The 576716-nt window shown below is 43.0% G+C and overlaps 2 protein-coding genes and 2 non-coding genes across 4 annotated transcripts; 2 read left to right on the top strand and 2 right to left on the bottom strand.

Annotated features, from left to right (window-relative positions):
* Positions 1–68896: 68896 nt before the first annotated feature.
* On the bottom strand, positions 68897–68973 carry Trnas-cga (transfer RNA serine (anticodon CGA)). Its single transcript has one exon. It is a non-coding gene; the product is annotated as a tRNA-Ser (tRNA).
* Positions 68974–69301: 328 nt separating this feature from the next.
* Positions 69302–69378, top strand: Trnas-cga (transfer RNA serine (anticodon CGA)). Its single transcript has one exon. It is a non-coding gene; the product is annotated as a tRNA-Ser (tRNA).
* A 98265-nt stretch (positions 69379–167643) lies between these two features.
* LOC126354818 (chitooligosaccharidolytic beta-N-acetylglucosaminidase-like) lies at positions 167644–450822 on the top strand. Its single transcript, XM_050004757.1, has 9 exons — positions 167644–167828; positions 288071–288182; positions 344260–344516; positions 364839–365072; positions 391870–392185; positions 400050–400377; positions 416652–416875; positions 439867–440101; positions 450544–450822. Exons 2-9 carry the CDS (start codon positions 288088–288090, stop codon positions 450730–450732), a joined length of 1878 nt encoding a protein of 625 aa, XP_049860714.1. The 5' UTR covers positions 167644–167828; positions 288071–288087; the 3' UTR covers positions 450733–450822.
* Positions 450823–471852: 21030 nt separating this feature from the next.
* LOC126356050 (purine nucleoside phosphorylase-like) lies at positions 471853–575927 on the bottom strand. Its single transcript, XM_050006732.1, has 6 exons — positions 575627–575927; positions 526638–526732; positions 514203–514381; positions 498305–498480; positions 482062–482252; positions 471853–472198 (listed from the first exon to the last, which is right to left on the bottom strand). The coding sequence occupies exons 1-6, from the start codon at positions 575650–575652 to the stop codon at positions 471993–471995; spliced, it is 873 nt and encodes a 290-aa protein (XP_049862689.1). The 5' UTR covers positions 575653–575927; the 3' UTR covers positions 471853–471992.
* Between the last annotated feature and the right edge of the window lie 789 nt (positions 575928–576716).

Raw genomic sequence — 576716 nt, 5'->3', positions numbered from 1 at the left:
TTCTCCTGAAATCTCAGAGCTAGGAAAGAGAAGTGTACCTCGGTTTAGTTTTCAGACTTTAGCGTCTAGCTGGGTCTGTAACACAGTTTTAAAATTTTTCATATTCCGTTTTTCTACGAATGAATTCACATTTATTTGCTGCACTCTTGTTCTGAAATTACAAAAATTACTCCGGAAAATTAAGGTTTATCCAAATGTAAACACATGTTTGAAGGTATGACATGGCCTTGTACCTAGGTGCAACAATTCCATTGAAACTTAAAAGCGCTGCAATCAAAAAAATATTGTGAATGCTATGTGTTACATTATTACTCTACTACACGCCAATAATCAGTAAGCGAAACCAAACTGCTAAGAAGTATTATCGAAAAACGGTAATAAGTTGAACACCTTTTGAAATTAAACCTATTGGAAAGTAACACAACAATTTCCATTTTCAGGACTGGTAACATTGTTAATACATTAACGAAAGTGAGTTACAAATATTCCATGTTCCATATTAAAAGACCTTTTTCCGTTTAAAGGTACAAGATGCTGCACGACCAACGATGTATCGTTTTCCCGTCCACATGTTACATAACTATTCTAATAATATTTAGTTTTACTTGCCATAAAACTCTGCAACTGACGAGTTAACAATACAGGGTGTTACAAAATGAACATCCAGTTTTACGGCTTTGTAGTATTTATTACAGTCAACTTACAATTGTAAGTAATACATCAATTGAAAGATCAACTAAAACACTTTTTCTTACGAGAGTTCATTGTGAACACTATGTGCCATACGGCAAAAATCGAGTACCAACTTTACGAACGAAATGTTGCTACATGACAATGAATACTTTCAGGATTGAATCCTCTTCATGATTAATGGGCACTTTACCTAAGTGAAAATGCGAGAACACATAATGTGCTCTTGTTGGGGGGTCAGCAAATTCCCACGATATGGTACACCTGCAACTGACTTCCCAATCGATTATTTTTGTGCCATATGCCGGCATAAGGTTCAGGGGACTTTCATTTTCAGTGAAGTAAGTGAAACTGTTATTTGTCATCTGGATGTACTACAACTATGACTCTTTCCTCAACTGGAATCAGATGATCCACTGATTTTTATTTTGCATCGAGATGGTGTGCGACCGCACTAACAAAACTCAGTACATGAGTGGTTAAATAATGCTTTACCCGACCTCTGGATTGTCCGCAAGGAGCTGGACGACAGAGCTTGTTTTGCACGCCCTCCACGTTCACACGATCTGAAGCCTTGAGAGTTTTCCTCTGGGGCTTCATAAAGGATGGTGTTCATGTACCTCCACTACCAGCAGATCTATCTGACGTTATAAATAGGATCAAGACAGTTGATGCAACAATTAATCCAGACTCACTGATCAGAATTTGTAAAGAATTCGCCTATCGACTCGGTGTTTGCTTTATGGAAAATAGTGTTCACACTGAACACTCGTAAGAGAAACTGTTTTACTTGATCTTTCATTTCATGTATTATTTACAATTGTAAGTTCAGTGTAATGAATGCTACGAAGCCTTAAAACCCGATTGTTCATTTTCAAACACTTTGTATTGTTAATTCTTCAGTTACAGTGAGTAGAACTCTACATATATGGTATATTACGAGTGGACGGTAAAACCATAATTCTTCGGTCTTGCAGCATCTTCTGCCATTAAACGGAAGGAGGTCTTTTACCATGGAACATGGAATATTTGCAACTGACTTTCTTTAATGTCTGAACAATGTTACCTGTCTTGAAAATGGAAATTTGTGTTAGTTTCTAACACCCTATATATTCTAAGTAGCTTTAATATATCATAAAGCACTTAAATGTGTAGAACTCGAAATATTTACAAATGATGGACAGAATGTCTACCAACAACAAAAACTGTCTCCTGTGTGCAACCCTTCACATGATCCTCAAATTAGTCAGCAGACTGAAGTACCGACCAAAGAACATAAAGTGTTCCTAGGTACACTATACTCTGCTTACGAATAACTCTGCAAATTTAAGGCACTTAAGAGTAGCGGTGAAGTTTGTAGGACCGTCACTGGAGTGCTGAGGATGTCTTCTTGTGTTGGTCGCCGTAGCGCTGCTGTCCCCCAACCAAGCTTACCGGGTTCGAGTAGCAGCCACTGACTTTAGGGTCCAAACGGCGAGAAGAGATGGACACCAGCAGTTTCGCCAAACTTTTCATTCTCAACGAAACATAACAACCGTCACCACTTGGCGCTCACAGGTCGTCCGCAGCTTCTTTTGTTTGTATGCCTTGTTTGGCCTCCAGAGTTTGTAGCACATTTAGCCATAGAAAACATATGGTTACATGGAATACGTAATTGTAGAGATAAAATATGAAAATTAATATTCACAGAATTGAAAGCTAAGAGCTATCAATTTAGCCCAAATGCGTCCTCGTAAACCACGACCTTATGGCTATAATGCTACATAGTACCTACCTTCCGTTTGTTGGGACACATTACACATCTCTCGTAATGGCTGTTACCTGTTGCTTTTGATGTCACCTAAGTAGTTTGCATACGGTAATATCACACCCATAACAATTTCTAATAATCTGCCGCCTCTTTCCTTCTTCCATCTATTATCCACATTAAAAAATGCACGGTCGAAGTAATTAATAAGCAAAGTATTTTATGAAGATTTCAGAGTAGCGATGATTATAATAAACTTTCAAGTTTACTTAGCTTGTCATGTTGAGATGGATCCAGTTCTGTTAGTCTGTGGGTCTGATTCTTGAAGCTGAAAATCTAACATCAGGTCGTCACGGTTGCTTTGAAATAAATAAATTTGAAGATTGAATTTTCTACGTGTATATATATTCCACTGAGTTTCTCACATTTTAGTATATCACACAGCATTTTGATTTTTCACATTAACAAAGCCGAAGATACATTGTTCGCATCTACTACACAAAAATACGTCCGATCCCATCAGAGGCAGGATTACAACTCTCTAACACTGCAGAAATAACAATATTTCAAAGTTTTTATAATTTATCTAAACAAATTAATTCCTGCTAGTTTCCTTACATTATTAGCTTCAGTTCTTATGTCATAAATGAATCCAGAAATAAACATATTAACGGGTACAGTATTCCGTAATTAACAATATAAATTTTAAGTGTGCAAATAATTTGTAATTTCAAATGTTTCTTACAACAATAATTTTAACTGTACATTCAGAACTAGTACTTACCGATTATAACATGAAACTAAAATATTTTACAAAGTAATTCCTTTTCATAAAGTTTAGCTTGAAATATAACATACTGTGTATAAAATTATATGATAGTTTTCAAAAAAAGTAACTGAGATAATACTGACCTGTCCAAAATTCGAGAAACAATATTGGTATCGACAACTACTGTTGAGGAAAAGTAATGCTAGAGGAGGATGTCCCGGTACATCCTGTAAGATGCAGTTGTTTCGCTAAGACGTCAGCTTCCTCATTACGTGGGACTGCACCCCGAAGAAAATGATAGTTTGCCCTCTCTGTTTACAGCAAATATATTCGAATATCACATTAAAGAAAAATCGCTGTGGGACTCGGACACGATTAATATCTTTAAGAAGAAAGTTAAAGATACAAACTTAATTGCTTCCAAAATTGCTACAATCTCCGCGGTAAAAACTGAAGCGCTTTTGGGCAGTTTGTAGGCTTTATTTCTCTGGATCCGATGGCATAGGGAACTTCCGCCGCTGTCAGGGTCGCCACTGCAAGGCAGTAGCGGCTGCCGCGCAGCGCTGCGAGCGTTGCTGGGTCACTGTGGCACCGAGCAGCGCCGAACCCCAGACTCCGAAGTCCGACCTCGGAGCAGTATCCTCCAAATGAACTGTAGCAACCCATCCGATCACACGGTGTGCGCCTGGGCGCGTACTAATAGCCCCTAGGTGACGCGTTGTTTAAGAACAGTCGGCGGTGGCGTCACAGCTGTATAGAGGAAAATAACAGACGTCTCGTGGGAATCAACAAGCGGATAGAACTGACCAAGAGAAGAGCCTTCTGCTGAACAAGCACTTCAGCTGCCACACCGAGAAAACGTTTATAAACGCCTTTGCATGTAGTGTTCTGACATACAGTGTGAAACCTGGACGTTTACAATGCAGGAAAAAACTCGTCTCGAGGTCTCCGGAAATGCGGTTATGCTATTAGGAAAAACTACACGAAATAGGAGGGAGGAAAGAACTACTGAAAGCCAAAGGCCAACACAAAGATAAACTCATTGCACACATAACCTGGTGGGGAAAAAATCTTGGGATAGCGATATGCGCATATACAGATGACGCTAATACGAAGTACGCAAGGTATAAAATGGCAGTGCCTTGGCGGAGCAGTTATTTGTATTCAGGTGATTCATGTGAAAGGGTTTCCGACGTGATTACCGCTGCACGACGGGAATTAACAGACAATGAACTCGGAATGGTAGTTGGAGCTAGACGAATGTGACATTCCATTTCGGAAAACGTTGGGGAATTCAATATTCCGAGATCCACAGTCAAATGTGTGCCACGGATACCAGATTTCAGGCGTTACCTCTCGCAGTAGTAGTAGTAATACTTGTTTTTGTTGTTATTGTTGTGTGTTAAGATTTGTTTGATGCTGCTCTGCACTCTGCAGTATCTTCTGCAAGTCGTTTCGTCTCTACGTAACTACTTCAGCCCACATCCACGTTTGAACGAGCTTACTGCAGTAAAGCCTTCGTCCCTCTCTTCAGTTTTTACTCCACATACTTCCCTCCATTATCAAATCGACTACTCCTTGATGCCTCAGAATGTGTCCTATCAGTGGATCCAATTTAATTAATTTGTGCTGCAAATGTCTCTTATTCTCATTCTGATTCAGTACGCTCCATTATTTGCCCCATCTGGCCATATGATAGGCAGACAGGCAGCGTTCTTCTGTAGCACCACGTGTCCAAAGTTTCTGCACTCTTCCGTCCAGTACTGCCTGCTAACCGCGTTTCACTTCCGCACGAGTCTCAGATGCATACTTCCACAAAAGACTTCCTGACACTTTAATTTATATTCCATATTAGCGCATTACCATTGCCAGTCTGCATTATATATTCTCTCTGCTTCTGATATAGTCAGCTACTTTGTCGTCCAAATTGCAAAACCAGTCTTCTGTTTTTAGTGCCTCATTTCATAATCCAAATCCACCAGCATCACATGACTTAACTGGATTACACTCCATTAGTTAGGTATTATATTTGTAGATGTTCATTTTATAACTTATTTTCAAGAGACTTTTCGTTAATTTGAACTGTTGTTTCAAATCATTTTGCTTCTTCTGACAGAATTCCGATGTTTTTCGGTAGCCTGATTTCCTCATTTTCTATATATTAACTTCAATTTCTTTTCCGTATTCCTCCTCCTTGGCCTCGTTTGCCGCTTGTTCCAAATAAAAAATGCATCACATGGGAGCTAGGTTACAATCCTGCCACATTCCTTTTTCGTTTACTGCCTTCCTTCTGTTCGCATAACTGCACTCTAGCTCCTGTGGAAGTTGTAGATAAGTTTTTGCTCCCTGATGACATCATTACAGTGATTTTTACAAGAATTTAACACAGACGTATTACTGTTGATACACAGTACGGAAAGCAGCGGGCCAAGGACTGAAGCCTGGTGAGCTCCAGAGAGCAGACTTCTCTGATCCACAGTTAATAATGATAATAATAATAGTAAACGAGAGCTTTGTATGACTCAGAGAAGTCATTGTAGAAGTATGAACTCGGCTTCAGCCGTATTAGGCTTTCGAATATCTCTATATAGGGCAAGCGATGGTTTCAACACTGCATTTGGTTATTTGCCACGAATTTTTCTTATCTGTAATGCTGTAGCTTTTTCGCTATTTGTGTTGGTAAATTCTTTTGGCTTCCTGTGTAGGTACTGGATTTTTTTCTGTAGCACTATCGGGCTTTTCAGTTGAGCAATACATACAAGTGTACTTTTCGATACCAGTTATAGGTGATTCGCGATAATCTTGAGTTTGATGCCAACTGTTCTATCAAGTTTATCTGGCTGTGTGGTATATATATATATATATATATATATATATATATATATATATATATATATATATATATATTCTATTACTTTCGTGATTCTGTAGGTGTTATTTTAGATATTAGTTTGTCTGCATGGAAAACCCCTAATTTCCAACGGTGCTCATTTGGTTCAGTATTTGTTACGAACTCGTACGATTCCGTAATGCATCTTAATATTTTCTCACCATGGCAAAGGGTGATTGTGATGTCATGGTTACCATTTTAAAAAAGAATCTGGTTTATTTTGACTTTCGGGCTCGTGATGACGTCATTAATCTAAGTCGACTAGTGGTATCGAAGGCTCAGGTTTAACCGAAACCAGATTCTTTTTTAAAATGGTAGCCATGACATGACAATCACCCTTTGCCATGGCGAGAAAATATAAAGATGCGTTACGGAATCGTACGTCACTTTGCCCTCCGCCACACACCGTTGGGTGGCTTGTGAAGTATATAAAAAATAAAAATAGATAAAAAAACATGCGCTCTGAGGAATCCCTCATGGTTCATCACTTGGTCCGCTGCTTTCCTTTCTCATTAATTGTCGAAGTTGTAATCCTAGTGGCGAAAGAGTCTGAAGATAACCTAGTTTCTGACGTCGCCCAGCATATTTCCGATCGTCTGTGATGTCTTGTCATGAGCGGAACGAACATCGGCGAAGCACCTTCCACGTACCCCAACTACTGTTGGTACCTGTTTTTGAGGTAGCTGCAGAGTGACAGTAGGTGGGAGTTGGTGTTATTTTGGCCTGCCCCGCATATGGGCTCAGCGTGTAGAGCTGCTCGGCCCCCTCGCCGCTGACGCCGGTGTGTCTCTTTCCCTCGGCAGACTGCCCCTGTGCGAGAAGGCGGGCGGCGCCTGCTCCAAGCTGCTGTGCGCCTGCTCAGCGCGGCCGCCCTCGCCACCCCCGCAGCGGCCCTCGCCCTGCGCCAGCCCCGCCGCCTCCGCAGCCGCCCCCACCGCCCACGACCTGTCTCTGAGCGCCGCCGACGCCGCCTCTCGCGCCGCCGCCGCCGCCGCCGCCGCCGCCCACGACGCCACCGACCTGAGTCTCTCCGCCGGCGACGCCTCCGCCCCCGCCTCCTGCTCGCCGCCAGACGCCAGCTAAGCGGCCACTCCCGCAGGGAGGCGCGCCCGCGACGACAAGTAGATGGCCCGCGTCAAGCACTGCCAAAGACACGAGTTCCCCTTTCCCTTCAGAGGTACCACGAGTCTAGAGGAAGTCGTATCTCGAGTACCCACAGTAACCTCCTTTCGCTGTACCACAATGAACCGCCAACTCGGTCCTTCGTAAATCTACGAGAGGACGGCCTATTATGCTTTACCTTACATTAATCCACGTTTAAAAAGAGCTGATATTCATTAATCTAAGTGTAAATATTGGCCAGCTCTACCTGTATACCTTACTCCTTTATCACATTCCGTTCGCACCTCTCCTCTCTTCAGTATTTTCTCATCACTCTTTTCGACACACCCTCTTCGCCACATCTATTTTCCCTGTTTCTAATCTCCACCTCTGATACACGATGGTGAGTTAGTTTTTGCTTCTTTCCTACCACATTTCTTTTTAGTTTTCCTTTCTCCTCCTCCAGTACTTCCTTTTATGTACTGCACATACATAATGGTCGCTTTCTCTTCATTCTTTGGCAAAACGTTGCATGTTTCACCATATCCAAACTTTCTTTAAGTCTTCCTTTCTTAGTCCTAATTCTTTTCCTAAAATACGGCTTTGATCTCACAAACACTTCTCTCGATACCACTATGTTTCTCCTGCATGTGCTCTTCTCCTTCTTCATACCTTTCCACTCCTCCTTTTATTCTAAATCTGACAGTTATTCACGCCACACTTCATTCAATCACTGTTAAAGTCTGCCTCATTTTCATATTTTCACATTTCTTATTATTTTCTGTATCGCATCACTTTTTTTTCCGTACATCGTAACAATTCACTTCATTCGCTCTTCACATTGTTCCTGTGACCCATCTGTTATTATTGTAATTTTTCTCTTCTTCTCATCTCCGATTCTTCTCTCTTTCTCCTCACATTATTTGAATTCACTTTTTGTCCTCTTGTCCTGTTCACCATCTGCTCCTGCTATACTTCTTTCTACCGTAGTAAGTCCCATTATTCCTTTCTCGTTTTCTTTACTCTTCTGCACTCCCTCTTCAGTCTCACTTAGAGCTTTCAGGAATTTCGCAACTCAAAAAGTTTCGCATATCCCCCTACTCTTCGTGAATATTCGTATGTAAGAAGTAGTAATTATTCTGTTGGACAAATTAACATTCAATTATTTTAAAGAAAAAATTGAATGGCAGCTGGCATCATTCTTCTTTCATCTTTAGAACTCCGTTAAACTTTCGACTTAACGCATAAATCTGAAGTTCAAGTCCTCAAATTGATGAGATCAATTTCTCATATTCCACCATGTAGATGTGAGCAACTTTTGCTCAACCAATCAGGTAGCACATCCTTCCCTTTTCCTCAGTCGGTGGCAGTTACTAAACACTATGTTGTTGACGTACTTTTGAACAGAGCCTACAGTACCGACTGCTTACTTTATAGCTGCTGAGATGTATCGCACAAAACCAGTCTCCCTACGCCGTCATGCACATGTTGTGGACGACGTGTAACACATGTAAAAGTTGCTCGTGTCTTTGGCAGATAACAACTGCTTTAGTTTACCGATATTGGTCACCGTCTTGTTTAGTTACATAACATAGGAAATACCCCTCTAGCCAATAAAAGTTCTCCTGGGGCGCTCTATATGTCACGTGGCCAAAGCTACTACAGGAGCACCAGCAGACAAAGATATTGATTCTCCTAGCTGATTTTGCTTCCTACTCTATACCCGAGCACGATTATGGGTTTTCCATTAACTGGCGAAGTTATTTCGTGTAAAATGGTTTTTCGTACATAGTGAGGTGGAACTGGCTCCGTAAGCAGTGAGTATTACACGGATAATGAAGTATAAATATATATATGAAGACTCGATAGTAACTCTACCAAGTTCGTGGCCTTAGCCGGCGAGTGTGGCTAGAGTAAATTCACACACCTAGTGTAAAAAGTAAGATGTTGACGTTTTGATAAGCCTAGCTGATTTTTCTCGGACTGTGGAACTCTTGATCTATACCATACCGTAGCGACATAAAAAATCATCATAAAAACTGTTTGTTGTTTCTGACAAAGGACAAAGAAATCACTGCTTGAAAGCAGATATCTGTTCTTTACATGTTACTTGCTTAGTGGTCTAAGAATTGAGTCTTGTAAGTGACGTTCGTTAGCAATTTGTGTCTGATGTAATTACTCCTCCCGCTTTTCCTATATATTCAAGCAATAGAAACTGGAAATATTATGACATTATACAGCGACGTATTTTCCACCATTCTGAACGTGAATGTTATTCTAGCTAATATGTAAATACTGTAGCGCGTAGAGCAATCTGTTGTCGACTACGTCAGATATTTTACGTTTCAGTATGGAAAAGAAAGCATTTTTTATGTGTCTGAAGCGTATGTTAACTTCTCACGTGTTGATTTATTCATAGACTTGTACAGTATCGTTATAAATGTGCATTGTAAATTAAATTATACTACTAATTGTAAGACGTGCTACTACGAGCAATAAAAGATATTACATAAAACTTGTGTGGCTACATATATATTACTATGCAGAGACTCTCTTCAAAGACTATCTTAAGATACACCTCTTCCTTGTCCTTTGCTGCGCATATTCCCTGTATCTATACCAGTCTTTGGAACTAAAGTGTGGGTAGGAAAATGTCTCATTAAAGCAGCCCACAACACAGCTACCCAATAAAGAAACTCCCCACTAGCGCGTAAAGAACGTAATTCCATCTAATGGTTCCTCTTATGGGACATCCGCAACTGTGTAAATCCATTTTGTAGAATAAAGAAACCGAAAACAGTTGCTTTATTGCTTACGTGATCGGTTTTGGAATACTTAAAGTTCCGTCAGACGATGGAACTTCCAGTGTTCTGAAACTGGACATGTACATAATAATACGTTGTAGATAAAGCCACTGTTGTGCTGTTCTTTCACTTCAGAAAATGTAATTGCATCTAATTTTGAGCTTTTAGTATACGTGTGCTTGAAATAAACTGAGATCACCAAAACTTTTTTGCACCACAACAGTAAATTTGATTTTTTTTGTATGTGTGATACGAAATTATGTCATGTGAATTTGACGAAGATCTCGACATTGACAAGATATTTTTAAAGGTTTTAACAATGACTCTGAAATCTTAGCTACTAATGAACTTTCCTATAAATGCAGCAATGTAATTTAAACATAGGCATTTAGTTGTAAGACAAAGAACTTTTCTCTCTTTTACATTCAATAGCTACAACTTGCACAGAATATTCAACAGATTTTGGAAATGTTTAATGAGTCACGAACTGAACAACTGGAAGTATACATAAACACTAAGAATTTTTCGTAAGATTTACTAACTTTAGAGGATTACAGCAAATGGGTTAGCGAGATAGAAGATAACGGAATTTCGGAAGCGAGCAGATACTACATCAGTAGAAAACTTGCGCCATTATATGGTGAAGCATGGTGCATGTAGCTCAGAAGAGAAGATAATATATGCGCCAAATGCAGAGAATGATATTGCCATTAATTTTTTTTATGTATCTTCAACAAAAGGACATTGTCAAGATCATCAAAAATACAGATTCATATGGGACTGGTAACATTTTCAGTAAGTAAGAAATATAGAAATATTCGTATGACATGCACTTAGTTTCACATATACTGCATTATCAATTAAATGTACTATCATGTACAGATTATGTCAAGAATGAAATACCGAACTGATGTGCTGAATAAATAAAGACATATTCAATGTTATGGATGAACATGTTACCTATCGCACCAAACAAGCACAGCAGCAACTCACCTAAGAACTTATACAGCACACTGAAATCATAGCCTATATAATAAAAGATGAAATTTTAATGTATGCATTACTTTATACTAACTCAATTTACAAATTTTATTATTGAATGGAAGATTTCAATCAGTCATTTCAATCAAAATTTTCATTTTTTATAACATCTTCATTGGTAGACCCTTACTAAAAAAAGTGTGCATCTTGATCTTTTGTCGATTTATATTCGACAATGATCTTCTTCTCACTGACTAACTGCCATACATACTGATAATGTGTTTCAATATATTGGGAGATTTGTAGAATTCTATACTATTTATGTGATTATCACTAGGTGATGTGGAAATTGAACTTCCTTCAATAAATGATTCAGCTGCACTAATGATTTACTTCTCTCACTTCAGGCAACAAATCTGGCTCTCATTGATGGCTGTGCAAGACATTTTTGAAGTTTACTTTTTCACTTTACTGGTCCACTTGAGAAGGTCTAGTCAATTTTTCACCTGCATAATCGGGTTTACTATTATTTTCTATAACAGAATTTTACAATTTTCTAAACTGAATTCCATCTTCAGTTGTACCTTTTAGAGAGCGACGAATCCATTTAACCAATTTAAGATAGGATTGAATAGATGAATCTTGTGCTCCTGAAGCAGTATTGACAGCATTTGTTAGATCTGGGCGTGTGACCATAACTAATTACATTACACTACCAATAATCTCTCTAGTATTAGTGTCATTAACTGTGTTGAATCATCAGGTACTCACGCAGATTCAATCGGTAATGATACTGGGTTTTCATCACTTATACCATACCTTGCCAATACACTTTTTCCAGTATACAGTCTGATTAATCTTCACACAATATTAAAGTCTTAGGATTTGGAGGCCAATATAACAATCCACTTAGTTTACCACAATATCAAACTCTTATTGTAATTATTTTGTGCAGCTATAAATGAGTTCATCCGAGCTCATTAGTAATCAATCATCCACATGAAATAAAAGAATTAACTTCGCATTAATAAACTCCTGGAAATGGAAAAAAGAACACATTGACACCGGTGTGTCAGACCCACCATACTTGCTCCGGACACTGCGAGAGGGCTGTACAAGCAATGATCACACGCACGGCATAGCGGACACACCAGGAACCGCGGTGTTGGCTGTCGAATGGCGCTAGCTGCGCAGCATTTGTGCACCGCCGCCGTCAGTGTCAGCCAGTTTGCCGTGGCATACGGAGCTCCATCGCAGTCTTTAACACTGTTAGCATGCCGCGACAGCGTGGACGTGAACCGTATGTGCAGTTGACGGACTTTGAGCGAGGGCGTATAGTGGGCATGCGGGAGGCCGGGTGGACGTACCGCCGAATTGCTCAACACGTGGGGCGTGAGGTCTCCACAGTACATCGATGTTGTCGCCAGTGGTCGGCGGAAGGTGCACGTGGCCGTCGACCTGGGACCGGACCGCAGCGACGCACGGATCCACGCCAAGACCGTAGGATCCTACGCAGTGCCGTAGGGGACCGCACCGCCACTTCCCAACAAATTAGGGACACTGTTGCTCCTGGGGTATCGGCGAGGACCATTCGCAACCGTCTCCATGAAGCTGGGCTACGGTCCCGCACACCGTTAGGCCGTCATCCGCCCACGCCCCAACACTGTACTAGTGCCGACATTGTGCATGCTCTGTTGCCTGTGTCTATGTGCCTGTGGTTCTGTCAGTGTGATCATGTGATGTATCTGACCCCAGGAATGTGTCAATAAAGTTTCCCCTTCCTGGGAAAATGAATTCACGGTGTTCTTATTTCAATTTCCAGGAGTGTATATATAGATGGATCAGCACTGCTCTCCAGTAAATTTGACTTCTCAAAGTACTCTTTTCGAAAACTCATACCAACATCTTGCTGCTTGCTTCAGTCCATACATACTGAAACTTCCCCTTAGAAAATTTTATGATTTACTGTACTGGTTAACCCCTTACGTTATTTGATTTCCAAACAGCTGAGCAGAACTGAACATCCTCAGACATTTCTCTCTTTACTTATTCTGCTCAACACTAAACTGACACACAATACTTTTTGCGCAACGCAATCTGACTTTCAATAATCCCTACAAAAGAATGGCCCTGACTAACAATAACCTATACCTTTCATGAATCTCTTACCTCACAAAAACCTTCGTTACTCGAACTACTACAATACAGTGAGCGCCAATACTGTCAGCTAAATAAAAGATTCTAACTACTGAAGTGACTACCTACTGATAGGCATAGTTAGCAAATGAAAGATTTTGATAGAGAACAAACAATGTAGGTACCTTAATACTCATCAAAAGTCATCATCTACATATATCTATCAATTCATGACATCTGTCTTTACAGACTTCCTTTTTCTGATGGACACACGTCCAGTTTGCCCACTCTCAAAATTCTGCCATCTCTCTCCCCACATCCACCACTGCTGGCAGCTCACCTCCAACTGAGCAACGCTACATGCTGTTCGTGTCCAACTGCCCAACACTATAATAGCAAATATTCCAACAATGCAAACCAGCCACAGACTTCAAACAGTCAGTGATTTTCATATAGAGTGTTACGTGGCATTACCAACATAAAACCTAAACAACCTACTTACATAGCGCCCATGCTCCCTACAAAAAATTTTACAGCTTGTTTTGGGCAGTGGATACTAATTATTTGATAAAATTTTTCATAATTACAATAACAAAGATGTCAAACGTACTCATTTATTGATGCAATGTTTGCCAAAAGCAAAAATTGTTCTCATGAAGAGTCCTGATCATTCATCACAATAGTAATTACGGTTTTCTTTTTTTCCTCATAGTCTGAACAGTAAAAGAAAATGCACACAGAAGAAGTGGATTTCCATGCAGTCTTGAAGAAGTAGTGTTGTCCTTCCAACGTAAAGACAGTGCTGTCTTTGACATGCAGACAGGTAATGGGCCACAACAGAGCAAACCCACAGCAGAGTCAGTCGATATTTTGAAGAATATTGGTAGGTACGTCATCACAGAGCAGACCCACTGTAGACCTGGTAGAGAGTATGGTATTGGTGGGGCATCAAAGGTGCAGACCCACTGCAGTCCTTGTAGAAATAATGATATTGTTGGGCCATCAAAGGTGCAGAACCACTGCAGTCCTTGTAGAGATTATGATATTGGTGGGCCATCAAAGGTGCAGACCTACTGTAGTCCTTGTAGAGATGGCTAGCAGCCATCTGTTGCAACTGCACAGGTGCACAATCACCATCGAAGAGTCTTGCAGACAATATAGCAAGTCCGTAAACCACCACTTGTGCACTCACAAAGTTCTTGGAATTGTCCTTAGAACCAGCAATGCTGTTAACCAGACCCTTGCTGAATTATCTACACCTGTGGAAACACTAACAGTCCCAACTTCTCACATATTGTGCATCTACTATGATCAACAGAAATGTGTGCACGAAAATGAATGCTTACAAGTTACTTAATTTGATGAACTGGTGTCAATTACAATTTTATAACATGAGAATACAATTATAAAGGTACAGAAAACATCATTAAAACATAATAGTACAGATAACATTTGTAGTAATACAGGCTTTACAAAAGAATAGAAATAAACGTATCCATCAGTGTTACACGAATTATGACATAAGTAAATACATAAAAGATCAGAGTAGCTTTCGAAAATAATGTCTAAACATCTTTACAAATAAAATAACATATTATTAATGCAAATTATTTTTGAGGATAACAGTATTCCTCATCATAGTGAATATACCTTAGTATTAGAAAAATTTTACAATATAAATTTTATTAGCTTAACACATAAGGACAGAAAAAACACAAATACACAAGGGTACACAAACACATAGCGGAATAACACAAAAGGAAAGGACAGAGTTCGTTTTCAGTGTAACATTTGGTGTTGCAGTCCAACCCGAATCTTCATTCCAAAGATCTTTCTTCTGATTTCAACATTTATTCCCGCAAAAAAAAAAAAAAAAAAAAAAAAAAAAAAATTCCTATCCAAATCTGTTGTCCCTAAAGCCTACTGTTTTGTTCATATCCTCTTTCAAAATAATTATTTCTCATTGCACAATACTCAATATAACTTCTCAATGCATTCTTTTCCTAGTCCTTATAGTTAGTTTCTTATATAGTCAACCCCCTCTGAAGTTAACTTAAATCTACTGAGCTCAGATATATATACTAAGCGACGACGCAATGCAGCAACAAAAAAATTAACAAAAACAGCAATGACAAAAAAATGCAAATTGGTAAAGCAAGCAGCAGTATATCTAAATTAGCAATGCAAATGCAATATTACAACTAATATAAGGCAATGTGCAGCAAACAAGAAAAATAATTCAGTAGTAAAATGAAATTCAGTAGTCCTATGCCTGGCAAACAGCAGCAGAAAATGCAGTAACTTACACCTAAACATGACAAACTCACAAGCACAAAAATAGTACGCTAAAGACAACAATGCATATAAGGGAAACTGTTCACATCTTAGTGTCTATGTCATTAAAGTAGTGCACCACAACAACTTATTCTACAAAAAAATTATCAAGACCTTGAAAAGAAAATTATGTATGTAGTTACAGCTATTAGTCCCTTCTTATTGTTGTTTTCTTTCCAAATGCTCCTTTTTTTTTGAAGAATATGTATCATAAAATTATTATTTAATAGACCTGTTGACAGGAATGCTGCAACACAGCTGGAAACCAGATATCAAATTAAATAAGCAACTATGCACAAAGCAAAGAATAAAAACATCATTCAATAGCCATGTGGCATTTCATAAGTCAGTAGAAATTCTCTCAACTCTCGTAGAAAGACACTTGTCATAATCAGGTGTGCAGATGTAAGAATATTTCCCATCAATTCATAAGCATTTCAGTAAGTAGCACAAAGTACATGCTCCGCAGTATAATAATATGTTTCCAAGTAACGAGCGTGTCGTATTTGCGATGCTTTCTACAAAGGAATGTCAATAGCGAGGTTAATGGCCTATTTTTTCTCCACTTAGTGGCTTTTTGTCCAGGCGACTGGGGCAGCTGGGCGCCCACAATGCATTACGTCGAGGTCACTTAGCTTTCTTACCGAAATATTTACGACAGCAGCTTCCACTACAGTGACAGGCTCATATAAAAAAATTTCACAGGTCGAAAATTTGCGTTACAAATGTGTAGAAACACGTCTTGTTGTAAGATAATCTCTGTCAGTACTTAAGGGTAAAAATGTGCCAAGTGTCGTAATTATCATCGTCCGTAAGCAAAGTTCTGTAGAAGTCAATGTACTTACCTTATAATAAACAAAAATGAAATGCTATGCTTATAGATATAGTAGTTAGTACGTACATTACCATGATCAAGAAAGTACTCTACTGTAAGGTATTGTTGTGCTACGAAAAGGCTGTCTCATAGCAGCTATACCACAAAAGTTACTACTAAAGCATGTTTTAATATCCAGAAGAATTCATAAAAACAGTGCAGATATAAAACAGATACAGCGCAAAAGCAATAATATAAATTGTGTCACTCATCAGTAGCGTCATGACATAATCGTGTATCTGTCAAATAAACTAACCACTGTATAATCTGGTATCTCTCAGAAAGTACTTTAAAATCCAGAATGTATTTTCAAGTAAACCAAAATGTTGCACTAAAATCTCATTAGCAGTACCGGTATATGTTCTATGTATGTGAGCCATATATTTGTTATGTAATCGTGCAACTAACAAGTAAGAATGTACACACACAATAACACTGTGTCATCTGTTCACTATAACGATGTATTCGTAATTACTGTCTAAATATGTTCCCTAGGTTCTAGATTGGATAGTTAACTTCAAAACATTGTTGCATGTTAACAGTTTCTAAGTGTGACAAAGTGTACTAGTGATGCGAAGTGAAAAATTTTATAGCAAGACTAAGTTAAAAAGCAGATTATCTCTCAATAAATGGTTTTCCATGTGAAATGTGGCGCAGTCCTTTACTCTTCCTAGTACGCAGAGTTTCATCTTATACGCAATTACCATGTGCTATACGTTGGTAAGGAATGGTAAAATGTTTCTCAAGGTTAGCGTCTATGTTATTTTTCTCTGAGGCAGTCGGCGCACGTGGCTGCCTGCGGTGCGAGCCATTGTCCGTCTCTGTTGGCGTGCGTCATTATTAGGATTAGGAGACCTAACTTCTATAAAGTTTCTTTCTAGTCGGCCATGTGGTGGAGAATTTCTCCCTGAATCGTAACTGCGTGCTGAACTGTTGCGTCTGAAGTTATTCTGTTTCTCTTGATAATAATTGTTTTAGTTCCCATATTGTTTGTTTCTATGGTTATCTCTATAATTATTCATTACTACGGAAATGCGATCTTTCTCTGCAACTATTACTCTGCCAGTGGTTGTCATATGGGTGGTGTCTGTTTTGGTCACGACTTGCGATGTGAGAATAGTCTTGTCGTGTCCAGTTATTATTTCTGTCATCGCGTAATTGTGATGGATGTGACCTGTAACTCTTGTGTTCCTGTTTTCGCGTCCCGCGATTGTCAGTGTCAATTTCCAATTCTTGTAACAGTCCCTGAAAAGCTTCAATGTCATCTTTGCAACGACCTGCCAAAATAATATGTCGTAAATGTTCAGGTAATTTGATTAAGCAAATGCGGATGAGTTCTGAGGGGCTGTATGGGTTTGGCAGGTACTGACTCTTGTGCAACATGTCTTCAAAATATTTCACAAGACTGGAAAATTCATATTGTTCGAAATGTTTCATCATTATGATGCAATGTTTTACTCGGTCTTGTGTAGCTTGAGACCAATATGCTGAGTGGAAGGCATGATAAAATTCTCCTTCACTGTGGCAATCGTGAATGACTGATCGCATTCTTACAGCTGGTTCATTCTCTAAATAGCCACACATAAATTCTAATCTGTGCTCTGATGACCAGTTGGGAGGAAAACAATGAGAAAATTGATGAAGGCACGCTTGTGGATGAATGTCGTTGCCGGAATTCTTAAATGTTTTGAATTTACATGTAGTAATAAACAGCTTATAGTCAAAATCATCATGTCGGCGAGTCGCATATCGGTCATTGTTACTTCGTTTCGGCGGTTCCACCTCAAAATTCGGTGTCCCTTGCCAATTTCTTGCATAATTTCCGAAGTACCCCGTGTTTTTATTTTGTGGCTGTTCCGAATTTCTATGTCCCTCTTCCCGTATTGGAGCGCGAGTGTCCTCTGAAATATATAATTCTTGTATTACTTGTGCCAACTGATCTTGTACTTCCCGGATTTCTCTTTTGTACTGTGTATTGATTTGATTTTGATTTTGTTTGAATTTCCTAATTTGTTCATACTCTTCTGTGTCAGTGGAGGTTACGGGCCTTGTGTCATTCACATTATCATCTACCTATGTAGATAAGTTAGTGAACTGATCCGAAAGTTGGGCTACTTTCTCCGATAGTGAACTTATTTCCTCAGTGTGTTTTTATGAACCAAGTTTCAGAGTGTCCATTTGTGTTGAAATCGAATCTACTGTGTCCTTTAAGTTTTCCTGAGTTTTTGCAAGTTGCGTAACCGAATCGGTAGATGCAACTGAGTCAATTTTAGCTTGCAAGGTGTTGTGATTTTCATGAACAATAGTTTGCAGTTCCTTTATGGCTGCTTCGTGATTCTGTAATGCATTTTCATGACGAGAAACAATAGATTGGAAATGCTCACAAATGTGTGTTTTTACGTCATTAGAGACTTTTTGACATTTCGATTCGAGTTTGAGTAACTCAGCAGTTAAACCTTCACGTGTTTGCTCACGCGTTTGTTCCATTGAGTTTAACTTTTGAAGCTGTTGCTGTGTTTGTCTCTGATTTTGTTCCATCGTGTCTAACTTTTGAAGCTGTTGTCACATTTGTTTCATTAATTGTAATAACAATGCACTGGTATCTGAAACATGTTCCTCTGTACTTTTCGGCAGTGAATTTGCACCGGCAACATTCGCATTTTGAAAAGCGGAAAATGTGTCTTGACTTGATTGAGAAACGGGTAATGACGTAAAACTTGAATCTACGGTATTTGCAAAATTGTGTCCTGTCATTTCGGATCCCTGTGGCGAGCTGCTGCCGATCGACCGGTTGACAATACTACCCTCTTCACTAGCTGTTTTACTGTTTACACGATTATTTATTGCCTGATCCATTCCCCTATGCACAATTACCAAATTACTATGTTGAACATTAGTTAACTCATTAGACGGTGGCGCTATCACACTACTCTCGCCTTCACTGTCATTTCTCAGTTTAATTTGGAGCCTAGTATAACGTTTCTCACACGCCATTATTGTCACAATATGTCACACAATAACACAGAAAAGCACAATTTGGAGAGCAAAATGAGAGAACACATTAACATAGCACTGAAAATAATATCTAATTAATTGCAGTCGCAGCTGCGAAATACTTGGTGGAAATCTACATGCATTCCACAACTGTTTTACTGTACAACAATGAAAAACTAATAAGGAAACTCTCTCTACAATTACGCTCTAAAAATAAACAATAGCTACACTAATTATACAAACTACAAAAAAAAAAATCGGAAGTTTCCAGTGAGGTATCCTCGGCTAAGGGTCGACATATGAAACCTCCCTTTAGAAAATTTTATGAATTACTGTAATGGTTAACCCCTTACGTTATTTGATTTTCAAACAGCTGAGCAGAACTAAACGTACTCAGACATTTCTCTCTTTACTTATTCTGATCAACACTAAACAGACACACAACACTTTTAGCGCAACGCAGTCTGACTTTCAATAATCTCTACAAAAGAATGGCCCTGACTAACAATACCCTATACCTTTCATGAGTCACTTACCTCACAAAAATCTTCGTTACTCGAATTACTGCAATACAGCGAGCGCCAATACTGCCAGCTAAATAAAGGATACTAACTACTGAAGGCACTAACTACTGACTGGCATAGTTAGCAAATGAAAGATTTTGCAACGCTAAACTGACACACAATACTTTTAGCGCAACGCAAAAACTTTCAATAATGCCTACAAAAGAATTGCCCTGACCGACAATAACCTACACTGCTGGAAATTGAAATAAGAACACCATGAATTCATTGTCCCAGGAAGGGGAAACTTTATTGACACATTCCTGGGGTCAGATACATCACATGATCACACTGACACAACCACAGGCACATAGACACAGGCAACAGAGCATGCACAATGTCGGCACTAGTACAGTGTATATCCACCTTTCGCAGCAATGCAGGCTGCTATTCTCCCATGGAGACGACCGTAGAGATGCTGGATGTAGTCCTGTGGAACGGCTTGCCATGCCATTTCCTCCTGGCGCCTCAGCTGGACCAGCGTTCGTGCTGGACGTGCAGACCGCGTGAGACGACGCTTCATCCAGTCCCAAACATGCTCAATGGGGGACAGATCCGGAGATCTTGCTGGCCAGGGTAGTTGACTTACACCTTCTAGAGCACGTTGGGTGGCACGGGATACATGCGGACGTGCATTGTCCTGTTGAAACAGCAAGTTCCCTTGCCGGTCTAGGAATGGTAGAACGATGGGTTCGATGACGGTTTGGATGCACCGTGCACTATTCAGTGTCCCCTCGACGATCACCAGAGGTGTACAGCCAGTGTAGGAGATCGCTCCCCACACCATGATGCCGGGTGTTGGCCCTGTGTGCCTCGGTCGTATGCAGTCCTGATTGTGGCGCTAACCTGCACGGCGCCAAACACGCATACGAACATCATTGGCACCAAGGCAGAAGCGACTCTCATCGCTGAAGACGACACGTCTCCATTCGTCCCTCCATTCACGCCTGTCGCGACACTACTGGAGGCGGGCTGCACGATGTTGGGGCGTGAGCGGAAGACGGCCTAACGGTGTGCGGGACCGTAGCCCAGCTTAATGGAGACGGTTGCGAATGGTCCTCGCCGATACCCCAGGAGCAATTGCGTCCCTAATTTGTTGGGAAGTGGCGTTGCGGTCCCCTACGGCACTGCGTAGGATCCTACGGTCTTGGCGTGCATCCGTGCGTCGCTGCGGTCCGGTCCGGTCCCAGGTCGACAGGCACGTGCACCTTCCGCCGACCACTGGCGACAACATCGATGTACTGTGGAGACCTCACGCCCCACGTGTTGAGCAATTCGGCGGTACGTCCACCCGGCCTCCCGCATGCCCACTATACGCTCTCGCTCAAAGTCCGTCAACTGCACATACGGTTCACGTCCACGCTGTCGCGGCATGCTACCAGTGTTAATGACTGCGATGGAGCTCCGTATGCCACGGCAAACTGGCTGACACTGACGGCGGCGGTGCACAAATGCTGCGCAGCTAGCGCCATTCGACGGCCAACACCGCGGTTCCTGGTGTGTCCGCTGTGCCGTGCGTGTGATCATTGCTTGTACAGCCCTCTCACAGTGTCCGGAGCAAGTATGGTGGGTCTGACACACCGGTGTCAATGTGTTCTTTTTTCCATTTCCAGGAGTGTATATCTATCATTAATCACTTACCTTACAAAAATCTTCGTTACTCTAACTACTGCAATCTAGCAAATATAAGATTCTGATAGAGAACAAACTATGTATTTACCTTAATAATCTTCAAAAGTCATCATATACGTATATCTATCAATTCATGACATCTATCTTTACAGACTTCCTTTTTCTGATGGAAACACGTCCAGATCGTCCGCCCTCAAATTCTGCCATCTCTCTCCCCACATCCACCTCTGCTGGCGGCTCAACTCCAACTGAGCAACGCTACGCGCTGTTCACATCCAACTGCCCAACACTACAATAGCAAATATTCCAACAATGCAAACCAGCCACAGACTTCACACAGCACAGTCAGTGATTTTCATATAGAGAGCTACGTGGCTTTACCAACACAAAAACCTTAACAGCCTCCTATACACACAACCTGTGTCATCATCATAAGCTTGTGGCTGTTGTATATAAATTTCTTCCTCCAACATAGCGCTCAGGAACGTTGTTTTCATATCCAATTTCATTGAACAGCAACACAAAACAGGACACTCATTGTTTCATATCCAACGACAGGGATAAATGTTTCAGGAAAATGAACGCCTGGCCTCTGACTAAATCCTTTTGCAAATAATCTTTCCTTGTAGCAAACGATGTCACTGATATTCAATTTTGTTGTGGTCATCCTGTAGTTACCAATATCCTTCCTGGTGGCTGGTAAATCAACTAATTTCGAGGTGCGAAACTTTTGATGTGAGTGCATTTCTTAATCCATTGCAGCTTTCCAATTTTCTGCCTCTGAGAACTTCACAACTTCATCATAGTCCTTTGGAACGTCCTTTAGCATCATCACCTTGGGTTGCTCAGGTTCGTCTTGGTAACGTATTGGCCTTCTAATCATTTCTCTATTCCTCAATAATCGATGTCTGTCTGTATTTTCGGCTCCATTTAAAGAGATGTCATTTGCATCTTCATTCAGACCAACACGATCTTGATGATTCAGTACCGTATTATTATATTGTAATGTGTCCCCATCATTCAAATTGGTTGGTGTTTCATTTTTAAAAACATTCGCAGTCGAGGCGTCAAACAGCTTGTTACTATCATTCATCAATAGTAGTCATAATGTTTCATCCTTGAATTTTACATCATGGCTGACAATAACTCAGTGTCCGTCTGGAAAGTACACACGCATAGCCACAATCGTCACAGCCTACTATGTAACACTTACAAGTGTTGGCCCTGAACTTCTTCAGTTTTTGTGCTGGAATCGAGACAAAACGTTCTGTCGCAAACACTCTCAGATGACCAAACTGACTCTCTTTCCTCAAAAACAATTCAGTTGGTGGTTTACTTCTACTTTTGTTGACACATTTCCGTTCAGAGTGTGAGCTGCAGCAGTACAGCTTTACCTACATTGTCTTTGGAATAATCATCTCACAGAAAATCCTGTTCTCGCATTCAGCAAATCCATTTTGCTGCGGTGTATCTGACACAGTCATAGAATGTTTCAGCCCAATTGAAACGGTATATCTTTCTGCATCACAGTTATCAAATTCCTTGCCACCATGAGTTCTCATGTCTTTAATCTTCAGTAGAGTTTGTGTTTTCATCTCATTTTTTTGCCATAAAAGATATGTCAATCTGAAGCCAGGAAAATCATCCTTAAAAACGAGAAAATACCGATAGCCAGCTAAATTCTTTTCTTCCATTAGACCAAAGACGTCAGAAAAGGATAATTTTCCTGAGCCAGCTGCTTTACTGACTTGGTTGCCGAAAACTAGACGATACTGTTTATCTAGCATATAATCTTCACAAAATTCGCCATCAGCGGTTGTATCGATACCACGTGGCTGTGAAGATTGTACATGTAGTTTACTCTAGTCTTCAGATGTTTCATGCCACCTTTGTAGAGATGTTGTTGTTGAGGTCTTCAGTCCTGAGAGTGGTTTGATGCAGCTCTCCATGCTACTCTATCCTGTACAAGCTTCGTCATCTCCCAGTACCTACTGCAACCTACATCCTTCTGAATCTGCTGGGTGTATTCATCTCTTGGTCTCGCTCTACGATTTTTACCCTCCACGCTGGCGTCCAATGCTAAATTTGTGATCCGTTGATGCCTCAGGACATGTCCTACCAGCCGATCCCTTCTTCTAGTCAAGCTGCGCCACCAACTTCTCTTCACCCCAATTCTATTCAATACCTCCTCATTAGTCACGTTATCTACCCACCTAATCTTCAACATTCTTCTATAGCACCACATTTCGAAAGCTTCTATTCTCTTCTTGTCCAAACTATTTATTGTCCATGTTTCACTTCCATACAAGGCTACACTCCATACAAATACTTTCAGAAACGACTTCCTGACACTTAAATCTATACTTGATGTTAACAAATTTCTCTTCTGCAGAAACGCTTTACTTGCCATTGCCAGTCTACATTTTATATCGTCACTACTTCGACCATCATAAGCTATTTTGCTCCCCAAATAGAAAAACTCATTTGCTACTTTAAGTGCCTCATTTCCTAATCTAACACCCTCAGCATCACCCGACTTAATTCGACTACATTACATTATCCTTGTTTTGCTTTTGTTGATGTTCATCTTATACCCTCCTTTCAAGACACTGTCCACTCCGTTCAACTACTCTTCCAAGTCCTTTGCTGTCTCTGACAGAATTACAATGTCATCGGCGAACCTCAGAGTTTTTACCTCTTCTCCATGGATTTTAATACCTACTCCGAATTTTTCTTTCGTTTCCTTCACTGCTTGCTCAATATACAGATTGAATAACGTCGATGAGAGGCCACAACCCTGTCTCACTCCCTTCCCAACCACTGCTTCCCCTTCATGCCCCTCAACTCTTATAACTGCCATTTGGTTTCTGTCAAATTGTAAATAGCTTTTCGTTCCCTGTATTTTACCCCTGCCACCTTCAGAATCTGAAAGAGAGTATTCCAGTCAACATTGTCAAAAGCTTTCTCTAAGTCTACAAATGCTAGAAACGTACTTTTGTCTTTCCTTAGTCTAGCTTCCAAGATAAGTCGTAGGGTCAGTATCGCCTCACGTGTTCCAATATTTCTACGGAATCCAAACTGATCTTCCCCGAGGTCGGCTTCTACTAGTTTTTCCATTCGTCTCTAGAGAATTCGCGTTAGTATTTTGCAGCCGTGACTTATTAAACTGATAGTTCGGTAATTTTCACATCTGTCAACACCTGCTTTCTTTGGGATTGGAATTATTATATTCTTCTTGAAGTCTGAGGGTATTTCGCCTGTATCATACATCTTGCTCACCAGATGGTAGAGTTTTGTCAGAACTGGCTCTCCCAAGGCCATTAGTAGTTCTGATGGAATGTTGTCTACTCCCGGGGCCTTGTTTCGACTCAGGTCTTTCAGTGCTCTGTCAAACTCTTCACGTAGTATCGTATCTCCCATTTCATCTTCATCTACATCCTCTCCCATTTCCATAATATTGTCCTCAAGTACATCGCCCTTGTATAGACCCTCTATATACTCCTTCCACCTTTCTGCTTTCCCTTCTTTGCTTAGAACTGGGTTTCCATCTGAGTTCTTCATATTCATACAAGTGGTTCTCTTTTCTCCGAAGGTCTCTTTAATTTTCCTGTAGGCAGTATCTGTCTTACCCCTCGTGAGATAAGCCTCCACATCCTTTCATTTGTCCTCTAGCCATCCTTGCTTAGACATTGTGCACTTCCTGTCGATCTCATTTTTGATACGTTTGTATTCCTTTTTGCCTGCTTCATTTTTATATTTTCTCCTTTCATCAATTAAATTCAATATTTCTTCTGTTACCCAAGGATTTCTACTAGCCCTCGTCTTTTTACCTACTTGATCCTCTGCTGCCTTCACTACTACATCCCTCAGAGCTACTCATTCTTCTTCTACTGTATTTCTTTCCCCCATTCCTGTCAATTGTTCCCTTATGCTCTCCCTGAAACTCTGTACAACCTCTGGTTTAGTCAGTTTATCCAGGTCCCATCTCCTTAAATTCGCACCTTTTTGCAATTTCTTCAGTTTTAATTTACATTTCATAACCAATAGATTGTGGTCAGAGTCCACATCTGCCCCTGGAAATGTCTTACAATTTAGAACCTGGTTCCCAAATCTCTGTCTTACCATTATATAATCTATCTGAAATCTGTCAGTATCTCCCGGCTTATTCCATTTATACAACCTTCTTTGTAGAGTATCAATAACTTAATCTACACGACCAAACGATAAAGTTCATTCTTGCTTTCGAATAAAGCAACGGCAGTTGGTATGTTGTTTCTGTAAAACAAACATATTGTAGCACGTCATCTCGTAGAGTCGGGTGTACTGGCCGTGGTCCGCGTCTTCCCAGCACGACATTTCGATGTCATAACTCGGCATGTTTATCAGGTGTTCCCTGAGCGAGTCTCAGACAACAGCCTTGCCGCAGTGGATACACCGGTTCACGTGAGACCACCGAAGTTAAGCGCTGTGGGGCGTGGTCGGCACTTTTTGAGGCGCTGTAGCGCCTTAGATATTTGGAGTAGAAAAAATGGCAATAATCAAATTTGTAGAGAATTTTGTGCTCTTTAAAAAAGAAACTAGACGTTAAAGCGATAGGAGCAAATGAAACTGAGATATTTTGAAAAAACTGAAAAAAGTCCGACATTTTCGAAGTTTTTGACTGCAGAAAGTTTTACCAAGCGAAATTTTGTTGGAAAAACTCGGTTTTCTAGTCTTTCCAACCATATGAACGAGTTGAAAAAATAAACTCTTCTACCCCACCTTTTGCAAGGTATATCTACGATTTGACTGGACTATAAGGGACCAAACTGCTGAGGTCATCGGTCCCTAGACTTACACACTACTTAAACTAAATTATGCTAAGAACAACACACACACCCATGCCCGAGGGTGGGCTCGAACCTCCGGCGGGAGGGGCCGCGCAATCCGTGACATGGCGCCTCAAACTACGTGGCCACTCCACGTGGCAAGGTAAGCAAGTGAGTAGATAAAGGCAACGATAACTTACATCATAAAGGACTTGTGAAAAAGACTGGAAAGGTATTAAAAAATAAAACATCTGTGCTATCTCAAGAATCGTGACTACTCGATTGTAGCGCAGCCTAGAAAAATGACGTTACAAACCAAGTAAGAAATATGTGAACAGAAATATTCCTGTATATGTGGAAGACCAGTAAAACAATATCATGTGTAGTTACACATCTACTGTACGTAACTGCTATAGAGAAGTATAAAAATCACAATCTACGATTATGAATCCCTCGTGGAGGGATACATGAAAGCGTGGCAGTCAGTACTCAGCCATAACCAGGAAACTAGTTAACGTATTCCAATATACAGGCAAACACAAATGTAAAGTAGAATCCCACTACAATAATCAATTAACTAAATGATCATAAATTTAAAACTCCCAATATGTTGTACGTTAGTCACAACAATACATGGGAAACAAGCTCATGTACTCAAACAGATCAGTCTTAAAGAAAGAATCCTATTGCACAAGCCATCAACGATGGTCATGGTATAGAATCATCTTATGTGAATGATACTTAACACACGGGAATGAGCTAAAGACAGGGGGGAGAAACAGAAAAAACAGAAGTGCATCCACATCAGATTGAGAACAACACGTATAAACGGGATTGCCTTGTTATAATCCACTAGTAAAAAATGAACAGTTGCAGTGTGAAACCGATTAACCAAGGTCAGCAACACCTAAAGTGCTAAAGACATGGTAATGTTGTCTAAACGAGAAATGCTAACTCAGCAAAATCTGTGGGTACACAAATGATGACTAAACTTTGTAAAATAAAAAATAAAAATAAAAAAAGATGAGGAGGAACACACGACATGAAGCCTGGCGTTGTATTTGATGTTACTGTACAAATTCAAATGGCTCTGAGCACTGCGGGACTTAACAACTGTGGTCATCAGTCCCCTAGAACTTAGATCTACCTAAACCTAACTAACCTAAGGACGTCACACACATCCATGCCCGAGGCAGGATTCGAACCTGCGACCGTAGCGGTCACGCGGTTCCAGACTGAAGCGCCTAGAACCGCACCGCTACACCGGCCGGCTGTTACTGTACAGAACTGAGGGAGAGAAACATCGTAATCAACCAGTCGAGATTATAGAGACAGTACGAGTAGTTCGATTAGCCCATGTCAGACAACATACTGAAACTGATGTAATATGTTGAAAATCCTCAAAGAGTAGCATGCCTAACGATCTGAGTGTAGTGTGGGAACGTAGTAGATCCGCCTATTACATGTGCCGTACAGTAACTATATAAGTACCATAAACGGTTAAGTCATACAAATCTAAAATCTACAAGACCGCTAAAACCAAAACCACATCAAAGTAAATAACATATTCTTCATATCGAAGATGGGCATCCCGTAAGCGTGAGAAGTCAAAGCAAAGAACAGACGAGCAATGGCGTGCTTACACTCATAAACTAAAACTGCTAGGGACTCAACACAAACAGTTGTGAAAAAAGATTAGGAAACAAGCATATCAGTAAAACGTAATTGGTTTCAGAGCGCCTATCCAAATAAGTACACAAAAATCTGTCACAATCAGTACGTCAGCTGTGGCCTAAAGCGTGCACCTCTTCCAGGATTTTCAACAGATTATATCAGTTTTAGTATGTTGTTTGATTTGGTTTAAAGGAATCACTCTTACTGACTATAATATTCACTAGTTGATTACGTTGTTTCGCTCCCTCGATTTTATACCGTAATTCCAATGTCATGTTCCTTGTCGTGTGTTCCCTCGTTTCTTACTGAGGTTATCCATCACCTGGTTTTCGACAGGTTTTGTTGAGTTAGCATTTGTCGTTCAGACAACACTGCGAAGTCTTTAGCAATCTACATGTTGATGACATGTGTTTCACAACTTTGGTTTAACGGTTTCTCACTGGAAAGGCTTATTTATTATTAATGGTTTATAACACGGGAGAAAGATTAAGGAAAGGCAAACCTACGTTTCTAGCATTTGTAGACTTAGAGAAATCTTTTGACAATGTTGACTGGAATACTCTCTTTCAAATTCTGAAGGTGGCAGTGGTAAAATACAGGGAGCGAAAGGCTATTTACAATTTGTACAGAAACCAGATGGCAGTTATAAGAGTTGAGGGGCATGAAAGGGAAGCAGTGGTTGGGAAGGGAGTGACACAGGGTTGTGGCCTCTCCCCGATGTTATTCAATCTGTATTTTGAGCAAGCAGTAAAGGAAACAAAAGAAAAATTAGGAGTAGGTATTAAAATCCATGGAGAAGAAATAAAAACTTTGAGGTTCACCGATGACATTGTAATTCTGTCAGAGACAGCAAAGGACTTGGAAGGGCAGTTGAATGGAATGGATAGTGTCTTGAAAGGAGGGTATAAGATGAACATCAACAAAAGCAAAATGAGGATAATGAAATGTAGTCGAAGTAAATCGGGTGATGCTGAGGGAGTTAGATTAGGAAATGATACACTTAAAGTAGTAAAGGAATTTTGCTATTTGGGGAACAAAATAACTGATGATGGTCGAAGTAGAGACGATATAAAATGTAGACTGGCAGTGGCAAGGAGTGTAGCCATGTATTTAAGCGAAACATGGATGATAAATAGTTTGGAGAAGAAGAGAATAGAAGTTTTTGAAATGTGGTGCTACAGAAGAATGCTGAAGATAAGTTGGGTAGATCACATAACTAATGAGGAGGTATTGAATAGAATTGGGGAGGAATTTGTGGCACAACTTGACAAGAAGAAGGGACCGGTTGGTATGACATGTTCTGAGGCACCAAGCAATCACAAATTTAGCTTTGGAGGGCACCGTGGAGGGTAAAAATCGTAGAGGGAGACCAAGAGATAAATACACTAAACAGATACAGAAGGATGTAGGTTGCAGTAGGTATTGGGAGATGAAGAAGCTTGCAGAGCAAAGAATTGCATGGAGAGCTATATCAAGTCAGTCTCTGGACTGAAGACCACAATAACAACAACACGGGAATCCGAGTTATACGTAATGTTCTCGATATGATGTGGATGCACTTCTCTTTTTTCTGTTTCTCCCCCCCCCCCCCCTCCCTTCTTTAGCTCATGCCTGCGTGTTAATTATTATTCACGTAAGATGGCTTCTACACCATGACCATCGTTGATGGCTTGTGCAATACGTTTCTTTCTTTTAAGACTGATCTGTTTGAGTACACGGGCTTGTATTCCATGTATGGTTGTGACTAACGTACTGCAGATTGGAATTTTTAATGTTATGATCATTTAGTTAATTGATTATTGCAGTGGGGTTCTACTTCACATTTATGTTTGGCTGTATATTAGAACATATTAACTAGTTTCCTGCTTATGATTGGTTCAAATGGCTCTGAGCACTATGGGACTTAACTGCTGAGCTCATCAGTCCCCTAGTACTTAGAACCACTTAAACCTAACTAACCTAAGGACATCGCACACATCCACGCCCGAGGCAGGAGTCGAACCTGCGACCGTGGCAGTCGCGCGGCTCCAGACTGTAGCGCCTAGAACCGCTCGGACACTCCGGCCGGCTCCTGGTTATGACTGAGTACCGATTGCCACGCTTTCATGTATACTATGTATATGAGAGACCACTCTGTGAGGGATATATAAGGGGGTTAGTCTGTGTTGTTTCCCCGCATCATGATTACACGAGTAGTTTGTCAGGATTTCTGTGCGGTGGGTTCTTGACGTACGCCAATACGCGATCACGAGAAGTCAGTTTAAACAGTTTTGTTAACAAAGGCGGATTGTAAAACACGCACGCTACGCGCATCCATCATCACTGTGTCCGACATCCTAACACCGGCTAATTTCGGTCGTATCAAAAGGCTCCATGGTTAGCTAAGAAAAGAGACATATTCGCGCCCGAGGACAGTCTAGACAATACTGCCCGCTGCGGACGGCGGCCAGTCGCTTACTCTCCGTCGCAGTGCGCCTGGACGCGCGTCCATTGACCAAGGTTGGGTTGTTTTGGGCAAGGAGACCAGACAGCGAGGTCATCGGTCTCATCGGATTAGGGAAGGATGACGGCCGTGCCCTGTCAGAGGAACCATCCCGGCATTTGCCTGGAGTGTTTTAGGGAAATCACAGAAAACCTAAATCAGGATGGCCGGACGCGGGATTGAACCGTCGTCCTCCCGAATGCGAGTCCAGTGTCTAACCACTGTGCCACCCCGCTCGGTCCATTGACCAAGTGAATCGTCAGCATTACAGAAAGGCCGGCTGGCGAGCGCGTGTTAAGGCACTGTACAGCTGCGGCAATCCGTACACCCTTACATCACTCAGCCCAGAGAAAAAGAGCAACCACAGGTGGCTCAAAACGACCTCCTGGGCGATAAGAATCTATTTCGCCTTTTGTCGCATCACAAGGCATTACAGCATGTACACTACTGGCCATTACAATTGCTACACCACGAAAATGACGTGCAACAGACGCGAATTTTAACGGACAGAAAGAAGATAATGTGATATGCAAATGATTATGTTATCAGAGCATTAGCACAAGGTTAGCGCCGGTGGCGACACCTACAACATGCTGACATGAGGAAAGTTTCCAACCTATTTCTCGTACACAAACAGCAGTTGACCGGCGTGATCACGTTTCCGACTTTGATGAAGATCGGATTGTAGCCTATTGCGATTGCTGTTTATCGTATCGCGACATTGCTGCTCGCGTTGGTCGAGATCCAATAACTGCAGAATATGGAATCGGTGGGTACAGGAGGCTAATACGGAATGCCGTGCTGGATCCCAACGGCCTCGTATCACCAGCACTGGAGATGACAGGCCTCTTATCCGCGTGGCTGTATCGGATCGTGCAACCTCGTCTCGATTCTTGAGTCAACAGGTAGGAACGTTTGCAAGACAACAACCATCTGCACGAACAGTTCGACGATGTTTGCAGCAGCATGGACTATCAGCTCGGAGGCCATGGCTGCGGTTACCCTTGACGCTGCACCACAGACAGGAGCGCCTGCGATGGTGTACTCTACGACGACCCTGGGTGCACGAAGGGCAAAACGTCATTTTTTCGGATGAATCCAGGTTCTGTTTACAGCATCATGATGGTCGCATCCGTGTTTGGCGACATCGCGGTGAACACACATTGGAAGCGTGTATTCGTCATCGCCATACTGGCATATCACCCGCCATGATGGTATGGTGCCACTGGTTACACGTCTCGGTCACCTCTTGTTCGCATTGACGGCACTTTGAACAGTGGACGTTACATTCCAGATGTGTTACGACCCTGACTCTACTCTTCATTCGATCGTTGCGAAACCCTACATTTCAGCAGAATAATGCATGTTGCAGGTCCTGTACGGGCCTTTCTGGATACAGAAAATGTTCGACTGCTGCCCTGGCCAGCACATTCTCCAGATCTCTCACCGATTGGAAACGTCTGGTAAATGGTGGCCGAGCAACTGGGTCGTCACAATATGCCAGTCACTACTCTTGATGAACTGTCGTATCGTGTTGAAGCTGCATGGGCATCTGTGCCTGTTCAAGCCATTCAAGCTCTGTTTGACTCAATGAAATGAAATGAAATGTCGTGTGACGAGTACCTCCCGTCGGGTAGACCGCTCGCCTTGTTCAAGTCTTTTGATTTGACGCCACTTCTACGACTTGCACGTCGATGGGGATGAAATGATGATGATTAGGACAACAGAACACCCAGTCCCTGAGCGGAGAAAATCTCCAACCCAGCCGGCAATCGAACCCGGACCCTTAGGACTGACAATCTGTCGCGCTGACCACTCAGCTACCGGGGGCGGACGTTTGACTCAATGACCAGGCGTATCAAGGTCGTTATTACGGCCAGAGGTGGTTGTTCTGGGTACTGATTTTTCAGGATCTATGCACTCAAATTGCGTGAAAATGTAACCACATGTCAGTTCTAATATAATATATTTGTCCAATCAATACCCATTTATCATCTGCATTTCTTCTTGGTGTAGGAATTTTAATGGCCAGTAGTGTATTTCATTTGCAGACATAGTAATGTTCTGTACAGAGAAGCGTACCTTAAAGATGACAATTTCATACATGACAAATGCTGTTGACAAAAGACAAAAATAATAATAGCAATAAAAACACATTACTGACAATCAAGTAAGCATTAACATTACTGGAGGAATCGAAGGACTTAATTCTATCTGCTGCTTCAATTAAATTTAACTCATTATTTGAAGAGATTACATTTTTCTGGATGTCCTTAATCAAATTATTGTCTTCAGAAAAACTTGATAAGGAATGCCTTCCATATGTTAATATGTATGAATCATTGTAATAAATAGATATTTTAGTTAATGGCAAATGTCCAGTTGAATGAAATGTAGTTGACAAAAGCTTTAAAATACAGTAAATCTCTTGTTCATAATTAGCAAATGTAGACTCTATCTGCATTTTGGTTGTCATCCAGTTATTATACCAAGATGTAATCATTTCCAAATTTCTGTCATTATCCTTAACAGAACGAATTAGGTCAATTTGTTTCTTTACAGAATTGAACTGTTGCTGGATTTCATTCAGGTTGTTCTTGAGGACAAGTTTTGTGTTACTTGTTGAAACTACCATGTCTGATCGTGACTCAAACAAAACACCTGTACTCTGTGGTATTATTACTACAGCATTAGTAGCATAGCAGCCATTAGAATAAAAATGAACATGGTTCATTAGCTATAAATACTAGAGTTAACAATGAACATAAAATAAATTAATTTTTTTGGGGTAACCTTTGGAATAAAAGGTTTAGTTTCACTTGTGCACTCGTGCAATAGTTTCAGTACTAAATTTTCACAACACATTCACATAAGCACATGGATCCGCCAGGATAGCCGAGAGCGCTAACACGCTGCTTCCTGGACTCGGGTAGGCGCGTCGGCCCCGGATCGAATCCGCCCGGCGGGTTAACGATGACGGCCAGTGTGGCGGCCAGCATGGATGTAGTTTTTAGGCGGTTTCCCACATCCTACTAGGTGAATACCGGGCTGGTCCCCACGTCCCGCCTCAGTTACACGACTCACAGACATCTGAAACACGTTCACACTATTTCACGATTTACACTAGACGCAGACAGCTGGGGTACACTACTTCCGTCCTGGGTGGTATGGGATGGCGGCAGGAAGGGCATCCGGCCACCTCTTAACTTAACCATGCCAAGTCCGTACTTAACCCTGCCGACCCTGCGCACGATGCGGGACGAAGGCAATAGCGAAAGAAAGAAAGAAGAATTCACATAAGCACAGGCTGAAATAAACACACGCATTGCACTCTCACCCACTACACACGTTTACGCAGATTGTAGGGGTGTCTGGAACAGGATCGCTCGGAACGTGACGATGTCTCGGCCTAGAAGTGTGGACTGCGATCTCGCGATTCTCGCTTCCTAAGTTTGAGAACAGCTGGTCTGCCTCTCGGTCGGTCCTCGTCGTCTTGCGATACTACAGGAAACCAGCCCAGAAATGGCTTCACACGATTGACATGAACGACAATCGAACAAAAGGGCAGTTGGAGCTTAAGAGTGACTGGCGGCAACGCCTCCAAGATTGGATATGGTCCTTTCCAAAACTTCTTAAACTTTTTGACTTGACTCTTCTTTAACACCACGTCCCTCAGATACACAAGATCTCCTTACTCGATACTGTGGCACTGCTGCTTGGCGGTCGTGTTATCTTGCTTGCTGAAGAAAGGATTGATGATTCTGCCATTTCACTCCCCTCCATGCTTCCTTTAGCTTGCTGATTCCGGCAGTCGATCGTGCAAAGTCCAACGGTGAATCCATTCTTCTTCCTTAGACGATCTCTTACGGACTTAGGCCAGTTGAGCTGTGCATTTTGGGCCGGCCGCGGTGGCCGAGCGGTTCTAGGCGCTCAGTCCGGAACCGCGCGACTGCTACGGTCGCAGGTTCGAATCCTGCCTCGGGCATGGATGTGTGTGATGTCCTTAGGTTAGTTAGGTTTAAGTAGTTCTAATTTCTGGGGGACTGATGACCACAGAAGTTAAGTCCCATAGTGCTCAGAGCCATTTGAACCATTTTTTTGTGCATTTTGGCATTGTCACAACTTACCAAGTACGGTAAACAGACATCCCAATTGTCGTGTTTGCCGCTCACATAATGGCTAACCATTATAATAATAGTTCTGTGGACTTACTCGACTCTTCCGTTTCCTTCAGGGTGTGCTGATGTAGTCCTTAACTGAGTTGTTTTCATGAGCTTTTAAGTCTGTTTAAGTAATTCACTCATAAAATTCGTTCCTTGATCACTAATGGTGATCCAAACTTAAGAATCCATTCTTTTACAAAAACTGTAGTTATAATCTCAGCGCTCTGATCAGGTACCGATATCATGAGAAGGTCCGAGTCAATGTTCAAATTGATCAGCCTCAGCAGATTCCTAAGTGAGCAGGAAAGACAATCTGCGCTGAAGTTAAGTCTCCCCGATACAAGGAAGGCGCTTTGTTATTAATTGAGCGACCCGAGAAAAGTGAGTTATTGGATACAATGCTTTGTTATGTTGCTAGAAGTGTAGGTATCGCTACAATGGTGAGACAGAATGTTGAAAAAGTCTCGGTTACAATAACGAATATGAGCAAAAAGGATGTTGTTCTGCCACGAGGAATGAAAGTTGCTGAAGTGTCGAGCGTAAGTAAAAATGACGTAATACAGATTCCAGATGAGGTAACAAATACTGCAGTTATAAACACAGATTTTTGTAATAGTACCGCAAAATTGCAACGAGGAGGCGTAGTTAATAATGAATTGAAGCGCAAGATTTAGAAAAAGAAAGAACATTTGACAGTCGGCGAACAGAAGATTTTAGCGCTTGTTTTGTTGGAGTATGCAGATTTATTCCGAGGACGTGCAAATTTACCTGTGACTCATTTAGTTCGCCATCGTATTCATACAGGGACTCAGCCTCAATTACACAGAAACCTTACCGAATACCATTTAGTCAAAGAGAGTTAGTAGTAGACATGGGTAAAATTATAAAACCAAGAAGAAATACTTCAGACCCCCCGTAGTGTTCGCCTGTTGTAATTGTAAAGAAGAAATCAATTTATGGAGAACCACAGTTCCGCTTTTGTGTTGATTACCGAGCTTTGAATGCTGTAACCACACCTGAGATTTACCCCGTACCAAATTTAGTGGAAACTTTGGATTACTTGGGCAGCTGTCGAATTTTTTCAGTGTGTGATTTAACAAGTGGTTATCACCAGTTAACAGTGCATCCATATGATCAATGAAAAACCTCATTTGTAACAGATACAGGAGTATACAATTATCTTCGTATGCCGTTTGGACTTCGTAATGCTCCAGCTACATTTCAACGCCTGATGGATTCAGTTTTACGAGGGCACACCCCAGCACAAGCACTTGTTTACCTTGATGATCTAATAATTTTTGGTGAAAACATGAAGCAGCATACTGAGAGACTACGAGCTGTTTTTGAGCGTATAAGAAGTGCAAACCTGTCTTTATCAATAGATAAATGTCGTTTTGCACAAAGTAATGTTAACTACCTTGGTCATGTTATAACCATTGAAGGCGTTTGACCTCATACAAACATAATTGAAGATATAAAGAATTTTCCTGAACCACAGAACTTGAAAGAACTACAATCATTCTTGGGATTGTCAAATTTCTACAGACGATTTATAGCCGGCTATGCGAATAAAGCACGTCCAATGACACAGCTACTGAAGAAAGGAGCCACATTTAATTGGTCAACAGAATGCAAAAAGGCAATAGAAGAACTAAAAACTGCTCTAACCACAGACCCAGTGTTAGCCTATCCGGATTTCAGTAAACCTTTTATCCTTGCAAGCGATGCATCCAATTTTGCCATAGGTGCAATCTTGTCTCAAGAAGTTGATGGTCATGAACATCCAATCTAATTTGCTTCCAGACAATTAAACAAAGCAGAATGTAATTATAATACTACTCAGAAGGAGCTTTATGCTTTGGTTTTTGGTATAACACATAACAGATGTTTCTTAACAGGAAGAGAATTTACAGTTATTACAGATCATGCCGCACTTAAATGGCTATTGAGCTTAAAGGATCCAAGTTCCAGATTAACAAGATGGGCATTAAGATTGAGTGAGTACAAATTTAAGGTTATTCACCGAACTGGAGAAGAGGCTCTGCTATCGGTATACTACGCCTTCCACATCGCAGGCAACGGGTTCTATACAACACTGGTGACTACTTTGAAGGACAGTAAAAGGTGCAAACATGTAACTCTTTTGTCCCGGTTGTGAATAAATATTTGCCACTATTTACGTTCCAACCCTCGTATTTAGCAATGGTTGAGGGGGGGGGGGAGGGGGGGCAGGTTTAACCGTTAATCATAAACTCCGACTATCGAATAGCTGGAGGTTGAATGTAGACGGTTGTTGGGCTCTCGCTGTAATGACTGGAGTGTGTGGAATGATTCATAAATTTGCAGTTCCATTGAGAACTGCTTGCAGTAGACTGGAGAAAAATGTGAAAGTACTTTGAGGATGTATCAAGAAACGCAGATCCGCAAACAGAAATACTGCCCGTTTTAAACACAATCTTATGAAACAAGAGCAGCCATTCGAACCATCGGCGAAACACAAAAAGGTCAGGTAAGAAGATTTAATTAGAAGTGCTAAGTCGTGTACCGCGCTTTCAGTATTTTAATATTAGAGCTGAAAAATAGGGTTTAAATAACACTTCATTGCCACTATTGCTGATTCAACATTTATGTACTTACTCGAAAATTTGTTGATAGCATTCAACAACCCATTTCGTTGCTGCTGTAGCTTCTTGTATAATTAACTAGCTTTGTTATCGCAGTTGGGTACTACAAACAATGTTTATTTTCGGAATGAAATAAATAACCGAGGTATAATGAGTAGGAGCTCACCATGTTGGCTTTGCACATTTACTTAAACACCGGCAGCTGACCCACGTGATATTATCACAGTACTTTTAGAAGCTATCGATGTATCGATTAACTATCGGATGTAGTGGGCTGGTATTACAAATGAAAAATAGCTTTCTAACAATTTGTATTCCTTAAACTACAGCACTACAAGATATGCAAATTTTGTTTTATAAAAAGTGCGGTACTTAAATTCTTGTCATTTAGTCTGTTGTTTAAAATACTACATTAAAAGGTACACTTAAGGTGTTTAAGTTCTTCTCCTTTAGTCTGTTGCGTCTTTAAGTAATTATTTATCTTGCCTTGGTGAAAACCCTCTCTGCACGAAGTGAAGTTGCTAGACGCCATAAAAATTTATTGACCATTCCACACAACATACTATTAGATTTTGCACAATACTCTTATACACAAGCATGCTTGTCTATTACAGGTTTTTCAAAATACTGATGTAGGTCAATTATGGAGTTGCTGACTGGTGTAACGGAATCGACGTTACGCTGTTGCTAACTGCGTAGAAAAAGCAGATCATCTGATTTCAAACTGTTAGACTATCAGCAGACGTATTAGCACTGCTCTTGAGTCTTTCTGTTTCAGGTATTATTCTTGTAGTTGATACCATGATAGCAGCGTACTCTTTGTGAAGTATATCATCCTTTGGGTTTGCAGCTCCTTGTGTTTACCGTATTTACAGTTTCAATTGTTGGATGTAAGGTCCGTCAGTTACGCAAAACATCGTTTTTTCCAAGTTTACAAACATGTTTCAGCACCTCTGTGCCATCACCAGTGAGTTTCTGTTTTATTTAATCTGTAATGTTAACATTTCTACTAAATGATGACAAAACTACTAGAATATTTAGTTCAAACAACAATTGGTTTCTTTTAGTTAATACCTTTACACTCGGTTTGCATCGTTTCTCAGGACCACTTGTGTATTGTTTATTGTAGGTAGCTTGTCATCTGAACGAGAACCACGATTAGAGTGTGTTTTTGGTGATGTGCTTTTACGGCCATATTTGTGAAAATATGCGTTATATTTACGTGTACGTTACAACACCTCATCAGGATGCTGAGAAAAAAGGGCTTTTCACACACACACGTAAGTAAAAACGAACATAGGCGCGAAATATCGCGACAAACTAAATTAAGTTTGAAGCATTAAATGATAGGTTAACCCTCAACGAAATTTCTCATCAACATCATTTGGCTGCAGAGGAAAAGCTACCTGTAATAAATAATACACAAGTGAACCTGAAAAATCACGCGAACCGAGTGTAAAGGTATTAACTAAGAGAAACAAATTGTTGTTCCCGTAATTTTCTAATCATTTAGTAAAATTGTTCGCATTAAAGATTAAATAAAACAGAAAACCACTGATGATGGCACGGAGGGGCTGAAACATGTTTGGGAACTTGGAAAAAAAGGTGTTTTGCATAACTGGCGGACCTTACATCTAACAATCTTAATTAAGTACTTGTGCACTGTTCTACATCTACATGGATACTCTGCAAATCACGTTCAAGTGCCTGGCAGAGTGTTCATCAAACCACCTTCACAATTCTCTGTTATTCCAAATTCGCATAGCGCGCAGAAAGAACACCTATATCTTTCCGTACGACCTCTGATTTCCCTTATTTTATCGTGGTGAACGTTTCTCCCTATGTAGGTCGATGTTAACAAATTATTTTCGCATTCAGAGGAGAAAGTTGGTGATTGGAATTTAGTGAAAGATTCCGTCGCAACGAAAAACGCCTTTCTTTTAATGATGTCCAGCCCAAAACCTGTATCATTTCTGTAACACTCTCTCCCATATTTCGCGATAAAACAAAATGTGCTGCCCTTCTTTGGTCTTTCTCGATGTACTCCGTCAATCCTATCTGGTAAGGATCCTACACCAAGTAGCAGTATTCTAAAAGAGGACGGACAAGCCTACTGTAGGCAGTCTCCTTAGTAGATCTGCTACATTTTCCAAGTGTCATGCCAATAAAACACAGTATTTGGTTAGCCTTCCCCACAACATTTTCTGTGTGTTCCTTCCAATTTACGTTGTTCGTCATTGTAATTCCTAGGTATTTAGTTGAATTTACGGTCTTTAGATTTGACTGGTTTATCGTGTAACCGAAGTTTAACGAATTCCTTTTAGCACTCATGTGGATGACCTCACACTTTTCGTTATTCAGGGTCAACTGCCAACTTTCGCACAATGCAGATATCTTTCCTAAATCGATTTGCAATTTTGTTTTCTGCTGATGATTTTATTAGTCGATAAACGACAGCGTCATCTGCAAACAACGTAAGACGGCTGCTCAGATTGTCTCCCAAATCGTTTATATAGATAATGAAGAGCAAAGGGCCTTTAACACTACCGTGGGGAACGCCATCAATAACTTCTATTCTACTCTGTAACTTCCCGTCGATTAGCATGAACTGTGACCTCCCTGACAGGAAGTCACGAATACTGTCACATAAGTGACGCGATATTCCATAAGCACGCAATTTCACTACAAACCGCGTGTGTCGTACAGTGTCAAAAGCTTTTCGGAAATCCAGAAATACGGAACCTATCCGACATCCCTTTTTTGAACATTGTATTGGCTGGTGTAGGGTAATGAAAGAAAGTCACAATAGCTTTGGTTTTCAATAAAATTTTGTAAAATATTTCTGCTTTGAAACAATAATCTATTGTTAAGTTGATGCGTTTGGCAAAACAGACTGAATGTCGAATTCCTAAGATTTATGCAGCTTTTTCGTAACTGCAGCGTTGTCTGTAACCACTACCACTGTCTTATCACGGATATTACATTCTAGTAAGATTTGATTGACGACATGAAAAAAATGTAACGTTAAAGTACCCTGCCAGTATGTACGAAATTTTGCATAATACTGTCAAAAAATTGCTTTTTTTTAACGTTTTGCTACTGAAAAATTACTTTCCTGTATAAAAAATAATTCTGATAAAATCTGGGCCAATGTATTACTTGTCGATGTTACGTTGAGTTTCAGCGTCTTAGAAACACGGGGAAAGCAGGAAGAGGAAGAGGAAGACGAAGAGGAAGAGGAAGAGGAAGAAGGAGAGGAAGGTCACAATAAGAATAGGGACGAGAGAGGGAAGTGTTTACTGGCCTGCCATGCAAAAAAAAAAAAAAGGTTCTAATGGCTCTAAGCACTATGGGACTTAACATCTGAGGTCATCAGTCCCCTACTACTTAAACCTAACTAACCTAAGGACATTAAACACCTCCATGCCCGAGGCAGGATTCGAACCTGCGACCGTGGCAGCCGCGTGGTTCCGGACTGAAGCGCCTGGAACCGCTCGGCCACAGCAGCCGGCCAGCCATGCAATGCTGCTACCTTAGATGTGCATGCTTGCTGATGAACTGCAGTAGGTACGATATAAACTACCCATGGGAATATCATGATTGAGACTGCGTTGGAGAGATCAAGGGTGGCTTGTTCACTCATGTTTTTTTTTTTCTCAGTTGAGTTGACACTCAGTACAAAACAACACTCTACTGCAGTGCTACAGCTGCTGCATTGCTGGAAATCGGCAGCACGTGTGATCTTAGTGCAGTCGACATAAAGTGTGTAGCTTGTAGAAATTTTATTGGGTGTTTCGCCTTTCGTCGGGGGAAGCACACGGAGCGGTATAAAGAGCACAATACGGTATCACTGAAAGATAAGGAAAGGTGCGGCGAGACACAGCATTGCTGGCACCTTTACCCATTATACCGATTCCTATAACACCCACGCTGCTCAGAGTTTGCACTTGACAGAACCTGATAGATAGCATTTCGTCGGCTTCACCGTAGCGGCGATTCAATAGCTTCAATTACATAATAGCTGAGAGTTTTTCATTACTAGTGGAAAGTTCCGATTCGGCTATACAGTAGAGTCCCGTTAATACGAACTAATTGGGACCGGACCTTGATCGGACTACCAATTTTCTCGGATTAGCCGAAGTTACGGTGACGAGTTTCTAGAATGAAGTATACCAAGCAGTAGGCACACCGTGGTAACAAATGGGAACAAGTGTGGGAACAATGGCTCACTCTCGCTCCCTGCCCTTGTTGTTGTCCATTGTTGAGACGTTTGTACTGTCTGAGTTGGCTCGCAAAGCGCTTGGTTATGTTAGTTATCAAATGGTACAAATGGCTCTGAGCACTATGGGACTTAACATCTGAGGTCATCACTCCCCTAGAACTTAGAAGTACTTAAACCTAACTAACCTAAGGACATCACACACATCCATGCCCAAGGCAGGATTCGAATCTGCGACCGTAGCGGTCGCCCGGTTCCAGACTGAAGCGCCTAGAACCGCTCGGCCACACCAGCCGGCTGTTACTTATCGATCGCTTACAAGCGTAACAGTTGTATTCGTTCAGGTGTAATGGTGTACCTATTTTTGTCGTGAGTAAACGGAAACGTACAACGTTAACTCTCAAAGAAAAACTGATTGCTTTGAAGCGTATAGACAATTGTGAGAATGTATCTAAACTGGCAACGGAACTGGGTGTCGGTAAAGCAACCATTTGCGATTCGAAGAAGAAGCGAATGAAGCTTGAACAGTGCTGTACCACGTCTTCGGGAAAACACTCGAAATTCGGCAGACTTTGAAACAGCCCCAATACGATAACGTGGATGAAGCTCGTTTCCTTTGGTTTACGCAGGCTAGAGAAAGGGGAACTCCTTTGAGTGGAGCCCTGGTTCAGGAGAAGGCTGTTTACCTGAACAAGTTAATGAATGGTGGTGAGTATTTTAATGCGAGTACGGGCTGGTTGGACAGATTCAAAGAAGTCATGGAATCCGTCAGCTAACCTTACCATGATGCATACTTGGGTGAGTTTCAGAAAAATGATAAGAGAGGGGTTAGTATTCTCCCCAACAAATGTATAACGCTGACGAAACTGGTTTTGATTTTAAGTCATTGCCAACAAAAAGCCTGGCATAAAAAGCAAAGACCATCCTCCTGGTTTTAAAATTTGCAAATATCGTGTGACTTTTTTAGCGTGCAGCTGGTAATCACAAGCTGCCTTTCATGCTGATCGGCAAATCGGCTAGGCCCAGCGCTTTTAAAAACTGCAACATGAAGTCCCTGCCCGTATAATATCGCAACCAGAAAAAGGCTATTCTAAGAATGGTTTCACGGCCAGTTTGTTCCCCCTGTTCCACGGTTTTCTAAGGGAAACCATCTGTCTCCCCATGCAATCCTTTTGATTGATAACGCGCCATCTCACCCCAGTACTTAGGAATTATGTGATGGAGAAATTGAGAAATTGTGACAAAGTTTTTGCCGCCGAATGTTACACCACTTCAACAGCCGATGGACCTGGGCTTACTGCACACATTAAAACTGATTTACAGAAAACAGTTTTTAAGAATGCTGATCCAATATGATAGTATTCCTTTAGTGGACAAAATAAAAAAAGACCAATGTAAAGGATGTTGTTCATTGGGCCGCTGAGGTATGGCAGAATATTTGAGAAAATACTCTGAGAAAATCGTGGAGAAACTATGGACATCTCTTGAATTTTAGGACAGTCTAGTTGAAAATGAAGAGGAAAATCTACTGCAGATGATACAGGCAATCCCTGGATGTGAAAAAGCTAGTGAAGGAGACGTACATGAGTGGATGACAGCGGATGGATAATGAGTGGAGAACCTTACTGACGCTGATTTAGCTGCTGCTGTGACTCAAGACCAGGAAGAAGTGGACTGCTGTGGCGGAAGTGACAATGAGCCTGAAAGCGACACAGGAGAACTGGTGCCACACAGTGACGCACCAGAAACCCTTGACCTCACGCGCTACGTTATTTGGAGCAATAGCGCACTGCTATACCTGCTGATTTGATGTTTATGAGACGCTGACGCAACTATGCGTCATGTAACAGTCTGTCTTCATTACGCCAAAAAACAATGACTTTGTTTTTGTCATCTAAAAAGTAGGGATAAATTGTCTGCTGTATTTTACTAAGTTTGACAGCTTTTCTTTCATTGTTATGCATTGTTTAAACCTAATGTTTTCATACCAATTTTTCTAATACATGTTCACTGTATTGTGTAAATTAAAATACTGTGTGTATGTTCAGCAGTTTACCGCACAGTTTTCCACTCTTAGACTAACACTTTTCACGTTCGGATTAACCGAACGTTCAGATTACCGGGCTTCGGATTAGCTGGACTCTGCTGTATTTCCAGCTTGCTGTGGTTAGTCTGTTTTGGCAAATATATACATTAATCGACACAAAAGCAAGTTGTTTGTATACTCGCAAACCGCTAGACAGTAATTGTAACTCCACTGCCAGCTGATTTTGCTATGCTCTATTAATTTTAGTTCAAAGGTGTTGGGGTTCGCGTTCGCTTCTCACTTGTTACTCTGCTATCGCACAAACTCTCAAGTGAAAACAATGGGCGCTGAAGAGATAAAATTTTGAGATAGCGCAGTGAATAGAGACATCTATGTTCAAATGTGTTGCTTATTTGTAGTAATGAATAAGAAAATATATCAATGCTGTGGTAACGCAATTATTCAGTGATTTGTTACGGTTGGCAGTGTCCGTAAACAGAACACAAATGACACGACGGCTTCAGAGGTAGGGGAGGAGGAGCGGGGTCGGTGAGAGGAGGGGTGGAAGTTCCAAGAAATATCTTACAAGTTACGCCGACTTGACTTACACCGACATATTCCGGTCACAAGAATGAAACGAAGCTCCGCATGGCATTGAGGAGTTAAAGAAAGAAACATTTTTTTAAATGTTAGTTACATTTGCATAGATTCTCCCTAGTGATGACCTGCGCCTTTTGTCACAGGTGAAACTAATTTTTCGTCTATAATAAAGCAGCAAGTATGCCTCCATTTGCGTTGCTTTTCCACCTGTCCGTTGTAACACTAAAAAATTACATTTTGCAGGGTTTCCTCTAATTTATTTTTTGTCTCTTCGCATAGTTTTGAGATCAGAAAAAATTTAAGCGTGGTTTTATCTAGCAACACATATCTGCTGTCTGAGGCAAAAACATTTTTTCAAACCTTGAAGTTCTGTACGGTAGCATACCGATAGCAGTCATTTTTGCGTAAAGGGAATCAAGTTCTTTTTTTTTACTTTCGAACTGGCATCGTACAACTGACGTCTGTTAAAACAATTTTCTACAGAGCTTCTCGGTTCTTTTGGTTGCGCCTCTTGCATTCGATATAGCTCACAAATTGATGCCTCACCTTTCAATTCTATTACTAATTCGTAGTTCCTAGTTTTTCACCATCCTTTCTTTTTAGTGGTCTCTTAAATTAGACCCATTCCCAGCTCATGTTTATAATCTTTAATGCAGATGGCACACTTTACAAACTGACTATTACCCTCCCACTTTCTTGAAAAAATTCCACACAGATGATTGAATTTCATGGTTCATTTTCAAAACAATAACAAAAAAGTTTATTTAAGCACATCTTACATAAAGAAAATAATCTTGGAAGCGCGGAATTTCCTCAGCCCATAGAGACTACCGGTGGCGCGAGAGAAGTACTCATCGTTTCATGTCGGCGCCGTTCAGAACACTTCTTCGCTCCTGTGCTGTTTGTCTTACTGCTACTAAAGACAACGATTCAAGAGTTGTGGCACTCTAGTTGCGTGATGAAGAATAATCCTGTTGTGTGGTGTTTAAATAACGAAATGCGTGACGAAGAAGCCATTGTTGGCACATTGAGGTGACCTCCTACGATACCCCGTAGAAAAAAAATGGCTCTGAGCACTATGGGACTTAACATCTGTTGTCATCTGTCCCCTACAACTTAGAACTACTTAAACCTACATCCCACATGCATGCCCGAGGCAGGATTCGAACCTGCGACCGTAGCGGTCGCTCGGCTCCAGACTGTAGCGCCTAGAACCGCACGGCCACTCCGGCCGGCAATACCCCGTAGAGCTAGAAGCTTTAGAGGCGGGATTCCTCCTCGTGATGATATAAAAATTATTAATCAGGTTGCAAAATGATACAAACTCGAAAAAATGGAAAAAAATAAAAATATGAGCTTATTCATCGGCTGCACAAGTTTCAAACATGAGGCTTCAGCATTAACAGGCAAGTGCTTAAGAATTAGCTACAATAATTGTATTTATTTTCAGATGCGTTATACAGTAGAATCTTTAACGTGTCATTTTTTCCTCTACTAACTGCGTTGTATTACAACACCCTTATTTACGTTTGTATTCCTTGCTACAAGTAAGTAAGCTCAAACATCTGAAGATGAAAATCAGTATAATGCACATTCACGAGTCCATGTTATTTAGGTGTGTACTTTTGGCCTTAAGCATCTGATCAGTACGAGATGCGCACGGCCGTGAGTTGTCATCACTGAAAGAGAAGCAAGAAAATTTGCTCTTTCAAGACCCCCTACCCCACAGCGACCAATCTATTAAGAACTTAGTTTATAAACAATTTAGACTCAGGTGCTACCATATTTGTTGTTGATTAAATACCTCCACACAATCTACTTTCAGTCTGCGCTCCAAACTTCATGGAGGTAATAGGAACCGACAATTCTTCAGGCACCAATTCAAAAAGAATTACATTGTAAACCATAGACTATCGATAATTAAACCAGACTACCGATAGTGTCGATAGTGCGTAATTATCGATTAATCGACAGTTTATCGATGTTTAAGTAACCCTACTTAGGAACTCAAAAAATGTTCAAACGTGTGTGAAATCTTATGGGACTTAACTGCTAAGGTCATCAGTCCCTAAGCTTACACACTACTTAACCTAAATTATACTAAGGACAAATACGTACACCCATGCCCGAGGGAGGACTCGAACCTCCGCCGGGACCAGCCGTTAATGTAACAATTAATTCTTGACATAACGGCGAAGCAAATGCCATACGAAGAAATTCTCGCAGTTAAAATTGAATTAAAGACTTTTAAAACTAAGTGAGCAATGTTCGCAATGATTTAACGTATGCAATTACGAATATATCTCATACTGAATTGTGTAAAATGATAGGTAGTGTAGTTACATGCAGCAGCGTAAGCGTTCTGTTGGAATATTGTTGATGTCATTGTTGGCAAGCGGCTGGGACTGCATAATAATTCTTAATAATTATGGCTGGCAGATATTTACAGGAACAGTAACAACACTTTCAGATGCTATTAAAATTCATAGGCAAACATTTGATGTTTTTGTTTCTGATATGGAATCAACTCATCGTCCTGAGATGCTAGACAAATAAATGTAAGATTTTTATTATCATGAAGAATCATCCTTGGCGATCACTATCTGTTTCACGTTATACAAAATAAGAACATTTTATAAGCTTACACATGCTTCAATTAACATTCCATCGAGCAGTACCAAAGTTTGATTCTGAATCCATTTAAAACTTGCGATGCTTTCTTATTGAGCGAGGTGTTTAAAACCCTAAGTTAGCACCTTCTGTAGGACTGGTGTTCGGCTTTTTTAAAGGATTTTTTAAATAGTCAGTGGTTATAATTAAAGTGCAGCTACCCACAGAGGTCCAGTATGGGCTGTATCGTACGCATCGAAACTTAGTACATATTCTAAACTGTCACAACATCGTGTATCTGATTTCATTATAATCTTCATTTCGTTCATCGGTATAAAAAACGAGTCTGATAATCAAAGTATCTTAAATGGGTTTCTTGTTTATTTATTGGACATGTGCAGGAAAAAAACATTCAGTTGGTCACATTACGCGTATAAGCTGTACCACGCAACGTGGAAGTCGTTAAGAGATACGGGGGCAAGGTTTTTTCTTCGCAAATAGGTGCAGAAGAGAGAGTGAGCATTTTTCTCTATGGCTAATAATAGCAACATTAATTTATCAAGACACAGAAGCAACTACAATTTCTTGAACTGAACGATATACATCATTTAATGAAACAGAGTAACCCGCGGGAAGAGCAGTAATTTTTGCAGAATAACCTTTCCCAAACACAGCCAGGAAATATGCAGTACATGAGACGAGGTACATCAACCTGCTCTGTTCTCGCTCCTCATCAGTTTTTACAAAATTCTACCTCGAACTCTAACACGTAGTGGCTGGAATGGATGATAAAAACCGTGGGGTAAAATGGTACATAATAGTTGAGGGAATCGGGTCACTAAAAGGCAGACTTCATCCAAGACGCGCATGCAACCTATGCTCCGAATGGAAATCAGTGGGATATATTAATCATTAAAGCTGATTTGGAAAAAGATATACAATCTTAAGGAATAGCCGAGTGTGTTTGTGGAATGATCATATAAAGTTGATCGTCGGTAAAGCAGATGCCAGACTGAGATTCATTGGAAGAATCCTAAGGAAATGCAATCCGACTACAAAGGAAGTAGGTTGCAGTACGCTTGTTCTCCCACTGCTTGAATACTGCTCAGCAGTGTGGGATCCGCAACAGATAGGGTTGATAGAAAAGATAGAGAAGATACAACGGAGAGCAGCGCACTTCGTTACAGGATCATTTAGTAATCGCGAAAGCGTTACGGAGATGGTAGATAAACTCCAGTGGAAGACTCTGCAGGAGAGACGCTCAGTAGCTCGGTACGGGCTTTTGTTAAAGTTTCGAGAACATACCTTCACCGAAGAGTCAAGCAGTATATTGCTCCCTCCTACGTATATCTCGCGAAGAGACCATGAGGATAAAATCAGAGAGATTAGAGCCCACACAGAAGCATACCGACAATCCTTCTTTCCACGTACAATACGAGACTGGAATACAAGGGAGAACCGATAGAGGTACTCAGGGTACCCTCCGCCACACACCGTCAGGTGGCTTGCGGAGTATGGATGTGGATGTAGATGTAGAATTTATAAGATACGGGAAACAATAAGTTACAACGTAAAGGCATCCTTATTCTCTTACTAAGGTAAAGACGAGATATCAAGGGGAGGTTAATAGGGGTGTCTTTGCGATCGTAATACACTCGTATTGATTGAACGTACCGGTATCAAATCTAGCATGCACACATTTGAATTGCTTCGTTATCTTCCTTTAATCCGACCTTCTGGGGTTTCCAAACTCTCGAGGAGTACTAAAGAACGAGTAGCGCTAGTGTTCTGTATGAACTCTGCATTAGAGATCAGGTACATTTTCGTGTCTTGAGCTGATAATTTAAGGAATGAGGAGGTTCTGCGCAGAATCGGAGAGGAAAGGAACATACGGGAAACACTGACAAGAAGAAGGGACAGGGTGTAGCATATCTGTTAAGACATCGGGCAATTACTTGCATGGTATTAGAGGGAGCCGTAGAGGGTAAAACCCGTAGAGGAAGACAGACATTAAAATATAATCATTAGAAAATTGAGGACGTAAAGTGCTACTTTCAGATGAAGAGGTTGAGAGGAAATCGTAGCGAGCCGCATCAAACTAGTCAGATGACTGTTGACTATTCACATTTTCTACTACCGACCTTGCGTGCTCTTAGCAACCTTGGGTTAGATTTCCTCGTTTGTTTGCATATTTTAAATGAGGTAGAATAACTACCCTAGGAAAAAAATACGCATGCAATTCCTACTTCAGTAATAATTATAATAATATAATAATTTTACAACGCTACATAATAAATTTTGGCCATTTGGCGCACAGATATATGTTCATCTGGAATCCAGAAAGCACGTGCTACTGGTCCACTATATTATGCTACATCGCTACATCACAGATTTTGTGATTTACAATCGTAGACCGTACTGTACTGTATAACACTACAAGCGCTACACTGCTCCACTTGGTACCAGAACGGAGCTAGACTTCCTCTTTTGCCTGGATAGCTAGACTCTGGCGCGCTGGGGCACAACTCGGGATTCGCTCAGGATTCCAAAGTGAACAGATCGGGAGTTTGCTGCCAGGACTCAGGAAATCCTTCCAGGTCACCTGAGAGACCCGTCTCCTACCTGTCTGCAGGAGGTTGTTATAGGTGGATGTGCTGACGTGGCGGTTGTCGTTGTCAGATGTATGGCGTCTTCTCGGTTGTCCGCCTGTGAAGAAATTCAGCTCGTGCGATCGCTCCTTATTCCCTTGTATACTGTAGATAATTTTAATATTAAAGACGCTTCTCTCCTGGCAAACTCCTCGACGATGGGGTCCGCGATACCGACTGCTCCACATCCACAGTTGTCTGTGGGACGATGGCTACTCTGTAGTAAGAAAGGCGTGTATGACGGAAGGCACGCTCGAGAATGCACTACTAGAGTGACATGTAAAAATCTGAAGTAAATCGGTTAATTACTTTTCGAGACAACTTTTCCCCTTTATATAGGCCGTATCCAAAAGAATCATTCGATTTGGCACGTCTGTATTTCTGAAACTAATAAACATATACAATGAATTTCGTTTTTTGATGAACGGAAAACACAAAAAGCTTTTTCATACCTTTTCATAGGTTTCAATACGCTCCCCTTGACATGCACGGCATACGTCAACGAGATATTCAAATTGTTCCTACACTGCAGCGAGAATTTCTTGAGTTAGAGCTTCCACAGTTGATGTTATGTGGTGTCTCAGGTCATTCATTGTTGTTCGTAATGGAGGCATATAAACAGGGTCTTTTATAAACCTCCACAAGAAATAATCACATACAGTCAGGTCCGGTGACCTTGCAGGCCAGTAATGTAAGGCTGAATCATTTGGTCCAGTGCGACCATCCATTGATTTAAAAATTCCCGCACTTCCAGATGCCAGTGTGGCGGTGCTCCATACTGTTTGTAAATGAAGTCGTTCGAATGAGTCTCCAACTGTGGGAAAATAAAGTTCTCCAGCTTATCGAGATGTGTGTTTCCTCTTACTACAGTGTTCCCGGCAATCAACGACCCACTTTTTCCCATGAAACTATACAGAACACATTGAATTTTGGAGAGTCCCTCTCATGTTGCACAACTTCATGTGGTTGTTCTGTACCCCATATTCTCACATTATGACGGTTCACCTTTCCTTTTAAATGGAATGTTACCTCATCACTAAACACTAAGCGTGGAAGAAAACTGCCATCCTCCAACTTGCCAAGAACGAAATTGCAGAACTCCACACTTTGTTGAATGTCACCATTAGGAAGAGATTGCAGTAGCTGAATTTTGTATTATTTCACGTGTAAACGTCGACCACCACAGACCAGACGGACATCGGGGGGCACATTGAGCTGTCGAGCTGCACGGCGAACGGATTTCTGCGGACTCCATGTGAAAGTATGGCGGATGCGTTCGACGTGTGTGTCAGACAGTCCGGGACGCCCAGCGATTTGCCTTAGCACAAAAAACCTGTTTCTCGGAATTGATCATGCCACCGTCTAATGCTCTGTGCATTAGGTGGATCCACACCGTACCTAGTACGAAAGTTCACGCTGAACAGTTATTGCTGACCTGCACTGCGCAAAACGTAGAATACAAAACGCTTTCTGTTGTCCGGACACAATTTTTACTAGAACTGAAGTGAGCGCTCACTGCTGCTACTTAGCGGGAACCATGCAAAACTCAAGAGTTTGCTCTTTCCAACAGTACGTTCACGCACATATCTCAGATAACACAATAGTTATGATTTTTATAAACCGGATGATTCTTTTTGATACACCCTTGTAAGATGTGTATATTTCTATTGTCTATTGTCAAACCACAGTTTATGAAAGATGTTTATATTTTATTAGTAGGATTAAGTAGGAATAATTAATATTTGTCATGTTGGAAATAAATGTGGTAGCAGGGAATGTCTGCACCAAAGTCTTGATATAATTTTAAAAAGGGCGAGAGGGACCACATATGGATACATTTTAAGAAAAGAGCGGGAAAGAGCGCGCATTGATCCCTTTTGTAATGGTAGCAGGGATTGTCTGCACCAGGAAGCAGTTTTCGGGAGAGACGGCACTTTAGCGTTCGTAGGAAGTTAGTAGTAAGCGAGAAGTGAAGCGAGTCGGTACCAGGTCTGAAGTGAGAGGTTGAGAGGAGCGGTGTGCCTGCCAGCCACCAGTTATGATTTACAAGAGATTATAAACGGATGTACAGAGACATCAGCTAACTATTATCATAAGAGGAACTAATATTATTGAATTATTTTTTTGAGAAACTCAAGACTACTGAAGGTATGTTTGCGCAATGCTAGTACTAAGATTATTGTAAAAAGTAAGTCCCATTCGAACGTTTGTGAAATCATTTCATTGAGAATATAATTAATTTTTGTCAGAAATATTGCATTCCTGATTATAATCCATCCCAAAAACCATCAAAAAGTCTGCAAAATTTTATTGTTCTCAAGAAAAAGTTTAACAATGGTTAAAATGGCTCTGAGTACTATGGGACTTAACTTCTAAGCTCATCAGTCCGCTAGAACTTAGAATTACTTAAACCTTACTAACCTAAGGACATCACTCACATCCATGCCCGAGGCAGGATTCGAACCTGCAACCGTAGCGGTCGCGCGGTCTGAAGCGCCTAGAACCGATCGGCCAGTTTAACTATGAATTACCTAACTTCAGTCAAATTAATTAAAGAATAACATCAGCTTTGCTATTAAAGAATAGCGTCAGCTTTGGTAATAAATACAGCCACTTATTATGACAGCCCACCAGCATCTAATAAAGTATAGTAAAACAGAGTAAGTATATTCATGTCGCAGTTCGATGTAGCAGTCAGATGGCGATCTAGTAACAGTAAAAAAAGGTATGGAACAGTTTTGGGTTATTGCAGGTAACGCCTGAGGGCCACGACGACGACACATTTTATGTTTCGTCGAAATAATCAGAAAATAACTTTTAATAAGTAGCAATTAAATTTGTATGCGAAGATTGAGAAAGAGAATAAATTTCAAAGGGAAGATTTCATTTGTTATTATTAAACAAAAGATAGAAATCCTAAGGGAAGATTTCACCCTGTATATTACATACACATTTATGTGTTATGTACATTAAAATATGTAACCTCTACGTAGCCTCTCATTAGGCGAACAGTGCAGTGCAGGGGACATACACGACAGCTCTACGGGGGTGGGGGGCGCTATTCTGAGCCTGACGGCCGGGGTTCGACGACCGGCGCCGGCCGTGGGTCGGTGACTCCGTCGGCCGGCTAGACGCGGGACCGGCGGCGGCGTCTGGCGGCGGCCTATGCTAACGCGCCGCCATTCTGCTGCCTGCCGGCCAGATTTACGGCCCACAGCTGAGCCAGCGGCGGCCGCGACCTGCCCAACATGGGCGCGCGCCTAGCAGCCGCCGCCGCCGCCAGCGCCGCACTCTGCCCGTCCTCTTCATAGACCTATTACTCACATGTGGAACAACAACGCGCACTCGCATCACCTTTCTACACACGGTTATTCAGGAACAATAAGTGTGTGTCTACCGATATACGTACTGGCTGAAGTAGAGCTGTGAGGACGGGGCGTGAGGCGTGTTTCGGTAGCTCAGATGGATGCTAGCACGGTAGCACAGCGCGTGTTCGGTCACAGGGTTAGCTGCCCTCTGTAATAAAAAAAACTGAGTGAATGGATCAACGTTGAACTTGAATAAGCGTCATGAGACGTCCGCCCCGAACAAATACAACGACCGATAGTGAACAAAATGAGATCAACTAAAAAAAAAAAGTTGGTAGAGCACTTGTTCGCAATCGGCAAAGGTCCCGAGTTGGAGTCTCGGTCCCGCACACAATTTTAATCTGCCAGGAAGTTTCATATCAGCGCACACTCCGCTTCAGAGTGAAAATCTCTTTCACACTCCGCAAGCCACTACACTCCATGGCAGAGGGTGCCTACTAGCGTGTTCCAGTGCCACTCCATTCGCGTACTGAGCGACGGCCTTTGTGCCCTCGTATGCTCTCTAATTTTTGTTTCATTTGTTCATTCATCCAGTGATAATCGCACAATGATATAGGGTCTGTCATCATATTTCAATGTAAATAAGTAGCTTTAACATACACACACACATTTTTTCTTTATTGTTATTTCATCCCCCCCTCACTCCGTATGTGCGCGTGGTGTGCTATCGGCTGTACAATATTTCGTTCTTCAGCCGAGAACATTGTTAAAAATATAACAAAAATGAAAAAAAATTGAAACTGATTTACTTTCTGAAATTGAAAATCGATGACAGCCAGGCAAAAAAAAAAACGAAAATATTTAATTTTAAAAACCTATCACAGAATGGCGAAATTATTTTAAGATAAAGCACTGGACCACTGCACTTTCACTTGAAATCTGAAGGATATCCACTGGGAGGGTAGAATTTCTGGAGGGGAGAATATGTTCCATGTGGTTAAGGGATGTGGGTAGAAGAAGTTCAGGTCTATTGTGTAGGTAAGCAATGGAGATGAAGGTTCAAATGGTTCAAATGGCTCTGAGCACTATGGGACTTAACATCTGAGGTCATCAGACCCCTATAATTAGAACTACTCAAACCTAACTGACGTAAGGACATCACACACATCCGTGACCGAGGCAGGATTCGAACCTTCGACGTAGCAGCACCGCGGTTCGGGACTGAAGCGCATAGAACCGCTCGAACACAGCGGCCGACGGACATGAAGGAAGGTGTTGGGGTCGATAGAGGGAAGACGGATGCAGGAGGAGTCTGGTGTGTGGCTAGGGTAGTGGTAACAACACGAAAGAAATGGGGATGGATGGGGAGGGAAAGTGGAGGGGACCCTGATGTAGAGTGGGATAGCTGGGGAAGGGTAAGACCTAGTAGAGGGGGTAGATATCAGGGAGCGCCTCATTGTCTTGTGGAAGGAGTTGGTTGGGATAGGATATGGATCGTATGTAGGTGAAGGGACACGGGACGTCTTTGTGAAGCCCCAGCACCACACTAGTGTTTCTTTTTTTTTTGGGGGGGGGGGGGGGTAATAGGATTATTGGAATCTAGTTTGCAGTTGGTATAGAAGTGCAGAGGAGTTAGATGTGGGTGAGGAAGGGTGCCAGTTTGATAAGATGGTAGAACACCCACGTGGGGGAGGTAAACGGATGCAGAAAGGGAGGTGGCGGAGTACATGGCTTTCGAGGATTTGGAGGAATATAAGGAACTTTGGTGAGGCAGGGGTCGATGGTGGTGGTGGTAAGCTCCTATGAGACCAAACTGCTCAGGTCATCGGTCCCTTGGCTTACACACTACTTAATCTAACGCTAAGGACAACACACACATCCATGTTCGAGGGAGGACTCAAACCTCCGATGAGGGAAGCATCGCCGGCCGCTGTGGCCGAGCGGTTCTAGGCGCTTCAGTCTGGAACCGCGCGACCGCTACGGTCGCAGGTTCGAATCCTGCCTCGGGCATGGATGTGTGTGATGTCCTTAGGTTAATTAGATTTAAGTAGTTCTAAGTTCTAGGGGACTGATGGCCTCAGATGTTAAGTCCCATAGTGCTCAGAACAATTTGAACCATTTTTGGGGGAAGCTGCGCGAACCGTGGCAAGGCGACTCAGACCATGGAACATTTGTATTGCAGAGGATGGTTCGGATTAGGGTTTTGTGGGTGTGGAGAATAGTGGACGGGTGTAATCCACAAGTTCAGCCTGTTAGTACTTTTAGCAGTGTTCGTCTATCGGGGGCTTTTTGTTGGATGGTTAGTAGGTGAGGTTTCCACATTAGTTGCCGGTCGATGGTTAGTCAAGATATTTTAGTGTATGAGTTAACTGGACAGGACGGTTGTAATTGGTAAGGTAAACATCGTGGGGACGGACTGTGTCACTGATTTGTCCTATATTTATTGTCCGGGTTTTGGAGAGGTTGATCTTGAGGAGCCATTGCTTACAACAGACAACAGAAGATAAACTATCTGAAGTGTATTTGAGGGGATCGTGTGGAGTAGAGGGTGAGGAAAGCGGTGTCATTAGCATACTGAATGAGGTGGTCTAGTGGAGGTGGTTAGGGCGTATCAAGAGTGTAGAAGCGATGAGAGAGAAAGCCGCCTTGGGGACTCCTGCAGTGGCATGGAAGGGATGGGAAATGGTATTGTGGATGGGTGATAAGGTAAGAAGCATACAATGAGGCGGACAAAGCTCATTGGAAGTACATATGTCTGGAGTCTAAAAAGGAGAGAAAAAGGCCGTACATGATCATAGGATACCTCTAGGTCGAGGAAGACACAAATGCCGGATTTACGGGAAATGAGCTGATGAAATATGAGATGGGGCATCAGTGGAGAAATTAAGATGGTAGCCACATTGCTTAATGGGAAGGAGACGGCGTTGGTGAAAGTGTTGTTCGATACGTCAGGAAAGGATGGACCGAGGTGAGGCAGAAGGGACAGTAGGATGAGGTATCAGTAGCAGGTTTCTGTGGCTTCAAAGTAAGTAGGATTTTGGAGGTTTTTCATAGCTGAGGATAGTAATCTCCTGAGAGGTTGAAAGGAGTCTGCTGAGGTACACTTGTATGTGGCACCCGAATATTAAAAGAGTATTAATGTACACCAGACTGAACCTATGACATTATAAGCGATATATGTCTCTGATAGTCTTTATAAAGCCAATCCCTGACTGCACGACCGCAGAGCCAGAGATACTGTTTGTGGTCTGAGATTGTAGTGTTGGAGTAAGAGAGCACTGGGCGCACAGTTGTAGGTCGCTGTCTGTGAGCGAAATACGATGGAGAAGGCAGTTTTTGTGGTGTGCTCTCTGAAGCGACCAAGTGTTAGATTAATTTAGGTATGTCAATACTGTTGAATATGGAAGCAGAAGTCTTCATACAACCAGGGTAAAAATATTAAATAATTATGATTTTGTTTTCCCAGCGCGTTAGTGCAGATGAGTCGGCTGATAATTAGTAATTGTTGAGTAACCCCAGAATGTACGTAAACTGATTTTATAAAAAGGCTAGTTAGATATTTCACTTTTGTAATGCTTATAAGATTTGTTAACAAAGTAAATGTAATTTGACGATTTGCGTTTATGCTGGACTAGTGAGGCTAGATAATAGTTGCTGTAAAAAAATAAAATTGGTTGTGGGTCAACTAATAAATATTACATATTCCTTTTTTTAACAATGTAACTTCAGTTGTCAAATGCTTTTTGAAAAGACAAACTTATGTTGCAATACAATTTTGCCAAAAAAAATAACATGTCACTAATGCACCATAATCAATACCGCCCCCTGTCCAGATCATATATTTTTCAAAGAAGTTGTTTCTCAGCCATAAGAATTTAACGTGCATTTCAAGTGTTATGGCCAGCATTGCACAGTGTTGAGCGTGTAGTTAGCATACTCATATTTTTTATGAGAGAGACCAGAATGTACACTATGTGATCAAAAGCATCCGGACACCTCAAAAAATACGTTTCTCATATTAGGCGCATTGTGCTACCATCTAATGCCTCGTACTCCATATCAGCGACATCAGTAGTCATTAGACATCTTGAGAGAGCAGAATGGGGCGCTCCTCTGAACTCATGGACTTCGAACGTGGTTAGGTGATTGGGTGTCGCCGCGGTGGCCGAGCGCTTCTAAGCGCTTCAGTCCGGAACCGTGCGACTGCTACTGTCGCAGGTTCGAATCGTGCCTCGAGCATGGATGTGTGTGATTTCCTTACGTTAGTTAACTTCAAGTAGTTCTAAGTTCTAGGGGACGGATGACCTCTGATGTTAAGTCCTATAGGGCTCAGAGCCATTTGAACCTCTGATTGGGTGTCACTTGTGTCATACGTCTGTACGTGAGATCTCCACATTCCTAAACATCCCTAGGTCCTCTCTTTCCGGTGTGATAGTGAAGTGGAAACATGAAGGGACACGTACAGCACAACAGTGTACGGGCCGACCTCATCTGTTGACTGACACAGACCGCCGACAATTGAAGAGGGTCGTAATATGTAATAGGCAGACAGCCATCGAGAACATTACACAGGAATTCCAAACTGCATTAGGATTTACAGTAAGTACTATAACAGTTATGGGGGAGGTGAGAAAATTTGGATTTCGTGGCCGAGTGGCTGCAAATAAACCACAAATGACGCCAGTAAAAGCCAGACGACGCCTCGCTTGGTGTAAGGAGCGTAAACTTTGGACGATTGAACAGCGGAGAAACGTTGTGTGTAGTGACAAATCACGGTACACAATGTGGCTACCCGATGGCGGGGTTTGAGTATGGCAAATGCCAGGTGAACGTCATCTGCCAGCGTGTGTAGTTGTTCAAATGTGTGTGAAATCTTATGGGACTTAACTGCTAAGGTCATCAGTCCCTAAGCTTACACACTACTTAACCTAAATTGTCCTAAGGACAAACACACACACCCATGCCCGAGGGAGGACTCGAACCTCCGCCGGGACCAGCCAGCGTGTGTAGTGGCAAAACTAAAATCAGAAGTGGTGGTGTTACAATGTGGTCGTGTTTTCCATGGAAGGGGCTTGGACCCCTTGTTGTTTTGCGTGGCACTATCACAGCACAGGCCGGCCTACTTTGACGTTTTGCGCACTTTCTTGCTTATCACTGTTGAAGAGCAATTCGGGGATGGCGATTGCATCTTTCAACACGATCGAGCACTTGTTCATAATGCACGGCCTGTGGCGGAATTGTAAGACGACAATAATATCCCTGTAATGGACTGGGCTGCACAGACGCCTGAGTCCTAAAGAACACCTTTGGGACGTTTTGCAACGCCGACTTCGTGCCAGGTCTCACCAACCGATATTGATACGTCTCCTCAGCGCAGTACTTCTTCAAGAATGTACTGTCATTCCCCAAGAAACCTTCTAGCACCTGAATGAAAGTATGCCTGCGAGAGTTGAAGCTATCATCAAGGCTAAAGCTGGGCCAACACCAAATGGAATTACAGCATTACCGGAGGAGGGCGCCAGGAAGTTGCAAGTCATTTTCAGCCAGGTGTCCCGATACATAGTGTATCGCATTCCACCGTTACTACTTTAGAGGTAAGACAATTTAATTTATTTGTTATGTGCACAGGGACCAAAGTTATCACTTATAAGTGTTGAATAGGCGCAGAGGATTCAGTGCTTAAGGGGCTGAATATGTTTTCTCACTGACTGTATTTCATTATTGGTATTGGGAATTGCATTGCCCTATCAATGCGTACAAAGACAAAGTTTTGCTAACAATGACACAGAGTAAGCACACCACTTGCAGTTACAACACGCTACAATATAACTCGAGTTTAGTATCCATTCTACACTTCAGACAGTCATTCGACATAACCTAAAGAAATAATTTTTAAAGGACGTTACAAGGTTAGTGGTGTAAAGGGTTTCAAAGGTGAGTGGAAAGGAGAGGGTGCATTCTTTGCGGTGTTAGTAGGTAATGCAGACGTTACGTTACCAGGGGAAGTGTTGCATTTTCTGCGGGGATTTTTTATCTTGAGACAACGCAGTATCTCAAAAACTACAAACCGGATTAGAAAACGGGAAAATATGCGTTCAATATTTAAAAAAATGCTATCTGGTGATACCACTGTTGAGCCCCTTCGTAACTTTAAAATATGAACGTCCATTTTCATCGTAGAATCGGATTCTATAGAGAAAAAGGGTAACTTTTCTACATAACACCTATGTCATTCCGCGATAGATGGCGCTCTAGTCGAAAAATAACAAAGCTGAGTTCCAAAACGTTGTTAAATCTAGAAAAATGTGTTGGCTCAAAAATATAAACAAAGACGTGTGTGACAAACCGCTATGGCGTAAAGTCAGCGCCGGTTTGCGCTTGTTTTATAGACTGGCAGAAGGCCTTCGACAGAGTCAATTGGAATATATTGATGAACATCCTTAAGGAAATAGGAATCAACTGGAGAGATCGGAGACTTATAAGGAACTTGTACCTGTGACAAAGGGCAAAGGTACGACTGAACTATGGAGAAACGACCAGTGTGGAAATAGGAAGGTGAGTGAGACAAGGATGTTGTCTGTCGCCAAGTCTCTTCAGCCTGTATGGAGAAATGCTGGCGAGAGGAGCGCTGAAAGGATGCGGGAACTTCAAAGTAGGAGGACGTCTGATCAACACCATCAAGTATGCAGACGACCTGTTAGTGCAGAGACAGCTGCAACACATGATGAACAATTTGGTGGAAACGGGAAGAAAATACGGCATAGAAATCAACATCGAAAAATCAAAAGTGATGCTCATATCAAAACGCGAGAAACACTTGAAGATAACTGTTGACAATCGGGAACTGAAAAATGTGAATCAGTTCGAGTACCTGGGAAGTTTTATCACAAAGGATGGCCGCTGCACCAACGAAATACAAGCAAGTATCGCCATGGCCAAAGCTGCTTTCAACAAGAAGACGACTCTGCTGACCAGCAGGTTGAGTTTGACACTGAGGAAAACACTGATAAAGTGCTACATTTGGAGCATTGCACTGTATGGAGCAGAGAAATGGACCATGAGAAAGAAGGAGAAAAAATACTTAGAGAGCTTTGAAATGTGGTGCTGGAGGAGAATGGAAAACATCAAGTGGACAGATCGCATAAAAAATGACGATGTACTGCGAAGAGTAGGAGAGTACAGAAGTACAGTTCTCCAGAGAAAGGCCAACTGCATTGGACACGTACTTAGACACGAGGGACTGATACATGATGTTATCGAAGGGAAACTCAGAGGAAACGCAGGACGAGAAAGAAGAAGAATTCAACATCTGGACGACATGAAAGATGGAAGGAGATACAACAGACTGAAGGAAGAAGCTGAAGACAGGGAACAGAACAAAGAGGACGTTCTTGCGACGCAAGCGAAGCAATTGAGCTGCGATTTGTGCAGCATTCTGTATGAACCGAATATAATAGTTCATTTGCCCTAAGACTTACTGCATTTCTGTGACATTGCGAGGAACTACCACGTCACCTATGGCTAACAAATGTGACTGAAGAGGATGTACACCTTGACTCTTTTTCACATGACCAAGATACTGCAACTCAGGTTTTAAAAAAATCACACTTATCCAGTCTACACTTTAGTCCCGCATCAGATAACACACGAAAGGAAGCACGCAAATTTGCTATGTGTTCTTCAGGTTTACGATCTGTTATGTCAATATTGTCCAAATAGTCTGAACAGTTTGGAACTTGAACAGTCAGCTGTTCGAAATAACGTTGGAAAATGCCGGGTGCGGAAACATTGCCGAAAGGCAAACATAAATATTTGAACAAGCCCAAAGGGGTGTTCACAACACAAACGGTTTGAGCTTCTTCATGTAGTGGTATATGCGTACTCCAGGGGAGTACGCATATGCTACTACATGAAGAATCGTGGCTGGCAACCACGGGACCCCGAGCTGAGTCCTGGCATTGCTTCCACTTACTTATGCCAGGCTCCTCACTTTTATCTTTCCTGTTTGGCCATCCTCGGTCAACTCTTGTTTTTTCCGACCCTGACGCTATTACGTTTCGAGGGCTAGGCGTCTTTCTTTACCCGATCCTATACTTCCTCTGGTACCGGGTAACAGCGGGCACCAGTATCGAATTGATGCAAAGAGCAAATGATGCTTCAGATGGCTCAAGATCGAAGACTCATGGGCGAAACCGAGCATAGTCTGCGATGTGGAAAGGAAGTGGAAAGACTACCACATTATTATATTTCCTGAATGTTGGAAGACGGAGGATAATGATGGCGTATCCTGGAGTAATATATTCCGGAAATAAACTACTCCCCCGTTCGGATCTCCGTGTGGGGAGTATGTCAGGTGGTGTCATCAAAAGAGATGAACATTATAACATGGAACGTGAGAACACTTCAAAGGGCAGGAAAACTGGAAAACCTGAAGAGAGAAATAGACACATGTGAAGTGAACATAATGGGATTAAGTGAAGTAGGGTGGACAGATAGTGGTGCAACAGTATCAGATAATTACGCAATGTTTTATTCCGGTGGTAAAAGTCTTAAAGGTGGCGTAGCAATAGTGATGGGAAATGAATTAGTGCAAAGTGTGAATAAAGTCGTGCTTCATAGTGACCATTTAATTTTTTTGAAAATAAGTGCAAAACCAGTAGACATTCTGATAGTGCAAGTGTACATGCCAATATCAGATCACCATGACGAAGAAGCGGACAAAATCTATGATGAAATCATTCAGTCTGAAGGAAAAGGAAAAGTAAATACCATAACCATGGGTGACTGGAATAGTGTGGTTGGACAAGCCAATGAAGCAAACATTGTTGGACAATATGGATTAGGAAAAACAAACAACAGAGGAGGAATGCTTGTGGAATTCTGTCACCGAAATAATTTGGTGGTGATGAACACTTGGTTCAAGAAAACGAAGAGTGAACTGTACACATGGAAGAGCCCAAGAGACATAAACAGGTATCAGATAGACTATATACTCGTCAAACAGAGGTTTAGGGGCAGTGTGAAGGACGCCAAGACTATGCCGGCTGCCGACATCGACTCAGATCACAACCTTTTGGTTGCAGATATCAGCATAAGGCTGACGAAGATCCGACAGCATGGGAGGAGAAAACAGATATGGGATTGGAAAAGCTAAGAGAGGATAAGGTGACAGTAAGAGAATCGCTAGAGAAAAAATTTAATGAAGTCAGACACAAAAATACAACTGCAAGTGCGGAAGATCAGTGGCAAAATGTTTAAATGGTTTTGTTAAATACTCTGAAGAGTAAAGTTGGGAGGGAAACTAAGAACGAGAAAACCCTGGATCACCAATGAGATGCTGGACAATATGGAGGAAAGGGGGTAGTGTGAAAATGTTAATGAAGAGGAATACAGAAGACTTAACAACACTCAGGTGGGAAACAGACAAAGCGAAGGAAAAGTACTTAGAAGAAATGTGTGACGAAATAGAAAAACTACAAAGAAGAGGAAGGCACGACCTCATGTACCAGTAAAAGAAGGAACTGGGAGAAGGAGAGAACAAAAGTGTAAGGACGTTGGGAATAGAAGATTCTAGAGGACAAGTGGTTACTGAACAAGTGGAAGTGCTGAAAACATGGGAAGAATATATAAGGAAACTGTATGATACAGAACATCGCCCAGAGGACATCGACATAGAGCCAGAGGAAGCTATCGACGAAGATGAAAATGGGCCCAGTATATTGACAAGGATAGTAGAGAAGGCGATAAAGGACATGAAGAGTAGGAAACCTACAGGGGATGACGAAATACCAGAGGATTTCCTTAAAGAAATCGGAAATGAAAGTTTGAAAGTTCTGACACAACTCATAAACAACATCTATGAAACTGGAGAATGGCCTGAAGACTTTTTGGACTTCACAATGGTTACTCTTGAGAAGAAAAAGCAAGCCAAGAAGTGTAGTGATTATAGAACAACTAGTCTGATATCGCATGTGGCAAAGATCATTGCAAGAACACTAAATAGACGGTTGGCAAACAAAATTGAATAAGTGATGTGAGGAGACCAGTTTAGCTTCAGGAAAGGAAAAGGGACGTTTTGTCAGGACCTTCAACCAGGAGCTTTCCAAACTTCTCACGGCACACACCAGGGATCAAGCATTGCAACTGTTTCTCGCCTCATATCGTTCGCACCCACGAGATGGACCATCGCCGGCGGAATTGCTACACGGCAGACGACATCGGACACTGCTCCACCTGCTCCACCGTCCTCAGCACCTGGCGCCACAAGAAGGCCGCAAGTATCGCTTCGCGCAGCGTGATATTGTCTTTTACAGGGTTTTAGCGGCAGCAGGCGGTGGGCGAGAGACGCGTGCATGTATCTCATTTCAGGTCCAGACGGACTGCAGTGCCGACATCACAATCAAATTAGCGACTGTCATCTGCGCGGTAATGCTGCTGTATCTCTTACCCCAAATTCACGGATCCCGAGGACAGCACCAGCCGCCAGAGGGTTTCATCACAACACCGCGGGACGACCACATGGAGACAGAGCCTTCGCCTCTTCCGTTTCCTCTCGTTCTACTGATACAGCTGGACCCGCCCACACCGCAACAGCCGACGTCTTGGGCCCCCAGAGGTGGACACATACCCTCCTGGGCGTTTTCCAGGGGACATTTCAACCAGAGCAAAGGCCGTATTTCGGAGTAGGAGCGTAAGTCTGACGTCCCATGCAGCCAGTTTCCAGTCCATCAGAGCGTCCAAGCTCCAGCTTTCCCCCCCCCCCCTCCCCCTCCCAATATCGTGCTCCATATACGACGATGTTACTGCGTAAAGTCAGCGCCTGCACGGCAGTAGGAAATGACAGAGTAGGTAACTGACCTTCCTCGTGGACGACAACGCGACAGCAGTGGCCGCTATGTGAAGAGTACATATGCGCCGGGTCCGACTTGTGGCAAGTCACTTCGGTAGCACCGTCAACGTTAGCGACTTCATTAGCACTCTCCACTTAGCACACACTTGTGTTTGTCTATTCTGAAGAAGACTATTTTGAATTTAGCCTTTCGCTTGCGACACATATCAAAGTTAAGTAACTGTAATTGTCTTTTGTAATAAAACTCATCAATACGAACAGAGTATGCAGGATTCCTAGACACAACACAAACCACTGAGCGTTTTGTAGTTTTTTTCGATGTAGCAGTTTTGAAAGACTGATTGACTCACTCGTCCACTCACACTGCGTGTGCACGTCGTCTTTCACTTCTCAAATACGTTCCTTCACACTCTCACTGAGTTGTTGGTTGGGATGCGCACTGTTGCAGTAGGAGAGAGTATGCGGATGACAACCGAAGGGACCCTGCTGCAAAGAGAAATGCCACCTCGGACCATCACTTCTCGTAAGTCGAGCATAAGGGCAGGCGTCGGTCAGGGTGGTACCCAGAGCTGTCCGGAGCGCCTCCAGACACGTCTTCGCTGGTCATCGGGACTCCCCAGTAATCCTACTTTCTTTGGCATACCACTTCGTCTCCAAACCCACCTGCATCCAAATCCCTCGCAGAGGAAATGTTACAAGAATCTCACAACACTATGATCCTCTCACAAATCAAAACTGCACATCTTACCACCACCTTACCAAACTTGAAATCATTATTTTTATTCATGTTCACTTAACTTTATTCACTGAAGACCCAAAGAAATTGGTACACCTGCTTGTAGCGCCCTCGCGAGCACGCGAAAGTTCCGCAACACGTTGTGGCATGAACTCAGACTAATGTCTGAAGTAGTGCTGGAGATAACTGACACAATCAGTCCTGCAGGGCTGTTCATAAATTCGTAGGAGTACGAGGGAGTGGAGATTTCTTCTGAACAGCGCGGTGCAAGGCATACCAGATATGCTCAGTAATGTACACTCTCGTTAGTATTGTGGCGAGTGAAAAAGTTTAAACTTAGAAGAGTGTTTTGGAGCCATTCTGGACGTGTGAGCTGTCACTTTGTCCAGCTGGAATTGCCCAAGTCCGTCGGAATGCAGAATGGACATGAATGGATACAGGTGGTCAGACAGGATGCTTACGTACGTGCCACATGTCACAGTCGTATCTAGACGTGCCATTCACTCCAACTGCACACGCCCCACACCATTACAGAGCCTCGACCTACTTGAACAGCCCCTGTTGACATGCAGGTTCCATGGATTCATGAAATTGTCTCCATACCCGTACACGTCCATCCGCTCGATACAATTTGAAACGAGACTCGTCCGACCAGGCAACATGTTTCCAGTCATCAGCAATCCAATGTCGGTGTTGACGTGCCCAGGCGAAGCGTAAAGCTTTGTGTCGCGCAGTCATGAAGCATACACGAGTGGGCCTTCGGTTCCGAAAGCCCACATCGAAGATGTTTCGTTGATTGGTTCGCACGCTCTTCTGTCAGGTTGAACGATTCTCTTCAATCGTCGTTGATCCCGTTCTTGCAGGACTTTTTTGTGGGCGGAGCGATGTCAGAGATTTGATGTTTTACCGAATCCATGATATTCATGATACACTCGTGAAATGATCGTACGGGAAAATCCGATCGCTTCCTCGGAGATGATGTGTCTCATCTGTCGTGCGCCGACTATAACACCACGTTCAAGCCTACTTAAATCTTGATAACCTGCCATTGTAGCAGCAGTAACCGATCTAATAACTGCGCCAGACACTTGTTGTCTTGTATAGGCGTTGCCGACCGCAGCGCCGTATTCTTCCTGTTTATATATCTCTGTATTTGTATACGCATGCCTATAGCGGTTTCTTTGGCGCTTCAGTGTACGTAGGTGGTTTGTTCAATGTCTGAAGAGAGGTGGTATACGCATTTCGACCTCATTCCCTTCTTGGGTAGAGGCGGCCCCATTCTGTAAACTCTTCTTATCTCTCGATCACGTGACGGGCTTGGTTGACAGCTCCGATTTTTGCTCGTTCCCTGAGAGTTTCAAGTGCTGTGAGTGCCTTCTCGTGTTTATCTCCGTTATTCAAGTATATTATACCATATTTTGTGAGTGAAAGAATGTGTGTAGTTGAAACTTATACCCCTACCGGTTCAGTTAAGAAGATTCATGAAGTTGCTCATGAACAATTCCCGATCTCCAGTATTCTTTAAAAAATATCTGTTCGGAAGTTGGTGACAAAATGGTGGTCCAGTGGCGATGTCTCCAAATCCAAGCGATACTGTAAGTCTTCAGTTAGACTTGCGGAAGCTGTTACAAACATTTTGCTTGGAATTACTGCTAGTCCAAGAATATCTATTAGGTGGCTTGCGCAACAGACGAGTTTCTACCGTACAGTCCATGTACTAGGAACGTATCATGTGTTCAAGTATTATCTCCAGCTAATGCAGTAAAGAGGTATTGCGAGTGGTTGCTTACAAAGACTGTTGATGGTGAACTTGAACCGATGCCGTGTTTTAAGAACGACTAAGCTCAGTTTTTGACCGTTTGAATAGCCAGACTAATCGATAAGGACCCAAGGGGAACCTCCACATCGTGAATCAAATACCACTTCACAATTAAGAGAAACTGGACTTTGCTGCACAATTTCTGGTGTTTGAACTATCGGGCATGTGATCTTCGAATTCAATATGAGTTCTGGAGTTTAACATCAAATTTTCGAGGACGTCTATTCCCAATTACAGGAACACGGAACAGGGTACTACTGTTTTTTCGAACAACGCCTCGTCGGTCGCTGTTTCGTATAGGTGAAGCGCAACGAGGAAAGGTTTGAGCCCGTCTCGTTTCCCGGACCTGTCTGCTGTGGTATTTATCTAAGGAGATATTTAAAAGGAAACGTGTACGAAGATAATCCTGAAGCGATACACAAATTGAAGGAAAACATACGCTGGAGTACTGCAGCAACTGACGTTACAGTCTTTGTAAAGTCTTACTGAACGTAATTTCAGGAACACAAAAAATGCATAGAGATGCAGAGGAACATTTCCAATATGCGAGTGATACGTTTGCAACTGCGTTTGAACTGTGGAGTGGAAAGACTTCGAGCTGTGGGGGCATAATTTTACTAGCATTTATCCTTCGACGTAAATTTATTTGAAAATAAAAATTTCAAATAGACCCTTAAACAGTTTTACACGCACGATGTTGGTGAATTGATTTAATATTCTGATAATGAAAGAGAAATTAGAATAAGAACAATTGGAAATGTGCAAAATTTGCAGTAACACACGTTTTGCCTGTGACTACCATCACATAAACACTGCAGAATAAAAACACAAACGTTTAAAATCACTACACCACAGAGGTATCAGTTTAAGCAGCGTTACTGAGAATAGGTGAGAAGCTTAACATCAAAATTGGTGACCACGAAGCAGAGGAAGTGAGGGAATTCTGCTGCAGGTTGACTATATGAAATAGAATCGTCATCACTTCTGAACGGTTTGCGTTAGTACGCTCAAACTGCACGGTTGGCCTGAGGGCCTTATGGGAATTAGTATGCATAGGCATGGTTTGCTTTAGCGACGAAGCCCAGATGCATCTGGATGTGTTTGTCAGTAAGCAACATTGCCGCATTTGGGGGACTGAGAATCCGCATTTCGCGATAGAGAAGTCTCTTCACCCTCAGCGGGTGACTGTGTGCTGGGCAATGTTCAGTCACGGAATAATCGGTGTGATGTTCCTTGATGTCATGGTGACAACCGAACGGTACGTGAAGGTTTTGGAAGATGATTTCATCGCCATTGTCCAAAGTGACGCTCATTTGGACAAGATGTGGTTCATTCATGATGGAGCTCGACCCCACCGAAGCAGGAGAGTGTTTGATGTCCTGGAGGAGCACTTAAGGGACCATATTCTGGCTGAAGGGTACCAAGAGGTCACTGGCATGGGCCTCGACTGACCGCCATTTTCTCCGGATCTGAACACACCCGACGCCTTTCTTTGCGGGCTATGTTATAGACAAGGTGTACAGCAATAACCCCAAAACCATAGCTCAGCTGAAAACAGGCATTCAGGAGGTCAACGACAGCATCGACACTTCAGCGAGTCATGCATAATTTCGCTACTCGTCTGATCCACATCATCGTCAATGATGTCAGGCATGTCGAACATATCATATCCTAAATCCTAATATCTGTAGTGAGGTTTAAATGTTGTATAAAGTGTGGGCATGGCGTAAATTGAAATAATTTACGTTTTTTTCACAAAGTTAAATAATTGTCACTCTGTACCTCGAAGCAAAGTGACCCATGACAGACGGACAAGGAGGACATAAGAACCTGACAAGCACAAGTGAAGAGGGCACTGCTGACCAAAAGAAGTCTAATAGTATCAAAGATAGCCCATAATTTGAGGTAGAAATTTCTGAGAATGTGCGTTTGGAGTACAGCATCGTGTGGCAGTGAATCATGGTCTACTGTGAAAACCGGAACAGAGAATCTAAGCATTTGGGATGTGGTACTACAGAACAGTGTTGGAAATAAGATGGACTGTTAAGGCAAGGAATGAGGAGCTTCTCCGCAGAATCGGCCATTCTCTTTCAGTGACATTAGGCATTATCTCTCCCCCCCCCCCCCCCCCACTCCATCTGTGACGCCACCACCCTCACCCAAATTAAACCAACTTTAGCATCTAACTAAACGGTAGAGTGAAAGACTTTTCATAGAACACTTACTATTAAAATGATGAAGATGAATGATATTTAGTGAGTGTGTGTGTGTGTGTGTGTGTGTGTGTGTGTGTGTTTGTGTGTGTGTGTTGTGAGGGAGGGAGGGAGTTAGAATGGATGACGAAGAAATCCGAGTTGCATCGCAACCCACAACTCCTCATCAGAAAATGAAACTAACTATCAACAGTGAGGGTAGACACTTGTCACAAAACATACTTACGCTGTGGCACCGATGGCCCTAGCAGTCTGGTCCCTTCAATCCTTCAAACCAACCAACCAACCATACTTCCCCTGCATTACTCCTCTCTACTGCGGCACTTGCTTCACCTGCACACTGCAGCACAATTTAAAATCAAAGAAGTTCAGATACGTGCACTATACTTCTAACATTCTGCGTGGTGTCTGTCGCTCTATGTCGTGTCTCACTACCACTATCGCGCAACGAAGCTCTGAGCGTGTTTTTTAGGGAATTGACTAGTATGAACGTGGGACCTGTTGCTGGTAAGGAGACGCCAGACAACACATGACATCCAGAATGAGATTTTCACTCTGCAGCGGAGTGTGCGCTGATATGAAACTTCCTGACAGATTAAAACTGCGTGCCCGACCGAGACTCGAACTCGGGACCTTTGCCTTTCGCGGGCAAGTGCTCTACCAACTGAGCTACCGAAGCACGACTCACGCCCGGCACTCACAGCTTTACTTCTGCCAGTACCTCGTCTCCTAACTTTCCCGCGAAAGGCAAAGGTCCCGAGTTCGAGTCTCGGTCGGGCACGCAGTTTTAATCTGTCAGGAAGTTTCATATCAGCGCACACTCCGCTGCAGAGTGAAAATCTCATTCTGGAAACATCCCCCAGGCTGTGGCTAAGCCATGTCTCCGCAATATCCTTTCTTTCAGGAGTGCTAGTTCTGCAAGTTTCGCAGAAGAGCTTCTGTAAAGTTTGGAAGGTAGGAGACGGATACTGGCAGAAGTAAAGCTGTGAGTACCGGACGTGAGTCGTGCTTCGGTAGCTCAGTTGGTAGAGCACTTGCCCGCGAAAGGCAAAGGTCCCGAGTTCGAGTCTCGGTCGGGCACGCAGTTTTAATCTGTCAGGAAGTTTCAACACATGACATGTAGAGTTCAAAAGAGTTCAGTGAGACTAGCGATGATATAACCAAATACTTAATGATTTCAGCCTAAGCTCCACTGCACTCCCTGTAAAAGAATCTTAATACTAACTAAATTAATGGAAGGGGTTCAAGGCTTTCCTATTTTTAGTTAGCTGTTAAAATAACGTCGAAAAAGCAGTTATGTTTACCACTGGAAATTTTATTCTACTCACAAAACATTGTTTATAAATTGCACTACTGATAAAAGGAATTTTTTTAATACAGGATGATAAAACCAACTGCGTTCAACAAAAATGTAAACGAATATTCCCTGAATGGGTTTCCAAGTTATACAATGGATCGAAGGATGACCTATGCCATATCACATTTATAATCTAGGTTTAAATTAAGTTTCACAAAAGAGAAAACTATCAAAATGGTCTACAGTTACCCTCAATTATCTTTAATTACTTATCTAACTTGTTGTAAATTACAGTGGCTGATGTGGTTTCTCAATAATTATATAACAGAAAAATCATCGCGTTTGAGATTTTAACTTACGTAGCAAATGTGAATACCATGAGTTTTAATTGACGATCGACACTAGTATTGCGTAAAAAGGGGATGTAACAGATGAGACTTCTGCAGTTCTGAGTGAAGCCTTATGCGCTCAAAAAGCGGCATCGCGTTCGTTCATTACCTTGTCGGTGTTCGTGAGAGGGCGGCGACCGGCGCAGCTCCATACAGCTCGCCGTCTCTGAAGCAACTCCTCTCTAACCTCTCCTTACTACAACTTACCGAAGTTGGTTAAAAAAAAACTATCTGGCTGTATTTTCATCTGACCAATCAGGGTCTCAAGCTCCGACTACGAAAATTCTGTCTATCCAATGAGAAACGTTATTCTTTTTGTGGTGGGGCAATGTTTTTAAAGTTTGCAACGTAACAGAGACGCGAAAAAATCTCACACTAAAACGTGCAGCTGATGTGGCCCTTTTAGTGTTATCGTAAGATCTATGCTGTTCTTCTGGTGGGCTCTAGCTTTTAGCATGGGCTGGGGGATGGTCCTGGTAGTTACTTGGTGACATGAGTGTCCGTCCCTTATCGTAGGGCCTTCTAGCTTAACACGGTTCTGCTCTCGGCTTCTGTTCTCGTTTCTCCCCTCGAAACTGCGTCTGTCTCACGGTGGGAAGGTATGACATGCATTTAGGCATTCTTGTGTTAGTCTGTGGTATTCCATTTGCTCACTAATTACTCGTATTACTTTGGCTAATTCAATGTCACGATTTATTCGGAGCTATGTGACATACTACTGGATTTGCTTATCATGTCAGGGTTTTCATGGAAGGTGTTGGATTTGCCTGACACCTTACATACTTACTATTCGTAAATCACTTCAATGCCGGACTCCTTACTTCTGAAATGGTAAAAATTGAACGATTTCAGGCTGTTAATGTTTTGTGGCTAATCCCTCTAATAATAATAATACCGTGTACAGTACTGTAGTAGATCTTATGTAGTTAACTGCCGTGTCGTGCTGCCAGTTAATTCATTTACTGTTTCGAAGCGAGTAATGAAGAAATTTCTGGACTACTGCAGGTACTATCTACAACTTAGAGAAGAAATTTTCTTTAGATATTAAGAATTTGTTTCGTACATGTCTCACTTTTATCATCAGTGATGAACGAGACAAAGCACATCAGGGTGACAATTATTGAACTGTATGAAACACAACGTAAACTAGTTACAAACTATGGCGTGGACACACTTTTTTCAACACGTAAACATCACCTCAGATGTTCGGATATAGTTTATGACATGCAAGATATGCCTGCCATCATAGAAATTGTGACGGATAGCGAAATTCTGCAATGTCGGAGCACTGATGCTGTTGACGACCTCCTGAGTGGCTGTTTTCAGCTCAGCAGTGGTTTCAGGATTATTGCTGTACATCTTGTCTTTAAATATAGCCCACAAAAGGAGTCACACGAGTTCAGATGCGGAGAATATGGTGGCCAATCGAGGCCCATGCCACTGATCTCAGGATACCCGACAGCCAGAACGGGGCTCCAGAGTGCTCCTCCAGGACATCAAACACTGTCCTGCTTCGATGGGGTCGAGCTCCGACTTGAGTGAACCACATCTTGTCAAAATCGGGTCACTTTGGATAGTAGGGATGAAATCATCTTCCAAAACTACTTTCACGTACTGTTCGGTAGTCACCGTGCCATCAAGGAATATCGCATCCATTATTCCGTGACTGGACACTGCCACAAGACAGTCACCCGTTGAGGGTGAAGAGATTTCTGGATCGCGAAATGCGGATTCTCAGTCCACCTATTGCGTCAGTTTTGGTTATTAACGAACCCATCAAAATGAAAGTGGGCTTCGTCGCTAAACCAAACCATACAGCGCATACTAATTCCAATCATGCTGCGCGGCCAACCGTGTAGTTTGGACGTCCTAACGCAAATCATTCAGAAGTGATGACGATTTTATTTCGTAGATTTCAATAATTGTCGCCCCGTTTGTGTGTTGGTCTTGCGATTCTAGGCGCTCAGTCCGGAACCGCGCGACTGCTGCGGTCGCAGGTTCGAATCCTGCCTCGGGCATTGATGTGTGTGATGTCCTTAGGTTAGTTCGGTTTAAGTAGTTCTAAGTTCTAGGGGACTGATGACCACAGATGTTAAGTCCCATAGCGCTCAGAGCCATTTGAACCATTTTTTTCGTATGTGTGTAATAGGTGGATTATGCGATGAGCCTGTAACCTCCACCGGATTAATGTTACTAATTGATAAAAAGTACTTATTGATAACTTATATAATTATTATTACAGTCTTATAAAATTATGATAATAGCAATGGCTTTTGAAAATAATTTAGTTTAGTGACTGAAACAGTATCGAATCGTTTAGTTTTTGCCCCTCAGAAAATATCATTTTCGTCTTCAAGGAGTAATTACCCCTAGGTGTGAAACCACTGGACTAGGGGGAGACGTAGAAGGCAAAAACTGTACAGGAAGAGCCGGCAGGAGTGGCCGAGCGGTTCGAGGCGCTACAGTCTGGAACCGTGCTACCGCTACGGTCGCAGGTTCGAATCCTGCCTCGCGCATTGATGTGTGTGATGTCCTTAGGTTAGTTGGGTTGAAGCAGTTGTAAGCTCTAGGGGACCGATGACCTCAGCAGTTAAGTCCCGTACTGCTCAGAGCCACTTTTTTATTTTTTTTTATTTTTTTACTGGATGACAAATGAAATACGTGCAACGTCCGAAGATGTAACGTGCAAGTTCCACTGCGGCATAAGGTTGCCACAGGGGACGAATGCACGGCGGGTCGCATCAAACCAGGCAGCTTTTGCAGCCACCAGGTAACTAAACCGACCGGTGGGTAGACTTCCTCTGCGCTGCCTCCGTGTGGCTTCCGAGGGCCGCTGCAGCCGCTCCATCTCGACTTCCACGGTGGCAGCCGCAGTCTCCACTCTTGAAGCTCTGTGTGGGGAAAGCATGACAGCCTTTCCGACCGCGACCATACTCGACCTTTCTCGCTCCTGCTTATACGAGGGTCGATCAATAAGTAATGCCCCTCATTTATTTAAAAATCCATTAATATAAGTCCTTGTTTGTGCTTCACATTTGATGTTTGTTCTGTGCGTCGGTGAAGTTTCGAACCGCACTGGCAGATGGCAGAGCAGTAGTACAGCGTCGAAATGGCGTCTACATACTACCCACGTTACAAGCAGCTTGCTGTTATTCAATTCTTGTGTGCAGAAAAAGAAACCGTGGTGAACATCCATAAACGTATTTGTGCAATGTATGTCGATGCTGCAGTTGATAGGAGTACAGTTGGGAGATGGGTAAAGGAAGTTACAGCCTCAGGAAATTCGGAAACAGAACTCCATGATCAGCCATGCTCGGACTTTATGTAACAGCCACTGCTCCAAGGCATGGGCATCAGAGCTCAACAAATGGCTCTACACTTGTCGGTCAGTATTGGAAGTGCGTCAGCAATAATCGAGACTCTCGGATATTCAAAGAGGTGCTCACGATGGGTTCCACGAATGCTCACAGCGGACCACAAGATTCAAAGAAAGACCATTTAATCTGAATTGTTGGAGCGATTTGAGACCGACAGAGAGGCCTTTCTGTCACGGAGCATTACGGCGGACGAAAGCAAGGTGCACCACTATGAGCTAGAAACAAAAAGGTAGTCCGCGGAGTGGCATCATACTCATTCATCTACATCTACATCTACATCTACATCTACATGACTACTCTGCAATTCACATTTAAGTGCTTGGCAGAGGTTCATCGAACCACAATCATACTATCTCTCTACCATTCCACTCCCTAACAGCGCGCGGGAAAAACGAACACCTAAACCTTTCTGTTCGAACTCTGATTTCTCGTATTTTATTTTGATGATCATTCCTACCTATGTAGGTTGGGCTCAACAAAATATTTTCGCATTCGGAAGAGAAAGTTGGTGACTGAAATTTCGTAAAAAGATCTCGCCGCGACGAAAAACGTCTTTGCCTTATTGACTTCCATCCCAATTCGCGTATCATATCTGCCACACTCTCTCCTCTATTACGTGATAATACAAAACGAGCTGCCATTTTTTGCACCCTCTCGATGTCCTCCGTCAATCCCACCTGGTAAGGATCCCACACCGCGCAGCAATATTCTAACAGAGGACTTGTTGCATCTTCTAAGTGTCCTGCCAATGAAACGCAACCTTTGGCTCGCCTTCCCCTTAATATTATCCATGTGGTCTTTCCAACTGAAGTTGTTCGTAATTTTAACACCCAGGTACTTAGTTGAATTGACAGCCTTGAGAATTGTACTATTTATCGAGTAATCGAATTCCAACGGATTTCTTTTGGAACTCATGTGGATCACCTCCCCCTTTCGTTATTTAGCGTCAACTGCCACCTGCCACACCATACAGAGATCTTTTCTAAATCGCTTTGCAACTGATACTGGTCTTCGGATGACCTTACTAGACGGTAAATTACAGCATCATCTGCGAACAACCTAAGAGAACTGCTCATATTGTCACCCAGGTCATTTATATAGATCAGGAACAGTAGAGGTCCCAGGACGCTTCCCTGGGGAACACCTGATATCACTTCAGTTTTACTCGATGATTTGCCGTCTATTACTATGAACTGCGACCTTCCCTACAGGAAATCACGAATCCAGTCGCACAACTGAGACGATACCCCATAGGCCCGCAGCTTGATTAGAAGTCGCTTGTGAGGAACGGTGTCGAAAGATTTCCGGAACTCTAGCAATACGGAATCAACTTGAGATCCCCTGTCGATAGCGGCCATTACTTCGTGCGAATAAAGAGGTAGCAGCGTTGCACAAGAGCGATGTTTTCTGAAACCATGCTCATTACGTATCAATAGATCGTTTCCTTCGAAGTGTTCATAATGTTTGAATACAGTATATGTTCCAAAACCCTACTGCAAACCGACATCAATGATATAGGTCTGTAGTTAGATGGATTACTCCTACTATCCTTCTTAAACATAGGTGCGACTTGCGCATGTTTCCAACCTGTAGGTACAGATCTATCGGTGAGCGAGCGGTTGTATATGAGTGCTAAGTAGGGAGCTATTGTATCAGCGTAATCTGAAAGGAACCTAATCGGTATACAATCTGGACCTAAAGACTTGCCCGTATCAAGCGATTTGAATTGCTTCGCAACCCCTAAGGTATCTACTTCTAAGAAACTCATGCTAGCAGCTGTTCGTGTTTCAAATTCTGGAATATTCCATTCGTCTTCCCTGGTGAAGGAATTTCGGAAAACTGCGTTCAATAACTCCGCTTTAGCGGCACAGTCGTCGGTAACAGTACCATCGGCACTGCGCAGCGAAGGTATTGACTGCGTCCTGCCGCTTGTGTACTTTACATACGACCAGAATTTCTTCGGATTTTGTACCAAATTTCGAGACAATGCTTCGTTGTGGAACCTATTAAAGGCATCTCGCACTGAATTCCGTGCCAAATTTCGAGAAACTGTAAAATTTAGCCAATCTTCGGTATTTCGCGTTCTTCTGAACTTCGCATGCTTTTTCTGTTGCCTCTGCAACAGCGTTCGGACCTGTTTTGTGTACCACTGGGGATCCGTTCCATCTCTTACCAATTTATGAGGCATGAATCTCTCAATTGCTGTTGCTACTATATCTTTGAATTTGAGCCACATCTCGTCTACATTTGCATAGTCAGTTCGGAAGGAATGGAGATTGTCTCTTAGGAAGGCTTCTAGTGACACTTTATCCGCTTTTTTAAATAAAATTATTTTGCGTTTGTTTCTGGTGGATTTGGAAGAAACGGTACTGAGCCTAGCTACAACGAGCTTGTGATCACTAATCCCTATATCAGTCATGTTGCTCTCTATCAGCTCTGGATTGTTTGTGGCTAAGAGGTCAAGTATGTTTTCGCAACCATTTACAATTCGCGTGGGTTCGTGGACTAACTGCTCGAAATAATTTTCGGAGAAAGCATTTAGGACGATCTCGGAAGATGTTTTCTGCCTACCACCGGTTATGAACAAGTATTTTTGCCAACATACCGAGGGTAGGTTGAAGTCCCCACGAACTATAACTGTGTGAGTGGGGTATTTATTTGTTACGAGACTCAAATTTTCTCTGAACTGTTCCGCAACTATATCATCGGAGTCTGGGGGTCGGTAGAAGGAGCCAATTATTAACTTAGTTCGGCTGTTAAGTATAACCTCCACCCATACCAATTCGCACGGAGTATCTACTTCTACTTCACTACAAGATAAGCCACTACTGACAGAGACAAACACTCCACCACCAATTCTGCCTAATCTATCTTTCCTGAACACCATCTGAGACTTAGTAAAAATTTCTGCAGAACTTATTTCAGGCTTTAGCCAGCTTTCTGTACCTATAACGATTTCAGCTTCTGTGCTTTCTATTAGCGCTTGAAGCTCAGGGACTTTCCCAGCACAAATACAACAATTTACAACTACAATTCCGACTGTTCCTTGATCCAAGCATGTCCTGTATTTACCATGCACCCTTTGAGATTGCAGCCCACCCCGTACTTTCCCGAGGTCTTCTAACCTAAAAAACCGCCCAGTCCACGCCACACAGCCTCCGCTACCCGTGTAGCCGCCAGTTGAGTGTAGTGAACTCCTGATCTATTCAGCGGAACCCGAAACCCCACCACCCTATGGCGCAAGTCAAGGAATCTGCAGCCAACACAGTAGCAAAACCGTCTGAGCCTCTGATTCAGACCTGGCACCCTCGGACTTCCATCTCTTTGGGCCACTTAAAGATTCTCTACGGGGAACACGCTTTGAAGATGACGAGAGTGTCACTCATGCAGTGAAAACATACGCCTACAGCAAAAGAACTTTCACCAACATGCTCTTTCACAACGTTGGCGAACTACGTAGAAAAATGGGACATGGACAAGACATGTTGATGTATATTGTCACCAAATTCTGACTCTTAACAATAAATACGTTCTGAGAAAAAATGTAGATCATTATTTATTGAACGACCCTCGTACGTTGTCGCTACACCGTATTTAGCAATTTTTATGGATACGAAACTTAGCAAGTAAAAACGGAACTGTTACAGAATCACTTTGTTCCCCATCCGCCTGTCTGTCTGTGAAGATGCCTTCTTATTAGGAACGAGCAGAGGCATTTACATCAAGTACTAACGTCTACTGTATTTTGGGAGTGTGAATAATTCAAGCTTCTACGTAAACACAATCAAAAAATACGTCATTTTACATCACATGTCTTGATAATCACAAATTCACCCATCAACTAGCTACATAGACTACTGGTCATTAAAATTGCTACACCAAGAAGAAATGCAGATGATAAACGGGTACCCATTGGACAAATATATTATACTAGAACTGACATGTGATTACATTTTCACGCAATTTGGGTGCATAGATCCTGAGAAATCAGTACACAGAAAAACCACCTCTGGCCGTAATAGCGGACTTGATACGCCTGGGCATTGAGTCAAACAGAGCTTGGATGCCGTGTACAGGTACAGTTGCCCATGCAGCTTCAACACGATACCACAGTTCATCAAGAGTAGTGACTGGCGTATTGTGACGACCCAGTCGCTCGGCCACCATTGACCAGACGTTTTCAATTGGGGAGAGATCTGGAGAATGTGCTGGCCAGGGCAGTATTCGAACATTTTCTGAATCCAGATAGGTCCGTACAGGACCTGCAACATGCGGTCGTGCATTATCCTGCTGGAATGTACTGTTTCGCAGGGATCGAATGAAGGGCAAAGCCACGGGTCGTAACACATCTGAAATGTAACAACGTCCACTGCTCAAAGTGCCGTCAATGCGAACAAAAGGTGAACGAGACGTGTAACCAATGACACCCCATACCATCACGTCGGGTGATACGCCAGTATGGCGATGACGAATACACGCATCCAGTGCGTTCAGTGCGATGTCCTCAAACATGATGCTGTAAACGGAACATGGGTCATCCGGAAAAAATAACGTCTTTGCCATTCGTGCACCCAGTTTCATTGTTGAGTACACCATTGCATGCGCTCCTGTATGTGATCCAGCGTCAAGCGTAACCGTTGCCATGGTCTCCGAGCCGATAGACTATGCTGCTGCAAACGTCGTCGAACTGTTCGTGCAGATGGTTGTTTTCTTGCAAACATCCCCATCTGTTGATTCAGGGATCGAGACGTGGCTGCACGATCCGTTACAGCCATGCGGATAAGATGCCTGTCATCTCGACTGCTAGTAATACGAGGTCGTTGGGATCAAGGACGGCTTTCCGTATTATCCTCCTGAACCCATCGATTCCATATTCTGCTAACAGTCATTGGATCTCGACCAACGCGAGTAGCAATGTCGCGATACGATAAACTGAAATCGCGATAGGGTACAATCCGACCCTTATCAAAGTCGGAAACGTGATGGTACGCGTTTCTCCTCCTTACACGAGGCATCACAACAACGTTTCACCAGGCAACGCCAGTCAACTGCTGTGTGTATGAGAAATCGGTTGGAAACTTTCCTGATGTCCGTACGTTGTAGGTGTCGGCAGCGGCGCCAACCTTATGTAAATGCTCTGAAAAGCTAATCATTTTCAAATCACAGCATCTTCTTCCTGTCGGTCAAATTTCACGTATGTAGTACATTTTCGTGGTGTAGCAATTTTAATGGCCAGTAGTGTACATCTTGGGCCTAGTGGTCTAGATGTAGCCGGCACGGTAGCTCAGTGCGTTCGGTCAGAGGGATGGCTGCTCTCTGTAACAATAAAAAAGTAGTAATTAAAAATGAGTGAGAGGATCAACAAGGGACTTGAACGGGTGTCATGTGACGTCCGGCACGACCAAATGCAACGGAAAAAACGGGAGGGGGGGGGGGGGGGTGGAGGAGGCGAGGTGGAACGGGGCTGCAAACCGCGTGCTGAAATCCGAGAGGTGTCAGCATCAGATTTCGCTCGGACCACGGGTGTTTCAGTCTCCGTTTTAACCTGGCATACACATCTCAACGATGTGAGGGTTCGGCAGAAATAATAGGTGGTTCGGATTTCACGTTAAACTGTAGGGCCCCTTTACCCTTTTGGACAGCCGGGCTAGAGCAGAAAGGCGAAGTCGCCAAAGTTGCGTGCAATAGAAAGACTCGCACCAGGAAATTTGGCCACACGGAATTATTGTTATTAATGTTAGATTGGTGCGCAAGTCCGTAGAGTTTTCCAAAAGTTTGGTAAACACAACAGATACACATATCAACGACCTTACTTATCAACAACATATGCTCTTTCACTATCTACCAACGCTGGAGTAACTTTGTGATTTGGGGACTGGAGAAATGACGTGGTTTTGAGATGCAGAACTCGTCGAGCCATATTCGGAGCGTAGTTTCATCCGAGGAGGAGGTTCCTTGAAGAACAGAAAAGGTGAAAATCTATAGGGCGAAAGATCAGATGAATAAGGTGGGTGCGGAATGACTTCCCAACCCAACTCCTATGTAGTGTTTTTTGTCAGTCTAGCAGAATGCGGGCGGGTGTTATCGTGGAGTAGCATCACTTCACGTAGCCTTCCTGGTCCTCGTTCCTCGATCGCGTCTGCAACACGTCTCAGTTGTTGACAAATTAAATGCCGTCAGTGATGGTTACACCTCGGCGAAACAATTCGTAGTACACCACACCGTTGATGTTTCACAAGATGCATAACATCTTTTGTGGATGCACGCAGGTATTTTTTGCGGGGAGTTGCTGCTTTGTTTGGGCTCAACCATTTCTTTATTTTCCTTACTTAAACAAAAAGACACCATTTCTCGTCACAAGTAACGATACAGGATTGAGATATAGGATAGGGAAGGTCGGTGTTATTCAAGAGCCAATTGATAGCGAGCAAGCAGAGATGCACGTATGGGCACCTGCTGATTTTTGTGATTTTGGCTTTGAGCATACATCCGAATTTTGAACCTTAACCACTACATGTCACACAAAGATGGAATGGTCACAGTTCATCACATTTGGAGGTTCTCGAGTATAGTGACATGGATGATTGTGGATTAATGCGTTTAAACGATCTTCTCGAACGTGGAGTGTCACTGATGTCGAAAAGATCCTCCTCAGAACGAGAAAACCGTTTTCTTGTTGCGGTCTGTCCAATGGTATTATCTCCAAACTCGGCGCAAATATTTCGAGCCGCCTCCGCTGCTGTCACTCCTCTACTGAACTCAAACAGAAGAATATGTAGGAAATGTTGTCCAGCCGGCGCTCCACTTTCTAGCGTCCACAGGCCCACTCACTATCTCCAAGTGACAAAACGACAATGCGTAAACTCAAATAGCAGCAGTGAACTATCAATAAAAAATGATAATGAACAAATAAGTCCATAGCAACCGGAATACCAATAGGCAAAACAAAAACGCTACGAATTTACGGGTCAACCTAACATACTGGGTTGGTCGTATACTTCGTACGGAACCCTCAGAGTGCTACTCGTATTTGCACTTGTCCGATTTTTACTAAAGAAGCGGATTCAGACGCCCCACACAGTGCTAACGTACACCACAAGCCCCAGACTGGATGCCTAGAGTTTTCAGAAACAAAAAATGGAAGTGTAATAGGTCAAAAAAATTTATTTTGACTAGGTCAGACTTCAGTTTCCGTCATGCTGACGTTCATTAACAGTGACAGCGATAATTTTTTAAGTTCCTCTTGTAACTGAAAGCTAAAATACTTAGCGCTTCCCTGTTTATAGTTTTCAATTGATCATCCCAAATTCTCAAAGCTGAAGAAAGTAACCAACATTAGTTCGCGAAACGTCGCTTGTTCGAGGAAAACTGAAAGTAGGAGGAGAAGCACCGTAATTCTGAAGCAGGCCGACCAGAGTGGCCGAGCGGTTCTAGGCACTACCGTCTGGAACCGCGCGACCGCTACAGTCGCAGGTTCGAATCCTACCTCGGGCATGGATGTGTGTGATGTTCTTAGGTTAGTTAGGTTTAAGTAGTTCTAAGTTCTAGGGGACTGTTGACCTCAGAAGTTAAGTCCCATAGTGCTCAGAGCCATTTTTCTGAAGCAGTTGCTCCGACAGTTTAAAGGAATTTAAAGAAAACAAACTACATAACAGTACAGCAGCGTTATTTGACCGGCAAAAAGGTTTCAATAAGACACCAGATTGCATATTTTACACTGCAAGGATATGCAGAAATTTTCAACACAAATTTGTTCGAGTTAAAATATTGCACGTCATTGCTACCTGATAAATTTCCAGTGAATCTTAAATCTCATAATTTACGTTTTTGCGTGAAAATTGTACTTATTACATTTAATCAGGCTTCTCTTCCAATGTGCCAATTATCTCTACTGCCGGCCGCGGTGGTCTCGCGGTTCTAGGCGCGCAGTCCGGAACCGTGCGACTGCTACGGTCGCAGGTTCGAGTCCTGCCTCGGGCATGGATGTGTGTGATATCCTTAGGTTAGTTAGGATTAAGTAGTTTTAAGTTCTAGGGGACTAATGACCACAGCAGTTGAGTCCCATAGTGCTCAGAGCCATTTGAACCTATCTCTACTGATTTTCGCTAATCACATTCTTCCTCTTGCTCCATCTGCTGATCAGAAGGAAGGCTGTAAATATCCCCTCCTCCACGCCCGCCTCCCTCCCCAGCAAGGTGGCTGTATTCAACACCAAAATTACGAAAATATTACACATGCAATGTAAAGGCCCAATACAACGGAAAATATCGGGTTCAAAACGGAGAGGGTGGGGGGGCAGAGGCGGACGAGGGAAGGGGATGTAAGGCTGCACAGCGGTTTATCACACTCAATGCCAGAGGTGCCCTCTCGGGACCAGTGACGGAACTGCACGCGAGTTTCGCTCCACCTGACCAGTGGGCTGTAACCTCCAGTTTTGCAGCGAATTATCACGCCACACGCTGTACTTATTAGACTGCTGTAATTTTTAAAAATCTTTTCTTTTTTACAATGAAATTGCGCTTTTTATGACCGAAGGTCTCTTATTTTTGTCGTACTGAAGAAAAACCTATGAGACGCACTAAACAGATAGGGCCTGAGAGCACTCCAAAACGTATACCGACGAGAGGGGAGCTCGCCTAATAGCCCAGTGGGACCTGCAGTAGCCGCAGCCACAAGTAGGCCGGGCGGGGTAGAGGTGCGCCGCGTGCGAAGTACTGGCCCGAGACAACTGACAGCCTGGACACGTGCGTGTGTGTGCGTGCGGACACGCCCCTAGCGGGTCGCCACGCCCTCATGCACTGTGCGTGGGCGTGCGCGGTGTGTCTTGGCTGCGTACTACCAGCTGCCTCTGCAGAACGGGCGGGCGCCGGTACCGAAACCCCGTACTAGCGCTTGGGCCGTTGTTCCTTGTCCGGTACATATTATGACATGACGGCAATCTGCCGCACTGGCCGCCTTAGATTGGCTGTTATTTGTCCGCTGTTATGACACGACACTAATGTGCAACACTTGGCGTCTTTACTTGGATTAAAATATCCCCCCCCCCCTTTCAAATTATCCTCTGTTGCATACTTTCGAATTTGTAGCTGTTTGCAAGTCAGTACAGTGCAGGGATTAGTAGAAAGTCTTTCCCCGATGTAAAAAGTTTATTTCTAAGGAACAAAGGTAGATTTAGTTTAACATTTTGTTCGAAATGGTACCTTAACTCGTGAAGATTTTTATGGATAGACTTGAATATGTGCCCCGTTTATTGCCCGTGGAACGTCTAGACGATACTTAATTCCTTTATGCACTGAAGAGCTAAAGAAACTAGTACACCAGCCTAATATCGCGAACACGCAGAAGTGCCGCAACACGACTTGGCATGGACTCGACTAATGACTGTAGTACTGCTGGAGGGAATTGACACCACGAATCCTGAAGGGCTGTCCATAAATCCGTAAGAGTACGAAGGGGTGGAGATCTCTTCTGAACAGCACGTCGCAAGGCGACCTAGATACGCTCGATAATGTTCGTGTCTGGGGAGTTTGGTGACCAGCGGAAGGGTTTAAACTCAGCTGGAGCCAATCTGTAGCAATTCTAGACGTATGGGGTGTTGCATTGTCCTGCTCGTACTATTCAAGTCCATCGGAATGCACAACGGACACGAATGGAGACGGGCCATCAGGCAGGAGGCTTATTGCGTGTCACCTGTCAGAGTCGTATTGGACGTATCAAGGGTCCCATATCACTCAAACTGCACACACCCCACGCCATTACAGAGCCTCCACCAGCTTGAACAGTCTCCTGTTGACATGCAGGCTCCATGGATTCATAAGGTTGTCTCCATACCAGCACACGTCCATCCGCTCGATACAATTTGTAACGAAACTCGTCCGACCAGGCAACATCTTTCCTGTCATCAACAGACCAATGTCGGTGTTGACGGGCCCAGGCGAGACGTAAAGCTTTGGGTCGTGCAGTCATCAAGGGTAGACGAGTGGGCCTTCGGCCCCAAAGGCCAATATCGATGATGTTTCGTTGAGTGGTTGGCACGCTGATACTTGTGGATGGCCCGGCATTTAAGTCTGCAGCAATTTCCGGAAGGGCTGTACTTCTGTCAGGTTGAACGATTCTCTTCAGTCGTCGTTCTTGCAGTACCTTTTTCCGCCCTCAGCGATGTCGGAGGTTTGATATTTTACCGGCTTCCTGATATTCACGTTACACTCGTGAAATGGTCGTACGGAAAAATCCTCACTTCATCGCTGCCTCGGAGACGCTGTGTCCCATCGCTCGTGCGCCGACTGTAACACCCTGCTGAAACTCACTTAAATTTTGATAACCTGCCATTGTAGCAGTGTTAACCGATGTAACAAGTGGCGTAGACTTCTTATACAGGCAATGCCTGTTTCTCTATTTGAATATGCATGTCTATGCCAATTTCTTTGACATGTCAGTGTATTTACGAATGTCATTTCCGTCATCGCCTCTACATTCTCTCGTATCCGTGATGTAGTAAAGAGTGCAGCAAAATATCCTTTATAATTTGAAGTCGATAACAAATGGATCGAAATGAAAGACATGTATTACCATGAATGGTATATATGGAGTGTGAAACCTAGTAGCTAGCACGTTTCCACCCACTTTAAATAAAAAGTATATTTCGAGTCTCGTTATTATAATTCCAAATTGAGAAGTATAATCCATAGTTCATGTGAAATATTGTATCTGTGAAATATTGTACATGTATATTTCGTGAATTCACTGTTAATAAGTCTATTCCAAGTATAAATTGACCTGCTACCTGGCGACACAATATTTTCTGATTGACGTTGTCAAAACCGAATTATTTCGTTAATTTGCTGTGTTAAAAAGAAAAATGAATGACGTTATTGCAAAAAATGTGTATATAAGCCCTGCAAGGTGTTTTGAGTTACGCCAGTTTTTCGAGAGATTTCAAAGTAATCATCGTGGCAGTGGGTTTAGTAAAAGTAAGAGGAAGTTCTCTTTTAGAGGGAGATATTTGGAAGTTCTTCGTTTGGTGTGGGGGCATAACGGACGCACAGTGGTGTGATGGCTTTTCTTTGTACATTTGTAACAGTCTCAAGATATGAATAAAACATCTTGGAAACTAGAAAAACAATATGCTTAGCACAAATTAGTGGCATATAATTGACTGTCTGGCCAGTGGTCGTATCACCAGGAATTCTCAATGATATTTTACATACCAGCGGAAGCAGATCAAATCACAGCGCCGCTCCACTGTGGTTCGAGTTCTTTGTGTTAGTTTGCATCACATCTCAAGGGAATCTGGCAGAGTAGCGTTGTTCGTGTTCTGCATCGCCATAAATATCATCCTTACCGTATCAGTCTTCAGCAAGAATTAACTGGTACGGATTGTATGCGCTGCACTGAATTCCACCGATGGGCTTAACTTCAGATTCAGAGGGATGACGCATTTATTAATTTGATTTTATTTACTGACGAGGCTACATTAACGAACCACGGAAATGTTAATTTGCATAACATGCATTACTGGGCAACTGAAAATCCATGCTGGTTGCGGCAAGTTGCACGCCAAAAACGGTGGTCGGTGAATGTATGCTGTGGGATTCTGTAGAACAGAATTATAGGCCCGTATTTTATCGAAGGACATATTAATGGTAGGACGTACACCACGTTCCTACAAGAAACATTAGGGCTGTTATTGGAAGAAAAACCTTTAGGAACAGGGAACAGAATGTGGTATCAACACGATGGCTGTCCCGCACATTTTTCGCTGATTGCTAAAAATGAGTTGTAGAGACAATTCCCAAATCGATGGATTGGATGCGGAGATGTGTCGTAGCCGGCTCGTTCGCCAGACGTGACGCCTCTGGATTTTTTTTTTTTCTGGGGATTCGTAAAAGACATTGTTGATTAAGACGTTCCAACTACACCTGAAGATATGCGAGAGAGAATTGTCAGTACATGTGCTTCGATAAGTGCCGATGTGATAAGGAATACCACTCAATCTATGATTAGAACATTGTAGCATTGCATTGATACCAACGGTCATCACTTCGGACACCTTCTGTAAAAGGACGTTCATGCCACCCTTTTGACCTTCATTGACCTTCTAAGACCTTACTGTCTAAGACCTTACTGTCTAAGACCTTACTGTTACACATCACTGAATTCGTCTTGAATACCCGCTATCAGAAAATAAGTACCTAGCTACAGCATCGAAGTTAAAAAAAAGTTGACCTTGATACATCTGAAGCGACCCCAAGTAGCAACAAAAAACGTCATATTATGGCCCCCATTGTTCCATGTAATTTTTGTCCCACAAACTTTTCAGCTTTCGGAGTTATTCTTGGTGGCAATATTTCGTGACTCACCCTGTATAATGGTAAGACAAAAATTTCGGAACCATATTTTAAACTGCAAGACACTTCCAGGGGAATGCGGAGTCAGATTACAATTTGTTCGTTGTCAACTGTAGATTAAAACTGAAGAAATTGCGAAAGGTAGGAATTAACTTAAAAAAGTCAGGAGTTTTTGAGAATTTCAGAGTGAGCACTAGGCAACGACTAACGAGAAAGGGGGAAAGGAACACAGGTGCATACGAATGGGTAGCTTTCAGAGATGAAATAGTGAAGCCAGCAGAGGATCAGATAGGTAAAAAGACAATATCTAGTAGAAATCCTTGGATAATACAAGAGATATTTAATTTAATTGATGAAAGGCGAGAATATAAAAACGCAGTAAATGAAGCAGGCGAAAGGGAATAGAAACGTGTAAAAATGAGGGTGACAGACAGTGCAAGAGGTCTAAGCAGGAATGGCTAAATGACAAATGTAAGGATTTAGAAGCATATATCGCTAAAGGAAAGATGGACGCCGAGTACACGAAAAGACTGCTTTGGGCGACAGAGAATAACGTGTAAGATCTATACAATAGAGAGCAACACTATTGAAATGGAAGAGGAGATAGATGAAGATGCCATGGGAGATATGGAGATAGATGAAGATGCCATGGGAGATATGTATTCCATGAAGAATCTGACAAAGCACTGAAGGACCTAAGCCGAAACAAAGCCCAAGGAGTCGATAACATTCCCTTAGAACTACTGATACGAAGTCTCGTAACCGGTTGGGCCTGAGTAGTATTAGTACGCAATCTGACTGCATAAAATAACAATAAAGAATTAAAGAAAATTTCCGTTAACACGATTGATTAATTAAGTCCCCTGCAACTATAAAAGCTACGAAACAACAGAGAACAAGTGTAACTGTTCTGTGTGTGGTAGTGTGGTTCATCGTACATGTATCTGGCACGGTTCTACCTCAATACGACAAGAACTTTTAAACACCATTTACAATGAAGTAATTAAAAAAGCAAGAAATACTATAATTGCACATAGAAACCAGAATCACAGTCTAATACATGAACACGTGCCAGATGCTTTGTTGACTGAACCTGTGACCAAGAGGCAATATTATTAAGGAAATTTGAAATAAAAAAATTATGTTACCTCCATATACATTGACGAAAAATACACTGTGATCATTGCGACGTCTTCCATATATACATTACACCAACCGAACAACATCTACTCTCTCGCCCAACAGAACAATAACTGCACACGACATGCTCTCAACTAGTACTGCTCTCGATATCCTCTCAACAAGCACTTCCCACAGCAACCACTAAACTACATCTGTCCTCAACATTCACTGAACAACTACTGCGCCAGTGGAGGCGGCGGAATAATACCCTTTGGCGCAATCTCTGGCGCTGTGACTCAGTGAAGCCACCTTTCACACGTCCCTCCTCCACGGGCTAGAATTTGGTGGTATTTTTGCCAGCGTTGGTGGTGAAGATACTACCAAATTGGTCCAAAAAAATACAGACAAAAATAAAAGATAATATTAATAAGTAAATATCACATAATTAAATAAATTATGGCTTTGCACTGACCCTTCAATAAACTAATATATAAAATACAGCAAGGAATACAAATGCTTGCATACATGTGATTTTACATAATAGTTTACACAAGTATCATGTGGTTAAACAATTTGGTTAAATAAATCAATCAATAGCGTCAGCAATGACGAATAGGTGCAGGCAAGAGTCTCATAACATTTCATAAACAGTAAATAAACAAAAAACAGTTTGTACAAATATTCACATAAAATCTTTTCAATGGTTCAATAAACAAGTAGCACTCCTCAGAGTAGTTTACAGTTTCAACAGTAGCACCCAGCAATCGTCAACAGGTGCAAATAGCAGTCTCATAACATTTCATCAGCAGTATTTAAACAGCTTCAACAGTGGCACAAAGCAATCGCGAGCAGGCGCAGACACCAACGAGTGACAATACCTCAGTAGCAGCAGTTCCATCAGTGGCACCCAGCAATGTTGAACAAGTGCAAACACCAACAAGTGACATCATTTCAGTAGAAGCAGTTCCATCAATGGCACCCAGCAATGTTGAAAAGGTGCAGACAGCAACAAGTGACATTATTTCAGTAGAAGGAGTTCCAACAGTGGCACCCAGCAATGTTGAACAGGTGCAGGTAACAGTCCATAATATTCACTATCACTAATTAAACAGTTCATCAGGGTTCATCAGCAGAAATTAAGCATTTCCAAGTGGCACCCGTCAATGTTGAAACAAGTGCAGATAACAGTCCTTAATATTCACTATCAGTAATTAGACAGTTCATCAGGGTTCATCAGCAGAAATTAAATATTTCCAAGTGGCACCCATCAATGGTGAACAGGTGCAGGTAACAATCCATAATATTCATTATCACTAATTAAACAGTTCATCAGGGTTCATCAGCAGAAATTAAATATTTCCAAGTGGCACCCATCAATGTTGAACAGGTGCAGGTAACAGTCCATAATATTCACTATCACTAATTAAACAGTTCATCAGCATAAATTAAACATTTCCAAGTGGCACCCAGTAATGTTGAACAAGTGCAAGCGCGAACAACAGTTTGCTTTTACAAAATTATTATCAATGATCCTACACTAAACATAAAAATTATAATAAACACACAATTGGTCTCAGATAATTGCCATATTAACTATTAAAATACACAAATATCAGTAAACCTATAATATTTATGGGTGTCAGTGCAAGCCACAACAAACAAGTAAAATAATATTTAGGAGATAGGTCGGTACCAATTATTTGGGATTAGGAAAGGAAAACACACAAAACACACTCACTCATCTTTCATCCACATATTAAGTACTACTGTGTAATTGAATAGTGTTAACTGTGTAAATGCAATTCTGTCAAAATTTGATGTTCAACATGTGTATCAAGTAGTAGTGGTACAGTGTATAACAGTCAATAATAGTTAGTCAACGTCATAGTCAACATGTGAAGACCAATGTTTGCCAAGCCAAATCAAAATGTATGGTTGCTGAACAACTGTCAGTGTGCCAAGACATGCAATTACTTCCTCTCTCCAAAACAAAAAGTATATACTGCTTATTGATTTAACAAAGTGTGTGTGTAGACAATCATCCTTCCTCATGAGTGTTCTAGTCTGCCATCTTCATCCTCCTTGTTTTATATAAACCAGCAAAAAAAAAAAAAGCTCCTCACTTACTTTACCTCTTATCCGCCAAAACTCCAATAGTCATCAGTATTACATAATCTTAATACTTCAATAATACCGCTTACATCGATACATATAAACCTTATCATCAATATCATTTCCCTTACTTCTTGTCCGCCAAAACTCCAACAATCATCATCTTCATACAATCTCAATATCTCAATAATACCTCTTCAATACGTCGATACATATAAACCTGATCACCAATATCATTTCACCTCCATAACAACTCTTTCCTCTAGTCAGTCTCCTCGAACAAGTACAGATAAAATCTTAGTGCAAACTTCAATTCATCACCCCATACAATACGAAGACACAATTTCCACACACAACCTCTGTGTAATCTACCTGACCCAAATCTTCTACTCAATATGAATTATAAAGTACATTTTGGTTACGTTGTCCATAATTAAATAAAAGAAATGCATACATGACCTCTAACAGCCTTTAATTTGAATAATTTTCAGTAAGTAAGTACGAGTACGGAGTGTGAATGATCGTAATATTTCACAGTGTGTACACCACTTCACGAATCACGGCAAAACAGAAGCAAACATGTGGAGTATTTCTTGTGTCAAGTGTCACTTGCTATTTCAATTGCTCACAAAGAATGTAGTGTAATAACTGTCAATGGTTTAAACCTAGTATTGGTATTTCGTGTCGTTAGCTTTCTTTCTATTAGCATAAATTTATACAGCTTCCATAAAACCTCCAACTCATGTGACTTCAATGAAGTTTCTTGTACCAATGTCGTTCGTAGAATTGTAGCAGTCCATTTTCTTATCTTAAAATATAAAGCACTGAGCGTAAGCAAAACATGCAATAGCGAGTAAATATAACAGTAGAGAACAGAATGTTAACAAGTGGATGTGGCACAAACCCTACAACAATCTATAAATAATACCATAGTGTGACCTAAACTCCATGTTCGTACACTGTATATCAGCATTTCTATATACCAAATTAAAGAGTAGTTATGACAACAAAACAAAAATGTGTAAATATACAAACCATACGAAAGTATCAAATATATATATGTTACATAATAAACATGTCATTAGCATCATATCAGCATAAGCAAATAAACGTTCATATGTAATCTTAATAAGCAAACATGAAGGAGCAAGCAGATAAATCACGAAGTATGACTTACATACATAACCATATCAGCACGACTAATCAGGTGAAATTATAATTTAAATAAATAAGCACAGCAGGCACATAATAAAAAAATATGACATCAATGAAAAAGCAGAGCAGCCAAGCAATGCATAATATACATAAGTAACAACCCCGTTCATTAATCAATCATTGTCAAAATCAGTTAACACAAAGTATAAATCACGTAGTCGCGAGCAGCAAATTACGTATAAAGTACATACCTAAGTAGAAAAATAAACTCAATTAATAGTTACCTTTTTAGTTTATTACTTTCTTCTTCGTAAATACATTCTACCTGAAATTTTCTCGATAGCAAGTCCTCTTAACGTCGGACACACACAGAATTTACCTGAAGATCTTAAATATTTTATACAACTGTATCCTGAAAAGAACTGAACGTTAATAACATAATTTATCAAATCACTATAGCTTTATACTGAATTTTATCGGAAAAATGAGACTGTGTATTTGTTTACGGCAGTCAGTGCTTTCGCACTGAGCGCTCGATCAGCTGTAGGTACCCGTGACGTAGGAAGTAATTGTTTGCTGTCAACGACTGCCTTGTGCGGCGCGCAGACTTGACTGTTGCTTTGAGTATGTGCCGCCGCTGGAACACGGCGCGGTATCTTTGTACTCTCCGTGTGTTTACGTATAACTGTTAGTTTCTCAAAAGTATGTCATTCCACAAAAATTTTAACGTTCGATATATGATTTATTCCCTCAGAGCGTCGTGATTTAAGAGTTTCTACTTCGACAGTGTTTATCATGAATAATTTTGCGAACTCATTATGGACCGTTATAAAGCAAAAAAAAATTTGCGACGCAAGCCTTTTTCTCTGTGAGACAAACGATGAGACTTAATTTTTAAGCGACCAGACGTTTAGCTGATTTCTCCCTTCTAGCAGCCGCAGATGCAATATTTTGTAGAGCCAGGTTGACAACTTCACAATGCCGCAATTTCCGTGTAGGCGGAAAAGGAACGATTTCAGAAATGCGATTTGTCGGTGCTTTATTTTTTACTATCAATATAGGTGGTAAAGAAGTTGAATCATTAGGGAGTTCATTCAGAATGTTTTGAAAAATATGAAGATACTGATCCACGTTCTGTGATTCTGATGACAATAAAGACGACACAATTTATTGATTTCCTTCATCCATCTCTCTGAAACGTTAGATTGAGGGTGAAAAAGTGAAATGAAATTGGTTTAATCTTACGACGCCGTAGAGTACGAAGCCAAATTTTAGAGCGAAACTGTGATCCATTATCTGAAATAACTTTATCAACATGACCCACTTCTTTAATAAAATGTTTGATGAAAGCATTAGATACTGAACGAGCTGTTGCTTTGCGTAAAGTTGTAAAACACAAATATTTTGATGTCAGTTGCACTGCTGCCAAAATGTACGCAAAACCATTAGTAGAACGAACCACTGGACCGAACAAATCGACTACAGCCATCTCCTTTAATTTCGCTGGAATGATAGAAAACAACGGTGCTCTGTGAGAAATAGTTGGCGGCTTAGCCTTTTGACATAATTTGCATTTGGCAAGAACAGATTGACTACGTTTTTCCATATTACTGAAGTAGCAATTTTCTCGTAATTTATGAAATCATTTTCTGGGACCAAAGTGTGCATAACTGAAATGTGTATACCAAATCAATTTATTAACCCACTAATCAGGAATGCAAACTAACCAAACAGAGTTGTCAACCGATTTTCGTTTAAAAAGAATATCATTGCGAGCTAAATAATACTGTCTAATCGCTACGCTTTCCTTTGTCATAAGGCTGGTATCTATTGTCCTGTCTGTTTCGTCTGTCATTTTCAAAATTAACTCTGTAACGTCCGTTCCGATCATTATCCCTTTTCTCTGAAAATCTATTGTGATTACCGTTACTGAAAAAATTACAATAAGTCACGTCGTCGTTGTCATACTCAAGTTTTTGTAGCAAAGTCTTAAAAGTTTCAATGTCGTCTTTACATCTTCCGGCTAAAGCAATGTGTCTTATCGATTGTGGCAGCTTAGTTAAACAAATGCGAATTAGTTCAGTCGGGCTATAAGGGTTAGAAAGGAATTGATTCTTTCGAATCATGTCTTCAAAGTATTCTGCTGGCGTGCGGAACTCAGACTGTTTAAATTACGCTGCATAATAAGACTATGTTTGACTCTGTCTTCCGTGTTTTCGGACCAATATAGCGATAGAAATGCATGATAAAAATCATTTAAATTATTACGATCTCTAATAAGTGCGCGCATGCGCGTCGCCGGTTCGTTTTCTAAATATCCATACATAAATTCCAGTTTGTTGACTTAGTGGGCAATTTGGTGGAAGTGCGTACATTAATTGATCTAACCATGAACATGGATGTACGTCATTCTTAGAATTGCGAAAGATCTTAACTTTCCGAACAGTTAAAAAGTGTTTATAGTCAAAGTTCTCGCCTCGTGGCGACAAAGACCTACCGCGTCTGTCCCGGTCCCAATGTCGATTATTGTCAAGTTCGCGCGCCTGGCGCTCTCTTGTTGCTTCTCGTAAATGAAATAAATTATTTTCTTCAAAACCCGCTGCTATCTGTGATTCTAAATTTCTTCCACTGTCTTCTCCTACGATTTCACTTTCAATTTGTTTGACTTGCTTTCGTAACGACTCAAATTCCCTTTTAACACGTTCATTAAATTTTCCCTGATTTTCAACATGTTTATTTACGTTCTGGTACTCTTCGGTTTCTGAAAATGGCATTGGAGCTGTGACATCTGAATCTCTGTCCCCATTTAAACTTAAGACTTGTCAATTTATCTGAAATCTCCTCAACTCTTTCCGATAAGTCACCTATTTGTTCAAAAAATGGTTCAAATGGCCCTGAGCACTATGGGACTTAACAGCTGTGGTCATCAGTCCCCTAGAACTTAGAACTACTTAAACCTAACTAACCCAAGGACATCACACACATCCATGCCCGAGGCAGGATTCGAACCTGCGACCGTAGCAGTCGCACGGTTCCGGACTGCGCGCCTAGAACCGCGAGACCACCGCGGCCGGCTCACCTATTTGTTCTTTCTGTTTACTTACGTCTTCCGTAAATGTCGCGACTCTGGTTTCAGTATTGAGAAATTTAGTAGTTAACTGTTCATATAGTTGTGTTAGGTTATTTATCCTTTCATTTGGTACGGATTCCTCGATTATTTCAAATATTTCTTCCTTATCGTGTGCAAGTTGTAAATTTAGCTCTGAAAATTTTTGTACTATCACGCGATCTCTTTCTTCCTGTTCTCTATCCTGTTCCTTTTGTCTAATTTCTATTGAAATTAATCTGTTATTGTGAGAATTCAAAATCGTTTGTACTTCATCTCTAATTTCTTTCTTTAATTCATCTTTCATGTTTTTGAAACATGTCCCTATTCGTGAGTCTAACAGTGTTTCCATAGTTCCCATATCAGTTTTAATTGCTCCTATTTGTGGGTCTAACCGAGTTGCCAATGTTCCCATCTGTGATCCCAAATTTAATATAGCACCCATCAACTGCTCCATATTTACTGGTTCAAAATTCTTTTCGCCCCTAACATTTCCCGTAAAACTAACTTCCTTCGTCATAGCTGTAAAGCTGTCTGTGTTCGATACTATTCCAGAATCTTCTATCGTTAATCTCATATTCTGAAAATTTTCGAATTGTGAAAAATTTTGAACTGGTTCCGGACTATTTTCCCGACTTATTAAATTGTTTTCTACTTCATTAGTCATCATACTGTTCTCCTGTGTTGGCGAGTTCGCCATGTTAACAATTTCGTCGTTCTGACTATCCATCATTTTTGCATTTTTCATCGATCGCGTAATCATTCACAAAACATACAAAAGTCGTCACTATACGAAAATTACATACAATTTAACACTTTATCACCAACAATACCATTCACACGAAATGCTTCCCGACAAACACGATTAACGAACAATTGAAATCTTCATAATTGCATAAAATTGCCTAACCCGTGTATGAGACATCAAACATTAAATTCTGCAAAAATACCATTAGAAGAATGACAAGGCAACAACAAATGTTCAATTACCAAATCTACACATGCAATGTAGACTACAATTACTAACTACAAATTACTACAACAGTACTACTGTCTGATATTTTTACTGTCAAAAGTATTCCAAGGTACAATCCGAAGTAACGGTCGCCATGCGCATGGGGGCTCAATTACAAAATGAATGCAATAATTTTAGTAGCTGTGTGTCCGGTTACAAAGTCTCGTAACCGGTTGGCCCTGAGTGGTATTAGTACGCAATCTGACTGCACAAAATAACAATAAAGAATGAAAGGAAATTTCCGTTAACACAATTGATTATAAGTCCTCTGCAACTATAAAAGCTGCGAAACAACAAAGAACAAGTGTAACTGTTTTGTGTGTGGTAGTGTGGTTCATCGTACATGTATCTGGCAGGGTTCTTCCTCAATGCGACAAGAACTTTTAAACACCATTTACAATGAAGTAATTAAAAAGGCCAGAAATACTATAATTGCACATAGAAACCAGAATTACAGTCTAATACATGGACGCGAGCCAGATGCTTTGTTGACTGAACCTGTGACCAAGAGGCATTATTATTAAGGAAATTTGAAATAAAAAAAAATATGTTACCTCCATATACATTGACGAAAAATACACTGTGATCATTGCGACGTCTTCCATATATATATTACACCAACCGAACAGCCCAACAGAACAATAACTGCACACGACATGCTCTCAACTAGTACTGCTCTCGACATCCTCCCAACAAGCACTTCCCACGGCAACCACTGAACTACAACTGTCCTCCACATTCACTGAACAACTACTGCGCCAGTGGATGAGGCGGAATAATACCCTATGGCTCAATCTCCTTCGCTATGACTCAGTGTAGCCACCTTTCAAAGTGACAGGCGAAATACCCTTGGACTTTAAGAAGAATGTAATAATTCCAATTCCAAAGAAAGCAAGTGCTGACAGGTGTGACAATTACCCAGCGATCAGTTTAATAAGTCACGGTTGCAAAACACTAATACGAATTCTCTACAGAAGAATGGAAAACCTGGTATATGCTAACCTCCGGGAATATCAGTTTGGATTCCGGAGAAATGTGGGATCACTCGAGACAATAATGACCCTACGACTTATCTTAGAAGATAAGGAAAGGGCAAACTACATTTATAGCATTGTACACTTAGAGAAAGCTCTTGACAATGTTGAGTGGAATACTCTCCCTGAAATTCTGAAGGTAGCAGGGGTAACACACAAGAAGCAAAGGGGTATTTAAAGTTTTGTAGACAGTATGTTGGATGAGGATGGAAACTGTCAGGATGCGGCATATTAAAACTCGTACAAGTTTCCCAAGTGATTCATTATTTCCTGCTACAGTGCCCCCCTTCCTCAGTCTGTGTCACCGGGTCCCACAATGTTGATGACACCACTTCGCTATCTGCGAAACAGCTTGGCATGGAATCGCTACCTCAGTGACCCGCTCAACACCCTGCTGTGTGTTACCTTGTCTGGCCGTGGAGTTGTGACGACTCTAGGCTGCGCACACAGTCAACTCAGTGATCTCCATCCCTGTTGCCTCAGTGCCGCTCGCAGGGCAGCCCACTGCGTGCTTCTTCACTGGTGTGGCTAATATCGCGGCGACAACAAGCACCCACAATCCGGCATCCAAATCTGTGGCTCTCGTCCCAGGATACCTCCGGAAAGTGTTTGGACGCAACAAGACTGCCCGTAGTAGCGAGCCATGGCGTGGCCTACCGCTGTCTGGTGCGGAACATGTGTTGGCCTCAGAGGATCGAACCAGCGACCTGCCGCTGACGGCCCATCTACTGCTGTATGTAGCCGGTGGTGTGACGAGAGCAGCCACACTTGAGTGCCTTGATAGTGAACCAGTCCCTATCTACACTCCTGGAAATGGAAAAAAGAACACATTGACACCGGTGTGTCAGACCCATCATACTTGCTCCGGACACTGCGAGAGGGCTGTACAAGCAATGATCACACGCACGGCACAGCGGACACACCAGGACCCGCGGTGTTGGCCGTCGAATGGCGCTAACTGCGCAGCATTTGTGCACCGCCGCCGTCAGTGTCAGCCAGTTTGCCGTGGCATTAGGAGCTCCATCGCAGTCTTTAATACTGGTAGCATGCCGCGACAGCGTGGACGTGAACCGTATGTGCAGCTGACGGACTTTGAGCTAGGGCGTATAGTGGGCATGCGGGAGGCCGGGTGGACGTATCGCCGAATTGCTCAACACGTGGGGCGTGAGGTATCCACAGTACATCGATGTTGTCGTCAGTGGTCGGCGGAAGGTGCACGTGCCTGTCGACCTGGGACCGGACCGCAGCGACGCACGGATGCACGCCAAGACCGTAGGATCCTATGCAGTGCCGTAGGGGACCGCACCGCCACCTCCCAGCAAATTAGGGACACAGTTGCTCTGGGGTATCGGCGAGGACCATTCGCAACCGTCTCCATGAAGCTGGGCTACGGTCCCGCACACCGTTAGGCCGTCTTCCGCTCACGCCCCAACATCGTGCAGCCCGCCTCCAGTGGTGTCGCGACAGGCGTGAATGGAGGGACGAATGGAGACGTGTCGTCTTCAGCGATGAGAGTCGCTTCTGCCTTGGTGCCAATGATGGTCGTATGCGTGTTTGGCGCCGTGCAGGTGAGCGCCACAATCAGGACTGCATACGACCGAGGCACACAGGGCCAACACCCGGCGTCATGGTGTGGGGAGCGATCTCCTACACTGGCCGTACACCTCTGGTGATCGTCGAGGGGACACTGAATAGTGCACGGTACATCCAAACCGTCATCGAACCCATCGTTCTACCATTCCTAGACCGGCAAGGGAACTTGCTGTTCCAACAGGACAATGCACGTCCGCATGTATCCCGTGCCACCCAACGTGCTCTAGAAGGTGTAAGTCAACTCCCCTGGCCAGCAAGGTCTCCGGATCTGTCCCCCATTGAGCATGTTTGGGACTGGATGAAGCGTCGTCTCACGCGGTCTGCACGTCCAGCACGAAGGCTGCTCCAACTGAGGCGCCGATGGAAATGGCATGGCAAGCCGTTCCACAGGACTACATCCAGCATCTCTACGATCGTCTCCATGGGAGAATAGCAGCCTGCATTGCAGCGAAAGGTGGATATACACTGTACTAGTGCCGACATTGTGCATGCTCTATTGCCTGTGTCTATGTGCCTGTGGTTCTGTCAGTGTGATCATGTGATGTATCTGACCCCAGGAATGTATCAATAAAGTTTCCCCTTCCAAGTACAATGAATTCACGGTGATCTTATTTCAATTTCCAGGAGTGTATTTTGTTAGCGCCCAGCTATGCAGGGAGAAATGATCATCATCATAAAATAGGAAAAATCAGAACTCGAGCGAAAATATTTAAGTTTTCGTTCCCCGATCGGTGTTAGAGAGTGGAACGGTAAAGAAATAGCTTGAAGTTGGTTCGACAAAACCTCCGGCAGGAACATAACTGTGAGTTGCAGAATAATCATGTAGATGTGGGTGAACAAACTATTTAAAAAATGTTCAAACGTTTGTGAAATCTTATGGGACTTAACTGCTAAGGTCATCAGTCCCTAAGCTTACACACTACTTAACCTAACTTATCCTAAGGAAAAACACACACGCCCATGCCCGAGGGAGGACTCTAACCTCCGATGGGACCAGCCGCACAGTCCATGACTACAGCGTCTCAGACCGCTTCGCTAATCCCGCGCGGCAAACTATTAAGAGAATTAAGTGGAAGTTACATCATAGTTTAGAATGAGAACAAGAAAAAGTACGTGACTATGACCTGTAACGTAAAAAATTTTGACAAAATCGATGTACACTGCTGTAAACGGAATGTGAAAATAGGTTTTCGTCTAAATAACACGCTAAAATTCACGCTAGACCACAAAATCTGTAATACTAGTGAGAGGCACCCACATGTCTTGCTCATACTGTGGCATCAAGCAGTCAGGCCTGCAAGATGAGTGGTCTGCCAAGCGAGTGGATTTGTTGATATTTCTCGTGTAACATCAATGACTGATTATGAGCTCTAGTACCCACAATTAAGCTATAAATTATTCTCCTGTTTGAATATTACGCAACGGAAACGGATAACGCACACCTGACTATTAGTGATTTACACAACTCTGATTGTTCACTACGCTCTGGCAATACCACATTTTCTTTCTTACCTAACGGCTTTGACCAACACGTGGCCATCGCATTGAATATGAATGGCGCACACATTATAAATTCTAGGTATCATGACTACACACTATTTGAAGAACAAGGCCACCAATCTTTTTCTTTTCACTATCTTTTTTATTCCAGTAAATTCTATTATGGTTCAAAGACAACCTAAACACACCATTACATTTTATACAACAATTACACATGAGAAACTCCTCCCAGTGGGCATGGCTTTACATTATGATTCTCTATCTTATGGTCTCGTAATTATCTAACGCTACAGTGCACTTTCTGGATAGGATGGTTAATCTTTTGCTATCTCTCACACTTCGACTCTCACACCCATCATCACGAAAATTTACTCCAGACCAATCGGTACAAAAAGGAACATGCATAACCCACTGCCTCTAAACCTATCTTGCTACTCTCCCATGTAAACCACACATACTTAAATTACATGAAATACATCACACTGGCAATATAGAATGCATTACAAAGAATAGTCACAACGTTAGAATCACTTCACTTTCAGCTTTCCCACTTCAATTAGTATTCATCCCAGTTTCACACGACACTGCCTCACTTCGTAACTTTTCTTTCCTACTACGAACTCAGGAGGATATATGCACGTCTTCCTGTGCAATGCAAGCCAAGTATCGTTGATGGATAAACGGAAGACTCACCTTGCTTCTCTCTCAGAGTATTAGAGTTTGAATCTAGCGTCACAAGGAAACATAACACGCAAAGTAATATTAAGATCATATTCGTCACAAACGCGAGTCCTCAACTGATACCTTGGACCAGTACTTCCCTTTATCCTTTGTCTCATACACAGATTGAGACTCACACAGTACTTACCACGTCAAATTGCTCGTCTCCAATTTCAAGTCCTGCACACGTCATTTCTTAAATATTTCCAACTTATAGTACACACGTCAGTAATTCAGCTTAACTTTGGCACTCGGAAGTATTTCAACTTAGTACTAGCACTCCCAAGTATTTCAACTTAGTACTAGCACTCGCAAGTATTTTAACGTATTGCTAAATGTGGTTTGATTGTGACCGTTGGTCACTTCCGAAGATTACTATGATCCTCTTAATATTACCTGCCTGACATTTAATTCTCCCCCCAAAAGTTCCTGAAATAGAGAAATAACTATTCCAAACTACTCTTAAGTATTTCACATGCATGCCATTCTCTCCACTCTTTTGTCTTTACAGAGCACACCTAAGACAGGTCTTACCAACACAAGATCCAGCGCCAGAGGGCTGAAACATAGCCATTCTTCAGGTCATCTCGCACCTCCACCGAGGTGGGGGAGCACCATGCTACCGTATTGGTCAGCCACGAGCGTCTCAAAGGTGATCATATATTGCGCATTCACTATTTGCGGTTAACAGACGACCATACATTCATTCATTTCCCAGATCTCACCAAATTGGATGTAGGGATTTGTTTTGTGGTAGTGCACATGTGATCAATTACATAAATAAATTGTACTTCTTTCCTACACTGGTAACTGGCTTCGGTGCAGTTAGTGAATTTGAGTTATTATTACAAAAAATATGTTGTTCTGACAAGAATAACGAAGAATGTTGTACCTATTTTCAATGTCGGGAGGTACTGTACCCTTTCACCAGGAATACGTTCGGGATTCAGGTGAGTACAGGATCAATCGCAGTGACAGCAGTATGTAGTACAAACGGCAAACGCTGAGGAAGTGAGAAACTAGATTGAGGGAGCTTAGGTACTCTAAAAACAAAACAGCGTTTGCGGCGCATGTTGTAACTTTATAGCACTCTGTCACAAAGACTGATAAAAACTTGGACATTCTACACAGAGCTCGAAAGGGCTGAGTCCTTAAAAACTTGGTGGAACTCGAAATTTGCAGTCACAAAAAACTGCACTACTGGACTGCAGATGATAAAAGGGTATTCATTGGACAAATATATTAACTACAACTGACCTGTGATTACATTTTCAGGCAATTTGTATGCATAGATCGTGAGAAATCAGTACCCAGAACAACCACCTCTGGCCGTAATAACGGCCTTGATACGCCTGGGCATTGAGTCAAACAGAGCTTGGACGGCGTGTACAGGTACAGCTGCCCATTCAGCTTCAACACAATACCACAGTTCATCAAGAGTAGTGACTGGCGTATTGTGAGGAGCCAGTTGCTCGGCCACTATTGACCAGACGTTTTCAATTGGTGAGAGATCTGGAGAATGTGCTGATCAGGGCAGCAGTCGAACATTTTCTGTATCCAGAAAGGCCTGTACAGAACGTGCAACATGCGGTCGTGCATTATTCTGCTGAAATGTAGGGTTTCGCAGGAATCGAATGAAGGGTAGATCCAAGGGTCGTAACACATCTTAAATGTAACGCCCACTGTTCAAAGTGTCGTCAGTGCGAACAAGAGGTGACCGAGACGTGTAACCAATGGCACCCCATACCATCACGCTGGGTGATACGCCAGTATGGCGGTGCCGAATACACCCTTCCAATGTGCGTTCACCGCGATGTCGCCAAACACGGATGCGACGATCATGATGCTGTAAACAGAACCTGGATTCATCCGAAAAAATGACGTTTTGCCATTCGTGCACCCAGGTTCGTCGTCGAGTACACCATCGCAGGCGCTCCTGTCTGTGATGCAGCGTCAAAGGTAACCGCAGCCATGGTCTCCGAGCTGATAGTCCATGCTGCTGCAAACGTCGTCGTACTGTTCCTACAGGTGGTTGTCTTGAAAACGTCCCTATCTGTTGACTCAGGGATCGAGACGTGGCTGCACAATCCGTTACAGCCATGCGGATAAGATGCCTGTAATTTCGACTGCTAGTGATACGAATCAAGAGAGGCGCTCTGCATCGCGGTGTAGCTTGCTGTCCAGGTTTCGAGAGGGTGCGTTTTTGGATGAGGTATCGAATATATTGCTTCTTCCTCCTTATACCGCCCGAAGAGATCACGAATGTAAAATTAGAGAGATTCGAGCGCGCACGGAGGCTTTCCGGCAGTCGTTCTTCCCGTGAACCATACGCGACTGGAACAGGAAAGGAAGGTAATGACAGTGGCACGTAAAGTGCCCTCCGCCACACACCGTTGGGTGGCTTGCGGAGTATAAATGTCGATGTAGATTTTCCTTTGTACTGTTTCATTGGTAGCTTTTCTCCAAAGCCCATTTACTTGATATAGTTTATTTATGTATGTCCTAATTATTCTTATTTCTATCTTCAGAATTTTGTGTCAGTTATGCTGTGTAAATCATTTTGAAGATCGTTTCAGCTGCCTAAGTTATTTACGGTTGCGTAATTGTTTTACAATGTTTCAGCTTTGCATCTGTGGATAAGCTTTTTTTGTTGCATATATTTTTGGTAATGTAATTTGTTCACTTTTTTATTCTATTTTACCGGGAGGGTTTCTCATTTAGATTGTATGTTACGATTTCATATAAATACTTAACTTTATAAACTATTTCGGTTTCTTACTCTACTATTGGAATTGCTATTGTAATTTTGTTTTGAAAGTAGTGGGTGGGTCAGTTACCACAATCTTTGTTTCTTCGAATGATGTTCTGAGGCCAGTTTTCTATGCTATTTCTTGTAGTGATTTATCTTGTTGCTGGTTTCATGGACATTGTTGGCTAGGAGAGTAACGTCAGCTACAGATCCCCCAGCAATTCTCTCACTACCAATTCTTATGTTCTTTGGGCTATCATTGTACCATTCTCTTATTATGTATTCCAGTGCACAGTTCAATAGTAATGGTGGTAGACAGTCACCTTGTCTTAAGCCTGTTTTTGTAAAGAATGGTTCAGATATTTCTCCTCTAAACTTCACTTTCGATTTGGTGTTTCTTAGAGTAAGTCCCACTAATTTAATGAGTTTTGGATGGAACCCCATATTCCTCAACATTTTTAATACTCAGTATCTATGGAGACACTCACATGCCGTCTTAAAATCTACAACACTTATTTCCAGAGGTTTTTTCCGTTCCCTGTAGTATGCCATAATCAATTTTAAACTAATGATCTGATCTGCATAGTTTTCTGTGGTCTGAAACTTGCTGCTATTTCCCTAACTCCCGTTCTAGTTGCTCCTTGCTTCTTCCATATAGTATCTTGGATAAAATCTTGTATGTGCAGTCTAGGAGAGAGATTTCCTTCTTGTGCAGTGGGTGTATAATGGCTGTGGTAAAATATTCAGGGAATTGTTCTGTTATTAAAATTTTTGTTACAGCCACATGCAAAGAGGTCTCTGCTGTTGTCAGTTGAATATCTACACATTTCGACAAAAACCTCTTCTCCACAATGCCTTACAATTTTTTTGTCCTTTGAGGGTTCTCTTTCTATTCCTTGGAAAGTTGAGGGTGGGGGGGGGGGGGGGGGGGGGAGGATTATTGTTACGTCGATTTATAACAGTTCTTTGGTTCTTCAAAATGTTTTGCCATGACTTCAACAGTTTCTTTGTTGCCTTGTGCCATTCTTTCGTCTTCATCTTTCTGTATTACCTTAGGGGGCTCATACCGTTGTATTGTGTAACTATCTTCTATAGCCTTTATTACGCCTCTATTGAACCCTCTCCCTTTCATTTCATTTTTGACGTTGATGGCATTTTCTTCTGTTTTGTGAGTTCGAAACTTTAACCATGCTTGGTGTGTTTCCTCATGGAATTTGTCACATTCTGGTGTGCATCATGCATGTTTTCTTCGTGGGTTCAAGGGAGCTAAATTCTCGGCTTGTTTCTCGAGACTTGGTACCAGTTCTTTTGTCTTTTTAATTAGCTATTGCTTTTTTAGTTTTTCAACACTTTTTGTTTAATGGAGTGAATTTGATTTTAATTTTAACCAAACAGCGATCTGAGCCTGTGTGTACTATGAATATTTTAGTATCGTATATTTCCTAATGAAAATTTTTGTCTGTACAGACATGGTCCTCCAGTATGGGTGTTTACGTGTTTCCGTGTTTTAAGTTTACTTGGATACCTCTTGAAGTATATTGATTTAGATATAAGGTTGTGTTCTCTGCAGAGTCCTAGAAGTATTTGACCATTCTTGTTCCGTTTTCCAAGTTGGGGACATTGCTTCACAGCCCTCTGTAGTGGTTTACATTACTTCGTAGCCCCCTGTCCACGTTTAACATTGTAAATTTTGTTTCATTGTGATTAGAACGGGCCCTGTATAGTTATTCTCATTTCTTGGAGCCCCGCTATTAAAATTTTTCGTTTATTTAGTTCATCTGTGAAATTGTTGAGATTTCCGGTCTTAAGTAGTGAGTTTATGTTGTGTGTTGCTATATAATTTATTAAGTTATGTCGAAACTTCATTTTGTGCGTTTACCCAAATGCACACCTATGACTATTAATAAACACTACATCCACAACAGTCTCAGAGAGACTGACAACACAGGACTTGAACACAAGGGTGCAGGAAATATAGCGACTGAGTGAGAAGAAGTGTGATAGGAAGACACGACGACTCGTGGAAACTGGACAAAATTTTGCTGACGTTAAGCTCTCACTGGAGAGCTTTTTTTGATACTCCATTCGTTAGGGAATAAGCACTGAGGGTGTACTGGGAGTAAATCATCAGCAAGAACCCACAGAACTTCCCCTTCGCTAGCACAGTGGAAATCCGGCTATGCTCAACATAATTCGATAACAGGTATGCTTAATGGTCGTCTGATATTGGGGTGAGACTCGAAAAACTTAGCAGCAAGTAAATAATATGAAGTTGCTGCGTGCTCCAGAATATACGGGACGCAGCCTACACTAAAGAGCACCTGGCTGCCTACGACTCAGGCGCAACACAGTTAGGAGAGGTTCAGCGAGGAAGCTCGCGTCAAGAACCATGTTACGATTCCGCTTGACGTCACGCAAATAGTTGCCAAGCGCACATCCAGCAGCCAAACGCGGGTGGAAGCAGACGCACTGTTTCAGGCAGACAGTATAGAGGTAGTCTCAGCGCAGTGCCTCAAGAAAGCATCAGACCACAGTCGCTATGAAGAAGAGCGAAACTGGACATCCTACACAAGTGATGTTGATTATCATTCACTGGGTTTAATACTACTACTGTGTTTAAAGACAAATCAGTCGAAGTGAACATTGATGCCTATATTGATATTGATATTGAGTTTATGGCGGGTCATGGCCCATCGAACATAGGCCGGTGTGAGGTGGAGCGTACACCATTAAGTTGTAGTTTTGACTTTGTACATATGTACTGTTTGTGTTTTCCTTTTCTTTATCGTTTATAAATGTATAGCTATGGTGTTCTTTTAATCATTGACTAAGGTCTTCTTAGGCACTTGTGGGTTTTATTGTTGTTCTGAAGAAGGTGTAAGTATCTACGCCGAAACCTGGGTTAACACTTAACACTAGATGCTTTTTTTGCAATCGAGGAGGGTTTTTAGTTTTTTAATATAGAACATTTATGCAATTATATCTTCATACTGCAGTTAAGAAATGTAAAGTTTCTATTATCAAATTATTGTAAATTCTTCCTAATCTGTGTTGTGGTAATTTTTTGTCACAGCTGTTGACCAACCCTATTTGGCCGTGTGAAGAGGCTGTGTATGTACTGCGTACAAGCAGGGCACCTCATCACAGTAGAGGGCTCTCTTCCTCCAACAATCATTTTTTTGCCGCTAAGAACATATTTTGTAGACAACTAAAGTGGTTAAGTTCTTAATATCGGTGCACGACTAAATAACATCCTGGCGGGCGACGCAACAGAGGGCGCTGATCATTAATCTGTCCTTTTTCAGCTGTCAAATAGACATTTTATCTTTCATAGGCAATTTATAGGTTGCTACAGGCAATGTATTACGTATATTAATTGTTGACCGTAAATTCACCATAAAAAGGATCGGTGCTATTCTATTCATATATTTCCTTCTAGTAATTTTATATGGGTAACTGTATTCGTCTTTTAATGTATCACAATTGGTTTCTATGACAGTTACCAATTTTAGAAGTCCGCTACATGTATTTTACATAATGTGTTTTTATCAGATTATGTTTTTTGCGTAAATGATGACTACATCTAAGCTCACAGTAGCGACATCTAGGGGGGATGTAGGCAAACAGATTTCTGGTAGCTACTGTACTCCAGAAGCCAGTTGCAAAAATGACTGTGTGGACGATGCGGCCTATTCTACTCCTTATTTTAGATCTATGTGACGATGCTGTGCTGATTATATGTTTTGATGATGCCATTATGGCCTTATCACTTTAGGACAAGTGTAAAAACGTGCATTTTACCGTATTTTATCTATACATTTCCCTGGTTGTATGATAGTATATTGTGATACGTATTGCTGTATTATGTTGCAAGACACACTGCTCACTGGGTGTATATAATTGTATATGATAGATCTGAGGATGGTTATTACGAACTGAAACCGGTCATCGTCTAAAGAATTGTTATTGTGATCAAAGACTGGAATAAAAAACATTTGACAACGAAAGTGATGGAATTTTCTGGCAGACCGAAACTGTGTGACTAACTGGAACCTTGTCAGATTCGCGTTCCGGTCAGTTGCACAGTTTTAATCTGGCAGCAGTTTCAAAACAGCCCAGGCGCCACAGATTCATTGTCAAAACAATCACCTACACTGCAGGCTACTAGGTGTAGAAGTATGAAACCAGAATTGGATTGCAATAATTCAGCGTCAGTTATTTGAAACTGATAAACAATATCTTGTTTAAAATAATCTCCATTGCTATTTGTACATTTCTCCCATCTCTGCGGCAGGCTATGAATGCCACGCCTAAAAAACAGTTCTTCTTTTGAAGCGAACCAGTCAGCGAGCCATTATTCGTACATTGTCATACGAATTGAAGCGTTCTTCAGCAAGAGCGTGTCCCAATGATGCATATAAATGGCAGCCGGACGGAGCCATGTCTGAAGAATACGTCGCATGCCCTCGATCGTTTCACTGACCCGTTTTGCTGTGTGTGATGGTGCATTATCATGGAACAATATGACTTTGTGTTGTCTTTTTACATATTCCGGTCGTTTTACACGTAATGCTCGACTTAAATCGATCATTTACTGTTGGCAGCGATCAGTGTTAACTGATTCATCAGGTTTTAGCAGCTGATAATGGATGACACCGTTCTGATCCCACCAAACATAACTGTCTTCTTTCCGAAGCGATTTGGTCTTGCAGGGGATGTCGGTGTTTTGTGTGAGTTTACCCATGATGTACGACGCTTAGGATTCTCAATATATACCCATTTTTCATCAACTGTCACTGTTCTATGGAGAAACCAGTTTCTTTTTTATCTAGCGAGCAGCATTTCACAAGCGGTCTCTCGATTTGCTTGCTGTCTTTCATTCACTTCATGTGGAACCCATTTTTGCGCTTTCTGTATCTTTCCCGTAGCTTTCGACCGAAGAGAAACGGCTTTCTGCGTCACATTCACTTGTTGCGCGAGTTTGAGTATCATCTTCATTCAATAAGGCTTGCAATTGGTTGTCTTCGGACTTCTTCTGTGGTTTCCCGCACTCGTCGTTTCTCACATCAAAATTACCACTTTTGAACTTTTTTTTTTACCACTCGAAACACTTCAATAGCACTGAACAGGGGATCATGGAGGAATGGATCATACGTTGAAAACAATAGACTGGCGGGGTGAGATCAAGATATGTGAACACAAAATAAGCAGTCTCGCATATGCGGATGACTTAGTTGTGATGGCAGATCCGATTGAAAGTTTGCAAAGTAATATTTCAGAGCTAGATCAGAAATGTAAAGACTATGGTATGAAGCATCTCCAAAACGAAAGATATGTCAGTGGGAAAGAGATATAAACGGATGAGTGCCAAATAGGTGGAACAATGTTAGAACATGTGGACGGTTTCAAGTACTTAGGATGCATATTCTCACAGGATGGCGACATAGTGAAAGAACTGGAAGCGAGGTGTAACAAAGCTAATGTAGTGAGCGGTCAGCTACAATCTACTCTCTTCCACAAGAAGGAAGTCAGTACCAAGACTAAGTTATCTGTGCATCGTTTAGTCTTTCGACAACTTTGTTGTATGGGAGCAAAAGCTCGATGAGTTCAGGTTACCTTATCAAAAAGGTTGACGTTACCAATATGAAAGTAGCTGGGATTATTGCAGATAATAGTAGATGGGAACAATGGCAGGAGGGTATCCACAATGAGGGAATCAAAGAAAAACTGGGAATGAACTCAATAGATGTAGCAGCCAGGGCGAACAGGCTTAGATGATGGGGTCATGTCACACGCATGGGAGAAGCAAGGTTACCCAAGAGACTCATGGGTTCAGCAGTAGAGGGTAGGAGGAGTCTGGGCAGACCAAGGAGAAGGTACCTGGATTCGGTTAAGAATGATTTTGAAGTAATTAGCTTAACATCAGAAGAGGCACCAATGTTAGCATTAAATAGGGGACCATGGAGGAATTTTATAAGGGAGACCATGCTCCAGACTGAACGCTGAAAGGCATAATCAGTCTTAGATGATGATGAAGATGATGATGCCTCGAAACACTGTGTTTCCGAAGAGCATGTTCGCCAAAAGCTTCGACAAGCATTCGATGCGATTCTGCAGCAGTTTTCTTCAAATAATGACAGAAAACCAATGCTGTCCGCAAATCGTAGATCGTAGGCACAAAACTCGACATGTTTACGGGTTTGAAACAGATAGCGACGTATGGGACTCGGGTTATTGTGTGTTGGCATTCGTCGTCAGCCGTGACAGGAAGCAGATGGCACCGCAGACGCGGTCTCACGTTCCTTTCACTGACGGCTAGCACTATCTGTAGGGAAGTTCCGGTTTCATACTCCTACACCTGGTAAGCTATCTCTCCGCAATATCCTTTCTTCCAGGAACGCTATGGTAGCAGGAAGAAATGGTATCAAGTTCGGATGGTAGGAGGAGAGACCCTGGCAGGAGCGAGGCTGTGAGGGTGTGAGGCAGGACTGCGAGTCGTGGCTGGGGGTGGTTCAGACGATTCCCACACTCTGCCGGGCCCCGCGCAGGGTCCACAGCTCTGGCCGCACCGCACGTCGGGGCCGTGGCGTACACAACCGCCCGGCCGCGGGGTCGATGCACGCGAGCGATTTGTCGCGGGTCGCAGCGTCGCTTCCTCGCGCGGCTTAGCAACAAGTAGGAACAATGGAGCCGCGCACACTGCGGCAGTGGAGCTGTGACAGACCCGCTCTCCGACCACCGCTGGTCGGTAGCGACCTCGCCGCTCACTGCGGAAATTGTAAGAGAATCAGGCAGCACACGCGTGTCCACAGCGCTGCCAACAGCTGCCGTCAGGCTGCCCAATACCCACTCAAAGGGAGGCCTCGGCGCTTGTTCGTGACGTCACGTCAGCTAGGCACGGTCTGTTGCAGGCATACTCATGATGGTGGTGTCTCCCTCCCTGACACAGGAAAATGTGAAACTATTGGCGGCAGTTGACCAACACACACAAAAACAACTTCGTGGTCCAGCAGCAACAGAATTCGTGCTTCTTTACCTTCTTTGTAAATCTGAGGAAGTTACGTTTGTGCTGGGGTGCTCTTCTTTAGGTATCTTGGTTGACTATGGAGTGAGGAGCACTGAATTTTAATGAAATATCTTGCGATTGCACACGTTGGGGGAGGGTGTAGGGGGACAGAAGAAGAGGCAAAAGAAATATGCTTGTTTTATCAAATAAATTTTTTTATGTTATAAAGTTTCTCCTTTCAGTTGCAAGAGGGGAATATTTATCTTTTCTAATGTGCATGTTTAAAAAAGTTTAAGCTCAGCAGTATTTTCGATGTATGAAGCTATTTTGTTTCTTGTTTAGAATTCCTTTCGTTGAAAACGACTGTAATCTAATGATTGGCAACAGTTGGACATTTACACGTCTAAATTAGTTCACATTTCTAGTGACGATGTCAAACGAAAATAAATAAATCAATCAAAGAAACGAGTTCATTGTAAGGGGGTTGTGGTAAGTTTCGATAACAAAATGGGTCAAGTAAATATAGTTACTTGAATGTAAAATTTCCGAAGCTTGCAATAGGACAAAGCATCTTCTCATATTGATCTACGTTTGTTTCGACAGGATTCAGTAATACAGGACTATGATCTTCATTTGTATCTTTACGACAGTAAGAAAATCTTTCATCTAAATAAAACTGCAGAATCCAAAACAATACCAAACATTTTGTCCAAAAATAAGAAATTTATAGTGATAAGCACGCCCAGGCGTTTCTGCATGCAAAAGACCTGGCGTTCACCGTGCCTAGCTGACGTGACGTCACGAACAAAAGCCGAGGCCTTCCTTTGAGTGGGTGTTGGCCTGCCACGGATGAAGCCGGTCCGCACTTGGAACTTTTTTGTAAAAGGGTGGAGAAATACTCTGGAATATGGGACTCACGTCCGAAAGAATACAGGGTGTATAAAAAGAATCATCCGATTTGTCGTCCGCCCCTGGTAGGTGAATGGTCTGCGTGACGGAATGTCATACTTAACGGCCCGGGTTCGATTCCCGGCTGGGTCGGAGATTTTCTCCGCTCCCCATCGACACGCAGGTCGCCGAAGTCGCGTCAACTCGAAAGACTTGCACCAGGCGAATAGTCTACCCGACGGGAGGCCCTATCCACACGGCGGCATCCGATTTGGCCCATCTATATTTCTGAAACTAATAAACACACACAATTAAAGAGAATGAGATTTTCACTCCGCAGTGAAATGTGCACTTGACCGCGAAAGGCAAAGGCCCCGAGTTCGAGTTTCGGTCCGGCACACAGTTTTTATCTACAAGGAAGTTTCATACACAACTAAAATTCTGTTCTTTTGAAAATCCACCTTATGGAAACACAGTTAGTTGATTTTTTTTCATATTGACCCAGACATGTTTCGACACCTGTGTGTCATCTTCTGTGGGTCAAATTTTTATTTCTGTAAGGTACAATATCGAAATTATAGTAATTTAACTGTTGTAGGCCTAAGAATTACAATATATTCAATTTGCTTTGTTTCCTTTACACGCTCGTTGCTAAGTGAACTGCATTATTAAACACCGTCTTTTTGTGCTCTTTTCGACTTTTTTTGTGTGCATGTCATCTTCAGACTAGCCATGAAGAAAGTTATTGCATATTTATGAAGAACTGTTTCGTGGGTAGAGGTTGTGTGCGTTTCTGCACTTACATCTCCCGTTCTGTTTCGTGTTTCTGATTGGTGTTTCCATCGACTGCTGTTCGGTGCACTGTTTCCACACAGTTTTCCACAAAACGCCAGTTCACCTCCCATGCACTTTCACAAAATGTGGCGAAATGTGATCTGCGCAGACACTTCTGACTCCATACCCAGTGAAAGGTGTTATGTAATTGTCCCTGTTGACTTGCTCATAGTTGCTCTCGTGTTTGTTGTGGCGGTAATTTTGGATGTTTCGTCAGAACTGGTGTGGTGTGACTGCTGGGAGAGGGCAGACTGTACGTAATGTGTACATGTGTATGTGTGAGTGTGTGTTAATTCGCGAACACGGAAGAACATGAAACTGAGCTTCAAATCTTAGTAAAATATACAATAAATTTTGGTTTTTGATAAATGGGAAACTTGAAAAGTTTTTTCCAAAGCTTTTCATAGGTGTTCAATGTGACTCCTCCTCCCCCCACCCTTTAGATATTCAGTTTATTTCCACACTGCAGCTAACATGTCTTGACTTACAGCTTCCACACAGCTGCTGTTATGCAATGTCTCAGGTCATTCATTGTTGTTGGTAACGGAGGCTCATAAACAGATTCTTTTATAAACCCCCACAAGAAATAGTCACCTATAGCCAGATCCGTTGAACTTCGAGGCCAGTAATGTAAGGCTGAATTACTTGGCCCAGCTCAGTAACCCTTTCATTTAAAAATTATCGCACTTCCAGATGCCAGTCTCGTGGTGCCTCATCCTCTTGGTAAATGAAATCATTTGAAATAGTCTCCAACTGTGGGAAAAGAAAGTTCTCAAGCATATCGAGAGTCCCTCTCATGTTGTACAACTTCATGTGGTTGGTCCGTACCGCATATTCTCACATTCTGACGGTTCACTTTTCCATTTAAATGGAATGTTGCCTCGTCGGTAAACACTTAACGTGGAAGAAGATTGTCATTCTTCATCTTGCCAAGAACGAAGTTACAGAGCTCTACACGTTGTTGTTTGTCACCTTCACGAAGAGCTTGCAGTAGTTGAATTTTGTACAATCTCATGTTAGACGTCGACGCAACCGACGCCAGACGGACATCGGGGGCATGTTGAGCTGTCGAGCTACACGGCGTACGGACATCTGAGGATTCCTTGCGAAGCTACGTGTTCGACGTCTGTGTCAGACACTCGGGAGCCATGGGTGTGTGTGTGTTGTTCTTAGCGTAAGTTAGTTTAAGTTACTTTAAGTAGTGTGTAAATCTAGAGACTGATGACCTAAGCGCAGCCGGCCAGTGTGACCGTGCGGTTCTAGGCGCTTCAGTCTGGAACCGCGTGACCATTACGGTCGCAGGTTCGAATCCTGCCTCGGGCATGTATGTGTGTGATGTCCTTAGGTTAGTTAGGTTTAAGTAGTTCTAAGTTCTAGGGTACTGATGATCTCAGAAGTTAAGTCCCATAGTGCTGAGAGCCATTTTTTTTTTTCGATACGTAAGCAGTTTGGTCCCTTAGGCATTGACACACATTTTGAACAATGGGGGGCGCCCCAGCGATTTGCCTTTATACAAACAACCCGTTTCTCGGAATTGTTTACGTCATCGTCTAATGCTCTGTGCTGTAGGAAGATACACACCATACCAAGTACGAAAGTCACGCTTAACTGTTATTACTGACCCGCACTGCGCGAAGCGCAGAACACAAAACGCTTTCTGCTGTCTCGACAACGCATTTATCAGAACTGAAGTGTGTGCACACTGCTGCTACGTACCGGGACCCATGTAAAACTCGAGAGTTTGCTCTTTCCAACAGTACGTTGTTCACGCACATATCTCATATAACATAATAGTTATGATTTTTTAAATCGGATTATTCTTTTTGATACACCCTGTATTATGGCGTGATTAAGAAGACTCCAACATTGTTCTAATTGGGTGAAATTTTCGCGAATGTTTGGCTGTGAAACTCTGCTTTCATCCTCTCTTAAACCTACGAACAATGTGACGAACCCAACTTTTACCAGCAGCGAATTAACGAGCGGAGGGGGCGCGAAACCTCCTGTTACGTTCCACAAAACACAATCTGTATTCTCCTGACTATGTCCACACTGTTTTCTTCCAGGGTAGTCGTGCTGCAGCATTGCCGCTGGGATGTTGCCGCGTGCCAGGTTGGCGCGGCTGATGTTCGCTCTCGTGTGCAACGAGTACAAGGAGCCGAATACGTTCATCACGAGTAAGCGGAACGAAGATTGTCAGCCGACTACCCTTTTGTCTCTTATGAAAGTACGTGTTCACAAAAATCCTCTAAATAAATGGGCTTTTAAAATATAAGTTTATACACTAGAAATGAATTTATAACGCCATATGACTATACAGATGGAAGAATGGAAAAACTCGTAGAAGCCGATCTCGGGGAAAATCAGTTTGGATTCCGGAGAAATGTAGGAGCACTCGAGGCAATTGTAGAGTTAGAGACATCTTTTGACAACGTTGACTGGAACACTCTCTTTTCACTTCTAAAAGTGGCAGCGGTAAAATACATGGAGCGGAAGGCTATTTAGGATTTGTACAGAAACCAGATGGTTGTTGTAAGAGCCGAGGGGCAGGAAACGGAAGCAGTGCTCGAGAAGGGAGTGAGATAGGGTTGTAGCCTATCGCCGATGTTACTCAATTCGTGTACTGAGCAAGCAGTAAAGAACACAAAAGAAAAATTTGGAGTAGGAATTAGGGGAAAAGAAATAGAAACTCTGAGGTTTGCCGATGACATTGCAATTTTGTCAAAGACAGAAAAGGACTCGGAAGAGCAGTTGAACGGAATAGAGAGTAAAAGAAGGATATAAGATGAACATCGACAAAACCAAAACGAGGGTAATGGAATGTTGTCGAAGTAGATCAGGTGATGCTGAGGGAATTAGATGGGGAGACGAGACACTTAAAGCAGTAGATGAGTTTTGTTATTTGGGGACAAAATAATTGACGATGGTCCACGTAGGATGGATATAAAATGTAGACTGACAATGGCAAGAAGAGCGTTTCTGAAGAAGATAAAGTTGTTAACATCGAGTAGAGATTTCTTTCCTGAAAATATTTGTATTGAATGTAGCTATGTATGGAGGTGGAACATGGACAATAAACAGTTTAGACAAGAAGAGAATAGTAGCTTTTTAAATGTGGTGCTACAGAAGAATGCTGAAGATTAGATGGGTAGATCACGTAACTAATGAGGTAGTACTGAACAGATTTGGCGAGAAGAGAAATTTGTGTTACAACCTTAGCAAAAGAAGGGATCGGTTGGTGGGCATCAAGGTATCACCAGTTTAGTACTGGAGGGAAGCGTGTGGGGTAAACATCGTAGAGGAAGACCAAGAGATGAATACAGTAAGCAGATTCAGATGGGTGTGGGTTGCAGTAGATACTGGGAGATGAAAAGGCTGACACAGGATAGAGTAGCATGGAGAGCTGCACCAAACCAGTCTCACGACTGAAAATCACAACAACAACAACGACTACATTAACAGAAAGGAGCGTATTTAAGAGTGTCATTGCTTACTTTCTGTAACGGAAGAAATATCCGGCAGAAATGAATATTTAAGTGAATTTTATGATCACAGTTACCACTTGAAAGTTCATAAGCTGGATTTGAGAACGTGTAGAAACTTATCTTCCATCTAAGTTATATGCAATGACCATTGTGGTATTACCTCCAGTCTGTCAATGGCATATTCAGTCAGGGGTTTTCTCAAAGGGGCGACATTAGTTATTGGTTAAAAAGATACGTGATTTTACATAACAGTCGCGACATAGAGGCAGCCAACATTCACGATGGACAGTCTCTCTAGATGGTGCCATGTAGCACAGCTCATTGAAATTCGTCTTGCTTTGACCGAAACATTACTATATTGCCATCCTTCACCAGAATATCTTTTTGAAATTTGGATTACATGAGGACAGGGAGCAGGCAAAGGGGCATCATTACATAGAAGCGGTAACAGATGAGATCCACACAATCTTCACAATAAAATGTTACATACTGTAAGAGAATGATCGGATAAAATATCCCAAGGGGTGGAGGGGTGTTCTGGCTTAATGTTATAAAGCAGTTAACGAGAGAACACTGATATTGCTCTGTCGTCCGTCTCCGAACAATCCGCAGCTAGCCCCTGTTCTTTTCCATTGAAACACATTTAAAAATACAATAGAAATTAAGTAAATGACATGGAGACGGGATGGATGCCCTTGTCAAATAATGAGCTCCGCCAGTTAAGGTGAAACAGATAATTATTCATCGGGCAAAATGACGTATCTGTTTTGTACAAGCTACCAGTGCGAGAATTACCGCACGATCAGTATAACAGCTCACGCATGCAAGTTGCTGACAAGAGCAATATAGAGAAGAGTAGAAACGAAAACTGAGGATTTTTTAGACGACGATTAGTTTGGTTTCGGGAAAGGTAAAGGCAGCAGAGAGGTAATTCTGACGTTGCGGTTGATAATGGAAGCAAGACTGAAGGAAAATCAAGACACGTTTATTAGATTTGTCGATCTGGGAAAAGTGTTCGACAATGTCAATGGTGCAAATGTCCGAAATTCTGAGTAAAATAGGGGTAAGGTATAGGGTAACACTGGTAATATTCAATATCTACAAGTACCAGGAGGGTACAATAAGAGTGGACGGCCAAGTACGAAGCGCTCTGATTACAAAGGGTGGAAGACGGGGATGTAGTCTCTCGCACACACTACTCAGTCTATACAGCAAAGAAGCAAAGGCATAAATAAAAGAAAGGTTCAAGAATGGGATTAAAATTCAAGGTGACAGGATATCAATGATAATAATCGCAGATGACATTGTTATCCTGAGTGAAAGTGAAGATGAATTACAGGATATGCTGAACGGAATGAACAGTCTAATGAGTACAGGAGAAAGACGAAAGTAATGAGAAGTAGCAGAAATGAGAACAGCGAGAAATTTAACATCAGGGTGGATGGTCACGTGGGAGATGAAGGAATTCTGCCAGCAATGCAGACCAACGACGATTGCCGAGAATCGTTCAAAGTGACAGAAATGCAACCCTTCCGCAAACTGCTGCAGATTTCAATGTTAGACCATCAACAAGTGTCAGCGTGCGAACCATTCAGCGAAACATCATAGATATGGGCTTTCGCAGCCGAAGGCCCACTCGTGTACCCTTGATGACTGCACGACACAAAGCTTGGCGCCTAACCTGGCCACATCAACACCGACATTGGACTATTGATGACTGGAAACATGTTGTTACCTGGTCTGACGAATCACGTGTCAAATTGTATCGAGCGGATGGACGTGTACGGACATGGAAACAACCTCATCAGTCCATGGACCCTGCATGTCAGCAGGGGAATGTTCAAGCTGGTGGAGGCTCTGTAATGTTGTGTGGCGTGTGCAGCTGGAGTGATTTGTGACCCCTGATATGTCTAGATACGGTCTGACGGGTGACACGTACATAAGCATCCTGTCTGATCACCTACTCTCATTCATGTCCATTGTGCATTACGGCGGACTTGGGCAGTTTCAACAGGACAATGTGACGCCCCACGCGTCCATAATTACTAGAGACTGGCTCCAGAAACACTCTTGTGAGTTTAAACACTCCCGCTGGCCACCAAACTCCTCCCCAGACATGAAAATTATTGAGCATATCTGGAATGTCTTGTAACGTGCTGTTCAGAAGAGGTGCCCACCCCCTCGTACTCTTACGGATTTATGGACAGCCCTGCAGGATTCATGATGTCAGTTCCCTCCAGCACTACTTCAGACAATAGTCGAGTCCATGCCACGTCGTGTAGCGGCACTTCTGCGTGTTTGCGGCGTCCCTACTCGGTATTAGACAGGTGTATCAATTTCTTTAGTTCTTCAATATAGGTGGATCGATAAGGTAAGGAATGAGAGGGTTCTGTACAGAATCGGCGAGGGAAAGATCAAATGGAAAACACTGACAGGATGAAGGGACAGGATGACAGGATATTTGTCAAGACAACTTCCTTGTGGCAAATGGGAGCTGTAGAGGGCAAAAACTATAGAGGGAGATGGAGACTGAAATACATCCAACATATGTTGCATAGGTTGCAAGTGCTACTGTGAGATGAAAATGTTGGAATAGGAGAGGAATTCGTGTGGCGGGTCGAATCAAACCAGCCAGAAGATGGACAACTAAGGAAAAAAAAAACGCTTTCTGCAGAAAGGTACCATGTCAACATTTCCTGCTACTTTTACAGTAGCGACAAAAACTGAACAAACGAGGTTTAATGAAATTTGTCTCTTGACATGCATTTGTGATTTCTTGATGCGGTAATACTTGCTTATTATATACGAATGAAAGTCAAGCACGACATAATGGGAACGAGGAGAACTACTTAGTTAGTGTTGAACATGGTTCCCTTTCAGCAGTTTACTGCATTTTTATATTAATTTCAGGGTTAAGTTACTTGTTTAAAATAAAACTGTATACATAAACGTCTTCTGCTGTAACAGCCTTTGTTTGTTATATACGTCTGAATGATATTTGACGTTTTACATGGTTGCAATACTCAGTTATCGCCATCACGAGGTGTCGTTACTGTCGGCGATGGTGTGATTGAATCCCAAAACTACGTCTTGTCTGAAGGATATTGACCAAATATTTCTTAATATCATCCAGTTTGTTGTTATTTATAGGCAGTCCAGATATGTAGGCTTTCTTAGAAGGGATTTACAAAGGTTGCAGAGGGTTTTTTTTAGCCTAAAAGTCAAGTCAGCAGTATTCATGAACCACCTAACAGCTGGAAAGACCATCTCGTGGTATTTCGAAGTAGTAAGGAGCCTTTTGAGGACTCGAGGAACATTTTTCCCATACGAATCATCGCTCAGGCAGCTTCTTTTATAGAATGTAGGCCAACGGGAACTGCAGATGAGAAAAGAATCCATATTTGATCAATCTAAAACTAATCCTTTTTTGAGAAATGTTATATGAGCTCAAAAACGGCATCCACTGTACAGTATCTTTCCTCCTTCCACCAACGTGTACCGCACTAGTTCCCTGTCTGCAGTAAATGACAAACTGACCGCGTTGCCAGATCCGCACTATCATACAAACAGGTTTCCTTTTTGCTGCAAACCATACAATGATTCACTCAGAACCTTAATCTTAAAAAAACGTAAATTTCTAAATTTCGGACTAGTTGCCTTCCTGCAGTAAGCGATTCACATGTATCTCAGCCTGATAACACCTTCTTACCTATAAACTTGAAATATATAGGACCAAAAGAAACACGTCGAACTTCATATGGTAAGAAGCCAACAGTGTCAAAACTTCTAACCTGTAACGCATGCGAAGAATAGCAAAACCGTTTTGCTGATTCTAGCTCTTGAAATGTGTATACTAAAGGCATCAGCTTTCACTAAATCTATAAATGCTATAAAGGTAGTTTTGCCTCTCCATAATCTATCTTCTACAATACGTCATAAAGGTACTATTGCCTCGTGTCTTGCTACATTGCCCCAGAACCCAAATTGATCTGCCCCGAAGTCGGCCTCTGCCAGTTATTCCACTTTTATTCCGTAAAGAATTCGTGTTAGCTTTTTGCAACCACGTCTTATGAAGGTGATAGTTCGGTAATATTCACATCAGTAAAAGGACAAAGAGAGCACCACCACACTCTCAACTGTTGCCAAATTTATTCAAAACGGCGGGTCCAAGATGGCGACAATAGATATGGCAATGTCACAATGATGTCATGGCGCGTAATTCAAATTTTGGCGGGAAGATAGGTCAAATAGGCTACCTCCACTGACCAAACCACCTTCCCTGCAACCCTCCCCCTTCCAACATTCCCCCCCTCCTCAGAAAATGGTGGGAAGTTCAAATTCCAGAAGGGCAATCCAATAAAGCACAGCTACCTCCACTAACCTATGAAAATGGCGCGAAAATAGGTCACTTGCGCCACCTCCATCCGACGTCATCCGACGTCCACCTCTTCATAGGAATTGGTGGGAAAAGGACTCAGCCTGTACTGGGCTGCTGATTAGGATGGATGTAAGTATTTATTTTGCACGCAGTGTTTATTTAAACAATTTTAGACAGTAGCTTCATCCAGTGTGTCCACCATGAGGTCAAGAGCCAAAAAAAAAAAAAAAAAAAAAAAAAAATTAAAAAATTAAAAAAATGGCTCTGAGCACTATGGGACTTAAAATCTGAGGTCATCAGTCCCGTAGAATTTAGAACTACTTAAACCTAACTAACCTAAGGACTTCTACATTTAAACTCATCTGCCACAGTGATGGTATAGCTCATTGCTCTGCGTCCCATTTCAACAGATTGCTCATATGGCAATCATGTATGCGAACACTGTTTCGACGCTAGCCATCCTCTGAAGGTGTTGCTCCTCTACTAAAAATCTTGCTCCATCCCAAACTAACGACGTCATTCAGTCATTAAGTGGTGAGCAACAGCATACCAGTGGATGGATGGGATGGAAAAGACACCGTCGATGTACTGTAATATTAAGCAACACAGTGACAGTGCGAACAATTTCAACAATTTTACAGTAATTTCAACACTGACCAACGATACTACAGCATGTTTCCCAATTTCAGTATCATCGCTAAACCGCCCATTCTCTACTTAGCAAGTATCATTGCGAATGTAGATAGATGACTGTGCAGTACGTCCATTCACCGTTAATTGTCGAACATATACATCATCAAAGTATTCCATACAGTGCTCTACATATTTCTAGTACCTCAAGCATAATGCATTATTTACAATCTATCTCCATGCGCATGGGAGTCACAGAGCATACCCGCAGTCTTAGAATAAAATTAGAGACTGAGAGACGCCCTCGCACTGTCTTTGACCAGCCTGCCCTGCAGCACCGTTACCGATTTAGTCTTCAGCTGACCAGAAATAGACCACTAGTTTCTGTGTTCCGTGAATGAATGGAGCTAGCCAAGTCCTCACCCATCCAAGTACACAAGATTTCTCCAAATGAACCCATGTGGAGGAGGTTAGCACCCCTTATCTGTGTGTAGCATTAGATTTGAAAGTGTTGTAATAGCTGACGACTAAAAAGAACAAGAAACGTGTGGTTTCTATGCACGATGGAGCACCCGACGGATGGAGTTCGAAGCATTTTAGATAATTCAACGATGCTATCAATTTTAAAGTATTGTTGTAGTGTCTGCGATCAGTACCAGGATGCTATTGGTAAGAGAGAACATACGCACACACTCCTAAGGCTACACGGTTTAGCACTTAAAACTATCTATAATGTTAGATCGCTTCAGTTTCCGACCTATCAGTCATGTGGAATGCAGCGGTGTTAATATCTGACCGTAAAAAATATACTTACAGCGCATGACATACATCCTTCTTGCAGGTGTCTCTACAATAAACTATGGTAACAAAGAGTAAAATGAAAAAACTACTTCCTTAAAACAGAGTCTCTGTGTGATACGCGTGAATAGAGCTTTCCAGAGATGTATGGCGTCCACTGCTCAAATCCGATCACGGTTCAGAAATTATACTGCACCCGAATCAGTCCTATATGAAATGATCGTTAGTAATGGAGAATACCAACATGTGAAATTACTCCTATACTGCCCTAACTTTGTTAACAGCACATCGGTCAAGCAGATGTATACACAGGGATTGCAGTGTCTCACAAATACCTGTCGCTCACTTAGAATCATCTTAGCTATGAAACCGAAGTCTCGATTTTATACCCAAGATGCGACAGGGGAATGGAGCACATCGCATAAATCTTCGTCCGAAACAGGAGGGTCACGTTTCATCACACATGAGATGGAAGCCCTTTTATGACTGAGAGGTTTGCTGTTATCGATCGCGAGTAGACAGTGCTCTAAGTAACATACAGAACACGCAACTGTATACGAGTCGAACACAGGCTATGTTACGTGATCATTGCATTCTGACAGAACATCTCCCTCTCTAGAATGCATCATCAGTTTGCCATTAACTCCTGCCTCGTTACAGCTCCATCACAATCGATCGCTCCGTCTTCTATTTCTCTGTTATCCTTAAACACAGATACATATAAGTTTGGAGGCAGATGGTTCTCCGTTTTCCTGAAAAGCGTTAAATACAGTAGTCTATTCGCATGTATCACTGTTACCTCAATAGTCATACAGTAGAACGCTGCCTCAACAGAAAAAAGTGACTGTTTCCCTGGTTCCCTTCGCTTAATGTCGACGTTTCCTCGCATTCCTCTTGTGGTCGCATACCTTTCCCCATGTACAAGAATTTTTCTGGGCCAACGAGAGGCCACTCAGGTGCTTCCTCAATTTCCCCACATTTCAGTGTATTTTCCTCAGTTAATGCGTATATGCTTCGAACTCAAAACGCCTGTAGCTCCATCATGCATAAAAACCACATGTTTCTTGTTCTTCTTAATTGTCAGCTATTAGAACACTTTCAAATCCGGTACTGTACACTGATAAGGGGTGCTAACGTCCTCCACATGGGTGCATCTGGAGAAATCTTGTGTACTTAGATGACTGAGGACTGGGCTAGCTCCTTTCATTCACAAAACACGGAATCTAGTGGTCTACATATGGTCAGCTACAGATTAAATCGGTAACGGGGCTGCAGGGCAGGCTGGTCAAAGACAGTGCAAGGAGGTCTTTCGGTCTCTAATTTTATTCTAAGAATGCTCTGTGACTCCCATCCGCATAGAGGTACATCATAAATTATGCACTATGCTCGAGGCACTAGAAATATGTATATATGGTATACTTTGATGATGTATATATTCGAGAATTAATGGACAATGGACGTATTGCACAGTCATCTATCTACATTCACAATTATACTAGCCAAGTAGAGAATGATCAGTTTAGCAATGCCGCTGAAATTGGGAAACATGCTGTCGCATCATTGGTCAGTGTTGAAATTACTGTAAAATTGCTGAAATTGTTCGCATTATCAACTGTGTTGCTTAATATTACAGTACATCGACGGTGTCTTTTCCATCCCACCCATCCACTAGTATGCTGTTGCTCACCACATAATGACTGAATGACGTCGTTAGTTTGAGATGGAGAGAGTTTTGATGGAGGAGGAATACCTTTGGGGGGATGGCTAGGACCGAAACAATGATTGCGTACATGACAGCAATATGAGAAATAAGTCTAAACGGAACGCAGAGCCATCAGCTATTAAGTCACTGTGACGCATTAGTTTAAATTTAGAGGTCGTCAATCACGTTCGGACTGCAGTTTTGAAACAACAATACCAAACTCTTCCAGTTTTCTTATTTGTAACAGTATTTTATTTAAAATCATGAAGTGTATTTGGTGTGCTATGGTAGCAGCGGTAACAAAATGATTTACGCCATGTGACGTCTAGTTTTCTGCGAGAGGCAATGGATCAGAACGTGTTAATGTCAGTTTAGGATCTAGCACTAACCTCGAATTTGTGTCAGAAAAACAAAATGTATGGCAGTTACAAAGCATGTTACAGTAGGAAAGAAATTAGTGTTTCAAACAACGACACAGGATCACAGGGAGTGTCTTTTGCGACATATAGTACAGTCTGTGGGATATAGTCATCCTCCTATAGTACAGGTGATTAAACTTCAAATGGTCTAAGGAGTGGATCAATACCTGTATATTTAATAGGATCATCACATGTGCTCAGTGTCACCACGCATGCAGTATTTGCTTTCTGTACGTGGGAGGAGAGAGATGAGGTAAATATCTTACCCAGTTCTCTATCGGATGAAGTTAGTGGTCTTATACTACTTTGTGTTGCAGGAGGGGGATTCGTTTGGTGCAGACATTACACATCGTGCGTAGTTGGCGGAGCTACAACAACTTGTTACTGTTTCCATCGAAAGGTCAAAACACAGCCCTATCACACTATCTCAGGTCACTCTGTTTCTACTCTGGTAGCAGAAGGTGGTTGATATAGCTTTCTACGACTTCTACTCAGTTACAACTTAAATTGGAATGAACACGTGCGCTAAGCTGCTGGGATAGTAGCGCGGAGTTTGAGAGGCAGTTGCAAGATGCATAGAGACTACGTAAAACGACATTGGAATTTTACTGTCGCAGATAGGTTCGAGAAAGGTGACTCGTTTCGAGATATGAGAGTGTCTGAAATATGATTCGCTAGTGGCTGTAATCATTAAAGAGCTTCTCCATAGGATTGAAGGCAGGTATGTGGTTGAATGGAAATACCTAATTCCAAATCCCAGACAGCATTTGTAGCACATAGTGTAACACTAGATATCTGAAAATTTCTTGCGACCTCAATCAGCACACCATCTACTGTTTGTGATCCTTCTCAATCAACCTAGCAAGAACAGCCACCCATCACTCTTCGATAGCTTTTGATCGCGGGGAAATCTGAGAAGATTTAATATGGTCATGTGTACACTGGACCATTATTCCCACCCATGGAAAGTGTCTGATTGACTGCTTCTACACATTTCGCGACTTTATTTGGTTTAGAAATTATTGACTGTGGTTTATGCATCTACCACGTGAAATACGGATGGAAGACACGTTTGCTCGTTCTCTAGGCATGAGAAACAACTTAGTTGACTTTCGAAATTGTAACAATGATTTGGTATCTTTTACATCAACGACAGCGGTATTCGGGAGTCGAAATATCAGTTTCCTCTATTTTTTTCGATTTCTCACATAAAGAACCTCACTGACAGGTTACGTTTCTAGTAACTCAGTGGTTTACAGCGCGCCCCACTTCGCAAAAGTTTCGGGTTTCTAAAGAAATAATTTGCAGTCTATATCTTCAGAGTTATAGCGAGCAAGTGATACTAATATGTGCTTGATATCGAAAAGTACATCTCCAGTAAATTGTTCTGTGTCAGACTGTGGCAGCAATCCTAATTTTAATTGCAGTTATTCTGATAAATGTGTCTGCTTCCCAACATTCTTGGGAGCCTGGTGATGGCTGTAGAAAGCACAGCAGCAAGCAAGTAGGTCAGGGCCAGAAATAATAACGCCATTGTGCCGAGGGGAACCGACACAGCCTTTGTACAATAGTCTACACGATATGAGTACGAGTGTCTGCTATATGCAGGATGCAGAAGTGGTGATTTAGTATGGCGCAGGATATGAATTGTGCGTTTCTTACATCTTGCCTTTTACTTGCAGATCAGATTCACGCTGAAAAATTCAAGCTTCCATCCTCAGTAGCAGAGCAGTGTAATTGAGTAAGAGTCTTTCCATATTTGACGATCTGTAAGTCACATATGTAGGGTTTAACTGTCAGTGCAATACGGCGATCTGTGCAAAATAGTTTTGCCGCTGAAAGTTTCGTCTGCAGAAAGAAAAGAAACGGCAGACAGTGCTTCCACAGTGGCGGCATCAGTAATTTGGCGGGTAAATTTAGTAAAAGGCAATCATAATGTTCCATTCATTCACAAGAGCTCCTTTGTGCCAAGAAGTAGGAGCCTCTAAATAGCGTTGAGAACCTTCCCATTTCAGAGTTGTTTGTTGGAAGCAGGACTTAATGAATTCCAGGAAGGGTAACACGTAAATGACGGGTTGCCATGTTAGGACCATCAAGAGGAATGCATTAGCCGTTATTCTGGGCTATTTTGTAAACAGATTCTGTTAGGACAAGAATTTCCATATGGACAAGCTGAGACATCACGAAAACTACTACGAAAGCGACTGTTAACTATTTCTGTGACACTTTACAATTTCCGAGAGGTCGAATTGGTTCTTATTTACATAGTCACGTGACATGAGTATAACACTGAGAACCTTTTAGATGGTGAGTCGCCACGTAACATTTTGTGACGATGTGTCATCCACACAGGGTAGGTTAACGCATGCACAGCTGGACACAGCTCTCATGTCCCGTTAGGATCACTGGGAACAATGTACCCTGTGCTGTTCTGGGAAGCATTAGAACAGATTTCTATAGCGCGACCTGTGGCATCAGTATCCACAGGTAGAGAGGTATCGCACCAGCAATGGTAAAAACGCGAGTGTGTCCCATAGGCGTCTCGCATATGTATGGGCATTAGCATGCTGGCTGGCGTGTGCGCCTTGGAGTTCTGTAGGAGGGGGGGGGGGGGGGGCAGTTTGCTGACACGTCGGAGTTGATGATAGCTCAAAAGCGTTTTTTACGTGCTATAAGTGTCTGTGAACTACATTACTTTCGGTTGGGTAAGCACTGTGTGCATGATTGTATAGTATTACACATGTATTATCTTTTGGCAATATTCGAGTTGTTTTCGTGTTTGTTGCATTACTTTTTGAACAAGTGTACAGGTTGTGCAATACATGAATTCGACAGTTGACGATTAGAAAGCGTATTTGTAGAGCCTTTTACATGCAATATTTTGACAATTTACAAGTTGCTTGCGTGTCTGCACGTCAGTGTATTGCATTATTTCGGTGATTTATGATTAGTTTGCAGGTCTGTAGGCTATTTACTGCGACCTCAAGTGTGCCAGGGTGAGTGTTATGTATCAGTGTAATAAATAAACTACGTGAAATCCGTCCCTAAATAAAGTGTATGCATTGTATAATTAGTGAGTATGTTTGCACGTCAGTGAACTGCATTATTTCGACAGTTTACAATTACTGAGAGTGTCTGCAGAGCATTTTACATACATTATTTTGACAATTTACGAGTTGTTTTCGTGTCTGCACATAAGTGTACTGCATTATTTCGGTAACTTACGGGTAGTTTGCTGGTCTGTATGCTGTGTAGCGTGACCCCAAGCATGCCAGGGCGAGTCTTTTGCATCATTGGAATATAAGAACTATGTGAAATCCGTCCATTAGTTAATTGTTCCAAAATAAATAAAGTACACTCCTTCCTCTGTCCAGCAGCCCAGCCAGACTGAGTCCTTTTGCCACCCCCCCCCCCCTCCCCCCCGACCGCCATATTTGATTACGTCATGGAAGGGACGACAGCGACCTCTGGTGGCAGCACTGTATACTAGGTCAGTTGGATTCCAGACCTCAAGATGGACACAATGGTTGGAGCTACTGCCTCAAATTGCTTAAATAAACACTGTATGCAAAATAAAAACTTATGTCCATCCTATGTAGCAGCCCAGCACAGGCTGAGTCCTTTTTCCACCAAGTCCTTGGTAGAGGCGGCAGTCAGATGACTTAGGTTAGTGGAGGTGGCCGAAGTAACCTCTTTCCCCACCATTTTCTTAGGTTAGAGGTGGTAGCTGTGGTGTGTTGGGTGGCGGAGGGGGGCAGGAGAGGGGGTCAGGTTAGTGGAGATAGCACAATTGACCTGTCTTCCGTCAAAATTTGAACTTCCTGCCATGACGTCACTGTGACATTGCCATGTCTATAGCCGCCATCTTGTATCCGCCATCATGTATCTACTATCTTGAATAAATTTAGCAAATGGAGAGTGGGGTGGTGCTCTCCTTGTCCTAATACTTACACTTGTTAGAACCTGGTTTCTTTAGAATTAGAGTTATTACATTCTTCTTGACCTCTGAGCGCATTCCACCTGTCTGATACACCTTACATTCCAGATGGAATAGTTTTGCCGTGGGTGGCTCTTCCAAGGCTATAGTAGTTCTGGCAGAATGTCGTCTACTCTAGAACCGTTGTTTCGACTTAGATCTTTCAATATTCTGTCAACATCCTCTTGCACTATGATATCTCCCATCTCATATTTATCTACATCCTCTTCCTTTTCTATAATATTGCCTTCAAGTTCATTTCTCTTGCACAGGCCCTCAATATACTCCTTCCACTTTTAAGATTTCCCTTCTTTGCTTTGGACTGGTTTCCCAACTGAGCTCTTGATATTCATACTGCTGCTACTCTCCTCTCCGAAGGCCTCTTTAACTTTCCGGTAGGCAATATCTATCTTCCTCCTAATGAAATATGCTTCTAAATTTCTACTTTTGCATCTACACTCCTGGAAATGGAAAAAAGAACACATTGACACCGGTGTGTCAGACCCACCATACTTGCTCCGGACACTGCGAGAGGGCTGTACAAGCAATGATCACACGCACGGCACAGCGGACACACCAGGAAACGCGGTGTTGGCCGTCGAATCGCGCTAGCTGCGCAGCATTTGTGCACCGCCGCCGTCAGTGTCAGCCAGTTTGCCGTGGCATACGGAGCTCCATCGCAGTCTTTAACACTGGTAGCATGCCGCGACAGCGTGGACGTGAACCGTATGTGCAGTTGACGGACTTTGAGCGAGGGCGTATAGTGGGCATGCGGGAGGCCGGGTGGACGTACCGCCGAATTGCTCAACACGTGGGGCGTGAGGTCTCCACAGTACATCGATGTTGTCACCAGTGGTCGGTGGAAGGTGCACGTGCCCGTCGACCTGGGACCGAACCGCAGCGACGCCAAGACCGTAGGATCCTACGCAGTGCCGTAGGGGACCGCACCGCCACTTCCCAGCATATTAGGGACACTGTTGCTCCTGGGGTATCGGCGAGGACCATTCGCAACCGTCTCCATGAAGCTGGGCTACGGTCCCGCACACCGTTAGGCCGTCTTCCGCTCACGCCCCAACATCGTGCAGCCCGCCTCCAGTGGTGTCGCGACAGGCGTGAATGGAGGGACGAATGGAGACGTGTCGTCTTCAGCGATGAGAGTCGCTTCTGCCTTGGTGCCAATAATGGTCGTATGCGTGTTTGGCGCCGTGCAGGTGAGCGCCACAATCAGGACTGCATACGACCGAGGCACACAGGGCCAACACCCGGCATCATGGTGTGGGGAGCGATCTCCTACACTGGCCGTACACCTCTGGTGATCGTCGAGGGGACATTGAACAGTGCACGGTACATCCAAACCGTCATCGAACCCATCGTTCAACCATTCCTAGACCGGCAAGGGAACTTGCTGTTCCAACAGGACAATGCACGTCCGCATGTATCCCATGCCACCCAACGTGCTCTAGAAGGTGTAAGTCAACTACCCTGGCCAGCAAGATCTCCGGATCTGTCCCCCATCGAGCATGTTTGGGACTGGATGAAGCGTCGTTTCACACGGTCTGCACGTCCAGCACGAACGCTGGTCCAACTGAGGCGCCAGGTGGAAATGGCATGGCAAGCCGTTCCACAGGACTACATCCAGCATCTCTACGATCGTCTCCATGGGAGAATAGCAGCCTGCATTGCTGCGAAAGGTGGATATACACTGTACTAGTGCCGACATTGTGTATGCTCTGTTGCCTGTGTCTATGTGCCTGTGGTTCTGTCAGTGTGATCATGTGATGTATCTGACCCCAGGAATGTGTCAATAAAGTTTCCCCTTCCTGGGACAATGAATTCACGGTGTTCGTATTTCAATTTCCAGGAGTGTATCTGTTCATGCTTAGCCACTTTGCACATCCTGTCAATCTCATCTTTTAGACATATACATTACCTTTCGCCTGATTCATTTGCTCCATTTTTGTTTTCTCATTTTATCAGTTAAATTCAATGTCTCCTGTGAAATCCAAGGATTCCTTATAGGCCTTGTCTTTTTACCTATTTGATCTTCTGCTGCTTTGGACCTAGGAACTGTAAACTTTGTGGTGTGTGCTTCTTTAAACTATCTTCAAATGTTTTAGAGAAGTCCCTTCTGTTTCTCTGCTTAAAATATGACTCACTTGACGTTGTTTGATCTTTTATTTGTTTTACTGTAAGCTTTTGGAAACCTTTCGCGCATGTTTCCTCGCTTCTATAAAATATCATGTGTAGAATATATCTCTTAACTTCAAACAAACCGAGCGAGGTGCCCCCCCCCCCCCCCAATTCCCGATGAACCATGGTCCTTGACGTTGGTGGGGAGGCTTGCGTGCCTCAGCGATACAGACAGCCGAATCGCAGATTCAGCCACAACGGAAGGGTATTTGTCGAGAGGCCAGACAAACGCGTGGTTCCTGAAGAGGGGCAGCAACCTCTTCAGCAGTTGCGAGGGCTACTGTCTGGATGACTGTATGATCTGGCCTTGTAACATCGACCAAAACGATCTTTCTGTGCTGGTACTTCGAACGGCTGAAAGCAAGGGGAAATTATGGTTAAATGATGATGGAATGCTCTTCGGTGAAACAATCCAGAGATAAAATAATACCACATTCGGATCTCCAGACGGGGTAGCTCAGGAGGACGTCCTAAACAGGAGAAGGAAGACTGGCGTTCTAAGGCTCGAAGCAAGGAACGTTACATGCCTTACTCGGGCAGGTATTTTACAAAAATTTAAAAAGAGTAATGAATTAGTTGAAGTTATAAAAGTAGTGGGATGTAGTGAAGTTCGATAGTAGGGGGAACACGACTTCTCGTCAAGTGAATACAGAGTTATAAATACAAACTCACATAGGGGTAATGTAGGAATGGGTTTAATACTGAATGAAAAAATAGGAATGCAGGTAAGCTACTATGAACAGCATAGCGAACACATTATCGTAGCCAAGAAGACACCATGCCACCATCTGCAACAGTAGCATGAATTTATACGCCAACTAGTCCCTCAGATGATGAAGAGATTTAAGAAACATATGAAGAGATAAAAGGAAATTATTCAGATAGTCAAGGGAGTCGAAAATTTAGTTATGATGAGGAACTAGAATTCTATAGTAGGAAAATAAAGAGAAGGAAAAAATAGTAGATGAATATGGAGTGGGGGAAAAGAATGAAAGAGAAAGACACCTGGTATTATTTTGCATAGAGCATAATGAAATCGTGATTATCACTTGGCTTAAGAACCATGAAAGAAGGTTCTTTGTGCGGGAAAGACATGGAGACCTTTGCAAGGTTTCAGACTGCATGTAAAATGGCAAGTCAACGATTTCGAAACCACATATGAAACTGTAAGACATTTCCAGGGGCAGATATAGACTGTGATCACAATTTATTGGTCATCGGGTGTAGATTAAAACCGAGGAAGTTGCAAAGAGGTAGGAAATTAAGGAGATGGTACTTTTATAAGTTAAAAGAATAGGACGTTACTAAGAATTTCAGGGGGACCGTTAGGTAACGATTGACTAAAACAGGGAAAAGGGACAGAGTAGAACACGAAAGGGTAGCCTGGAGAGATGAAAAAAATGAAACCAGTGGACGATGAAATAGATAAAAGACACGGACTTGTACGGATCCTCGCATGCCATCGCAGAAGATATTGAATTTAACTGATAAAAGGAGAAAACATAAAAATGCAGCAAATGAATCGTCCAAAAGGCGATGTAAACGTATAAAAATTAGACTGACAGGAAACGCGAAATAAGTAAGAAGGAATGGCTAGAGCGCGAACCATATTTCACTAGGTGAAAGACAGATACTCCCTAAAGAGAAATGAAAGAGGCCTCTGCAGAAGAGAGAATCAGATATATAGATATCAAGCGCTGAGATGCAAAAGGAGTGAGATGGGAGGTCTAACACTGTAGGAAGAATTCGGCAGAGCACTTGAAGACATGACTCAGAACAAGGCCTCTGGAGTCAACAGAATTCCGTGACAACTTCTGATAGTCTAGTGAGAACTAGCCATAGCAAAACTATTCTATCTGGTGTGCAAGATGTTTGAGATAAGAGAAATACCCTCACATTTCAAGAATAATGTAATATTCCAATTCCAAAGAAAGCATGTGCTGGCAAGTGTGAATTTTACCGAACTATCAGTTTAATAAGTCATTATTGCAGATTACTAACACGAATTCTATACAGGAGAATGGAAAAACTGGTAGAAGAAGAAAACTGGTAGAAGAAGACTTGGGGAAACATCAGTCTGGATTCCGGAGGAATGTAGGAACGGGTGAGGCAATACTGACGCCACGACTTGTCTCACAAAACTGGTTAAGGGAAGGCTACCCTACGTTTATAGCATTTTTAGACTTACAGAAAGCTTTTGACAAAGTTGACTGAAATACTCTCTCTGAAATTCTGAAGGTAGCAGGGATGAAATATTTGGAGCGAAAGATCATTTAAAAACTTGTAGAAACACGAGACGGTAGTTATAAGAGTCGAGGGGATATAATAGGGAAGCAATAGCTGCGAAGGGAGTGAGATAGGATTGTAGCCTATGCTTGATGTTATTCAATCTGTACACTAAGCAAGCAGTAAAGGAAACCAAAGAAACATTTGGTGGTTCAGAGAGAAGAAACAAAAGTGTGAGGTTTGCCGATGATATTGTAATTCTGTCAGAGAGAGCAAAGGACTTGGAAGAGCAGATGAACTGAATGGACAGTGTCATGGAAGAAGGATATAAGACGAACTTCAAAAACAGCAAAACGAGGGTAATAGAATGTAGTCGAATCAAATGAGGTGATGGGGAAGAAATTTGAGTTGAAAACGAATAACTAATATCAATAGATGAGTTTTGCCATTTGGGCAATAAAATAAGTGATAGTGGCCGAAGTAGAAAGGATATAAACTGTAGACGAGCAATGGCAGAAAGACGTTTCTGAAGAAGAGAAATTTGTTGACATCGAATACAGACTTAGCTGTCAGGAAGTCTTTTCTGAACGCAATTGTCTGGAGCGTAGCCGCGTATGGAAGTGGAACGAGGACGATGAACAGTTTAGACGAAAATAGAATAGAGGATCTAAAATGTGGCCGGCCGCTGTGGCCGAGCGGTGCTAGACGCTTCAGTCCAGAACCGCGCTGCTGCTACGGTCGCAGGTTCGAATCCTGCCTTGGGCATGGGGGTGTGTGATGTCCATAGGTTAGTTAGGTTTAAGTAGTTCTAAGTCTGCTGACCTCAGATGTTTAGTCCCATAGTGCTTACAGCCATTTGAACCATTTTTTGAAATGTGGTGCTAGAGAAGATTGCTGTAGATTAGGTGGATAGATGACGTTTCGAATGAGGAAGTACTGAATAGAGTTGGGGAAACAAGACGTTTGTGGCGCAACTTGACTAAAAGCAGGGATCGGTTGATAGGACCTATTCTGTGACATCAAAGCATGACCAATTTAGTGTTACGGGGAGTCTGTGGGCAGAAATCGCAGAGGGGGACCAAGAGATGAATACAGTAAGCAGATTCAGAAGGGTGTAGGTTGGAGTAGTCATTGGGAGATGAAGAGGGTTGCACATGATAGATTAGTGTGGAGAGCTGCATCAAACCAGTCTTCGGACTGAAGACCACAACGACGACAACAGCTGAAATGAATTCCTTTAATTTGGATCAGTGTTACACGCGGCTGCTTCGTGTTAAAGGGCGTGGTGGTGACTCCTGCAGTGGCCAGTTAGTGATGCTGGCCACGCGTCGCGGCTGCTTCGGGCGGTGTATCGGGCGCCCACAGGCCTCGCACCACAGCCCACGTCAGGCTGGAGGGCAGCGACCGCCGCCCCAGCTGGGCCGCGCAGCGGCAAGCCAGTTAACACTCAAACCTCCAGATGCCACACTCTCAGATCGGTACCAAACGTTGTGTGTCGATAGAGCATCAACCAAAACACCGATTTATTTCGTGCTGTGTGTCGTCGTCCAGTAGAAGATGTGAAAACCTTAAACGTAACACCATAGGTATGGAACGTCTGTGAGCTCTGACTGTGAAGATCTCTAGAAGTTTAGTTGGTGGAGTATCAGGTTGTTGTGCTAAAGATCAAGAGTTCGTAACCAAGGGATAGAGGACTTTTTTAACAGATTACACATAAAATTGTTATCCGAGATAACGTTTTTCTGCCATGTAAAAGAGCGTTTCGGCTGTAGGAATGTTCTATTGCCAATCTGCTTTCACTTCGTTAGCTGAAAGTAGCAAACCTATAGCTTACATTTGCACAGATAGGTGTGGTGTTATCTATGCAAATGTACGCTATCGATAACACCACACCTATCTGTGCAAATGTACGCTATATGTTTGCTACTTTCAGCTAATTAAGCAAAAGCAAATTGGCAAAAGAACATTCCTACAAACACCGAAACGTCCTTTTACATGGCAGAAAAACGTTCTCCCGTATAACAATGTCACGCGTAATCTGTTAAAATAAAAATAATAATAATTCGCGATCCTTGGGTTACGAACTCGTGACATTTAGCACAACTACCTGAGGCTCTACCAAGTCAACTTCCAGAGTTCTTCACAGTCAGAGCTCACAGACATAGTTTGCCTATACTCCACACTTACGGTGTTACTTTTAATCCACTTTTTCACATGTTCTGCTGGAGGACAGCGCACAGCACGAACTAAATCGCTGTTTTGTTTGATACTCTATCGATACAGAATGATACCAATCTGAGTGTCTTTGACATCTGGAGGTTTGGGTGACAGAGCACACCATCGTCGCCCATGCCCGCCTGTGCACATAGAGACAGCGGAGGCTTTCTAAAAGTGCAACTTGCAACACCCGCTCTGTTATACTACTTTTGGAAAATGTAGTTAAACCGCGAGTGTTTTCATAGTCCTTTCACAGACCGACAGTTCAGCAAACTAATGTCATAATTCCCCCGCCAAATGTATAAAGAACGATTTCTTTTCCTACGTGAAGAGTGAATTTTAAGTGAATGTTCCCAACTGGTTTCCTATTTCAAAGAATCAATACGTTGTACTCCGTGAGGGCAAACAAGGGACTGCCTACTGGAAACCACCTCAAAACTTTCACATTTGCATTCACACGTGGCAGTATACTCCGGAAATCTTTGAAAATTTGTGGTAAGTGCCTATGGGACCAAACTGGTGAGGTCATCGATCCGTAGGCTTACACACTACTTAATGTAACTTAAACTAACTTACGCTAAGGACACAATTCACACCCATGCCCGAGGGAGGACTCGAACCTCCGACAGGAAGAGCCGCTCGAACCGTGGCTAGACGCCCTAGACCGTGCGGCTAGACTGTGGAATAACATTGGAAAACAGTTTTAAGAAATTTATCCTCTTGCCGAAAAAACTTCAACTTCCCGAAATTTGTAGTGATGATCACTTATATTGTTGTTAATTTAATAAAAAGAAGGGACCCTTTCTATATTTTTTGTTTCACTTTCGTATTAATAACCAATTACAGAGCTTGATAATTGTTGAATATAAGTAGTTAATGCTTGTTATTATATTGGACAAATGATTTCTATAGCGAGCTAGTTAAAACACCTTGTCACAACTGTAATCTCGTTGATAAAACTGAAGAAAGTAAGATACTCTCACAAGTCTTGCTGGCTGATTAGGTATTAATTAGAACAAGGTTACCTTTTGTTCCAGAGAAGTTTGCCGATATTTATTTCATTTTAGTTTCATACATACACAGATAGTGAATTTCAAATTGTAGCTGTTGCTTTACAATGTCCAGTTAATATGAATCACGAAAATCTGAAACAATGCTAGTAAATTTTGTCAAGGCAATGCTGAAATGATCACTGAAACGGTATCAGTCGTCAATATTACTTTTCAGGGACGTCGCATATAATTAAAAGAAATTACTCAGTGGAGAGGCCGCACTTTTAAGATAATTATACTTCATACCCGTTTCATTTGTTGTAATCGTAACAAATTACGAGGTTTGCCCAGACAGTAGAGCACCGCATTTTTTTTCTTAGCCGAAAACAATGCTATGAATGCGAAACGTTACAAATGAATTATTTGAGGTCTCCTGAGTGAGCGCGCCAAGTTTCTGTCACTTCCGACAGATAGCGTAGCTGCAGCACAGTTTCAAAATGGCGTCTGTAGGTGGTGTACGTTAGAAACAACGTGCCGTCGTTGAATTTCTCACTGCAGAGAACGAAACTGTGGGGAATATTCACAAACGCTTGTGCAAAGTCTACGGACCATCTGCTGTCGACAGAAGTACAGTTAGTCGCTGGCCCCAGAGGATGAGGTCATCAGAAGACAGTTCGACGGAGCTCCACGATTTTCACCGGTCGGGGAGACCATCCACGGCTGTCACACTTGACTCACCTGACTTAGCCCCATCGGACCTCCACTTGTTTGGGCCATTAAAGGATGTAATTGGTGTAAGACATTTTGAGGACGATGAGGAGGTGATTCACACAGTGAAGCACTGGCTCCGCCACCAGAACGCGGGTTGGTGCTGACAGGGCAAACAGGCCCTGGTTTCGCACTGGAGGAGGAACATAGAACAGGATTGACATTACTTGGAAAAACAGGGTGTGTAGATAAAACACCATTCTTTCATGTGTCTAGTAATTATTATGTTCAATGAAGAAAAAGATGCAGTGCATTACTTTCTGGGCAACCCTCCTATATAATTTTCTCTGTGGCACTGGAAACGTACTTCGAATATTGCTTCAGTCAGATAATATACACACCCTCCCAGTCAAAAAAAGTAAAGCACACGGAAGACATGGCTGGATGTCAGTGCAAGCTGGTACACATACACACTATGGGCGAGCCAGAAGGCAACTGGAGTTCCAATTTTCTCTACCATGTAGAACGACCACAGTGTCCATTTAGTGTTGTTCATGTTTAGTGTTGTAAGGAGGTCTGGTGGGATATGTACGAGGTGTGGAGAACACTAGGTGTTGAGCGATCATTCTGAAGGACACGGACATGCCGTGCACTCGTGTGAGACAATGATATCAGTGCCTGACAGAGTTTGAAAGGGTCCTCGTTTTGGGTCTCCAGTTGGATGGCTGGTCGAATCGTGCAACATTCAGATTTGTGGGGCGTTCGGATGTGACAGTGGCCACATGTTGGACTGCATGGAAACGTGAGGGCAGCAGTATTCGTTGTCATGCTTCCAGCTGACTAGCTCTGACCACCTGACCACCACACGGGAGGATCACTGTGTTATGTACCAAGCACATCAAACGTAAGCCCTTCACACCTGCGCCTGCCATCTGACAATAATTGAAGGGCGCCCTGCATCATACTGAGTCATCCCACGCCATTGGCCAGAGACTAGCAGCAACCTGGCTAGGCAGTTATCATCACATATGTAGAGTGACGCCGGCCGGAGTGGCCGAGCGGTTCTAGGCGCTTCAGTCTGGAACCACACGACCGCTATGGTTGCAGGTTCGAATCCTGCCTCAGGCATGGATGTGTGTATTGTCCTTAAGTTAGTTAGGTTTAAGTAGTTCTAAGTTCTAGTGGACTGATGACCTCAAACTTTAAGTCCCATAGTTCTCAGAGCCATTTGAACTATTTTTTGTAGACTGACGTTAACACCACAACACAAATGGCTGCATTTGGATTGGTACTGTGACTTGGACGCATGAACTACTGATGAATGGGGTTGCCTTCTGTTCAGCGATAATCGCGGTTGTGCATTGCCTGGAACCCAGTTGACCATTGTCGGCCAGCATGATGGTGACCACAGAAGACACTCCACTATTTTTATCCCAAATCCTATCCTCTTATTTATTTATTTATTGAGAGGCACATTGGTTTTATTTCTGGGGTCATCATGTGATAGTCATCACACGTGATAGTCATCAGTATGTCTTCAGGCCATGGCTACTAATGATTGAGCGAGTACTGATGGCATAACGGTACATCATGGACTTCATGTGTTGTCCCTCATGCGACAGTACTGTGGTGTTATTTTTCAATAGACAATGCTCATCTACAAGTGGTACCTGTGTCTATGAGCTGTCTACATAATGCTGAGAGTGTTTGATGGCCAGCAATATCCCTAAATATGCAAATCTCGCCCCCCCCCCCCCACAATATAACACGTGTGTAATCATCTTGGACGTCATATCCGTGGCAGCTCTAGCCCCCAGGACATGAACGACCAGTTGCAACATTTGTGGCCCAGCTTAACTCAAGAGAGAATACAACGGCTTTTTGACACACTCCCCAACCGCGTCAATGTATGCATCAATTCCAGAGGAAGTGCAACATCACTCTGATAAGTGGGCACATAGTACCAAGTTCTTTATAAAATTGCCTCAGTATTGTGATCGATAAAAAACTTAACATTACCTCTCAGCCAGTGAAATGCAATTCTGTTTCTGCATCCCCTGCTGGGCACTTCACTTTTTGTCAGGCAGTGTGGATGTGGAACGTGATCTGATAGTAACAGCATCATGTACCACTGTGTGCACATCAGGCGAAGGTGTCCCGCAATTGTCTTGGCTGCTGTGTCAAATTTAAGAAACATGTCATCTGGTGCTGTTCATGGGTTCAGCTGTGCGCTTGAAGCCCACCAGTGTGTGCTCTGCTGTTGTAGCTATCAGACAACTTGCTCTTCAAGCTAATCAACTTTTACAGTGTATACGACAATCAACAAAGGGAGTACTCTTTCCTTTATAATCAAAGTGGCCCAACTCTTAGAACTGCGGAGCGAATATGTCCTGAAAGGTATGCTGTTCACGCCAATTCTTCACGACCTGTCTTTACAAACATTAAAGTTTTTTCGAGAAAATGGAAGAGTAATGACATTAAAATACACCAACTAAAAAGAAGAACAACTGGTGTGTTACCAGTGGTAACACATAACCCGCACATCACTACATGGCATCTTGAATCTTCAAGTCCAACCTGCCAAAGGAGTGTTTGGCAAGTATCACATTTGAATGCATTTCATCCTTTACGTATTTTGCTTCAGCAACTGTTGCATGGTAATGACTTTCAGAATTAAATACAGTTTTCCAAATGGAGTTTACAAAAACTGTAAAGTGGTGCGGCGTTTCTAAGCAAGATTTTCTTTAGCTTATTTGAATCTGTTTCATTGATCTGACTAAACACCCACAAACTACGACAACTCCTAAAAGACACTGTGGTGCAGTTGTTACAGGGTCTCCCATTGGATGTCAATGAAATGAAATGACACCTCAGACCATCCCATCTCGTCGTCTGGCCGTATGGTGGGTGACCGTTAGGTTGATATCCCACTGCTGTCTGACGGTCTCCAAACACACCTTCTCGCGGTTATAAAGGTTCATTTCGAATCGAGACTCATCACTGAAGACAGTTCTACTCTAGTCAATGAGATTACAGGACGAAGACGTGTATGGAGAGGTTTTGGACAATGGTGCCATACAAACCTCACTGTCAACAGCCATACGGCCCGACAACCATATAGGTTGATCTTCTTGCCATTTCATTTCATAGCAGGATTGAAAAAAAATGTGTGGTAAGGTCTTCTGCCGCAGTGGCTATACTGGTTCCCGTGAGATCACCGAAGTTAAGCGTGGTCGGGTGTGGTTGGCACTTGGATGGGTGACCATCCAGTCCACCATGCGCTGTTGCCATTTTTCGGGGTGCACTCAGCCTCATGATACCAATTGAGGAGCTACTCGACAGACTAGTAGCGGCTTCAGTGAAGAATACCATCATTACGAGAGGGAGAGCGGTGTGCTGACCCCCGCCCCTCCTATCCGCATCCTCCTCTGAGGATGACACGACGATCGGATGGTCCCAGTAGGTCACTCGTGGTCTGAAGACGGAGTGGTGAGGTCTTATGGGACCAAACTGCTGACGTCATCGGTCCATAAGCTTACTAACTACTTAATCTAACTCAAACTGACTTATGCTAAGGACGACACACACACCCATGCGTGAGATAGGACTCGAACCCACGACGGGGGGAGGCGCGTGGACCGTGACAAGACGCCATCAGACCGCGTGGCATAGCAGGACTCCTTTGGTTGTCATCCGCTGCACCCTTAAAGCTCAGTCGTGTATCGATGCTATTCTACGTCTCGTTTTGTTCCCCTTACGGCAGGCCATCCTGGGCTCAACATTTCAGCAATATATTGCCTTCCCACATACATGGCGACAGTTTCTACTGCTTGTCTTCATGCTTGCCCCTTGGCCAGTAAGATAGCGGGATTGCTCCCCAATTGAGAATGTTTGGAGCATTATGGGCACGATCCTCCAACCAACTCGCTGTTTTCACGATCTACCGCGCCAATTTGACAAAATTTGCCAGGATATCCCTCAGAACATTCAACAACTTTCCCTGAAAGAAATGGCTTACAAAATGCTTGTTCGACCAATTTTTAAGCGCTGTTCTTCACTTCTGGACCATGACCAGGCACGACTAATAGAACACGCACAGAAGATCCAACGAAGAGCGGCACGTTTCGTCACGGGATCGTTTAGTCGGCGCGAGAGCGGTACAGACATGCTCAACAAACTCCAGAGGCAGACGCTACAAGAGAGGCATTATGCAGAGGTTTACTACTGAAGTTCAGAGAGAGTGCGTTCGTGTAAGAGACGGACGACTTACTACTTTCTCCTACACGTTGTTGCGATCTTCAGTCCGAAGAATGGTTTCATGAATCGCTCTGTGCTACTCTGCACTGTGCAACCCTCTGCATTCCGAATAATTTTGGTCTCCCTCAACCATTTTTACTCCCCACATTTCCCTCCAGTACGAAATTTTGGACATCTTTGCTAACAGGTTCTGGAAGATTAAATAGGCTGCGAGTGGAAAATCGACAGTTTCCAAATTGCAGCAGAATCCTCCGGAGTAGAAATCAGTGTGAGGAACTCCTGCTTTATTTTCATGTGAAATTCTGGCAGGAACGATGCTGACCACTTCTAGAGATGCAGTGATTGTGGATACAACTACACAGTCTTGGAAGGGGCGCAGCTAATCCTGAAAATCGAGCCGATTTTCCAGTAGCGCAAGCACACTGAACGGTTTCTCAATCAGAAGTTTGTGGTATTAATGTCAGGGCTGGACCAGAAGAGTACATAACAGTCATGAGTTCCAAATCAATGAAAGGCACAGGAGACTTTCAGTTCTGGCAGCTGCATACTAGCTGTCTTCAGTAGCTTTAATCCTTTGGAGACTGTGGGTAAAAACAAACAGATAATCCAATAAATTCAGAAGAAGTCTCGCAGCAAAGGGAATAAGATGCAAACCAAGTTTGGGAAGAATAGTTCCGAGAAGACCAGGAAGGTCTTATCGTGGATAGCAGTCCTGGGAGACGGATGTCAGAGGTCGTAGACAACTGTTTGAGTAGTGGTTTCCAGATAACTAGTATTTTTAAGCCAGGTGCAGAGTTCAAAGATGTTGCTTGCGATTTTGTTTCAATTTCTTTATAAGATTTTAGCGTTCTGCCCGTGCAGCCGTCTACACACAATTTATAATACTGCAGAGATACTCGCTAATATTTCTTAGTTGGTTTATTAATTAACTGAAGTACATCGGAGGCAGTGTGATTTGCTTAACTACATGAAGAAAGATAACGACCTAGAACGAATATTCAGAGTTAAACGGGCATGGGTGTGTGTGTTGTCCTTGGCGTAAGTTAGGTTAAGTTATAATAATTAGTTTGTAAGCCTAGGAACCGATGACCTCAGCTGTTTGCCCCGTAGTCCTTACAACAAATTTCCAGAATTAAACATCTGATTTCACGTTATGTCAGTCAGCCAAATGAGAGAGCAAAACACTAATGTAAGTTGCACACTACGTAACAGGATAATTAACAGATTTACACAAGAGGTAGAAGTACTGACGATATACGTCCTGCATAGATTCTGCATGAGTTAGTTTTGGTTCACGTATTAAATCGCGTAAACTCACAGGCAAATTAAAATTTACTTGTTATTCTTCTCTCATTTTAACAGCTGCACATCTGTGATTCTCTCTTCAACGGCCTCTCACGTGGAACCAATATAAATATTAACTCTAATATTTCTTGATGGTACACAGTCGATAAAGGGACAAAATACTGCAAACTTGGAAAACTCACAGTTTGGTAACTCATAAGAACACATTGTCAGAGCCTTGGCTAGGGGTATTACTAAGCTCAAAAAATGTTCAAATGTGTGTGAATGCCTAAGGGACCAAACTGCTGAGGTCATCCGTCCCTAGACTTACACACTACTTAAACTAACTTAGACTAACTTACGCTAAGAACAACACGCCCAAGAGAGGACCGAACCTCCGACGGGAGGGGCCGCGCAATCCGTAAAATGGCGCCTCAAACCTCGTGGCTACTCCGCGCGGCCACTAAGCTCGAAACTTACCACATGTAATACGAGTAGCAGGGGCACCACGCCATCAGAAAACGTTCGCGTGATACTAGGCCCACAGAAGATATTTGGGACTCGACCTGTACTTCGTACGTAGCTAGTGAACAGCCATGACTCCTTGGTTCGCATCCAGTTTGGCGCGAACTCTGGGGAATGTGCACGCCTCAGCACTCTGGTACAGAGTTTCTACAGGTTACGAGCTTACGGATGACTACAAAGAGTTCAACAGAAAATGAAGTGAGGTAATGCAGGCGTAGGTCTAATAAAGATAAAGAAAACACACATGCGGATGACGTTCTCCGAACAACAGAGTGACCGTAATTTCGTAGCCAAGACAGATACTAAACAACCATTCACCATTTTAGTACTCCTTTATGTGCCATCTAGTTCTATAGATGATAAATATTTAAAGAACATATCAAGAGAAACTAGAAACTACACTCCTGGAAATTGAAATGAGAACACCGTGAATTCATTGTCCCAGGAAGGGGAAACTTTATTGACACATTCCTGGGGTCAGATACATCACATGATCACACTGACAGAACCACAGGCACATAGACACAGGCAACAGAGCATGCACACTGTCGGCACTAGTACAGTGTATATCCACCTTTCGCAGCAATGCAGGCTGCTTTTCTCCCATGGAGACGATCGTATAGATGCTGGATGTAGTCCTGTGGAACGGCTTGCCATGCCATTTCCACCTGGCGCCTCAGTTGGACCAGTGTTCGTGCTGGACGTGCAGACCGCGTGAGACGACGCTTCATCCAGTCCCAAACATGCTCAATAGGGGAAAGATCCGGAGATCTTGCTGGCCAGGGTAGTTGACTTACACCTTCTAGAGCACGTTGGGTGGCACGGGATACATGCGCACGTGCATTGTCCTGTTGGAACAGCAAGTTCCCTTGCCGGTCTAGGAATGGTAGAACGATGGGTTCGATGACGGTTTGGATGTACCGTGCACTATTCAGTGTCCCCTCGACGATCACCAGAGGTGTACGGCCAGTGTAGGAGATCGCTCCCAACACCATGATGCCGGGTGTTGGCCCTGTGTGCCTCGGTCGTATGCAGTCCTGATTGTGGTGCTCACCTGCACGGCGCCAAACACGCATACGACCATCATTGGCACCATGGCAGAAGCGACTCTCATCGATGAAGACGACACGTCTCCATTCGTCCCTCCATTCACGCCTGTCGCGACACCACTGGAGGCGGGCTGCACGATGTTGGGGCGTGAGCGGAAGACGGCCTAACGGTGTGCGGGACCGTAGCCCAGCTTCATGGAGACGGTTGCGAATGGTCCTCGCCGATACCCCACGAGCAACAGTGTTGCCAATTTGCTGGGAAGTGGCGGTGCGGTGCCCTACGGCACTGTGTAGGATCCTACGGTCTTGGCGTGCATCCGAGCGTCGCTGCTGTCCGGTCCCAGGTCGACGGGCACGTGCACCTTCCGCCGACCACTGGCGACAACATCGATGTACTGTGGAGACCTCACGCCCCACGTGTTGAGCAATTCGGCGGTACATCCACCCGGCCTCCCGCATGCCCACTATACGCCCTCGCTCAAAGTCCGTCAACTGCACATACGGTTCACGTCCACGCTGTCGCGGCATGCTACCAGTGTTGAAGACTGCGATGGAGCTCCGTATGCCACGGCAAACTGGCTGACACTGACGGCGGCGGGGCACAAGTGGTGCGCAGCTAGCGCCATTCGACGGCCAACACCGCGGTTCCTGGTGTGTCCGCTGTGCCATGCGTGTGATCATTGCTTGTACAGCCCTATCGCAGTGTCCGGAGCAAGAATGGTGGGTCTGACACATTGGTGTCAATGTGTTCTTTTTTCCATTTCCAGGAGTGTATTCAGATAGTTCAGGAAGACGAAAGATAAATTGTGATTGCGGACTATAATTCGATAGCAGCAGAAGGAAGAGAAGGATAGATGGTAAAACACGGGCTCGGGGAGGGAATGGAGGGCGAACCCGCCTGGTAAACTTCTGCAACGAGCACAATTTAATTATTGCCAACACTTCGTTTTTTGTTGGCGTCTTCAGTCCGAAGACTGGATTGATGCAGCAGTCCATGCTACTCTGTCACGTGTAAGCCTCTTCATCTCAGAAAAACTACTGCCACTAATGCCCTTTTGAACCTCCGTACTGTGTTCATCTCTCAGTCTACCATTTTTACCTCCTCTCTCTCCCCCCCCCCCCCCCCCACCGAACAAACACACATACACACATACACTTTCCTGCAACATTACGTGTAAACTGATCCTGTCATTCGATCTCTTCTTTTATTCAAATTATGCCACATTTTTTTTCTCCCCAATTCTATTCAGTACCTCCTCTCAGTTACGCGATCTACACATGTAATCTTTAACATTCTTCGCTTAAGACTCACGAAAGAAGGTTGAACACCTGCATATACCACAAAGTTTCACATAAACTACTTAACGATAATACAGAGATTTCGAAGCAATTTCTAAAGCGTAAAATATTTCCAGAGTGAAATGTTGACACTATTGAAATGCATTGCTATGATCTACAGATTGAAAATAGATAAATTACAAGAACATAGAAAATTAAGGAGACAGAACCTGGATAAATTAAAAGCAACATAGGTTATGAGAGTTTTAAAGAGAGCATTAGAAAACTATTGACTGAAATACATGAAAGGATGCAGTAGAGGACGAATTGGTAAGTTTGAGCGAGACAGTACCCAACAGAGAGGATCAAAGGGCAGAAATACAAGGCACGACAGGTATTTCTGGGTAATATATGAGTAATTTAGCTTAACTAACAAAAGGAGAAAGAATAAAATACAGCAAACGAACCAAGAAAAAATAGAAGGGTTATCTAGAAATAATATTGACAGATACTGCAAAATTGGGCAGCAGTAACGACTAGAGGAGGAACTGAAAGATACAGAACCATACCTGATTATGCCAAAAATAAGTGCCACATACAAGAAACTTAAAAAATTTGAAGAAACAGCTGAATGAATATGAATAACTCTGATGGCAAGCCAGTGATAAGCAAAGAAGAAAATGCTGAAAGGTGGAAGGAATATAAGAAGGAGGTCTGTATAAGAGGAAGAAACCTGTCATCACTATAAGAAGGCAAGGGGAAGTTGATGAAGGTGAGATGGGAGATATGTTACTGCCAGAAGAATTTGACAGAGCAATGAAAGTCTTATAAACAGCGTACCTGCAGCAGGAGACATTCCCTCAGAATTATTGAGGCCTTTGGGGAGAACGAGCCATTATAAAACGGTTCCATCTGGTATGCAAACGTACGAGAGAATCAGAATATCCTCAGAATTCAAGGAGAAAGAAATAATTCCGATTACAAAGAACAAAGCTGCTGACAAGTGTGAACATTACAGAGCCATGAGTTCAACAAGTTATGGTTGCAAAACACTGACAGAAGAATGAAAAAAGTGCTGCGAGTAGACCCGGGGAATGACCACTTTGGATTCCAGACAAATGTAACAATAAAAGACGTAATCACCATGAGCTTATCTTGCAAGATTGCTTAGAGAAAGACAAACTTACTTTTATAGCACTTGTATACTTAGAGAAAGCTTTTTACAAAGTTTAGTGGATTACACCTGTTGAAACCGTGAAGGTTGGAGGGACAATACAGTCGAAAGAACCGAAAGGGAAGCAACGTTTGAGATGGGAGGGGGACAGGTTTGGCCGTGAGTTAATCTGCTCTCGATAGGTTGTGGAAAATACATGTTTAAAGTCGGTGGTAAGCATAAACCATCACCCGAATAGTATAAATGGTTTCTCTGAAGGTTATTTTGAACAGTTAGTTCAGGAGCCCACTCTAAATGTAAGTAGTTGCCAAAACATATTTGATATCTTAGGAACAAATAGTCCTGAGTAAATAGCGAGCGTCATGATAGATACAGGGATTAGAGACCCCAAGATCCTTGTGAATACCGTAGCAGCCAAATGGAACCAAAATAAACGCAAATTATATCTGTTTAAAAAGGCAGTAAACATTCACTAGACGTCTTCCTAACACAGTCTCCAGTCCTTCAAAACTATGTAAGCATAGACCAGATGTGCCTTAAAGTCAAGAAACATTATCGACGGCAGTTGAGAGATTTATAACAGATAAATCAATAAGAGTTGCAGCTTATACCTCGTGGCACAAGAGCAGGTTGTTACCTCACTCTTCCTGATCGGTGTATTGGATTGCGATATAAATGACCGTGATAGCGCGTGCCTAACGAATTTTTACAGTGAGTAAAGCTATCGTTACGAAAGGAAAATAATGACGGTTAGTAGGAGGAAAGCACACAACAGACCCTTTTGAAGGAAGAATCTTTTCTAAACCTAATCTATACACTGATAATAACTTTAAAATGGGTGGAATTTAGTACCGCTCACGAACCACACAGGGGGAAAAAGGGAACCACTTAATATTTAATACAAAAAATATTGATTAGCAAAAAAGTGATAATGAAAAGGTCGCCAGCCCTCTAGGGTAACGAATATCAAAAACCCTAAGAAAGCTAACGGCAAAGAAAACTAATCAAATAATCATTGGCGTGGCAACAGAAGGTTGTCACGCCTTGCCACAACACACCGGTCACAAGAAAGTAAATGAATCAGAAAGCACTGAGTTTGCAGTACTTATACTGAAATATTAAATTCTGAAAGCAAAATTAAATAGAGTTTCTGGTTAAATAAATGACTAACTGTAACTGAAACTTTTTTACGTGAAAAATTACTTTCAGTAACCTCATCCCAACGTAATGTAAGATTTGGAAAAAAGCGTGCAATTTACTTTTAAGGCTGAAACTTTAAGCAAATGAGCAACTGGTTTACTTTTAACATAAGAGCAATGAAACAGGTGCAGCACCAGCAGAAGTGATTCGCTAAGCTGAATACAGGATAAATAAAATTGCGCACACCTAATTTGTGCTGTACCTATGGTTAGTAGTTTCACCAGTGAAATTTTACATTACTTTAAGCGGATGAAGTTAATACTCAATGTGGCAAATCAGTTAAGCCTCTGTAAGGCAATTCAAGGATGAACAGTTACTGAGGCAGTAAAATTTGGACTGAAACTGGTCATTAGCAAACAAACAAAAGTGGGACGAAATAGTCAATTTTCATGCTTTTACGGCACTCGGTAGTTACATGAAAAGGAAAGGGACCCTGCTGGGTAATAATGCTTAGAACAATGACAATACAGGTGCCCTACAGGGTTTAACTATTGCAGGTTGTTGGTCATCAAAGTCTGTGAAAGAAATGCCACTGTGTAATGCCTGTACAATATTAGTTTTACGCCGCCAGTTAACAGTCTTACGACGTAGTAGCTGTGCGCAGGACGGCAAATGTAGCCGACGACAGTGCTGGGCTTTTGCTGCTGTTGGTTGAAAACCCCGAGTCGTGTCCAGAGCCGTGGATAATTATGGGACAGGCAACAGTTGGAATGAAATTGCAATGAAATGAACACCCTTAGCTGCTTACAGGCGTTGACATACGTCAACGGGGACAGATGGAAATGTGTGCCCCGACCGGGACTCGAACCCGGGACCTCCTGCTTACATGGCAGACGCACTATCCATCTGAGCCACCGAGGACAAAGAGAATAACGCGACTGCAAGGATTTATCCCTGGCACGCCTCCCGCGAAACCCACATTCTCAACGTATTGTCCCGCACTACATTCGTAGTGCCCCCGCCCTTTATTACTCATTACTCGCGGCGCGTTGCCGATTCCCGTAAGAGTTCGCGCTCTGTTTGTGCATTCGCACAGAAGAAGAAGATGGTCAAGAGGCCGGTGAGCCTTAACTATATATATACTAAGATGGTATCTGTTCTTTCGGACATGTCCGAAAGAACAGATACCATCTTAGTATACAGGGTGTTACAAAAAGGTACGGCCAAACTTTCAGGAAACATTCCACACACACAAATAAAGAAAAGATGTTATGTGGACATGTGTCCGGAAACGCTTAATTTCCATGTTAAAGCACATTTTAGTTTCGTCAGTATGTTCTTCCACCTACGCCCAATGGAGCACGTTATCATGATTTCATACGGGATACTCTACCTGTGCTGCTAGAACATGTGCCTTTACAAGTACCACAAAACATGTGGTTCATGCACGATGGAGCTCCTGCACATTTCAGTCGAAGTGTTCGTACGCTTCTCAACAACAGTTTCGGTGACCGATGGATTGGTAGAAGCGGACAAATTCCATGGCCTCCACGCTCTCCTGACCTCAACCCTCTTGACTTTCATTTATGGGGGCATTTGAAAGCTCTTGTCTACGCAACCCCTGTACCAAATGTAGAGACTCTTCGTGCTCGTATTGTGAACGGCTGCGATACAATACGCCATTCTCCAGGGCTGCATCAGCGCATTAGGGATTCCATGCCACGGATGGTGGATGCGTGTATCCTCGCTAACGGAGGACATGTTGAACATTTCCTGTAACAAAGTGTTTGAAGTCACGCTGGTACGTTCTGTTGCTGTGTGTTTCCATTCCATGATTAATGTGATTTGAAGAGAAATAATAAAATGAGCTCTAACATGGAAAGTAAGCGTTTCTGGACAGGTGTCCACATAACATACTTTCTTTCTTTGTGTGTGAGGAATGTTTCCTGAAAGTTTGGCCGTACCTTTTTGTAACACCCTGCATATGCAGTGGGAATTGCAGCTTCTTCCGCCTGTCCAGTCCTGCCGTGGTCTCAATACTCCCTGGGTGCATCTACATAGGCGAGATTATAACTGCATACTGCGTCGGCGGGAGCGACCAACACACACTTCCGCACTCTATTTTTCATCACTCAAGCTGCTCTGCCTCCTCTCTACTCGCAACGCGACAGAGACTCTCCACACGCAAAAATAAACAACGGTACAACTAGTGCCAATTCGTCGTTACTATCGATACATTCAAACAAACTTTCCTTGTCGATTACCCAGCAGTTTAAAATATTTACATAATAATTACAATCAATTGTACACGTTCACAAAAAATATAGTATTACATCCACTATGTATTGAATACAGTTTCTGTAATGAAGCTTACAGATTCAGAAATAGCGCTATATTACAAGCTATCAACAGGTATTAAACGGCGTAAAATTTGGGATGTTGAAAGCTTTTTATCTGCATTTTCGGTGTTATTTGGTCAGGACAATGTTGCAGAAACAATGAAAAATTAAGGCGGACCGCTGTGCGGCAGCAGCGTTAATCTTTGGCAAGGATGGGTTCAAATCCTGGCCTTGGCACGGATTTAAATTCATTGCTTCAGCTTCTGTCCTTATCAGATATAAAGTTGAGACTCAATATGTCTCCAGGAAAATGTAATTACATGAGAGCAACATTATTGTCAACAAATAGAGTGCCACTAAAGCTGATTTAGTAAATACAGCCTTCCGAATTCCTCCACCAAAGGAGACGAAATAAATATTTCAAAATTTCAATCAAGAACAGTTGCCAACCTTGCCAACCTTTCAGAGTATGCTGATCCAATAGCTCCATACTTAATCATATACAACCGCTCGCTCGACGAAAGATCCATACTAAAAGACTAGAAAGTTGCACAGGTCACACCAATATTCATGAAAGATAGTAGGAATAATCCATTAAATTACAGGCCCATAGCATTAACGTCGATATGCAGCAGGATTTTGGAACATACACTCCTGGAAATTGAAATAAGAACACCGTGAATTCATTGTCCCAGGAAGGAGAAACTTTATTGACACATTCCTGGGGTCAGATACATCACATGATCACACTGACAGAACCACAGGCACATAGACACAGGCAACAGAGCATGCACAATGTCGGCACTAGTACAGTGTATATCCACCTTTCGCAGCAATGCAGGCTGCTATTCTCCCATGGAGACGATCGTAGAGATGCTGGATGTAGTCCTGTGGAACGGCTTGCCATGCCATTTCCACCTGGCGCTTCAGTTGGACCAGCGTTCGTGCTGGACGTGCAGACCGCGTGAGACGACGCTTCATCCAGTCCCAAACATGCTCAATGGGGGACAGATCCGGAGATCTTGCTGGCCAGGGTAGTTGACTTACACCTTCTAGAGCACGTTAGGTGGCACGGGATACATGCGGACGTGCATTGTCCTGTTGGAACAGGAAGTTCCGTTGCCGGTCTAAGAATGGTAGAACGATGCGTTCGATGACGGTTTGGATGTACCGTGCACTATTCAGTGTCCCCTCGACGATCACCAGAGGTGTACGGCCAGTGTAGGAGATCGCTCCCCACACCATGATGCCGGGTGTTGGCCCTGTGTGCCTCGGTCGTATGCAGTCCTGATTGTGGCGCTCACCTGCACGGCGCCAAACACGCATACGACCATCATTGGCACCAAGGCAGAAGCGACTCTCATCGCTGAAGACGACACGTCTCCATTCGTCCCTCCATTCACGCCTGTCGCGACACCACTGGAGGCGGGCTGCACGATGTTGGGGCGTGAGCGGAAGACGGCCTAACGGTGTGCGGGACCGTAGCCCAGCTTCATGGAGACGGTTGCGAATGGTCCTCGCCGATACCCCAGGAGCAACAGTATCCCTAATTTGCTGGGAAGTGGCGTTGCGGTCCCCTACGGCACTGCGTAGGATCCTACGGTCTTGGCGTGCATCCGTGCGTCTCTGCGGTCCGGTCCCAGGTCGACGGGCACGTGCACCTTCCGCCGTCCACTGGCGACAACATCGATGTACTGTGGAGACCTCACGCCCCACGTTTTGAGCAATTCGGCGGTACGTCCACCCGGCCTCCCGCATGCGCACTATACGCCCTCGCTCAAAGTCCGTCAACTGCACATACGTTTCACGTCCACGCTGTCGCGGCATGCTACCAGTGTTAAAGACTGCGATGGAGCTCCGTATGCCACGGCAAACTGGCTGACACTGACGGCGGCGGTGCACAAATGCTGCGCAGCTAGCGCCATTCGACGGCCAACACCGCGGTTCCTGGTGTGTCCGCTGTGCCGTGCGTGTGATCATTGCTTGTACAGCCCTCTCGCAGTGTCCGGAGCAAGTGTGGTGGGTCTGACACACCGGTGTCAATGTGTTCTTTTTTCCATTTCCAGGAGTGTATATTGTCATCGGACATTATGAATTGAGGGTAACAGGCTATTGACAGAGTCAGCACGGATTCAGAAAATCTTCTTGTGAAACACAACTAAATCTCTATTCTCACGAAGTAATGAGTGCTAACGGCAACGTATCTAAGACTGATTCCACTTTTCTAGTTTTCCACAAAGCTTTTGAATCGTTCCTCACAATCGACTTCTGAACAAATTGCTTGCCTATGCAGTATCGTCTCAGTTATGCGATTAGATGAGTGATTTCGTGTCAGAAAGGTCATAGTTAATAGTAATTGCAGTAATTGACAGGAAGTCACTGAGTAATATAGAAGTGACGTCTGGTGTTCCCGGAGGAAATGTTATAGGTTCTCTGCCCTTCCTAATGAATACACTCCTGGAAATGAAAAAAAGAACACATTGACACCGGTGTGTCAGACCCACCATACTTGCTCCGGACACTGCGAGAGGGCTGTACAAGCAATGATCACACGCACGGCACAGCGGACACACCAGGTACCGCGGTGTTGGCCGTCGAATGGCGCTAGCTGCGCAGCATTTGTGCACCGCCGCCGTCAGTGTCAGCCAGTTTGCCGTGGCATACGGAGCTCCATCGCAGTCTTTAACACTGGTAGCATGCCGCGACAGCGTGGACGTGAATCGTATGTGCAGTTGACGGACTTTGAGCGAGGGCGTATAGTGGACATGCGGGAGGCCGGGTGGACGTACCGCCGAATTGCTCAACACGTGGGGCGTGAGGTCTCCACAGTACATCGATGATGTCGCCAGTGGTCGGCGGAAGGTGCACGTGCCCGTCGACCTGGGACCGGACCGCAGCGACGCACGGATGCACGCCAAGACCGTAGGATCCTACGCAGTGCCGTAGGGGACCGCACCGCCACTTCCCAGCAAATTAGGGACACTGTTGCTCCTAGGGTATCGGCGAGGACCATTCGCAACCGTCTCCATGAAGCTGGGCTACGGTCCCGCACACCGTTAGGCCGTCTTCCGCTCACGCCCCAACATCGTGCAGCCCGCCTCCAGTGTTGTCGCGACAGGCGTGAATGGAGGAACGAATGGAGACGTGTCGTCTTCAGCGATGAGAGTCGCTTCTGCCTTGGTGCCAATGATGGTAGTATGCGTGTTTGGCGCCTTGCAGGTGAGCGCCACAATTAGGACTGCATACGACCGAGGCACACAGGGCCTACACCCGGCATCATGGTGTGGGGAGCGATCTCCTACACTGGCCGTACACCTCTGGTGATCGTCCAGGGGGCACTGAATAGTGCACGGTACATCCAAACCGTCATCGAACCCATCGTTCTACCATTCCTAGACCGGCAACGGAACTTGCTGTTCCAACAGGACAATGCACGTCCGCTTGTATTCCGTGCCACCCAACGTGCTCTAGAAGGTGTAAGTCAACTACCCTGGCCAGCAAGATCTCCGGATCTGTCCCCCATTGAGCATGTTTGGGACTGGATGAAGCGTCGTCTCACGCGGTCTGCACGTCCAGCACAAACTCTGGTCCAACTGAAGCGCCAGGTGGAAATGGCATGGCAAGCCGTTCCACAGGACTACATCCAGCATCTCTAAGATCGTCTCCATGGGAGAATAGCAGCCTGCATTGCTGCGAAAGGAGGATGTACACTGTACTAGTGCCGACGTTGTGCATGCTCTGTTGCCTGTGTCTATGTGCCTGTGGTTCTGTCAGTGTGATCATGTGATGTATCTGACCCCAGGAATGTGTCAATAAAGTTTCCCCTTCCTGGGACAATGAATTCACGGTGTTCTTATTTCAATTTCCAGGAGTGTATAAGAGATTTAGGACAAACCTCAATTGCCCCCTTAGATTGTTTGCAGATGATACCGTCGAGTAAAGCCATCGGAAGGTAACAAATTGCTAAACGATTTAGCCAAGATATCTGTATGGTGCGAAAAGTGGCAATTGTCTCTAAACAGTGAAAAATGTGATATCATTCACATGAGTTCTAAAAGAATTCAATTAAATTTTTGTTTGATATAAATCACACAAAAATGAAGTCGTCAGTTCAGCTAATTACTTAGCAATTACACTTTCGAAGATCTTAAACTGGAATTGTAGCGAAGAAAATGTTGCGAAGGCTAATCAAACACTCTTTAGATGATGCAACAGATGTATTAAAGAGATTATCTACGCTACTCTTGTCCGTCCCACACTAGAGTACTGTAGCGCAGTGTGGGTTCCTTACCAGATAGGAGTGACGAAGGGTATCGAAAAAGTTCAAAGAAGGCAGTTTGTTTAATATTACCGCGAAACAGGGGAGAGAGTGTTACGGATATGATACACGAGTTTGGACGGCAGTCATTAAAACAAAGACTTTTTCCATGTGGCGAGATCTGTTCACGAAATTTTAGTGTCCAACTTTCCCGTCCAAATGCGAAAATATTTTGTTGATGACAATCTACACAGTGAGAATTGATCATTGTAACAGAATAATGAAAATTAGAGCTCGCTCGGGAATAGTCAATGTTCGCTCTATTAAAAAGTGGAACGGTAGAAAAACAGTCAAAGTGCTTCGAGGTACCTTTTGCCAGGCTCTTAAGTATAAATTTCAGAGTAGATAAGGAGAAAAGCATTTCTGAAAAAGAGAAATTTGTTAAAACCAAATATGAATTTAAGTTTTAGGAAGCACTTTCTGAAGGTATTTGCTTGAGATGGAACCTTGCACGAAAGTGAATTGCGGACAACAAATAAGATGAGAAGCTTTACAGATGTGGTGCCACAGAAGAATGCCGAAGGCACCTTGAGAAGAGGTGCTGACTGAATGAGACAGACAAGAGATTGGGCACAGCTTAACTAAAAGAAGTTATCGGTTGATTGGACACATTGTGAGACATCAAGTTTAGCAATGGTGCTTGCCCAGGATAGAATTGCATTTAGAGCTGCATTGAACCAGTCTTCGTCTTCCGACAGAAGGCGACACCACCACAAATTCCATCGTTCTATATTGTGAGAATTTCATGTATTTCAAATTAGCACTTAATTTCTTCAGTGCCTGCACATTTTTCGTAATTTGTATACCAGAATATGGATCAATTTCTTTGAAACAATAACACTAGAAATGGGCCTTGCTGCCGAATTTCAAGACGTGTAAAATACACTAAAAATTGTGAACGCTCCTCTGTTTAGAAAAGACCCAACCTGTTCAGGTCAGTATAACAGAGTAATATGGAACATATGAACTATAATTAGTAAACCAGGTATAATTTGCCCAATTTTTGAGTTTTTACATTTGTCGATGATGTGAAATAGAAGAAGTAACACATTATTGGGCTCTTCCTAGGACTGCGTACAATTTTCGGGTAATTCACAGTTAGAAATTAACAGCTTAACACACTTTGCTCATTTCACCCCAGTTGTCCCGAATGTCAAAATGAACTAGGTATATCATAAAAGCAGCCTACAGTCGTCTTGTACTTGCCTCTTAAGGAGCTAGGAATTTTAACCGCTCCTTCACAATTTATATATTCGTTAGTGAAATTCGTCAAAAATAATGAATAACATTTTGGCAGAGCACCTCTGTCCACAGCTACAACACAAGGAGAGTAAACGAACTTTATTACTCATTAGTAAATTTGAAACTTCGTGGCAGATTAAAACTGTGTGCCGGACCGAGACTCGAAATCGGTGGCAAGTGCTCTACCGGATTCGAGTCTCGATCCGGCACACAGTTTTAATCTGCCAGGAAGTTTCATATCAGCGCACACTCCGCTGCAGAGTGAAAATCTTATTCTGGTTACTAAATTTGTCATTAACTCAGAAATGATTTCAGTATGGAGTTACAAAAATGTTTCTACAAATACTGTAAAATACGACGTAATTGTCTCATAGGAGAAGGCCTTGAGTGAAAAGCTGTTATTTTAGTTCTTTCAATACCTGGCTCGCGTGCCTGAACATTACAAATAGCAGTAAGGTGTGGTTCCTGAAAAGGGGCAGCAGTATTTTCAGTAGTTGCAACGACAAGAATCTGTGTGACTGACTGACCTGGCCTTGTAACAACAAGTCTTTCTTTGGTGGTACGGCGAACGGTTCGAAGCACGGAGAAACCACACCCGTTATTTATCCCGTGGGCTTGCAGCTGTACTGTATGGCTTAATAATGATGGTATCCTCTTGGGTGAAAAGTGTCAGAGGTAAAATAATCCCTTTTCGGATCTCGAGGCGGAGACTACTTAGGAGAATGTCGTCATCAGGAGAAATAGGACTGTCGTCCTACGGATCGAAGCGTGAAGCTCCCTTAATCAAGCAGACAGGTTAGAAAATTTTAAAAAAAGAAATGGGTACTTCGGAGTTAGCTGTAGTAGGAATAAGTAAAGTTCGGAGGCAGGATGAACATGACTTCTGATAAGGTGAATGCAGGGTTATAAACACAAAATCAAACGGTAGTAAAGCAGGATTAGATGTAATAATGAATTAGAAACTAAGAATGACGGTAAGCTACTATGAGCACCATACTGGACGCATTATTGTAGCCAAGATGGACACGAACCCAAGAACGGCACAGTAGTACAGTTTTATAGCCCAGCTAGCTCTGTAGATGACGACGAAATTCAAAAAATATATGATGAGATAAAAGAAATTATTCAGACAGTTAAGGGGAAGGAAACTTTAATTGTGATGGAGGACTACAAATCGGTTGTAGGAAATGGAGGGAGAATATTGGTGTTTAACATCCCGTCGACAACGAGGTCATTAGAGATGGAGCGCAAGCTCGGATTAGGGAAGGATGGGGAAGGAAGGCGGCGTGCCCTTTCAAAGGAACCATCTCAGCATTTACCTGGAGTGATCTAGAGAAATCACGGAAAACCTAAATCAGGATGGCATGACGCAGGATTGAACCGTCGTCCTCCCGAATGCTGTAGGAAATGGAAAAGAAGGATAAGTAGTAGATGAATGCCGCCTGAAGGAAAGGGGTGAAAGACGGAGGGAGCCACATGCTATAATTTTGCACAGAGTATAATTTAATTACCACTAAGACGTGGTTTAAGATTCATGAAAGAAGGTTGTATATGTGGAAAGAACCTCCAAACACTGGAATGTTTCACACTGATTATGTAATTGTAAGACAGAGATTTCAGAATAAGATTTTAAATTGTGAGAAATTTCCAGGAGCAGATGTGGACTCTGATCACAATTTATTGATTGTGAATTGTAGATTGAAACTGAAGATATTGCCGAAAGGTACGATACTTTGGAGATGAGACCTTAATAAGTTGAAAGAACGATTGGTTATCGAGAGTTTCAGAAGGACAATTAGGCAACGATTGAGTGAAACAGGGGAAAGGAATGCAGTAAAGACCAATTGGTTTTGAACCATGAATTTACTTTCAAAACCTTTTCTTAAGAGTTTACTTTATTTACTAGCGATCCATCAAGAACATTAACACATTTAATCATACTATATGAGCGTGGAAGTAGTTGCCAATGGTAACTGAAGAAACGAACTAATTTTTTTTTCAATAAATGGAAATTTTATTCCTAAAAGCCTTTTTTTAACAGATTTAAAATTATAATCATAAAGCACCCTTTAAATATCAAGTTACAATTTATTCAGAGGCAGAAATAACCTTTTTTTAATAGTATGAGCTTTCGGGCTGAGAACCTTCCCGCTCCCTTTTAACACCGCCGTAGTCACGACCTCTACAACAACGTCTAAAAGACTACACTGGTGCAAATCTGCAACACACCAGATTACTTTAAACTAAAAATTTAAGCAACTCACACAAACACATAAACTATGCATCCCGTAAGAGGGATGGAAATGGTACAAAACACTCACATTAAAAATTATTTGCCACCGAAAGTGCAACTTGTTTTTAAAAGAATTCTGTTGAATTCTAATGTATTGTGAATACATAGAAAGAAGGATCCTTTATTGTATGATTATATGATAGAGGAACAAACACTGGTAGCAGTTACTTCTGTAAAATATCTGGGAGTATGCGTGCGGAACGATTTGAAGTGGAATGATCATATAAAATTAACTGTTGGTAAGGCGGGTACCAGGTTGAGATTCACTGGGTCCTAAGAAAATGTAGTCCATCAACAAAGGAGGTAGCTTACAAAACACTCGTTCGACCTATACTTGAGTATTGCTCATCAGTCGGGGATCCGTACCAGGTCGGGTTGACGGAGGAGAGAAGATCCAAAGAAGAGCGGCGCGTTTCGTCACAGGGTTATTTGGTAAGCGTGATAGCGTTATGGAGATGTTCGGCAAACTCAAGTGGCAGACTCTGCAAGAGAGGCGCTCTGCATCGCGGAGCTGCCGAGGTTTCGAGAGGGTGCGTTTCTGGACGAGGTATCGAATATATTGCTTCCCCCTACTTATACCTCCCGAGGAGATCACGAATGTAAAATTATAGAGATTCTAGCGCTCACGGAGGCTTTCCGGCAGTCGTTCTTCCCGCGAACCATATGTGACTGGATCAGGAAAGGGAGGTAATGACAATGGCACGTAAAGTGCCCTCCGCCACACACCGTTGGGTAGCTTGCGGTATATGGATGTAGATGTAGACGTGCAAGGGTGGCAACTTTATGTACTAAAATGACCATTTAAATAAAATCCATGAAATGCAATTTTACGTAAAATGTACCAAAATGCTCTACATTACACATATACCACCTCGCAAGATGATAGGCAAGATAAATACATATTTCAGGAATTCGGCCTTCACACCTTAAGCAATAAATTCGTTAGCAGCGAATCCGACAAACATGAGAGAGGCAACTATTAACGTATGGCAGATTGACAGGGGATTACTGAACAACCCGAACCGCAGATTGCTCTAACCCGCCCCAACTCCACAAGAGAAACGTACCATCCAATTCATAATAACCACCTACCCGCGGGTGGGCAAACGGAGAAGAATTATGGGACGACCCCAAAACAAAGCGGGTGGTGACGTCACCAAGAAAACAAGTAGAATTTAACAGGTAAATAAAACAACATATCTCCAATCATTTAACTTCTAATAAACTGCGATTTCTGACGAAGAGCTGGCGCAGCACCCCCAACGCTCTCCCAAACCGTCCGCTGCCAGCCGCTTCAACGGACGAAGGAAGGCGAGCCGATCTCCCGTCTTACGGCGTCGCAGCTCGCCCCGGCCAGCCCGATATCGTGGTTTGACTCTTGTTGCTCTCGTGTCGACCGCAAAGCTGGTATCCCTTTCTATACGGCGCGGCCCACTGGACTTGCGTGGGGACCTCACAAGCGCCGACGCTCAAGGCGGACCAGTCATCTTGTGTCTCAGTGTGCGACCGACCAACCGACCGATCCAACCGCCAGTAACCGTGGCCCAGGCAACTCGAGCAGACTGGCGGCCTAACGCGCCGAGTCAGATGCAGGAACTCAACCCTGACCGGGCGACCACTAGCTGAGTTCTGTTACTGGCGGAGTGGCAAGACTCTCATTTTGCCGGCTTTGAAGTTTGATCCAAACGACAGCCATACTAGCTGTCCGACGACAGACAGACACTAACTGCCGCACAAATGCGAACGAGAGACAGACCAGCAACTGGTGACGCGAGATTGACCTAGCCTCACTCGGACTGACCCCTGCCGAGCTCATACCGCCCCTTAAATGCACGTGAACAGGCAACCTTTCCCCTTTCTCACCAGAGGGAGACACCAAAGCTGCGATTTCCACAGCGGCGCCACCGCCAGAAACGGAGGGCGACTGCTTCACACAACGCGTTGCAGCGCGCTCTTCAAAACAGCAATTTTTACCACGGCTCAGGTTGCAGTGAGAGATGAAATAGTGAAGGCAGCAGAGGATCAAATAGGAAAAACACAAGGCCTAGTAGATATCGTTGGATATCGCAGGAGATACTGAATTTAATTGTTCAAAGAAGAAAAAAAATGCAGTGAATGAAGCAGGCGAAAGGGAATGTCTAAAAACTGAGACTCATAGGAAGTGGGAACAGGCTAACCAGGAAAACTTAGAGGACAAATATAAGGAGTGAGTCGGTAGACCAGGCTAAGTGAGACAAGACATTTAGAAAGAGACACGGCCGTGCACGCGCCTCCTGTTGTGACCTTAGGAGCAGCCGTGTTCGTACGGGTCTTTTGACAGCTGAGGAGGGGTGGAGGTCCAGCCAGCCGGACTCAGCAGCTGCACGCGACTCGCATTGCCATCAATAGATGGCGGAACAGTTTGACTCGCAGTGGTTGGCGGATGCTATGAGTATTAAACATGCCAAGGCCGCAAGTCACGGAGACTCATGCTCTGTCCGCTTGGTCGGGGAACCTGCCGTTGGCTTGTAACGCGCAGGGGAAACCACCATGGCTGACCAGAGCTTGCATACCACAACAGCATCCGAGTCTTGAAAATGTTACCCACGTGCTCCATCTTTCAGAGATGAAAATCTGAAGGCGCTAAATCGGGACTGTACGACGGTTGCGGTAAGACAGTCCAGTAGAATCTTGCAGTGCTTTGCGTCGCCGCAAGACTCGTGTGTGGCCTAGCGTTATCATATCGCAGGTGAAAGTCGGTCTTCTTCCCTGGCCTTAGCGTGGAAATTAGGGCTTTCAGCTTAGTCAGTGTTGCCTTGCAGCGTCCTGAATTGACAGTTACTCCAGACTCTAGGACATCCAAAAGAACCACACCCTGGCTATCCCAGACTGTGCACATGGACTGTCTTTTGGATTCTGGCTCGTAATGGTGACACCACGTCTCACCTCTGGTGACGATGCTATTCAGAAGATTGTCACCTTCAGATACGAGGGTGAGTCAAATGAAAACCTTAAACATTGTTTTAAATATTATTTATTATGCAGAAGTGGTACAAAGCTGTATTACTTTTCAGCATAATCTCCCTCACGCTCAATGCAAGTCCTCCAGCGCTTACAAAGTGCATAAATTGCTTTAGAAAAAAATTATTTTGGTAGTCCGCGCAACCACCCATGCACCGCGTGGCGTACCTCTTCATCAGAACGGAACTTCTCCCCCCCCCCCCCCCCCAATTGCGTCTTTGAGTGTTCCAAACATATGGAAATCGCTTGGTGATAAGGAATGGCGCCATTCCTGGCTCGCTCTCTTCGTTTCCGGTTGGTGGAAGTGAACTCAGGTTTCGTCCCCAGTAACGATTCTTGCAAGTAAGCCATCACCTTCTCGTTCAAAGCGCCGAGGACGTTCTTCACAAGCATCAACACGTCGTTCTCTCATTCCAGAAGTCAGCTGCCGTGGCACCCATCTTGTAGACGCTTTGTGAAACTGGAGCACATCATGCACAATGTGGTGAGCTGACCCATGACTAATCTGTAAACGTGCTGCAATGTCATTCAGTGTCAGTTGGCGGTTTTGCTTCATTATGGCTTCAATTGCTACACAACTCGTTGTGTCTGACCTGGACGAGGAGCACCTTCCACTGAAGTCACACCGTTTTCGAACTTCCTACGCCATTCGTAGACTTGCTGCTGTGACAAACATGCATCACCGTACTGAAACTTCATTCGTCGATGAATTTCAATAGGTTTCACACCTTCACTACGCAAAAATCGAATAACAGAACGCAGTTCTTCCCTGGTGCAAGTCGCAAGTGGGGCTGGCATCTTTATACTGATACTGCGACGGTATGTGTGCATCTGCACTATGCTGCCACCTACAGGCTATTCCGCACGCTGTTTGTAGCACTCTTACCAACTTACAGGATAAAGGCACGAAATTTCGATTTGTTATTATATAATTAAAGTTTTCATTTGACTCACCTCGTACATATTGGTCCAGCACGATCCGACAGATTTCCATTCGCACAGCCAATATGTTATTTCCAAGGCATTACAGTCGACATTCAGGTCTGCACACAATTCTCTGGTCGTCATCCGCAGATCAGCACGGACGAGTTGATCAAGGCGCTCTTCGTCGCGAGGGATGACAGCTGTGCAGGGTCGATCGGGTATCTGACTTGACCTTGAAAATCAATTACCAAGCACCTCACATTGCTGACGCCTGTTGTCTCGTCTCCGCACATTTTTAGCAAGCGTCGATGGATTTCATTCGGCGCAATTCCTTCGGCAGAGAGGAATTTAATCACACATCGCTGTTTGATGCGCGCGTCCGTATCAGACCCCATTTTGTAATACTCCTCTGCTGGCACTACCTACCGCAGGACAACGGAACAACTTGCAAATGAAAGAAGAAGGCTCAATCATTAGCACAACACTTTGACATATGGCACGGACATCCAAAGTCACCACAAAAAAATAGGAGGCATTACTTTCAGAACGACCCTCGTACTTACAGGTAAGCCAATAACACGGTTACAAAGACAAATTTAAGGTGAATGTGTGGGTGAAAACGAGCCCTCGGTACGAAGTGTAGTTTTTCAAAGTATTTCATGTTAAATGCCTTATGTACAAAATGACCTTTAAAAATTAATATCTCAACAACACTTTAAGCGATTTTCACAACCAAAGTATCCACAGGTAGGTCTCATTGAGAACTATCGTACTATCTAGCAGATTTTTCATAAATAATACCTATTTTGAATTAATTGCTGGAATATGCATTACGCGCCTCAAATTATGAAATTTGAAACATTAAAAGTAGTGGCAGTATTACGCCATCGATAGAGCTAGTTGTGTATAAATGTATTCCGTTTTAATTGTTTATATTTATCAGTAACGAAACAAGGCAAAGTAACGTTCGCCTGGACAAAATCATTATTTATGAACAAATTCAATATTATTCGTGTCAGGAGCCTCAATGCATGAGCTGACTGCGTGTGCGTGTGATAGTTCTCACAATTAAATGGTCTTCCTGTCTTGAAAACTGTGTAAATGAATTTCTTCGGGAAGTCGGGTGGAATGTTTCAAGTGCCATGTAAAAAGAGAAAACCTAAGAAGGGCACTAGCAAGCTGAGGAAATCTACGTGCAAATTCATGCATGATGTATGCAACATTAAATTTACAGTTTTTGAGTATGTTTCGGAAATCGGAAACGTGTGCATTTGACTCATGTCAATGTGAGGGCTTAACAGCGGCAGCCGTCTTGGCGCGGAGCACTCTCGTAAGCATTCGTTCAGCAGTGGCATTTCAGACCTTGAACAGACTCTAAATATCTGTGGCAGCAGGTCGCGTTTCGAGTGAGTCGAAATTTTCCTAAGTGTTGAGTCGTGGACTTGCGATATTTTCATGTGTCACTACTCCGAAATATTTTCAACTCTGAATATTTCGCGCCAGCAAACACGTACTGAATCCTACAAACTTTACTGCGGTTATTTTTGTGAGTGAGCTGCACTAGGGACTTTGTTGGTTTGCAATTGTGGAACTTCAGCTTCAAACTTACAGTAAAAGAACTTTAATTGTTTTTGGTGATTTTTCGAAAGTTTACACGGACTGCAGATACTGTACCTTTTCATTTAAGCCCAAGCACATCTAATAATTAATTCGATGCTGAACCATTATTAACTTGTGGTTAATGTTACGATGATCGAATGAACTCCGTTTGTTATAATTTAGAACACTGTGAGTAGTGAAAATTATGTTTTTCAACCCATATTCCTGCCTGCATTTATCTGAACTTTGTGACTGCGTTTTTTAGGGTTAATGCGGCATTTGCCTTGATTGGTCCCTAGACTGTAGTGTAGCCAACACTTAAAAATCCAACCACGCATTCGGAGTCCCTGTAAACAATCACTTTCTAATTTACAATTTATCACTTGTGTAGATGCATACGGGAACTCATTATCCAGAATATTACTTAACAGGCCTTCTATCGAAGCAACAAGTGTTAGCTTCTCTTTTGCCATTTATTACCCATAGAGTGGCACGATATACAAGCATTTATAACGAGGGGAAGGAGAGATACCGCCTGTAGGAAGACTGAAGTGATTTTTTTTTTTAGAAAAGAGAAGCAGCAGTATGAATATTAGGCCATTACTAAGCAAAGTAGGGAAAGCTCAAAGGTGAAGGAGTATATTGAGGGGCTGTACATGCGAAGTGAACTTGAAGCCAATATTGTAGGAAGAGAAGAGGATGTAGATGAGATGAGATCGGAGATGTGATAGTACGAGAAAAATCTCTGACAATGCGCTGACATACTGAAGTCGAAAAAAGTCCCTGAAGTAGACGAGATTCCGTAAGAATTACTGATAGCCTTGGGTGAGAGCCAGCCATCACAAAAGTATTCCACCTGATGTGCAAGATGTATGACACAGGCGAAATAACGTCAGGCCTCGAAAAGGAATTAATAATTACAATCGCAAAGAAAGCAGTTTCTGATAGGTGTAAATATTATCGAACTATCACTTTAAAAAGTCATGGTGTCAAAATACTTATAGGAATTCTTTACAGAGAAATGGAGAAACGCGGGTAAGATCAGTTTGGGATCCGTAGAAATGAGCGATACACAAGGCCATACTGACCCTAGGACTTTTCTTAGCAGACAGGTTAATGAAAGGTAAAGTTACGTTTGTAGACTTGAGGAAACTTTTGACGATGCTGACTTTGAAATTCTGAAGGTAGCAGCCTAATATGCAGGGAGTGAAAGGTTGTTTACTATTTACAACTTGTACAGAAGCAAGACTGCATTTATAAGCGTCGATGGGCAGGAAAGGGAAGCAGTGGTTGAGAAGGGCGTGAGACAGGATTGTAGCCTATCCCCAATGTTATTCAATCTGTACATTGAGCAAGCAGCAGAGAAAACCAAACAAAAATTTAGGGGAGGAGTTGGAGTTCAGATAGAAGAACTACAAACTTTGAGGTTTGCCAGTGACATTGTAATTCTGTCAAAATCAACAAAAAACGCGGAAGAGCAGTTGAAGGACATGGACATTGTCTTGAAAAGAGGGTATATGGTGAAAGTCAAGAAAAGTAAAACAAGGGTAATGCAATGAAATCTAATTAAATCAGGTGATGCTGGGAGAATTGAATATGAAACTCTACACTACAAGTAGTAGAATAATTTTGCTAAGATAGTTCACACAATAGTCTTTTGAAGTGTGGTGCTTCAGAAGAATGTTGGAGATCAGTTGGGTAGATCATGAAACAAATGGGGAGGGACTGAATAGAACTGGAGAGGAAAGAAATTTGTGCCACAACTTGACTAAAGGAAGGGATCGGTTGGCAGGACTAGGTCTGAGACATGACTAAAGGAAAGGATCGGTTGGCAGGACACGTTCTGAACATCAAGGGATCACCGATTTGGTGCTTTAGGGAACCGTGGCCAGTAAAAACCGTAGATGGAGACCAAGAGGTGAATACAGCAAGCAGATTCAAAAGGATGTAGGTTGCAGCAGTTATCCGAAGGTGAAGAGGCTTGCACAGGGTAGAGCAGCGTGCAGAGTTGTATTAAACGAGTCTTTGGACAGCAACGTTATATTTCACGAAAATAACTGATCTGAAGCTAGCTGTAGATCACAGCTAAACCCGATCGTCCGCATCTCGTGGTCGTGCGGCAGCGTTCTCGCTTCCCGCGCCCGGGTTCCCGGGTTCGATTCCCGGCGGGGTCAGGGATTTTCTCTGCCTCGTGATGGCTGGATGTTGTGTGTTGTCCTTAGGTTAGTTAGGTTTAAGTAGTTCTAAGTTCTAGGGGACTGATGACCACAGAGGTTAAGTCCCAAAGCGCTCAGAGCCATTTGAGCCATTTAGCCATAAAACCGATCACTGTAGAGATAAGACGTGTAATTGTCATGATGAACTATGAAACAAGGAAAATGAATTTTTGGTCATTTGTCCAATTGGAAAATATTCTCAGATCGTCACAACTCCTATTCTGCTGACGAATTTCTAATCAGTAGCTAATAGATTGTGAAAGAAAAGCAAACATAAATGTTGAGTTACGCATTAAATTTAAATTTGTTTCATTATAAACTCGTGTATTGTGAAAGACTTTTTTCAATTTTTTTTCCGTTATCTTCTGACTAGTTTTGTTCGGACCATGACGATTTTTCGTCCTGTGCCAATCTGTTCATCATATGTTAACGACCCGTGTAATGCTCTCGATAATTTGCTCTGCGTGTTCTTCGCGTATCAGTCGTCCTCTACAGTTTTTGCACTCGACGGCTCCGTCTAGAAACTAATACCTGCTGTCTTTAGATACGTTTTCTACATTTCCTTTTCTCGAGATTCTGCGGAGAAACTCCACGTTTCTGATTTTGTCAGTCGACATAATTGTAGCGAAACTTCGGTACGGTTCTTTTCTGGTTTTGCAACAGCTCATGAATCACAGCCCAGCCTTACGTTTGTCTCTAATTTCACTTCTCCTGTGCCCAATATTCTCAATGCATATTGTGCGCTCTATATTATTTTCATGCCAGTCAGCAGGTCCTGTAGTTCTACGTTACTTCCACAGAGGATACCAATGTCATTAATGAATCCTGACATTAATATCGTTTCGCCCTGGATTTTAATCCCACTTCTGAATCTTGAACTTCCTTCAACGGTTGTTCAGTGTAGCGGTGAAGGTCTGCAGCTCTGCTTTTCGTCCTCTTCTATCACAGAGCTTCTCTCCGATCTTCCATTCTTACTCTTGGATCTTGTACGTATTGTACATTACCCGTCTTTTCCTATAGTATATATCTATTTTTATAAGGATTTCAACGATCTTGCTCCACTTTACAACGCGTAACACTTTAACTAGGTGGACAAATTTCATTAAAGTGTCTTGTGTTTTCCAGACTCTTGCTTTCGTTATTAAGACTGAGGCCAGGTGGCCTCTTTTCTTCTCAATTCACAATATTATTCGTGTCAGGAGCCTCAATGCATGAGCTGTCTGCGTGTTCGTGTGATAGTTCTCACAGTTAAATGGTATTCCTGTCTTCGAAACTGTGTGAATGATTTTCTTCTAGAAGTCGTGTGGAATGTTTCAAGTGCCATGTAATATGAGACTAACATGTATAATCGTTTGATTGCCATTTCCCCCAATGGTTTTACCGGCCGAGCGGTTCTAGGCGCTTCAGTCTGGAACTGCGTTACCGCTACGGTCACAGGTTCGAATTCTGCCCCGGGCATGGATGTGTGTGTTGTCCTTAAGTTAGTTAGGTTTAAGTAGTTCTAAGTTCTAGGGGACTGATGACCTTAGATGTTAAGTCCCATAGTGCTCAGAGCCATTTGAACCCAACGGTTTTAGGAATTGCACAGAAATTCCTCCTGTTTTCTTTTATCACAAGTCTCCCAGATCTCTCATATTTGATTTCTACATCTTCCAAATCGACGTCTATTTCTTCCTCCATCATGCTATCAAACAATTTCTCTCCCAGCTACAGACTATCAGTGAACTCTTACCACCTATCTACTCCCTCCTCTGTATTTAAGAGTGTAAATACTTTTGAAACATTAATGTTGACCCCTTTCCTTTTAAAGTCTTTTGCTAATCATAAAACTCTGCATCTGAAGAATTAACAACAGCCCCAAAATAGCGTTACAGTATTATATAGTACTTAAATATACAGAACTCGTAACACACGCATACGCTGCACCAAACAGATCCTAATGTCCCATATCAACAAAAACAGCAGAAAATACCGAAAACTGCTTATGGTGACCTCTTGTGCGCGTTCCTTAATGTGATTCTAAAATCGGTCACTACACTGAAACATCGGCCAGGAAACTGTATGTTTTCTAGGTATCCTGAAAATATTTTGTCTGGGACAAAGAAGCTAATGCGGCCATTGATAGTAATTCCACACATTTCGAGGACAAAATGTTGCACAAACTACACTGAACTTACAGCTTTGTCTGTCGAGAAACAAAGGCTTTTTTTACTTATAATTGCTGTATTTCAGTGTCACAACAAACAAATTTCACTTTTCAGTCATGTAATCTCACGTGTTTGACGCTCGCCTAGTGACACTGAAATTGCATTGGCAGTACGAGACTAATCAGAAGTAGTATAGTACTGCACCGCAAATGCCTAGGCTGCTACTCACACTTCGTATTTTTTATATAAACTGTGTTTTCTATAAACTGTGTCTGTTCTTTCGACAACCATTTCTTTACTAATTTTAGCTTTCTTGTACGTCCTTGTATTTCCTAGATACACAGTCATTCCGTGCGCTTCTTGTGATCACTGTACTAATTAAGAGGGTACAGATGCGAGACCTCAATCTATCACCATTACACAAAACGACAAGGAGCAGAAACGCACTGGCTGCTCAGGGCTCGTCAGTGTATTACTAGTCTTCTCCCCACAGCTCCACTAGCGAACGCGTTCAACACAGACACTGAACACACCTCGTCCTCCCCCTATCTGTGCCCACCTCTTCCTCTCACCTTCTGTCCACCTCCTACCACCCCCACCTCTATTTGTCTACATTACTGGCCATTAAAATTGCTACACCACGAAGATGTCGTGCTATAGACGCGAAATGTAACCGACAGGGAGAAGATGCTGTGATATGCAAGTGATTAGCTTTTCAGAGCATTCACACAAGGTTGGCGCCGGTGGCGACACCTGCAACGTAATGACATGAGGAAAGTTGCCAACCGATTTAACATACACAAACAGCAGTTGAACTGCGTTGCCCGGTGAAACGTTGTTGTGATGCCTCGTGTAAGGAGGAGAAATGCGTGCCATCACATTTCCGACTTTGATAAAGGTCGGATTGTAACCTACCGCGATTGCGATTTATCGTATCGCGACATTTCTGCTCGCGTTCGTCGAGATCCAATGACTGTTAGCAGAATATGGAATCGGTGGGTTCAGGAGGGTAATACGGAACGCCGTGCTGGATCCCAACTGCCACGTATCACTAGCAGTCGAGATGACAGGCATCTAATCCGCATGGCTGTAACGGATCGTGCAGCCACGTCTCGATCCCTGAGTCAACAGATGGGCACGTTTGCAAGACAACAACCATCTGCACGAACACTTCGACGACGTTTGCAGCAGCATGGACTATCAGCTCGGAGACCATGGCTGCGGTTACCTTTGACGCTGCATCACAGACAGGAGCGCCAGCGATGGTGTACTCGACGACGAACCTGGGTGCACCAATGGCAAAACGTCATTTTTTCGGATGAATCCAGGTTCTGTTTACAGCATCATGATAGACGCATCCGTGTTTGACGACATCGCGGTGAACTCACGTTGGAAGCGTGTATTCGTCATCGCCATACTTGCGTATCATCGGGCGTGATGGTATGGAGCTGCACGTCTCGGTCACCTCTTGATCGCATTGATGGCACTTCGAACAGTGGACGTTACATTTCAGATGTGTTACGCCCCCTCGCTCTACCCTTCATTCGATCCCTACGAAACCCTACATTTCAGCAGGATAACGCACGACCGCATGTTGCAGGTCCTGTACTAGCCTTTCTGTATACAGAAAATGTTCGACTCCTGCCCTGGCCAACACATTCTCCAGATCTCTCACCAACTGAAAACGTCTGGTCAATGGTGGCCGAGCAACTGGCTCGTTACTGTGGTATCGTGTTGAAGCTGGATGGGCAGCTGTACCTGTACATACCATTCAAGCTCTGTTTGACTCAATGCCCACGCGTATCAAGGCTGTTATTACGGTCAGAGGTGGTTGTTTTCGATACTGATTTCTCAGTATCTATGCACCCAAATTGCGTAAAAATGTAATCAGATATCAGTCCTAGTATAATATATCCAGTGAATACCCGTTTATCATCTGCATTTTTTCTTGGTGTAGCAATTTTAATGGCCAGTAGTGTATCTTCTCCTACTTGCTTCCTCTAATCTCTTCGTCTCCTCCTCCACCTATCTGTATCCATTTCCTCCATGCCCTCTGACCATACCTCTATCCTCCTCTTTCTGACCATATCGACCTCCCCCTCTCTCTTTCAACGTCTGCCTCTCTCTCTTCCTTTTCATCTGCCCAGTACCCCTCTACAGCTTACACCTGCCTCATGTATCCCACCCTCTCTCACAGTGGCCCAAGTAAAGCTAAAAGTTTGTACACTCCTGCTCTAGAGAATAGCGGCGACAGCCAGCAGACTGATAGTGCTGTTTATAGATCATTTTGCTCACTGAGAACAGTTTCGTTTCGACTCGCCGTCCGGTACGATGCACCTTGTTCTATTAGTCAGAACTCGATCGAGCCGATCGCCTCGTCTCGAGCGCGGCCGGTGAGTCAGCGAGCCGCCTCCAACTAGGAATGCAAATCGCGCAGCCCGTTACCGGACCGTGCCGTCGGCTCGTGATTAATGCAGGCGCGCTCTGGACGGTCGCTCCGTCGCTCGTTTCCCCAGCCCAGCCCTACCGCCGCGGCAGGCGAGCAGAGGCGGCGAGTGCGCATGCGCGCCGCCGCTACTCTGCATATGAGGCCGCGACGGGCGCGCGACGCAGCTACTGGCGACTAGGCGCTCGCCGCTGCTAGAAGCGACGCTACCGGCACCCACAGCCAGGCACCGGCCGCGACAGGGCGCTCGCCGCTGCTAGCACCACTCACTGCCGGAAGCACCCACCGCCAGGCACCGTTCCTCTGCAAGCACTCCCTGCCAGGCACCACAGCGCTCGGTAAGTTGCCAGACGCCGTGGCTACGTCACTCGGTAAAGCGGCTTCTGTAACGTCGACCGTAACAATACTAATACTGGAATGAGATTTTCACTCTGCAGCGGAGTGTGAGCTGATATGAAATTTCCTGGCATATTAAAACTGTGTGCTCGACCGAGACTCGAACTCGCGACCTTTGCCTTTCTCGGGCAAGTGTTCTACCATCTTTTTTTTTTTCAGTCTCATTTTGTTCGCTTTTGTTCGTTGTGTCTGCTCGGTGGACGTCGTAAGACATCCGTTTAAGTTCGTTGATGATCGATTATATCAGTTTTTTTTTTTATTACAGAGGGCTCGTAACCCTCTGACCGAACACGCTGAGCTACCGTGCCGGCAGCTATCTGAGCTACCGAAGCACGACTCACGCCCGGTCCTCACAGCTTTACTTCTGGCAGTATCTCGGCTCCTACCTTCCAAACTTTACAGAAGCTGTCCTGCGAAGATAGGAGACGAGACACTGGCAGAAGTACAGCTGTGAGGACCGGGCGTGAGTCGTGCTTCGGTAGCTCAGATGGTGCAGCACTTGCCTGCGAAAGGCAAAGGTCCCGAGTTCGAGTCTCGGTCGGGCACACACTTTTAATCTTCCATGAAGTTTCAATGCTAATACTCAATGTTGTGCGTGTTTCTGTCACTGTCTATAAGCAACCATACACACTGTAACAACCCAGTGGCTTTAGTTTCGATAACTCTGTAGCAAAAAGCACGGAAGTGAGGTTACAATTGTTGCTTCTCGAAGGGAACGTGATACGCTTGCTACCACAAAGTCAGAAAAATCGGAACTTTTAGTTGCTTGGAGAAACGAACTAAGAGGATCATAAAAGTGAACTGGAAACCGTATTTCTCTCCAACTACCTTATTGTCTGTCACAGAGTGACAGTAGAAATTTCACACAAATCATCATCGTCATCACCATCATCATAGGCAATTACTCGTTGACGAGTATGAAATGTCTTTTGGTCTGTGGATTCTTTGGTGGCTAAGTGGCCCTGTTCTGCAAAATTGGTTCAAATGGCTCTGAGCACTATGGGACTTAACTTCTAAGGTCATCAGTCCCCTAGAACGTAGAACTACTTAAACCTAACTAACCTAAGGACATCACACACATCCATGCCCAAGGCAGGATTCGAACCTGCGATCGTAGCGGTCGCGTGGTTCCAGATTGTAGCGCCTAGAACCACTCGGCTACACCCAGTTGGTGTTGTTCTTCTCAAGACCTCTTGTTCTCTTCTGCCATCTCTCTTCCTATCCTCCTGCAACTGTCTCTGCTTTTTAAAATTAAGTGTTCCTTGCTGAACAATTTGTCGCTATTTGGGTCTATCTAGGGCTGCAGTTTCTCAATCATTTGTGTTTATCCGACATTTAATCACATTTCACTTCAGGACATCTTTATATCTTTTTTTTGAACTCCCTCATTGGCCATTATTCAATTGGGAGAACGTGATTTGCCTAGGGAGACGTGAGTATGGCATGCGGAGTTGGTGTATGAGAGTTTTTGCCCCAAAATTCTGTTGTTTGTTGGCCGATCCTGCCATTTACTTTCTATATTTCCCTTAGGCAGCGTTAGTGGTAATTTTCTAAGGACTTTTTGTCGCCTATGGGTGGTCCCGGTTCCACATCCATAAAGAACTGTAGGCATGATAATGACTTTGTAGACTGTAAGCTTAGTTTCAGCACCCAAATAGTAGTTTCCCAACGCTCTTTCCAAAAGACGACCATATGCAATACTTGCACACTTTATTCGGTGTCGAATTTCTGCATCCATGTTTGAATTTGGAGAAAGATGGCTTCCCAGGTATGTGTGATACCTTAGGTTAGTTAGGTTTAAGTAGTTCTAAGTCTACGGGACTCATGACCTCAGATGTTAAGTCCCATAGTGTTCAGAGCCACTTGAACCATCTGAGGTTATCGGACTATTATTCGTGGGTTACAATTGTTGCTTCCCATAGGGAACGAGATGCGCTTGCTACCACAAAGTCAGAAAAATCTTAACTTTTAGTTGCTTGGAGAAACAAACTAAAAAGATCAGAAAAGTGAACTCGAAGCCGTATTTCTCTGCAACCAGCTTATTGTCTGTCACAGTGTGACAGTAGGAATTTCACACAAATCATCATCGTCATCACCATCATCATAGGCATTTACTCGTTGACGAGTGTGAAATGTCTTTGGCGGCTTAGTAGTCCTGTTCTGGACTGCAGTAATGGCATACCCAGTTGGTGTCGACTGAATGATGTCTCAGGTTTCTTTCTCTCAAGATCTTTGTTCTCTTCTGCCATCTCTCTTCCTATTCTCCTGCAATTGTCTCTACTTTTCAAAATTAAGTGCTCCTTGGTGAACAATTTGTCGCTATTTGGGTCTATCTAGCGCTGCAGTTTTCCAATCATTTGTGTTTATTCGACATTTAGTCACATTTTACTTGAAGACATCTTTATATAGTTTTGTTTGCCCTCCTTGATTGGGTTGGCCACTATTCAATTGTAAGAACGTGATTTGCTTGGGTAGACGGGAGTTTGGCATGCGGCTAATGTGACCAGTCCACAGAAGTTGGTGTATGACAATTTTTGCTCCAAAATGCTGCTGTTTGTTCGTCAATCCTGCAACTTTACTTCCAGTATTCTCGTTGAGCAGCGTTGGTGGTATTTTTCTAAGGATTTTATGTGGCGCCTGTAGGTGGTCCGAGTTCCACATCGATAAAGAAGTGTAGGCACGATAATGACATTGTAGACTGTAAGCTTAGTTTCAGCACTCAGCGGTTATCAAACGCTCTTTTCAAAAGACGGCCATATGCAGTACTTGCACATTTTATTCGGTGGGGAATTTCGGCGTCTATGTTTGAATTTGGAGAAAGATGGATTCCCAGGTATGTAAAACACTCTACAGCCTCTAGAGGTGTTCCATCAACTGTGATAACTGGAGCTGCTGCAGTGCAGTTTGGGGCTGCCTGATAAGAGGACTTTCGTTTTGTCTGGGTTAAGCTAAAGACAAACAGATTTGTATGCCAGACTGAATGCATATAGGGTAGTTTGTAACATTATCATACGCGGACTGAAATTCGATGACAGCTTCTGTGTTACTTTGCTTTTAGCTCGGAGTCTTCTACGGTTGAATAGCTTACCAAAGACAGCTTACTCAAAGACAGACAAGAAATAAACCCACGATACGAAAATGAAGAATAGCATTAAAATTATCCTCATTCTCATAAAATAGCGTATCTCCTTTTTCCTAGCGTTTATGCCGTATCGTCAGGAGACAGCATGTTAATTATTTCATTTGGCAACTCTAGTGCTAGATGGTGGTCGGATGCCTTTCCTGTTGCCTGACTGTCACCTGCAGAACAGAATTTGTTTACCCAAACTGTCTGCGTCTATTGTTATCACTAGCGAAATCGTGCGAACGTTTTCTGAATATTTCCTAATCCGGTTCCCTGTATTCACCGAGTGGGGTGTGAGAAGCCACCTAAAAACCGCATCCACGTTGGCCGGCACACCACCGGCCACCGTCGTTAACCCGACTGAGGCTGGCCCTCCTCCCCCACTCCCGAAAGCGGCGTGCTAACGTCTCACGAAATCGTACAAAATTCGTCCACAGTTAAATTCCCGGACCTTCATAACTCGTATGAAACCGAAACTACCGAGTGTCTGGTGTGACGCCGAACCAACCGCCTTTGCAGCAACGATCACCATACTTACGCAGCAATAACGAGACATATTTCAGTATTATTGTGAAAGTTACTAATTGGGAGTCACTAACTGAAATCACTCCAAAGGCGGTGCAAAAGTTCAATGGTCGAAATTTGAAGAGCCAGTCGTTAAACAGTGGATATTACCTTGTGAATTTCGAGTCGTTGCCAACTTAAAAGATACTCACTGGTGGCAAATTCTTCTTTTTTCAAAATAGTGCACAGTTTGCTTAACATCTTGACACAATGTTCCAGTTACGTGTCGTTAATTTAAATATATTTTGAACTCCTGATATTGTAGCGTGCACGCTACGCAGGTAACGATTGCGTGCTTCGACTTCTGTAATAATAAATCAGACGCCAGGCGCGTACCGCTACAGCTGTCCGAAACATTAATTGCTATTCGGGCTGCAGGTTCTGTTTATCGATAGCTCTTTGAGAGTTTACTAATTATTATTTCATTACCAGCCAAGAAACCTGCATTTCACGTCGTTTATAGGTAGTTGTTAATCCGTAGCTACGGCAATGCAGAGATAACACTGAAGCGCTACGTCACGACAAGCGATTATCTCTGATAAACTAAATCGTTATTTTCAGTTTAATTAATATTTCCACGTATAATTGTACTTCTCCAGAGACTGAAGACTCATATAAAAAAAACGTATGTGTCGTAAAGCCAGTCTCACCTTTACCTCAAAACACATCAGTTAATCACTCTCAAACTCCGTTCAACAAAAATTCACCAAAACCAGAGACGCAATTTACACTATCTATATTCCATTGCTTTTTTGTTTCAACCTTAATTTGAATTAGTTAATGTTTGAACAATTATTCTCTCATTAGATAAATACCAATTGTTCAGAGAGACAGATCTTCAAATAAAAATATCCATCGAATAACATCAAACACATCACAAATATCTATTGCGTGTTATCATTATAGAAATTACTGACACGTATAAAGACGTTGAGTTAATTGACCTGGTTGTGCAACCAAACAAGACTAGATGTGAACTGCATACAGGACATAATTCCGACATTGATTTTCATTTTTCGACAATATTCTGCATTTCGGCGCTGAGAGTGTTACGCCAACAGTTCTCATCTTTGTGATATTTTTACCACAACATTTTTCGGCACCACGTTATCCTATTATCAAGAGCTATAAAATAAGGAAACTACTCTATGAATAACAGTACAGGTAGTTCACTCACTGACAACCATATACATGTTCTACCAGTATTGCGATTTATTGACTGGTTTCTTTGTTTTATAAGATTTGATAATGCGACAATGATGTCCCGAAACAAGTGATAAAAATATCACACATTTGACAACTGATTCTGTAACATCTTCAGTACTGATTCATAAGACACTTGTACGATGGCTTCACAACAGATAATTTGTTCACATGTCCAATCACCTCTATTGTTGTTGTTGTTGTTGTCTTCAGTCCTGAGACTGGTTTGATGCAGCTCTCCATGCTACTCTATCCTGTGCAAGCTTCTTGATCTCCCAGTACCTACTGCAACCTACATACTTCTGAATCTGCTTAGTGTATTCATCTCTTGGTCTCCCTCTACGATTTTTACCCTCCATGCTGCCCTTCAGTGCTAAATTTGTGATCCCTTGATGCCTCAAAACATGTCCTACCAACCGATTCCTTCTTCTAGTCAAGTTGTGCCACAAACTTCTCTTCTCCCCAATCCTGTTCAATACATTCTTATTAGTTACGTGATCTATCCACCTTATCTTCAGCATTCTTCTGTAGCATCATATTTCGAAAGCTTCTATTCTCTTCTTATCCAAACTAGTTATCGTCCATGTTTCACTTCCATACATGGCTACATTCCAAACAAATACTTTCAGAAACGACTTCCTGATACATAAATCTATATTCGATGTTAACAACTTTATCTTCTTCAGAAACGCTTTCCTTGCCATTGCCAGTCTACATTTTATATCCTCTCTACCTCGACCATCATCAGTTATTTTGCTCCCCAAATAGCAAAACTCCTTTACTACTTTAAGTGTCTCACTTCCTAATCTAATTCCCTCAGCATCACCCGATTTAATTTGACTGCATTCCATTATCCTCGTTTTGCTTTTGTTGATGTTCATCTTATATCCTCCTTTCAAGACACTGTCCATTCCGTTCAACTGCTCTTCCAAGTCCTTTGCCGTCTCTGACAGAATTACAATGTCATCGGCGAACCTCAAAGTTTTTACTTCTCCATGAATTTTAATACCTACTCCAAATTTTTCTATTGTTTAATTTACTGCTTGCTCAATATACAGCTTTAATAACATCGGGAGAGGCTACAACCCTGTCACACTCCCTTTCCCACCACTGCTTCCCTTTCATGCCCCTCGACTCTTATGACTGCCATCTGGTTTCTGTACAAATTGTAAATAGCCTTTCGCTCCCTGTATTTTATCCCAGCCACCTTTAGAATTTGAAAGAGAGTATTCCAGTCAACATTGTCAAAAGCTTTCTCTAAGTCTATAAATGCTAGAAACGTAGGTTTGCCTTTTCTTAATCTTTCTTCTAAGATAAGTCGTAAGGTCAGTATCGCCTCACGTGTTCCAACATTTCCACGGAATGCAAACTGATCCTCCCCAAGGTCCGCATCTACCAGTTTTTCCATTCGTCTGTAAAGAATTCGCTTTAGTATTTTGCAGCTGTGACTTATTAAACTGATAGTTCGGTAATTTTCACATCTGTCAACACCTGCTTTCTTTGGGATTGGAATTATTATATTCTTCTTGAAGTCTGAGGGTATTTCGCTTGTCTCATGCATCTTGCTCACCAGCTGCTAGAGTTTTGTCATGACTGGCTCTCCCAAGGCCGTCAGTAGTTCTAATGGAATGTTGTCTACTCCGGGGGCCTTGTTTCGACTCAGGTCTTTCAGTGCTCTGTCAAACTCTTCACGCAGTATCTTATCTCCCATTTCGTCTTCATCTACATCCTCTTCCATTTCCATAATATTGTCCTCAAGTACATCGCCCTTGTATAAACCTTCTATATACTCTTTCCACCTTTCTGCCTTCCCTTCTTTGCTTAGAACTGGATTGCCATCTGAGCTCTTGATATTCATACACGTGGTTCTCTTCTCTCCAAAGGTCTCTTTAATTTTCCTGTAGGCAGCACCTATCTTACCCCTCTTGAGATAAACCTCTACATCCTTACATTTGTCCTCTAGCCATGCCTGCTTAGCCATTTTGCACTTCCTGTCGATCTCATTTTTGAGACGTTTGTATTCCTTTTTGCCTGCTTCATTTTTATATTTTCTCCTTTCATCAATTAAATTCAATATTTCTTCTGTTACCCAAGGATTTCTAGCAGCCCTCGTCTTTTTACCTACTTGATCCTATGCTGCCTTCACGACTTTATCCCCTCTATGAACATGAAACAGACAAACCAAACCAAAAGATACATTTTTAGTATTACTTATCAACAGGAAGACAGATGAATAAATGTAATAATGCTTTTAATACTTATTATTACTTACTGTACAATGTACGCTGTGGCGGAAAAAATTACAGGTGATAAAGCAAACATGAATACTCTATCATTACTATATATAGAAAATATTTTTATATCTTTTAAACAACAGCGACGTGTATTCCGACCACTCATAGGTGGCTGTGGATGTTTGTTAGAAGAGCACTTAGCTTTAAATAACCGATACAAAATAAATGAGAGCAATTTTACACAGACTAGGCTTACTACCCTATGGACATAGTGACTAAGGAATACATTTTTTATTCTACATTTTAGGTTCAGTTCACGCATAACGTTTTCATGTCACGTAACGCAGACATAAATAAACGGGGAAAAAATTCAGTTGTGTGCCACCACACTGTATCCTCGTAAGATACACAACAGATGACCTCCCACTGTTGAGGTCACCACTGCTACATATCCATCGATACTGGAACAAGTACAATCCCCGTGGGCTGCGACGATGCGTGTTAAGCGTCTCTGAGTTTTACGGTTGGCTTGTTTTTTGAGCGTACGCCAGCGACGCAGTCGTTGAAGTGGAACATAGAGACGCGGTCGGCCAGAGGACGTATCCACAAGAGAGCCAAGTAGGGTACTGAACTTTACGGTCGCCTGTCGGAAGAATATTGAACAGTAGTTCGCAAGTCGGAAATGTCGTCCAAGATCGTAGCACCCATAAAAGACGAAGTTTTCTTTGAATCTTGTGGTATGATTTTGTTAGTGTAAGTTAATAATACCTTTCGACTTAGGATTCAATAAACTAATGGAGATATCTCAATCGATTAAGCTCAATTAGCTTCCCCCAACCGATTATAAAATAACATAATGATGAAACAGTCCGTCATCGGCAGGAAGAGCGAGTTTTTATGAGCGAACAGGAGCCTCACATACTTCATCTAGTACCCAAAATTTCATTAACTCTCCACAATTAATTTGAGATTCGCGAAAATCACGGGGTACACTTCTAACAGAATTTCTACTTAAGAAGATTTTAATCTATACAAGGTGTTCTAAAGTTCTCCTTAAAAACTTCGAGGACTTGCAGAGGGGAGTGAGTAGATAATATTTTGAATAGGAACCTTGTCCGGGAATGTACCGTTTCCGTGCTATAACCATTTTAAAACATGATAAAGCGACTATTTTTACTAGAAACGTATTAGGCGTGACCCAGTGCATCACTCGTTTTACAATTTCACTCATTAATAACCACAGAAATTGCTCGTGTACTCGTTGACGGGTTCTCTTTGACGTGATGCAGTTCAGGTCAGTTCAATTCAATTTCATTTATTATTACAAATTTTTGACCTGTTATCTGGAAGTTCTAAACATGTCGAACACATTTGTTAGTCACGGTGACATACAGTGTTTGATCTTATGAATGAGTAGTAAATCATGTTAACAGCAACCATTAGTAACATTAATGGAGAAATACACTGAAGAGCCAAAGAAACTGGTACACCTGCTTAATATCGTGTAGGGCTCCCGCGAGCACGCAGAAGTGCCGCAGCACGACGTGGCATGGACTAGACTAATGTCTGAAGTAGTGCTGGAGGGAACTGACACCATGAATCCTGTTGTCCATAAATCTGTAAGAGTACGAACGGTTGGAGATACTTCTGAACAGCACATAGCAAGGCATCCCGGATATGCTCAATAACGTCATGTCTGGGGAGTTTTGTGACCAGCGGAAGTGTTTAAACTTGGAAGAGTGTTCCTGGAGCCACTCTGTAGCAGTTCTGGACGTGTGGAATGTCACATTGCTGGAATTGCCCAAGTCCGTTCTAGCGCACGATGGACATGAATGGCTGCAGGTGATCAGACAGGATGCTTACGTACGAGTCACCTGTCAGAGTCGTACCTAGACGTATCAGGGGTCCCATATCACTCCACACCATTAGAGAGCCTCTGCTAGCTTGAACAGTCCCCTGCTGACGTTCAGGGTCCATTGATTCATGAGGTTGTCTACATACCCGTATACTTCCATTCGCTCGATAGAATTTGAAAAGAGACTCGTCCGACCAGGCAACATGTTTCCAGTCATCAACAGTCCAATGTCGGTGTTGAGGGACCCAGACAAGGCGTGAATCTTTGTGTCATGCAGTCATGAAGGGTACGCATGAGTGCCTTCGGCTCCGAAAGCCCAATCGATGATATTTCGTTGAACGAAAAAATGTTCAAATGTGTGTGAAATCTTGTGGAGCTTAACAGCTAAGGTCATCAGTCCCTGAGCTTACACACTACGTAACCTAAATTATCCTAAGGACAAACACACACATTCATGCCAGAGGGAGGACTCGAACCTCCGCCGGGACCAGCCGCACAGTCCATGACTGCAGCGCCCAAGACTGCTCGGCTAATCCTGCGCGGCTTCGTTGAACGGTTCACACACTGACACATGTTGATGGCCCAGCATTGAAATCTGCAGGAATTTGCGGAAGAAAAAAAATGGTCCAATGGCTCTGAGCACTATGGGACTTAACTTCTGAGGTCATCAGTCACCTAGAACTTAGAACTACCTAAACCTAACTATCGTAAGGACATCACACATATCCATGCCCGAAGCAGGATTCGAACCTGCGACCGTAGCCGTCTCGCGCTTCCAGATTTTAGCGCCTAGAACTGCTCGGCCACAAAGAGTTGCACTTGTGTCACAATGAATGATTCTCTTCAAGCGTCGTTGGTCCCGTTGTTGCAGGATCTTTTTCCGACCGCCACGATGTCGGAGATTTGATGTTTTACCGGACACCTGCTATTCACGTGACACTCATGAAATGGTCGTACGGGAAAATCCACATTGCTGTCTAGGAGATGCTGTGTCCCATCGCTAATGGGCCGACTATAACACCACCTTCAAACACCCTTAAATCTTGATAACCTGCCTTTGTAGCAGCAGTAATCTATCTAACAATTGCGCCCGACACTTGTTGTCTTATATAGGCGTTGCCGACCGCAGCGCCATATTCTCCCCTTTTACATATCTCTCTGTCCGAATAAGCATGCCTGCACCGGTTTCTTTAGCGCTTCACTGTAAAACAGAACATCTGAAAGATAAGACTGAATAAGAAAAAGATAAAACATAAAAGTTCCAAGTGGATAACTTCCATCTTTCATTAGCAGATACGTTACCGGCAGCTTCGGAAGAACTTTAGGTTTGCCGACTAAATACAACTGTTTGTGCTTCTAAACTTGTTGTTAAACTATTCTAAGTCACCCACACTGGTGTGTGAGTGCCTCGGCAATTCTCGAATCTACGCATATCCGTGTGGGTGGTCATAGCACTCTTTCACCTGATCTTATAGACTGAAAGTTAAGCAGTTGCCTTTTAGATATCCGATGTGCTACCATACTGAGTTTAGTCCGAAAGTTTTGGTCAATTACAACGGTTTGCAGATCGCGGTCTAATTGTCTGCAGTCTCTTTCTACCTAAAAAAGAGGGCATATGAGAACAACATGATCAACAGAACCTTCCTCTCCATATTCACAGAATGGTGAGCAACTACTCTACTGACCATTAGAATTGCTACACCAAGAAGAAATGCAGATGATAAACGGGTATACATTGCACAAATATATCATACTAGAACTGACATGTGATTACAATTTCAAGCAATTTGGGTGCATAGATCCTGAGAAATCAGTACCCAGAACAACCACCTCTGTCCGTAAAATCGTTCTTGATACACCTGGGCATTGAGTCAAATAGAGTTTGGATGGCGTGTACAGGTACAGCTGCCCATGAAGCTTCCACACGGTACCACAATTCATCAAGAGTGGTGACTGGCTTATTGTGACCAGCCAGTTGCTCGTCCACCATTGACCAGACGTTTTCAGTTGGTCACAGATTTGGAGAATGTATTGGCCACGGCAGAAGTCGGACATTTTCTGTATCCAGAAAGTCCCGTACAGGACCTGCAACATGCGGTCGTGCATTATCTTGCTGAAATGTAGGGTTTCGCAGGGATCGAATGAAGGGTAGCGCCACGGGTCGTAACTCATGTGAAATGTAACGTCCACTGTTCAAAATGCCGTCAATGCGAACAAGAGGTGATCAAGACGTGTAACCAATGGCACCCTATACCATCACGCCGGGTGATACGCCAGTATGGCGATGACGAGTACACGCTTAAAGTGTGCGTTCACCGCGATGTCGCCCAACACGGATGCGACCATCATGATGCTGTAAACAGAACCTGGATTCCTCTGAAAAAATAACGTTTTACCATTCGGGCACCCAGGTTCCTCGTTGAGTACGCCATCGCAGGCGCTCCTGTGTGTGATGCAGCGTCAAGGGTAACCGCAGCCACTGTCACCGAGCTGATAGTCCATGCTGCTGTAAACGTCGTCGAACTGTTCGTGCAGATGTTTGTTATCTTGCAAACGTACCCATCTGTTGACTCAGGGATCGAGACGTGGCTGCACGGTCCGTTACAGCCACGCGGATAAGATGCCTGTCATCTCGACTGCTAGTGATACAAGGCCGTTGGGATCCAGCACGGCGTTCCGTATTCTCCTCCTGAACCCACCGATTCCATATTCTGCTAACAATCATTGGATCTCGACCAACGGGAGCAGCAATGTCGCGATACGATAAACCGCAATCGCGATAGCCTACAATCCGACCATTATCAAATTCGGAAACGTGATGGTACGCATTTCTCCTCCTCACAGGAGGCATCACAACAGCGTTTCACCAGGCAACGCCGGTCACTTGCCGTTCGTGTATGAGAAATCGGTTGGAAACTTTCCTCACGTCAGTACGTTGTAGGTGTCGCCACCGGCGCTAACCTTTTGTAAATGCTCTGTAAAGCTAATCATTTGCATACCACAGCATCTTCTTCCTGTCGGTTAAATTTCGCGTCTGTAGCACGTCATCTTCGTGGTGTGGCAATTTTTATGGCCAGTAGTGTAGATCCCACTCGATGCAGATGTTTTGGGTGTGGACCGTGACCTGTTAATAGGTGCACCATACCTCGATCAGGGGCAACATCGCGCACTGTAAACCTGTTCCTGATGCTCGGGAATATGTTGTGAACACGCCTTGCAGAGCTCGTAGTGTCGCAGTCAGACTGCCATCCATCTAACTTCCAGACTCGTAAATGTCTTTTGTCAGTAACGTAAGGTCCTGTGATTTCGTACACACGATCGTACTGTCCACGCCCCAACCAATGCAGCACTGCCGTGTAGCGTACAACACGACATATCCCGAGGATTACCAGTAAGGCCTCTACAGGTTTAGTGAAAGGCACCAGTGAGCCTCGGAAGTAGGCAGCATTGTTTTGTAGCTGCCTAGTCCAATGCAATGCGCCGAGACGCTGGCAGCGAAGCCAGCTATGGCGTGGAAGATAGTTTCGTGATATGACCACACCACTTGCAACGGAATTTATAGTCATCAGTGCCGGTTCTGGCGGTAGTATGCATAATTTCCGCCGCATTTTGAGTAACAGAGTTTACGTGTTCTAGAAAGTTTATTTTCTCATCTAGAAGAAAGCCCAAATGTCTACAAACAGTTCTGCTTTTACAGGTATTCCGTCAAGCCTCAGGGAAGGATTTCTGGGAAGCGAGAGTCATCCCTTCAGAAGTATATATGTCGGATTGTGAACAGCTATAGTCAGTTTGTTGCTCTTACACCAGTACTGCATCTGAGCCAGCACATCATTCGTCATTTACTCAAGTCTCATCCTTCAGTTTACAGATACAACTACTAGGATGTCAACACCTCGAATAGCATCCTCCCGCCCCCCTCCCCCTCATCTAACACATATAATAGGGGCTCAATACTAAGATCTCAGAACAGTGGACAACTTATAGAGCTTTGAGGACAGCCCTTGGTAGCCTCTCCGATTACCTTGCTCTGCCCCGCAAGTCACTGGACGCTACATCCACTACAATAATCTACGAGGTGCATTCAAGTTCTAAGGCCTCAAGTTTTTTTTTCTCCGGACTGGAAAGAGATAGAAACATGCGCATTGTTTTAAAATGAGGCTGCGTTCATTGTCAATACGTCCCAGAGATGGCAGCACCGTACGACAGATGGAATTTTACCGCCAGCGGCGAGAATGAGAACTGTTTTAAATACTTAAAATGGCGACGTTTTCCTTACTTGAACAGCGTGCAATCACTCGTTTTCTGAATTTGCGTGGTGCGAAACCAATTGAAATTCATCGACAGATGAAGGAGACATGTGGTGATGAAGTTATGGATGTGTCGAAACTGCGCTCGTGGGTGCGACAGTTTAATGAAGGCAGAACATCGTGTGACAACAAACCGAAACAACCTCGGGCTCGCACAAGTCGGTCTGACGACATGATCGAGAAAGTGGAGAGAATTGTTTTGGGGGATCGCCGAATTACTGTTGAACAGATCGCCTCAAGAGTTGGCATTTCTGTGGGTTCTGTGCACACAATCCTGCATGACGACCTGAAAATGCGAAAAGTGTCATCCAGGTGGGTGCCACGAATGCTGATGGACGACCACATGGCTGCAGAAAAATGGTTCAAATGGCTGTGAGCACTATGGGACTTAACAGCTGTGGTCATCAGTCCCCTACAACTTACAACTACTTAAACCTAACTAACCTAAGGACATCACACACATCCATGCCCTCGGCAGGACTCGAACCTGTGACCGCAGCAGTCGCACGGCTCCGGACTGAGCGCCAAGAGCCGCTCGGCCACCGGGGCGTGTTGCCACGCAATGTTGACGTGCAACGACAGCATGAATAGGACTTTCTTTTCGTCGGTTGTGACAATGGATGAGACATGGATACCATTTTTCAATCCAGAAACAAAGCGCCAGTCAGCTCAACGGAAGCACACAGATTCACAGCCACCAAAAAAATTTTGGGTAACCGCCAGTGCTGAAAAAATGATGGTGTCCATGTTCAGGGACAGCCAGGGCGCAATCCTTACTCATTGCATTTCAAAGGGCACTACGGTAACAGGTGCATCCAACGAAAATGTTTTGAAGAACAAATTCCTTCCTGCACTGCAACAAAAACGTCCGGGAAGGACTGCGCGTGTGCTGTTTCACCAAGACAACTCACCCGCACATCGAGCTAACGTTACGCAACAGTTTCTTCGCGATAACAACTTTGAAGTGATTCCTCATGGTCCCTACTCACCTGACCTGGCTCCTAGTGACTTTTGGCTTTTTCCAACAATGAAAGACAGGCTCCGTGGCCGCACATTCACCAGCTGTGCTGCTATTGCCTCAGCGATTTTCCAGTGGTCAAAACAGACTCCCAAAGAAGCCTTCGCCGCTGCCATGGAATCATGGCGTCAGCTTTGTGAAAAATGTGTACGTCTGCAGGGTGATTACGTCGAGAAGTAACGCCAGTTTCATCGATTTCGGGTGAGTAGTTAATTAGAAAAAAGTCGGAGGCCTTAGAACTTGAATGCACCTCGTACAAAGATGCCATACAGACATTTGGTGACCCTGAGATCTCTAACCCTTGCGAACATTCATCTACATCTACATCTACATTACTACTCTGCAATTCACATTTAAGTGCTTGGCAGACGGTTCATCAAACCACAATCTTACTATCTCTCTACTATTCCACTCCCGAACAGCGAGCGGGAAAAACGAACACCTAAACCTTTCTGTTCGAGCTCTGATTTCTCTTATTTTATTTTGATGATCATTCCTACCTATGTAGTTTGGGCTCAACAAAATATTTTCGCATTCGGAAGAGAAAGTTGGTGACTGAAATTTCGTAAAAAGGTCTCGCCGCGACGAAAAACGTCTATGCTGTAATGACTTCCATCCCAACTCGTGTATAATATCTGCCACACTCTCTCCCCTATAACGCGATAATACAAAACGAGCTGCCCTTCTTTGCACCCTCCAGGCCACCAAAGATTGTTTAATGTGCCCTCGATGTGAACCATTAGCGCGACTGCATATCTCGTTGTCGAAGTTTCTGGTAAGTGTATCATAGATAGAATTCACTTTTTTGAATCAAAATTGACACTGGTTTAGACCCTAGTGTTTCGTGTGCGCCTGCAACCGATCACAGAACATACGTTCTGAACCTTGTCCAAAGCGTTTAGTAAGCAAATTGGTCTATAGCTTTCCCGCGATGCCGTGTCTTCATTCTTTCCCTTTTTAATCACTACTGCTCTACCTGTTTCCCATATCGCTAGGATTATACCTCTTCGCAACGCCTCGTTTAGTAATGCAGTCAAATATGGCACTATTAATCGACCTACCGTCCACACGACCTCTGGGTAGGCGCCATCTACATCACGTGCGTTTTCCACTTTTGAGCTTTGAAATTGCGACAGCAACTTCTTCTTGAGTGAAATGTATCACCAGCGTCTGATTATCGTATTCGTTATCCAGTTCACTTCTAAGTTGTGCATGTACTTTAGTATCTGTGGCTGTGTTATCATCAAGAAGGAGGGTGGTTATCAGAGAATCTGTTGACTCCATCCATCCTGCCGCCACTGAGCCATCCTCCTTACGATTTGTCAGCATGATAGTAGGCCCCTTAATATCAGTCAATAATTTATATGGTCTTCCCCATATGTCAAATAGCAGCTGCCTTTGTAGAAATTTCTTCCAGTGTCTTCTTTTCGTTTGCTGAAGCAACGTGTTGTAGCACATCTTAATCTCCCTGTATTCATGGAGTAATGCCCTCTGATTGCCGTAGAGCACTTTAGTAGTAGGGCAAGGGGGATATCAGCACAGTTTGTTGGGGTGGGTTGAATACATCAGGCACACATATATATACAGGAGCAAACCTATTATGCTCTTTTGATTGACAGGTCCTTAATCTACACTCCTGGAAATGGAAAAAAGAACACATTGACACCGGTGTGTCAGACCCACCATACTTGCTCCGGACACTGCGAGAGGGCTGTACAAGCAATGATCACACGCACTGCACAGCGGACACACCAGGAACCGCGGTGTTGGCCGTCGAATGGCGCTAGCTGCGCAGCATTTGTGCACCGCCGCCGTCAGTGTCAGCCAGTTTGCCGTGGCATACGGAGCACCATCGCATTCTTTAACACTGGTAGCACGCCGCGACAGCGTGGACGTGAACCGTATGTGCAGTTGACGGACTTTCAGCGAGGGCGTATAGTGGGCATGCGGGAGGCCGGGTGGACGTACCACCGAATTGCTCAACACGTGGGGCGTGAGGTCTCCACAGTACATAGATGTTGTCGCCAGTGGTCGGCGGAAGGTGGACGTGCCCGTCGACCTGGGACCGGACTGCAGCGGCGCACGGATGCACGCCAAGACCGTAGGATCCTACGCAGTGCCGTAGAGGACCGCACCGCCACTTCCCAGCAAATTAGGGACACTGTTGCTCCTGGGGTATCGGCGAGGACCATTCGCAACCGTCTCCATGAAGCTGGGCTACGGTCCCGCACACCGTTAGGCCGTCTTCCGCTCACGCCCCGACATCGTGCAGCCCGCCTCCAGTGGTGTCGCGACAGGCGTGAATGGGGGGACGAATGGAGACGTGTCGTCTTCAGCGATGAGAGTCGCTTCTGCCTTGGTGCCAATGATGGTCGTATGCGTGTTTGGCGCCGTGCAGGTGAGCGCCACAATCAGGACTGCATACGACCGAGGCACACAGGGCCAACACCCGGCATCATGATGTGGGGAGCGATCTCCTACACTGGCCGTACACCTCTGGTGATCGTCGAGGGGACACTGAATAGTGCACGGTACATCCAAACCGTCATCGAACCCATCGTTCTACCATTCCTAGACCGGCAAGGGAACTTGCTGTTCCAACAGGACAATGCACGTCCGCATGTATCCTGTGCCACCCAACGTGCTCTAGAAGGTGTAAGTCAACTACCCTGGCCAGCAGGATCACCGGATCTGTCCCCCATTGAGCATGTTTGGGACTGGATGAAGCGTCGTCTCACGCGGTCTGCACGTCCAGCACGAACGCTGGTCCAACTGAGGCGGCAGGTGGGAATGGCATGGCAAGCCGTTCCACAGGACTACATCCAGCATCTCTACGATCGTCTCCATGGGAGAATAGCAGCCTGCATTGCTGCGAAGGGTGGATATACACTGTAGTAGTGCCGACATTGTGCATGCTCTGTTGCCTGTGTCTATGTTCCTGTGGTTCTGTCAGTGTGATCATGTGATGTATCTGACCCCAGGAATGTGTCAATAAAGTTTCCCCTTCCTGGGACAATGAATTCACGGTGTTCTTATTTCAATTTCCAGGAGTGTATTCTGCTATGAAGAGGATTATGACACCCTGTGGATAATCCATTCTGTTGACTGTCAGGTCCTTTACCCATTGTTTGGTCAAGTGGTTTTCCAAGAAACCACACTGCTCCCACTCCCCTTTTCGCTTCTCCTCCCCCACCTCCCTGGGAACTCCTCTCGCCAATAAAATCACAGGTTTTATATCAATTTGATTGACTAATTAATTAAATCGATCAATTAATTAACATCTCCCCCTCTGGGAAACCTCCCAGCCCTCCCCCTCCCCTACCCCACCTGGGATTTGCGGGAAAAATACTGAGTTGATTTACCAATTGGCGTGAGATCGATTGCAGTGTATGGAATATTTTTTACACAATTTAGATTAGGCATGAATATTGTTTATTTATTTATGGGATGCAAGGTGGTGTATGGAATACAGTTCATTTATTTAGTTAAAGAACTTGGTGGGAAATTGATTGCAGTGTAAGTTAACCAAATGCCTCTCCTCATACGAAGGCTCTTAAGGTAACAGCACCTAGAAGTCATAAATATCAAATTTGTACTATGTATCACTTTATAAACTCGGTAAGACATCTGATTTTATTACGAGGATTGTCTCTCCCTGTGTAGGTGGGAGATTTAAATATCGTTAAAATATATCGCCACAATGAAAAAAAAGTCAAGTCAAGGATCATATCTGTGGTATCCTAGCCATTGCTTCCACCCACCACGCGACATGTCACTGATACCAAGTTGATAGGCTAATTAATTAAACTAATCTTGATAGTCACTTTGCATGGCAGTAATTTTTCTTTTTCAGTCGTTGGATTACAGTCACCAGGTTTTTCAAATTGGAGTCCCAGGAGGCAAGACGATGCTATTTTCGAGGAACACTATACAGAACCGAGATTTGAAGCTGACCACTGAAGAATTCTACCGCCAGGAACATACATTTCATGTAAGGACTGCGCTATTAAAAACATGGTCACAACAACTATGTTACTGTCACCCTGCATAAAAAGTGGTCTTGGTTCTAAAGGCACACACAAGAGTCACTGACAGTGTGACACTTTCTGGTAGAAATGCTGTCTGCGATCAGGAATCAAGTCTATCCATTCGATTACTTACTGGTATTGCATCTTATGGAGACGTCTTTTAATGATTAAAGCCACTGGTGAATTATATTCATGCCACTCTCATATCTCAAAACGTGTCACCTTTTTCGAGCTTATCTGCTACAGTAAAACTCCAATGGGGTTTTAGGCAGTCCCTCTGCATATTGTAACTACTCCTCAGGCTCTGCGTCCATCCCTGCAGCTTCGTCTATGTGATCGACCAAATATAAGTCATACGTCAGAACTGAAAAAAGTTAGAGAACGCTGTATATAATAAATTGGAAATTTGGAAATTGGTGGTAAGGTCTTATGGGACCAAACTGCTGAGGTCATCTGTCCCTAAGCTTGCACACTATGTAATCTAACTTAAACTAACGTATGCTAAGGACAAAACACACCCATGCCTGAGGGAGGACTCGAACCTCAAATGGGGGGAGCCGGGCGAACCATGACAAGGCCTCAGACCGCTTGGCTACCCCGCATGGCCTATTTCTAAGACCTTCTGCGTCTTGGGTGAGTTGGGTTAATGTGACAGGACTGTGCTTTGACCTCTACGTGGAAATGGGAAAAATGTTGTTGTAGCTTCGCCAACCATGTACAGTGTGCAAGGCCAATGCCAAACGAAGCTTAGTCCTACAGTATGAGGTAGTAGAAAAGATAGCACAGGCAGTTAGGGAACTGGAGGAAGGATGAGAATTTTGCTACTGCACTGTGATATGTCTCCAAACTACATATAGGTATTGCAGTCCGAAGGAGATCTGTTTCTCTCAGGTTGCATTCATGTGTACCGCCCAAATAGTCTCTACGAGGTGCATTCAAGGTCTAAGGCCTCCGATTTTTTTCTCCGGACTGGAAAGAGATAGAAACATGCGCATTGTTTTAAAATGAGGATGCGTTCATTGTCAATACGTCCCAGAGATGGCAGCACCGTACGACAGATGGAATTTTACCGCCAGCGGCGAGAATGAGAACTGTTTTAAATACTTAAAATGGCGACGTTCTCCTTACTTGAACAGCGTGCAAACACTCGTTTTCTGAATTTGCGTGGTGTGAAACCAATTGAAATTCATCGACAGTTGAAGGAGACATGTGGTGATGGAGTTATGGATGTGTCGAAAGTGCGTTCGTGGGTGCGACAGTTTAATGAAGGCAGAACATCGTGTGACAACAAACCGAAACAACCTTGGGCTCGCACAAGTCGGTCTGACGACATGATCGAGAAAGTGGAGAGAATTGTTTTGGGGGATCGCCGAATTACTGTTGAACAGATCGCCTCAAGAGTTGGCATTTCTGTGGGTTCTGTGCACACAATCCTGCATGACGACCTGAAAATGCGAAAAGTGTCATCCAGGTGGGTGCCACGAATGCTGACGGACGACCACATGGCTGCAGAAAAATGGTTCAAATGGCTCTGAGCACTATGGGACTTAACAGCTGTGGTCATCAGTCCCTACAACTTAGAACTACTTAAACCTAACTAATCTAAGGACATCACACACATCCATGCCCGAGGCAGGACTCGAACCTGTGACCGCAGCAGTCGCACGGCTCCGCACTGAGCGCCCAGAGCCGCTCGGCCACCGGGGCCGGGCACATGGCTGCCCGTGTAGCGTGTTGCCAAGCAATGTTGACGTGCAACGACAGCATGAATGGGACTTTCTTTTCGTCGGTTGTGACAATGGATGAGACGTGGATGTCATTTTTCAATCCAGAAACAAAGCGCCAGTCAGCTCAACGGAAGCACACAGATTCACAGCAACCAAAAAAATTTTGGGTAACCGCCAGTGCTGAAAAAATGATGGTGTCCCTGTTCTGGGACAGCGAGGGCGTAATCCTTACCCATTGCGTTCCAAAGGCCACTACGGTAACAGGTGCATCCTACGAAAATGTTTTGAAGAACAAATTCCTTCCTGCACTGCAACAAAAACGTCCGGGAAGGACTGCGCGTGTGCTGTTTCACCAAGGCAACTCACCCGCACATCGAGCTAACGTTACGCAACAGTTTCTTCGTGATAACAACTTTGAAGTAATTCCTCATGCTCCCTACTCACCTGACCTAGCTCCTAGTGACTTTTGGCTTTTTCCAACAATGAAAGACAGTCTCCGTGGCCGCCCATTCACCAGCCGTTCTGCTATTGCCTCTGCGATTTTCCAGTGGTCAAAACAGACTCCCAAAGAAGCCTTCGCCGCTGCCATGGAATCATGGCGTCAGCATTGTGAAAAATGTGTACGTCTGCAGGGCGATTACGTCGAGAAGTAACGCCAGTTTCATCGATTTCGGGTGAGTAGTTAATTAGAAAAAGAAATCGGAGGCCTTAGAACTTGAATGCACCTGGTATTCTCGTTATTCTGCACCATCAAACAGAGAGAAACAACGAACTATAAAATCTCAGCTAACATCATCCAGTAGGGAACTGGATAAGATATTACCTTGTCCCTCTCTTAAGATATATTGAAAACAAATACCGCCGCATGCTGACACTGAGCATATGTCACACTCCTGCTAAATATACAGGTATTGGTTCCCTGGAGCAGGTGACTCTTGATCGAAATTGCTTCCACAGACCAGTGCAAAGCTTCATCACCTGTACTGTAGGAGGACCATATCTCACAGACTATCACTCGCAAGAGAGGAATCCTGTGTTGTTATTTGATACGTTGTTTTTTTTCTGCTGTAACACGTCCAAGAAGTGTATGACTACAGCTACATACATCGCTATCATTTTGTTTTCTCCATCACGACTTTCTTTTTCGAGCTCTGTGTCAGTTGTTAAACTGACATTAACATGTCTCACTCCATTGGTTCTCACCAAAAACTGGACATTGCAAGTTGTAAATTATGATGCTGCTGCTTCCATAATATTTACAGGATGACTGAAATAAAAGACGAAGCAGTGTTTCTTATTGACAAAAAGAAATGTGGAAAACAATGCGAAATATGGGAACTGGAAGAGTTTTGTGTCAGTATGGGGCATTTCCGAACAGCTGTGATTCATGACACCCACATTTAAACTCATGTCTAGGTGTTCCACTTCGGTTGACCTCTAATATTGCAGTCATGTATGCGATCAATGTTTCAGTGCTGGCAACCCCCAAGAGTGTTGGTGCCACCAAGGCTCTCTCCCCATCTTACACAAGTGATGTCACTCAACTATTATGTGGTAATCAACAGTGTGCCAGTGGATGGACGGGACATAAAGGACACCATACATGTACTGTAACAAGCACCATAGTTTATAGTGTGATCAATTTTAGCAATTTTGCAGGTTTCTTTCTGTGATTTCAATGCCAACAAATGACACGCCAGCATGTTCCCCAGTTTCTGTATCATCGCTAAACCACCCATCCATTGCTTTGTCGCTACCATTGCGAATATAGATAGATGACTTTGCAGTATTGCCATACATTGTTACTTCTCATATATATATATATATATATATATATATATATATATATATATATATATATATATATATACTCCTGGAAATTGAAATAAGAACATCGTGAATTCATTGTCCCAGGAGGCGGAAACTTTATTGACACATTCCTGGGGTCAGATACATCACATGATCACACCGACAGAACCACAGGCACATAGACACAGGCAACAGAGCATGCACAATGTCGGCACTAGTACAGTGTATATCCACCTTTCGCAGCAATGCAGGCTGCTATTCTCCCATGGAGACGATCGTAGAGATGCTGGATGTAGTCCTGTGGAACGGCTTGCCATGCCATTCCCACCTGGCGCCTCAGTTGGACCAGCGTTCGTGCTGGACGTGCAGACCGCGTGAGACGACGCTTCATCCAGTCCCAAACATGCTCAATGGGGGACAGATCCGCTGATCCTGCTGGCCAGGGTAGTTGACTTACACCTTCTAGAGCACGTTGGGTGGCACGGGATACATGCGGACGTGCATTGTCCTGTTGGAACAGCAAGTTCCCTTGCCGGTCTAGGAATGGTAGAACGATGGGTTCGATGACGGTTTGGATGTACCGTGCACTATTCAGTGTCCCCTCGACGATCACCAGAGGTGTACGGCCAGTGTAGGAGATCGCTTCCCACACCATGATGCCGGGTGTTGGTCCTGTGTGCCTCGGTCGTATGCAGTTCTGATTGTGGCGCTCACCTGCACGGCGCCAAACACGCATACGACCATCATTGGCACCAAGGCAGAAGCGACTCTCATCGCTGAAGACGACACGTCTCCATTCGTCCCCCCATTCACGCCTGTCGCGACACCACTGGAGGCGGGCTGCACGATGTTGGGGCGTGAGCGGAAGACGGCCTAATGGTGTGTGGGACCGTAGCCCAGCTTCATGGAGACGGTTGCGAATGGTCCTCGCCGATACCCCAGGAGCAACAGTGTCCCTAATTTGCTGGGATGTGGCGGTGCGGTCCCCTACGGCACTGCGTAGGATCCTACGGTCTTGGCGTGCATCCGTGCGTCGCTGCGGTCCGGTCCCATGTCGACGGGCACGTGCACCTTCCGCCGACCACTGGCGACAACATCGATGTACTGTGGAGACCTCACGCCCCACGTGTTGAGCAATTCGGCGGTACGTCCACCCGGCCTCCCGCATGCCCACTATACGCCCTCGCTCAAAGTCCGTCAACTGCACATACGGTTCACGTTCACACTGTCGCGGCATGCTACCAGTGTTAAAGACTGCGATGGAGCTCCGTATGCCACGGCAAATTGGCTGACACTAACGGCGGCGGTGCACAAATGCTGCGCAGCTAGCGCCATTCGACGGCCAACACCGCAAATCCTGGTGTGTCCGCTGTGCCGTGCGTGTGATCATTGCTTGTACAGCCCTCTCGCAGTGTCCGGAGCAAGTATAGTGGGTCTGACACACCGGTGTCAATGTGTTCTTTTTTCCATTTCCAGGAGTGTATATATATATGACTTTGCATTATTGCCATTTCGATCATAATATGTAGTTTATGATTACGATTGTCCATCTTCCCCTATAAGGATGGGACACACAGAGCATACTTTCATTCTTAGGATAAAGTTGGACATTGAAAGATCTCCCTGCATTGTCGCTGACGAACCCTTCCTGCAACACTGTCACCAATTTCCTTTGCAGCTGACCAGAAGTAGGAGGCTACATTTCACATCTTGTGAAGGAAAAGAGCGAGCCGAGTCCGTAACTGCCTTCCAGCGAAGACTGTTCCACACTAATCGTACAGCGCCCATCCAGAGCAGAAGATCCCTTCAGTTGCCGGCATGTCGAGGAGGTTACCATCCCTTACCGGTGTATAGTAGATGTGAGAGTGTTGTGATGATATAACACGCGGTTATGAAGAAAAAACAATTGGTTTATGCATGATTGCGCTCCAGACAGAGGTAGTTTGGACCATTTTACGTAACTCAACTGCGTCATCAATTCAGAGGTATTGTTCTAGAGTCTGGAGTTAGTATGGCTTGGTTCAAATGGCTCTGAGCACTATGGGACTTAACATCTGTCGTCATCAGTCCCCTAGAACTTAGAAGTACTTAAACCTAACTAACCTAAGGACATCACACACATCCATGCCCGCGGCAGGATTCGAGCCTGCGACCGTAGCGGTCAAGCGGTTCCAAACTGAAGCGCCTAGAACCGCACGGCCACACCGGCCGGCTGGAGTTAGTACCAAGAAAGTATTGGTAAGATTGTAGAACATAAACACATGCATTCCTAAGGCTACACGGTTTTGCACTTCAAACATGCTATAATGCTAAAGTGGTATGGCTTCTGATCTATTAGACATGTGGAATGCAACGCAGTTAATATTCAAACGGAAGAAATATATTCATAGCACATGACATACATTCTCCATGCAGGTTTCTCTCCGATAAACTATGGTGACAAACTGGAGTAAAGTGATAAAATTACTACCTTGCACACCAAAGAAAATATCGGTTCTTTGTAACACAACCACTGCATATGTTTCCAGAGGTGTATGACACCTTCTGTTTACGAAATTCGCGCCCCATTACTGTTCGAAAATTATGATATGTTCAAAATAGCCCTATATAATGATCGTCGACAGCCGAAAGTGCATTCGCAGAAATAAACACCATTATCAGTAGCCAGAGGAGAATCAACAGCCTTACCTCAGTTTACCACAGCCTCTGGTAACCTTCCTCTTGCACGCAGAGGTTATGGCCGGATATTCGGTTGTATTGCTCACCTGCAGGATAATATTACCGTTTCGCCTTGACGCCACGTGTCTAGAATACCTCCTCTCTCCACTATTAAGGTGTGTATATGTACCATCAATCTTCTCTTCTCTTCCAGAACACGCAATTTTATTGATTTTGCTCATTTCTCTTCATGGTATTTGTCTCTAATGTTATGTATTGTCAGTCAGTTTCGTAATTTTGCTAGGTTTTCACGGTTTCACATATTTCGTGGTATTTCCCTCAATTTTACGTATCTCAAATCAATTTTTTGCGACTATACCAGATTTTCCTCGAATTTTACCGATTTTATGTCATCTTCTATTTTCCCCACGGTGCCCCACCTATATATAGTCATATTGCTCATATATCCATGTTCTGCTTGACTTTCTACGAGAACATTTGTGCATCTTATACGCCAACTTCTAAAACATCCCAAGACTTGCCCGCTCCCCGATGATCCACTTGCATACATTTAGGATGGCCCCTTTTTTCAGGTAGAGAGACACTGCAGACAATTAGACTGCGATGTGCAAACCATTGCAAGTGACCAAAACTTTCGGACTAAAGTCAGTATTGTAGCACATCGGATATCTAAAAGGTAACTGCTTAAATTTCAGTCTATAAGATCAGGTGGACGGTCTGAGTATCAAAATAATGTCAACAGGTCATGACAAGCGTTTCCTCTATTATTAGGATAGGACGAATATGAAAAGTATAGTAACAGTCGCTACATAGCTATATGAAACTGATTTACGTCCAAGACGTGGCAGAGAAATGGACTACTTCGCATACATCTTTGTTTGTCTAGAGGAGGGTACCGAAACAGCTTTTCCGTCGATGGACATGTTTCATCACATATGAGTTGGTTCAAATGGCTCTGACCACTATGGGACTCAACATCTGGGGTCATCAGTCCCCTAGAACTTAGAACTACTTAAACCTAACTAACCTAAGGACATCACACACGTCCATGCCCGAGGCAGGATTCGAACCTGCGACCGTAGCAGTCACGCTGTTCCAGATTGAAGTGCCTAGAACCCCTCGGCCACCGCGGTCGGCCACATGAGTTGGAAGTCCTCTGATGCCTGTGGTTTGGAGAGGTTTGCTGTTAGCGTTCGCAGGTAGATAATGCTCTAAGCCACACAGAATGCGCAGTTGATTCGATCGCAGATTACCACACAACTGATACACTCTGAAAGAACAACTGAAAAAAAAAATGGTTAAATGACCTGCAGCAACATCTACCTCTCAACCGATCACTCCATCTACTGTCTATAGTCCTTTATCCCAGATCCATGTGAGTTTAGAGGCAAATGTCTCTCTTTTCCAGGAAAGCATCAAAGACAGCAGTCAACCTTCTTTGCTCACTATTATCACAGTAGAGAGTAGAATGCTGTTAAAAAACCATGCAGCAATTGTTTGCTAGCTGACACCGCAGGGTTGTGATTGGCGGACAGTACAGAGAAGCACATTGTAAATACTGTTTGTTAGGGTCTGGAACACCTAAGCAGTCCTGCACACGGTCAAACACGTGATCCATTCTGTAATTGTACACTGCAGTCACCCAAGCTGGTAATACAACCGGGGTGAGGGATTTTCTCTGCCTCATGATGGCTGGGTGTTGTGTGATGTCCTTAGGTGAGTTAGGTTTAAGTAGGGGACTGATGACCATAGATGTTAAGTCCCATAGGGCGATTTGTGGTAACTTTGGGGTCACACCTGGGCGTGTGATCCGACATATATAAATTTGTTACTCTACATTTGGTGGTCATCCACGTTAAATATTCTGTTCCAACCGTCTTATCGATATCGACGAAATATGACTGTTTCGCTGGTTTCCAGTGCTTCTATGTCAACTTTTTCTTGTATTCCTCTTGCTGTACTCCAATTTATCCTCACTTCAGCGTATTGTCACTCCGTTTATACGCATCTTCCGACATTTTAAGTATTTGTATCGATTTTATGTTACTTGTACCCGAATGATCATGACATCATTTCACGCTCCGAATTCTAAAATTGGTTTTAAATATAGTACAGTTACCAACACCAAGGGAAAATGCACCATTTTTCTGGCCGGACGCCATAGCATAGCACATTACTGGAACGCATTCAGTCACCACCAACCACATATTCTATAGTTGCAGCGGGTTTGCTCTGTTTTCTGTATGTCTGTGTTTGTGCATGTGTCGTGGATGGCTCTCATGACCAAGTCCTCCTGCTGCTGAGTCCAACTTCAAACATACAACACATCACCGGACGTAATGAGTTGTTGGTCCACATTCGAGCCGTATCCCAGACGTGACATACTGTGGATCCACTTCTGAACATCGTTCTTGATATAACGCTCGGAGATCCACCTTCAGTACCTATCCAGGATGCGCCATACTGTGAATCATCCCAACATCGCTCTCAATATAGCGTTCAAACCCTATCCCGGATGAGGCATATTGTGGGTCCGCCACGCCTTATATGCTCTTTTTAGAAGATTTCAGTCTACATGTACAGGTAACGGTTCCACTAGAAATGCTGCAAGGTAGGCAACTAAGCCATCCTATTCCGCTTTACTGATGCCTAACTCAACCCTGCTTTCCTCTGCTTGTCTCCCTGTGTTATTGTCATTTCCCCTTCGATGACGATTACATCATGGTCACTGGATATTAGGCACTAGAGCACTCGCCAGCTACAAATCTTAGCTGCAGCCATGCGGTTCGCTAAAGTGACGGCTACGTTAGTGACTATAACTGATCGACCCTCGAATGTACTCGTCTGGCCTTCTAGATTTAAAACAATGAGGTACAGTTCCTGCGTTGCGCCCTCTAGTATCTCACCTCGTTCGTCAGTTTGTCTACCGTGCCACAGAGAGGATTTTGCTTCTTCTTTGTTGCCATAAGGAGACACGCCCCTCGCCTATATACAGCAACCGCCCTGAGTTTACCTAAGTCAGATGGTATGAGAATACTGCATGTACATGCTTACTACAGTCCATTTTATCTGCGCGACCTTCACTTCCACTGTGACCATGTGCTTGTCACAGTGCTGCGCCACATATGTCACAGTGAATATGCTGCTTCCTGTGACGTCAATGGCAGACATTGCCGCTTCGTCGCCAGTAACTGTTACCAATCCGCAGGAAAATGTGGGAACTCATTGTTTCTACAGTATAGTTCTTGCAAACAGACTGTATCAACACTCAGCACGTCAATTAGTTTTTGAATTTCAGTCATTGCCACTTTACTTCTAGCAGCATTTATCTATAGTATCTTTATTCTTTTACATGTTTCGAGTGAAAACAAAACACTTGAGAGGGGGGAGGGCTGGGTCAAAGAAAACGCGCCCGTACGCTTTTATAAAATCCGTAGATAAATGCTCAATGTCCAATGATTCTTTTCTTCTCTTGAACGCCTGCCGAAGGAGGTCACACAACGGTTTCAACTATGTTGGCAAATTATTGACTCTGAAACAATCCTGCCTAATGCCCTATGTATAAGATACGTAATATACTTCCCTTTGGGATCACCAATTCTGGTGATCTGTCTAAGAGCAGCCTGCATTACACTGGGATCCTCCAAACGTCTTCACTGGACATTCTGGACTTCTGAATTATTTGAAATTTTGTCTGTATGTCATTGAAAATCATTTTAGTAGGGCTCATAAAGCTACAATTTTCTTTTTGTATTTGATACAAGGGCCTGATTTTCACTGAACTTCACTGTTTTGCGATTCTCGTGTTCATCAGTATTACCACAGTCACCTCACTCGACTCCACGCGGAAATAGGGGAGGACATGCAGACGACGTCGAAGCTACGTGGGTGTCTGCTCTTACTGCAGATGCGGCGTCAATGTCATAATTATCGTCACCACCTTCATCATCCCCTTTGGAAGGAGCCCCATGTAGATGCGGTATCGGATTGTCCAACTGACAAGTCGGGAAGCCTTCTTTTGCACTCGTTGCTGGACCAGGAACACCTCTTCTGTCAGCAGTACCCACGACTTGGTTTGATTCAGGTATGGCCCTACATGGTCTCTCCTTGAACAAAGTTTACAAACTTCATCTGGTGTGATTTCGCACGTGATAAAGAAGTGGCTTCTTGTCTGGAGGACAGGCCGTTATGAGTTATACAGTCTGTCTTATAGCTTCCTGAACGTGCAGCCTTACTTGCACGAAATAACTGTAGCTCAGTGAATTTGTCATGCAACACACCTTTGCCTGTAGGAAGCTCTCTTCTAAATTCCTTTGCAACTGCTGTCTCTAATACCTTCTGCAGTATCATGTCATCTATGAAGGTTATGAAGTCAAGATACTGCTTTTCATAAAAGTTTTTGGTACCGGAATTTCGTCAAAATATGACACTCCTCTCCCTGCCAGTAAAATCTCAAGTTGCTGACGTCAGGCTGTAACACGAGGCCAGTTCCCTGTCTGTTAAGTAAAAATGTTTCTGTGCAGCGTCATGCTCACCATAATGATACTTCAGTGTCTCGCATCTACTGAACTGACGCAGTACGGCCTCTTCCAGGTCGAGTGAACGGCGTCTCCTTGGAGCACCACAAACACCCCTGCTGATGGTGAAGGTACCGATTCTCGAAGCCGTTGCGTAATTGTGGCGGGAATGATACGCGATGGAGTCGGACGTTGCAGACAACGATCTCGATGAATAGTTCTTCCATTATTGTGAAATTCATCCTACAGAAGGATCATATGGGTGAATTCTGCAAACGTGTACCCAACCACATTGCTCTGACACTCACAGACACGTGAACGACAGGTCAGAGACGTGGGACAGGCGTTAAACGACGCCAGCCGATAACCACGACTACCCTGTTGCATACCTATGTAGGAAACATATTTTCAAAAGCCTGTGGCTACCATTTCCGGACATGGGTTCCTATTCAAAATACGAGGGTTGCCCAGAAAGTAATGCACCGCACTTTCTTTCTTCAACATTTCTTTATTGAACATAATGAGAATTACACACACGAAACAATGGTGTTTTATTTACACGCCCTTTTTTCACTTTATTTCCAACCTGTTCTATGGCCAACCACATTGCTCTGACACTCACAGACACGTGAACGACAGGTCAGAGATGTGGGACAGGCGTTAAACGACGCCAGCCGATAGCCACGACTACCCTGTTGCATACCTATGTAGGAAACATATTTTCAAAAGCCTGTAGCTACCATTTCCGGACATGGGTTCCTATTCAAAATACGAGGGTTGCCCAGAAAGTAATGCACCGCACTTTCTTTTTTCAACATTTCTTTATTGAACATAATGAGAATTACACACACGAAACAATGGTGTTTTATTTACACGCCCTTTTTTTCACTTTATTTCCAACCCGTTCTATGGCCTTTCTCCAGCGCGAAACAAGGGCGTGTATGATCTGTTTCACTGTTTAATCACCCTCTCATCGTCAGCAAAATGTCTTACACGAATGGCATCCTCAAATGGCGAATGAAAACATCAGCTCGCTGCAACGTGTCAGGTGTGACAGCCGTGGATGGTCTCCCCGATCGCTGCAAATCGTGGAGCTCGGCCGAACCGCCTTCTCATGACCTCACCCTCCCTGCCCAGCGACTAACTGACTTAAGTCGACAGCAGATGCTCCGTAGACTTTGCACAACCGTTTGTGAATATTCCCCACAGTTTCTTTCTCTGCGGTGAGAAATTCAATGACGGCATATTACTTTTAATGTACATCACCTACAGACGCCGTTTTGAAACTGTCCTGCAACTACGCTCCCTGTCGGAAGTGACAGAAACTTGGCGCGCTCGCTCAGTAGACTTCAGATAATACATACGTAACGTTTCTCATTCTTAGCGTTGTTTTCGGCTGAGAAAAAAAAAGCGGTGCATTACTTTCTGGACAGCCGTCATATTATGCACTCACTCCGCTCGACAAGTTGTAGAAGTCTGTAACGGGAATTGCCGAACACGTTGTATGTTAAGTAAAAATATATCTGAGCAGTGCCGTGCTCACAGAAATGATACCTTAGTGCCTCGCGTCCACTGAAGCACAAGCAAGACCATTCCGGTCTAGTATCTATCTCGTGAAATTTTTGATGGTTTTTCAACTAAAACTGCCGTTAAAACAGTAAGAACTGCAGCTGAGTGTTGAGATAAGATGAACTTAGCAGACGTTTCTTTGTTAATTTTTAATTTCTCGTGCGTTGGTAAAAACGTGACTTCTTACAAAAAAACTGTCAGTACAAATTAAAGTAATTTTTAATCACCATTTCGGAACCTCCATCGTCAGTTTCTGTATTCCATTGGAACAGTCTGAATGACGATTCAAGCCGAATTCGATACTGGTGACACACTCGTCCTTTTTTTCCTCCCCTTTATTCTTTTTCTTTTTGTAGTTTGATGTGTTGGAGAACCTGCGAGTACGTTTTACATTGTCACTCACAGATGCACTCTGAAAGAAGAAAAAAACGACGCACCACTAAGAAATTATCCGAATGAGACGGGAAACAGTAGGTGTGACGTACATACACAGACGAACAAATGATTAAATTTCAGTAAAATTGGATTATTTATTTAAGAGAAAAAGCTTCACAAATTGAAGAAGTCAGTAGCTCGTTGCCGGCCGCTGTGGCTGAGCGGTTCTAGGCGCTTCAGTCCGGAACCACGCGCCTGCTGCGGTCGCAGTTTCGAATCCTGCCTCGGGCATGGATGTGTGTGATCTCCTTAGGTTAATTAGGTTCAAGTAGATTTAAGTCCAGGGGACTGATTACCTCAGATGTTAAGTCCCATAGTGCTTAGAGCCATTTTTTGAGTAGCTCGTTGGTCCACCTTTGGCCTTATGCAAGCAGTCATTCGGTTTGGCGTTGATTGATAGAGTTGTGAGGTGTCCTCCTGAGGCATAACGTACCAAATTAAGTCCAACTGGCGCGTTTGATAGTCGAAATCCCGAGCTGGTTAGAGGTCCCTGCCCATAATGCTCCAAACTTTCTGAACTGGGGAGAGATCCAGCGACTTTTCTGGCCAAGGTGTTGTCTGACAAGCACGAAGACAAGACGTAGAAATCCTCGTCATGTGCGGGCTGGCATTATCTTGCTGAAATATAAGCCCAGATTGGCTTGCAATGAAGGGTAACAAAACTGGGCGTAGAATATCGTCGACGTACCGCTGTGCTGAAAGGGCGCCGAGGATGACAACCAAAGGAGTCCTGCTATGAAAAGAAAAGCCACTCCAGACCATCATTCCTGGTTGTCGGTCCCTATGGCGGGCTACACTCAGGTTGTTATCCCACCGGTGTCCAGGACGACTCCAGAAAGGTATTCGATGGACATCGGCGCTCAGTTCGATGCGGGACTCATCACTGGAGACAATTTTACTCTAGTCACTGTTATTCAAGGCCGGATGTGCCCAACATCACTGCAGATGGGCTTGTTGGTGTACAGAGGTCAATGGTGGTAGGCTCAGGAGCCCCTGTGAGCTCAGACCTCTTTCTGTGGTCCTTGTGGTCGCAGAAGCAGCAGGTGACTACTTCCTTCCTGACACTGTTCGGCCATGGTACACCCATTTATGCCAACATCGTCGAATAGCGGCATCGCTCTTATTTAAACGTCAAGAGATTCGCCTATTGCTCCAACCGGCTTGTTACAGCCCAACTACAAGTCCTCTCTCAAATGCTGACTTCTACGTATATTTTTCACGAACCTGTCGGCGAAATATACTTACTGTCCAACTGAAAACACAGAATGAAATTTTCAAAGAATTTATGCCCTTGATCTGATATGTCAGCTATTCATTATCTTTGCCAGATGCTCGTTGAATCTGCGCTGTACCGTTACACATTGTTGTATACATAGTTTCGCGTAGTCAGCGCGTACACAACTTTCCCACTAGAGCGCGCCCTGCTAAGCACAACAGCACAGGCGCAGCGTTCGTCCATCTCCGCACTACGAGATGGCGCTGCCTTAGAGACGGACCAAATTCTGCTTCCGCCGACCGCATATTAATATGTAACGCAGCCACTGAGATTCCTGCTAACGTAGAACCTTTTCTGCTCGCGGATCACACTCTCGCAGTGATACCTGAACGCGCGAGATATTATAACGAGTGTACAGACCTCCGATTAGTCAGTCTACATTTGTCTGTACGAGTCTGCATTTGTCTGTACCAGTCTGTACCAGTCTGCATTAGTCTGTACCAGTCTATAGTCAAGTATCAGTCTGCGCCTAATAAGATTACCATATTCCTGTACATAGCCATGAAGATAAATCTATAGACACTTTGTCAAGTATCAGAGATATGTGAGAATAAGATTAACGTACCAAGACCAAAGGAACTTCAGATTGTCAATTGTAAACAGCATCCAGAATCAAGTTAAGTAATGTCTATGCTTTTTATTATTTTAATAAATGTGTGTGATAATTAATCAAGTTCTGTTTAACGTTGGTCATCGTCAATCTGTTACTTTTAGTGTGCAAATGAGATTTCTATCGTCTGACCTAACGGCAGAAGATAAACACGCCACGATAAGACCACGAGACATATTGTTGGACACTCGCCTACTTCGTTAGAGCGACAAGTCAAATAATCTGATGGTGTGTGTACCGAAAGTCTTACAGTACACATACCACACACATTCACCAATCACCCGCCAAAGTTAACAGTTTTACATTCTCGATCGATACCTGTTTGAATATCGATTTGAGATCAGTTTGCATAACTCCTCCTCCTTTTTTAGCTTAAAATTTGTATGCCAGTTGTTTAGATCTTCTCAATAGCCAGAGTTTACAGTATTCTGGTTTTCCTAAAACCCACCTTGGTGTTTCCTCGGACTTCACAGATTTCTTGATATCTGTCACTCTTCTTCTACGTGGTCGACTTCGTTCTCGTTTTTGCTGTGGTATTCACCTCAGTTCCTTTTATGGCCACCTATTATCATTCATTTCTTCCAAATGGCCACAGCACAATAAGCCGTTTCTTTCAATAGCTTCTATTATGGTCCTTTTTAGGCCACTTTTTCGATTTGTTCATTGCTAGTGTAGTCTAAACTCTAGACTCTGAAACTTCGTCTCCAATAATCTATTTCCATGGATAACTGTTGAACTTTTAAGTGTCTTTCTTATTTCCCTAACTTCTGACCCATGTGAGCATACGTTTTGTTTTATTGTTTTTTTTATATGAACATTTTTTAGTTTTATCGCGAAGATCGAGTTTAACTATTGAATAACACTTTTTCTTGTCGCTTCTTACATCTTCATCACTTTACCCATTCACAGGTGTAGATACAAACTACATATCTAGCAAAAAAATACTGAAATTGTTTTTCTGGTTTTTTTAAACCCGTCTTGTTAGGCAGTTATTACTTGATCATTGTCGATTAATAGTATAGCTTATGATCTACCGCTGGTACTCCTATATGGCTACATTAGCTTATTCACGTCTTTAATACTTCTTCCACGTGAACTGCAAACAACAGTGACTTCGCTGACGAAGGCCTTTGGTAATTTGGAGTTCCTCAGATAGCTCGTAAGCCACTTTTACGGAGCTGGTGCGTCATTCCAGTTACAGCACACACTGATAGTCTACAACATAACGACTACTGCCCAGCGCGCAATTATATCCCGCCTGCTGTCAAAGCAAGCACGTGACGCGATACACGTAGTCCGTACGGACATCGCAAAGTAAGTTAGACACGGCGTCCCACGCTTAGACCACTGTGCAACAACAGTGGCTCGTTGTCGGAAGAGAGTACATGTTCCGGGTGTTCTGCAGACACAGCTCTGCTGCGATAAGGAAAACACGTGCACCACAGTGTGCAACTGAAAAAAACTGCCAACTGGATCGCCAAAGAAAATCGTATATGCATGCGTATTCAAATACAGAGGTATGTAAACATGTAGAATACGGTGCTGCGGTCGGCAACAAGTACCTGTCGCTTTTTTTGGATCGGTTACTGCTGCTCCAATGGCAGGTTATCAAGATTTAAGAGAGTTTGAACGTGGTGTTATAATTGGCACACGAGCGATGGGACACAGCACCTCCGAGGTAGCGATGAAATGATTTTCCCGTACGACAACTTCACTAGTGCACCGTGAATATCAGGAATCCGGTAAAACGTCAAATCTCCGACGTCGCTGCGATCGGAGAAAGAACGGGACCAACGACGACTGAAGTGAATCGTTCAGCGTGACAGAAGTGCAACCCTTCCACAAATTGCTGCAGATTTCAATGCTGGGCCATCAGCTAATGTCAGCGTGCGAACCATTCAACGAAACAACATCGATATGGGCTTTCGCAGACAAAGACCCATTCGTGTTCCCTTTCTGACTGCGTGACACAAAGCTTTACACCTCGTCTGGGCCCATCAACACCGACATTGGACTGCCGATGACTGGAAACGTGATACGACTCTGACAGTGACACGTACGTAAGCATCCTGTCTGATGACCTGCATCCATTCATATCTATTGTGCATTCCGACGGACTGGGGCGATTCCAGCAGGAAAATGCGACACCCCACAAGTCCAGAATTGCTGCAGAGTGGCTCCAGGAACACTCTTCTCTGTTTAAACACTTCCGCTGGCCACCAAACTCCCCAGACATGAACATTATTGAGCATATCTGGAATGCCTTGCAGCGTGCTGTTCGAAAAGATCTCCACCCTCTCGTAGTCTTACTGATTCATGTACAGTCCTGCAGAATTCATGGTGTTAATTCCGTCCAGCACTACTTCAGACATCATTCGAATCCTAGCCACGTCGTGTTGCTGCACCTTTGCGTGTTCGCGGGGGCTCTACAGGGTGTTATGGACGTCTACCAGTTTCTTCAGCTCTTCAGTGTGTATTAAATAAATTTAAAGTACTGTCGTAACTGTGACGTATATCATGAATAAACAATGTAGCGCTATGTTTCTGCGTTATGAAATAATGTGCGTATCGTTTGTGTAGGGCGAGTAGTGATTGGCATTGAGAGGTAAGTGAACAGTGTAGCACTACATTTTTACATAACGTCTTTGCAAGGACGTATACAAAAAATAGTATTGTACTGTAAGGATAAACCGAATGATGTTTTGCGTTTTAAGTGTACTGGCCTTTTATGCGAGAGGATGGATGCTGTAATCCACATCTGACCGACTTGGTTACATTTAGCATGGTTTCCGTAAATTACCTCACGCAAATGGCATGATGGTTCGTACCAAGAGGTCACTGCCGACTACCTGCCCAGTCTTTGTCAAACTAGACCATGAAGTATGTAGAAGTCTGTACACGCCCTAATGAGCTAAAACGTTATGAGCACCTGATTAATAGCGAGCTGGACCCCCCCCCCCCCCTTTAGAACTCAGTACTGCAGCGATTCTGCCCGGCAAGGACACGATAAGTGCTTGGTACGTTTCTAGGCGTATGCAGCACCAGATGTCTTTGCATAGCTCCATAAATGCCCGTAAATTGCGCGCTTGCGGTTTGCGGGCGCAAAGTTGGTGCCTGATAGCATCCATCACGCGTTCCATGTGGTTCAGATCAGGGAATTCGGTGCCGAATTGGCAAACGAGCGTTCATCACGAAGCTCCTCAAAAAACTGTAGCGTAGTTCTGTCTTTGTGACAGGTACAGCTGGAAGACACCGGCGCCGTGGGGAAAGGAATCAGGCTTAAAGGGATGCAGGAGCTCCGTAATCATCTTCAGATAGTCTGCAGCTGTCACAGTGCCTTCAGTTACTACCACAGGACGGACGGAAGCTGAGGTGAATGTCCCCTATAGCGTAATAATGTCTCTCACCAGGCTCTGTCCGTGGTACGGTGTACAGATCTTCCAGAAGCCTTTAACCGACTCGACCATCGACGTGGGGTAACAAGAAACGTGGTTCATCCGAACGGGCGGTACGTTTCTATCGATACACTCTCCAGTCTCGATGATTCCGTGTCGACTGCAATCGTAACTGATGATGTCGTTGGGTCAACATGGAAAGACATAGAAGCCGTCCGCTGTAGAGCTCCATGTTCAAGGATGGTGTGCTCAGAGGCAGTTGCACCTGCACCAGCATTGCACTCACTCCGGAGATCTGCCACAGATCGCCGGCTGTGCTACTTTACCAAATGAGCGAGCCTCCGACATCCACGTCCAACACCTTGTCGACCACTCGTGGTTTCACTGCCCTTCAGCCAATTGCCACAGATGCTCACCACAGCAGCATGCGAACAGCCGACCAGTTTTGCCCTTTCCGAGACGATCGTTCCGATGCTCTGGCCTCGACAGTGAGCCCTTGGTGGGTTATGTCAGTACGTAGAGGGACATTCTCCTCTAGAATTACTTTTCCTCAACAATAGTTATCGATATCAGTAATATTTTTTGAATTTTAGACAGGTCAGTATTATCTCAGTTCCTCTTCTGAAACACAGTATGTTGCATTTCAAGTTAAAATTTATGAAAAGGAATTACTTTATAAAACATTTTAGTTTCGATGTTATAATCTGTAAGTACTAGTTAAAATTATTTCTTTTAGAAACATTTGAAATTACGAATTATTTCTACTCTTAAAATTTCTATTATTAATTACGCAATTCTCTCCTGATTACTATGTTTATTTCTGGATTCATTTACGAAATAATAATCAAAATTAATAATTTAACGAGAGCTAGTATAAATTCATTTGTTAGGAAAAATTGTAAACCCTTTGGAACATTGTTATTTCCGCAGAGTGTGAGAGTCGTAAGCTTTCCTCTGATGTGGTCGGACATATTTATGTATACTCCTGGAAATGGAAAAAAGAACACATTGACACCGGTGTGTCAGACCCACCATACTTGCTCCGGACACTGCGAGAGGGCTGTACCAGCAATGATCACACGCACGGCACAGCGGACACACCAGGAACAGCGGCGTTGACCGTCGAATGGCGCTAGCTGCGTAGCATTTGTGCACCGCCGCCGTCAGTGTCAGCCAGTTTGCCGTGGCATACGGAGCTCCATTGCAGTCTTTAACACTGGTAGCATGCCGCGAGAGCGTGGACGTGAACCGTATGTGCAGTTGACGGACTTTGAGCGAGGGCGTATAGTGGGCATGCGGGAGGCCGGGTGGACGTACCGCCGAATTGCTCAACACGTGAGGCGTGAGGTCTCCACAGTACATCGATGATGTAGCCAGTGGTCGGCGGAAGGTGCACGTGCCCGTCGACCTGGGACCGGACCGCAGCGACGCACGGATGCACGCCAAGACCGTAGGATCCTACACAGTGCCGTAGGGGACCGCACCGCCACTTCCCAGCAAATTAGGGACACTGTTGCTCCTGCGGTATCGGCGAGGACCATTCGCAACCGTCTCCATGAAGCTGGGCTACGGTCCCGCACACCGTTAGGCCGTCTTCCGCTCACGCCCCAACATCGTGCAGCCCGCCTCCAGTGGTGTCGCGACAGGCGTGAATGGAGGGACGAATGGAGACGTGTCGTCTTCAGCGATGAAAGTCGCTTCTGCCTTGGTGCCAATGATGGTCGTATGCATGTTTGGCGCCGTGCAGGTGAGCGCCACAATCAGGACTGCATACGACCGAGGCACACAGGGCCAACACCCGGCATCATGGTGTGGGGAGCGATCTCCTACACTGGCCGTACACCTCTGGTGATCGTCGAGGGAACACTGAATAGTGCACGGTACATCCAAACCGTCATCGAACCCATCGTTCTACCATTCCTAGACCGGCAAGGGAACTTGCTGTTCCAACAGGACAATGCACGTCCGCATGTATCCCGTGCCACCCAACGTGCTCTAGAAGGTGTAAGTCAACTACCCTGGCCAGCAAGATCTCCGGATCTGTCCCCCATTGAGCATGTTTGGGACTGGATGAAGCGTCGTCTCACGCGGTCTGCACGTCCAGCACGAATGCTGGTCCAACTGAGGTGCCAGGTGGAAATGGCAAGCCGTTCCACAGGACTACATCCAGCATCTCTACGATCGTCTCCATGGGAGAATAGCAGCCTGCATTGCTGCGAAAGGTGGATATACACTGTACTAGTGCCGACATTGTGCATGCTCTGTTGCCTGTGTCTATGTGCCTGTGGTTCTGTCAGTGTGATCATGTGATGTATCTGACCCCAGGAATGTGTCAATAAAGTTTCTCCTTCCTGGGACAATGAATTCACGGTGTTCTTATTTCAATATCCAGGAGTGTATAATAGCTGCGAACAATGTAATTTCGTCTTTGTTAATGTGAAAAATCAAAATAGCGTTTGATATACTAAAATGTGAGAAAATCTGTGGAAAATATATTTACGTAAAATATATGCTGCAGCAACAGTTTTCCAGTTCATTTAGTTCAAACCAACTCTGAGGACATGATACAGATTTTCAACTTAAAGAACGAGACCCCTAGACGAGAAGAACTGGAGCCATCTCAACATGACAGGCTAAGTAAACTTGAAAATTTATAGTAATCTTCACTCATCTCAAACCTTCATAAAAAAATTTTGTTTAGTAATTGCTTGGGCTGGGACAATAGATGGAAGAACGAAGGAGGGGGAGATAACAAGGGAATTCCTTCGTTTAGTAACCATCTTTATGCTAGAATGCTTCCACATTCCTCTCTGCGTCGCTTGTATACGAGCCCATTTCAAAAAGAAAACTACCGAGTATTACGGCAGGAGAACTAACTTTGATTGAATTCTGCACTACACTTCAAAGCGAAAGTTAAATGGGACTATTTTTCAACACTGCACCAAATCTCTGAACTAACTGTCGAAACATTCTACTGTCTTCCGATTCGTCGACGATAGAAATTCGGTCCTTCGTTACGGAGCCGTTCGAGAAGCTCTGTGTGAACTTCCTCATGGTTGGAAAGTGTCTCCACTCCCCAGATGTTCTTTCGGCTTGTCGAAGAGACGGAAACTCCGTGTTGCTAGATCTAGACTTCTCTGTCAGCATCACGCACCTCTATGCGGCCTTGGTCGCACTGTTGGCTACATTTCACTACGCCTGGGTGCGACGCTGCATTTGGTCCGTACACTGTCAGAATTTCTCGGTGAATCTCTGTGAAATTTATTCCTTTTGACTACAAGAACCGTACTGTAATCTACTTGAGTACTCTGCAATTCACAATTAAGTGCCCGGCAAGATATTCTCTACCGTTCCTCTCTCGAACGGCTCGCGGGAAAACGAGAGCTTACCAGGTGTAGACGTATGAAACCGGACATTGGCTGTCTGAAACTGATAAACTATACTTTATTCAAAATAATCTCCATTGCTATTTATACATTTCTCTCACCTCTCCGGTAGGGTATGAATGCCACATCGAAAAAACAGTTCTTCTTTTGAAGCGAAGCAGTCAGCGAGCCATTTTCGTACGTTTTCATACGAATTGAAGCGTTGTTCAGTGAGTGCGTGTCCGAGAGATGCAAATAGATGATAATCTGACGGAACCAAGTGTGGAGAATGAGCCGCTTGTCCTAGTATTTCCCAATTGAACGATTCTATCGCTTCCCATTTTGCTGTCTGTGATGGGGCGTTATAGTGGAGCAATACGACTTTGTGTTGCCTTTTTCCATATTCTGATCGTTTTTCACGTAATTCCCAATTTCAATCGATCATTTGCTGTGTCACCAGGTTTTAGCATTTCTCCCTGTGTAGCTGGGTGCGAACAGAATATTTTCGTAAACGGAGGAGAATGTTGGTGACTGAAATTTCATGAGAAAATACTAGAGCAACGAAAAACGCCTTTGTTTCAGTGATTACTGCCTCAGTTCATGTATTGCGTCTGTGGCACTCTCTCCACTATTTAGCGATAATACAAAACGAACTGCCCTCCTTTGAACCTTGTCTATGTCCTCTGTCAGTCCCATCTGATGTCTATCCCACAGCGCGTAGCAGTAATCTAGGGGAGGGTGGAGCGGGGCGGTGTAAGCTGTCTCTTTATTAGACTATTGCACTTTCTAAGTGTTCTGCCAATAAATCGCAGTCTGTGGTTTGCGCCGCCACGTTGTCTTTATTATCGAATCAATTTAAGTACTTCGTAATTGTAATCCACGTCCCGCATTTTCAGCTTTCTGGTAACCACACTGAAGAACCAAAGAAACAGGTACACCTGCCTAATATCATCTAGGGCCCCCGCGAGGCCACAGAAGCTCTGCAACACAACGTCACATGGACTCCAATAATGTCCGAAGTTATACGCGAGGGAACTGACGCCATGCATTCTGCAGGGCTGCCCATAAATCCGTAAGAGTACGAGAAAGTTGCGGAAGGGTTGCACTTCTGTCATGCTAAACGATTCTCTTCTGTCGTCGTTGGTCACGTTCTTACAGGATCTTTTTCCGTCCGCAGTGATTTCGGAGATTTGATGTTTTGCTGGATTCTTGATATTCACGATATAATTTTGATTTAACCAGTTCAACAATACAGTTGCACAAAATTATTGTCAAATCGATTGTGGTTTCGTCAGTACTAAGGCAGTCTTCATCGGAATAACAATTACATAGGATTACATAGAAAATATAATGACATGGCTTGAAATACAATATACATAATAATATTGCTTCCATAAAACGTACAAAAAGTGTACTTACATGTAATCACAACATGGGTGAAAAACATCTGAGCAAAAGTGCTCTCGTCAAACAGAAATCGTCACAAGAATAGAAACTAAAATGTAAAAATGTAACATGTTTGTCAACTGGATAAAATATTCCATGGAAATACAATGGCAGCCGAGAGGTCGCTTGGGGCCAAGAACTGCATCAACACAGCCGCTACCGCCACACTAGACCGCTAACAGGCCAAGGCAGCCACGAGTTGGACACGAAGACAGATTCGCGCAATCTGGTGAGAGGTAATCGAATTACAGGCAAGAGCAAATGACGCATTGCAAAGATAATTTTAAATATTACTGGTAACAACAGGGCCCAGTGCATGAAAGTTACATCGTACCGTAACAATCTTATTTTACATAAGAAAATACAGTTCAAGAAATGTACAGAGAAAACGTGAAAATGGAAGGGAAAACGATGTTTAAGAGACTACATTGAGGAGAGTATCACAATTCAGACCGTATTTAGTAAGCAGTCTATACCTCGAAAAAAGTTTTTGTTGAATAATTGCAACAGTTCGCTAAGAATGAGACCGTCCTTCAGAGACACGTGTTTAAAAATCTCTAGCTCTTGTAAGATGTTAAGCCTAAAGCCTTTTTTCTCTGAGTGCAAGAGCTGGACGTCTTTTACATCTTTAGGATTATGTCCTGTGATTAACAAATGCCGGCCGTGATGGACGAGCGGTTCTAGGCGCGAGACCGCTATGGTCGCAGGTTCGAATCTTGCCTCGGGCTTGGGTGTGGGTGACGTCCTTAGGTTAGTTAGGTTTAAGTACTTCTAAGTTCTAGGGGGCCGATGACCTCAGATGTTAAGCCCCATAGTGCTGAGAGCCATTTGAACCAATTAACAAATAGTCAGCGAATGTTTATGTGTGAACATTGGTGCTTTTCTTGCCTGGAAAGTGTTCCTTGAATATTATCGAAATAGCTCGGCCTATTTGGTCTATGTAATAGCAGGAACGATTGCCGCAAATATTTTACAAACACCAGAATTCTGCAAAGGGGAAAGCGTAGGTTTCAAGTTACGTATGATCTTACTTTTTAAAGAATTATCAATGAAGAAGGCTACTCTACAGTTATATTTATTTTGAAGCAGACGCTGTATCCTGTCAGAAATTGGACCCAGAAATGGTATAGAGAAAAATTTCTTTTTCATTAGGTTTATTATTAGAAAGGCCTAGGTTAGTGATTCTCTTATTGATTTTCCTACTAAAAGTACTATCTACTATAGAAGGATCATAGCCATTCTTGACAGCAACAGTTTTAATTAGATTTGTTTCAGAATTGAGATTTTCACTAACAAGGGGGGTGGATGTGGGTCTATGAATAGCTAAATGAAAAAAGGCTATCTTATGAGAATGCGGGTGTACTGAAGTGAATGGTTTAATTTGATCAGAATTGGTTTCTTTACGGAAGATATTGAATCTAATTTTGTCTTCTACTATCGTAAGAGAGAGATCTAGAAAGTTTAACTGCCGGAACTCATTTTCGCGTTCACATTTACAAAGGGCCCAATGGCGGTATTTATCGACTTTTTAATATGTTCAACGAGTTTCATGAAAATATAGCTTTCACCTCTGAAACCGAAAATGAGTGCACTGCAGTGAAGTCAGATGCACCACAATCAGATTATTGTGCACTAAACGTCAGAGTCTTCTAAAAGCCATACACTGTGTAAACAGAAGTAATTCTGCACGTATCATTTGGCATTAATATGCAGTGCTCGCACCGTTGGCGTTTGTGACGACTCTAAGTCTACTGGAGACACTTGTAGTGAGGTGTGTGAATGCCTGTGGAGGACTGGCAGTACATTCTTCCTGAAGAGCCCAATCCAAAGAAGGTGGCAGTGTTGGACTGGAGCAAAGTCGACACCCTAACTAATCCCAAATGTCTCTGTATTTCCATCTTGTCAGAGATGGTTGCGACATTCGGCTGTTCGATACAGGATGTCAAATCAAACACCTTTCAGCCGTCTAGCTTCCAAACATGTTTTATTTGATTACCAGTTTCGGCGATTTACTACACCATCTTCAGGTCCCTGACCAATGTATAGAAAGATTCCACCTCGGCTCTGGTCAAAACAGGGGACACCAATACAGGTATTACCAAATTTCTGCTTGCTATAGCGATCACTTCAACCACATGCAGAACTCTACTAATACCAATATCGCTGGTCAATGTTATGACCTGAGCCGAGGTGGAATCTTCCTATACATCGGTCAGCGACCTGAAGATGGCGTAGTAAATCTCGGAAACTGATGTTGTTGTGGTCTTCAGTACAGAGACTGGTTTGATGCAGCTCTCCATGCTACTCTAGCCTGTGCAACCGTCTTTATTTGCCAGTACCTACTGCAATCTACATCCTACTGAATCTGCTTAGTGTATTCATCTCTTGGTCTCCCTCTACGATTTTTACCCTCCACGCTGCATTCCAAAACTAAATTGGTGATCCCTTGATGCCTCAGAACATGTCTTACCAAACGATCCCTTTCTAATCAAGTTGTGCCACAAATTTCTCTTATCTCCTATTCTATTCAATACCTCTTCATTAGTTAAGTGATCTATCCATCTAATCTTCAGTATACTTCTGTAGCACCACATTTCGAAAACTTATATTCTCTTTTTGTCTAAACTATTTATTGTCCATCTTTCGCTTCCATACATGGCTACACTCCATACAAATACTTTCAGAAACGACTTCCTGACATTTAAATCTATACTCGATGTCAACAAATTTCTCTTCTTCAGAAACGCTTTCCTTACCATTGCCAATCTACATTTTATATCCTCTCTATTTCAACCATCATCAGTTATTTTGCTCCCCAAATAGCAAAACTCATTTACCACTTTAAGCGTCTCATTTCCTAATCTAATTCCCTCAGCATCACCCGACTTAATTCTCCTACATTGCATTATCCTCGTTTGGCTTTTGTCGATGGTCATCTTATATCCTCATTTCAAGACACTGTCCATTCCGTTCAACTTCTCTTCCAGGTCCTTTGCTGTCTCTGACAGATTTACAATGTCATCGGCGTACCTCAAAGTTTTTATTTCTTCTTTGTGGATTTGAATACCTAATCCGAATTTTTCTTTCGTTTCCTTTGCTGCTTGCTCAGTATACAGATTGAATAACATCGGAGAGAACCTACAACCCTGTCTCACTCCCTTCCCAACCACTGCTTCCCTTTCATGTTCCTCGATTCTTATAACTGCCATCTGGTTTCTGTACAAATTGTAAATAGCCTTTCGCTCCCTCTTTTTTACCACTGCCAACTTCAGAATTTGAAAGATATTATTCCAGTCAACATTGTCAAAAGCTTTCTGTAAGTCTACAAATGCTGGAAATGTAGGTTTGCCTTTCCTTAATCTATCTTCTAAGATGAGTCGTAGGGTCAGTATTGCCTCACGTGTTCCAAAATTTCTATGGAATCCAAACTGATCTTCCCCGACGTCGGCTTCTGCCAGTTTTTCCATTCGTCTGTAAAGAATTAGAGTTAGTTGCAGCCGTGACTTATTAAAGTGATAGTTCGATAGTTTTCATATCTGTCAGCAGCTGCTTTCTTTGGTATTGGAAACTGATAGCCAAATGAAATTTGTTTGGAAATAGACGATTTGACATTCTCCATCCCAAAGGTGTTCGACTGGCATCAGGTCGGGTCGCTGGGCAGAACAGTCCATTTAAAGAATGTTATTGTCGACAAAGCGTTGCATCACGGATGCTGCTGTATGGTAGGGTGCATTGTCATGCTAAAACAAACAATCATCATCCACAAACTGTTTCTCTATCGTACGCGCTCTGCTGTAAAATTTGTTCATATCCTCTGGCCTCTTGAGTTTTCTTAAGCGCAATAAGGGGAGCGGATACAAACCACGAAAAAGATTCCCATACCTTGCCACTTGCTGCCCTCTGCCCTTCACTATTGGCGCTACGCATTATGGCAGGTAACACTGTGCAGGCATTCGGGATTCGCCAAACACGAGTTATAATGTAATTCATTACTCCAAATCACTTGTTGCCAGTCAAACACTGTCCAGTGATATCGCTGTCTACACCATCTCCAACACTGGTTAGCATTGGCTAATGGCGAATGAAGTGCTGCCAGACCTCTGTACCCCGTTCTGTGTGTAAGTAGAATGTTTAGGTTTCTATGTTGGTAACGTCACGTAGCGCTCTGTATGAAAATCACTGTCTGTGCTGTGTGCAGTCTGTGGCTGGTTGGCATTGTTGGAATATTTGCTATTGTAGTGTTTGACAGTTGGATGTGAATAACGCGTTGCGCAATTGGAGGTGAGCCGCCAGCAGTGGTGGATGTGGGGAGAGAAATGGCGGAGTTGTGAGAGCGGACGATCTGGACGAGTGTCCATCAGAGACAGTAAATTTGTAAGACTGGATGTCATGAACTGATATATATATATATATATATATATATATATATATATATATATATATATATATATATATATATATATATATAATGATTTTTGGACACTATTAAGGTAACTACATTGTTTGTTCTCTATCAAAATCTTTCATTTGCTAACTATGCCTATCAGTAGTTAGTGCCTTCAGTAGTTAGAACCTTTTATTTAGCTGGCAGTATTGGCCCTCGCTGTATTGCAGTAGTTCGAATAACGAAGATTTTTGTGAGGTAAGTGATTCATGAAAGGTATAGGTTATTGTTAGTAAGGGCCATTCTTTTGTAGGGATTATTGAAAGTCATATTGCGTTGCGCTAAAAAATATTGTGTGTCAGTTTGGTGATAATCAGAATAAGTAAAGAGAGAAATGTCTGAGTACGTTCAGTTTTGCTCAGCTGTTTGAAAATCAAATAACGTAAGAGGTATATCAGCACATTACTTTATAAATTTTTCTAAGGAGACGTTTTATGTGTAACTCCCTACGCTCAGTCATTGTGCCAGCCGATCTTCTGGTAGCTGTTTGGAACCCAGGAGTGATTCCTCCCGCCGATTTCACCCGATTCTTTACGACCATTCTACGCAGTGTTAGACGTCCGTGCCCGTCAGTGCGTGATGTCTGCCTGCTCGTGGTTCATTTACGGTTATCCTTCATCACAGACAGGTGAATTGGCCAGCTTTCGAAGTGTTGAAATGTGTCTCTCATGGGTCTGCATCCAGTGACGGACCTATTCCGATATTACCGCTTCTCCAGTGACGACACAACATTGCTGGGTAGAGAGCCTGTATAGGGAGAGAGTGGCCATAGGTGAAGTTGCCCGTGATTGGTTGATTAGCTTTGGCAGAAAAATGGCGCCAAACATCTCTCGCGCTTCCTATGTTCGCCGTGCTTTTGAGTTGAATTGAAGTTCAGAGGCCTTTTGGAAACGATTAAAAGGTATTTGAGTTATTGAGAGACTTGTTATGAATTGTGCTTGCATGTTCGATTTAGTTGTATATCGTTTTTAGTACGTAATTAGCGTTTGCGATCTTAAATACGAGTTGATATAATGAAGCGTTTTGTGGTGAAGTCAGTAGGCCTACATGTTTGAAGTAAACACGTTAGTAATTGTACAGTATTGTTTTCGACATCTGTAATTCGTTCTGCAGACGTTCGTAAACGATGCCAGATTGTGCTGCATTCGTTTGTTCCAATAGAGGCGAAGGTGGATTTCGCATGCTAGCATTTCCACGCAATGAAGAAAGACGAAAGCAGTGATCAGTCGCAGTCAACAGGACTGACATAAATCAAACAGGAGCCTTGTGGAAACCAACCAAGTACTCTTATCTATGCGAAGTAAGTCGTTTTTGCTTTTTACTGCATATAAAACAACTTGCAATATACATAGTTAAATTTGAAAACAGACCTGTAAATTGGCTGTGTGAAAATTATTATAACACATTATTCTTATAAACAAAGGCATTTAACGAATGATTTCATCATATTGTCTTCTGATTTTGAGTCGGTGAGTGTGTACTCCACTACTCCACTACTGGCCATTCAAAAGTCCCGCCGGCAGTTTGGGAGAAAAATGGCGGCCGTATCGTCCGGTTGGCCACTCTCTCCCTATACAGGCTCTCTATTGCTGGAACTCGTCTCATGACATCTAGTGGTCAGTGCCACATATACAAAAATCAACATCCTACTGCCAGAACAGGAATACAGACAGTAACAGAACCTCAACACATTACTTGGCAAGATACAAGCTCTGACAGTGACACAGACAATAGAACAGACAGTGATTAATTTTAACGGAAGGTGTAGAAGGGCTGCGAAATAGATATTGATCAATACTATATTGATGTAGATGGGCCTAACTCACAATGATTGTGTAACACAACTGATGATGTACTTCATTCAACATATACTGTAGGCTCCCAGTTTTGTCTCACAGAGTATCAGAGGTTTCAGCGGACATTCATGCAAATTCCCCTTCCTGGTTCACAACCTTGTCACTTGTCTTGCCACATACATTGGATTTACTTGTAATCAATTTAAGTAATTTTACACTTAAATTATCACAGTTTAGACTTCTATGCAACTCATTTTTGATTCGTGTGATATAGTCTTCTAGCTTTTATGATATATTAACATTGTTTTTTCTGTTTTTGTAATCTACTGCCCAAATAAAACCCTGTACAGAGGAGTTGATCATGTATAATCTTCAGCTATCTGCATATTTCTGTAATTTCATTTGTGTTGGGGATAATTTTGGTATCATTTATGATTAACAGTTTGCAAGATAAAATTGTATTGCTATTAGTTAATATTCATATTGTTTTATTATTCACATGTAATTTCAAACCTCATTTTCCATGTCACATAGAGGAATCTGGTTACGTTCAGTCTACAGGCACATACATAACCTCCACATTCAAGAATTGCATGTGAGAGACTCAGACACTTATTTCCTTTTATTCTAAGTATAATCATATTCTTTTTATTAATTGTATTAACTTTGGTAACCACTTATTTCTAATAATTGATGATTTGTATGTTATCTTATACTTTAATTTAATTTTTAAATTTTGAATAGAGGACTCCTATTATGTTTAAACATAGCTACTGAATACTTCCTGTATCTAAAATTGTCTATGTAAGGTATTTCAATATTTATTATGCTACTATGTTTCATGTGAAATGCTAATATCACTTACAATCTGACATAGAGAAATCTAGCTCAGTTCAAATTTTAGGGCACATGTTTTAATTGTACTCTAAAATTGCTTCAGCGAGAACTCGGTTTTCTGCAGATACCATATAGTTTAGAATTCTTTTTCTCTGTTTTCTTTCGTGTACACTTCTTTTTTATATTTTTTATGTTTCATTTTATATTTAAATAATTATATTAGTTTTTATCAATTATTTTGCATATAAACGTCACTGACTGTATTAACAGCCAGGGCAGAAACTTTAGAAAAGGTACGCCTCCAGGTGGCAGGGACGGTAACGGAATGGGGACTTGTCAAGCTAACACAACTTGCAAGCAGCCATTACGGCTAAGAGACCAAACACTGCCTGGCTTGTTGCTTGTTTTAAGTAGCACACGGCCCACCTTAGTAACCCAGGTGGTAGGCTACTCTGTAGTGTTTAAATGAAAAAAAAAAAATACACAGGGGAGTCTGGATACTTTTGAGAACTTAGCATGTTGTGTAGGAACAGCGCGTGGGACGTAGAGTCGTCAAAGGAAGTGTTGCAAGGAACACAGGATGCTTGGACTGCTCAGTGATATTAGAAATGGATAAAGTTGGCAGGAGACTGAGGAAGAGGCGCAGGACAGAGGGCAGAAGAAGAGTGTTGACAAGGTGTCGGTGCCCGCAGCAGACTGGTGGCAGACCTCGCCGTTCGCCGCTTACCAGCCGTGTCGGCTCCCCCGCGGCGTGACTCCGTCAGCGCCACAGCCGAGTCGATTTTCTCGTTACGCAAGCCGGCCGCCTCTCGGCCTTGATTCGGGCAGGCAGGCAGGCGCAGCGGGCAGACACCAACACCTCTCGCCGCCGCCAGAATCTGCTCCCACTGCGGACGACATCCTGCGAGGAGTGGTCCAAAAAATTCTACGGTGACGAGTAAGCGCAACAGCTGACCCATCAGACTTGCTGAGAAGACTAGCGATCAGTGTTGGCTTTAGGAAAGGCAAGAATGATGATGATGAATCCCATACTTCTTTACAGAGCGTAGGGGAACGACGCGGGGGACCCGCGCCGCCTTACTAATCAAGGTCCTAGTGGAGGTGGTTTGCCATTGCCTTCCTCCGACCGTAATGGGGATGAATGATGATGATGAAGACGACACAACAACACCCAGTCATCTCGAGGCAGGAAAAATCCCTCACCCCGCCGGGAATCGAACCCGAGACCGCGTGCTCGGGAATCGAGAACGCTACCGCGAGACCAGAGAGGAAAATCTGACTTTCTATTTGGTGATGGAAGCAACGCTGAGAACCAGTACACTGTGTACAGTGTAAAATGGAACAACCTTTGGGATGGAGAATGTCAAATCGTCTAGTTTCCAAACAAATTTTAATTGGCTATCAGTTTCTAATACCATAGAATGCAGGTGCTGATAGACGTGAAAACTACCGAACTATCAGTTTAGTAAGCCAAGGCTGTAAGATACTAACTCTAATACTTTACAGATGAATGGAAAAACTGGTAGAATCCGACGTCGGGGAAGATCAGTTTGGATTCTGTAGAAATGTTCGAACACGTGAGGCAATACTGACCTTACGACTTATCTTAGAAACTAGATTAAGGAAAGGCAAACCTACGTTTCTAGCATTTCTGGACTTAGAGAAGGCTTTTGACAGTGTTGACTGGAATAATCACTTTCAAATTCTTAAGGTAGCAGGGGTAAAGTACAGGGAGTGAAAGGCTATTTACAAAAAATGCTTCGAATGGCTCTGAGAACTGTGGGACTTAACATCTGAGGTCATCAGTCCCCTAGAACTTAAAACTACTTAAACCTAACTAACCTAAGGACGTCACACACATCCATGCCCGAAGCAGGATTCGAACCTGATCGAATCCTGCCTCGGGCATGGATGTGTGTGATGTCCTTAAGTTAGGTTTAAGTAGTTCTAAGTTCTAGGGGACTGATGACCACAGTAGTTAAGTCCCATAGTGCTCAGAGCCAATTGAACCATTCGAACCTGAGACCGTAGCGGTCACGCTGTTCCAGACTGTAGCGTCTAGAACCGCTCGGCCATCCCGGCCGGCGGCTATTTACAATTTGTACAGAAATCAGATGGCAATTATAAGAGTCGAGGGACATAAAAGGGAAGCACTGGTTGGGAAGGGAGTGAGACAGGGTTTTAGCCTATCTCCGATGTTATTCAATCTGTATATTGATCAAGCAGTAAAGGAAACGAAAGAAAAATTCGGAGTAGGAATTAAAATCCATGGAGAAGAAATAAAAACTTTGAGGTTCGCCGATGATATTGTAATTCTGTTAGAGACAGCAAGGGACTATGAAGAGCAGTTGAACGATATGGACGGTGTCTTGAAGGCAGGATATAAAATGAACATCAAGAAAAGCAAAACGAGGATAATGGAATATATTATGTTGTGGGGAAAGTAAACCAAAGACTACGATTTATTGGCTGAACACTTAGAAAATACACATAAATAGAGTATTTGCACCACGCTTGTCCGCCCTCTTCTCGAGTATTGCTGTGCGGTGTGCGATCCGCATCTGATGGGCCTGACGGAGCACATCGAAAATGTTCAAAGAAGGGCAGTTCCTTTGCTATTGCAGCCAAATAGAGGAGTGAACGACACGTACACGAATTGGTATGACAATCGTTAAAGCAAAGGCTTTTTCCGTTGCGACAGGATATTGTCCTGAAATTTCCACTACCAGCTTTTTCCTCTGTTCAGAGCTCGCACAGAAAGATTTAAGTGCCCTTTTCTCCCGCTCGCCATTCCAGACTGGAACGGTAGAGAAACAGCTCGAACGTGGTTCAATTAACCCTGTGTCATGCACTTATTTGTAGATTGCAGAATAATGATACATCTACATCTACATCGTTACTCTGCAATTCACAATTAAGTGCCTGGCAGAGGGTTCATAGAACCATTTTCATACTACTACTCTACCATTCCTCTTTCGAATGGCGCGTAGGAAAAAGGAACACCTAAATCTTTCCGCTGGAGCTCTGATTTGTCTTATTTTATTATGATGATCATTTATCCCTTTATAGGTGGGTGTCAACAAAGTATTTTCGCATTCAGAAGAGAAAGTTGGTGATTGAAATTTCGTAAATAAATACTGCCGCAAAGAAAGCCGCCTTTGTTTCAGTGTTTGAGTAATACAGATGTTGATGTGGATGTAGATGTAGCTTTGACCAGTACTGTCTCCCGTAGGAATGTCTGACACTTTTTTGTAAAGAGCCTGTATGTTGAATCGATAGGGATGAAACCACTGAAGACCCAACAACACGATATGATATCAGTGAAATCTACTCGGAAATGCTGATCCTGCAATGTAACGAATATGTCGTGACTAATTACAATTTCTACTAGGTAATTTCGTTTCATAATTCATAAGATTTATATTTCTTGTAACAGGTTAAGCCATGAGTCTCCAGTAAATCTGATAAAAGTCCAACGCATACCGTCTGGTTGTACCGTTCGGAAGTCAGCTAAATTTCGTTTGCGCGATAAGGCACACAAATCTGAAGGCAGTAAATTCAATTAAATACTTAACAAAGACTTTTCGTTGCGACGGGGCCTTCTCATGAAATTTGAATCACTAGTATTCTCCTCTGATTGTGAAAACATTCTGTTGGCACCCACCTACATAGAGAGAAATGATCATCACGATAAAATAAGAGAAATCAGGGCTCACACAGAAAAAATTAAGTGCTCCCTTTTCCCACGTGCCGTTCGAGAGTGGAACGGTAGAGAAACAGTACCTCTGTAACCATCTCAGCTGGCCAAGTAATTTGTTTACAGTTAGCGTTTAAAGGAACAGTTTGCGAAGAAACTAGAAATTTCGCGTTGAGGTTTACATTCGATGATGCGTTTACGTTTCTCGTCTAAGAAACCATGGTGAACCAGTCGGCTACGCCACGGAGAATGAAACAAGAGTTCACTGACCACGTATTAATGTTGTAAGGGGGAAGGAGGGATTTTACAGCGGGACGGCTCTACTAATCGGTTTCATGTGCTCGCTCCAATTTATGTTACTCTGGACGGCTAATCCCAGATATTTTGCAGTTGCTACTGTTTCTGGCTTTTGCAATAGTGGGGCTAGACAGCAGTGGGTCTATCCACCTGTCAGTGCGCAGTGCGCCACATTTTTTTCACCTTCACCGTCGACTGCTAGGCCCTGCACCAATGCTGGTGAACTGATTATTCTTCGTGTTTTACTATCCCTGTTAATAAATATCTATGAAACGAATAACGCACTAAACTAATTTTGGACCTGTCTAAGAACTGGACAAGTAAAATTCCGCTTTTAAAAACAATGGGAAACATACCGATGGTTTTCATCGACGCTGAGGTTGCAACAACGGAAGTGCAAAAATCTGTCGAAACACCATGGAATATGTGCCCGGCGATTTATAGGGGAGACACCCGTTATACACACTGAACAGCCAGGACATAATGACCACTGACCTACTATCGAAATGGGCCCGTCCAAGAGATAGCAGCTTTACCTAGCAAAGAATGACTGCTAGTCAGACACTCGCACGGTCCATGTAGTATCAGTGAGCTTGGCAAGTCCGTGTGCAGAATGGGGAAGAAGGGCGATACATCTGAGTTTGACAGAGCGCGGATTGTGGTGGCCTGGAGACTCGGCACGGGCATTTCGGAAACTGCACGATTTGTCGGGTTTTTGAGGATTGTCTTCAACACGAGACGAAACGAAGACGAAACCACGTCCAGACGTTGTGGGGTTGGGCGATCACCCCTCATTACAGGTGACGGACGTCGCAGCCTGGGCACACTGGTAAAACAGGACCGGTGGCGAGCTGTGGCGCAACTAACATAAGACTTTCATGCCGGGGAGAGTGCATGTGTCTCTGAACAAACAGTGCACGGAACACTCCTAACGAGCAGCCGACGATCCGTACAGGTGGACAATGTTAACACCACGACATCTGCAACTACGGCTGAAATGAGCAGGTGACCATCAGACTGAAATTGGTGCAGTGGCAGAGCGTTGTATGGTGTAATAAATCCCGATACCTTCTTCATCATGCCGATTGGAGGGCGCGAATCCGTCGTCTTTCAGGTAAGCAGCTCTTTGACAATTGTACAGCGGGACAGAGACAAGCTGGCAGCGGCTCCATTATGCTCTGGGGAACATTCACGTGAGCATCCGTGGGTCCAATGGAGCTCGTGCAAGGCAATCTTGACGGCCAGTGACCACACCATGTACACCCCTTCATGACGATCTTGTTTTCCGACGGTAGTGGCATTTTTCACCGAGATAATGCGCCAAGTCAGAGGCCTATTAGGTGGTTGTCATTATATATATATACTCATGAGCATAAATTAAGGATAATGTTGATACCTGGTGAAACAACACTGGGTGCATTTGACCTGCGGTCGTCGCACGGTGGCGCTGGCAGCAGTCCACATACGCAGTGGTGTGTTGGTGGATGTCAGAGTACGGTGCAGCGAATAAGTGTGCAGACGTTTTCAGACGTGCTAATGATGACTGTGTGATGAAAATGGCTCAAAGAACACATATTGATGACGTTATGAGGGGTAGAATACTAGGAAGACTGGAGGCTGGTCAAACACAGCAGGTCGTAGCACGGGCCCTCCGTGTGCCACAAAGTGTGATCTCAAAATTATGGCAACGATTCCAGCAGACAGAAAACGTGTCCAGGTGCTACAGTACGGGAATTCCACAGTGTACAACACCACAAGAAGGCCGATACCTCACCATCAGTGCCCGCAGACGGCCGTGGAGTACTGCAGGTAGCTTTGCTCGGGACCTTACCGCAGCCACTGGAGCAGTTGTGTCCAGACACACAGTCTACAGACGTTGAACAGACATGGTTTATTCGTCCGGGGACCTGCAAGGTGCATTCCACTGATCCCTGGTCACAGGAGAGCCCGTAAAGCCTGGTGTCAAGAACATAGTACATGGTCATTGGCACAGTGGTCCCAGGTTATGTTCACTGACGATTCCAGATATAGTCTCAACAGTGATCCTCGCCGGGCTTTCAACTGCGTGAACCAGGAACCAGATAGCAACCCCTTAATGTCCTTGACAGGGACTTGTATGGAGGTTGTGGTTTGATGGTGTGGGGATGGATTATGATTCGTGCGCGTACACCCCTGCATGTCTCTGACGGAGGAAATGTAGCAGGTCAGGTGTATTGGGACGTCATTTTGCACCAGTATGTCCGCCTTTTCAGGGGTGCAGTGGGTCCCACCTTCTTCCTGATGGATGATAACGCACGGCCCCACCGAGCTGCCACCGTGGAGGTGTACCTTGAAACAGAAGATATCAGGCAAATGGAGTGGCCTGCCTGTTCTCCAGACCTAAACGCCATCGAGCACGTCTGGTATGCTCTCGGTCGACGTATCGCAGCAAGTCTTCAAACCCCTAAGACACTTCACGAGCTCGGACAGGCACTGGTGCAAAAATGGGAGGCTAAACCCCAGCAGCTGCTCGACCATCTGATCCAGAATACGCCAACCCGTTCTGCGGCCTGTGTACGCGTGCATGGTTATCATATCCCATATTGATGTCGGGTACATGCGCAGGAAACAGTGGCGTTTTGTAGCACATGTGTTTTGGGACGGTTTTCTCAAGTTATCACCATAACGTCGACTTACAGATCTGTGTTGCGTGTGTTCCCTATGTGTCTATGCTACTAGTGCCAGTTTTGTGTAGTGCCACGTTGTGTGGCACCACGTTCTCCAATTATCCTTAATTTATGAGCATGAGAGTATATGTGTAAGGGGCGATCAAAAAGTTTCCGTTAGAGTGCGTTGCTGCGATGTACGAGGGTCGGTCAAAAAGTAATGCCTCCCATTTTTTTCTACTTAAAAAAATTAAGTTAAGTGAAAAATTTGAATTTGGCGCCATTCCTCAAACCTTCTTCTGCAATCCACTGCAGTAGTAACTTTCTGTGTCAACAGGTGGCAGCACAGCAGAAGTTTGTAAGATGGCCGACATCGATGTTCGTTTGAGACAGCGTTGTGTGATTGAATTCTTGAATGCAGAAGGTGAAACGCCCATACGGATTCATGAAAGACTGAAGAAGGTGTATGGTGTTGTGACAGTGGATGTCAGCACTGTTAGACGATGGGTTCGTCGTTGTAAGGAAGCTGAAGGGCAAACACCGTTCACTGACGAAAAGCGGAGCGGCAGGCCGGTGAGTGCAGTGACTCCACACAACATTCAGCAAGTTGATGACATCATTCGTGGTGACCGTCGGGTGACTGCAGATGAAGTGTGTCGCATTATTTCTCTTAGTAAAGGCAGTGTGATCACGATTACTAAACAATTGGGGTACTCAAAAGTTTGTGCACGGTGGGTTCCAAGAATGTTAACCGAACAGAATAAAGAGGCAAGGAAAACAATAGCCTCCCAACACTTGCAGCGCTTCCGTTTGGAGGGAGATGAGTTTCTGAAAAAAATTGTGACCGGGGACGAAACATGGGTGCATTTTTTTGAACCAGAATCAAAGAGGCAGTCGATGGAGTGGCGTCACACAAGCTCGCCGAGGAAGAAAAAATTCAAAACTGTGCGATCAGCAAGGAAAGTTATGGCAACAGTTTTCTGGGATACAGAGGGTGTGATTCTGGTTGATTTTTTGGAGCAGGGATGCACAATAAATTCTGTTCAATACGTCACAACCCTCAAAAAACTTAAAGCACGTCTTCAGCGAGTTCGCCCAACAAAATCAATGGCAGATGTTCTTCTTTTGCATGGCAATGCAAGACCACACACCAGTCGTCACACCTCTGACGAGATTGTCAAAATTGGATGGGAAGTTTTGCCTCATCCCCCATACAGCCCTGACCTGGCACCATCAGACTTCCATCTGTTCGGGCCACTAAAAGAAGCTCATCGTGGGATTCATTTTGAAGATGAGGAGGCCGTCAAAACATCCGTGCGTCAATGGCTTAGGAAGCAGAGCTGTGATTTTTACCGTGCTGGGATACATGCCCTTGTTCAAAGATGGACCAAAACTGTAGAGATGGGCGGAGATTACATTGAAAAATGACAAAATGATCCTCAATGTTGTGGTTTTCAACCTATGTAATTGCATTTAAATTTCCTGACAATTAAACGTAGAAAAAAATAGGAGGCATTACTTTTTGACTGACCCTCGTATATGCAACGAAGAGCATCGTTGTGAAACGGCGCACCAAGCCTTCTTGCTGTTTCATGATAACGCGCGTCTCCACGCCGTAACGCAGAAGCAAGGCCAACTCCACTCGAGCACCTGCCCTATAGTCCTCATCTCTGCCCATTTGATTATAACGTCTTCGGTCCCTTAATGTAGGCCGTGAAGGGTCGAAGATTCCTGTCGGGCGAGGATGTGTAGCAGCCAGTTACGCACTTCGTCACGCAGCGATGTTTTACCAAACGGTTATCGTCAACCTGGTGTGTCTGTGGTATGGCTGCCTCAACGCTCACGGCGATTTCGCCTGATTGGCATACACTGTTTCACTGGTCATCACTTCGACATTAACGGACGGAAAAGACTCATTTTCAGTGAATGTGTTACTAACACTCGTACATACAGGGTGGAGAGAAATTTGCGTCTTCGGACAACGCAGCGCGATTCTTCACATAACAGCAATACAAAAATGTCTCACACAAAATTTTGTCTGCGCGTATTTCCGGCAATAAATGTACCTTAATGACTGGCAATCTGGCAATACAGTAATCACATGTACGTTAACTATCTCAGTGAGCAAACTGGAGCAGTGATGTGCAGCTCGTACTGTGGATAGGCGTAGGAGGTTGAAGGTTCTATTCTGGGTCGAGACATATTTGTTTTTATTTTCCAGTTTAATTTTGCCGTATAACACTTAGTATGCACCGTTTCTTAATCCACATGTATCCGACCTTTACGCAGTACATGTTTGGAAATTATTTACAAATCATGTTTCTAGCTCTGCTGGTGACGTAATGCCGTAACGAAATGTAATGGACCTAAAAGTGGCAAGAGTAACAGCTGATACTAATTGATGGGGCTATTTGGGTAAGGCACACAGAAAACAGGTTTACAATCTAGTATATGCAGCGGTGCGAAATAATTCGCACCCACGACGTGCAAAATGCTCACTAGCGCTAACGATTGTACTTCCATTTCTGTCTTCGTAGTATGTAAGTGCAAATGTTTTGTAGAAGACCCGCTGTATGACGATTAAGACAGCGGATGACGTACCACATGTCTACATTTAGCAAATAAAAATTAATACGCCTCGACCAACAATCGAACCCTTGACATCCTGCAAGCTACCCCAAAACGCTATCCATGCACCAACTACACAGCACTACTCCGATATGCTGAGAAAGATGATTACCGTAATTACTGTATTACAGTGTTGCCAGACTGTCAGTCTTTAACGTTCATTTACTGCCGGAAATATGCCCAGGACGAAATTATGTGAGAGTCATTTTTGTATTGATAGTACGTGACGAGTCGCACTGCTAAGTCCAAGTGCTCGGATTCTTCAGTTTCTCACAACAAATTTACTGGTCGAACAGTCCACCGGTGTACTGCTGGTTCAGAGTTGCCGACCTTCGATCTACGTTGTCAAGGCGGAAGCGACTAGCCGTGCGGCCAGATGCCACTTTCGTCTTCCGCCCAGAGACACGCGAACACGTCACTGTCCGCTGCCAGCTCTGGAATGAGGACAAAAGGTGGCACGCACCGGAAGGCGCGGTGATGTCGGCGTTGCCAGGGGATTCTATCGGCACCAGAGATGACGTGGCTTCAGCCACTGACTTGGGCCCTGCACAGTTTACCCGTTCAACCCATCTACTCTACAAAACTCTTCTGTATACCAGGTTTCGAAAGGTTCTGCTCTCTTCTTGCGTGTACTACTTATGCTTCATATTTCACTCCACGTTACATTGAAACAGCATGAAACACGTCAATCGCGGTCAACTTGCTGTCTTTCTGTTTTCGTACAAAAGCTGACTCTCCCTGCATGTCCATATAACACGTACAGTCCCCTCCACTTCTTGTCATGCGGAAGCTATTTGAAATCACGATCATATTTACATGCCGTAAAGTCAGGTACTTACTGTGATTGACAAAGAGGAAATGGTTCAAATGGAATGGCTCTGAGCACTATGGGGCTTAATACTGTTGTTGTTTTTTTTGGGGGAAGGAGACCAGACAGCGAGGTCATCGGTCTCATCGGATTTGGGAAGGACGGGGAAGGAAGTCGGCCGTGCCCTTTTAAAGGAACCATCCCGGCATTTGCCTGGAGCGATTTAGGGAAATCGCGGAAAACCTAAATCAGGATGGCCGGACGCGGGATTGAATCGTCGTCCTCCCGAATGCGAGTCCAGTGTCTAACCACAGCGCCACCTCGCTCGGTGGGGCTTAATATCTGAGGTCATCAGTCCCCTAGAACTTAGAAGTACTTAAAACTAACTAATCTAAGGACATCACACACATCCATGCCCCAGGCAGGATTCGAACCTGCGACCGTAGCGGTCGCGCGGTTCCAGACTGAAGCCCTAGAACCACTCCGCCACAACGGCTTGCGACAAAGAGGACCGCAAAGGTGGCAGAAATCAAGTAAATATAACAATAATAGTGCTTTTCAGAGCTGTAAAATGACCTCTTTTAATGGAAGTTTGCCTGTTTTTCATTTTTAGCCTATGACTATGACCCATTATTGTGCTGCGTCATTATGTGTCTTCATTAATGTAAAAGTTACCTGTCTTTCATGATGTAAAATTCGTCTCAGGTCTTATGTAAGCCTTGATTAGTAGTAGACTTTTAGTGAGCAGGTTTTAAATTGACCCAACTTTTAATGTGTCCTATTATTGCTAGCTATTAATTAGCATAAGTTGCTTGCAGTGTGGACTGTTAGATTAATTACTTTCCCTTCCGATCAGTGGCGAGATGCTTGTAAATAGGAGTGGAACATGTGTATTTTCATTTTTCTGATGACTGTGACGTGTTGTTCCACGTCGCCACGTATACATCCCCACTAAATTAAAACCTTCCATGCCACTCGTGTAAAGAAAAAAGTTTCCTTGCGTTTTATCGTTTGTACATAAATTTTATGTCGCCAGCTTCTACTCAGTTTTACCGCAATTCTGTGCTGCCCTGTTCTGTATATTCCTTTACCACGCATCATGCACTTTTAACGTTTTTCATGTAACTTTCTATATAATGTTTCCGTTTTTCATTTCTCATTTTAACTGTAAATCACTAATTCAAATTGTGAACGGGAGGGCTAGTGGCTCCGCGTTCTTCATCCCATCAACAGATGGCAGTACTTTTGCCACTTTTGTTTACCAGTTTGCTTCCTCCTTCGTGTACGCTACTCCATGCTCTGCGCTCCTTGGTAGCACAACGCGCCTTGTACTCGTCCATCGCGGCGCTGCGTCACAGTGTCCTGGTATTTTTGGCATATTTCTTCACCGAGGCAGTTGTTTGTAGTTTTGTCTGGTGTCACTTTGGCATTGAATTAGGTTTTACAGCACCTAGCCCGACCGGTGGTTTATTTTTAAATTATGGAATCTTCTTTTTTTTCATGTGTATTGCTACGTATAAAAATTATCTCCCGTCTCTTGCTGTTTTCAGTACGACGCCTGAAGATGGGCTTATAACAGCCCGAAACCCGTCGCGTCCGAAATAAAAGAACCTTGCAACTGTATTTTCATCCTCTGGTACAATGCTCAGTTGCAGATGTTCCTCCGACAGGATTGTTTGGCTTACGTCAGTTTATTTCCCTGTAAGGGCGATAGACTGATTCCCCCTTCGTCTCTCCCCTGCTTCATAAGGTGCCTGCCGCCTCACGTGTCTGCAAAGCCAGCAGGTGCCATTACAGTATGTGGCACCGTGTTAGCAGGATGTAGCGCGTTGACGGGAGTGCCGACCCCGGAACGTCCGCGCTGGGTCCCGTTGGGAGGTTAGCGGCCGGCTGCATTCCAAGGTGTCGCGCATTTGGCACCGTCTATGCTGCCAACTAACACGAGACGGTCAACTATCGGCTGTGTCCGCTAGCCGACGCGTGCTATTGTGTGTCGACACTCAATGTCGGCCGACGCTGAAAGAATGCCACAGTCCTGCGCGGTTGGGCCCTCCCCAGCAATCAGTGACGCGTAACACAACCTGGCCCATCAATAAGCCTTCTCTCAAGGAATTAAAATACACTCCTGGAAATTAAGAACACCGTGAATTCATTGTTCCAGGAAGGGGAAACTTTATTGACACATTCCTGGGGTCAGATACATCACATGATCACACTGACAGAACCACAGCCACATAGACACAGGCAACAGAGCATGCACAATGTCGGCACTAGTACAGTGTATATCCACCTTTCGCAGCAATGCAGGCTGCTATTCTCCCATGGAGACGATCGTAGAGATGCTGGATGTAGTCCTGTGGAACGGCTTGCCATGCCATTTCCACCTAGCGCCTCAGTTGGACCAGCGTTCGTGCTGGACGTGCAGACCGCGTGAGACGACGCTTCATCCAGTCCCAAACATGTCAATGGGGGACAGATCCGGAGATCTTGCTGGCCAGGGTAGTTGACTTACACCTTCTAGAGCACGTTGGGTGGCACGGGATACATGCGGACGTGCATTGTCCTGTTGGAACAGCAAGTTCCCTTGCCGGTCTAGGAATGGTAGAACGATGGGTTCGATGACGGTTTGGATGTACCGTGCACTATTCAGTGTCCCCTCGACGATCACCGGAGGTGTACGGCCAGTGTAGGAGATCGGTCCCCACACCATGATGCCGGGTGTTGGCCCTGTGTGCCTCGGTCGTATGTAGTCCTGATTGTGGCGCTCACCTGCACGGCGCCAAACACGCATACGACCATCATTGGCACCGAGGCAGAAGCGGCTCTCATCGCTGAAGACGACACGTCTCCATTCGTCCCTCCATTCACGCCTGTCACGACGCCACTGGAGGCTGGCTGCACGATGTTGGGGCGTGAGCGGAAGACGGCCTAACGGTGTGCGGGACCGTAGCCCAGCTTCATGGAGACGGTTACGAATGGTCCTCGCCGATACCCCAGGAGCAACAGTGTCCCTAATTTGCTGGGAAGTGGCGGTGCGGTCCCCTACGGCACTGCGTAGGATCCTACGGTCTTGGCGTGCATCCGTGCGTCGCTGCGGTCCGGTCCCAGGTCGACGGGCACGTGCACCTTCCGCCGACCACTGGCGACAACATCGATGTACTGTGGAGACCTCACGCCCCACGTGTTGAGCAATTCGGCGGTACGTCCACCCGGCCTCCCGCATGCCCACTATACGCCCTCGCTCAAAGTCCGTCAACTGCAGATACGGTTCACGTCCACGCTGTCGCGGCATGCTACCAGTGTTAAAGACTGCGATGGAGCTCCGTATGCCACGGCAAACTGGCTGACACTGACGGCGGCGGTGCACAAATGCTGCGCAGCTAGCGCGATACGACGGCCAACACCGCGTTTCCTGGTGTGTCCGCTGTGCCGTGCGTGTGATCATTGCTTGTACAGCCCTCTCGCAGTGTCCGGAGCAAGTATGGTGGGTCTGACACACCGGTGTCAGTGTGTTCTTTTTTCTATTTCCAGGAGTGTAATTATATAATAATCCGTATCGTAGGGCTACCACCACTCTTAAACAACTAAACACATTCTGTAAGCAGCCTGATATACAGTGAGACAACTAGCTTTAAACACTGGACAGAATAGAAAAAAATTGATGCACGTTCTGGCTTTAGTCCCGCGAAATGTTGTGTAGATCGCACTGGTGCGTACTTGCCCAGTGCTGCGGTGTCACTCCGGTCTCGAGTCGATAAGATAGTGCTGTGACGCTTTACGCTGATCAGTGAATCGGACAACCACACATTTTTCAGGTATTCTTTGTGTGACCTGTTTAACAAATGACACCCATTCCACCTACACTGAAGCGCCAAAGAAACTGGTACAGACATGCGTATTCAATTACAGAGATATGTAAACAGGCAGAATACGGCGCTGCTGTCGGCATAGCCTATATAAGACAACAGGTGTCTGGGGCAGCTGTTAGATCGGTTATTGCTGCTGCAATGGCAGGTTATCAATATTTAAGTGAGTTTGAACGTGGTGTTATAGTCGGCGCGCCAACGATGGGACACAGCACCTCCGAGGTAGCGATGAAGTGGGGAATTTCCCGTACGACCGTTTCACGACTGTACCGTATCAGGAATCCGGTAAAATATCATATCTCCTTCATCGCTGCGTCCGGAATAATATCCTACAAGAACGGGACCAACCGCGACTGAACAGAATCGTTCAACGTGACAGAAGTGCAAGCCTTCCACAAATTGCTGCAGATTTCAATTATGGGCGTGCGAAGCATTCGAAAAAACACCATCGATATGGGCTTTCGGAGCCGAAGGCCCACTCATTTACCCTTGATGACTATACGACACAAAGCTTTACGCCTTTCCTGGGCCCCCTCAACACCGACATTGAACTGTTGATGACTGGAAACATTTAGCTTGGTCGGACGAGTCTCGTTTCAAATTGTATCGAGAGGATGGATGTGTACAGCTATGGAGACAACCTCATGAGTCCACGGACCCTGCTTGTCAGCAGGGGACGTTTCAAGCTGGTGGAGGCTCTGTAATGGTATCGGGTATGTGCAGTTGGAGTGATGTGGGGCTCCTGATACGTCATGCTGCCTGATCACCTGCATCCAATCGTGTCCTTTATGCATTCCGACGGACATGCGTAATTCCAGCAGGACAATGCGCCACCCCAAAAGTCCAGAATTGCTACAGAGTGGTTCCAGGAACACTCTTCTGAGTTTAAGCACTTCCGCTGGACGGCAAACTCCCGAGACATGAACAATACTATGAATATTGCTGAGCATATCTGGGATGCGTAGCAACGTGCTGTTCAGAAGACATATCCACCCCGTCGTACTCTCACGGATTTATGGGCAGCCCTGCAAGATTCACAGTATAATTTCTCTTCAGCATTGCTTCTGACATTAGTCGAGTCCACGCGACGTCCTGTTGCGGCTCTTCTGGGAGCTCGCAGGGGCTGGTGTGCGGTACCAGTTCCTTTGGCTCTTCAGTGTAGTTGTCAGGATAAAACCTGACGGGTGGCACTTCGTAAGTTGTATTTACGACAACTTTAACCGGTGTAATGACGTATATCTACTAAATATTAAACAGCTACCGATATCATGAGAAATTGTTGTCTACAAAATTTCTTCCGCGTGGCTCCACTTCTGTAATGGCTTTCTGACTATCTTAATAGTACAGTTAACGAGTTTAAATGTATTTGTATTCATATATTTGCCTGTTTTTAGTAGACGGTCATTTTACTACCGAGCGGCAGTACTACGACGTAAAACTGCTGCCCTCATTATTGAAGTTCTCTCATTAACTACGATCTATACAAAGAAAAAATCATTAGAGTATTCTGTAGAATTCTTGGGAGATTATTCGGAATTGTGATCGTAATTCTTGTTCACAAATTGGCAAATAGTTTTTCTATAAGATTAAGATTTTCCCGAGAATATTTTCTTTCTTTTGTCGCAAAATCATGCAGAACTTTTCAAATATTATTGGGATGACTCTAACAAAAATTGTTCAAATGGCTCTGAGCACTATGGGACTTAACTTCTGAGCTCATCAGTCCCCTAGAACTTAGAACTACTTAAACCTAACTAACCTAAGGACATCACACATATCCATTCCCGAGGCAGGATTCGAACCTGCGAGCGTAGCGGTCGCTCGGTTCCAGACTACAGTCTGAACTACTCGGCCACTCCGGCCGGCTGACTCTAATACTAAAACAATCTATCAACACCCTGGAAAAAAGTATACTTTTTGGAAGTCAGCATTACTGGACTCACAATATTCTGCAATAATGCCCGATGCCGGCACCAGTCCACACACTTTTTGTGCAAGGATATGTCATACTCGCAAGCTGCTCCGTTGTCGATTGGTCGGCTGTCTGATGAGACGCAGGAACATGGGAATAACGATGCGCGGCGATACCGAGAAAACTTTACACGCATATATTCCCGCGAGGATGCGACGAATGCTGCATTCCACTGCTCTCGAGAGTGCAGAAAATTGCAATTGAAGAAGATTAGCAAATGCCACCCGAGGTAAAAGGTCTGCTTTTCGAATCATCTCCCAGTGGACAACCCGATAGCGACCCCTCTGAAAGCAATAATGCCACAGACGAAGAATGTGACTGTGATTTCGACTAAAAAATGTAAAACATCGAGTAAAACATTTTAGTACTGCAATTTCGACTTCTAATTCGTTATCGGTGACCTCGCAATGATTTATATCCGAAATTTTATTGTAATCTTCTGAATTTATCATTTCTGATCCGCCAGACTCAATCCGCTATTTTTAATTTTGTAATTCAGAAAAAAGATTCCTAATCAGAGACCCCAATAATTTATAAACAAAGCAGTTTTGTAGGATTTTATAGCCATTTTTTACTGTGTGCAGGTTCTAAAGCAAGTTGATCCACTGTGTGCCAGTATGAAATGCTAACAATTTCCAGACACGTTACGTTCAAGCTGTAAAACAAACACGTACACTCGTTTTTGCATACACGTACCTTATACCCATTTAGCTTTCGCGTTTAACAAAATCTAAAATAAAACACAATTAATATGTGCCATTTTTACAGAAGATTTAATATAAGGTATTGCATTGTACTGTATGATAACCGGAGCCTAGAAACGACGAAGAGGCTCCGTCCCCACCACATCCGCTGTAGTCCACAATCCCACGAGGACTACCGCAGTCCACTTCACCCCTCCGCCATCCCACACCGAACCACTCTTTCAGTGTTATTATGCAGTTGGGCAACCAGTGGACCCACCCAGGGAACATCTCATATCAGAAGAGTCTAACCCCGTATTTGCGTGTTAGAGTAATGGTGGTGTACGCGTACGTGGAGAACTCGCTTACAAAGCAATCACCGACATAGTGTAGCTGAGGTAGAATATGGGGAACCAGCCCGCATTCACCGAGGCATATGGAAAACCGCCTAAAAACCATCCACAGACTGGCCGGCCCAATGGATCTCGACACAAGTTCGCCGGGCGGATTCGTGCCGGGGACCAGGCGCTCCTTCCCTCCATTTTTACCATATTTTCTTTTTTTTGTTGTTGTTGTTCTTGCTATTCTGACACTATCCGAATTCCCACCATTTTCTTCGTGAAGATGGAAAAGATTCGTTGCTTTCTGAAACGCCAAATTGACGCAGTGTTTTTACGTTTTTTGTTTATTGATTTTAATTTTTGTAATCACACAGTCATCTAAAAATCTATGGAAAATGCTCTTACACTCTCAGTATCGCTTATGTAAACTGTCCATGCCTACTAAATCCATCACTCCATTCATAAATCCTCATGGATGGTTCGTCCTGACGTCAGAGGGGCTTCGAAAAGTAAGTTACACTTTATGATCGCAGGCCAAGAAAGTTTTATTGAATGCTGCGCCATAGTACAAAGTAACAAAGACGCATGTCATTATTTTTGAAATCAATCACTAACTCTCTGCAAACAACAGTCGCAACGTTCTAAGAATGGTTCAAATGGCTCTGAGCACTATGGGACTTAACGTCTGAGTTCATCAGTCCCATAAACTCAGAACTACTTAAACCTAACTAACCTAAGGACACCACGTATATCCATGCCCGAGGCAGGATTCGAACCTGCGACCGTAACGGTCACGCGGTTCCAGACTGAAGCGCCTAGAACCGCTCGGCCACTTCGGCCGGGTGGATCGTTCTACCAACCATTCAACTCCTCGAAATCATCGTCACCTCGGTCGACGCAGCCCTCCGAGAAACGCCGTGCGAGCGTACTCATAGTCCGAAAAGCTGCAGCTGCTGCGGATCTGTTGGTCGGTCATCTGGCACGGTCAGTGTCGTCTCTGAAAAATGCCGATGTCCTTCCTTCCCGATCTGCATCACCCATGTATGTGGGGCCTTTGTGCAGTTGTTGGCATCATTTCAGCACCGCCGCATAAGAAATCGCGTTTGGTCGATATACTTCCCGAATTTTACGTTGAATTTGTATGAATATAAGTGGTTTTGGTCACAAGAATAGTACTGCCACACCTACCTTAACTTTGGAGGGCGTTTCTTGTTTTTCTTTTTCTTTATTGCATTTCGATTTCCCCGCCCCAGAGGGAGGGAGGGCTGGCTGCAAAGTAGTATGCCGCTCTGCAGCCCACGGATAAATTTAAAAACATAATGAGCAGATATAACAATAAAAAGAGGTGATAAAACAGTGACTGTTTAAAACTGGTAGCTGAACAAGCGTTTTGCCGGCCGGTGTGGCCGTGCGGTTCTAGGCGCGTCAGTCTGGAACCACGTGACCGCTGCGGTCGCAGGTTCGAATAGCCTCGGGCATGGACGTGTGTGATGTCCTTAGGTTAGTTAAGTTTAAGTAGTTCTAGGAAAATAAGAGTGTAGACAGTAAGAATCCCTGGAGATTTGGCGCTAAAGAAGGATGATGGTCGACTGGAGGGGCAGTGTTACCAGTGAAGCGGCACTGAGAAGAGGACAGGAACCAGGTCTCCGTGGAGGCACGTTCAGACTAGAAGATACCAACTCGGTGACAGATTTTGTGACACATCACTGGAACAATAGCAGAAGGAGTTACTGAGCGAGAGAATTGCCAGAGCCATCAAAGGATGTCATGCACGCAACAGATTATGAAAAATGTGGGACTCACTACGTACGCAGTAGTGAAAAGGGAGGCACACAGAAAAGAGGTATGGGGCACTGTTGCAAACTAACCTCAGGATGGAGACCACGAGCCGGCCGTTGTGGCCGAGCGCTTCAGTCCGGCACCGCGCGACCTCTACGGTCGCAGGTTCGAATCCTGCCTCGGACATGGATGTGTGTGATGTCATTAGGTTAGTTAAGTTTAAGTAGTTCTAAGTTCTAGGGGACTGATGAGCTCAGATGTTAAGTCCCATAGTTCTCAGAGCCATTTGAACCATTTTTTTTTTTTTTTTTTTGGAGACCACGGCCATAGCGTTTAGCTGCACGTAACCCACTCCTAACGTTCCTATAATACGTCTGATGAGAATCCTGCAGTGCCCTGTTACTACAGCAGCTCTCATGGAAAACAGACACCTCAGTGTCATCGCAACATCTTACGGTTTTGCCAGGTGGTGATAATTGCAAATGTTAGAAAAAAATTTCGGAAAAAAATATTACACATATCTATTTTTAGTCTAGAATATGGTGGAATACTTTCCAAAAGAAAATTATAGCCTGCTGCTACAGAAAAAAATAAATAAAAATAGAAACGGATGTTACAAGAAATTTTGAAGAGAAATTATTTTTTACTTCACCCTGTGCAAAAATCGGAACCATAGACATATATGAACGTTCTCCAACTTCATAGCTGCATGTGATACACGTTTTATGGCAAAACTGTATAGATATTTTGAGATAAAAAATAGAATACCCTAAGAGATGTGAAACTGTTCCAACCTTGTCAGGCAAAATGTCGTCTGTAGGACGTTGCACAAACGTCCAGCGGTAAAGTTGTTAAGAAAACTATGGGATTAATCCTGATCACAATGAGATATCGTTACTGTACCGTGTTACCTTTGAACGCATTTTATTTACGTGAGACTCCACGCGCGACAGCTAGCGACTATAGTTGGAGTCACGAACGATGGCGGTCCACTTCAGGCTCGTTCTGCGCACTTACGTCACGTATGCTCCGACAGTCAATCTGTATTGTTCTGAGCGCTCTGCTGTGAATTCCGCGGCTAATGCGAGCATCAGACGTGGTCGTGGCGAATTGTTTTGTGAATTTCCATTCCATTCGTTGCGAGTTGTCAGTGCTGATTGTGATGGTAAATGATAAATTCTGCATAAGCAAGCGAGAACCGTAATTTGCAGGATGTAGGCTTTCTTCATGCGGAAAGCATGCACATGAACTTCCGCAACTGTCGCTTGGAAGCGTCAACAATGTAATCCTCGTCCGTCCCTCGACATGCGCGTTTGTGGATTGTATGAAGCAGAGAGGATTTTAGTTCCGAGGGCTCATCTTATCGTGACCGAAGATATTACCCACCTCCCGAAAATTTTCATTTTGCGGCTCTTACTGACCATTTGTCACTGCACCCATCACCCAAACTGCCAATGTACGCTATACAAAAATAGCTGTAGTGCTTTCAGCCCAACATCTCCGCTGAAGTCGAGCAAAATATATTTGTTTGTATGGTTCTGTGAATCTCAAGTTTTATAAGAGTATACTACAAGGTTATTGCCTCACCACGCGATTAAGGCGTTGTTCTTGGTGCTGCAATATCTCTGCACTTCATTAAAAATTTTCTCCCATCATTACATTTTCTGAATGAAAAACCAAGTGTGCAGAGAAGACAAAGTATTGAAGGACAGTTCTAAGCACTTATGTTTCGTAAAAATGGTCAAATTCCGTAGATTTCTGTTTTCATTTATATCCATTTCTTGGATAATCAAAACAAGTTCTCACATCTAGACATTCTGCAAATGTTACTACACGGGGAATACAGTCGATTTGGTAGTACCAAAGGTTTTGTTGTCGTTTTATGAACTTTAGCAAAATTTATATTATCCATGGCTAGATCACTAAAGGACTTCAATACTTTCGCTATGACAATTTCAGATTATTTTCGAATGTCTTTTCGCCCTTCAGGCACTCTGGCTGGAGTACCACTAGACATAGCCCCTTGCTCCTGTGTTTCAGTCACTTCCGTTCCACGGAAGGCTGGAACCACACATGAACACACGATATTGCACGTAAACACTGAACATTTAGCTAGCACTGACCTGCATTGTTAACAGTGCATAGTGGCGAGAAAACCACAAGGAGGGTAATCACGGAGCTTAGCACATGCCCACTGCATGCAGTGTGTGTGACCTCGAGGCGTCTGCTTACGTGACAGCCAGTGTGCTCCATAAAATAAATCGTATCAAAATTTTAAAAAAGCGACTGGTTGTGTATTATACCCACTTAAATCACCAATTAATGATAAATATTCTTGTTTTCATTGCGGTTCCCCTGCTTCAGTAATCGTCTGCATTTATCTCCTATTTGGCATCAAATCCCTTTCCACGCGACCAGCTCAAAATTCTGGTTCTCTCCGTTTGGCTCCAAAAAAACGTTGGCGCCGTCAAAACGCACTGTCACCGCGCCAGTGCCAAACTGCTGTCGTTTCTTCCTCACTCTGTTTGCGAGTAGAATAGGAAAGGAAATGACTATAGAAGTGGTACAAGGTACCCTCCGCCACGCACCATAATGTGGCTTGTGGGGTACGTGTGTGGATATATAGATGAAGATGCAGATCTACAGGCGACTCCTGCCCTTGTCCATCATCCGGAAGGCCTTGTATCCAAGTAAATGAAATTCCGAAATCGATATGCTGTATCGTATCGACTTGCTGCACAACTGGCACAGTAATACACATACGAGGGGGTGCCCTAAAAAAACCGGAACGACATTATGAAATGATAATTAAATAGACACCCTAGCAGCAAATAGGCGTTGATATAAATCATTTGGGACGTGTTGAAAATGTGCGCCCCGACCGGGACTCGAACCCAGGACCTCCTACTTGCATATCAGATGCTCTATCCATCTTCTTTCTCTTTTTTTCTTTGTTTTTAATTTTGTTCGGCGTTGCGTTTGGTCTTGCCGGACATCACAAGACATTTTTTTTTTTTTTTTTAATGACGGAGGGCGAGCAGCCCTCTGACCGAACACGCTGAGCTACCATGCCGGCTATCCATCTGAGCCACCGAGGGCACAGAGGAGAGTGCGTCTGCAGGGACTTATCCCTTGCTCTCTACCCGTGACACCCACATTCCTAACATGTGCTCACCGCTACATTCGTAGTGTGCCTAACAGATGTTTGGCCATCACACTCATTACACGTGGCAGATTAATGTACCAAGTCCCGTACGAGTTATGGCATAATGTGTGCGTTCGCACAAGGAGGTCAATGGCCGGTTAGTGATGTTTCAACTATATATGAAGGTAGTATCTGTTCCCGAAAGAACAAATACCACTGATAACGTGCAGCTTCTCTACAATGAGTGTAATGGGCAAACATCTATTAGGTGCACTACGAATGTAGTGGTGTGGACATGTTGGGAATGTGGGTCTCATGGGGGCGTGTAAGGGATAAGTCCCTGCAGGCTCACTATCCTCTGTGCCCTCGGTGGCTCAGATGGATAGAGCGTGTGCCATGTAAGTAGGAAGTTCCCGGTTCGAGTCCCGGCATGGGAACACATTTTCAACATGTCCCCAATGATCTATATCAACGCCTGTTTGCAGCTAGGGTATCGATTTAACCATCATTTCATTCTAGAGAAGCTGCACGGTCATCAATGATATCTGTCCTTTCGGAAACAGACACTACTTTCACGTATAGCGGAACAACATTGCCGTGGCGGAGCTTGTGTAGTACGCATTTCTGCCGCTAGGCGTGTACAGTGCAACTCATTGCCAGTTCAGTGCCGCTTGTTTTGTCGACCTGGCTTGTTCTGTTTCATCTGCATTGATTGTTTTTACTAGTGCTCTATTGTTCTTGTTTCGTTTTTTACTATGACATCTTTAAGTGAACTGCGTGCAACTGTGAAAGTTTGTTTTCTTCTCGGTAAAAGTGATGCTGAAACTGTTTTAATGTTGAAAACAGCTTACCAAGATGATGCTCGATTTAAAAATGGCGACATGTCAACTGATGACGAACATTGTTCTGGACGTCTATCAGCTGCCCGAATCGTCGGTAATACTGAAAAAGTTCGACAGCTTGTGCTCATAAACCGTCAACAGAAAAATGATAAACTGTCAGAGACCAGTGGGTTACCTTGGAGCTCGGTTCAGCAAATTTTAACGGAACATTTGCGAATGAAAAGTGTTGCTACCAAGTTTGTTCCTCAGTTTCTGACTGACAGCCAAAAGGAAGGTCGAGTTCAAATATTTCGTGCTTTGAAACGACAGCTTGAAACTGATCCAGATTTTGTTTCAAAAGACATTACTAAAAATGGTTCAACTGGCTGTGAGCACTATGGGACTTAACATGTGAGGTCATCAGTCCCTTGAACTTAGAAGTACTTAAACGTAACTAACCTAAGAGCATCACACACATTCATGCCCGAGACAGGATTCGAACCTGAGATCGTAGCAGTCGCGCGGTTCCGGACTGCAGCGCCTAGAACCCCGTGAAAAGTCATTACTCGTGATGAGTTATAGTACCATGGATACGGCTCAGAAACAAACCAACAGTCAAGCCAGTGGAAGACGTCATCATCACCCCAGCCAAAAAAATGTGAAGTCAAATCAAACATCAAAACAATGCTGATTTTCTTTTTTGATGCCGAGGGCATAGTTCATTCACAGTTTTTCCCCCATGTTAGACCGTCAATCAAACATTTCTTTGGAAGTTTTAAGAATACTGCGCAACAGTGTTCGTCGAAAAAGAACCGATTTGTGGCAGACAGGAGACCAATTCTTCCACCACGACAACGCGCCTGCACACGCAGCCATCTCTGGTTGACAGTTTTTGGCTAAAAATGGCACGGTTCCACTGCCCCACACACCTTACTCACCTGACCTGTCTCCGTGTGACTTTTTCTTATTTGCACGCAAGAAAAGGGGCATCGAAGAACATCGATTTGACAACGCTGAAGAAGTCCGAAAAAAATGGGGAAGGAGGTGTCAGCCATTTCTAAAGATAACCACAAAAAAATGTTTCGAACAGTGTAAGCACCGGTGGGACAAATGTAATAGTTATAGAGGGGAGTATTTTGAAAGAGATAAGTTTGTTTTGTACACAATTTGAAAATATATAGCTTTCAAAAGATAATTCCGGTTTGCTTTGGAGAGCCCGTCGTACGTTCTTTTCAAGATACGCGGGAGGTTGCAGTTACACATATAGCTAGGTTAGGTGGCTGTCGGTGTTGCGTTGCGACCGCGGGCTGTGGCAGTCCAAGGGCGGGAGAAGCATTTACCTCGGGAGTCACGTGACAGACACGGTTACGGAACCGCACGGCGTTATTCAGTTTAATGAAAGCGGCGTAACGGCTGGAGAGAGTGGATACTTCGGCATTCTGCGACCTCGCTGGCAAAATTATTTCTCCCGGCGCGCGCGCGGGTCTCAGCGCGAGCACGTAATTCAGGGACCGAGATTAAAAACGACAATGTGCGGCGAGCGGCGGTGGTTGTTTTGTGCTCATTGTCACGTCGCGCTGCATTCACAATCCTGACTTCCCTCAGTTAAATTTCTCAATTCTCCGCGGCGCAGAATCCACTCAGGTGCGCCGTGGCGGCCGCTTCTCCGGGTAAATGTGGCCGGGTTTGCTCTGCCGCAACAATGCGACGCGTTAGCCAGACCAGCCACCGTACGGGGGCGGCCCTCGCCGGAAGCGGGAGTCTCCCCCCCCCCCTCCCCCTCATCGTCCGGAAAATTAATGCTTTCAAGGCCGGAAAGAATCTCCGTTTGCAAACGTAACGTACATATACAATAATGTGGCTCTAGACTCGAAATTCTACTACCTTTCCATCCCTGAAGACAGAGATTTCAGATATTTGTTACACTCTATGTGACTAGTGGATCCGTTTTGATGTACTCCATTCATCATAAGGATAAACCTGATGTAAACATTACGCCATGTATTCTTCCGCGTTTGCTTGAATCTCATATATTTCGCTTCACGTTGAGCGGAAGCCAAGCTGTGACCAGTACTGTCAAGTACGATCATAAGGATACGTTTTATGCTGTGTCACGAGCACGTGGACTGAGCTATAATGTGCGAAACAACAGCTTTACCGGCGCATTAAACTTGGACAGCACTGGCACACTAGCGGTCCAACTAGCCTTCAATGACGAGAGTAGTAGCAGTTCAGACGTAAAAACAGACGGGCAGAGAAACAATGTAGCTTCGAATATCATTTAACATTTAAAGAGACTCAAATAATATTCCGCAAACTCCAGCACTACTGCGCGCTTCTTAGCTGATAAGACGGAAGGCATAAAATTTTCTGGTTCTCTCCTGACATAGCATTCTAATTGCAAACAAGACTGATGGAATGATGCAAAGGCATACAGCAAGGGATTTCACCATACTGTTAAATACTGAAGCCACTGAAGTTATTAATTATAGTCAGTCGTCTTGTAATCTCTTAGGTATTTTCTTATCCGAATCCGAGAAATATTTCTTATCTGAATCCCAGAAATACATTTCAGTTCTGGAACTGTCACTGCTACGAGTCGATCAACAACAAAATCAACGAAGCCCCCTTTTTTCTCCTCTTCTTTTATGACGAGCCGTTCTATATCCTGCCACGTTCTGCAGTGACACGTGAAGAGGCTGAGTGCGTTAGTTCCAGTACGTCTGGCAGCTTAAAAGTCTTATTATTTCTCGGGCTAAATCCCTTAGCTCGCCTCCAGATCAGTTTTGTTGAGTTCATATTGTAATGGTACAGTGGCAAATGTAAATATGCAGCATTTGTATGGTCTGCTCGATGCTGCGAAAATGATTGTTTTTCATATTTCTGGTACACATATCTACATCTGCGATCTAAAACATTGGATTTAGTCCAAATAAAGAGCATTTAGTTTTTCATTTTTGCCTTAAAAATGAAATTGTTACGTTTTCTTAATTTAAGCAACATTTGTAACACAGTATTTCATACAATATCGATAATTGAGAATTTATATTTGAAATGAAAACAGGAATTTCGCGTGGAATATGTAATTAAAAACAAGAAGACCTGCATTATTCCTAAAAAAAACGAAGATGAATTTTACTATTACGAGATGTAGGTAATTCAAATTGAACGTGAAAATAAATTGACTTGGGCGAAACTTGAACCAGCGAACCACTTACTATATTGAGTTACATTAGCTACTACGTTACCGATTCCACTACACACTAACTTGTATTTTCGTTGCAGCTGCTTTTAATACAAGCCTCGGAAAAATTCGAAGCGTATTATCTCTCTAAATTTATGAAGAACACTAAGAATAAACTATTCCTCTTCACTATTTTAACCGTGTTCCACACGCGTTTCACTACGGAATAGAAAGCAGCCTCAGCCATTTTGATACTGCGTATTAACAGCGCAACTATCAGGGCACAACAGTGCAGAGGCTGTGACTGTACACTATTTTTTGACAGAAAAGCTACATATCTAAAGCGTGATTAAGAAAAACATTGATGGCTGCTAATACATTTGAAAAGCTTAAAGTTTCATGTAACGTAACTTAGTATAATATGTCTAATACGTAAGTAGGACCTACTTCCAAGAGTGCAACAACACCAGTGTGCGTTTGCTGCGGCTTCTGACCAATCATCGCGTTTGTGTTTGTTTATGTAAGGCTTATTCTTATAATGAGCGGAGCACAGTAACTCTTGTTTGTTACGCTCTAAGTCGTTTTTGTGATAATATCGCCATCGCCAGTGGACATTTGTTCTAAAAGCACATGCAGGATGCAAGCGAAATGCTGAAAGATGTGCAGACGATCGACTGTTGCTGCAAGTACTGAGCGTTGACGTCAGTGTGAATAAAAGTAACGAACTGCGCCCAGTGTTCCATTACACTGCTTGTGATAAATCAGCGGAAACAGGAACCACAGTGGCAATAGGAGAATAATCGCCCAGAGCGACATTAATTGGAATAAGCACATAAAACTAATCGCAAAAAGAGCAGAGGCCAGACTGACATTCCGTGCAAGAGTTCTGAGAAAGTGTAGGTGATCCGTTGAAAAACTGGAGAAGAAAGTTTTTAGTAAGATTTTCGGGAAGCAGCGATCCTGTCATCTACATAAAATCGGTGAAAAAAACAGCCTAGATGGCGATGGTACTTTATTAAAATGACTGGTTTCGGCCTGTACTTAGGCCATCTTCAGACACCACCATCAGTTGAAGTTGACGATGCGTACAACAGCCAGTTGATCTCAGTCGCTGAAACTGCTCAACTACTGACGAGTTTTAGGTCAACTGACTGTGCTATGCATCATCAACTTCAGCTGATGGTGCTGTCTGAAGATGGCCTAAGTATAGGCCGAAACTGATTATTTTAATAAAGTATCACCGCGATCTAGATTGTTTTTTCACTGATTTTATATACAGTAGAAAGGACTGTAAGCATTTTAAATATGGCGTTACCCAAAACTGTTTGACATTAGACCAAGTACGGGATGAAGAGGGACTGAAAAGAAAATGTCAGGTAAGAAGCGTGTTCCGAAAGTTAGGCATCTTTTTTTTTATTCAACTAAGGCGTTTGATTGTGTTGATCACAAAATATTGCTCCAGATGTTGGACAATTATGGAATACAGATAATATCTCACAAGTAGTTTGCCTCTTACTTTGGGCAAAGACAGCAAAAGGTCGCTCTCCATGGTACAGAAGATGACTAAGATGAGGGGTCCATGTGGGGTACGATTAAATGGGGGGGGGGGGGGGGGGTAACCGGGGATCAGTGCTGAGGCCTCTCCTTTTCATTATTTATACAGGGCGAACATTAATGAAACCTACAAACTGCAGGAGCGGATTCCTGAATGGAAATGGAGGAAAAAAGGTTCTATGAGCATGTGTCCAGAAATTGGTGGTGTGCCTCAAACGACAACAAATTTTGCCGGAAACACAATACAGAGCTACATCGCATCCACGTCACAACAGATTTTAAAACGGCCTCTGTGGAATGCAATACACGCTTTCACACTTCACATCATGGATTGCCGCACTCTTTCGCACATTCCAGCCTCTCTCCAAATAGCGTCACAGATGTCGTGAACACGTTGCTGAACGGTCTGGACTTCAGGAAGTGGTTCAGCATGCATAACCCTTTCCAATGCTCCCAGAGGTAAAAATCCAGGGGGGTTAAAGTCGTTGCTCTATTAGGCCTTGCTACAGGTGCTCCAGCATCCGGGGAAGATGATGTTGAGGTGTCGGCGGACTGTAAAGCGGAACTGAAGTGGTGCTCCGTAATGCAGAAACTACATAACCTATCGCATTGCCAAAGGCACGCTCTAAAGCAGCCCAGGCAGAGTATTCCGTATAAAGTCCAGGTATGTGCCTCCACCAAGGCGTTGTGGAAAAATAACCAATCTAAGTATGTGCTCGGCAAGAATCCCTGCCCTCACATTGATGCTGAAACGATGCTGATGAGATACCTCAATCAATTCCCGTGGATTGTCTGTAACCCCCAGATGACGATTGTGCAGATTTATGATGTCAGTTCCGGTAAAGGTTACTTAGTCAGTAAAGAGGACTGATGACAGAAATCCCGCAATTGGTCTGGTAAAAAAAAACCGTCGACAAAATCCTTCCTGTAGAGGGAAATCCGCTGTCCTTGCACTCATTGCAGGTGATATGGTTAGTATAGGCTGTCATGCAGGATACACATAATTGTACTTTGGCTTGCACCACGTTGGCGAGCCACTTGGCTGGACTTTTCACTTGGGTTCGTTTCAATATCCTGAGAACCCGACCCTCCAAATGTAATGTACACACAATCCGCCGCCCCCACTGCACTTTCGTCTGTCTGAAAGGACCCATGGTCAAAACAAACGCCCAAATGATCTTGAAATGTTGTGTGATGTGGTTCGTGTCTGTGACGGGACTTGCTTTGGTATAGCCGTGCTACCCCTCAGCCGTTTTCATTTGCTTGGCTTTACACAGACACCATCTCGGCTTGACCTCGAAGTGAATACCGGACGGTTTTACTGGCTACAGTGTGCTGCGTCCATCACTCAACCTGCAACACACAGGAACACACGGCACGTATCTGGAGGAACTTCCATTCATCAGCGCCATCTGCCATGACAACGATGCATTCCAGGACACATGTTCATAGCACCATCTTTCCTCCGCTTCCAGTCAGGAATCCGTGCCTGCAATTTGCCGGTTTTATTAATTTTCACCCTGTATAAATGATAAGTTATAGTATTACAGATGATTATGAAGTATTTCTGTTTGCTGATGGCAATAGCTTGGTGGTAAATGTTGTGTGCAACGTTGGCACTGTTTCAAACAGTGCAGTTCAAGACCTAAGTTCATGGTTTGTAGAAACTAAACAAACGTTTAATCACATTAAGACTCAGTTTTTACTGTTTCTAACACACAATTCGACAAAACCTGACGTTAGAGTTACACAGAAAGGGCATACGATTAGTGACATTGAACGGTTCATATTTCTAAATTTTCGTATACATAGTAAACTGTCGTGAAAAACCCATATTCATGATCTTGTTCGAAGACTTAATGCTGCCATTTTTTTCTATCAGAACAGCATCTGAAGAAAGTCATAGATCGACACGAAAAATAGTCTACTTTGCTTATTTTCATTCGCTTATGATGTATGGTATTATAAGAGGGTAGTCAAATGAAAACCTTAAATACTTTTTTAAATATTATTTATTCTGCAGAAGTGGTACAAAGCTGTATCACTTTTCAATGTAATCTCCCCCACGCTCAATACAAGTCGTCCAGCGCCTACAAAGTGCATAAATTCATTTAGAAAAAAATTCTTTTGGTAGTCCGCGCAACCACTCTTCATCAGAACGGAACTTCTTTCCTCCCATTGCGTCTTTGAGTGGTCCAAACATATGGAAATCACTTGGAGCAAGATCTGATGTGTATGGTGGATGAGGCAGACTCTCAAAATGCAGGTCTGTGATTGTTGCAACTGCTGTACGGGCAGTGTGGGGCCTTGCATTGCCATGTTGCAAAAGGACACCTGCTGACAGCTATCCACGTCTCTTTGATTTGATTGCAGGCCGCAGATGAGTTTTTATGAGATCTGTGTATGATGTACTGGTGACAGTGGTCCCTCTAGGCATGTAATGCTCCAAAATGACGCCTTTTTCGTCCCAAAAGAGAGTCAGCATAACCTCTCCTGCTGATGGTTCTGCTCGAAACTTCTTTGGTTTTGGTGAAGAGGAATGACGCCATTTCTTGCTCGCTCTCTTCGTTTCCGGTTGGTGGAAGTGAACCCAGGTTTCGTCCCCAGTAACGATTCTTGCAAGGAAGCCATCACCTTGTCCTTCAAAGCGCCGAAGAAGTTCTTCACAAGCACCAAGCACCAGCACGTCGTTCTCGCTTTTCAGGAGACAGCTGCCGTGGCAGCCATCTTGTAGACACTTTGTGAAACTGGAGCACATTATGCACAATGTGATGTGCTGACCCATGACTAAACTGTAAACATGCTGCAATGTCATTCAGTGTCACTCGGTGGTTTTCCTTCACTATGGCCTCAACTACTGCAGTGTTCTCTGGAGTCACAACTCGTTGTGCCTGACCTGAAGTCACACCATTTGCGAACTTACTACTCCATTCGTAGACTTGCTGCTGTGACAAACATGCATCACCGTACTGAACCTTCATTCGTCGATGAATTTCAACAGGTTTCACACCTTCACTAGGCAAAAACCGAATAACAGAACGCTGTTCTTCCCTGGTGCAAGTGGGGCGGCCATCTTTCTACTGATACTGCGACGGTGTGTGTGCATCTGTATTATGCTGCCACCTACAGGCCATTCTGCACGTTGTTTGTATCACGCTTACCAAGTTACAGGATAACGGCGCGAAATTTCGATTTGTTATTACAAATTTAAGGTTTTCATTTGACTCACCCTCGTATTTTGGGGCAACTCTTCCCATTCTCGAAGGGTATTTTTGACTCAGAAATGGGCGGTAATGGCAATAATTGGTGTGTAGGTTCGCGAACCTCTTGTCGAGTCCTGTTCATTAGTCTGGATATCTTTACACTGAGCTCTCAATATAGACCTATATATTTTTAATGACGTTTCTTGTCAACAATATCAGCTTTCACTCAGTTAATTCTAGGCAGAAAACCAGTCCGCATTTGGATCACGCCTTCTTCATTCTTATGCAGGGCATGCAGTATTCTGCTGCATGTATTTTCAGTAAGGTGCCACAGGAACTGAACAAACTTAGCAGTAATCCAAGCGCTTTCAAATCTATGCTGAACAGATTCCTCATGGGTCACTCCCATTCTCTCGGGTAATTTCTTGAAAAATTAAGCTACGTCCTGTTTTAGAGCGTTGAATGCATTTATATAAACATTTTATTTGCTCTATTATTACTTTTCTGTTGTGATTTCAGCTACTTTTACGTTTCATGACCATGAAGACTTGCTCCTTAACTTCGTCCTGAGGAACATGACGTGTAAAATAAATTAATAAACACCAGATGAAGAGGGCGGTTAATGTGACATCCACTATAGTATCCGAAAGTAGTTCAACAGGCGCTGGTATGAGCAGTAGAGGGGGAAAATAGCAGAAGCAGATCAAGAGAAGAATATGCAAAACAACTTAACGTTAGGTGCAGCAGATACGCTAAGATGAAGAGATTAGCACGACATAACGAAAGATGGAACTCATTATTTAACCAGTCTGAAAAAAACCATAATGTAACAAAAATGTATCACCTACAATTACAGAGAGTACTAACGAAGTCACAACAAATTAGCAAGCAAGAAAAGTAACAAATTTCTTACGTATTCCAGGGCAGTGGAATCAGTAGAAGCTTAGCGAAGCGAGCAATGAACTTCACCGAAATCCTTAATGATAGACTTCGTAACCATGATACGCTGAACTTGTCCAGCCAAAATGCGAGAAACGACTGGCAGACGCAATGCGATTCGACGAGGATTTCAATAGGAATTCATTATGGCTGGCTGCAACCTAAAATAGCGTTAGCCCTTGGCTCACAGATTGACATAGAAGTAGACGATTCGGAAGAATAATTACACGCATGCCCATAAATAGCGGCAAATTTTCAACCTACCTGTACAAATCGGACGGAAGTAATCTCCTTTGTGTGATGAATGCTCTGAAGAAGGAGACGTGAACCACCTACTATTCTCGTGTGTCAAATACAAGACATAACAAAACTGTGTCATCCGAGCACTCGTTAACGCGAGGGTTCTTCCCGCACAGGTTGCAGTATTCCTGTCAACCCAGAAGAGTGAACTGTTATTAAATGTTAAGTTCAATCCCATAAATATGTATGTATTAATTCTCTGTATATTTATTGGGTATATGATGTGTGGATATTTTTTATGATGCAAATTTTTATTACTATGTTATAATTGCTCTATGAGTAGGATGCATTTATTCATACATTAAATCTTTTTGTAGACGTGCTTAGGAGAATAACCATTATGAATGGTACTATGTAAATGTGGTTGACGCCTGTTCTGAGATAGCCAAATGCCAGTGATGAAAGGAAAAAAAATAACTCGAAACACTGGTGATCTAAACAAAAAGAAAGATGAGTATCAATTTTTTTAAAAGTTTTGTAGTAGAATGAGAACAGTTTTCGCTATTCATGTGACTTATGAAGATGATCAAGTGCAGTACACATACATTTATACCCTGCAAACCATCCTACGTTGCGTGGGGTCGCGTACTTTGTGTGCTATCATCACGTTCCCCTTTTCTGTTCCAATAGCGAATAGTTCACGGGATGAACGGTTGTTTGTAAGCCTGCGTGTGGATTCAAATCTCTCTCATTTTACATTCATATTCTTTCCTCTAGATTTATACAGGGTGGTCCATTGATAGTGACCGGGCCAAATAACTCACGAAATAAGCGTCAAACAAAAAACTACAAAAAGCGAACCTTGTCTAGCTTGAAGGGGGAAACCAGATGGCGCTATGGCTGGCCCGCTAGATAGCGCTGTCATAGGTAAAACGGATATCAACTGCGACTTTTTTAAACAGGAACCCCCATTTTGATTACATATTCGTGTAGTACGTAAAGAAATATGAATGTTTTAGTTGCGCCACTTTTTTTGCTTTATGATAGATGGCGCTGTAATAGTCACAAAAGTATAAGTACGTGGTATCACATAACATTCCGCCAGTGCGGACGGTATTTGCTTCGTGATACATGACCCGTGTTAAAGTGGACCATTTACCAACTGCGGTAAAGGTCGATATCTTGCTGATGTATGGCTATTGTGATCAAAATGTCCAACGGGTGTGTGCTATGTATGCTGCTCGGTATCCTGGACGACATCATCCAACTGTCCGGACCGTTCACCGGATAGTTACGTTATTTAAGGAAACAGGAAGTGTTCAGCCACATGTGAAACTTCCACCACGACCTGCAACAAATGATGATGCCCAAGTAGGTGTTTTAGTTGCTGTCGCGGCTAATCCGCACATCAATAGCAGACATGTGCGAGAATAGGGAATCTCAAAAACGTCGATGTTGAGAATACTAAATCAACATCGATTGCACCCGTACCATATTTCCATGCACCAGGAATTGCATGGCGACGACTTTGAACGTCGTGTACAGTTCTGTCACTGGTCACAAGAGAAATTACGGGACGATGACAGATTTTTGCACGCGTTCTATTTAGCGACGAAGCGTCATTCGCCAAAAGCGGTAACGTAAACCGGCATAATATGCATCATTGGAAAACGGAAAATCCACGATAGCTGCAACAACTAGAACATCAGCGACCTTGGCGGGTTAATGTATGGTGCGGCATTATGGGAGGAAGGATAATTGGCTCCCATTTTATCGATGGCAATCTAAGCGGTGCAATGTATGCTTATTTGCTACGTAATGTTCTACCGATGTTACTACAAGATGTTTCACTGCATGACTGCACGGCGATGTACTTCCAACATGATGGATGTCCAGCAAATAGCTCGCGTGTGGTTAAAGAGGTATTGATAGCATATTTCATGACAGGTGGATTGGTCGTAGAAGCACCATACCATGGCCCGCGCGTTCACCAGATGTGACGTCCCCGGATTTCTTTCTGTGGGGAAAGTTGAAGGATATTTGCTATTGTGATCAACCGACAACGCCTGACAACATGCGTCAGCGCATTGTCAATGCATGTGCGAACATTACGGAAGGCGTACTACTCATTGTTGAGAGGAATGTCGTTACACGTATTGCCAATTGCATTGAGGTTGACGGACATCATTTTAAGCATTTATGGCATTAATGTTGTATTTACAGGTAATCACGCTGTAACAGCATGCGTTCTCAGAAATGATAAGTTCACAAAGGTACACGTATCACATTGGAACAACCGAAATAAAATGTTCAAACGTACGTACGTTCTGCATTTTAACTTAAAAAACCTACCTGTTACCAACTGTGCGTCTAAAATTTTGAGCCATATTTTTGTGACTATTATAGCGCCATCTATCACAATACGAAAACAGTGGTCCAACTAATTCATAACCTACCTGTTGCCAACTGTGCGTCTAAAATTTTGAGCCATATGTTTGTGACTATTACAGCGCCATCTATCACAATACGAAAACAGTGGTCCAACTAATTCATATTTCTTTACGTTCTATACGAATATGTAATAAAATATGGGGGTTCCTATTTTAAAAAACACAGTTGATATCCGTTTGACCTATGGCAGCGCCATCTAGAGGGCCAACCATAGCGCTATCTGGTTTCCCCCTTCAAGCTAGACAAGTTTAGTTCTTTGTAGTTTTTTTTCGTTTGACGCTTATTTAGTGAGATATTTGGCCCGGTCTCGATCAATGGACCACCCTGTATAGGAGGAAGCAACATATCGGTTGACTCTTCTAGAAACACATGCTTTAGGAATTTTAACAGCAAACCACACCGTGATGCAGTACACAGGCGAGCGAAGCGATCCTTGGACAGCAACAGGTCGCTATAATGTGTGAGAATGTGTAGCACAGGTGAGCGGGGGACTTCAATGTGATTCTTTTGATGTTTGGCGAATTTGTATTCAGGATATGCCATTGGGTACATTAAAGGAACCCCTACACAAGAAAAACGTTGTAACTTCCCGGTTGATTCCAAATTGTTTGGCGAATCGGGGATCGGACAAGGGACCTTTGTCTTTCTCCGGTACGACAGACGACCTAGTTCCATAACATATGCAGGAGAACACCTGTGAAGTGTCGAAGTTAGGGGATAGGGTACTAATTGAAGTAAAGCTGAGAAGTCGCGTCATTGGTCGTGCTTAGATAGCTCAGCTGCTGGAGCATTTGCTTTCTGTATCATATGTGTGTCTCTTAGGCTCAATGGGAAGAAGATAAAAGAGACCAGAATGCCTAGATTAGGATACAGATTGCCATTTTCCCTCGCACTATGAGCGAAGAGAGTGGGATAGATAATCGCTAACATAGACAAGAATTACATTCTACCAAACATGTACAGTGCCTTCCTTGTCCAATATTTATGTAAATGTAGATACTAAAGTATCCCACTCTGAATAAATAAGTGCAAGGGAGCGACCTCGTGCTGCTACTTGAGTCTTGGTCTTCACGTAAAAATCCCACCTTGTTGCTCCACACCATTATTCCCTGTCGCATAGCCGTCACTGAAATGTGTCTATTGGATCGACAGCGCACGTCCAGCCTCTCAAAGCCTGTCTCCTCGGCGCTTGAGAAACGTATCATTACAGCATCTCATGATCTGTAGCCAATCACTAAGCGACTGCCACCTTCAAGGTAAACGGCATGGCAGCGCTGGTTGGCAGTCACAAGTGTGTTACCACATTCCATGTCTTTACATCATTGTCTTAGCGGATCTGACCTATACTCGTTCTTCAACAGTCGATACGTTGCAATTAATTATTTGTATCTTTACTCTGCCTCTCACATTCATTTATTTTATGTTTAATCTAACATGTTGCAAAGCGTTTCAATCACGTTTTTCTCAACATCATGCTTTGATACATGCCGAAAATGTCTTTTAAAGATACGTTGCATTAATCTCTGTTAACATGGAATTGTTTTGTTCCTGTTCTGCTGGTGGAGTGGCTATTGGGGTATATGGGGGAAGGAGGGGTGGTCACCGGTTGGCCAAAAATCGACATACAGTGGCATCTTTGCTGGAGTGTAGCTGCGATTTTGGCGTTCTGGAGCTTTATTCTCAGCGTTGGTACACTGGCGGAGCTGTTTTACGAGTATGAAATTACATTACTACACTGCTTAATCTGACACTGATTTGGACATAAACTGAGGTGACAAAAGTCTTGGGATACTCCCTCATATGGTGTAGGAGCTCCTTCTGCCCGGCGTAGTGCAATAACTCCACGTGTCGTGTGATTGGAAGTCCCTTGCAGAAACAATGAGACGCGCTGTCTCTATAAACCTCCATAGCTGGGAGAGTGTTGCCGGTGCACCATGATGTGCACGAACTGACCGGTAGATGTTCGATGGGATTCACATCAGGCGATTTGCATACCCAAGTTCAAATGGTTCAAATGGCTCTAGACACCATGGGACTTAACATCTGAGGTCATTAGTCCCCAAGACTTAGAACTACTTAAATTTAATTCACCTACGGACATCACACACATCCATGCCCAACGGAAGACTCGAACCTGCGACCGTAGCTGCAGCGCGGTTCCAGACTGAAGCGCCTAGAACCGCTCGGCCACAGCAGCCGGCTCATGCCAAAGCAGATTTACTCAACACAGCCTTCCGAAATGCCTTCACAAAATAAGATGAAGTAAATATGCCAGGATTTGAAACGAGAACAGTTGCGAACATGAGCAACGCAGATGTAATTATCCTCGGAGTTGTGAAGCAACTCAAATCACTTAATAAAAGAAAGTCTTCTGGTCCGTATACCAATTACGTTCCTTTCGGAGTATGCTGATGCATTAGCTCCATACTTAACAATCATATACAACCGTTCGCTCGAAAAAAGATCCGTATCCAAAGACTGGAAAGTTGCACACGTCACACCAATATTCAAGAAACGTAGTAGGAGTAATCCACTAAATTACAGGCCCACATCGTTAACGTCGATATGCAGCAGGATTTTAGAACATATATTGTGTTCGAACATTATGAATTACCTCGAAGGAAACGGTCTATTGACATACAGTCAGCATGGGTTTAGAAAACATCGTCCCTGTGAAACACAACTAGCTCTTTATTCACATGAAGTGCTCAGTGCTATTGACAAGGGATTTCAGATCGATTCCGTATTCATGGATTTCCGGAAGGCTTTTGATACTCTACCACACAAGCGGCTCGTAGTAAAATTGCGTGCTTATTGAATATCGTCTCAGTTATGTGACTGCATTTGCGATTTCCTGTCAGAGAGGTCACAGTTCGCAGTAATTGACGGAAAGTCATCGAGTAAAACAAAAGTGGTTTTAGGCGTTCCCCAAGGTAGTGTTATAGGACCTTTGCTGTTTCTTATCTGTATAAAGCAGCCGTCTTCGGTTGTTTGCAGATGACGCTGTCGTTTATCGAGTAATACGATAAATCAGTCTAATCTAAAAGCCGTAAATTCAACTAAATACCTAGGTATTACAATTACGAACAACTGAAATTGGAAAGAACACATAGAAAATGTGGGGGAGGCTAACCAAAGACTGCGTTTTATTGGCAGGACAGTTAGTAAATGTAACAGGCCTACTAAGGAGACTGCGTACACTACGCTTGTCCGTCCTCTTTTAGAATAAAGCTGCGCGGTGTGGGATCCTTACCAGGTAGGACTGACGGAGTACATCGAGAAAGTTCAAAGAAAGGCAGCACGTTTTGTATGATCGCGAAGTATGGGACAGAGTGTCATAGAAATGATACAGGATTTGGGCTGGAAATCATTGAAAGAAAGGCGTTTTTCGTTACGACGGAACCTTCTCACGAAATTCCAGTCACCAACTTTCTCCTCCGAATGCGAAAATATTTTGTTGACACCGACCTACATAGGAAGGAACGATCACTACGATAAAATAAGGGAAATCAGAGCTCGTGCGGAAAGATATAGGTGATCGTTCTTTCCGCTCGCTATACGAGATTGGAATAACAGAGAATTGTGAAGGTGGTTCGATGAACCCTCTGCCAGGCACTCAAATGTGGTTTACAGAGTATCCATGTACATGTAGATGTAGATGTAGAAGTCATTCACACAAATTGTCCAGAATGTTCTTCAAACCAATAGCGAACGATAGTGGTGCGGTGACATGGTGCATTGTACTCCATAAAAATTCCATCGTTGTTTGGTAACATGAAGTTAGTGAATGGCTGCAAATGGTCTCCAAGTAGCCATACGTAACCACTTCCAGTCAACGATCGGTTCAGTCGAAGCAGAGGACCCAGTCTGTTCCACGTAAACACAGTCCACACCATTGTCGACCCATCAGCAGATTGCACAGTGCCTTGCTAACAACTTAGGTCCATGGCTTCGTGGATTCTGCGGAACTTTCCAACCCTACCATCAGCTCTTACCAACTCAAATCGGGTGCATCTGAACAGGACACTGCGTGGAGTCTGCGGAACTTTCCAACCCTGCCATCAGCTCTTACCAACTGAAATCGGGTGCATCTGAACAGGACACTGCGTGGAGCCTGCGGAACTTTCCAACCCTACCATCAGCTTGAAACCTTCCCGCCTAATATTGGATGAACGTTTGCTTGCTGACTGAACGCTGCGTCTCTTAAAATCTTTTAACTGCTGCTCTGTCAAGACTACCTGCTGATTATTACGACGAAACATAAAATGTGTTGTCGCCGTGGCCCTCAGTCGTTACCTGAAATTATTAAGACTGATTCTTACCTTTAATTATTTATACTGGATCGCCATCTGACTGCTACAGCAAACTGTGGAATGAATATACTTACTTCTCTTTAACATAATTATAAGCTGCTGGTGGAGTTTCATAATACTTTGTGACTGGAATTCTTTAAGTTGAAGTTAATTTAGATTTGATAAAAGCTGAAGCTCAGTTTAGACTTTTCTTTTAAGATAACAGTAAATTCCGTAAAGCATTTACGTGAATGATTTTGGGATAGAAAATTCTTAATGCATTTAATCTGGTACAAGTTAACTATATTCTGAGAACGATCTTGACAAACAATTACAAGGGGTATAGTTCTTTACAAAAATTCTTAAAAAGTAGCGTTGCGCTACATACCTAATTTTCCATCAAAATTACATAACTATATTCTGAGAACGATCTTGACAAACAATTACAAGGGGCATAGTTCTTTACAAAAATTCTTAAAAACTAGCATTGCGCTACATATAGCGAGTGGCTGGCGAGCACACCGCTTCTTTCAAAGTGTTAATGCATACCTCGCTTACAGCGACCTCCTCTCATGTCTCGCTAGCTACGACTGCCTCGTCTCACATCTTACTCGCAACTGCTCGCTTCCAACGCTCAATGCTACAAAAGTGCGGTCTCGCCGCCAACAATGGTTTTTGGTGCAGACAATCCCTGCTACCATTACAGATGTATTACTGCGCGCTGTTTCCCGCTCTTTCTCAAAATGTATCTATGCGCGGTTTCCCGCTCTTTCTCAATAATACACAATGCAATTTAATTAACAAAACAATTTAAATAAGAAACAGTTCAGATAATTACATGCTAAAACAGTTTAAATACGCCTATTACATAATTACAAGCTCTTACCAACTGAAATCGGGTGCATCTGAACAGGACACCGCGTGGAGTCTGCGGAACTTTCCAACCCTACCATCAGCTCTTACCAACTGAAATCGGGTGCATCTGAACAGGACACCGCGTGGAGTCTGCAGAACTTTCCAACCCTGCCATCAGCTCTTACCAACTGAAATCGGGTGCATCTGAACAGGACACCGCGTGGAGTCTGCGGAACTTTCCAACCCTACCATCAGCTCTTACCAACTGAAATCGGGTGCATCTGAACAGGACACCGCGTGGAGTCTGCGGAATTTTCCAACCCTGCCATCAGCTCTTACCAACTGAAATCGGGTGCATCTGAACAGGACGCTGCGTGGAGTCTGCGGAACTTTCCAACCCTACCATCAGCTCTTACCAACTGAAATCGGGTGCATCTGAACAGGACACTGTTTTCCAGTCGCCTAGGGTCCAACCGATAGGTCACGAGCCCGGTAGAGGCGCTGCAAGGGATGTTCTGCTGTTAGCAAAGGCATTCGCGTCAGTCGTCTGCTGCCGTAGCCCATTAACGCCAATTTCACCACACTGTCCTAATCAACACGTTCGCTGTACGTCCCACGTCGACTTCTGCTGTTATTCCACAAAGTGTGGCTTGTCTGCTAGCACTGGTAACTCTAGGCAAACGCCGCTGTTGTGCGTTGTCTGTGAGGAGAGGTTATGACTGAATTCGGTATTCTCGGCACACTCTTGAAACTGTGGATCTCGGAATGGTTCAAATGGCTGAGCACTATAGGACTTAACATCGGAGGTCATCGGTCCCCTAGAACTTAGAACTATTTAAACCTAACTAACCTAAGGACATCACACACAACCATACCCTAGGCTGGATTCGAACCTGCGACCGTAGCGGTCGCGCGGTTCTAAACTGAAGCGCCTAGAACCGCTTGGCCACTCGGGCCGGCGCTGAATTCCCTAACGATTTCCGAAATGGAATTTCCCTTGCGTCTAGCTCCAACTCCCATTCCTCGTTCAAATTCGTTAATTCCCATCTTACGGCCATAATAACTTCGAAAGCCTTTTCACATAATTACCCGAGTACAAATGACAGCTCCGCCAATGTGCTGCCATTTTATACTTTGTGTACGCGATACTACCGCCATCTGTATGTGTGCGTATCGCTATCCGCCTATCCACGGCTTTTGTTCAAATGTTCAAATGGGTGTGTTTTCCCAAGGGACCAAACTGTTTAGGTCATGGGTCCCAACACTACATCTACATCTACATCCATACTCCGCAAGCCACCCGACGGTGTGTGGCGGAGGGTACCTTGAGTACCTCTATCGTTTCTCCCTTCTATTCTAGTCCCGTATTGTTTGTGGAAAGAAAGATTGACGGTATGCCTCTGTGTGGGCTCTAATCTCTCTGATTTTATCCTCATTGTCTGTTCGCGAGATATGCGTAGGAGGGAGCAATGTACTGCTTGACTCCTCGGTGAAGGTATGTTCTCGAAACATCAACAAAAGCCCGTACCGAGCTACTGAGCGTCTCTCCTGCAGAGTCTTCCACTGGAGTTTATCTATCATCTCCGTAACCCTTTCGTGATTACTAAATGATCCTGTAACGAAGCGCGCTGCTCTCCTTTGGATCTTCTCTATCTCTTCTACCAACCCTGTCTGGTACGGATCCCACACTGGTGAGCAGTATTCAAGCAGTGGGCGAACAAGCGTACTGTAACCTACTTCCTTTTTTTTCGGATTGCATTTCCTTGGGATTCTTCCAATGAATATCATTCTGGCATCTGCTTTGCCGACGATCAACTTTATATAATCATTCCATTTTAAATCACACCCGATGCCTACTCACATAATTTATGGAATTAACTGCTTCCAGTTGCTGACCTGCTATTTTGTAGCTAAATGATAAGGGATCTTTCTTTCTATGTATTCGCAGCACATTACACTTGTCTACATTGAGATTCAATTGCCATTCCCTGCACCATGCGCCAATTCGCTGCAGATCCTCCTGCATTTCAGTACAATTTTCCACTGCTACAACCTCTCGATATACAACAGCATCATCCTCAAAAAGCCTCAGTGAACTTCCGATGTTATCCACAAGGCCATTTATGTATATTGTGAGTAGCAACGGTCCTACGACACTCTCCAGCGGGACACCTGAAATCGCTCTTACTTCGGAAGATTTCTCTCCATTGAGAATGACATGCTGCGTTCTGTTAACTAGGAACTCTTCAGTCACACAATTGGTCTGATAGTCCATATGCTCTTACTTTGTTCATTAAACGACTGTGGGGGACTGTGTTGAACGCCTTGCGGAAGTCAAGAAACACGGCATCTACCTGTGAACCCGTGTCTATTACCCTCTGAGTCTCGTGGACAAATAGCGTGAGCTGGGTTTCACACGACCGTCTTTTTCGAAACCCATGCTGATTCCTACTGAGTAGATTTGTAGTGTCCAGAAAAGTCATTATACTCGAACATAATACGTGTTCCAAAATTCTACAACTGATATACTTTAGAGATATAGATCTATAGTTCTGTACATCTGTTCGACGTCCCTTCTTGAAAACAGGGATGACCTGTGCCCTTTTCCAATCTTTTGGAACTCTACGCTCTTCTAGAGACCTACGGTACACCGCTGCAAGAAGGGGGGCAAGTTCCTTCGCGTACTCTGTGTAAAATCGAACTGGTATCCCATCAGGTCCAACGGCCTTTCCTCTTTTGAGCGATTTTAGTTTTTTTTCTATCCCTCTGTCATCTATTTCGATATCTACCATTTTGTCATATGTGCAACAATGTAGACAAGGAACTACAGTGCAGTCTTCCTCTGTGAAACAACTTTGGAAAAAGACGTTTATTATTTCGGCCTTTAGTCTGCCATCCTCTGTTTCAGTACCATTTTGGTACAGAGTGTCTGGACATTTTGTTTTGATCCACCTACCGCTTTGACATAAGACCAAAATTTCATAGGATTTTCTGAAGAGTCAGTACATAGAACTTTACTTTCGAATTCATTGAACGCCTCTCGCATAGCCCTCCTCACACTTCATTTCTCTTCGCGTAATTTTTGTTTGTCTGCAAGGCTTTGGATATATTTATGTTTGCTGTGAAGTTTTCTTTGCTTCCGCAGCAGTTTTCTAACTCGGTTGTTGTACCACGGTGGCACGTTTCCATCTCTTACGATCTTACTTGGCACATACTCATCTAATGCATATTGTACGATGGTTTTGAACTTTGTCCACTGATCCTCAACACTATCTGTACTTGAGATAAAACTTTTGTGTTGAGCAGTCAAGTACTCTGAAATCTGCTTTTTGTCACTTTTGCTAAACAGAAAAATCTTCCTACCTTTTTAATATTTCTATTTACTGCTGAAATCATCGATGCAGTAACCGCTTTATGATCACTGATTCCCTGTTCTGCGTTAACTGTTTCAAATAGTTCGGGTCAGTTTGTCACCAGAAGGACTAATATGTTATCGCCACGAGTCGGTTCTCTGTTTAACGGCTCAAGGTAGTTCTCAGATAAAGCACTTAAAAAAAATTCGCTGGATTCTTTGTTCCTGCCACCAGTTATAAACGTTTGAGTCTCCCAGTCTATATCCGGCAAATTAAAATATCCACCCAGAACTATAACATGGTCGGTAAATCTACTCGAAATATTTTCCAAATTTGCCTTCAGGTGCTCTGTCACAGCAGCTGTTGAGCTAGGGGGCCTATAGAGACATCCAATTACCATGTCTGAGCCTGCTTTAACGGTGACCTTCACCCAAATTATTTCACATTTCGGATCTCCGTCAATTTCCTTCGAAACTATTGCACTTTTTATCGCTATAAACACGCCTCCCCCTTCACTGCCCAGCCTGTCTATGTGGTATACATTCCAATCTGAGTTTAGAATTTCATTACTGTTTTCATCTGATTTCAGCCAACTTTCTGTCCCTAGTACTATGTCGGCACTGTGACACGGATCTGTACACCAATTTCACCGCTTACTCTACGAATTTTTCGCTGCAGTGGCATTTTCGCACAACTCAGTGTTTATGACGTCGTATCTCCTGAAATATGTGTCGTAAAATGATACAATTTGGCAGGTTTACTCAGCAGAATATGTGGATACTGTCTGCGTAATGTGTTACGAATGAAGTTAGCAGCAAAAATGCAATAAATTTGAACGTCATGCAAGATGCGGCAGTTTTTCACGTATGTCAGTGTTTATGACGTCATATCTCCTGAACTGTTCTTCGTACAATGATGCTATTTTGATGGTACATTGAGTGATATACGTGAATGCGATATGCGAAGTGTGTCGCAAATACAGTCAGCAGTAAAGAAGTAATAAATTAGAACGTATTGCTTGACGCAGCAGTTTTACTGCATGAACAGCGACAATGTAGTCAGTGATAAACTTTTTTCCTTTCATCATTCTGTAGGAGTTTGTCAGTGAGAGAAAGTTCCGTGAAGGGCATTGTTTACATAGAGTGGACTGCGTCCTCTGGTCCAATTCCACTGATCATTGGCTGGAAATGTTTATGTACGGCTACTTGGAGTCTATTTACAACCATTCATAGACTCCTTTTTATGGATCATAATGGGCCATGCCATCAGCGCACAGTTGTTCGCTATTGGTTTGAAAAACATACTGGAGAATTCGAGCAAATGATATGGCCACCCAGATCGGGCAGCATGAATCCCAAAGAACATTTATGGAACATAATCGAGAGGTCAGTTAATGCACAAAATCCTGCGCCGGTAACACTTTCTCATTTATGGTCGGCTATAGAGGCAGCAGCTTGTGGTCTTGCTTACCACGCGCGGGGTCCCGGGTTCGATTCCCGGCGGGGTCAGGGTTTTTTCCTGCCTCGAGATGACTGGGTGTTATGTCGTCTTCATCATCATCATCATTCATCCCCATCATCATAGAGGCAGCATGCCACAATATTTCTACAGGGTAGATACATCGAGTTGCTGCATTACACCTGGAAAAAGGAGGTCCTACACGATGTTAGAAAGTATCCAATGACTTCTGTCGCCTCTGTGTATTTTTCTCTGGTTTCAATGTGTGTTGCAGTACACTGATCACTTTTTTTCGAAGTTCTGTCCGTCCTATGTCTTACTGTTCACTGTGGCGGACCTTGTATATGTGTCACAGTACACTACTGGCCATTAAAATTGCTACACCAAGAAGAAATGCAGATGATAAACGGGTATTCATTGGACAAATATATTGTACTAGATCTGACATGTGATTACATTTTCACGTAATTTGGGTGGATACATTCTGAGAAATCAGTACCCAGAACAACCACTTCTGGCCGTAATAACGGCCTTGATACACCTGGTCATTGAATCAAACAGGGCTTGGATGGCGTGTACAGGTACAGCTGCCCATGCAGCTTCAACACGATACCACAGTTCATCAAGAGTAGTGACTGGCGTATTGTGACGAGCCAATTGCTCGGCCTTCTTGACCAGACGTTTTCAGTTGGTGAGAGATCTGGAGAATGTGCTTGCCAGGGCAGCAATCGAACATTTTCTGTATCCAGAAAGGCCCGTACAGGACCTGCAACATGCGGTCTTGCACTATCCTGCTGAAATATAGGGTTTCGCAGGGATCGAATGAAAGGTAGAGCCACGCGTCGTAACACATCTGAAATGTAACGTCCACTGTTCAAAGTGCCGTCAGTGCGAACAAGAAGTGACCGAGACGTGTATCCAATGGCACCTCATACCATCAAGCCGGGTTATACACCAGTATGGCGATGACGAATACACGCTTCCAATGTGCGTTCACCACGATGTCGCCAAACACTGATGCGACGATCATGATGATGTAAACAGAATCTGCATTCATCCGAAAAAATGATGGTTTCCCATTCGTGCACCCACGTTCGTCGTTGAGTACACCATCGCTGGCTCTCCTGTCTGTGAAGCAGCGTCAATGGTAACAGCAGCCACGGTCTCCTAGCCGATAGTCCATGCTGCTGCAAACGTCGTCAAACTGTTCGTGCAGATGGTTGTTATTATGCATATTTATACAAATACCTGTCCAAAAAAGAACATAATATTCTAAATAACATAAACCATCAACTGCTATTAAATGATGCTATAGCATTAAAAGCAGATAAAGGAAATAGATTGGTTATTCTTAACAAAAACGACTATATTCATACAGTCATGTTATTCTTTGAGTCTAATAATATCACGGAACTGCCTCACAACCCTACCAATAGATTAGCAGCTAAAACAACGAAAGCCATTAAAAACTCTAATACCATTCTCACTGAACGTGACAAAAGAACATATATAGTAATGAATCCAAATACACCAAAATTACGAGCCCAACCAAAGACAGATAAACCGACTGTTCCGAAAGCGCTCTTAATTAATTGCATTAATATCCCATCATATTTGATAATCAAAAAACTAAACACACTAATTACAGAACTTTATACTTTCAACAAAAATTACACGATCAAAAATTCGCGCAATCTAGCAAGCGATATGAAAGACACACAGATACCACCTAATGGTAAATTTATTTCATTTGATACCACTAATCTATATACCAAAGTACCAGTACAGAAAAGCGCTCAAATAATAAATTATAGCATGTTACAATGAAGCAAAATATTCATGACTGGAACACTTGAAATCTTTTAGAAATAGCACTTTCACAAAACTACTTTGAAATTAACAATAAAACTTATACGCAAACAAATGGACTAGCCATGGGTAACAGTGTAACATGAGCCGATATTTTTCTAAATTCTCTGGAAGATCAATTCTTTGAATCAGATTGGCCTTCTCTCAACCTAATTGTTTACTATTTCAGTTATGTAGATGGCAGCCACGCAGCTACCGAAAATAACCAACAAAAACTCAACCAACTACACTCTAAAATTAATTTCACAATGGAAATTGAGAAAGTCAATGCCATTAACTATCTAGGCCTCACAATTGCCAAAAATTATAATCACCACAAGTTAGATATCTATAGAAAGAATACTACTTCTGACAACCTTATACATATCAATTCCTGTCATCCAGTGGCTCATAAGCTAGAATTTTTCCATTCAATGATTAATAGAATAAATAACCTAGCATTACAAAAATCAGAAATTCAGAAAGAACTTAACAACTTCTTTATATAGTCTACACAAATTACACTAACCCTAGCATAATCACGAAAATATAGAACAAGTGTAAAACACCAAAGCAGAACGCAGTACATAACGAGGTATGCATAACTCGAGAAACATCACCCACACAGAGAATAAGATACTCTCGTAGAATCTCGAACAAAATTAAAGCACATTTTAAAGTTACAAATAGTCAACTAACCTCTGGAATAAATAACAACCTTTCAATAAAGTTAGTTTCCGTTAGTTTCCGCCACCACTAGAACGTCGAAATATGATAACTCAGGGATATACACACATCAAAAAAGTTTTGCGTTACCTCGGTTCCGAGAGTTCCGGAACCTGTACAGAAAATTGGAATAGAGATCAACATAAACATCATTTCCGCCCTTTTTATTGCTCATGAAAAAACACACAATGCATGTTGTACCACGATACAGCGAGACTTCCAGAGCTGGTGGTCCAGACTGCTGTACACATCGGTACCTCTAATACCCAGTAGCATGTCCTCTTGTATTGCTGCATGCCTGTACTCGTCACAGCATACTATCCACAAGTTCGTAAAAGCACAGTTGGTCCAAATTGCCGCACTCCTCAACGACGATTCGGCGTAGATCCCTCACAGTGATTGGTGGGTTACGTCGCACACAAACAGCCCTTTTCAATCCATACCAGTCACGTTCTATAGGGTTCATGTTTGCAGAACATGATGGCCACTCTAGTCGAGCGATTTTCATTCACAAGATGTGCACGATGGGGGCGCGAATTGTCGTCCATGTAGACGAATGCGTCCCCAATATACTGCCGATATGGTTGCACTATCGGTCGGAGGATGGCAATCACGTATCGTACAGCCATTAAGGCGCTTCCATGGCCAACAGCGGCGTACGTCGGCCGCACATAATGACACCCCAAAACAGCAGGGAACCTCCACCTTACTGCACTCGCTGGACAGTGTGTCTCAGGCATTCAGCCTGAACGGGTTGCCTCCAAACACGTCTCCGACGATTGTCTGGTTGAAGACATATGCGACACTCATCGATGAAGAGAACATGATGCCAATCCTGAGCGGTACATTCGGCATGTTTTTGGGCCCAACTGTACCGCGCTGCATGGTGTCGTGGTTGCAAAGATGGACCTGTGGCTGCACGAAAAGCATTATTCAACATGGTGGCGTTGGTGTCAGGGTTCCTCCGAGCCATAACCCATAGGTAGCGGTCATCCACTGCAGAAGTAGCCCTTCGCGGGCACTCCTTCATGTCCGAACAACTTCGCTTTGGTTCACTCCAAGACGCCTGGACACTTCCTTTGTTGAGAGCCCTTCCTGGCACAAAATTACAATGCAGACGCGACCGAACCGTGTTATTGACCGTCTAGGCATGGTTGAACTACAGACAACACGAACCGTAGACCTCCTTCCTGGTGGAATGACTGGAACTGATCGGCTGTTGGACCCCCTCCGTCTAATAGGCGCTGCTCATGCATGGTTGTTTGCGTCTTCGGGCGGGTTTAGTAACATCTCTGAACAGTCAAAGGGACTGTGTCTGTGACATGATATCCACAGTCAACGTCTATCTTCAAGAGTTCTGGGAACCGGGGCGCACAAAACTTTTTTTTAATGTGTATTTAAAATCACGAAGGCAGCTGTTTTAGCTTTTACATTGGCCAAACAGGAATAAATTTTAGCGTCACATGTAAGAAGTAAGGTAGAGAGAGCGAAAGTAATCAATCAGTCGAGCTTATTTCTACATTTGAAAAATTAAAATCACACTTCACAAAACACCAAAAGGTTTTGTTATGAACATTCTTGAAGAATCGGAAATCTATATACACACAAGAAAATACCGACAAGAAATGTTAAACAGGGGTACAGAATTTACACGTAAGTAGTACCTCAAAAGCTTTACTGAAACTCTAAAATACGAAAATCGATAAATTAGAAGTAACATAGGCAACAACCAAAGACAAACATAACAAATTTTAGTCAATAAAATAATATCGCTGTCCATCTGCATATTCTTTGCAAGCATACTGCGTCGTAAGAATGGAGCTGTCAAACTACTGTCACACGAGAAATTAACGTTTTACTTGCAGTATATTTACGTCATTTACCATTTTATTCAAATAGTGACAGACATAAGACATTTTACTAAGGTCGTAATATGGACGTCACATCTGTCTAGACGTGAGTACAATCTAGTTACTTTAATATAAATAACATTCATATAGATTCACTTTCTCACGAAAATTATCTTCTCAGGTACTTGATAATGGAGATAAACCCCGTAAACAGTCTGCCGTGAACAAAGATTAGTTAATTATACGTTGCTATTTGGTGCAGCTCTCTAATAATCGTGACATTATTAGACTATATTATTCTGCTGGCCCGAAAGAAGAAAACTTGTCGACGGTATCTCCTTAGAGGATTTGTTGCATCTTCTAAGTGTTCTGCCAATGATCCACAGTCTTCGGGTCATCTTCAGCACAACATTCTTGACTATTTGCGTGACCGGTGAACTTTTCCAGTCTTTAGATGCGGATGTTCCATCGAGCGAGTGTTTGTGTGTGATTTAGTTAGTTAGTTAATTACATGTTCCATAGATCATTTGAATGATTCTTTTATCGAAATGATTTGGAAGGAATCCGTTTACGTGTTATGTATACGTGGTGAGCGTTAACAGTAATGAACACATCATTAGTTTTAGTCCAGCTCATGCAACTACACTTTTTTTAAAAGGTACCATTTCTCAAGTGGGAACTCGTCAGTGGATTTGAAGTTGTCTAGAAGAAATGATTTTAAATTAGATTTAAAACTTGATATCTGTAAGACATTTTTGTTGCTGCCTATTGAACTTCTTTCTGAGTTACTGATGGCTTCAACAGCGTGTAATAAAGATCATTTTTTCTCCAGTGTTGTAGGTATGAGCATCATTATTGTTTTCAAATTGTGGTCGATTATTTATGACAGATTTCGTTAGTGGATAAGTGTCTTGTGACGGGGCAGTTAAAATGCGTAGTTCCTTGAAGAGGTACCTACATAACGTCCGTGGATTAACACCAAACTTTATTCTTACTGTTCCCTTTTTACAATGGTACATTCTTTCTAAGTGATGAGTTTCACCAGAAAATTATTCCATGCGACATCATTGAGTGGATATATGCTAAATATGTCAGGAGACTGATTCGTTTGTTTCCAAGATTAGCAACTATACGAAGAGCAAGAGTAGCTGAACTTTATCGTTTGAGAAGCTCAGTAGCATGCTTCTTTCAATTGAAGTTTTCATCAATACGTACATCGAAAAATTTGGAACATTGTACCGTACCTAATGACTCCTGCTCATATGTTACATCAGTTGTTGGTATTAGTGTTTATTTGACATTACAATAGTGAAGGCATAGTCACAGTACATAAATTTTTTCTTTAAAAAAAAAGGAAAAAAAGGTGTACGGTGACTATGGTTTCGCTACTGTAGTGTCAAATTTCATTTAACTTACATTATAGTCACACTCCTTTACGACAATTATGTCGAAATATAGTATTACTGTTTGTTGTACAGGACTGAATGTAGTGTGTTTTTTCATAATTTCGCGCGAACCACGTTATAATTCTTTGGAAAATATTATTAACACTCTCTTCTGTTGCTTTGCCTCTGATGTGATTTATTATAGCACTAGTTTCATCTGCGAAAACTACCAATTTTTCTTGTTGAATGATAAGTGGAATGTCGTTCACACATATAAGCAATTGGAATGGACCCAAAATTGAACTGTAGGACATCCTTTGTGATTTTTCCCCCCAGTCACTAAAGTTCTCTGTCTTTCCAATATTGTCTGAATTTCTTAAAAGACATCATAGTCGCCGTTGACTGTATAAAATATTTATTGTTACTATTGCAATTTCGGCCTTATGGTCATTTTCAAGTAACACTGCAAAGTTACATTCTGTCAGAATACAAAACTATCTGACATGAGTACATGTCGTCGTCAAAATGCATGTACATGTACTCATGTCAGATAGTTTTATATTCTGACAGAATGTAACTTCGCAGTGTTACTTGAAAATGACCATAAGGCCGAAATTGCAATAGTAACAATAAGTATTTTATACAGTCAACGGCGACTATGATGTCCTTTAAGAAATATTATATGACTGTGAATCCCAACCATGAGAAATTAATCAATTGTCTGAATTATTCAACAAAACTTTTTTCGTTCTATTTGTTAAGTACGAGCCAAACCAAATTTGCGTACTGCCATTAGTACCATAAAACTTGAGTTTTTCTGAGGGAGTGATTGCTAAGTATGGATCTATTATATCAGCATTCTCTGAAAGGAATAGAACTAATATTCAGTCTTGACCTGAAGACTTGTCTTTATTAAGTGCTTTGTTACATCGAAGACATCTACTTCAAAATTGCTCAAGTTGGCAGTTACTCCCTATTCGAATTGCCGGCCGCGGTGGTCTAGCGGTTCTAGGCGCTCAGTCCGGAACCGCGCAACTGCTACGGTCGCAGGTTCGAATCCTGCCTCGGGCATGGATGTGTGTGATGTCCTTAGGTTAGTTAGGTTTAAGTAGTTCTAAGTTCTAGGGGACTGAGGACCATAGATGTTAAGTCCCATAGTGCTCAGAGCCATTTGAACCATTTGAACCCTATTCGAATTCTGGAATTTCTTTGGTGAAGGAATTTCGGAAAATCGTGATAAGTAACTCTGCTTCAGTGGCACTGTCATCGGCAATGTTATATGGCAGTCACGTTGTAAGCTACGAGGAAACTTGCATAATTTAGTGTACCGCAGAGTTATACAGACTAGATCACTGTGCAGCTGTCGTTTCGTGGCACAAGTGACAGTCACATGGCTACAAGTGTATAAGTTCTTCATATGTACGTAGTCAGCCAGTTGGAAAAGCGCTAACCACGTTATGCGCAATGGCGATAAAGTGATATTCGAGGAAAAATTGTTATTATGTACGTAATGATGTTAAAATTTATATTCTTTTCGTGTTTCTAATATCTCTGTAACGGATTATTTTAGGTAGTCTGATGTCCTGCGAGCCTCACGCGTAGAAAGAGTACTGACATCATCCACGATGAGAGCGTGTTTACGGAAGTGTGGCCTTAGCTCGCGTTACGATACTCCGGGGGTCGGGTTTATCGCAGACAGAACCTCCCACAAGCTCAGCTGTTGTCTGTCAGCATCATCCACACGTTTACTCCCTCCCAACAGTTACACGTTGGTAATGTCCTGCCAGTCTCACAAGATGTACCGCCTACTGGCTGCCGAAATACCCAAACTTCGTGGCACACCGATTTTCACAGCATAGTCGCCTACAAAGCAAAAACAGAATGGACAATGTAAGCGGGTTGGTAGCATGAAAGACACATGATACTGGGCGAAAGAGCGACTTATACCAGGCCATCCTTGGTGTTTCAAACCGGAGCTGGCACAAAAAGAATACGTTACTATTAACAGGTTAACAGCACGCCACATGAGTACTAACAAAATTAGACATTTCTTAAAATTAATGCTCTCTCCAAACTGCGACTCCTATCTCACTGAAGATACATACGTGGTATATTAACAGAACGTGAAAATCACAGTATTCCTAGAACAATTACGTTACACATTGTTTTAAAAATTATGACTCATTCTTCTCTTACAGTGTCACTCATCTCCACCAAAAGGACTGATGCGAAATATATGTGCAGTTTCATTCGTCTCTGTAAAAAGGAAATTTAAAATTACGCAAGTGTTCTTACGAACAATTATTATACTTCTCTATACACATAATTAAAATTCATTTAAAACTGTCTTTTATTATTATTACTCACGTATGTGCCCAATAGGACAACGCAAGGTACATTTAATCAATGTCGTCTTTGATTGTTAGCCTTCCATTCTGTCTAGATTTGTTTCATCGTTTCAGAATGAAGTCTCTTTCTTTCATCAGACCGCGGTGTTCCAGTCCGTTTTCCAATTTCCGTCTGACCAACTTTTCAATCAAATATCTTTTGTCCGAATGTTTTTCTATCTGTAACGTCTGCCTGAGTTGTACCGGCTACTTTAAGATCCTCCTTAATCGCAGCGATCCAGTTTAATTGGCTCAATTTTGGCCTTACTTCAGTTTTCGTAGAATTCTACTACTCGTTTTCTCAACCTAGTGCCCATAAAATTTAAGTCTTCATTTTCTCATGTCAATATGTATGTCTGTGTATTATTCTATTTCCTTATTACTTTTCAGCCTATTAGTTTTTCCATCAGTAATTTTGCGCCATAACATTGTAATTCTTTCTTTCTTTTGAATTTCTCCAATATCCCTCTTTCTATTTAAAATTAAAGTTTCTGCTCAATAAAGACATTCAGGTTTCATTAAAGTGCTGTAATGCCTAAGATTACTGAATTTGGAAAATGATTTTTTATTATAAATGTTTTGTGTTAATCTGAATGCCGTTCCCATTTTTTGGCACAGAACTTCGTTTGCAGCTTTTTCCAGACCGATTTCTTGCACAATTTCCCCCAAGTATTTAAACTGAGAAACCCTTTTTATTGTTCCACATTTCGTATTCAAAAACTTTGGTACTTGTTTGTTGCATGTCATTTATTCCATTTTTAATTATATTTGTAGTCCTACTTTTTCCGCAACTTCTTTAGGAATTTCAGTTTTTCTTGAGTTGTTTTAATATCCGTAGTTAAAATTGCTAGATCATCTGCAAAGATGGGGCAGTCTACTCTAATATTACTTTTACCTAATTTGCTTGATTTATCTATATTTTGACTCGACTTTTGCTCCCACCATTGTGTAATTACCTTTTCCAAAAGACAGTTACACAGTAATGGGGAGAGTCCATCTCCCTGTCTAACACCAGTCTTTATATCAAATGGTTCAGAAATTTTTCCCGCGAATTTAGAGCTAGTGTCGGTTAACGTTTCCTTAATCAGCGTGAGAACTTTATTATCTAGCCCTTGTTTCTTTAAAATTCGGAAAACAGATTCACGATCAACTAAATCTTAGGCCTTTTTAAACTCCACAAATGTATATATAGTATTGTTACTAGAAATCCTTTGGTGCCTAAAGATTAGCTTTAAATTAAGAATTTGTTCCAGACATGATCTGTTTGGTTTAAAGCCTGCTTGGTATTCACCATTTTAAGTTCTAATTGTTCTTGGACTCGATCAAGTAAACAATGCGAGACAATTTTGTATGTGACCGGGAAGAGAGAGATTCGCTGGTAATTGTTAACATCGGTTCTATCCCCTTTTTTATGTAACTGATGAATTAGGGCAGTTTTCCAGTCCTCAGGTACCTTATCAGTTTGCCAGATATGTCCTTTTAGTTGAGTGATCTCTTTTATAGTGTGAGAGCCAGCTAATTTTAGTAGTTCTGCAATTATACTGTCTTCTCGGGATGCTTTATTGTTCTTACGTCTCTTAATTTGCTCAATTATTTCGATTTCGCCAGGTTCTTTAGAGTTAGGATTGGTGTTATTAGTTTGCTGTGGTTGGAATTTATTCGCTGGTTCTGGACAGTTTAATAGTTTTTTTTAAATAATTAGCAAGTACCAAAATCTTCCTGCCTGTTAAGACCCAAACTGCCATTTTCCTTTTTGAAGCAAAGACTTACAGGTTGGTAAGGTTGGTTCTGTTTTGAAGGTTTTATAAAAGTTTCTTGTATTGTTCTTTTGGAAGTCTTTTTCGAGATCTAAAAGTTGGGCATTTTCGTTGATTCTTTTGGTCTGTCGTATTAATTTAGATGTTTATTTTCTTACAGCTAGAAAGGTGTTGTACGTATTTTCAGTTTTGTTACTATTCCAGTTTTTGAATGCCTCATACCAAGACTTAACTCATGTTTCACAATCCGTGTTCCACCAAGAATGTTTTTGTGCCTTTCGAAGCGCAATTAAAAATTTTGTGCTGTTTTGATAAACTTTTTTTAGGCTTTCCCAATTGTTGGATTGGTTTTTGTCAAGTTCGCTTGTTATAGTTAGGTTTATTTTAGCAGTGTCAAATTTTAGGATAATATCCTGTAGCAATTTCATACCCTAACTGCAAAGAAATTTTAAATGTCCAAGTTAGGAAAGCGACTACTATTGATTCTGATCATTATTTAACCCAGATAAAAGTAAAACTTCAAACTCAAAAACTGTCTTTTATAATAATGTTGTAGTCAAATTAATGTAATCATCATCTCATCTTCTTGTTCGCTTATCTTGGTGTTTATGTAATATTTAGTGTTTTATATTTTGCAGTGACGTCACAGAAATATCCTAATCTCTTCATTATGCCACATAATTGTGTCCTGTCAAGTCGGTTCTACCTAAATAAAATAAGACAAGAGATAACTGCCACACTGCAGCATTTAATTTGCCAAATGCCGAAATGGAGGGCCCAGTTGTTAAGACAGTGTAATCGAACTGCGCGGCGCAGAGCGTTTACAATTATATCCCTTGAGAAATTAAATAAATGAAACTTTTAAGCACACAAGAAACATAAAAATATTGAATAAGACGCGCAAAATTTTCACGCCAGATGTCGGGAGGTTATAATCAAAGTGAGGCTATACGCAGATGTCCTGTGTTGGCGTTAATTAACGTTTGGCAGCGCCGCTTGGTAGATATTTTAATGCGGGATCTAATTTACGCTGGAAGAAAATTGGTCCCAATTTTGCCCACCAGGTGCGAATCTTACACTTACAGCATTTCGTCGACTTGTCCGGTGCTCATACTGAACAATTTGTGTAAGCCTCCTTTAATAATGACATAAACATTATGCCTTTCTGTCTTCTTTGACCTCTCCTTCCCACATTCCGTTCTTAAACCATTATATTTGAAAACATTTTCTGTGCGTCTTTCTTGCATTCACAGCGCCAGATTTGCACCTGGTGGTCAAAATTGGAACTAACCTCGCTCCGGCGTAAATCGGTTATGCATTAACGCATTAGCTTACGTACGTTTCACTGTCATACCAGTATTACAGCCCACACTGGCCCTCTATAAGTAGCTGTACTTTAATTAAAACCAGCCGGTAGAACGCCTCATAAAAAAGTGAAACGCCCGGAAGTAACTTCGTACTCATGTACCTATCGGCGGGTACGGGGGTAAGTCAGTTATTATCCGCAATTGTTCGTTTTAGTAGTACTGTCGTTTTACGTTGATGACGCACACTTTGTTTATTTGTTGTTATGTCTTTGCATTTTTCAAGCTGCTAGATTAGTTCCGTTATTGCTTTCGTGCTGTTAATCATGGCTGCTCCGCTGTCTAATAGCACCAATCAAGAACAACGTACAGTGATCCGTCTTTTGTGGTCGGAAGGCGTATCAGGGGCCGAAATTCATCGAAGAATTTCGATACAGTATGGGAACACTGTTTTGCTACAACGGAATGTTTACGAATGGATTGAAAAATTCCGAAATGGTCCCACAAGTGTTACGCACGATGAAGGAGCCGGACGACCGTTTACCGCCACAAATCAAGAAACCATTGAGCGTTCACATGAAATGATTCTCTTAGACGATTAACTACTGATGAAGTGGTACATCGTCTGCAAATTAGTCACGGGTACGCCTACGAAATCATCCACATCAGACTTGGGTTTCATAAATTTTGTGTAATATAGGTCCAAAACAACTCACACAGTTGCATGAACAAACACGCTTAGACATCTGCAAAAAAATTTGGATCGTTATGGTAACAAAGGGTACGACTTCTTAGACAGGATCATTACTGGTGGCGAAACGTGGATCCATCATTACGAGCCGAAGAGTAAACGGTAGAGTATGGAATGAAAACATCCAAATTCTCCGTTCAAGAAAAGTTCAAGACCCAACTGTCCGCAGGAAAACTGGTGCTTACGGTTTTTTGGGACGCGTAAGGTCCAGTACTGGAACATTATGGGGAAAGGGGCACAACAATAAACAGTGTACGTTACAGTGAGATGCTTACTGCCAGGCTATAGCCTGGAAGCAAACGCCTAGGATTGCTGTCAAAAGGTGTTGTGTCATTGCATGCCAATGCCCGTCCACATACTGCTGGCCACACTGCTGAAACGGTCCAGAAAGTTAGATTTGAAGTACTGGATCAGCCTCCATGTAACCTCAATATTGCCCCTTCTGACTATCACTTTTTTAGTCCACTCAAACAGGCACTAAGGGGCCCTCGCTTTGCCTCAGACGAAGCAGTGAAAGAAGCGGTGCATCCCTGGGTCGCAGCTCTACCGAGAACCTTCTTTTATCAGGGCATTAGGAAGCATGTCCAACGATGGACCAGTGCGTTGAAACGCAGGAGATTATGTCAAAAAATTATGTTCTTGTAAGTTTCCTATTTGATTACAATAAAATTTTATAACTACTTTGTTGTTGTTGTTGTTGTTGTTATGGTCTTCAGTCCTGAGACTGGTTTGATGCATCTCTCCATGCTACTCTATCCTGTGCAAGCTTCTTCATCTCCCAGTACTTACTGCAACCTATATCCCTTCTGAATCTGCTTAGTGTATTCATCTCTTGGTCTCCCTCTATGATTTTTACCCTCCACGCTGCCCTCCAATGCTAAATTGGTGATCCCTTGATGCCTCAGGTTCGAATCCTGCCTCGGGCATGGATGTGTGTGATGTCCTTCGGTTAGTTAGGTTTAAGTAGTTCTAAGTTCTAGGGGACTGATGACCACAGATGTTAAGTTCCATAGTGCTCAGAGCCATTTGAACCATTTTTTTGATGCCTCAGAACATGTCCTACCAACCGATCCCTTCTTCTAGTCAAGTTGTGCCACAAACTTCTCTTCTCCCCGAATCTATTCAATACTTCCTCATTAGTTATGTGATCTACCCATCTAATCTTCAGCATTCTTCTGTAGCACCACATTTCGAAAGCTTCTATTCTCTTCTTGTCCAAACTAGTTATCGTCCATGTTTCACTTCCATACAAGGCTACACTCCATACAAATACTTTCAGAAATGACTTCCTGACACTTAAATCTATACTCGATGTTAATAAATTTTTCTTCTTCAGAAACGCTTTCCTTGCCATTGCCAGTCTACATTTTATATCCTCTCTACTTCGACCATCATCAGTTATTTTGCTCCACAAATAGCAAAACTCCTTTACTACTTTAAGTGTCTCATTTCCTAATCTAATTCCTTCAGCATCACCCGACTTAATTCGACTGAATTCCATTATCCTCGTTTTGCTTTTGTTGATGCTCATCTTATATCCTCCTTTCAAGACATTGTCCATTCCATTCAACTGCTCTTCCAAGTCCTTTGCTGTCCCTGACAGAATTACAATGTCATCGGCGAACCTCAAACTACTTTACGAATAATAATTGACTTACCCTCGTATATAAATGATCGGTACCGCTGTTCTCTGTAACAGAAAGGTCATGAGACTGCTTTAGAGATGAAACTTCCTGGCAGATTAAAATTGTGCGCCGGACCGAGACTGGAACTCAGTAGAGACTCGAGTCTCGTTCCGCCACAACGTTTTAATCTGCCAGGAAGTTTCATGACAGCGCACACTCCGCTGGTGAGAAAAAATTTCATTATGCATTAGAGACGTTCTTGTTTATTACCGTTAGCAGGCATGGTATCGTACATAAGCGTTATTAACAGCGCCAGACTTTGAGTTACAACCGTGAAGGCCGCGGAAATGCTGCGTACCCCTGTGAGACGGCGTTATAAGTACTTGACAGAGTTTGGAAGCGGGCTGCGTCCTCACGTGTCTCACGCCACAGTACTGTGGCGCTATTTTTCAGTGGGATAATACTCGTCTGTATACGGCACGCGTCGCTATGACCTGCCTGCCTGGTGTCGAGCTGCTTCTGCGGTCAGCACGATCCCCAGAACTGCTCCCTGTAGAACATATCGGGCGTCACCTGCACCCCATAACCAGTATCCAGGATACGAAGCACCATTTACTACACATACGGGACAACGTGGCTTAGGAGCACCCTTCCCAGCCGAATCAAGGCACGCAATCAGATCAAAGAGGGTGCAACGTCACCCTGACAACTGTGCTCATACTGATAAGGTCTTTCTAAACCTAACTCGATTTTGTAATCACCGAATTAACATCCCATACCTTCTCAACCACTGAAGTTTCATTTTGTTTCTTCCTTTTTTTCCCTGGGTGCTTCACTTTTTTGTGTCAGTTAGAGTATACGAACTATGTTAAAGGATTATTCCGCCGTTTTCTTGGTAGAAAAATCATATGTTTAACAAGCAGGGGAAAACAAATAAATTGTGTGTTGTTCCCCTAAAATTTGTTTACTATACCCCAAAAATGGTGCAAATGACTCTGAGCGCTATGGGATTCAACATCTGAGGTCATCAGTCCCCTAGAACCTAGAACCAATTAAAACTAACCTGAGGACATCACACACATCCATGCCCGAGGCAGGATTCGAACCTGCGACCGTAACGGTCGCGCGGCTCCAGACTGAAGCGCCTAGAACCGGTCGGTCACAAGGGGCCGGCTACTACACCCCAACTTTTGGTTTATTAGGCCATCATCTGGTAACAACTGACTGGTCTCCATAAAGACACCAATGTGAAAAAGCAAACCTTGAAAACTTATATTGACTGCTACACAGGATCTTTTGTGATGACATTAGGAAGGATATGTTAAACAGAATGCTCATGTTTCCTGTTATACTACACCCCAACTTTCGGTTTATTAGGCCATCATCTGGTAACAACTGACTGGTCTCCATAAAGACACCAATGTGAAAAAGCAAACCTTGAAAACTTATATTGACTGCTACACAGCATCTTTTGTGATGACATTAGGAAGGAAATGTTAAACAGAATGCTCATGTCTCCTGTTATACTACACCCCAACTTTTGGTTTATTAGGCCATCATCTGGTAACAACTGACTGGTCTCCATAAAGACACCAATGTGAAAAAGCAAACCTTGAAAACTTATATTGACTCCTACACAGGATCTTTTGTGATGACATTAGGAAGGAAATGTTAAACAGAATGCTCATGTTTCCTGTTATACTACACCCCAACTTTCGGTTTATTAGGCCATCATCTGGTAACAACTGACTGGTCTCCATAAAGACACCAATGTGAAAAAGCAAACCTTGAAAACTTATATTGACTGCTACACAGCATCTTTTGTGATGACATTAGGAAGGAAATGTTAAACAGAATGCTCATGTCTCCTGTTATACTACACCCCAACTTTTGGTTTATTAGGCCATCATCTGGTAACAACTGACTGGTCTCCATAAAGACACCAATGTGAAAAAGCAAACCTTGAAAACTTATATTGACTCCTACACAGGATCTTTTGTGATGACATTAGGAAGGAAATGTTAAACAGAATGCTCATGTCTCCTGTTATACTGCACCCCAACTTTCGGTTTATTAGGCCATCATCTGGTAACAAATGACTGGTCTCCATAAAGACACCAATGTGAAAAAGCAAACCTTGAAAACTTATATTGACTGCTACACAGCATCTTTTGTGATGACATTAGGAAGGAAATGTTAAACAGAATGCTCATGTCTCCTGTTATACTACACCTCAACTTTCGGTTTATTAGGCCATCATCTGGTAACAACTGACTGGTCTCCATAAAGACACCAATGTGAAAAAGCAAACCTTGAAAACTTATATTAACTGCTACACAGCATCTTTTGTGATGACATTAGGAAGGAAATGTTAAACAGAATGCTATTGTCTCCCGTTATGTGAGAAATTTCTTACAGTAGCTGGTGTCTTTTAGTTAACACAGTTTGGTACTATATAGGAAAGGAAGTTGAGTGTGGGTACATCACATTGTACACCTGCATCTGCGCAGCTATTCGGCTATTCATCGTACTGTTCCTGCTGGAGGCTACCCGGCATCACTACTTGTCATTTCCTTTCATGTTCCACACGTAAACAGAACAAGGGAAAAACGATTTTTTTTATTCCTCCGTATGAGCACTAATTTTTGGCATCTTATCTTCAAGTCCTTACGCGCAATGTATGTTGGCGGCAGCAGAATTCTTCTGCATTCAGCTGCAAGTGCCATCTCTCGAAATTCTCTTAACAGTGTACCTCGAAAAGAACGTTGCCTTCCCACAAGCGTTTCCCATTTCAGTTCCACAAGCATCTCCGTAAACCTGCCTGTTGTTCCAGCGTATCAGTAACAAATCTAGCAGCCAGCCTCTGAATTGCTTCGAAGTCTTCCCTCTATCCGACCTGTCAGGGAATCCAAACACTCCAGCAGCACTCAAGAATAGGTGGCACTAGCATCCTGTATGCGTCTCCTTTACAAATGAACCACACATTCCTAAAATTCTTCCAACAAACCGAAGTCGAAGATCCGCCTTCCCTATCAAAGTTCTCAGATGCTCATTCCATTTCATATCGCTTTGCAACGCTACGCCCAGATACTTAAACGACTTGACTGTGTAAAGCTGGACACTGGTAATACTCTATCTCAACATCACAGTTTTTTTCTATCGACCCATCCGCATTAACTTACATTTTTCCACATTTAGAGCAACCTGACATTCATAACATCAATCAGAATTTTTGTCTAAGTCGTCTTGTATCTTCCTACAGTGACTTACCTTCGACACCTTACTGTACACCACAGCATCGTCAGCAACCAACAGCAGATTGCTACCCACTCTGTCAGCCAAATCATTTATGTATATACAAAACAACAACTGTCCTTTTACAGTTCCCTGGGACTCTCCTGACGATACCTTCGTCTCTGATGAACGCTCGCCGTCGTGGACATCATACTGGGTTCTATTACTTAAGAAGTCATGGACCCACTCATATATCTGTAACTTATTCCACACGCTCGAACCTTTGTTAACAGCCTGCAGAGGGGGACCTTGTCAAATGCTTTCCGGAAATCTAGAAATATGGAATCTGCCTGTTAGCCTTCATCCACAGTTCTCAGTACATCATGTGAGAAAAAGGCAAACTGAGTTTTGCACGAGCGTTGGTTTCTAAGATAATGCTGATTCGTGGACATAAGTTTCTTAGCCTCAAGAAAGTGTATCATATTCTAATTGAGAATATCGTTCGAAATGGTTCAAATGGATCTGAGTACTACGGGAATTAACTGCTAGGGTCATCAGTCCCCTAGAACTTAGAATTACTTAAACCTAACTAACCTACGGACATCACACACATCCATGCCCGAGGCAGGATTCGAACCTGCGACCATAGCGGTCGAGCGGTTCCAGACTGTTGGGCCTAGAACCACTTGGCCACTTCGGCCGGCAACTGAGAATATGTTCAAGGATTGTACAGCAAAGCGAATTTAGGAATATTGGTCTGTAGGTTTGTGGGACCGTTATTGTACGCTTCTTATATACCTGAGTCACCTGCGCTTTTTTCCAGTCGCCTGGCATTTTGTGCTGGGAGAGAGATTCACCATAAACGCAAACTACGTAAGTAGCCAATGCCGTAGAGTACTCTTAGTAAAATCGACTTGGGTTTCCATCCGGACCTGGGGATCTATTCACTTTCAAATCTTTCGGTTGTTGTTCTGCGCCAGGATGCTTATTACTATGTTGTCCATAATGGAGTCTGTCCAATGGTCAAATGACGGTATGTATGTACGATTCTCCTGTAAGAACGGTTTATTGAACGTGAAATTTAAAACTTCAGCTGTTGTTTTGCTATCATCAACTGCGTTCCCAGATTGGTCAACAAGGGAGCCTTAGGCCCGCTTAGCAGGTTTGCATAAGATCAGAAATTCCTCCGATTCTCTGCCAGATCTTTTGCTAAGGTATGACGGTGGTAGTAGTTGTATGCTTCGCGCATAGATCGTTTCACAGACGCACAAATCCCTACTAATCTTTGCCTGTCGTCATTCGCGTGTTCTCTTTCGAACACAAGCCATGAAAATTTCTTCTGGTGGCACCATCTGAACCCGCTACTAACGAGCGCCGCCTTTTTAGCGATCTCGATTAGCCCATCGCAGTGCTCCGTGACTAAATGAAGGCAAAGTGAGCGTAAGGAGACCACTGCAAGAAGCAATTAACGAAATCTGAAGTGAAATTTTGCCGATCAGTCGAAAAATCCAGACAGGTTCTAATCCAACTTTAAGTCTGTTAATATCAAAAGGAGACCAGTGCATTCGTCACTTGTTTGTTTAGCTGGTGCGAGAAAGTCATGAGTATACTCGTCGGACGTCTTTGTCAGATGCTACAAGACACCTTTTTTTTCCATTACGGATGCTCTCAGTATTAAAATTTAGAGAGCGATAGTCCGAAAAGCGTCAGGAAGCATGTTACTGCGTCCCACCGCCACCTCGGAAAATCAGAAACGTTATGACTTGTACTGAAGTTTACCGTCAGTAGCTCTTCACCTCATACTACAAGGGTTGGACAAAAACGTGGCAACACCGTGATAAATACACGTCTGAATGTCAGTGCAGGTGACTGCTAATTTTGCAGGTTTTTCTTTGTATTTGACCATAAATGGCACCCGAGCAATGCCCTCAGTACGTTCAGAATGTCAATCGTGGTGAGAACACTGTTCTCTGTAATTGTGTGTGCATCATGTTGGATGTCAGTGAATTTGAACGTGGGTAAATTGTTCATGCTCGTATGATGGCTACTATCGTAAGCAAGGCAGCCGAAGTGTTTGGTGTATCGAAGATTTTAGCCACATACAAGGAAAGCAGGGAAACACCGTCCACCGAGCCACGACGCGGACGAAATTGTGTGTTGAGTGACCGTGACAGACGGTCATAAAGAGGATTGTGACGAAAAATAAGGAGACGACAGATGGAAATTTGAAAATTTGTGTTAAGTTCCTATGGGACTAAGCTGCTGACGCCATCGGTCCCTAGACTTATACATTACTTAGCATAACTTCAAGTCAGTTACGCTACGGACTACACACACACACCTATGCCCGAGGGCGGACTCGAACATCCACCGGAGGGAGCCGCATGAACCGTGGCAAAGCGTCCAAAACTACGCGGCTAGACCGCGCGGCGGCAGATGGAAAAATCACTCCCGAGCTCAATGTCGCACCCGTGAACGCTGTCGCCGCCAAAACAACAGAAAGTGAGCTCTGTAAGCTGTGAATTGCAGACCGAAGTGCCGGCCGTTGTGGCCGAGCGGTTCTGTGCGCTTCAGTCCGGAACCGCGCTGCTGCTACGGTCGCTGGTTCGAATCCTGTCTCGGGCATGGATTTGTGTGATGTCCTTAGGTTAGTTATGTTTAAGTAGTTCTAAGTCTAAGGGACTGATGACCTCAGATGTTAAGTCCCATAGTGCTCAGAGCCATTCTTGAGCAGACCGAAGTGAAATTCATAAACCAATCACGGTTGTTGCCCATAAGAGGAAAACATTCTGCTGAACCTATAAAACCTGACAGTGGAGCAATGGAGGAAAGTCATTTGGCCAATGAGTCTTGTCTCACAGTGTTTACGACTTCTGCCCGTGTTTACGTCCCAAAACTGAAACATGGCTGGAGGTTTGGCAACGAATTCGGCAGCCAGTTCATAATACCATTAATAATTAGTGCACCAGATATGGCATTCCCATGAATAAACAATATAAGTTTTTGATTACTACCGCCCTCGTTAACCCTTCTTCTTATATCTTCTGTAGTAGATAACGGTGCTGGTACAGGATAAACAATTTACCCCCTCTAGCAGGAGCTATTGCACACGGGGATGCATCTCTTGATCTAGCCATTTTTTCACTACACTTAGGTCCACATGGGTACTCTCCAAGATTGCTTTACGGTCAAGCATTATGTCACCATTTCGGCTGATCAGATCCGTTCCATGGAATAATGTCTGTTTCCCAATGGTGATACTGTGTTCCAAGACGATAGGGAGCCTGTTTACAAAGCTCGACCGTAAAAGACTGGTTATGTGAACACGAGGATGAAATGTCGCATAACCGTCGCATAGCCGCCGGTCATCACAGTAACCAGACCTCAGTATTATTGAGTTAATATTATTGGTGCGTTCGGACAGAAGGTTGCGTAATCGCAATCCACCTCCATCATTGTTACCTGAACTTGGCACTGTTTTGCATTAAGAATCATAAAAGATTCCCATGAAAGCCGTACAGGTGCTGATTTATGATTCTTTGAAACCCATACAGGATTTATATTCATCCATTCCGAGACGACTGGATCCTGTTTTGAATGCCGACGGGTTTCCGACATCGTATTGCGGATTTTAATGTATAGCACTGGCCATTACAATTGCTACACACAAAGATGAGGTGCTACAAACGCGATATTTAACGGACGGGAAGAAGATGCTGTGATATGCAAATGATTAGCTTTGCAGAGCATTCACACAAGGTTGGCGCCGGTGGCGACACCTACAACGTGCTGATACGAGGGAAGTTTCCAACCGATTTCTCATACACAAACAGTAGTTTACCGGCGTTGCCTGGTGAAAGTTGTTGTGATGCCTCGTGTAAGGAGGAGAAATGCGTACCATCTCGTTTCTGACTTTGATAAAAGTCGGATTGTACCCTATCGCCATTGCAGTTTATCGTATCGCGACATGGCAGCTCGCGTTAGTCGAGATCCAATGACTGTTAGCAGAATATGGAATCGGTGGGTTCAGGAGGGTAATACGGAACGCAGTGCTGGGTTCCAACGGCCTCGTATCACTAGCAGTCGAGATGACAGATATCTCATCCGCATGGCTGTAACGGATCGTGCAGCCACGTGTCGATCCCTGAGTCAACAGATGGGGACTTTTGCAAGACAACAACCATCTGCACGAACAGTTCGACGACTTTTGCAGCAGCATGGACTACCAGCTCGGAGACCACGGCTGCGGTTACCCTTGACGCTGCATCACGGACTGGAGTGCCTGCGATGGTGTACTCCACGACGAACATGGGTGTACGAATGGCAAAGCATCATTTTTTTCGGATGAATCCAGGTTCTGTTTACAGCATCATGATGGTCGCATCAATGTTTGGCGACATCGCGGTGAACGCACGTTGCAAGCGTGTGTCCGTCATCGCCATACTGGCGTATCACCTGGCGTGATGGTATGGGGTGCCATTGGGTACACGTCTCGGTCACCTCTTGTTCGCATTGACGGCACTTTGAAGAGTGGAAATTACATTTCAGATGTCTTACGACCCGTGGCTCTAACCTTCATTCGATCCCTGCGAAACCCTACATTTCAGCAGGATAATGCACGACCGCATGATGCAGGTCCTGTACGGTCCTTTCTCGATACAGAAAATGTTCGTCCGCAGCTCTGGCCAGCACATTCTCCATATCTCTCACCAACTGAAAACGTCTGGTCAATGGTGGCCGAGCAACTGGATCGTCACAATACGCCAGTCATTACTCTTGATGAACTGTGGCATCGTATTGAAGCTGCATAGGCAGCTGTACCTGTTCACGCCATCCAAGCGCTGTTTGACTCAATGCCGAGGCGTATCAACGCCGTTATTACGGCCAGAGGTGGTTGTTCTGGGTACTGATTTCTCAGGATCTATGCACCCAAATTGCGTGAAAATGTAATGACATGTCAGTTCTAGTATAATATATTTGTCCAATGAATACTCGTTTATCATCTGCATTTCTACTTGGTGTAGCAACTTTAATGGCCAGTAGTGTATTATGTTTATGTTCTTTCCACATTTTTGTCCATTACCGATTGGGGCAGGAAAGGGGGAAAATGATTCATGTAGAGAACTACCCTCGGCCAAGCACTGGAAGGTGGTTTGCAAACTCTGGAGGTAGGTCTAAAAGAAGATCCCCCAGGGTAGCAGAGATCCTCCCTGGTAGTTGACTTCACCGTCGACAGTCAGCTGTTTTCGAGTCTCCGCATTCCCTGGGGAACTGTGCAGCACAGCTGGTCGCGCAATGGATTACGAAACGACGTAACGAACTGAGTGAGTCTGGGGCTCGTAATTAGTCCGCGGTGTACGCGTGTCCAGTCTCCAGGCTGTGGAGGCCGTATCCGGCTCGAAAGAGGGCAGGGGGGAAACACGAGTGACGTCACTGAGCGGACTTTGCTCCGCAGCTCGCATCCCGCATCGCATAATTATCTCTGGAGAACGCTGCTCGCCGGCTCGCAGGAGACGGACTATTTATCACATCCGCTCCGACGTTACTGCCTTGTACGGCCATAAGGCAATTAAGATGGGATGTCGCTAATTTCTGAACGTACTCACCGATGAATGCTTAAACTATGAGAAACATTCTGCTGACCTAGTCGCACAACCGAGATCACCAGGAACTGATTTTCATATACACTGAACAGCCAAAGAAACTGGTACACCTGCCTAATATCGTGTAGCGCCCCATCGAGCATGCGGAAGTGGAGCAAAACGACGTGGCATGGACTCGAGAAACGTCTGAAGGCAGCTGACGCCATGACTCCTGCAGGGCTCTCCATAAACTCGTAAGAGTACGACGGGTTGCAGATATCACGTTGCATCCTAGATATGCTCAATAATGTTCCTAAATGGGAAGCTTCATGGTCAACGGAAGTATTTAAAATTAGAAGAGTGTTCGTGGAGCCACTCTGTAGCAACTACGGACGTGTGGGGTGTGGCATTGTCCTGCTGGAATTGCCCAAGTCCGTCTGAATGCACAATGGAGATGAATAGGTGCAGGTGATCAGACAGGATGCTTACGTATGTGTCACCTGTCAGAGTCGTATCTAGACGTACCATGGGTCCCATAGTAATCCAACTGCACACGCCCCACACCATTGCAAAGTTTCCATCAGCTTGAACATTGCCCTACTGACATGCAGGTCCATGGATTCATGAAGTTGTCTCCATACCTGTACACGTGCATCCGCTCTATACAATTGGAAACGACACTCCTCCGACCAGGCAACATGTTTCCAATCATCAACAGTCCAATGTAGGTATTGACGAGCCCAGGCGAGGCGTAAAGCTTTTTGTGGTGCTCCGAAAGCCCATATCGATGATGTTCCGTTGAACTGTTCGCACGCTGACACTTGTTGATGGCCCATCATTGAAATCTGCAGCAGTTTTTGGAAGGGTTGCACTTCTGTCACGTTGAACGATTCTCTTCAGTCGTCATTAGTCCCTTTCATGCAGGATCTTTTCCCGGATGCAGCGATGTCGGAGATTCCATGTTTTACTAGATTTCTGATATTAACGGTACACACGTGAAATGATGGTAGGGGAAAATCCCCACTTCATCGCTACCTCGAAGATGCTGTGTCCCGTCGCTCGTGCGCCGACTACAACACCACGTTCAAACTCACTTAAATCTTGATAATCTTCTATTGTAGTAGCAGTAACAGACCTAACAACTACGCCAGTCGCTTGTTGTCTTATATAGGCGTTGCCAACAGCAGCGTCGTCTTCAGCCTCCTTACATATCTCTCTTTTTGACCACGCATGCCTATACCAGTGTCTATGTCGCTTCAGGGTATAAATGACTAGTAGAAAGCGTGGGAAGCTCTATAAGGCTGTTCGCAAATGATGCGGTTGTCTGTAAGTAGTCTACAACGCCACAAGAGAGTATCGATTTCCAGAATGGCGTGCAGAGGATTGATGAATGGCACAGGCTCTAATAGTGGGTCCTAAACGTATATAAATGTAACATATTTCGTATTCACATGCACTGTAGGTGCCACTGTCGTTACCTCCCTTTCCTGTTCCAGTCTCGTATGGTTCGCGGGAAGAACGACTGTCTGAAAGCCTCCGTGCGCGCTCGAATCTCTCTAATTTTACATTCGTGATCTCCTCGGGAGGTATAAGTAGGGGGAAGCAATACATTCCATACCTCATCTAGAAACGCACCCTCTCGAAACCTGGACAGCAAGCTACACCGCGATGCAGAACGCCTCTCTTGCAGAGTCTGCCACTTGAGTTTGCTAAACATCTCCGTAACGCTATCACGCTTACCATATAACCCTGTAACGAAACGCGCCGCTCTTCTTTGGATCTTCTCTATCTCCTCTGTCAACCCGACCTGGTACGGATCCCAGACTGATGAGCAATACTCAAGTATAGGTCGAACGAGTGTTTTGTAAGCCACCTCCATTCTTGAGGGACTACATTTTCTAAGGACTCTCCCAATGAATCTCAACCTGGCACCCGCCTTACCAACAATTAATTTTACATGATCATTCCACTTCAAATCGTTCCGTACGCATACTCCCAGATAATTTACAGAAGTGACTGCTACCAGTGTTTGTCCCGATCATATGAACAAGTATAAAATTAAATTTTAGAAAAAAAGATGAACATCTTAACACTCTTTCAATATTTCCTCTCATTACTGTCTTACAGGATAGTTTTCCGGGGTAACACATCTCTCGAAGAAGAGTATATCGGATGTGCAAAAGCAAACAATGAGAATAATGAGTGGTCTTTTGTCTTGGACGCCTCTTAAAGGAGATGGGCAACTTAACTCCTCGATCACATAATGTGTGCCACCCAATGAAATTCTTCATAAATAATCCATCACAATTTCAGGACAATACTAAGGTACACAGCTACAACACTAAAAAAGGAAACTACTATTGATCATTACTGAAGCTTTCAGTGGTTCAGAAAGGCTTCGCGGTGCGTCTTCACCCGAGGCAGATTCTTTTTAATTTTGGACAACAGTACCGCAGTCATCCTACACTGCTGGCCATTAAAATTATTACACCACGAAGATGACGTGCTACAGACGCGAAATTTAACCAACAGGAGGAAGATGCTGTGATATGCAAATGATTAGCTTTTCAGAGCATTCACACAAGGTTGGTGCCGGTGGCGACACCTACAACGTGCTGACATGAGCAAAGTTTCCAACCGCTTTCTCGTACACAAACAGCAATTGACCGGCGTTGCCTGGTGAAACGTTGTTGTGATACCTCGTGTACGGAGGAGACATGCGTACCATCACGTTTCCGACTTTGATAAAGGTCGGATTGTAGCCTATCGCGATTGCTGTTTATCGTATCGCGACATTGCTGGTCGCGTTGGTCGAGATCCAATGACTGTTAGCAGAATATGGAATCGGTGGGTTTAGGAGGGTAATACGGAACGCCGTGCTGGATCCCAACGGCCTCGTAGCACTAGCAGTCGAGGTGACCGGCATCTTATCCGCATGGCTGTAACGGATCGTGTAGCCACGTCTCGATCCCTGAGTCAACAGATGGGGACGTTTGTAAGACAACAATCACTTGCACGAACAGTGCGACGACGTTTGTAGCAGCATGGACTATCAGTTCGGAGACCATGGCTGCAGTTACCCTAGACGCTGCATCACAGACAGGAGTGCCTGCGATGGTGTACTCAACGACGAACCTGAGAAGCACGAATGGCAAAACGTCGTTTTTTCGGATGAATCCAGGTTCTGTTTGCAGCACCATGACGGTTGCATCTGTGTTTGGCGACATCGCGGTGAAGGCACATTGGAAGCGTGTACTCGTCATCGCCATACTGGAGAATCACCCGGCGTGATGATATGGGGTGCCATTGATTACACGTCTCGGTCACCTCTTGCTCGCATTGAAAGCACTTTGAACAGTGGACGTTACATTTCATATGTGTTACGAACCGTGGCTCTACCCTTCATTCAATCCCTGCAATACCCTCCATTTCAGCAGGATAATGCACGACCGCATATTGGAGGTCCTGTACGGGGCTTTCGGGATACAGAAAATTCGACTGCAGCCCTGGCCAGCACATTCTCCAGATCTCTCAACGACTGAAAAATTCTGGTCAGTGGTGGCCAAGCAACTGGCGCGTCACAACACGCCAGTCACTACTCTTGATGGACTGTGGTATCGTGTAGAAGCTACATGGGCAGCAGTACATGTACACGCCATCCAAGCTCTGTTTGACTCAATGCCCAGGAGTATCAAGGCCGTTATTACGGCCAGAGGTGGTTGTTCTGGGTGCTGATTTCTCAGTATCTATGCAGCCAAATTGCGTGAAAATGTAACCACATGTCTGTTGTAGTATATTTGTCCAATAAAGATCCGTTTATCATCTGCTACTTGCTGTAGCAATTTTAATGACCAGTAGCGTATACGTCCTACTTATACCATGTGTCTTTTCATTCAACTTATATTATAAAGAATTTCATAATAGACTATAAGCGAATTTTATGGAAAATTTAAAGCATTAAAATTATAAACGAATCTCTCGCTGATTGCCATTTCTGTTCGGATAAAAACGATGTTTATACTATATTTATCCAACAGAGATGGTATGAGGACAGAAGGGTGCAACACATACAAGAACAAAAATTACTTCAAAAATCAAATCGGACTATGTGTAGGCAAACTATTCTTAAAATTATCTATGCATTATGGTAGATATTTGACTTAATTTATATAAATCAAAATATCGTATAATAGATTAAACCAATTACCGGAATCGACTTGTCTGCACTCGGTGTTTGAATAAGACCTGCATTGCTTTACAATGCTTTATTTAAAACGTGTCAACAAATAAGCTGAGCACTGCTCTCGGGCTTGGAAGCTGTACCTTAACAAAACCTTTTACGTCACTGTGAATAAGAAATTGTGCTGACTTCCAGCAAATGGTAGTAATATTTGGCATAATTTGTTTAAAGGAAGCCAAAAGCGAAAACATGAATGACACGACGAGTGTTAATAAAGAAAAACAAATTATTTCATAATTTATATGAAAAAATAATTTCAGGCAATATAATCTTGTAGGCAAAAGTGTGTGTTATGTTACTTTGCAATCAAGTTTTGTTACTTGGATATTTGGGTTATGATTAACAAAATGACATTTCTCTCTAAGCAGCGGATTGTGTGTATATCGGGTGCATGCAGTTAGTTTTAGATTGACAGAAATAGCGGAGAATTCGAAAGAATTATATCGAAACGTTATGAAATGGATCTTTAGCTTTGTAAAGCAACTGTCACTGTCAATTAAACTCCTCTGCAAGAACCGTGTGATTTGAGATGTTATTTTATTGGTTTTTTTTTTTTTTTTGTCAGCTGTAGTGGCCGAGCGGTTCTAGGCGCTACAGCCTGGAACCGTGCGACCGCTACGGTCGCAGGTTCCAATCCTGCCTCGGGCATGGATGTGTGTGATGTCCTTAGGTTAGTTAGGTTTAAGTAGTTCTAAGTTCTAGGGGACTGATGACCTCAGATGTTAAGTCCCATACTGCTCAGAGCCATTTGAACCATTTTTGATTTGGAACGGTTGTTCGCAGAAATATCGTGGACATTCAACGATTGCATCCGGCAGTACGCCCGGGAATGTTGGAAGCGTAGGTAGTGTTAGTTCGATCTACCCTCCGGCATGCACTGTTGAGTAGCTTGAGTTTTATGTATGTAGACATAGAAGAAATATGGATGCAGATCAAGTCCCCATCGCCGAGTAGCAGCAATGTGGACGTGTTTGCTCTCTCACCATTTCGCAGCGGCGGTGCACTGTCGCCTGAGCAGTGGGTGCTGACTCGCTGACTTGTTGCAGGTTGCTGACAGTTCGCGATGGCGCCGGCCCCGCCAGCGCTGGAGCTACTGACGTTGACTCTGCTGCTGACCTTGCTGCCGTCGCCGCCGGTCGTGTGGGCCAATTCACCGCGGTGAGTACACACAAGAGTGAACTCTGCAGGCACATGGCAATCCGAGACGCGTAGCGTAGCTACCAGGTTGTGAAAATGTAGTACACTCAACATCACGAAACTGCTGTCATGTCAACTCACTAACTGCAATAAAAGCACAAAGTCTTCCACGACCGATTTGCCCCATTAAACGCTGTCGGTGCAGCTGTCGCGTAAACTCTCAGTAAAAAGCTGAGCTTTCGGCAATGTCCACCACTTGTCTTCGTTAGAAAAACAGCTGACCGCCGAAGAAGTACCGGAGTCGGACACCCTTAATTCTTCGACAGTGTCTTGCTTGCCCGACGGAGGTTGTTGTTGTTGTGGTCTTCCGTCCAGAGACTGGTTTGATGCAGCTCTCCATGCTACTCTGTCCTGTGAAAGGTTCTTCATCTCCCGGTACCTACTGCAACTTACATCATTCTGAATCTGTTTTGTGTATTCATCTCTTGGTCTCCCTCTACGATTTTTACCCTCCACGCTGCCTCCAAGGCTAAATTTGTGATCCCTTGATGACTCACAATATGCCCTACCAACCGATCCCTTCTTCAAGTCAAGTTGTGCCCCGAATTTCTCTTCTCTCCAATTCTGTTCAATACCTCCTCATTAATTATGTGACCTACCCATCTAATCTTCAGCATTCTTCTGTAGTACCACATTTCGAAAGCTTCTATTCTCTTCTTGTCTAAACTATTTATCATCCATGTTTCACTTCCATACATGGCTACACTCCACACAAATACTTTCAGAAACGACTTCCTGACACTTAAATCTATACTCGATGTTAAAAAATTTCTCTTCTTCAGAAATGCTTTCCTTGCAATTTACAGTCTACATTTTATATACTCTCTATTTCGACCATCATCAGTTATTCTGCTCCCCAAATAGCAATACTTATTTACTACTTTAAGAGTCTCATTTCCTAATCTAATTCTCGCAGCATCACCCGATTTAATGCCACTACATTCCATTATCATCGTTTTCCTTTTGTTGATGTTCATCTTATATCCTCCTTTTAAGACCATGTCCATTCCGTTCAGCTGCTCTTCCAGGTCCTTTGCTGTATCGGACAGAATTACAATGTCATCGGCGAACCTCAAAGTTTTTATTCCTTCTCCATGGATTTCAATTCCTACTCCAAATTTTTCTTTTGTGTCCTTTATTGCTTGCTCAACATACAAATTGAATAACATCGGAGATAGGCTACAGCCCTGTCTCACTCCCTTCCCAACCACTGCTTCCCTTTCATGCCCTTCGACTCTTATAGCTGCCATCTGGTTTCTGTACAAATTGTAAATAGCCTTTCGCTCCCTGTATTTTACCCCTGCCACCTTCAGAATTTGAAAGAGAGTATTCCAGTCAACATTGTCAAAAGCTTTGTCTAAGTGAAAAAATGCTAGAAACGTAGGTTTGGCTTTCCTTAATGTATTTTCTAACATAAGTCATAGGGTCAGTAAGTAAGTAAGTGGTGGATGTTGCCGAAAGCTCAGACTTTTATTTTGAGTTAAACAGGTAGCACATCAAAAGAATTTAGTACAAACAAGCTTACGTAGAAACTAAATGGAAATTTCAACCTTCTGCCTATACACATGTAAGAAGATACAGTGACAGGAACCGACACAGTTCTGTTGAAGTATGACGCTATTTATAGCCGAAATCTGGATTTGCAAGAGCAATAAAAACTAATGGAATTGCCTGTCCTTCCTTATGGCACACGGTCGCTGTGCACAACGGGTCCTGGTCGACTCAAAGTCGATTAAGGATATCGAAATGTTTACTCAACAACATAACGCCTCATTACAAAACAATTGTCATACAACAGAGTGCAGAACGTGGAAGTATGTAACTTGTGAAAGCAATAATACAAGTTTCGAGTAAAAGTAACCAAACTGGAAATTTCGTTCAACAAGGAAAAAACTGATAATTTCTACACATCTACAGCAATACTCCACAGGCCATCTTGCGGTAGATGGCTATGGGTACATCTGACAACTTTACCCCTATTCCTGTTCGATTCGTGAATTGGTACGCGAGAAGAACAATAGGCTATTTTCCAGTGTTAAAAATATGGTTCGGACTGTTATTCTGAGTGATTATAAGATTCAAATAACATTTAGGGCCAATATGCTCACGAAATACATGTTATTTATATTATATTAAAGCTTAAAAATCATTAAATATCACTTCCAATAATGTTTGCGTTTGCAGCCGGATCCCATCAACATTCTGCCGCGGTATTTCTGCCCAGAGACGTCCGGCCATCCTCAGGTCAGTAGACGAATTACTGAAGAGACTTGAGGCAGGTCTGATGTACGGACGTCTCTGGGCCGAAATATCGTAGCACAATGTTGATGGTATCCGGCTCAGAACCCGAAAATTGCTGCAAGAAGAAATACGCCGGGAAAATTTCAGAAATCACATCAAATATCACGATTTGATCACGTGGTCGAAAACGCTCACTTATTGGCTGAAGCTCTCGTGACGTCTCAGACTAGGAGTAAGACGACGCTGACGCGTGTTATATGAATGTTAGTCGAAGTTACTAGGTTTTTGCGTAAACAGCTTAGCTATTTAATGAAGGAAAACGTAATTACAAGTTTTAAGTGACAATAGTAACAAAATTTCTAAACGCTGGTAGTGCAAACCTTCCGAAACTGAATGAGTTTATGCTCCAACCATTTACAGCGACGATATGTGCATTATTAAAATCGCTCAAAATAAGGAATTGTACTACTGTCGCAAATGGATCTGTATATTATAACTTGACTGTCGACTATTAGTCATGAACTACGACTCAAACCTCTTTAGATATCACAGGTTCGAATCTGGAAAGATAACCATACGCCCACGGTACAATGACACTTGGACGATGATGTTTTGTGTACGGAGAGATACACTGAAAGGCCAAAGAAGCTGGTACATCTCCCTAATATCGTGTAGCCCCCACCTCCCGAGCTCGCAGAAGTGGCGCAACACGACGACGTGGCATGGACTCGAATAATGTCTGAAGTAATGCTGGAGGGAACAGGCACCAAGAATCCTGCGGGATGTCCATAAACCCGCAAGAGTACGAGGAGTTGGAGACCTCTTTTCAGAACAGCACGCTACAAGACATCCCAGATATTCTCAGTAATGTTCTTGTCTGGGCACTTTGGTGGGCGGCGGAAGTGTTTAAAGTGTTTAATCTCATAAGAGTGTTCCTGGAACCACTCTGGACTTGTAGGGTGTCGCATTGTCGTGCTGAAACTGCCCAAGTCCGTCGGAATGCACAATGGGCGTGAATGGATGCATGTGATCACACAGGACGCTTAGGTACATGTCACCTGTCGGAGTCGTATCTACACCTGTCAGGGGTCCCATATCACTCTAACTGCGCACGCCCCACACCGTTACAGAGCCTCCAACAGCTTGAACAGTCCTCTGCTGACATGCAGGATCCATGGATTCAAGAGATTGTCTCCATACTGGTACACGTCCATCCACTCGATACAATCTGAAACCAGACTCGTCCAATCAGTCAACAGTTTCCAGTCATCAACAGTCCAATGTCGATGTTGAAGGGCCCAAGCGAAGCGTAAAGCTTTGTGTTGTGCATTCATAAAGGGTACACGAAAGCACATATCCATGATGTTTCGTCGAATGGTTCGTAGGCTGACACTTGCTGGCGGCCCAGCATTGAAATCTGCAGCATTTTGCGAAAGGGTTGCACTTCTGTCACGTTGAACGATTCTTTTCAGTCGCCGTTGGTGCCGTTCTTCAAACACCTTTCTCCGGCCGCAGCGATGTCGGAGATTTGACGTTTTACAGGGTTCCTGATATTCATGGTACACTCGGGAAATTGTCGTACGGGAAAATTCCCACTTCATCGATACCTCGGAAACGCTGTGTCCCATCGCTCATGCGCCGACTATAACACCACGTTCATACTCATTCAGATCTCGATAACCTACCATTGTAGCAGCAGTAACCGATCTAAGAACTGCGCCAGACACTTGTTGTCTTATATAGGAGTTGCTCACCGCAGCGCCGTATTCTGCCCTTATTTTATCTTGGTGGTCATTCCTCCCTGTGTAAGTCGCCGTCAACAAAATATTTGCTCATTCGGAGGAGAAAGTTGGTGATTGGAATTTCGTGAGAAGATTCCATCGCAAAGCAAAACGGCTTTCTTTTAATGATGTCCAGCCCAAATCTTGTATCATTTCCGTGACACTCTCTCCCATATTTCGCGATAATACAAAACGTGCTGCCTTTCTTTGAACCTTTTCGATGTACTCCGCCAAACCTATCTGGTAAGGATCTCACACCGCGCAGCAGTATTCTAAAAGAGGACGGACAGGAGTAGTGTAGGCAGTCTCCTTAGTATGTCTGTTACATTTTCTAAGTGTCCTGCCAATAAAAGGCAATCTTTGGTTAGCCTTCTCCACAACATTTTCTATGTGTTCCTTCCAATTCAAGTTGTTCGTAATTGTAATACATAGGTATTTAGTTGAATTTACGGCTTTTAGATTAGACTGATTTATCGTGTAACCGCCGTTTAACGAGTTCCTTTTAGCACTCATGTGGAGGACCTCACACTTTTCTTTATTTAGGCTCAACTGCCACTTTTCGCACCATTCCGATATTTCTTCTAAATCGTTTTGCAGTTTGTTTTGGTCTTCTGATGACTTTATTAGTCGATAAACGAGCTTTCATTTACTGGAATATTAAGGCATTAATGTCAGATAAAACCCTAAAATTTGGGCAATTTTTTCACGGATTTTCGGAGAGCCGTAAAAATCCAGCGAAAGGAGATATCAAAAGTCTGTTGCACGCCTATTTGTAATAATGGTACGTGAAGCTTTGTATAAAATGGCACTAATTTCGTTCTGATAGATTTTTCGAAAAAAGTAATGTTTGTATTCACTTTGAAGGACAATTTCATTTGTTTATCATTAAAACGGTATCACGCCAATTAGCATTAAAATTTATATGTATATCCACATAACATTTCTTGACAACTATCTCCAGTTTAGTTATATTGTCCTGAAAAGCTTGGATTCTTCAAGGTTTTCTTCAGAGTATTGCAATTTCGCATACATCCCCCTAAAAAGCTGCTTCCCCTAAAAAAAGGTATTTGATATTTTTCTGGGGTTGGTATGGGTGGGGGGGTGACAAGTTAAAACTCCGCACCGGGTACCAGACTTCACAGTCGGGTACTTTTCCTTTGCTGTTAGCGTTACACTGTTTTTATCTACATCAAATGTGGGCTGGTATTTTCATATCAATTAGGCATTTTCTTCAAGTATGTCCGCATCTCCTCACGATCGTGTAACGAAGACATTCTCCTGTAGACAGCAGTATTGCTAGCGAACTGTCTGCAGGTCCGGCTGACTCTGCCCCGCCAAATCGGTTGTGTAATGAATAGTCTCTCTCTCTCTCTCTCTCTCTCTCTCTCTCTCTCTCTCTCTCTCTCTCTGCCATCCACAATTCAGCACATTCGCATCGGTAATTGGTACAACAACTTCCTTAGAATTCACTCGCTCTGGAATGTTAAAGTGCTGGAAAAGACCGTGTATCTTAGAAATCTCCTTCCCGGTTGTTTCTCTATTCCGAGTACAGAGAATGAAGCGTCACTTTCGAACTGAGGCTCCCTCCAGCTGTCAGAATGTGCGGCACGTATTCCGATACACTATCTCGACAGCAACGTGTCTGTAACATCACTTACCGTCACTCCACTGCACAACACAACACACCGTTATCAGGTGTCCCGTGCACTGCAACACTGAGCTCTACTCAACGCTTATATGGCATATATAACATCAGCCACGGAAAAAAAACACGTGGAGCCGCAAAACTTTGCAAAGGTATACTTTCCCTTTTTATCTACGATATCGTTGGTTTGTCTATAAGTGCCGGTTCACAACTTCCTTTCACATATTAAGCATTTTCGGTGTTATTTTACCAATTAACAACGCAAAAGAAATGTTGTGTGTACTTTTAAATGCGAAAATTTGAGATTAGGCTTTGCCGATACCGTTATGGATATCAATTGAAACTAAATTAACAGTAACTATTCACTCTGCAGAATTATACACCCATCATTTGGTGGATCTATGTGAATCAATCAGATACAGACTTATTTCAAGTACGACTTTTGCGTAAGGTGTTCCACAGTCTGGCAGCAGAGGACAAAAACTATTCTTGCACATAGCTCGATGTTATGTGGACGCTTTGATCACACAGATGAATAGTAACACAAATGTTAGCGCCATAACACATCCGATACGTGTTTTCCTCTGCTGTCACACGTCCAACGCAGGCTGTTTCATTACGTCATACGTCAAGCAAGCCCTGCATCATAATAATGAAATATTTCTCAATTCAGCTTACGTGTTACACACTCTTAAATGAAGGTGAACGCCAATTTCCTGAATGCTTCAGCGCATCACAACAGAAACCAGAATCCCTCATAGAGGGTCAGCTGCTGTATCCACGGACGTCACTTTTATAAGTTGTTTGCTGAACAAACTTAACAGGACAGTAGAGGGACTAAAACGTTAAAAAATTCTGTAAGCTTACCAAAATAAAAACGGAATGAAAAAAATAGTATGTACATCAAACAGTACCATTCGATTTCGGATTAGAAATCTGGACCCAGCTTTTGTCAAGGCAATGCATTTGCAAAGTAATCGATGTATTCTTATTTTAGTTTTAATTTAATGGTATTGATATAAATATCACTCTTGGTGCTATTGGTTCGTGGAAGCTATGCACGAAATATCCTGTCATCCTTTTAGTGCAAGTAAAAGGTGGATTGGAATTTCAGTAACTGCCAGCAACATTAGGCATCATATCTACAGGTTGGGGCAAATAAAAGTGGCCCGGACAACATCGTTTCAGAGTACAAAGAAACAAATAGAGCAAATGAAATACAGTACTACCGTGACTGTAGCAGATGTTGAAAGTGACCACAATTCATCTCTTGGCGCTTTTGTACCCTGGTCAGCAAGTTGCTGAAGGCGAATCGAAGATGGACTGTTGGAACTGCTGCAGTCTCGTCCGAAATGTTCTCCTGCAGCTCTTGAAGACTATGAAGACTGCTGCGATGCACCTTAGACCTGAGGCCCCCCCACACGCAGAAAGCGCACACTGACAGGTCAGGTGACCTGAGTGACCAGCTAGGGCCGCGACCACACTGACCTCTGCTAGCAATTCTGTCAGGCGTGAAGACTGTATAATGCGCTCCACGGTTCGGTCGGCTGTGTGCACAGTTGCTCCACACTATTAAAAGTTTAAGTAATTGTAGGTCTTTTCCTCCTCCGTTAATGCTGGCACAAATTCACCTCCAATCGTACCTTCTCGTCCGGGCCACTTTTATCCACCCCCCCTCCCCCATGTATAAACGAGAACAGCGAAAACTTCAATCACTTTATCATAAATATTCGCAATTATCTATTCAGTCGCTCAGTGACCATGTTGTTGTTGTTGTCTTCAGTCCTGAGACTGGTTGGATGCAGCTCTCCATGCTACTCTATCCCGTGCAAGCCTCTTCATCTCCCAGTACCTGCTGCAACCCACATCCCTCTGAATCTGCTTAGTGTATTCATCTCTTGGTCTCCCTCTACGATTTTTACCCTCCACGCTGCCCTCCAATGCTAAATTTGTGATCCCTTGCTGCCTCAAAATATGTCCTACCAACCGATCCCTTCTTCTAGTCAAGTTGTGCCACAAACTTCTCTTCTCCCCAATCCTATTCAATACCTCCTCATTAGTTACGTGATCTATCCACCTTATCTTCAGCATTCTTCTGTACCATACTGACCCCGAAACGGAAGATGACAGAGAGATGGCTGAAATACTGAATTCGGTCTTCCGAAACTGTCTCACCCTGGAAGATCGTAGTACGGTCCCTCCTTTATATCAACGTACGAATGTCGAATTGCCACATACTGAGATAACCGATCGCGGAATATAAAAGCAACAGTAATAGCTTGGTAGTGGAAAGCCATCGGGGCCAAATGAGCTACCTGTCTCCTTCTAACAGCAGTTTACCGTAGTTTATTGGAGTACCGAAGGGTACTTAGCTACGGAAAACAAGCGCACGTCATTCCCGTTTTCAAGAAGTGTCGAAAGACAGACGCTCATAATTATATATCTATAACGTTGACGTCACATTTTGGTATAATTATTCAACATGTTCTAGGGGTAAAGAATTGTTTTTAGAAACGAAAATCGCCTCTACAAAAAACATTAAGAACTCTGCAAAGAGAGATCCTGCGAAATTCAGCTCGGTCTGTTCCTCCATGAGATCCACAGCACCGTATGCAACGGCTTCATGAAAACACTTGACACCGTCTCGCACTGCCGTTTGGTTGAAAAACAGGAAACCTTACTGAGTATCGGACCCGCTATAAGACCAGATTCAAGACTATCTTAGGACAAAATTGACAGATCGACCGGTAAATTCCCGTGGTACCCCAAGGAAGTATGACAGGACCATTACTATATATACAGGGTCTTACAAAAAGGTACGGCCAAACTTTCAGGAAACATTCCTCAAACACAAATGAAGAAAAGATGTTATGTGGACATGTGTACGGAAACGCTTAATTTCCATGTTAGAGCTCATTTTAGTTTCGTCCACCTACGCTCAATGGAGCACGTTATCATGATTTCATACGGTATACTGTACCTGTGCTGCTAGAACATGTGCCTTTACAAGTACGACACAACATGTGGTTCATGCACGATGGAGCCCTACACATTTCAGTCGAAGTGTTCGTACTCTTCTCAACAACAGATTCGGTGACCGATGGATTGGTAGAGGCGGACCAATTCCATGGCCTCCACGCTCTCCTGACCTCAACCCTCTTGACTTTCATTTATGGGAGCATTTAAAAACTCTTGTCTACGCAACCCCGGTACCAAATGTAGAGACTCAAAAATGGTTCAAATGGCTCTGAGCACTATGGGACTCAACTGCTGTGGTCATAAGTCCCCTAGAACTTAGAACTAATTAAACCTAACTAACCTAAGGATATCACACACATCCATGCCCGAGACAGGATTCGAACCTGCGACCGCAGCAGTCGCACGGTTCCGGACTGCGCGCCTAGAACCGCGAGACCACCGGCGGTAGAGACTCTTCGTGCTCGTATTGTGGACGGCTGTGATACAATACGCCATTCTCCAGGGCTGCGTCAGCGCATCAGGGATTCCATGCGACGGAGGGTGGATGCATGTGTCCTTGCTAACGGAGGACATTTTCAACATTTCCTGTAACAAAGTGTTTGAAGTCACGATGGTACGTTCTGTTGCTGTGCGTTTCCATTCCATGATTAATGTGATTTGAAGAGAAGTAATAAAATGAGCTCTAACATGGAAAGTAAGCGTCTCCGGACACATGTCCACATAACATATTTTCTTTCTTTGTGTGTGAGGAATGTTTCCTGAAAGTTTGGTCATACCTTTTTGTAACACCCTGTATATATAAGAGTCAAAGAAATTGGTACACCTGCCTAATATCGTGTACGGTATCCGCGAGCACGCAGAAGTACCGCCAACACGACGCGGCATGGACTCGACTAATGTCTGAGGTAGTGCTAGTCCGTAACCTTGGGGTAGAGATCTCTTCTGAGCAGCACGTTGCAATGCATCCCAGACATGCTCAATAATGTTCATGTCAGGGGAGTTTAGTGACCATCGGAGGTGTTTAAACTCAGAAGAGTGTTCCTGGAGCCTCTCTGTAACAATCTTCGACGTGTGGGATAATGCATTATCCTGATGGAATTGCCCAAGTCCGTCGGAATGCACAATGGACATGAATGGATGCAGGTGATCAGACAGGATTCTTACGTAGTTGTCACCTGACAGAGACGTTTATAGTCATATCAGGGGTTAAATATCTTTGTAACTACACACGCCCCACACCATTACGGAGCCTCCACAAGCTTGAACAGTCTCCTGCTGACATGTAGGTTCCATGTATTCATGAGGTTGTCTCCAAACCTGTACACGTCCATCCTCACGATGCAATTTGAAACGAGACTCGTCCGACCGGGTAGCACGTTTCCAGTCACCAACAGGCCAATGTCAGAGTTAACGGGCCCAGGCGAGGCGCAATGCTTTGTGTCATGCAGTCATCAAGGGTACACGAGTGGGCCATCGGCTCCGAAAGCCCATATCGACGATGTTTCGTTGAATGGATCGCACGCTGACACTTGTTGACGGTCCGGCATTGAAATCTGCAGACATTTGCTGAAGGGTTGCAATTCTGCCACGTTGAACGATTCTCTTCAGTCATTGTTGGTCCCGTTCTTACGAGATCTTTTACCGGCCGCAACGATGTCGGAGCTTTGATGTTTTACCGAATTCCTGATATTCACGATACACTCGCGAAATGGTCGTAGAGGAAAATCCCCACTTCATCGCTACTTCGGAGATGCCGTGTTCCACCTCTCGTGCGCCGACTATAACTCCACGTTCAAACTCACTTAAATCTTGAGAACCTTCCACTGTAGCAGCAGTAACCGATCTACCATCTGCGCCAGACCCTTGTTGTCTTATATAGGCGTTGCCGACCGCAGCGCTGAATTTTGTCTGTTTACGTATCTCTGTATTTGAATACAGATGTCTGTACCAGTTTCTTTGGTGCTTCAGTATATAAATTACTAGTAGAAAGAGTGGAGCTGTCTAAGACTGTTCGCAAATGATGCGGTTGTCTATAACAAAGTAGCAACGCCGGAAGACAGTACCGATTTCCAGAATTACCTGCAGAGGATTGATGAATGGCGCAGGCTGTGATAGTTGGTCCTAAACGTAAATAAATGTAAAATATTTCGTGTACAAAGAAAAAGAAACTCACTGCTGTACAGCTACACCACTGATGCCAAATTGCTGGAAGCAGAAGCTACCGTAAAAAATGTGGGAGTAACCATTCGGATTGTCCTTAAGTGGAGTGACAACACGAAACGAACAGTAGGAAAAACGTCAGGTCGACTCATAGGAAAAATCTGAAGGAAATATAACTCTTCCAGCAAGGAAGTGGCTTTTGTGCGACCAGTTATTCAGTATTGTTCATCAGTCTGCGATACTTACCGGGTATAACTGATAGAAGAAAGAGAAAAGATCCAACGAAGAGCGGCGCGTTTCGTTACGGGATCGTTTGGTCGGCGTGAGAGCGTTACACAGATGAAGAACGAACTCCAGTGGGAGACGTTACAAGAGAGGCGCTTTGTATCACAAAGGGGTTTGCTATTGACATTTCGAGAGCGTACTTAACTTCCACATATATCTCTCGGAATGACCACGACGGAAAACGTCGAGAAATTAGAGCTAATACAGGGTCTTACCAACAACCATTTTTCATGAGTCGAACAGGGAAAGGGTATCAGAAGTACCCTTCGCCACACACTGGAAGGTGCCTTGAGGAGTGTGGATGTAGATGTAGATGTAGAGGAGGACGGCTGTCTCAGATACTGAGATAACGTCAGGAGTGACCCAAGAAAGGGCGACAGGCCGGCTCCTGTTCTCTACGTACATAAATGATGACTGCACACAATACAGTCAGTGATTTTTTTACAGAGCGCTACGTGGCGTTGCGAACATAAAAACCTAAACAGCCATCTTACATAGCCCCCATGCTCTCCACAAAAAAATTTACAATTTGTTTTGGGCAGTGGTCAATACACATTTGCCCATAGTACGAACTGAGGTCGCTTGCTGACGGCGTTGAGTGAGCGTAGGGGGGGATTCAGGATGACATGGACAGAATCTCTCGATGGTGGAATGACTAGTAGCTTCTTTCAAACGTGCATCAATTCAAGTTAATGCGGATGGGTAGGAGGAACATTCCTCTAATGTTGGAAAACTTTATTAACTACACTCCTGGAAATGGAAAAAAGAACACATTGACACCGGTGTGTCAGACCCACCATACTTGCTCCGGACACTGCGAGAGGGCTGTACAAGCAATGATCACACGCACGGCACAGCGGACACACCAGGAACCGCGGTGTTGGCCGTCGAATGGCGCTAGCTGCGCAGCATTTGTGCACCGCCGCCGTCAGTGTCAGCCAGTTTGCCGTGGCATACGGAGCTCCATCGCAGTCTTTAACACTGGTAGCATGCCGCGACAGCGTGGACGTGAACCGTATGTGCAGTTGACGGACTTTGAGCGAGGGCGTATAGTGGGCATGCGGGAGGCCAGGTGGACGTACCGCCGAATTGCTCAACACGTGGGGCGTGAGGTCTCCACAGTACATCGATGTTGTTGCCAGTGGTCGGTGGAAGGTGCACGTGCCCGTCGACCTGGGACCGGACCGCAGCGACGCACGGATGCACGCCAAGACCGTAGGATCCTACGCAGTTCCGTAGGGGACCGCACCACCACTTCCCAGCAAATTAGGGACACTGTTGCTCCTGGGGTATCGGCGAGGACCATTCGCAACCGTCTCCATGAAGCTGGGCTACGGTCCCGCACACCGTTAGGCCGTCTGCCGCTCACGCCCCAACATCGTGCAGCCCGCCTCCAGTGGTGTCGCGACAGGCGTGAATGGAGGGACGAATGGAGACGTGTCGTCTTCAGCGATGAGAGTCGCTTCTGCCTTGATGCCAATGATGGTCGTATGCGTGTTTGGCGCCGTGCAGGTGAGCGCCACAATCAGGGTTGCATATGACCGAGGCACACAGTGCCAACACCCGGCATCATGGTGTGGGGAGCGATCTCCTACACTGGCCGTACACCTCTGGTGATTGTCGAGGGGACACTGAATAGTGCACGGTACATCCAAACCGTTATCGAACCCATCGTTCTACCATTCCTAGACCGGCAAGGGAACTTGCTGTTCCAACAGGACAATGCACGTCCGCATGTATCCCGTGCCACCCAACGTGCTCTAGAAGGTGTAAGTCAACTACCCTGGCCAGCAAGAGCTCCGGATCTGTCCCCCATTGAGCATGTTTGGGACTGGATGAAGCGTCTGCACTTCCAGCACGAACGCTGGTCCAACTGAGGCGCCAGGTGGAAATGGCATGGCAAGCCGTTCCACAGGTCTACATCCAGCATCTCTACGATCGTCTCCATGGGAGAATAGCAGCCTGCATTGCTGCGAAAGATGGATATACACTGTACTAGTGCCGACGTTGTGCATGCTCTGTTGCCTGTGTCTATGTGCCTGTGGTTCTGTCAGTGTGATCATGTGATGTATCTGACCCCAGGAATGTGTCAATAAAGTTTCCCCTTCCAGGGACAATGAATTCACGGTGTTCTTATTTCAATTTACAGGAGTGTATTAGGTCTACAACTTTGCTTCCGCCGTTTTGCAACAGACGGCAGTAGCGGCAAGTGGGGTTCGGGTGGTTGATGATAGGTGTAACACAATAAGCTTAGGAATCTTTAAACATAATACCATAAAAATATTAGTCGATTTGTGATTGCATCGTAAGGTTATTCTCGACTAAGTAAGTCAACTTATGTATCCATTTTTTCGCCATTTGCGGGAAGTTTTAATTTTCTGCTTTAACATGAAGATATCTTAAACCAATGGTGGGAGAACTGTTGGTGGAGGAACGTGCAGAGAATGTTTTCAACGCCTTAAGAACGGTGATTTTGATCTCGAAAACGGGCATGGCGGTGGAAGACAGAACGTTTTCGTAGCTACTGAAACAGACGAAGATAGTCACAGGACATCATTACCGAAAGCAACTGACGCGTTCGAGACCAGCACTGAAACACAGACGGCCACAGTACAGCGAAAGACACGTAAAGGTAATTTTGCGGCAGGTCAGTGCTCGACCCCATGTCCAAAACCCGTCAAAATACACATGGGAACGTTGAAGTGAGAAGTGCTATCCCTCCCGTCGTATTCTCCATACGTTGTTCCCTCTGACTACCACGTTTTTCGATCAGTGGCATACAGTCTGGCTGACCAGCACTTCCGATCATATGAACAAGTTCAAAATTAAATCGATTCATGCATCTCCAAAAAAGACGCCCAGTTCTTCAACCACGGCATTCGCATGCTGCCCGAAAGATGGGAAAATGTAGTGGCCAGCGATGGACAATACCATGAATCATAATTTTTTGTAAATTTTTCACACTAAAGCCCCGAACTTCGAAAAAAACGGTGGAAACAAAGTTTTAGACTTAGTATATGTAGCTTCACATTCTGACGTCGATCAGAAAGCTAGGCGTAACGCTCGGAAGAAACATGAAACGGAAAGACGTCACGAGTTCATTTGCGGGGAAGGCTATGGTTTGTTGGAGGAGTTTTGGGAAACAGTAGCTCACCCAGTGTGCCAGGGCGACTAGCTCTTAACTACTTTTCGAGTGTTTGGGATCCGCACCAGGACGGATTAATGGGAAACCTCAAAGCGCCCGAAAAGTGTGCTGTTTGATGTCTTAACGGCCGGTTCGCTTAGTGCAACGGAAACACTTCGCGACCTTATATGGTAACGTTGGATCTCGGAAGGTGCTTTTACGAAGCTGTATTAAGAAGCTACACTAAATAATCAACATTTTCGACAGAGTACCGAACGATACTAATGCCTCCAAGTACCCACCTCGACTAAGGCAGAAAAGGGAAATTTGGGCTCGCACGAACGAACAGAGAGAATCATTTTTCCCTCGCTCCATTTGCGAGTGACAGATGAGAGAACGAAACAAGCACTGATAAAAAGCACCCTCCACCAACATGGTGGACAATGATTTCTGGAGTGCGTGTGTAGAGGTGGATGAAGAACATACGATATCTACAGTCTCTGCAGCGAGGCGTCCCATGGTACTGGCTATTATACATCTCCATCTACGTCCATACTTCTCAAGCCGCCTTATCGTGGGTGGCGGAGGGTACTTCGTGTACCAGTGTCATTTCACTACATCCCTGTTCCAGTCGCGAATGATCGCGAGAAGAACAATTACCGGTAGTCTTCCGTGCGACTTCGAATGTCACAAATTTTGTTGTTGTTGTGGTCTCCATTCCAGAGACCTGCTTGATACAGCTCTCCATGTTACTCTATCCTGTGCAAGCCTCTTCATCTCCGAACAACTAGTGCAACCTGTATCCTTCTGAATCTGCTTAATGTATTCGTTTGGCCTCCCTCTACAATTTTTACCCTCCACGCTTCCCTCCAGTACTAAATTAGTGATCCGTTGATGCCTCTGAGAGGTGGTAGTAACCATCGAAACAAAAACAAAGAAACCACCAAGAAGAAATGCAGTTGATACACGGATATTCATTGGACAAATATTTAATACTAGAACTGACATGTGATTACATTTTCAGGCAATTTGGGTGCATAGGTCCTGAGAAATCAGTACCCAGAGCAACCAACTCCGGCCATAATAACGGCCTTGATACGCCTGGGCATTGAGTCAAACAGAGCTTGGATGGCGTGTACAGGAATAGCTGCCCATGCAGCTTCAACACGATACCACAGTTCATCAAGAGTAGCGACTGGCGTATTGTGACGAGCCAGTTGCTTGGCCACCATTGACCAGACGTTTTCAGTTGGTGAGAGATCTGGAGAATGTGCTGGCCAGGGCAGCAGTCGAACATTTTCTGTACCCAGAAAGGCCCGTACAGGACCTGCAGCATGCGGTCGTGCATTATCCTGCTGAAATGTAGGGTTTCGCAGGGATCGAATGAAGGGTAGAGCCACGGGTCGTAACACATCTGAAATGTAACATCCACTGTTCAAAGTGCCGTCAATGCGAACAAGAGGTGACCGAGACATGTAACCAATGGCACCCCATACCATTACGCCAGGTGATACGCCAGTATGGCGATGACGAATACACGCATCCAATGTGCGTTCACCGCGATGTCGCCAAACACGGATGCGACGATCATGATGCTGTAAACAGAACCTGGATTCATCCGAAAAAATGACGTTCTACCATTCGTGCACCCAGGTTCGTCGTTGAGTACACAATCGCAGGCGCTCCTGTCTGTGATGCAGCGTAAGGGTAACCGCAGCCATCGTCGTCGAACTGTTTTGCAGATGGTTGTTGTCTTGCAAAACGTCCTCATCTGTTGATTCAGGGATCGAGACGTGGCTGCATGATTCGTTACAGCCATACGGATAAGATTCTTGTCATCTCGACTGCTAGTGATACGAAGCCGTTGGGATCCAGCACGGCGTTTCGTATTACCCTCCTGAACCCACCGATTCCATATTCTGCTAACAGTCATTGGATCTCGACCAACGCGAGCAGCAATGTCGCGATACTATAAACAGCAATGGCGATAGGCTACAATCCGACCTTTATCAAAGTCGGAAACGTGATGGTAACCATTTCTCCTCCTTACACGAGGCATCACAACAACGTTTCACCAGGCAACGCCGGTCACCACCTGTTTGTGTGTTAGAAATAGGTTGGAAACTTTCCTCATGTCAACACTTTGTAGGTGTCGCCAACCTTGTGTGAATGGTCTGAAAAGCTAATCATTTGCATATCACAGCATCGTCTTCCTGTCGGTTAAATGTCTAGTCTGTAGCACGTCATCTTCGTGGTGTAGCAATTTTAATGGCCAGTAGTGTATTTACCGATGAAGCAGGGCTGAAAGAGAAGGTGTAAATTTCTATAACCAGTACGTATGGGCAGACGTAAACTGCCAAGCAATTCTGGAAAGTGGGCATCGACACCGCGTCTCAATGAACATATGGGTAGGCGTAGTTGGCGGTGGATTAATATGGCAATACGTGCTGCCACAAACGTTAACTGGGGCGCATTATCTGGACTTTCTGATCAATGTATTGCCTACCTTGCTGGAGGCTGCGACATTCGGGCAACGAATACAAACGTGGTTCACGCATGATTGCGCACCAGCACACTTTCGTAACAATGTACGTAACATCTGACGCAGGCATTTCAGGATCGCCGGATGGTGGGGGGGCGAGGGGGGGGGCGGGGGGGGGGGGAGAGAGGACACCTCGGCTTCCTCGTTCTCTAGATCACAATCCCCTAGACCTTTAGTTATGGGGACACTTGAAGAAACTGATCTACGACACACCAATCAACGATATGCGGGTACAACCGGGTCGCGTCTTCAGTGTGTGTGCCAGCAGGAAGAACAACAACCTGGTATACTTCAAAGGGTGCCTCATTCCTTAAGCCGGAGCGCAAGGGGTGCATTGTCGTAAACGAACGTCACGTTGAACATTTCCTGTAAACACGTGTTTATCGCAGCAACTACGCATTTCCGGACTCATGTTTGTTGGACTTACCTAAGAGAGTGTGCATTTCCGGACCCATGTTTATTGGTCTTATTTTTCTTGTTTCGATGAGTACTACCACCTCTCAAAGTATTCGACACTTTTTTGAACAATCTGTGTATACTGTTGTAATATTTCTGGCTTAGTCAGCCATCATATTCGGCTCCAAGAAGCTGTTCCCAGAGCAGTGGAGATGCAAGAAGTATACAGATGACGAAATGTGGTGTGAGGTACGTATGACAGATGTTAGATTCGGTACCGTTCCCGTGAGAAAGACCGCCTGCATAATGCTGCTGCTCTGTGATTGGCTGCTGTGTTCTGAGCGAGGGCGCCAAAACGTTAAAGTATAGTTATTATTATTAGTTAAACTACTCATTGGAATGACTTCACTTTTTAGTATAAATATCTCTCAACAGCCGACTATTAATCAGTCATTTTAGAATTATTAAAAACAATTTAAATCAAAAACAAAAGACTGATGAAATTGCAGACGAAGCACGCCTTTTCTGGTATGGCGCGCGAAGTGTTTCGGGGTGTTCGTCACTCTGGATTAGGCAGTCGAGAAGAACAGACATGTTGTCTGTCGAAGGATGTGCTTCCAATTTTTATTTAAGTTCCTGTTCGTCACTCCGGATTGGGCAGTCGAGATGTACAGTCATGTTGTCTGTGGCAGGATGTGTTTGCCAGTATTCACTATTAAAAGATTCACTCCGGTAGTCATGAGACACAGACACGTGCCAGAAATAGTGTAAAGATACATTTTGGGAAACATTGTGTTTGATCATGTACTTTGCTGTATCAGAAGGTTTTGTATTAAGATCATGTAGTCTTCTTGTGCGGCTATATTAAAATACGCGAGTGGCATCCCAAAGAAGTGGTACATTATTTCAGAACAGAACCTCGCTAAAAGTCAGTTTCAGCCTCAAGATACAGAACCTACGACCTGCGTGCTGTTTTCTGCGCTGAAGACATCAGCTTGCAGACAGGATGTTAGTGAACTATAACAGAACCTGCGTATTCCACAAAGTGCAGTGGAAACAACTAGGCGCCTCACGTGTACTGCATGCACAGAACAAATGTGCTCAGTGACACGTCATCTGCAGTAATGCAGAGGAGGTAAACGAGGATGATCGTTATTAACACCAACAATCAATTCATTCTTCCTTTCTTGCCGTACTGTGAAAAGCAATGGTCCGAAACACTCCTTTGCAGCACCGCAGAAGCTATTTGTACATCTGAAGTTTCTCTCCGTTGTGAATGACGCGCTGTATTCTACTTGCCACAAACACTTCGATCCACTCACACAGCCTGCCTCATATTCCGTCTGCTCGTACATTGTTCATTGGGAGGCAGTACGGAACAGACGACTGCCTTCTGGTAGTCAATGAACCCGGAATCAAAGTGTGCGCCGGTGCCTACCGCCTTCTGGTCCTGGTGGACGAACGAAGTGACGTGGGTTTCACACGTACGCCGCTTTCGGTGTAGTATTGACTCCTACAGAGGAGATATTCTGTCTCCAGAAATGTTTCAAAATGCAACAGGAGACCGATTTAGCCGGCTGGAGTGACCGAGCGGTTCTAGGCGCTACAGTCTGGAAACGCGCCAGCGCTACGGTCGCAGGTTCGAATCCTGCCTCGGGCATGGATGTGTGTGATGTCCTTAGGTTAGTTAGGTTTAAGTAGTTCTAAGTTCTAGGGGACTGATGACCTGAGAAATCCCATAGTGCTCAGAGCCATTTGAACCATTTTTTGAGACCGATTTCAGAGATATAGGGGTATAGTTTTGTGCGTCTCTTCCACGACCCCTCTTGAACACGCGACTGGTGTGAGTTTTTTTCCTGCTCCAGCAAAGCTCCTCCAGCCACCTACGACACAATGTTGCTAAAAGGGGAGCAACTTATTTCGCATACAATGTCTAAAATCATATTTGTATCGCATGAGTTCCAGTGGTCTTTCCTGTGTTGGGCGATGACAGTGGTTTTTCTATCTCGTGAACACTTATTTCGGTGTCGACCATTTTGACATTAGCATGGACAGTTAAAGGGGGAAACAAAACACAATATTTCTCACTGAAATAGTTTTGGGAGTGGCGTTTAGTATTTCGGGCTTCTCTCTGTCACCTCCCCATTCGATACCATTATGGTCTTTTCTGTGAAATCAGTAGACAGAATTTTGCTATCAAATTCGGTGCACGAGTAACTGTCTTACGCTAATTTTGGCTTCGTTCGGTTTCTGTCTTGAGGCTTTCGCAAAGTCTATATTTGCAGCGAAGCTCTCTTTGCTTTCATGGCAGCTTTCTAACACGTCTGTGGAATTACGGACTATCTTTTCCGTTCCAACTTTGCTCAGCATATACTCGTCAAAGACATATTATACAATTCTCAAGAACTTTATCCATTTATGGTCAACATCTTCTGTCCTGGAGACGAATTTTTCTTGTTTACTTCTCTTGCTAACTAAAAATATCTTCCTTTCTTTCTTTATATTCCTTTTTACAACCGAATTCAGGGATGCTGTAAGGGCCGTATGACCACTAGTTCCCTGTTGTACTCTGAATAAGTCGTAGAGGAGGATAGAGGAGGAGGAGGAGATTAGTGTTTAACGTCCCGTCGACAACGAGGTCATTAGAGACGGAGCGCAAGCTCGGGTGAGGAAAGGATGGGGAAGGAAATCGGCCGTGCCTTTTCAAAGGAACCATCCCGGCAATTGCCTGTAGCGATTTAGGGAAATCACGGAAAACCTAAATCAGGATTGCCGGAGACGGAATTGAACCGTCGTCCTCCCGAATGCGAGTCCAGTGTGCTAACCACTGCCCCACCTCGCCTGGTATGTCGTAGAGATCAAGCCTGTTGGTGACCAGGATATTTAGCATGTTACCTTCAAGAGTCTCTGTATGTCTGATCGCAGTAATTTTCGGATAAGGCACTTAAAAAAATATTTCACACGAGACTCTGTCCCTAGTACCCATCTTAATTACTTTACTCTTCCAGTCTATAGCTGATAAGCTGCAATATCCACTTGGACATTCTGACGGAACCTTCTTGATGGTTCAAATGGCTCTGAGCACTATGGGACTCAACTGCTGTGGTCATCAGTCCCCTAGAACTTAGAACTACTTAAACCTAACCAACCTAAGGACATCACACACATCCATGCCCGAGGCAGGATTCAAACTTGCGACCGTAGCAGTCGCACGGTTCCGGACTGCGCGCCTAGAACCGCGAGAGCACCGCGGCCGGCGAACCTTCTTGAGTTTTTTCCTGAAATGTTCTTCCACTACTGTTTCTGAGGCAGGGGTCTGTGAAATCATCCGATAACCACGTTTGAGCGACCTTTAACATTAACTTCACAGAAATTGTTTGGCATTCAGGTCTATTGTAATCTAACCACTTTTTTTAATCTGCTGCACGAACGCCCCCACTATCAGCCCTCAGCCTCTGGACTGAATCTGAATATCAGCTGAGTTAGTGATGAGCCACCAGCAGCGCCCACGTAAAGAATGCGTTTAGCTGCCGTCCAGCACAGGTGCTCACCTTTTCAACACTTTGACGCCAGTTTCGGCACGCTACGGTACCTACGCCAGGAAGAAACACAGACAGCAGGCAGGGAAACACTTTGGACACTTCCAGCACTTGGCTGCCTGGGTTGCACTGGCGCAGAAGATAGCGACAAGTGAAAGCACGCGGTCAACATAACACTACGTGTACGGCGAATGGCCCCAAGACAAAGGATGGCGGCAGTTGTTATCAGGGCCTGTGGAAACAACTCAGGCCGGGGAGTTTTAAAGCTGTTAGCCTCGTCTCGACTGTGCGAGCTAACATCCCAAAGATGTTCGGGCTCACATGCGGTTCCTCTTCGTCGAAATGTCTTGGCTCAAACTCGTCTAGGGGTTGATCCGCACGTGTTGTTTTAGCCTTTACCTAAATTGACTGGTTGATGGCAAGTGTGCGAAATACAAAGTTGATATAACATATAATGACAGTAATAATAATATCGGGAACTACACGCCTGGAAATTGAAATAAGAACACCGTGAATTCATTGTCCCTGGAAGGGGAAACTTTATTGACACATTCCTGGGGTCAGATACATCACATGATCACACTGACAGAACCACAGGCACATAGACACAGGCAACAGAGCATGCACAATGTCGGCACTAGTACAGTGTATATCCACCTTTCGCAGCAATGCAGGCTGCTATTCTCCCATGGAGACGATCGTAGAGATGCTGGATGTAGTCCTGTGGAACGGCTTGCCATGCCATTTCCACCTGGCGCCTCAGTTGGACCAGCGTTCGTGCTGGACGTGCAGACAGCGTGAGACGACGCTTCATCTAGTCCCAAACATGCTCAATGGGGGACAGATCCGGAGATCTTGCTGGCCAGGGTAGTTGACTTACACCTTCTAGAGCACGTTGGGTGGCACGGGATACATGCGGACGTGCATTGTCCTGTTGGAACAGCAAGTTCTCTTGCCGGTCTAGGAATGGTAGAACGATGGGTTCGATGACGGTTTGGATGTACCGTGCACTATTCAGTGTCCCCTCGACGATCACCAGAGGTGTACGGCAAGTGTAGGAGATCGCTCCCCACACCATGATGCCGGGTGTTGGCACTGTGTGCCTCGGTCGTATGCAGTCCTGATTGTGGCGCTCACCTGCACGGCGCCAAACACGCATACAACCATCATTGGCACCAAGGCAGAAGCGACTCTCATCGCTGAAGAAGACACGTCTCCATTCGTCCCTCCATTCACGCCTGTCGCGACACCACTGGAGGCGGGCTGCACGATGTTGGGGCGTGAGCGGAAGACGGCCTAACGGTGTGCGGGACCGTAGCCCAGTTTCATGGAGACGGTTGCGAATGGTCCTCGCCGATACCCCAGGAGCAACAGTGTCCCTAATTTGCTGGGAAGTGGCGGTGCGGTCCCCTACGGCACTGCGTAGGATCCTACGGTCTTGGCGTGCATCCGTGCGTCGCTGCGGTCCGGTCCCAGGTCGACGGGCACGTGCACCTTCCGCCGAGCACTGGCGACAACATCGATGTACTGTGGAGACCTCACGCCCCACGTGTTGAGCAATTCGGCGGTACGTCCACCCGGCCTCCCGCATGCCCACTATACGCCCTCGCTCAAAGTCCGTCAACTGCACATACGGTTCACGTCCACGCTGTCGCGGCATGCTACCAGTGTTAAAGACTGCGATGGAGCTCCGTATGCCACGGCAAACTGGCTGACACTGACGGCGGCGGTGCACAAATGCTGCGCAGCTAGCGCCATTCGACGGCCAACACCGCGGTTCCTGGTGTGTCCGCTGTGCCGTGCGTGTGATCATTGCTTCTACAGCTCTCTCGCAGTGTCCGGAGCAAGTATGGTGGGTCTGACACACCGGTGTCAATGTGTTCTTTTTTCCATTTGCAGGAGTGTATATTAACAACCCATAAATGATGCCAGCCACATACTTGCGATTTGGTTAGAATAATGTTTATTCCGAAAGCAGACTAATAGCGAAATTGGTCGTATCTCCTGTTACACTCGAACTCATATCCATTTGGCACAGTTCGATCATTCACAGTCTCATTGCGAATTACAAGTCCAGTTCTCCACCTCGTTAATTACGCGAAAAGTTCGAGTTCACTCCAGGCGCGCGGCTGCTCACCGCTCAGAGACGAAGTCCCACGATACCACACAACGCGACATTTTCTAAGTCGTTTCACTTTCTAGCTACCTAACCCCAATCCGCACTGTACCCTTCGGTATTGAGTGCCGAACATCGTCGCTCAACTGACTAATTCAGTTGCTTTCCCTGAAGCCGTCCATCTGATTGGCTACAGCTTATTCTACGTTATTTTACATTTTAACATATTTAAATAATCAAAGCTTGACCACGTTCTAAATAAAGTAACAATAATATTCATTACATAATAAATGTTAAATTGTTTTACATAATACCAACACAATTTCCTTCTTAGCTTTGAATGCCACGGCCAGTAGTCTTGCACCAATGTGCTTTCTGATAAATAAAGAACGGAAGTAACTATTATGCACTAAACTCTACAGAAAATGTTCTATTACCTAATGATTTAATAAAGCATCATACTGTCATCGTTCAATGTGTTTTGTGTGGAGGAAATGATGATCTCATGCTTCACTGAAAATACTGATACTTTAAATTTACTATATACCTTTTAAACAAATAAAGATACAGAGTTGATATTTACAACATTTGTCATTTAAATGATGCTCAACTATATGAAATGTCGATCGTTAAGATCGACCAAAGCGGTCAGATTTTAGCATTCAGGTCTTTGTTACAAAGCTTGTTAATTTCACTCTAACAGTAAGTCCTAAACTATTATAGAGTTTTATTGGGGTTACAATGAAAATTTAAGAAAGGTGGTAGATTAAAATTACTGTGGCCTCATTCCCTGAATTACTACAGAGTTAAATATTTTTCATAAATCTTTCTCTTTATGGTCAATCTTAGATCCGCCATATTTAACACTGCTACGTCTCCCTAGCCGCAAAAGGATCCTATGGGGTTTCCCCTACGAAGTAGGTTCTCGTCTGTCTCACTCACACACTACAGCGCTTAGGCCTCATTCAGCACAGTAGACCGGTATTCCATCTCGTGACGAATCTGCGCTCTTTTTAGTACACGGTCCTGGACGACAGGGTTCGTTTCACAATTTCTGAAGGCTGATTCTTTCGGCCATATATTTAAATGAGAGTAAAGTGCTCGTTAACTCACAACTGGCACGTCATAACACGGCTAAACGCTTAGAGACTGAATAGTGGAGTGAATACTTCCAGCACTGACCTGCACCGACAAAAGATATTGCGGCTAAAATTATTATTTTATATTAACTCCAGATCTATATAAAATAATAATTTTAGCCGCAATATCTTTTGTTGGTGCAGGTCAGTGCTGGAAGTATTCACTCCACTATTCAGTCACTAAGCGTTTAGCCGTGTTATGACGTGCCAGTTGTGAGTTAACGAGCATTTTACTCTCATTTAAATATATGGCCGGAAGAATCAGCCTTCAGAAATTGTCAAACGAACACTGTCGTTATATTAACTCCAGATCTGTGGTTCATGGTGTGGGTTCCTGTAGTCATGTCCTAGTTCATGAACCACGGGTAACGTATGAGTGGCCAAGTAAGTGGTCCCGACAGTCGGGATACCAGTTACTTTGGAATAAGGCTGGGCATCTCCGACATATTCTGAGTCGTGGTCACCTTTGTGCTCATACGACAAAGACTACCAAATCCACCGGTTAGTCCCTCAACCGTTAGGGGTAATACGCAATGGGACTCGGGGAAAGTAAGGCTAGCAAACTGCTCCCTTGGTACTTTAAATATGATGCTGGCAACAATCAGAGCAAAATGCCTCGGACCTTTGGAGGTGACAGAGTCCCACCTCTAACTGACGAACCAGGGACTCCTAAGATACGACTTGACAAACAAATGGTAATGAGATGGGGAGCTATTAATATCAATGAGGGCTACTCTGGGAAGAAGGTAGAGCTGGCAGAGGCTGCAAGTAAGATGGGGCTGGACGTTTTAGCTGTTAGTGACATTCGGGTAAGGGGTGAAAAAGAAGAGGAACTGGGAGAATACAAGGTCTACCTGTCAGGAGTCAAAGCAGGAATAGCACAATGGGGTGTAGGGCTTTACATCAGGAAAGAAATGGAACCCAGCGTAACTACAATAAGGTATGTAAACGAACGACTGATGTGGATAGATTTGACAGTGTCTATCAAGAAGATTACTATTGTGTCAGTTTATTCGCATTGTGAAGGGACAGATCAAGATAAGATGGATAGTTTTTATGAGGCACTCAGTGATGTAGTTGTTAGAGTAAAGGACAAGGACAGTGTTCTGCTCATGGGTGATTTTAACGCCAGGATTGGAAATCGAACAGAAGGGTATGAAAAGGTTATGGGTAAATTTCTAGAGGATATGGAGGCCAACAGGAAGGGGAAACAACTCTTGGATTTCTGTGCCAGTATGGGCTTAGTAATCACAAACTCCTTTTTTAAACATAAGAACATTCACCGGTATACTTGGGAAGGCAGAGGAACCAGGTCTGTCATTGACTCTATAATAACAGATCAGGAATTGAGAAAGGCTGTGAGGGACACACGTGTATTCAGTGGATTCTTTGATGACACTCATCATTATTTAATCTGCAGTGAAATTGGGATTGTGAGGCCGAAAGTGCAGGAGGTCAGGTCCATATGTAGGAGGATTAGAGTGGAGAAACTTCAGGATAAGGAAATCAGGCACAAGTACTTAACAGCGATCTCAGAAAGGTACCAGTTAGTTGAATGTAGTCAGTTACAGTCACTGGAAAAGGAATGGACAAGGTATAGGGACACAGCACTAGAAGTGGCTAAATAATGTCTTGGAACAGTAGTGTGTAAAAGTAGGATGAAGCAAACAGCTTGGTGGAATTATACAGTCAAGGCAGCCTGTAAAAATAAAAAGAAGGCGTATCAAGAATGGCTACATACTGGAACTCAGGTAGACAGAGAAAGTTATGTTGAAGAAAGAAACAAAGCCAAACAGATAACTGCAGCATGCAAGAAGAAATCTTGCGAAGACTTCGGAAACAGGTTGGAGACATTGGGTCAAGCTGCTGGAAAACCATTCAGGAGTGTAATTAGCAGTCTTCGAAAGGGAGGTAAGAAGGAAATGAAAGTATTTTGGACAGGTCAGGAAAACTGCTGGTGAATCCTGTGGATGCCTTGGGCAGATGGAGGGAATATTTTGAAGAGTTTCTCAATATATCTACATCTACATCTACATCCATGCTCCGCAAGCCACCTGACGGTGTGTGGCGGAGGGTACCCTGAGTACCTCTATCGGTTCTCCCTTCTATTCCAGTCTCGTATTGTACGTGGAAAAAAGGATTGTCGGTATGCTTCTGTGTGGGCTCTAATCTCTCTTCGCGAGATATACGTAGGAGGGAGCAATATACTGCTTGACTCTTCGATGAGGGTATGTTCTTGGAGCTTTAACAAAAGCCCGTACCGAGCTACTGAGCGTCTCTCCTGCAGAGTCTTCCACTGGAGTTTATCTATCATCTCCGTAACGCTTTCGCGATTACTAAATGATCCTGTAACGAAGCGCGCTGCTCTCCCTTGGATCTTCTCTATCTCTTCTATCAACCCTATCTGGTGCGGATCCCACACTGCTGAGCAGTATTCAAGCAGCGGGCGAACAAACGTACTGTAACCTACTTCCTTTGTTGTCGGATTGCATTTCCTTAGGATTCTTCCAATGAATCTCAGTCTGGCATCTGCTTTACCGACATTCATCTTTATATGATCATTCCATTTTAAATCACTCCTAATGAGTACTCCCAGATAATTTATGGAATTAACTGCTTCCAGTTGCTGACCTGCTATTTTGTAGCTAAATGATAAGGGACCTATCTTTGTATGTATTCGCATCACATTACACTTGTCTACATTAAGATTCAATTGCCATTCCGTGCACCATGCGTCAATTCGCTGCAGATCCTCCTGCATTTCAGTACAATTTTCCATTGTTGCAACCTCTCGATGCACCACAGCATCATCTGCAAAAAGCCTCAGTGAACTTCCGATGTCATCCACCAGGTCATTTATGTATACTGTGAATAGCAACGGTCCTACGACACTCCCCTGCGGCACACCTGAAATCACTCTTACTTCGGAAGACTTCTCTCCATTGAGAATAACATGCTGTGTTCTGTTATCTAGGAACTCCTCAATCCAATCACACAATTGATCTGATAGTCCGTATGCTCTTACTTTGTTCATTAAACGACTGTGGGGAACTGTGTCAAACGCCTTGCGGAAGTCAAGAAACACGGCATCTACCTGTGAACCCGTGTCTAAGGCCCTCTGAGTCTCGTGGACGAATAGCGCGAGCTGGGCTTCACACGACCGTCTTTTTCGAAACCCATGCTGATTCCTACAGAGTAGATTTCTAGTCTCCAGAAAAGACATTATACTCGAACATAATACGTGTTCCAAAATTCTACAACTGATCGACGTTAGAGATATAGGTCTATAGTTCTGCACATCTGTTCGGCGTCCCTTCTTGAAAACGGGGATGACCTGTGCCCTTTGCCAATCCTTTGGAACGCTATTCTCTTCTGGAGACGTACGGTGCACCGCTGCAAGAAGGGGGGCAAATTCCTTCGCGTACTCTGTGTAAAATCGAACTGGTATCCCATCAGGACCAGTGGCCTTTCCTCTTTTGAGCGATTTTAATTGTTTCTCTATCCCTCTGTCGTCTATTTCGATTTCTACCAGTTTGTCAACCGTGCGACAATCTAGGGAAGGAAGCACAGTGCAGTCTTCCTCTGTGAAACAGCTTTGGAAGAAGACATTTAGTATTTCGGCCTTTAGTCTGTCATCCTCTGTTTCAGTACCATTTTGGTCACAGAGTGTCTGGACATTTTGTTTTGATCCACCTACCACTTTGACGTACGACCAAAATTTCTTAGGATTTCCTGCCAAGTCCGTACATAGAACTTTACTTTCGAATTCATTGAAAGCCTCTCGCATAGCCGTCCTCACACTACATTTCGCTTCGCGTAATTTTTGTTTGTTTTCAAGGCTTTGGCTATGTTTATGTTTGCTGTGAAGTTCCCTTTGCTTCCGCAGCAGTTTTCTAACTCGGTTGTTGTACCACGGTGGCTCTTTTCCATCTCTTACGATCTTGCTTGGCACATACTGAACTAACGCATATTGTACGATGGTTTTGAACTTTGTCCACTGATTCTCAACACTATCTGTACTTCAGTCAAAACTTTTGTGTTGAGCCATCAAGTACTCTGAAATCTGCTTTTTGTCACTTTTGCTAAACAGAAAAATCTTCCTACCTTTTTTAATATTTCTATTTACGGCTGAAGTCATCGATGCAGTAACTGCTTTATGATCGCTGATTCCCTGTTCTGCATTAACTGATTCAAATAGTTCGGGTCTGTTTGTCACCAGAAGGTCTAATATGTTATCGCCAAGATTCAGTTCTCTGTTTAACTGCTCAAGGTAGTTTTCAGATAAAGCACTTAAAAATATTTCACTGGATTCTTTGTCCGTGCCACCCGTTATAAACGTTTGAGTCTCCCAGTCTATCACCGGCAAATTAAAATCTCCACCCAGAACTATAACATGGTGGGGAAATCTACTCGAAATATTTTCCAAATTATTCTTCAGGTGCTGAGCCACAACAGCTGCTGAGCCCGGGGGCCTATAGAGACATCCAATTACCATGTCTGAGCCTACTTTAACCGTGACCTTCACCCAAATCATTTCACAATTCGAATCTCCGTCAATTTCCTTCGATACTATTGCACTTCTTATAGGTGAAAATGCGATCAGTAATGTTTCAGATTTCGAGGTAGAATGGGATAGGAATGGTGATGGAAATTGCATCACATTTGAGGAAGTGGAGAAAATGGTCAATAGATTGCAGTGCAATAAAGCAGCTTGGGTGGATGAAATTAAATCGGAACTCATCAAATACAGTGGAATGTCAGGTCTTAAATGGCTACACAGAATAATTGAAATGGCCTGGGAGTCGGGACAGGTTCTATCAGACTGGACAAAAGCAGTAATCACCCCAATCCTTAAACATGGAAACAGAAAAGATTGTAACAACTACAGAGGTATCTCTTTAATCAGCATTGTGGGTAAAATCTTCTCAGGTATTGTTGGAAGGAAAGTGCGAGTATTAGTTGAGGATCAATTGGATGAAAATCAGTGTGGGTTTAGGCCCCTTAGAGGTTGTCAGGACCAGATCTTTAGCTTACGGCAAATAATGGAGAAGTGTTACGAGTGGAACAGGGAATTGTATCTGTGCTTTATACATCTAGAAAAGGCATATGACCGGGTTCCTAGAAGGAAGTTACTGTCTGTTGTACGAGATTATGGAATAGAAGGCAAACTTTTGCAAGTAATTATAGGTCTTTACATGGATAGTGAGGCAGCAGTTAGAGTTGACGGTAAACTGAGTTCATGGTTCAGAGTAGTTTCAGGGGTAAGACAAGGTTGCAACCTGTCTCCACTGTTGTTCATATTATTTATGGATCATATGTTGATAACAATAGACTGTCTGGGTGAGATTAAGATATGTGAACACAAAATAAGCAGTCTTGCACATGCGGATGACTTAGTTGTGATGGCAGATTCGATTGAAAGTTTGTAAAGTAATATTTCAGAGCTAGATCAGAAATGTATGGTATGAAGATTAGCATCTCCAAAACGAAAGTAATGCCAGTGGGAAAGAAATATAAACGGATTGAGTGCCAACAGGAGGAACAAAGTTAGAACAGGTGGACGGTTTGAAGTACTTAGGATGCATATTCTCACAGGATGGCAACATAATGAAAGAACTGGAAGCGAGGCGTAGCAAAGCTAATGCAGTGAGCGCTCAGCTACGATCTACTCTCTCCTGCAAGAAGGAAGTAAGTACCAAGACTAAGTTATCTGTGCACCATTCAATCTTTCGACCAACTTTGTTGTATGGGAGCGAAAGCTGGGTGGATTCAGGTTACCTTATCAACAAGGTTGAGGTTACGGATATGAAAGTAGCTAGGATGATTGCAGGTACTAGTACATGGGAACAATGGCAGGAGCGTGTCCACAATGAGGAAATCAAAGAAAAACTGGGAATGAACTCTATAGATGTAGCAGTCAGGGCGAACAGGCTTAGATGGTGGGGTCATGTTACATGCATGGGAGAAGCAAGGTTACCTAAGAGACTCATGGGTTCAGCAGTAGAGGGTAGGAGGAGTCGCGGCAGACCAAGGAGAAGGTACCTGGATTCGGTTAAGAATGATTTTGAAGTAATAGGCTTAACATCAGAAGAGGCACCAATGTTAGCACTGAATTCGGGATCATGGAGGAATTTTATAAGGGGGCTATGCCCCAGACTGAACGCTGAAAGGCATAATCAGTCTTAAATGATGATGATGATGAACTCCAGATCTTTTCTTTTCTTCATCACTTGGTTCAAATGTCTCTGAGCACCACGGGGCTTAACATCTGAGGTCATCACTCCCCCAGACTTAGTACTACTAAAATCTAACTAACCTAAGGATATCACACACATCCATGCCCGAGGCAGGATTCGAACCTGCGACCGTAGCAGCAGCGCGGTTCCGGACTTTAGCGCCTAGAACCGCTCAGTCACAACTGCCGGCTTTTCATCCGTCTTCTGACTCTTAATTTCTTCACGTGTCTTCTTTGTAGCTTCTAAATGATGAAACCATTTTTAAAAACCACTGTAGGCTATGTAGAGTTCCTTTATTGCACCACTGCATCACACGCACACACACACACACACACACACACACACACACACACACACACACACACGCACGCACGCACACACACACGGCCGGGAGTTGAACACAGGTCTCGTAAACAGTAGATAGATATGTTAGCTATTACACCACTGTAGCGTTAACCAGCATGGATGACCTAAATCGCCGGCCGGAGTAGTCGAGCGGTTCTAGGCGCTACAGTCTGGAACTGCGCGACCGCTATATTTTGTTAAGTTTAAGTATTTCTCAGTTCTAGGGGACTGATGACCTCAGAAGTTAAGTCCCATAGTGCTCAGAGCCATTGGAACCTTTTTTGTTTACCTAAATCAAATGCTTTCGCTAATACAAACTTCAAAAGTTCAGCTCATTTTCCCCTCTAGAAAAATGTAATTTCACCAAAAGAAGTGTAAACAGTTAAGAAACATTAGTGAATATCATTGTGCTTGCATATTACAATTGTTTTTAAATTACATACGCAGTGTTCGTGGTGAGGGTCTCAGATTTTCGAATTTTGTGGACATACAGAGATAGGCAAAATAATGTGAACACCTGTACTTACTTGGGAATGGTTTACTAACAAGGGGTTGGACTCCCATTTGCCCGTAATACAGCTGCGATTCTTCTTGGAATACTGGCATATAATGATTGCATAATCTCCAGTGGAATGTTATACCACTCTTGGATCAGAACCTCTTCTAACTTCAGTAGTGACGAGGGCGGCGAAAATCTGCTACGGAGTCTACGCTCCAATACCTGTCACAAGGGTTCCGTAATGTTCGAGTCCAGGGACTGTGCTGGCCAGGGAAGACGCTGCAGTTCAGTTGCATGTTCCTCATACCACTATTGACCTGTCCTGGCTGTATGAATAGGTGTATTATCGTCCTGAAATATGGCATCATTGTTGGGGAACAACATTTCAATCACGGGGTGCACCTGATCACCTAATAATGTTCTCATAATCGTTGGCTGTAACACGGCCTTTGAGAGTAATGAAGGAACCAGCAGAATACCATGATATGGCTGTCCACACCATCACACTTCCACTTCCACGCTTCGCTGTTGGAATCAAGCAATGAGGATTGTAGGCTTCTTTTGGTGTTCTCCAGACGTAAATCCGGTCCGATGTTGGAAGTAACGAAAAAGTTGTCTCGTCAGACCATATGAAGTGCTTCCACTGATTAGCCGTCCAGGATTTACGCTCCTGACACCATGTTTTACGCTTCTTTGCGTTGACTGTCGTCACTAATGGTTTCGATATAGCAGCTCCGTAAATATTCGCATTATGGAGTTCTCGGCGGACAGTGTCGATAGATACGGCGTCTCGAAGATGGCTTTTGAGCTCTGCAGTCACTTAAGCTGTCGTAGTTTTGTGCTGTTTTGGCACAATTCGTGTTAGCGTACGACGACCTCAGTCATTTAGTTTTGATTTACGCCCACTACTACGTTTGCACGATGATGTCTTTCCATCTGTTGCAGCAGTTGCTCTTGAGACATTCAATAAGTTGGCTGTCTTGGTTTCTTCCCTCTTTGGGACTCTGATAGATCCTTCATTGCACGCCGACATCGGCCTCTGGATGCAAATACGAAGTGTGCACTACTCGTAAACTACCTGCAGTGATGCCTCGTCCTCACTGAACACGTACGGTCCAGCGCGTTGTTGACGCCAAATACAACAATCCCATTAATACCACTTTTCAAATTATATGCCTATCCCCTGTACACTTGTTCCCACACACACTCGTCGAACTTGTACAACACAACCTGCTTCCAAGCACACATTATACAACACGCCATGCAAGTGAAAACAATAGTAACAGTAGGCTTTCTGGACCGTGAAATTCATTTGACGGCACGTCGTGTACTTTTGCTCCCTACCCATAGAACGAAACAGATTTTAAATGGAAGACACCATCTCTTTGTAAGTAATTTAACAACAGTTGTAATATGCATGCACGATCATATTCACTAATGTATCTCACCTGTTTATTGTTCTTATGGTATTGTGTTCGCAGATATTTGAAAGTTGCCAAAGGACGAAACTGGCCAGTAATGTGATATACGTACAGACACGGTGCAATAAAGGCACTCTGCGTAATAAAGTTGATTACCGACGGTAGCCTTGTCTTCTGACTCATTTGATGTGACCCGCTATGATTTTCTGTCCTGTGTCCATCTCTTCAACTCAGAATAGCACTTAACACGCAAAGTTCTAAGTTGTTTGTTGTATGTATTCTAAAGCAGTTTATTTACAGAATTATGGAAAGACTGGAAGAAACCGACCTCGGACAGTATCAGTTTGGGTCCCGAAGAAATGTAGGAATCTTAAAAGACAGACACTAAGAAAGACAAAATTACATTTACATTATTTACAGATTTGGAGAAATGTTTTGGGACTGTTTATTGTGATACTTTCTTTGAGACTCTGGAGGTAGCAGGAATAAAGTGCAGGAAGCAAAAGGTTACTCACAAAGTCTACAAAGGCAGACTGGTCGAAGGGCATGAAAGAAAAGTAGTAAATCACAGCGGATGCAGTCGGGGCTATTCCCTACACGCCATTTTATCCAATTTGTACCCTAAGCAAGCAGTAAAGAAAACCAAACTACAGTGGTACTCACCTGAAGATTGCCAGAAGACTCTGCGCCCAAATATCGTGGCAGGACGTTACTGATATCCGGCTGTTCTCCTGTGTTTTTATGGAACAATCAGTACGCCGGGAAAGCTTTAAACATCAAAAAAAAAGGAGAACTTTGGAAAAGAGAACTGCAATTCAGGGAATAAAAAAATTACGTCCTTTGCCGACGACTATTGTAATTCTGTCAGATATGTCAAACTATACTTAGATCAGTTGAACGGAATTGATATAATTAAAAGAGTTTATAGGGTGAACATCAACAAAATTAAAATAAGGATACTAAATGTAGTCGAATTAAACGAGCTGACGCTTACTGAATAAGACTAGGAAATGAGACGCTAGAAGTAGTAAACCAGTTTTCCTATTTGGGGAGCAAAATCTGCAATGATGGCGGGAGTACAGAAGCACTGGAATCGCAAGGAAAGCGTTTCTGAAAAAGAGAGAACGGTTGACATCGAATATGAAGTTAACTGTTAGGGAGACTTTTCTGAAGGTACTTGTCAGGAGTGCAGTCTCGTACGAAACTGAAAGGTGGATGGTAAGTTGTTCGCACGAGAAGAGAGTAATAAGTATTGAGTTACAGAATACTAAAGATTAGCTGGTAGATCTGATAAGTAATGCAAAGGTATGTCTTCCCTTTTCATCCTGTCCAACAAGCCTACGCTGGCCGACTTTTGCCTAACTCTCGCCGCGCGGGATTAGCCGAGCGGTCTAGGGCGTTGCAGTCATATACTGTTCGGCTGGTCCCGGCGGAGGTTCTAGTCCTCCCTTGGGCATGTGTGTGTGTGTTTGTACTTAGGATAATTTAAGTTAAGTAGTGTGTAAGCTCAGGGACTGATGACCTTAGCAGTTAAGTCCCATAAGATTTCACACATCTTTGAACATTTTTTTTTTTTTGCCTTACTCTCGCCATTTCCTGAACTTCACTCGTCCTCTTCCTTCATCCCTCTTCCTTGTCTTCAGCCCTTTTGCTGCAATAAGAACCCACTAGCACTGAACGATCGTGCGTTTCCACAACATTTTTATCTGTGTTTTTTCCTGCCACTGCTTGTGGACTGGATTTTTTTATCCATCCTGTAATAAAACAAACAATTGTACTGTTACTGGCCGATATGAGTTTTTTTGTAGAAAGGAACGAAGTCCCAGAGTAGCAATTCTGACGTTGGATTTAGTAACGGGACGCAAATCGAACGGGCGTAAGGTAACTTCCCTGCATTTGCTGATATAAGGCAAGCTTTCGATAGTGTAAGGTGAAATAAGGTAATTACAGCCCTGAGAAGATCGGGGATAAAATGTAGAGATAGGTTAACTCCACAACGCAGTAGGGAGTAATAAAAGTGGGAGGTGAACGAAGACCAGATCATATTAAAAAGGGCGTAAGGCTGTGCTGCTGGTTGTGATTTTTCAGTTTCTCCCAGTTTCAGTTTCTTGATCAAACAGTCGACGGGTGCACTGCCGATTCACAGTGTCCAACGGGCATGATGTTTCGGCTGTCAAACATGTCGACATCATCAGGCGCGCTGTCTAATTGAGAGCTCCTAGGCCTGCACGGCCGACTTCTATCCCCTCCACCTGTGGTCTGAGGGCTCGCGTCGGCGGCCGAGGACGTGGTCGCGTCGGCATCTGCAGTGAGCGACGGCCTACGATAGCGCAGCTGTGGTCACTGCTTGGCGGCTAGCAGGTTGTGTTTGCCGAGTGTCTTTTCAGTTAGACTCATCGCTGCTTTACAAGCCTTGACGAGACTACAGCTACAGCGCTTGATCAGGTTGTTTTCGACTGCCTCTCCAACGACACTGCCCCCTCATTTCGTCGTTTGTGCTACACACTGAAGGGTCTGCCCAAGCAAGATTACTAAAAGAATTTTAAATAGCAATTGAAATTAATCACTGGAGACAAAACTTTTAAAATTAACTGGAGCAGACGACTATTGTTGATGGTGGATGCATTTTTGTTAGTGGCCAAACTGATTTAAAGAAAATGCTGTAAAATTTAGAACAGATTACAGGTTTTACACTGAAGCGCCTAAGAAACTAGAATATGCGTGCCTATTCAAATACAGAGATATGTAAACATGTAGAATACGGCGATGTGGTCGGCACGCCTATATAACATAACAATTGCTGGAGCAGTTGTTAGATCGGTTACTGTTGCTACAATGACAGGTTACGAAGATTTAAGTGAGTTTGAACGTAGCCAAAGGACGAAACCGGCCAGTAATGTGATATACATACAGACACGGTACAATAAAGCCACTCTGTATAATAAAGTTGACAGCCGACGGTAGCCTTGTCTTCTGACTCATTTGATGTGACCCGCTATGATTTTCTGTCCTGTGTCCATCTCTTCAACTTAGAGCAGCACTTAACACGCAACGTTCTAAGTTGTTAATTGTATGCATTCTAAACCATTTTATGTAAAGAATTATGGAAAGACTGGAAGAAACCGTCCTCGGGCAGTATCAGTTTATGTCTCGTAGAAATGCAGGAATGCGACGCAACGCTGATGCTACATCGTATCTTAAAAGGCACACTGAGGAAAGACAAAATTACATTTACGTTATTTGTAGATTTGGAGAAATTTTTTCGCACTGTTTATTGTAATGCCTTCTTTGAGACTCTGGAGGTAGCAGGGATAAAGCACAGGAAGCAAAAGGTTACTCACAAAGTCTACAAAGGCAGATTGCAGTCATAAGAGTTTAAGGTTATAGTCGGCGCACGAGCGATGGGACACAGCATCTCCGAGGTAGCGATGAAGAGGAGATCTTCCCGTAGGATCATTTCACGAGTGTACCGTGAATATCAGAAATCCGATAAAACATCAAATCTTCGACATCGCTAAGTCCGGAAAAAGATTCTACGAGAACAGGACCCCCAACAACGATTGAAGAGAGTGTTCAGAGTGACAGAAGTGCAATCCTTCCGCAAATTGCTGCATATTTCAATGCTGGACCATGAACAAGTGTCAGCGAGCGAACCATTCAACGAAAGATCATCGCTATGGGGCTCGTAGCCGGATGCCCACTCGTTTATTCTTGATGACTGCACAACACAAATCCTTACGCCTCGCCTGGCCCCGTCAACACCGGCACTGGACTGTTGATGACTGGAAACATGTTGCCTCGTCAGACGGGTCTCGTTTCAAATTGTATCAAGCGGATGGACGTGAGTGGGTATGGAGACAGCCTCATGAATCGATGGACCCTGCATGGCAGCACGGAACTGTTCAGGTTCGTGGAGAAACACTCTTCTGAGTTTAAACACTTACTCTGGCCATCAAACTCCCCAGAGCGTATCTGTGATGCCTTGCAACGTTCTGTTCAGAAGAGGTTTCCTCCTTGTACTCTTACGGATTTATGAACAGCCCTGCACGATTCATGGTGTCAGTTCCCTCCAGCACTGCTTCAGACATTGGTCGAGTCCATGCCACGTCGTGTTGCGGTGCTTCTGCACGCTTGCGGGGACCCCAACCCGATATTAGGCAGGTGTACCAGCTTTTTTTGTATCTTCGGTGTAATAACACCCTCCATTTTGCGGGGCCGGTATCTGTTATTTACGGGCGAAAGAGAATCGTAGCTTGAAGACTGTATGCAGATCATTTAAGGTTCTTATATGTCCATCCTTTTGACTGGTCTTGTGGACCACAGCCGTTCACTATAGTATGAAAATGAAACGACTACAGCCGCCCTTGTGATTTTATTTAATGTGTAGTCACCAGTTTCGACGCTTCAGTGCGCCATCTTCAGGCCTTAGTTGATGTTGAAGGTGTTATCACAATCCATATATACGCTGCATAGTGGCTAGCGTAACATCTACAGCGCCTCTTGGTGTTGAAAAAACAAAAATAGCTCCCAAATTAGCTCCCATGTCCTTCAAATATCAATTCACAAAATTAACCAAGTCCCTCCACATGTAGTAATTACGAAAAATATGTAAAAAACAAATAGAGGGAAATATCTAGTATCGAAAGCAAAAGGAAAGGAAAGGAAAATTTAATCATAAATTTTAGAAACATGGAAAGGGGGAAAAAATAGTAAAAAATAATAAAATATTAGTTATTCCAATACGTAAGAAAATCAATATTATAGAACGTAGGTCTGCGACACCAAAGATAGTGTTTATTAATATATAAATAGCCGTACGTTGTAATTACGATACTCCAGCCTCTAGTCTGTTCTAGTTCGGAAGTTATTTAGGACGTACAGCTTTAGAGAACAACAATTGGGACTTTATTAAACGGGGATCAAGAATAGATCGTGACGAGATTGTTTTTGAGGATTGTCAATTCAAGACTTTAATTTGGAAATTTATGAGATTAGATAAACGGGAAGGTGAATAGTAATCTCTTTGGCTTTAATGTCAATTCGTGTGAATATTTAAACGCTTTACTGAATTGAGAATTTTAACCGGATCCGGACTTAAAATTGTGATGGTGGGAAACTTTAACTTCACGCGACTAGTGGTCATATTTAATGACAGTTTGTGAATATTAAATAGAAATAACTTATTTACCGAAAGTGACAGGATATTATCTAACATCTCTGATGCTAGCGGGAATCCTACTTAGTAATCTAATTAAAGAACTTCTTTGAATGAGATAGTATGAGTGAACCTATTTATTAATAATTCTTGCCAATAAACTGACGTTGTTAATTTGAAACATAATACAAGTCTGGAATATTAATTTAACTTAGATTAATAAACGTTATGGTTACGTGACCTATGCCAAGAACAAACTAACGATTCGTAACTAAAACAATTGAACGAAAGGCTAAAGTATCATCGTCTGTAAACATTGGTAGTAAAGCTACTAAAGATTTTTTCTCTCAGAGTTGGGAAGACTATACGTGTAGTGACCCACGTTTAACATTGGGTTTTAAAAGCAATCAAACTGATACGTAGCCGGGACATATTAAATAAAAGTAAAACCCTTCAATGACAGTCAATGAGTAAAAAATAAAGTCAAACTTTCACCTATTAGACGAAAAAGTTAAAACAGGAAAAGGGCCGCCACACCAGCGCGATTCCCACAGACTGTAGTTGCGAAGTCAGCATTCGAACAAGCGAAGATGGCAGTTGATGGATAGAGTGGTGACTTCACAATTAGAGATAGTCTGCGTAAATCAGTTATGCTGGCCACTGATGTAACGTACATAGGGATCGTGAAGATGGAGCACTGAAGCGCCGAAACTGGTAGCTACACAATAAATAATATCTTAGGGTGGACTGAAGGCGTTTTATTTTTTTACAACATTTAAGGTTCCGTGTTTGTGTTCAGCTTTGTAACACGCTTCGTGGTGATCGGCAGCTAATTTCAGGGACGCTGTAGCAATTTGCAAGTGAATAAATGGCAGAATATTAAATGTATTCAGCCATGCGTCTCCACGCCACGATCCGTTAAGCTTGTACTGGAGAGTGCAGAGTAGGTTGGGGGGGGGGGGGGTTGTTGTGGGGAAGGAGACCAGACAGCGAGGTCATAGGTCTCATTGGATTAGGGAAGGACGGGGAACGAAGTCGGCCGTGCCCTTTGAAAGGAACCATCCCGGAATTTGCCTGGAGCGATTTAGGGAAATCACGGAAAACCTAAATCAGGATGGCCGGACGCGGGATTGAACCGTCGTCCTCCCGAATGCGATCCAGTGTTTCACCACTGCGCCACCTCGCTTGGTCTTGTACTGGACGTGGATGTAACAGTATAGGATTAAAACATTTCATCATCGTATAATCCATTAGGACAACTGTTAAAATGAGAACTCATGGGACTTAACTAATTTACAGTAATTTAATTGCAAATGGTTCTAAAGCTAATACATGACAGTTACATCACATTTGTCTACCCAAAAGAAATATTAATTAACGATATGCAAGGAACACAGATATATTGCGTCATATCTGCATAAAGGCTAGCAGACAAGATTGGGAGATCCGGGCAGGAACGCTCTTCACTCATTTTCTAAAAGAAGAGAACTTATTACAGACTATCGTAATGAGCCATAGGCTGACTGCCGCTATATGTTTGAAATATTATTTAGGAAATTATAATTACATTTCACTAAACTAATTTGACATAAGTTATTTAGATCTGAAGATTTTTATAGTAAATAAATAGATAAGTCCACTTGTTTGTACTTTCCGTTGTTTTTGCGACTTTAAATTTACGTAACATTGCGTGGGTCTGTTCATGTAATGCTTCAAATCCCGGTGCGTTCGTATTCCATAGCATGAATTTGAGACAAACAGTACTCTGCGACGCCAACTTGTTGGGTTACATTATTGGAGTGTGCCGCTGGTGTTCTCGGCATCGATATCGAGAGTGCGCGCTGTTTGTCCAATTCATGTCTGGCCACACTGGTTCGGTATCTTATACATCCCGGCCCTCCGTAAAACGAGGTCATCTTCGACGCTATCGAGTAATGCTCATGTTTTATTGGGTGGGCGAAAGACACTTTTTGCTCAGTGCATTTTTCTGTATGCGCCCGATTTTTCCAGCGCAAAGAAAAAACGAACATATCTACATTTCCTTTATTCTGTTATGATGATCATTTCTCTCTATGTACGTCAGCGTCAATAAAATATTATCGCGTTCGGAGGACAAAGTTGGTGATTGAAATTTCGTGAGAAGATTCCGCCGCAACAAAAAACGCCTTTGTTTTAATGATGTCCACCCCAAGTCCTGTATCATTTCACTGACACTCTCTCCTCTGTTTACCGATAGTAAAAAACGTGCTGCTCTTCTTTGAACTTTCTCGAAGTCCTCTGTCAGTCATATCTGGTAATGATCCCACACCGCGCAGCAGTATTCTAAAAGAGGACGGATAAATGTATCGTAAGCAATCTCTTTAGCAGATTACATTTTCTAAACGTTTTGCCAATAAATGTCAGTCTTTGGTTCGATTTCCCCATAACATTTTCTACGTGATCTTTCCAATTCAAGTTGTTCGTAATTGTAATTCTTTGTTATTTATTTGAATTTATGGCCTTTAGATTTGATTGATTTGTCGTGTAACCGATGTTTCACGGATTCCATTTAGCACTCATGTGAATGACCTCACACTTTTCATTATTTAGAGTCAATTGCCAATTTTCGCGACTTACATATATCTTTTCTATATTGTTTTGCAATTTTTTTGATCTTCTGATGACTTTACCAGACGATAAAAGACTGCATCATCTGCAAAAAATATATGACGGCTGCTCAGATTGTCTCCGAAATCGTTTATGTAGGTGGGGAACAGCAAAGGGCCTATGACACTACTTTGGGGAACGCCAGAAATTATTTATGTTTTACTCGATGACTTTCCGTCAATTATTCTGACAGGAAATTATTAATCCAGTCACGTAACTGTGACGATATTCCATAACCCCACAATTTCAGTATAAGCCGGTTGTGTGGTACAGTGTCAAATTCCTTTTGGAAATCTAAAAATACAGAGTCAGTTTGAAATCCCTTGTCACTAGCACTCAGCACATCGTCTGAGTAAAGAGCTAGTAAGTAGTAAGTAGTTGTGTTGATTTTCGGGTCATTTCGTGTCGTTGCTTTTTGAAAAGAATTAATTTCGGGTTGTTTGTGTTGCACTTGTGACCCCTACTCTACTACTTAACTCTGAAATAAAGCAATTTCAGACAAAACTTTCTTTAAGGGGACTGCTCCGTGAATACCTGGGGAAATCTTGAAAAATTCTCAGTTTTCTAAACAGTGTAACATGATTCTTTACACTATTATCTTTAAAGCAGACCGTTGAAAAGATGATGCTGTCATAAATTGTGGTACAAAAAATTTTACGTATGATTATCAAAAATTTTGGAAATGAATTCCGGTTTTTCTTCAAAAAAGCATTTTATCTTGAAAGCTAAGTCACAAGAGTAGTCTACTTTTTAGTTGAGCGTGTTTTAAGACAGCATATAAAATTTCAGCTTTCTATCTTTAATACTTTTTAGCGAAAGTGTACCAGAACATGAAAGAATTTAACTTTCGGCAAATTCAAGTTACAGTTAAAACTTGCTTTTTCTACTAAACTTGCATGGCACTAATGTATCCCAGGTCCATATTCGTCTTGATTCAGGTTGAAGATTTATGATGGAAGGTAGCCCATATTTGGTTTTTCATTCCCTCAAGGTCAATTTTAATTTGTCTTATGGCTTGTCCATAATAATACTGTAACGTGTCTGTTTCTTCGTTTGTAATCCGACCACGTCCACTAATGCAGTTACCATCAGCCAGTTTCTTTCCCTTCAAATTTCTCTTCCAGTTCCTCAGTCTTGTACCTAAGATTTGCTGGACATGTCCGATACAATTCCATTTTTTCAATTTTTGTGTCAGCATAAAGTCTGGATTCACATACTTTTTGGTACCCTTTTGAGTCTCCATGTACTAAGTAAGATATACACATCACACCATATTTATCCAATGACCTGTGAAATATCTTCACAACGCCTTCAGATCGCATGCCTCCACGATAACCACTAAAATTAATCAAACATTAGTGATTTTCAGTTCCACTAGTACAACAATGACAGCACTCGGTAATACATTCCACGTCAATGACTTTTACCATTGTGCAAGGAGGTAGCTGTCACTACACCATTTAGGAAACTATAGGTTCTTCGTTCCCAGGATGCATCCAGGGCTCGAGGCATACCTATATTGGTGTCATTCATGTCTACACTTCCCTGAACATAATGTTTCATCCTATCATTTGCTACTTATTCTAAAGTCTGTAGAATAATTTTATTGTACCTGTCAAACCTTGTAGGGTGAGGTAAGTCCACAAGAGGACAGAAAATATGTGCACTTCTGTACCCTTTGTCTATACACCTCATAGCATAAGGAAGTTTAATATTTGTGTTGTAGACTCTCTGTTTAGTTATGCCACAAGTATAACCACATTCGCTTATATCACAAAAATTACAAACAATTCTTAATTTTGATGCATAACCTCTTCTAGCACATATCTCCTCAACTACCTTAACACCAATATTGCCACATTCCTTACACTGCAAAGCTTTATTTATTAGTTCAGAGAGAGCAGAGCGTTCAACAATAACACAACTTCAATCAATAGTTGGCGTCTCTACATTATCAGCTTTAATATTGTCGAGCCCATTGTCCAAATATTCCAGTTACAGCTTCTAAGCGCTTGGAGTTGTTGAAACTGATTCAAATATTTAGTATTAGCAGAGTTAATCCGTTTGGTGAACCGATTTCCATAAAATTTACGTCGTTTAACACCGAACTTCTAATTCCTCCCATTGCTTTCAAGCGAAATAAGAAACCCACGCATACAATAAATAACACGCACACAGTTACTTCGCTGTAAACAAAATATCCGCGCCGAAAGCAACAGCGAACAATGACTAAACTCTCTGTATAAACAAAGGAAAAGCAACTGTAAAGCTTTCACAGGTTAGCGAACTTGAGGGACAAATAGTCATAAAAACGAACACAAATGAGAGCAAAACTATATTTTAACAGAGCTGACTGTGTGCCATAGGAATGTCATGGAAGGTTCTAACAACCCTACCACAACAAAGGTCAAAAATTAATTATGATAGTGGTGTTGCTCACGCTGCTAAATATTGCATTTTCAGGCAACAACAAATTTATATTATGTGGCAGGTGTCATTATAGCATAGTTAATAAAGTCATTTCTTGAAATAATGAATAAACTAGGCAATCATTTTTCGTGTTTCCCACGCTGGTCTCGTTGTGAAATCCTGGCTCAATCGTCGAAAATCTAGGTAGTGATGATTCCAAGCTCGGATGCAAAGAGGCGTAGGTGTTATTCTGCGATATTCAAAAGTTTTATAGATGTGTTTCATAAACCATTCTTGAAGATTAAATTTTTGCAAGTTAGGACAATGGTGGTGTAAAAAAGCAATCAGCACTCCGAATTTAAGTTACACATATTTTTATTACTTTTGTAGCAATATCAATTAACTCGTTCGAAAATAAATACAATATAAAACATACTTGAAAATATCTTCCTCACTGTTAGAGTTCACATTTCATAAATTGGCTACAATTTGCGTCTTTTTAACATGATGACCAAAGCTTGACTCTCTAATAACCGCTTACGCGCCCAAAATTCAGTTACAAGGACGCCAAAGACCATAGTGACAAAAGAAAGAATACACATAAGAATAATATAATTGCAATATATACATATTGATGTATCGAAGTACCTCTACATTAATGAAATCAAATCTGAATGTTCTCTCTAAAATATGGTTCAAATGGCTCTGAGCACTATGGGACTTAACTGCTGCGGTCATCAGTCCCCTAGAACTTAAAACTACTTAATCCTAACTAACCTAAAGACATCACACACCACCATGCCCGAGGCAGGATTCGAACCTGCGACCGTAGAAGTCGCGCTGTTCCAGACTGTAGCGCCTAGAACCGCTTGACCACTGCGGCCGGCACAGAAATACGTTGACTGTTTTACAGAAACACAGTAGAATATTGCTGGTATCGAAAGGTTGAGGTGAGGTGCCGTAATGGTTACGTAATTCAAGTACCATTACAAGGTGCAGCCACTTTTTTTAAAAAATTCCTCTAATTTTTGTACTTTCTGTGGTCCATTTTCCTGGAAGTGACCTTTTTCCGTTCACAAAACTACAGAGAATTTTTAAGACAACATTAAAAAAGTCGATTTTTTGACAGTTATTCACGTACAACTCCACTTAACATTTTATTCTTATTCTGGTGTATACATTACACGCACAACGTCTGTACAGTTGCTTTTGAATCACCCACGATGTTGAAAGTACAAACACGAAGGTAGTATAAACAGCGGAGGTTACGTGTTTTGAAGTAAAAGAAAGCTTAGAAATTGCCTCAGAAAATTTCTTGTGACGCAGTCTTTAGTTCGTTTGCCCTGATGACAAGCTGAAGCGCTGAAAGGGTGGAGCATCCGGTCGCGAGTCGCCCGTTCTCGCCTGCCCTTGACGCCGCGCTCCGAGTTCGTCTCCCGGCCACAGCAGCTAGTACGGTAGCCCCGCGCTCCAGCCCAGCAAGCCCGCATTCCTCGCGCCTCGCGCAGACACCGGGGCAGCCGTGGTGAGGCGTGGCTGCCGGTGCGTAGGAAGAGGGCCGCGACATGTGGACCGAGGTCGGCCGAGGGAGTGCGTTGGCTCGGCCGTCGACTCTGCACTCCGGCTGAGTGAGTGGGCCAGTGGCGAGGCGAGGCACGCAGAGCCCACACTAGACGCGTCGCGGCAGCCGATTTATGGCGTCCGTAAGTGGTTGTGCTGACCGGTGCCCAATTGTTTCTCTGGCAGTTGTCTGGTAGTCGTCGATGAAAACGTGAAACCGACGCTAAACGTTGCGACAACTGCAGTCGTCACAGAGCAGCTCAAACAGTTGATTATCCAACGAGTAAAAGCAATTGATTAAAATCTCACATCAAACCAGTCTCAGGACTGAAGACCACAACAACAACATCCCTTTTTAAACTAATTTGTCGCTTTGAGTCTGACGAAAGATACGCGGACAGTGTTTTCCATCACCTCAAGCCGCTGTTCCGCCCTCAAGAAACCGTATTGAGTGGTGCCGACAAAAGAGTGCTAAAAATGCACACAATACTGTATAACACCGATCTCATCCGTTCCGGATCTACACTGGAGCGCAAAAGAAACTGGTATAAGCATGCGTTTTCAAATACAGAGATATGTAAACATGCATAATACGGCGCTGTGGTCGGCACGCCTATACGTTTAAGTCAACAAGTTCAACAAAAATGTTCAAATGTGTGTGAAATCTTATGGGACTTAACTCCTTGTCCCTAAGCTTACACACTACTTAATCTAAATTATCCTAAGGACGAACACACACACCGATGCCCAAGAGAGGACTCGAACCACTGCCGGGAGCAGCCGCACAGTCCATCACTGCAGCGCCTTACACCGCTCGGCTAATCCCGCGCGGCTAAGTCAACAAGTGTTTGGCGCTGTTGTTAGATCGCTTACTGCCGCTACAGTGGCAGTTTATAAAGATTTAAGTGAGTTTGAAGGTGGTGTTACAGTCGGCGCATGAGCCATGGGACGCAGCATCTCCGAGGTAGCGATGAAGTGGGGACTTTGCGTACGACCACTTCACGAGTGTACCGTCAACATCAAGAATCCGGCAACTCGTCAAGTCTCCGACATCGTTACGACCGGGAAAAGATCCTGAAAGAACGAGACCAGCGACGACTGAAGAGAAACGTTCAACGTGACAGAAGTGCAACCCTTCGGCAAATTGCTGCAGATTTCAATGCTGAGCCATCAACAACTGCCAGCATGAGAACCATTCAACGAAACATCATAGATATGGACTTTCGGAGTCGAAGACCCACTCGTTTCATCTTGATAACAGCAGGAATCAAAGCTTTACGCCTCGCCTAGGCCCGTTAACATCGGCATTGAACTGTTGATGAGTGGAAAGATGTTGCCTGGACGAACGAGTCTCGTTTCAAATCTTATCGAGCGGATGAACCTGTACCGGTATGGAGACAACCTGATGAGTCCACGAACCCTGCATGTCAACAAGAGGAGGCTGTGTAATGGAGTGGGGCGTGTGCAGCTGGATTGATATGGGACCCATGATACCTCTAAATACGACTCTGACAGGTGACACGCACGTAAGCGTCCTGTCTGATCACCTGTATCCATTCATGCCCATTTTGCATTGCCACGGATTTGGGCAATTCCAGCTGGACAATGCGACACCCCAAATGTCCAGGATTGCTATACAGTGGCTATAGGAACACTCTTCTGAGTTTAAACACCAAATTCCCCAAACATGAACATTATATAGCATATATGGGATGCATCGCAACGTGCTGTTTAGAAGAGTCCTCCGCCCTCCGGTACGGATTTATGGACAGCCCTGCAGGATTCACGGTGTCAGTTACCTCCACCACTACTTATGGCATGAGTAGAGTCCATTTGACGTCGTGTTGCGGAGCTTTTGCGTGATCGCAGGGGCCCTACACGATATTAGGCAGGTCTACCAATTTGTCTGGCTCTTCAGTGTATTTAAAAAGGCTTAAGAATTTTAAATAAAATATTCGTTGAACTTATTCTTCAGCACGCATCCGTACAAATTTCTTGCAGTTCATCGATACTTTTCTTTCAGCTGCCGTACGTGGGCCTGTAGGAGCAGTTCTCATAGTGACGTAGTCCCAAGATAGGTGGAAAGCCAGTCGCAGACTCCTGTTCTGAATGATTAAGCTTTTCCATTACGGATGTTTTAGAACCAGTTACTGGTCACTGAATGTAAATACATAAAATTGCAATTAGTCACTTTTTTGAATAGTTATTTGTTATTCCATGAACCGATTTTCGGATCGTTTCAGGTTCATCTTCAGATCGTTTTCTGGAAGTTAGTTCACTGTTTCTAACATAACGCTGGGTTCTGGCTTGCGATAGTGTGGGCGCCCATACTGTCGCATCGGCAGCATTGCCCCAAAACAACCGCTGCGTACTCGAGGAGATTTCGTATGAGGCACTTGTTGGTAGCAAGATAGGTGTGAGAGGCAGTGCAGAGAGTGGGTTGAGAACCAGTTGTCCCTGGCTGGTCCGAGCCCCTGTCGCATACGTCGTTTGTGCGCTGGCGCCACGTCAGACGTGTGTCCGGCTTGACACCCAGCAGTCGGGCAGATGGCGCCCAGTTTGCGGCTGTTGCTCGGAGTATGACGCCTGACAGAGGTGCTGGCACTACCCTCTTCGTAATTATGATGACCTGCATCTTGTTTGAGTTGAAAGCTAGACACCGTTCCTTTTTCCCAGACGCCGAGTTGATTTATTGACTTCTGAGTCTCCGTTGCAGTATTTCTGTATTTAGGTTCTCGATGCACAAGGCTGCCTCGTCAGCGTATGAGACTAGCTTCACCCGTGATGTTATGGAGATATCTACTGTACACAGCGGGTGTTGAATCTGGCCTTACTGTACACCATCGGTGACTGGATGACTTGAGCATTTAAACAGAGAACCGACTCGTGGCGATAACATATTAGACCTTCTGGTGACAAACAGACCCAAACTATTTGAAACAGTTAACGCAGAACAGGGAATCAGCGATCATAAAGCGGTTACTGCATCGATGATTTCAGCCGTAAATAGAAATATTAAAAAAGGTAGGAAGATTTTTCTGTTTAGCAAAAGTGACAAAAAGCAGATTTCAGAGTACCTGATGGCTCAACACAAAAGTTTTGACTCAAGTACAGATAGTGTTGAGGATCAGTGGCCAAAGTTCAAAACCATCGTACAATATGCGTTAGATGAGTATGTGCCAAGCAAGATCGTAAGAGATGGAAAAGAGCCACCGTGGTAAAACAACCGAGTTAGGAAACTGCTGCTGAAGCAAAGGGAACTTCACAGAAAACATAAACATTGCCAAAGCCTTGCAGACAAACAAAAATTATTCGAAGCGAAATGTAGTGTGAGGAGATCTATGCGAGAGGAGTTCAATGAAATCGAAAGTAAAGTTCTATGTACTGACTTAGCAGAAAATCCTAAGAAATTTCGATCTTATGTCAAAGCGGTAGGTGGATCCAAACAAAATGTCCAGACACTCTGTGACCAAAATGGTACTGAAACAGAGGATGACAGACTAAAGGCCGAAATACTAAATGTCTTTTTCCAAAGCTGTTTCACAAAGGAAGACTGCACTGTAGTTCCCTCTCTAGATCGTCGCACAGATGACAAAATGGCAGATATCGCGATAGACGACATAGGGATAGAGAAACAATTAAAATTGCTCAAAAGAGGAAAGGCCGCTGGACCTGATGGGATACCAGTTCGATTTTACACAGACTACGCGAAGGAACTTGCCCCCCTTCTTGCAGCGGTGCACCGTACGTCTCTAGAAGAGAGTAGCGTTCCAAAGGATTGGAAAAGGGCATAGGTCATCCCCGTTTTCAAGAAGGGGCGTCGAACAGATGTGCAGAACTATAGACCTATATCTCTAACGTCGATCAGTTGTAGAATTTTGGAACACGTATTATGTTCGAGTATAGTGACTTTTCTGGAGACTAGAAATCTACTATGTAGGAATCAGCATGGGTTTCGAAAAAGACGGTCGTGGGAAACCCAGCTCGCGCTATTCGTCCACGAGACTCAGAGGGCCATAGACACGGGTTCACAGGTAGATGCCGTGTTTCTCGACTTCCGCAAGGCGTTCGATACAGTTCCCCACAATCGTTTAATGAACAAAGTAAGAGCAAATGGACTGTCAGATCAATTGTGTGACTGTATTGAAGAGTTCCTAGATAACAGAAGGCAGCTTGTCATTCTCAATGCAGAGAAGTCTTCCGAAGTAAGAGTGATTTCAGGTGTGCCTCAGGGGAGTGTCGTAGGACCGCTACTGTTCACAATGTACATAAATGACCTTGTGGATGACATCGGAAGTTCGCTGAGGCTTTTTGCGGATGATGCTGTGGTATATCGAGAGGTTGTAACAATGGATAATTGTTCTGAAATGCAGGAGGATCTGCAGCGAATTGACGCATGGTGCAGGGAATGGCAATTGAATCTCAATGTAGACAACAGTAATGTGCTGCGAATAAAGAAAAAGAAAGATCTCTTATCATTTAGCTGCAATATAGCAGGTCAGCAAATGGAAGCAGTTAATTCCATAAATTATCTGGGAGTATGCATTAGGATTGATTTAAAATGGAATGATCATATAAAGCCGATCGTCGGTAAAGCAGATGCCAGAATGAGATTCATTGGAAGAATCCTAAGGAAATGCAATCCGAAAACAAAGGAAGTAGGTTACAGTACGCTTGTTCGCCCATTGTTTGAGTACTGCTCAGCAGTGTGGGATCCGTACCAGATAGGGTTGATAGAAGAGAGAGAGAAGATCCAACGGAGAGCAGCGCGCTTCGTTACAGGATAATTTAGTAATCGCGAAAGCGTTACGGACATACCGACAATCCTTCTTTCTACGAACAATACGAGACTGGAATAGAAGGGAGAACCGATAGAGGTACTCATAGTACCCTCCGCCACACACCGTCAGTTGGTTTGCGGAGTATGGATGTAGATGTAGATGTAGATGTAGTCTGCGGCTTGTACTTGGAAAGTTGTCTCACGTGTTGTGTTGGGACTCCGTGTGTTACTGACATACTGTAATCCCTCATGCCACACGGAGTCTATACCCTCTGTTGGGCCCCGCTACTTAACTACCTAATTAATTAGTTTCGTGTTCCACAGATTATCTGCACTAAATTATGTGGAACGAGTCAGTTTACAAGATACGGGTGTGTACACAGGATTAGCGTTAATGTTTATGAACACGTTATTTTGTAGTCGTAGTCATGCAAGTAAACTTAAAAACAAGGCTTTTTTCTCATTTAAGTGCGGCGTTGGGAAGCCTGCGGGCCGAGGTGGCCGAGCGGTTCTAGGCGCTACAGTCTGGAACCACACGACCGCTACGGTCGCAGATTCGAACCCTGTCTCGGGCATGGATGTGTGTGATGTCCTTAGGTTAGTTAGGTTTAAGTAGTTCTAAGTTCTAAGGGAATTATGACCTCAGAAGCTAAGTCCCACAATGCTCAGAGCCATTTGAACCATTCTAGGAAGCCTGCTTACTCGGTTCGCTAGACAAACATTCAAACCGGTCGTTCTAGTGAGTTTTATTACAAAAAGAAGACATACAGTACTTAACTTTTGCAATTACACAGATGTGTCGGAAACAAAGGGCGAAATACAATATGATCAATCTTTTTCAGTATAAACTGTCCCAAGTATTGGCTACATAGAGAGTATAAACGAAGTGGCTAGAGTTGACGCTGCTATAGAACTGGGTCGGCACCAGTCCAGTTTCCTTTAAAACGTCTTTTTCCAAAATATTTCAGAAAGAAATGGACAGAAGAGTAATCGTACTTTTAAGTAAAAACAATTCATTTGAAACATCGCAGTTCGCATTCCAGAAGGGATGCTCAATAGATAATGCTATTCACATGTTAAGTGACCAAGTATTACAAACCTCAAATACTGAAATATTGCCAGTTCCTACTTTTGTGGTTTTTCCAAGACTTTCGATTGTTTAGATTATGTTACTATCTTGGAGAAACTTAAGTTTTATGGAACTGATACCGTTACACTCAACCTATGTCCTCTACGCATAGGGGCCACTGCTGTCGCGTTCTCGTCCTGGAGACAGGTCGGTCAGCGTACGATTGGCTGACGTCTTCTCACAGCCATCTTTCCGCTATCGTTCCCGACTGGCGTGCCGGCGTTTGACTTCACGCCGTAACATTAAGAATATTCCATTTTCAGAGAACCACTTAATAATTCTTTGTTAAACGAATAAGAGTGAGTTACGTTCCCTTGTCTAAAGCTACTCAACAAACTAAGAATGAATTGACCCTTGTGGGACATGCTTTGTGATTTCACCTGAGTCACTAAAATTTTCTAGCTTTCCAACATTGCCTCAATTATTCAGCATAATGTTTTGCATTCACTTTATTATTATTCAAGTCAGTTGAGTGTAAAGGTATCAGTTCCATAAAACGTAAGTTTTTCCAAGAGAGTAACGTAATCAACACAATCGAACGTCTCGGAAAAACCACAAAAGTAGTAACTGGCAATATTTCAGTATTTAAGGTTTGTAATAGTTAGTCGCTTAACATGTGAATAGCATTCTCTATTGAGCAACCCTTCCGGAATGCGAACTGCAGAGTTTTAAATGAATTGTTTTTACTTAAAAGTACGATTACTCTTCTGTCCATTACTTTCTGGAATATTTTGGAAAAAAACGTTTTTAAGGAAACTGAAGCATAAGCATTTAAAACTTTCTTGTCACCTTTCTTCTAAGAGGTACTTCAATCTGTCTAGAAAATTCCTGTGCCACTTATACTTTGCGTACGTCACAAAGGACACAAATTTTTAAGTTAGACGAAATTTTCAGAATTATCTTTGAAATTCCGTCAATACCATACGAGCCTTTTCTTTTAGAATTTTTATAACTCTGTTAATTTTATTGGTGGATGCTAGTACTACTCCCAGTTGCTTAAAGTTTTGTGGAATGCTATTTTTAGTGTACTCGCTTGTTACTTCGACTGAACCATTTAATCCTAGTGTTGCTGCTACTTTCAGAAAATTACTGTTAAAAGTACGTGCATCTTGTTGGAAGGAGGAGGAGCTAACGGGCGCTCAATGTCGAGGTTACTAGCGTTGCGACTTGAGATTTATCAATCACAACATTGTAGTTTCACAATACAGCAGCTCACATACATACCCACGGGGCGGAATGATACCGAGCAAAGCTCAGTTTCCGGCCGTGTGGCAAGCGATGCACAGTAGGCCACCGGGACTTGGGCTTTAGCCGTACGAAGTGTGGGTCGTTTAACGCCTGGGCAGTTGGCAACCCGAATGACACTGGTGTACTGCGTGGAGCATCTACACCCTGCCGGATACAGCAGACGTACGTAAATACTTCAAAAGTGGCTGGTCGCTAATGCCTGTGCTTATATTCATAAAGTTTATAAATATTAAAGGCGAATATTTTATGAAATAATAAACCGCAGACGCTTTTGTTACGTCTTTACGTAATAACTTAAAATCTATTCCTCACATTAAATGACAACATTTTTCTTGCAAGGCTATATTTAAATCCACGAAATTTACACTACTGGCCACTAAAATTGCTACACCAAGAAGAAAAGGAGACGATAAACGGGTATTCATTGGACAAATATATTATACTAGAACTGACATATGATTACATTTTCACGCAATTTGGGTGCATACAGCCTGAGAAATCTGTGCCCAGAACAACCTCCTCTGGCCATAATAACGGCCTTGATACGCCTGGGTATTGAGTCAAACAGAGCTTGGATGGCGCGTACAGGTACAGCTGCCATTGCAGCTTCAACACGATACCACAGTTCATCAAGAGTAGTGACTGGCGTATAGTGACGAGCCAGTTGCTCTGTCACCATTGACCAGAAGTTTTCAATTGGTGAGAGATGAGTAGAATGTGCTGGTCAGAGAAGCAGTCGAACATTTTCTGTACCCAGAAAGGCCCGTACAGGACCTGCAACATGCGGTAGTGCATTATCCTCCTGAAATGTAGGATTTCGCAGGGATCGAATGAAGAGTAGAGCCACGGGTCGTAACAAATCTGAAATGTAACGTCCACTGTTCAAAGTGCCGTCAATGCGAACAAGAGGTGACCGAGAAGTGTAACCAATGGAACCCCATACCATCAAGCCAGATGATGACGAATACACGCTTGCAATGTGCGTTCACCGCGATGTCGCCAAACATGGATGCTACCATAATGATTCTGTAAACAGAACCTGGATTCATCCGGAAAAATAACGTTTTGCCATTCGCGCACCCAGGTTCATCGTTGAGTACACCATCGCAGGCGCTCCTGTCTGTGATACAGCGTCAAGGGTAACCACAGCCATGGTCTCCGAGCTGATAGTTCATGCTGCTGCAAACGTCGTCGGACTGTTCGTACAGGTGGTTGTTGTCTTGCAAACGTCCCATCTGTTGACTCAGGGTTCGAGACGTGGCTGCACGATCCGTTACAGTCATACGGATAAGATTCTTGTCATCTCGACTGCTAGTGATACAAGGCCGTTGGGATCCAGCACGGCGTTTCGTATTACCCTCCTGAACCCACCGATTCCATATTCTGCTAACAGTCATTGGATCTCGACCAACGTGAGCAGCAATGTCGCGATACGATAAACCGCAATCGCGTAAGGCTACAGTCCGACCCTTGTCAAAGTCGGAAATGTAATGGTACGCTTTTCTTCTCCTTACATGAGGCATAACAACAACATTTCACCAGGCAACGCCGGTCAACTACTGTTTGTGGCTGAGAAGTCGGTTGGAAACTTTCCTCATGTCAGCACGTTGTAGGCGTCGCCACTGGCGTTAACCTTGTGTGAATGCTCCGTAAAGCTAATCATTTGCATATCACAGCATCTTGATCCTGTTGGTTAAATTTCGCGTCTTCGTGGTGTAGCAATTTTAAGGGCCAGTAGTGTATATTTTGCGATTGGCAAAGTTCGACTTAATTGTCATTTTAAATTGGTTGTTGCTGTTTTCTCTCCTTGAAGTTCTGTAAGTATTTGCAGTAACTACTGTTCCTTGCATCATATTTGGCGCCAATTGTATAATGGCCTCTTTACCATGTCACCTGATGTAACGAAAGATGGGCGCCAAATCACTTAATCTGAACAAAACAGATCGAATTTACAGGCTTACGATTGAAAGAAAGTGGATAACAGGGTACCACTTAGGTTAAAACAAACAACTCAATTATTAACTTGTAAAGAGGTAGTGTTTACGGCGCCGAATCCGTGAACGGGCGGCGGGAGGAGTGCAACCTTTCGTTCCCCGCAGCACCAGGAGGAAGAGAGGGAGTTGAGCCCATCGCCTCATTTATCCCCGAGAAATGTCTCGGGCAGTCAATCTGACAGCAGACTGACAAGGAGGCCACCCGCCTGTCGGACTTTTGTAATTTTTTTTATGTCTATGGTAATGTAAACTTCAGAACTCAAATATGAATGACCCAAAGCAGTTCGATGCAATTCTCAAAAATTCTCGAGAAAATAGATTTTCAAATTTTCGGACCACCCTTAATAACATACAGTACGTTAATTTTTCAAGTACCAACGTGGCTCTGTGTAGTTTGTAATCTCCCCGCTCCTTCCTAATTTCATTTATTGTCTACATTAGCCTTTTATCAAGAGTTGAGAGGAGCGAAGATTATAATAAACTTTCTAGTTTACTTATCTCGTCATGTAGAGCTATCTCCAGTTCTTCTTGTCCAGGGGTCTGATTCGTGAAGCTGAAAATGTCACATTTTAGGTCCTTACGGTTGGATTGATCCAAATAAATTTGATCATGTTGCTGCAGAATTTTTTTTTCGTAAATATATTTTTTCACATTTTAGTGTATCATACAGTCATTTGATTTTTGACGTTAACAAAGTCGAAATTACATTGTTCGCACAAAATACAAAAACACTCCCGATCACATCAGAGGCACGCTTATGACACTCACACTCTACGGAAAAGGTTTGCAATTTTCCTTGACAAATGAATTTCTATTAATTTCGATTATTATTTCATAAAGGAATCCAGAAATGAAAATAGTAAACAGTAAGGATTGAGTAATTAATAGTAGAAATTTTAAGTGTACCATTAATTTGTAATTTCAAATGTTTCTGAAAACAAAACAAAAAAATTAACTGAACATTCAGAACGAGTATTCGATTACAACATTGGAACTAAAGTATTTTATAAAGTAATTCCTTTCTATAAATTTTAGCTTGAAATTTAACATAATGTATACAAAATTATACGAAAGTTTTCAGTAAAGCAACTGAGATAATACTGATCTGTCCAAAACTCGAAAAATACTACTGGTATCGACAACTACTGTTGAGGAAAAGTAATTCTAGAGGAGGGTATACCATTAAAAGTTGATCAAAGTTAGGGCCAACATACAGCTGCATTCCAAGCCATGTGTAAATGAGCAGAAAATAAAACTAGTCAACGAGTTCACCTTGCAAGGGGTGTAAGGCAAGATATTTTTATTGGTGACTGCGGACAGTGTACTGAACAACATGACGTCAGTATTTACTTCATTTGGATACTAATAATTATAGCTATTAGAAGCAGTATGTTTTATGTTGGTCAGTACCTCCAATTACATGTGGCGAAAGCAAGCCGTTAATGCTTATTTTGCACTGGGCAACAATTCGGGTTTTGACGTGTGGATGCATGGACGCAAAACGATAGTTTATACTGACACGTGTAGTACACCTGGCGGTGCAATTACGGCCGTGCTGAAAACATCAGGTACTAAATTATGTCACGTGGTTGAGGGAAAGCTGTTAGACATGGAGAAAAAAACAATTAACATGCTAAAGTGGGTAGATTTTAAGATACGAAATATCACAGTATTTACAGCTATACCGCTAACACCCTGTATATAACACATTACCAAGCAGCACCATACCATGACTATTCACCTTATTTCTTAAAAGCGAACACTGGAAAACCATGACACATGCCAAACACTCGGAAAGCTTTAGCCACATGCTAAAAATAATAACCACATCATAAATACAAGAAGAAGAAGATGATGATGATGATTGTGATTCTGATGAGAATCAAACTGCTGGTACTGATGATTTAGCAGCTCTATCCTACAAAGGAAAGAAATGCTACTTACTGTGGAAAGAAGTGAAACTTTTTACTGTGCCAAATAACAAAGACATTTTTGTGTGCTAAAAACAAAGAAGTGGCTGTACTCCGGTTCGAATTCTGGCGGAGAGAGGAAAGTTTACCACCAATATTTGGTCAACAAAGGTAGGAGAGGAGGTTCTGTAAACTTTCTGATCATCTGATTAAATTCAAAAGCTTTCCTCAGTTTCTTGTCAAGTGAGGCACGTGGCGCTGTCTCGAGGGAAGTAGGCCGTGTGTTTTCACTATGTTTGACCCTCTCCCTTCCCTCATTAACATACAACACAAACATGACACCACACTACACACCCATTACAGTCACCTAGACTCAATGCACAGGCTTAAGATACGACTCTCACACGTCAGGAGGACTATTGTATGTAGGATAGAAAGATGATGAAGATGAAGTGCGACAGGTTGTGGAAATAAATGCCTGTCACATTGACGTGGAAGACAGATTGGGCCCCTATGAGGATGCCGAATGAGGACGAGGGTGTTGGAAAAGAGAGTTGCTTTGCAGGGATAGTACAATGGATTTCAGCTGAGGGATTGGGATGAAGGGAGTTGTGACGGTGGACTGGGCTTCCGACTTGTCAGATGAGAATGGTGAGTTTGAGATTCGTTGGAGGAGGGTCGAGCCTGGACACCTGTTGTCGTGTGCAGACAGTGGACTCCAGATGGCGGGAGGACTGACGCTGGTGCTCTGCCTCGCAGGTGGCAGTGGACGTGCGACTCGGGGCTGTGCGTGCGCAGCGAGGCTCCCCCGGAGCCGCGGCTGGACGCGGAGCTGGAGGAGACGGTGGTCCAGCGGAGCGTCCACCGGCTGCGGCCGCCCTGGCCCTCTCACGAGCTGTGCCGCCTCACCTGCGGGCCCTACGGCGCCCTCTGGCCGCGCCCAACCGGCCACACGCTGATCGCCGACGCCCTCGTGCCCATCAACCCCGCCACAGCCAGGTTCGACCTCTCTGCCGGTGAGTGTAGAGCCTTGTACCGTAAGGAAGCAAGGGAAAGGATGTTGTTACGGGTGGCCAGTATCCTCTTTTTGCAGCACAAATGCACACATGCACGGTTCTTTATTCACATGAATTGGAGGAGATGTACTCGACTGCAATAGAGTCCATGTTCTGTGGTACAAGCTCATCAGTAACAGTCCTCTTGCAAACAATACACGTAATCTTGCTAAAGTCACTAATCTGGTCGCTGTGTACTGTCGTAGCCTGTGATGTGAACTGAGCCGCTCCGCAAGTATTCTGAGAGACGCCAAACTGGAAGAGTCAGCGATTCATTGAGGCCCTCCGTTCTGCGGCGGTGGCCTAAATACGTGCTGTCGACAGGGCATTGGCGGTTTGTTGCTTGTCGGTGTGTCTCTGGCCTCCCTTGTGATAGGCACCCAGAGCCTACTACTGATCTCCACACTACATCTTTGTCGACCAGTGTGCTTGTGACAGCTTATGCCATTAGAGTGAGCAGCCTCTGCATGACACTGTGTCGTGCCCTGCATACCAAGTCCAGTCTGGCCTGATGCACACCTCCCCACACTTGCCCTTCCTGTGCGAGCCTCTTCATGTCTGCAGACTGTATCTGTGTTAAGAGCCTTGGCCCCCTCCACCACATTTAACTCCCCACCCCAAAAAAAAACTTCCCCTCACTACCAAACTGATTATTGCTTGATATCTCTGGTTGTATCCCATTAAACTATCTATTCTTTTAGTCAAGTTTTGCCATAAATTTCTTACCTCCCCAACACGATAAGTATGTTTTCAGTAGCTGTGTCTCTACTGACCGCGCCATACAATGTTCACCATTATTCTGTAGAACCAGATTTCAAAAGCTACCATTCTCCTCCTGCCCTGCTGTTTATGTCACACGTTTCACTTCTACATAACGTTTGAACTCCAAACAAATACTTCCAAAAAAGGCTTCCCAATCAATTTAAATTCGATGACAACAAATTTCTGTTTTTTAACAACACTTTCTTCTGTCGTGTCTGTCATTTATCCCCCCCCCCCCCTCAACTTCAGCTATTTTGCTACCCAAACAGCAAACTTAGTCTGCTACATTTTGTGTCCCATTTCCCAATCTCACTACCTCCATCAGTTGATTTAATTCCATCACATCTCATTACACTCGTCTTATCTCTGTCGGTGTCCATTTTATAACACATTTCAAAAGACTACCTACTCCGTTCAACCCATCCTTTCATGTCACAAAACCTTAACATAACAGGTAATTTCCACTTCGGGCAAACCCCTAGCTACCTTGGTGCCAGAGAAACGTACCCACCATGTTAATCATCTTCATAGTGATATACAATTAAATGTTTTGGAGAAAATAGATTAAATTCTACTCAAATGAATTATACACAGAAGAGCCAGAGAAACTGGTACAGCTGCCTAATATCGTGTAGGGCCCCCGCGAGAACGCAGAAGTGCCGCAACTCGACGTGGCATGGACTCGACTAATGTCTGAAGTAGTGCTGGAGGGAACTGACACCATGAATCCTGCAAGGCTGTCCATAAATCCGTAAGAGTACGACGGGATGGAGATTTCTCAACAGCACATTGCAAGCCATCCCAGATATGCTCAGTAATGTTCATGTGTGGGGATTTGGTGGCCAGCGGGAGTGTTTAAAATCAGAAGAGTGTTCCTGGAGCCAGTCTGTAGCAATTCTAGACGTGTGGGATGTCGCATTGTCCTGCTGGAATTGCCCAAGTCCGACGGAATGCACAATGGACATGAATGGATCCAGGTGATCAGAAAGGACGCTTACATACGTGTCACCTGTCAGAGTCGTATCTAGACGTATCAGGTGTCCTATATCAGTCCAAATGCACACGCCCCACACCATTACAGAGCCTCCACTAACTTTAACAGTTCCCTGGTTACATACAGCATTCACGGCTTCATCAGGTAGTCTTGATACGGGTACATGTACATCCTAGGGATACAATTTGAAACAAGACTCGTCCGACCAGACAACATGTTCCCATTTATCAACAGTCCAAAATCGGTGTTGACAAACCCAGGAGAAGCGTATTACTCTGTGTTCTGCTGTCGTCAAGGGTACACGAGTGGGCCTTCGGCTCCGAAAGCCCATATCAATGATGTTTCGTTCAATGATCAGCACTCTGACGCTTGTTGATGGTCTCATATTGAAATCGGCAGCGATTTGTGGAAGGGTTGCATTTCTGTCATGTTGAACGATTCTATTCAGTCGTCGTTGGTCCCTTTCCTGTAGGATCTTTTTCCGGATGCAGCGATGTCGGAGATTTTATGTTTTACCGTATTTCTGATATTCACGCTACGCTCGTGAAATGGCCGTACGAAAAAATCCCCTCTTCATCGCTACCTCGGAGATGCTCTCTCCCATCGCTCGTGCGCACGCTATAACATCAAGTCCAAATTCACTTAAATCCTGATAACTTCCCATTGTACCAGCAGTAATCAATCTAAAACTGTGCCAGACGCGTGTTGGCTCATATTGGAGTTGCCGACCGCAGCGCCGTGTTCTCCCTGTTTACATATCTCGTATGACTATACCAGTTTCTTTGGCGCTTCAGTGTATGATACCCCACGCGACGGCATCACCCAATTCCTAAGTAAAAGATCACATACAATGGCACAGAAGATTCATTTTAGCAGTAACGAGCAATTTCTATATAACTGTGTGGAGGAAATAATATTTGCTTACTTGTAAGCAAATTGTTAGCAGAATCACGTAATTCGTAACTCAACTCCAATAACGACTACGTGTACATGTAGACGTACATAGTACTGCATCAGTCGACATGTTAGTGAAATCCAAAGGAAATAATATTAAGTCTTCGTATTTCTTGCGCTTTAAAAACACGTATATAAAAGTTTTACGAGTCCCAGTGCAGTTCTTCTGCAGATAAAGTTCTGGTCAGCTGCAGTCCAAGAATTTTCTGCCACCGTGTCCCACCGGATCGAATTCTCACTTAATGTTCGTCCACGAGAACTTCGACGCCTTTTTTTTTCTGCAAGCGGCTATGGTGAAATACACTCCTGGAAATGGAAAAAAGAACACATTGACACCGGTGTGTCAGACCCACCATACTTGCTCCGGACACTACGAGAGGGCTGTACAAGCAATGATCACACGCACGGCACAGCGGACACACCAGGAACCGCGGTGTTGGGCGTCGAATGGCGCTAGCCGCGCAGCATTTGTGCACCGCCGCCGTCAGTGTCAGCCAGTTTGCCGTGGCATACGGAGCTCCATCGCAGTCTTTAACACTGGTAGCATGCCGCGACAGCATGGCCGTGAACCGTATGTGCAGTTGACGGACTTTGAGCGAGGGCGTATAGTGGGCATGCGGGAGACCGGGTGGACGTACCGCCGAATTGCTCAACACGTGGGGCGTGAGGTCTCCACAGTACATCGATGTTGTCGCCAGTAGTCGGCGGAAGGTGCACGTGCCCGTCGACCTGGGACCGGACCGCAGCAACGCACGGATGCACGCCAAGACCGTAGGATCCTACGCAGTGCCGTAGGGGATCGCACCGCCACTTCCCAGCAAATTAGGGACACTGTTGCTCCTGGGGTATCGGCGAGGACCATTCGCAACCGTCTCCATGAAGCTGGGCTACGGTCCCGCACACCGTTAAGCCGTCTTCTTCTCACGCCCCAACATCGTGCAGCCCGCCTCCAGTGGTGTCGCGACAGGCGTGAATGGAGGGACGAATGTAGACGTGTCGTCTTCAGCGATGAGAGTCGCTTCTGCCTTGGTGCCAATGATGGTCGTATGCGTGTTTGGCGCCGTGCAGGTGAGCGCCACAATCAGGACTGCATACAACCGAGGCACACAGGGCCAACACCCGGCATCATGGTGTGGGGAGCGATCTCCTACACTGGCCGTACACCTCTAGTGATCGTCGAGGGGACACTGAATAGTGCACGGTACATCCAAACCGTCATCGAACCCATCGTTCTACCATTCCTAGACCGGCAAGGGAACTTGCTGTTCCAACAGGACAATGCACGTCCGCATGTATCCCGTGCCACCCAACGTGCTCTAGAAGGTGTAAGTCAACTACCCTGGCCAGCAAGATCTCCGGATCTGTCCCCCATTGAGCATGTTTGGGACTGGATGAAGCGTCGTCTCACGCGGTCTGCACGTCCAGCACGAACGCTGGTCCAACTGAGGCGCCAGGTGGAAATGGCATGGCAAGCCGTTCCACAGGACTACATCCAGCATCTCTACGATCGTCTCCATGGGAGAATAGCAGCCTGCATTGCTGCGAAAGGTGGATATACATTGTACTAGTGCCGACATTGTGCATGCTCTGTTGCCTGTGTCTATGTGCCTGTGGTTCTGTCAGTGTGATCATGTGATGTATCTGACCCCAGGAATGTGTCAATAAAGTTTCCCCTTCCTGGGACAATGAATTCACGGTGTTCTTATTTCAATTTCCAGGTGTGTACAATGTGGCCTTTCATTAGAAATGATTTTGGCCTAACTATTGGAGTTTACGGGTCAACAGTTCGGAATTTTGTTTTTCTGAAGTATTTAACCAACACTGATCTCCATGTGTTAGTAATCACAGGTTATACACGGTGTTTCAAAAATGACCGGTATATTTGAAACGGCAATAAAAACTAAACGAGCAGCGATAGAAATACACCGTTTGTTGCAATATGCTTGGGACAACAGTACATTTTCAGGCGGACAAACTTTCGAAATTACAGTAGTTACAGTTTTCAACAACAGATGGCGCTGCAAGTGATGGGAAAGATATACAAGACAACGCAGTCTGTGGGTGCGCCATTCTGTACGTCGTCTTTCTGCTGTAAGCGTGTGCTGTTCACAACGTACAAGTGTGCTGTGGACAACATGGTTTATTCCTTAGAACAGAGGATTTTTCTGGTGTTAGAATTCTACCGCCTAGAGCACAGTGTTATTGCAACAAGACGAAATTTTCAACGGAGGTTTAATGTAACCAAAGGACCGATAAGCGATACAATAAAGGATCTGTTTGAAAAATTTCAACGGACTGGGAACGTGACGGATGAACGTGCTGGAAAGGTAGGGCGACCGCATACGGCAACCACATAGGGCAACGCGCAGCTAGTGCAGCAGGTGATCCAACAGCCTCGGGTTTCCGTTCGCCGTGTTGCAGCTGCGGTCCAAATGACGCCAACGTCCACGTATCGTCTCTTGCGCCAGAGTTTACACCTCTATCCATACAAAATTCAAACGCGGCAACCCCTCAGCGCCGCTACCATTGCTGCACGAGAGACATTCGCTAACGATATAGTGCACAGGATTGATGACGGCGATATGCATTTGGGCAGCATTTGGTTTACTGACGAAGCTTATTTCAACCTGGACGGCTTCGTCAATAAACAGAACTGGCACATATGGGGAACCGAAAAGCCCCATGTTGCAGTCCCATCGTCCCTGCATCCTCAAAAAGTACTGGTCTGGGCCGCCATTTCTTCCAAAGGAATCATTGGCCCATTTTTCAGATCCGAAACGATTACTGCATCACGCTATCTGGACATTCTTCGTGAATTCGTGGCGGTACAAACTGCCTTAGACGACACTGCGAACACCTCGTGGTTTATGGAAGATGGTGCCCGGCCACATCGCACGGCCGACGTCTTTAATTTCCTGAATGAATATTTCGATGATCGTGTGATTGCTTTGGGCTATCCGAAACATACAGGAGGCGGCGTGGATTGGCCTCCCTATTCGCCAGACATGAACCCCTGTGACTTCTTTCTGTGGAGACACTTGAAAGACCAGGTGTACCGCCAGAATCCAGAAACAATTGAACAGCTGAAGCAGTACATCTCATCTGCATGTGAAGCCATTCCGCCAGACACGTTGTCAAAGGTTTCGGGTAATTTCATTCAGAGACTACGCCATATTATTGCTACGCATGGTGGATATGTGGAAAATATCGTACTATAGAGTTTCCCAGACCGCAGCACCATCTGTTGTTGACAATTGTAACTACTGTAATTTCGAAAGTTTGTCTGCCTGAAAATGTATTGTTGTCCCAAGCATATTGCAACAAACGGTGTATTTCTATCGCTGCTCGTTTAGTTTGTATTGCCGTTTCAAATATACCGGTCATTTTTGAAACACCCTGTAGGTACAGCTATAAAATGTTTTGGGCAGATCACCTTATACTCTGCTTGTTTCATTATGCACCCTTCAACGCTGTTCATAACGCACTTTATTTATGAATTCGGTTACAGCAAACTGTACAGACATCTCACCATACAACACAGGAGCTGTAATCTACATGCACTCGTGCACGATAAGCGAAAATCGGCAAAGCACAATCATTTTTCTGAGATACAATTCCAGATGCAAATATTATGGTCATTAACACAGATCAACATTACTCCCGGCTTTTCGCTTGTATTTGTCAAAACAACTCGTTATTTCGCAATCATATTGTTCCTGTTCTCACTTCTCTGTTACTCCAAATACAGACAAACACTCCAGCCACAATAACGGAAATCAGGTAACTGACTTAAAAAAAAGAAAAAATCAGATCTATTAAGACTGGTACAGACTGATGCATAAAAACTAAAGTGACTTCAAATATATTCAGTTCTCTCTCTGTGTCTCTCCTCTCTATCTCTTCCGCTCTCTTCTGTCTACTGACGACCACGTGAAATAATTTACGTCTTTTTGCATTTGTCATTCCTTTCTTACCAGTAGCTTGTCATTGTTTCCCTATATCTATCTCTCATTCCTTCCCTCATACTCCATCTGTCTTTTTGTTTCCTCCTAGAAGCCCCTGGAACTTTTTACATTTGCTCTTTTCTCTTTCTCATCTTTCTTCCTCTTTCCATTGCACTCAAGCCTGCTTTAACGTCTAAAATGCACGCCACTGTGGAAAAAATTAAAACTCTTTTTTTTCATCCAGCCTTTTAGGTGTGCATAGAACACAACTCTTCTGTTCCCCATTGTGTTTAATAATCGGCTATTCTTTTACAGTTCTTTGTTATTTCTTAATTTCCATTACCCATTCTCATAATGTGTTTCCAATATTTTCCTGATTACATTTCTTTCCCTCTTTTCTATTTCACCTAGCTTTTCGTCTGTTTTTAACGAAAGGCATTCTGAAGCATAAAAGCAGTTTGGTCTAATTACATTGTTGTAGTGGCAGAGATTTGCATTTATGGAAACAGATTTCGTGTATTACAGGTTTTTTTGTTAATTGGAAAGCCACTTACATTCTCCTTGCCCTTACTAAGTTAGCTGCTTCGTCCAAAGAATTTGGTTGTATTATTTCACTTAGATATTTAAATTTTATAGCCTTTCTTATTCTTCGATAGTCAGTTCCATGTAGTGTAGCCCTTTTCATTGTTCCGTAAAAATTTGCATGTATGTCAGTGCCTTATTCACGCCTGTCACATATTCTTCACTTTTTAAAATAAGAGATAATTTAGGCCTTTGTTTAAAGCTGTCTCTTGTAGGAGACTTACCAGATTTGTTGAGACTTCTATAGGTTCAGCTAAGATGGCAAGATCGTCTGCAAAAGTCAAACAATAAATCCTCAGATTATCCCCTTTTCTCTCCATTGTGATTTTAATACCTTCTTTTGGTCCTGTCCTCCATTCTCATATTACCTTTCTTGGTACACAATGAACGGCACATATGATATGTTCAGTCAGAGGTGTAAATGCTAGCTGGCACTATCTTCTAAAAGGTCTGTTTTCGTTTAAGGTTTTTCCACTGGTATCTCGATATCACTGCGTATCGGATACGTCAAGAAAACAACCGTGGTTAATACTAACTAAGCCACAACAAAAGTCATTTCCGTCACTATCTTCAAAGCCCTCATCCATCTCTGAGAGAATTACAATGTCACTGGCAAACCTCAAAGTTTGTATTTCTTCTCCTTGAGCTTTGATTATCTTTCCAAACTTCTCATTATATATAAATACCTAGAATTAAATGCAGTAAATATTTAAATGTTATGCTTGTAGTGGAGCTGTCACACTCTGATAGCTGAATGATGGGAACTGAAAATACAATACTGCCTAATACACTCGCAACACCATAAACACGGCATTTAACAAACGACATATCGTTACCAAAATGCAATGCGTGCTAGGATACGCAAAGAATTAGCAGCTGAGTGCAGCTGCACAAAGTACTCGTAGGTATTAGTAATGACACCTATATTTCGTCTATATTGAAAGATTACACCTCGGGTTTCTCATTCGGAAATCACATTTAAATGTTTTACGTTTATGAGAAGATCGTGTTACGCCTCATGTAAGAAGGAAAACCGCCTACCAGCAAATGTCGGAATTCGACGGAGGCAGGATGGTGTTGTATGGAAACTGCACATTACACTGTTGTTCACATTGGTCGGGACCACATGGGTTCAGGAATGCCGTACTCAACGGTCTAAAGGACCTCAATGGCCAAATGCGACTAGCGCCCGAGAGGACAGACGTACTGTAGGCTCGGCCATGCATGGTCTTGTAGCCACGTTAGGAAATGGGCTTAAATGCCATTTAAGCACTGTTAACTGTTAAGGCCCCCATACACAATCAAACCTTTACTGGGTCTGTCAAACATTTGATCGTTTACAGCGCTGATTGGCGCGTTTGTCAAACATTAGGCGTGTTTCGCGTGTCTGCTAGAAACTTTGATTGACAGCAGATTTGACAAGATGGCAGACATTGTTTGTGCTGAAGGGCAAATTATTGCTCCCGCTTTTCGTCACTGGGATTGTGTGCTCAAGGAATCCATTGAAATACTATCATCTGATAACATTATAAATAGAGATAAATGTTTTCCTTCAAGCAAGATATGGAACCCTATTTTACCTGATATAAAGGAACAACGGTCTGGTTTTCGACCCGCTACGTCTTAATTTGCGATTTATCACTTTCGCCAGTTTCAACCGCCGACGGCACTGCAATTCTACGTTTCGCAGGCGGCAGCTCCCCCGTTTCTCGCACAGACGCAGTAGCCTCAGCAAGAGGTATAAAGCAGCCGCCTTCTGATGTTCATACAGTTCTGGCATGGTTATGCACTGAACGATCGCACTTGAAGATGGCAGTCAGATGGGTCGCTGAAATATCGTGTAGTGAAGACTTACATATCCTGCAGCACACCTGTGAAGAGCACAAACATAGAAAAATGTACCTATGTGTGTGTACCCAGGATCAGTTCGATGTGGTGCCCAGTCAGGCTACATACTTTGTTACTGGCAGAGGTGGCTGCCCGTATGCTTCATTTCACGCACTGTGTACACCCAAACGATTTATAAATTTAGTCATTTATTCCGCCTGCTCTACCGTGTAAGCCCAGCAAGCAGATTTTCTTCCTGGTCTTGCGCTTTTAGCGGCCATCAGTTACCATCTGGAAAGCCACCGTGAGTAAGATTTGCAACCTGTATTCTAGATGGAAAGAAGGTGCGGAGTGTATGTTGCGAGAGTCCACACACCTGTCAAACTCTTCTGATGCAGTAAAAGTTGACAGAGTCCCGACAAATTCTCCTAAGTTACTCGGTAATTGTTAGTAACTCTACTGAAGGAACGAGTCACCAACTTGTGGTTCAAAAACTGTTTAATCTTCACTGTTTATGCAACGATTCACTCTCATCGCGTTTTTCAGACAAGCTCTTAATGATCATACAAACAAGCCTTAACGCCGTTGGCATTCTACTTCGAAGGATGTTCGGCTCATCGCTATTGCCTGCAGCAGCTTATGTTGCAAACGTCTCTTTCCTACACTTATGGGTGGCGTCAGGCACATCTCGACCAAACTGGATTTAGCGCCCGTAAACCTCAAACACACACCAAACTGGACGCTACGCGAAGATCAACGAAGACCAAAAGGAATTCCTCAGATAGACAAACCACAATAGTAACAACAACCAAACGTAATATAAAGAAAGTGTGATCGCAGCTAGGGATAACTTCAATCTTCGAGCTCCTCTCTCCACCGACGTGATACTTGTCACGCTTTTTCATTTATATCTTGTAGTGCGTTTAAAATTAGTTGCGACTTTTGACTTTTGGCTCCCGGACGCTGTTGCGCAGGTAACACCAATGGCTTTCCCTAGCACGCCGCCAGCAGTTCGATAGGCAAAGCGCCCCTGTAGCCACGCCGTGGATAAACACCAGCGCGTGGTGTCGGGCAGTAGATGCAGTTACGTTCTCAGCTCACGTTGTAAAGTGGTACTTCCTAGCGTTGAAGTGTTCCGCAGTTCTCAGGTATTGTGAACTAGTGTTTTGTGTTGGTGTTGGGGTTGCATAAGAACGGTGCAGCTCGTCTGAACTTGAGATTCATAATAAAAGTGGTCGTCCAAGAACACGTTCACCGGCTGTGAATACAATGTTGTTGTTGTTGTTGCTGTGGTCTTCGGTCCTGAGACTGGTTTGATACAGCTCTCCACGCTACTCTATCCTGTACAAGCTTCTTCATCTCCCAGTACCTACTGCAGCCTACGTCCTTCTGAATCTGCTTAGTGAATTCATCTCTTGGTCTCCCTCTACGACTTTTACCCTCCACGCTGCCCTCCAATGCTAAATTGGTGATCCCTCGATGCTTCAGAACATGTTCTGCCAACCGATCCGTTCTTCTAGTCAAGTTGTGCCACAAACTCCTCTTCTCCGCAATCCTATTCAAGACCTCCTCATTAGTTATGTGATCTACCCATCTGATCTTCAGCATTCTTCTATAGCACCACATTTCGGACGCCTCTGTTCTCTTCTTGTCTAAACTATTTATAATCCACGTTTCACTTCCATTCATGGCTACATTCCATACAAACACTTCCAGAAACGACTGACTCACACTTAAATCTATACTCAATGTTAACAACTTCCTCTTCTTCAGAAGAATAATGTAGTGCTGCAAAATATTGCTCCGAATCCAACAATAGTGATGGACTAAACGCCTTACCACTCCTTTGTGATGGATAAAGCTCCCACCATACAGTGAAGGAAGGCGAATATTTTGCTCTGGGTGGAAAGAAATGTTCCATTGTATAAAGTTGGATCTAGCATGTATAAGGCTGGTCCCACAGATCTGGCCTCGAGCTGTCAGCCATACTAAAAAGTTAGTGGAGGAGGCATGGACTTCATGAAGGAGTCTGAGACTTTTAAGTCATATGTAACTTTTCTTGTTGCCATGTTAAAATCTGCTGCTTTTGCCAAAACACGGCAGAGTTTACAAACATTCATCTCACTGAGATTCTAATACAACTGAAATTCAGACAGAATTCTGAAGCAGTGTACTATTAAACTAGCAACTGAGAATAAGACAGGTCAATAGTTATGAAAAAGCCCACTGTCAATGTAAAAATAAACATGAAACTTCTTCACCTAAACCACAGTAATTCTCGTTTCACTAGCTTCTGATTGTCCTTAAATATTACATTATTGTATTGAAAGAAACTCTAGTAGCTTGACTATCGCGGTATAAGGGGCATTCAAACGAAAGCCGGTCTCTAGTGTAAAGTAACGGTAACGATTTTACTAACTCAAAAATGTAGTTATACACAATACACATACTCAAAAATAGTCGACAAAACTGCTGGCACATTTGTCCCATTGCAATACTAGCCGGACGATTCCATCCTTGAAAAACCTAGTAGGCTGTTGTCGGATCCAGGCCTGGACCCAGTCACACACTTTTTCGTCCGCTGCGAATCGATGTACGAGAGCTTGTTTTAGAAGTCCAAACACATGAAAGTCAAACGGTCAAAGGTCGGGACTGTACCGCGGATGTTCCAGCGTTTCCCACCCAGACTGCTGCGATGTCGTCTTCACCGAATTGGCCGTGTGTGGGTGGGCACAATCATGCAGGACGATAACGCCACTGGACAACAAGCCTCGGCGATTCGACCTGATGGACCGTCTAAGATTGTGTCAAGTGGCTTGGTAACACTGGGCATTGATGGTGGTTCCCCGCTCCAGGAACTCGACAAGCAGTGGGTCCTTGTAGTCCAGAAAGGACATCGTGACCTTACCAGAACTGATGTGCACGGCCTTTGATTTCTTAAGAGGTCGTGAACTCCCATGATTCCACTGCTTGCTCTGACGCTTGCTTTCCGGTTCAAAACGGTGACACCATGTTTCTTCATTTGTGACAATACGCGACAGAAAGCCATATTCCTCCTCATGATAACGTTGCAGATGAATGAAAGACAGCGCCACCGCTCTGTTCGGCGGTCAGTTGGTGGGGAACCCACTGCGCACAGAGTTTTCGAAAGTTCAAGTGTGGATGCATTATGGTGTGGGCGGTGCCCGCGCTAATACGCAGTAACTGATGGATCCCGTCCATCGTGATTCTGCGGTTGTCCAAGACTAAAAAAATTCGCTTCCGCAACCATTTCCGATGTGATGATACGATGAGCCTGTCCAGTGACGCGCCCCCCAATGAATCGCTTGCACCATTCCACAACACTTGAACGGCTTAGACTGTACTCACCGTACACAGCCTTCATCCCTCGATACACTTCACGGCCTCCAATTCCCTCTGCCGCCAAAAATCGAATCACTCCTCGTTCCTGCTTACTTGCCTGCATATTCAGTAGTGGACGATAACCTGTGTGACCCCTTCTCTTTGGCGTGAAACTACATTGCCGCTTTGCAACATCAAACGGTGCCCACGCGTCAGTCTCTCTACCAGTAGATGGCACCGCCATACCCGCAATTACGTGGAGCAAAGGTGGACGCACTGACCAGGGAGTTCCGCATATTAGTCATATGGCAAAATACTCTCCTCTTTGTGCGCTATCGTTTGCAAAACTCTTCTTTCGATGTCTCACACCGTTTATAAGACACGAGGGATTTACGAATATCTCATTGTAGCTTTTTCACTGGAGCCTGCGTTCGTGATGGAGCAGTTTACACACATTCAATTGTCTCGACATTGGAGAGCTTAAAGAATAATGCAGCATGTTATCTAAATTTCTTATGGAGCAGTATATGAGCTAACACACACCAGATGCAGATTCATATTTTCCTGTGAAAACTTTAAGAATAGCTTATAGTAGTTTATTAATATCGAGATGCCACAATAACTATGACGATTAACGAAATAGGCACTTCATCATCAAGCTGACGAATTAAGCAACATGATGTGCGAGACTCAGAGTTTATTACCGAAGAGTTTCTTTATAATCGTTTGAAAAAGACTGCACATCGGCCGGCTCCCGCGCGGTTTGCTGTTGACTCAGTGAAGCGAGAAGCTGACATGTTGCGCGCCGAGTAGGTCTCGGGTTGCCGTCACCTCTGCGCTTCCCAGCACGCTCTCCCTACCGCACTGTCACAAGTTTCAACTAACGAGGGGACCCTCCATACCGTAAATCACGGATTTTGATGCGCTTCAAATGTGTTGTAGAGGCACTTACCCTGAGTACCTAACAATCCGCCTTTTTAGCGACGGGCCTTGGTTTTTGAGAAAATCGATTTTGAAGTTCATTGCGCGCTTTGTTTTTTTAAACGATTTATTGCAGCGAAATAGCCATTATAGTTATACATTAGATAACAATCATTTGAGAATGAATTAGAAGGCTCCATTGAGTGCCGGCCGCGGTGGTCTAGCGGTTCAGGCGCTCAGTCCGGAACCGCGGGACTGCTACGGTCGCAGGTTCGAATCCTGCCTCGGGCATGGATGTGTGTGATGTCCTTAGGTTAGTTAGGTTTAAGTAATTCTAAGTTCTAGGGGACTGATGACCACGGATGTTAAGTCCCATAGTGCTCAGAGCCATTTGAACCATTTTTTTTTTATCTATTGAGTATCTGCATAATTCTTAGTAGTAGATTACATTCAGTGCGGTTATTATAACAGATTATCATTTGAACCATTTATTGCACAGTCTGTAATTGATCTGGTCCTCATGTGGCATATTTCTATACGGTATCTCTCACAAGATTGTCTACATAGCGTACACTTGCAAAGGTTTGACGGTTCGTGGTATGTTGTATTTGCACAAATTTCATGGAGGAATCCGTGTACTGCTGGTCCTGTAAGTACGTGTCTCATCTCAAAATTTGCTGCTGTCCAAGTGCGGTCGATCATGGCCCCGGATCCATAGAATTCCTTAGGTACTTCCTCTCTTTTCTTGAGTAGCGATCTTAGTAGGTTCTCCGATGCTGATGTGTTGAGAAGTAAGAACCTTGTCCTTAGATCCTCTATGAGGAAAGTTTCTCGGGCGATAAGGTAGGCTAATCTTGATCTTGTGGTTTTCGCTACCCCTAATGCTCTTTTGATATAGGTTGCTTTTACTCTTTCCAATGTTTCTAAGTTCTTTTCATTTAGGTGTATCCATATGATTTCTATCCAAAAGCCAGTATCGGTATTAATTTTGATTTGAAGAGTGCCACAGCTGCGTCTAGATTTAGTGTTCTGATGGAACTTATTTCGTTTGTCGCTCTGATGGCTTGTGTCGCTTTCTCTGTTGTGTGTTTAGTGAAGCACTTTGCGGACTGCTGGAGTGTTATCCCTAGATATACGTAATCTTTTGTGATAGATATTTGCTTTCCTTGTAGTGTAATTCTTGTAGTTTTTGGAATTTGCCCGCCTGGTCTGAATACCATCTTTTCCGTCTTGTCAGTGTTGATTACGAACTTGTGTTTTGTGCACCATTTTTCCACGTCTTCTATAGTCTCCTGTAGTTTATTTAAGTTTTTTGAGCCTATCCGCGTAGGCATATGTTTCGACATCTTCGTCTTGAGCGATTTCCATAATGTCCTTTGCTGCCAGAATGAACAGCAGTGGGTCTCCTTGGAGTACTCCGTTTGTTTGCCTTATTGTTTCAGACAGGTCGAGGCTGCCCGATATCCTTCTCTCGTTCCATTCATTTACTGAGTTTATGACCATCGTCCAGACGCTGTCTCTTCCCAGGGTTTCGTCGAGCATCCTTTTCACTAATGATCGATCGAGGAGATCGAAGGCCTTTGTGAAGTCTATGAATACAGCATAATATTTTGACTTCTTATCGATGGTTTCCCATACGTTTTTTAAAAGCAGCTCCACTGCTGTGATAGTGGATCTTTTTTCCCTGAACCCGAATTGAGATTCTAGGAGGTGGTCTTCCAAAGTGTGTCTTATTCTTCCTGTGATTAGTTTTGTGAATACCTTAAAAGGGTTGTTTTCCAAGGCTATTCCGCTGTATTTGTTTGTGTCCTTTGCGTCGCCCTTCCCTTTGTACATTAGCCTTACTATTGATTTTCTCCACTGGCCTGGGATTTTTGCTGTTTCAATGCATTTGTTATAAAGTTTTGTCCAGGCTGGTGCTAGCAGATGGGCTGTGTCTTTAAGGTATTCGTTGTAAAGCATGTCCGGTCCCGCTGCTTTCTTCCTTTTTGTTGATTCAGTTTCGGACCTCATTTGGAGTGAGAGGGACCAGGCTCTTGCGGAGTGAGCTCTTCACTTGCTACCTGTGCTCCTTCTCTACCATCTTTGTTGAGAATGTCTTTGAAACGTCTCGTCCATTCTTCCATGCTTATATAGTGTGACTCTGAGCGCTTTGTATAACCGTAACATTACATAAACTCCAAGCAAGTTACCGTAGCGCAGTGGTAAAGGTTCACCCCTGCCGCGCTGGAGGTACAACGTTCGAATCCTATACCCACATATTTTTTATGTATATAAGAACCGTCCGGAAAATTTGGCCCTGACGTTCAAAAACAAGTAGACGAATTAACTGGGAAATACATAAATGTAGTCGTGTCGTGCACGAAATCCGGTAAGTTCACGAAACTGGTGTAAGAAGAATGTTTGCGTTCTGTAATTCTTCCGTACTTGGGGCAGAAATTTTTTTTGCACATTATCGATTCGTGGGGAAGGTAAATCGATTCAACTTTATACGATCATCTATTCACTGACAAAAGGAAAGCGAGCACCTGCACCCTAAAAGTGGATCCACCAAAGTGCACTCCTTACTGCCAGCCCTGCGATGTTTATTTTTACCGATAGGTGAAAATCTTCACGAAAATTATTCATTATGGTCCCGACTTGATGAAAGACAATAGAGAGATCGCTTCTAGGGAAGATTCGATAAAAGTGCGTTCGCTAATCCTACATCAATTCAGCGCATATGATTAGGTGCGCATGCTTCGCATCGAAATTAGCGGATGAAAGAGAAATCTTTTTGAATGCAAAAGAATTGTGTTTCCTGCTATCGCTCTTGAAGAAACCGTGCGCCTGCAAGACGGTTGCTTTCATAAAATGGACGTGGTGCTGCGAAAATTTGTGCTTCGGTTGGTTCTATGATAAATATCACCCACAATATTGTTCTGGCACATCAAGCAATATGGACGATGAAAAATAAGATGTTGTGATATTTTATAGCAGAAAAAATTAATAACCGAATATATCTTTATAATTTCACACACCTTACACAATTTGTTAATATTCTTTTAAATAAAACTGAAAAATTGGGCGATTTTGAAAAAGTACACGAGGAGGATCTGAGCATGGTACCTCGAGGGCCGCAGCCGTAAAACTTTACCGCTGCACTACGCTGACTTGCAGGGATTGAATGTAACGTTACGGATATATGAAACGCACAATCAACTTCAAAATCGATTTTTCAAAAACCAACGCCCGTCGCTGAAAAAGCGAATAGCCAGGTACTCAGGGCAAGTGCCTCTACAACATATTTGAAGCACATCAAAATCTGTGATTTACAACATGGAGGGTCCTCTTGTTTAGATTAGATTTATTTTCATTCCAATTGATCCGTAGTAAGGAGGTCCTCCAGGATGTAGGACATGTCAGAAAAACAACAATACATGACAGATATTTACAAACTCAAACAAATAAGCTAATGTACCATTCCACAGGTCCCAAGTGGCATGGTCGTCATGTTTTAATGAAGGCTGTATGAAAGAATCACTTTACAAATACTAATCCACTGAATTTAAAATAAAAAAATTTTTTACTTTTTTATAAGGTAATAAACGTCTAATACACCTACTAAATACTTATTTACAATGAACACATTACTGCACTGAACTGGTGCAGAAGTTAGATTGTACTTCACACACACACACACACACACACACACACACACACACACACACACTTATTTACAATGAACGCATTACTGCACTGAAATTGTGCAGAAGTTGTATTGTACTTATATACATATATACACAGAAATCAATTGGTTCAACTGAGAAATTCATCAATGGAGTAGAAGAAGTTGGCCACCAATAAATCATTTAGGCTTCGCTTACACTGAATTTAATTGGTTGTTAAGCTTTTTATGGCTGCTGGCAAGTCATTGAAAATGTTTGCTCCTGAATAATGCACAACTTTTTGTACAAGACTAAGTGACTTTAAATCCTTGTAAAGATTATTCTTATCTCTAGTATTGATTCTATGAATTGAGCTGTTGGTTTGAGAAAGTGATATATTTTTAATGGCAAATTTCATTAAGGAATAAATATATTGGGAAGCAGTAGTTAGTATCCCTAGTTCCCTAAACAGGCTTCTGCAGGATGTTCTTGAGTTCACACCACATATAACTCTTACTGCACGTTTTTATGTTTTGTGCCCAGAAACCTTTAGCTTGACTTGATGAATTGCCCCAAAAAATAATCCCATATGACATTATGGAATGAAAGTAAGCATACACTCCTGCAAATTGAAATAAGAACACCGTGAATTCATTGTCCCAGGAAGAGGAAACTTTATTGACACATTCCTGGGGTCAGATACATCACATGATCACACTGACAGAACCACAGGCACATAGACACAGGCAACAGAGCATGCACAATGTCGGCACTAGTACAGTTTATATCCACCTTTCGCAGCAATGCAGGCTGCTATTCTCCCATGGAGACGATCGTAGAGATGCTGGATGTAGTCCTGTGGAACGGCTTGCCATTTCCACCTGGCACCTCAGTTGGACCAGCATTCGTGCTGGACGTGCAGACGGCGTGAGACGACGCTTCATCCAGTCCCAAACATGCTTAATGGGGGACAGATTCGGAGATCTTGCTGGCCAGGGTAGTTGACTTACACCTTCTAGAGCACGTTGGGTGGCACGGGATACATGCGGACGTGCATTGTCCTGTTGGAACAGCAAGTTCCCTTGCCGGTCTAGGAATGGTAGAACGATGTGTTCGATGACGGTTTGGATGTACTGTGCACTATTCAGTGTCCCCTCGACGATCACCAGAGGTGTACGGCCAGTGTAGGAGATCGCTCCCCACACCATGATGCCGGGTGTTGGCCCAGTGTGCCTTGGTCTATGCAGTCCTGATTGTGGCGCTCACCTGCACGGCGCCAAACACGCATACGACCATCATTGGCACCAAGGCAGAAGCGACTCTCATCGCTGAAGACGACACGTCTCCATTCGTCCCTCCATTCACGCCTGTCGCGACACCACTGGAGGCGGGCTGCACGATGTTGGGGCGTGAGCGGAAGACGGCCTAACGGTGTGCGGGACCGTAGCCCACCTTCATGGAGACGTTTGCGAATGGTCCTCGCCGATACCCCAGGAGCAACAGTGTCCCTAATTTGCTGGGAAGTGGCGGTGCGGTCCCCTACGGCACTGCGTAGGATCCTACGGTCTTGGCGTGCATCCGTGCGTCGCTGCGGTCCGTCCCAGGTCGACGGGCACGTGCACCTTCCGCCGACCACTGGCGACAACATCGATGTACTGTGGAGACCTCACGCCCCACGTGTTGAGCAATTCGGCGGTACGTCCACCCGGCCTCCCGCATACCCACTATACGCCCTCGCTCAAAGTCCGTCAACTGCACATACGGTTCACGTCCACGCTGTCGCGGCATGCTACCAGTGTTAAAGACTGCGATGGAGCTCCGTATGCCACGGCAAACTGGCTGACACTGACGGCGGCGGTGCACAAATGCTGCGCAGCTAGCGCCATTCGACGCCCAACACCGCGGTTCCTGGTGTGTCCGCTGTGCCGTGCGTGTGATCATTGCTCGTACAGCCCTCTCGCAGTGTCCGGAGCAAGTATGGTGGGTCTGACACACCGGTGTCAATGTGTTCTTTTTTCCATTTCCAGGAGTGTAGTATGCCAGCTTTTTCGTTTTTATATCCCCTATGTCTGACACAATTGGCATTGCAGATAGCAATTTGTGTTGTGTACATAGTTCTGCATAGTCAGTGCATACACAACTTTCCCACTAGAGCGCGCCCCGCTAAGCACAACAGTGCAGGTGCAGTGCTTTCCGTCTCCGCACTACGAGACGGCGCTGCCATAGAGACGGACCAAATTCTGCTTCCGCCGATCCGCGTATTAATATGTAACGCAGCCAATGAGATTGCTGCTAACGTAGAACCTTTTCTCCTCGCGGAGCACACTCGTGCAGTGATACATGAACACGCGAGGTATTATAATGAGTGTACAGACCTCCGATTCGTCAGTATGTATTTGTCTGCACCAGTCTGTAACAGTCTGCATTAGTCTGTACCAGTCTGTACGAGTTCTACATTTGTCTGTACCAATCTATAATGAAGTTTCAGTCTGCGCCTAATAAGATCCCCATGTTCCTGTACATGGCCATGTAGATAAATGTTTAGACACTTTTGTCAAGTATCCGAGATATATGTGAGAATAAGATTAACGTACCAATACCAAAGGAATTTCAGATTGTCAATTGTAAATAGCATCCAGAACCAACTTAAGTAATATTTATGCTTGTTATTATTTTAATAAATTTGTGTGAAAATTAATCAAGTTCTGTTTAAAGCTGGTCACCGTCATTCTGCTACTCTAAGCGGTGCAAGTGGCATTTCTATCGTCTGACCTAACGGCAGAAGATAAACACGCCACGATAAGACCAAAGCACATATTGCTTACACTCGCCTACTTCGTTAGAGCGACAAGTCAAATAATGTGATGGTGTGTGTTCTGAAGGTCTTACAGTACGCACACCAAAATTTGTTAAGATGCTTCAGCAGTTCTGTGGTGTGCTCCTCCCAGTTGAATTTATTATCAAACTGTAATCCGAAGAATTTAACACTGTCCACTTCTTCTATCTGCTTGTCATCGTATATTCGGCATATACCTGTGGGATACCCCTTACAAGTTCTGAACTGCATGTAGTGTGTTTTTTCAAAGTTTAGTGACAAAAAATTGGCTAGGAACCAGTGATCAATGTACACAAATATTTTATTAGCTGACCTTTCGAAGACTATACTTGATTTGCTATTATTAAGTTTAAAGGCAGTGTAATACAACGCGAGATTTTCTCTCCAACTTGTTATAACCATCAGGATCGTCACTTGTGATGTCGTGGGAAGTCTCACGCGCTCTCACGGCGTGGGGTGTTGTTTCGGTTACAGTGGCCGGCGAACAGGGCAGGGAGCTGGTGGACGCGGCGTCTCGGCGCTGGGTGCGAGACCTGCAACACGCCTTGGCGGCTTCCGGCGGCCACGGCGGCGGGGGAGAGGTCGCGGGTGCGGGGGCGGCAGCGGGGGCGGGAACCGACGTGCTGGTCACGGTGCTCACCAGGGACAGCCCCCAGGCTCTCAGCTGGGAGACCGACGAGACCTACACTCTGGACGTCGCCTCCAGTGGTAAGTGCCCGACATTGTTTATCAGAGACGGAGGTATCGCCAGGTGTGCCACCAGGAAATGTGATAGGACCAACCTTAGGTCTACTCTCCGGATACATAAATGACCTTGCAGACAGCGCGAGCAGCAGTCTCTGGCTGTTTGCTGATGATGCTCTCATGTCTGGGAAGTTGTTGTTGTTGTGGTCTTCAAAAAAATGACTCTGAGCACTATGGGACTTCACTCAGCATCACCCGACTTAATTCGACTACATTCCATTATCCTCGTTTTGCTTTTGTTGATGTTCATCTTATATGCTCCTTTCAAGACACTGTCCATTCCGTTCAACTGCTCTTCCAGGTCCTTTGCTGTCACTGACAGAATTATAATGTCATCGGCGAACCTTAAAGTTTTTATTTCTTCTCCACGGATTTTAATACCTACTCCGAATTTTTCTTTTGTTTCCTTTACTGCTTGCTCAATATAAAGATTGAATAACATCGGGGAGAGACTACAACCCTGTCTCACTCCCTTCCCAACCACTGCTTCTCCTTCATGTCCGTCCACTCTCATAACTGCCATCTGGTTTCTGTACAAATTGTAAATAGCCTTTCGCTCCCTCTATTTTACCCTGCCACCTTCAGAATTTGAAAGAATGTATTCCAAGCAACATTCTCAAAAGCTTTCTCTAAGTCTAAAAATGCTACAAACGTAGATTTGCTTTTTCTTAATCTAGCGTCCGGGAAGTTATCGTCGTAGAATGACTGTAAGAGGATACAAGATGGCTTTTGTAGAATTTGTGTTCGAAAACTTGCTAAACAGACTAAAGGCCGAAATACTAAATCTCTTTCTCCGAAGCTATTTCACAGAGGAAGACTGCACTGTAGTTCCTTCTCTAGATTGTCGCACAGATGACAAAATGGTAGATATCGAAACAGATGACAGACGGATAGAAAAACTATTAAAATAGCTCAAAAGAGGGAAGGCCGCTGGACCTGATGGGATACCAGTTCGATTTTACACAGAGTTCGCGAAGGAACTTGCCCCCTTCTTGCAGCGGTGTACCGTACGCCTCTAAAGGAGCGTAGCGTTCCAAAGGATTGGAAAAGGGCACAGCTCATCCCCGTTTTCAAGAAGGGACGTCGAACAGATGTGCAGAACTATAGACCTATATCTCTGACGTCGATCAGTTGTAGAATTTTGGAGCACGTATTGCGTTAGAGTATAATGAATTTTCTGGAGGCTAGCAATCTCCTCTGTAGGAATCAGCATGGGTTTCGAAAAAGACGGTCGTGTGAAACCCAGCTCGCGCTATTCGTCCACGAGACTCAGAGGGCCATAGACACGGGTTCACAGGTAGATGCCGTGTTTCTTGACTTCCGCAAGCCGTTCGATACAGTTCCCCACAGTCGTTTAATGAACAAAGTAAGAGCATATGGATTATCAGACCAATTGTGTGATTGGATTGAGGAGTTCCTAGATAACAGAACGGAGCATGTCATTCTCAACGGAGAGAAGCCTTCCAAAGTAAGAGTGATTTCGGGTGTGCCGCGGGAGAGTAACGTAGGAGCGTTGCTATTCACAATATACATAAATGATCTTGTGGATGACATCGGAAGTTCACTGAGGCTTTTTACGGATGCTGTGGTATATCGAGAGGTTGTAACAATGGATAATTGTTCTGAAATGCAAGAGGATCTGCAATGAATTTACGCATGGTGCAGGGAATGGCAATTCAATCTCAATGTAGACAAGTGCAATATGCTGCGAATACATAGAATGAAAGATCCTCTATCATTTAGCTACAATATAGCAGGTCAGCAACTGGAAGTAGTTAATTCCATAAATTATCTCAGAGTACGCATTGGGTATGATTTAAAGTGGAATGATCCTATTAAGTTCATCGTCCGTAAAGCAGATGCTAGACTGAGATTTATTGGAAGGATCTTAAGGAAATGCAATCCGAAAACAAAGGAAGTAGTTTACAGTACACTTGTTTGCCCACTGCTTGAATATTGTGCACCAGTGTGGGATCCGTGCCAGATAGGATTGATAGAAGAGATACTGGCGATCCAACGGAGAGCAGCGCGCTTCGTTACAGGATCATTTAGTAATTGCGAAAGCGTTACGGAGATGATAGATAAACTCCAGTGGAAGACTCTGCAGGAGAGACGCTCAGTAGCTCGGTACGGGCTTATGTTGAAGTTTCGAGAACATATCTTCACCGAGGGGTCAAGCAGTATATTGCTCCCTCCTACGTATATCTCGCGAAGAGACTATGAGAATAAAATCAGAGAGATTAGAGCCCACACAGAGACATACCGACAATCTTTCTTTCCACGAACAATACGAGACTGGAATAGAAGGGAGAACCGATAGAGGTACTCAAAGTACCCTCCGCCACACACCGTCGGGTGGCTTGCGGAGTATGGATGGAGATGTAGATGTCGATAAATGTAAATAAATGCAGCTGAGCAGTAAAGACAATCATCTGATATGACAAGACAGTGTCAGTGGTGCACTGTTTGACACAGTCACATCGGTTAAGTATAGAGGGGTAAAGGTGGAAAGGCATATGAAATGGAACCAGCACGTAAGGATGTTAGTATGGAAGACGAATGGTCAACATCGGAGAGTTGAGAGAATTTTTGGAAGGTGTGGCTCCGCTACAGGGGAGACAGCGTCTACAACAAAAGTGTGGCTTATTCTTGTCTATTGTTTGAATTTTTAGGATCTGCAGCATGTCTGATTGAAGGAAGACACTAAATCAATTCGTCGGCCGGGGTGGCCGAGCGCTTCTAGGCGCTACAGTTTGGAACCGCGCGACCGCGACGGTCGCAGGTTCGAATCCTGCCTCGGTCATGGATGTGTGTGATGTCCTTAGGTTAGTTAGATTTACCTAGTTCTAAGTTCTAGGGGACTAATGACCTCAGCATTTGAGTCCCATAGTGCTCAGAGCCATTTGAACATTCCTATAAAGAGTTTTCGCTACTACTGTCAGATTCTCCTGTGTTCTTATTTCAATTTCCAGGAGTGTATATAGTTACTGTACGGCACATGTAATAGGCGGATCTACTACGTTCCCACACTACACTCAGATCGTTAGGCATGCTGCTCTTTGAGGATTTTCAACATATTACATCAGTTTCAGTATGTTGTCTGACATGGGCTAATCGAACTACTCGTACTGACTCTATAATCTCGACTGGTTAATTACGATGTTTCTCTCCCTCAGTTCTGTACAGTAACAGCCGGCCGGTGTGGCGGTGCGGTTCTAGGCGCTTCAGTCTGGAACCGCGTGACCGCTATGGTCGCAGGTTCGAATCCTGCCTCGGGGATGGATGTGTGTGATGTCCTTAGGTTAGTTAGGTTTAAGTAGTTCTAATTTCTAGGGGACTGATGACATCAAAAGTGAAGTCTCATAGCGCTCAGAGCCATTTGAAGCATTTGAAATAAATCAACTCATACACGTTCTACGAGATTCATTATCAGTAGGTCCGATCAACATACAAGTACGAAGGGTATTCAGTATGTAATACAATACATTTTTTTCTCGGCCAGTTTCAGTTTAAGAAATCTGGAGTTTATTGTGGGACATGGTGGAATATTTCCGCTTCAGTTCCTAAAGCTTGACGAAATTCCTGTAAGTTGCGGCGCTATTCGTAGACTTCAAAGTGACGTTTGTAATGGGGGCGCATTCCAAGCAGAGAGCTGTCATCGGGTTTCTTTTGGCGCAAAACCAGAGCATCGCAGTGATTCGTGGGCACTTGTAGAATGTGTACAGTGAACAAAAGCACGGTGAGTCGTTGGGCGAGGTGTTTGTCGTCAAGGCAACAACATCCGATCTGCCGCGGGTCGGCCAGCACCACACAGCTGTGGCTCCTACAATATTGAAACGTGCGCACACTCTCATTCAAGTAGATCGACTGTCGACAGTCAAACACCTAGCGCCGCAACTAGATGCCTCTGTTGGTAGTGTCCAATATTTGGGATACTCAGAGCTGTCTGCCGCGGGGTTCCTCGCCGCCGTACAGAAGACCATTGAAAGCAACGAAGAACCATGTGTGCAGAATTGCTTGCGAGTTACGAGGCTGATCGTGACAATTTTTTGTCGATGACACATGGGCTGGTGACATCCAACCGGAAACAGAACGGCAATCCATGCAGTAGTACCACACCGCCTCTCCTCTGAAGAAAATGTTCAGAGCCGCACCTTCAACCAGTAAAGTCATGCAGTCATGTTCTAGGACTCTGAAGGGGTCATTCTGTTTAATGCCCTCCGTCATGGTGCAATGATCAACTCTTAAGTATATTGTGCTACGCTCAGGAAATCGACGCAACAGCTTCAACGTGTTTATCGGCATAAAAATGAAAAAGAACTTCTTCTTCTGCATGACAGCACAAGGCCTAACACAGGTCTTCGCACCCGAGGCGACGTCACACAGCTTCACTGGACTGTCTTCCTCATCCACAGCACAGCCCGGATCTCGCACCTTCCGACTTGCATCTGTTTATTCCAGTAAAGGACGCACCCCGCAACAAGAAGTACGCGGTTGATCGATTATTAAAGGGAGGTTTACTATCTTTGGCCCGAAAGAAGCATGTTCCTTGAGAATATTTTTCTCGGGATGTGTTTCAGATATTGTTTGTTGTTGTGGTCTTCAGTCCTGAGAGTGGTTTGATGCAGCTCTCCATGCTACTCTATCTTGTGCAAGCTTCTTCATCTCCCAGTACCTACTGCAACCTACATCCTTCTGAATCTGCTTAGTGTAGTCATCTCTTGGTCTCCCTAAGGACAAACACACACACCCATGTTCGAGGGAGGACTCGAACCTCCACCGGAACGAGCCGCACAGTCCATGACTGTACCGCCTTAGACCGCTCGGCTAATCGGGCGCGGGTTGCGACACGTGAAACTGCGTGATCGTGTTGGTCTTTCTCCACGTGTCCGCCATTCAACGTGACACAGTTTAACCCAACAACGGATGACTTGATGGAGACCTCGATTATAGCAGGCTGCATTTCGTCTGTTCAGGGAACGTTCCACGTTGAGAAGCAACTCATCATTATTCTGGAAATACCTGCCACACAATGGTTTCTCCATCCGAGCAAAGAGAAGGAATCACTGGCTGCCTTGTAAGCAGTATAGGGGAATGGAACGAAATTTGACATCCCAAAGAAGTAGTTATGTGTGACTGTGTCCTGTGCAGAGCAAGTGGGATGTTTCTCTGGAGCAGAAACAGTTTCCCACGATACATCATCCTAAGAGTCTTCTGTAAGCTCGTCAGGGGATTCCGCTACTATGCTCCTTTGAGGATTTGCCCCTACGAGTATAACCTGTTGACACCACACCAAAGCCAACGGCCATGTCTCGTTGAATACACTGGTTCCTGTCGGAGCATCAAAGTTGAGCAACATCATGTATTTCCGTTTGTTAGATGGGTAACTGCCTACGTACATCACACGTTGTTGGCAGCTTTCCCATTGCCTTTTCGCCATAGGGCAGGAGAGGTGGTGGCGCAGAGTTACTGAGCGCCAGACTTTCCGTCAACATCACGGATTAAATTCCAGACCTCTTGACGCGTCTCTTGGAGTGAGGGTATGGGATGGTTGATGGTGATTTGTTTGTCAGATGGGGACATTAAACTTGGTGCCCCTCTTGGTGCTTTTCGAGAGGGGTAGGCTATCTGCCGGTACTGCGTCTCACCCTCTCCTACATGCTGTACGATTTTACTTTTTACGACACTGATTCATTCCCAAAAAAACACCCAGCTTTGCCTTCCCTGACGATGGTTGGGATCTCATCTGAATTGTCCTGATACAGCTGCCTACGTTTCCGCTGCTGCCTCAGTTCGTTGGACGGTTTCTGAATGTGCGTGAGCAGTCGCTGAACCCAACAGGTGGCGACATTCTTCATGTTCTAAATGTCGTGCTACATGTTGAAACCTGATCAGTGACCGATTTTCTCCCTTTCCGTTAATGCCTCCATCGTGATTCGCAACTTGCCCTCCGCCACACAGCTTTGGGTGGCTTGCGGAGTATGAATGTAGATGTAGAACTCTTTGTGCACTAGAATTACCACGTGATACTACATTTTACCAGCAGGCTTCTCCATTTTGTTTTGACTCTCCTAGCAGATACTGTCTGATGCATACCAGCACAGCAGGCAGGTATCTGTAACAAACAAAAAATTAATTAGTTATATTTAATTTTCGGGATGGTGATCAAAATTTATGGCTACTGCTCGGGAGTAAGGCGAGGTATGCCACCTGCACTGTTCAACATCTGAATCGACGAGCTGGTCAGGGAATGGACGATGGACAGAATACCTGAAAGTATAAGAGTTGGGCAAGGCAAATTTCTAAATGCGATGCTTTTTGCCGACGACCAGCTAATTACACAGGACAGTGAAGGCAATCTACAAATTGCCATACATAGATTAAACAATACAAATATAAATTATAATCTAAAGATAAATACCCCCTAAGGACTAAGGACTAAATAGCAATCAAGAATATAATAACGGAACAGGTGATCCATTTCCAGCATCTAGGATGTGATATAACTTTTGAAGAAGTGGAAGATATAAATAATAATGCTAACACCTATCAACATATAGGTGGCAGGATAAGAAGAACACTGAAGGGTAAAACTAGAAGAAAAACCCAAATGAAATTTTGTAAATTCATGGCACTACCCACTTTATTATATAGAGCAGAAAGTTGGACATGAAGATCAAAAGACCTAAGACAACTTTAAATACCAGAAATTAAGTTCCTTACATCAATGAAAGGCTGAACAATATAAGACAGAATAAGAAATGAAGAAAAAAGGAATCAACTGAGGGTACAGTCATTAGCTAAAAAAGGAATCCAACGAAAACAGAATTGGAAAGAGCAAATATTGTTCATGCCACTTCAGAGAATCCCTAGACAAACAGTGGAATATAATCCTAGTAGAAGGAGTGTCAGAAAGCCAAGGTAGAGTTGGTGAGCGTGGAACAGACTATAAGGCCTGATCCCCGTACTGGCAGAGTAATAAGACTATTGCTTGTATGTGTACATTATATATTGTGGGTGATATGGTGCACAATTTTCGTTCTTCTTACTTATTTATCAACAGCCCTTAGTTCTTCATGTGTAAAAACATTCAATGCAGCTTCTGACCATCACCACCTCCTTGTAGCCCAAAATCGATTCATTAATTTTGACGTAAGCTTAAATTTGGGCGGCTGATCACTTTGCACGCTGAGATGGTGATAGACCGCAGGGAGAGGTAGCAACGATCGAATTTGAATGAACAGTGTTTATAATACTCATCTTTTAGTCTTCTTCTTTGTTGAAAGTTGGGGCTCGTAGTCCATTCTGAAATACAGCTTTGTTTACTGGTCTAGAGGATGCTCGGATTCATTTTCTTTAAATAATATAAATGCAGGACGAGTTTCTGTTGTTGAATAGATATATTTACAGTCATTTCACTCCACAATACTGAGTTCAATCAACCAACATTCTAACACAACATATATAACTTGTACTCCATCCTCGCATGTCACACTCGTTTTACAAACTGCCCAAGGATTTATCCTCTAACAACATGTTGCAAAGTAAATACTGTCATATATCGATCTGTTTGTGCAAAATCGTCTTTAAAACATACATTTCAAAAATAAAGTACAGATAATTGTTTATCACTGCTTATCTTTTTAAGAAGTCCATTATTGTGATCGTAATTACATTAAGTGTTTACATGGCGATGTTTATACATTTGCATGTCGCTACATGGTAGTGAGTTTCTGGGTTTTGAGTCTTCAACTTGGGAATTGGTGATTTCATATGATCCAAGATATGTTAGTATATTTATCTCACCATAGTCAGTTTTATTACAAGCTTCAACTACTCTTGTTTAAAAACAATGCAATGGTTTAGACATTTTCTCGCAGTCACTGTTTACCGATTGGAGGCCCACAACCGTTATACTTGTAGTATTGAGGAAATTTGACTTTTTTTATTTTCCGTCTCAGTTTCATGAATATACAGTATATACTGTAGTGGTTATAGGTTCCAGACTGGCACACCAATTCTAAAACCATACACCTTGTCATTAACTGTAACTAGTTATACAATATGGTACCATAAGGCACTAATAACTTCTGCACAGAAAGTCAAACTGTAGGCAACAAGTATTCTCATTGGTAAGTTAGCCTAAGTGTCCTCCATTAACAGTAGTCATATAGTCTAACTTAGGTGTCTACTGTAAGAGTAGACACATGGGCTAACAGTTTGACTTTCTGTACAGAAGTTATTCCTGCATTTGGGTGCCATATTGTACGACTAGTTACGGTTAATAATAAAATATGTGGTTTGAGAATTGGTGTGTTAACCCAAAACCGATAACCACAGCAGCAGCTGAGACCGAAACAAACAAACAAAAATTTCCTCAGTCACAGATCAATTATCTTCAGTTTGCCCAAAACCTGTTTAAAACCTATATATGCTACATGCTTTTCTGAATTACATTCTCGGCTTAATTGTACGTTGTTTAAGGGCCACAGAAAGTCCTTTCTTTCCAATGTTAAACTAGCGCTAGTAATTACATGTTTTCTCAGAAAGTTTTTGAGCTAAGAAGTTGAAATTTTTACAGGTTATTTATTGGAGTATTGGCTACAATCTAATAAGGTAATTTTTTAAAATTTGAATTCAGTTGTCAGAGATTAATTTTTTCTATTGTAATGGAAACTGATTACATTTCTGTGGCATTTTTTATTTATAAATTCAACAGTATACAGATTTTTGGGAAAAAGATGTGTTAAATTACAAAGAAGGGACTGTGTAAGCAAATTGGTTTGATAGGTACTGAGAAAACATGTACATTGTATGAATAAATAAAAGTTTTGGGAATCGAATCACAAAGTTTGAATTATCATTTTAGAGTATTAAAGGTCCAGAGAATGGATTATCTTCATCTTCTGCAAACTCCTCCTCCAGCTTCCTCTTTGTCCTCCTCCTGTTTATTTTGGCATATATTTCTAGGCTACTTCAGCCCTGTCAGCAGCCCAGAGACGTTCTTTGCCTAAAGCAAGCAATGTTCGTACCATGTTGAAACCTATCTTCGTTCCTATATTTCGAAACACTTTGCACCTTACAACGTTACCATCACTGAAAGTAGCAACAGCATGATACACACCAAAATGAAGTGTTTCTATTCCAACAAACACAGTCTTGGGGGTTCTTGACCATATAACACTATTTACACTAACATTGGGGAAGGGACTTTTCGATAAACACCCTTTTTCAACTGTTTAGTTGGTGCTAAATCTCTAAAATAGGTTTTATCATCTTCATTACCACATCAGTTAGACTAAGTTTATGAATGTACATTTCACTAATTAGCAATCCTTTGTTACACTTACTCCAACTGTTTTCTCCTATGGGACTCAAGTAATGATTGGGACTTTAATCAGTAGAAATAGTATGAAAAAAAAGCCCAAACAGCCGTCTTCATTTCATCGACACTGTGTGTGCTTTACCGAATAGCTATCCATAATAGTTCTGTATTTCATCAATTACACTGTCAGTTAAACTTCCTTTGCCATGCAACCCTTTACCATCACTGAGTTTTTGTTTTTTTGTACAAAGCTTTCAGTCGCCGAAGTCTTGATCCCATTCGTTTCTGTATGTGTCTAATACACTCAAATTTCTTCACTTTAAAATCATCACCATAGGGCTTCAATTCTTGAATATGGTTGAACATTGAAGAATTAACATCAACAAGGTAATTCACATATCGCACCAGGTCACATGCAACAGAACCTTGAAATATATTTGCAACACCACCCAGTTCCATCCCCCCATTACTGCCACTATAGTTAACTATGCAATTATTTTCATATCTATCTTTATTCTTTTGTGGATACCTACAATATTCAGATGTTACTACTACATACAAAACTTTCCCTGTGTACATCCTGATGGCACATACTACACCATGAAGAGATGTTTGTACCTGTTTATGCCAGGTACTATCGAATGTTGCAGTCAAGTTACCACTCTCTTCTATTACTGCACCTTCCACAGCTTTCTTTATAGATTCTATACACACATCTTCTACTTTAGACCCTATAAATTTGGTTGGAGCATTTGGAACATTCATCATGCCACAGAAAACTACACCTGCAATAGCACCGTTACCAACTGTATGCATGGCATAAACAGATCTAATGTTGTGTTCATCGATTTTGCTACTATTTTCTGCATTTCGAATTATTGCAACACTGTTCCAAAAGGCGGTCATGTATGAACACTTACCACACTTCAGTTCCATTCCACTGCCAAGTATTACGTGATTTTTTATAGAAAGTTACAGACCGACATCAGTAAACTGAATAAATCATACACAGTTTGCAAAAATTCCATTGACAACTGACATATCGAATATTTCATTCACATTGGATTGGCCCATAAGACATACATTCATACTTTTCACTAACTGAACCAAGCTACCTTTGTGAAGTACTTTCTTTCTCACTTCCATTGCAATGGGCACGTGTACCAGCAAAGTCAGGTTCACACTTGGTAATCATCTTTATTATTTGCAGTAATAACACCTACCTTTGGCTTTCCAACACTTCTCCTTTTCTCAAAAGCCTTCAGAGGATTTCTAGTCCTTTACGTTTACCAACGATTATCCACCAATGGTTCAAAAATGGTTCAAATGGCTCTGAGCACTATGGGACTCAACTGCTGTGGTCATTAGTCCCCTAGAACTTAGAACTACTTAAACCTAACTAACCTAAGGACATCACACACATCCAAGCCTGAGGCAGGATTCGAACCTGCGACCATAGCAGTCGCACGGTTCCGGACTGCGCGCCTAGAACCGCGAGACCACCGCGGCGGCTATCCACCAATAAAACAAAGACTTCAATGAACAGAATTCGCTACAAATATTTTCAGGATTACAATAGTGTAAATAAACATGAAACACGTGACAATTGAGCGAGCAACATACATCGAACTATCACAGGTTACCCACAATACTTATTTTTTAACACTTATTTCCTCTCACACCACGAAAATGTACTTGATGAGCATGTAGATTCATGAGTACAACATTTGACACCAGTTTAACAACACCTCAGTGGGTCACACCCATGTAGAACATATTTCAAAAATATTTTACATGTAGTTGTAGTCTTCTGAACCGAATAATTTATACACCAATTAAAAGGGGAAAGAGTGTAAATCTTTAAAATGCAAAAAAATAAAAATTGTACCTTTCATGATTTTGAACCTTTACGGATTCCCTTAAAGGTAAAATTGTTGTCCATGGACAGAGACCAGCTTGTCTTCCTTCTAGCATTACCTCTGCTATTGTTCTTATCAGATGTTTATCGCTCTTCAATCAATTGTATAGGCTGAATTTAGCAAACTTCTCTCATTGCTGTGACACTCTTCTTGGGATTGCACAGCTGAGTTCTAAAATCAAGGATATGAGCACCATGGCTGCTACTCAGTGCAAACAAAGACTCAGCTGTTAGAAGATTTTGACACTTAGTGATGGCAGTGACATCTCGTTTTTGTTTGCCTTATGCTTGTACCGAGTAATTTTTGCTGGCCCATAAAGAGGCTCTGGCTCCAGCTTGCCGCTACAGAAGTCTGAAGAGACTTAGCGACGGCAGCGTCCCGTCTGAAGATGATGATCAGTTGGAATGTAGAAAGACAAATGTTGTGTCACCTCGACTTGAATGTCCGACACCAAACTCAACACCAGTATTACAAGTTATTTTGTTGGAAAAGTCTACAAAGTCACATCTCTCATTACTTTCTTGATATATGTTTGCCAACGATTGCCAATTGAAGTCACTGTCTGCAACACTCCCATACAAGCAGCGAGCGACTCAACACCAGCGACCCTGACACTTATTGCCTGCTACTGAAATACACTAAATCAGTCGACCAAAAGTTTGCCTGCAATAGAACCACTTGTCTCAACCTAGTGATGCCCAGAAACTGACACTGGCATAAATATTAACACAATGGGCACTTTTAAAATTTCTTTGCGATCATTGTGTGTAATATAATGGTATTAGCTGTTCTGGACAAGTCTTGAGAAGAGTAACTATTGTCTATGTGTTCATGATCCAAATTAGATACATTTTGTATAACTAAAGAGAACTGTGATGTACTTTATGTTTTTATTTGTTATTGACTGCAAATGCCACACACAGGTGCATTGTTTACAACTGATAAATGAACTAACATAAATTAGCTTCGCAAGCTGTACAACACAATTAATCGTTCACAATATAACCTAAGTTCTCACTATGCACTTCAGAAAAACTGAAACGTTATGGTACTTTAACTTAATTAATGTATTAATTCATGTGCTTATAAACATCACATAATATACGTGGTGTACATAACAATTTCAGTTGTGTTTAAAAGGATTACTAACAAATCATAAATTCATTTCATTAAGTTTCAAGGCTATGATACATACACTTAAAATCTTCCTTCTCACCAGATTCGCGCAATTTCTATCAACAAAATCCTTCAAACACACTATTACATAGTACCATTATCTCAGAGGTATCTCTGCACATTTAGTAATTTTTTTAGGCAATATGTTCATAATAAAAGCAGATTTTTAAATTGTATTTCTATCTTCCCATTTTTCTGGTACGGCAACATCTATTCCAATTATTTCTTGTATTTTTATACTGCCTAAATAGATGTTTCCAAAAGAATATAATACAATGCAACAGTAATTTCTGTATGCTCTACTAGTTTCCCTAGAATTTGTAGTATGGTACATAATAAAAAGGCATAGATTTAAATTATTCCAATTATTTCATTCTGTCTCCGTAAATTACATATTCTAGAGAATATGTAATTAATTATTTTAAGTGCCACATCTGTGTTGTCAATATAAGAGATACATTTTTGCTTCTTCTTGTAATAGCTTCATAAATGTTCTCCATGAACACATTTATTACCATTGGCAAAGAATATTAAAAAATTTCTTTCAAATAAACTTCTTCAATTCCATTAAAAGCAACTTTTGGTATCCATTTTGTCATCATTCTATGTACACAAAGATAACAATAATAAATCTACGTAACAATCAACAACTTATGGGAAATAGAAAATCTCTAAACAACATTATATACAGAGAAATGAGTGTAGTCACATTGTTTTAGTAATGCAGCAATAGATAGGTACAGCTACCAGTATATTGTAGTCTATGAAGATACATTTTGTTAATCTTATGATTTTACAAAAAATTATTAAAACAATAAAAGTCATATATATAAAGATTTCAAATACGTTATTTGGCGTCAAAAGACAACTGCATAATAGGTTTTTTCAATTATTCTTCTGAGCAACACTTTTCCTTAAATATTTGATATAAATTAATTGAGTTGTAAAAAGAATTGTATTTTCTGGTATTCTTTTGTGCATTATTATACCTTAGAACATTTTCATCTGTTGCAGACAATGTTTTGTAGCGCCCAAAACGTAATTAAAGTGAAAATATACGTAGCATTTACCATCATTCCAACCATTTTAATCGATTCACTACACATTTTGACTTTTAAACCTACATCATATGCTGGAATTCATCTTTTACATAGCTTTATTTAGTGACAAGCATTGGCAATTTATTGCAACAGGATATGAGGTGGCCATGAGGATAGATCGAGATTTACTCTATTAAAAAGAAATAAATTCTCTATGGCATCTATAGATATGACACAGCAAATACTTTAATAATGTAAAAGCTACTTACAGCCTAAGTAGTATAATACAAATAGCACATATTGACATAGAAAATCGCATATTATTCCATTTTTCGACAAAGATTTTAAGAATTTAAATAACTGATTCATGGAAAACAGGAAATCACTTACTAAATAGATCCTCCTTTTCTGAGATGTTATGGCACAGAAGTAATGAACACTTTTACTGATATATTTATAGTAGTAACGCTTGATAAAATTACTTTCCATATAAAACAAAAGTGTTCGTAATACACTCCTGGAAATGGAAAAAAGAAAACATTGACACCGGTGTGTCAAACCCACCATACTTGCTCCGGACACTGCGAGAGGGCTGTACAAGCAATGATCACACGCACGGCACAGCGGACACACCAGGAACCGCGGTGTTGGCCGTCGAATGGCGCTAGCTGCGCAGCATTTGTGCACCGCCGGCGTCAGTGTCAGCCAGTTTGCCGTGGCATACGGAGCTCCATCGCAGTCTTTAACACTGGTAGCATGCCGCAACAGCGTGGACGTGAACCGTATGTGCAGTTGACGGACTTTGAGTGAGGGCGTATAGTGGGCATGCGGGAGGCCGGGTGGACGTACCGCCGAATTGCTCAACACGTGGGGCGTGAGGTCTCCACAGTACATCGATGTTGTCGCCAGTGGTCGGCGGAAGGTGCACGTGCCCGTCGACCTGGGACCGGACCGCAGCGACGCACGGATGCACGCCAAGACCGTAGGATCCTACGCAGTGCCGTAGGGGACCGCACCGCCACTTCCCAGCAAATTAGGGACACTGTTGCTCCTGGGGTATCGGCGAGGACCATTCGCAACCGTCTCCATGAAGCTGGGCTACGGTCCCGCACACCGTTAGGCCGTCTTCCGCTCACGCCCCAACATCGTGCAGCCCGCCTCCAGTGGTGTCGCGACAGGCGTGAATGGAGGGACGAACGGAGACGTGTCGTCTTCAGCGATGAGAGTCGCTTCTGCCTTGGTGCCAATGATGGTCGTATGCGTGTTTGGCGCCGTGCAGGTGAGCGCCACAATCAGGACTGCATACGACCGAGGCACACAGGGTCAACACCCGGCATCATGGTGTGGGGAGCGATCTCCTACACTGGCCGTACACCACTGGTGATCGTCGAGGGGACACTGAATAGTGCACGGTACATCCAAACCGTCATCGAACCCATCGTTGTACCATTCCTAGACCGGCAAGGGAACTTGCTGTTCCAACAGGACAATGCACGTCCGCATGTATCCCGTGCCACCCAACGTGCTCTAGAAGGTGTAAGTCAACTACCCTGGCCAGCAAGAGCTCCGGATCTGTCCCCCATTGAGCATGTTTGGGACTGGATGAAGCGTCGTCTCACGCGGTGTGCACGTCCAGCACGAACGCTGGCATGGCAAGCCGTTCCACAGGACTACATCCAGCATCTCTACGATCGTCTCCATGGGAGAATAGCAGCGTGCATTGCTGCGAAAGGTGGATATACACTGTACTAGTGCCGACATTGTGCATGCTCTGTTGCCTGTGTCTATGTGCCTGTGGTTCTGTCAGTGTGATCATGTGATGTATCTGACCCCAGGAATGTGTCAATAAAGTTTCCCCTTCCTGGGACAATGAATTCACGGTGTTCTTATTTCAATTTCCAGGAGTGTAGAATGATGACAATGAAATACAGAAAAAATGCAGACATTCCTTACATATGCACTGAAGCTGACTCGAAATATTATTGCATTAGTTACAACATTTATGACTAACATGCTAAGAGTTAAGACAAACACAGTGGACCTGGTCTTCACCTACAAAATATTTCGTAGGCTATTCAGGTATATATTCACAGTATTTGTGTATAATGTACCTATGGTCTCTGGTGGCTTGTTAGAGAGTCGTTGCATTTTGTTTCTGCCCTAACGTCCATTTTCCTTTCGGTATGTTCTGCACTAAAAAAATACCTGTTGAACAGTGTGGTTGCATTTTGTGTGTCCTGTTTGGAAATAAACTTTTTCTGTGCACTTAGTGTACTTGTTGTTGACAACTGTAATGCCCTCATCACTCCACACCCTCTCACTTGCGTCCAGTACTTCTTGCTTTCTCCAGCAGTGTCCGTTGTAGATTAACAATGACTCACGGTAGTGTCAGTAGGTTTATTAATGAAGAGTTTATCAAAATGTACCTCATGTTTACCCAATGCAGTGGAATTCTGTCACAATGTCGCTACGCTGGTCTGTTTCCACACTGACGGTAACATACCAAATTATATTTCCACCTGAGTGTGGCCTGTTGTATTAGTAAGTGTTTGGTGCAGCATGTTTTGCATATTACAGGCTTTTCAGTATTATGAAGGAATTTTTAGAGAAGAAGTGATTGTGCTAAAAAACGATGTAAATCAAAACACATCATTACAATGTAACGAGCCACCAGATACGACAGCGGTCTTATTCCAAACTTCTCGAGAAATACTATCTGAACAGTCTTGGAAATTTAGTTGGTGGAGTTCAAGTTCAAATGGCTCTAAGCACTATAGGACTTAACATCTTAGGTTATCAGTCCCCTAGACTTAGAACTACTTAAACCTGACTAACCTAACGACATCACACACATCCATGCCTGAGGCAGGATTCGAACCTGCGACTATAGCAGCATTGCGGTTCTGGACTGAAGTGCTTAGAACCCCTCGGCCACAGCGGCCGATGAGTTAAAGTTCACCCCATATATGAAACATAGTCACACTTCTCAGAAGCACAGAAATCCACATGTATTGACTATTTCATTAACTGTATGCCTATATGGTACCGAGAATTAACATACATATATGCAAACACTTACTCTTCTCGACATGAAAGTTTTCTGGGTATAGTGCCGCGTCATATTGTATAAACTACTGCTGGAGAGAGACAACGTTTCGGCCACATTTGCAGGGGCCTTCTTCTGGGTCTACTGGTGTGTTCTAGCTATGTAGTGTCCCTTATATTTTGTTATTACTGTTCATTGCGCATGCCATTATGTCATAATTTTAAAAAGATAGTTCATTTCATTGGTCCGTTAAGGAATAAGAAGAGTGAACTTAATTTTAATAGGTTACTGCAGTGGAGGAAGAGCGTAACCTCTATTGTGTATTGGCCCTTCTATAAGGTGTCATGATTGGTGGTCACCGGCGAATGACAAGTTGGCTCCTGTTTAATAAGTGCTGGTCATCGACTGTATGGTGGCAGTTACTCGCCGGTAGTGCTCCTACCCTGTGTTGACAGTGCGGTCAGTTGGTGGTAGCTGGCAGCCAAGATGGAGCAAGCCTGATTCCATCATCTCTGTTCATATTGTTAGGGTGTTTAAGTATTTCGATGGCCTCTCCAATTTTGCGTTTCACCATAAATGGCTGCCTGGCCAACATACAGGCTCCACTAAATTTTATTTCTTTTCTGCAATCTTTCTGAAGTTCTGCCACTGCAGATTTGTTGTGTTGCCCTAGACGGATATAGCACATGTGTTCTCGAATGCGAGTTGCTATTGGCCTGCCAGTCTCGTCGATATATGCCTCTCCACATTTGTATTCTACCTTGTAAATGCCGGAAGTGTGTAATGCATCCACTTTGTCCCTAGTGGAGCCTAGCACGTCATGGATCATGCGAGCACTATAGAAGACAGCCTGCACCCCAACATGGCGGAATGGTTGCCTATTCGGTCAGTAGCATTTTTCGCATTAGGTAAGAGTACTGCTGGCTGCAGTTTGTCTGTTTCTTACTTATCTTGATTACTTGTATTCGTCGACAAGGCTATGTTGATCGACATATAGCTGCATTGCATGCGCAGTGAACAGTAATAACAAAATGCAAAGGACACTGCATAGCTAGAACGCACCAGTAGACACAGAAGAAGGCTGTTGAAACTGCGACCAAATTTTGGCTTTCTGCAGCTGTTGTTTTATACAATATGATGCGGCACCATACCCAGAAAAGTTTTAGGTCGACTGACTCTGCCCATGGAAGCCTACACAATTATACTTACACTTCTTTTAAGAACAAAGAAATATGTTAATGATCTAAGGGTTTATCTAATACTATGTTGTAACTTTTAAAATAATTAAGTGATTTTGTTTCAGAATATATATCAACTAATTTTTTCTTTCTTTCTATAAATGTAAATCTCCTCTACCTTGTACAGCTTTAAAATATGGTGTTTGGCAGATATCATGAGATCAACATTTATGATCTCAAAGTTGTGACCTGCTAGCTTTGATGTATGTGGCTATTGCATATTCTTCTGATTGAATGTATTGAACTGTGTTTAATATTCCTTGAAAGCAGGGAGTAAGTTATTCTCAGTATCTCCTGTATATTTTGCAGAATATTCATTATCAATAATAGTGTAAATGTCAGATTTGATTCATTTGTCAGTATTAGTTTTAAATATTTTCCTTGACACAACTTGTTGTTGGTTGAGAAAACTTTGTAAGTAAAGTGACATTCAGGAGCTTGGCCTCTTTTGCAAAATGTCACCCAAATGTGGGATGCATATAATGAGTATAATTTCTTATTTTTTACTGTATTCATTAATTGTTTTCTTTGTGAGTTTAACAGCCAAACTTTCTTAATGTTGGAGCATAACAAACCAGCTGCAGCTATGTCTGATTATATTGATTGTAGATCATGGAGGTATATGTTGCTGTTCTGTATGTAATCAGTTGACAAGAGGCAGAATGTGTTTTTATGTCAGTAGTTTTGGCAGCTTATAAATTTTAAAATCTTAAAGAATAGATTAGGTGTAAAGTGTGTGTTCCCACCAATGATCAGAGTAGTATATGTATGCCAATTCTGGACCAAAGAGCGTATTTTTTAAAAATTCAGTCATGTAAACCGAGATTTTAGTTTTTCCATATTCCCCAACCAAAAATTTACCTATAACAACAAAACGATTTTATTTAAAAAATAAACTGGCTAATTACTTTTTCGTTTAAATAAGACCAAACTCAATCTATCTATACCCAGAACCTAAATTATCATTTTTAATTTTAAAAATTTAATAAATTTTTGTTTATAAGTAAGATGCACCAAACCAGATCCACCTACATCCATGGACCAAATATGCATTTATTTAAAAAATTTAAATCTAATACATTTTTATCTTCATGAATAAGTTCTCTTAAACCTTGCCTATCTGTTATATTGACTGGAATTTAAATTAACAAAATTCAATTGTAAACATTTTAACATTCTAAACCCTAAATTTTTTTATATAAATCAGAGAGAAAAATGAATTCCAAAGATGAGTTATTTGAAAACTTATAAACATTATTGTAAACAAAAAGGTGCCCTAAGTTACAATGATTTAATAATTTTTTAAAGAAAATGGTTATTCAAATGTCAGTAGACGAGATTAATTGGAATTTATTGGTTGTTTTAATACGAAGCAAACGAAGACGAAAGAATTAATATATAAAACTGTAAAAGAACGTCGATCAATTTGTAAAAAGAAATTTAAAGAATTATTCCAAACGTAATACAGACAAAATTAGTGCATCGTTTTTAAAGCCTATTGACAGTATTAATAACAAAGATAATAGTAAAGAATTGAATAAACGATCTTTAAATGATCTTCATAAAAACTGTAAAATCGAAAAATTAAAAAAGTTATTCTAATCTTAATAAATTAGTATAAATCGACCATATGAAAAGATCATAGAACAATATTAATAAAAAGTTAATTATTTTCAAAAGCTTCTTGTAGATAAATACCAAGAAATTAAACAAAAAATTTCAAAACATTTACCAGGTATCAATTTTCTCAAGATGATGAAGATTTTTTAAGTCACTTAAATGAATTTATAGAAAAAGCTTCAGCTTTTAATTCAAGAATATTAACTATAGAATTAATAATAATGATCTTATCGTTAAACTAATACAATTTTTAATCAAATTAACAAATAAATAATCACCCAGTTAAAGAATATTTTAATACGGACAAAAGTGATTAAAGCTAAAATGAAATTTTATTGTAGTTTTACCAGACAAGATAAAATACAAGAATTTTGTTTTAAAACAACTAATCAAGTGTTACTAAGAACAACTGATTTAGAAGATTGTCATCAAAAATTAATGAATAAACTATAAATTGAAATGGAAGAAATGCAAAGGGGAAAAAATGTGGTTGGCTCTTATTTTATATAAATAGTTTAGAATTGAGAATTAATAGACGCAAACAAATTTTTTGTTCTTCTTATACTGATTTACCAAAAGGAATTAAAGGTATAAAAGCTTTAATTGATGTAAAAAAACACAACTCAAAAATATTTTTTAATCAAAAATATATGTTTATATTCAGCAAATGCCATGTAGAAAGAGAAATAATTACACAAATATTAGATTAGAATTAGATGTAATTTTTGTAAAAGAGGAAATTAAATTTCCTGTTCAGTTAACAGATATTTAAAAGTTTAAAAACAGATAGTATATTTTAATTAATGTTTATGCATATGAAAACTATTATGAAGAAGAAACAGTAATGTATATCATCTTTATGATACAAAAAGTACACAGAAAAACACTTTAATCGGATTTAAATGAAATATAAAAATAATTCACGTTATTTTTAGATAAAAATCGATGTACATTAATTAGTTCATAATCAACTACAAATGGTCATCAAATTTATATTTCGATAGACATTTAAAACATTTTTATTCACACGAATTAGTACACAATAATGAAATGCTTGCAAAGAATATAAAGCCTAAATATCAAAAACATTTATCACTTTTATTCAGTTATCATGTTAAATATCCTGACAATGATTATTAAAAAATTAGTTATGTATGCTGGTAAAGACATAGCAAAAAAATTCATTGAAATGTTAAAACAAGAATGTAGAGAAATTGCTGAAATTTATTTAAAAATATTCCAACGATAATGACTAAAGAAGATAAAATAAATTTTATAAATTTAAGAGCTTGCTTTCTGTAAAAATGATTTTACTAAATGATAAAAAAGTAAGACATCATACATAGAGTGTAATTATATTTATCAATCTCTTTTTCTATTCCTGTTTATATTCAAAAATTAACAAATAATGATGTTCATTTTTTTATCAAAAATAGCAATAGATAGATGAACAATTACATTTCATAATTAAAACAAAAGTTTATCTATATGAATATATGGATTCCATTAAACTAAATCATCTAAAAAGTATGTCTTTATTCGAGGGTAATATTTATCATGAAGATTATAACAGCAAAGAAATTGTATGGAAAAAATGTAAATGAATATACAAAAGTATATAATAAATCTGATGTTTCAAAATTAGCAGATATTATTTACAATTTTAGAGATACATGTATTATACCTTAAAATCGCGATTCATCATGTTATTTTACAGTTCCAGGTTTAGCTTTGGATTCTACATTAACACAACAAAAGTTAATAAGATGTATTAAATGATTATTTTTTTTAAAGGAATGCCAGGTGCAATTTCACCATGTATTAAATGGCATGCTAAGTCGAATAATCAATATATGAAAAATTTGCAGTCAGATAAACAATATAAAGTAAAAATAAATTATATGGTAGGACAATGTCTCAACTTTCGCCATTTAAAATTTTCAGTTGGCGTGAACCAGAATGGTTTGATTCAGAGAAAATACTCCAAATTTCAGATGATTATTAATGTGGTTATATTACAGAAGTTAACTTAGAAATCCAAAAAATTACATCACTGCATAAGTATTTACTATTAGCAACAGAAGGAGAAAATAAACTATTAACATTTTTAGATAACAAAGAAAAATATGTTTTACATTGTAGAAATCTTAATCAATGTTTAAATCTTGGATTAAAATTAACGAAAATTCATAAAATCTTGTTTGAACAGTCACATTCATTGAACAAATACGATGGTTTTAAAAGAGAAATAAGAAAAAATGCAGCTAACCAATCTGAAAAAGATATCTACAAGATGATGAATGATTCAGTTTCTGGAATGACAACGGAAAATACAATAAATAGATGGAATATTAAAAAAGTAACAGATCCAAAACAATATATGAGTTACATTTCAAAACCGTAAACTGTATTTTAGATAATTTTGTTGCAGTTTGAATGAAAAAAATAATTATGATATTGAATAAACTTATTTATATTGGAATGAGTATTCTAGATATTTCGAAAAATTGTATGACTATCATTATTATGTTATGAAACCAAGATACCATGAAAATAGAGATATATAATATATGGATTCTTTCTTTAAGTTATAAGAACTGAAGATTTTTATGAAGATGTGAACATATTTTTTCTAACTATTGTTTAATAAAGCATCGTTCCAATTTACTAGTCCTTGTATGTGTGCTATTCTTCTGCCTTTTAAATCAATACGTACTTTAGTTGCTTTAAAAGTGCTACATTATTCCTTATCAAATGGTTAAATCACACTTTCTATTTTAATATAAATTTTGCTTCAATTTGATTTTTTATGTTTTCTGATTTTATTGTACCATTAATTGTTAGACCTTTAGCTTATTTTTAAACAAATCCATTTATTAAATTAAAAATATCATTTAACTTATAATTAATACAAAACAGTCTTAAAACAGACACAAATGGACACATGTTACTTCACCATATTTCTGTACTGCTCCAATATTATAATATAAATCATTTTTTCTAATTAATAGATACCAACATTAGCAGAAGTATATAAATTTACGATTCCACATTCTAAATTTTTTCATTAGGTAATTCATCAGTCATAAGAACACTTTCCAAATATGTTATTTTTAATTTTTTAACTAATTCTTCTATGTCAAAATTAGATGAAGGATTATTACACTTTTTGATTATTTCTTTGATTTTTTGATTTTTCAACCCTTTTCTCTTATTTTCCACTACTAGATTATGACTGTTCTGTTCTTCCAATTCTGTATTGGCCTTGTTCTTAATTATAACTGCATTTGCAATTGCTGCAAATCCACCAACTACTGAACCAGTAGTTGCTAGATTTGAAATGCAGCTAACAATAGTGGTAAAAATCCTCACTAATGCTTTCTTTCCCCTTTTGTTTACTAATTATTCGATAATCTTTTTCGCAACAGGAACACCTAATGTAACGATTAAATTTCAACCAAGATTTTTTTTATTTTTTGTGCAACAGTTAAAAATTAATCAGTACTATTCAATTTTTCATTAGTTAATTAACGTTCAATTGATTTTGATTTTATTTCTCCAATTGCAAATTAAGTATAATCAGTACTAATATTATAGATTTATATAGATTAAAAATTAATAAAGAATTTTTTCGTAAACGCTAAACATTTTCATCCAAGTCCTAACTTTCGATTTCCATACATCATTCCTCTAACTGTAATTGATGCTATTTTTTCTCCTAATAAGGCCTCAGAAACAAGCACTCTTTTTTTTGCAAATAACTGAAGTTCTTTATCAGATTCATGTTTCTTTTCAAATCTTTATTACCTCAGTAAGTAATATCATGACTTTTACAAGCTTCATCTAATGGATTAATTCCTTTATCGCCTATACCTAATCTCTCATCTAGCTTGGTCCTCAGATTGCAAAATTGATAGCCTTGAAGATGGATTTCAAATGGTTATGTATTAATTAAAGTATTAACTAATCTTTTTCCATATTTTTCACTTTTCCAAAAGATGGTTGACATATTTTTCAACAATCTCATTAAATAATATGTTCCTTTTGAATCATTAATAATAAAATCGATTACTTTCTTGGTTCTTATTTGAATTATTTCTACCTTTTCATTATGATAATTTTTATTTCCAACTAATTCTTCTCGATGGTTTACTGCTAATACACATCACTCATCCACATACATTAAGCTGATTTTTCTGAATATTTTTTTAATAATACTTCAGCAACTTCTTCAAATGAATCATCAATATCTCTTTCCAAAAAACTAGGAAAATATTCCTTTCTTTGGACTTTTTAATAAATCGGAATTGAATAAAAACAATGTATATATGTATGTCTACCTACAGTGAAATATTCTCGAACTATACCTTCAATTTTAAGAATGAAGTCATAAAAATTACATCCGAATTATCTTTAAATTCATTATTTTCAACAAAAGTTGCAATTTTTCACTTTTTTGTCATCAATTTTTTCACATTGTTTTAATAAATTCTTGATAGTTTGTTGATATAAAGATTTATAATAAACGACAAATGATTATTTTTTTAATTCTACCTGTCCTGGAGCTGGAATAGAATTATCAACAATTAATAATGTTTTCCCACAACAACTTGCTCCTTTTATTGAACATTGAATTGAATTTGGTAAGAGCTTAGTATGTTTACTTTTGGATTTCTCCTCTAGAATTCTTATTTTTGATTTCCAATCTGTCATTTATTTTCATAAATGTTATTAATACAATGAGTAGATTATTTAAATGAGTTATATTCTACTCTTCTTGAAGAAGATGAAGTATTGTTATAAGAAATGTTTCACTAGTTGACTTTATTCAACCTTTTAAATTCCAAATGTAGGATAAAAAAATAATAAATTATATACTAATGAAGATACAATAGAATTCTTGTTGGCCAGTTTAGTTTGAAAATTTTGAAAAATTATTGAAATGAACGACCTAGTATAAGCATTAAAGAAATACAGGTTTAAATAGAGTTGATACTGAACATGATGAAATATTATTTGTCTATAAAGCAGATATATTGGGAAAAATAGGATTTAATTGTCAAGTTATTGAAGCTAATGAAAAAACAGTTGTTAACAACGCTCCTAATATTATTTTACTTGAATTTTTATATAGCTGGTGGAATGTTTGTTAAACATAATGATAATTTTCAAGAGAAACTACTATTATTTATTCATTTAAACAAAATATTTAATTTGTAGAACCAATAATTTAAGATCCAAATTAAACTATACTATTCCACTTTTTTATACAATTCAAAATCTAGAAATAACTACAACTGATGAAAGCAATAATTTGATTGACTTCAATGGTGCTTGTGTGATAATAATTTTAAAATTTGCATATAAGTTCACTCTTCTTCTTCCTTAATGGACCAATGAATTAATGATTTTTCCTTAAAAATCATGAACAGTGCCAACAGCTGTAAATTTTACTAATTTTCCATTAACAAGAAAAGAAAAAATAAATTAAATCTTCCTAACGAGGAAACAGGAATTACATTAATATTGTTTATGGTTGACTCATCCTAATTGTTCACATATTTATATGTCATTTGATGCTATTTACACAGATGAAAAAATTTTTGAGCATGTGATCGTAAATTCCATAATAACTACTTAATAATTATGTATTAAAATTGTTTGATGTTATCACAATTAAAAAAGGAAATAATATTTTGTCTAGAATAGAAAATCCATTTATTCCTTCATCAACTCTTATTCAATTAACTGCACATCTATCAAATGAATTAATTTTGGAGAGACATATTCTTAACAATGGTATAATTCAAACAAACAAAGTTAAGTACTTTATTCATTACATTTACTTGATGGATTTTCTAACGATTTTAAAGAAGTAATTTGGGAAGAGACTGCACAGTAGTTTTCACCTGGAGTTCAAGAGAAGATCAAGTAGATTCTGTTCTTCGATGGTATACTAATAATCATAATAGTACACTTCCAAAAGAAGGTAAAATTCTTTTAAACTGTATGGAAATTCATGTCCCTGTTATTAAATATGATCCAAGATATTAGTTTGAAATTGAGCAAGTACAACTGAAAAATCCAAAAATTCCAATTTCTTTATTTGAATTACAAACAACTGAATTTGCTGGATTGAATGGGAAAAGAAGTTTTAACTCAGTATTACTAATTGTTACAATTCTTCTGAATTTGTTATGCCTTACTTCATTTTAATAGCTTTCCAAACTAATCAGTAAAATAATCAATTAGTAGATTCTTCTTCATTGTATCATGTTAAATTACAAAATATTTATGTAAAAACTGCAGAACTGAAATTTTCCCTCAAGAATTACGCAGGCTTGATCCACTGAATAATTTTTAAAAGCTTATGGTGCTTTTAGAGATTTTAATAGAATATCACTTTTAAATAACGATTTCAATAGAAATCCACTCAATTTTATTCAAATTTATCCTATCAATGTCGTAAATATGACTAGAAGAATGAATGTTTTAAATACTCAAAATTTAAAAATGACGTTACGTGTATTTTTAACGAAAATATACCGAATGATGCGGGTGCAGGAATAATTATGTATGGTATAAATAATTTAGCTGATGATTCACAACACACAACTTTAACAGAAAATTTTTGAATATATAGATTAATAAAAAAGTAGAAAGAGTTATAGAAGTTTTACTTCATGTTTATATTTCCTTTTGAAATATTTTCAGAAAAGTACAGAAAATATAACCTGAAAAAATTCAGTTTTTGAAAAATTAAACTTTACATAAGCAATTTCTTAAATCTAAATTTTGTCTATATAAATGGAAGCCAAACGAAATGAGCAAATTTATAGCATTGAAAATCTTGTAAGTGACCTTAACAGTTGTAGTAATTGTTGTGCAGAAGTTTTCACTAAATTATCAGAGTCGAAAACGGCAAACGTTACAATATTTCTAAACCTGAAATTTTGCCAGCTAAATGTGCGGAAAAAAATTTATTACTTTACTAAATATAAAATTACTCTTCCAGACAGTTATACTGAATTCTTTTCAGATGCCAATGATAAATTAGACAGAATAATTATATTGCATTTTATTTATCGATACAAAAACAAAATAAAGATAAATCAGTTCATATCATTTAACTTGAATAAATTTTAGAATTTTTGTATTTTTTTACGGTTTGTTTTTTTAGTATTAAATTTTAAATGAATAATTTATTTTTTAATTAAATTTTGTTTGAAGGTGTAGATAAATTTTTGATTGGGGATGTAGCAAAATTAAAATCTTGGTTTATATCATTTAATTTTTTTAAAATAATTTCATTGGTCCAGAATTTGCATACATATACTATTGATGAGGAATGTGTCCGAGGTGCTTTAGAAATATTACAGGTGCAGTATGTGATGCAGGTCATGAGGTGCGGGTGACGGTGTCGGCACAGACGGTGTGGGGTGCACTGCATGGCCTGACATCACTGCGGCAACTGGTGGGCTGCTGCAGTGAGGATGGCGCAGCTTTGATGGTGGCCGAGGCGAGGATAGTGGATGGCCCAGTGTACGCTCACCGTGGCCTTCTGCTGGACACGGCGCGCAACTTCCTGCCAGTGGAGACCATGATGGCCACGATGGATGCAATGGCCGCCTCCAAGCTGAATGTGCTGCACTGGCATGCGACCGACTCACAGAGCTTCCCTCTCCTGCTGCCCAGGGTCCCACAGCTCGCCAGGTCAGTCATATAGGAGGGCTATTCCAGAACACTAGGTCATTTCACCCACATATGGAGCTCAGCGCCACGAGCTACTGTAAGGTGTATGATGGATGGACTACAGTATCAAGGGAGCCAGAAGCTGTAAAATGAAAACCACTGAATTGGTTGGAATGCCATTGTTTATGGAAGAAGGTGCAATCTCTGTAAGAGTACTGGAATCACAAACTTTCTGTTGGAGACACATGAGTGCACACACACCCACACATGTGATGACAGAGTGAACATGTCCATCCATCAATTTTCCATTGCACTGAGTCATACCGAAAACAAAAATATGGAGGTGGTTTGGGAATAAGAGCAAAGAGACATAGTGTATTTCCTCACAGTGGAATGAGTGTGGGGGTGAGAAATTAATTGAAGAGCAGCCCAAATGTATAGAGGGCACTGCATGCCCATTGTGAGGGTCAAATCATGGCACAAGTGAGTTAAGGAAAGACAGATGTCTTTGGCAGAAGATGCACAATCTGGAACGCCACACTACACTACCGACACGATTGTCCAGCTAGTGGATGCCTTTGAAGACTTTCGAGTTGTGGTCACACTGAGCATCTGAATTACAATGGACGTGCAGTGTTATCAATACACTTGTGCCATTCTTTGATGAATTTTCTTTGCCCACACACCTTCTGCTGTAAGGAAAGACACTACACCCCTTTGCTCGAAACAAACTCTTTGTAAAACAAAGATGGGAAACGAAAGACTGCATCGCCAAATTGTTGATACTCTAAACTTATTAATCGACCATATCAGCTAAAGAAGGTACCTTTTAAAATTGTGGTGATTACAATGAAACATTCAGTTGAGTTTATTCCTAGTTTTCTTCTTCCAGAACGAATTCTATAACTTCTTTGGTAACCCAATTCTACATTTGAAACTTGTTTGTCAAATGGAATATACAATTAGTTTCTTGTAATTGGTACTTATTAGATGGTTTCTTTCACAAATTGTTTTACGGCTACCAGGTGATATGCCACAAACTGTCAACTGTCAATAGGGTGGGGAGCACAGTAAAAGGAAAGACCCCTGTGCATATGCTCAAGATGAGTAGCCTAATCCTAGCGGCAAACATCAGTCATGTCACTGCTAGTATACACAGATCTTGAATGTTGGCAGCTGAGACGGTAGTGTCAGCACCTGCTAATATCCTAAAAGCTACAGTGACTTCTCCAGGACAGGGAATAATATTTATGTCACAGTTTAATAAATATTAGATTGTTACTTTGGATAGTTGCTAATGGGAAATGTAGGTCACTGGAAAGATCAGAAGATCCAGAAGTGGGTTTCTTCTTTATGTATTCGATTTTTCCATATCTTAACACACGTACAACTCATGAAATACAGTAAAAGAAGAATGGGTAGCTTTGAGAGATGAAATAGTGAAGCTAGCAGAGGAACAAGTAGGTATAAAAACGATAGCTGGTATAAATCCTTGGGTAACACAAGACATATGGAGTTTAATTGCTGAAAAGAGAAAATATAAAAATGCAGTAAATGAAGCAGGTGTAAAGGAATACAAACGTCTCAAAAATCAGATCCACAGATGTGCAAAATCGCTAAGCAGGGATGGCTAGAGGACATCTGTAAGGATGCAGAGGCATATATCACTTTGCAGGTAATGTAACCACCTGTGTGGATATTAAGAAGCTCAAACGGTAAACCAGCTCCAAGCAAACAAGGGAAAGCAGAATGGTGGAAGGAGTATATAGAGGGTCTGTACAAGGAAGACGTACTTGAGGAGAATGTTACTGAAATGGAAGAGGATGTAGATGAAGATGAAATGGGAAATGTGATACTGAGTGAAGAATTTGACAGAGCACTGAAAGACGTGAGTCGAAACAAGGCCCCAGGAGTAGACAACATTCCACTGGAACTAAGGATAGCCTTTCGAGAGCCAGCCATGGCAGACCTCTTCCATCTGGTGAGCAAGATGTGTGAGATACGCGAAATGCTCTCAGGCTTCAAGAAGAATGTAATAATTCCAGTTACAAAAGAAAGCAGGGGTTGACAGGTGTGAAAATTGCCGAACTATCAGTTTAATAAGTCACAGCTGCAAAATACTAACATGAATTCTTTACAGAAGAATGGGAAAACTGGTGGAAGCCGACCTTAGGGGAGATAAGTTTGGATTCTGTAGAAATGTTGGAACATGGGAGGCAATACTGAAAGTATTTGTACAGAGTGTAGCCATGTATGGAAGTGAAACGTGGATAATAAATAGTTTAGACAAGAAGAGAATAGAACCTTTTGAAATGTGGTGCTATAGGAGAATGCTGAAGATTAGATGGGTAGATCACATAACTAATGAGGAGGTAGTGAATAGAATTGGGGAGAAGAGAAATTTGTGGCACAAATTGACTAGAAGAAGGGATCGGTTGGTAGGACATGTTCTGAAGCATCAAAGGACCACCAATTTAGTATTGGAGGCAGAAATTGGAGGCAGAGGCTAGAAATCGTAGAGGGATACCAAGAGATGAATACACTAAGCAGATAGAAGTATGTAGGTTGCAGTAGCTACTCAGAGATGAAGAAACTTGCACAGGATACAGTAGCATGGAGTGCTGCATCAAACCAGTCTCTGGACTGAAGATCACAACAACACTGCTCACATACGCTTTTATTTACCATATATACACAAATCTGTTACAAGTTTATTTTTGTTTCCAAGTAATTCTTCCCTACAATCCAGTTTTTTGCTGAAGAAATTTTATTTTAACCTTCCTATACATAAAAACGTCACGAATTGTAGTTAAATCTGGTTTCAATACAAAATATAAATAAAAACAGAATGCACCACTTATCAATCTCACAAGCAAAGCACTTGAGGTGATTATGCAACAAAGATGCACAGCACTAGATATTTCAACTTCATTGGTCTTCTGGGAGCAGTGCACCCAAGCTAAACATGAGTGATATTATTATGAGACATATGTAGTGTACCACAAGGATTAGCGCAGAGCCCACCTTTATTTGCAATCGGCATAAACGATCTTCCAATCTATCTTAAAAAGTGATGCAAGAATTGTAATGTTTGCTGAGTAGATAACTGTCCCTCTTGCACAAGCCTTTCAAAGGCCTGACCATGGCAGAAAATTAAGATAATGATATAACAAAGGACTAAGATAAGTTGAAGAAAGATATAACAGGAATCTACACATAGCCTTTAGTGGTTGCAAGGGTGCAACTCGGAAGACGGTCAGGTCTGTACTAAAATGGAAAGATGACGTACTATGGGAGGTGCTAGTGATCGATGGCAAGACTATGACATAACGTAAATACGGAGCGATTTTTGAATATGGAGATTGGTAAGTACTCTAACAGAATGTATCCAAAGATAGACTAATAAAAAAGTAAAAGATAAAAATCAGATGAATTGCTCATTGAACGAAAGGTAAATATAACAATGAATAAGTAATGCATGTAAAAATAAGTAGAATCGCAAAGTAGATGAAATGAAAATCCAGTTTGTAGAGATATGAACTGCTGTTATTATGCAGCATAATCATTGTGATAAAGAAATTGTAAATTACAACTGTTTTGTGATTCATTTTTTTCTGTTTGTTATGAAGTTTAAAGGCTGTGGATAGCCCCAAAGTATTATATCTTTGTACAAGAGAGGTTGAAAGTCGAAGTCCCAGACTGTTGCATTGGTTGTAATGGTCAATAAGATAGGTCCCTTTTCCGCTTGCCTCAACGTTCGTCTGACTTCAAGCGATGCGATGTTTTCCTTTGGGGCTCCATAAAAGGTCATGTATATGTGTCATTTAAAATATAAACAAATAAATTCTGTACTCGCATATGTCATGCAGAGTGATGCTGTAACTGCCCGCCATTACATTCCACGGATTTGTGACATCTACTCAAGAAATTGTTAATCACATGATTTAATTCACTCTCAAACATTGAATTACTTGATTCACAGGTTCCTCTATCGTGTGAGGATTTGTTATGTACACTTTGTCCTTCAGTGCACCCTACAAATAAAAAATCACACGGAGTTAAATCAGGACTTCTAGCAGGCCAGATATTGTTAGTAATTACTCTTCCATCGAACACATCATGAACAGCATGCAAAGAAACATTGGCCGTATGAGCCCTTGCCAAGTCCTATAGAAAAAATGTGAAGCTTCGTTCTCTTTCACTCTGTTCATTAAAAAACGGTTGCAAAAGTTTTGCACTTATCTTTCACTTGTAAGTGTGCAATTAAAAAAATTGGTCCCATTATTCTGTCACCACTAACTGTGCACCACACCCCTATTTTTTGATCATAAAAGTATTCCTCATGAAGCGCAGCTGGTCCAACCGCACTCCAATGTCGACAGTTTTGAGAAATGATACACCCATGTAAATGGAGCCACGTCATGTCTGAAAACAGACTGACGTAAGGATCCATCTCACCATCATGCAATTGATTTAAAACCCATTCACAAAACTTAACCCTGTGCACAGGATCATCAGGTCGAAGTTATTTTACTACTGATACTTTACAGGGCCGTAGCCCTAGCAGCTTAGCACCTCTCTGCATTGCTGCGAAAAATCTCTAAGAGACTTTTTAAGGGAATTTAGCAGGCGGTATGCAGTGTCATCGAGACAAGCTTCTGTGAGCGCTGTACGTCGTCGTTTCACGAAATTTATTCACTAATTTGTGAACTGCATGATGACTCGAAACTGGACCACCTGGAAACTTCTGTTCAAACAATCTCCTAACAGTACGGGTTGTCTGGGGGAGGAGCCCAAACAGCGAGGTCGTCGGTCTCATTGGGTAAGGAAAGTATAGGGAAGGAAGTTGGCGGTGCCCTTTCAAAGGAACCATCCCGGCGTTTGCCTGGAGCAATTCAGGGAAATCACGGAAAACCTAAATCAGGATGGCCGGACATGGCACTGAACCGTCATCCTCCCGGATGCGAGTCCAGTGATCCGAACAGTACGGCCCGACTCTCTACACACATACGAATCGTAAATAAGTACTCGTTATGGAACTGAATAATTTGCTCTTGCCATTGCTTCGTTTGCAAACTTCACTGTTCCACTCGTGATACCTGTTTCACTGCTCGAATGACATTGATCGAGAAGGTGCGTATTTCTGTACAGCCTTCAAGCTAATGTGGACAAAAAATGGGGAGGGGGTGGCATAGTGCGGTCCCGTGGCACCCATTTGACCGGCAGGCACGACTTCCTGGCTGGCCTGCTATACCCTGGGCAGGTGGTCATCAGTGAAATGGAACACCATCTATGATTTAATAATTTTTTCATAATGCAGGGCCACAGTCATATTTCTTTAAAGTCAGTACCGCCATTAGAGTATTGTTTATTTGCAGTGTTACATTTTCACTTACATAATCATGATTTCTGCTTCAAAGTGCCATTATCAAGTGTTTTAAGTGCTATAAATTGGCTAAGTATGCCATCTTAGGCGATTTATAACAATGAAAACAATTGCTTAAGATGCCATACTTAGGCAATTTATAACATTTAAAACACTTGATAATGGCACTTTGAAGCCGAAATCATGATTGTGTAAGTGTAAATGTGACGCCGCAAATACACAACAGTCTAGTATTGACATTAAAGACCTCTATGATTTGTTGTAAACAGTCTAAATTAAATTGTTATATCATATCATTGAAACATGGACAGTCTTTTCTGGATACCTTGTATACTCTGACAAAATAGAAAACTAAAACAGGTAAATAAAGGAGGAATGAGATTAAGGGGGGCAGGACGTCAAAAGGACTGACTTAGAGCTGGTGAGGTACCACAGGACATTTAAATTTCCACTGTCGATACTTTTACAAGTAAATTCATAAAACTTTGTCAGCATGACCAGGAAGGATTCCGGATTCACACTCGTAGCAGCGGAAGTTCAAGAACATAACAAAATAATTTTTTTACATGTGAAATTTCATTATTTTTTTCACTTACTATTGGCAGCAGTTGTCGCTATAGGTACACTTTTCTTCATAAGTAAGAGAGACTGTTCGATGAATTTTGGACAGCATACAAACCATACTTACAGGTGTCTGAAACTATAGAATCTATTTAATTTATGAAAAAATGAATTAGCTGTTACGTTTTAAACTTAATGTTCAGAAAAAATCAAATTTTGTAGTTAATTATCTCAATTTTTACCACAGTTTTTAACAGATTTGGAAAATTCTAGAGTTTCATACACCTGTATGGTTTGTATGCTGTGCAAAATTCATCAAAGAATCTCTCTTACTTGTGAAGAAAAATGTACCTATAGCAACAAATTCAGCCAATAGTAAGTGAAAAATGATGAAATTTCATATCTACAAAAAAATTATTTTGTTATGTTTTTGCACTTCCACTGCTATGAGTGTGAATCCTGAATCCTTCCTGGTCATTGTAACCGCTCAATGTCATTCAATACGATCACGACTTTACCACTCATGGTGTCACTCGCCTTCATACATGGCAGTGGACATGTGAAAATTCGTAACGCTAGGTAGCTCAATGGTCGTCAATTGATTTAAATGTATTTCCCGGCTTACTCTTAATTCAATTACTGCCATGGGGGTGAAGAGAAAGAACACATCCTGCTGGTACCAGCATTATGCACATTTAGATGTTCGATTAATCTGAATGGTTTGCAATGTTCCAACGATTCTATTCGAACTCTATGCTGATGTACCGACAAGGACCATTTTCGCAGATAAACATGCAAGTACGTAATGGATGTTCAGTTTCTCAATATAGTTCGTCGCACTCACACATTATACATCTGCTGTAAGAACAATTTCATGCATTTACATTTTTGGTGTCCCACAATATTGGTTGGCTGAATATTATGACTTTATGTTGCATACAACTTCCACAGATATTGTTTATCCTGTAGTCAAGACTACGTAATGAAGCCAAAATCGTGGATAGAATTGAAATGTAGTTTGTTTATTAACACTTCTCTTTTCGCTAATTAAATATGAAATATGAATAGGTATTGGAGGTGATGAGCCTATCCTTCTATTATAGTATTTTAGGTCCCAATTAATTAATATCTGGTACTTAATAAGTGAACTATTTTTTATGCTGGCGCATTGTTTGTATCAGTTACCCCCGCAACCGTCGAAGGATAAGATTCTATTAATGTTCCGCGCACACGCATTTCACCATTTTATAATTACGTAAACTGTAGCTTTCCATTGCGCACAACTTTCGTGGTTTCCACAACCATAATAGTTTTCCGAGAGTATTTTTCCCAGCTAAGACAAAGTTCGAATTATGTTGTCGGATTCATTTTCACTTCACCCAACAATAAACGTGTCTGATCACTTCGTCACACGTAATGTATTTTCAACGTGCTTGAAGAGTCTTTAAATAATCTCCTTAACGAATTTCGCCGTCGCGTACCACTTTTTCATCGACTAGCCCGATCGCGATAACTGAAGGTAGAGAGCTCAATAATGTGTTGCATGTTCTTTTATGTGTATTAAAAAACAAACGCGCCCGTATATCTTTCTGTCCCGCTTGGTCTTTACTACTTTGATTTTTATTACCTTTCATGATATTGCCTCACAGTAATACTGTGCAGCTATTAAAGTTTCGTATTACTTTCCCTTTTTTAATTCTTCCCCGATTTTAATTAATATGATGCTAATTGACACGCCTGCCGGCAAAGTACCGTTATATCATGCTGACAAAGTTTTATGAATTTATTCGTAAAAGTGTAGACAGTAGAAGTCCTGTGGTGCCTCTCCTGCTCCGAGTCGGCCCGTTTGACGGCCTACCCCTTTAAGTTGGGGGTGTTTTGAGGCTAGCGCTACACAGCTTGTACTGGTAGTGACTCGGCGTTCCACGCGGTCGGTAGGTGGGGCGCGTTCTCGGCGCGCGAGACGTACTCGTGGCAGCAGGTGTCGGCGCTGCTGGGCTACGCGCACGCGCGCGGTATCCGGCTGCTGCTGGAGCTGGACGCGCCTGCGCACTCGGGCCAAGGCTGGCAGTGGGGAGAGGCGGAGGGTCTGGGCGCGCTGGCGCTGTGCGTGGGGCAGCAGCCGTGGCGCCGGCTGTGCATCCAGCCGCCGTGCGGACAGCTGAACCCCGCCAACCCGCGCCTCGTCGGCGTGCTGGCGGACGTGTACCGCGACGTGGTCGACCTCTGGCCGCCGGGACAGCCGCTGCACATGGGCGGCGACGAGGTGCGTAGCGCATCTGCCAGGGGGCGCCCCTGCGTACTCACAGGCATAGCGCCTCCTGTTCCTTAAGCTCGTCTCACACGGAGCAAGGTTCGCCGCGAGATGGCGTGCATGCCTGCCGCCTTGCACGGAAAGGATATCGTCCATGCCGAAGCTCTCCCACGGCGCAAGATCGGCAGCTAGTTCTGTTGTGATCGGCTACATCTTGAATCGAACGAAGATGGCTGCTTCAGGTACAGATGTTCAGAGCAAGCTGGCGTTATTACCTGTTTTGGTGCTAAACGATGCAGAAATGCATGCTAATGAGAGAAGAAGAAAGAAAGAATGGACGAAAAACTGGATTAAGAGGAGAAACGCTGGAAAAGGTGTACTCTCCATGCTTCATAAAGAGTTGAAGTTAGTTCGCGTAACACCTACTTTTGTTTGCAAAGTAGCACCATTACCATTCAAAATTATGTGCTTTCAAAAATCGGGTGAATATTCAGTGTGATATTTCTAGGAAATAATCTCTCCGATTTTTGCAAGTAGTATGTTTCTACATTCAACACAAAATTCATAGTTTCGTACTTACGTCGTTCATCCCAGCGCCTCTGCTTTTCGATGATTTTACTTTGGCGTACTCCACTTTAAATTGGGTACCTAAAGTGTGCATTTTGCTATAGCACTCCTTGCTCGTCGTATATGTTCGAACAAGACACACGGCACTTACAACTCTTTCGAGTGCTTCTGCACGCAAGTGTTTATTATAACAGTTTGCGCTTTTCACGACGTACAGACACTGTACTTCCCTATAAGCACATATCAACGCTTCAATCGCTTCCTTGGACCACTGCGGTGCCATTATTTAATAATTATAAGAACTTCCTAACGCACCTCACAACAGCAGAAAAGCGACTATCAACAAAGGCTTCCCGCCAAAGCTTTCCGCGTCTGACGTCACAAACGAAACGTCTCATGATTGGCCAACGCAGATAGCACGCAGGGAACCTCACAAGAAAAATAGCACCGGACCTATCCTGGAAATCTTACAAGGTTCCCAGCAAGGTAGCCCGCTAGCAGACGACGCAGCCCGCAAGGTAGCCGTCGCGCGAGCCAGTAAGGTGGTGGTGGTTAGTGTTTAACGTCCCGTCGACAACGAGGTCATTAGAGACGGAGCGCAAGCTCGGGGTAGGGAAGGACTGGGAAGGAAATCGGCCGTGCCCTTTCAAGGGAACCATCCCGGCATTTGCCTGAAACGATTTAGGGAAATCACGGAAAACCTAAATCAGGATGGCCGGAGACGGGATTGAACCGTCGTCCTCCCGAATGCGAGTCCAGTGTGCTAACCACTGCGCCACCTCGCTCGGTGCCAGTAAGGAAACCTACGGCGAATCATGCTGCGTGTGAGACGGGCTTTAGCGTTTCTCCAGTGTGTCTGGCGGATTATGCTGAAGTCGTATTAATTGTAGAATCTTCCAGCTACTGCTCTTTTCTTATCCTGTGAAGGATACCATCAGCAAAATATCGTCTTGTACGAGGGTCACTCCAAAAGAAATGCGCACTATTTTTTTTTAATCCATCTTTTATTCTACACGCTTGAAAGTTTTACAGTGTGTCGATACATCCTTTAGAAACAATATTTTCATTTCTCCACATAATTTCCATCCCTTTTATCAGCCTTACGCCATCGTGGAACCAGCGCCTGTATACCCGCACAGTAAAATTCTGGACCAACCTGTTGGAGCCACTGTTTGGCAGATTAGATTAGATCAGATTAGTACTTGTTCCATAGATCATGAATATGACACTTCGTAATGATGTGGAACGTGTCAGGTTAATAAAAGCTGTCTATACAAGATATTGCATTAGAAAAAAATATTACATGACACTCAATATTTTTAATTTTTTTTGTGGGTGTTGGGAAATTATCCACTTACTATACCCAAAAATTCATCTAATGAGTAGAATGACTTGCCATTAAGAAATTCTTTTAATTTCCTTTTAAATGCTGTATGGCTATCTGTCAGACTTTTGATGCTATTAAGTAAGTGACCAAATACTTTTGTGGCAGCATAATTTACCCCCTTGCATGATACTTGCTTTCCTTACCCTCGGCAGGCATCCTCAATTTTATAAATGGCATCTGCACTATAGAAGACGCCGGCGGTCATTTGCAGCAACAAGCACCAATACTCACTAAAGTTTTATTCGGTGGTTTTGATCAAGTTAGAATTAGAATATTATTATAATGAAGTTTTAATACCACCTTACAGAGTTTATTAAATGAAATATGCCCATGAGTGGGACATAGACAGGTGATTAACTGAAATACGCATGCCAAATATTCTGTGAAATGATAAGGGAATATGGTGTGGCTGGGAGAAGTCACTGTAACATATTTATATAATAACACAATCACATTTATTCACTAAACAGTACCATCTCAAATATTCCCTCTCACTTATCACGGAATGCTGGCGTGATACATATAGTATAATATCTAAGTAAACTTAGTTAAACATCCGGCTAACATGTGCCGTGAATCGACAATGACTACCGCCTGCACATTTCTATCATCATTTAGCCACACCCACACACACTAACATTCACTCTATTCATTTTATCTAACAGATAAAAGAGGAAGGTTCCCATACACCAAGTGGGACAACATTGGGAGAGAGCACATGGTTCCAACTGTAACTTTAATTCGGGCAAGTCCCGTCTTCACGTTTAACTAACTCCGTGAGTTTTACTGGGTATTATGAAGGAACAATTAAATCACACGCGTGAATTTACGTAGAAGATCCAGCTAGGTCACGAAATGTGATTACGTCGAGCTGAAGCTTCTCACCAAGAAATGCACGGGGTCTGCGGACCACGTGTTACCAATCTCTCCACAATCAGTAGTCAATAAACACATTTAAATAAAATACACTTTGCATATATACTTCTCACTCACACTGAAATGCAAATTGAGCCATTCTGAGTATTACTCGGCAATGAGCGCCTGTTCACTCCCAGGTGCAGTGAACACAAATTCCCATGAAATTACTTGGCAAGAGAAATCATCTCCCTATCTCTCCTAACCGAGATGATTCTAGGAAATACCATAGTGGCTTTCCTCAGCAGGGAAGCTGCTTCCAAGTTCAAGTGAACATGGAATGCTAAATCTTCGCTAACTATCGGAGCGATAGAGCAGAGCGTGGTTACTCACCCAGGTCTTCCCAGCAACAACCCCGATACCGTCTCCCTCGTCCGGGTCCACACAGCATGGCCGCAAGGACTCAGAGATACCGCATATGGTTATTTGCCAACCTAACGAGCGCTAATGACGCGAGTGGAGCTTATGCCTCTCTGGTCCAGTGCAGTCGCGCTCTACTAGATTCGAGGTTGGCTACACTTCCACTATGCCTATAGCACACCCACCACCGACATCTCACGCATACCTCATCATACGTTCGCATTCACACTTTGCAGACAATTACCATACCTAATATTAAAATGATCGTCTATATTTAACTAAACCTATCTTACTAATTATCATCAGGCTCTTCCCTAGGTGTCGGAAGGGCACTCAGGTGTCTTTAGTTGTGGGGTCGAGCCATGTAGCGGCTTACATGTAGCCGTTACACCCTTCTCAGCCAAAGTTAGATTTAACCTTGAGTAGTGAGATCATCCTTTCTCCTAGTGTTGTAGCCATGTACACTGCTATTACTTTTGAATTCGTTCGGCTTGTTAATAACAAATTTCATAAGTGAATATATATATATATATATATATATATATATATATATATATATATATTGTGAGGCTACAGTGAAGATTTCTAGCTCTTTAAATAAGTGTCTGCAGGACGATCTTGGATGAGCTCCAGTAATTATTCTGATTACACGCTTTTGTGCAATGAACACTCTTTTACTCAATGATGAGTTACCCCAGAATATTATGTCAAACGAAAGCAGGGAATGAAAATAGGCGTGGTAAGCTAATTTACTCAACACAAGGGAGTCATCATCTTCAAACCTTGTTCCACGAAGAGAGTCTTTCAGTTTCCCATAGAGATGATATTCACATGGAGCCAGGTCAAGTGTTGTCAGTGTTGTCCATCCGAGTTTTGTGATCGCTTCCATGGTTTTTTGACTGACATGTGGCCGTGCATTGTCATGCAACAGCAAAACATCTTACTTTTGCCGATGTGGTCGAACACGACTCAGTCGAGCTTGAAGTTTCTTCAGTGTCATCACATATGCATCAGAATTTATGATGGTTCCACTTGGCATGATGTCCACAAGCAAGAGTCCTTCGGAATGGAAAAACACTGTAGCCATAACTTTCCCAGCAGAAGGTGTGGTTTTGAATTTTTTTTTTCTTGGGTGAATTTGCATGATGCCACTCCATTGATTGCCTCTTCGTCTCTGGTGAAAAATGATGGAGTCATGTTTCATTACCTGTCACTATTCTTCCAAGAAATTCATCTCCATCATTCTCGTACTGTTCCAAAAGTTCGGTGCATACCGTTTTCCTTGTTTCTTTGTGAGCCACTGTCAACATCCTGGAAACCCACCTGCCTCAAACCTTTTTTAACGCCAACACTTCCAGTATTCTTCAAACACTTCCTTCCCCTATCCCAACGTAGTGTGACAATTTGTTCACTGTGATGCATCTGTGAGCAGTCACCAATTCGTTAATTCTCTGCACATTGTCTCGAGTGTGTGCACTACGAGGCCTGCCGCTGCGAGGACAATCTTCAATATTGTCGCGCCCGCTTTCATCACGTAACCTGCTTGCCCACTGACTAACTGTACTGCGATCGACAGCAGCATCTCCATACATCTTTTTGAACCTCTTGTGGATGTTTTCCACTGTCTCGTTTCCACAGCACAGGAACTGTGTGACAGCACGTTGCTTCTGACGAACGTCAATTGTAGCAGCCATCTTGAAGCCATGCTGTGACTACACCACTCACTTGAACAGGTTGAACTAAGTTTGAAAACAAGCGGGAAGGATGTATCTACACACTGTAGAACTTTCACATATGCAGAATTAAAACTGTATTTTGACAAAACATGTGTGCATTTCTTTTGGAGTGACCCTCGTAAAACAGTATAGTGTGTGAAAAAAAGAAAGAGATAGAGAAGGAGAGAATATGCAATGCTATTTCAGTCATTACAGTATCGAGTCAGATTTACAAGGAACTTGGCAGTATGAGCAGACTTACGAGTATGACGTTGTAGCCCCCTCTGCCCTGGACGAATACAGTGATTCAGTTTGGAAAGGCGTCCTAAAGCCGTTGTATTCTCTCCTGAGACAAACTGGCCGACAACTGCTGTAACTGGAAGCTGGGACTAGGAGACCTGACGTTCGAAATGGTCCTACATTCATTCTGTCTGTTACAAATTTGGGTGGTCTCGTTGGGGTACCTCAGTAGACATGTGCCGTATGTGTATGAGCATTGTCCCTTTGGAAAATGGCAACGCAGTATGTCGTACCAGAGGCGACAAGTGGGTACACAGGATGTCGGTGACCTACTGTTGTGCCCTCAGAGTTCCTTCAACCACCACTAGCCGTGACCTGATGTCATACCGGATGCCTCCCCACACCATGATTCCAGCAATAACTCGGCTGTGCCTCTGTAGAATGCTGGAAGAACGGTCCCTTCCCAGGTCGCCAACATACTCGCCGAGGTATTTGAGCGCCGAGCTCAGTGTGACTGCATTCCTGAGCAGTCTGTGCTGTGGCGGAATCCCAGTCACAGCACTGCCCCACATTCTGCCCTTTGTGTTGTGCTGCTGGGTGATTCCCAAGCCTATATGATCTGCAGATAGTCTCTGACAAATAATGCGGTACGAAGCAGAAAGCTGGAGGGAATCCATTACTCCTTCTCAGATGTAAGGCACAATTTGAGGGTATTGAAGTGTGTTTGGTGCATAATTCGCGATCCTCCATTTTGGTAGTCAGAGTCGTTCGAAGACTGAAGTGAACTTACCTAAAATTAAATGAAGCGAATAAATTCCATTAGTTTCTCTGGAAATATCAGTGTTGTATTTTTGAGTCACCTTTCTCGTATTGACTAAACATGAAGACCACTGACGGATTAGATCTTAGCTGCGCGGGGTAGCTGCGCGGTCTAGGGCGCCTTGTCACAGCTCGCGCGGCTTCCCCCGTCGGAGGTTCGAGCCCTCCCTCGGGCATGGGTGTGCGTGTGTTGTCCTCGGCGTAAGTTTAAGTTAGATTAAGTAGTGTGTAAGCCTAGGGACCGATAACCTCAGAGGTTTCGTCCAATAGGAACTTACCACAAATTTCCAAAAATGTTACGCCGTAGACCTCATCCGAGTAACTGGCTGGTGCCTACGAGGCATTACTAGGAACGACCTCTGACTGTGTGACACGTGGTCACCGTGTCGACAACCCTTCCAGGCCGCTATTGCCACTACATGAAACCTCATGGTGCTACTTCTTCTTCGTTCAAGCAGCTCCTCATTTGGCCTAATGAGGCTGGATAGATCCTGTTATAAAAAAAAAAGTTCAAATGTGTGTGAAACTTATGGGACTTAACTGCTAAGGTCGTCAGTCCCTAAGCTTACACCCACATTATCCTAAGGACAAACACCCACACCCACGGCCGAGGGAGGACTCGAACCTCCTCCGGGACCAGCCGCGCAGTCCCCGACTGCAGCGCCTGAGACCGCTCGGCTAATCCCGCGTGGCATCCTGTTACAGATTTCCCTGTGTCGTACAAAATAATCTGATGAGGTGCTGGGAATCGCACACCCGTCCTTCCGCACTGAAGGCAGCAACACTAGCCTTTTTTCCAATTTTTCTGTCTCTCTGTTTCTTGGTCGTTATTTACTTATCAGTTCCATGCTCGGGATGAAGTCCTTTAACCACCACTAGCCATGCGTGACCAGGTGTCATACGGGATGTCTCCTCACACCACGATGCCAGCAATAACGCCTCTGTGCCGCTGCAAAATGTTGGAAAAACGGCACCTTCCTCAGGTCGCCAACATACTCGCCGACGATAGTCGTCTGGGGTAGTGCTGAACAGTAATTTGAGCGCTGAGCTCAGTGTGACTGCATTTCTCAGCAGTCTGTGTGTGTGTGTGTGTTTTTTTTTTTTTTATGTCCCTCATCGAACACGCTGAGCTACCAATGCCATTGGTCTACAGAGGGCTCTTTCCCTTATTGACTTTCAACAGTCGTTGTTGAGAGCTTCGGTGAAAGCCGCTGGGAGCCAGCTGGAGGCGATATTACGAACCGCCAGCAGTGCGCAGTTCCCAAACCAGTTGTGGGATTCGGGAATCCTTCTGAAAGCAGTTATCCAGCTAGAGAGCTGGGGCTGAAAGAACCGTGCGGGGCGGGTCAAAGCAAGGCTGGCTCTTCCTATTTGTACTGCTCCTGTAAGCTCACCAGTGCAGAAAATTAACCTGGGACCGCCAGTAAACGCTTCCGAGTCATTATACGGTGCAATACGTGGTGTGTTTTGTCACGCGGACCACGCCTTGCGAAGCCAGCGCAGTTACTAACAGTGGCCCATACCGAGAAGTACTCGAGACCACGGACACCCTGAAGACTGACGAAAGAAATCCATCCTCAGGGAAAGTGACATGCAGTTGTAACCTCCCAACAGTTTATTTCCATAACCTCCCAATAAAAATGTGACTAGCCTGTCAATAAAGTTGTGACTCATATATAACCGTTCAATAATTAACTGACTGCGAATCTAAACTGGTAAATCTGGACGTCAGCAATGCTACGTCGTGGTCCTGAAAGGTCATTCTGAATAAACTGGAGAGTCTTACCTCAATTATGTCGCCAGATAACGCGTATTTATTTGCCCCTATATGAAATATTCTGGCACGGCCCAGTAGAATGCTGACAAATAGATTTTGTTATGGATAAAAAAACTGATTTTTCTTTACGGTAACTGCCATGACTATGGACAGGAGAAATTAGTAAAAACTTTAAATTCATATGAATAACTTTCAAAAGTTATCTTTATAAGAAAGATTATTATTGAAAAATTATTGAAAATTATTTAAATGTGACTTTGATGTAACAATAGTACAAAATGAATTGTTGCACATTACATATGAGCACGGCAATAAATAATAATAATTTTTGCTTTTGCCTTATATCACATCGCTCAGGTATCACCATCGTTCTCCACGACCGGCCTTGGTAATTCCATACAAGACACAAGTGCTCTCTGTGAGCTGTACAACTAGAGAACTGCTCTCTAAGAGCGACCTGACCCAACCGCCCGACTGCAAGTTAATACTACTACTACTGCCGACACTGCTCTCTGGTCTGCGATTCTATTGTAGCTTACATATCGCAGGCAGCGCGTGAGCAATCCACCGAAGTTACATCTGCTTGAGTGCGCTAGCAATAAATTCCCTAGTCATGGACCTCTTACACAGTCTTCTGGGATAGGCAAGGAGTGGTTTTATGTAGACTGAAGCAGCATACAAAAATTTGTTCCAAAACCGGAAATCGAACCCAGGAGAAAAATTTTTGTTCGCCGCTTCAGTCTACGTACATAAAATCATATCTATATGATGAAATTGTGTCATTTCATCTGTGTAAGTACCTGCACCTGGATTTAGGCTGTATTCCCCATTTACGTTCAATGCACACGTTCATAGTGTTCAAATGTGTGTGAATTCTTAAAGGACCAAACTGCCCTAAGCCTACACACTACTTAGCCTAAGTTAAACTAACTCACTCCAAGGACAACACACACACACCCGTGCCCGAGGGAGGACTCGAACCTCCGACAGTGGGAAGCCGCGCGGTCCGTGACAAGACGCCCTAAACCGAGCTGCTACCACGCGCGGCCTCGATGCACAGGTGCTATTCCAAAAGACGGAGAGCCTCGGCAGTTCAGTTCGTGTATAAGGGGGAATTTAAAGTAGACTGGGCCGGAAGTGAGGAATGGGGTCGAGAAGGGAGGCGTGCAGGGTAATAGTGCAGGCTTAGTGGCTAACGCACCTGCCTACTGAGCAGGAATCCCAGGTTCGATTCCTGGCCTTGGCACAAATTTTGGCTCGCTGCTTCAGTCAACACACGTAAAATCATATCTGTAGGAGACCAGCAAAGTCTCTGAAATTGTATCATTTCATTTGTATAAGGTGTCGTTGTTTCGGGTGGCTTGGAGCCTGGAAACGTCACAGCAGACGTGAATGATGTACGAGAGGTAGCGTGTACTGCTTTTCAGGAGTAGTGAACAGGATGTGCGAGTCCAATGAAGACACTGTCTTTGCTGTTGAGCTACCATCCTTGATGCTGAACAGTGCCTTGAGCCACACATCCTTGAATATTGGAAAAACCTGCGTTTCAGGACAAAGTTCTGTTATCCAAGATGGTGGCGATGACATCAATCAAGATGACGACCAAAAAAATGGCGCGAAGTTGAAATTCCAACATGATAGTGCATCACATCCCGATTATCTCTACTAAGCAAAGAAAATGGCGGGAAAAAAGGGCTTATCTTTATTGTTTAAGCAATTTCAAGCACATGTGTTCTCCAATGGGTCTGGACTCCAACTGGCTTAGTTCATATCTGCGCCAGCAGAGGGCGCCACTGTGATGTCAGATCACGACGCAAGTACCGTCATTGAAGATGGCTGCACCCAGTGTATCCACCACGAGCTTCAGAGCCCAACTGACTTAGTTCATATGGCGGCCACCAGAGAACGCTACCGTGACGTTGGTTGATGACACAAGATCGTCCACAATCTCTCGTGCCACGCCACCGTCCCGCGGGTGGGCTCTTGAATGACGGTACTTGCGTCGTGATCTGACATCAGAGTGGCGCCCTCTGCTGGCGCAGATATGAACTAAGCCAGTTGGAGTCCAGACCCATTGGAGAACACATGTGCTCGAAATTGCTTAAACAATAAAGATAAGTCCTTTTTCTTTGCTTAGTAGAGATAATCGGGATGTGATGCATTATCATGTTGGAATTTGAACTTCGCGCTATTTTTTTTTTTGGGTTGGGGGGGGGGGGGGGGTGGCACTTTCCCGACAAAATTCAAACTTCCCACGATAATCCGCCATCTTGATTGACGTCATCGTCACCATCTTGGATAACAGTACTTTGTCCTGCAGGGGGTTCCAATACTTCTGGTCGTGACTTACAAAGATGTAATTGGGTGTACAGTTGAACGTCGGTTGTGATGCCTCAGACATGAACTTAATCTACCACGTTTATCGCAAATTTGTAGGAGAAGACTCCGGTGGGCGTCTACATGAAACGAAAACCATCACCAAATGGAAATTTCTAAGGACCTGCTGGGCCAATACGATGCTGAAGGTCCCAGTTTTCTGAACACGGTCATCCCTGGAGGTGCCACGAGCCATTACGAACTGAATCCGAAAGACAGTCTGTGGAGCGGCGACAAGCAAATTCTCCAACAAAGAAGCCATCTGCAAGCAAAGTGATGTGCACCACCTTCTGAGACACGCGGAGTGCTGCTCTTTCGGACGTCTTGGAACCTGAAGTAACTGCTGCGCTTGAGCCCTCCTACACGGTCCCTAAGTTGTACGTGCTATCCGCCTAGCAGCTTGGCACCTCAGTGATGAAAGCGGAGCTATAAAGGACTGCGCTCCGTACGGAAAGTCCAAATACAGTGACAGCATTAATGAACTAGCAATGGTGGCAGAGTTGATTAATGACCAAAGAAAAATTCGTATAGTTGACTCGGCGTCAGTTTATCCCAGACTGCAGGCAACGCTTTTGCCATCTTTCAACTACGAAGTTCAAACGGAAACAATAGCTGTTTACAGAGCTCCGGGAACACAGAGGCGTTGCTATAGAGACGTTTACAAAAAATGTTCAAATGTGTGTGAAATCTTATGGGACTTAAGTGCTAAGGTCATCAGTCCCTAAGCTTACACACTACTTAACCTAAATTATCCTAAGGACACACACAGACACACTCATGCCCGAGGAAGGACTCGAACCTCCGCCGGGACGAGCCGCACAGTCCATGACTGCAGCGCCTTAGACCGCGCGGCAGAGACGTTCACAAAATCGCATAACGTGATTGGTTGCAGTAGGCACGTGGAGATGCTGTGTCCAACCCAGTGCAACTCTCAGCGACTCGACTGCAGCGGATGTTCACAGGATGTTCTTGAGGATAAAGCGCCCCCTACCCCACTACTACTGAGACAACAGGAAAAGCGTCGTCCAAAAATTTCAAAATAATATTTATTTATCGAATAGATATACACACACAAACACATCTAACAATACTTAGAAGTAAATATATAGAGGCTTTCTTTCCGCCTTGTTTTTTTCTCCCAGTAAGCACGAAGCCCTATTGTTCTCAATAAATTCTTCATTTGTATGGCCATATTGTACGTAGTTGCTTTACAATTCTCGAGGATATTTTCGTTCTGTCGTTGCAACTACAAAAAATGCGGTTTTTTTTCGCCAGACGCGTTTCGCTTTATTGCGGTAAAGCATCATCGGTGGTCTGCAACCAAGTTATTTACTTTTTGATTAGCTGTAAGATCGAAAAATAGTTCGTTAATAATATGCCATAAGTAACGACCAGCATATCGTTAACGAGCTGTTTTTTATCTTAAAGCAAATCAAAATGTAAATAACTTAATTACAGGCCACACATGATGCTTTTCCTCAATAAAGCGAAAGGCATCCGGTGAAAAAACGCGTATTTTTTGTAGTTGCAACGACAGAACGAAAATACCGTCAACTATTGTTTTCCATCACCAGAATTGACTTATTCACTGCGGGTCTATATTCATCTCCATTATGGGAAAACACTCGCAGGAAAAAAGCCAAGTGTTCATGTAGCTATTTCAATGTGTTTGAAAACAAAGCCGTCAATACAACGAACATTAAGAAGACACAAAAGCACAAAAATCACGCGTCTAGCATGAGTAATCGCAGGGTAAATAGGTCAGTAGCAGATGTTTGCAGAGGATCCTACAGTCCTTTTAAACCAGGCCAGGAGCTCAGTACTCTGACATGGTATTTTTTAACACTTTTTTTTCTGGCAGAAGTGCTCTTGCTGCTTGTGAAATATAGCGCAGATAGTTTTCTAATCACAGAGTAATGAGTTCGACAACGTTTGCTCTACTTCAGGGCGCGCTACTTGCTGTGGCTCTCTGCAACGAAAGTAAATATTACCTAGTACAGGAACTTCATTTTTTGATGACTAAAAGTCTACATCTGTGGTATAGGATTTATTTTTAAATTTTCTATGCCAATCGATTCTGCCAGGTACCTGAATTTCCAACCGTCTACAAGAGTATCAGTAATGAAAGAAACTTACGCAACAGTAATCAGCTAGTAGTACGATTAAAAAATTAAACTATTTTTTTAATTTCAAAACATTGTTGTTGCTTTCTGTCGAGGTGATAATTAAAATCTGATGACTATCTCGCTACCCTTCCTGAAGTTTTACTGTAGCCATTGTACTGAAATGGACGAAAGCAATGGGGAGTAGGCATTAGGAGTGATGTAAAATGGAATGGTCATGTAAAGTTGATCGTCGGTAAAGCAGGTGCCAGACTGAGATTCATTGGAAGAATCCTAAGGAAATGCAATCCGAAAACAAAGGAAGGAGGTTACAGTACGTTTGTTCGCCCACTGCTTGAATACTGCTCAGCAGTGTGGGATCCGCACCAGATAGAGTTGATAGTAGAGATAGAGAAGATCCAACGGAGAGCAGCGCGCTTCGTTACAGGATCATTTAGTAATCGCGAAAGCGTTACGGAGATGATAGATAAACTCCAGTGGAAGACTCTGCAGGAGAGACCCTCAGTAGCTCGGTACTGGAATATAAGGGAGAACCGATAGAGGTACTCAGGGTACCCTCCGCCACACGCCGTCAGGTGGCTTGCGGAGTATAGGTGTAGATGTAGAACAATCATTAGTTTGGTGTGTGATGTAGTTACTCGATACACATTCGCGTAGCAGTATGACATGTGGCACTAGCATAACACGAGACCAAATCTTCTCGCCAGCAGCATCATCGCGTACTGGAAGCCGATCAGCAGTGAGACGTATCGAGTGACTGAGGTTGCTAGGCTACAAACATACCGTACCGTAAGCTCCCTCTTCGCCGGAGTGAATGGAAAATGGTTCAAATGGCTCTGAGCTCTATGGGACTTAACATCTGAGGTCATCAGTCCCCTAGACTTAAAACTACTTAAACCTAACTAACGTATCACACACATCCTTGCCCGAGGCAGGATTCGAACCTGCGACAGTCGCGGTCACGCGGTTCCAGACTGAAGCGTCTAAAACTTCTCGGCCTAACCGGCCGGCGGAGTGAATGTAGCGAACACATTACTGAGCACTCGCGGGCGACTCGCCAGTCTCCACTAACATGGACTTGTATCTGCGAACCAGCGTTGACACTAGAGGCAACGGAAAACAACTCGACATAACGCTACGTTGTTGTATTTTGGCGCTAACAATAATCGATGGGCACACAGGATACAGCACTATTTAACCACTATCCCAAAGTCTGAAACTCAGAGAAGATTATTCTGTATTCCGAGCGCACTGTTCTTGACGAAATAAGAAAAACCCCGTAGGAAAGGAAGATTTTTTGTTCCTCAGTTTGTAGGAAAACATGAAATACCTGGAGACAGTGCACTAAACACCGAACTTCAGCATCAGCTCTCCTCGGCATTACTCCAGTATTTTACACGAATCTCCGTTAACGGTGTCGTTGGCTTCTCATTACTGTCGAAGAGGAAGTTTGAAAGCAGAGTGGTAATTACCGACGACGAACACAAAGAAAGGCCAGCATTTACATTCTGGTTATTAGCAGCTGGAGGCATTACGTTAGCATAACTTACACATGTTGTTGGGGCGATGTATATATATTTTTTGAAAGCCAAGATCTTGATTCCAATTACTTGTTTCGACAGAATCGTGCTGTCATCTCCAGATTAGCATTACGCATTGCGCATATGTTCACATACATGTTTCATCGAAAAATATATAAATGACAAACCATGTGGAGTTTTTTTTATGTATTGACACTTTGTTCTCAAAATGTCGACGACACGTGTATGTGAAGATATACGCAAAGTGTAACTTCAATCTGAAGATGCAGCACGATTCTGTCGAAACTAGTAATTTGAATGAAGTTCTTAAAATCAAGCGATCTTGGCTTTCGCATTATAGTAGCTTCTGATTGTTGCTGTCACATGTGCAAAGCAGTTCTAGGATCTTATTAAAGTGCGTATAAGGAAGATAATATCAATAATATATGATAAATGACAAGTCAAATATGCATACGACATAATATACAGGTTACTCGATAAAATGTGGTGTCCAGTTTGTTAGAGGGTAGCTAGCGCAATCCCGCGTAAACCATATTTATTTGTGATGAAAAATATCTAGAATAACAGTGGTACGTGAGACATGTGTTTACAGAGAATGATCAGATCTCTCGTATATTATTAACTAGCTGAGTACCGGGCATTGCCCGGCTATGTGTTTATCCTAGTCTCCTGTTAGTGTAACTCCTGCTTCCCCTTCAGCTATGCACCACCTCCTCTCCCTCGTCTATCTCCTTCCCCCCTCTTTACCAAACTTACCCTCTCCCCTATCTACCCCTCTCTCCGTCCCCTTCTCTATCCATCTCCTCCCCCACCTCCTTGTCCATCTCCTGGTTCCTCCCTCTGTCAGTCCATCTCCACGTTATCACTCCTACCCCAGTAGATCACTGGTTCTCACACCCAAAGTATTTCTTTCAGATACTAAATAGTATGTGTATCAATATTGTTTGAAATCTATAGGTTTAGGAGGAGCTTTAACAGCCGTAGCTTTCCCCATGTATGCACATGCCACACATATTTCACATTTATTTGTCGTATATCACAAATATTTGTACATATAATTCACCTGTGTCTCTAGCGAATTGTATCCTGCAGATTTGTTTTCTCACAACTCAGTTTGTATGACGTCATATCTCCTGAATGATGTGTCGTACAATGATATAAGTTTCTAATTAAATTCCGCGGCATATGTAGACACTGTCTGCGGATAGACTTAGTAGCAAAGAAGTACTTAATTTAACCGTCATGCATGATGCGATAGTTTTTCACGAATCTCGATGTTTATGAAGTCATATTTCCTGAACTGTGTGTCGTACAGTGTTGTAATTTTGTAGTTACTTTTCGTGGTATATGTATTGTCTGCAAAATGTGTCGCGAATGCAGTCAGTAGCAAAGAAGTAATAAATTAAAACGTTATACCTGGCGCGGCAGTTTTACTGCATGAACAGTGAAAATGCAGTAAGTGATTTTTTTTTTCTTTCATCATTTTGCGGGGGTCATCAGCGAGAAAAATTTCCGTAAAGGGATTGAAATTATGTGTAAAGTTTGTTGCAAGTTATTAAATGTTCTGATTCTCAAACACTGAATGAATTTCTTTTTCACACCCCACCCCCACCCCCTGTGATAGATAGGTGTTTCTTGCCCCCAGAGAGATTCTTTCCAGATAGTAAATGATATGGAAACCATGTTGGTTAAAATCGGTCCAGTGGGTTAGGAGGAGATATGGAACATACATAGCCATGTACATCCATTTTAACAATAAGTATGGATTTCATCCAGCACAGCAGATACATATTCCCAATTGTTTACTTATAAGGAAATATATTTTGGTTTTCCTTTTTAATAAAAAATGATAAACCTTGGCTTATTTACTCCTTTCCCGCCTGATTCAAGCATCTAATGAATTTATTTACTTTTTCACATCCTCAGTAGGACCTTTGAGTGCATGAGCAATTTTCTACCAGCCGTATTTGTTTGTCCTCCGGAATTTTTGCTGTGGATCTCCTAGATACCAGAAGCTTGTATGTTATCTAATATTTTTCCATCAGCAACATTACATTCACTTCGAACCACTGCATCTCTCACGCAACTCACGTCTACAACAACAAAAATAGATAAGGTAGCAGACGTAAGGTTTCTGTAATGCTAGCACCGAAACAGTGAGGACGAGAACTTCCTTAGATGGTTCGCTAAAAGACCGACAAGCAGCGGAACACGGTCGAACGCAAGGGAATACGCACCGAACACAGTGGACTGCCGTTTGCTCATGCACGCCTAGCGTTTGCAGCGGACAGGATTGTCGTTCGCTGTTATACGTTCGCTTCGTTGTTAAGGGTTCTTTCAAAAAGCTTAGGTGTAGAAGGTGCTTTACACGGTTCTGCCTTGACGTGCGTGTTTTTCCGTCGTTTCAGGGAACTTTGTTTTAAGAGGCAGCCCAAAAGTGTGACAACCTTCGTGACATGTCCGCAGGTGTCGTACTCGTGCTGGAACTCCAGCGCGGAGGTCCTGGAGTACATGAGCAAGCGGCGCTGGGACCGCTCGCAGGACGGCTTCCTGCGGCTGTGGGCCGAGTTCCAGCAGGCCGCGCTGGAGGCGCTGGACGCGGCGCGGGGCTCCAGCGACGTGCCCGCCATCCTCTGGAGCTCGCACCTCACGCGGCCTGGAAACATCGAGCGCTTCCTCAACAGCTCCAGGTACCGTGCCGCTAACTGTCCGGGTGCTGGAAAAGTCACACCAGCAGTTGGCATATCGAGTCGGCTCTGTTCGTCGGTGATATGGAGACCGACATGGCTCACTGCCTGCCAACTTGTTGCTCAGTTAACGCCTGATCCAGGGCGCCACACGGTGTAACTCAGTCAAAAACAGCTGCTAAAAATGGCTGCACGGGTGTGCTCCTAGATTGCACACTGTTGATTCTCAAACCGCTTTACGTTCATTCTAATAATTAGCTCTAGGATCGCTACCTAAATAAGGTAAGATCTTTGAAAATAACTGTTATATTTCTAGATAATTCTTCTGGACAAAAAGTACAGCATCCATAAGACATAGTCAGATGTCAATATAACATCATACACTATGTGAGCAAAAAAGTATCCGGACACCTGGATGAAAATGACTTATAGGTTTGTGGGGCCGTCTATAGGTAATCCTGGAATTCAGTATGGTGTTGGCCCACCCTTAGCCTTGATGACAGCTTCCATTCTCGCAAGTATATGTTGAGTCATGTGCTGGAAGGTTTCTTGGTGAATGGCAGCCCATTCTTCACGGAGTGCCGCACTGAGGAGAGGTATCGATGTCGGTCTTTGGGGCCTGCCACGAAGTCGGCGTTCCAAAACATCTCAAAGGTGTTCTGCTGGATTCAGGTCAGGACTCTGTGTAGGCCAATCCGTTACAGGGATGTTAATGTCGTGTAACCACTCCACCACAGGGCGTACATTATGAACAGGTGCTTGATCGTGTTGAAAGATGCAACCGTCATCCCCGAATTGCTCTTCAACAGTGGGAAACAAGAAGGTACTTAAAACATCAGTGTAGGCCTGTGCTGTGATAGTGCCACGCAAAATAACAAAGGGTGCAAGCCCGCTCCATAAAAAACAGGACCACACTATAACACCAACGCCTCCGAATTTTAGTGTTGGCACTACACACGCTGACCGAGCGAGGTGGCGCAGTGGTTAGACACTGGACTCGCATTCGGGAGGACGACGGTACAATCCCGCGTCCGGCCATCCTGATTTAGGTTTTCCGTGATTTCCCTAAATCACTCCAGGCAAATTCTGGGATGGTTCCTCTAAAAGGACACGGCCGACTTCCTTCCCCATCCTTCCCTAATCCGATGAGACCGATGACCACGCTGTCTGGTCTCCTTCCCCAAACAACCAACCAGCCAACCAACTACACACGCTGACAGAAAACGTTCACCGGGCATTCGCAGTACCCACATCCTTCCATCGGATCGCCTCACTGTGTACCGTGATTCGTCACTCCACACAACGCTTCTCCACTGTTCAATCGTCCAATGTTTACGCTCCTTACACAAAGCGAGGCGTCGTTTGGCATTTACCGGCGTGATGTGTGGCTTATGAGCAGCCGCTCGACCATGAAATTCGAGTCTTCTCACCTCCCGCCTAACTTTCTTAGTACTTGCAGTGAATCTTGATGCAGTTTTGAATTCTTGTGTGATGGTCTGGATAGATGTCTGCGTATTACACATTACGACCCTCTTCAATTGTTGGCGGCCACTGTTCAACAGACAAGGTCGGCCTGTATGCTTTTGTACTGTACGTGTACCTTCAAGTTTCCACTTCACTCTCTGGTCGGAAACAGTGGTCCTAATGATGTTTAGGAGTGTGGAAATCTCGGCTACAGACGTATGACGCAAGTGACACGCAATCACCTGACCACGTTCGAAGTACGCGAGTTCCGCGGAGGGCCCCATTCTGCTCTCTCAAATGTCTAATGACTACTGAGGTCGCTGATATGGAGTACCCGGCAGTAAGTGGAAGCACAATGCACCTAATATGAAAAACGTATATTTTTAGGGGTGTCGGTATACTTTTTACCACATAGAGTACATGTACACACCATCGACGGATTATAAATGATTATGGAGTTACAATTCTATGTGACAGGTAGAATGGCCATCAGACTGCATTAGCTTTTTCCAGCATCAGTGTTGTCGCGGGTCTGCTTCTGGTATATAATGGGCGTGAACAGCGTCAGATGGTGAGTAATGGCTGTGACGGACAGGGAGATGGCACGTACTCGTGCGAGACAAAGGTGTCAGCACGTGACAGAGTTTGAGAGACGTCTCACTGTGGGACTCCGTTTGGCCGCCTGGTCGCATCGTGCAGTATCCAGATTTGTGGGGCATTCAGATGTGGCAGTGAGCCGATGTTTGATGGCATGGGAGCTTGACCCCTCGCATATTCGTCGTCAGGGTTACGGGGGAGAATCACCGTCTTGTGTGCACCGAGCACGACGTAACCCCTTCACATCTGCATGTCCATAATTCTACAGTAGATTAACGTCTGCGATATAGGTCTACAGAGTGAACCCTCAACTCCACCGACAAAATTCCGGAAGTTATTCGTGGACATTTTCTGAGTATGAGACCTGAGTTTCTGCCTGCGTTTACAGCCTTCAGATAACTTACGGGAATGCAGCCGGCTGACGACGTCGACGACCGCTGATGTTTCGACAGAAGCAAACCCTGCCATTTCCAAAAGGTTCAAATGACTCTGAGCACTATGGGACTTAGCATCTGAGGTCATCAGTCCCCTAGAACTTAGCACTACTTAAACCGAAGGACATCGCACACATCCATGCCCGAGGCAGGATTCGAACATGCGACCGTAGCGGTCGCGCGGTTCCAGACTGAAGCGCCTAGATCCGCTCGGCCACACCGGCCGGCCTGCCAATTCCAAGGCAAAGCTGCAACAAGTGAGCGCTGTGCAAGGGAATTAAAAATCTTGTTTTGCAGAGGAACTCCGGAAGGATAACACAAGCGTACACTGTAAACACAGGCACCGTCACACAAACCAACTTGTAGATAGTTAAATCAATAATAAATTGGTGAGGTAGCATTAGCTCCGTTCCTTCTTTTTTGTGACAAGAGAGAGAGAGCGCACGCGCTGGATTCCGTGCAGCGTTTAAACAAAAAGCGCCAAGTCTATTTATCACATTAGCCGATAATTTAATTTCAACTACTTCCTTCGTAACGCTAGACGAGTAGCTGGAACTGCGTGCCAGAATCTCCGCGTTGTAATATTCTAAAGGATGACCGGTACCAAGAAAATGTTCTGCAACGACGGACTTGGTCGGCTCTTGTAAGCGTGTGAGCCGCTTACGATCAGTACAGCGATCCTCCACAGTCCTGATTGTCTGACCGATACACGACGTGCCACAGCTGCAAGAAATAGGGCAGACGCCCGCCTCACGCAAACCGAGATCATCCTTTACGGTACCTAAAACGACCTTGATCTTCCATCACACTTAACATCAGCATGGTTTTAAAAATCATCGCTCGTGCGAAACTTCTCACATGATGTACTGAGAACTATGGATAAACGGCAACGGGCACATTCCATATTTTTAGATTTCCGGAAAGCATTTGACACGGTGCCGCATTGCAGGCTGTTAACGAAGGTACGAGGATATGGAATTAGTTCACAGATGTCTGGTGGCTCGAAGGCTGCTTAAGTAATAGAACTCAGTATGTTCTCCGCGACGGTGAGTGTTCATCAGAGAGAAGGGTATCGTGAGGAGTGCCCCAGGGAAGTGTGATAGGACCGTTGTTGTTCTGTATATACGTAAATGATTTGGCGGATAGGGTGGGCAACAATCTGCGGTTGTTTGCTGATGATGCTGTGGCGTACAGTAGGAAAATGGCTCCAAGCACTATGGGACTTAACATCTAAGGTCATCAGTCCGCTAGAACTTAGAACTACTTAAACCTAACTAACCTGAGGACGTCACACACAGCCATGCCCGAGGCAGGATTCGAACCTGCAGCCGCAGCAGCCGCGTGGTTCCGAACCGGAGCGCGTAGAACGGCTCGGCCACTCTGCCCGGCGCTACAGTCTGGAACCGCGCGACCGCTACGGTCGCAGGTTCGAGTCCTGCCTCGGGCATGGCTGTGTGTGACGTCCTCAGGTTAGTTAGGTTTAAGTATTTCTAAGTTATAGGGGACTGATGACCTCAGATGCTTATGTCCCATAGTGCTCAGAGCCACTTTAACCATTTGAACACTGGCCGGCCGTACGGTAAGGTGTCGGAGTTGAGTGAGTGTAGGAAGACAAAATTTCCAGTTAGTGTGATGATGGCAGCTAGCCCTAAAAGTGGAAAAATGTAAGTTAATGAGGATGAGTATGAAGATCAAACTTGTAATGTTTGGTTACAATATTACTAGTGTCCTGCTTGAGACAGTGAAGTCGTTGAAATATCTGGGCGTACCGTCGCAAAGCGATATGAGGTGGAACGAGCATGTGAAAACTGTGGTGGAGAAGTCAAATGGTCGACTTCAATTTATTGGGAGAATTTTAGCAAAGTGTAACTCATCTATAATGGAGACGCCGTACACAGAACTAGTGTGACCTATTCTTGAGTACTGCTCCATTGTTTAGGACCCTTACCAGCTCGGATTGAAGGAAGACATCGAAGCAATTCACAGGCGGGCTACTAGATTTGTTACCGGCAGGTTCGAAGAACATACGAGTATTGTGGAGATGCTTCGAGAACTGAAATGAGAATTGCTGGAGGGAAAGCTACGTCTTTTCCTTTTTTTTTTTTTTTTTTTTTTTAGGAACGCTATCGAGAAATAACAAACATTACGCATACGGACCACGAAGATAATATTGATAACATTGGAGAGATTAGGCCTCGTATGGAGACGTGCAGACAGTCGTTTTTACCTCACCCTGTTTGCGAGTGAAATAGGAAAGGAAATGACTAGTAGTGGTACATGGTGCCCTCCACCACGCACCGTTCGGTGCCTTGCGGAGTGTCTATGTATACAGGGTGTTACAAGAAGGTACGGCCTAACTTTCAGGAAACATTCCTCACACACAAAGAAAGAAAAGATGTTATGTGGACATGTGTCCGGAAACGCTTACTTTCCATGCTAGAGCTCATTTTAGTTTCGTCAGTATTTACTGTTCTTCCTCGATTCACCGCCAATTGGCCCAATTGAAGGAAGTTAATGTTGACTTCGGTGCTTGTGTTGACATGCGACTCATTGCTCTACAGTACTAGCATCAAGCACATCAGTACGTAGCATCAACAGGTTAGTGTTCATCACGAACGTGGTTTTGCAGTCAGTGCAATGTTTACAAAAGCGGAGTTGGCAGATGCCCATTTGATGTATGGATTAGCACGGGCCAATAGCCGTGGCGGGGTACGTTTGTATCGAGACAGATTTCCAGAACGAAGGTGTCCCGACAGGAAGACGTTCGAAGCAATTGATCGCCGTCTTAGGTAGCACGGAACATTCCAGCCTATGACTCGCGACTGGGGGAGACCTAGAACGACGAGGACACCTGCAATGGACAAGGCAATTCTTCGTGCAGTTGACGATAACCCTACTGTCAGCGTCAGAGAAGTTGCTGCTGCACAAGGTAACGTTGACCGCGTCACTGTATGGAGAGTGCTACGGGAGAACCAGTTGTTTCCGTACGATGTACAGCGTGTGCAGGCACTATCAGCAGCTCATTGGCCTCCACGGGTACACTTCTGCGAATGGTTCATCCAACAATGTGTCAATTCTCATATCAGTGCAAATGTTCTCTTTACGGATGAGGCTTCATTCCAACGTGATCAAATTGTAAATTTTCACAATCAACATGTGTGGGCTGACGAGAATCCGCGCGTAATTGTGCAATCACGTCATCAACACAGATTTTCTGTGAACGTTTGGGCAGGCATTGTTGGTGATGTCTTGATTGGGCCCCATGTTCTTCCACCTACGCTCAATGGAGCGCGTTATCATGATTTCATACGAGATACTCTACCTGTGGTGCTAGAACATGTGCCTTTACAAGTACGACACAACATGTGGTTCATGCACGATGGAGCTCCTGCACATTTCAGTCGAAGTGTTCGTACGCTTCTCAAGAACAGATTCAGTGACCGATGTATTGGTAGAGGCAGACCAATTCCGTGGCCTCCACGCTCTACTGACCTCAACCTTCTTGACTTTCATTTATGGAGGCATTTGAAAGCTCTTGTCTATGCAACCCCGGTACCAAATGTAGAGACTCTTCGTGCTCGTGTTGCGGACGGCTGTGATACAATACGCCATTCTCCAGGGCTGCATCAGCGCGTCATTGATTCCATGCGATGGAGGATGGATGCATGTATCCTCGCTAACGGAGGACATTCTGAACATTTACTGTAACAAAGTGTTTGAAGTCACGCTGGTACGTTGTGTTGCTGTGTGTTTCCATTCCACGATTAACGTGATTTGAAGAGAAGTAATAAAATGAGCTCTAACATGGAAAGTAAGCGTTTCCGGACACATTTCCACATAACATATTTTCTTTCTTTGTGTGCTAGGTGTGTTTCCTGAAAGTTTGGCCGTACCTTTTTGTAACACCCTGTACGTAGATATTTGCGCAAAATTCGACAAATCTTGTTCGAAATGCTCCATGGATAAGGCAAAAATGCCGTAGACTATGATGTCACCTCGGTATTATCATCACTCATCCGGTACGCAGCTGGTCGACAGCGCAACGCACGCCTGATCTCTTCCTCACTGTACCCACTCTGACGAAAGGTGACGTCGAGATGGGCTAACTCGGCTGACTCTCAGGAGAGATGACACGGGCCCTGAGAACCAGCGTACGAAGTTCCCCTTCACGCTGAGGCGTATGCTGACCATTCCTGCGTAACGACAAGCGCCAACGCGGAGCTGAAGAGCACAAGAGCAGAGAAGGCTGTGAGAAGACGCCTGCCAATAGTTCCGCTTAGTAGGATCGCTCCACGACAGGAGCGGCCCCTACACGAACAGAATATAAGTGACGCTCCTGCCAGTCTCGACCGGAGAGTAGAAGACGGACGCTAGAAGAGAGCGCTGCGGTAGCTGTGTCTTGTCATCGATATCCATTACTTGCACAGACTCTGCATATAGCGAAAGACACTGATTGGTTGCATGCAGCCAATCGCTTGCGACACGATCTCGTAAAGCAAAGTTAAGTATTGTCAATCTTCTTTATTGTGATAGAAACCGTTAACGTGATTTGCTTGAATTGTTGTATAGCTATCCGAGAAAGCAGCATCCTTTAGGCACCCTATAAGAGACCAGTGGGCAGGACCCCCCCACTGTCGAATATCAGCCTGTAGATTCAAGGAACAGAAGACAAATTCGGAGGAGGAATTACAATCCATGGAGAAGACATAAAAACATTGAGGTTCGCCGATGACATTGTAATTCTGTCAGAGACAGCAAAGGACCTGGAAGAGCAGCTGAATGGAATGGACAGTGTCTTGAAAGGAGGATATAAAATGAACATCAACAAAAGCAAAACGAGGATAATGGAATGTAGCCGGCCGCGGTGGACGAGCGGTTCTAGGTGCTTCAGTCCGGAACCGCGATGCTGCTACAGTCGCAGATTGGAATCCTGCCTCGGGCATGGATGTGTGTGACGACCTTAGGTTAGTTAGGTTTAAGTAGTTCAAAGTTTTAGCGGACTGATGACCTCAGATGTTGTCCCATAGTGCTCACAGCCATGTGAACCTTTATTTCGATAATGGAATGTAGTCGAATGAGATGCTTAAAGTAGTAAGTTAGTTTTGCTATTTTGGTAGCAAAATAATTGATGATGGTCGAAGTAGAGAGGATATAAAATGTAGACTGGCAATGGCAAGGAAAGCGTTTCTGAAAAAGAAAAATTTGTTAACATCGAGCATAGATTTAAGTGTCAGGAAGGCGTATCTGAAAGTATTTGTGTGGAGTCTAGCCATGTATGGAAGTGAGACTTGGACGATAAATAGTTTAGACAAAAAGAGAATAGAAGCTTTTGAAATGTGGTGCTACAGAAGAATGCTGAAGATTAGATGGCTAGATCACATAACTAACGAGAAGGTATTGAACAGAAATGGGGAGAAGATGAGCATGTGGCACAACTTGACTTGAAGAAGGGATCAGTTGATAGGACATATTCTGAGGCATCAAGGAATCACTAACTTCGTACTGGAGGGCAGCGTGGAGGGTAAAAATCGTAGAGGGACACCAAGAGATGAATACACTAAACAGATTCAGAAGGATGTAGGTTGCAGTAGGTACTGGGAGATGAAGAAGCTTGCACGGGATAGAGTAGCATGGAGAGCTGCATCAAACCAGTTTCAGGACTGAAGACGACAACAACAACAGATTCAAGTGAGTGTGAGTAGCCTTCCTCTAAGCGGCATGTCCTGACCTAACATCAACCATACTGGTCAACACATCGAGGACAGGATGACAGCCATCTTTCTCTACCTCCATCGTGAAACAAATATCCGGGTGGATTGAATTGAGATGTTCTAAAAAGTCGTTCAAATTCTCTGTGCCATGAGGCCAAACAATAAAACTGTAGCCACGTATTTAAAAAAACGCTTTGGTTTGAGAGCTGCCGACTCCAACACACGTTCCTCGAAGTCTTTGATGCTCAAACTGGCAATAATAGGTGACAACGGGCTTCCCAACACAACCCCATCTGTCTGCTAGTAGTAAGTTATCCGAACATTTTCTGTGTAATTAGGCCGCGTCATATTTCGTCTAAAATATCGACGTTTCGACCCCTCTGCTGGGACATTACTCAGGATCTTCTGGTGTCCACAACTGCTAGAACACCGCCACATTCCCTCCACAATGAAGGCGTCTATCAAGTGACATGTGGCTGCGGCAAAGTGTGTATGGGCAAAACGGGAATAACTGTTAAAGAACGCATTAAGGGACACGAACGGCTCATTCGGCTAAAACAAAGTGCAAAATCGGCAGTAGCGGAACAACACGAGAACTGCGGCTCTGACATCGATTTTAATAACGTACTAGTTCTAGCTACAGAAACAAACATTTATATAATAAATATCCGAGAAGCGGTTGGAATCTCCAAAAATACGTATAATTTCAATAGAGAGGACGATATAGGCTTCCGGCATCGTGGCTCCCTGCCATCAAGGAAGTGAATACGCGGCCGCGGTGTGCGAGCGACATATAACAACGCGCTGCACGTCACCTCGACGGACATTAATATTTTGGGTAAACATTCCCCCTTTCTTGCTCTGTCCGTTTCGAATCTAGCCAATGACGACGACCAACCAATAGCAGTAGCAGGAATTTCAACCAATACCCCTTCTCCAGTGTAAGTGTAGAATAGTGCCTTTCTGTCCAATGACGATGGGCCGCCAATGGTATCCACAGGAGATTAGCCAACAACGCCCCTTCTTCTGCATCAGAGAGGGAATATTAGCCTATGACTATGGCCCACCAATAGTAGCCATATGAATTGTAACCAATAGTATCACTTCTCCAGCACGAACGCGAGAAAACTCCCCTTTGTAAGAGGACGCGACACTCGTCTCTGTTAGTGTTCTAGCAGTAGTGGACACCAGAAGATCCTGTGTAGAGGGGTGGAAAAATCGACCATTTCAGAAGAAATATGACGCGGCCTAATAACCCAGAAGATTTTAACTTCAGTGACAACGGTCACGACAGCCTGCAGACTTCACAATTTTCTGAGTATTTTGTTATAAGGGACGCGTGGGCTCCAGTGGTTCGTCGCAGATTAATTTCATTTCTTTTCATTTTCTACCGCCATTGACTTTGTATCTGTAATTCGCTGAAAATACCTGCAAAATATCGCACACCAGACGGTAGGCCTGTGTGTGTCCTGCTTGCAAAACTTGGAAACTTGTGGTAAGTTCCTATAGGACCAAACTGCTGAGGTCACCGGTCCCTATGCTTACACACTAGTTAATCTAAATTAAACTAACATACACTAAGGACAACACACACAACCATGTCGACCGCACGACTACCCCGCGTGGCTGTCCTGCTTGCAAACAAACTTGTCACGCTTACTCACGGCTCTTGCTGTTGACCAGAGCAGTCCATACTTTCCTCTCTGCCCTCGACCTCGCATCCAGCACAGCTTGGTTGTGTCACGAGTCCGTTGTCGTGGCACTGTTACTTGTACACTGAGACTGATACACAGCAGCATGCGTAGGTCTACTGTTGAAGAGGTAGCCGATTTGACCCTCTTGTGAGGGTCCGCTGAATACAGCGGGAGACCGACATAACGACTCAGTTTATGAAGACATTGGTAACTGTCCATGGTAGAGCTGTCAAACTACCAGAGGGTACTGTAGACTATCACAAGTAATCCTGTATTACGGTAGTAGCCTCGATCAGTTAAGATCGTGGCCACATTATCCGTTCATTAGGTGTGCTACATACGTGTCGGCCTGTACCTCATCTCGATCATTCTGTTATGTAGGCACCCATAGAAACCGGAAGCGATGAACCGTCCAGAAACTGAGGTAGGATATAGATAGGCCTGCGTAACCTACAGAACATTTTTGTTCTACACAGTTATCCTCCTGTTTGTTAGTTAAAAATAAACACACTACTTATAGCAAAAATGAAATTGCCAATGTTTAACTCAGATTTTACTCAAAAATTGTTGATCTGCAAAGTAAACTACAGGGGCACTATACTAAAAATTATATATATATATATATATACACTCCTGGAAATGGAAAAAAGAACACATAGACACCGGTATGTCAGACCCACCATACTTGCTCCGGACACTGCGAGAGGGCTGTACAAGCAATGATCACACGCACGGCACAGCGGACACACCAGGAACCGCGGTGTTGGCCGTCGAATGGCGCTAGCTGCGCAGCATTTGTGCACCGCCGCCGTCAGTGTCAGCCAGTTTGTCGTGGCATACGGAGCTCCATCGCAGTCTTTAACACTGGTAGCATGCCGCGACAGCGTGGACGTGTCCTGTATGTGCAGTTGACGGACTTTGAGCGAGGGCGTATAGTGGGCATGCGGGAGGCCGGGTGGACGTACTGCAGAATTGCTCAACACGTGGGGCGTGAGGTCTCCACAGTACATCGATGTTGTCGCCAGTGGTCGGCGGAAGGTGCACGTGTCCGTCGACCTGGGACCGGACCGCAGCGACGCACGGATGCACGCCAAGACCGTAGGATCCTACGCAGTGCCGTAGGGGACCGCACCGCCACTTCCCAGCAAATTAGGGACACTGTTGCTCCTGGGGTATCGGCGAGGACCATTCGCAACCGTCTCCATGAAGCTGGGCTACGGTCCTGCACACCGTTAGGCCGTCTTCAACTCACGCCCCAACATCGTGCAGCCCGCCTCCAGTGGTGTCGCGACAGGCGTGAATGGAGGGACGAATGGAAACGTGTCGTCTTCAGCGATGAGAGTCGCTTCTGCCTTGGTGCCAATGATGGTCGTATGCGTGTTTGGCGCCGAGCAGGTGAGCGCCACAATCAGGAATGCATACGACCGAGGCACACAGGGCCAACACCCGGCATCATGGTGTGGGGAGCGATTTCCTACACTGGCCGTACACCTCTGGTGATCGTCGAGGGGACACTGAATAGTGCACGGTACATCCAAACCGTCATTGAACCCATCGTTCTACCATTCCTAGACCGGCAAGGGAACTTGCTCTTTCAACAGGACAATGCACGTCCGCATGTATTCCGTGTCACCCAACGTGCTCTAGAAGGTGTAAGTCAACTACCCTGGCCAGCAAGATCTCCGGATCTGTCCCCCATTGAGCATGTTTGGGACTGGATGAAGCGTCGTCTCACGCAGTGTGCACGTCCAGCACGAACGCTGCTCCAACTGAGGCGCCAGGTGGAAATGGCATGGCAAGCCGTTCCACAGGACTACATCCAGCATCTGTACGATCGTCTCCATGGGAGAATAGCAGCCTGCATTGCTGCGAAAGGTGGATATACACTGTACTAGTGCCGACATTGTGCATGCTCTGTTGCCTGTGTCTATGTGCCTGTGGTTCTGTCAGTGTGATCATGTGATGTATCTGACCCCAGGAATGTGTCAATAAAGTTTCCGCTTCCTGGGACAATGAATTCACGGTGTTCTTATTTCAATTTCCAGGAGTGTATATATATAGATTTATCATATGGCGCTGTAAAACGCAATTCCCACAAAAAAATCAAACATCGTTTCAGTACTTGGTCAGACTTGTTTCTGTTATTCTTAAACTGCTTTCGCATTTATTAATAATAGCAGGAAACTCTTGCCTTTGATAACGATGAACTTCCTACCGAATACAAAACAACAACAATACTTGTACACCTTTTTTACGAATTTGCATGTAAATTGTACCTGCATCAAAAGAAATTGCTTTGGTTACGTAAAAGTGCAGAAGTTACGCCATCAACTTTTTTTTTTCCTTACAAAGTGCAGCTTGTATTCTTTAAGGATATACGCAATGGACTAGTGATTTTTTGCTTCTTTTTACTTTATATATATATATATATATATATATATATATATATATATATATATATATATGCTAGTTCATATATCTTGTTCTATAGTGTAAAGTGTAACTACAGGATGTATTATTCTTCTTGTGTTACCATACAAATTTCAAACTAACAAGTTTACTTAATTATTTGGGTATGGAATAATTTTAATGTTATGATAATCTCTGTAATATCACATATAAAAGTAATGTGTAAAAGGAAACTGCTATACGAGCAGTGGGTGCGAAACCCATGAGGATAGTCAGTCGAACAGTAGGAGGGAATCCCCGTGTATGCAGCGTGCAACGGGTCGAGTTTGCGTCGGTATAAAACTTACGCTAAATACTGGAGTACACATACTTTCCGAATACGGAATGGGCTCAATTTTCACGTGGTCGCTGAGAAAATAAAGTGTTAAATTGTTTTGAACCTCGCCTCGAACTGAACGGACAACACACACGTGTGTGATCACTGATTGGCGTCTGTTGCTTTGAACTGATTGCTATGGTGTGAGTTGTAATAACTAACGTGTTCTGGGATCTTACATTTATGGCTTAATCATGTTTCTTGCATTTTACAGTAATAACAGCTCCCATGAAAACAGTTAAGCAGTTTTTTACATTTTAAAGCTATTCGCCGGACTGTGAATTCGCGGATGTAACGGGTGTGATAAAACGGACAAAGTAACTTCACGTTCTGCTAATCGAAGTGAATTTCGAATTTTTAAAACTGTGTTCTTGACATTAATAACTGCATCGTGCGTCTGAAATCTTATCGTCGTACACATTAAACTTGGGCCATACAGGCTGATTCAGCTGACACTGCTGAAGTGTTTTATGTAACCTACAGCGCCGTCAAATAACGTGCGCGAGATTTTTATAATGTCGCTCTCACCACGCTCGAACTATTATTCCTATACAAAAAATGAACAACACCTTTTTGTAAGAAATTTAATGTCGTTTTCGCTAGAGCCTGTACTTTTCGGGTTATTCGAGATAAACGTTCAAAAGTGATCTTCAAATACACCCCCATCTTCACACTAAGCCTCAACCAGTCACAATTTCTACTATGTTGTTCATTGCACTCCCTCCCGATACGCTACAAAAATTTACAAGCGAATGATCAATTTTCGCATTTCATCTTCTTTCGTCTAGGCCTTATTATGCCTTCGGCTTCGTCGAGCACTTAGAGATTGTGATAATGACGTTCCTGTACATTTTACCGCAAAATTTTATGAATCTTAGCAGCATCAAATAAACAATTACGTCGTTGTATTCGTCAGGCCTTCTGACTACGAAACTATTGTGTTTATGTGGTTTGAGTTTGGATAGAATTGTCAGCATAGCTAGTTTTATTGTAAAGTTTATAAAAGTCGTTTTTGTTTCATTACCCTCACGGACACTTTTAAATTAATGACGTTAACGAATCAGCTGACTATGACTGTACAGGTGGCGTAATAGCCCAATAGTTACAGACCAAAATGTCGAATATCGGGAATAGTTTGTGTAGTTCGCAATTTTTTGTACAGTGATAGGAGGGAGTGCCACGACAATGTACTAGAAATCCCGACTGGTGAGGTATGGGAATTGGGATGGACATGAGTTTGAAGGTCACTTCTGTGCGTCATAACTCAAAAACCATGGCTTCCAACAAAAACATACCCAAGACAAAATTTAACTACATTAAATTTCCTACAACAATCGCCCATTTATTTTTCTGTAGGGTTAATAGTTCGTGCATTACGAGCCAAAGAATATTAAAATCTCGTTGTTTCTGAAGGTGTTGGAGGCTACTCAAAAACCCATTGGTAGGAGTAGCTGAATTGCTCTGTACACATTGCACAACAGAACTAAAAGACCGCTTCTTTGAAACTCCATAATTGTCTCCCGTTGCGACACACAAGATTGAACTTCCGCTCAGAGGTGCCTCTAACCTTCTTCAGTTGTGGGCAAAAGTGTGGCGCCCTCCAACATCACTCTCAGGATCGGCCACGCGTCAAACAGCAATGTGTTGACACATGCAAATATAAGGACAGAGCACAGTAGTTCGTCTGAGGTGAAAGGCAGGTTAATGATGTAACACTGGCACAAATTTCATTACAAATCTACCGAACGACACTGTGGACGCGTCTCAAGCTGGTAAATCGTCACATCCTCTCTTACATCTACATCTACATCCATACTCCGCAAGCCAACTGACGGTGTGTGGAGGAGGGTACCCTGAGTACCTCTATCGGTTTTCCCTTCTATTCCAGTCTCGTATTGTTCGTGGAAAGAAGGATTGTCGGTATGCCTCTGTGTGCGATCTAATCTCTCTGATTTTATCCTCATGGTCTCTTCGCGAGATATATGTAGGAGGGAGCAATATACTGCTTGACTCTTCGGTGATGGTATGTTATCGAAACTTCGACAAAAGCCCGTACCGAGCTACTGAGCGTCTCTCCTGCAGAGTCTTCCACTGGAGGTTATCCATCATCTCCGTAACGCTTTCGCGATTACTAAATGATCCTGTAACGAAGCGCGCTGCTATCCGTTGGATATTCTCCATCTCTTCTATCAACCCTATCTGGTACGGATCCCATACTGCTGAGCAGTATTCAAGCAGTGGGCGAACAAGCGTACTGTAACCTACTTCCTTAGTTTACGGCTAGCATTTCCTTAGGATTCTTCCAGTGAATCTCAGTCTGGTATCTGCTTTACCAACGATCAACTTTATATGATCATTCCATTTTAAATCACTCCTAATGCGTACTCCCAGATAATTTATGGAATTAACTGCTTCCTGTTGCTGATCTGCTATATTCTAGCTAAATGATAAGGGATCTTTCTTTCTATGTATTCGCAGCACGTTACACTTGTCTACATTGAGATTCAATTGCCATTCCCTGCGCCATGCGTCAATTGGCTGCAGGTCCTCCTGCATTTCAGAACAATTTTCCATTGTTACAACCTCTCGATATACCACAGCATCATCCGCAAAAAGCCTCAGTGAGCTTCCGATGTCATCCACAAGGTCATTTATGTACATTGTGAATAGCAGCGGTCCTACGACACTCCCCTGCGGCACACGCGAAATCGCTCTTACTTTGGAAGACTTCTCTCCATTGAGAATGACAAGCTGCGTTCTGTTATCTAGAAACCCTTCAATCCAGTCACACAATTGGTCTGATAGTCCATATGCTCTTAATCTGTTCATTAAACGACTGTGGGGAACTGTATCGAACGCCTTGCGAAGTCAAGAAACACGGTATCTACCTGGGAAACCGTGTCTATGGCCCTCTGAGTCTCGTGGACGAATAGCGAGAGCTGGGTTTCACACGATCGTCTTTTTCGAAACACATGCTCATTCCTACAGAGTAGATTTCTAGTCTCCAGAAAAGTCATTATACTCGAACGCAATACGTGTTCCAAAATTCTACAACTGATCTACGTTAGAGATATAGGTCTATAGTTCTGCACATCTGTTCGACGTCCCTTCTTGAAAACGGGGATGACCTATGCCCTTTTCCAATCCTTTGGAACGCTACACTCTTCTAGAGACTTACGGTACACCGCTGCAAGAAGGGGGGCAAGTTCCTTCTCGTACTCTGTGTAAAATCGAACTGGTATCCCATCAGGTCCAGCGGCCTTTCCTAGTAGGAGCGATTTTAATTGTTTCTCTATGCCTCTGTCGTATGATTCGATATCTACTATTTTGTCATCTGTGCGGCAATCTAGTGAAGGAAATACAGTGCAGTCTTCCTCTGTGAAACAGCTTTGGAAAAAGACAATTAGTATTTCAGCCTTTAGTATGTCATCCTCTGTTTCAGTACCATTATGGTCACAGAGTGTCTGGACATTTTGTTTTGATCCACCTACCGCCTTGACATAAGACCAAAATTTCTTAGGATTTCTGCCAAGTCTGTACATAGAACTTTACTTCCGAATTCATTGAACGCCTCTCGCATAGCCCTCCTCACACTACATTTCACTTCGAGTAATTTTTGTTTGTCTCCAAGGCTTTGGCTATGTTTATGTTTGCTGTGAAGTTCCCTTTGCTTCCGCAGCAGTTTTCTAACTCGGTTGTTGTACCACGGTGGCTCTTTTCCATCTCTTACGATCTTGCTTGGCACATACTCATCTCTTACGGATATTTCACGCCTTCGTATAACGCCTCTACGATGGAGGTCAAAATCTACATCTACATCTACATGGATACTCTGCAAATCACATTTAAGTGCCTGGCAGAGGGTTCATCGAACCACCTTCACAACTCTCTATTATTCCAATCTAGTATAGCGCGCGGAAAGAATGAACACCTGTATCTTTCCGTACGAGCTCTGATTTCCCTTATTTTATCGTGGTGATCGTTCCTCCCTGTGTAAGTCGGTGTCAAAAAAATATTTTCTCATTCGGAGGAGAAAGTTGGTGATTGGAATTTCGTGAGAAGATTCCGTCGCAATGAAAAACGCCTTTTTTTAATGATGTCCAGCCCAAATCCTGTAACATTTCTGTAACTCTCTCTCCCATATTTCGCGATAATACAAGACGTGCTCCCCTTCTTTGAACTTTATCGGTGTACTCCATCAGTCCTATCTTGTAAGGATCCCACACCGCGCAGCAGTATTCTAAAAGAGGACGGACAAGCGTAGTGTAGGGTGTATCTTTAGTAGCTCTGTTACATTTTCTAAGTCTTCTGCCAATAAAACGCAGCCTTTGGTTAACCTTTCCCACAGCATTTTCTGTGTGTTCCCTTCAATTTAAGTTGTTCGTAATTGTAATACCTAGGCATTTAGGTGTATTTACGGCTTTTAGATTAGACTGATTTATCGTGTAACCGAACTTTAACGAGTTTCTTTTAACACTCATGTGGATGACCTCACACGTTTCGTTATTTGGTGTCAACTGCCACTTTTCGCACCTTTCAGATATCTTTTCTAAATCGTTTTGCAGTTTGCTTTGATCTTCTAATGACTTTATTAGTCGATAAACGACAGCGTCATCTGCAAACAAGCTAAACGGCTGCTCAAATTGTCTCCCAAATCGTTTATATAGATAAGGGACAGCAAAGGACCTATAACACTGCCTTGGAGATCTCCAGAAATCACTTCGGTTTTACTCGATTACTTCCGTCAATTACTACGAACTGTGACCTCTCTGACAGGAAATCAGAAATCCAGACACATAAGTGAGACGATATTCCATAAGCACACAATTTCACTACGAGCCGCTTGTGTGGTACAGTGTCAAAAGCCTTCCGGAAATCCAGAAATACGGAATCGATCTGAAAACCCTTGTCAATAGCACTCAATACTTCACGTAAATAAAGAGCTGGTTGTGTTTCACAGGAACGCAGGAACGATGTTTTCTAAACCCATGTTGACTGTGTGTCAATAGACCATTTTTATTTTCGAAGTAATTCATAATGTTGGAACATAATGTATGTTCCAAAATCCTGCTGCATATCGACGTTAACGATATGGGCCAGTAATTTAATGGATTACTCCTACTACCTTTCTTGAATATTGGTGTGACCTCTGCAACTTTCCAATCTTTAGGTACGGATCTTCCGTCGAGCGAACGGTTGTTAAGTATGGAGCTAATGCATCAGCGTACTCCGAAAGGAATCTAATTGGTATACAGCCTGGACCAGAAGACTTCCTCTTATTAAGTGATTTAAGTTGCTTCACTACTCCGAGGATATTTACTTCGAAGTTATTCATGTTGGCAGCTGTTATCGATTCTAATTCTGGAATATTTAGTTCGTCTTCTTTTTTGAAGGCATTTCGGAACGCTATGTTTAGTATCTCTGCTTTGGCAGCACTGTCTTCGATAGTATCTCCATTTGTATCGCCCAGAGAAGGCATCGATTGTTTCTTGCAACTAACATACTTCACTTTCGACCAGAATCTCTTTGGATTTTCTGCCAGGTTTCGAGACAAACTTTCGTTGTTATAAGCATCTCACATTGAATCCCGCGCTAAATTTCGAGGTTCTGTAAAAGATCGCCAGTCTTGGGAATTTTGCGTCTGTTTAAGTTTGGCATGTTTGTTTCGTTGTTTCTGCAACAGTGTTCTAACACTTTTTTGTGTACCAAGGAGGATCAGCTACGTCGTTTGTTAATTTATTTGGTATAAATCTCTCAATTGCTGCCGATGTTATTTCTTTGAATTTAAGCCACATCTGGTCTACACTTATATTATTAATTTGGGATGAATGGAGATTGTCTCTAAGGAAGGCGTCAAGTGAATTCTTATCTGATTTTTTGAATAGGTATATTTTTCAATGATTTGGGGATTACAATATTCAATCTCGCTACAACTTCCCTGTGTTCACTGATCCCTGAATCGGTTTTGATGCTCGTTATTAACTCAGGATTATTTATTGCTAGGAGGTCAAGTGTGTTTTCATGCTTGGCGTTAAAATCATGCTTCTTTCTTATGGGTGGGCGAGGAAAACATTTCGAACACACTGTCGCAAAGTATCGACGCAAAAAGGCCACAGAAGGTAGAGTATGAAGCGTCAATGACACCACGCATTCCCTAGGGGGCGATCGTTTTCACACATTTCGCGCTCGAAAATATAAGCTTACAGTGGAGTGTACAACGAAAAACTTTCTTGACAAATTTTGGCACGGCTAACACCCCCAACGATTCAACCATTCAACCCTTTTCTGACGACATCGCAGGTCTGAAAACCCGTTGAACATCATCTCACTACTTCGGAGTGTAACGAGGGAGCAAGTTTTACTTAGTTGTGCAGTATGGAACCACTAGGGACCATTCAAAACCTTCCGACGAAATATAAACGTAATCCGAAGGAGAATAAATACGTTTATTCCTTTTTATTCCACCTTTCTCGACGCCCCCTACAGCTTGTGTACAGTGGGATTTGACTTTGAGTCACGCGTGAATAAAAGGGCAAAGAGTCGCTCTAATCCTCCAGTTCACCAACACCATCGGTACCACTGGCACACCTTTGGTGGACACTTTAAAATGTCTCTGAACAGAGTACCCATCTAGCGATCTCTACCCGCCGGCCGCATAGGCAACCCTTCCGACACCTCTCTGATCTCGTATGCAACTATCATTCGCTACTGTGGAATGGGTTGCCTGTCTGTGATGCTGTAGGGGTAAGCGAATGAGTATATTTGCACAGGAACAGTTTGAAATAGCCCAACATAAGTTCTCGAGTGATACCAAGGATGCCTCTGAATGGGGGGGGGGGTCCTTAAGGGGATCCTTTGCCATTTCATTTACGCATGTATCAACGTCGCATCCCTCCGCGCATAGGTCACTGGAGGGGGTGAAACAGAAGCAATAAAAAACGTAAATACGTAAAACTGCAATCAGTCACTGTATAAAATAGTTATTTATTATTCCATGAACCGGTTTTCGAACCTTTACAAGTTCATTTCAGTTGGCTATCTAGAAGTTACATATCTATTTCTAACATAATACTGGGTGACAAGAAGATGGAACATGCTTTAATGTATCGATATGAGTATCGTTTACCAGTCGATAGGGATGCAAAATTTTTAGTTTTGTCCTCACTGCGACTGTATGGGCGGTTTTTTTCTGTTAGTTTTCATTGTCAGCTTCCATTTTGATTGCCACTTGGTACATCACTTCACACACCTTTACACAATCTGTATATATTTACACTGTGATATTGAAACTTTGGCAGCATCTTACATGTGCTATCTTTGGAACAAGTAACAGTTGTATAGCACATGCTGGATCCTGGCAAAGTTTTGTTATCACAGTGTAAATAGATACAGATTGTGTAAAGGTGTGTGGAGTGATGTACCAACTGGGCATCAAAATGGAAGCAGACAGACTAACACCCCTACTGTCGCAGTGAGTACAAAACTAAAAATTTTGCATCTGTATCGACTGATAAACGATACTCATGGCGATGCATTAACGCATGTTCCAGCTTCTTGTCACAGAGCCAGCACCCTGTATTATGCTAGAAATAGATATGTAACTCCCAGATAGCCATCTGAAATGAAGTTGAGAAGGTTCGAAAACTGGTTCATGGAATAATAAATAACTATTTTAAACAGTGACTGGCTGCAGTTTTATGTATTTACATTTTTTCAGCTTCTTTTTCTCCCCCTTCAGCGACCTATGCATCGAGGGATGCGACGTTGATACACACGTAAATGAAATGGCAAAGGGCCCCCTTAAGACCCTCCCCTTCAGTGGAATCCTTGGTATCACTCGAGAACTTGTGTTGGACACTTTCAGACTGTCCCTGCGCAGAGATACTCATTCACTTATCGCTAAACGCAGGAGAGAGAAGCAATCCATTCCACGGTAGCCCCTGATGGTTGCGTACGAGATGAGATGGGTGTCGATAGGGTTGCCTATCTGGAAGGCGGGTAGAGATCGCTAGACGGATACTCTGTTCAGAGACATTTCAGTGCCCACGAAAGGTAGGTAAGTGGTACCTATGTTTTGGTGAACTGGGGGATTAGATAGGCCCTTTGGCGTTTTAATCAAGTGCGTTGCAGTGCCAAATCCCATTGTACATACGCCACAGGATGTCGTGCGATGGAGGAATGAAAAGGTATAAACGCACTTTTTTGCTTCGGATCACGTTCGGATTTCGTTGAAAGGTATTTAATGGCCCCTAGTGATTCCAGACTGTATACCTAAGCAACACTTGCGCTCACTCTACACTCCGAAGGGTTGAGACCATGTTCAGTGGCTTTTCAAACCTGCGATGTCCTTAGCAAAGAGTTGAATCGTTGGGGGTGACAGCAGTGGCAAAATTTGTGAAGAACGTAGTTCTGTTGTACATTCCACTTTAAACTTATGTTCTCGAGCGCGAAATGTGTGAAAATGAAGGCCCCTAGAGAGTGGGTGGTTTCACTGACGCCTTTTACGCCACCTCCTCAGACCTCTCTGTGGCTGCTCTGAACGGTGATGTGTTCGAATTGTTTTCCTCTGGCATTCTAGGAAACCCACGTGATTTCAACGTTAGGGGTCACGGTTCTGACCTCCATCGCGGAGGTGCCGAACGAAGGGGTAAAATGTAGATAATAGAGAGTGAGTGATATTCCTGTCGTGTGACACGTCCACAGTGGCGGTGGGCATAATTGTGGTGTAATTTTAAATTTGACAGCTTATATTTACGTTCTGAAAATTCTTGAGATAGCAGCTCTCTCAAATCCATGAGTGAGCTTACTTCCCTTCGCAGATACCATTGAGCGGTATTAAAACCTATTTGACCATTTTTTTTCCCTTAAAGGCTTGCATGAGAGTTCTGTAATTTGCATTCTTTTGGGGGTTTCTTTACTAACTTCGGAGACCACTTTAACACAATATCAAAACTGCAATACCGAGTGCAGATATATTTATTTCGCAGCTTTCGGTAAATATATGAAATTTTTCTTTTGAGATTGTATTAGAACATAATTATACTTTCATTGTGAGAAGGAGTCTTACTACTTTTTAAGCACCCATCACTTCCAGTCTTTCTCTTTGACTGTGTGACGCAAGCATAGGTGGTACAAAGAAAAAGTCCGACTTCACGGGGAGGTGGTGGTGCGAATGCAACAACAAGATTTCCGATGTAGCAAAATAGCACATCAGTTGGGTTAAAAAATAATTTTTGACGCAACTAATGTGCTGTTTCTTCACATCAGTGTTCATCAAAAACAGTTGTTGAAAAAGATGGCCCTAATGTAAATGAAAGATTGATTTTTACAGTAAGAGGAAACGTGTGAGCGGATATGCTGACGTAGTCGGCGCTGCGAACAGAAACTACGACCTTCAGCTTCACCACGCAATGTTGACACTACAACTGCTAGGTAGCTGGCGTTTACAGAATTGAAAAAACAGGGAAGTTGGCAGGAAGTGTTCAAGACAAGTTCGCTACACGACGAAACTGAACGACGGAGCAATCGCACGCCGTTTGTTGTGCAACTGACATGTAGTTACCATTGCTAGCAAATTGATTATCGTCAAGAATGAACGTGTACCGTTTTCCTTTCAAATCTTCCTCTAAGGAGGATAAGCAGGCAGCTAGCTTGTTGTCGTACAGGATATCTAATAATAAATCAATACTGAAACATACAGCTCTAAAACCTCCAGTATATTTACACCGTGCAGCTGCTTCTTCTTTTTTTTAGGCTGTTACGTCGATATTTTTTCGTCTGTATCTCGATATTTTTTTCGATATGTAGTGGGCCGGAAATGGTATTTTTTAATTATGATATATCGGATTCCTGATATTTTTAAAAAATCAACAGTCCTACTTGATAGCAAGACGAGTTCTTAATCATTATATTTTATTTCATTACGTTTCCGAGTTAAATATTTAGGCTCGTATATGGTCAAAATTCTAAGCCGCCTTCGGAAGAAGCTTTCCCTACAGCGACAGCAACCACAGCACAGTACTTTTGCATCTGCGCCTACGAGAAACTACATTCTTTTGGGTTGTGGTGATTGGGTGGCGTTTTCCACGCTTTTCCGCTTTTCTCAAGGAATCTTCGCAGCAGCAAAGGTTCAATCGCCAAACCTTTCTTGGTGCAGTTCTGGTTCATCTTGTATAGATGTGTTATCTGTTCCATGACCGTTCTGGAAGACGAGTCGCTAGTAACACTCGGCTGCTGCAGCTTTCTGCTAGAAAGTGCTGGTAGAAGGGCGGCAGGCGTTGTTACACCGGTGTGCTGCGTACGCCGGCAGGTACGTAATCGAGACGTGGGTGGAGGGCGGCGACCCGCTGCCACAGCAGCTGCTGGCGCTGGGCTACCGGCTCGTGGTGGCGACCAAGGACGCCTGGTACCTGGACCACGGCTTCTGGGGCAGCACGCGCTACCACGACTGGAAGGCCGTCTACAGCAACCGGCTGCCTGGCTCCATGGCACAGGGCGTGCTGGGCGGCGAGGTGGCCAGCTGGGGGGAGCTCGTCGACGACCAGGTCAGTGGCGCCAGCACTCGACCCCAGCTCCAACTGCAACCCCAAACCCAACCCCGACCCCAACCCCAACACCCAGCCCCAACCCAAACACCCAACCCCAAGGTCTTTACTGACGCTGCAGGTGTTTACAAGAAAGTGTCATGAATGGACAATGTTTAGGAACTACAGAAATATCAGTACAAGAGGTCCACTTTACTTAATGAACGGCAGCTCTCTTTAAATGTATATAAACGTAAGATAATGCCTATATGAAACAGAAACAGCCTGATGATATGTGATTATAGGATTAATAGCCAACATCTCATGCTCATACCGTTGTATAAGAGCACTGTCTGATGAAAAGTTCGTAGACCCATATTATGAGACATTAATATGGAGTGTGTTTCTCTTCGCCTTTAGAGAGCGTGAATGCTGCTGGGGACACTTCCAACGAGGTGCCTGAATGTCTGTAGAGCAATGCCAGCCCATTCTTCCTCAATAGTCGAAAACAGAGAAGGTAGTGATGTTGCGTGCTGGAGTCTGTGCCGACATCAGTATTCCAACTCATCCCACATGTGTTTCACTGGATTCAGGTGGGCGCCCTGGCCAGACGAGTCCACCTTAGGAACTCTACAGACCCTTGCTTCACAGGTGCTGCTCTGTGACAGGGTGCATTGCCATGCTGATACAAAAACATATCATCTCCGAACGTTTTCCAATACTGTGTGCAGTACACAGAGGTGTAAAGCCTGCTCAAATCCTTCCATATTTAATGTTTTCTTAAGCGCAATAACAGGACCACACTCTAACAATGAAAAACAGCCCCGTACCATAACACTCCCTCCTCCATATTTTACTGTTCGCTCTACACATAGTGGCAGACAACATTCCGCAGGCATTCCATCGGATTGCCACAAACTATAGCGTCATTCATCACTCCAAACCATTCGCTTCCAGTCATGCATTGCCGAATGGCGTCGCTCTTTACACAACCTCAAGTGTCGCCAAGCACTGACTCTGCTGGGTGCCTCAAACCTTTTGGCTCTAATTACACAGGCGATAGTGGGTCCAGTACTTATTATATTGTGATAGGGAATTAATTGTTGGAAATGTATATTTACTGTATTACAGACATACAGAATGCACACCACATAACAAGAACATAGCTCCCAGCAACTGTTGAAAGTGATGACTGCACTGTCGCAAAGATTCTTTTATTGTTCGCAAAAGGATGGGGTTTCAAGACGACGGTGTGCTGTGCCACTTCGATGTTAATGTGTGCAAGCACCTGAACAATGCATACCTTCACCGGTGGGTTGTATACTGTCTCCCTCAATAAAGAGATTATTTCCGACAGTATACAGTATTTACTCCTGTCACAGTCGCAACTTTATATATATACACTCCTGGAAATTGAAATAAGAACACCGTGAATTCATTGTCCCAGGAAGGGGAAACTTTATTGACACATTCCTGGGGTCAGATACATCACATGATCACACTGACAGAACCACAGGCACATAGACACAGGCAACAGAGCATGCACAATGTCGGCACTAGTACAGTGTATATCCACCTTTCGCAGCAATGCAGGCTGCTATTGTCCCATGGAGACGATCGTAGAGATGCTGGATGTAGTCCTGTGGAACGGCTTGCCATGCCATTTCCACCTGGCGCCTCAGTTGGACCAGCGTTCGTGCTGGACGTGCAGACCGCGTGAGACGACGCTTCATCCAGTCCCAAACATGCTCAATGGGGGACAGATCCGGAGATCTTGCTGGCCTGGGTAGTTGACTTACACTTTCTAGAGCACGTTGGGTGGCACAGGATACATGCGGACGTGCATTGTCCTGTTGGAACAGCAAGTTCCCTTGCCGGTCTAGGAATGGTAGAACGATGGGTTCGATGACGGTTTGGATGTACCGTGCAGTATTCAGTGTCCCCTCGACGATCACGGCCAGTATACTGTGTACGGCCAGTGTAGGAGATCGCTCCCCACACCATGATGCCGGGTGTTGGCCCTGTGTGACTCGGTAGTATGCAATCCTCATTGTGGCGCTCACCTGCACGGCGCCAAACACGCATACGACCATCATCGGCACCAAGGCAGAAGCGACTCTCATCGCTGAAGACGACACGTCTCCATTCGTCCCTCCATTCACGCCTGTCGCGACACCACTGGAGGCGGGCTGCACGATGTTGGGGCGTGAGCGGAAGACGGCCTAACGGTGTGCGGGACCGTAGCCCAGCTTCATGGAGACGGTTGCGAATGGTCCTCGCCGATACTCCAGGAGCAACAGTGTCCCTAATTTGCTGGGAAGTGGCGGTGCGGTCCCCTACGGCACTGCGTAGGGTCCTACGGTCTTGGCGTGCATCCGTGCGTCGCTGCGGTCCGGTCCCAGGTCGACGGGCACGTGCACCTTCCGCCGACCTCTGGCGACAACATCGATGTACTGTGGAGACCTCACGCCCCACGTGTTGAGCAATTCGGCGGTACGTCCACCCGGCCTCCCGCATGCCCACTATACGCGCCCTCGCTCAAAGTCCGTCAACTGCACATACGGTTCACGTCCACGCTGTCGCGGCATGCTACCAGTGTTAAAGACTGCGATGGAGCTCCGTATGCCACGGCAAACTGGCTGACACTGACGGCGGCGGTGCACAAATGCTGCGCAGCGCCCATTCGACGGCCAACACCGCGGTTCCTGGTGTGTCCGCTGTGCCGTGCGTGTGATCATTGCTTGTACAGCCCTCTCGCAGTGTCCGGAGCAAGTATGGTGGGTCTGACACACCGGTGTGAATGTGTTTTTTTTCCATTTCCAGGAGTGTATATGGTGTTACAAAAAGGTACAGCCAAACTTTCAGGAAACATTCCTCACACACAAATAAAGAAAAGATGTTGTTGGACATGTGTCCGGAAACGCTTAATTTCCATAAATAAAATAGTCTTTCTCTTGTGTTATATTTATACTTACCAATTAATAATATTATGTCCGATCGCCATATCCACCAGCAAAATCTTGACCATGTCCATGTTGCGTTAATCGGATCTTCGTAAATTTTCTGAAGTACACAGTTTGGCTTCAGTTCTTCTCATTACATTACTACTTGAAATAATAACTGATGCAATCTGTCAGTTAATAAAATAATACTATATTCTCTTGTTCGATCCACATAGAAAATACATACTCTTCACTTATTCACATTGCCCAAAATGGCTACCTCCATTCTCTAGCAGAGAGCAAGTCCTTCCTCCTAATGAGGGACAGGAAAAACATCTTATGTTTTCTAACACTTGAAAATCATAAATCCATGACGGTAGGCACAGTCTCTACGCTGAGCTAACGATTCACCTTTTCTCTTCGCCTGTAAAGAAAACAGAAACATAGATGTAAGAAATGCAATAGGTTCATCACAGTTGGAACTGGAGGTCCTGTTCCACGGTCAGCTCGATTGCCTGGTCTCACACCTCTGGGTTTTTCCTCTGGGGTGACGTCGAGACGTTGGTATATGAAACCCCCGTAGAAGCGAATGAAGACCTGCTTCCTAGGGTTCAAACTGCCTGCGTCCTGGTACAAGAGACACCAGGGATCTTTGAGAGAGTGCCGCAGAACCTCATGTGGCATTGTAATGCATGCACTGAGACTGACGGTCGCCACTTGGGGACACGTCGTTGTTACATCTGCAAGACAATAAATATACATTTTCGACTTTTGGTTCCCTATCTGACACACCCTGTAGAATTGTGTGGCTTGTGAGGGTCATCTCGACCATTGTACCCCATTGTTCTTAACTGCCTATGCGGAGTCATCGTGCTAGCTGAACTACTGGCAGCACTTTAGAAATCACAAGTGATCCCTTCTGCTGCTTTCGTCAGATTCATTACAACCATCGCCCCAATGATCGACGGTCCCTCCCTCCCCGTCAATGCATGAGGTCTATCGGGGGTTGCTTTAGCTGTCATTGTTCCTTCGTGTTTGCACCTCACAGTCACATCATCAACAGTCGATTGGAGCAACTTTGGATGGACCGAAACGTCCGTGATGGATGCGTTACTCAGTTGACACCCACTGACCATCCCGCTCTCCTGACCGATCCATCCAGCTCTCATTGCTTCTCTGCTGTCAACATAGCTCTCCCCTCCTCCTCTTATACTGGCGGTCCGTGCCTTGTGACATGCAGTGCTCCATTCCGCTTTACACAAGAGTGTCTGGATATTTTCTATAGGGTAAATTCTAAGAAACGATACTATTAGGTAAAATTAGTAGTAAGGAAGGTGAATGAAAGACTTACATTATGTGGTAGGGTTCTGGGAAAATAATATCCCAGAAGCTAGACTGTCCTAAATGGAATATGTCACCATGAAGGAACAGTCTGATATTTACGAAACTTTGTGGACATGTTGATCACCTAACGGCTATTAAATGATTGCAATGTCATTCCATTGGGGACTGTCGTCGGTTGTCAACACTGGTGAGGCGTGTGACTCCCACAGGCACGTGTAGACTACGTATTCGTTGCGGCATGGAAGCAGACAGCCTTAGAATCTCTTCTTGAGGAATTTCTTACCATTCCTAAAGCACGTGCTGTGTCAGCTCACTAAAATTGATGACTGGATCCTGATACCGTCGCGTGCCATACATACTGCATGAGCGACAAATCAGTGATAAGGTAGGGTCGTCCATGATCTGTATGTCGGGTGAACTGCAGTGTGGCGTCCTTTCACTATCATGGTGCAATACACCATTTGATACCCTGGTTCTAAAGGGTAAAAGTACTGGGTTTTCCATTCTTGCCACATACTGGCGAGCATTTTGTCGCTCTTAAAAAGTTACCAGATCAGTCTTGTTGTCATATCCAAAAGTACCGACACCATGATTCTAGCAGTTGGAGACGAATGGGTCTCCACAATCGCTGCTTCCTGTGACCTAGTACAATGTTGTCTATGGACGTGCTGGCGTCGATCTATTGTCTGTGCCACGATGTCGTGACAACTCGAGATCTCAACCCATCTTCCGGTAGCATGTTTCCGACGGTTCGTGGTGCCGGTCGGCCTGTAAGCTCTTTCTGGATTTCAGCTGTTGTCGTCTGTCTGTTCGTCAGAGCCATTCGAACAGCCCTATCCGCTTCTCGTGGTGTAGTCTTGTGCCTACTCATGTAGCCACACCGCTCTCCTGCGTCCGTCTCGTGGTCACTGGTTCTGCAGTCATTGCGCTAGAGACAGCTGTCGGTATGAAGCTTCTGTACCCCTCATGTCAGTGAACTGACCTGCCTCGCCAAAGCCCGCAATATAGCGATACGCTTCACATGCAGGAACTCCGGGCATGCTGCGTTGCGACCTCCATCTCAGAATTCCCTCTAACGTTAGACGCACCCAGTGAAATACGTTCACATGGCTTGATGGGTTGGGAGTTCCTCAATAGAGATGTTCGTCGCCTGCCTGTAAGGTCTTTCAAATGGACCCCATTTCGGTGAAACGCGCTTCCTTCACCTACACCAGTTATCCAACTGCAGAAAGGGAGCCTACAATTTGAAGTGGAGTCCGAACCGCTGTCGTTCCTGGCACTTCTTTACATCAATGAGAGGTGAAGGCTAGCCTCAGGGTAGACTGGAAAACTTCAGTGTATGAGCAGGATTCGATCTCGCGACCTCAGATTCTACAAGATCGCACTTTACCACTACTCCGCCAAACCCAAAACACGTCCAGGATCCGTTACATACTCACACCATTCTTAATATGCAGGAATGGCTGGCTATTTTTCTCTTCCAAAAATAATGAATATAAGCTCACATGAGGGTGAATTTTAATCAACATAAACCACAGGCACGGAAATACTGCAGTGTCAGTCTGGCAGCGTCCCATCAAAGTGTTCGTGATGTGACAGTTTCCTCTTTCGACAGTGTTTGACACTAGCAATAACAAGTCATTTTCATGAATGTTTACTACAAAGAGAGAGGGGAGAGAGGAACTTTATACCCACAACAAAAGTTAGAATAATCGCTAATTTCGTTAACTTTTTAAATAGATACTGAGGTATAAGTAGGGCCCCGAATCTGAACGTATATTCTAGCACAACTTTAGCAACACTTAGTGAAAACTGAAGGGACGAATACTTTATGGCCACCAAAAAAACTTAAAAATACAAGTTTCGTAAATATTGTCGTTGACTTTTATTCACACTACATTCTATGAAGATACGTGTAAGGTGTTTAAGAAGGGTCCTGAACCCGAAAATATATGACATTTAATTTCAAAAGTCACATTCATTACTAAGACTTACATTTTTGGCTTAAGTTTTATTGAAAAATTACGGAATCTGGTGTAAGAGATCATTAAAAAGCATAAGTTTTTTTCAAAATTTTTAAATACGGGTGACATTTGATAGATAATGCACACACTTTTTTTACTTACACCTTTTTTTCAATATTTCTTTACAGTCCTTCATTACAGTCTCCTTGCTTCTCTATAATTGAATCCCAACGTCTCGGAAGCTCTATTACTCCATCCAGGACTCCATTTCTGTTCATCTGTCGAATGGCTCGGGTAACGGGCGTAGAGACGACATCCACGTATAGCTTTTTTTCCAACTTCGGGAACAAGTAGAAGCCTGGTAGACACACGTCCGTGCTGTAAGGAGGATGCGGCATCACCTCCCATCCGTATTGAGCAGTTCTTGGGCTACAACATCGCCGATATGGGGGCGAGCATTGTCATGGAGAATTAGTGGTCTTTCCTCGAGCAACTGAGGTCCGGTGCTGTGCATTTTTCTGCGCAGTTTTGCATGAAGTTACGATAATACACTGCTGTGACACTTGTGTGACGTGGGACTATCTGTCATGAAGATTCCTTGGCGATCATAAGCAAGAAACATCATTTGTTTGAGCTTTGACTGAGCACGACGAAATTTTTTTGGACGTGGAAAATCTGAAGCTCTCCACTCATTGGACTGTGAAATCAACTCCGGTTCAAAGTCTCTAATTCACGTTTTACCAATGGCGACAATCAGACACAAGAATTCTTGGACACACATTTGTTGTTTCACCAAGGTTGCAATGTCCAAGTGGTTCTGCTTCGCTTCACCAGTCGAACAGTGTGGGGCTCATCTCGAGGAAATTTTTCTCTTCTTTAACTCATTTGTCACAATACGGAACACTGATGTTGGGTTAATTACCGTGGCTACAGAGATTTCCTCAAAAGTCGCACTGCGACCTTCTTCACGAGCATCTGTCACAAGTTTCGTACTTTGTTCATCGGTTGACGTTTGCAGCCTTGCGGGTCTTGGATTATCGACTACGCTCATACAACCACCACGAAAACGATTAAAACGTTTCAATCTTGGTGTACGACCTCTGGTCTTCAACAATCACAGTACCCAAGACCCTTGCAGGGCCCATTTCTACCTGTCATCTATTTTATGTTAGAGTACACAGCGAAAAAGCAAAAACACGAGCTTCTTCCTCAAGGTCCCAACTACTCTACCGGCCATTAAAATTGCTACACCAAGAAGAAATGCAGATGATAAACGGGTATTCATTGGACAAATATTTTATACTATTACTGACATGTGATTACATTTTCACGCAATTTGGGTGCGTAGATCCTGAGAAATCAGTACCCAGAACAACCACCTATGGAGCGCGCGGGATTAGCCGAGTGGTCTAAAGGCGTTGCACTCGTGGACTGTGCGGCTGGTCCCGGCGGAGGTTCTAGTCCTCCCTCGAGCATGGGTGTGTGTGTTTGTCCTTAGGATAATTTAGGTTAAGTAGTGTGTAAGCTTAGGGACTGATGACCTTAGCAGTTAAGTCCCATAAGATTTCACACACATTTTGAACAACCACCAATAACGGCCTTGATACGCCTGGGCATTGAGCCAAACGGAACTTGGGTGGGAAGTACAGGTATAGCTGCCCATGCAGCTTTAAACATGATACCACAGTTCATAAAGAGTAGTGACTGGCGTATTGTGACGAGCCAGTTGCTCGGCCACCATTGACCAGGAGTTTTCAGTTGGTGAGAGATCTGGAGAGTGTGCTGGCCAGGGCAGCAGGCGAACATTTTCTGTATCCAGAAAGGCCCGTACAGGACCAGCAACATACGGTAGTGCATTGTTGTTGTTGTTGTGGTCTTCAGTCCTGAGAATGGTTTGATGCAGCTCTGCATGCTACTCTATCCTGTGCAAGCTTCTTCATCTCCCAGCACCTACTGCAACCTACATCCTTCTGAATCTGCTTAGTGTATTCATCTCTTGGTCTCAGTCTACGATTTTTACCCTTCACGCTGCCATCAAATAGTAAATTGGTGATCTCTCGATGTCTCAGAACATGTCCTACCAACCGATCCCTTCTTCTGGTCAAGTTGTGCCACAAACTTCTCTTCTCCCCAATCCTATTCAATACTTCCTTTACTACTTTAACTGTCTCATTTCCTAATCTAATTTCCCCAGCATCAAACGACTTAATTCGACTACATTCCATTATCCTCGTTTTGCTTTTGTTGATGTTCATCTTATATCATCCTTCCAAGACACTGCCCATTCCATTCAACTGCTCTTCCAAGTCCTTTGCTGTCTCTGGCAGAATTACAATGTCATCGGCTAACATCAGTTTTTATTTCTTCTCCATGGATTTTAATACCTACTCCGAATTTTTCTTTTGTTTCCTTTACTGTTTGCTCAATATACAGATTGAATAACATCGGGGAGAGGCTACAACCATGTCTCACTCCCTTCCCAACCACTGCTTCCCTTTCATACCCCTCAACTCTTATAACTGCCATCTGGTTTCTGTACAAATTGTAAATAGCCTTTCGCTCCCCGTATTTTACCCCTGGCACCATTATAAATGTAGGGTTTCGCAGGGATCGAATGAATGGTAGATCCACGGGTCGTAACACATCTGAAATGTAACGTCCACTGTTCAAAGTGCCGTCAGTGCGAGCAAGGGGTGACCGAGACGTGTAACCAGTGGCACCCCATACCATCACGAAGGGTGATACGCCAGTAGGGCGATGACGAATACACGCTTCCAATGTCCGTTCACTGCGATGTAGCCAAACACGGATGCGACCATCACGATGCTGTAAACAGAACCTGGATTCATCCCAAAAAATGACGCTTTGCCACTCGTGCACCCAGGTTCGTCGTTGAGTACACGTCGCAGGCGCTCCTGTCAGTGATACAGCGTAAAGAGTAGCAGCAACCATGATCTCCGAGCTGATTGTCTATACTGCTGCGAACGTCGTCGAACTGTTCGTGCAGATGGTTGTTGTCTTGCAAACGTCCCCATCTGTTGACGCAGGGATCGAGACGTGGCTGCACGATCCGTTGCAGTAAAGCGGATAAGATGCCTGACATATCGACTGCTAGTGATACGAGGCCGTTGGGATCCAGCACGGAGTTCCGTATAACCCCCGTGAACCCACCTATTCCATATTCTGCTAACAGTCATTGGATCTCGACCAACGCGAGCAGCAATGTCGCGATACGATAAACCGCAATCGCGATAGGCTATAATCCGACCTTTATCAAAGTCGGAAACATGATGGTACGCATTTCTCCTCCTTACACGAGGCATCACAACAACGTTTCACCATGCAACGCCGGTCAACTGCTGTTTGTATATGAGAAATATGGCTGAAAACTTTCCTCATGTGAGCACGTTGTAGTTGTCGCCACCGGCGCCAACCTAATGTGAATGCTCTGAAAAGCTAATCATTTGCATATCACAGCATCTTCTTCCTGTCTGTTAAATTTCGCGGGAAGCACGTCATCTTCGTGGTGTAGCAATTTTAATGGACAGTAGTGAACATCTGACGTAATTTCCATTGTCGTTGTATCAAAGAGTCCACAGTAGCACCAAGCTGTGCGTTATTTATGAAATGTCTCTTGTATGAAGTACATGACTAGATTATGATATTTTCAAGAAAGTATCCCGGCTCCGCTGGCCGGGGTGGCCGAGCGGTTCTAGGCGCTACAGTCTGGAACCGCGCGACCGCTACGGTCGCAGGTTCGAATCCTGCCTCGGGCATGGATGTGTGTGCTGTTAGGTTAGTTAGGTTTAAGTAGTTCTAAGTTCTAGGGGACTGATGACCTTGGAAGTTGAGTCCCATAGTGGTCAGAGCCATTTGTACCATATCTCCGCTCCCTACCTCTGCCCGGGGACTGGGTGTTTGTGTTGTCCTCGTTATTTCATCATCACCATCATCTTCATCATTCGTGATAGTGGCTAGATTGGATTGCGTAAAAAATTTGACTGTGTACAAATTTGGCCTCTGCCGGGCACTAATAACCCGCAGTTGAGCTGCCCACAAACCAAACATCATCATCATGATCACCGCTCCCTACCACCTGGTACTGCGAAAGTTTGCGTGCCGCCCCAGACAAACTCTCGCCTGTGCGCTTTGTCTAGCTGTTGAGGTGCAGCACCCTGCGCTGGCTCTCGGAGACTTCCTGTGGTGTTCGCAGTCGCTGGACGCGCGCCTGTGGCCTCGCGCGGCGGCGCTGGCGGAGCGCCTGTGGTCGAACCCCGGCGCGTCGGCCAGGGAGGCGGAGCCGCGGCTGCACGCCCACCGCGCCAGGCTGGTGGCCGCAGGGGTCCGGCCGGAGGCCCTGGCGCCGCGCTACTGCGTGCTCAACGAGGGCGCCTGCCAGTAACTGCCGAGCGCGGCACACCGCAGCTCAACACTCTGCTGTACCGCTCTGCACAAGTTCCTGCCGCCAATAAAGGCTACGTCTTCTTCTGTACCGCTCTCCTGTTTTCAACCGATACCCCCTGAGGCATTCACCTTTCAGCGCACAGGCCCGGCACGCTCAAGATCCGCTTAGTGACGATAAATGGCTGGCAATCTCGTCAGCAATATCGCCTGCAATCCGTTGCTCTCTTCGACTGCCATCCGGTAAGTGAGAGGTCAATGTGACAACAGCGAAGGAGAGAGAAGACAGTTACACTGTTGAGGTGCAGCACCCTGCGCTGGCTCTCGGAGACTTCCTGTGGTGTTCGCAGTCGCTGGACGCGCGCCTGTGGCCTCGCGCGGCGGCTGCTAGAACATGTGCCTTTACAAGTACGACACATGTGGTTCATGCACGATGGAGCTCCTGCACATTTCAGTCGAGGTGTTCGAACGCTTCTCAACAACAGTTTCGAGGACAGATGGATTGGTAGAGGCGGACCAATTCCGTGGCCTCCACGTTCTCCTGACCTCAACCCTCTTGACTTTCATTTATGGGGGCATTTGAAAACTCTTGTGTACGCAACCCCGTTACCAAAAGTAGAGACTCTTTGTGCTCGTATTCTGGACGGCTGTGATACAATACGCCATTCTCCAGGGCTGCATCAGCGCATCAGGGATTCAATGCGACGGAGGGTGGACTAAGTATCCTCGCTAGCGGAGGACATTTTGAACATTTCCTGTAACAAAGTGTTTGAAGTCACGCTGGTACGTTCTGTTGCTGTGTGTTTCCATTCCATGATTAATGTGATTCGAAGAGAAGTAATAAAATGAGCTCTAACAGGGAAAGTAAGCGTTTCCGGACACATGTCCACACATATATTCTTTCTTTCTGTGTGAGGAATGTTTCCTGAAAGTTTGGCTGCACCTTTTTGTAACACCTTGTAATCAACGCCTATCGACAGCTTAGGGTCTTGATTTAATTATCATTACACTCAATGTGGCCACAGCGAAATGCTGCAAAACAACGCATTAATGCATGATAGCTAGATGACAGTCAGTCAGCCATATTGCCAGGCTCAAGTTATTTTTTTGCTTGCAATTGATCAGACTGCTTGGGAACTAGGAGCGATCGCACGCACGTACGACTGTCACATAAAGCGACATAGCAAAAGATTACTGCGACCCATTGCTCGTGTGCTGGATCTCTTTGGAAAGTTAAGGACCCCTCACACATCCCGATTTATAACTGACCGACAAACAAACTGTATGCGTGTAACATACACGCCGATTTTGCTTGTCGGGCAGTGCGTTGGATCAGGCCATTTCCCACCTCCTCAACCAACTGCGCCGTGTGTAGCGTTGATGAGAAGTTGGGTTGGGGTTGGGTTGTTTTGGAGGAAGAGACCAAACATCGAGGTCATCGGTCTCATCGCATTAGGGAAGGGCGGGGAACGAAGTCGGCCGTGCCCTTTCAGAGGAATCATCCCGGCATTTGCCTGGAGCGATTTAGGGAAAGCACGGAAAACCTAAATCAGGATGGCCGGACGCGGGATTGAACCGTCGTCCTCCCGATGAGAAGTTGGAAGACTGCAAATGTTTGTGGGGTACATCGTTAGAGCTGTATGGCAATACAGGTTCAAGAACTGAAGCATTTGCTTGACTTTTTTTACGAATCCGTTACGGTTTCATGTGACACACAGAGACAGAGAAAGATATACATTTTATAAATAAAAGTGTAGTTGACTGAGTTTTTAGGTTTTATTTGCGACAAGTATCGGAAATCAAGTCTAAAATCCAATACATAGACTTTTATTCATAACATATACTTGCTTCATTGTTAGACGTGCATTTTAAAAAATCCAACCGAACGCCACGCCTTCTGCTATGAAGAGGAATTTATATGATTGTACGCTTTTTTTTTAAGCTCTAAAAGTTGCCAAATGCTTCGGTTATTGTTTATCTGTTGCTGCATTTACTACCTGATGTGCGCCACCACAAGTTTTGGTCTTTCTGCACCTAATGAGTTTCTTAAATGGGTAGGGGGCATAGTTCATATGCTATCCACAAATACACTACTGGCCATTAAAATTGCTACACCAAGAAGAAATACAGACGATAAACGGATATTCACTGGACAAATAAATTATACTAGAACTGACATGTGATTACATTTTCACACAATTTGGCTTCATACATCCTGAGAAATCAGTATCCAGAACAACCACCTCTGGCCGTAATAATGGCCTTGATACACCTGGGCATTGAGTCAAACAGAGCTTGGATGGGGCGTACAGGTACAGTTGCCCATGCAGCTTCAACACGACACCACAGTTCATCAAGAGTAGTGACTGACGTATTGTGACGAGCCACCATTGACCAAACGTTTTCAATTGGTAAGAGATCTGGAGAATGTACTGGCCAGGACAGCAGTCGAACATTTTCTGTATCCCGAAAGGCCCGTACATGACCTGCAACATGCGGTCGTGCACTATGCTGCTGAAATGTAGGGTTTTGCAGGGACCGAATGAGCCACGGGTCGTAACACATCTCAAATGTAACATTCACTGTTCAAAGTGCCGTCAATGCGAACAAGAGGTGACCGACACGTGTAACCAATGACACCCCATACCATCACGACGGGTGATACGCCAGTATGGCGATGACGAATACGCGCTTCTAATGTGCGTTCACCGCGATGTCGCCAAACACTGATGCGACCATCACGATGCTGTAAACAGAACCTGGATTCATCCCAAAAAATGACGCTTTGCCACTCGTGCACCCAGGTTCGTCATTGAGTACACTGTCGCAGGCGCTCCTGTCTGTGATACAGCGTCAAGGGTAACAGCAACCATGGTCTCCGAGCTGATAGTCCATGCTGCTGCAAACGTCGTCGAACTGTTCGTGCAGATGGTTGTTGTCTTGAAAGCGTCCCCATATGTGGACGCAGGGATCGAGACGTGGCTGCACGATCCGTTGCAGTAAAGCAGACAGGATGCCTGTCATCTCGACTGCTAGTGATACGAGGCCCTTGGGATCCAGCACGGCGTTCCGTATTACCCTCCTGAACCCACCGGTTCCATATTCTGCTAACAGTCATTGCATATCGACCAACGCGAGCAGCAATGTTGCAATACGATAAGCCGCAATCGCGATAGGCTACAATCCGACCTTTATCAAAGTCGGAAACGTGATGGTACGCATTTCTCCTCCTTACACGAGGCATCACAACAACGTTTCTCCAGGCAACGCCGGTCAACTTCTGTTTGTGTATGAGAAGTCGGTTGGAAACTTACGTCATGTCAGCACGTTGTAGGTGTCCCCACCGGCGCCAACCTTGTGTGAATGCTCTGAGAAGTTAATTATTTGCGTATCACAGCATCTTCTTCCTGTCGGTTGAAATTGACATCTGTTGCACGTGATCTTCGTGGAGTAGCAATTTTAATGGCCAGTAGTGTAATTACGTAACGTTTACATGAACATCATTCATTTGTTTTGCTTTACTATAATGCATTTCCTCGGGCACCTGGAAATGACGATGATGGTTCAGGGATAATTTTACATATTAGCTGCGGGGCTACAGTTGCACTGAATTAGAGGTGTCCGTAAGCCCTGCCAGTAGCGAGCAATCTAAAGAGCCTCTCCCCGCAACTTACATCTTCTCCCATCAGATTACTGCTTTTCTATTTCGTTAAATGTGACTTGACTGGTTCAACAACTAAAGCATTTCTCGTTCATTCTGAAATAATTTTATTTAATTGTTGGAGTCCAGCTTCTTTAGTAACGAAGCTTGGGTGAATTTCTTCGTTTAAGGAAGCCATTTGTTTCTCGTTTTACTTAATACGACAGGGGTGGATTACACACAGGAGGCGGCTACATGGGTAGCGTGGGCTGTTTGGAGTGAACTGGTCCGTTTGTCTCTCTCTCTCTCTCTCTCTCTCTCTCTCTCTCTCTTTTTTAAGGTTACAGGATTTCGTGAAAGTACAGTATGGGCTTCAGTCTTAAAGGGTAGAGGGTAACACAGGACGAGGGTGGACTAAGAAAGAAATTGTATTATAGTTGTAGACTGTCGCAGCTGTGCCGTGGAAGAACCAGAGCTCCGAGCACTAACAGAAAGCACTGAAGCACAAGTCAATATAGGTACTGAAAGCTGGATAAAGCCGGAGATAAGTTTCACCCGAAATTTTTACAAAGGACCTAGCTGTGTTCACAAAGGACAGATTAAATACAGTTGGTGTTGGAGAGTTTAGACCATAACAGTGAGAAGTAGTTCAGCTTGCACTGAAACTGAAATCGATAGTAGATTGGTAGAAATTATAGTTGTCAACTGGAATAAATAAATAATTAGTTTCTTTTACCGACCCCGATGCAGATGATGCAGTTTCTGAACATTTCAAAGAGAAGACTTTAATCTACGCTCGATATACTGGGAAAATACATGTTTAAAGTCGGTGCTAGACATAAAGCGTCGTCCACAATCGTACTGAATGCCTTGTCTGAGACCTTTTTTTTCAGTTAGTTCAGAAGTGCAAATGATTACGAAAACATACTTGACAGTTTAGCAATAAATACTCCTGAGGAAATACGAAGCACAACGATGGGTACAGGGATTAGTGAACAAAAGGTCGTTGTTGCGAGACGGAACACCGTAACACCCAGACCCACTAAAAATAAACGCAAAATATACGTTTCAAGCAGCAGGTAAAATTTCTCTTCACGCCTTCCTAAGACACAGTCTCCACTGCTTCCATACTAACTACGTAAAGTGTAGACCAGATGTGGCTTAAATTGAAAGAAACTATTAACGCTAATTGAGGCGTTATAGCAAACAAATTGCCATGAGATGGTACTCATCCGCCATCCGTCGTTAATGAACTTGATGTTGTAAGACCGTAAAACCCTAATCTTCCTTCCTTTGATCCCCCATTGTACACAAAACAGGTCAGAGTACTGTTGAAGGAGCATCGATAAAAGTGTGCCAAATTTAAAAGAACTCGGAATCCCAAAGATTGGGAAAGTTTTAGAGAAGTTTGAATTTAGCGCAGATTTCAGTGCGAGGTGCGTTTAATACATGATGTCAAATCAAACACCTTACAGCCGCCTGGTATCCAAACTTATATTATTTGGCTACCAATTTCGACGGTTTACTACGCCACCTTCAGGCCCCTGTCCGACGCGTAGGAAGATTCCACCTCGGTTCTGGTCAAAACCGGGGCCAGTAATACTGGTAATAGTAGATTTCTGGTTGCTATAGCGATCACTTCAACCGTCATCTAGCCGACTCGGCAGATGATGGTTGAAATGTTTATAATATAAGGTTGGAAACTAGACGGCTGAAAGGTGTTTGATTTGACATCCTGTATCGAACAGCCGAGTCGCGCAACCATCTCTGAAAAGATGGACATACAGGATGCTTTTAATAGTTTCCACAACGAAACTTTGTCTCGATATCTGGCAAAAAATCAAAAGAGATTCTGGTCGTATGTAAAGTACACAAACAGCAAAACATACTTACTACCTTCAATTCACGATAGCAACAGTACTGAATGTATCTTACACTGTCAGAACAGGAGAAAGCGATCGTATGCAGTTAAGAAAGTGTAACATTTTCTATATATTGTTTCAGAGCCATTTAACATAATTCTTTTGTATGAAGTGATGCCTAGTTTCAGTAATTTAGCCGCAATCATCAGATCTGAAAACCCACACAAACCAAAGGAAAAATTGTCTTAAGTAACAAAGTTACGTACAAATTGCCACGACTTACTTTTAAAAATATACAGAGAGTAAACGGACCACACTTAGTACTATAATTGTATTAGATATATACAACACCGTTGCATCGTCCATAACATTTTTTTTTATCTTCACGTAAGATATTTATATGTGCAGCCTAAAACGAACGTAAGGGCAAATATATTTTGTACTGGCAAACAAATAATAAGAAATAATTACTTAGGAGAAATACTAGTCCGTTGAACGTACCACGCTGTATATGACAAAGATTGAAACAAAACACCTATATAGCATCATAAAAATTTTATACATTCAAACGTCCAAATAATCATTTTTGTTACAGTCAGTAACTGCAAGCAAAGATTTTGCCTATGAAAAACAAAAAAAAGAAGCAAGTGGCAAATGTTTGCTCTTGGTTAACTGCACATAAAAGTGATATGATTATTCAAAATAATAAAATATTTGTAGTTAAACATACCATCTAAGTTGTTTTTTCAGTCAAAAGTATATAGAGTTGTGTTTAAACCAAAATGACAAATTAACAGTTCTCATGTAAACACGACGTTCAGTAACTTCACCAAAGATGACGAAGTGCTTATTCCAGAATTCGAGTCAAGAACAGCTGCCAACATGAGTAACTTAAAAGCAGATATCCTCGACGCAGCGGCTCACTTAATAAAGGAAGCTTCCGGTCCAGGATGGTACACCGGTAGGTCTCATTCAGACTATGCTGATGCAGTAGCTCCGATCCTAGTACTCGTATACATCCTCTCAGTCGTCGATGGATCCTTACCTGAAGACTAGAAAGTTGCACAGGTCACGCCAATAGTTATTCATGAAACGAAATACACTCCTGGAAATTGAAATAAGAACACCGTGAATTCATTGTCCCAGGAAGGGGAAACTTTATTGACACATTCCTGGGGTCAGATACATCACATGATCACACTGACAGAACCACAGGCACATAGACACAGGCAACAGAGCATGCACAATGTCGGCACTAGTACAGTGTATATCCACCTTTCGCAACAATGCAGGCTGCTATTCTCCCATGGAGACGATCGTAGAGATGCTGGATGTAGTCCTGTGGAACGGCTTGCCAAGCCATTTCCACCTGGCGCCTCAGTTGAACCAGCGTTCGTGCTAGACGTGCAGACCGCGTGAGACGACGCTTCATCCAGTCCCAAACATGCTCAATGGGGGACAGATCCGGAGATCTTGCTGGCCAGGGTAGTTGACTTACACCTTCTAGAGCACGTTGGGTGGCACGGGATACATGCGGACGTGCATTGTCCTGTTGGAACAGCAAGTTCCCTTGCCGGTCTAGGAATGGTAGAACGATGGGTTCGATGACGGTTTGGATGAACCGTGCACTATTCAGTGTCCCCTCGATGATCACCAGAGGTGTACGGCCAGTGTAGGAGATCGCTCCCCACACCATGATGCCGGGTGTTGGCCCTGTGTGCCTCGGTCGTATGCAGTCCTGATTGTGGCGCTCACCTGCACGGTGCCAAACACGCATACGACCATCATTGGCACCAAGGCAGAAGCGACTCTCATCGCTGAAGACGACACGTCTCCATTCGTCTCTCCTTTCACGCCTGTCGCGACACCACTGGAGGCGGGCTGCACGATGTTGGGGCGTGAGCGGAAGACGGCCTAACGGTATGCGGGACCCTAGCCCAGCTTCATGGAGACGGTTGCGAATGGTCCTCGCCGATACTCCAGGAGCAACAGTGTCCCTAATTTGCTGGGAAGTGGCGGTGCGGTCCCCTACGGCACTGCGTAGGATCCTACGGTCTTGGCGTGCATCCGTGCGTCGCTGCGGTCCGGTCCCAGGTCGACGGGCACGTGCACCTTCCGCCGACCACTGGCGACAACATCGATGTACTGTGGAGACCTCACGCCCCACGTGTTGAGCAATTCGACGGTACGTCCACCCGGCCTCCCGCATGCCCACTATACGCCCTCGCTCAAAGTCCGTCAACTGCACATACGGTTCACGTCCATGCTATCGCGGCATGCTACCAGTGTTAAAGACTGCGATGGAGCTCCGTATGCCACGGCAAACTGGCTGACACTGACGGCGGCGGTGCACAAATGCTGCGCAGCTAGCGCCATTCGACGGCCAACACCGCGGTTCCTGGTGTGTCCGCTGTGCCGTGCGTGTGATCATTGCTTGTACAGCCCTCTCGCAGTGTCCGGAGCAAGTATGGTGGGTCTGACACACCGGTGTGAATGTGTTCTTTTTTCCATTTCCAGGAGTGTAGGAGCAATCCGCTGAATTATAGACCCATAGCGCTAATGCCAATAAGCAGTAGGGTTTTCGAACACATACTGTGTTCGAACATTATCAATTATAGCCTACCTTGAAGAAAATGATCTTCGTATGCTTGGACCAACGACGACACCACCACGTCGAAGACCCCATTTCGAGCGTATCCAATATGATGACTAAAATACCGATCAGGACGGGTCGAGTAGACTTCACAGTAAGTTTTGCAGTCGTGGCCTCACTAATGGGCTTTCGACTATCGACTTCCCCCAGGGCGTGTCAACGACCATTGTTTGAACAGCGGGTATTTTGATTATTCATTTACTTTGTAGTGTGTGTGCCCCAATGTGCTGTTCCAAAGCAATCGCGCAGTGAAAATGTATAACAAACGCATCAGCCTTATCATTAAATGTCGGTTAATGACGCAGCAACGATACAGGGCTTGGGGAAATATTACGATAACCAAGACTTTACATCAAAGTCGTATGATTAAGCCTTAGTTTAGTGGAGACTGTCGTGGTTTATACACCAATATATATTGGAGATATATATATATCATCTTAGCGTTGTTAAGAGAGTCTGGGAGTTTAATACAAGTACACTCCTGGAAATTGAAATAAGAACACCGTGAATTCATTGTCCCAGGAAGGCGAAACTTTATTGACACATTCCTTCTGTCAGATACATCACATGATCACACTGACAGAACCACAGGCACATAGACACAGGCAACAGAGCATGTACAATGTCGGCACTAGTACAGTGTATATCCACCTTTCGCAGCAATGCAGGCTGCTATTCTCCCATGCAGACGATCGTAGAGCTGCTGGATGTAGTCCTGTGGAACGGCTTGCCATGCCATTTCCACCTGGCGCCTCAGTTGGACCAGCGTTCGTGCTGGACGTGCAGACCGCGTGAGACGACGCTTCATCCAGTGCCAAACATGCTCAATGGGGGACAGATCCGGAGATCTTGCTGGCCAGGGTAGTTGACTTACACCTTCTAGAGCACGTTGGGTGGCACGGGATACATGCGGACGTGCATTGTCCTGTTGGAACAGCAAGTTCCCTTGCCGGTCTAGGAATGGTAGAACGATGGGTTCGATGACAGTTTGGATGTACCGTGCACTATTCAGTGTCCCCTTGACGATCACCAGAGGTGCACGGCCAGTGTAGGAGATCGCTCCCCACACCATGATGCCGGGTGTTGGCCCTGTGTGCCTCGGTCGTATGCAGTCCTGATTGTGGCGCTCACCTGCACGGCGCCAAACACGCATACGACCATCATTGGCACCAAGGCAGAAGCGACTATCATCGCTGAAGACGACACGTCTCCATTCGTCCCTCCATTCACGCCTGTCGCGACACCACTGTAGGCGGGCTGCACGATGTTGGGGCGTGAGCGGAAGACGGCCTAACGGTGTGCGGGACCGTAGCCCAGCTTCATGGAGACGGTTGCGAATGGTCCTCGCCGATACCCCAGGAGCAACAGTGTCCCTAATTTGCTGGGAAGTGGCGGTGCGGTCCCCTACGGCACTGCGTAGGATCCTACGGTCTTGGCGTGCATCCGTGCGTCGCTGCGGTCCGGTCTCAGGTCGACGGGCACGTGCACCTTCCGCCGACCACTGGCGACAACATCGATGTACTGTGGAGACCTCACGCCCCACGTGTTGAGCAATTTGGCGGTACGTCCACCCGGCCTCCCGGATGGCCACTATACGCCCTCGCTCAAAGTCCGTCAACTGCACATACGGTTCACTTCCACGCTGTCGCGGCATGCTACCAGTGTTAAAGACTGCGATGGAGCTCCGTATGCCACGGCAAACTGGCTGACACTGACGGCGGCGGTGCACAAATGCTGCGCAGGTAGCGCCATTCGACGGCCAACACCGCGGTTCCTGGTGTGTCCGCTGTGCCGTGCGTGTGATCATTGCTTGTACAGCCCTCTCGCAGTGTCCGGCGCAAGTATGGTGGGTCTCACACACCGGTGTCAATGTGTTCTTTTTTCCATTTCCAGGAGTGTATATTTTGATTTAACATTTCCGTCTGAATGGAGAACGAAGGATGAAATAAATATTTGGATGTTTGTTGTCGCATATGTGGTGATTTCCGAGTGAGTGGTTAGGCAAGAAAATAACAGGACAGCCTTACCTTGCTGCAAGTGAAACGATCAGCAAAAAAATCATACTTTTCCTTGTCACAAACAAAAAAAGGGTTCAAATGGGCCTGAACACTATGGAACTTAACATCTGAGGTCATCAGTCCCCTAGACTTAGAACTACTTAAACCTAACTAACCTAAAGACATCACACACACCCATGCCCCAGACAGGATTCAAACCTGCGACCATAGCGGTCGTGCGGTTCCAGACTGAAGCGCCTAGAACAGCTCGGCCACTTCGGCCGGCTCTCACTAACACTTCACAGTTTATTGCCGAATATGTGGTGATTTCCGAGTGTGTGGTTAGGCAGGAACTTAAGAGCACAGCTTAAATTGCTGCGAATGGAACGACGAGCAACAACATTCACGTTCTTCCTTGCCACAAATATTTTTCTTGTGGCGCAACCATAGACACATTCCTATAAAGGCCGGCCGGGGTGACCGAGTGGTTCTAGGTGCTACAGTCTGGAACCGCGCGACTGCTATGGTCGCGGGTTCGAATCCTGCCTCGGGCGTGGATGTGTGTGATGTTCTTAGGTTAGTTAGGTTTAAGTAGTTCTAAGTTGTAGGGGACTGATGACCTCAGAAGTTAAGACTCATAGTGCTCAGAGCCATTTGAACATTCCTATAAAGAGTTCTCGCTACTACTGTCAGATTCTCCTGTCATTCACAGGTACATAAACATCGACTTGGCGCTATAGCGTTCGACAAATCGATAGCCTCGTTTCTGGTCGCCCTCACAGTGCCACTATGTCACAATTACGTCAGTTCCTGCAGAAAGTAGTGTGAAACGTACTCCACCCGATCATAACGCCGCAAAAATACAAATACCAAGAGAATCAACACACTGAATAAACCCAATGAAATTAGCATGACAACCGCGAGGGGAAAGGGTTTTGTGCGAATACAAACTAAAGCACAGAAAACACACCATTAGATTACGGTATCCCAATCTCCAGTTCACCTATATAGCTCAGCCCTAGACCAGGATACCAATAAACAACCTCCTCCTCCCCCCCCCCCCCCCTCCCTTAAGAAAAATCAAAAGCCGGTATCCCAATCCCCAGTTCACCTATACAGCACACTCCTAGAGTGAAAGTGCAATTACAGTGTCAGCGGCTTTTCTGTTGTACGTTGCAGTTTGGTAACTGGATGTGCGGTGAATGACAGGAAGTTTGTTGTTGTTGTTGTGGTCTTCAGTCCTGAGACTGGTTTGATGCAGCTCTCCGTGCTACTCTATCCTGTGCAAGCTTCTTCATCTCCCAGTACCTACTGCAACCTACATCCTTCTGAATCTGCTTAGTGTATTCATCTCTTGGTCTCCCTATATGATTTTTACCCTCCATGCTGCCCTCCAATGCTAAATTGGTGATCCCTTGATGCCTCAGAACATGTCCTACCTGACAGGAAGTAAACAAGACGAATTATGAGTTGGATAGGACAAGATGGTGGAACCCATGAGAAAATAGTTTTGGATAAATGTTGTAAGCGGATCAGTGTTTTTTAATTGAATCATGGATGAAGGTAGGTGAATCAATGTTTTTTAACCAAATCATGGGAGAACGTAGGTCGATCACTCTTTTTAATTAAATAGTGGGAGAAGGTAGGTGGATTAACATTTTTAATTAAACCATGTGAGAAGGTATATGGATCAATGTTTTTAATTAAATCATGGGAGACGGCACTTGGATCAATGTTTATCAATAATAGAGTCGCACATTCGATATATTAAGAGACATTAAACCACCTATTATGCGGACACCACATAGCGCAGTTTTAGGTGGGGAGTGTTTTGCACTATGTTAGAGAAAATACCGGTAGATATTGGGCCTGAACTGCCACTGCCAACCACAACAAACAATTACACTGCAGCCACTACCAAATCCTTTGTGTACTCCAATTCGCTTTTTTTGTGGATTGCTTGTCTTTTTTTTATTTTCAAATGAATTGAGAGACTAATCCTGGTGCATAAACGGATTCGAATGCGCCTCTCGCCACAACAAAAGGGTCCCTGTGACCTTTATGTCAGTTCTGCTTTCGTGGAAGGACAGAATGTGGCCGTTGGTTGGCAGCCCTTCGAGAGGGGTGATGGGCTTTTTTCCCCTTACCCCTCGGCCAATTCAAGTTCTCGAGCGTTTACGGTCGGCGCCGATTGCCACAATATACTGTTCGCACAATATCATCTCCTCTGATCATAATATTAACACGTGAACACGAAAATTGAAGTACCGATTTTCAATATTAATTACACAAGGAGGCCAATGAAACTTATTTAATGCGAAAGATACTATGCCATAGATATGCACAAAGAAAAAAAAATCATATGTGTAAGTGACCGTTAAGAGTGGTAAAAGGAAGCAGTTGCTTTCATATTCATAACTCTGATGATACCTTTTCCATCACACTATAAATCTCCACTACGTGATTAACTGATTTATTGGTCGATACATTAAATGTGATTTCACATAAGTGAAGGTGATTTCACATAAGTTTGACAGCTACAATTGCAGTTTGTTGAATTTACAGTGTAGATTTTGTAATGCAACGTGTTTTGCGTCAGATGTTACGGTAATGTGATACAAGGGCGTTATATCGTCACAAAGGAAAAGTTAATTTGTGAGTGTTCACAGAAAATTTATTTTTCAACGTACTTTATCAAGAACGCACTTAAAATTATTCCAAGAATTTGAGAGGAATCAAAGAATTAGAATTACAATCGTTGCTACAATGCAGCATTTGCTTCAGTCACTTCTGAGGCCAAAATTTCAGACACAGGTTTATGCAGAGTGCAACAGTTTAAGAACTCATTTTGTATTATAGTTCAGATCTAATGACTTCTACATACGCGCAATTATATTTTTATGACATAGACGCTGCTGTTCGCTACAGACTGAACAAACAAACGACTTAGTTGTGTAGTACTGATAATAATGAAATGCGTGTAGTTGCTATTGAATTAGAACGCTCTACTCCTTTTGTGTGTTCTTTATCTGCGATGAAAGATTATTGAACAAACTGGAAAATGAAAACAGTGAAACTTTTGTGATTATTACGATTAACAAAAATTTGGACCTCCAGTGTGAAATGATGAAGTTCAAGCTGACATGGCCGCTGTTTTTACCACAGCTGATGTGGAGCCACAGTTCGAAAGAAATACGGCGCGTTGTTTTTTTTTTTTTTTTAAATAGTGGTGCAGTCAATTGGTTTTAGATTCCTCACTAGATCCATCAGCACTTCCATTGTCGTTTTCTAATGGAGACACTGAGTGACATGCTAACTTGTCCACTGTGAGACAGCCTAGAAATATAATCACTATGTAACAATTAGCATGCTGTCGCATTTCAATTAGAGACGATTTCAGCCTTTTACATAATTCACAAAAATTATTTTTGCAGTATATTGTTAATATGTACGTGCACAAATGGTCCAGTTTCGACCACGGGTGATATTAATTTAATTAAAAGCATTGATGCTCTTCCTCAGAGGTTACTCGGGCACCTAAGAGTGCAGTGTAAATTTTTTGACATATTCTGTTTTGTCTGACAATAGTCTGCATAATATAATACATTGAACCACCACTCAATTTCGTACACTCCACATCATGACAACTGTAGCACACTAAATGACATAATAACATACGATATCTCACAAACACTTCGCCACCACATAATTAAACCACTAGAGCATGCCATCTCGTCACGAGTCGAAGCAAACGGATGGGATTCTACACTGAAGAGCCAAAGCAATCGGTACACGTGCCTAATATCGTGTAGGGCACTCGCAAGCACGCAAAAGTACCACAACACTACGTGGCATGGACTCGACTGATGTCTGCTGTGGTGCTGAAAGGAACTGACATCATGAATCCTGCAGAGCTGTCCATAATCCGTAAGTGAACGAGGAGATGGAGGTCTCTTCTGAACAGCACGTTGCAAGGCATCGCAGATATGCTCAAAAATGTTCATGTCTGGGGAATCTGGTGGCCAGCGGAAGTGTTCAAGCTCAGAAGAGTATTCGTGGAGCAACTCTGTACCAATTCTGGACGTTTGGGGTGTCGCATTGTCCTGCTGGAAATGCCCATGTCCGTCGGAATACACAACTGACAAGAATGGCTGCAGGGGATCAGACAGGATGCTTACGTACGTGTCACCTGTCAGAGTCGTAACTACTTATAGACGTATCAGTGGTTACATATCACTCCAACTGCACACGCCCCACACCATTACAGAGCCTTCACAAGCTTGAACTACCCCTGTTGACATGCAGGGTCCATGGATTTATGAGGCTGTCTCCATACCCGTACACGTCCATCCGCTCGATACAATTTGAAACGAGACTCGTCCGATTAGGCAACATGTTTCTGGTCATCAACGGTCCAATTTCGGTGTTGACGTGTCCAGGCGAAGTGTAAAGCTTTCTGCTGTGCAGTCATCAAGGTACACGAGTGGGCCTTCAGCTTCGACAGCCCATGTCGATGATGTTCCATTGAATGGTTCGCATATTGACACTTGATGATTGCCCAGCATTAAAATGTGCAGCAATTTGCAGAAGAATTACACTTCTGTCACGTTGAACTTTTCTCTTCAGTCGTCGTTCGTGCCGTTCTTGCAGGATCTTTTTACGGCCACAGGGATGTCGGAGATTTGATGTTTAATTGGATTCCTGATATTCACGGTACACTCGTGAAATGGTCGTACGGAAAAATCCCCACTTCATCGCTACCTCGGAGATTCTGTGTCCCATCGCTCGTGCGCCGACTGTAACATCACGTTCAAACTCACTTAAATCTTGATAACCTGCCATTGTAGCAACAGTAACCGATCTGACAACTGCGCCAGACACTTGTTGTCTTACATAGGCGTTTCCGACTGCAGCGTCGTATTCTGCGTGTTTACATATCCCTGTATTTGAATACGCATGCCTGTACCAAGTTCTTGGGACTTCAGTGTATAATTAAGTATACACGTACCCAAAACTTGGCCATATAAAGAAAAACAGCAACGTTGGCTTCCGGTTGCAATATACTTGTATGAAATATCGTAGAAGTATTGCGATCAGGAAAAATATGGGGTTCAATACATGTAAATTAATGATACAGTATTATTTTAATGTCTAGTTGGTTAAAGAATATATGTTAGAAATCACTACTTAAGAAACTGGGCTACAAACAGGTCTACTGTATGCGATTTCTATGTTTTTTGTTGTGAGTCGTGTTATGTGATTGTGGCAAATGATAGTGTTCGTATAGGTGGTGAAAACAAGGTCACTGAAGCAGATGCTTCGCATGTCACAACTTTCAAGTATCCAGGTACAGGAAAGGACTTAAAAATGTAATTAAACACATATGAGTGTTTGGAGGCATTGAAAGGGAGTCTGGAAAGTACTTTATAAAAAAACGTTAGTGTCCCTTAGTAAGCATATCATCTCCCTAGGAACGAAATTAATTACTGATGGGTGGAAGTCTTAACAATATTTGAAGGATTCGACCTCAAATTTGTCAACCATTCAGTGCAATGTGTCTCTTTGGAAGATCTGTCGGTCCATACGTGGAATATCGAGCGCATGGAAATCTCTTAAATCAATTATTAAAAGAGAAGGTTGAGTGAGAGACAAGAGACGAACTGCACACATTTTAATACCTGTATTTTCACAACTTGCGATTAGGTTGCGAAAAGATTTCTTGTGAGATTCTTCCACTTTTTCTGAATAATAAACTTACGTCTAAACGGCTATGGCAAGAAACGATTGCTCCCGGCTGCGTACACAAGATGCAGGATGAAGATCTGGATTTTGATTAAGGTAAGTTAAATTACATTCATCTTTTGTCGTTATTATTGTCGTGAAAGCTGTAAACAAGATCGATATTTCACACCATGAGAGTCGCACTTTTGATATATAACGCTTTTAATGGTTCATTTGAATGGAAGTAACCACCTCACTAACACAATAAAAACGCACAATTCCTAATTAAGAAAAGTCTCACTGGATGTAGCTAGAAATCTTAAATCAAGGAATGTAAAAACATTGTTTCTGTGCACAACATATTTGGGCAAGTTTTGTCCAGTGGCAAAGACAGTACTCCAGCATTGGAAAAGAGAGGAGTATATAAGTTGAAAAATTCTGTAGAGGTTAGTCTAGCAGGGCAGTATGCACCCACTTGAAGGAACATCACAGAAGCTGGAAACTTAAAAAAATATGCTCTACTTTTGCAGACCACCTGCTTAAAGAAGGCCATAGTTACAAGATGAAACATGGAGAATTACATCACATCCATAAGGGAAGGAAGATGAACTGTATTGAAATAATGGAAATTAAGAAACATATATCCATCAGCCCAAGCTTAGTACTAAATGAGTAGACACAATTAACCTTACCTCCCACTTCTAATTGCATAAATTACTCAAAATCTAAATTTTCCCTGTGACTCACATGCCCCATTTTCCTTTATTTCAGTTGTTTCAATTTCTGTTGTCTTATTAAAAAAAACTTTCACTTGGTATAATCACAGATGCTTCACTCACTTGCTTATTATCACCCTTGTATTTTATTTGTTTATAAATAAGGATCTATTAAAGACAAGATTATTTTGTTCAACCACACCTTTGGAACATGCCACCAAAGTTGATTGTTCAATTTATTTTCTTCTATTAATAACTGTTGTAATTTGTGTATAGCTCTTTTTAGTTAATGTGGCACATATTTTATCTTACGTGTTTTAAATAATCTTACATTCACACTGAAATAATCTTTCTTCTTTTATTACTAAACCTAATGCTAACATTTTTCATCTCTGGATAGGGAGATACTCTGTAGATACACTAGTTTAAAATCTTTGAACCAACAAAATTTCACAACACCACAGACTTCTTTTTATTATTTTAATATCTTTGCACCTGATGAAGGTGTATCAGCCGATAACTGGTGTGTGAAACAAATAATTAGTATTGTAGACTATTACACCAGTGTTGTGTGTTTTTTTCACTCATAATGAAAGTGGTTTGCTCCAGGACAGAAAGACTAGCCTTTCCATTTCTTTAAGGAAAAACTGGCTGCAGGTAGAAGAGGCTTTCAGAAACGGAGGTATTAAGGAAACATGGAGATGCTGTGGTGTGGGAGAATTATTTCTTCCTGAGGTTCTAGCAGTAAATCTGGAGAAAATAATTAATATGTATTTATTAAACATGGGTTAACATAAGTTATATGTGATCTATTATGTGGAAAGATGATAACATGAAATGGAACAAACTGCGCCAACAAGAAATCATTGTTGATGTTCCCTCTGTGAAAGTCTTTCGAGCCTGTGCTATATTTATTTTCCAATAAAATAAAATTGTACATTACTATGAAGAAATGAATGCTGATGCATTTAATCACTGCTTCAGTCATTACCAAATTTCGGTTTCGATAGTGTTCTTGTGGCATAGTGGATAACGCACTGCACTATTCCTTGTAAGTAATCAACTGTGAGAACAAAAGATTAAATTGTGGTCTGGTTGAACATAACTCTGAGCAGAATGTGCAACAAGCTGACCTTCTAGAATTCGTGAAAAGATGCAAACCACAGAAGCATTATATGTCTTCCATGGTTTCACAACCATATTAGTGCCAGTGAACCCAACTTGGCTAAAATTAAACCAGATGCCATTGGTCAGAATAAAATGTTTGCATTTCTAGATAGTCTCAAATAGTGTCTGGTTGAAAGAGGCTGATGTTCAATCAACACCGCAGCACAGATATGGTAGAACATCAGATACCATTGACAGAATGATACCAAAACTTAAAATGAACAAGAGGGCGTAAGAAAAGAAACAGTACCAATCAATAATTTTTTTCAGCAGACTATGGGGACAGCAACTTCGAAGATAGCAATGTTAGTGGTATGCGTGTGCATGCATGCATGTGTGTGTGTGTGTGTGTGTGTGTGTGTGTGTGTGTGTGTGTGTGTGTGTGTGCATAGAGGAAAGCAGTGGTGGCATGGGTACCTTCCTTTTTTAAAAAAAAAAAAAAAAAAAAAAAAAAAAAAAAAAAAAAAAGGGAGTGTGTTGGGACTCTTGTTATTCATGTTTTATACTAACGACCTGGCACTAACCCCATTTTCAAATGATGCAGTTATCTATAATCAAATACTATCCAAATAAAAACTGCCCAAGTATTGTGTCAACTGCACATCTACATACATACTCAGCAAACTACTGTCAAGTGCATGGCAAAAAGTACTTAGCATGGTACCACTTTTTAGGGTTTCTACATGTTTAAACTGTATGTGTAGGGCGAGAAGAATGAATGCCTGACAGGATTCCAATTTGTAGTCAAAACCAACAACTTGCTTTAAATGTTCAGGTTGTAAAATGATGTCCTTAAAAAATACAACAATGTTGAAACATAATATCAACAAAGAGATAGAGGGGCTGGCCAGTACTTACCTCAGCTCAGTACAGCCGATAGAAACACAAAAAACAACCGAAAATTTAAGCTCCTAGCTTTCGGAATAAATGTTCCTTCATCAGGGAGGAGAGAGGGGAAAGAAAGGGAAGAAGGGAAAGTGGATTTAGTTACTCACAACCCAGGTTATGAAGCAACAGGGAAAGGAAAACAGGGAAGGTAGCAAGGATGGAGGCATGGTTATCCATGTTTGTAGAACAATTGAATTCTTCCAGTATCCTACCAAAGAACCAAAGTCTACCACCTGACTCAGCTACATCTGAACCTATGTGATCATTTTGTTTGATATAGGCCTACTCACAAATTGTTAGACCACAATATTTGTAGGAGTCGCTGGACAACCAGGCCTCCATCCTTGCTACCTTCCCTGTTTTCCTTTCCCTGTTGCTTCATAACATGGGTTGTGAGTAACTAAATCCACTTTCCCTTCTTCCCTTTCTTTCCCCTCTCTCCTCCCTGATGAAGGAACATTTATTCCGAAAGCTAGGAGCTTAAATTTTCGGTTGTTTTTTGTGTTTCTATCGGCTGTACTGAGCTGAGGTAAGTACTGGCCAGCCCCTCTATCTCTTTGTTAGTAATTGTTTCACATCTTTATATGACATTTTCCATTAATTAGTTAGAAACATAATATCAGTGTGTCACATTTGGAGTCCAGCGACTCCTACAAATATTGTGGTCTAACAATTTGTGAGTAGGCCTATATCAAACAAAATGATCACATAGGTTCAGATGTAGCTGAGTCAGGCGGTAGACTTTGGTTCTTTGGTAGGATACTGGAAGAATTCAATTGTTCTACAAAAACTTTTTTTTGGCATAGAACTGGGAACTTTTCCTTTTGTGACAAAAGTGCTTACCAGCTGAACTATCCAAGTGTGCCTTGTGATCATACCCTCACAGTTACAGTTTCACATCTTGATCCTACATATCTCAGTACTAAGTGAGAAATTCATTCTTAGAATAACTCTTAGGATGTGAATAAGTTACAAGGACTGGAAAGGATGAGAACTGAAGCATCTGAGAGGTGAGGTTACAGAAAGATGCAGGAGTTAAGACCTCAGCGAATAACTTCTAGTGTTAGAGGGAACTGCAGAGGGCAAAATTTGTATGGGTAGAAAGAGATTAAAATGCATCCAATATACTGAAGATGTTTGCTTGAATAACTACTCTGAGATGTAGAGTTGGTACAAGAGAATAATTTAGCTACATGTACCAAACCAGTCAGAAGATGGCGAAAAAGCTCTCCATGATATCATATCTTCCAGGTTGATCTTCTATGGAGTTCCGAAAATTGAAGTTATGAAGCTGATATGAGACTCTGAATATCTCCATTGGTAAAAGAACGGGTCATTAACTTCAAGCTTCTGCATTCAAGTCCAGTCAGGCACACAGTTTTAATCTGACAGTAAGTTTCAAAATAACATGCATTCCTCTGCAGATTGAAGACTCATTTTTTGTTTGAATATCTACATCTACATACATACTCCACAAGCCACTGTACAATATGTACTTCACACCACTGCTAGTGGTTTCCTCTCAGAAATAGAGTGAGACAAACTGATTGCCTGTATATCTCTGTACAAGCCCTAATCTCCCTAACTTTTCTTAACTAAGGTGGACGTTCAAAGGGGTGGCATAGTTCTGCGCTTGGTGTCAAATACTGGTTCCTGAACATCATTTTTCAGATGCATCACCTTCTCCCTGCAAGAATTTCCATCTGAGCTCATGGAGCATTTCTATAACACTCTTGTGTTGATCAAACACACTGGTAACAAATCTGGAAGCACACATATGAATTTCTTTGATAACTTAATTTAATCCAACTTCATTGGAGCAGTGGACACTTGAGCAGTACTCATGAACAGGTTCAGTACAGGGGTTTACTTGATAGCTTTGCTACACTTTTTGAGAAATCCTCAAATAAACCGTAGTTGGCTAACGGTCTTAATTACTGACCACATCTATTAATTATGTTTCATGACATAGATACACAATCAGTGTCATTGGGTCAAGTGGGGAACTTTTAATGCTGTATTTTAGCATCACAGGAATGTTTTAATGCCATATTTGAGCATTATAGGAACGTTTCTCCTAACCAACCACATCAACTAATAATCATCTACATTTAAAGCTAACTGCCGTCTCAACAAGAAATTTTCTCAAAAATTAGCTGCCATTCATTGCACCAAATAAAAATTCTGTCCAAGTCATCCGGAATCCCCTCCTACAATCTCGCAACAGTACTTTTCCATACCCAATAGCATCATCAGGAAACAGTCTCAGTTTGCTGTTCACCCTATCTGACCCATTGTTTACATGTGCAGGAACAGGAACAGTCCTATCATACTTCAGTGGGCCACTCCATATATTACATTTGTCTCTGATGAACACTCGGCAGCCAATGTTATGACAATATTGAACAAAAATCCAAAACATAACATTCCTTGCAAAAACAGGAGACAACTTTGGAGGAACTTGAGAAGTGAGAGAGTAAAAATGAAAAGTAGTTTAATAAACTCACTGGTATACTGTGTATAAAAGACACTGGCATATCACAACAGTAACATAATTAGATTAACAAATAACATAGTTGGAATGGAAGATGTAAAGTGTGGAGTGGCTGTAGCGGCACTACTCTTGGAGCACAAGGGGCACCAGCCTGCAGATGAGCTGCTGGAGGAGTTTGGCGCGGGAGTTGCTGACTTCGAGGACCGCCTCGTGGGTCACCTCATCCTCCTGGTCGTAGCTGAGTGCACACCGGTTGGTGATGAGGCTCATCCCGAACACCGTCAGCCCACAGTGACGCGCTGTCACCACCTCGTGCACTGTGCTCATGCCTGCAGAAATAAATACTGAACCAATATCTAACTGACTAAAACTAAGGGAAGATTTTATGAGCCCTATACTTCCATCATGACATTTCTAATCACATCACAATGTTATTTGTTTATTTGTGTGAAGAATACATGAAACAGTATGGTCTGTAAAGGGGCAATCACAGAAGAATGAGGTGCTGTGTCCATGTAATTAAGGTTCAAATGACATTACACATATACAATTTATGTTTTTTGTAATAGTATTTAATAATATTCAGTGATAATGCTAATTTGCTTCGAGCACCTGAGAGTTTATATTTAAATCACCTAAGACCGTGTTAATGGTAAAAAAAAACTCAAAATTCATGACAACTCCTTAGAGGTGTGTATTTCATGATAACATACCTTCACTGATGTCTGTACCTCCAGGAGTATGTGTGGATGCCCACAACATATTTATAGCAACTGAGCTTAAACAGGTTAGAAAACATATAAAATTGTGAGTGCATTATTAGGGTGATTAAACAGTACAAGTAATAAATATGGTTTTTACTTAATATTTCTGAGAATCTTTTCATAACTGCATTTAACAAAATATTTGTTCATTAGTGCCTGTGTTCCCTGCCTACTGATATAGCTGTTAAAGTCCCTCAAATTCTCCGTTTAGTATTGACGTAGAACAATGACAGATTCTATTTGCTTCACACAGATACCAACTCAAAAAAGATATAAAAGAAGGGAAAGAATAAATCAGATCAAATAATTGAGGAGTGTAATCCCTCCAGGGGTTGTGTAGAAACATACTAGCTGTTTTTACCGTTGCACATGAGGCTCTGGGTGCAGACAAATGTTATAATTTATTTAGGGCATTGCAACTCTGCTGTTAATTTGTGCTATTTTCTTTACAATGCATTGTTATAAAAGCTTTATTTTAATTGATTTTTTTAGGCCCACTATCAAACTTGGTGATTGTCAAGTGATAGTAACTGACTACCATGTCGTGGCACATTCAGCCAAGACATTCACACCATTCAAATAGCTTCAGTAATTTTGATTTATCAGACCAAGCTGACCTCTGAGAAACAGTTATGCAATATTACCAAGCCATTCCCTGGTAGAGGTGAGTCAAACTGACAGATTGTGATGAACGAATTCAGTTTTACACAAGAGACTTTTCTTGTCAAAATCGATCTACTTGTGGGTGCATGTCATATGCCCACATGGGACTGTGACATCAGTAAGCAGTTGGTTGTGCTGAGTGTACAGTATTAAAATTCTCAGTATGCTGAAGATTCTGTAGACACAGAAAAAGGCAACAATGGCATCATATGCTAATGACATTGGAGGGTAAGTTTGTCACAACTACCTCACTCATGATACAGTAATAGATTTGTGCTATTGTATCTTCCTATTATCTTTCTTTGTGAAGTACAAAAACAGTTTTGAATGTTATTTTCTATTTAGAAATAAAACAAGACATAAAAGTATATTGTTTGGTATGTGCATGTATAATGTTGTTGTTGTTGTGGTCTTCAGTCCTGAGACTGGTTTGATGCAGCTCTCCATGCTACTCTATCCTGTGCAAGCTTTTCATCTCCCAGTATATACTGCAGCATACATCCTTCTGAATCTGCTTACTGTATTCATTTCTTGGTCTCCCTCTACGACTTTTACCCTCCACACTGCCCTCCAATACTAAATTGGTGATCCCTTGATGTCTGAGAACATGTCCTACCAACCGATCCCTTCTTCTAGTCAAGATGTGCCACAAGCTCCACTTCTCCCTAATTCTATTCAGTACCTCATCATTAGTTATGTGATCTACCCATCTAATCTTCAGCATTCTTCTGTAGCACCACATTTCAAAAGCTTCTATTATCTTCTTGTCTAAACTATTTATTGTCCATGTTTCACTTCCATACATGGCTACACTCCATACAAATTCTTTCAGAAACGACTTCCTGACATTTAAATCTATACTCAATGTTAACAAATTTCTCTTCTTCAGAAATTCTTTCCTTGCCATTGCCTGTCTACATTTTATATCCTCTCTACTTCGACCATCATCAGTTATTTTGCTCCCCAAATAGCAAAACTCCTTTGCTACTTGAAGTGTCTCATTTCCTAATCTAATTCCCTCAGCATCATCCGAATTAATTCGACTACAATCCATTATCTTCATTTTGCTTTTGTTGATGTTCATCTTATATCCTCCTTTCAAGACACTGTCCATTCTGTTCAACTGCTCTTCCAAGTCCTTTGCTGTCTCTGACAGAATTACAATGTCATCGGTGAACCTCAAAGTTTTTATTTCTTCTCCATGGATTTTAATACCTACTCCAAACTTTTCTTTTGTTTCCTTTATTGCTTGCTCAATGTACAGATTGAATAACATCGGGGAGAGGCTACAACCCTGTCTCACTCCCTTCCCAACCACTGCTTCCCTTTCATACCCCTGAACTCATATAACTGCCATCTGCTTTCTGTACAAATTGTAAATAGCCTTTCGCTCCCTGTATTTTACCCCTGCCACCAACATTGTCAAAAGTATTCTCTAAGTCTACAAATGGTAGAAACGTAGGTTTGCCTTTCCTTAATCTTTCTTCTAAGATACGTCGTAGGGCCAGTACTGCCTCACGTGTTCCTACATTTCTACGGAATCCAAACTGATCTTCCCCATTGTTGACTTCTATCAGTTTTTCCATTCATCTGTAGAGAATTCGCGTTAGTATTTTGCAGCTGTGATTTATTAAACTGATAGTTCAGTAATTTTCACATCTGTCAACACCTGATTTCTTTGGGATTGGGATTTTTATATTCTTCTTGAAGTCTGAGGGTATTTCGCCTGTCTCATACATCTTGCTCACCAAATGGTAGAGTTTTGTCAGGACTGGCTCTCCCAAGGCTGTCAGTAGTTCTAATGGAATGTTGTCTACACCGGGGGCCTTGTTTCAACTCAGGTCTTTCAGTGCTCTGTCAAGCTCTTCACGCAGTATCATATCTCCCATTTCATCTTAATCTACGTCCTCTTCCACTTTCATAATATGCTCCTCAAATATGTCTTCCTTGTACAGACAGCCTATACACTCCTTCCAACATTCTGCTTTCCCTTATATGCTTAGAACTAGTTTACCATATGAAATTCTTAATATTCAGACAGGTGGTTCCCTTTTTTCAACAGTCTCTTTAATTTTCCTGTAGACAACAAATGTCTCAACTCTAGTGATATATGCCTCTGCATCCTTACATTTGTCCTCTAGCCATCCCTGCTTAGCCATTTTGCACTTCCTGTCGATCTTATTTTTGAGACATTCGTATTCCTTTTTGCCTGCTTCATTTACTGCATTTTTATTTTTTCTCCTTTCATCAATTAAATTCAATATTTCTTCTGTTGCCCAAGGGTTTCTGCTAGCCCTCATCTCTTTACCTATTTGATCCTCTGCTGCCTACACTATTTCATCCCTCAAAGCTACCCATTCTTCTTCTACTGTATTTCTTTCCCCCATTTCTGTCAATTGTTCCCTTATGCTCTCCCTTAAACTCTGTACAACCTCTGGTTCTGGTTCTTTCAGTTTATCGAGGTCCCATCTCCTTAAATTCCCACCTTTTTGCAGTTTCTTCAGTTTCAATCTACAGTTCATAGATTAGATTAATACTTGTTCCATAGATCATGAATACGACACTTCGTAATGATGTGGAACGTGTCAGGTTAATAAAAGATGTCTGTACAAGAAATTACATTACACAAAATATTGCATGACACTAATGATTAAGTATTTTTTTTTTTTTTTTTTTTTTTTTTTTTTTTTTACTTAGTTTATATCTAAAAATTCAGCCAATGAGTAGAAGGAGTTGTCATCTAGAAATTCTTTTAATTTATTTTTAAATGTTAGTTGGCTGTCAGGCTTTTGATGCTGTTTGGTAGGTGCCCAAAGACTTTTGTGGCAGCATAATTTACCCCTTTCTGTGCCAAAGTCAGATTTAACCAATAGATTGGGGTCAGAGTCCACATCTGCCCCTGGAAATGTCATACAATTTAAAACCTGGTTCCTAAATCTCTGTCTTCCCATTATATAATCTATCTGATACCTTTTAGTATCTCCAGGTTTCTTCCATGTATACAACCTTCTTTCATGATTCTTAAACCAAGTATTAGCTATGATTAAGTTATGCTCTGCACAAAATTTTACCAGGCTCCTTCCTCTTTCATTTCTTAGCCCCAATCCATATTCACCTACTATGTTTCCTTCTCTCCCTTTTCCTACTCTCGAATTCCAGTCACCCATGGCTATTAAATTTTCATCTTCCTTCACTACCTGAATAATTTCTTTTATCTCATCATACATTTCATCAATTTCATCGTTATCTGCAGAGCTAGTTGGCATGTAAACTTGTACTACTGTAGGAGGTGTGGGCTTGGTGTCTATCTTGGCCACAATAATGCATTCACTATGCTGTTTGTAGTAGCTTAACCGTACTCCTATTTTTTTATTCATTATTAAACCTACTCCTGCATTACCCCTATTTGATTTCGTATTTATAATCCTGTATTCACCTGACCAAAAGTCTTGTTCCTCCTGCCACTGAACATCACTAATTCCCACTATATCTAACTTTAACCTATCCATTTCCTTTTTTAAATTTTCTTACCTACCTGCCTGGTTAAGGGATCTGACATTCCACGCTCCGATCCGTAGAATGCCAGTTTTCTTTCTCCTGTAACAACATCCTCTTGAGTAGTCCCCTCCCGGAGATCTGAATGGGGGACTATTTTACCTCCGGAATATTTTACCCAAGAGGACACCATCATCATTTAATCATACAGTAAAGCTGTATGCCCTCAGGAAAAATTACGGCTGTAGTTTCTCCTTGCTTTCAGCCACTCACAGTATCAGAACAGCAAGGCCATTTTGGTTGGTGTTACAAGGCCAGATCAGTCAATCATCCAGACTGTTGCTGTGCAACTACTGAAAAGGCTGCTGCCCCTCTTCAGGAACCACATGTTTGTCTGGCCTCTCGACAGCTACCCCTCCATTGTGGTTACACCTACAGTACGGCTATCTGTATCGTTGAGGCACACAAGCCTCCCCACCAACGGCGAGGTCCATAGTTCATGGGGGGGAGGGGGGGGGGAATAGTACATACTGTATTTTGTCAAGTGAATAAATACATGTTGATGTTTTGACCTGCTTGGAGGACATTTTTCATAATGTTTGAGTTCTTGACTTGTGGCAGACTTACCATATTACACTTCTGAAGAACAGCTGCTATGAATTTTGCTAGTTCCTTAATGCTGTTACTATATTTCAAATTACGTAACGTCAGTCCTTCATGGCTACACTATCACCATTTTGATGCCAAACATACAGTACACATCACTCACAATACATGTGGTTTTGGGCACTGACTTTTAAACAAACATGAACACTCATCAAAAATGAGTCTCACAACATAAATAATTCACCATAGGCACTATAGTAGACCCACTTGCCACAAGTTGTCAGTTGACACAGAGTCACTTTATGTAGAAGGAGCTTTAGGTACAGAAGGAGTAATGATACTACTAGCTGTTATAGATAGAAACAGAGTGGGACAACAGGCCACTAGCATGGAAGAGAGCTACTTATCACATGAAATGTGTTGAGACAAGATTAATAATTTTAAATGCAAAGTGTGTTGCCACCACCTCAAAATGTGCATGGAAGAAAACCTTTACTGGTACCTTAATGATCATTTTAAAGTTAATTTTTAGTTCATTCTGGAAGTCAAAAGAGTCAATAAAATGATGACAACTAGTTACAAACAAAAATTATGCACCACAACTTTTGGGCCTTCTGGATTGCAGTAATGTTAGTCAGAAGGCATTTCAAGATTGGCCATTATAGGGTGCACATTAGTCTCTGCACGTAGTAAAATATGACATAATCAGAAAGTTTTGTTATTATCATAGTATGTTACTATTAGTCACCGGATATTGCAAACTGCAACTAACAGGCTTTGCCAAAGTATATTGTGAAGAAAAGTTGGTGCTTGCAGTTAATAAACATACATATCATCCTTAAAAAATCTTTCTTGGTAGTAAAACAGAACCACTGTCTCATCCCAGTACTCATTTCATGATAGTACTACAAGATCTGGCAACCTGCACTCACTCTATGCAACAGTACAACAATCTATGATGTCACCTATAGTAAACACAAGGTTAGTGCTGACCCTTTGACTTCTGCAGAGAATCATAACTGTGGCATCATAACTGACGGAATGACGTCATGAGAGATGTCCACTGTGGGCACATCATAATTACCACTTGCATGTACCGCTGCTGTAAGGTGGATGGGTCCCAAGGAATTGTAACAAAATTGAAGAAATTTCATTATTTTAAAAACTTTTTATATAGTTTTACACAGTAGATAAAATACAATAAATAATGATGATGTTGTTGATGAAATAATAGTGATGCTGATGGAGCACAAAAATAATCATGCCATGATGGAGGTGGAATGAAGAGTATGATAATGTAGCCCTGCAGCACCTACAGGAAGCAACTGTCAGTTAATGAGGGGAAACATAGAGGGGGGGGGGGGGGAGGTAAACTGAAGGGTCAGATGAAGTGGAATGTTGTTGACTATGGCTGTAAGTAAGAGTGAATCTGGGCACGATTTCATTATTGAGTAGCAGGAGGGATTAAAATTTTGGTGAGAAAGGCAGGATAAGGCATGGAGGTACCTGAAAGATGAGATATAGCTGCAGTGGCACACCAGGGCATCTGCACTGATGATTAGTGAATGGGAATGTTAATGTTTTGAGTCCTGAGGTACTCCAAGAAAAAGCCCTAATAACCAGTACATAAGCAGCTGATGAGTAACGTTTCAGGAAATATTTATGTATTTATTCTGTCATAAACAATTTAGAGGATAAGGCCTCATCATAAAATGGTCACCAGTATCATACTGCATTAACAATTGTAAAGAGATGGAGGCCAAAATTACACACACTTACTGAAACCAAATCATATATTGTCAATACATTAAATGTCAAATGCTTCAGATCACACTAAAAAGATTAAAAAATAAAAGTAAGTAAAATTATGTGAACTATCTCTTGCATATTACGAGGGTTGCCCAGAAAGTAATGCACCACACTTTTTTTTGTTCAACAATTCTTCATTGAACATAATGGGAATTACACATATGAAATAATGGTGTTTTATCTACACCCCCTATTTTTCCATGTAATCTCCACTCAATTCTATGGTCTTCCTCCAGTGTGAAACAAGGGCGTGTATGCCCTGTTGGTACCAATCCTTGTCCTGGTAGTGGAGCCAGTGCTTTACTGTGTAAATCAACTCCTCATCAGTCCTAAATATCTTCCACAAATGACATCATTTAATGGCCCAAGCAAGTGGAAGTCTGAGGGGGCCAGATTAGGTACATCAGGTGTGACACACCCACAGATGGTCTCCTCGATTGCTGCAAATTGTGGAGCTCTGCCAAACTGCCTTCTGATAACTTCACCATTTGTGCCCAATGACTAACTGTAATTCTGTCAACAGCAGATGCTCCATAGCCTTTGCACAACCTTTTGTGAATATTCCTCACAGTTTCTTTCTCTGCAGTGAGAAATTCAATGACGGCACATTGCTTGTAACATACATCACCTACAGACACCATTTTGAAACTGTCCTGCAGCTATGCTATCTGTCGGAAGTGATGGAAACTTGGCATGCTCACTCAGGAGACTTCACAAAATACACACATAATGTTTTGCATTCGTAGCATTGTTTTAGGTTAAGAAAAAAAATTGGTGCATCACTTGCTGGGCAAGTTAATATGGTACAGTATGGTTTCATTGAGCATAAGTAATTTTGGCCTTCATTAACATATTCTGTGGCCCCTTAGAAGATTAATCAGTGTATGATGATTATCAGCATTTGCTACTGGGGCTACAGCCTCAAAACTGATCATGTCAGGCTAAATAAATAATGAAATCAGTGAAAGCAATGGAAGATGTATTTTCTGAAATATCTGAGAGCTCTCACACCATTGTTGTGATATCCAGTTGGAAGACTGATCAGATGCAGCTCTCCATGCTCATCTATTCTGTATGAGCCCCTTATTCCCTGCATGACTATCAAAACCTACATCCATTTTACTTTACTGTAGTCAAGCCTAGCTCTGTCTTTACAACTCCCCCCCTCCCCCCTGCCCCCCCCCCCCTCCCACAAACTGATGATTCCTTGATGCCTCAGCTCAGGATGTGTGGCATCAGCCAATTCCTTGTTTTAGTCAAGTTGTGCCATGAAAGTCTTTTCTCACCAGTTTAATTCAGTGCCATCTCATTAGTTATTTGAACTACCAACCAATCTTCAGCATTCTTCTGTAGCATCACATTTCATAGGCTTCTTTTCTCTTCTTTTCCATGTTATTTGTTATTTTATTTATTTTATTTTTATTTATTTATTTTTTATTTATGTTTTATTTTATTTATTTATTTTATTTATTTATTTATATTTATTTTATTTATTTTTTATTTATTATTCCATATTATTTGTTATTTCACTTCGTACTAGGCTAAATTTCAAACAAGTACCTTCAGAAAAGATTTCTTTTTCCTATTCCCAGCCTGAATTTTTATATCCTCTCTACTTCAGCCATCATCAGTTAACTAACCAACTACTAATCTTAGTATGTCATTTTGTAATCTGATTTCCTCATCATCTGATTTAATCCAGTCCATTTCCCTTCTATTATTTTCATTGATGTTCATCTCATAACATCTTTTCGAGAGTGTCTGTTCTGTTTAAATGGTCTTCCAACTCTTTTACCATCTCTGACAGACCTACAATGTAAGAGGCAAACCACAAAGTCTTCTTCCTGAACTTTAATTCTCTTTCATGATTTCTCCTTGTTTTCCGTCATTTCTTGATCAGTGTACACATCAAATAACATCAGTGACAGACTATAACACTGTCTCAGTCCCTTCTCAACCACTGTTTTTTTTCTGCCCTTTGGCTCTTGTAACTGCAGTCTGCTTTCTGTATAAGCTGTGGATAACATTTTGTTTCTTGCATCTCATCTCTGCTACCTGCATACTTTCAAACGTGTATTGCAGTCAACACTGTCAAAAGCTTTCTCTAAATCTACAAATCCTATAAATTTAGGGCTACCTTTCTTCAACTTGTCTTCTAAAATCAGTCATTGGGTTGGTCTGACTTGTGTGTGCTTAAATTTCCCCAGATCCCAAGCTCGTCTTCCCCAAGATTGGCTTCTTCCAATTTTTCAATTCTTCTGCAGATATTTAGAGTCAATAATTTGCAACTATGACTTTTTAAACTAATGATTTGGAAATATTCACACCAGTTACCACCTGTCTTGTATAGAATTGCAATTATTACATTCTTCTTGATGTCTGAGGGTACTCTACCTGTCTCAAATCTTGCATAGCATGTAGAATAGTTTTGTCATGGCTGGCTCAGGATCTTAATCATGCAGAGAGATTGCGATTTACTGTAGGTGCTGTCTTTCAACTTAGATCTTTAAGTGCTCTGTTAAATTCTTCTCACAGCAGAGTGTTATCTCTCATCTCACATTCATCTGCTTCTTCTTCTCTTTCTATAACAACCAATAGAGACTATAAATATACATAAACTTTTCTTGCTTCCACAATGAAGTACTGAAAGGATGCTGGTACTGCTGATGACATGAAGAAGAAAATTTTCTAGATCTGCATAACAATGTGGAAATACGTGGAGACAAGTGTACAGGTAGATAAGAGGACTACTCTGTAGGTTACAAGGGCTGAACATCTCTAAATGAAATAAAAATGTTTCGTTTATACTTTGCACAAATCTGGAAACTAAATAAAATTTGTAGCACACTTCTTACCAACTGCATCAGTACCCAGTGCCTTGAGGCAGCGTGTTTCTGCAACAGTCTCAAATGCAGGACCACCTTGTGCCGTGTATACTCCTTCTTTGATGATCTCAGTGATGCCCATCTCTTTGGCAATAGACATGACTTTTTTCCTTATTCCTCTGTCATAACATTTTACAGTGGCAGGGAACCGAGGTCCAAACCTGTTGGAACAAAGAGAATTAGTTTGTTGATTATTTTCATATTCCATGGATGAGGATTGCAATCTCTACGTATTTTATGAAATGAGTCAGTTCTATAATTTTAGTAAAATGAAACAATAGAAACTCCAGGTTGCAATATCAACAATGTAGGAAAAGATATATTACTATTTACTCTAAAGATGACACATTAAGTTGCAGACAGGCACAATTAAAAGACACTTACACATAAGGTTTCAGCCACAGAGTACACCAGAAGAAGAAAGAGAAACACACACTATTCATTCACACATGTAAGCACACCTCATACATACATGGCCATCAACTCCAGGAGCTCGGACCAGAATACCATTGGCCATCAGCATTTTGGCCCGAGTTGTCAAAGTTGGTGGTAATGTGTGTATGAGGTGCACTTGCTCTGTGAATGAATGGTGTGTGCTTCTCTTTCTTTTTCTGATGACGCCTGTGGTTGGAAGCTTATGTGTATACATCTGTTAACTGTGCCTGCCTGCAGCTTAATGTGCCATCTTTACAGTTTACAGCAGGTCATTATGTCTGAACACAAAATATGTTCCGTGATTCTACAATAAATCGATGTCAATGAAGCTGGCCAGTAATTATGTGCATCAGATTTGTACTCTTTTTATAGATTGCTTTGACCTGGGCCTTCTTCCAGTGCCATGGAACGTTCCGCTGTTACAATGATCTCTGATAGATGATGGATAAGAATGGTGCTATATTTGTAACATAGTCAACATATACTCTTACGGGAATACCGTCTGGGCCAGACGCCTTCCTGGCATTCGAGGATCTTAATTATTTTACAATCCCAGATACACTAACCACTATGTTAGAAACCCTCGCGTTTGTTTGATAATTGAAAGGGGGAATTGTGCTGCAGTCCTCTATTGTAAACGAGTTTTCGAAAGCTAGGTTTAGAATTTCAGCCTTCTGTTTATCATACCTTACATTACCTGTACTGTCAGCAAGGGAAGTTATTGAATTATTTGATGCGTTCATATATTTTACATACGACCAAAATTTTTGGGGGTTATTTTTAGAACCTGCAGATAAAATACTGGTTTAAAATTTGTTAAAAGAATCTCTCATTGACCATTTGACAGCTGCTTTCATTTCACATAATTTGTGTTTGTCAGCAGGGCAGTAACTACATTTAAAATGACTGTGCAAAATTCCCTGAATCTTCCTGGCAGATTAAAACTGTGCCAGACCGAGACTCGAACTCGGGACCTTTGCCTTATGCGGGCAAGTGCTCTTCCATTTGAGTCACCAAAGCACGACTCGCATCCTGTCCTCACAGCTTTACTTCTGCCAGTACCTCATCTCCTACCTTTAAAAATTCTCTGCTTTTTCAGAGAACCATTCCTATCACCAAATGAATTTTATTATTTATATCTGTTACTCACTGCTCAGCTTAACATATGATTTTTACTGAGTCACAAATGAGGCTAATTCTGAAAAAGGCATACATATCAAAGACTCTTAGAGTATTGATGATGTTAGCAAACCTGGCAGAGTCCGCACCCAAACCAATATACCTTTTGTGTTAACAACCACACTACAATGACCTGACACTAGTGTAACTGCAAAACCAGCTAGGTAGAGCTGTTGAGCTTCGTGCTTATAAGCTGCCCCATCTCCATGGCTTTTCATGTAACAAATCTGTGGCAGATCATGTATTATCAGTTTACTGTAAATTAAGTGTCTTTCACATGAGTTATAAGTGGCTAACAAGAGAAAAGAAAAACAAGGCTAATTCATTGAATCTATCTCAATAACTGCATCAGACTGATAGTTTTTAATATTGTTCACAGTTTCACTAATTCATCATGTAAAGAAATGTATGTAAGTAATATTAATAGTAACTTCGTACTTTTATAATGAAGTACTGTTAGAGAAAACTGCTCAAGTATTCAGCCTAATCTTAATAAAATGTTCAGAAATGTAAAATTGTGGACTTGTTGTTGTTGTTGTTGTCTTCAGTCCTGGGACTGGTTTGATGCAGCTCTCCATGCTACTCTATCCTGTGCAAGCTGCTTCATCTCCCAGTACCTACTGCAACCTACATCCTTTTGAATCTGCTTAGTGTACTCATCTCTCGGTCTCCCTCTACGATTGTGGACTTCAGAGAACAAAAAACATGGTATTCTATGACTACAGTATCAATGATTCATAGCTAGAATCTGTCAACTCACACAAACAGTTTGGTGTAACAGTGAAACAGAACGACCACATAGGCTCAGCCACATATAAAATAGGTGGCAGACTTTGCTTTACTGGTAGAATATTGGGGAAATGCAATCAGTCTACAAAGGAGGTATTGAACAAAACACTTGTGTGACCCATCCTAGAATATTGCTCCAGTATACCAAACCCAAACCAAATAGGACTAACAGCAGATGTTGAACATATACAGTGGATGTTGGCATGAATGATCAGAGTTTTATTTGACTCATGGGAGAGTGCCGCAAAGATGCTGAAGGAAAAGAACTGACAGACTCTTGAAGATGGATGAAAAGTATCCCAAAAAGCTTACTTACAAAGTTTCAAGTACTGACTTTAAATGATGACTCTAGAAATGTGCTACAACCCCTTATATATTGCTATCATGAGAACAAGATTAGATTAACTATGGTATGGACAGAGGCATTTAAACAGTCATTCTTCCTGCACTCCATACGTGAATGGAATGGAAAAAGCCCTAATAACCAGTACAAAATAATGTGCCCACTGCCATGCTCTTCACAGTGATTTGCAGAATATAAATGTAATAGATGCAGAAATCATTTCACATGTACACATCCATTATAGGAAATTCAATCTCTGTATTGAGCAAGCAGTGAAGGAAACAAAAGAAAAATTCGGAGTAGGTATTAAAATCCATGGAGAAGAAATAAAAACTTTGAGGTTCACCGATGACATTGTAATTCTGTCAGAGACAACAAAGGACTTGAAAGAGCAGTTGAATGGAATGAATAGTGTCTTGAAAGGATGGCATAAGATGAACATCAACAAAAGCAAAACGAAGATAATGGAATGTAGTCGAATTAAGTCGGGTGATGCTGAGGGAATTAGATTAGGAAATGAGACGCTTCAAGTAGTAAAGGAGTTTTGTTATTTGTGGAGCAAAATAACTGATGATGGTTGAAGTAGAGAGGATATAAAATGTAGACAGGCAATGGCAAGGAAAGCATTTCTGAAAAAGAGAAATTTGTTAACATCAAGTATAGATTAAGTGTCAGGAAGTCTTTTCTGAAAGTATTTGTATGGAGTGTAGCCATGTATGGAAGTGAAACATGGACAATAAATAGTTTAGACAAGAAGAGAATAGAAGCTTTCGAAAAGTGGTGCTACAGAAGAATGCTGAAGATTAGATGGGTAGATCACATAACTAATGAGGAAGTATTGAATAGGATTGGGGAGAAGAGAAGTTTGTGGTACAGCTTGACCAGAAGAAGGGATATGTTGGTAGTACATGTTCTGAGGCATCAAGGGATCACCAATTTAGTATTGGAGGGCAGCGTGGAGGGTAAAAATCGTAGAGGCAGACCAAGAGATGAATACACTAAGCAGATTCAGAATGATGTAGGCTGCAGTAGGTACTGGGGAATGAACAAGCTTGCACAGGATAGAGTAGCATGGAGAGCTGCATCAAACCAGTCTCAGGAAGAGTCTAAGAAATTTATTGGTGGCCAACTCCTCCTATGCCATGACAAATTTCTTAGTAGAACCAAATGACTTGTATAATCTGAAATAAGGCGAGTGTTATGTAAAATCTGATATCTGCCCGTTTTCAGTGCAGTAATGTGATAAATTCAAATAAGTGTTGTAAACCTACATAGTCATTTCCCCTTGTCTAATTCTGTCCTCTCCCTTACCAACTTCCCCCACCCCCTCTGCCCCCCTCCTCTCCAGAGCACAGCTTCCTGATGCTGCACCTAGCAGTCTTACCATGTCCCCATCACATCCCTGCACACTACCACACACAGCACTAGCATTTTTCTTTATCTCTTCCCTGCTATATCCTCTTTCCTTGCCCCACACATTTTGTTTGCCCCCACTACCCACCCCACCTGCATTTCTGCTCATGTCTGATGCAATCGCAATCAGGCTTTGGTGCGCAAAGATAGTACTATTTTGTGTTTGAATTGTGCTTTTGTGTGTATGTGTGTGTGTGAGAGAGAGAGAGACAGAGACAGACACAGAGAGAGAGCGTTATACTTCTGAGGCAGGACTTTGTCCAAAAGCTGAGATATTTCTAACATTGTTCCTGTCTGCACTTACTCTGTGGGGTGAGTAGCAATCTGTCTTTTCTGTATTGTTGAAAATTTAAACAAAACTTTCTTGAAAATTAATTTCTGATTTTCTGCAAATGGACTGTCACTGAACTTACCGGTAGACAAAGCACAGTACATACATACATTAATTATGAATACAACATTTCATAATGATGTGGAACATGTCTTTACACATTTTTTGTACTACTTCAAATAAAAAAAATCATCTACTGATCATAAGGAGCTGTCATTCAGAAATTCCTTTAATTTGTTTTGAAATGATGGTGGGTTTTCTGTCAGACTTTTAATGCTATTTGGCAAATGACCAAAGATTTTTGTGGCAGCATAATTCACCCCTTTCTGTGCTAGAGTCAGAGTTAACGCAGAATAGTGTTGTAGCTATGCAATTTTTGAATTGGAATAGGTTATTAATAACAAATTTCATGAGTGAATATATGTATTGCGAAGGTACTGTGAATATCCTAAGTTCCTTAAATAAGTGTCTGCAAGGTGATCTTGGGTGGGCTCCAGCTATTATTCTGATTACATACTTTTGTGCAATGAGTACTTTTTTCCTTAATGATGAATTACCCCAGGGTGTACATAAAGTCTGGGAACACTTTCAATTATTTATTGCACAAGAACTAAACATTGTACAGATGTGATACACATCACATTTTGAAGAGAAACTCTGAAAGATGTTCTTACAAGCATTCAATATGTGAACCATGAGTGACCGGGCAGATGTCAATATGGTAAACAAATCCCTGCCATACCCTTTCTAGCATGGCATTGTCGACTATGGCAGTTGCTTGCTGCATTGTCTCGCAGAGCTCTGCTACATCACGTGGTAGAGGTGGAACATAAACCAGATCTTTAATGTGTCCCCACAGAAAAAATTCACACGGAGTGAGATCTGATGATCGGGGAGGCCATTTCATGAAACTGCTGTCCATTTCTGTAGCACAGCTGCTATGTTTGCGACTAGCACTGACTATCAGCAAATTACCAAACTATGCTGTGGCGGTATACATGAAAAAAAATTTCAGGGTTTCTCTTCAAAATGGCATATGTATGATATATTTACAATGTTTGGTTCTTGTGCAATAAATAATTTAAAGTGATCCCAGACTTCATGTACACCCTGTATTATTTTCTTAATTTTAATAGAAGACGTGGGTTGGATTTCAATTTTATCAAATTGCATAGGCATTGCTTCTTCCATATAATTCCTTGCATTTTCTAATGAACAGCTGCGTCCTATTTTCTTTACAGCACTTAAAAAGTGTTTTCTACTTCTGACTTCTTGTTAACAAACTATTCATTGAGTTTGTAAATAAAATAGAAAGAAACTTCCACATGGAAAAAATATATTAAAAACAAAGATTCCAAGACTTACCAAGCGGGAAAGCGCTGGTAGACAGGCACACTAAAAAAACACACAAACACACACACAAAATTTCGAGCTTTCGCAACCAGCGGTTGCTTCGTCAGGAAAGAGGGAAGGAGAAGGAAAGATGAAAGGATGTGGGTTTTAAGGGAGAGGGTAAGGAGTCATTCCAATCCCGGGAGTAGAAAGACTTACCTTAGGGGGAAAAAAAGGATAGGTATATACTCGCATACACACACACGCACACACACACATATCCATCCATACATATACAGACACAAGCAGACATATTTAAAGGCAAAGAGTTTGGGCAGAGATGTCAATCGAGGCGGAAGTGCAGAAGCAAAGATGATTTTGAATGACAGGTGAGGTATGAGTGGCAGCAACTTGAAATTTGTGGAGATTGAGGCCTGGTGGATAATGAGAAGAGAGGATATATTGAAGGGCAAGTTCTCATCTCCGGAGTTTGGATAGGTTGGTGTTGGTGGGAAGTATCCAGATAACCCGGACAGTGTAACACTGTGCCAAGATGTGCTGGCTGTGCACCAAGGCATGTTTAGCCACAGGGTGATCCTCATTACCAACAAACACTGTCTGCCTGTGTCCATTCATGCGAATGGACAGTTTGTTGCTGCTCATTCCCACATAGAAAGTGTCACGGTGTAGGCAGGTCAGTTGGTAAATCACGTGGGTGCTTTCACACGTGGCTCTGCCTTTGATCGTGTACACATTCCGGGTTACAGGACTGGAGTAGGTGGTGGTGGGAGGGTGCATAGGACAGGTTTTACACTGGGGGTGGTTACAAGGGTAGGAGCCAGAGGGTAGGGAAGGTGGTTGGGGGATTTCATAGGGATGAACCAAGAGGTTACGAAGGTTAGGTGGATGGCGGAAAGACACTCTTGGTGGAGTGGGGAGGATTTCATGAAGGGTGGATCTCATTTCGGGGCAGGACTTTAGGAAGTCGTATCCCAGCTGGAGAGCCACATTCAGAGTCTGATCCAGTCCCGGGAAGTATCCTGTCACAAGTGAGGCACTTTTGGGGTTCTTCTATAAGAGGTTCTGGGTTTGAGGGGATGAGGAAGTGGCTCTGGTTATTTACTTCTGTACCAGGTTGGGAGGGTAGTTGCGGGATGCAAAAGCTGTTTTCAGGTTGATGGTGTAATGGTTTCTCTGCCTACGTAGATCAACATCTTCAACCCATTACATGCAGTCTCCCATCCTTCATCAAAGACACCAACCACTTTCTCGAACGTCTGGAATACTTACCCAGTCTGTTACCCCCGGAAACCATCCTAGTAACCATTGATGCCACTTCCATATACACAAATATCCCGCACATCCAGGGCCTCGCTGCAATGGAGCACTTCCTTTCACGCCGATCACCTGCCACCCTACCTAAAACATCTTTCCTCATCACCTTAGCCAGCTTCATCCTGACCCACAACTTCTTCACTTTTGAAGGCCAGACATACCAACAATTAAAGGAAACAGCCATGGGTACCAGGATGGCCCCTCGTATGCCAACCTATTTATGGGTCGCTTAGAGGAAGCCTTCTCGTTTACCCAAGCCTGCCAACCCAAAGTTTGGTACAGATTTATTGATGACATCTTCATGATCTGGACTCACAGTGAAGAACAACTACAGAATTTCCTCTCCAACCTCAACTCCTTTGGTTCCATCAGATTCACCTGGTCCTACTCCAAGTCCCATGCCACTTTCCTTGACGTTGACCTCCATCTGTCCAATGGCCAGCTTCACACATCCGTCCACATCAAACCCACCAAGAAGCAACAGTACCTCCATTATGACAGCTGCCACCCATTCCATATCAAATGGTCGCTTCCCTACAGTCTAGGCCTTCGTGGCAAACGAATCTGCTCCAGCCCTGAATCCCAAAACCATTACACCAACAACCTGAAAATTGCTTTCGCATCCCGCAACTACCCTCCCGACCTGGTACAGAAGGAAATAACCAGAGCCACTTCCTCATACCCTCAAACCCAGAACCTCTGACAGAAGTACCCCAAAAGTGCCCCACTTGTGACAGGATACTTCCTGGGACTGGATCAGACTCTGTATGTGGCTCTCCAGCAGAGATACAACTTCCTAAAGTCCTGCCCCGAAATGAGATCCACCCTTCATGAAATCCTCCCCACCCCACCAAGAGTGTCTTTCTGCTGTCCACCTAACCTTCGTAACCTCTTGGTTCATCCCTATGAAATCCCCAAACCACCTTCCCTACCCTCTGGCTCCTACCCTTGTAACTGCCCCCGGTGTAAAACCTGTCCCATGTACCCTCCCACCACCACCTACTCCAGTCTTGTAACCCAGAAGGTGTGAAAGCACCCACGTGATTTACCAACTGACCTGCCTACACTGTGACACTTTCTATGTGGGAATGACCAGCAACAAACTGTCCATTCACATGAATGGACATAGGCAGACAGTGTTTGTTGGTAATGAGGATCACCCTGTGGCTAAACATGCCTTGGTGCACAGTCAGCACATCTTGGCACAGTGTTACACTGTCCGGGTTATCTTGATACTTCCCACCAACACCAACCTATCCGAACTCCGGAGATGGGAACTTACCCTTCAATATATCCTCTCTTCTCGTTATCCACCAGGCCTCAATCTCCACAAATTTCAAGTTGCTGCCGCTCATACCTCACCTGTCATTCAACATCATCTTTGCCTCTGCACTTCTGCTTCGACTGACATCTCTGCCCAAACTCTTTGCCTTTAAATATGTCTGCTTGTGTCTGTATATGTATGGATGGATATGTGTGTGTGTGTGTGTGTGTGTGTGAGTATATACCTATCCTTTTTTTCCCCCTAAGGTAAGTCTTTCCGCTCCCAGGATTGGAATGACTCCTTACCCTCTCCCTTAAAACCCACATCCTTTCATCTTGCCTTCTCCTTCCCTCATTCCTGACGAAGCAACCGCCAGTTGCGAAAGCTCGAAATTTTGTGTGTGTGTTTGTGTGTTTTTTTATTGTGCCTGTCTACCGGCGCATTCCCGCTTGGTAAGTCTTGGAATCTTTGTTTTCAATATATTTGCTGCTTGTGTCTGTGTATGTGCGGATGGATATGTGTGTGTGTGTGTGTGCGAGTGTACACCTGTCCTTTTTTTTCCCCTAAGGGAAGTCTTTCCGCTCCCGGGATTGGAATGACTCCTTACCCTCTCCCTTAAAACCCACATCCTTTCATTTTTCCCTCTCCTTCCCTCTTTCCTGACGAAGCAACTGCCAGTTGCGAAAGCTCGTAATTCTGTGTGTGTGTTTGTGTGTTTTGTTCATGTGCCTGTCTGCCGGCGCTTTCCCGCTTGGTAAGTCTTGGAATCTTTGTTTTTAATATATTTATTTAGTTTGATAGAAATACAGTCTTCCGGTGCTCTCGGTTGCCCTGTTCTTTTATGATCAACGTCTGACCATGCTTATATAAATAATTTAAGAGAGTAAACCAATAAATGAAACAAGGTATTCTAAATTCTTAGGTCCTTATACTGAAAACAAAAACTGCACTGGAAGTCATATGCCACATATCTTCTAAAATGTCTAAGCTCTGCAACTTTTGGGTTATCGATAATAGATGATTTTGGAGCTGAAAATGCCAAAATTTTACCTACTTTTTGTACTTTTATTCAGTAATGGGTTATTACATCATATTCTGGGGCAACTCATCACTGAAGAAGGAAGTTATTCTTTTAAGTGATGCATGGCTGCAATGGAATAACAATCATCATATACACCTCAGTGTGTTATATGTATATGCACTTTCTGACAATTTATATCACTTAAATGAAAAGTGTTAAAATTTTTTAGACTTTTCCACATCCACCAGGCTCATTTGACTTAGGATCCATGGAAGGAACATTACCACATTTTTTTGTAAATATGTACTTTGTATATCTGTTTCATGATATGTTCTACATCCTGGAGGAACACCTTACTCTGGATGTATGAAACAAAGGTAAATCTAACCTAACCTAATTGGTATATCTATGAATGTAACTGTGGTTTTTAAATTCAGTCTTATTCTTGAGAACAAACTTCATAAGGGAATAAATGTAGGCCTACTGCAATGCTGTATCCACATGCCCAATTGTTTAAAGAGATATCTACAATAGATTCTAAAATGGACATAATACATTATCATCATTAGACACTTCTATGCAAAAACACTTCCTTTCTCAATGGTCATTTGCCCCAGAAATAATGTAATAACACATTTCTGAAAGGAGGCACAAAAGGTAAGCCCAGTTTTTGACATTTTTATCTCCAAAATCAGCTATTACCCATAACACAAAAATTGCAGGGATTAGTCATTTTAGAAGATCTGTAACATATGACTTCCAATTCTAACTTTTGTCAGTACAAGCACATAGAAGCTTAGAATATCTTGTTTCATTTATTGGTTTACCTTCTTAAATTATTTATATTGGCATGGTCAGGGACTGTTCAGTACAGAATTACATGTATTGTGTTTTGTCCAAGTTCAGTCACAGTCCATTTGCAGAAAATCAGTAAATAATTTTCAAGAACATTTTATTTAAATTTTCAACAATATGCAAAGGAGAGATTGCTACTCACCACATAGAGGAAGTGATGAGTTGCAGACAGGAACAATGCTAGAAATATTTCAGCTTTCAGATATAGTTCCCACAACTCTCTTCTCACAACCTTCATTAGTCCTTGTCCTCCACCTGCCTACCCCCTTCCCTGCTCCCTCTCCTGTACTACACACACCTTCTCTCCCTTCAGAGCACCTCCCTAGTAATCCCCCCCCCTTTTCTACTTCTTCCCTAACCCTTTCTCCATACTGCTCTCCCCCTCCCCCATGGCCTCACGATAATGCATGTAGGAACCCTACCCTGTCCCAATCATATCCCTGAACACTCCAACAGGTGGCATGAGCATCTTCCTCCCCCTTTCACCACTACTCTGCCATACCCCTTCACCCACCCCATTCCTCTTCTTTGTCCCCACTATCCACTCCAACTAAATTGCTGTTCAAATCTGATGCAGTCACAGTCAGGTCTTGTCACCCAGAGACAGTAGCCATATGTGCTTCAGTTATGCCTGTATTAGTATGTGTGAGCTTTCTACTTCTGAGGAAAAGCATTGCCGAAATATTTCTAGCATTGTTCCCATCTGCAACTGAATGCCTCCTCCTTATGGTGAGTAGCAGTCTATCTTTAGTATATTGTTGTTGCTCCATCCAGGACTTTCCATTGTTTTATTTGAATTTTAAGTGTTGGAGTTTCTCCTTTACAATACTTACACCACCAGCAAAAATAACTATTTCTGCTTTTTGGATATGTGATGACTGACAGCTATAGCTTGCATAAAAAGTTAACGTCAACAAAAAAATTGTAGTTTTCCTCCAATGTTCCCTTTTTTACAGAGTTTGAGCTTTTTCTTATTCTGTAATTTGCATTAAGTTTACACAGTGAAGTTATTTGTAAGGACACACTAAACTCATCTTTAAGACTTCCATTCATCTTCATTTTTCTGGGACCAGTTTTCTGCTTTCTAGAATCTGGAAACTGTTTCTGGCAATTTTTCCTAGTGTCCCAAAACAGTAAAATGTCCCAGATGTTCATCTTATCAAGGATGCATATCTGAACTACAAGGATGTTTTCTTTGAGAATATTAAACAAATGTTCCTTCCATTATTTCAGTTACTGTGTTAACTGAGAAACGTTGCATAACATTTCATTCTCTCAAGAAACTGTGTTGTGACGAACTTCAACTTCAAGTAATTGGTGTGATCAAATGTGATGTGTTTGAACTTTGATATTCAATTGCTGCAGCAGCATTGCTTTTTGTGCATATTGTTTCATATGTAACCCCCTAATACACTGTTGATACCAGTGCTTGCAGCAGCTATCAATACAATAAATGGTTTTGTTTTCAAGGAGAAATGCAAGTTCAAAGTAAATTAGTGCAAAACTTCTCATTCATAAAGGACAAGGTGAGAATGTTAACTGCACAGGTTGTGGTACAGAATTGGATAGGCAGGATAAATTGGCATTACAATTCATGTAATGAAACAATCATTTGGCATTATTGGCTGGGAGACCCTGTATGTTTGGCTGCCTGGTGCACATCTTTCTATTGGCCATCTCTTCAGTGACTTGTGCATTGATGACAATGAGATGAAACAATAACACAAACACCAAGTCCCAAAATTCTTATCTTCTTTCCATTTTACATCACTCATCCCCATTATATCTAGACTGAACTTCTGCATCTCACTTTTCAGATTTTCTACCTCCCCTATCACATTCAGACTTCTGACATTCCATACTCTGGCCCATAGGATGTTGTCATATCATTGGTTGTTGTTGTTGTGGTCTTCAGTCCTGAGACTGGTTTGATGCAGCACTCCATGCTACTCTATCCTGTGCAAGCTTCTTCATCTCCCAGTACCTACTGCAACCTACATCCTTCTGAATCTGCTTAGTATAATCATCTCTTGGTCTCCCTCTACAATTTTTACCCTCCACACTGCCCTCCAGTACTAAATTGGTGATCCCTTGAGGCTTCAGAACATGTCGTACCAACCGATCTCTTCTTCTACTCAAGGTGTGCTACAAATTTCTCTTCTCCCTAATTCTATTCAATACCTCCTCATTAGTTATGTGACCTACCTATCTAATCTTCAGCATTCTTCTGTAGCACCACATTTTGAAAGCTTCTATTCTCTTTATGTCCAAACTATTTATCATCCTCGTTTCACTTCTATACATGGCCACATTCCATATAAATACTTTAGAAACGACTTCCTGACACTTAAATCTATACTCGATGTTAACAAATTTCACTTCTTCAGAAATGCTTTCCTGGCCATTGCCAGTCTACATTTTATGTCCTCTCTACTTAGACCAACATCAGTTACTTTGCTCCACAAATAGCAAAACTCATTCTCTACTTTAAATGTCTCATTTCCTAATCTAATACCCTCAGCATCAACCGATTTAATTCAATACATTCCATTATCCTCGTTTTGCTTTTGTTGATGCTCATCTTATATCCTCCCTTCAAGACACTGTCCATTCCGTTCAGCTGCTCTTCCAGGTCCTTTGCTGTCTCTGACAGAATTACAATGTCATCGGCGAACCTCAAAGTTTTTATTTCTTCTCTATGGATTTTAATTCCTACTCCAATTGTTCTTTTGTTTCCTTTGCTGCTTGCTCAATATACATATTGAATAACATTGGGGATAGGCTACAACACTGTCTCACTCCTTTCCCAACCACTGCTTCCATTTCATGCCCCTCGACTCTGGTTTCTGTACAAATTGTAAATAGCCTTTTGCTACCTGTATTTTACGCCTGCCACCTTCAGAATTTGAAGGGTCAGTATTGCCTCATGTGTTCCAACATTTCTACAGGATCCAAACTGAACTTCCCTGAGGTCAGTGTCTACCAGTTTTTCCAATTCTGTAAAGAATTCGTGTTAGTATTTTGCAGCTGTGGCTTATTAAACTGATAGTTTGGTAATTTTCACATCTGTCAACACCTGCTTTCTTTGGGATTTGAATTATTATATTCTTCTTGAAATCTGAGGGTATATCACCTGTCTCATACATCTTGCTCACCAGATGGTAGAGTTTTGTCAGGGCTAGCTGTCCCAAGGCTATCAGTAGTTCTAATGGAATGTTGTCTACTCCCAGGGCCTTGTTTCGGCTTAGGTCTTTCAGTGCTCTGTCAAACTCTTCACACAGTATCATATCTCCCATTTCACCTTCATCTACAGCCTCTTCCATTTCCGTAATATTGTCCACAAGTACATCAACCTTGTACAGATGCTCTATATACTCCTTCCACCTTTCTGCTTTCTCTTCTTTGCTTAGAACTGGGTTTCCATCTGAGCTCTTGGTATTCATACAAGTGCTCCTCTTTTCTCCAAAGGTCTCTTAAAGCTACCCATTATTTTTCTACTGTATTTCTTCCCCCATTCCTAGCAATCGTTCTGTCAGTTTATCCAGATCCCATCTCCTTAAATTCCCACCTTTTTGCAGTTTCTTCAGTTTTAATCTACAGTTCATAACCAATAGATTGTGGTCAGAGTCCACATCTGTCCCTGTAAATGTCTTACAATTTAATACTTGGTTCCTAAATCTCTGTCTTACCATTATATAATCTATCTGAATCCTTCGAGTATCTCCAGGCCTCTTCCATGTATACAACCTTCTTTTTTGATTCTTGAACTAAGTGTTCGCTATGATTAAGTTATGCTCTGTTCAATGCTCTGTAGAATACAGGCAGCTTCCTCTTTCGTTTATTACCCATATTCCATATTCACTTACTATGTTTCCTTTTCCTACTATCGAATTCCAGTCACCCATGACTACTAAATTTTCATCTCCCTTCACTACATGAATAATTTCTTTTATCTAATCATACATTTCATCAATTTCTTCATTATCTGTAGAGCTAGTTGGCATATAAACATGTACTACTGTAGTAGGTGTGGGCTTGATGTCTATCTTGGCCACAATGATGCATTCACTGTGCTGTTTGTAGTAGCTTAACCGTACTCCTATTTTTTTATTCACTATTGAACCTACTCGTGCGTTTCCCCTGTTTCATTTTGTATTTATAACCCAGTATTCAACTGACCAAAAGTCTTGTTCCTCTTGCCACCAAACTTCACTAATTCCCACTATATCTAACTTTAACCTATCCATTTCCCTTTTTAAATTTTCTAACCTACCTCCCCGATTAAGGGATCTGACATTCCACGCTCCGATCTGTAGAACGCCAGTTTTCTTTCTCCTGTAACAACGTCCTCTTGAGTAGTCCCCGCCCGGAGGTCCAAATGGGGGGCTATTTTACCTCCGGAATATTTTACCCAAGAGGACGCCATCATCATTTAATCATACAGTAAAGTTGCATGCCCTCAGCCATTTGCAGTACCAGAACAGCAAGGCCATTTTGGTTAGTGTTACAAGGCCACATCAGTCAATCATCCAGACTGTTGCCCCTGCAACTACTGAAAAGGATGCTGCTCCTCTTCAGGAACCACATGTTTGTTTGGCCTCTCAACAGAGACCCCTCTGTTGTGGTTGCACCTATGGTACTGCTATCTGTATCGCTGAGGAATGCAAGTCTCCCCACCAATGGCAGGGTCCATGGTCCATGGGGGGTTCATTGGCTATTCAAACTTTTTCTCATGATTGCCACTCCCTTGACAGTCGCCACATGGAGATCTGAGGGGGGGACAGTTCCAAAATCTGTTGCAAATGGAACAATCATCACGACACTTTTTCTATTACATGCCACATATCCTGTGGATATACATTAATTGTCATTCATGTAGTGATATCAAGTGAATTCTGCATTCATTGTGTCCATATATTTAAGAGCTCTATCCCATCCCAATGTGCCCTGAACCTCTGTTTACTCTTCAGCCCTCTTTGTCAAGACCATTAGCAGAATGAGGGTGACTCCATTCGTATAACAGAAATCTTTCGCCACCACCTCTGATGATTTTTATTCAAAATTTGTCCTTTAGCTATGGTTTAACCCTCACACAAATGTCACATATGCTGCACACATCTCCCATTTCTCCTCTTTCTGTCCATCTTCTCATCCTCCTTTCTCTAACCATCTCCTTCTCCCCTCTCTCTGCCACTCTTTCTACCCATCTCACCTCTCTCTCTCCCTCTCTCTTTCTCTGTATGCCTCACACCTCCCTCTGTCCATTTCCTCCACTTCCAAATCTCTGTCCAGCTCCTCCTCTTCCCTCTTTAAGTGCAACTCCTCTCCTTCCCTTTTCTCCGTCCATCTTCTCCTCCACCTCATCTCTGTCTCTCCATCTCCTCTTAAACTCTCTCTGTCCATCTCCCCCCACTTTCTCTCTTTCTGTCTCCTCTCCTCCCCATTGCTTCTCTCTGCTCATCTCCTATGTTGCCCCATCTCCATCAGAACACTATTTCATTCATCAGTTCACTTATGTGTCAGACAATATATTTGTAGATCATCCCTTAATCATTGCCACAAATGGCCTCTCTGGCCAGGATGCAGCAAACCACACTTGATAACTTGCTTGCTCACAATGAAATGGTGTCTTGGAAAACTGAGATAAATGAACATAGAAAGGAAAGTTTCATGATGGCCTTACAGGAAGCTGACTGGAGAGATGTGTGTAATGTGACAGAAATCAATTACTAAGCAACACAAGAACATGTTTATAGATGGACTGCAGTACTACTCTATAGTAACTAAAAGCTTTATAAAAATTTATTAATATAGATTAAGTTTTCAGGCAGCAAGAAAGTGCACAACAAGACATTCTTAAAGAGAGAAATTGTCAAATATTATGAAGAGTGCATGGCAAACCAAAACATATCTTACCTTTCATCATTTGGCCCAATGAGAGGGTTCTTTCCAGAAAATCCAAGCAAGTTGATGTGGTCCTTAATGATCATAAGGTCACCAACGTCCAGATGCTCACTTATCCCTCCAGCTGCATTTGTAACAATCAGATGAGTAATGCCACACAACTTCATGACCCTCACTGGCATAGCACACTTTAAAATAACAGAAAAGCACCCACTTTACTAACTGACCTCAGACTCCTCTCCATTGCACACAGTCACTGAAATTTAGTTCTGTGGTATGACATTTTCTGTAAAAACAATCAACAAAGGGTTCCAAAATTGTGAGAAAGCTTTCTGCATAAGAATGCCAAAATTTTTTCCTTCTACATTGAAAAAATATCCCAAACTCTACATCACTGGAAACCCAAAAGCCTTTGTTTTATATGAAATAGTCCTTTTCTTTTCTAAATGAATTTTTACACCAGTGGACAAAAATATATTACCACAACACTTCGGTATTCAGGACACCAAGATTCTGTAACCAATGTCTCATTTCATCCAATTTTAGTAGATATGACAATATGTACTGTACATTCATTCAATCACACATTGTGTTGCCTAAATTCCATCATGAATGAAAACATTTAGGAATTTGGAATGAGACACGTTACACTTAAATGGGCAAAAGTGGATGGAGGGAGAGGGGATAAGGAAACAGGGGCCTGGAGGCCTTAATGGTATTCCACCCATCTCCGAAGCACACATGTCAGTCCTTGGATTCAGGGGTATCAGGACAGGATTGAGATAGTAGTTAGTGTCAGAGATGACAGGGTTTGGACTTGGATAGTCCAGTCATTCCTGGATGTCTCAGCACTTCAGCACAGTGCACCAGGCATGGATGTAAGTAAAAAACCACCTGTTCTGTCTCCTGGTTACCTAGTAATGTAGGATTCTGGGCAAGCATATGGCTTGAGTATCCACTTATGGTTTTTCAGTCCAGTGGTGGATATTGTGATGAAGAAAGCTGGGTTATTTTTTACTTACTGTCTTGTTTTGCCATCTGCCTCCTTAAAATTCATTTTTTCACTTTTAACTAATTACCATTAACATATGTGAATATATCTGTATTTTCATTAAAGAGAATGGTTGGCCCTCAGTTTTAAAGAACATAACACCAGATCTAATTTTGTGCTAAGTTTTATGTATGTTATTGATTTTCTAATTTATTTTGACTATTACTTGTTAGTATATTTTGTAACTTAAATTCTATTGTTGACTTGTAAACAAATATAATTTCTGTTCAAATTATAATTTTGAACACGAAATGCTAGTAATCTTAAAGTATCTATTTGGCTCTATTCGAGACCATGTTAGCAAAGTCAGCCCTTAATTAATTGCAAAGTAATTAACAGTTTTGTCAAAAGTATTGTTTGCATAACTACATTTGTTGATTTCAAGATTTAAACAAATAATTCAGGCAAAGTCTTGTGGCAGAGGAAACTTAAAACGACAGAATTTTTGATGTATTAAGTTAATTTAATGAGTTAAGTTTTAAAAGTCTCTTCGGGTTTGCCAAGTTGATTTTAGGATCCGGCAGCAAATCCGAAGAGACTTTCAAGACTTATTACTCTGGGAAACCCTATGTAATCACATTGAGTTAAGTTTTACTTAATTTAACTTCAAACAGCGTGTAGTTTCAGCCCCTATTATTGTGAGGATATATAAGGGCCTGAATTTTGGTCATGAAACAGTCAGTCCACAGCCGAGTTTCAGATGAGGAACCGGTGTTGGTTAGAATGACAACAGTGCATCAACTTAATAGTGAAATAGGTGTTACACTAATAGACTGTGTGTTAAAGCAATGACAGTGTCTGCTCCATATGTACCTTTCTATTCTTGAAGAACAGTGAACGTTGTGGTTAGGTTTTTACTGCTCGTAGACGCTCAATAGTAAACTATTGTAGCAGTATGTGGAGGTTTGTCTGCAAACTATTAATGAGCCGTATGGAAAGTTTAAACAATTGTGCACTGATCATATATAACTCTGTATTATTTGGGGTGGGGGTGGGGGGGGGGGGGGGTTGTAGAAAGTGAAAGTAGAAGAATGTGAAACACAACTGTGCATCTGTTGCGTACATCATTATAGTAGCCAGTACTGCGATGTCCACCCCCTATTTTTTCAGCCAGTATGTTGACAATGAGGACAACAAATGAAGAAACAAAGTAGGTGAACTGCTACAATATGACAAAGGACGTAAGTATATTGTCTTTGTCTGCTGACCCTATGGAGTGGCTACTTACCAAGGCCAGTATTAACACACTTGGAGTTATGATTGGTGACCCAACCAGCCCTCCCTGACTATTGAGTCATAGTTGGAGCTATGAGTCTCTTAACATAGATTACTTCTCTAAAATATACTAACAATAAATTGTGTCTAGGTCTATGAAATGGTATACCCAGATGAAAGGGTGGTCCATGGATCTCCCCCCCCCTCCCCCCTCCCACCCCCACCAACTGTCAGAGAAAGGAAATAGTTAGTGCAGTCAGGTGCTCTGCTTTCAAGAAAATGATTTAAAAGTTGGTATTATGCAGATTTTTAAAAGCGTCGGAACTAGAACTTTCTAATGGCTACTTAAATGTCAAAATATTAAAAACATTCAATATCCCCAGGCCAAGCACCTCCATCCTTTGGCTCCTCCTCCCCTCCCCCCCCCCCTCCCACACACACACACAAATTATCATGTGAGCACCCTTGGTTGACTCTAGGTAAGTGTAGCTTGTCTATAAAGGAAGACACATTTAAAAACTTGTGCCACTCATTCTTGTGTACTACATATTGTCTGGGATATTCATCAGGTCTGATTAAAGGAAGACACTGAAGCAATTCAGAAGCATACTGCCAGATTTGTAACTGGTAGATCTGATCAAAATGCATGTGTTATGGAAATGCTCTGTGATCTCAAATATGGTTCCTAGGGGGAGGGGGGATGTTCTTTTTGCAAAAAACTATGAGAAAGTTTAGAGAACTGCCACTGCTCACTGCAGAGCAACGATATTGTCATCAATGGTACATCTCACATAATGGAGGGAAAGATAAGATACGCAGTCACATAGACAGTTGTTTTTCCCTCACTCCATTTGAAAATGAAACAGGAAAGGAAATGAATAGTAGTGGTACAAGGTACATGCACCATATGGGAGCTTGTGAAGTATATATAGAGATGTAAGTGTACTTATGTAACTTTACAGTTAAAATTATTAGCTGTGTATGTACTAAAAAGTATAAACTTGTTTAATTTGAACATTAATGTAAATATCTGATGACATAAGTTTCTGGCAACCTGCTAATGACTTTTATAACAATGAAAACAATCAATTTTTGACAATATAATATAATTAGATAGACAAAAAATCTATTCACCAAGCAGTGGCAGAACACACACATAAAAGCAGGTTATAATTAGCCAAACTTTCATAGCCAGTGGCTCCTTCTGCAGGCAGAAGTATTCAAGGGGAAGAAAGAGGGGTGAAGGAAAAGGACTAGAGAGTTTTAGGGAAAGAGATACAGTTCAGAAAAGTTACCCAGAACCCCGGGCAGGGGAGACTTACCACATAGGATGCAAAGGAAAGACCAATTGTTGGGAACTACACTGGACGAGATTTGAAAACCTCAGAGACGCCTCCTGAGATGCAGAAAGGTGGGAGTGGGCAAAATGCAATAGGGAATAACAATATTAATGTGCTAATAGTACACTGCAGGAGTGTCTATCGAAAAGTCCCAGAACTGCTCTCAATAAATGGTCACAATGCCCACATAGTACTAGGGACAGAAAGTTGGCTGAAACCAGATGTAAACAGTAATGAAATTCTAAACTCAGATTGGAATGTATACCACAGAGACAGGCTGAACAGCGAAGGGGGAGGCATGTTTATAGTGATAAGAAGTGCAATAGTATCGAAGGAAATTGATGGAAATCCGAAATGTGAAATAATTTGGGTGAAGGTCATGGTTAAAGCAGGCTCAGACATGGTAATTGGATGTCTCTATAGGCCCCTGGCTCAGCAGCTGTTGTGGCTAAGCACCTGAAGGATAATTTGTAAAATATTTGAAGTAGATTTCCCTACCATGTTATAGTTCTGGGTGGAGATTTTAATTTGCCAGATGTAGACTGGGAGACTCAAACGTTCATAACGGGTGGCAGGGACAAAGAATCCAGTGAAACTTTTTTAAGTGCTTTATCTGAAAACTATCTTGAGCAGTTAAACAGAGAACCAACTCGTGGCGATAACATATTAGACCTTCTGGTGACAAACAGACCCGAATTATTTGAAACAGTTAACACAGAACAAGGAATCAGCGATCATAAAGCGATTACTGCATCAATGATTTCAGCCATAAATAGAAATATCAAAAAAGGCAGGAAGATTTTTCTGTTTAGCAAAAGTGACAAAAAGCAGATTTCAGAGTACCTAATGGCTCAACACAAAAGTTTTGTCTCAAGAGATCGTAAGAGATGGGAAAGAGCCACCGTGGTACAATAACTGAGTTAGAAGACTGCTGCAGAAGCAAAGGGAACTTCACAGCAAACATAAACTTAGCCAAAGCCTTGCAGACAAACAAAATTACGCGAAGCGAAATGTAGTGTAAGGAGGGCGAGAGGTGTTCAATGAATTCGAAAGTAAAGTTCTGTGTATTGACTTGGCAGAAAATCCTAAGAAATTTTGGTCTGATGTCAAAGCGGTAGGTGGATAAAAACAAAGTGTTCAGACACTCTGTGACAAAAATGGTACTGAAACAGAGGATGACAGACTAATGGCCGAAATACTAAAGGTCTTTTTCCAAAGCTGTTTCACAGAGGAACACTGCACTGTAGTTCCTTCTCTAGATTGTCTCACAGATGACAAAATGGTAGATATTGAAATAGACAACTGAGGGATAGAGAAACAATTAAAATTGCTCAAAAGAGGAAAGGCCGCTGGACCTGATGGGATACCAGTTCGATTTTACACAGAGCACATGAAGGAAGTTGCCCCCCTTCATGCAGTGGTGTACCGTAGGTCTCTAGAAGAGTGTAGCATTCCAAAGGATTGGAAAAGGGCACAGGTCATCCCTGTTTTCAAGAAGGAACGTCGAACAGATGTGCAGAACTATAGACCTATTTCTCTAACATCAATCAGTTGTAGAATTTTGGAACATTTATTATGTTCGATTATAATGACTTTTCTGGAGACTAGAAATCTACTCTGTAGGAATCAGCATGGGTTTCAAAAAAGACGATTGTGTGAAATCCAGCTAGGGCTATTCGTCTATGAGACTCAGAAGGCCATAGACACGGGTACCCAAAGTAGATGCCGTGTTTCTTGACTTCCGCAACGCGTTCGATACAGTTCCCCACAGTCGTTTAATCAACAAAGTAAGACCATATGGACTATCAGATGAATTGTGTGACTGGATTGAAGAGTTCCTAGCTAACAGAATGCAGCATGTCATTCTCAATGGAGAGAAGTCTTCCGAAGTAAGAGTGATTTCAGGTGTGCCGCAGGGGAGTGTCGTAAGACCATTACTATTCACAATATACATAAATGACCTTGTGGATGACATCAGAAGTTCACTGAGGCTTTTTGTGGATGATGCTGTGGTATATTGAGTGGTTGTAACAATGGAAAATTGTTCTGAAATGCAGGAGTATCTGCAGCGAATTGACGCATTGTGCAGGGAATGGCAATTGAATCTCAATGTAGACAAGTGTGATGTGCTGCGAATACATAGAAAGAAAGATCCCTTATCATTTAGCTACAATATAGCAGGTCACTAACTGGAAGCAGTTAATTCCATAAATTATCTGGGAGTATGCATTAGGAGTGATTTAAAATGGAACGGTCATATAAAGTTGATTGTCGGTAAACCAGATGCCAGGCTGAGATTCATTGGAAGAATCCTAAGGAAATGCAATCCAAAACAAAGGAAGTAGGTTACAGTACACTTGTTCGCCCTCTGATTGAATACTGCTCAGCAGTGTGGGATCTGTACCAGATAGGGTTGATAGAAGAGATAGAGAAGATCCAATGGAGAGCAGCATGCTTCATTACAGGATCATTTAGTAATGGCGAAAGTGTTATGGAGATGATAGATAAACCCCAGTTTTGTCAAAAGTATTTTGTGCATAACTATATTTGTTAATTTCACAATTTAAACAAATATCTGGGATGAACTCTTGTAGTACAAGAAACTGTTCAATGTTTTCAGTTAATTTAAGGAGTTAAGTTTTAACTGTAATTTCTGTAAATTAAACTTGAAACAGTGTGTAGTTCCAGCACCTATTACGGTGATGATATATGAGGGCCCAATTTTTGGTGACGAGACAGTCAATCCATGGCCGAGTTTCAGATGAGGAACCTGTGTTGGTTAGAACGACAACAATGCATCAGCTTAACAGTGTAATAAGTGTTACACCAATAGCCTGTGTGTTAAAGCAATGACAGTGTCTGCTCCATATGTACCTGTCTATTCTTCAAGAACTGTGAACTTTGTGGTTAGGCTTCCACTGCTCATAGATGTTCAACAGTAAACTATTGTAGCAGTATGTGGATTTTTGCCTGCAAACTATTAACAATGCTTATGGGAAGTTTAAACAATATTGCACTTTCCGTATATAATTGTGTATTACAGGGAGGGGTGGGGTTGGGGGGTTGTGAAAAGTGAAAGTAAAAGACTGTGAATTGCAACTGTGTATCTGTCAGCTACATTATTTTTGACAGTAGTTGCACATTTTTTCAGCCAGGACATTGACACCGAGGACAACAAACAAATAAACAAGTAAGTGAACTGCTACAATGGGCATACAGAAACTGTTGCAGCATTTACAAAAATGCATCGATCGAAATGGTGATTATGTGGAACGATAAAAAAAATGTTCAAGCTTTAAAACTATGTACAATTTATTGAAAATAAACGTTTCTTTATGTTTTAGAAAGAGTTTGAGGCCTTACTTTTGGGATCACTTGTGTACTCCTCAACAGATCAATGAACTAAGCCATCAGGCTAACTTCAGTATCAATGTGTGAATGCAAATTGTGGGCAACCAACTAGTAGAGCCATACAGTTTAGTGGCCAAATTAATGGGTGCTGTATTTCTGCACTACATACTACATGCACTATTGGTGATGTTCACCACTGTGGAAATGCAACAGATGTGGTTTATGGACTATGGGGCACCATCCCATTTGCTGTGCCTTGTGCAGGAGTGCCTGACACAAATATCTAATGAGTGATGTATTCATCAAGGGGATCCAGTAACTTGGCCTCCCTGTTCACCTGATTTTAATCCCTCAGGTCCCTGGCTGGAATATTGGTACTCCCTGTTTCTTGTGTTACTGGTTGAACTCACATTGATATTCAGTTTTGTGGGATATCACAATGCAGTCACAATGGCCAAATATAATATAATATATATATTGATGCAAAAGTTAAAATATTATCTGCAAAACAATTTCTACAAGATTCATTTGGCCTCTTTTTCAGTATTATATAACTGCTTTTTATCTAGTGTGAACATTTTCATTCCTTTGATGACAGACTTTATCCATATTGTGCACTCTTCTGCATTTTTGTTGTTTGAGTAGCTTGTGTATGGATCTTTCACTGCAATGCAGTTTCAGGTATTCTATGATAGTGTTGATATATGCACATTTTGTCTCAGTTGCTAGTTCAGTGCTGTTTATTTTGTGGATGTGAATGAGTGACACTTTTGAAAAATCCAGTTCAAAAATTCAGGTAAAAATTGTTCTTAACAACATTTCAGACATTTATTCATTCATATACTGTGTTCTGTGGATTGTATCATGAAGGAGAATGTATTAGGAATCAAAATAAAGTGTGGTACAAATATACAATGGCAAACATAGGATACATTTCACAGACAGAAATGATGGCAGAAATAATGATGAACTATAACTACTGGGAACTACATTGCAAATTTACTTCCTAAAATTTGTATAGAGTGTAAAAATAAAGTCACAAGTAGGTGTAATGCAGCTGCTATTTACATGAGTGCACTGGAAATTGTCAAATGATATCAGTCACCTACGTATGGTAGAACGCAGACCTGTTTGCAATAACCATTATTATTTACCATGCTACCAGTGGATAAAACTTAGCTGTAAATCCACATAATCTGATTATTTATGGAAGAAATGGGCAGTGTGTAGCGGTTCCACCTGCTTTTATTTCTTTTGTTTGTTGTCCTTGGTGTCGATGTACTGCATTGCTACACTGGCTGAAAAATGGGTAAATAATGTAGCTGACAGATACACAGTTACATTTCACAGTCTTTTACTTTTGCTGTTCACAAGCCCGCATATACACATTTATATGGCCAGTACACTATTGCTTAACTTTCTATAAGCCTCATTAATAGTTAGCAGGTGAAACTCCACATACTGCTACAATAGTTTCCTGGTGAACATCTACGAACAGTAAAAGCCTAAACACAAAGTTCAGTTCTTGAAGAATAAACAGGTATGTATGGAGCAGACTGAAACTACACATTGTTTAAAGTTAAATTTACAGAAAATACAAGTAAAACTTAACTCACTAAATTAACTGAATACATCAAAAATTTCTGTTTTTCTTTTAAAAAAAGTTTGTTCTACTGCAAGAGTTAGGCCAAATTATTTATTTAAATCATGGAATTAACAAATTTTGTTACGCAATCAACACTTTTGACAAAACTGAAAATTACTTGGGAATTAATTAAGGGCCTGTTTTGGGTCAAATGGCTCTGAGCAGTATGGAACTTAACATCTGAGGTCATCAGTCCCCTAGAACTTAGAACTACTTAAACCTAAACTAATCTAAGGACATCACACACATCCATGCCCAAGGCAGGATTCGAACGTGCAACAGTAGCGGTCGCGCGGTTCCAGACTGAAGCGCCTAGAACTGCTCGGCCTCACTGGCCGGAAAGGGCCTGTTTTGCTGACATGTTTTCGAATATAGCCAAATAGATCCTTTAAGAATATTATACTATTATTTCATCTTCCAAATGTTTATAATTAGTATAGAATTAATATTTGTTTATACATCAACAATCACCCCCATGAACCATGGACCTTGCCGTTGGTAGGGCAGCTTGCATGCCTCAACGATACAAATAGCCGTACCGTAGGTGCAACCACAACAGAGGGGTATCTGTTGAGAGGCCAGACAAACCTGTGGTTCCTGAAGAGGAGCAGCAGCCTTTTCAGTAGTTGCACGGGCAACAGTCTGGATGACTGACTGATCTGGCCTTGTAGCATTAACCAAAATGGCCTTGCTGTTCTGGTACTGCGAACGGCTGAAAGCCAGGGGAAACTACAGCCGTAATTTTTCCTGAGGGCATGCAGCTTTACTGTATGATTAAATGATGATGGCGTCCTCATGGGTAAAATATTCCAGGGGTAAAATAGTCCCCCATTCAGGTCTCCGGACTGGGACTACTCAAGAGGACGTTGTTATCAGGAGAACGAAAACTGGCGTTCTATGGATCGGAGGGTGGAGTGTCAGATCCCTTAATTGGACAGGTAGGTAGAAAATTTAAAAAGGGAAATGGATAGGTTAAAGTTGGATATAGTGGGAATTAGTGAAGTTCAGTGGCAGGAGGAACAGGACTTCCGGTCAGGTGAGTACAGGGTTATAAATACGAAATCAAATAGGGGTAATGCAGCAGTAGGTTTAATAATGAATAAAAAACATGGGTGTATGGGTAAGCTACTACAAACAGCATAGTGAACACATTATTGTGGCCAAGATAGATACGAAGCCCACACCTACTACAGTAGTACAAGTTTACATGCCAACTAGCTCAGCAGATGACGAAGAAATTGATGGAATGTATGATGAGATAAAAGAAATTATTCAGGTAGTGAAGGGAGACAAAAATTTAATAGCCATGGGTGACTGGAATTCGAGAGTAGGAAAAGAGAGAAGGAAACATAGTAGGTGAATATGGACTGGGGCTAAGAAATGAAAGAGGAAGCTGGTTGGTAGAATTTTACGCAGAGCATAACTTGATCGTAGCTAATGCTTGGTTTAAGAATCATAAAAGAAAGCTGTATACATGGAAGAACCCTGGAGATACTAAAAGGTATCAGATAGATTATATAATGGTAAGACAGAGATATAGGAACCAGGTTTTAAATTGTAGGACATTTCAGGGGCAGATGTGGACTCTGACCACAATCTATTGGTTATGAACTGTAGATTAAAACTGAAGAAACTGCAAAAAGGTGGGAATTTAAGGAGATGGGACCTGGATAAACTGAAAGAACCAGAGATTGTACAGAGTTTCAGGGAGAGCATAAGGGAACAATTGACAGGAATGGGGGAAAGAAATACAGTAGAAGAAGAATGGGTAGCTTTGAGGGATGAAATAGTGAAGGCAGCAGAGGATCAAATAGGTAAAAAGACGAGGGCTAGTAGAAACCCTTGAGTAACAGAAGAAATATTGAATTTAATTGATGAAAGGAGAAAATATAAAAATACAGTAAATGAAGAAGGCTAAAAGGAATACAAATGTCTCAAAAATGATATTGACAGGAAGTGCAAAATGGCTAAGCAGGGATGGCTAGAGCACAAATGTAAGGATGTAGAGGCTTATCTCACTAGGGGTACGATAGGTACTGCCTACAAGAAAATTAAAGAGACCTTTGGAGAAAGGAGAACCACTTGCATGAATATCAAGAGATTTGATGGAAACCCAATTCTAAGCAAAGAAGGGAAAGCAGAAAGGTGGAAGGAGTATATAGAGGGTCTATACAAGAGCGATGTACTTGAGGACAATATTATGGAAATGGAAGAGGATGTAGATGAAGATGAAATGTGAGATATGATATTGCGTGAAGAGTTTGACAGAGCACTGAAAGACCTGAGGCGAAACAAGGCCCCCAGAGTAGACAACATTCCATTAGAACTACTGACAGCCTTGGGAGAGCCAGTCCTGACAAAACTCTACCATCTGGTGAGCAAGATGTGTGAGACAGGTGAAATACCCTCAGACTTCAAGAAGAATATAATAATCCCAATCCCAAAGAAAGCTGGTGTTGACAGATGTGAAAATTACTGAACTATCAGTTTAATAAGTCACAGCTGGAAAATACTAACGCGAATTATTTATAGACGAATGGAAAAACTGGTAGAAGCCGACCTTGGGGAAGATCAGTTTGGATTCTGTTGAAATGTTGGAACACGTGAGGCAATACTGACCCTACGACGTATCTTAGAAGAAAGATTAAGGAAAGGCAAACCTATGTACAGCCAGCCATTTTTCTCTGTGTTATTTCCCCACTAAAACTTGTATACGGTTGCTGAAAAACAATGATGTTCAAAACTGTAACATTTATATCCCTTCCTCAGAGAATCAAAACACATGTCCATATCTAGAGATTCTGCTGATGTTACTCCATTGCCGATTTTTACTGTTTCTTGCCTCACGGAGCTACCCATTTGGACATTATATTTCACTGTTCTATGGAATATATTGTAAAATACCTCTTCATTACAGCAATTAATGATTAGCACAATTGTCAACAAAATTTACACATCACAAAGATAATCCTTTACAGTATGAAAACCATTTTCTAACAAATAATTTTTAGGGCATCTCTGAAGGCACGTATTTCAGTTTTGTCCTTGATCTCTTGCAGTATTTCACTGTATGGTTTAATTCCAATATATTGCACACTATTTTGTATTTTTGTTTTGCTTTTCTATTGAGATGTAAGTCATGGTTGGATCTGATTGCCTGTTCATGTAGATAACTATTTGTTGGCTGCTCATCAATGTATTTTTCAATGTGGATCACTGTTTGCAGAATGTACTTACATGGAACAGTCAGAATTCCCATAGATTTAAACAATTCAGTGCAGTGACTTCTCTTGTTATTTTTGTCATAATTCATACAGAACCTTTTTGTAGCTGTGTAATACAGTTTATTTGGAAATACCACAAGGTTCTGTTGTCATTTTGTGAACTTACACAAAATTTGTGTCATTCCTACCTTCTTTGCTGTTGTCTAGGTCAGTCAAAAAGAAATCTTCGGTGTATTCAGTGTGAATATTTTAGATTGCTTTTGAATGTCATTTCATCCTTTATGAACACGGAACGAAGCAGCACTGCCATTAATCCTTTGCTCCTGCACTTTGCTCATTACCAAACACACATTAATGAACCATTCCACAGAGGAGTGAAACCACATGTGAGCACATGATATTGCATGAAAACATAGGAATATGCAGCAGACGATGACCTAATTCACTGTTAACAGTGTACATGTGACAACAAAGCTATGAGGTGGGCAAATCACGGCACTTAGCACTGGCAGACTGCAAGAGCTGTGTGGGACCTTGGGGTGTCTAATTTTGTGATGGCTACCCAAGATTACTTTACAAAACCACAAATTGTTGTGTCCCAGAATAGTATCCCAGACAGATGCTAAACAATTGTTAAGGTTCTTTACAGAAGAAGTGTAGGGTCTGACAAGGATATTGCGGAGACAGGGAGGGTGATGAAAAGCTTTCCATTACCCTCCCAAGCTCCACAATATTCTTATCAGACATTATTCTTCTTCTGTATTCATCTCCTCACCCTGTGGCTCATACCCCTGTGACTGCTCCAATGCAAGACTTACCCTATGCACCCTCCTACCACCACCCATACTGGCCTTCTAACTGGCAAAACATATACTATCAAAGGGAGAGCCACCTGCGAAACGACATATCATATACCAGTTGTTGTATAAACACTGTTCAGCCTTTAACATTGGCATGACTACCATCCAGTTATCAGTCAGGATGAACGGGCATAGGCAAACGATGCATACTGGAAACACACAATATCCTGTTGTGAAGAATGTTCTACAACATGACAATTGCGACCTCGGTGCCTGTTTCACAACACATGCCATCTGGATTCTTCCCCCAGACACCAGTATCTCAGTACTCTGCAGGTGAGAACTAGCGTACAACATATCCTTGGTTCTCACCACTCACCTGCCCTTAATTTACGTTAATTTCTTCTATCTCAGCATTTCTTTCCTACATCTTTCATTTTCTTGTCTGTCTATTTTTTTTTCTGTCCCCCTCCCACTTCTTTTATATACAATGCACTTTACTTCTCACTCTTATTAACATAATGCTTTAGCAGTAATCTCTGTCTTGTATATTACCTTACCTACCACCTCAAGCTCTACATCTACATCTACATCCATACTCCGCAAGCCACCTGACGGTGTGTGCCGGAGGGTACCTTGAGTACCTATATCAGTTCTCCACTGGAGGCTGGCTTTGCTAACATGTTTTCGAATAGAGCCAAATAGATACTTTAAGATTATTAGTATTTCATCTTCCAAATGTTTATAGTTAGTACAGAATTTATATTTGTTCATATGTCCACAAAGAATTTAAGTTAAAAAACAGTTACCAATTTTGCCTTATAATGAAAGATGCTAACTAGTAATAATCAAAATAAATCACAAATCAATTACATACATAAAACTAAGCACAAAATTAGAACTAGTGTTCTATTCTTTAAAACTGAGGGCCAACCTTTTTTTTTTTTTTTTTTTTTTTTTTTTTTTTTTTTTTTTTACGAAAACACTGATTATAGTCATGTATGTTAATGGTTTTTGTTGCTGTGACCTTCAGTCCAGAGACTGGTTTGATGCAGCTCTCCACACTATTCTATCCTGTGCAAGCTTCTCAGTCTCCCAGTACCTACTGCAACCTACATCCTTCTGAATCTGCTTGGTCTCCCTCTATGATTTTTACCCTCCACACTGCCATCCAATACTAAACTGGTGAAAAAAAAAGAGGTCATCAGTCTCCTATTACTTAGAACTACTTAAACCTAACTAACCTAAGGACATCACACACATCCATGCCCGGGACAGGATTCGAACCTTTGACCGTAGCGGTTGCACATTTCCAGACTGTAGCACAAATATATATATATATATATATATTGGTTAGTGTTAGAAGGCCTGATCCGACAGTCATCCAGACTGTTGCCCCTGCAACTACTGAAAAGGCTGCTACCACTCTTCAGGAACCACACATTTGTCTGGCCTCTCAACAGATACTCCTCCGTTGTGGTTGCACCTACGGTGCGGCTATTTGTATCACTGAGGCAAGCAAGCCTCTCCACCAATGGCAAGGTGCATATTTCATGGCAGAGGGGAGGGGGGGGGGGGGGGAGCGGGATGTTAATGGTACTTAATTCAAAATTGAAACAATTGCCATCATGCTATCAAAGAAGTGTCGGACCTCATCTTTGACCTGAAGCACCTGCCAGCCAAGTGTTCTTTCAGCTTAGGAATGAAGTGGCAGTCACTGGGTGCTAAGTCCAGACTGCAGGTTAGATAGATGATGATGTTCCATCTGAACTCTTGTAGAGCATCCACTGCTTGACGGGCAATGTGGGGACGAGCACTGTCATCAAGAAGATTGTGTCCTTGCTCAACATTTCTCCTCTAAGGTTCTGAATCACCCATCTGAGTCTTTTTAATGTCTGACAATACCTGTCAGCATTTATTGTTGTTCCAGGAACCATGAAGTTAAACAACAACTTTTGCTTTTATTCCAAAACACAGTTGCCATAATGTTACTGGCAAATTGTGTTCATTTGAATTTTTGCAACATGGGTGCGTTGGAATGCCACCTCTCATGTGACTGTTGTTTTGTCTCAGGTGTCAAATGAAAGCCCATGACTGTTGAATCCAAAAGGTCATCCTTTTCATGTGCATAGCATTGAAGAAATTGGCAGTAAGTTTCAACGCGTTGCTGTTTGTGTTCTTCTGTCAGCATTTTTAGGACCCATCTTGCACACACCTTCCAAAATTTAAATGCTTCAGAGTCCAGTGCTTAAAAAAAACCTCAGTGCTTAAAAAAAAAAAAACCTCAGGAACAACATTGCAGAGCTCAATGAGAGTGATTTGCTGATTTCAAAGCATGATTTGTTCAACCTTTGATTGCGTTTTTGGGAATTGGCGGTCTCCTGTTCTTTTCCTCATCATCAATTTCAGACTGACCACTAGCAAACTCTCTACACCACATGCAGAGATTTTTGGTATCGATACATGACTATCCACACACTTCTGTCAACTGTAGATAACGTTGATTGGTTTAGCATCTTTTGCACTCAAAAACTAATAACAGCACAAACTTCACAACTTGTAGTAGTGGCTAACAGGAGCTCCACTACAACTGGCTGCCAAGCCAAGACAAAGCTCCAGTGGATGTACAGTGGTTTCTGTAGAGTGTGGAGGGAGAAAGGGAAAATATTGTGTGACCAACAGCCATGCAACCAGTTTCCTTGCAATCCAGCACTTTTGAGTTCTTTCTTTTGGGTTTACTCTTGTACATGATTACTGTGGTAATTTTTTATCTCACTCTGTGTGAATCCCTCCTCAGTCATAAACAAAACGTAAGTTTTGAACTATGTATTCTCAGTACTGTCTTAGAATCCACTGATAAAACTCTAATTTGTTGTGGTGGTCTTGTGGCCTAAGTGTTTGAATACGTTGTAAGCGATAGGGACAAAATAACAGATCACATATCATGCAAGGTTGCTACCTAGGAAAAATTATCCTCATAAACCAAACTCTGGCACACTGGTACATGTTATGGATACTGACCAGAAGCAAGTGTAGTGAACATCATTTCATGTGAAATCTCAAAACTATTTTTCCCAGCCCATATTGTGGGTATGCTCTTAACCAATGTAAGCATAATCAAGATGCTCATGCATCACTTCTTGAAATGAAGTCAATATAACAGGCTGAAATCATCAAGCCAAGGACCAGTTGATTGATTACTATAATGATTAATTAATTGTGTTTTCTGTAAACTTGTCTTTTATAATAAATTTGCATAATGCTTTACAGCAATAAATATTTACCTTCCATACTGGATATCCTTCAAATGGGTGGAAACGTCCCTGCATGCACATGACCTGTACTCCATTCAAAACACCAAACACAAGTTTCCCAGCATGTCCAACAACAGTTGACACAGGAAATCCAGGTATGTCTTCATAAGGAAATATTTGACGCTGTGTAACACTTTCTATCAGATCTCCTGTTAAAACACAAAGTTTATGAACAAAATTTCAAATAATTCAAATGTAAGATTGGAACTGTTTATTTACAAATATCTAAATAAAGACAAACACTTGAAACACTACCACTATTTTCACAAGCCACAGCAGGCATAAGGCAAGTGACTGGAAATTCCTTGAAATTGAAAAGAACATTTAAAGTATCTCTCAGAAGCCACTTTTCATAATCCCTTTAAATAAAATGACTGCTAAGGAGTCTACTGCATGATATAAATGAAAAGACCTCCTAGAACTTCTTAAGATTTATTTAGTGGAACAAGAATAAACACTCTCCTGCATCTATCCTCTGTAGCCATCTGTTTGAAAGAACATCTATAAATATCACAAAGCCCAAGTCTAAAGCTACAAATTGACTGCGGTTACTGCCATAGAGTTTATTGTTGAGATAATAACTGCTATCAAGAACAAGGAATATATTACAGGGGTGTTCCTTGATCTCAAAAAGGCATCGGCAAAATTATGGAACACAGGTGTCAGAGGCATAGTTCCTGATCTTGTATAAGTAAGAGAAAGTAATTTATACTGTTAAAAATGATAAATGGCATGCACATATCTAGTACTACTAATATTAAATACAGGGTAACCCATGGCTTGGTGCTGGGAACCTTTTTTTGTTCTTGATTTGTTGCCTTCTTCTTCCTTCCAAGTGTTAGGCTTCTTGGTCTGTTCTACATCGACATCTACATCTAGTCTGCAAACCACTGTGAGGCGCATGACACAGGGTATGTCCCATTGTACCAGTTCTTCTTGTTCCATTCATGTAAGGAGTGTGGAAAGAATTATTGTTTGAATGCCTCTTTGCATGCAGTATTTATTCTAATCTTATCCTTACGATTCCTGTGTGAGGTATATGTAGCAGTTATAGTATATTCCTAGAGTAACCATTGAAAACCAGTTCTTGAAACTTTGTGAATAGACTTTCGCAAGATACTTCATGCCTATCTTTGAGAGTTTTTCAGTCCAGCTCTTTCATTATTTCTGTGACACTCTCTCATGGCTTGAACAAACCTGTGATCATTTGTGCTGCTTTTCTCTGTATACATTCAATATGCCCCATTAGTTCTGTCTGGAATTGTCATACATACTTGAGCAATATTCTAGAACCGGTAACACAAGTGATTTGTAAGCAGTCTTCTTTGTAGATTGATTGCACTTTTCTAGTATTCTATAAATAAACTGAAGTCTACCAACTGGTTTACCCATGACAGAACTTTTGGGAACATTCCATTTCATATCCCTATAAAATATTACACCTAGGTATTTCTATGAGCTGGCTGATTCCAACAGTGACTTATTTATGCTAAGGTCATAGGATACTATGTTTTTTTGTTTTGTGAAGTGCAAAATTTTACATTTCTAAATATTTAAAGAAAGTTGCCAATCTCTACACCACTTTGAAAGCTTATCAAGATCTGACTGAATATTTATGCAGCTTCTTTGAAATGGTACTTCATTATAGATAACTGCATCATCTGCAAAAGCCTGATTTTACTATTAATATTGTCTGCAAGGTCATTAATATACAACATGAACAGCAAGGATCCCAACATACTTCCCTGAGGCATGCCCAAAGATATTTCTACATCTGATGATGACTCTCCATACAAGATAACATGCTGCACACTCCCTAGCAAGGAATCCTCAATCCAGTCACAAATTCCTCTTGATACCCCAGATGATCATAGTTATGACAATAAGCATAGCTATGGCACTGAGCCAAATGCTTTTTGGAAGTCAAGAAGTACTGCAACTATCTGAATGTCTTGATTCAAAGCTTTCAGAATGTCATGTGAGTAAAGTGCGAGTTGGGTTTCATGTGATCGATGTTTTCGACATCCATGCTGGTTGACATTGATGAGGTCATACTGTTCAAGATACTTCTTTTTGTTTCAGCTCTACAACAAATTGTTGTCAAGGACATTGGACAGTAGTTTTGTGTATTGCTACCCTTCTTGTAGATGGGTGTGACCTGTGCTTTTTTCAAGAACTGGGCATGGTTTTTTGTTTGAGGGATCTACGATAAATTATAGTCAGGAGAGGAACTAAATCAGCTGAAAATTAGTATAGAATCTGACAGAGATTCCATCAGGTCCTAGAGCTTTGTTCAGTTTTAATGATTACAGCTGTTTCTCAACACTTATTTCATTCATCTTTTCAGAGGTATGAGAATTAAATTGATGCAATTCTTCTGGGTTTTCCTCTGTAAAGAAACATTTGAAAATGGAGTGTCATTGAGAAGAAGTTCTGCTATCTTTTCATTGGTTGAACTAGTGATCTGACACTGTTGGGCTGCTAGTACAGCATGGGGTTTGGGTTCCTCTTTGAGCTCATTTGTTGTAGATGTTTTCTCCAGCTGTTTTTAGTAGTTCTGCATACAATGTGTGATGTGTTCCATTTTAAGTTCCTTCAACACACCTCCATTCATTTTGTGTTCCACATGGTTCTTTTGTTTTTGTCATCCAGGCTTCACTGCCATAGTATAACACACATCTTGCTAAGCTCTTACAAAATCTTCTGGACTAGAGGAGGATTCATTACAGTATCAATGTCTCCCATTGTTTTTATATACCTGGAGGCTTTTTCTGTCAGGTCTGATTTTTCATGGTGTTTAAATCACACAAATAACTCTTGCAATATCTGTGGGAAGTATTCTATTAAATCTTGCAGATGACATGTGACATCCATAGTGGAGAAATTGTATGATCTTTATTTTGGGTGCAAGTTAGGTAACCAGGACTGAAAATGGGCACCACAAAGTCTGTGTGAACTGTTTGTCCTGTCTTAATGGTTGGATGAAGAAAAAAGATAAAGTTGCAATGCCTTTTGCTATTCCATTCATATGGAGGAAACTGATCAATCACCTACATGATTGCTAAAATAGCAGGGATGAAGGGCAAGGATAGAAAGACAATCAAGTTTCCCTCCATCAAGTCAGCTGTTCAACCACACAGTTCTTCCTTTCCTGTTTCCACTCCTCCAGACACATGGTTGTTAGAAGTTGACATCTAGGTCAGTACATCTATTACAGATGCAGAGAATGCAGTCTCTGATTTCAACTACAAAGAAATTATGCCACATCTCCTGACACTAAATGATTTGAATAATAATAATAATAATAATAATAATCTTTTTAAGGCACAAGCTGAACTTTTGGGTTTGTATCTGAAATAATGGAATCTACTACACAAATATGCTAGGGTTTGTTTCTTTTGATGTTGTCAGGCTGCCTTTGCACCATTCCTTCACATGGTAGACTCACTCTGTTACTGCAGTAAGGTAATGATGTGAATGGTCTGTTTAATGCTATCAGAATGAAACATATATCAGCTGAATGGTGACTATTCATTGAGGGCTCCAAAACTAGCCTCAAAGTGGGCAGTATTCCTTTCCAATAGCCATGTGGATCTTCCTGTTCCCATAGATTTGGCCACTGTATTGAAGAAAACATACAGCAGTATGGAACTTTTGTTGAATAAAATTCAATATAACCGCTACAAGTGGCAAAACTGTACTGTCTTAAAAGTAATTGGGATACTTACAGGATTGCAGTATGTATATACAAAATATTGCTATTTTCTTTGCGAATGGGACAGCCATGATTGAAAGTGACATTCAGACAGATGGATTTGGCATGCCCATACAAAAATGGAACCTGGTTGGAAGAATGTAACAAACATTCCACTGATGAATTTAAAAAACCTTTTTTACCACCACTTCACATAAAATTTGGGCTTATGAAGTCATTTTTTGTTGCAGGGGACAAAGGTTTTATGTACTTACATCAGAAATTGCCTATGTTGAGTGAAGTCAAAGTTAAAGCAAGTATACTTGTTGGCACTCAAATTAGACAGCTTATTCATGATGCTGATTTTGAGCCCCATTGAACTGGACTGCTGAAATTTTTCACAAAACTGTGTTCTGAGCAAGAGAGCAGACAATAGTAATTTGTTAGTCAACAAACCACTACAGTCTTACCATAATCTGGATTGTAACACGTCATTAAAACTGCATGTTCTTCACTCACACTTGGATTTGTTTCCTGCTGGTGTTCTTGGATAAGTCTCTGATGAACATCAGGAAAGATTTTGTCAGACCATGTCTACTTTGGAGCAACACTACCAGGGGCAATGTGCAACAAGTACAATGGCTGGCAACTGTTGCCCCTGCTGTAGTGTAGTAGCACCCCACATAAGAGGGGCAGCAAACATCCAAAAATAATTTATGAAAACATATTTCATTAGCATTTCATGCTCTTTGTGTTGATAATTGAAAATTTACAGGTAAAATTATATTGTTTAAGCAACACAAAAACTGAATACAATTAGATAGTAACTAGTACAGTTTACACAAAAACTGTGGGTGTTATTGTAAAACCAATGCCAGATTCATGTTCAGCTGGTCGAAATACATAAGGATAACATATTTTGATACTCAAAAATTTCACAAAGTTGAATTTAGTAGACTGGTGTAATTTGTTTCTGATGATTTTGTCCAAAGTTTTCTTGAAGTTGATGAAAGCAAATCTGTTTCTGGATTACATTCTCTATGTGTTTGTATTAGTAATTTCAATGAAAATTGGCCACTACAGCATGATGTACCTTTTTATAACCAAATTTGCTCTTCACCCATGATGGGTGCATAGTGCATGTACAATATATTTTTATGATGTTAGTGAAAATTTTATAATCTGCATTCAATAAGCTCATTCCTTGGTATTTACAATAGTTTTTCAGATCTCTATTTTGGAAGATAGGAATGATAACTGACGTAGCTCAACTCTTAGGCATATCATCTCCTCACCGGATCATGTTTAAGAAGTTTAGGAATCTGTCCTTAATGATTTACTTGCATCTTTAACAGCTCTTTACTGATTGGCTCTTCTCCTGGGGCTTTATTAATTTTTATTTTGTTTAATACTTCTCTACGTCAGTGCTTAGAGATGGCTTTTCGTGAACTGTTCCCTGGGAGCCGGATTGTGACAGGCTCTGATGTTTGAGACCATACATTCTGAAAGTACTGCAACCATTTAGGTAAAGGGATGGAACACACTTTCACATTCTCTTATATGTCACTGTTAAGCTTTTTAATAATTTTGAATGTCTGTGGTTGGAATCTGTAATGATCATGTTCTATATGAGCCACAAATTCTTCCCAACTCTGTGTTTTCTACATATTTCTCTTTTCCTTTGATATTCTGTTGTATCTTTCTGTTTTCTTATTGACAGACATTTCACAAATACTTCTTGTTTGTCCTTTACAGCCTTTTTGGCATCATAGTTCCATTCTCTCAGTCCAATCTTTTTATGCCAGTTTGTTTTTCTGTCGAGGCTTTGATTGGCAGCTTCTCTTAGAAAGTATAGGAGAGTGTCCCATTCTTCCTTTGAGCTCTCTTTTACAGATTGTATTTTCATTGTACCATCAATCCACTTTTGGTATAACCAAACTATACTGGTATCTCTGAAATGCTTACTTTGAAAGCAAGAGCTTTATTCATTCGCAGTCTCTTATACCAGTATTTCTTTTTATGTTGTCTTGGTCTTATTCATATGTGACTTACTACAAGGTAGTGATCACGTTCAGTTTCAGGACCTTGAAACACTATTGTATCCAGTACCATATCAGCCACTTTGTTATTACAAAGAAAACAATCTTGAGGTTCCTGTCTACCCAAGTGAATTTGTGACTTACTTTGTGTTTGTTTTATGTAAATGACCTAAAATACTACTCCTTAAATTCAAAGATAAGTTTGATACTGATGATAGCTCTATTGCACACAAGCATAAAAATTATGATCAATTAGAAATATTGTGAAATGGAAAAATTTGGAATTAGGGGCACTGTAAGAGGCGTGTTTTTTTAAGTAAGTACCATTCTGAAATTAAAAAAAGACGTGCTAAGATATCTCAATAAATTTATTTTTACATGAAAGCTGCTTGATCTGTGAGAATAGTAGCTTCAATTATGGTATTTCTCATAGTTTTAATCAGCAAATGAGTAAGGCAGTTAAGTTTTGGACAATTCAGATTATGTAGTGGTATTCTAATCATAAGCTGATGAGCCATAAATACAACTTTCCTGTTTCCTGTGAAAGAGAAAACAAAACAGCACATTGCTGCGTATACATTTTTTTAAGTTTTATGTAGCAAAAAAAAGAATGTATGTGGGACAAACAATTTGTCTCATGCTTTACATCCACTGCTATCATAGTTGAAACTGACTCTAAGAAGGAAAGCCAAACCAAACCACAGATTTCATTGCACAGCACAGCATTTTATTTCTCACAGTTGTGCTCAACAGAAAATCTGTACATTGAACTTTAAAAATATATGTAGCCAATGTCCTTCTGAAAGTTTACAGGTGTATCATATAGATACATGAAGTAAATTGTTGAAATAGTTTTCGAGATCTTTGCTAACAGTTTTCTCCTTCTGTATTAAATAATGTAGTTAGCGATTATACATCTATTAAAAATATGTAGTGTGTAAAATTTTTAACCAAATCGATAAAACGTTTTGAGATATTTGGTAACTATCTTGCCCCTTTATATATTACATATATACTGAAGCACCAAAGAAACTGGTATAGGCATGTATACTCAAATACAGAGATATATAAATGGGCAGAATATGGCACTGTGGTCAGCAACACCAATTTAAGACACCATGTGTCTGGCACAGTTGGTAGATCAGTTACTGCTGCTACAGTGACAGGTTATCAAGATTTAAATGAGTTTGAACATGGTGTTGTTGTAGGCACATGAGTGATGGGACACAGCATTTCCTAGGTAGTGATGAAGTGGGGATTTTCCTGTATGAGCATTTGACGAGTCTACCAATCATATCAGGAATCCACTAAAACATCAAATCTTGGAAATTGCTGTGGCTGGAAGAAGATCCTGCAAAAAAGGGGAAACAATGACTGAAGAGAATCGCTCTGTTTAAGCATCCTGTCTAATCACCTGCATCCATTCATGTCCATTGTGCATTCCCATGGACTTGAGCAATTCCAGCAGGGCAATGCAACACCCCATACATCCAGAATTGCTGCAGTGTGGCCCCAGGAAAACTCTTCTGAGTTTAAACATTTCCGCTAGCCACTAAACTTCCCTGACATGAACATTATTGGGCATATTTGAGATGTCTTGAAACGTGTTGGTCAGAAGAGATATCCATCGCCTCATACTTTTATGGATTTATGGACAGCTTTGCAGGATTAATGACACCGATTCCCTTCAGCAGTACCTCAAACATTAGTTGAGTCCATACCATTTCATGCTGCACAATATTGGGTTGTACCAGTTTCTCTGGCACTTCAGTGTATATTTATATATTAAATATCTTAAAAAGTATATAACCATTGTCAGTCTGAATGTTCGTTAAGACTCTCTTGTAAATATTTTAAGTACATAAGTCAGTCAAGAGTTTTTTATATATATATATATATATATATATATATATATATATATATATATATATATATATATATATATATATATATAACAGAAAGAAACTTCCACATGGGAAAAATATATTAAAAACAAAGATTCCAAGACTTACCAAGCGGGAAAGCGCCGGCAGACAGGCACATGAACAAAACACACAGAATTACGAGCTTTCGCAACTGGCAGTTGCTTCGTCAGGAAAGAGGGAAGGAGAGGGAAAAATGAAAGGATGTGGGTTTTAAGGGAGAGGGTAAGGAGTCATTCCAATCCCGGGAGCGGAAAGACTTCCCTTAGGGGAAAAAAAGGACAGGTGTACACTCGCACACACACACACACATATCCATCCGCACATACACAGACACAAGCAGACATATTTAAAGGCAAAGAGTTAAGGGCAGAGATGTCAGTCGAGGCGGAAGTACAGAGGCAAAGAAGTTGTTGAAAGACAGGTGAGGTATGAGCGGCGGCGGCAACTTGAAATTAGCGGAGGTTGAGGCCTGGCGGATATCGAGAAGAGAGGATATACTGAAGGGTGAGTTCCCATCTCCGGAGTTCGGATAGGTTGGTGTTGGTGGGAAGTATCCAGATAACTCGGACGGTGTAACACTGTGCCAAGATGTGCTGGCCGTGCATCAAGCATGTTTAGCCACAGGGTGATCCTCATTATATACATATATATAAAATAGAAAGAAAATTACACATGGTATATATATATATATATATATATATATATATATATATATATATATATATAATAGAAAGAAAATTACACATGGGAAAAATATATTAAAAACAAAGATTCTAAGACTTACCAAGCGGGAAAGCGCCGGTAGACAGGCACAATAAAATAACACACAAAGACACACACATAATTTCGAGCTTTCGCAACCGGCGGTTGCTTCGTCAGGAAAGAGGGAAGGAGAATGAAAGATGAAAGGATGTGGGTTTTAAGGGAGAGAGTAAGGAGTCATTCCAGTCCCGGGAGCGGAAAGACTTACCTTATTTGCTTCTGTACCAGGTCGAGAGGGTAGTTGCGGGATGCGAAAGCTGTTTTCAGGTTGTTGGTGTAATGGTTCAGGGATTCAGGACTGCAGCAGATTCGTTTGCCATGAAAGCCTAGGCTGTACCCATTGTAGCTGGTTACCAAGCCCCCACAAAATGTATCTCTGCCTACGTAGATCAACACCTTCAACCCATTACATGCAGTCTCCCATCCTTCATCAAAGACACCAACCACTTACTCGAATGCCTGGAATCCTTACCCAGTCTGTTACCCCCGGAAACCATCCTTGTAACCATTGATGCCACTTCCCTATTCAAAAATATCCCACACTTCCTGGGCCTTGCTGCAAATGGAGCACTTCCTTTCACGCCGATCAGCTGCCACCCTACCTAAAACCTCTTTCCTCATCACCTTACCAGCTTCATCCTGACCCACAACTTCTTCACTTTTGAAGGCCAGACATACCAACAATTAAAGGGAACAGCCATGGGTACCAGTATGGCCCCCTCATATGCTAACCTATTTATGGGTCGCTTAGAGGAAGCCTTCTTGGTTACCCAAGCCTGCCAACCCAAAGTTTGGTACAGATTTATTGATGACATCTTCATGATCTGGACTCACAGTGAAGAACAACTCCAGAATTTCCTCTCCAACCTCAACTCCTTTGGTTCCATCAGATTTACCTGGTCCTACTCCAAATCCCATGCCACTTTCCTAGATGTTGACCTCCATCTGTACAATGGCCAGCTTCACACATCTGTCCACATCAAACCAACCATCAAGCAACAGTACCTCCATTATGACAGCTGCCACCCATTCCATATCAAACGGTCCCTTCCCTACAGCCTAGGCCTTCATGGCAAACGAATTTGGTCCATTCCTGAATCCCTGAACCATTACACCAACAACCTGAAAACAGCTTTTGCATCCCACAACTACCCTCCTGACCTGGTACAGAAGCAAATAACCAGAGCCACTTCCTCATCCCCTCAAACCCAGAACCTCTCACAGAATAACCCCAAAAGTGCCCCACTTGTGACAGGATACTTCCCGGGACTGGATCAGAGTCTGAATGTGGTTCTCCAGCAGGGATACGACATCCTTAAATTATGCCCCGAAATGAGATCCATCCTTCATGAAATCCTCTCCACTCCACCAAGAGTGTCTTTTCGCCGTCCACCTAACCTTCGTAACCTCTTGGTTCATCCCTATGAAATCCCCCAACCATCTTCCCTACCCTTTGGCTCCTACCCTTGTAACTGCCCCTGGTATAAAACCTGTCCCATGCACCCTCCCACCACCACCTACTCCAGTCCTGTAACCCACGGTTGCTTCATCAGGAAAATGGGAAGAAGAGGGAAAGATGAAAGGATGTGGGTTTTAAGGGAGAGGGTAAGGAGTCATTCCAATCCCGGGAGCAGAAAGACTTACCTTAGGGGAAAAAAAGGATAGGTATACACTTGCACACAGACACACACACACATATCCATCCGCACATACACAGAAGCAAGCAGACATATTTAAAGACAAAGAGTATGGGCAGAGATGTCAGTCGAGGCGGAAGTGCAGAAGCAAAGATGATGTTGAATGACAGGTGAGGTATGAGTGGCGGCAACTTGAAATTAGCGGAGATTGAGGCCTGGTGGATAACGGGAAGAGAGGATATATTGAAGGGCAAGTTCCCATCTCCGGAGTTTGGATAGGTTGGTGTTAGTGGGAAGTATCCAGATAACCCGGATGGTGTAACACTGTTCCAAGATGTGCTGGCCGTGCACCAAGGCATGTTAAGCCACAGGGTGATCCTCATTACCAACAAACACTGTCTGCCTGTGTCCATTCGTGCGAATAGACAATTTTTTGCTGGTCATTCCCACATAAAAAGCGTCACAGTGTAGGTAGGTCAGTTGGTAAATCACGTGGGTGCTTCCACACGTGGCTCTGCCTTCGATCGTGTACACTTTCTGGATTACTGGAATGGAGTAGCTGGGGGTGGGAGGGTGCATGGGACAGGTTTTACACTGGGGGCAGTTACAAGGGTAGGAGCCAGAGGGTAGGGAAGGTGGTTTGGGGATTTCATAGGGATGAACCAAGAGGTTACGAAGGTTAGGTGGATGGTGGAAAGACACTCTTGGTGGAGTGGGGAGGATTTCATGAAGGATGGATCTCATTTCGGGGCAGGATTTTAGGAAGTTGTATCCCTGCTGGAGAGCCACACTCAGAGTCTGATCCAGTCCTGGAAAGTATCCTGTCACAATTGGGGCACTTTTGGGGTTCTTCTGTGAGAGGTTCTGGGTTCGAGGGGATGAGGAAGTGGCTCTGGTTATTTGCTTCTGTACCAGGTCCGGAGGGTAGTTGTGCGTTGCAAAAGCTGTTTTCAGGTTGTTTGTGTAATGGTTCAGGGATTCAGGACTGGACCAAATTCGTTTGCCACGAAGGCCTAGGCTGTAGGGAAGGGACCGTTTGATATGGAATGGGTGGCACCTGTCATAATGGAGGTACTGTTGCTTGTTGGTTGGTTTGATGTGGACGGATATGTGAAGCTGGCCATTGGACAGATGGAGGTCAACATCAAGGAAAGTGACATGGGATTTGGAGTAGGACCAGGTGAATCTGATGGAACCAAAGGAGTTGAGGTTGGAGAGGAAATTCTGTAGTTGTTCTTCACTGTGAGTCCAGATCATGAAGATGTCATCAATAAATCTGTACCAAACTTTGGGTTAGTAGGCTTGGGTAACCAAGAAGGCTTCCTCTAAGCGACCCATAAATAGGTCCCATCCCGGGACTGGAACAGACTCTGAATGTGGCTCTCCAGCAGGGATAGGACTTCCTAAAACCCTGCCCCAAAATGAGATCCATCCTTCATGAAATCCTCCCCACCCCACCAAGAGTGTCTTTCTGCTGTCCACCTAACCTTCGTAACCTCTTGGTTCATCCCTATGAAATCCCCAAACCACCTTCCCTACCCTCTGGCTCCTACCCTTTTAACTGCCCCCAGTGTAAAACCTGTCCCATGTACCCTCCCACCACCACCTACTCCAGTCTTGTAACCCGGAAGGTGTGAAAGCACCCACGTGATTTACCAACTGACCTGCCTACACTGTGACGCTTTCTATGTGGGAATGACCAGCAACAAACTGTCCATTCACATGAATGGACACAATTAGACAGTGTTCGTTGGTAATGAGGATCACCCTGTGGCTAAACATGCCTTGGTGCATGGCTAACACATCTTGGCACAGTGTTACACCGTCCGGGTTATCTGGATACTTCCCGCTAACACCAACCTATCCGAACTCCGGAGATGGGAACTTGCCTTTCAATATATCCTCTCTTCCCGTTATCCATCAGGCCTCAATCTCCGCTAATTTCAAGTTGCCACCACTCATACCTCACCTGTCATTCATCATCATCTTTGCCTCTGCACTTCCGCCTAGACTGACATCTCTGCCCAAACTGTTTGCCTTTAAATATGTCCCCCTTTCCTGATGAAGCAGCCGCCGGTTGTGAAAGCTCGAATTCTGTGTGTGTGTTTGTGTTTTATTCATTGTGCCTAACTACCGGCGCTTTCCCAAGCATCCTCAAAACTCTTGACTTATGTACTTCAGACGTTTACATGACAGTCTAACAAACATTTAGATGGACAAAGGATATATACACACACACACAACATACAGAGTTTGAATAAATGGATTATTACACTGTTACATGTGTAACTGATTTTGCTGACTTCCATGCACAAAAAATGTGGAAATTTGTCTAAGAATTTGCTTACCTAGGCCTGTACCACAAATTATGGCTATCTTTGGTCGTGTCTTTGTTCTGTCTAGTAGGAACTGTGCAATCTCCTGAACCTGCTCATAGCTGTAGCTGCAGAAGACATAGAAACAAGTAGGAAATTATCCAACAAGTCACTCACATTTGTATTGTTTCTTGTAAGCAAGAAGGGTCTACTTATCATGTAAAGAAAGACATTGATTGGGAACTCCTGGGTGCAATACAAATTATGCAAGCAGTACAAGTGACCACTCACCACATATTTGAGGCTTGTGCGCAGTTGTCAGGCACACCAAGAAGAATGAAATTTTTTTTCTTTTTGAGACAATTACTGAGTACATTTACAATAATTAGCTCTTTCCAGACTCCACATGTAATAGATAGTATATGGTAAACAAAGCAATCAGGATATTTTGTTCCAAGGAAAGACAGTGTACAACATCTCAGCAATGATGTCATTCTTGTTTATGTCGCTGTCACTGTCAACTGCTTAACAGCAGAACAATATGGTGAGTGATTACCTCTACTACCTCCATACTGTGATGCAAAAACAAATACCTTTAAAACATGAATTGTTGTACAATGCAAATAGTTTTGAACAATAATATTTCTGTATGGAAATATGTGCACAACTCCCTTAATAAAGACAAGATATTCACCTTCCATAGTCTACTTAATTTCAGTCATCACTGCTGTAATTGCTGCAGTAATATGAGTGTGTATGGAGCAGCACACTGGTTTGCAGAAATTTGTGAAAGTGGTTTGTAACTGTTGTGGACTCCACAACAGGAACTGAATGTTGTTACTGAATGAAATGTTTATATGTGCTACAAGATTTTTAAATTTCTTGACCTGTGTTTAGGCACAAAATCTTACCTGTGAAAGTGACCACAAAACTTAAATTGCAGTTGTGGTGAGTGAAATTAAAGAGACAGTGAAAATCATAAATATCATCTTTAAAAAAGTTCTACATCAGTGTGTCAGTGTTTGTGAAACTAAATACTTTTTATGGTCTAAGGGAGATTAGAGTTCAACAGTGATGAAGTCTTTAAAGATGGAGCTCAAACTTGACATAGGCATTAAAGGGACAGGATATCTATCAAATAAATCACACTGATATTTGCTTCAAGCTGTTTAGACAAAGCAGAGAAAACCTATATTTGGATGATTGTATAGGAATTTCATCACAAGTTCTCCCAATGACTCAAGTGCCATATTTACCATTGCGCCACCTGACTCAGCAGGCCCAGGTTATATAAATCTTTTGTATCTCATATTCATTACTTTCAGGCTTTATACCTATAGGACAGCGATGGTGCTCTGTAGGTCTTTTTAGCTTTCACAACAGTTCCTTCAGAATCACACTATCTACTTATTTTGGTGAAGGGGGAGGGGGGGGGAGGGGAGGGAGTAGATCACCGTATATCTTACAATGTTTTCATATCAGATGCCACAGCTAAAAATTTAATAAGAGACAATTCCAAATTCCACCTCAGATGTTATACTAGCACTCTCATTTATACTATACAATCAACTGATTTCATGTGTGTACCATTTTCATATTATCATTGTAATTTTACACTGGCATCCTGTCTGTGTGTACAGTCCATTGCATAATAAAATGACAGACACACATTTGTATACAACCACACATGATTATGATGTAAAATTATAATAACAAAGAGTAGCACTTGAGAAAGCCACACTTGAAAAAGCCACACACCCAAAATTAGCTGATCACATAACATAAATTACAGTTATTGTCAAAGTCGAAATTCAAATTGTTGTTTAAATTGTCTTACAGTAGTCTTTTTAAGAATATTGGAAAATCTACACTCACTTGCCAATACATTTACTTTTTAATCATTTATGTAGCTTACAGCTGTGACCAAAATGTGACCTACATAGTCAGAGTACCATGCACCAAAATAATTGGCCTCACTTGACTGATTTGACTTTTTTACTGTAATGTGACGTGTCATATACATTAATGGCTCATCAGTGATGTTTTGTTTGTTCAGAATGGTTATAAAGTCTGAAAAGTTTGCAAAGGATTGTGCTGAGAGATAACTATTAAGAGAATATGTGGTATGTTGCACCATTTACAAGTTAATTACCACTGAAGTTAGCCAATCAGTCCATTGTGCATGCAAATTCAAGTGGCCCACCAGATACAATTTGTGTTGGCCAGTCTCATAATGTAGAAGATAGCACATGAGAATGCTCAGTCTTTACCTCAGGTTGGGACCCTTACTACTATCCCATGTCCAATTTTTGTATCACTGTCTTGTTCGGTTTAGGAAACAAAACAAAGAACACATTTGGAGATATCATCTCTGACAGGCCACTTGAATATGTGCACACAATGGCCTGATTGCCTAATTTCAATGGCAATTAACTTGGAAATGGTGCAACCTATCGAATTTTTTTCTTAACAATTATTTCTCAACACAACCTATCCTACAACAACTTTACTAGCTTTTCAGGCTGCATCTACATCTAGATATATACTCTGCTAGCTACCAAGTGGTGTGTGACAGAGGGCACAATTTGCACCAAAGTCATATTCCCCCCCCCCCCCCCCCCCCCCCCCAACCCTGCTCCACTCATGGATCACACGAGGGAAAAACGACTGTCTGAACGCCTCAGTATGAGCTGTAATTTCTCTTATTTTTTAATGGTGATCACTGCACTATTTGAAAGTTGGTGGTAATAATATATGCTCTACATGATCGGTGAAGATCAGATTTCGGAATTTAGTGAGTAGCCCCTTCCGTTTAGCACGTCGTCTATCTGCAAATGTGTCCCACTTCAAACTTTCTATGAGGTTTGTAATGCTCTCACAGTGGCTAAATGTAGCAGTCACAAATTTTGCCTCTCTTCATTGGACCTTCTCAATCTCTTGAATCAGACCCAACTGGTAAGGGTCCCACGCAGACAAACAATACTCTAAGACTGGACAAATAAATGTATTTTAAGTAATTTCCTTTGTTGAAGGACTGCATTGCTTCAGGATTCTACTAATAAACTGCACTCTAGAGTTTGCCTTGCCCGTTACTTGTGTAATCTGATCATTCCATTTGAGATCATTTCAAATAGTCACACCCAGATAATTAACATATGTTTCTGACCACCCTGTATACTAAGCTAGTTTGTATTTGTTTCTGTAAGGTCACATGAGGAGAGTTTGGGACTTAATGAAGGATGTGTAAGGGTTTCCCAGGGAAACTTCTGTAGTGGAACTGAAACAATCTTCACAACATGTGCTGCTGCCATGCTGGACCTCAGATGTATCACATTCTGATGCTACTAGATAGATGGCTCTTCTTCAACAGCCCATAGAATGTGCTCTTCTTGGTGAGATCATGAGCAACATGTGGTCTTCCTCAGTCAAACAGTCTTGGTGCAGTGCTATGGATCAAGTCTCAGCAATGCTACAATACACAGCTGCCTTCAGTCTGGAAATGCTATTTGCTACAGCTGTTCAGCCTCATGTCTATTACCCATGACCATTCATGTGGCAGTACACAAAAATTATGTGTGCCTTCTCACAAAATGAATATTCTACCATGTTTGAATGGAGAACTTTGGGTTAACTCACTACCTGTAATGCATGTATGCAATGGACACAGTGAAGATAGATAAATGATGAATGAAACCTAGTCTCCCTGGCAACAGAATGCTATCTAGGACACAATGAGTCAAATAGTGTATAGATAACTGAAGTTATTGGGTTGTTACTAGAAAGCTGTTGGAGGAGGGTTGGGGGGGGGGGGGGGGGGGGGAGAAGGAGCTCTTGTCAAGTGCAATGCTCCAGTTGCCCCATCCTACTTACACCTGCAGGTTTAGTGGGAGTTTGAAACCTGTTCGTGCGAAAATGTTAGTCCACAATTGTTCGAAAGAATTTCATCATCATGCCATCTTGGTTTAACTTTAGATAACAGGAGTTGGAAAGTGCCATAATTGCTTGTAAACAGTCATGGTTAGTGGCCTGTGCCTCGATATCATGTGTGGCACAGTACAAATAAGGTGCATGGGCCAACACAGTTCCCAGAGGACGAGAACATAACTCGAGCACAGTAATGTACGTTCAACACACTCACTTTTGAGTTGATTCACAGTTCAGATACTCCTGAATCTGCTTCCGTATAACACCTGTAATTCCACTGTACTGTGCAGGTGGAGGGCATGGTAAACAAAGTTCCACAAGCTGCGAACACACCTGCGTATATTCTAAAAGTGCATCATCCAAAGTATTACAGTTATACCTTACACAGTTCTGTACTCACAGATTAACTAGTGGCTGTGGTATACTATTGGCAGACCATTACTGGAATTAAAGGTCCATATACTCCATGATACGTACGTAGTGTTCCATTGTTTATTACAAAAATGATACTGTCTCTAATTGAGTCCCAATGTGGCTTAACACACATATATGAATAGACAGATAATATTATGGAGAAATTTCAGAGTTCGTGCTGTTGGTAGCTCAGCAGTATCACATGAATCCATAGATACAGTGGTCAGAAAGAGTGTGAAAAGTTAGCAAGGATGTTGCAAAGTAGGATAAAATCTTCTCAGTTTTCAAGTGTTTGATGGCTAGCATTACCATCGTCCCATCGTCGTCAGGAGTAAAACCACTGACTACCTGGACTGTTTTTTTTTTTTTTTGTTTTTTGTTTTTTTTCTTGTTTATTGTGCTTTCATTCTCCTTTCCCATGTGGGCAGGGGAGGGCTGCCAGCATCACAATCTGCCACTCTTCAGCCAAGTGATACATATAATAAAAAGAGGAAAGCAATACATATAAAAGGCAATAAAGGGGGACACGAGAACAAAGTAAGGGGAGAAAGTGAGGGTTAAAATATACATGTACCCAAAGACTTTCATATGGGACAGTTAAAAGTCCACCTAAAGTTAAAAAACACAATGGGCGATTTGCGTAGCATGTAAAAAACAGAGTCAAACGCCCAAGTCAAAAGTTGGCCACAGTATTAAAACACTCCAGAACGAAGATTCTTAATAACCGCTGCATGAGATGGAGCACACGAGATGAAGAGTAAAACCTGGCAGGTGGGACGTGCTGAGGGAGGGAAGGTCTGAGAGGAGGGAAAAGAGGGGGCATCTACATCTACATCTACATCCATACTCCGCAAGCCACCTGATGGTGTGTGGCGGAGGGTACCCTGAGTACCTCTATCGGTTCTCCCTTCTATTCCAGTCTCCAGTCAGAGGCGGAGGAGGGCTGGAGAGGTAGGGAGGAAAAGCAAGGGGGTCAGGGGGCAGACCAAGGGGCAGGAGATGGGTGGGGTGGATGATTGAGAGGGAAGGCAAGTCAGTAGGGAGTGCAGAGTAGCAGAATGGGTGCATTGGAAAGAGAGGGGGGCAAAGGAAGGAGGAAAAAAGCCACTCAGAGTATAGGAAGAGAAGGGGAGAGAGAGCCCTGAGGAGGGGGAGGGAGAAGGTGGCGTTAGAGTTGGTAGGAGGGGTAGATCTCAGGGCAAAGCTCATCCTCTGGGAGGGGTAGATGGTGGAAGTTCATTTGGGAGAGGAGGTGGAGGGTGTGGAGATGGAGAGAGAGCAGGACACAATGGTAAAGGTGCGGCAATGGGCGAGGGGTAGATAGGAGGGCGACATGTTGAGGCGGGGGGGTGGAGGGGGGAAGGGGGGGGGAATCGAGTCTGCAGATGATATACACAGGCATAGCACAGGAAACCCACGGACAGCAAAACTATATACACCATTAAACTATATACACCATTAAAATCCACACCACTTGACGACACTGTAGAACTGCACCAAACACATCACTGATGCAGCACACTCGATGACGGATAAAAATCTGGGAGTATCTTCCAGAGATGGAAGAGATGGGGAGATGAGGCAGAAGGGAATAGGGGGGAAGGGGCGGCGCTAGAAGGGTGATGAGGGATGGGGTGGGGGGCGCAGTGAATGGGCCGGAGGAGGGAAGGACAGGAGAGGAAAACAGCCAAGGAGGGTGTGCTGGACTCGGGGGGGGGGGGGGGTCGGGGGAGGAAAAACCACTCAGTGGGAAGTAGGGGATGGGAAAGAGGCCCCTGCGGAGGGATGCAGGGAAATAAGGCTGGGTTACAGTAGATAGGAAGGGCAGTCATCATGGAGTTCATCATTTGGGAGGGGGAGGTGCTGCAAAATTGGCCTGATGAAGGTTATGGAGAGAGTGGAGTGGAGAGAGGTTTGTTTCGTCTTCTTCTTTATTATAATTCCATTCCCCTGCCCCACATGGGTAGGGGAGGGCTGGCAATGGCACAGCCCACTGATCTTCAGCCAAGCGGCTTTATAAAATACAGCAGAAAGGGGGATTCTTACATAAAAAGGGGAATAAAAAAGGGGGACATAATAAACACTGGAAATGGAGATGAGGGGAGTTAAACTACACATTAATGTGGGGACATGCACTGGCAAACTTGGAGTCGACTTAGAAGACACTCAAGGCAAAAACAACGTAAAAGGCGGCCACAGTATAAAAAGCACACTAACAATCATGGACTATACACAGGGCGAGCACACAATTGAAACCACATTACTAGATGACACTGTATAATGGCACCAAACACAATACTAACACAGCACACTTGCTAATGAATAAAATCCTGCGAGGATCTGCCGGGAGAGGGGGAAGGGGGGGGGGGGGAGAGAGAAGAGAGAAGGAGGGGAGAGAAAGTGTTATTAGGTGGGGTGGCGCGCCGAAGGAGGGCTTGGGAGGGAAGAGACGGGAGCGAAAACACCCAAGCAGGGGTGTGCAGGGACTCAGGGAGGGAAGGAGGAAAATCCGCTCTGGGAGAAGGAGGGGAGAGGAAAAGTGAGCCCTGGGGAGGGGGGGGGGGGGACAAGGCCAAGTTACAGTTGGAAGGAAGGGTAGATGTCACGGCAAAGTTCAACATCCAGGAGGGGGAGGTCCTGGAAATTGCCCTAATGAAGGAGATAGAGGGTGTCAAGGTGGAGAGATGGAGGAATAGAGCGATAGAGGCGCGGTAATGGGTGGGAGGTGGAGAGGAAGGAGGAAACCATAGGGCGAGGGGGATCAAGCTTGCGGACAATGTAAAGGATGCGGAGATGTTGGAGGAACAGGAGGAGGTAGTGGAAGGGGATGAGATCATGTCGGAACTGGCACTATTTCCCCGTTATACACCTGCGAATACGGCCGGTAGGACCAATCAGAGAGCCTGAAACAACACGTTTTTGGAAGGCGACTTGGGCAGCTGATGGCAGCTCCGGCCCGCCGCAAGACTGAGCGACATCGGGTGGCGCAAGAGACCTGCGCCACGTATGAAACAGCAGCTCCCAACTCCCTACAAGCGTTAAGCGTCCGCCGTTGCTTCCTTTCGACATCCAAAGCCCCCCCCCCCCGTCTCGCTACTCAGTGTGTCGCTCTAGTCTCTGTTGAAATTGTTGCTGCTCATTCTAATCACCTAGAAGATTTTGTGCAGTCGTGCCACTGCGAAAGACTCCTAGGACACATGTTGCAAGGTAAGTTTTACTGAGAAATAATTGTAAGGAAAAAAATCCGATACCGTTCCGACGTTCCCGAGATAAGTGGTAGTGAAGTCAGCCAGTTAGGCCGTTCCTCACGAAAAGCTATCTAGGGCGGTATCGAACACTTCATAAAGTTTCCCTCACTAATTCCTATTACACCACGTGTCTATCACGTCATTTCTTGACTTATTTCCGAATTATATTTCAGCTTCCTGACTTCCTCTTCTGTTCTATTTCAGTTATGAGTACATAGTTTGCTGTCTTCATTCCCTCGATTCTTACGTTATCTTTCTTCGAATTAATTAGCTCTGTCAATGTTTGCTTGGCGACCATCTGAACGAGTGGAGACGTGGCTGCCACTCTAGCGAACGAACAGACCGTCTTGTATTTGTTTTCTTCCCTAAACCTGACATTTTCATCTTCCAATTGTTCCACACGCCCAGTCAGGTGTTAGTGCGGCATTGATCAATGAGTGAGTTTGTATTTCAACTCTAGTACATTTGTAGTAGTAATTTTTGTAGTTACGTGAAATTACTCATAACTGTACTGTATTAAGTCCTCAAGTTGTTTCTGAGTGCTCGAAAGCTTTTGTGGAGGGCTTTGTTGCACACTCTGTGTAGTTTTTGTCTCACCCACGTTTCGTAATATGTGGATGAGCTGCCTGGACCTTGCTACAGACTCCGTTGTTACTAGGACAGTTGATAATTTTAAAAATATCGGGAATCCAATAAATCGATAATTAAGAAAACAACATAATCGGAACTCAATATATCGTAAAATGACATGAAAGTGCCGGCAAAAAATATATCGGCTGCACATTGTAAATATAATGCGAGTTATAGAGCTCAGAATTTGAGTATTGGTTTATTACTAGATATTCTGCACATCAACAAGCTGGCAGCCTGCTTATCCCTCTTAGAGCAAGAATTGAAAGGAAAACGATGCGCGTTCATACTGGGCGATAACGTCTTGGCTAACAATGGTAACAGCATGTAAGTGGCACAGTAAAAGACGTCCGATGGCTCCGTCGTTCAGTTTTGTCACGTATCAGGTTTATCCGGAACACTTCATGTCGACTTCCCTGTTTTTTATTTTATTTATTTATTTTCATTTCTGCAAACTCCAGCAACCTAACAGTCATAGTGTCAAAATTATGTGGTGCACTTAAACGTTACCGTTTCTGTTGGCAGCGCCGAACGCCGATTACGTCAGCATTTGCCCTCACATCTCTCTGCCCACAGCAAAGACCAATCTTGTCATTCAGATTTCTGTCCGTTAGTTTCATCAACTGTTACGAAGAATGCCGATGTGAAGAATTACCGCACTAGTTGCGTTATTTTTCTTCTTTTTTTCACGCAACGGATGTGCAATTTCTTCACATCGGGAATTTCGTTATTCCATTCACCCCCCACCCCCCTTGCACCGCTGTGCAATTCTCTGTGCCATCTATCCTTGCTTCACAGGGTCAAAGAGAAAGACAACACATGATGAAACCTCAAAAGGTACTAAGACTCCGTCGCTCAGTGCAAGGAAAATTATGTTCTACTACAGTTTCAAAAGAACAACTTCAAATATTTACCGAAAATTGCGAAAACAATGTAACATAAAATAAAAATATCGGCACTCGATATTCGCAGTTTGATATCGATATTTTGGTGACGAAGAAACGCCTATGCATATCGATAACTATTGGTAGAAATATCGATATATCGATATTTTATCAGCAGCCCTAATTGTTGCTAACGTCTTTGATGCCTCTGCGGTTACCGAGGTCACACACCTCCTCTGCCGCCACCGAGGCCGCTGCCCCCGGTGACAGACGGTGTTACAGCTGCTGATGTAAGCCGCGTGTGCTCCACTTGGACTGAACGCTGATGCCGCAGCTTCGCAATCCGACACGGCGCGACGCGGCTAGGGCAGCGGGAAATGACTGCCGAAGATACGAAAGGTATTTATACGAGAGCTGTAACTTTAATAGTGGCAACTATTTACAGGGTGTTTAAAAATGACCGGTATATTTGAAACTGCAATACAAACTAAACGAGCAGCGATAGAAATACACCGTTTGTTGCAATATGCTTGGGACAACAGTACATTTTCAGGCAGACAAACTTTCGAAATTACAGTAGTTACAATTGTCAACAACAGATGGCGCTACGGTCTGGGAAACTCTATAGTACGATATTTTACACATATCCACCATGCGTAGCAATAATATGGCGTAGTCTCCGAATGAAATTACCCGAAATCTTTGACAACGTGTCTGGCGGAATGGCTTCACATGCAGATGAGATGTACTGCTTCAGCTGTTCAATTGTTTCTGGATTCCGGCGGTACACCTGGGCTTTCAAGTGTCCCCACAGAAAGAAGTCACAGGGGTTCATGTCTGGCGAATAGGGAGGCCAATCCACGCCGCCTCCTGTATGTTTCGGATATCCCAAAGCAATCACACGATCATCGAAATATTCATTCAGGAAATTAAAGATGTCGGCCGTGCGATGTGGCCGGGCACCATCTTGCATAAACCACGAGGTGTTCGCAGTGTCGTCTAAGGCAGTTTGTACCGGCACAAATTCACGAAGAATGTCCAGATAGCGTGATGCAGTAATCGTTTCGGATCTGAAAAATGGGCCAATGATTCCTTTGGAAGAAATGGCGGCCCAGACCAGTACTTTTCGAGGATGCAGGGACGATGGGACTGCCACATGGGGCTTTTCGGTTCCCCATATGCGCCAGTTCTGTTTATTGACGAAGCCGTCCAGGTAAAAATAAGCTTCGTCAGTAAACCAAATGCTGCCCACATGCATATCGCCGTCATCAATCCTGTGCACTATATCGTTAGCGAATGTCTCTCGTACAGCAATGGTAGCGGCGCTGAGGGTTTGCCGCGTTGGATTTTGTATGGATAGAGGTGTAAACTCTGGCGCATGAGACGATACGTGGACGTTGGCGTCAATTGGACCGCAGCTGCAACACAGCGGACGGAAACCCGAGGCCACTGTTGGATCACCTACTGCACTAGCTGCGCGTTGCTCTCTGTTGTTGCCGTACGCGGTCGCCCTACCTTTCCAGCACGTTCATCCGTCACGTTCCCAGTCCGTTGAAATTTTTCAAACAGATCCTTTATTGTATCGCTTTTCGGTCCTTTGGTTACATTAAACCTCCGTTGAAAACTTCGTTTTGTTGCAACAACACTGTGTACTAGGCGGTGGAATTTCAACACCAGAAAAATCCTCTGTTCTAAGGAATAAACCATGTTGTCCACAGCACATTTGCACGTTGTGAACAGCACACGCTTACAGCAGAAAGACAACGTACAGAATGGCGCACCCACAGACTGCGTTGTCTTCTATATCTTTCCCATCACTTGCAGCGCCATCTGTTTTTGAAAATTGTAACTACTGTAATTTCGAAAGTTTGTCTGCCTGAAAACGTACTGTTGTCCCAAGCATATTGCAACAAACGGTGTGTTTCTATCTCTGCTCGTTAGTTTTTATTGACGTTTCAAATATACCGGTCATTTTTGAAACACCCTGTATTTAAAGCTCGTACAAAATAGATACGTGTTTCAAAGTGTTACTGACATTCAAAGGAGTCACCAGAATTGTGTATAATCCGTTGCCAGCGATGTGGAATTCGTAGGACACTCTTAGCTGTGCCAGTTGTGTTGACAGTTCGAGTGGCGCGGTCTATTGCCCGACGAATTTGTGGCAGTTCTAAAGCGAATGCCGTGAAGTGTTTCCTTCAGTTTAGAAATCGAGTTGAACTCACGAGGGCTTAAGTCAGGGGAGTGCAGTAGGTGGTATAACACTTAGCAGTCCCATCAGTCAAACAAATCAGTAACAGCTTGCACTGTACGTGCTTGAGCATTGTCCTGCAAAATGACGGTCAGGTCCTGCAGAAAGAGTCATCACTTCTGTCTCTATGCTGTTCATTTTTTGAACAAAACCTACGACCTGCTTAGAGACAGAAGTGATGACACTTCCTGCAGGACCTGACCATTATTTTGCAGGATAATTCTCAAGCACGTACAGTGCAAGCTGTTACTGATTTGTTTGACTAATGGGGCTGCTAAGTGCTATACCACCTAAGGCACTCCCCTGACTTAAGCCCTCGTGAGTTCAACTCGATATCCAAACTGAAGGAAACACTTCACGGCATTCGCTTCAGAACTGCTACAAATTCGTTGGGCAATAGACCGCACCGCTCGAACTGAAAACACAACTGGCATTGCTAAAGGTATCCTACGACTTCCACATTGCTGGCAACGGGTTATACACAATGCTGAACACTACTTCGAAGGTCAGTAAAACTTTGAAACACGTATCTATTTTATAATTAAATGTGTCCTTTGAGACTCCCGTCTCGTTATTATCTCACGATAATGATCAAATATGATTTGTTCGAGCTGTAAATAAATACACTACTGGCCATTAAAATTGCTACACCACGAAGGTGACGTGCTACAGATGCTAAATTTAACCGGATGAATCGAGGTTCTGTTTACAGCATCATGATGGTCGCCTCCGTGTTTGGCGACATCGCGGTGGACGCACATTGGAAGCGTGTATTCGTCATCGCCATACTGGCGTATCACCCGGCCTGATGGTATGGGGAGCCATTGGTTTCACGTCTAGGTCACCTCTTGTTCGCATTGACGGCACTTTGAACAGTGAACGTTACATTTCAGATGTATTACGATCCGTGGCTCTACCCTTCATTCGATCCCTGCGAAAGCCTACATTTCAGCAGGATAATGCACGACCGAATGTTGCAGGTCCTGTACGGGTCTTTCTGGATACAGAAAATGTTTAACTGCTGCCCCAGCCAGCACATTCTTCAGATCTCTCACCAATTGAAAACGTCTGGTCGATGGTGGCCGAGAAACTGGATCGTCACAATACGCCAGTTACTACTCTTTATGAACTGTGGTATCATGTTGAAGCTGCATGGGCAGCTGTACCTGTACACGCCATCCAAGCTCTGTTTGACTCAGTGCCCAGGTGTGTCAAGGCCGTTATTATGACCTGAGGTGGTTGTTCTGGGTACTGATTTCTCAGGACCTATGCACACAAACTGTGTGAAAATGTAATCACATGTCAGTTCTAGTATAATATATTTGTCCAATGAATACCTGTTTATCACCTGTATTTCTTCTTGGTGCAGCAATTTTAATGGCCAGTAGTGTAAATAGTTGCCACTAATAACGTTCCAACCCTCGTATGTTTCTGATTACTACAGTAACTCACAGCGGAGCTTAAGAGATTACGCGCATTCGTTAATCGAATGTGAACGTTAGCAGATTCCGTTTTCCGCCGCGAGCAGGTAATACGAAAAGAGCGGACATTAACCCACTACCGACGTTACCTTGGACACAGTAAATCGTCTAAATCTAGAGATGGTTGGAGGGTCCTACGCATAACGCTTCAAACGTTCCCAACTGGGGAGAGATAGACGATCTTGCTGGCCAAGGTAGGGTCTGACAAGCACGAAGACAAGCCCTAGAAACCCGCGCTGTGTGCGGACGGAATGTAAGCCCAAAATGGCTTGCTGTGAAGGGCAACTAAAGACGGTGTACAATATCGTCGCCGTACTGCTGTGATGTAAGGGCGCCGTGAATGACAACCAAAGATATCCTGCTCTGAGCAGACTTGTTATCCAGCCAAATGACGGGCAACAGTCACATTGGTATCTCACTGTTATCTGAGGCGTCTCCAGGCTCATCTTCGTTGGTCATCTCGTTTCCAAATGGGACTCATCAATGAAGACAGTCCTACTGCACTGAATGAGATTTCAGGCCGAAGACGTATCTAGGGGCGCCCCGGACAGAGGAGGGAAAACAACCAGTCGCCCGACATACAGCCCGACATTCAAGAGTGGTGGGCTCAGGTGGCCATTTCTTTTCATAGCAGGCCCCGTTTGGTTATCCTCTACGGAACCCTTAGAGCACAGCGGTAGTCGACGATACTCTACGCTCCATTTTGTTGCCCTTCGTGGCAAGCCATCCTAGGCTTACATTTCAACAAGATATCGCCCGTCCGGACAGGGCGAGAATCTCTACTGCTTGTCTTCGTGCTTGCCAAACCATACCTTGGTCTGCAAGGCTGCCGGATCTCTCCCCACTTCAGGATGTTTGAGGCTCTCGGGATTTTGACGACCAACTGGACAAAATTTGGAACGGCGTCACTCAGGAGGACAATGAACGATTTTATCAATCAGTGCCAAGACTACTAACTGCTTGCATGATGGCCACAGATCGACCAACGCATTATTGATTAGCTCAATTTGTGAAGCTCTTTCTCTCTAGTAAATCATCCAATACTTCTGAAATTGAAATCATTTGTCTGTCTGTGCATGTACATCACATCTATTGATTTATGTTCCATTCGTATAATTTCTTCGTGGTGCCTTATTATTTTCCACTTGTTGAATATTCAAAGATACGACAGAAACGATCATTCGAAGCAAAAAAGGCCAGAAAGGATGGGCTCTAAAATGCATTCCCTAAGAGCCATGAGCACTTCTTCGTCTTCGATATTGTGCAACAAATCTCTTCTACGGCAACTTCCAGATTTGCTTCCTACACTACTGGCCATTAAAATTACTACACTAAGCAGAAATGCAGATGATAAACGGGTATTCATTGGACAAATATATTATACTAGAACTGACATGTTATTACATTTTCGCGCAGATTGGCTGCATAGATCATGAGAACTCAGTACCTAGAACCACCACCTCTGGCCGTAATAACTGCCTTGATACGCCTGGGCATTGAGTCAAACAGAGCTTGGATGGCGTGTACAAGTACATCTGCCAATGCAGCTTCAACACGATACCACAGTTCATAAAGAGTAGTGACTGGCGTATTGTGACGAGCCAGTTGCTCGCCTACCATTGACCAGACGTTTTCAATTGGTGAGAGATCTGGAGAATGTGCTGGCCAGGACAGCTGTCGAACATTTTTTGTATCCAGAAAGACTAGTACAGGACCCGCAGCATGCGGTCGTGCATTATCCTGCTGAAATATAGGCTTGCGCAGGGATCGAAAGAAAGGTAGAGCCAAGGGTCTTAACACATCTGAAATGTAACGTCCACTGTTCGAAGTGCCGTCAATGCGAACAAGAGGTGACCGAGACGTACAACCAATAGCACCCCATACCATCACGTCGGGTGATACGCCAGTATGGCGATGACGAATAGACGCTTTCAATGTGCGTTCACCGCGATGTCGCCAAACACGGATGCGACCATCATGATGCTGTAAACAGAACCTGGATTCATCCGAAAAAATGACATTTTGCCATTCGTCCACCCAGGTTCGTCGTTGAGTACACCATCGCAGGCGCTCCTGTCTCTGACGCAGCGTCAAGGGTAACCGCAGCCATTGTCTCCGAGCTGATAGTCCATGCTGCTGCAAACGTCGTCGAACTGTTCCCGCAGATGGTTGTCGTCTTGCAAACGTCCCCATCTGTTGACTGAAGGATCGAGACGTGGCTGCACGATCCGTTAACAACCAAGCGGATAAGCTGCCTGTCATCTCGACTGCCAGTGATACGAGGCCGTTGGATCCATCACGGCGTTCCGTATTACCCTCCTGAATCCACCGATTCCATAGTCTGCGAACAGTCATTCGATCTCGACCAATGCAAGCAGCAATGTCGCGATACGATAAACCGCAATCGCGATAGGCTACAATCTGACCTTTATCAAAGTCGGAAACGTGATGGTACGCATTTCTCTTCCTTCCATGAGGCATCACAACAACGTTTCACCAGGCAACGCCGGTCAACTGCTGTTAGTGTATGAGAAATCGGTTGGAAACTTTCCTCATGTCAGCACATTGCAGGTGTCGCCACCGGTGCCAACCTTGTGTGAATGCTCTGAAAAGCTAATCGTTTGCACATCACAGCATCTTCTTCCTCACAATTAAATTACGCTTATGTAGCACGTCATCTTCGTGGTGTAGCAATTTTAATGGCCAGTGGTGTATATTTTGGGAGAAGATAGTATGGAAAAAACCAGTAAAAAATTATCTGCTAACGTGGGCTCTAAAACGCATAGCTTAAGAGCTATGAGCACTTGTTCAGTAGAAGAGACGTGGTTCACAGTAGCGAAGATGAACGAGTGCTTATATGTCGCAAGGTATGTACTTTGGAATTCATGTTTTATGGATATTTCTTCCTTGTTTTGAGACATATTACACCTCTCAACGTAGGGAACACAAAGAGCGTTCAGTTGGAGAAATTTGTTTCACAGCATCGAAGATGAAGAAGTGCTCATAGCTCTTAAGGTATTCATTTCAGAGCCCATCCTTACTGGGCTTTTTTGATTCGATTCCTGCCATTCCCCGAATATTGACCATTCCTCCTGGTGCACCCTGCAGTTACATCGTTAGTGTTTTGGAGGCTTCGAGATCACAGAAGACACATTCCATTGGAGTCGGAAAGCATATTACATCTTACAAAATTTTTTTTTTTTGGGCAACGGTATCGATGAAATTGTTCTAATTTTTCTGGGACAAAGTTGTTAGAACTTCGAACATGTGCAAGCTAATTGATTCACACACGTGTAATTTGCTGTTTCATCGTGCGCCCACATTACCTTTCAATGACTTCTGCAGACACCTCTGAATCCCAGTTTATTTATTTATTTATTTATTTATTTATTTTTTTTTTTTTGCAGCTTGACAAAAATTTATTAACGCTGTACATCGCTCTCCTTATCACTGATTTCTCCTCCAGACGTGAGCTCCAGCGCAGCACTGAGGATGTGCATTGAGCTTCAGAGTCTACTGAAGAGGTGCTGCTGTAACGTTTGGACCTCTCTCGGTAACACACAGTAAGGAACAAATCAAACGACCATAATATCTTGACCAGGTCATATTCAATATTTTCTCCAGTTTTTTTTAACATGTCTCTCGAAATCTCTGGTGCACAACACCCGATCCTCAAGTTTTCCTTGTTCGCATTTAAACAATGTTCAGTCTCTTCCATGTAGTTTATTTTACGGCGAGAATCACACGGTAGGTCGACTGTTGCTGCCCCTCAGTAAATCTCTGAAAACTTTCCTCAAGTCTCTAGAAATAGTTCCGCGCAGCTATCGGCGGTTTCCTTTACATTTCCCGAAATGCTGGTTGGATCAGGTGGCTGTTCCGTGGCACTCACTTCACCCTTCTTTACTTCTTTGCCCCCAAAACTGTACCGTTTCGAGAAATCAATTTCCACGCGCAACTTCGAAAGGTAAAACGTCTTTGTCGAGACTACCTTCAAATTCGGTGGGATTTCATTAACTTGCATCTCTCTCTTAGCATAAGAAAAACTAGTTATGCTGCTTTGTCCAGCATCACACGTATATTTTAACAGATTTGGAATCCTAGTTTTGTGTCCAGTCTAACAATACAGCCGGCCTTCTGTGGCCGAGCGGTTCTAGGCGCTTCAGTCCGGAACCGTGCGGCTTCTACGGTTGCAGGTTCGAATCCTGCCTCGGGCATGGATGTGTGTGACGTCCTTAGGTTAGTTAGGTTTAAGTCGTTCTAAGTCTAGGGGACTGATGACTTCATATGTTAAGTCCCATAGTACTCAGAGCCATTTTTGTACACGCAAAGCAAACCACTATATCTTTGTCTTCTGCTTGACATCAAACACAAACAAAATTTCTTCCAAATCGACGATTTCAATTCTGTTCTCTCAATGATGTGAACTCTCATAGTTTCACCTTAGATGAAATCATAATAAGTTAAGAATAGGTCCGCCTTTTTACAAGCATAGATGTTCGAGCCCTACCGCATTGTGATCTTTCATTTGCATAGATGAAATAAATGTTTCTCATATGGTTACGTCTGAATTATCTCCAGAACCATATTTGGTTATTTTAACGTGGCAAAGGGCCCAACTTGACTTTCTTTCTGTTTTCCGTTTCATTTTCATTTTTCTTTGTTTTCCTTGGCCCCTTGTCCTCGAGGTCCCAGGGAATTTCCTCTGTTGTCCCAGTCCCGTAAATACCTGCTGTTGTCACTGTGTAGTTTCCTTTAACTATGCGTTGATTACTTTCCGCGTAAGTCCTCTAAGAGTACACAACCAATCGTGACGTGACGCAGTTCTCAACAATTGGCGATTCCCAGAAGCGGTCAACGCCGTTGCTTAGCATCAGTTTGACATGCGTCCAGTGGTGAGTAATACGAACGCATCTTTGTCCAGCCATAGAAATCTCAAGAAACCCTTGAAATGCCAAACAACAAGGAGCAACGGTAGCACTCAGAAGGTAAATATCAACAGACATTTGAATTCTCGTAATCTTTGACACATAAAACACGGCATGAAATCTACTGCACTTTTCTGCAGAAGCACGTACTTCTACATCTACGTTTGTACGACGCAAGCCATAGTCTGGTGCGTAGCGGAGGGCACCTTGTACCACTGCTACTCATTTCCTTTCTTATTCCGCTCATAAATATAGCGAGGGATAAACGTCTGCCTCAATTTCTCTCATATTATCTTTGTCGTCCTACGCGGAATGTATGTCGGCGCCAGTAGAATCGTTTGCAACGTTACGCCTAGATATACAATCGGCGTGACAACTAAGGCTGTATTCGAGCATTACGCAATTGGTTTTCCTACTCATCTGAATTAACTTACATTTTTCCATATTTAGAGCAAACTGTCATTCATGACATTAAATAGAAATTTTGTTTACGACATATTACATGCTCCTAACTTCGACACCGTACCGCACACCACTGCATCATCAGCAAACAGCCGCAGTTTCCTGCCCACCCACCATATGCGTCAGATCATTTATGCACAACGATCCTCTCACACTTCTCTGGGGCACTCCTGACGATACTCTTGTCTCTTATTAACACTCACAGTCGTGGACAAAGTACTGGGTTCTATTACTTATGAAGTCTTCAACCCACTCATAGGTCTTTCAACCTGTTACATACGCTCGGACATTCGTAAACAGTTTACAGTGCGGCACCTAGTGGAGCGCTTTCTGGAAACCTAAAAATATGGAACCTACCTGTTGCTCTTCATCCGAGGTTCGCATGATATCAAGTGGAAAGGGGCAAGCAGAGTTTCACAAGAGCGATGCTTTCTACATTCGTACTAATTTGTGGACAGTAGCTTTGTCGTCTCGAGGAAATTTATTATGTTCTAACTCGGAATATGTTCAATAATTGTGTAGAAAACCGATGTTAAGGATATTGATCCATAACTTCTTGGAGATGTTCTTTTACCCTTCTTATATAAGGGAGTCACCTGTGATCTTTTCCAGTCGCTTGGAACTTTGCGCTTGGCGAAAGCCTTCTATATGCGGGAGTCACCTGTGATCTTTTCCAGTCGCTTGGAACTTTGCGCTTGGCGAAAGATTTATGATGGAAGCAAGCTAAGTAAAGGACCAATGCCGCAAAACCGAACTGGGGTTCCATGCAGACATACTTGTTTTCAACTCTTTCAGTTGCTTCTCTAATCAAAGAATGCCTGTTAATATGTCTTTCACATAGGAGCCTTTGAGACAGCTAAATAACGGCATGTTTGTGCGATACCCCTGAGTGAACGATTTCTTAAAACGCTAAATGTAAAATTTCAATTTTCCTTTTGCTGTGTTCTATTGCCACATCAAACTGGTCAACGAGTGATTCAATAGAAGCATTAGACCCACTTAGCAATTTTACGTAGGACGAGAATTTTCTCAGTTTCTCTGCAAGACGGCTAAGGTGTCAACATGGAAAGTGTTTTAGGCTTCTCGCGTCGATCTTTTTACAGACCCGCCAATTTCTTCTTTTTCCTGTCGCCATATGATCGTTCCTTCTTGGACCGAGAGTGCAACAGTCTTTGCTTCCCCAGATTTTCCGAATTTTGTCATCAAACCGTGGTTCGACTTTACCGTCCTTCGCAGCTCGTGGTCGTGCGGTAGCGTTCTCGCTTCCCACGCCCGGGGTCCCGGGTTCGATTCCCGGCGTGGTCAGGGATTTTCTCTGCCTCGTGATGACTGGGTGTTGTGTGATGTCCTTAGGTTCGTTAGGTTTAAGTAGTTCTAAGTTCTAGGGGACTGATGACCATAGATGTTAAGTCCCATAGTGCTCGGAGCCACTTGACTTTACCGTCCTTAATCCGCTTACTGGCATATACTCCTCCGCAGCAGGATTTGCAATTAGTTAAAATTTTGCCCGTAATTGGTCTACTACATCATACACACTAGGTAGGGTGCTAACGTGTGGTTATCTACCCTTCCTAGCGAAATTCAGAACATAAAATCTCACGGACATGCATGTGTAGAGATGTACAACATGGGAGTCATATTCAGGGCAATCTGACTTTGCAGGCTAGTCACCTAGGGTGTATACCAAGGCTTGTTTGAGGCCTACACTTCACGAGGACGCTTACAATGAAACTCCGTCTGAAATCTGCGATCCTGCTTTAGTTTTATGCAGTCGTTCTGAAGCAAAGCAAGCGCTGTATCATGTATAAGATACAGAGGCGAGCGAGTGCACGGGACTTACCCTAGTTCACTGCTAGTAGCGTCACGTCATCGTAACGCGCCTGCATATAGTATTGCACCACATTTAACATAAAAGTAAAAATTAAGATTTGTGTGTAAAACTTTGTTAAAGTATAGTTCTATGTAATAATGTTTCAGGTAACAAATCTTAATGTTATAAAATTAGTAGTTTACGTAAAATTCACGTTTTGAAAGAAAAATAGGAGGCGCTAAATAATGACGCTAGGAAGCCAAAATTTGGTGAGAAGGTGCAGTAAGAAGTCATTAATGAGTGGTGCTGGTTTCCAAAACCATAAAACTAAAATTGACTCCAGAATCAGCGTTTTTCGGAAAAATCAGAGGCGCGAAATAATAGAGCTACAATATTGAAAATTGGTAGGATGCTTCAGTTCACCCTAATAATAATAATGGAAATACCACAATCAGTTACCTCTTCTAGTTTTTTAGTAATTTAGTAAAAACTACTTTTGTGAGTAAATGTACATAAGCATTATAGATTAAGTACTTTAAATTTTAATGATAAAACAAATTCTTTAAGACCAATGATCAGATAGGACAATTAACAAAGCTACACCAAGTTTTAGTCTTGTAGCATAATTAACAGCTGATACAAGTCTTGATAAAGCTATGGTTCAGAGGTAACAATCTACCGTTAGTTCCATTGTAAAAATTCTAGAGAGTAAAGTTTTAATTTTAGCGGGCTGAGATTTTCTACGTGCTTCTGTACTGCTCAGATGTATGTATACAAAAATTGAGAAGTTTGTAAAGCTATTATTAAATGTGATATTTAAGATTATGTGCCTGAGATAGCGATCATTTGGAGGCTGCAGGCATCTGCATAGGAACGGAAAGAACAGATGCTCTCTTGGCGGTACGCGCCGGAGCTATATAAAAAGAGCGGCAGAGGCAGTAGGAAGCTCACTCCGCATTAGACCAACGCCTAGTCCACGCGAGCTTAACGTCCGATCGCGCCTCGCCTCGGGTGACGTCATAGCGGGCTGTGACATGTGCGTACTTAGCAATGTAAACGGACATTGAAAATCGCGAGGACTGTACACCGTCCTGGATCGTTTAGACTTCGGTAACAAACTGTTATTGTGCCGTCCGTGTGAAGTATAATTCCGCGTGGCAAGTGGTGACTAACTCCACTTTTAAGGCGAGCATTAATCTTTTTTTTTAACATTATTGCGAACTATTAATAGAGCACCGTTAGTTAGAGTAATGAACTATTCGGGAGGAACTTGCTGTAGAAGTCGCCTCTGAACTATTAAACGATTGGCTGAATTAACAATATTTAATGTCTTGAGCATTTTCAGAAGTTTCGAGTAATTTGTGTGAGCCTTTAAGATAATAAAATCTTGTTTGGAACTTTAAATTTTATTGAAGCAGCCCTAATCCCGTGAAGAACTATGGATATTTTTCGTTTAGCTGGGCTGTACAGGAATGTGGCCGTGCAGACTGGGAACTAAGGTCAGTAAGTTTCCCTTCGCTTTCTGACTGGCCACCAAATTAGTTGCCAGGCTCGCGTGATTTAAGGTGGCAATGTTCAACTTTCATTCAACATTAAACAACGACTTCTTCGCCGTCCCACATATGTTGCATCGGCAATAGTCTGTTACGTGAAATGAACATTCAAACAACTCATTCGACAACTTCATCGCCGCCCCACAGTTCCACTTAAAATCGCCCAGTGCTCATACTATCAGGTTGTTGTGGTCTTCAGTCCAGAGACTGGTTCGATGCAGCTCTCCATGCTGCTCTATTCTGTGCAAGCTCCCCCATCGCCAAGCACCTACTGCAACCTTCATCCTTATGAATTTGCTCACTGTATTCATCCCTTGGTCTCCCTCTACGATCTTTACCCTCCACGCTGCCCTCCAGTACTAAATTGATGGTCCCTTGATGCCTCAGAACATGTCCTACAAACCGATTCCTTCTTCTAGTCAAGATGTGCCACAAATTCCTCTTCTCCCCTATTCTCTTCAGTACCTCCCCGTTAGTTACGTGATCTACCCATCTAATCTTCAGCATTCTACTGTAGCGCCACATTTCGAAAGATTCTGTTCTCTTCTTGTCTAAACTATTTATCGTCCACGTTTCATTTCCATACATGGCTACACTCAATACAAATATTTTCAGAAAGGACTTCCTGACTCTTAAATCTATACTCGACGTTAACAATCTTCTCTTCTGGCAGTCTACATTTTATATCTTCTCTACTTCGACCATCATCAGCTATTTTGCTACCCAAATAGGAAACTCATTTACTAATTTAAGTGTCTGATTTCCTAACCTAATTCCCTAAGCATCACCTGAATTAATTAGACTACATTCCATTATCCTCGTTTTGCTTTTGTTGATGTTCTTCTTATATCCTCCTTCCAAGACACTGTCCACTCCGTTCAATTGCCCTTCCAAGTCCTTTGCTGTCTGTGACAGAATTACAGTGTCATCGGTAAACCTCAAAGTTTTTATTTCTTCTCCATGGATTTTAATTCCTACTCCGGATTTTTCTTTTGTTTCCTTTACTGCTTGCTCAATATACAGATTGAAACACATCGGGGATAGGCTACAACCCTGTCTCACTCCCTTCCCAACCACTGCTTCCCTTTCATGCCCTGCGACTCTTATAACCGCCATCTGGTTTCTGTACAAATTGCAAATAGCCTTTCACTCCCTGTATTTGACCCCTGCCACCTTCTGAATTTGAAAGAGAGTATTCCAGTCATTATGTCAAAAGCTTTCTCTAAGTCTACAAATGTCAGAAACGTAGGTTTGCGTTTCCTTAATCTATCTTCTAGGATAAGTCGTAGGGTTAGTATTTCCTCATGTGTTCCAAAGTTTCTACGCAATCCAAATTGATCTTCCCCAAGGTCGACTTCTACCAGTTTTTCCATTCGTCTGTAAAGAATTCATGTTAGTATTTTGCAGCCCTGATTAAATCAACAGATAGTTCGGCAATTTTCACACCTGTCAACGGCTGTTTTCTTTGGGATTTGAATTATCATATTCTTCTTGAAATCTGAGAGTATTTCGCTTGTCTCATACATCTTGCTGGTAGAGTTTTGTCATGGCTGGCTCTCCCAAGGCTATCAGTAGTTCTAATAGAATGTTGTCTACTCCCGGGGCCTTATTTCGACTTAGGTCTTTCAGTGCTCTGTCAAACTCTTCGCTCAGTATCACATCTCCCTTTTCATCTTCATCTACGTCCTCTTCCATCTCCAGAATATTGTCCTGAAGTACATCGCCCTTGAATAGAGGCTCTATATACTCCTTTCACCTTTCTGCTTTCCCTTCTTTGCTTACTACTGGTTTTCCATCTGAGCTCGTGATATTCATACAAATGGTTCTCTTTCCTCCAAAGATCTCCTTAATTTTCCTGTAGGCAGTATCTATCTTACCCCTAGTGATATATGAGTCTTCATTCTTACATTTGTCCTCTAGCCATCCCTGCTTAGCCGTTTTTCACTTCCTCTTGATCTAATTTTTGAAACGTTTGTATTCCTTCTTGCCTGCTTCATTTACGGCATTTTTATATTTCCTCCTTTCATCAGTTAAATTCAATATCTCTTCTGTTACCCAAGGATTTCTACTAGCCATGGTCTTTTCACCTACTTGATCCTCTGCTGTGTTCACTATTCCATCTCTCAAAGCTACCCATTCTTCGTCTACTTTATTTCTTTCCCCCGTTCTTGTCAATCGTTCCCTAATGCTCTCTCTCAAACTATCTACAACCTCTGGTACTTTCAGTTTATTCATGTCCCATCTCCTTAAATTCCTGCCTTTTTTAGGTTTCTTTAGTTTTAATCTACAGTTCATAACCAATATATTGTGGTCAGAGTCCACATTTGCCCCTAAATCTCTGTCTTACCATTATATAATCTATCGGAAACCTTGCAATGTCTCCAGGCCTCTTCCACGTATACAACCTTCTTTCATGATTCTTGAACCAAGTGTTGGCTATGATTAAGTTATCCTCTGTGCAAAATCCTACCAGGCATCTTCCTCTTTCATTCTTACCCCCCCCCCCCCCCTTCCGCCATTCCATATTCACCTAGTACTTTTCGTTCTCTTCCTTTTCCTACTATCGAATTCTAGTCCCCCATGACTATTAAATTTCCGACTCCCTTCACTATCTGAATAATTTCTTTTACCTCATCATACATTTCTTCAATCTCTTCGTCATCTGCGCAGCTAGTTGGTATACATACTTGTACTACTATGGTAGGCGTGGGCTTCGTGTCTGTCTCGGCTGCAATGATGCGTTCACTATACTGTTCGCAATAGTTTACCCACACTCCTCTTTTTTTATTCGTTAGTAAACCTACTCCTGCATTATCCCTGTTTGATTTTGTATTGATAACCCTGTATGCACCGGACCAAAAGTGTTGTTCCTCCTGCCACCGAACTTCTCTAATACCCACTGTTGTTGTTGATGTGGTCTTCAGTCGTGAGACTGGTTTGACGTAGCTCTCCATGCTACTCCATCTTGTGCAAGCTTCTTCATCTCCCAGTACCTACTGCAACCTACATCCTTCTGAATCTGCTTAGTGTAGTCATCTCTTGGTCTCCCTCTACGATTTTTACCCTTCACGCTGCCATCTAATACTAAATTGGTGATCCCTTGATGCCTCAGAACATGTCCTACCAGCCGATCCCTTCTTCTGGTCAAGTTGTGCCACAAACTTCTCTTCTCTCCAATCCTATTCAATACTTCCTCATTAGTTATGTGATCTACCCATCTAATCTTCAGCATTCCCACTGTATCTAACTTTAATCTATCCATTTCCCTTTTTAAATTTTCTGACCTACCTGCCCGGTTAAGGAATCTGACATTCCACGCTCCGATCCACAGAACGCAAGTTTTGTTTCTCCTGATGACGACATCCTCCTGAGTAGTCCCTGCCCTGAGATCTGAATGGGGGACTATTTTACCTCCGGAATATTTTACCCAAGAGGACACCATCATCATTTTAACCGTACAGTAAAGCTGCATGCCCTCGAGAAAAATTACAGCAGTAGTTTCCCCTTGTTTTCAGCTGTTCGCAGTACCAGCACAGCAAGTCGTTTTGGTTAATGTTACAAGGCCAGGATCAGTCAATCAACCAGACTGTTGCCCCGTAGCAGCAGCGCGGTTCCGAAGTGATGCGCCTAAAACCGCTCGGCCACAACGGCTGGAGTTTATGACGTATCGTATTTTCAAAAGTTCCAACACCTACACTTGTTTATGGTATTCAATCTGCGTAGTCGCTATTTTGTTGTGTTTGTTTACAGTGCGTTTGTGTTCCTTGAGTGCACTGCTACTCAGTTAGTGTGTGACAGTCCAAACAGTAGGTCGCAAGTGGACGATAAGATTTACCAACGCACAAAAAGCCAATATACTCATGGTGAACGGAGAGCGTAGGACGAATGCAGTTCATTCTTGCACGGTGTATGCGGCAAGATATACCAATAAATGTCAATCATCTCGGCAGTTACTTATGAACCTCTTCGATCAGTTATGTTAAAGTGGTAGTGTAACACCTAGAGAACGTGAAAAAAGGAAACAAGTGATTACAGAAGAGGAGGAAATTAATGTTCTTGCTTCTGTTGTAGTTGATGTGCAAGTTAGCTCCTGGACAGTCGTACGAGGAAGTGAAGTGGCACGAGTCAGGGAAGTGTCCTACTCACTCTTCATCGACATAGGTTCCACCCCTATCACACGTTTCCCCATCGAGAGCTGCATCGAAACGATTATGAGAACCGTGTTAACTTCTGTACATGGGCATTAAGGCAGGGTACTCCAGATGCATCATGTATCTTGTATAGTAAAAAAAAATTGGAACTTTGTGGTAAGGTCTCTCAGGAGCAAACTGCTGAGGTCATCGGTCGCTAAGCTTACACACTACTTAATCTAACTTGAAATAATTTACGCTAAGGGCAACACACTCACCCATGCTCAAGGGAGGACTCGAACCTCCGACGGGGGGAGTGACAAGGCGCCCTTGTTCAGTGATGAAGCCACATTTTCCGATCATGTCGGAAACATGCACTACTTGTCTGTTGCCCGCCCGGTTAGCCTAGCGGTCTAACGCACGGCTTTCTGGAGTGGGAAGAAGGGCCTGGACCCCGGCACGAATCCGCCCGGCGGACTTGTGTCGAGGTACGATGAGCCGGCCAGTCTGTGGATGGTTTTTCCATCTGCCTCGGCGAATGCTGGCTGGTTCCCCTTATTCCGCCTCAGCTACACTACGTCGGCGATTGCTGCGCAAACAAGTCCTCCAAGCACGCGTATGCTCTACCACGCAAGCATAGGGGTTACACTCGTCTGGTGTGAGACGTTCCCTGGGGGGTCCACCGGGGGCCGGACTGCACAGTAATCCTGGGTTCGGTGTGGGGCGGCAGAGGGGTAAAGTGGACTGCGGTAGTCGTCGTGGGGTTGTGGACCACTGCGGCTGCGGCGGGGACGGATCCTCCCGTCGTTCCTAGTCCCCGGTTAACATAGAATACAATACAATACTGGTCTGTTGGCAGTTCCCGTTGGCTTCGTCCGGTGGAACGTCAACGTCCATGGAATGTAAACGTGTGCATTGGGATAGAGAACCATCAGCTCGTAGACGGAACACTGAACGCGCTCAGGTATCGCAGCCTGTTAACACAGTGTCTTCCACGGTTGTTAGAATACGTTCCTCTGCGGACTTGGGGGAGCATGTGGTGCCAACAAGATGGCTGTCCAACACACAGTGCATGAAGTACTACAGCATGTCTTTACGAATTGTTTTCAGGTCGTCGTACTGGACGCAGAGGACCTGTACTTTGATCGGACCCGTTTTTAACGCCTGTACATTTTTTCCTGTGGGGAAGCTGAAAGACCCCTCTTGGACATCTCCGGTGAAATGCTACCACGTGTGTAGCAATCGTTCTATAGCACACTGGAAGCGTGTATTGACGCTGGCGGTGGTCATTTTGATGGTCAATTGTCTCGTTACTGATAGAATCCACATAAGCACTGTATGCACTTGTGTAGTTCTTTAGTGTGTGCTACCACAAGTATTGTACAAATGTCGGTGTGGGAACGTTTCAAAATACGATACCTCGTAAAAGACGCGCACTACAACCCTGCAACAAGCACCATTGTCACTCTAATTTACCCTGTTTTTAGTTTGTTAATGTCAACAGAAATTTTTCCATTTAAAAAAGTATATGTTTTGACAAAAATACAGATTCTAAGTACTATTACAAGCTACATCTACATCTACATGGATACTCAGCAAATCACATTTAAGTGCCTGACAGAGGATTCATCGAACCACCTTCACAATTCTCTGTTATTCCCATCTCGTATAGGGCCCGGAAAGAACGAACACCTTTATCTTTCCGTACGAGCTCCGATTTCCCTTATTTTACCGTGGTGATCGTTTCTCCCTATGTAGGTCGGTGTCAACAAAATATTTTCGCATTCAGAGGAGAAAGTTGGTGATTGGAATTTAGTGAAAGATTCCGTCACAACGAAAAACGCCTTTCTTTTAATGATGTCCAGCCCAAATCCTGCATCATTTCCGTGACACTCTCTTTCATATTTCGCGATAATACATAACGTGCTGCCCTTCTTTAAACTTTTTCGATGTACTCCGTCAGTCCTAGCTGGTAAGGATCCCGCAATGCGCAGCAGTATTCTAAAAGAGGACGGAGAAGCGTCGTATAGGCAGTCTGCTTCGTAGATATGTTACATTTTCTAAGTGTCCTGCCAATAAAACACAGTCTTTAGTTAGCCTTCCCCACAACATTTTCTGTGTGTTCTTTCCAATTTAAGTTGTTCGTAATTGTAATACCCAGATATTTAGCTAAATTTACGGCTTTTAGAGTAAACTGATTTATCGTGTAACCGAAGTTTATGGAATTCCTTTTAGCACTCATGTGGATGACCTCACACTTTTCGTTATTCAGGGTCAACTGACACTTTTCGCACCATTCAGATATCTTTTCTAAATCGTTTTGCAATTTGTTTTGATCTTCTGATGACTTTATGAGTCGATAAACGACAGCGTCATCTGAAAACAACCTAAGACGGCTGCCCTGATTGTCTCCCAAATCGTTTATATATATAAGGAACCGCAGAGGGCCTATAACACTACGTCAGGAAAGGCCAGAAATCTCTTCTGTTTTACTCGATGACTTTCCGTCAGTTACTACGAACTGGGACCTCTCTGACAGGAAATCACAAAGCCAGTCACATAACTGATGTTGACACTGACAGCTGTTGATTGGTTACCAATACGAGTCTGTAACTGCAAATCCATTCTGTGAAAACCGCACATCAATAGTACTTTCTATTTCCGCAGTTTTTTTTTCGGTGATAGATTTAGGTGACTCACCCTCTATATATTCTAAACAGCAATTGCCCTATAGCTCTCTCTTGGGTTATATCGAACCTAACTTTACGTGTGAAGTTTCCTCTTCGTCAATAATCAAATAAAACGTAAGCATAACTTCGCAGTGCGCTAATTATTACACATTACAGCTTTCTGCAGCCTGTGGATATTAGCACTGAATTGTTCAACAAAGTTGTTGCGTGGGCGGTAATTGAAAGTAATTTCTCGCGTGTAATTCCGTGGTTAGGCACAGCCTACACCAGAAGTATTTTTTCATCGGCTCTTCCTCGCTTGTTATTGGTCACCTAAAACAAAACTCGTATTGGCCGCGCGCTGTGATGCGTTGCCATAGTACGATCGATACCGTCAAAGTGAAATTACTTTATTTCGAGTTTTTCCGGTAACACATTGGAGCTCAGAACGTGTTTCAGCGTACTACAGCAAAGTGATGGTAACGATAAAAGTATGCAGATTTGCCCGGGGATATTAATGGATCTGTTCTAGTCACGAAGGACACAATGCACCAGACGGAGGCTAACACAGGCCTGGCTCCACCGATTACACTGTTATCTGTTGTACACCGCGTATGGCCGGAGTGGCCGAGCGGCTCTAGGCGCTACAGTCTGGAACCGCGCGACCGCAACGGTCGCAGGTTCGAATCCTGCCTCGGGCATGGATGTGTGTGATGTCGTTAGGTTAGTTAGGTTTAAGTAGTTCTACGTGCTAGGGGACTGATGACCTCAGAAGTTAAGTCCCATGGTGCTCAGAGCCATTTGAACCATTGTGAACACCGCGTATGTCCGACGTCAGCGTGCAGTAATCTCTCACAGATGGCAGCACTAACAGTGGTGGGTATGTAAAGAGTGTCGATAAGGATGTAGAGAACAGTGCAGTCGTTGTCGTAATGCTGGAACGGAGCGATTTATCTGACGCCCAAAAGGGCATGACCTTTGGCTTTCAAGCCAAGAGTGGAAACATTTCCGAAAAGGTTTAACTGCCGTTCACATGCCGCCAGGATTGAAGCATACCGTGCACGAAAAAATGGCGCAATGGCGCTATTCAGACCAGTGCTGACGCAACTGTAGTGCACCACGGGCTGTAGGTGACAGGGATGAACAAAAACTGAAAACGTGTGCATGGGCAACCGCTGAGCAAATGATCGCCCATATGGACCAAGGTGCTACCAACAGTGTCTCCTCAACGAGCGTTCAGCAGATGTTGCTGCGTACGGGCCTCCACAGCAGGCATGCTGACTGCTGTTCATTGGTGACAGAAGCTGGAATTTGCAAGCCAGTGCCACAACTGGACGTCCACTGAATGGTGACAGGTGGCCTTTTCAGATCTGTCACGTGCTATGGTTCATTGGTGTGTACTGCGTGAAACATCTGAAAGCAGACACCCCGAAACAATCGTCAAAAGGCTCCAGGTTGGAGGAGGTAGAGTTGTGGTCTAGGGAACGTTTTCGTGACGTTCCCTGGGTGATCTCGTCATTCTGGACAGCACACTGTACCAACATGAGTTTGCATCCATCGTTGGGGACCATGTGCACCCCTACATGCAGTTGTTTTACCTGGTTTCCACCAGCAGGACAATGCAGCGTGTCACATAGTTCACAGTGTAAACCCATGGTTCGAAGAGCACCAGGAAGTGTTTACCATACTCTCCTGACCACCAAATTCCTTGTATCTATACCCAGTCGAGAATCTGTGGGAACATCTCGATGAGCCTGTTCACACTGTGACGCCATGGACCCTCAGTTGGCCATGGTACTGGGGACAGCATGGTTTCACATTCTTATTCTTACCTTGCAGAACCTCACTGACACTCTTCCTGCACATCTCGCACAGGCCCACACTGTAGAAGTTGGCTATTCAGGCTTTTCATAGGTGATCACTTTAATGTGACTGGACAGTGTAAATATAAAGCCAGAGGTGTATGTGTGTTTATGGGATCTCCCCTGGAACGATTCCAGCTACATTTTGCAGAGAAACAGGAGGCCTCATGAGCATCAGTACTGTGGTAGTTCCAATAGGCGTGAAGATACTGGCACAAACGCGTTTTTCCTTGCCCCTGGTATACAAACTGCCCCGTACGACAGGTATGTTCTGTGGAGAGAGCACCAACCTGCCAAATCAACCTGCTGTGCACGGCAGCCTGTGTGTCGGGGGCAAGAAGTGGTATTCTGTGCCCTGATATGTAGACTGCCCTGCGTGAGAGGAGTATCATGTTGGAGTAGTATTGGCTACTTTATCGACCTGCTTTGCATGGCAGCCTGTATGTCGGGGGCAAATAAAGAATTTACAGACCCCTGAAATGTGTGTTGTGGCAGTAGTATTGGCCTGCTTTATTGAGCTGTATTGCAGGGGCTACACATGATGATGAGTGCGGTTGGGGACAAGTTGAGATGGATAGAGGAGACGAGGGGGAAATCGACAATGAGAGGGGAGGAGGGGGAGTTGCGTAACACAGGTGCAAGTTGTAGATGGGTAGTGGGCAGGTGGAAAAGAGAGAGAGGGGCGGTGGAGATGGTGAGAGAGATGTGGAGAAGAATATGGTCAGAGGGAGTGATACGACGATATGATAAAGAGGGATAAAGAGAGGGGTAGGAGAAGATGAAGAGACAGAGACAGTGGGGAAGAGGTGACAGACAGAGATGGGAGAATGGGTTGGACACACAGTGGGAGAAAGAGGTGGAGCAGAGAGGGGAGGAGGAGATGGGTTCAGTATATGTGTCGATTACACATGTGGGTGAAGCCGTAGGGAAAAGGATAGTTAACTATATAACAAATCTTGTTACTGTCGTATGTGTAAAATCCTTATCAGTGCTGATGTTACTCTGCTAAACCAACAGTAAAAATCCACTACAAAACCAATGACTAACCACTGTATTTACTAGTTTCTACATAGTTCACTATTTAAAAAGTCTGTAATTGCTCACTAATGTTAATATTTGTTGGTTCGATTCACTCATTCATCAATCTTTCATAGCAGTGTAAACTTCAAAGATATGAAAGATGTCGAGGTATACATTAATATGAGACAAAGGCATCACAAGAGCCCTTTTCAAGTTTGTGCCATCTAGACTTAATCGAGTGTATTAATGAGAAAGCTGCTGTTTTGAAAAGAAGAAAAAGTGTTGCCTCCTCAGTTTCATTACACAGGGTGATTTTGCTAAATGGAGACAAACTGCAGGACATGAGGACTGAGAGGACATGGAGCAAAAATGATCACATGGACGTATGGGCAAAAATGTGTTGCTAGAGAGATACACCCACTTGAAGCTGGAAGTAAGAGGTCTTTGACTGTGAACCCATTATCAGCACCAAGCAGAAGGCCCGGCAGCATGGGGTAAGCCACACGACCGTGTGGAACACTGCAACTATCCATATCACTTAACAGTATGTGCAGGCCTTCAGACGGTTTTGTCGCTGGTTCGTCGCACAGGCCACCATGGTACTGGGATTTCTGCCATCCGTCCTATTCGTAGATAAGGCTGCCTTTACGAGGATGATATCGTGAGCCTGCACAATATGCACCTGTGGGCGACATGGATGCTCACGGTGGCACCGGTCTATAGGTATCTGTTAACCATCAATGTGTGGCGTGGATTATTGGCGACCCTCTCGTGGGACCACTCGTCCCTCAATAACGCCTCACAGGCGAGTCTTACCTGCAGGTGACCCCTCTTCCCTGCTATATGATGTGGCTTCGGTGGTACGAAGGGTACTGTAGCTACTGCATAGTACAGCTTCAACTCACTGCCCTTTAATTGTCGAGCTAAAACACTGGTGCAGGCAGTACATTCCCACCTGACTTGTGTGTTCCCAGTGTGCTTTTGATCACTGAAACCGACACTGTAAAATCTCTTGTATCGTCACTTACAAATGGTTGCAGTCCCCTTGGAACACATTGCCAGCAGTTACATATGTATGATATTTTTGCTCCTTACCCTCTAACGGATAATTCCCTGCAGTTTGTCCCCATATGCTTCAACCACCACGTATAGCTGCTGCTCATCTACTACTGGTAGCTTAATATTTATTTTGTCCGCCCCCGGTAGCTGAGTGGTCAGCGCGACAGAATGTCAATTCTAAGGGCCTGCGTTCGATTCCCGGCTGGGTCAGAAATTTTCTCCGCTAAGGGATTAGGTGTTGTGTTGTCATCATCATCATCATCATTTCATCTCCATCGAAGTGTAATTCGCCGAAGTGGCGTCAAATCGAAAGACTTGCATCCGGCGAACAGTCTACCCGACGGGAGGCGCTAGTCACACGACATCTCCGTTTGTTTAATATTTACTTTACTACAACGATATTTTTTGAACAAAATATTTTTTTTACATCTACGTAGAGGTACTGAGTTCTGCTTGTAGTACATCATTACTTGTCATACAGCTTTATAACAAACACTGCTTTTCTACACTCACCTCCATCTTCAGGTGCCTTTACGTAATCTTTTATCATTTGAATTGGATTCCGAGAAACGAAAAGTATGGTTGATGAGGATCAAATCAAAAATTCCTCAACGACATGAAGTGTAATCGGCGAATACCAGTCACAATAATATGTCGTCTGAGCAGAAAGTTCAGAGACAATGGAAGGCTGAGTCTGGACTAGGGGCGTACCAGTTCGAATCCTGGACGAAAACCTTAAGGTGAAAATTGTATCTTTTCTCACAATATTTTTGTTGAACGCTCACTGTAATCAGAATATTCTTCCATTTTCTGATTAGTCATTGTTTTAACTACAAGAAATGATAAATTTTACAACAATACTAATGCAGCAGGCACATCTCAGCAGCTACACCCTGTGCCCATACGTCGAAACTTAAAAAGCCACCTTCACATAAGATATAAACCGCCCATGTCCATAAAAGAACTAAACAGCCAAATTGGACACTTAGATCGTTCTCTCAGTGTGTTCAGCTTAGCATACACAACCGTCTACATGGCTCTAAATCTAAAGATTTGGAACACCCAGTATTTCTGCTTATCGTTTTCCCGGCAGAGCCAACAACACACATGTAGTTAGGTGCCCTTCTACTGACACCGGATCCGTAGATTCTGATGAAACTCGTCACGACGAAACGTCGCTGTGCACGGCCGTAAGGACAGGTCGCTCATTGTTATGCCACCACAAACCGTTCCCCAATAATTGCTGCCAGCATCATTTCTCTTCTGACGTAGGAGCTCCATGTCCAGCAATTTACTGTGAACAGTCTGCTCCAAAACACTTGTGCGTGTACCTGCATCGTCCTCTTTCGGCAGAGATGCCACACATCACCATCCATCCTTCTTTACAGGGCAGGCAAGCCTCCGAACCCCACGTTCTGTGAAGAGCGTAGTGGCAGTTTCACTGTCCTCCTATCTCTTTCTGTATGTGCTCACAACAGTAGCACGTCAACAATCTACCAGCTTCGCCGTTTTCGAGATACTCGTTCACAGGCTCTGCCTAATAACAATCAGCCCTTTGTCAAAGTAGCTTATTTCAGTAGATTTCTCCATTAGCAGCGCATACCTTAGCTGACGTGATTCCCCATCCGTGTCTGCTCCGCTTACATACTTTTGCTACCACGTCACGTGAATACAACGCCACCGGTCAGCATCCAGTATCGCGGTGATCAGTGGTCATAATGTTTTGACTTATCAGTGTAAGCTTACCGGATAAAATATAAATTACCTCCTTACGAAGAACACTTGTTGCTTAGGACTGCTGAGATGGCGTAAAATCGGTAGCAGGCGCTAATGCGATCCTCCACAGCTAACGTAAGATGGTGTGTGTGCGGGTGGGTGTGTGCGCCGTCGGTTGTATGGAATCAGTGCAGTAAGGTGGATCAACGTTTCTTTTTATTTAACTTATTGGCTTCCGGGACATGTCCGTACAGCCGTCTCGACAGCAGAACCTCATTTATGACGATACGAACATAAGAACAACACGAATACAGTCCCTCAGTTGAGAGAATCTTCGGCCCGGCCAAGAATCGAACCCGGACCCCGTTCACTTGGCTATCCGCCGCGCTATCCACGCAGCTACCGAGACAGGACGTGAGTCACAGCCTTGGAGGGGTAACACTCATTTCCCAAGACTTCATACAAACGGGCTGTCATTTCGTCGTCACACGCTGTGTCGTGTGTTATGAAAGCACGCCATCTCAAGGCAACGGCACATTGAAGGTTTATACAAACACGTCGTTCTTGGTACAATTTGCTGTAATTAAATGCGAGGTAATGACATATCGGTGATTAAAGCCTTCATGAGTTACAGCACAAACGCAAAAATTTCGTAAGATTATCGTGGTGCAGTGGTTATGAGTGCGGCGTTATGAAGTGTAAAGTAGGCGATTGGCATCCAACCATACCTCCCCCTGCCCCCCTCCCCCCCCCCCCCCCCACCAAGAAAAAATTAGAAAGAAAAAAAGTGTTCTTGTTTCTAAAAACGTTCTGGCACTTCTTTATTAATTTAACAGAAGTGTGTTCTGTCGTATTCGATGATATGCACATACAAGAGTGCTCTCTGTACGAACTTCGGAATAGCTTGGGCCAGCAACTTCAATTAGTCAGTAGAACGAAAAACCAGTCCAAGTTGAAAATTTTTACTTTTTATTCATTCGAAGACTAATTTCGGTCCGACAACCATTTCCAAATCATCATAACTTGATCGAAAATGGCATTTCCGAAGCTGTCAAAAACGTGCACTGTTCATTGCCGGCTATGTTATGATGATTTGAAAGTGGGACACACGCGAGACAGATGTCATCGAATGAATAAAAGTAAAAATTTTCAACTTGGACGGGTTTTTCGTTCTACTGATTAACTGAAGTTGCTACAGGTGACCAAGCAGCACAGAAATTGGGAAGCAGCTAGCTCGAGCCGTGTAATGTGCTCCAACGAATCGCTATTTTGTCCCAATTAAAATGATGCAACGTCCAGGGCACCAGCGGTCCAATGAAATGTTTGGAGGGTGTAGTTTGCGTCGTAGTTGGTTCTACGATGTTCTAGAGAGAATAACGTTCTCTCGCTCTCTCTTTCTCTGTTTTTAAGGTGCTGAATACGCCCATTCATGTTACTATCAGCATGAACCAGGATGTTTCTTTCAACCTACTTGGCAACCATGTGTTTTCCTTTCTTCTACATCTTCGTCATGAATATGCTGTGGACGACCACGTCTTCCAAGATGACAACACCGTGTTCACAGGGTAGCCAACACACTTTTGACGAACGATTAGGCATGTTGTCGCGCCTTGACTGATCCACTAAATCACACGATTCTAGTTGCCTAGAAAATGTCTGGGACTATTTACAACACTGGATAAAAAGCTGCAGTCAACACCCCTGCAATGTTGCTAACTCTGCGGTATCCAGTGACCACTGAATGGCTTAGATAGATGCGGCATAGGAGGAGAAACTTTTAGACTACATTTCTTGCCGAAATGAAGCCGTTGTCAAATCTAGAAGTGTTGTTACGTGATGTCTTGTGACTGTGACTAATTCTTTTTGTCTGACATGCTTATCATGATGTCTACCAGTGTGTATAGGCCACACTGATCTATTTAAGTAGTACGATTATCACTTTTAGCTGTGAAGCCATGACAGTTGAGACGGCAGTTAACTCTGAAACATGATCTGTATCTTAGAAGAAATTTTAGTGAGAGGAGTCATGGGTATTACAGGATACAAAAAGGGTGGACGTAGCAGCCAATTCAGTGTGCCATCCCCCTACGTAGTATAGAATCGCTGTTGAGGTGCAGAGTCATATGCGTCGATGGGAAGATGAGTGGCTGGAAGGGACAAACCTATAAGCTGCGTCTATTAAAATCGACAGTGCGGCCGTGGCGTACCTCTTTCCAGCCATGCAGATTGCATGAGGTCCTCCTTACTCGCCTTCAGGTAAGCCCCAACCGTATGACGAGAGATCCTCCAGGATTCTAATCTTGAAAAACTTAAAAGCTGGTATTTACGGTGAAGTGAAGCAGCGTAAGTCACTTAATAAAGGCAGGGCCTCCAACCCAGAATGTATAACCAGTCAGGTTCTTTTCAGAGTACGCTGACACAATAGCTCCATACTTCGTACTCATACACAACCGCTTGCTCATCGAAAGGTCCGTATCTAAAACCTGGAAAGTTGCACAGGTCACGCCAACACCCAAAAAAAGAAATAGAAATAATCTGCTGAATTACAGACCCATATCATTAACGTCGATTTCCAGTAGGATTTTGGAACATATACTGTGTTCGAACCTCGTGAATTACCTCGAAGAAAACGATTTACTGACAAATAGCACAGATTCAAAAAATATCGTTCTTGCGCAATTCTTTATTCTCACGGAGTAATGAATGCTGTCGACATGGTATGTGAAACTGATACCTCATCTTTAGATTTCCAGAAGGCTTTCGACACTTTTCCTCACAAGCAACTGCTGATCAAATTGCGTGACTATGAAGTATTGTGTCAGTTGTGTGAATGGCCTCGAGATTTCCTATCATAAAGGTCACAGTTCGTAGTAACTGACGGAAAGCCATCGAGTAAAACAGAACCAATATCTGACGTTCCCCAAGGAAGTATTACAGGGCCTCTGCTGTTTCTGACTACATAAACGACGTAGGAGACAATCTGAGCAGCCCTCTTAGATTTTTTGCAGATGATGATGTCATTTACCGTCTTGTAAAGTCATCACATGGCCAAAACCAGCAAAATGATTTAGACAAGCAATCTGTAAGGTGAGAAAAGTGGCAATTGACTCTAAACAGTGGAAAGTGCGGAATCATCCACATGAGAACTAAAATAAATCCGCTAAGTTTCGGTTGGAAGATAAACCATACAAATACACAGGCTGTAATTTCAACTGAGTACTTAGGGATTACAATTACAGATATCTTGAACTGGAACGGTCACATATATAATATCGTGGTGAAAGCAAACCAAAGACAGCGATTTATTGACAGAACACCTAGAAAGTGTAACAGGTCTATTAAAGAGACTGCTTGCACCACGCTTGTCCGCCCTCTTCTTGAGTATTGCTGTGCGGTGTGGGTTCCGCACGAGATGAGACTGACGGAGGACGTCGAAAAAGTTCAATGAAGAGCAGCTCGTTCTGTACTATCTCGAAATAGGGAAGAGAGTTCCACTGACATGATACGTGAATTGGTGTGGCAATCATTAAAACAACGGCGTTTTTCGTTGCGGTAGGATGTTCTCGTGAAATTTCAATCACAACCTTTCTCCTCCGAATGCGATAACGTTTTGTTGATGACCACCTAGAGAGGGAGAAATGATCATCATACGAGGGTGGTTTGAAAAGTTCTCGGGATCACCACGATAGGTCGGCGTTAGCGCAACGAGTTGTTCACAATTCATTGTACTGTTTCCTGTAAACACGTGCCACGTCAGTGCTCTTAGAAGAGAGTTGTGGCAGTGACGCTGTTGTTGTTCCCGTGTAGTGATTTGCGAAGATAGAAAAAATCGAGACCCGAGCAGTGATTAAATACTTCGTAAAGAAATATGCGAAAGCAGAGAACATTCATGCCGGTTTCCAGAATATACTGGGAGACTCTGCTCCATCATATTCAACTGTTGCCAAGTGGACAAATGAATTTAAATTTGGTCGGGAGAGCTTAGGTGATGATCCGCGCAGTGGCCGACCAAGATGTGTCACTATGTCACTATTCCAGAAATCATTGCTAAAGTGCACAAAATGGCCTTGGAGGATCGCCGATTGCAAGTGCGTAAAATTGCTCACGTTTGCCAGATGGCATCTGAAAGGGTATATCACACTTTAAGCGAATAATTAGAAATGAAAAAAAATTATCTGCAAGATAGGTGCCGCGATTCTTGACGCCCGCCCGCACACATGTGCTGTCACCATGGCAGAATTACACGAACTAAGGTATGAATTGTTGCCACACCCGCCTCATTCACCTGATATGGCTCCGTCAGGATTCCATATCTTCCCAAAACTGTAAATTTTTCTAAGTTGACGAAGATTCACTTGAAACGAAGAATTGATAGCCGGAGTTGACAACTATTTTGCAGGTCTGGAGGAAACTCATTTTCGGAATGGGATCAAGGCACTGGAACATCGTTGCACCAAGTGTATTAATCTACAAGGAGACTACACTGAAAAATTAAAAAAAAGTTTCAGTGATGTAAGTACTTATTTTCTTTTCCGATCCGAGAACTTTTACGAACCACCCTCGTAATTCAATAAGAAAAATCAGAGCTCGCACAGAAAGCCTGATGTGTCCGTTTTTCCTGTGCGCTGTTCGAGAGTGAATCGGTAGAGAAAGAGCTTGAAAGTGGTTCGATGCACCCTCCACCAGGCACTTAATTGTGAATCGCAGAGTATTGGTGTAAATGAAGATGTAGAATGTGTGCTGCCTGTGGCGTGCAGATGACAGTGCGTCACATTTTACTAGACTGTGTTTTATTTTCAGATCAAAGAGTGGCATCTCATTTGCCGACAGATTTGCCTTCTATTTCAAGTGACAATCAACAGAATGTGGCACGACTTTAAAGATTAGGCGATTTGACCAGCTTGCTCCCTAAAATTTTAGGGCGACGTTTTTAATGTGTTTTCCAGGGTAGCTGTCCCATTAAAAATTTTTGTACGTGATCAACCAGCCACATAATCCTGCGGATCTATTTTAATTTTTCTCTTGTCTTGCTGAAATTTTATTAAATGTTTAAGAACATCTAACAGTTTTAGCGCTGTCTTTCATAAACAGAGCTAATACGATTGTGTGGGTGGTCAACGGTGCGATTGTGGGTAAGTGAGCGCGATCTTATCTCAGACTGCTTCTCGCTGTCTCCGTATTAACCGCATATGTTCCTGCTGATTCCTATCGAAGCTGATAACCTCGTCGTCGACAGCCCTTAACCCACATACGCGCGCTCGCACATACACACACACACACACACACACACACACACACACACACACACACACACCGAGGTAGTGATAGCTGGCCAGTCGTGAGTCGCAGGTAGGTAGCTCTGTCAACGAGAGCGTCACCCACCAATGCAAAGCTCTCGTGTTTGAATAGCAGTCCAGAGCCTCGTTTTAATGTGTCAGGGACTTTCAAAACAGGACGCACTTCGATTTAGAGTACAGATTCATTCTACGAGGGTAATCCCAAGCTAAGGTCTCCTACACTCCTGGAAATGGAAAAAAGAACACATTGACACCGGTGTGTCAGACCCACCACACTTGCTCCGGACACTGCGAGAGGGCTGTACAAGCAATGATCACTCGCACGGCACAGCGGACACACCAGGAACCGCGGTGTTGGCCGTCGAATGGCGCTAGCTGCGCAGCATTTGTGCACCGCCGCCGTCAGTGTCAGCCAGTTTGCCGTGGCATACGGAGCTCCATCGCAGTCTTTAACACTGGTAGCATGCCGCGACAGCGTGGACGTGAACCGTATGTGCAGTTGACGGACTTTGAGCGAGGGCGTATAGTGGGCATGCGGGAGGCCGGGTGGACGTACCGCCGAATTGCTCAACACGTGGGGCGTGAGGTCTCCACAGTACATCGATGTTGTCGCCAGTGGTCGGCGGATGGTGTACGTGCCCGTCGACCTGGGACCGGACCGCAGCGACGCACGGATGCACGCCAAGACCGTAGGATCCTACGCAGTGCCGTAGGGGACCGCACCGCCACTTCCCAGCAAATTAAGGACACTTTTGCTCCTGGGGTATCGGCGAGGACCATTCACAACCGTCTCCATGAAGCTGGGCTACGGTTCCGCACACCGTTAGGCCGTCTTCCGCTCACGCCCCAACATCGTGCAGCCCGCCTCCAGTGGTGTCGCGACTGGCGTGAATGGAGGCACGAATGGAGACGTGTCGTCTTCAGCGATGAGAGTCGCTTCTGCCTTGGTGCCAATGATGGTCGTATGCGTGTTTGGCGCGGTGCAGGTGAGCGCCACAATCAGGACTGCATACGACCGAGGCACACAGGGCCAACACCCGGCATCATGGTGTGGGGAGCGATCTCCTACACTGGCCGTACACCTCTGGTGATCGTCGAGGGGACACTGAATAGTGTACGGTACATCCAAACCGTCATCGAACCCATAGTTCTACCATTCCTAGAACGGCAAGGGAACTTGCTGTTCCAACAGGACAATGCACGTGCGCATGTATCCCGTGCCACCCAACGTGCTCTAGAAGGTGTAAGTCAACTACCCTGGCCAGCAAGATCTCCGGATCTGTCCCCCATTGAGCATGTTTGGGACTGGATGAAGCGTCGTCTCACGTGGTCTGCACGTCCAGCACGAACGCTGGTCCAACTTAGGCGCCAGGTGGAAATGGCATGGCAAGCCGTTCCACAGGACTACATCCAGCATCTCTACGATCGTCTCCATGGGAGAATAGCAGCCTGCATTGCTGCGAAAGGTGGATATACACTGTACTAGTGCCGACATTGTGCATGCTCTGTTGCCTGTGTCTATGTGCCTGTGGTTCTGTCAGTGTGATCATGTGATGTATCTGACCCCAGGAATGTGTCAATAAAGTTTCCCCTTCCTGGGACAATGAATTCACGGTTTTCTTATTTCAATTTCCAGGAGTGTATTTTTTTTATACGTACAGAACTCTTTTGGTGTGGCAGTTGTCACGCAGTTATGAAGAGTGCTTCACCCGCTGTGTGTAAACATGCGCACGCCGCGCTGAGGTGCTGAGTCTTGGCTTGGCAGCCATTGAGAATGTAGCTCTAGTGGGATGTTAACGCCAAGTGCGAACTGCGCGCAGTTATTCGTTTTTTTAATGCAAAGGGTACTTCGCTGATTGAAATCTATCGCCAATTGACGGAAGTGTATGTGCGTGGATGTCAAAAATGTTCGTAAGTGATTTAGAGAGTTTGCAGCTGTTCGGACCGAAATTCGTAACGAACAAAGGAGCGGGAGACCGTCAATTTCTGAGGAGACAGTGTTGAAGGTTGAGTAAAGCATGCGTGAAGATCGGCGAAGCGCCCTGGATAATCTCTGCACGTTGGCTTCTGAGGTTTCCCAAAGCACCGTTCACAGAATTTTAACGGAAACATTGAACTGCCGGAAAGTGAGCGCAAGATGGGTGCCACGCATGCTGACTGAGGACCAAATGCGGCAACAAGTTGATGCTTCCCGCGCATTTCTTCACAGCCTTGCAGCCGAACAGGACAACTTTTTAGACTCAATTGTCACGGGTGACGAAACCTGGGAATACCACTTTACACCTGAGACTAAGCAACAATCACGTCAGTGGCGGTATCCTTCTTCGCCAAAGCCGCGGAAATTCAAAGAAACTCAGTCTGCCGGTAAAGTCATGACAACCGTTTTTTGGGATCGGAAAGGGATATTGTTGGTCGACTTTATGCCCTCTGGGACGACAATTAACGCAGACAGGTACTGCGAGACTCTGAAAAAACTCAAAAGGGGAATTCAGAACCGGAGAAGAGGAATGTGGAGCAAGGGCGTACACATTCTCCATGACAACGCTCGCCCACACATCGCTTGGCAAACCGTTGCTCTGCTGCAACAGTTTGAGTGGAACATAATCCTGACTTGGCGCCCAGTGACTAACACCTGTTCCCTAGGTTAAAAGAACATTTGGCCGGAAAGCGATTCAGCTCCGACGACGAGGTGAAAGAAGAGGCACATAACTTTCTGAACAGCATGGTGGCCAGCTGGTATGACATGAGCATACAAAAACTGCCACAGCGTCTACAAAAATGCATCGACAGAAATGGTGATTATGTCGAAAAATAGCTAAATGTTAAAGCTGTAAACTGATGTAAACCATTGTATAAATAAACATGTCTGTGTACTTATAAAAAATAGGAGACCTTACTTTTGGGATTACCCTCGTACATTTAAATGCAAACTGCAGCGAAGGCACAAAGGTTTTTATCATTCAGTGACAAGTATTAATGTTGTTGAAATAAAATACACTCATGTTCAGAAAAACCTGAACACCTATTACAGATAGGACACGGGACACGTGCATTAGTGTGTTCTGCAGAAATGATTAGCATTTCAGTTGCCTCGGTTCAGCATGCGCCCTGTTACCTAGTAGGCACAGGGTCCTCCATGGGCCCTGATAACTTGTTCCAGGCGCGATGGCATCGGCTCGTATAAGGCGCGAATGGCGTCCTGTGGCATAGCCTTGCATGCTGCACTCACCTCGTTCCCTAGTCCATCAGTGGTGGTTGGCCTTGGTTCGCAGCACTGCACCTGTCGTTTAGCCATATCCCGCACATTTTCGGTTGGCGACAAGTCTTATGATCTGGCAGGCCAGGGCAAAAGGCTGACATCCTGTGACACCAAGACGGCACGTGTTCGTTAGCCGTGCATTGTCTTGCTGAAAAATGGCGTCCGGGGTGCTGTGCAGGAAGGGTGTGGCTACAGGTCGCTGGGTGTCGTTCACATAGCTCACAATGGCCTGAGTGCCCTGGACACGCACCAAATGTGATTTTTGGTTGTACCGTACAGCACCCGCACCATAAAACCTTTGAGATGGCGCAGTATGTCTTGTGCGAATGCAGTCACTGTGATACTGCTCCTCCTGTCTGTGGTGAACTAAAATTCGGCCATCATTTTCAAATAAAGAGGACCTGTAATCCTCCGAAAACACTATACGATGCCATTCCTGTCCCCAATCACGTATTTCCGTACACCACTGCCGTCTAGCATGTCTCTGTATATTTGTCAAAGGTAGGCAGAGAACTGGATGGCGCGCACGTTACCCACTCAGTAAGAAACGGCGACGGAGTGTCACTCCTGACTGTGTCCGATGTGTTACACTGTTCCACTGCTGCGCCAGAGCCGAGGAAGATGTAGATCTGACTTGCAATGCCGTTGGGATGAGGTGCCGATCTCCTCGTGGGAACGTCTGGGTGGTGCGACCTGACCATCTCGTCGTGTTCTACGGCCGTCCGTCAACCATTCTACACACAACCGTTGCAGTGCGCGAAACACTTCGTCCAACACGCGCAGAATTTCCCGGATGGATGTGCCACATTCTCTCATGGCAATAACGCACCTTCTTTCAAACTCTCTGATTTGACGTCACGGTTCGCGCATACGTCTGCGAGGCATCCTGCTCTTCTCCTCAAATCACACTGATCCATTACCGTAGGTTTATAGCCGCAGGCACATTTCACCAGTAGGTGGTCTGGCGCCGCGAATCAATGTTGACCTTAATCCCGCGGGTTAACATGGCTCTAATGCTAATGATTTCTCCACAACTTACGAGGGTAAGTCAATTATTATCGGCAATTTAGTTATATTTTGTGTATTTTGGTAGTACTGTCGCTTTACTTTGATGACGCATACTTGTTTATTTGTTGTTATGTCTTTGCAATTTTCAAGCTGCTAGGTTACTTTCGTTATCGCTGCCGTGCTGTTAACCATGGCTGCCGCGCTGTCTATTTGCACCAAAGAAGAGCAACGTTCAGTGATTCGTTTTTTGTGGTCGGAAGGCGTATCAGGGAACAGTGTTTTTCCACAACGGAGTGTCTACGGATGGATTGAAAAACTCCGAAATGGTCCCACAAGCGTTACGCACGATGAAGGAGCCGGACGACCGTTTACAGCCACAAATGAAACCATTGAGCGTTCACGTGAAATGATTCTCTCAGACAGGCGATTAACTACTGACGAAGTGGCACATCGTCTGCAAATTAGTCACGATTCTGCCTACGAAATCATTCACAACAGACTTGGGTTTCATAAAGTTTGTGCAAGATGGGTCCCAAACCAACTCACACAGTTGCATAAACAAACGCGCTTGGGCATTTGCAAAAAACATTTTGATCGCTATGGTAACGATGGGGCCAGCTTCTTCGACAGGATAGTTACTGGTGACGAAACATGGATACATCATTACGAGCCGGAGAGTAAACGGCAGAGTATGGAATGGAAACATCCAAATTCGCCGTGCAAGAAAAAGTTCAAGACCCAACCGTCCGCAGGAAAACTGATGCTTACGGTTTTTTGGGACGCGTAAGGTCCAGTATTGGAATATTATGGGAAAAGGGGCACAACAATAAACAGTGTACGTTACAGTGAGATGCTGACTGCCAGGCTAAAGCCTGCAATTCGAAGCAAACGCCGAGGATTGCTGTCAAAAGGTGTTGTGTTGTTGCACAAAATTACCCGTTCGCATACTGCTGCCCACACGGCTGAAACGCTCCAGAAACTCAAATTTGAAGTACTGGATCATTCTCGATATTGTCCCGATCTTGCCTCTTCTGACTATCACTTGTTTGGCCCACTCAAACAGGCATTAAGGGGTCGTCGATTTGCCTCGGACGAAGCAGTGGAAGAAGCGCTGCATTTCTGGCTCGCAGATCAACCGAGAACCTTCTTTTATGAGGGCATCAGGAAGCTTGTACGAAGATGGACGAAGTGTGTTGAAACGCAAGGAGACCATGACGAAAAATGATGTTCTTGTAAATTTTCTATTTGATTACAATAAAATGTTATAACTACTTTGCGGATAATAATTGACTTACCCTCGTATATTAGAAATATAACAGGGCCAAACACTTGACGAAATGACACATCAGAAAAAGAAATGTAGGGTACGCCCTTTCTGCCATACACTCCCAGAGTGACGGACAGAATCGGCCGTATATTGCGCAGACACGGCGTGAACACTATTTACGAACCGACGAAGAAGATCAAAGAGTGTCTCAGATCGGCAAAGGAGAAAAGGGAGCCACTTGTAATGTCGGGAATGGTTCAAATGGCTCTGAGAACTATGGGACTTAACATCTGTGGTCATTAGTCCCCTAGAACTTAGAACTACTTAAACCTAACCAACCTAAGGACATCACACACATCCATGCCCGAGGCAGGATTCGAACCTGCGACCGTAGAAGTCACGCGGTTCCGGACTGAGCGCCTAGAACCGCTAGACCACCGCGGCAATGTCGGGAATATATTGTATAAGATGCACATGCGGAAAAGTTTATGTTGGAATGACAGGACGATCAAACAACATCAGGATCACAGAACATAAGCGACAATAAAGGTGTAGAAATCGCCCGTGTCAGAGCACGCTGTTTGTGAGACGGACCACGTAGTAAAATTCGCCGACACGGACATTCTGACTGTAGAAAAGAACTGTCACATCCGCTTACTCAGAGAAGCTATAGAAGTAAACAGACACGAGAGTAGCTTCAACAAGAAAGAAGAAAGCCTCAAGGTAAACTAATCCTGGCTTCCCGTGCTGCAGCGAACGACCGTCGCACGTAGCAAAAGAAGCGCACCGGAAATGAGCGCGGAGAACCGCTTGGGCGTTGGCGCGCCAGGTTCATACAGTCTGCGGCCACAAGCTCGGCTGCAGTCCATCACCAGCAATGGAGGGTGTGCTTTGACAGTGGCAGGTAGTCGTGCTGGCGAAACGTCAGAAAAATCATCAGACAAACGCCGCCGAAGAACCCGAGACAGCAGTCAACACTGTGTCAACAAGTGGTGACGGAAGCCTTAACAATTTTTTTATTTCTGCAGAACATACTAGTACACAGGGAATAGGCAAAATAATGTGAAAACTGGTAGAAGTAGGACGGTTCTCTCTGACTGTCAATAACGCAGGTAAGGCACGTATCGTGCTGGACTTTGCGCGTTCAGTACGGAGTAGGCATCGGTGCAGGCTGTTTGCGAGGAGTGCACACTTCCTATTTGCATTCAGAGGCTGAGGTCGATGCACAATGAAAGACCTATCAGAGTCCCTAAGAGGGCGGATTGTGGGGGCCCTATTAGCTGGAGCATCAGAAACCAAGACAGCCAATGTATTGAATGTTTGAAGAGCAACAGTTTCAACAGTCGTGACAGCCTCCACAAAATATGGAAAGACATCATCGTATAAACGTAGTAGTGGGCGCAAATAAAAACTAAATGACTTAGATCGTCTTATGTCAACACGAATTGTGTCAAAACAACAAAGCTACGGCGGCTAAAGTGACTGCAGAGGTCAATTGCCATCTTTGAGAGCCTATATCTAAAGGCACTGTCTGCCGAGAACTCCGTAAAACGATTTATCACAAACGATCTGCAATACCGAAACCATTAGTAACGACCATTAGTAAAACATGGTGTGAGGAGCATAAATCCTGGGTGGATGACAGTGGAAACACGTCATATGGACCGACGAGTCAACGTTTTCTTTATTTCCAGCATTGGGCCGTGTTTACATATGGAGAGCGCCAAAAGAAGCCTACAGTCCTGACAGCTTCATTCCAACGGTTAAGCTTGGAGGTGGAAGTGTGATAGTGTGGGTAGCCATATCACGGTATTCTGCTGTTCCAATCATTACTCTCAAACGCCGTGTTACAGCCGACGATTATGGGGACATTTTAGGTTAACAGGTGCACCCCATGATTCAAATATCGTTCCCCAACAGTGATGCCATATTTCAGGACGATAATGTAGCTATTCACACAGCCAGGAAAGTACAATCGTGGAATCAGGAGCATGCAACTGAACTGCAGCGTCTTCCCTAGCCAGCACAGTCTCCGGATTCGAACATTATGGAACCACTGCGAGCGGTATTGGAGCGCAGACTCCACAGCAGATTTCCGCCTTCCTCGTCGCTACAGGAGTTAGAAGAGGTTCCGATCGAGTGGCATAACATTCCACTGGAGACTATGCAATCATTATATGCCAGTATTCCGAGAAGAATCGCAGCTACATTATCTACATCTACATCTACATTTATACTCCGCAAGCCACCCAACAGTGTGTGGAGGAGGGCACTTTATGTGCCACTTTCATTACCTCCCTTTCCTGTTCCAGTCGCGTATGGTTCGCGGGAAGAACGACTGCCGGAAAGCCTCTGTGCGCGCTCGAATCTCTCTAATTTTACATTCGTGATCTCTTCGGGAGGTATAAGTAGGGGGAAGTAATATATTCGATACCTCATCCAGAAACGCACCCTCTCGAAACCTGGACAGCAAGCTACACCGCGATGCAGAGCGCCTCTCTTGCAGAGTCTGCCACTTGAGCTTGCTAAACATCTCCGTAACGCTATCACGGTTACCAAATAAGCCTGTGAAGAAACACGCCGCTCTTCTTCGGATCTTCTCTATCTCCTCTGTCAACCCGACCTGGTACGGATCTGACACTGATGAGCAATACTCAAGTATAGGTCGAACGAGTGTTTTATAAGCCACCTCCTTTGTTGCTGGACTACAGTTTCTAAGAACTCTCCCAGTGAATCTCAGCCTGGCACCCGCCTTTCCAACAATTACTTTTATATGATCATTCCACTTCAAATCGTTCCGCACGCATACTCCCAGATATTTTACAGAAATAACTGCTACCAGTGTTTTTTCCGTTATCATATAATCATACAGTAAAGGATCCTTCTTTCTATGTATTTGCGATACATTACATTTGTCTATGTTAAGGGTCAGTTGCCACTCCCTGCACCAAGTGCCTGTCCGCTGCAGATCTTCCTGCATTTCGCTGCAATGTTCTAATGCTGCAACATCTCTGCATACAACAGCATCATCCGCGAAAAGCCGCATGGAACTTCCGACACTATCTACTAGGTCATTTACATGTATTGTGAAAAGCAATGGTCCCCTAACACTCCCCTGTGACACGCCACAGGTTACTTTAACGTCTGTAGACGTCTCTCCATTGAGAAAACGTGCTGTGTTCTGTTTGCTAAAAATTCTTCAATCCAGCCATACAGCTGGTCTGATATTCCGTAGGTTCTTACTTTGTTTATCAGACGACAGTGAGGAATTGTATCGAACGCCTTCCGAATGTCAAGGAAAATGGCATCTACCTGGAAGCTTGTATCTAACCTTTTCTGGGTCTCATGAACAAATAAAGCGAGTTGGGTCTCACACGATTCTCTGTTTCCGGAATCCATGTTGATTCCTACAGAGTAGAGTCTGGGTTTCCAGAAATGACATGATACGCGAGCAAAAAACATGTTCTAAAATTCTACAACAGATCGACGTCAGAGATATAGGGCTATAGTTACGCGCATCTGTTCGACGACCCTTCTTGAAAATTGGAACTACCTGTGCTCTTTCCCGCCGGCCTGTGTGACCGAGCGGTTCTAGGCGCGTCAGTCTGGAACCGCGAAACCGCTACGGTCGCAGGATCGAATCCTGACTCAGGCATGGATGTGTGTGATGTCCTTATGTTAGTTAGGTTTAAGTAGTTCTAAGTTCTAGGGGACTGATGACCTCAGATGTTAAGTCCCATAGTGATCAGAGCCATTTGAACCAATTTTGTGCTCTTTTCCAATCATTTGGAACCTTCCGTTCTTCTAGAGACTTGCGGTACACGGCTGTTAGAAGGGGGGCAAATGGGGATCCAGCCCCTTATTTATAAACCATTCCCAAGTAAATGCAGGTATTCACATAATTTTGCCTGTCCCCTGTACATGTCCTGTGAACATGAACGTCCACTCTAGTCATTCAAGGTGTTCTTTTCGTTTCTGAACATGAGTGTATAAGGTAGCGACCTGCAGCATCGAGATAAGTAAACACTCATATCAGTGAGAGATTACAATGTTTCTTATGATTAGTCAGGCTGATGTTCTCAGCAGTTTCAGCACGAAGCGTGATATTTGGCGAGCAAAGCGCAGCGGAGCAACTGTAGTGACGGACGACGCTTACGGTTGGTTGTCTCCGGTATCCACCATGGCTGCCTCGCTGTCAGCTGCTGACCGGACCAGAGTGGAGTCACGACAGAGAGAGAGAGAGTCTGCCGTCCTCTTCCCTTCCTGAAACAAGTCGGCGCAACCGCTAAAAATACGGCCGCGTGCTCCGGCCGCCGCTTCTGCTGCTACACACACGTGTGTCGCGTCTGGCTGGCAAACTGCGCTGCTGCTTGTCACACGCAGAAACTTTCCTTGTCTACTTCTGCGAACCTCTGTCCGTAGCCGAACTCACGCCGCCATTGGCTACGGCCGCTGCATCTTCGTCGACAACTCGAGCTGGTAACCTAGTAAGGCAGGGACGGTGGGGAGAGAACAGCTGACTGCGCGCGCTAGGGGAAGGCGGGGGAGGGGAGGGAATCTCCGCTACGCGCGCGCGTCTCTTGTTACGTGAGCGGCGTCGCAGAGTCGCCGATAGCCAATTCCCACGTGACGGCTATGTAGGGTGACCAGATGCAATTGTTTAAAACAGCTTCAAAAAGGAGGACAATGGAAGAAAAAAGAGGACACATCAAACGGGTCAACTGCATTTGAGGATACCACCCGTCAGCTTTGGACAAGTCACGTGACTGCCGGGAATTTCCAGTAAAACTAGTAGTTAATTGTTACTGATGGTCAGGTGGTGGTTAGCTGAGCAATACAAAAAATTAAAAACATTGATTCTGGTGACAGTGTGGAGTCAATTGTCTTGTAATGTCAACAACACGGAATTGTTTACAAAGCGAAAAACGTGAGACCATTCACCTCCCTTCATTCGAAGCATCGTTACCAACATCTACAATTCAAGCAGCAGCTGACGACATGTAAACTGCACTTTAACCTTCCGAATACAAATAAACTGAATGACTATGAAACTATGAAATAAAACCATGACAGTTAATCTGTCGAGTTATTTCTTACCTTTATTGGCCACTCACTAAGACGTACGTTCCAGCTCCACATATCTTACATCCCGCTTCAAATTCATTTCTCCCTTTCTTTAGAGCTGGATACTTGCAGGAAAGGACATCAGAAAATGCACACTTTCGTTTAGGCATAACCAAATTTTT

Source organism: Schistocerca gregaria, chromosome 3 (genome assembly GCF_023897955.1).
Source record: "Schistocerca gregaria isolate iqSchGreg1 chromosome 3, iqSchGreg1.2, whole genome shotgun sequence".
Classification (NCBI taxonomy): Eukaryota; Metazoa; Arthropoda; class Insecta; order Orthoptera; family Acrididae; genus Schistocerca; species Schistocerca gregaria.
Note: the sequence above shows the minus strand (reverse complement) of the source record. Positions and strands in the feature narration are given on the sequence as shown.

Excerpts from the sequence above, each read along its gene's own strand:
- LOC126354818 (XM_050004757.1), top strand. The coding sequence starts at position 288,088 with ATGGCGCCGGCCCCGCCAGCGCTGGAGCTACTGACGTTGACTCTGCTG. Across the intron at positions 365,073-391,869 it reads TCTGGACGTCGCCTCCAGTG|GTCATGAGGTGCGGGTGACG; the intron begins GTAAGTGCCCGA and ends TATGTGATGCAG. Across the intron at positions 440,102-450,543 it reads GGGAGCTCGTCGACGACCAG|TCGCTGGACGCGCGCCTGTG; the intron begins GTCAGTGGCGCC and ends TGGTGTTCGCAG.
- LOC126356050 (XM_050006732.1), bottom strand. The coding sequence starts at position 575,652 with ATGGTGGATACCGGAGACAACCAACC. Across the intron at positions 514,382-526,637 it reads AATTTGTGGTACAGGCCTAG|GAGATCTGATAGAAAGTGTT; the intron begins GTAAGCAAATTC and ends GTGTTTTAACAG. Across the intron at positions 498,481-514,202 it reads AAGGATATCCAGTATGGAAG|TGTGCTATGCCAGTGAGGGT; the intron begins GTAAATATTTAT and ends GTTATTTTAAAG.